At 40.2% G+C, this 471,676-nt stretch overlaps 5 protein-coding genes, 1 long non-coding RNA gene, 1 other non-coding gene and 1 pseudogene across 7 annotated transcripts; 3 read left to right on the top strand and 5 right to left on the bottom strand.

Annotated features, from left to right (window-relative positions):
* Nucleotides 1-50,123: 50,123 nt before the first annotated feature.
* ANTXR1 (ANTXR cell adhesion molecule 1) lies at nucleotides 50,124-302,722 on the bottom strand. The gene is made up of 18 exons (XM_077134446.1): nucleotides 302,154-302,722; nucleotides 266,612-266,683; nucleotides 261,188-261,259; nucleotides 223,925-224,006; nucleotides 223,367-223,400; nucleotides 221,981-222,060; nucleotides 217,995-218,063; nucleotides 216,865-216,945; nucleotides 202,038-202,098; nucleotides 195,787-195,885; nucleotides 165,714-165,783; nucleotides 164,173-164,251; nucleotides 140,448-140,543; nucleotides 125,866-125,907; nucleotides 120,904-120,999; nucleotides 120,212-120,379; nucleotides 110,401-110,481; nucleotides 50,124-50,857 (listed from the first exon to the last, which is right to left on the bottom strand). The coding sequence occupies exons 1-18, from the start codon at nucleotides 302,303-302,305 to the stop codon at nucleotides 50,597-50,599; spliced, it is 1,695 nt and encodes a 564-aa protein (XP_076990561.1). The 5' UTR covers nucleotides 302,306-302,722; the 3' UTR covers nucleotides 50,124-50,596.
* On the top strand, nucleotides 258,359-259,712 carry LOC143660944 (DDB1- and CUL4-associated factor 13 pseudogene; annotated as a pseudogene).
* Nucleotides 285,920-286,026, bottom strand: LOC143661865 (U6 spliceosomal RNA). Its single transcript, XR_013164901.1, has one exon. It is a non-coding gene; the product is annotated as a U6 spliceosomal RNA (small nuclear RNA).
* Nucleotides 302,723-335,968: 33,246 nt separating the features above from the next.
* On the bottom strand, nucleotides 335,969-341,113 carry LOC143660943 (gastrokine-1-like). The gene is made up of 6 exons (XM_077134445.1): nucleotides 340,989-341,113; nucleotides 339,291-339,344; nucleotides 339,065-339,202; nucleotides 338,002-338,112; nucleotides 336,891-337,038; nucleotides 335,969-336,195 (listed from the first exon to the last, which is right to left on the bottom strand). Exons 1-6 carry the CDS (start codon nucleotides 340,998-341,000, stop codon nucleotides 336,104-336,106), a joined length of 555 nt encoding a protein of 184 aa, XP_076990560.1. The 5' UTR covers nucleotides 341,001-341,113; the 3' UTR covers nucleotides 335,969-336,103.
* Nucleotides 341,114-354,635: 13,522 nt separating this feature from the next.
* GKN2 (gastrokine 2) lies at nucleotides 354,636-361,949 on the top strand. The gene is made up of 6 exons (XM_077134443.1): nucleotides 354,636-354,717; nucleotides 356,744-356,797; nucleotides 357,256-357,393; nucleotides 359,274-359,384; nucleotides 360,595-360,751; nucleotides 361,740-361,949. Exons 1-6 carry the CDS (start codon nucleotides 354,706-354,708, stop codon nucleotides 361,820-361,822), a joined length of 555 nt encoding a protein of 184 aa, XP_076990558.1. The 5' UTR covers nucleotides 354,636-354,705; the 3' UTR covers nucleotides 361,823-361,949.
* A 6,900-nt stretch (nucleotides 361,950-368,849) lies between these two features.
* LOC143660942 (gastrokine-3-like) lies at nucleotides 368,850-375,698 on the bottom strand. Its single transcript, XM_077134444.1, has 6 exons — nucleotides 375,596-375,698; nucleotides 374,212-374,265; nucleotides 373,895-374,029; nucleotides 372,220-372,327; nucleotides 370,634-370,775; nucleotides 368,850-369,360 (listed from the first exon to the last, which is right to left on the bottom strand). The coding sequence occupies exons 1-6, from the start codon at nucleotides 375,605-375,607 to the stop codon at nucleotides 369,266-369,268; spliced, it is 546 nt and encodes a 181-aa protein (XP_076990559.1). The 5' UTR covers nucleotides 375,608-375,698; the 3' UTR covers nucleotides 368,850-369,265.
* A 3,328-nt stretch (nucleotides 375,699-379,026) lies between these two features.
* On the bottom strand, nucleotides 379,027-415,117 carry LOC143661589 (uncharacterized). The gene is made up of 3 exons (XR_013164710.1): nucleotides 415,041-415,117; nucleotides 381,978-382,033; nucleotides 379,027-379,103 (listed from the first exon to the last, which is right to left on the bottom strand). It is a non-coding gene; the product is annotated as an uncharacterized LOC143661589 (long non-coding RNA).
* A 9,834-nt stretch (nucleotides 415,118-424,951) lies between these two features.
* Nucleotides 424,952-431,529, top strand: BMP10 (bone morphogenetic protein 10). The gene is made up of 2 exons (XM_077135095.1): nucleotides 424,952-425,324; nucleotides 430,370-431,529. Exons 1-2 carry the CDS (start codon nucleotides 424,991-424,993, stop codon nucleotides 431,308-431,310), a joined length of 1,275 nt encoding a protein of 424 aa, XP_076991210.1. The 5' UTR covers nucleotides 424,952-424,990; the 3' UTR covers nucleotides 431,311-431,529.
* Nucleotides 431,530-471,676: the final 40,147 nt, after the last annotated feature.

The following is a 471,676-nucleotide window of genomic DNA, read 5'->3' as shown; positions in this document are numbered from 1 at the left end:
ACGCTGCTATGAGGAAGGAAATCAGAAACATCTAGGGAGAAATGAAAGGCAGGGTAGCAACCAGGAAGTCTTGTCCACGTTGCATGGTCTCTAATCTTTCCCACCATGAGGGCCACTGTTGGTGCTTTTTTGTTCTTGCTTCTTTAGTGCATAAATCTACTGCGGCTAAATGCATTGTAATCGTGTGGCCTCTTGCCTTTGTGGAGTAATTGCTTGTCTTCTGAGATTTCCCCTCCTCGCTGTTCCAGTGTGGTACCTGGGTGCAGGGAAAAGCCCAGGAATTCTCCCGTGGTTTGCGTGCAGGCTCCAGCTGACCTCAGGCTGAAGATGCAGCCCCCCTTATCAGGCCACTGGACATTTGTCTCAGTTCACCATGGCACAACTCTAGCCTGGCCTGGAATTATAGATCCAGTCCCAACTCCATTTTATCCTCAGTTCCTCTCTTTTGAGATTGATAATCTGATTGATTCAGCCCAACCTATGGATGGTTTTTCTCCTTGGCCAGGTTTCCACTCATATTTCAATCAACTCTGGCCAGAGAATGGAGGTATGTGGTACAAATGTGGGTACCTAGACCCATCCTTCAGCAGAAATTATGGACGGTATTCAACAACTTTGTAGAAGAGAGTATTTGTGAGATTAGCACCCATGAAATTGTTAAGTGCATTGGGTTTTGGACTGACATGAATGAAATTGTTTCAAGAAAATTCCTTTGATTATTTTGCTGGTATGCCAAAAGCTACCAAAGGATAAATATGGAATTTGCTGACGACTCCCCCAAGACATCTCACCATGATGTGGAACTCGCCAAGAGGAAATAAGTGAGTTTCCTCATAGTTCCCAATTCCTTTGTGACCCCAGCAGAAAAGTATAACTGGTGGGACATGTGAAGTCAGAGGCTGAACTGGCCAAAATACAACCCGGGCACATTAATCACAAATTTATGCCTGGACTGCCATGCCCATACGCAGAGAGCCTGAGGTCGCGGGCACAGAGAAGAAGCTCAGTCCCATTCTTCTAAGGCTCCGTGGTGAGGATTGGAAAGAACTTAGGACTTGGAGTGGAAAGCTGCCACTTGGAATGTTTTTATGGCGTTTGCCTCTCTCCTGGACTTCAAAGGTCTGGGCTCTGCCTTCCATGATTCTCTTTTTCCTTAGATATTTGCTGATTTTCCTCTTGACTTCCCAGACCAATCCTGTTTGAAAGCAACATTTTCAAATGTTGTCTGAGTTTTCAGCTGTGACATTTCAGCCTGCTGGCTGATGAAAGTATGTGTTCCCTCCATAAAGGACCAAGCTATTTTTCCTTAAAAAATAGAAACAAAACCCGGGAAGCCTCTTCCCCAAAGCAGCAATAACAGCCACAACACAATAACAACCCCCCAGCTTATCGGTTTCTCAAGGAGAGGATCCATCGCTGAATATCTTCAAGTCCCACATGCCACATGCATTTCTTAAAGAATCCAGACTTAACGCTCCTCAAGGACCTTGCAAAGATGATCTCATGCCCTGGAATTGGCAGACAAGCAGCATTCCAACTCTACTCCAGTACAAGAGCAGAAAGATGGTTGTTAAGCAGAAATTGTCCGGTCAGACAGGCCCAGTCCCTTTCCCCCCAAAAGATTCTGGCCAAATTCTGGGGATGCTTTCCTTAGGTAGGGTTTACCCAAGCCCCCACAGGCATCTGATTCTAGCTATCAGAGATTTTAAGCTTCATTGGCTCTGGGATCCTCTGCAGTGAAAGAGAGGATTTGGGAAGAGCAGACTAATGTGATGCCCTCCTACCACAAACACATTGAAATGCTGGAGAAAATGAAAGCAAATTAGTCCTGTTGCTGGAACTGAAGAGGGAATGGAAAACAGAGCTGGCAGCAGTGAGCGGGTGCCACGGAGAGCCTGGGCTGTGGGTGGGTCTGTCTGTACTGTGCTTAGGCTGAGGTTGGGGCCACTGATAGGAGAGGTAAGGCCTCGGGCCAGGGCCATGTGGGGGCATAAACAAGAAAGCAAAAAAGCTGGGAAAATTGCAGGGCTGCTGAGGAAGACTAGAAAAAAAAAAATCCACCCACTGAATCTAGGAGATGCCAAGGAAACTGCCTCTGCTATAACTCTGGATGGAAAAGTAAGTCTTTTGTGAGAACGTGGACATGCCAAGGCTAGATGCTTTGAGAGGCTTTGGAGACTGAATTTATGCTGTCTCTGAGTTGTGGACATCCTAAATTGAGAAAGTCATATGAAAAGTGGTCCCGGTTGTTGTTACTGCTAGGACACATGCAGAAGCAGATGGGAAATCATTCCGGAGGGATACTGCCACACTTAGGTCACAGGAGATTTCCATGAAAAATCAAGCCCAACTGAAGATAAGCTCTCAGTAAAAAATTACAAAATACCTGATGGAAAGATTCATGATGAATGAGAGTTAGCAGACAACAAGCAGGAGAGTCGGCAACCCCAAACTCGAGATCATGGAAAAACAATCTGAGAGAGACCATGAAAAATAGGGATTTTAAATGATTAAAGACTAGTAAAAAGAAAAAATAGAAGCCGTATTTAAAGAATAATACATTATGAAAAAGAATGAGAGTAAAACTGGCAATTAAACATGTTTGTGTTCATATTCAAAAAGTATTTTAGAAAGAGACCCACATCTGTGCTTGCATATTTTGTACCTACTGAAGCTTAGTATGGTTTACACATCCTTATATACCAGCTAGCATGAAGGTTATCACAAGGAAAAGAGAAGGCAGATACCAAATTAGGTTGTCTAGAACACTGTATTAGTCAGGGTTCTGCAGAGAAACAGAACCAATAGGAGAGATCTGTAAATATAAGATTTATAAAAGTATCTCACACAAGTGTGGGAATGTAAGAGTCCCAAATCCATAGGGCAGGCTGCGAGGCTGGCAACTCCAATGAAGGGTCTTGACCAACTCCGCAGGAGGGGCTGGCTGGCTGAAGAAGCAGTGCCAATTCTCTCTTCTCCCTTAAAAGTCTTTACCGGATCGGCTCAAACCCAAACTGATTGGATTATCTCATTTGTGGGAAATGCGCCCTTAGTTGATCATGGACATAACCAGCCACAGCTGTAATCAATTGATGATTTAATAAGCCAGACTTCTGGTTTATCAACCAGCCAGGGAATATCCTTGCGATAATGGTCAAGCCAGTGCTTGCCTGACCAGACAACTGGGCACCATCACCTGGCCAAGTTGACATCTGAAGCCAGCCATCACAGGAACCAAAATAATCTTTCTGTATAATGACTTGATAATAGAAGGACTTGGAAGACTGGACCAGTAGGGTTTCTGGATGAACAACCCCCTTTGATCATACAGTGGGAAATCGTTGATAATTGAATAGGGGATCTGGGTGGCGTTATGAGAGGGAAAAAGGAATTTAAAAACTTTGTGTAAGTGTGTAAATTTAGGTGCACATGTTGGAGAACTTCTTGGGAACTGGACATGCCTGAGTATCAGCCACCATCAGTGTAATGAATCTTTGTTAGCTTTACCTTTCTCACCTGCCTGTCCTCCACCCAGGTACTGCCGCAGAGAAGGTGGATCCACCCTCTTATAAATACCTGTAAGCTGAGTTGGGATTGTGTTTATAGAAAAGGAAAAACACAAAGGAAGAAAAGAAAACTATTATTATTTGAGAATATAATGGCCAAATGAGGATACACAAATTTCTCAATTGTATATCAATTTATATTCAATAAAAATATTAGATAAGAGAGTTTAACAAAGTTGCTAGAAACAAGATCAATATACAAAATCATTAGTCATGAAATTGAGAAAATTGAGTTAAAATGCTATTTACAATAACAACAGAAACAACAAAAAGTGAGCTACCTAGAAATAAATATAATAAATAAGTACAAGATATTTACAAAGAGAAATCAAAGCAATTTATCTAGACATAAATCAAGATGTGAGAAATTAGAAACAACATGCTATGTTCATGGATAGAATGACTTAATATCATAAAAGATGTCCACCTTTGTCCAGATTAAAGTAAAGCTTATTCAATTCCAATAGTAATTCCCAAGAAAGCTTTTCAACTTTCAAACTTGACAAAATGGGTAGAGAATTCATATGAAAAAAGAAAAGGCCAAAAATATATAAAAAATTAAATAATGATGATACATCTGCCCTACCAAATTAAAAAAATTAATATAGAACTTTATTAATTTAAACAGTGTGATATTAGCATGGAGATAGAGAAATCAATTAATGGAACAGAACAGAGAGCCTAGGAACAGACCTGCGTATATGTGGAATTTGGTTTATGGCAGAAGTAATATTACAAAGAAGTACAGAAAGGATAGACTATTAAATAAATTGATCTGGAACCATAAAATCTATGGAAAAAGATAAAATAGGATCCCTACCTCACTGCATACACACACACACAATTCCAGTTGGATTAAAATCTAAGTGAAGAATGTAAAAATTTTAAATGTTAGGAGAAAATATAGAAAACATAAATAACTTCAGGGAAGAAAAACTACTTTCAATCAAGACAAAATAGGCAACATGTTAAAGAGGAAAGTTTGATGAATTTGACTATAAGAAAAGGAAAAACTCAAATTCAACAGAAAAACACCATAAACAAAATTAAAAGACAAGCCACATATGAGGAAAAGATTTTTATGACATATACAGCTAATAAAGTATTAGTGTGTGGAATAAATAAAACTCTTGAAAATTAATAATGAGGATACAGGCATTCCAATAGAAAAATGAGAGCAAACTATGTTCTGGCAGTTTGTAGAAATAAAAACTCCCAAAACAAGGCAATGTAAATTCACGCACCAATTTCTAGGACAATTTAACAGTATCTATTACTGCTGAAGAGGTCAAGCCCTGACTCGAGCAGTTTTACCTCCAGGTGTGTATTCTAGAGAAACTTTTGTGCTTATGTTCAAGGAAGTTCATCACAGACCTTCTGAAATAGTGTAAATATGGGTTCAACCTAATTGCCCATAAATAGGAGAATAAATGATCAAATGACATGCATAAGTGAAAATGAATGGACTAAATCTTCGTGTGTCAAAAATTGATAATCTCAAGACATTACTGGTGAAAGTTTTAAAATGACTTTACAATGAGATAGCATTAATTATTTTTTTCCCAAACTGTTGGTTATGATCCATCTGTAGGTTGTGAAATCAATTTATTGGGTCACTGCCAGCATTGTAAAATACAGTTAGAATAGAAAGAAAACATCAGAGCGTGCTGCAGTTAGTAAAAGATTTCACGAACATTCTGTTTCAGATCACAAAAATGTGTGTATATGTATGTTCATATACACATACGTACACATGTGTGTAACTGTGTGTACTGGGTTAAAACGTAACTGTATTTCTTACTTTGGGTGTGGCAGAAAACTTTTCAAGGCTGATATTTACACAAATTAAGAATGTTGCTTATAGATCCAAAAATAAGTATGGAAATGATAAACAGCAGATTTAGAATAGTGGTTACTTGTGGAGTGGGAGAGAGGAGGAAGAGATGGGGTCCAGGTTTAAGGTTTTAGCTCTGTGTTGATATATTACCAAATATATCTGAAAAAATTACAAATAATGTTAGCATTTGTTATATCTAGCATGGGCGTGGGTGTCCGTTGTAGTATTATTTGTATTTTCCCATGTTTGAAATATTTCGCAATTAAACATTTTATTAAAATTGAACAAATCAAATTGAAATAAAACTGAAAAGGATGGAGATGTGGGGGGTGGGGACAGCAGCGCAGAGGGCTCCGTGAAGCTTGCAGCTCACAGGCGGGCGCGGCCCGGCCCTTTCTGGAGAGCTGGTGCACTCATGTCACTTGCTGGACAGCAGTGTGAAAGGCAAACCTTCCTGCTGTCTGGGCTCTGGTCGCTGCCTTCGCGTCGCGGCCCACTTTCTCTGATGGGTACTTTATCTGGATTTTACTGACGCATAGTTTTCTGGATGCAGGCTCTTTGTTGATTATCCTCGGCACAAATTCAGCTCTTCAGCTGAGTTTTGTCTTTTTGCTTTGTTATGGTTTCCTCTGCTGAACATAATTTTAAAATTTTTAATTGAGTCAATTTTATTAATCTTTTCCTTTATTGTTTGCTCCTTTTGGGTCTGTTGAGAACCCTCAAGTCCTGTTCAGCGGAGGAGTTTATCTCTGACTAAAAGCTAGCAGCTTATTTTAGTGGTTTTAGTTTATGTCTCTAGAAGAGTCTTTTCTAGGCCCTGCTCTAGTCTCATCTTGGATGGGTGGAGGCCTGAGGAGCCTCTGGGCCTGCCAGACCATTTCATCCCAGGGCGCAGCCGTCTCGACCGTGGCTCATCTTGATCCTCTGAAAGAATCACCCTGATCTAATTCATGGCTGGGATTTTTACCACAGACCATTTGAAATTCTTTTCTGGAATAGAGTTAGATGAGAATAATGAGTAGAAAATAGGGGTGGTTGGTATAGATTTTGGAGCCGGACAGAATGGGCTTTGAAATCCCATTCCAGTCACTAATGTTTTTTTTTAACTTTTTTTTTTTTTTTAACATGGGCAGGCACCGGGAATCGAACCCGGGTCCTTGGGCGTGGCAGGCAAGCACTCTTACCCACTGAGCCACCGTGGCCCACCCTTTTTTTTTTTTAACTTTTTAAATTGCATAACATATATACATAACAAAGAGTGAAAAAAGTAATAGCTTTTAAAGCACTCTTCAACAAGTAGTTACAGGACAGATCCCAGAGTTTGTCATGGACATCTCAGGTTTTTCCTTCCAGCTGCTCCAGAATATAGGAGGCTAGAAGGAATATTTTTTTATCATCACAATCGCCAGTCACTAGTTTTGAGCCATGGCTTACTTACCTATAAAGTGGGGAGAATGATACCTACATTGAAGACTTTGTGATGAATATAGATGCATTATCCTGGTCACAGAGCACTCATAATAAAGGATGCCGGCTTTCTTTGTAGGGTTCGTCAGAGCTGAACGTTTTACATGGATTATCTCACCTGACCCTTATGACATTCCTGTGAAGCTAAGTTAACCATGTTCATGAAGAGCTTAAGGGAAAGGTGGTGCTGGGATCAGATCCCAGCTCAGCTACGTATAAGCTCCTGGGTTTTGGTTTTCTCATCTGGAAAGTTATAGTAATCGTATATATATCAAACTTTGTTGTGAAGCTTAAAAGTTGACATATAGAAAGAGGGCTTAGAATATTAGCACAAAGCAAGTGGGCAGTAAGGTGTTAGTTCTTATTATACCACTACCATGAGTCAGATGAAGAAACTGAAGCTCAGAGAGGTGGAGCGACTTTCCTAAGGTTGCATAGCCAATGAGTGGCAGAGTCAGGCCTTCAAACTAGATGTGGTTGATTCTAAAACTCCTGCATTATGCGTCTTTGTTACCTAAAGAGGTCGGAAAAGTGAAATTCGTATTTCAAAGCTTCATTCAGAAGAAGAGGCTCACCTTGGCATAATTATGTACAAAGAATGTTTTGACAAGTGTATCTAATGCTTCAGTTGCAGTTGTGCATTGCATATGGTTTTTCTTATTTCCAGGTGACATATTTACCTAAATAAAAATCGGTGTCAATGAATGAAATGAAGTAGATAAAAGGAAAAATGAGCTGCAAATCAGTGCATCATTTGATTTAATCTCTTTGTTTTCCTATCGCTTATTTATTGCATCATATCAGTTATGTTCCATTTCCCATCTCACTATTTTCTCCACTTAGTCTAGCTGATAGCTGAAACCCACATCTCCTTACCAGGGATGCCCTCCTACTAAGGTTTCCAACTGTCTGTTTATCTTTTTCTCCCTATCAAAACTTTCTGTCCTGAATTTTACTATTTCACAAATGTAGAATGATGTTGCAGTTACCATGGAGAGTTGACAAATACCACTAAAATGATTATGATTTAGAAATAATGTTCTCCTGCTGCTTTAATCTGATGAATGGTTATTAAATGATGTTTTCTGACATAGCATTGGGTTTGGCCATCGTACTTTGGCACAATTCTTGTTATCCTCCTTTTACTTTTGCCAGCACGCTATACCTTGGACCTACTGGAAAGACAGAAATCTAATCGAAAGGAAAGTCATTGAAACAATAAGTAAAATGATTTGTTTTATGATTTTTTCCTCCATGTCCAGCGTGGTTAGTTTCTTGTGAAATATCATGTTTTTACTCCTGTGCCCTATTATCACTAAAATTAACACAAAAATCACAAAAATGAAACAAAACAAAGCAAACTTAGTGTCCTCTGCCCCATTCTTATAATCCCGCTCTCCCTCGGGTGTCCTGGTTAAAAAGACACTGATCAGATAAGCTTCATGGGGCCACATGGGCTGCATCCCCAGTGGGTTCCTTAAGAACGCACTTCCAAGGGTAGAATTCCCAGTTTGGGGGCAGATCTGGGCGGGGTTTACACTTTAGAATAAACAAAAAAAAAGGGCCATGACTGAGCAGACCTGGTCAAGGTTTGGGGGCTGAGGACATTTCCGTCTCCTCTACCCCAAGTGCAGGGCCTCAAATTCCCCCCAGGTTCTGCAGTGGTTCCTCCCCTCTCTCCAGCAAGCTCACCCAGCAGGGGCCCTACCCGGGAAAGTCACGGGTGTCCCCCTGGGGAAGCCCCTCCACACGAGGCAACACATTTTGGGGGCCACAAAGAGAGGTCTTGCTATGCCTTTGGATGCCGTCAGGCTCCAAGGAATTAGAACTGTTTTTCCTTTTTTCCAATGTGGTTCCTCACGCAGCTAATTCTCACTGGCTATGCTGAGGCGGGGATTCTTTGGGATTCTGGAAGGAAATTTCCTCAAATTTTCCATTCGTCTCTTCCCAGAGACATTTTGCTGGCAGAGTCATGGCCACTTGTCCCAGCAGCCAGATGAGAAACAGAGCTGGAGGCCGAGGCGGGAGCAGTGCTTATGTGGCCAGAGCTGTGCCTTGGCATTTTGAAAAGTCAGTCCAATTTGGGGTCACTTTTCTGAAAAGTGAAGGCAAATGCAAAACTTAAAAAAAAAAAAAAAAAGGACCTAGTTCCAAGAAGAGTGGAAGCTGCAGTTTGGGGAGAGAAGATTCTGGCTGAGAAGACAGATGCCACATCTCTCCTTCCTTCTGGGATTTGACGGGCACCTCCTGGCCTCGCCGTCCCCGGCCTCACCCTCTGATGGTGGACAGGAGTGCACCATCCAAGAATCTGACCGTCATATTCTTGCCTTTGACCTCACCTGAGACTGACCAGCCCCCATGTGTCCTAAGGGAGCTCCGAAAACTGCGTTGTTATAGGGACAGCTCCATCTCCCATCGGCAGACACGCCTCCAGCAGGTGACACGGCCCAGGCTGCAGGACGTTCGGTTTTACTGTCGCTTCTCGGCCAGGTCTGCTGTGACGCCGAGAGAACAGAGATTCCTCAGCTCTGCAGGGTGCTTTAAAGTTCCGAAGGTCTTTTTACAAACATCGTCTCCAATTTAATTTCCCACATTCCTTCAGGTTCGTGTTTACGGAGTTGATACAACTCTTGAAGATAACCATAAAACTAAAACAATACGTGTACATGAATAAAAAATAAAAGGCAGAGAGGTCACAGAAAGTTGACAATGAAAAGCTGCCCGTGCCTCATGCCACTGCCACCCACTCCAGCTTCTGCTTCCTAGAGAAAACCACCTTATTGTCTTTTTTGTTTAACTTTTTAATTGTATAATATAAAATAGATACAAAGCAAAGAAAGGAAAAAACAGTAGTTTTCTTTTCTTTTTTTTTTTTTTTGCATAGACAAGCACTGGGAACCGAACCTGGGTCTCCCACATGGGAGGCAAAGACTCTGCTGGCTGAGCCACCGCAGCTCACCCAGAGAAAAGGCAATAGTTTGCAAAGCACTCTTCAACAAGTTACAGGACAGATCCCAGAGTTTGTCATGGGCTACCATACCATCATCTCAGGTTTTTCCTTCTAGCTGCTCCAGAACATGGTAGGCTAGAAAGGTTAAATATTTTTTATCATCATAATTGACTTTTTTTTGAAAAATATAGGAAAAAGCCATAAATATCAAAGCACAGAGCAACAATTAGTTGTGGAACAGAAATCAGAGTTTGGTATGGGTTACAATTCCACAGTTTCAGGTTTTTACTTCTAGCTGCTCTAAGATACCGGAGACTAAAAGAAATATCAATATAATGATTCAGTAATCATACTCGTTTTGTCTTTATAAGTATAGGTTTTTTTTCTTTTCTTTTTTTCGCATGGACAGGCACCAGAAATTGAACCCGTGTCTTCAGCGTGGCAGGCAAGAACTCTGCCACTGGGCCACCATTGCCCGCCCTGTATAGTTTTTATTTTGTAATGGTTTAAAGAATGAAATCATTCTACAAGTCTCATTATTAAAACAGCAGTGGAAAGTTTCTATTTGGGAGGATGCAAATGTTCTAAAATTAGATCATGGTGTTGTACATTTTAAATGGATGGATTTTATGGTATGAAGATATATCCCAGTAAAACTATTATAAAAAGTGAAGATGTAAAAAATACCTCCAATTGGAAGCAGCGTCTTGGCCACCATCCCTGCCACTTTCTCATTTCTCAGAGGCCACTGCTTTCAATCAGTGTGATATTTCCCTCCATATCTCTAAGTAATATGCTTACAATGCCACTTCTTGATTGTTCAGTTTTAGGCATCCAGTATTGATTCTCAATAACAAAAGATGAGGCTTTAACTTTCATACCACTTGCCTCCACTCCCAACATACTGTGTGCCTATTTCCTGAGAGGGACTGGATTGTGTACCCGTGTGGACTTGTCATTGGAAGGATTGTAAATAAGATCCCTTCCAGATGGTACTTCAGTTAAGGTGTGGCCACACTGAATCAGGTTGGGCTTCCATCTGGGTTCCTGCCATCCTTTATAGGCAGAGAGAAAGTCAGGCAGAGAGATGTCACAGGAAGCACAGAACCCGGAAGAGAAGGAGAAGACGCTGCCATGTGCATTGCCATTTGGTGGAGAAGCCAAAGAACCCCGAAGATTTGCCAGCTTGCCAGAAGGTACAGACCCCAGGAGAAAGCAAGCCTTCCAGCTTCTGAAACCATGAGTGGGTTGTTAGGCCAACCCATTGCATGGTATTTGTTTTAGCAGCCAGGAAACTAAAATTTTCCATCCCCTCCATCCTTCCAGAATAGTGTTAACTTGATGAGTTCAGTATTCTGTTTACAGTTTACATTACTTTGAGGATGAAAATACCACCACTGGTAGCTACCCAGGTGTATGCCATGGAGGAGGGCATCTGAGGGGTTAATTGATTCTTAATTTGTCACACTCTTATCTTAAAAAAATTGTACTGTGATAACATACACATATATAAAACATAAAAATGGCCAGTTGAACACTTTTTAAGTGTGCAATGCAGTGGCATTAATTACATTTGCAATATTATGCAACCATCATCATTGTCCATTACCAAACCTTTTCATCACTCCAAAGAGAAACTCTTTCCTCATCCTTCCTCCCTCTAGGCTCTGATAAACTCTAATCTACTTTTTGTCTCTATGAATTTAAATATTTGAATTATTTCATCAGTGAGATCATACAACATTTGTCCACTGTACCCGGCTTATTTTACTTAACATAATGTCTTTAAGGTTCACCCATGTTGTCATGTGCTATCAGAACTTCATTCCTTTTTATGGTTGAATACTATTCCATTGTAAGTACATACCATGTTGTTTATACATTCATTGGTTGATGGACACTTGGGTACCTGACATGACCAATTCCCGAATCTTTTGTGATGTCCATAGTATAAATCATGTTTCATCAAGGCTTTTTCTTCCTGTCTCTGAATTAACCAATGTCTTATGTTTCGTATTGGTATTTTTCTTTCATACCGTAGGCGTCCTGTGATGGTTTGGAGCTGCATATACACAGGAGAACCATGTTCTTAAAATTAATCCATTCCTCGGCCGGAGCCCCTCCCTTCCCCCTTCCTGGGCCAGCTGGGAGATTTAGATCGGCAGTCCCTCAAGCAGCGGTGGCCGGCACCCCACCCCCCGTCACGCGCGGCTTCCTGGGCCGGCTGGGAGATTTGGATCAACACTCCCCCAAGCTGCAGCAGCGGGCGCCCTCCCCCACAGTGAGAGTCTTCCACAGCATCTTTTACTGGTGGGACCCGCAGACAGTCGAGCACCACATACTGGGCAGGATAAGAAAAACAAAGCCCAGAGACTTCACAGGAAAGACTTTCAACCTGCTGGGTCCCACACCCAGGGAAATCTGATTAAATGCCCAGATGCCAGCAAAAGATAACAGCTCACACCAGGAAAATTGAAGATATGGCCCAGTCAAAGGAACAAACCAATAGCTCAAATGAGATACAGGAGCTGAGACAACTAATTCTGAATATATGAACAGAAATGGAAAACCTCTTCAAAAACCAAATCAATAAATTGAGGGAGGACATGAAGAAGGCATGGGCTGAACAAAAAGAAGAAATGGAAAGTCTGAAAAAACAAATCACAGAACTTATGAGATTGAAGGACAAAGTAGAAAAGATGGAAAAAACAATGGAAACCTACAATGATAGATTTAAAGAGACAGAGGCTAGAATTAGTGAACTGGAGGATGGAACATCTGAATTCCAAAAAGAAACAGAAACTATAGGGAAAAGAATGGAAAAATTTGAGCAGGGGATCAGGGAATTGAATGATAATATGAAGCGCAAAAATATACATGTTGTGGGTGTTCCAGAAGGAGAAGAGAAGGGAAAAGGAGGAGAAAAACTAATGGAAGAAATTATCACTGAAAATTTCCCAACTCTTATGAAAGACCTAAAATTACAGATCCAAGAAGTGCAGCGCACCCCAAAGAGAATAGACCCAAATAGGCGTTCTCCAAGACATTTACTAATCATAATGTCAGAGGTCAAAGAGAAAGAGAGGATCTTGATGAACAAGCTGAGGGGGAAATCAAGAAACGAATCCCATTTACAATTGCACCTAAAGAATAAAATACTTAGGAATAAATTTAACTAAAGAGACAAAAGACCTATACAAAGAAAACTACAAAAAACTGTTAAAAGAAATCACAGAAGACCTAAATAGATGGAAGGGCATACTGTGTTCATGGATTGGAAGACTAAATATAGTTAAGATGTCAATCCTACCTAAATTGATTTACAGATTCAATGCAATACCAATCAAAATCCCAACAACTTATTTTCAGAAATAGAAAAACCAATAAGCAAATTTATCTGGAAGGGCAGGGTGCCCCGAATTGCTAAAAGTGTCTTGAGGAAAAAAAATAAAGATGGAGGTCTCACGCTGTCGGACTTTAAGGCATATTATGAAGCCACAGTGGTCAAAACAGCATGGTATTGGCATAAAGATAGATATATCGACCAATGGAATCGAATAGAGTGCTCAGATATAGACCTTCTCATCTATGGACATTTGATTTTTGATAAGGCAGTCAAGCCAACTCACCTGGGACAGAACAGTCTCTTCAATAAATGGTGCCTAGAGAACTGGATATCCATATGCAAAAGAATGAAAGAAGACCCATCTCTCACACCCTACACAAAAGTTAACTCAAAATGGATCAAAGATCTAAACATTAGGTCTAAGACCATAAAACAGTTAGAGGAAAATGTAGGGAGATATCTTATGAAACTTACAATTGGAGGCGGTTTTATGGACCTTACACCTAAAGCAAGAGCACTGAAGAAAGAAATAAATAAATGGGAGCTCCTCAAAATTAAACACTTTTGTGCATCAAAGAACTTCATCAAGAAAGTAGAAAGACAACCTACACAATGGGAGACAATATTTGGAAACGACATATCGGATAAAGGTCTAGTATCCAGAATTTATAAAGAGATTGTTCAACTCAACAACAAAAAGACAGCCAATCCAATTACAAAATGGGAAAAAGACTTGAACAGACGCCTCTCAGAAGAGGAAATACAAATGGCCAAAAGACACATGAAGAAATGCTCAATGTCCCTGGCCATTAGAGAAATGCAAATCAAAACCACAATGAGATATCATCTCACACCCACCAGAATGGCCATTATCAACAAAACAAAAAATGACAAGTGCTGGAGAGGATGCGGAGAAAGAGACACACATCCACTGTTGGTGGGAATGTCAAATGGTGCAACCACTGTGGAAGGCAGTTTGGCGGTTCCTCAAAAAGCTGAATATAGAATTGCCATACGACCCAGCAATACCATTGCTAGGTATCTACTCAAAGAACTTAAGGGCAAAGACACAAACGGACATTTGCACATCAATGTTTATAGCAGCATTATTTACAATTGCAAAGAGATGGAAACAGCCATAATGTCCATCAACAGACGAGTGGCTAAACAAACTGTGGTATATACATACGATGGAATATTATGCAGCTTTAAGACAGAATAAACTTATGAAGCATGTAATAACATGGATGGACCTAGAGAACATTATGCTGAGTGAGTCTAGCCAAAAACTAAAGGACAAATACTGTATGGTCCCACTGATGTGAACCGACATTAGAGAATAAACTTGGAATATGTCATTGGTAACAGAGACCATCAGGAGTTAGAAACAGGGTAAGACAATGGGTAATTGGAGCTGAAGGGTTACAGACTGTGCAACAGAACTAGATACAAAAACTCAAAAATGGACAGCACAATACTATCTAATTGTAATGTAATTATGTTAAAACACTGAATGAAGCTGCATCTGAGCTATAGTTTTTTTTGTTTGTGTTTTTTGTTTTTTTTCTTTTTTTATATATATTTTTATTTTTTTCTCTATATTATCATTCTATATCTTTTTCTGTTGTTTTGCTAGTTTTTCCTAATTCGATGCAAATGTACTAAGAAGTGATGATCACACATCTATGTGATGATATTAAGAATTACTGATTGCATATGTAGAATGGAATGATTTCTAAATGTTGTGTTAGTTAATTTTTTTTTAATTAATTAAAAAAAAATTAATCCATTCCTGTGAGTGTGGATCCATTGTAAGTAGGACATTTGGATGAGGCTACTTCAGTTAAGGTGTGACCCACCTCAACCAGAATGGGTCCTAATCTTCTTACTTTAAAAGAGAATGTAAATTCAGACAAAGAGGGGAAGGCCACCAAAGCAAGAAGTTGAATCAAGGAAACCTGGAAGAGACCAGTAGATGCTGCATGTGCCTTGCCATGTGATAGAGGAGCCAAGGATTGCCAGCAATTGCTCTTTGGGAAGAAAGCATTGCCTTGATGATGGCTTAAAAAAAATACATATATATATGTATATTTTAAATATTTTTATTGAGCTATCTTCATGCACCACACAGTCCATTCAAAGTATGTAATCAATGGCTTACAATATCATCACATAGTTGTCTATTCATTACCATGAGCATTTTTAGAACATTAACATCACTCCAGAAAAAGAAATAAAGGGAAAAAAGGAAAATCCCGTACATCCCATGCCCCTTCCCCCTCCCTCTCATTGACTATCTAATTTTTTTATTCCTTATCTCACCTACCCATTATTTATTTATTTTTCTGTCTTTATTTTTTGCTAATCTGTCCATAGTCTAAATAGAGGGAGTGTTAGCCACAAGGTTTTCACAATCACATGGTCATATTGTATAGCTATATAGTTATATAATCATCTTTAAGAATCAAGGCTACTGGAATAAAGTTCCACAGTTTTAGGTACTTCCTTCTAGCCACCCCATTACACCATAAACTAAAAAAGGGATATGTATATAATTGATGATGTCTTGATTTGGACATTTTTTGGCCTCGGAACTATTAGCTAATTAATTCCCATTGTTCATGCTGAAACATTTTGTAGTATTTGCTTTAAGCAGCCTAAGAAAGTAAAAAACTTTTTCTTTCATGCGAGAACCTCTGGTTCGATTTCCGGACCATGCCCCACTCCCCCATCCCCCCACCCCCAAAAAAAAGGCTAAGGAGTTTTTAGTTGTTTTGTTATGTTTAACAGTGAAGCTGTTGAAAAACATGATTGAGAGGTTTCCATGTAGGGCCAGAGCTTGTCAGCCTAAGGACAAGCACAGGAAGCTGTACCTTACCAAGGAGACTCTGAATGCCCCACACTAACTGCCCTAGTTATCTCCATTTGTCCATTTTTAAAAGGGAAGAGCCCGCTGCTTTGCTTATTTGGGGAGGGCCAGTGTTTTCAGAGAATACCAGGCTGATAGGTATATGCATATGGTGGAAGCAGGGAGGTCAGCTGGGGGACAATTGCTTTTCACCCAGGTTTTCAATTAATCTCCTTGTTTTCAGCCCCTGCTCTCCCTCCCACTCACTAACACCTGGCATTTCTGAGTTCTAACCCTAAGCCTACCCCTAACAGAGATCTCCCGCGTTGGCTGCAGCACTCTCCTTGAGTCCTCTAAATTACAGCAACCTCCACTCTGCTTCATCCTTTGCCAGCTCCTTGTGTGTTGTGTTCTGTCTTTCAGAAATTTATTGAAATCTATTGTCCGCTGACGGCTACTTCCGCACTCTCTGTTGTGATGGGTTTATTCATATTTTTATTGTCATTTTAATGGGTCTTGCAGCAGAGTGATGATCAGCAGTTGAAATCTTGAATTAGAAACTCTAGGTAAATTTCAGTGGTTGTAGTGAGAAGACCTTGGGTACACGGATCTGGGCTCTAGTTACAGAATTCAATGTATTTTTGTGCTCTCCATTCCTTCCAGCTGTGGAATTGCTGTTATGTGGAAGCCTGGAGAAGCACAGAGAGGAATGGTCTCAACAATTCTTCTTTCTGAGGTCCACTTTCCTCATTTTTAAGTCATTTATGTGGTTGACATCTACCATGTATATGGCTTTGTGCTAAGTGCTGGAGAAACAAAGAGGAATAAATCACAGTCCCACCTTGTCAGTTAGTTGGAATGGGGATTGGGTAGAGACCAATGAATAAGATGTTCTGGTTAGTGCTACAATAAATACATGACCATAGAGGAGAGTAAAGTCAGGGAAGATGTCACAGAGCAGGTGATATTTAAGTTTAAGGAAGAATTCTGCAAATTGTCCAAAGGAGAAAAGGCATTCCAGGTAGGCACGCTAGCATGTATGTAAATATGGAGTCCTGACAGAACATGGCGCTTTCAGGAAACATTCATTAATTTCATAAAACTGGACAGAGCATAGGCTGCTTGTGAAGAAATAGTGAGAGATGAGACTGAAAAGGTAATAATGGCAGATAACATGTCTCATGTGCAATTACTATTTATCTTTACAGATGAGGAAACTGAGGTGCAAACTTACTTGACTTTGAGAGCCCTCAGTTACTAACAGGGGGAGCTGGGATTTGATCCCTGGTCGTTTGGCTCCAGAGTTCATTCATTTTGTTCAGGAATTAGATGAACAAGGCTTTTGCTAAGGAATTTGGGCTTGTTCCTGCAAGCAGGTTTTAAGGTAGAGGTGTGACATGTTGTGTTTTAAAGACGTAACTCCAGAGCCACCATTTGGAAGCATGTTGGACCAGAGTCAGGGAGCTCAGACAGCACGTTAGAAGTCAACTGCACTTTATGTCAGACAGTAGATGACTGCCTCTGAACTTAGAAGTGAAAATGGGGCTGCAAAGGGGAAGGCCATTATGAGAGCTATTTCTGAGGCAGAATTAATGGAACTTAGAGCTTGATCGGATGTAGGAGTGAGGAAAAGTGTGGTCAGTGCCGGGTGGCCAGATCACTGGCTATTTGTGTGCCAAATTTGTGTGCTATATATACAAGATGAGCATGCTTGGGTAGACTGGAGAGGGGAGAAAAAGCTCATGAGTCAGCATCAAACATGGTGAGATTGAGGTGACTGTACAGTAGCTAGGTAGTCATGTCCAAGAGGCATTGAAAAGATGGGTCTGGAAAGGAGAAGAGACATCTGGGTTCTACGTATAGATTTAGGAGTCACTGAGTCACAAGAAAAATTGATATCATAGGACTGGATATAAGAGAGCTTATGGTATGAAAAGAGAGTCAAAGGAAGAGCCCTGGTGTTGGGGGTTGGGTCATGCCCCAACAAAGCCATGCTCAAGTTTTAATCTGCATTTCTTTTGGTGTGGACCCATTTGTAAATAGGACCTTTGGAGATATTATCATTAGCTAAGGTGTGGACTCATTTGTTTATTGGATCTTCAAAGGTCCTTCAAAGATGAGGCCAAGTTGAATCAAGGTGGGCCTTAAATCATACAGCTTATAAGCAAGAAAAATTTGGACACCATCAGTCAGCAGAAACCAGAAGTTAGTGGAAACCAGAGGGGCAGACACAGGGAGCAAGAACTGGCCCTGTGACAGAGGATTGTCAGATTACTACAGGCTCTGGGAGAAAGCAAGCATGGCCAATACCTTGATGTTGGACCTCCAGCCTCCAAAACCATGAAACAATAAACTCCCATTGTTTAAGCCAACTCACCGTGTTGTATTTGTCATAGCAGCCCCTGCAAACTGAGACACCTGGGAAGCAGCTGTATTCATAGGGTTGTGCCCAGCAAGTTGCTTTATGACATCCTTGAAGAGGGCTGGAAGGGTCTTAGTGGTGGGGGCAGTTTGGAGGATTCCAGTACTGCCCTGTGGTGTATGAAAAGGTCCCTCAGGGAAGAGCTAGGTTTCTGAAGGGCAGGAGGAGGTGGCCAGTGGTGAGGTAGTGACTGAGAGAGGAGTTTGTTGAGAAATGAGGACTCTAGGGGGAACAGAGGGAAAGGTTGCAGGGAAGGTAGAATGTAGGAGAAATATGGATGTGGAGAGAGAATGCTTGACTGGGTGAGTGACCAAGGGCACCATAGCAGGTGGATGAGGGAGAGCAGGAGCTATTACCAACTGGCCTCTCTTCTCTCAGCCATTTCCATTCTCTGGTCTGCTCAGGCAGGTTGCCCGTTCCACATATGTGCATGACCCATACAGCTTTGCAGGGTTGAATCTGGGTTCCTGAAGTGCTAATGTGAAAGAACCACCATTAATGTTTACATCTACATATTTTGCTTACTCTGACCCGAGGACAGATGTAGAAACAGTGGCCTGACCAGTCAAAGCAAGCAGAGAGGCTTACAAATCCAAACCTTCCTGATATTTTAACTGGAACATCAAGACTCAGCCCCATTTCTTCGATCTTTTCTAGTCCAAAGGAAAGTAAGCCATCCCTGGCCATACATTTTAGAGCAGAGCATGTCAACTGAATGCCACATGTCTTTACCAGCTGGTCAGGACCACCATATGCCCTCGTGTCCTGGTCACACCCTGAGTCCTCCTCCCCATGGGCTGACTTCACTCAGGTGTCTTGATTAGTTTCTTTGCATATGGTGCTCCACTCAGAAACTTCTCACAACAACGATCTAGAAAGTATTTTAGTGCTGTTTGCACTAGGGTCACATAAATACTAAGTGGGAGAAGTGACATTTATTTCATTAATTTTATCTAGTTATGAAATATTTCTAACAGACAGAAAGATTCAGAGAATAACATAACTGAAATATTCCATACCCACTGACAGTTTGATAAGACACTATCATTAAGCCATCCTTGCACCAGATTTTTAAAAGGAAATGGAATATTGATATTCAACATACGCAATTGAAGTTCTCCTTATCTCCCTTCCTGATGCCTTTTCCTCCCTCTCTCTCTAGAGTTAACCAGTATTTGGAATTGGAGTTTACTATGATCAGGCAAGTGTTTATGTTTTTGTTATCTATACCGTATGAAAAGCAATCAACAGTAATATTTTGCATGCTTTTAAATGTTGCATTGATAGGAGCATACTCTACATTTCTTTTTTTTTATGGGTTCTTTTTGAACATATCAAGATACCGTTTGGGGACTGTAGATGATGTTGACTTCAGCTTGCCTTAGGCAGTCAGCGTTTGTTGACTCTGCCATGAAGTGATCACAGGCTCGGTGAATTCAAAGTCTTGTGATTCTCTCCCAGTCCTGACAACTCAAAGCTCTGACTCCTTCACTCCTAATTTGGGTGTTTAGGTCAATTCCCTCACTTCCTTGGGTAATATTACAGGCTTTATTATTGGGAGTTTGTCTTGGTCAAGGCTTATTCTTGCCAAACCATTCCTTATAATGAATGAAACATGAGCAATATTTTCCACAGTGAGGAGGTGGGGTGAAGGGTGGAGGTGGGAGGGAAATGTGGATCAACCACAAAGTCGGAGGACAGAGGAGTATCAGGATCTCCTCGGCTGTGTCTGCAATTCCAAGACTCTTCCGACTCCTTTTTTTTGTTTTTTTTTATGAGTCTTTCCTATTTGGCATGAAGAATGCTCCCTGTATTAAATACAACAGGAAGTGGCATGTTTGGGTTTTACTGAGGGTTATTTCTTGTGTTTTGCCTGCTATTTTCCATGAGTAAAATAACTTGAATTCATAAATCACAGGTATCTTGATTATGGAGTTGTTCTCCAGCTTTTAAAGCAGGGCTCTCTAATAGAATTTTCTCTGATGATGAAATATTCCACGTCTGCAACTGTCCGGGACAATAACCTTTAGCCACTAACCATAGATGGCTATTGAGTACTTGGAATGAGGTGAGGGTGATTGAGAAACGGGATTTTACATTTTATTTAACTTTATATTATTTAACTTTGAATTGTCACTTGTGGCTTGTGACTACTACATACGACGGGATGGTTCTAGAGGATTTATATCATATGTGTTGGAGTTTCAATGAAACTTAATCTATCAGATGAGCTCACATGAAATTGCAACTTGTTCATTTGCTTTTTCATTCTTCAAATCTGAAGGCAATATAAGAAACTGGGCAGCTTGAACGGCTACCCTTGCTTGGTATACTCTACTCTGCTTCTCCAAGAGTTTCTGTTAAGCTGTTGTTTATAGTCAACTCATCCTTGTGATTTTGTGGGATGGAGTAGTAAGGATGCAGCTTTCTGCACCCTCAGTTGTCTCCTTCACTGCATAGCGCCTCTGGTCTGTGGCGTGGTCCCCCAGACCCACTCGTTCTGATCCTTTCAACTTGTATTATCCTTAGCCTCCCTTTGCTCTAGCACAGCCTCATTCTGGGCGATGTGTGCTGAGTGGAAATAGGAATCTTTCCAGGTCTTAATTCCAACCCTGGTTCTGGAGTCTGTCTGAATCAGCTTTCACTTCTTTAAAAATTTTAATTTTGAAATAATTTTAAACTTGAAGAAATGTTCCAAATAATATAATAGTACAAAGAATCCCAGAGTTGTGTTTCATGCAGATTTTGCCTCAGTCTCTCTGTCTGTCTCAGTGCTTACAGCATGCTAGTGTAAGGAGGAGTTTTTCTCTCTTCTCCACTTTATATCTATCTCTCTATATCATCGATTTATTCATGGATTCTTATGTCTTTCCATAGGTTATCATCTATTACTATGATTATCTATTATTTTTGTATGCTGTATGTCGGCACCACATTTCATTATTTTTCCATGTGACCATCCTGTTATTGCAGCACCATTTGTTGATTTTTTTTCCCTTTTTTTTGGAAGTTCATGGGCCAGGAATTGAACCGGGGTTTCCTGCATGGCAGGCAAGAATTCTACCACTGAACTACCTTTGCACCCATCATTATGTATTTTGTAGCTAAAAATTTCCTAGGTGTGGTCATTGGGCATGCCTTCATTCTGGTTGCTTTGCCATTTTGACATATTTTTTTGATGAACTTTCTTACTTTCTGGTGCAGTAAGATATTCCAGTCTCATCTTGTTATTTTTGCATCTCAGCCCTTCAAGGACCAGCTTTCATTGTTGGCATGTATTGGTACAGAAGACAAACCCAAAATACAGAGTTGGGCCCCTAGGGCAAATTAGTCAGTATCTGAGTGAACTAGAAAAATATGGTACCATACGTATTGGGATAGCAATGTCATATGGTTTAAAGGAGACAGATTCTCTAGAAAATTCTTAACCATAATCTGGCAATCATGCCAGTTTGTAACAAATTTAAACTACCTGCATATTCTAAATACCTTCAGATCAGAATTTATTTAAAAATGATTCTGGGTTGGTAATGGTCCCAAGTATTTGGAAGAAGCAAATATAAATTCTCTCTGGAGAAATACAATCACAAAACAAACCTCAAAGTTTTCCCTGGATAACTTTCTGAAGAATATGGACTGAGAGTAAAAAATCACAAAGCATTTAAGGAAACAAAACACTATGAGCAAAAGCCAGCAGGAACAGCAGATAGCAGGTGCAGGCTGGCAAGGTTTTTAGATATGGGGGTTGCCAAGCAGAAAAATAAGTTAAGCATGTTTTGTTTTATTTAAAGAAAAAAAAAGAGGTGATTAGGATTTTAAAATATAGTGATTATAAAAGATAAACAAGGATACTTGAAAAACAACCAAATAAGGTTTTTAGAAAAGACAAATATGGACTACAAATGAAAAAATTCAAAGGGTAGTTTAAGCAACATATTAGTTTTAGGGGCTAATTCATGAACAGGAAGAAAGATCTGAAACAATTATCCAGAATGCAGAATATAGAGACAAAGAGCTAGAAAATATAAAAGATGGGTTAAGAAACATAGAAGCCTTGGAGAGAAGATGTAATGTATGTCTCAGTGGAACTCCAGAAGGAAAGCAGAGAGAACTGAGGAGAGGCAATATTTTAAGCGATAATAAAGAAGAATTTTTCAGAAATGATGAAACTTCAGTTTCAGAATCCCTAGTGAATTTATGGAAATATAAATTTTTCCTTAGACAGATAGTAGTAAAACTGAAAAAGAGCAAAGATTATGGAAAGGTCTTAAAACTAATCAGTGAGAAAAGGCAAAGCAATACAAAAGAATTATAGCAACTTCCGTATAGCGACAAATGTATCCAGAAGACAGTGAAATAATATCTTCAACATTTTGAGATAAGATAATTATTGACTTAGAATTGTAACCACATTGAAATTATCAAGAAAGAGAGAAAAACAAAAATGAAGAGTTTAAAATCCATAGGCTCACAGTAAATGAAATTCCAAAGATGTATTTAGAGTAGAACAAAATTATTTCTGATGGAAAGTCCAGTACAAGGAGGAGTAATGAGTGAATACATTGTTAAATATGTGGGTACAGCTAAGGAAAAAAAAAGATTGGATAAAAGAACAGTTCATGTTTAATTTGTATATAAAATGTAGCAATAAAATATTGAACAGAAATAGCATATGAATTTGGAGGAGGGTGATCAGAGTTAAAATAATTTAGGTATTGTATGTAAGTATATGTATAACAAGGAACTTTAAATATTGTTAAACATGAACCTTAACCATTGTAAGAACTACTGAGTGAATAAAAATGAGGTGTATGATTTCATTACTAACAGAGGGTGAAATAACCAAGTAAATCCATCCAATAAAATCAAGAAATAAGGGAAAAAGAAACATTAAAAAGTGGGAGAAATTAAAAAAACATGAAATAATATAGTGGAAATAAATTCAAATTTATCAATGAGAAAAAGAAATGTAAAACTAAATGTTCCAAGGCGGGCCGTGGTGGCTCAGCAGGCAGAGTTCTCGCTGGATACCGGGGTTCCATTCCCAGTGCCTGCCCATGCAGAAAAAACAAAAAACAAAAACCCCCCTAAATGTTCCAGTAGCTTATCAGTCTGGACAATAAATAGAATTGAGTTCTATGATGTTTATAAGAAGCAGAAATAAAAGATTGAAAGTAAAAGGATGGGAAAAAATTATCAAAAGATAACCAAAAGAAAGCTAGTGTACCTATAATAAAATCATATCAAATTGGGCAATAAGCATTACTAAGGATAAAGATGATTGTTATACTAAGATAAAGGTTCGATTTATCAGGAAGTTATAACATTTTATAATTTGAATGTGCCTAAATAAGCTTCCAAATATATAAAATAAAAGCTGATAGAACTGCAAGGGGAACAAGTCAAAAAAATCATCATAGGGAAAGATTTTAACACATCTTTCTCAGTGACTGATAGAACTTGCAGTTATTTAAATCAGTAAACATATAAAATATTTGAATAGTAAAATTAATATGTTTTATCTCATGGACATGTACAGAACATTACCTCTCCAGGATTGAAAAATACTATTTTTTTCCCAGTGTACTCAGAAAATTTGCAAAATCTGCTATACGTCAAGTCCTCAATCAAATCTCAATAAATTTCAAGAATTCTTGTCATAGAGTAGCATTCCATTAGGCCACAATGCAGAAAAGAACAAGGTAGATAACAATAAGATGAAAAGAAAAACCAGTTTAATTGGAAATTAAAAGTTTCTTTTAAATAACTCATAGGCTACATAAAATCTTCATGGAAATTAGGAAATGTTTAGAAAAGAAGAAAGATTAAAAATTAATGAGCTAAGCAATCATTCAGCTTTAAAAAAGTTAGAATACACAGAAGAATATACATCCAATAAAAGCAGAAGAAAGCAAATATTCACATAGTAAAATTTATAAAAGTAGAAAAGAAACATACATTAGAAGAAGCAAAAGCCAAAAATTGTCTATTTTTGAAAAGGCTAATAAATTGATAACCCGTTACTGAGACTGATCAAGAATAAAAAGGGAAGGCATAAAAATGGAAATTATATTAGAAAGAGAAAGTGGAACATGAATCCTACAGATGCTGAAGAAATTAAACAGATGCTGAAAAGATTGAACAGAGGATATTATGAATAACTTTATGTCAATAAATTTGAAAACCTAAATGAAACGGAAAAGTTACTGAAAATATATAATTTACCAAAGCTGACTCAAGAAGAAATAAAATACCTGTTTTGTCTTATAAAGATTAAAGAACTTGAATCAATATAAGTAAAATAGCAGCTGTAGATTGGTTTGTCAGGGATTTCTACCAAATATTCAAAGAAAAACTAGTTCCAGTACTGCAGAACCCTTCCAACTAGTAGAGAAAAAAAAACCCAACTTATTTTATGAGTCCAACAAAACTTTGATACCAGAACTGGGAAAGGAATGTTACATGCTAGTCTCACTCAGGAAAAAAAATGCTAAAAAACCCTAAATAAATTAGTAAATAGTTTAATCTAATAATGTTTGAAAAAGATAATACATTGAGATGATAAAAGATTGATTTCAAATGCAACATTTGTTTAACAATAGAAAATTGATTAATATAATTCACTCCCTTTATTAGATAAAAGGAGCAAACCATGTGATTAACTTGCTGGAAAAAGTATTGGGTAAAATTTACCATCTAAAATTCTACAATGAATATCATACTTATTGGCAAAATATTGAAAGAATTTTTTTAAAAACCTCAGGAACAGGACAGGGCCATCTAGGGCTCCTTTGCTTTCACAATTTTACAGGAATTCCAACCAGCACAGTAAGACAAAGTAAAGAAAGGATAGGTATGGGGACTACCAAGGAAAGACATTGCCTTTAGTTATTGCAGATGATACTTTAAGATTGCCTCTGTAAATTCCGGGATTCGCCAGGGCACAGCATCATGGGCTTGAGAAAACCTTTTTGATCAAATGGGAGAAGTGAGAAATGAGACAAAATAAAATTTCAGTGGCTGAGAAATTTCAAGCAGAGTCTAGAGGTTATCCTGGAGATTATTCTTATGCATTACATGGATATCCTTTTCAAGTTTATGGTGTACTGGAGTGGCTGGAGGGACACTGTGTTTCAATAGCCTTGATTCTTGAAGATCACTGTGTAACTCTATAGGTTTTACAATGTGACTGTGTGATTGTGAAAATGTGTATAATGCTCCTTTTATCCAGAGTATGGATAGATGAGTAAGAAAATAAGGATTAAAAAAAATAAATATTGGGGGGATAAGGGGTAAAATAAATTGGGTAGATTGAAATACTAGTGGTCAGTGAGAGAGGGGAGTAAAGGGTATGGGATATATGAGTTTTTTCTTTTTATTTATTTTTCCAAATTGATGCAAATGTTCTAAAACTATGATCATGGTGATGAATATACAACTATGTGATGATATTGTGAGCCATTGATTGTCCATCATGTATGGACTGTTTGTATGTGAAGATTTGTCAATACAATTATTTAAAAAAAATTGCCTCTGTAAAAAATCCAAAAAGAATCCACAGATGAACTATTAACTCTTATAAGAGAATTTAGGCAGGTTGCCAGGTAGAAAATGACTATGAAAAAGTAGTTTACATTTTTACATACTGGCAACAAAAGGTCAGAATGTAACAAAATAGCACCATTTACAACAGCAACAAAAATTAATTTGAAAATATCTAGGTATAAGTTAAAAAAAAAGCACTGAGGAAGAAATTTAACAAAAGAAAGATGTTTTTAAAAAAGATGTTTTTATGGAGATTTATATTATTTTATTGGAAGATATTAAAGACCTAAGTGAATGAGGAGAAATAGTCTGTTAATAGGTAGGAAGATTAAAAAAGTACAAATGTGATTTCCCTAAATTTAATCTTCAGTCCACGTATTAAATGCAATTAAAATCCCAACAGTTTCCTTTTTTTTGAATTTGACAAGCCAATTCTAAAGTTACTGTAGCAGAAGAAAGGGTCAAGGATATAAAAATTAATTTTGAAGAACAGTGGGTGGATGAAAAATTGCTGAAAACTATAAAATTACATTTATTCAAATAGTGCAGGGATGGATAAATAGTCTTGCCTAATTGAGTAGAGAGCCAAGAAACAAGGTCTGTGGAAACTTGATTTCTCTCTTCAGTGAATAGAGCTAAGACTCTTGGTTATGTATATGAAAAAAAATGAAATTGAATCCCTACTGTGCACTATTCATAAGAAATCCTTTCTAGGTGGATTAAAGACTCAGTATGAGATGCAGAATTATAAGACTTTTAGAAGAAAATATAGAAAAATAGCTTTAAACTATCAGGGTAGGAAATAACTTTCCCATTTGGGAAGCCGCTGGTACTCTCTCAACCATTGGGGACTCCCTTGATTTTGATGCTTGCCCTTAGGAAGATTGTTTCTGTGGGGGAGAAGCCAAGAATGCCTATGATGAGGCCTCAGAGTTGCTTTCGGGAAGCCTCTCTCTTGCTCAGATGTGACCTCTCTCTCTCTAGACCCAACTCTGCAAGGAAAGTCATAGCTGTTCCTGTTCGGTGGGACATGACATTCAGGGATGAAAGTCTCCCCAGCAGCATGGGGCATGACTCCAGGGGAGGAATCTGGCCCTAGCACCGTGGGCTCATCAGTGCCTTCCAGACCAAGAGTGGAGGGGGGGAAGAGGTATAATCAAATAAATAAGGCATCAGTGCCTGAGAGAGATCAAATGGAGTTGAGAGGCTATTCTGGAGGCTACTCTTATGCAACTAAAGTTAAATAATGCTACCTGCCATGGTTTGCTGAACCCCAACTGACATCACTCCTATTGACTCTTGAGAATGCTTAAGGACTTGAACTGAGACTCTATAAAGTTTCAGGCCCTAAGTTTGCTTTCCTGGAACTTATAACTCCTAGAGGGTTCTTAGGTCAGATAAATCCAGCAGGTCAGATAAATCCTGAAACCCAGGAGAGATTTACACCCCTGGGAGTCATGTTCCACGTAGGGGGGAGGGCAGTGAGTTCACCTGCCAAGTTGGCTTAGAGAGAGAGGCAACATCTTAACAACAACAGAAGTTCTTTGGGGGTGACTCTTAGGCATAATTATAAGTAGGCTTAGCTTCTCTTTTGCAGGAATAAGTTTCATAGGGGTGACTGCCAAGATTGAGGGCTCAACTTATTGATTTGGTTGTCCCCATTGCTAGCGATAATATTAGGAATTCCCCTGGAGGGAATTCCTTTCTCTTCAGTCCCCCAAGGAATTTTGCAAATATTCTTTTATTCTCTGCCAGATTACTCTGGGATGTGTCAGGGCATCACACTAACCTGCACAAACCAATAAGAGATAAATCAGTTTTTAATAGAGAGGAATTAAAACCTCTGATTATGATCCTAGGTTTGTCAATTTCTCCTTACAATTTGACATGTTTTTGCTCTCTATATTTTAAGTATATGATATTAGATAAATTACAAGTCTATTACAGCTTCTCTATCTCCTTTGTCTGTGGTTCCTCTCATATTTATCAGTTAGGAATCAGTGAAGGAAATGGGAACCATTCCAGGTATTTTGAATACAAAGGGCTATAACACAGGAAATTAGATGCTTTAAAGTTGCTGGAACTGCTGAAGAAGTTGGTTATAGGCATCTTCAAGAATGATTCTGTGAGGGACACAGAACTGACCCAACAGGGAACTTACCCATCTGAGGCCACTGTCTTAGCTGTGCTAAGATCAAGAAGCCACCATTGCTTCAGCAATTGCCTCTCAAGACCCATGAAGCTGGAGAATGGACACAGGAACGCTCCTGAAACAGAGCCTCTCATTGCTACACCTCTGCTTGCCAGTGAAAAGAATGAATGAGTTTGCAGGAAAATGGCCTCTGCCTGACTACCGTCTTTTAACTCCAATTGGTATAACTTGATATGTGACCTAATTTGCATGCAGGACCCTAGGCTCAAGGGATACTGGGAAATTCTGTCTTCAGCTTTCCCAGGGTTCTAAGTGGAAACAGGATGGACTGGAGGTTGCAATGAAGCAGTCCGTCTTTATCTTTAGCCCCCTGCACTCCCTTTTCTTGCCTTTTTAGGTTGCATTTTCTATATTCCTTTTCTTTTCTCTCTGCCGGTTTAGAAATTGTGATGGTAAATTTCATATGTCAACTTGGTTGGATTATGGTATACAGTTGATTGACCAAACATGGGCCTGCTTACTACTACAAGGGTATTTTTTTTTATTAATTAAAAAAAATTAACTAACACAACATTTAGAAATCATTCCATTCTACATATGCAATCAGTAATTCTTAATATCATCACATAGATGTATGATCATCATTTCTTAGTACATATGCATCGATTTAGAAAAAGAAATAGCAAGACAACAGAAAAAGAAATAAAATGATAATATAGAGAAAAAATAAAAATAAAAATAAAAAATACAAAAATATATAAGAAAAAAAAACAACTATAGCTCAGATGCAGCTTCATTCAGTGTTTTAACATAATTACATTACAATTACAGTGTCCATTTTTTTTTCTTTTTTTTAGAAATCATACCATTCTACATATGCAATCAGTAATTCTTAACATCATCACATAGATGCATGATCATCGTTTCTTAGTACATTTGCATCGGTTTAGAAGAACTAGAAATATAACCGAAAAAGATATAGAATGTTAATATAGAGAAAAAATAAAAGTAATAATAGTAAGAACAAAACAAAACAAAGCAAAACAAAACAAAAACCTATAGCTCGGATGCAGCTTCATTCAGTGTTTTAACATGATTACTTTACAATTAGGTATTATTGTGCTGTCCCTTTTTGAGTTTTTGTATCTAGTCCTGTTGCACAGTCTGTATCCCATCAGCTCCAATTACCCATTATCTTACCCTGTTTCTAACTCCTGCTGAACTCTGTTACCAGTGACATATTCCAAGTTTATTCTCGAGTGTCGATTCACATCATTGGGACCATACAGTATTTGTCTTTTAGTTTTTGGCTAGACTCACTCAGCATAATGTTCTCTAGGTCCATCCATGTTATTACATGCTTCATAAGTTTATCCTGCCTTAAAGCTGCATAATATTCCATCGTATGTATATACCACAGTTGGTTTAGCCACTCGTCTGTTGATGGACATTTTGGCTGTTTCCATCTCTTTGCAATTGTAAATAACGCTGCTATAAACATTGGTGTGCAAATGTCCGTTTGAGTTTTTGCCCTTAATTCCTTTGAGTAGATTCCCAGCAATGGTATTGCTGGGTCGTATGGCAATTCTATATTCAGCTTTTTGAGGAACCACCAAACTGCCTTCCACAGTGGTTGCACCATTTGACATTCCCACCAACAGTGGATAAGTGTGCCTCTTTCTCCATCCTCTCCAGCACTTGTCATTTTCTGTTTTGTTGATAATGGCCATTCTGGTGGGTGTGAGATGATATCTCATTGTGATTTTGATTTGCATTTCTCTAATGGCCAGGGACATTGAGCATCTCTTCATGTGCCTTTTGGCCATTTGTATTTCCTCCTCTGAGAGGTGTCTATTCAAGTCTTTTTCCCATTTTGTAACTGGGTTGGCTGTCTTTTTGTTGTTGAGTTGAACAATCTCTTTATAAATTCTGGATACTAGACCTTTATCTGATGTCATTTCCAAATATTATCTCCCATTGTGTAGGCTGTCTTTCTACTTTCTTGATAAAGTTCTTTGATGCACAAAAGTGTTTAATTTTGAGGAGTTCCCATTTATTTATTTCCTTCTTCAGTGCTCTTGCTTTAGGTTTAAGGTCCATAAAACCGCCTCCAATTGTAAGATTCATAAGATATCTCCCTACATTTTCCTCTAACTGTTTTATGGTCTTAGACCTAATGTTTAGATCTTTGATCCATTTTGAGTTAACTTTTGTATAGGGTGTGAGATACGGGTCCTCTTTCATTCTTTTGCATATGGATATCCAGTTCTCTAGGCACCATTTATTGAAGAGACTGTTCTGTCCCAGGTGAGTTGGCTTGACTGCCTTATCAAAGATCAAATGTCCATAGATGAGAGGGTCTATATCTGAGCACTCTATTAGATTCCATTGGTCGATATATCTATCTTTATGCCAATACCATGCTGTTTTGACCACTGTGGCTTCATAATATGCCTTAAAGTCAGGCAGTGCAAGACCTCCAGCTTCGTTTTTTTTCCTCAAGATGTTTTTAGCAATTCGGGGCACCCTGCCCTTCCAGATAAATTTGCTTATTGGTTTTTCTATTTCTGAAAATAAGTTGTTAGGATTTTGATTGGTATTGCATTGAATCTGTAAATCAATTTAGGTAGGATTGACATCTTAACTATATTTAGTCTTCCAGTCCATGAACACGGTATGCCCTTCCATCTATTTAGGTCTTCTGTGATTTCTTTTAGCAGTTTTTTGTAGTTTTCTTTATATAGGTTTTTGGTCTCTTTAGTTAAATTTATTCCTAGGTATTTTATTCTTTTAGTTGCAATTGTAAATGGGATTCGTTTCTTGATTTCCCCCTCTGCTTGTTCATTGCTAGTGTATAGAAATGCTACAGATTTTTGAATGTTGATCTTGTAACCTGCTACTTTGCTGTACTCATTTATTAGCTCTAGTAGTTTTGTTGTGGATTTTTCCGGGTTTTCGACGTATAGTATCATATTGTCTGCAAACAGTGATAGTTTTACTTCTTCCTTTCCTATTTTGATGCCTTGTATTTCTTTTTCTTGTCTAATTGCTCTGGCTAGAACCTCCAACACAATGTTGAATAATAGTGGTGATAGTGGACATCCTTGTCTTGTTCCTGATCTTAGGGGGAAAGTTTTCAGTTTTTCCCCATTGAGGATGATATTAGCTGTGGGTTTTTCATATATTCCCTCTATCATTTTAAGGAAGTTCCCTTGTATTCCTATCCTTTGAAGTGTTTTCAACAGGAAAGGATGTTGAATCTTGTCAAATGCCTTCTCTGCATCAATTGAGATGATCATGTGATTTTTCTGCTTTGATTTGTTGATATGGTGTATTACATTAATTGATTTTCTTATGTTGAACCATCCTTGCATACCTGGGATGAATCCTACTTGGTCATGATGTATAATTCTTTTAATGTGTTGTTGGATATGATTTGCTAGAATTTTATTGAGGATTTTTGCATCTATATTCATTAGAGAGATTGGCCTGTAGTTTTCTTTTTTTGTAATATCTTTGCCTGGTTTTGGTATGAGGGTGATGTTGGCTTCATAGAATGAATTAGGTAGTTTTCCCTCCGCTTCGATTTTTTTGAAGAGTTTGAGGAGAGTTGGTAATAATTCTTTCTGGAATGTTTGATAGAATTCAGATGTGAAGCTGTCTGGCCCTGGATTTTTTTTTTTAGGAAGCTTTTGAATGACTGATTCAATTTCTTTACTTGTGATTGGTTTGTTGAGGTCATCTATGTCTTCTTGAGTCAAAGTTGGTTGTTCATGTCTTTCCAGGAACCCGTCCATTTCATCTAAATTGTTTTATTTATTAGCGTAAAGTTGTTCATAGTATCCTGTTATTACCTCCTTTATTTCTGTGAGGTCAGTAGTTATGTCTCTTCTTCCATTTCTGATCTTATTTATTTGCATCCTCTCTCTTCTTCTTTTTGTCAATCTTGCTAAGGGCCCATCAATCTTATTGATTTTCTCATAGAACCAACTTCTGGCCTTATTGATTTTCTCTGTTGTTTTCATGTTTTCAATTTCATTTATTTGTGCTCTAATCTTTGTTATTTCTTTCCTTTTGCTTGCTTTGGGATTAGTTTGCTGTTCTTTCTCCAGTTCTTCCAAATGGATAGTTAATTCCTGCATTTTTGCCTTTTCTTCTTTTCTGATATAGGCATTTAGGGCAATAAATTTCCCTCTTAGCACTGTCTTTGCTGCGTCCCATAAGTTTTGATATGTTGTGTTTTCATTTTCATTCGCCTCGAGGTATTTGCTAATTTCTCTAGCAATTTCTTCTTTGACCCACTCGTTGTTTAGGAGTGTGTTGTTGAGCCTCCACATATTTGTGAATTTTCTGGCACTCCACCTATTATTGATTTCCAACTTCATTCCTTTATGATCCGAGAAAGTGTTGTGTATGATTTCAATCTTTTTAAATTTGTTAAGACTTGTTTGTGGCCCAGCATATGGTCTATTTTTGAGAATGGTCCATGAGCACTTGAGAAAAAGGTATATCCTGCTGTTGTGGGATGTAATGTCCTATAAATGTCTGTTAAGTCTAGCTCCTTTATAGTAATATTCAGATTCTCTATTTCTTTATTGATCCTCTGTCTAGATGTTCTGTCCATTGATGAGAGTGGAGAATTGAAGTCTCCAACTATTATGGTATATGAGTCTATTTCCCTTTTCAGTGTTTGCAGTGTATTCCTCATGTATTTTGGGGCATTCTGGTTCGGGGCGTAAATATTTATGATTGTTATGTCTTCTTGTTTAATTGTTCCTTTTATTAGTATATAGTGTCCTTCTTTGTCTCTTTTAACTGCTTTACATTTGAAGTCTAACTTATTGGATATTAGTATAGCCACTCCTGCTATTTTCTGGTTGTTATTTGCATGAAATATCTTTTCCCAAGCTTTCACTTTCAACCTATGTTTATCTTAGGGTCTAAGATGTGTTTCCTCTAGACAGCATATAGAAGGATCCTGTTTTTTAATCCATTCTGCCAATCTATGTCTTTTGATTGGGGAATTCAGTCCATTGACATTTAGTGTTATTACTGTTTGGATAATATTTTCCTCTACCATTTTGCCTTTTGTATTATATATATCATATCTGATTTTCCTTCTTTCTACACTCTTCTCCATATCTCTCTCTTCTGTCTTTTTGTATCTGACTCTAGTGCTCCCTTTAGTATTTCTTGCAGAGCTGGTCTCTTGGTCACAAATTCTCTCAGTGACTTTTTGTCTGAGAATGTTTTAATTTCTCCCTCATTTTTGAAGGATAATTTTGCTGGATATAGGAGTCTTGGTTGGCAGTTTTCCTCTTTTAGTAATTTAAATATATCATCCCACTGTCTTCTAGCTTCCATGGTTTCTGCTGAGAAATCTACACATAGTCTTATTGGGTTTCCCTTGTATGTGATGGATTGTTTTTCTCTTGCTGCTTTCAAGATCCTCTCTTTCTCTTTGACCTCTGACATTCTAACTAGTAAGTGTCTTGGAGAATGCCTATTTGGGTCTAATCTCTTTGGGGTGCGCTGCACTTCTTGGATCTGTAATTTTAGGTCTTTCATAAGAGTTGGGAAATTTTCAGTGATAATTTCTTCCATTAGTTTTTCTCCTCCTTTTCCCTTCTCTTCTCCTTCTGGGACACCCACAACACGTATATTTGTGCGGTTCATATTGTCCTTGAGTTCCCTGATACCCTGTTCAAATTTTTCCATTCTTTTCCCGATAGTTTCTGTTTCTTTTTGGAATTCAGATGTTCCATCCTCCAAATCACTAATTCTATCTTCTGTCTCTTTAAATCTATCATTGTAGGTATCCATTGTTTTTTCCATCTTTTCTACTTTATCCTTCACTTCCATAAGTTCTGTGATTTGTTTTTTCAGTTTTTCTATTTCTTCTTTATGTTCAGCCCATGTCCTCTTCATGTCCTCCCTCAATTTATCGATTTCATTTTTGAAGAGGTTTTCCATTTCTGTTCGCATATTCAGCATTAGTTGTCTCAGCTCTTGTATCTCATTTGAACTATTGGTTTGTTCCTTTGACTGGTCCATATTCTCAATCTTCTGAGCGTGGACAGTTATCTTCTGCTGCTGGCGTCTGGGCATTTAGTCAGATTTCCCTGGGTGTCGGACCCAACAAGGTTATAAGATTTTTCTGTGAAATCTCTGGGTTCTGTTTTTCTTATCCTGCCCAGTAGGTGGCGCTCGTGGCACACGTTTGTCTGCGGGTCCCACCAGTAAAAGGTGCTGTGGGTCCTTTAACTTTGGAAAACTCTCGCCGTGGGGGAGGTTCGCCAGCCGAAGCGGCTTGGAAGAGTGCTAGCCGGCCCGGGGTCCGAACGTGGGGAGGGTTGCTGGCCGCCGCAGCCCGGGAAAGCGCCCGTCCGAATTTCCTAGTTGGCCCAGGGCGCCAAGCTTGGCGGGAGGGCGCCAGCCGCAGCAGCCCGCCCGGGAGAGTGCACGTTCCCGGGGAGTCACGGGTTTGGAAGGGCGCCCCCCCCCGTCGCCGTTCTCCACGGCCTGGGGATTTCCGATCCAATTCTCTCAGTTGGTCCGGGGGACCGCGCGTGGTGTGGGCGGCAGCCACCGCGGTTTGAGGGGACCGCCTGTCCAATTCTCCCAGCCGGCCCGGGGAGGGGGAAGGGAGTGACTCCGGCTGCTTGCCGCCCCGCCCGGTGAAGCCCGCGCCCCTCGGCGATCTCACCAGATTGGGTTCTCTCAGCCAGCCAGCCGTTCCAGGATGGGGTACGCTGTCTTTTTTATCTCTGTCGTGGTTTTGGGAACTGTTCTGTATCGTTTCTACTCCCCTTGTAGCTGTCCTGGAGGAGAAACTAAGATCCGCGCATCTTACTAAGCTGCCATCTTCTCCGGAAGTCTACAAGGGTATTTTGAGATGGAATTTGGATCTATAATCAATTGATTGCATGTATGATCAACAAAAGAGATTGCTCTCAGTATGTGGAGAGTCTCCTTGTCTAATCAGTTAGAAGTCAGAAAAGCCAGAAGTAAGGATTTCTGAGTTAGAAATGGAATTTTGATTCAACTTCAGCATTGATTTTTGCCAGAATTTCCAGTCAGCCAACCTCCCCTGGGGATTTGGAACTAGGGACTTCAGCTTTACCTTTATGGGAGATTCTACCTTGTGGCCCCCGCTATGGAGTTAGGACTTGCAGCCTCCACTGCTGAGTAGCCAATTCTTGTAACAATCCTTTTTATGCACTTGTATACACACACACTTTGCATACAAACTGTTGGTTCTATTTCTCTGGACAACTCTGACTAATACAGAAGCTATGAATTATATTTCTACTCTTTTGTGGGGTATATTAATATTTTTTAGGTAAGCTAAATTATTTAATACAACTAATGTTATTTTGTATTTCTCTCCTCTTTCTAACCAAGGTAAGTTCATTATTGTGCTTTAAGGATGCATTGAACGTTCCTTTTCTCAATGTTGTTATTGTTGTGAAGTTTTTTTCTCATATTTTTAAACACAAACGTTAGTTTTCTTATTTTATTTATTTATCTATTTATACAGTGAAATGGTACTTAATTTGTACTGTTAATACCATGTTGCTTTGCTCACTGGTGTTCCTGATTAACTGTGCTTTTGCTTTTCTTTCTACTGAAGTGCATCTTTTAGGACAATTGGGACAAGACAACAGACTGAGGATGGCTCTTCTAGCAGTCAAAAGCATTATTTTTTTAAAAAATATTTTTATTGAGAAATTTTCACACACACAGCCGATCTACAGTATACAATCAGTGGTTCACAATATCATCACATAGTTGTGTGTTCATCATCATGATCATTTTTAGAGCATTTGCATCACTCCAGAAATAAAAAGAAAAAACTCATACATCCCATACCTGTTTCTCCTCCCTCTCATTGACCATAAGTAGAGCAATCTACCCAATTTCTTTTTTATCCCTTATCCCCCTCTATTATTTAATTATTTTTTGTCCTTATTTTTTCATTCATCTATCCATACCCTGGGTAGAAGAAACACCAGACATGAGGTTTTCACAATCACACAGTCACATTGTAAAAGCTATATAGTTATACAATTATCTTCAAGAATCAAGACTACTCAAATACAGTTCAACAGTTTCAGGTACTTCCCTCCAGCCACTCCAATACACTATAAGCTAAAAATGGATATCTATGTAATGCGCAAGAATAACCTCCAGGATAATCTCTCAACTCTGTTTGAAATCCCTAAGCTACTGACATTTTATTTTGTTTCATTTCTCTCTTTCTCCTTTTGGTCAAGAAGGTTTTCTCAATCTCATGATGTCAGATCCTTGCTCATCCCAGGAGTCCTGTCCCACATTGCCGGGGAATTTACACCCTTGGGAGTCATGTCCCATGTGTTGGGGGGAGGGCAGTGAGTTTACCTGCTGAGTTGACTTAGAGAGAGAGGCCACATCTGAGAAACAAAAGAGGTTCTTTGGGGGTGATTCTTAGGGATAATTATAAGTAGGCTTAGCTTCTTCTTTGCAGGAATAAGTTTCATAGGGGCTAACTCCAAGATAGAGGGCTCAGGCTATTGATTTGGTTGTCCCCACTGCTAGTGAGAACATCAGGAATTCTCCAGAAGGGGAAGTTTAATATTTCCTCCTGTCTCTCCAGTCCCCCAAGGGGACTGTGGTAGTTAGATTCAGTTGTCAACTTGGCCAGGTGAAAGTGCCTAGTTTTGTTGCTGCAGACATGAGCCAATGGTGCGTGAATCTCATCTGTTGCTCATTACATCTGCAGTCGGCTAGGAGGCGTGACTGCTGCAGTGAATGATGTTTGAGTTAATTGGCTGGTGCTTAAATGAGAGAGCTCAACGTAGCACAGCCCAAGCAGCTTGGCATCCCTCATCTTGCACTCGCAGCTCAGCCCAGGCCTTTGGAGATGCAGAAAGGAATTACCCTGGGGAAAGTTGTTGGAACCCAGAGGCCTGGAGAGAAGGCCAGCAGAGATTACCCTGAGTCTTCCCACATAAGAAAGAACCTCAGATGAAAGTTAGCTGCCTTTCCTCTGAAGAACTAACAAAATAAATCCCCTTTTATTAAAAGCCAATCCATCTCTGGTGTGTTGGATTCTGGCAGCTAGCAAACTAGAACAGGGTCTTTGCAAATGCTTTTTTTATTCTCTGCCCAAATTACACTGGGATGTATCAGGGCAACACACTAACCTGTACAAACCAACAAGATCTCATGCCCTATTCAAAATTCCATGTAATTAAGATATTTGAACTGACCATACAAGTAAAATTAGATAATGTGCTACCCAAAAATAAATTTTGCACCAAATAAACATCTTTCCCTTTGGTCTCAGAAGTTCAGGTTTTAAAATATGGACCACATCATCCTTTACCTTGTATTATGATCTACTTTAGTCCTATCAGATCAGCTTCATTCATATCTTTAATCAAAGTCTGATCACTTTTTTCAACTTTGTCAAGCATTTCTAATGGATACACTTACCCTGTGGGCTTACTGTGAAGAATAAATGAAATAATGAATGTGAAAGAGTCTTGGAGAATTCCTGGCATATAGCTAGAGATCAACAAATGTCCATATGTTGGAGAGTGATTATATGCAGACAGTTGTTTATAATCTGTCCTATGTCTCACCCTCATGCATCCTTGGATTCCTTTGGTGGTACAAATTAAGCAATCCCCTTGTTGGTGGCCCATCTATTTTGCCCTTAGGAACCTGTGTTCTCTTAAGGGTCTCCACATCCTCCAGCGGGTTAGTTCCCATGGCTTTCATTCTGGCCTGGTGACAATGTACTGATATTACTTCTGATGGTTAAGTATCACCATGAGGTCTCTAATTGTTTGGGATCCTACCCTCCTCGCTGCTATCAGGGAGTCCATTTCTATAACAACATCTCTTGCCATCATCCCTAGCTTACAGATGACAGTCACCACAAAGCTTCTCAACAATGCTGCTGTCCTCCTACAAGTGTGTTCCTGATTCTTTTGGTAATGGGTGTATTCTGGGTCCTCCCACAAATATGGTCAGCCCATAGGTTTCTCATTTTAATAGTATAACTTTCGGGTATGCCTACCTCCCTGAGCTTTTTGATCCTGTCTATCTGCTACAGAATTCTAGCCTTTCTAATTCACTTGGCATATGATTTTTTCTAAACTTCCATCTTAGCATTGTGGTAGTACTATCTCCTGGGGTCCTTGCTGCAGTATTAAATTCTGTGTCTCAGCAGAGTGCTCCCACATTATAAACTCTCCAAATTTCATGTTCTGCCTTGACCCAGTACTCTTGGGATCTAGCCCCATACATTCTTCACTACTTTTGTTGGCTATGCCCTTTCACTCCTTTGGCATTCAGTCCCTTTCCCTTAGTAACACTTTGCTACTGTTGGGATTTGACCCATATTATTGACCTGGTTGCCATGATGGAAAGTGGGGGAGATCTCAAGTGATTCAAGCAGTGTCTGTTTGGCAACTGCCTCACTTGAGGTTTTAGCATGATCTTCAAGCCAGGAGAGGATGCCTTCTTCTAGCAAGGGGGAGAGGGGGCACTTCAGCAGCCCCAGGAATCAGGGTTCCACTCCTTCCTTATTAGGGCCCTGACTGACATAGGAGACTTGCTAGTATTGAGAATTCAACTTTGTCTGTAGCTCCACAACTTTTATAATTAAATCCCCAGCTGTATCTCCATTGTCTGCTTTCCACTTGTACGCGATTAGGGTTTCCTTAAATATTGCCAAGGAGACATTTTGGCTTTCATTTGTCTTCCTTGACTGATGACTAATCACCTTGAGTCTATAATCTTTCTTCAATGAATCTATAATGATTCTAGCAACAACCACCAAATTTCATACTCCTTATATTTACTCTTTCCTTCATACCTGAGTTCCAGAGATACCGTGTCAGCCTGTGCATCTCCTTCCACCACTATCCCATCCCAATGACCATCTGTGAGGATGTTAACAATTGCACTACCACAGCACCCCAAGGGATGTCCATATTCCAACTACACCAGTGATGGGGTCCTCATTGCCCGAGTGACCCAGCTACAAAATCCAATATTAGAGTCAGCTTCCTGGGACCATTTCTGGTCACAATTCTCTTAGATTCTGGAGACAGACAACAGTGTGGTGAGCTGGGTAGGGCACATTCTCAGAAAATGAGAATTAAAGAAGAAAGGATTGGGCAGAGGGATGAGCTAACTTGCAACACGGTTGCAACTGAGGCCTCAGCTGATCTTACAGGGAGCTCTGGAGCTGGCAGGGTTCTTCAGAGATGTCCAGAATAGAAATAAGAGAGCCAAACCTTTTAACTGTGCATCAGCTGATCTTTGGCAATGGGCTGCCCCTGGGAGGAGGCAAAACCTTGGCCAAAGCCTAGAGCATACCAGAGTGAGAAATGCATTTGAGAGCAATGCATTGCTCTCAACTGATACCCAGCAGCTTGGGATGGGTTTGTCAGCCTAGAAGAGGAGAACTCTGTAACGCACCACACTACAATACACCTTTTATAATATTAAGTGAAAAGCACAGCGTAGAAAATTGTATATATAATATGATGTAAATATGTTAAAATGAGCATACATAGAAAAATGAATGGAAGGAAATAAACTAATACATGAACAAAAAAAATCAAATCAATCAACTGACCAATCAAATAAAATAAGATGTTAAGTTTTGGAATAATGGATCATGTCATGGTTTGGGGATAATGGATGATATTTTTTCATTTTCTTTGTTTCCTCTCCTCTATCTTATAAACCCACAAAAACTTTAAAATAGTTTATTGAAAAAATAAAATCATTCTACTGGTTCTTCTCCATGACAGTTCAAATCTGTATGCGCAACATTTTCTGTAATCTACTGGGGGCAACAACATTAGCAGAGGCTGGGACTGAATTGACCAGAGGTCACCCTCAGCAAGCAGAGGAGAGATCTCCCTATCATGGGTGAATAATGCCCTTTCAGGCAGTTGTGAAATTTTAGAACATTAATCTACAAATAAAGAGCTGCTTTGTGGATGCATCAACTGGAATCACGATAGCCTAACTCCTGGTTCTGTTCTCCATGGCATACCATTGAGTCTTACTCTACACATTCATCTCATGTCAGGGTATCTGGTCCTGTGACAGGACATTCGATAAACAAATGAGGAAATTTGGAGCTGATTCTTCAGATAACTGCCAGCACTGGCGTGTTTTCCTTCTGGCACTTACCCCTTAGTCCTGGCATCTCCTCTTTATTTTCCTCCCAGGCTAATTTCATTAAAGGACTCGACCTCAACTGACATGGAATGTGGAAGAATGCATATGCATTGAAAAGCAATCCACTGAGCTGACAAAGTTAATGAATTTTTCAGAGGAATTCATTCAATACCAACCAGCGAGAGTTTACACTTTGAATATTTGTTCAAAGGCAATGGGAAAATGTGAACTTGTTTATTGCCGCTGGTTCCTGAAGGAAAACTTTGCCTCAGATATAGCTTCCATTTCTACTGCTGATTTGCTTAAACCTTTGGAGATATTGAGAGTCTTTACCTGTATGTTTTGTCACTCATCTAATATTGATTGATGACCACATGACAGGCACCATATGCATGGAATTGGAATAGGAAAGTCTACCCTAATACCTGAGTGAGGGTTAGAGGGACTCAAAGAAGGCACTCTTACCTGCCCTTCCGTTCCTCTCTCCTCCCTGGGGAACAATAAATGCCTCATAGGCCAGATTATAGGAACCATACATTCAAGGCAGCATCCTTAATGGACACAATTAGTGATAATTAGAAGCAAGAAAACTTATCTTGCATCCTCTTTTCTTTTATCCATCTGGAATTTATTTCTCTATGTACTGGAAATGAGTTCACCTTTGATAGCCATTTCTTACAGAATTAGTCTTGGGAAATGCCACCATTATCATAAACTGAACTTCCATATACTTATAGATCCATTTCTGAAAATTGTTCTATTACCATATATTGATTATATTTGTGCATTTTCTTTTCTAATTGAAATTTAGATTTAGTGCTTGAAATTTCATGAAACTTATTAGGATTTTTATTGGCACTGATTCGAATTATAGTAATTAATGTCTTTTCAATATCAACTCTTCCCATACAGGACTATAGTACAGCTCTCCCTTTATTAAAAGTTTTTCACAAAAGTTTTATGATTTTCTTCATACAGGTTTTGCACATTTTTTGTTAGATTTGTTTCTGGTTAATTTCTGTTATGAATGGGGACATTTTTTCCTTTTTTCTAATTGGCCACTGCTGGTATAGAAAGGTTCCTGGCCATCTCACTGGACTGTTTTATTCTAATAATTTTAAGTTGATTTTCATGGAATTTTAAGTAGTCACTTATATGGTCTGCAAATAATGACAATATGTTTTTTCCGGGTATTTATAATTACTTTTTTTCTTTTGCTTGTTTTACTGTGTTGGCCAGGATCAATGATGAATGGTAACGGTAATGGTGCGAATCTTTTTTCTTGTTCTTGATTTTAAAGGAAATACTTCTGCTATTTCAACATTAAGTATAATGTTTTCTGTAGGTGGTGGATACCTTTTATCAGGTTAAGGAAGGTTCTCTCCCATTCCTAATTTACCAAAAATGTCAAAACAGTTTTTTTTTGAATTAATGACACCAGGACATAGAGTTCAACAGGATCCTTTCTTGTTTTTACTAATGGCTTGAGATTAAATAGATGTGATAATGACTTTTATGAATCTAATAGAAGCAGATGTTGAAAAACATGTAAAAATGCTGAACTACACATTAAAATGCTACGAGAACAAAGTCCCGATAAGTAACTTGTGGAGTAGCCAGGGTCACTGGGGGCAGATGTTTGCTTCGGAAGCTTTGATGGTACAAAGGAAAATGTCAAGTGTAAGGAAGTGGAATGAAATTCTCTTGGAGCTCTGCAGGTCTTACTTCTCATAGTGATGAGCTCTTTGGACCAGATAAAAATGGAAATGAGTCTGAAAGTTTGTTCAGCTTTATTGGAACACACGAAGGAAAACCACTGAAACTTTATATGTAAAGCATTGGTCATGGCCAGAGGTGCTGGTTACACCCAATTCTGCATAGAGTGGAGAAGGCAATTGTGGTAGTTGAATTCAATTGTCAACTTGGCCAGGTGAAGGCACCTAGTTCTGTTGCTGTGAACTTGAGCCAATGGTACATGAACCTCATCTGTTGCTGATTACATCTGCAGTCGGCTAGGAGGTGGGCCTGCTGCAATGAATGACGTTTGACTTAATTGGCTGGTGCTTAAATGAGAGAGCTCAACGTAGCATAGCCTAAGCAGCTCGACATTCCTCATCTCAGCACTTGCAGCTCAGTCCAAGCCTTTGGAGGTTCAGAAAGGAATCACCCCAGGGAAAGTTGTCGGAACCCAGAGGCCTGGAGAGAAGGCCAGCAGAGACCATCCTGTGCCTTCCCACGTAAGAAAGAACCTCAGTGGAAAGTTAGCTGCCTTTCCTCTGAAGAACTAACAAAATAAATCCCCTTTTATTAAAAGCCAATCCGTCTCTGGTGTGTTGCATTCTGGCAGCTAGCAAACTAGAACAGCAATCTAGGATATGCCGTTGAAAAGGATTATTTGCAGCAAATATTTACATGCCTGTTTGAAGCAGGAAAGAAAAGTTTCCTTCCTGGGGAGATGACTGCAGCCCATATGACTCCGCTTAGGGATGGGTTTACTCATCCGAGGCTTGAGGTCTACCATCTTCACCATCACCCGGAATGAAAGGAATTTGCCAGGGTCCATTGGACTTTTTCTTGGCTCAGCCCCATTAGCTGCCAGTAATGTTCTCAGTAAAGGTGCCAACATGACTCTTAATGGCCACCAGAGGTATTGGACCATTGGCTCTGAGTTACAACCTAGCAACTTTATCACCATGCCTGATGCCCTTAGCCAGGAGGTCCATTTAGCTGAACTCACCTCTCAGTCCTAGTTTCTCTGCGTCATCATTAATTCCAGGTGTTCAATTCCCAGAAGGTACACAGTCTGGGTTGCCACCTTTCCCTGCCTCGCCTCTTGCCTGGAATGGCACCACTCACCTTCCTGTCTTTGTCTCATTGCCTTTCCAGGGGGCCACAGTCTTCCCTTCCACCTGCTGGAGCTGCCTTCTGAACCCTGTGGCTGCTTCTGAATAAGATGCCCTTGTCTCAGGCCCATTGTTGATGACACTCAGTGGATCCACCCAGTCAAGGAGAAGCCCATTTCTGCAGTTCTGGATGAATTGGAGTGTTTCAGCATCACCTATGAACCATTCTCTGGAATCATGTGAAATATTATTTTCACAAGGGCTCAGCTGGGAATGCAGACCATCATTACTTTCAAACTGGTCTTTCACAGTCTTTGTAGGAGTCCTGTACATTGTTTTAAAGGCAAAACCAAGCAAAAAGACATGGGCTTTGTATCCTGCAGAGTTGGAGTGGAACTCACAGAGAAGGCAATGTGAGAAAGTGCTTGTATTTTAAAAAAAGTGTGAAGATGGAGGGCCGCCCAGCCTTCTGTGTTTTCTCTGGGGGTGTGTATCTTTGGAAGGGCCTAGCGATTGGGGGGTCTCCTGTCTTATGACTTCCCCAGAGGGAAATGAAATGTCTTATGCACTCTTAGCACACATACCCTGCACTTCTTGGACTTTTTAAACCTCTTATAAGAATGCAAATCGCTTCACTACCCAAAGGAAAGTGTCATGTTTCTGAGTCGCATCCCTTTAATGTTTATAAGAAACTTCTTATAATTTTCTTATAAATGTGCACAATTAATCGGACATCTTTTAGCAGTTTTTTACGAGTTCTCAAGTGATTCAGGTAAAAATTTGCTGCTGCTGTTGCTTTATAAGTGCACTCTGAAATGGCATTTAAAAGTAAATAAAGAGAAAAAAATAGGGGGAACAAAGGTTAAAATCTATTGAGTAGATGGAACTACTAGTGGTCAATGAGAGGGAGGGGTAAGGAGTATGGTATGTGTGAGTTTTTCTTTTTCTTTTTTTAATTTCTTTTCCTGGAGTGATGCAAGTGTTCTAAAAAATGATCATGGTGATGAGTATACAACTAAGTGATGATACTGTGAGCCACTGATTGTATACCATGCACGGGAATGTTTGTATGTTAAGACTGTTCATGTTTGTATGTTGTTTTGGGTTTGATAATACAAAATAAATAAATAAAGTAGATAAAGAAGATGTTGCAGTTTTGAATCCAAAAAATTAAAATAACCTGTCCCGACTTTAGTAGGGAAGGAGGAATCTATATAACTTAGTGAGTATTTGAATGTTGAGGGGAAAAGGGGAGGAGAGGATCAAACATGACACCAAGTAGAATTATATTTTAGGGCTTCTAATTTGTTCTTTTGATAGTTTTGGAGCGGGAGAGGCTCAGGGATTCAGCGACCACACCACTGACGACTGCATCATAATCAAAGCCAGCTGCTTCGTTTAGGCCCACTTTATGGCATATACCAAGTGTGTAGCAATTGTGACATAAATCTTGTTTACAGTGTAATTTAGATGGACAAGGTGTTATTCCATTTGTTTTATACTTAAGTGAGACTCCAGAGAGAAGAAGATTTATATGAAGACAGAAAATTGGATTTAGTGATGGACAATCCCTAAATCTCAAGCTCACGTTCATGGCAACGGCTGATAAATTATGTTGTTCCTGTCACTAATGCTTCCTTTGTTAAATCAATGCAATCCACTGTAGCTCTGCTCAGAGTATTTGAATTGATTTCATGAGAAAGTTGACTGGTAATGCCAGTAATATGTAGGATTTAAAAATTCTTCCTGCCATAGAGAAAACATTTCTTCCTCTTCTACTTTCCTGGTTTTAATGGTGACAGTTAAATCAAATACAGCTTGAATTTATTTTGATGTGAGGAGTGAGGTAGGGCTTTTCTTTTTCCTTCCAAATTGCTAGCTGGCTTGTCTCAAAACCACTTATTAATAAAGTTATAACTTTAAAAGGTTGCTTGTGTCCAAAATGCCATTAAAAGTGAATACTAATGAATATTTAGAAAAATTGTGACATGTTTTTCTGTTTGCAGATGGGTTTCAGTCCAGTTAAGATGGGTTCAAGTCTTAATGAGGCCTTGTAAAGGAAGAAATTCAGAAACTAGTAAGAGACACTCTTTTACCCATAAAAAATAAATTTAAATGGAGGAACTGAATTGCAAGTGCTAAGGAAGATAAGTGGTCGTTATCATGCGAAATACAATAAAATGCAGAAATAATAAAAATATTGAAAAGTATATTGAGGGGTGTGAAGGTAGTTCAGTGCTAGAGTTCTTGCCAGCCATGTGGGAGACCCGGGTTCAATTCCTGGCCAATGCACATCCCCAAAACAAACAAACAAGCAAAACAAACAAAGGGAAAAACAACAAAAATTCAACAAATGGTGCTGCAATAATGGGATACTCACATGGAAAAATGAATGAAATGTGACTCCCACCATAGAGCATAAAAAAAAGTATATAGAAACAAGGGCCTTTGCTGCAGCCATGTCTGTGATACTGACTGCTTTCTGAGCAGCTGCAAATCTCTGCACTCCCTGCTGTAAGTAAAATCAATAAGAGTCAAGTTTTGGTTTTAGGCAAACCTAATCCTAACTGATACAGTGATTTTTTTCCCCTTGTACTTTTTTTTTGTCTTCCCTTTCCATTTTACTTTTTCATTTATCATGGATTAGTTTTTTTAAAATTGAGGTGAAACTCACTCATATAACATAAAATCCAGTTTTAAGGTGGTCAATTCAGTGGCATTTAGCAAGTTCATGATGTTGTGCAACCACTACCTTTATCTAGTTCCAAAACATTTCCATCCCTCCAAAATAAACTCCAAATCCATTAATCAGTTATTCCCCATTCTCCTCTCTCCCCAGCACCTGACAACTGTCAATCTACTTTTTGTTTCTATGGACTTACCCATTCCGAATGCTTCATTTTTATGGTATCAGACAATACGCGATCCTTTGTGGCTGGCTTCTTTCACTTAGCATAATGTTTCCCAGGTTCTTCCACAGTGTAGCATGGATCAGAACTTCTTTCATTTTATGGCTGAATAATATTTCATTGTGTCGATGTATCACAATTTGTCCATTCATTTGTTGATGGGCATTTTGGTTTTCATCTTTTGGTTATTGTGAATAATGCTGCTATGAACATGTGTGTACAAGGATTTCTTTAAGTCTCTGCTTTGAATTCTTTGGGGTCTATACCTAGGAGTGGAGTTGCTGGGTCATGCAGTAATTCTATGTTTAACTTTTTTGAGGGACTGCCAAACTGTTTTCCACAGTGGCTGCACAATTTTACATTTCCACCACCCTCGTAAATACTTATTTTCTGATTACAACCATCCTTGTGGGTGTGGAGTATCTCACAGTGCATTTTTTTTTGCATGGGCAGGCACTGGAAATCAAACCCAGGTCTCTGGCATGGCAGGCGAGAACTCTGCCACTGAGCCACTGTATCACCGCCTCTCACTGTGGTTTTGATTTTCTTTTCCCTAAAGACTATTGATGTTCAGCATCTTTTCATGTGCTTGTTGGTAGCATGGATTACTTTTATAATTTGAAAACTATTGCTAGACATAAAGAATATATTGAATGTAGGACAATTAAAGAAGCAATGCCAATAAATAATTAAGCAGAGAGCATAAAATAATTTGAGAAAGGCCATTGCAGAACAAGGCTAATTTTTTTTTATTACAATAAGAAGGTTATGCATTCAGAAAATCTGCATGTTATGTCCTAAACAAAATACAAATACCCAGTAAAAAAGTTGATTTTAGAAATTTATTATTTTTTTAAAAAAAGCAACTTCCAGGGTTTTTCATTGTACAGGTTTAGCCCGATCTCCTATAGCATGGTACAGTGATAACTGATTTTTATAATAATGGCTTAGAGGCATTGAAGACCCGTAAGTGTCTTCTGAATTATCACAGAAAGAAAAAAGATTTAGAAGAGTTTAATGTTATGTGTATTTAAAAATCATATCTAATTCTTTTAAGTTGGTTATCCAAGAATGATAATATAGTAGAGCTCAGATAACTAGAAAAGGCAATTGACTAGAACACCCTATTCCCACCCGGTGTGCATTAACAGGAGTTTTTACTGCATATATCTTTATATAGTTTGCAAATGCATTCAACCCATTTTGCACAACATTAATTTTTTATTGAGTTGGCACCAGGCTGAAACTGTTGAACATTGCCTCATAATTTTTTTTTCTAGTTCTTTGATGGATTTTCCTCCATCTGACATAGTGCTTGGATTTGAGTGTAAATGAGACTTCAAGTTCATCTCTGCCCACTCTAGTGATATTTATAATGAGGTTAGCTATGGTCAGATATCCAAAATTGTTGATTAATTAATGCACCAACTCTGTTCTTTACATTGATAAAGAAAGCCCTTGTGTCTCAGCAGCATGTGTATCAAGCTCCAGGACAGAAACTATTTGTGAGCTGGTGGTCACAGAGGACCCCAGAACTCAAGGTTCTGGTTAATGCTGTGCAAACAAGGGTCTCGTCATCTCAGTAACTATTTGTACATTTAGAAAAGCAATACAGTCATGGAGAAAACCAACAAGCACAGCTTGGGAGAATAACCTGCCATGAAATATCACTGGCTTTATAATAATTTACTACAACTGTTCTTTTTATTCACACTGGATAGGAAATGCTTCCATCTAACACATGGAATATGAATATATACAACACAAATTTGGCTTTTATTAAAAAAAAAACTTCATGAGGGCAATAACATGGGGGTTGAAAAAATAATTTTGTGCAGTTTCCTGAACACAATCATGTATCTTCTACCTTTTACAGGGAATGGCATGAGTACTAATAGATTTTATAAACCACTTAAAGAATTCTCCTGCCTGTAATAGCCTCCTACTAATATACTGCCTTGTTCATACAGTGTATAAAGCTTCCCTTTCTTGAATGTAATTCTGAATTATTAGGGATGACATGAGTTTTAAGGACAAACCCTGCTAATCCTCTATAAAATCATAGTATATTTGCAGTTCCCTATTTCATACAAACACTTCACCAAAACAGCATCTTGGAAACTGCACAGGGCACCTGATTGAGATGTTGGAGACCCTGCATTTTGCATTTTCACCTGATGCCCACCATCTGGTTGCATGGCCATGGCCAGCATCTTGGTTTGAAATTTCTAGTGGTAGCAGAGAGTCATGCTGCAATGGTCGGGGGTATACTGTTTTGTACTGCCAGCAGTCAAAACAGTTGTGATGGGCTCAAAGTCTCTGTGCTGTGAGCCTGGGAACCCATTCTCTCTGGAATGATTTTTTTGGGGCCCAACAATATCAACTGGCCAAGACAGTTTGGCCCCTGCTTCATAAGGGATTATACTAAAGAAGAAGCCTAGTATTCTGAAGATAAACAATGCGGTGGGTGGTGTGGGATGGGATAGAGCTGGGGCGGGGAAGGAGGTCGCTTGCATAAATCCTGAAAACCATATCTGATTTAGTTCCATGAGAAGGCCAGGAGATTCTCTGGTAGGTGTGGGGAGAAGGGCTGGGTCTGAGGTACACTTGGAGGAGTCTGGTGCTGGCACTGCAGGTTCTGTCCCCATGGTCCCTACTAAGGCACTCTGCCCCTGACTATACCTTTTATGTTCCTGGGTTTGCCCATTTCCCATGCAATCCATTCTTTTGCTTTCTAAGCAGGGGTGGCAAATAGGGCTCATCTCTTTCTCAATTCTGACTGATGGGTGATGGCTCTCTGGAGTTAGGATTTGAAAGAGATTGTGAAGAAGTATTTGGGTTCAGTGGGAAAGGGCACTGTGATTGATAAGCAATGTCTGCCATGGGTACAAGAAGTGGTCTCAGCAGAACACAAGCCAAGCCCTCACGTCCCCGTCCTAAGTAAGGTGAGAAGATGATGATGGTTGAGGGGTTCTTGAGGTGTCTTTGAAGACCATAACCCAGAGCACTAAATTCATATCAAATTTACATTCTCCTTTCTTCCAGGAAAGATTTAAGAATTTGAGGGGTGACTGGGATAGGGATTTTAGGTCCCATGGAAAGCTAGAGAAGATAATTCTGAACAGGCTTGTGTAGGAGACCCTTCACAATGCTTCTGTTTCCATCTCTGGGTGATAGGGCCCCACGTTTAGAAAGTAACTATAAGGTTCTTGATCATTACAGACCCAGAGATGCTTGAAGAGATTGCGTGTCCCTAGACATGGAAGGTATTTCAGGCACAGCACCTCTGTGTTACACATGGGTGTTTTTCACCTTGATTAACAGCCAGGTTTATTTGTGAGTATGCCGGAAGGCCAAGGAGAGAGACTTGCAGCCACATACTCATGCCCTTTACTGTGCTCGTCAAAGCACCTGGGGATAATTTCCTTATTCTATCAGGACCATTGCCTCTCAGCTCTACTTAGAAGTGGCTGGTGCACAACTTTACCAAGACAGGAAGAAAAAAAATCAGTGAGCTCATGCAGTAGGTGCCAATGGTGCCATTTGGGGAAGATGAACTCATGTTCGTCTCTGGAAAACAGCATCCATCACTTCTTTGTATCTCACGTGATTTGAACATAAGCCAAATGTTGATTTTTAATATGAATCATTAACAGGCTGCTCTTCGACAATGCCATGATCTGTTGATTTAGGGGACCCAGTCTGGCCCAAGCCAGCCACCTCCAGCTGCTGATGGCGGGTGGGTTTTAGAAACTGTCTGTTGCTCCCGTCAATATGCCCCTTGTCAATGCACACAGCTGATTTCACTTACACATCAACATGTCAACATACCTTTTCCCATCAGTCAACAAAGCTCTCTTCCTCACGTGGAAACTGGGAGAATTTGAAAGGAAAATAGACACATATTTCTACTCATCTGCAAATCCCAGGAGAACATCCTTTAGGTAGTATACCTGGCTGATGCTTCTTGCCCCAATGGGGACCCCAACTTTTCCAATGTAGGCAAAGGGTTCCAATGCTGTAGATAAAGGGCTTCCACCTTCATGGGTGGGGACTCCTTGGTTCCTAGGCCAAGGGTCCAAGGTTGAGTGAAGGAGGAGGAATGGAGGAGAGAGGGCCAGGAGATTCAGAAACCCAGCAAGGTTATTTTTTATCCAACTCTGTGTTTCACCCTCAGAAAAGTGATTTTCTTACTAGTCTGCAGGAGACATAATTCCATTTAGAGCATTGTGGTAGTTTCACTGTGTCTGGAACCTTCTAGAGGTGACAAACAGCTGGCTATAAATGTGACTGTAGTTGCCTCATCATTTGTTTTCAGGCAAATCGAAGTTTCTAGTTCTTTCCGCTGGTCCCGATGGCTGGTGTACTGGCATTACAAACCAGTTTTTTAGTGTGTGAACGTCAGTGGGCCTTATTGCCACTCATTCCAAAGTGGAAGCCTTAATGGAAAGACTTGTTCTAACGCCATGGGGGAGCCTCCTCCCCAGGATTTCTGAGAAAGCCAGAAAGTGAACTGCGGATTCTAGACAGAAGGCCTGGGGGGAGGGCGGGAAGGGGGTGGTGCCCGGTTGGGGGGTGGAGCCTGGGGCGGAGGAGGGAGGGAGGAAGGTGGGGATGGAATTGGAGGGGTGGGGGTGCTGGGGGGCGGGGGAGGGCAGTGGGGGGCAGGGGTTGGGGGAGTGTAGATGGGGGCCGGGGGCGGCGAGGAGGTGTGGTAAGCGTTGTTGAGGGGGTACTTGGCAGGCGGGCTGTGCTTGACTCGAGTGAAGTTGATGCAGCGTCCCTGGAAGAGAAGAGAGAGAAATGTGAGCACTCGCTTGTGTCTGCAAACCAGGGCGAGTGGGAGCGTGGCGGGTGGCCGGAAGGAAGTATTAGAAAGCAGACACGCTGTTTATGACAGTGTTAAACTGGATACGATAGAACGTGACAACAAATAGGCTCTCGGTTTCCTTTCCCTGGGCTTACAGCGTGGCAAGACTACCTGTTAAAATTCATTTTCCTGATGTCTTTGTCTGCAGGGGGAGGGAGAGAAGGTCACTGACCTTAACTGGACACACAGGGTCAAACAGTGCACAGAGCTCAGCGACAGCCTTGGGAGCCCACGCGTTATTGCTAATGATTACTACTTGCTACATTTTTCATTGAGAAGGAAATTGAGAAAGGTTATCACAACAAGGAAGACGTGGGGCTGGTGATTTGAGCTCAAAATAGATGCGAGAGCCCCTACTCTTTCTGACACACTATATTGCCTTGGGAAGAGGAGCCCCCAAATCCTATAAATAAAAGAAATTCATTTCAACTCGCTTTAACTACATCCCTGGGAGGCAGTAAAGGGTTAACCACATGTGCTTCTCCTAAACTGTGATTCAAGGGAGCAGAATTAAGCTCCTATCTGAGCTGTCACGGTTGAGGTGGCTCAGGCTGCCCGCGCTGCCCGCCTCACCCGCTGGCGCCGGAGAGTGAACTAGGGAGGCAGCTCTCCTCCCTGGTCCGACACAGCTTCTCCCTTCAAGGCCCTGCTTTCTTCAAAGCCCTGTCACAATTTATCCTGCCCCTGCTGCGGATGGGGAGACCCTCTTCCCCCGGATGCTGCGCCGCCTGTCCACTTACTCGTAGGTTCTTCAGAAACACGACCTGGAGAACTTCCGCCCCTCAGCAAGGTGTTTTCCCTGAATTCTCTTCTTCCCTGCCCTTCCTGGGCAGTGGCCTCTGGGACGTCTTCAGGACCCTCTTGAAAGCTCAGAATCCCATGCCTGAGGAAGCCAGCCTCTCTCCCCTGCGCATCTCCTCTGTGTTCCCCAGTCATATGCACTCTCCACACCCCCAGAGTGGGCACCCCAAGTCTCAAGAGGCCTCAGCAGGAGCCTTCCGTCCAGCACAGGCTCTGAAAGGGAGAGGAGCAGAGGGTTCCCCACTCATGACGCCCTCCTGGTGTCAGCTCCTTTGCCTTCTCCCAGGAAGACCCTCCCTCACCCGCCTCCCTACTAGCTTTCCATGCCTGTGGGGGCATTGCATTGTTCTCTCTAGTGTGTGTCCTAGATGCCTCTGAGGAGGTGAGGAGGGGACACACCTTCCCTTTCCCCCTTTCCTATTCCTTGTAACCCCATTACCTGGAGTCAGCCCGCTATACTCGGGCTGGGTGTGGGGTTTTCCTGGCATCGCCCTCTAGAAGGCGTCCAACCTGGATGGGGTATGTCCAGAGGGGCCGGAGTTTCCCTTTCTAGACCTTTTGGTGATGGGCCTTTAGGGGAATGGAGAGCGGAGGGTGTGGGATTTAAGGAACAATTCCTTCTAGGGCGAGAGGGAGACAGGAGAAAGCTGTTTGAGACTTGGCTCCGGACGACAGCGCGGGGGGACGCGGATGCATGCCTGTGGGACACGGTGGGGACTGAGCAAAACCTCTCCTCTGTGCACAGGCCCACTCATCCCTCAAGTCATAAACCAAGCCCCCTTCCCTCCAGACCGTTTTCCCTGATGGCTCCAGCCTCCATTTGTCCTCTGCCTCCTTCCCTGGATTCTTTCCACTCACGGTCCCCACCACGCGCTGAGGTGCGCACCCTTCTATCTGTAGCGCCCTGACTCCCCGATGAGAGGAGGAGCTCCTGGAAGGCACCAGCCTGGTTTCGTCCACACCCCGGGGCCTCGTGCGGGTGCTCTGCACAGCGGGGAGACTTGCCGTCAAACCGAGTTATTTGAGGCCCCTTGGGAAACTGTCAGACCCCTTTGACAACATCAGCAACACAGTGAAAATTCAATTATGAGACACGGCATTAGCCGGAGAGAATCTTGTCCGGGGAGGGCCACACTTAACTGGAACGAAGTATGTTCAGGAATTGCAATGCCCCGTTTAGATGCCAGCATCCCATTCTCTGTGGGCTTGGACTTCATGAGGCTAAATCAGGATGCACCCATGCAAGGTTCTAACTGGGGACCTCCCTGCAGATATAAGTCCCCATCCTCTCACTGCTGACTCCCAACTACCAGAGCACGCGCAACAAGCTTTCGCGCATGAAGTCGATTTTTTAACCCAGTACTTTAAATCCCTGGCTGTCCAAGCAGCCCCTTTTCAACTAGCTTTATTAAATCTAAACCTTGATTTCAGTTTATTTATGACTCTGGAGAAAGCTCTATTCTTCAAGATGTTAAAGTCCTAATGATTACCATCTGTGATAAATTCCAACAATGAACAACTCAGCGGCGGGATTTACTGTGCTACATACTCTGCTCCTGGTTCCTAGACTTAGCCAGTCTGACTGAGGGGCTCAGGAGATTCACTTCCTTTGAAGATGAAGGGAAATCATGATCCTGGGAAGGATAACCTACTGCTTGGGGTGGGTTCACATGTGCCTTCAGATTTCCTTTGGAGCTGACCACCCCACTGCTGTCTCCTTCCTTTTGGGGGGTCAGTGGGGTGGGGGAAGAGAGGAGGCTAATTAATCCAGGGAACCATTTACTTATATCATGACTCAAATTATTTTTTTTTTACCAGAGATGATTTGGTCAAGACTTACTTCTGTTTTTATCCCAGATTAAGTTCCCCAAATGTTTTCAAAAAGATGTGAAAGGACCCCTAGGGATAAGAGATGATCTCTGTCAACTGCCAGCTGAAGATGGAGTGAAAGGGGTGGATGAAGGCTGGGGGCACAGTGGGGGTGGGAATGAGGCTAAAGAAAAGCCCCTCAGGTCATTTCCACTGCAGGGTGGGGGAGAGGCAAGAAGCCCCACTTCCTAAGGTCCAAACAACCCAGGGGGATACCCACGAGCCACCTGCTCCGGACCACTGGGGGCTCATTACAGACCCCCGAGGACATCAGAGCCGAGCACAAAAGCCCAGAGTTCTCCTTAAGCAGCCTCAGAGGCATGGGAAAGCCCAGAACCCCTGCCATGTCCCTGCTGTGTGCCCCTGGGGTGGGGACAATGGTCTCCCCCTTAGCCCTTACAGTCAGTACAAGGACTGAGCTAATCGATCTTCGTGCAGGACTTGGAGCAGTGCCCGGCACATCGTGGTTGGTACATGAAGCTGAGTCCAGCTCTGCCCCTCTGTAAATGGGGAAAAGGTCCGAGAATGACCTTGTCTAGGGTAGAAAGGTGAGTGGCAGGTTTTCCAACTCCTAATTCAGTGCCTTCCGAATGGGCTGTAGACAAGAGTGTCTACACCACATGCTTGGCTTCGCTGTGTCTACTCCCGATGCCTGGTTTCTCTACATCTACACCCTACACACCCTATCCCTGGCTTCTCTATGCCTATATCTTATGCCTGGCTTCTCTATAGCTACACCCTACACACCCGACACCTGGCTTCTCTACATCTACATCCTATGCCTGGCTTCTCTGCATCTACACCCTATGCCTGGCTTTTCTAATAAAACCGATACACAGGAAACAAATGTAAGTTTGGGCATCTGAGCAGAGCAGCTCCCGGAGCTTGCCCTTTTGTGTGCCATGTTGGCCTCATGGTTGGCCTTAGCTCCTACTGTAGCTTATGTTTCTTAAAGCACCTCCACAGCCTGCTTTGCACACAGCGTTGACGGATGATCCATTCACCGTACTTATCTTCCTGATAAAAGGTGTAGGCCATGCACAAATGAATCCCTGGGGTCATGTACAGTAAGAAATCATTAGGCCTTCAGAAGAGGGGTGTGGCTGCAGACAAAGTTCATAAAACCTGAGCCAGAGGAGCCAACACACACTGTAACATTTAGATCATATAATTGGCCTAAGGATCAGTTTACACGACATCATTTTTTTCGCTTGCTAGGGGATAATAGAAAGGCCAGATGTTCTCAATATAATAAGTGCCAGCGAACCCAAGCCAGTGTTTGGTTAAGGGGTTGCTAAGACGACTGGCGCTCTCACTTCATACGCTGGTCTTTGTAATCCAGTTTAATTCTCCACAGTATTGTTTTTGGGTGGTTTGATTCAGATCCATGATTTGCTTTGACCTCAGTTTACCTCGGCTTTCTCATTTCCAAAGCATGAATGCCAATTATTTTCACACATTAACAAAATATGGTGGCTAAATTCTAAGGAAGTGCCACAGTATCTCTTGCTAAGTCGTGGCTGAGCAGGTTGCTTTTAGGCTCTAAAATGCCATTTTGTATTTGCTTAATTTAATGGTGTTGGGAGGATTATTAAAAATGTCTAGGTATGTCATCTTCGTTTCTTAACATAACCCTGTGAGCTAAATATTATCTTCATTGTACAGAAAGGAAACTGAAGCCTCAGAACTATTTCAATAACTTGCCCAAGATTAAATAGCCAATAAGAGGTAAAAATGCCATTAAAACATAGCTCTGCTTATTTCAGGAACTCATCCTCTTTTCACTATATCATCCCAAACATAGATTATAAGTAAAAATTATTTCTAGAAGGACTTACAGACAGTATCACACAATGTAGCACTTGGCCATAATCCATCTCCCACACATCTGTCAAGAGATTTTTCTAGGACATAAATATAGTCAATTCATCCTCTGAATCAAAATTCTTCAATACCTCCCTGTCACTTTAAAAATAAAATCCAAATGCCTAGCATGGCCTATGCAGCCCTTGTGTTCAGGCCTTTGCTTATATTTTTCTATTAATTTCCTACTTTTTTATTGCAGGATGTTCAGACTGCCATATTATAAGCTCTCCAAAAATATTTGTTCAATGGAAGAATATCATATGTCACCTGGTATCTTCTTTGACTATTTCTCAGTACAGGTATTGCTCCCCAACTTGCTGATAAGTGCCTCTGAGGCAGCACTTAGTTCTTCTCCTCCAGAGATCTTTACGGCAGCACTGGGTTCAAGGAAGCACTAAACAGATAATGCTCATGCCCCTTAGTGTCTCAAAGGCAGAGCCAGACTTCTTAGAAGGCCTAGTTTTCCATGCAAGTTTAATTTCTCAGAGAAGAGTCCATTAATGTGACTGCATGCTCTCTTTGGACATCTTCTAGGCTCTTGGAGGAGGTACTGAGAACCCTTTGTGCTCTCTTGGCATCCACATTTGAAATGTTAACAGGCTACCTTTAAAAATAAAATACTTTTTTTTTTGCTGCCTTTGATTGATTTATCAAAGGAAATTGCCCCTGAATAAAACTCTTTACTTAAATAAGGGGTGGTGGCATGCTCTCAGATGATCCCGGAGCCATCAGAATGAAAGCTCTTGGTGACCAGTTTCCGGCTATGAAAGGCAGATGGTCAGGAAGATGGTGGAGTAGGACTGAGGTCTGTGTAGGGTAAGGCTGGGAGGCAGAGTTCTGTGTTCAGTTCTGCCACTCACGCACTCACTGTCGAACCTTGAGCAAGTCACTTTCTCTCCACGGGCCTACCTCAACTGTAAAATAAAGTTGTTGTGCTATCTAGATGACATCTAAGGGCCTTTCAGCCCTAATATTTTATGATTTAATCAAAATTCAAGTTGCTTTGGAAACCATTACTGGATTCTTTAATCTTAGTTCTTTTGGAGTAACCAGTGTGCACAGCTTTTCATTCTACTGAATTTGGCTAACTTTTTTGTATTACATATTTTCCAGTAGGTCTTTAGATTTTTTTACATTAATAAATTGAAAATCCAAAATTGGGTGTTCTGTTCTTCTGTCACCACGGTAAGGATTTGAGCTTGCCATTGCATTCTGAATTTGGGTTTGTGGGATGGCAGGGGAGATGTGAAAAGAGGGTGGGCTGATAGTGTGCAAGAGGCTTGCCAGGGGTGAGCTCATTTGTGCTGAGTATTATAAAACATCTGTTTGGGTATCAGCACGCTCAGTTGAGAGGGAGCTGGCCTTCAGTGATGGTTAAAAATATGCCATGGCTCCCACAGATTAAACCAAATAGTTTCCTATGAACAGAGGTCATCTAAGGAAATGGGATTTCACAGGAAGAATACTAAAATAATCAAATGGAAAAAGTATAAGTCAGGTTTCTTTGGACAAATACCTTTTTCTGTCTGGCCTAGTTTTCCCAACGATTGTCCCGTTTGGAGGACTCTAGGTATTTCTCAAGTTACAAATGGATTGGGTTTCCAAAGATTGCTTTAAGTCATTTTTTAAAAAATTATTAGTGTAGTTCCTGACTTCAATCACTCGTGTAAATGGGGGTTGATTCCCAGCTAGACCACAAAAATTCACTTATTGTAGAAGACAGTTGACGTAATTCTGCTCAAGTTGATGCTCTAGTAATGAATTAGACACAGGAACAATGGCTGGAGGGCCCAACAGGATGATGTAACTGCCTTAAAACCCCTTCTATGATTCTCTTCATTTGTGCCCTTACTCATTGACAAACGGTTATTGAGTACTGTTTAATATACTGGACACCTTGTTAGGAACTGTAGATACAGTGTTGACTGACCCAAAACAGTCTTTTCCCTCGTGATGCATTTAATCTAGAGGGGGGAGGTGGATGGTAATCGAAGGATTCCACAAACAGCTAGGTTCGTGCTCTGTGACCCTGGTCTTGGCCATAGTTGATTGGACCAGAGGTGGGCACCTAACCTGAACTATGCCAACCATATTCTCCTGGGAATTTGGAATTATGTCTGAGTGACAGGCAGTCAGTCAGCTGGAAACAGTCTCTTGAGTGGAAAGAAGTGTGACCAGTAACTATCGGATCACTATCTTCTGCCACAGCCAGGAAAAAGCAGAGGAAGTGGTGTGCAAGGACGAGGAGGTACACATGCACGGGGGAAGCAGAGGTGATGACAGGGAATTGCCTGGGTTCTTGATGGTTATCCTGTCCTCCATCCATCGTCGGGAGGCACAGCTGCCCTAGAGTTCCACGAGAGAGGCTTTTGTACCCCTCCAGCAACCCCTCCCCACAACTCTTACATGAGCTAGCTAGCGTTGATTTCTTCTTACTTGTGTCAAAGGAGTCTTAGCTTAACCATTTGCTCCACCCATATACATAAACACACAACTGGCCAACCCCTACCATCGTCCAGGGCGCTGGTCTGCTAAGCCTCTCTATGAATGTCAAGTTGGTCCCGCAGCCCTCTCTCTGGTCTCCGTAACAACCTGTGCAAACTTCCTGCACCACCCTGAATCAGTGGGGGTTAAGAGCTTGGCCTCTTTATTTGGTCCACCTGGAATTAAATCCCTGCTCTGTAACTTATATCTCTCTGTGCTTCATTTCTTCACCTGTAAGACTGAGCTAATTAAGTCTCTTAAGATGATTTTGAGAATAAAATGTGATTACTTTGGAAAATTCAGTTCACGGCAAGCACTTAATAAATGTTAGTAGTTACAGTTATAGCAATAAATGAGCATATTATGTATCTCTCTATATGTCTATATATTTCTACTGTGGGCAACGTGAGGATATGGATTGGACTTACTCGTGTGTGTCCACAAAGATGCTTACTGTTTCTTGAAATTAATCGAATGGTAACGGGCTGGGGACAAATAATGGGTTTTGAGGAAAAACAGAGCACAGAAAGCAGTCTGAAGCACTGACTGGGAAAGTCTGTGAAGCCCGAATTCCTCCTCTAAATGATAAAGATAATAATTCCTCCCTTGAAGAGTTGTTGTGAAGATCAAAAGGGATAAAAAACCACTCAGAAAAATGTAAAGCTTTTATGGCAATATTTCCCAAAATATGTTTTGGAGAATACTCATAGCCTGAGATAAGGTCTTGTGGTCAAACTTGTTTGAGAAACACTGGGTTAAAACCCAAGTAAACAGTTTCTTCATCCCAGGACTTCTCAGAATCTAATTTTCCATAAGCTAATGGGAGTTATAAATTTCCAAGGTGGAACTTTTATTATTTTTAAAAAATCACTGAGCATTTAATGAAATGAGTGATCTTTGGAAAACGCTTCCCTCTCCATTAGTAGTGGGTACTGTCCTTAAGGATAGGAGGTAATGGGGGAAAGGAATGGTACCATGATTTCCAGGCCTGTGAAATGTGCTCCAGTTTGCTCCATCCAGACAGAAATCACCGTTGAAGAAACCTCCCAGCAGTGGTGGTGGCTACAGACCAGTGCCGCAGTTCCCAAGCAGATTGTTGAGCCTTGAGAAAGGGCCACCATCAAAGAGGTTTTGGAAATGCTGCATTCCATTTTCCACCTACATCTCAGGCCAGCACGTCTGCTGTGTTTCCTTCCTCACTGCTGCTTGGGCCTCGGCCGGTTATCACTGGGTCTCCACTCCCCTAACCTGGCCTTGGTGAAGACGCAGGAGCCCTACTCATTGCTCAGCTCAAGGGCCCCTCCTCCTGTTCCTTACTCTGCTTCATTCTCCAGGCACTTATGGCGCCTTCTTCCTGGCTCTCCTGATGCTGCCCTTCCGTTCCTCACACAGTCTGGGGCAATCTCTCTCACTTCTGTGGGCTGAGCCACCACCTCCACGTGGATGACTCCCAAAGCTCCTTCTCCAGCTCATGGCTCCTGGGCTTCAGACGCCATCCCCAACTGCCCATGGGGGGTCTCTGCTGACAAGCCCCACGGGCACCTCAACTCCCTCGCAACCAAGCCCATCATCTCCCCACCCTGAAATCTCTCTCTCTCTCTCTCTCTTTTTTTGTATTTTCTATCCTGGCCCTATGGTACTACTGACTTCAAAGTCACCTGAGTCAGCAGTCTGGGTTTCCACCTTTGCTTTGCCTTTCATGTCCAGTCTGTTACTAAGTTCCGATTCGACTTCTGAGCTTTCATACCCATTCACTCCTCCCCTCTCCCTGTCACTCATCTTCTACAGGTTCTATAGATGTCTACAGTCCTGAGCCACCAGGTGAGTGGGTTTCCTGCCTTCAGCCATTCCCTTTTCCATTGATATTTTGGTCTCCATATAAATTTCATATATGCATATATAACACATACATATATATGTATGTACATTTATACACATTATTACACACAGACACACATTATATACATATATGCATAGACAGGCACAGACGCAATCATGTCATCTTCCTGCTTAAACCCTTTGATGTCTCCCCACTTTCAGTGGGATAATGTGCAAGTTCCTCAGCTCGAACTGGCCCCTTCTTCCCTTTGCCTACATCTCTGCTACCCATTTCCTTTTCTTTCTTTGGACTTTATACTTGAGCTTGCTTCATTATTTAAAATGAAACCACCACTCTCTGGCTTTTCTTTTGGCAGCATTAATTTCATAAACCCAATTCTATGGCTGACAGAATATCTCAGAGACACCCGCCTTACTTCCTTCCCCTTCCCCAAAGCTACAGCCGACAGCAGAGAGAAGGGTGTGTCGTGAATGATGATGCCAATATCTTTCACGGTTCCCCTTTCTCCATTAAACTTGTCCTGCCTGTAGATCTCATACGCTAGCCTGCTGCATATGTGCTGTTCATGGAAAAGGACCTGAGGCCAATTCTTTCAGTTATTTGACTCATTTTGCTGATCCACATGCTGGCACACTCTTCATAATAACCTCTTTGGATGCCAAAGCTGAGGGCAAGATGAAAGCATGAAGGAAATATTTGGTAACATAAGGAAACTAGAAAAATGAAGGAAAGGCTAGAAATAAAAAATGACACATCTTTAGTGAGCACGTGTAAGCGTAGGGATTGTTAAGAATTACTACTAAGACAATGTTTATTACAATTAAAAAGCCCTTTTTTCCATCTGATTGCAAAAGTTCTAAGTGTTCTGTTTGGAAATTTGTAATATTTATAAAGGAAGAAGGAAGAAGAGGAGAAGAAGTTTAAATTATAACCCTCTGAGAGAGTTAACATTTTGGCTTATCGTTTTAGATCACAGACACACACACACCGAGACATATGTCGATGTATATATTTACAAAAATGGCATCATCCTGTGAAATGTTTTTTTCTCTTAATAATATGCTGTGATCCTTTCCCCCCACCATTAATTGTCTTTTTTTCTATATTATTTTGCATGAAAACACTGAATGTACTTATTAAATTCTTCATTGTTAGTCATTGAGTCCATCTGAGTTCCTCTATTATAAAAACTGCAGTGATAAAACCACTCATACATAAACATTCTCAATTTTATCGGTAGTTTTAAGAAAAATTTTTTTGAGGTGGAATTGCTGTGTCCAAACATATACACAATTAGTACTTCTTAAAAATAATACATTGTCAAACTGTCATCTAGAATAAGTTACATCCAGTTATAATCACAACACCATTTTACGAGAATTTCTGAATCCCTATACTTTCGTTTGGGGGGTGCATGGTCTGGGAATTGAACCTGGGTCCCCTGCATGGATGGTGGGCATTCTACCACTGAACCACCCATGCACCTGTATCCTTATAATTTTAATTACAGAATTTTATAATTAAAAGTGCCAATTTAATTGTCAGAAGGAATTGTATTATTGTTTCAATGTATACTTTTTGTCACTTATGAGATGGAATAGTTTTTTTACATGTATGTATGGATATTAGTCCTTTGTATTTCATCTCTGATGATCTGCTTGGCCACTTTCCTACTGAGGCTTTGCTTTTTTCTTATTGATTTGTAAGAGCTCTTTATACAGTAATGATGATATCTTGGTTATGCAGTCTACCAAATATTTTTTTCTTTTGTTTGTGATTTGTCTTTTAATTTTGTTCGTGGTGTTTTTTAAGTAGAGGAGTCAAACGTTTTCAAGTGGATGGCCAGTTATATTAATGTCAAGTCTATCTTTCACGTGCATTAGAAAGACCTTTGTTATTCTTTTATCCCTAGATATTTTACAGTTTTATTTTTCTGTGTTTGTAGAATGTAGACTCAAGAGCCACATTACCAGACCTCAAAATCTGGTTTTGCAACTTGCTGTGTGATCTTTTTTTTTAAAATGCAATTTTATTGAGATGCATTCACATACCATATAAACATCCAAAGTGCACAACCAATGGTTCACATTATCATTGTAGTTGTGCATTCATCACCACAATCAATTTTTGAACATTTTCATTATTCCAAAAAATACACATCAGAAAAAAAATAAAATAAAAATGAAAGGAACACTAAAACATCCTGTCCCCCTTATTTCTCCTATTATTTATTTTGTCCTTATTTTTTCACTCATCTGTCCATACACTGCATAAAGTATCTTACTGTGTGATCTTTGAACAAATTAATTAAGTTCTTTGTGCTTGTTTCTATAAAATGGAGTTAATAGTTGTTCTTATCTCATGGGATTGTTCTGAAGATTAAGTAAAATTATACATGTAAAAAAATTTTGAACAGTGTCTGACATAAGTGCTCAACAAATGTTAGCTAGTATTATCTGGAATGTATTTTGGTATAAGATGTGAAGCATAAGTTCAAGTTTATTTCATTTTTTTTTCTTAAATAGTTAACCAACTGTGTCAATACCATTTGTTAAATAATCTGTTATCTTACAACTGATTTAATACCACCCTTATCATATGGTAAAATTCTCATTAGTTCATTCATTTGTTTCCAGGATCTCTGTTGTATTTCTCTGGTATGACCATCTATATCTGCAGCAGCAGAGTTTCAATTATTGTAATTTCACAATAAATTTTAATGTTTGTATTATAAGTAAACCTTTATTATTTTTCCATTTTCAAATTTGCAATATTCTCATCTGTTCATTTTTCAAGAGGAACATTAGAGTGACTTTAATTATTTAGAATAACTTAATTCATGAATTTAGTTGGGGAGAACTGATTTTTATCATGTTATGTCTTTTCATCAAGAAATAAGACATTCAAGGAAAGATTTGTAGTTTTCTTTTTTTTTTTTTAAAGGAAAGACAGAGAGAAGGAAGGAAGGATAGAAGGAAGGAAGGAAGGAAGAAAGGGAAACATTTTTAAACATTTTCTTGTTTTTATTGTATTCTGTTTCTCCGTTTTTTGTTACATGGGCTGGGGCCGGGAATCGAACCGAGGTCCTCCGGCATAGCAGGCAAGCACTTTGCCCGCTGAGCCACCGCGGCCCGCCCTGTAGTTTTCTTTATAAGGTCCTCTTACTTTAAAAAGCTCATTCCTATATTTTAAAAAATTGTTGCTATTATTAAGTTTAACTGTTCTTTATTTCAGTATACTAGTTTTAGTATGCCTATCTGGATATTTCCCTTATAGTTTTAAAGTTAACATAATTTTGTCTTTTCATTTCTAGTACTCATTTCTTTTTCATTGCTCATTGCATAGGCCAGAATGTGTAAAATACTGTTAATAACAGCAGTGGTGTCAAGTTTTATTTTAGTGTTTCATGAGAATGCCTCAAGTCTTTTACAAACAAAGTTGTTTTGAGATAGCTATTCTTATTTGTCTTAAAAATCTTTCAGAAAAACTGGAGAACTTTGCTCTGATCAAGATGGCGAAGTGAGATGCTTCAGGGCTCCATCCCTCTGCAGAGGTTTTGAATAAACAAGAATGGAAGAAACATTTTTCTCAAAGCTCCAGTGAGCAGTTAAAGGGTTGCAGTAACAGGGAAATTGTAAAATCAAGGAAAAGCCTACTTAAAAGCTATAGATTCTTGTGATGCACATACAGGGAGATTATATGTCTGGTCCAATCTGTCTGGTGGTGGCCTGAGGGACTTGCTATCTCAGAACTTGCCCTGTGTGTAGAAGGCAGCTCACAGAGCTCTGATACTGAATTCTCTGAGAGAGCATACAAGTGGCTACCTGGGGCAAGGGACTGCTGGCTGTAGGACATACGGTACAGTACCCAAGACCCTGAGTACATTTGGAAGAGGGGATATTTGCATATGTGTAAATGGGAGAGTTTCCAGGAACAAACATGCAAACCCCAAACAAGACAAATGTACAGAAAGGACCAAAGATCCCCAATGCTTTGGTTCAGAGCTATTTTCTAAACTATTGTATGGATGAGCCCTGAAGGAGAGCACTTGTACAGGTCATTCTGCAAAGACTGAGAAAGGTGTTTTCCTTTTGCCTTCTTTTATTTATTTATTCTTTGTTAGCTCCTAGTAGTCAAGGAAAGTTCTACAATAATGGTAGCTGGATACAACCTAAGCAACAGACACTTCAGAGTCTAAATTCTTGTGATGGCACATTAAAATATCAAAATGCCCAGGTTTCAGAGGTCCTGCCTGCCATGCAGAGACCCAGGTTCGATTCCTGGTGCCTGCCCATGGAAAAAAAAAAAAAGCAAAATGTCCAGGTTTCAACGAAAGATTACAAAATAAACAAAGAAACAGGAAACGGTGGTCCAGGCAAAGGATATCGAAACATTAGAAACTATCAATGAAGAGGATTAGATTTAGGTAGGACATTTCATTTGAAAAATGGTCCTAAATATGTTCAAAGGGCTAAAGGGAAACAAGGACAAAGAATTAAAAGAAATCAGGAAAGTGACAGATGAACACAAAGATGGAAATTATGAAAAGGAGCCAAATAGAGCTGAAGACCACAGTAACAGAAATTAAAAATTACCTAGAGGGGTTCAACAGCAGATTGGAGCTGGTAGAAGAAAAAAATCAGTGAACTTGTAAGATAATTGAAATCATCCAGTCTTAGGAGCAGAAAGAACAATGAATGAAGAAAAGTGAACAAAGCCTGAGAAAACCGTGGGGCACAATCAATCATATCAATACATGTACTGTGGGAGTTCAAGAAGGAGAAGAAAGAGAGAAAGGTACAGAGAGAATATTCAAAGAAATAATGGCTGAATATTTTTCAAGTGTAATGAAAGATATATATATCTTGACTATGTATATATAGTCAAGATGTTCAATGAACACTAAACAGGATAAACCAAAATAAACTCACACCAAGCTATGCTGTAATAACACTGTTGAATGCTAAAAATAAGGAGAGAATTCTGAAAGTTACACAAGAGAAGTATCATGTCGGTTACAAGGGAGCCACAGTGAGATTAAGTACCAATTTATCACCAGAAATTATGGAGGCATAAAGGTTTTGGGTAATAAAAATAAATATGTCTATACTTAGAGTGATAAAAGCAAAAAACTACCAACAAAGAATTCTATATCTAACAAAATTGTGGTTCAAAAATGAGGTGGGTACAACTCAACAATAAAAGGATAAGCAGCCCAATCATAAAATGGGCAACAGATATGAACAGACATTTATCCCAAGAGGAAGTACAAATGGCTAAAAAGCATATAGAAAGGTGTTCATCTTCATTAACAATATGAGAAATGAAAATCAAAACCACAATGAAATATCATCTCACACTTGTAAGAACAACCACTATTAAAGAAACAGGAAACTACAAATGTGGAAGAAGATGTGGTGAAATAGGAACACTTATTCACTGCTGTCAGGAATGCAAAATGGTACAGCTGTTGTGGAAAATAGTTTGGCAGTTCTCAGTAAACTAAATATTGAGTTGCCCAATGACCTGCCAGTTCCACTACTTGATATACATCCAGAAGATCTAAAAGCAGGAACATGAATAGACACTTGCACGGATGTTCGTAGTGACATTGTTCACAATTGCCAAAAGATAGAAACAATCCAGGAGTCCATCAGCAGATGAATGGATAAACAAAATGTGGTGTATACGTACAATGAAATACTATGCAGCAGTAAGAATAAATGAGGTCCTGAAATATGTGACAACATGGTCAAATCTTGAAGGACAAAATGCTGAGTGAAATAAGTAAGACACAAAAGGACACATATTGTATGATTTCACTAATATGAAACTAGAATATGTAAACTCAGAGTCTTAAAATGTACAATACCAGATACCTAGAAAAGAAGTTCGGGAACCTATTATGTTCAGAATGTATAATGAGGTTGAACTTAAAATGTTTGGAAATAGATATGGGGTGAGGGTAGCTTGTTATTGGGGATATAAGGGATAGTGCTGTATTGTAGGTGAATTTGCTTGAAAAGGGTTGTTTAAAGTCATAAATGTGACCAATTAACACTACAAATTTAGATAAGCTCTCGCATGAACTAGTACAAATATATGACACTGGTACAAAGAGTTAATAACAGATGGTACGTGGGGAAAAATACCTGTTGCAAGCTACAGACTACAGTTAAACAGTAATACCTTAAAATTCTTTCATCAACAGTAACTGGTGAACCACATGATTAGAAGGGATCAATAATAGGGGGAGATAGGGGATATGGAGTGTTTTGTGTTTTTTGTGTGTGTCAATCTGATAATTTTGTTTCTGGAGCAGCGAATATGGTCTAAAATTGAGTGTGATGATTGTAAAATTAAGTGATGATTCTGTGAAATATTGACTGTGTACTTAGGATGGAATATATGATAAGGGAACACATCTCAGTATTATCTGCAAAAAAAAAAAAAAAAAAAAAAGAAAAGAAGAAGGGATTAAGACATTCCCAGATAGGCAAAGCTGAGGGAGTTCATTTCCACTAGACCACACCTTTAAGAAGTTCTAAAGGGGGTTCTGCAGGTTGAAAGTTAAGGACACTAGACAATTGACTGAAGGTATGTGAAGAAATAAAGATCTCTGGTAAAGATAAACATGTGTAACTAAAATAGGAGGACTCTTGCATTTTTGATTTCTAACTCCATTTGTTGCTTGCTACAGGATCTAATAGGCAAATTCATAAAACGTAATGACAAATCAATGGTTTTGGACTTACCCATGTATAAACTTGTAATTTGTAACAGGAATATAAAAAGGTGTGGGGGGGTGTAGAAGGGTATAGGAACATAGCTCATGCGTGTATTGATAATAAGTTGGTATCAAAGCAAATGAGATTGTTATAAATGTAGGGTGCGGCTCATGGTAACTGTAAAGAAAATACAGGAGAATATGCAAAACCCATAGAGGCAGAAAGTAGGCTACAGACTTACGAGGTTGGGGGAAAGGGAAATGGAAAATCAATGAAAAATGAGTGTAGGGTTTCTGTTTGGAGTAAATGGAAAGTTGTAGCAATGGATGATGAGGAAGGTAGGAAACACTGTGCATGTGATTAATCCCACTAAGAACAGTGTGCTTGGGAGGGGCTGGGATGGGAAGATTTATGTTGCATATATGTTTTCACAATGAAAAGAAAAAAAAAAAACCCACAGAGATAATGATAACTGAATGCAGTATGTGATACTGGATGAGGTCTAAGAACGGGGGAGAAAAGGTTCAAAAAGACATGACTGGGTTATAAGAGAAATTGGAATATAGAATGTAAGATTTATATCAATGTTACATTTCTTGAACTTGAGAAGTGCACTTAAGGTGGATACATAAGTGAATATCCTTGTTTATAGGAAATGCACATGGAAATATTATGTTTGAGGAGTATGACGTGTGGAACCTGTTCTCAGATCTTCAGAAGATAGATGATAGAGAGACAGATAGAAAGAAAGAGATAGAAGGAAGGAAGAGAGAAGGAATGAAGGAAGGAGGGAGGGAAAGGAGGATAAAGAAAGAAATGAAGAGAAAGAGATATGGCAAAAATGGAAAAATATTAAAATTAGGTGGATCTGGGTATGTGGAGGTGGGGTAGGCTGGAGTTCTATGTATAGGGTTTGTACTATTTTTCAACTGTCCTGTAAGTTTTAAATTATTTCAAAATGAAAAGTAAGAAAACAATTTTCAATTCTTAGTTTTTAACAAGTTTTAAGACAGTATTTAAAAAGTATCAAATATGCTTTATATGTCATTCGATGATCATATTTGTAGAAATTCTTATTCTTGCTAAGGAGGTAATTTCAAATTCCCAGTTAAAAAGTTTAGAAAAATCAATGTTATTATATTTATTAAGCATCTTTTTGGTGTCAATTAAGTCATACTGCTTTTCTATTTTGACCTACTGATGTCATAAATTTTATAAATATTCTATTCTAATAAACTATTCTTACGTTACTGAAATAAAAATGCCTTGCTCAAAGTATATTATTTTCTAATATAGTACTGGATCAATTTTTAATGCTTGATTTAGAATTTTTGCATCAAATTCATATGTGAGATTGGCCATTTTTCTTTTTTGTGTGTGCTATTTTTGTTATCAAGGTTACGTTAACGTCATAAAACAAATTGGGACGCTCTTCATCTCTTTATATGTTCTATATTTCAGAAATAGCATAAGAGGCATTTGTTCATTATAAGTACGAGAGAATGCTCTCAAAAAAATTTCTGGACAGGCTGTTTTCTTGGAGAGAGTTTCTTCGATGCCCTCTAAAATTATGCCATAGGTATTCCCTGAATACGTAGATTCTGTATTTCCTGAGTCCACTACACAATTTAAAAAAAAAATTTTTTTTTTAGGAATTCATACAATTCATTAAGACATCTAAAATATTTGCATAGATTTGTACTTTGTACATAGGAAATTCTTCAATTAAACAAATTTCCTTATGTGTAGTGGCCCCTTTCTGTCATTCCTAACATCGTACATATTTATAATTCTGACTTTTTACACGAGGCTTTCAAAGATTTGTCAATGATGTTGGTATTTTCAAAGAAACTATTTTAGATTGATTTCTCAATTCTACTTTTTGTGCTTTGCTTTTGTTAATTTCTTGTTTCTGCCTTTTACTGTCTGTTCTTTCTAAGCTTAACTAAATGATTATCTTATCTTTTTTTGTTTAGTAGTGAAAGATTTTAAGGATATGAATTTTCTAAATCCCATAAGTTTTTACTGTTCTGCTCCAATTTTCATTATTTTCTAGAATGCCAGATTGCTATTTTGATTTCCCCTTGGATCCAAAAGTAATTTACAAGAGTGCTTTAATAATTCCAACATTTAAAAAAATGTTTAACCTCATATTGTTGATGGCTTGTGTATGTGTGTGTGTGTGTGTGTGTGTGTGTGTGTGTGTGCTGTGTGATGAGAAAATGTGGTTTGTAAAAAATACATATTTTTTCTTTTTCAAGATTTTCTTTGTGGTCTCAGTTATAGTTAGGTTTACAAATCTTAAAAATAATGTGACTTCTGTATTTGAGTAGTGGACTGTTTGGTAAGGGTCAGCACGTCATTTTTATTTAGTTAGTTTATATAACATTTTCTTTTTTTTTCGTGTGCTTAATTATTGAAGTCTAAGGATGATATGGGTTTATTAACATTTTCCCCAAATATTTCAAACAATTATATTTGCTCAAATTTTACTTTCCTGCTTTAGTCACTGGGCTGCCCAAGAGGAGGAGGAAGAGGGCACAGTCAAAATAATGTGGGTAGAGAGAATAACTCCTGTTCCAAAGAATTCTCCCTTCCTGTTTGTGGTGGTGGAAGCTCGTTGGTGAAGATGACTGCCGTGGATTCTGCCCTCCTCTGTGCATGTACCGATTCCCACTGTGAGGATGTGTCTACTCCTTCCTCCCCTTGAATCTGGGTTGGTTTGTGATAGTTTTGAATAACGGAATAAGGTCGAAGTGATGATGGGCCCGTCTTGAGCCTGACTTTAAGAGGACTGGTAGTTTCCGCTCCCCGTTTTGGGTGTGAAAGGTCCAGTCTTCTCTGTGGAGAGACTGAGGGGACAGACATGTGAGGAGGAAGCCATCCTGGATGGTGTGCTCATCTGAAAGGATTTGTATACCCTAGAAAAGACGTGTTTTAATCCTAATCCCATTTTGTAAAGATAGTTGTTTCTTCCAATCCCTAGTCAATACAGTATGTTGGAAACTTTTATTAGATTATCTCAATGGAGATGCGACTCAATCAAGTGTAGGTATTTAACTTGATTAGGTGGAGATGTGTCTCCACCCATTCCAGGTGGGTCTTGATTACTTTGCTGGAATCCTTTCAAAGAGGAAGCATTTTTGGAGAGAATGCCTTTTGAGAACAATGAGAAGGCCACAGCAGAGCCGAGCAGAGCCACGAGGCCGAGAGAATCACAGAGTCCACCAGCCCATGACCTTTGGAGATTCGGAGATAGCAGGGACTGCCACAGAACCACAAAGCAGAGAGCCCACCAGCCAGCAGCTTTTGGAGATGGAGAAGGAAAATGCCTCCCAGGATGCTGAAGAGGAAGCTAGCTGACGACGCCATGTTCGCCATGTACCTTTCCAGATGAGAGAAACCCTGACCATGTTTGCTACATGCCTTTCTGCTTGAGAGAGAAACCCTGAACTTCATTGGCCTTCTTGAATCAAGGTATCTTTCCCTGGATGTTTTAGATTGGATAGTTCTATAGACTTTCCCTGGATGTTTTAGATTGGATAGTTCTATAGACTTGCTTTAATAGGAACATTTCCACAGCCCCAAAACTGTTAGCTTGCAACTTACTGAATCCCCTTTTTGAAAAGCCATTCTGTTTCTGGATACTGCACTCTGGCAGCTGGCAAACCAGAACAGAGGTCTTGCCTGGCCAAGCTTAAGATGACTCCAGTCCTGGCCCTCTCTGCAGCCTTGTGAGGGCTCGCAAGTGAGAGCTATCCAGCTGAGCCCAGTCACCCCACAGAACTGCTGGTGAATATAGCACATTGTCATTTTAAGCCAGTATGTTTTGGAGTGGCTTGTTATAGAACAATACTGGAACAGGTAGTGACTCATCTCTTTGCCTAGTAGGGTCATTCACAGTTTGTGGAAGCCAAGTACAGGAATTGCTACTGGTTTCCCCTTTCCTTGGACTCCATAACTTGGGATCCTTCCCAAAGGTGCTGATAAAGATACTGATCTGACCTTTACTTATTGCCGGATGGGCTAGAAGTTCACATATCAGAATCCAAGGCCCCCAGCAGAAAGATAAGATCACTGGATGAAAGAAAGATTCAACTTCAAGGGTAACTATCATAAATTCCCCTTTCTGTTCTGTTTTGATTGCCCCACACTTTTTGTTATGCAATATAAGCTGTTATGGTGATAAGAAAGGGCTGAATTGAGAGAGGATTGGGAAAATGTTGCAATATTGAAAGGGTTTAGCCTATTTACAAACTTGTCCAAGCTTACTCCTGTGAGTGGATTGTGACATCCCATCACCTACTTCTATGCGGCCAGTGGGTAGTTCAAGGTTGAAAAGTCTCCCCGATTCTGTAGTCAAGTTAAACATGTATACTCAAATGCCATGTTGACTGAAAGTCTTTAAAGATATTTTAATAAATACTTTGACAGAGAGAAAGTACAGTAAGATAACGTAGTCTTGCCAAATGGGAATGGATGAAGTTTGTCCTAAGGTTATACAAAAATCTGGAAAGTGCCCATTCTAAGCAATGCCTTTGAGATGGCAGGGCATGAGTTAGCAACTACAGATCATGACTAATCATACAAGTGAACGAAGTAGTAAGTCCACGTAGAGAAGGGCTCACTCTGATGTTCCCCAAGGAAGGCCAGCATACCATTGCAGCCAAGAAAGATGAAAACACACTGGGTGATGCTGGGATTGTTTCACAAGTGAAACCTTTGGTTCAAAGCTCAAATCTCCTCTTTAAACCTCACCATTACGCAAAACCATGGCATATTATGCCTGAACCTTTGTAGTCCTGACAAATCTGAAAAGCAAAGCAAAGCAAAACGGGACAAAAACAAATAGGGCTGGGGAGAAGAGATGCAGGAAAAATGGCCAAGAGGCCAAAGCATTATCACTGGGGTCTGGTTTGAAGAAATCCGGATTTTCTGGCATAACAAGACAAAGACTTAGGCAGAGAGACCATGGGTAGAACACCTCAGGAATGAGTTAGTTTAGAGGTAGAATAAGTTGAAAACATTTGTCATGCAAGAGGAAGTTCACGTTGAATGCTCTGACCACAGCATCAGGGCTCTGCCCTCAAAGTCGTTTTCTACATCTGCTTTTCTAAAATCTTTGGTGCTGACCACCCTCTTCTCTATCAGCAGCATCAAGTCCAAAATGTATGCTCCAGGGCCTCTGCCAACCGGTGCAACAATAACTTCTGCGAAGAACCTGGTTTTAATAGACATTTTGGATGGGTGTCAGTAATAATGTTGCTTTAATGCACTTTTCTAAGATTTAAATAAACACTGTGGTATAGTCATGCTGAGTGAGTGAAAGTTCGACCCAGGATGAACTAATTTTATTCTGCCTTCCTTCTCTCCCTTTCTGTCCTCCCCAGTTAACAGTCTTGAGACTATTTTTCCTGTCCTCATCCATGTCCCCAGTTAAATGACTCTAACCCCTTACAACTATCATCAGTGTAGTCTTTCTATTTATTATTTTATTTATGTTGAGGTATTTGCCTTGAGAAACTGGTGCCAGAAGGTAAATTGACTGTGATTGAGGGGCCAACAGCATTATTTAGTTTGGATGCAAACATGTAAAATTATGAAATTACTTATTCATCTGGGGCATAGATCCAACCTCTTCCTCCTCTACATACATGGGCTCGTGGATGAAGCTTTACTTTTTCCTTTTGTGCGTCATGAAGAGTGCCATCTTCAGGGTGATATCTTTTCGTATATCTTGTAACTACCAAAGTGCCTTCCCCAAAGTGGAGGGATATTAATGAAAACACGACAAAAGCACCATTTGCTTCTGTGATTTCTATATTGTTCCACATGAGTGGTGTCCTAGAGGGGTATCTCTCTCACATTTCAGGGTTCTATCTTATGACCCTGTTCCACAACCCAAGCTCCCTGAGCATATGTGCTCATTTGATGGACCAGTTGCTTGTTAAAAAGTGAAAAGTTCTGTGCTAATCACATCAACCACTCGCTGAGTGCTCATACTCTGCTAGGCTTGGTCCTAGTTGTTTTATATATATTATCTCATTTCATCCTCATAACTGCACTGTTGGTTAATCTGATTATCTTGATTCAGAAATACTGAAACATTGGCTCAGGCAGGCTAAAGAATTTGCTCAAGGCATTGCAGCAAGAAAGTGATTGAACCGAGATTAGAATCCTGGTCTGTTTAACTCTAAATTCTATACTCTTTGTGTTGAACTCCACGTACTTTTAGATTGGAATAAATCTAGGGCAGAATGGATCAAGAAGCACAGCCGCTTTGCCTAGTTGGTCACAGGTAATTTGTGGCCAATAAATACATTTGAGAATTTGTTTTGGGTCCCAACACTTCTGTCCATCCATTGTCTTTCGGTGGTTCCATTTCTTCCTTCCTCAGAATTTCGGTGTCCTGTGTATTCCCATTCCTTCTTCCAATCAAAACTTGCTTGTCCTATGTGCCTGTTCCTTTCAGTCCTTCTCTGGGTTTTCAAAGTGATAAAACTCTAATCCATGATCTGAGTCAATTATCATGGTTTCTTCCTTAATATACTCTTTCTTTCCATGGACTCAAATTTATACCATGACAGAAATCAATAACTGTTTCCTATGTCCATATTCAGTTTCATCCTTCAGCAGCAGAACCCTTGAGTTTCACTGGACACAGGACCAACTAATAGTGATTACACTTCCCAGTGTACGATGCATAAATTGGTTCAAGAGGCAGGAAATGATGCCAAGAGTCTAACCCCATATGGTGCATGAATCTGCAGCTCAGCGTGGCCTCCCTTGCACTGATGTGTGGCCGTGTAACCTACCTTCTGGCTTGGTGGATATGTGCACACGTGATGTGTACAAAGTCTGGGTCTACGCAGATGAAGGCCACACTCTAGGGACGGTGGAAAACAGGATGGAAGGAGCCTGGGCCCAGATGGCCTGGAACCCCCATGTTGACCCAGGTTAGCCCATCCCCAGACAGGGTGAGTGGGAGAATGTTCTAGCCCCTTTAAATCTGTATTATTTTGGGCTTTTAATTGATCAGCTAAAACTCTAACTTAAATAGCATAACTCCTAAAGGGGTGATGGTGGTGCAGGACAGGCATCTGTGATGATCTACTTCATGCAGGCTGTGTTTTGGGGTGCGACAATTTCAAGCATGCAATTGGTTACCCTCTGCAGCTTTTTGCAGGCTACTTCCAGCCCTGCTGGCTCTGGGGTGCCTCCTGGGTGTTTCTTGAACTCATCCACTTGTCAGATAAGGGCTGCTGTGATCCTGCCAGAGAGCCTCTCAAACTGAAGCCAAAGGAAGACAGTAAGCGGAGAAAGTCCTGAAATCTTATGGCTGATGTTGGTGAATGCCAGAGAAATGGAAAATTTACAGCACTTGCAATCTGGGATTTACTTAGGAGTTCAAATCATCAATTTAAGTTGTCCAACCTCAAAATTGTTTTCAGACCTCTGCTGGGCCCCAATACCCTTCCTAGTTACGAGACCATGTAGAAATGCCTGAAATTAGATCAGGAATCAGTATTAAATAGCCTCGTTTCCATGGTGTAGGAAACACTTCACTAACTGAGGATGCACTAATTAAGTTTTTGTGATAATTCTCTCCATGCTGGGCTGAGCTTAAGTTTTGTATGCTCTGGGAAGAAAGAGTTTTTTAAACTGATAATATATAGTGAGACTGGAGGAGCAAGCTCTAAGAGAGAAAAAAAATTAAGTCCTTTTGGAAAGTTTTTGGGGATAAACTATAGTAAATCCTTGAGGGTTTTCAGGAACTTAGTTGTAAACAAAAGACGCTGCTGTTAATTACTGATGCATTTTGTTGGACTCAGCAGAGACCTCCACTCGGCAGGACTGTGAGTGGCATGGCCTGCCTCATCTTCCTCCATTTAAATGGACCCTTCTAGTTGCATGAGCCATTCCTGGAACAGCAAAAAGTTGCCCCTGACTTCAGAATTCTTCACAGCCTCCTTCTCTCACCAGGATATGTTTCTGCTCCTGGCTTTCAGCATTTCTTCCTTCTGGGCTGCTGTTTTGGTGCCCCGGCTCACCCGCTGCTATGGAACTAGTTTTGGCCTTTATCTCCTCTCTGACTTCCCGACTGCCCCATGTCCCTCTCTGATTGACTGGCCCTTCTCCAGCCCCTTGGACAGTCGAGGAGCACTGGAGCATAGCAGATGATGACATCTACCTGGTAGGAATAAGGCTACCTTGGAACAATTTACTCTACAAATCGGGCTTTTTGTTAATTTGCTTTGTGTTCCTCTCTCTCATACTTTGGCTCAAATCTAACTCATCAAGGTTACCCTATGTAACTTATGTTGCTGGTTTGGCACCAGTAGTTTTGGAAGAGATAATTTGCTATCTGTAAAAAAGCTTCTTCCTGCTCACCTGAGTTGGAGAGAATGCCTGAGCTATAAGTCACTGAGTATCCCTGTTCCTGGGCCTCTAAGATGCTGCTTTATCTATGTTACCCAGTTCCTAACTTCTAAGGAGTCTGAGGAAGACAAGTTTTCCAAGGGGCTCTGGTCCACATCAGAAATGAGCAGAAGGCAGCCATCCTCTTCATCCAGTTAGTCCAGGTGGACTTCTCTCCTGCCTCTTAACTGGCCCCTTTCCAGTCCACCCACATGTGCGTTTAAACATCACAGGACCACACCACAGCCCTGCTCAAGTTCTCTCCATCTTCCGAGGCCTCAGGGGCTGAAATCTGAAATACTGACATGGGCTATGAGGCCCTGTATCAGCAACCTCATCTCCTGCTGCCCCCTTTCTCCCCACCCTCCAACTGTGCACCTCTTTTGAAATTCATGGTCTTCCTTGTTTTAGAATTTTTTACATTTATTCTACCTGGAATGTATTTTCACCCAAATTCTGCTTGGCTAAATTCTACTCACCCCTTATGTCTCAGCTTAAAGTCCCTTTGAGCTGAGATCGTTTCTCTGACCACATCCAATCTCCATTCCCCCACTGGGAATCTCTTTCATGGTTTCCTGCACATCTTTTAAACAGTCCTTGAAATTATTCATCTATGTAATTAGTGTCTCTCTCTCTACCACTACACTTACTGCAAGCTCTTGGTTCACCACCATATTCTCTTTACCACTTGGCACATGGTAGGGCTGCCAAAGGTATTTGCGAAAGAAAGGAATGACACGCAGACACTACTTTCTGGGAATGTGATGAAACATTTGTCAAATACCACATTAAGCCTTGTGAACATTATTGTGCATCCAGTGAATGAGCAAATGCCATTTCTCAACATGGTCTTCGTTCTCAGACAATTTCAGCTGTTGGGAGGTTTCCAGTGCATAGGGGCAGCAGTTAGCATCTGTGGAAGCATCTCACAAAAACCCTATGTCAGGAGTACATGTGCTGAGAGCTTTTAGGAAGTCTATGCTCCTATGTGAGCATCCGTGGATGCGGATTTTGCTGGGCCCATCATCTACTCCCTCAAACAGGAAGTTGAAGGTGATTTGCTGAATATCTGAGTAGCCCCAATAATGCCAAGTGACATTTTTGGTCACTGAGACCACCAGAACACATGACTTGCCACCTTAGAAGAGAAACATGATCCATTCAGCCTAGAATTGTTTTCTCCGGAAGCATTACATTATTCTCTTTGATAAACTTTGTAATTTCCTTTAACAACTTACTCTATCCAAGGCTTCAAAAGCATCTCTATAATTTTTCATTGACCTACTGCCTGCAATGAAACCTCCAACTCTGGAGAACTACTTTAGAGCTACTCTGGAAAGCATCTTTGCTGTGAACCTTAACATCTCATAATAAACGCTATAGTTACTGATCAGTATCTACCTCAAAAGCCAAGACTGGGCCAGGCACTTTGCAGGCTGAATCAAATCGTACAAAGTAGGTTATCTGCTCATTATACTTAATTACGATGCTCAATTTAAGTATTTTGATCCCTATCTTAGAGATGAGGAAACAGACATAGCATGATTGATTTTTTCCAAGGTAACCCAAGTCTGAAGTGGCCATGCCAGGGCTTGAATCCATGACCCTCTGCTATACCGAGCATCCTCTTTCCACTCCCCAAACTCCCCTTCAGAGCACGGGTCCAAGTATCAGAAGAAGCATATCTAGTCCCATCTCTATGAGAAGCCAGGAGTATGTCATTGAGCAAATGGCACAGCCTTTTTGGTCTCGGTTAACTCAGAATGGGGATAGTAATTCCAGTGCACCTGTGCAGCAGTGGGAGGAACTGCAGGAGCACCAGAAGCTGGGTGGACTTGGAGGAGATTGTGTGCACAATAGCTCAGAATATTTCCCTGGCTGAGGGTGCTGGAGAGTGCTGGCATATCTGGGAACTCTGGTAGGAGGTGACAACAGGAAGGAGAAGATGAGTTAGGAGGAGACAGAAGAGAGAACCTCTTCTCCCATGAATGGGGAGGAGGCAGGAAAAGGAAAGAACTCAGATGGAGACGGCTTGCCCATTTTATCTTCCTACAAGGCAGAATCCAATGTCTTCTTCATGAGTTACATGGCTTCAACCCACAGGGTATCTTATGAATGGAAAACTTATAAGGGAGTTAAAGGTGGAAAGCGGGATATCTCTCCTGTTAGGAAGGTGGAGGAGATACCAATTAAGGAACAAACTTCAAATTTCATTTGCTTATTCGTTATTTTACCATTTCACAGCTAAAGCTCCCAGATAAACTGTATGCTCTGTTGAAGAGGAAAGACTGTCAAAATTAGAAAGGGTAACCCAGGAAAATGCTGTCAGAAAGGAAACTCAATTTGGAGGAAAAAGACCATTAAGATGATTGAGTCTGACAGTTTCTGAGTGGCCACATCAATGTGGGTCCTTGGATCACACAATGAGTTGTTGACCTTAAAAATGTAAAAGCTCATCTTTATACCTATAATAGGCATGGTTTATCCAAGTCGTGCATATGTTATCCTAAAATCTCACCACAATCCTATCAGGTAGGGGTTATTACCCCATTTTACAAAGAAATAGAGGCTTTTAGGGGCCTTCTCCAGGGTCATGCAAGAAGTAAATGGTGGGATCAGGCTTCAAACCTTGCTTGGTCTGACTCTAAGCTGGTGTGCTTCCCCTCCACACTGCGGCTTCTCAGTGGTGTCCCTTTGCATTCCTCCAGCCTCCAGGAAGACTTATAGACTATTTTTTCTATGAGTGGAGGGAATATGCAGAGTAGGGGCCTCCCTACCCCATTTGCCCCCTTAGCTGGGTCCCAGGGCTGCTCATAGATATTGGCACTGGAGGGAATTCACCAGAGAACCTGAATAAATTCTGTAAACTCAGATGATCCGGGGGAAAAGAAAGGTGACCTCATTCTTAGTAAGAACAATCTTTGTTCAGTCTCCAAAGATGCTGCAATGAGTGGAGGTTCTGGTGGTTTGGCCCAAACTCTCTTCTGGTGTTATAGTCAGGACCCTCCTCCCCACTCACTGAGGAAGAGAATTCTTGAGGCTGAGAGGTGTGGTTGGGACTGAGGCAGAGGAATGCAATCGTGAGGCAAGATGGGACACTCTGTCACTTCTGAACAACTCACTGTACATATCTGGGGGCTTTACCTATGAAATGGTAAAAGAATGAATAAGCAAAAGGTCCAGCTGCATAGCAGTACTCCTGTCCTCTTTCTCGCCACCACGATGTTCACCTTGGCCATTTTATGTCTTTCAGCCTACTTTCTTTGAGAGTAGGAACTTTGTTATATTTGGTCTACAGAAGCATCTGGAGTAGTATTGGACACTTGCTAAGTGTTAATAAATAAACTGTTTAAAAGAGTTGAAGAACCATATTGCAAAGTTGGGAAGGCGGTTGAGGAGGTTTGTGTTGTCAGTTTCTCCTAATTCGTTACTCTTTCTCAGCTCAACTTCCTTCTTTGTCCTATTTCTTTCTTTGCTTACCCCCTACATATGGCTGTAATGCCTCCATGGAGTGAGCTGAGTGATGCCCTGAAACTTCTTTACTGTAAGACCTCCCCTTTCTACCCCCTATCCTCGGTAGGTCCAGCCTACCATCTGGACCGATAGTTTCAGTATTAGGACGTCTCATGGAGATCGCTTTTAAAATGCCAAGATTGTACCCAGAAAGAAAATTCACTGGATATTGGGATTCACCAATTTGTGAAGTTATTAGCATAATAATCTATCCTTCTGAGACAAAGAACAGGGAAAGGGCACTTGAATTTGTTAAATTTTGGGGTAGTGAGAAATCCCTTGAGAAAGGGATACAGGAAGGTAAAATTTTAATGGGAGCTGGGTAGGCCAAAAGGATAACAGTGTGCAAAGCACTAAAGAGGAGGGCTGTGCGGGGCTAGCTGAGAGGTTAGTACATGAGCTGGCCCACTTAAGCGGGGACTCACCGAGAAAGGGAGGAGGGCAGAACCAAAGACGTGATTATGCATCTTTTGACTTAGGGTGTCCCCTTCCAAGCTTGTAAAGGGCCCTAAGTGAGACTTATTTAATTTCCAAGGAGATTTCTCTTAATATGTTAGTCAAGTGGTATAATGTGGACTAATCATAGCGCTTTTAATATTTTGGGAAAACTTCCACAAAAGGGAGGGGAGTTGAATTCCTCTGTCCCTCCTGTCATTCTGGGAAGAAGATGACATTTTCAAAGCTGTCAAAAGCCATGGATTTACATGTTTTTGGATGGAAGAGGAGCTGTGCAGGATCTGACCTGAGAGATGTGAGCGGGGATAATCACGGGCAGTTGTGTCAGGATGTATGCCATACTATACGTTCTCGGGAAGAGACAGCCTGAGCTACAGGGGGTGCACTATAGGTTCTTCTTTGGGAGTGGAATGCATCCAAGAGACTTCAGAAGCTTGGGTGCGCCTGTCAAAGGGCATTTACTGGCATGGGTGGGGGTTTAGGTGTAGGGGAGAGGGTCAGAAAGGAAAAAGGTGGTAAAGCTAAAGTGAGGAGCACCAGAATGGTCCAGCACTTCACTTTTTGCATAGACAGAACAATTTCATCTTCTGCTTAGCTCAAAGCAGAGGTAAAGTTTGGTCTGATTAGCTTCAACCCACTTTCAAAGTGTGTTGGCACAATTTTTAGTCAATAAAAAACCAACAGTGATTTCAAACCAATTGCTTTCAAGGTTGTTATCATATAAGCATTGCTTATTTTAATCTCTGAAATAAGAATCATACAAAGCTTGATCAAAAGGATAATATCTTTTATAGGAATAAGAAGAAAATCCTCAAAGTTCATTTGTCTTGAAAGTATCTTCTGAAGAGATTCTATCTTTTTTTTTTTATATTGCTCATGACAGAAATAATTTAGAATCTGTATTGCTACAGGTCATCTTTCAAAGGCTATTGACACAGTAACTGGGTTTTTATTACCTTAAATGCTACTCAGAAGGCAGGGCCTCTGGCCTTATTGTTATATTAGATAGAAGGCTGTTGGCAGGACCAGGGAGAGATTATATCATAATTTATGTACCAGAGTTTAGGATTCAAAGGGGAAAGGTGGAGGTGTGGTTTTTGCTTACTACACCACCAATGAGTAACTGATATTAGGCATATGCCTATGTTTGAGATTACATACATCCTCTGTAATATTGTAATGTTAATTAGTTCCTCCTTTTAGGAATTCATATTTGTTTCCCTAGTCAGGGTCTCCTCTGATTTTCAGATGCTCTTTCTTTTAACACATCCGTTTGACTGTTCTAATTTAAAGGATCCAATACACAATAAGATTATTAAAATCTTCCCACTTTAGACAAAAAGATTAAAGTCTTTTTTGGTTATTGTAGTAACTGACAATGATGATGATGATGATTTTCCCAAAGCGTTGACCCTTGTTTCCTTTAAGATCAACTTTGGAACTAAAGAAGACAGTTTTGAGTTACTTTGTTCATAGAATGCTATGCTTCTAATGATAGCTTTCGTTATAATTCCATTTGCATAATAATGAAGCAAGAAAACTCAGAACTTTCTTGTCCCCAGGTTGGTAAATTAGGAGGAAGGAAAACTCACCAAAGAAGGTGAGAAGAAAATGGGGAGGGAAAGTACAGGGCACTAGGAAAGAAAACCAGCTAGGAGATACTCCTCGGTTCAGAGTAACACAGGAGGTTGCTTCTAATATCATCCAAGAGAGGACGTGGCTCTGAGTTAGGCATGGCCGTTCCTCTAGTCCGTTAATGTCCAGCTGTTGGCCAACTGAGATACTCCTGCTGTACAACCTTTCTCCCTCTCCACGTTGGTGGTTCTCGGCTGGTCCACCCTTGACATGATCTCAAGCCCTGGACCATCCTTCAACCTGCACAGGCCCCTGGGTGCCCTCTGAGGAGAGGTGACCTGATGCCAGCTTGGAGCTGCTCTAGGTTGGAAGAGAGACCTCTCCTTATTTCTCCTGCTGAAACCGCAAGGTCTCCCAATCATGGAGCATGATGATACTAAAGGAGCTCTTTCTAAAGGCACATCACAAAAGCATGCAAACTTTAAGTTTCATATCTGAGCGTACCTGAAAAAGCACAAGAAGGAAGCATTTAAAAAAGGGATTGTAAAATTGTAATTTACGCAGACAAATCCTCTTGGAAGGTTTTGAGGCAGTGGTGAGCTGGAGAAGGTTGGGTGTCTTTGCCATGCTAAAGTGGTCTATGGACCACAAATGTCAGATTTCCACTGCTCCAGAACATACCCCTTTCTTGTGAATGATTGAGAATCCTTTGAAAAGTTTGTCACCTTGATATGCTGGGGTTGGGTCACTAGTTCACTAGGTCAAGTTCTACTGGAGTCTTAGAGTCTAAGGAACCTAGACTAGGATGCCTTCTTCTCAGAGCCTTTTCACTCTTCACCCTCTTCCTCACCAGCCAGGGATGCCAGGCGTAATTGCCAGCCCTACTGACCTACTCGTATTCTGACCAAGCTTAGAGTGGCCTCCTAAATAGTCTTTGGGGGAAAAGACAGTTTTCTTGGGTTGCTTGTTTACAACTAGAGAATATGTTATTAATGCCACAGTGTATGACTAACTACAACTTTGCACTGTGGGGAGACAGGGACAATCACACCTCTGAAACTCTGGAATCAGTACCTGGGAAAACACTACGGTCCCCTTAAGACCATGGGAGGTATGCTGCACACTGGCTTTTTAAGCTCTCAATGTTTCTGATTTCTTAAGGTTCAGATTTTGGGCCCGTGTGCCAGAAAACATAGCCTCATCGTATTCTGCCCCTGGGTCAAGAAAAAAAATCCTGACCTAAATGAATATTGAATTTCATACCAAAGCTCTGGGTCCAAAAAGCTGTGGGGATCATGAAGCACAGAGAATGACAAGAAAACCAGAGTGTGATTTTTAACATTGGTGGGCTTGCACATGCGTGTCCTGGGAGACCTGGGCCGCAGAAGTGAAGGTGGTGCTTGAAGAACCGGTGTAAAGTAAGCAGAGGGGTGCCACCCACCTACCCCGAGGAGGCCCTATCCTGGTGTGACAGGCCATGCACACTCCCTCCCTCCAGCTTTTATGTAATGAGCTGGAACATTTTTCCACCCACCAGGGAGTCTAATTCTGACATCACAGATCCATTTCTGCTGCCAGCCCAGAAATCTCACATTTGCTTCTTTCTCTCTCTTTTCTTAAATGACCATGTCTTGAATTATGAAAGTAACTAAGGGTATTAAAATAATAGAGAAAAACAACAACAACAAAAACAGGCTAACTACCCCACACAACTACGGTTAAAATCGAGAACATATTTATTTCCACATTTCACCATTTTCACATTTCATTGGATGCCCTATTTTTGGATGATGCCACAGGAAGCAGGAATCTATTTTTTGTAGAGGGGGAAACTGAGTCCAGATAAAATTTAATTGATTTTTGGGTGTTCTCTCTCTGATGAATTGGCCTCATGATTAGAACTGTGAGTGCACTAGACCCCTTTTACTCTATTCTTAGATCCTCTTTGTGTGCTCGCTTACAGTACGAGTTGACTTACGAGATAGGGACAAGATGGCACTTTACCTGGAGAATTTAAAAGAAATAATCTTGCATATCCATTTATGGGAGAAAAAGAACCTCAAGCACTGATACCTCTTTCATGAGTTTTTACTGTATTTTAGGTGCATAAAATTGTATAGATACTTTTTGAAAGGCGTCTTTAAATAGCGCTCAGTAGAAGATGACTCTTTTGGGGAGCTGCATCCATTAGAGTCTTGTCCTGTGTACTTGGAGCGACCTGTATAGCTTCTGGCCCTCGGGCAACTTTTATAAAAGGTTAGTATCACTTAAGAGCCCCACAATGTTGCAAAAAATGCCTTCCCATATGCTTCCATTTCCCAGTGCGTAAATGAATGGTCCTTAAATCTCTTCTATTTCTTAAATGATGTTTTATTTACTACACCTTCATTTAATTAAGAAGGGTCATATGAACTATATTTCCTGCACATACTAAGTGACATCACCCTTTATGTTTGAGGTAATGATCATCATTTTTAAGAGTCCCAAAAGGAATTTAATTGAGGGGAAAGGAATCAAGAACATAGGGGCCTCCAGGCATCAATTGCTGGATGTCTTAGTTTCATAGCTGGGACTGGCCCCCAGCAAGCTCTGCTCAGAGAGAAGGCAGCTGACACTGTTTATAAAATCCACTAGAGGAGAGTCAAGTATTGCTACATACATTCATTTTAAGAAGTACACGCAACTTAAGCTAAAACATGGTGTTTCAAAGAAATAAAGAACAATATATAAAGATCTGCCTTGAGAGTAATTACTATAACTTATAAGTAATATATGGCATAAAGAAGCCTTTTACATTATATAACAAGTTGTGAATTTAACAATGTCACAGACCCAGAGATTTGAAAGCAATGACTTATGGCCTTGTTGACAACACATGGGAAAACTCTGGGTGACTGGTTGCCTGCCTATCTATATTTAAGTGTTTCTCACCCCTCCAGACACTACTGGTAACATCTGGTGCAGGAGGAAGCCTAGTTTCGGAGAATGATACTACAACTGCAACTGTTTGATTTTGCCAGGGAAACTCCAGGTCCAGCACAGCATAGAGCTAAAGATCTTTTTAGCAACTCTGTGTGAAGAGGAGGGGCAGGAATCATTGCTCCCTTTATGGCTGGGAAGACTGAGCCCCAAAAGAGGAAGATTAGGACACATCTCCAAGGTTTCTTTGCAGCCACCAGACTGCCTTAGCTCATGGCTATTTCTACTAGATTGTTTTGTCTTTTCACCACCACTACCAACATAAATGCTAACCAAAACAGACCTTGAGTTAGTTGGCCTCTCCTTTCTTTAACCCATGGCCGTAGCTCCCCAAATTTAATGAAAAGCAAAAAGATGCTGTCAATGATTTGAGTTTCTTCCCAACAAAAATTTCCTTACAGTGTCCTACTTTGGTTTTCAACAGTTAAAAGCTGTTGAAATGTTGGAAGATAGAGGTGCTTCTGGAAAGGCTGAACATAACAGGGAAGTAGAAGCTTCCTGAGTGAAGTCAAGTTGAGAGGGGCTGTTCTGGAGCAGTTCCTGCTTCTAGTGGACAACAGTGCACATGTGGACTTTCATGTTTTTTGTTTTTTTTTTTGCATGGGCAGGCACCAGGAATCAAACCCAGGTCTCCAGCATGGCACACAAGAGTTCTGCCACTGAGCCATCATTGCACTGCACACACATGGGGACTTTCTATCCCATGTACTGATGAGTCCTGGTTGGGTACAGTGCCTGGTGCATGGGAGAATGGGGATAGGGTGCTAAAGGGAACTACACAAGCTGAAACGATAGGCAAAATTAAACAAGATGGTACTTAGGAATAAGAGTCAGATCTAACACTTAAGTAAAGAAAATCCATTGGTGAGGCTCAATTGTTCTGGGATGGGGGAGCCTGGCCCAGTTCCAACCTAGGTGAAAGAGGATCTGGGGGTTTCAGACTGTCTGGTCAACAGGAGGCAGCTGTGTGACATGAGTGCCCAAGAAAGTAAGTGGGCTCGCAGGTTGCATTGGGAGGTCAGCCCCCTGCCCTCCCACCCCCACCTCGGGGGACCAGAGTGTGCTCCATTTTTCTCACTGTGGGGAGACCATATCTGGTGGGGCAATCACCAAGATGGATCTGGGCAAACTGGGAAGCCTCCTAGGACAGATCCATTATAAGCAGTACCTGGGCTACTTGTTAAAAGCACAGATGCCAAAGCCCCACTCTGGAGACATTGAATCAGAATTATCAAGAGGATGTGTACTCTTTATTTTGTATGCTGTGCAGAGGAGGTCACATTCTTTTCCATTTGAATATACCGCTATTGCAGCACCATTTGTTGAATGTTTTTTTGACTGTATGGGCCGGAATCCAATTGGGGTCTCCTACACGGCAGCTGGGCATTTTCTCACTGAAGTACTGTGCACCCCCTATGTTCTTAATATACCCTGAAATTGATTCTTATAATCAGAAAGTTCCAAGAAACATTAAGACAATGAATTCATTAAGCATATGGCACAGTCCCTGGCTCTTAGTAAAGGACCCAATTTTAGGAATACAATAAATGGCGAATGAATAAATGAGCAAGATCTAATTTTCGCTAGTTAAAGGAGTACAACTGACACTCTAATTTTCATCAAGGGGTTGTGTAATTCTTCTTCTAGAGGACAATGGGATTTCAACTAAGTTCAATATCCTTAACACAAAGGGAGTAACATTTCTCCTTTTGAGGAATTTCTGGAGGTGGGTTGGGGAGATACTTTTGCAAAGAAAAGTCTTTCAAGTCTCCTTTTTGCTAATGGATAAAACTTTCACTCAACTCCAAATCTAATAGTAGGACCACTAGAAACCTGGTAAACTCTTCCCAGGAAGAGTTTGGCGCTGGGAAAAGCTGCCCGTCCATAGTGGCTGAGAGGTTGGGACCTTGGGTTTTGCTGGTTTAATTATTTTAGGCATTAGTTAAGTCCATAAAATTGAACACATACACATACACATAGACACACACACAAAACCAAACAACTTGCTCAGCAGAACTAAGAATTATTTTCCTCATGTCAAAATAAGGTAGCTATTAAGGCTCCTGGTTTGTTTTAATTGGACTTGGGCCTTTCAGACCAAAGTCTCTCCAGCCTTTCTGCCTTGAGGGTCTCTACCCCAATTAAGTGGTGAAATGGGGGGGAGGGGCAGAGATATTTAATAGGCCTTTGGTTTTCTGCGAGTCTTTTATTAATGCTGTAAGTTGCAGTGGCCAGATGCTCTGCAAACCAGGGTGGCTGGGTTTCAACTTCTGGTGTTGAGTTGCTGGCTGTCTTGGATTTGTTCCCAATGTGATCTGTGACTCCTGCTGAAAGCTGGTCAATGTCAAGGCAGGAAGTACTAGCTCTGAAAGAGCCCCAGGCTCTCCCAGACACACAGGTGTAGGTGCTGGATGAAAAAGAAACCGGGCAGACACACTCCTGCCCTTTTAGATGATCTTCCCAGAAGGTGTCTATTCTTAAACTACCCATGTCACTTCCATATCTTCTAGGCAGGGAGGCTATATTCTGAATTTTCTAAGCAGTTTGAGTTCATGACTGCGGCACATTGAATTGGTTAACTTTAGACTAACAAAGACAACGGGATCTTTCTATTGATTCATCCTTAGTATGAAAATATAAAAGGATAACCAATTCCTCCTTTTTCTTTTCCAGAACTGAAAAATAAAACTTAAAATTCCTGGGTGTCACTTTGTATTAGTGCCTTTAGCTTAATATTTTAAAAATACAATGGTTTTAGAAAGTGACCTAGAACTTCTAAAGCCCACTGCAGCTGACTCTTGCCAGCTTAATTTTTAATTAAAAAAGATAAGGTGATTTTTCTGTAATTTCACATGAGGGCTGGGGAGAAGGCCTCCAGTCTTCTCCTCCTGGGCCGACATTGTTCTTTTGAGGGCCCTCCCTCCCTGTATGTCTTTGTCTCTTTTACTAAGGAGACCCCTGAGTCCCTTGCACTGAGCTCTCTGGGGCTTTAGGAGGCAGCCTGAAGAATCTGCCATGAGATAGCCTGTGTTCCCTTCTGAGAAAGAGCTACCTCCAGGAACCAGCTGGGACTAAGCCCCCACAACCTCAGTCTCACCTGTGGATGGCAAATTCACAAACCAGGTGACTGAAGGGAGATAGACATTCTCTCACAATTTCTTGTCTTTGAGACCCTAAGCTGTTTGGGGAAAGGGCCTCTTCTAATGGAGTTGTGTCTGTACGGATTGCCCCTCACACACAGGCCCTCTATGTGGGTCTGCTTGCCCCATGTACATCCCTGACCAATAGCAGTTCATCAACACGGTCATTTTCTTTATCTTTACGGTTATTATCTTTACTTAGTCATGTGCTGAGCACTTCAGGTACAATATTGTGTTTAATCCCTACAATCCTCTTATGTGTTCATTTTTCAGGTTTGGGGAGGGTAATCAACCAAAACGATACAGTGGTAGAGCTGGGTTTCAAGCCTAGTTCTGTGTCACTCTAAAGTTTCTGTTCTTAGACTCTAAGAGCTAAGCAGCCCTGAGCTCCCTGAGTTGGTGTTGCTGATCCTGAAATAAATATACTAGATTGAACTTTCCAAGGCTGCATGTTGTGCTCTTGGAAAAGGCAGGTTGTTCATCCTTTCTGATAGAGCCTAGAGTGATTAGGGACAAGGGAACCATTTTGGTGACCTGGATATTGGCCAGCAGCAGGGATGGGGGATCTGAGGCCCTAAGCACTTTTGGTGGGAACTGCTGACTGCTGAGATCGACGTCAGTTCTTGGCAGGAAGCTAGAGCAGATTATTAAACAGATGGTTTATAAGCTCCGAAGGCAGGAAACAGTGGTCATCTCTGAGAGCAAAGGTTCCCCATAAGCAAACTGTGCCAAACCTCATTTCATTTTGCAAGCCTTACCAGATTCACAGACAGGGGCTGACAGAGATGTAATTTATCCATGTCTCAGAAAATGATTTAGTAGAGTGCCTCACAATACCTTAAGAGACAAGATGGAAAGATGTGGATTGGATTTTTAATTGAAATTTAGATGGTCCCAGGAAGGTTGAACAAAGAGTGCTCAAAGAGTGTTGGTTAATGTAGAAATGACAATGGTTATCGGTTGTGAGTGCCAAATAGAGGACCAAGGACATAGGAACAGATAGCTGTTGATCATGTTGAACTCATGGGAGGTCTTTGGTACCCCCATAAAAGGACTTTAATTCTTTGACTTAGCAAACATTTACAGACTAGATGAGGAGTTTGGGAAACAGAGACGGACAAGGTGTACTCCTTCATCCAGAGAGAGAGAAACAGGCTCTAGTGTTGTCCATTTTCTATTGATTTCTGGAGCTCAGACTGTCCAGATGAGGATGGTTTTGGGAGACCAAAGGTTTTCATTGTTTGGATGCACTGGGTGTGACAGTTAGTTTTATGTATCATCTTGGCTAGGGTATGGTGTCCAGTTGTTTGGTTAGATACTGATATAAATGTTGCTTGGGGGGTACCTGCAGATGGGATTAGCATGTACACTCAATTGACTTCAAGTGAAGGAGATTATGTGGGTGGCCTCATTGAAATGGTTGGAAATCTTAAATGCAAAGAACTGGGGGTTCTGGGAAGAAGAAAAAATTCTACCTTAGGATAATACCCTTTGCTCTTGCTTAAGTTTCTAGCCTGCCATCTTCCCTTATGAAATTTTTACTTAAGACTTCAACATCACTCTTACTGGAACTTCCAGCCTCTGGCCTACCCTAGAGAATTCAGACTTGCCAGCTTTCAAAATTACATGACTCAATTCCTTACATTCTCTCTATCTGATATGCATATATGTATTTGTATCTATCTATTTTATCTGTCTCTTTCTATCTATCCATCCACCTATCAATCAATCTACCTACCTGCCTGCCCACCTACTTACCATACATATATCCAGTAGGTTCTGTTTCTCTGGAGGACCATGACTCATTACTGTGTCTCATGAACACTGAAGGATTCTGAGAGGGAAATTTAGAGACATTTGTGGGAAAATTATGTGGGGGAGGGCACGGGTGGGGGAGGAGTTTCCTGGCCCACCAACTTGTCATGAACAAGAGCATCTCCACTTATATCTGCTTTCCATATTGGGCTTGTTGGTGAGATTTCACTTAAGGACAGATTTCTCTTTCTAGCTCAAAAACGTCTGAAACCACAGGTCCTGATGCTATCTAAGCTTCCATCTAGCTCTAAAAACTACACGGTTCTTAAAAATTGTGTGGTAAGAGGGAATGCTATACAATATCGGCTTTATCTCTCTTCCACTTTCCTTTTACCTCCTGGAACATTCCCTCACCCTATTCCTCAGTCTCCTGGCAAGCCCCTTCCCTATCTCCAGGCCTACTATCTCTTTACTTGTAAGTGCTCCAAGTTTCCTCCTAACACCTCTCAAGGCCCTGAAAACTAGTCCTCACATAGCTCCTCGTATCAAATTGCCTTCATAAGTATAAATGACTGATAGCTTTCATTTACCCAGAGGGGATATTTGCATTGTTAAAGAAATCAAACCGGTGGCTAAGTGAAGAATTGGAAAAGGGATAGGAGAGATGCTCTGGGCCAGTGAAGCCTCCCTGAATTCTGCTTAGAGAAATGTAGCCTTTTGCCCAGGTTCATTAACTTCATTTAAAACTATGTTTTAAGCACTTATAGGCCAGAACTCTGCTAAGCATTGGAGGAAATGTTGAGTAAAATAATCTCAGCCCCTACTCTCATAAAGTTTAAAATTAGGGGGTGGGCATTTTACTTAAACATTAATTCAACTTTTTTTTTTTTTTTTGCATGGGTAGGCACTGGGAATTGAACCCAGGTCTCTGGCATGGCAGGCAGGAACTCTGCCAACGAGCCACTGTGGCCCAATTCAACTATTATTATTAATCACTGAGTATCTAGTATATGCTGGGCACTGCTCTAGGAATTGGGATTATACTGGTGAAAAAAAACAGATGAAGTCCATGCCCTCATGGGGCTAATATTTAAATGAATGGATAATTAAAATCCTAGGTAAATATGTAATGAATGTTAAAATAGAAATTTTGACTAGGTTCCAAGATACAAGAACTTCTAATGAAGTGCCTGATCACCCAAGGCACATTTCCAAGGAAATATTTGTAAACTGGTTCCATGATGCTTAGATATCTTGGCCAGATGAAGGACACAAAAAGGGGTAGGGGTGAGGAGAAGGATTTGTGAAGGTATTTCTTGAAGGGGATTGTAATGAATTCCTGGTGATCCTCCCACTGGGGGGAAGGGGGAAGTGTCTATCAGCTTGACCTCAAGTGCTCCATGGGGTTATTGGAGAGCTTAGAAACTAGTCCCCTGAAGATGGAAAACACAGTTCTCAGGTCTGAGAAAGCCAGCAGCCTGTGGCAGCAGGATAGAGGTGGCTGCCTTGGGACTGGCTTAGCCTGGTGCTGTGAATGTCTCCTGTGCACCTGAGCCATGGGAAAGAGAGAGGCAGAGTGGGTCTTCTTGGATCCCGTCCAAGGGGGCCATCTAGTAAGGTAGAGGAATCTCCAGCAAGAAGCTGGAGGAGAATGCTAGTTTCCTAGAGGCTGTGGAAGCAGCCACATGGAAACACTGGGAATAAAGACACACCTGCCCATGTCAAGGAACCTGCAATAGGGAGAGAGGGTCCAGCAGGAAGCTCCAAAGACCACGCACAAGAAAAAGGTCAGCATCAAACATCTGCTGGGCCAGTAGAGCTCAAAGCAAGATTTACTTCTTCTACCTTGCCTCACTTGTCCTTGTCTAGGAGCAACCGGCTCATAAGCTGGGATGGAAGGTCGAGGAGAGAAGAGACAGTGAAGAGGACAACCACATCTCTTCTTTTCACTGGGGACTCCAGCCCAGTGGGGGAGGAGAGATTTAATGCAGGATCAAGTTTGAGGTTTTGATTGAGTTCTTGGTAGGACTTTCCAACAGTTGAATTTGGAATGTGTTTTTGATGGTGAACCTGCCTATAATCCAAGAGTTAGCTGAAAAGTTATGGGGCCTGTTATCCAGGGGCAGGAGGAAAAAGCCTCTCCTGATGAATAAGGTTTAAAAGGGGAGGAGGGAGACATAAACTAAAGTTTTCTGAAACCCTCGTTCTGGCTCAATCCTGCCCTGGCTAAGCCCCACTTGACTGTAGGCTGCTCTGGGAGAACACAGGGACCCAAGGAACTGGGATGACACCTCTCCCAGCCCCCTTACCATCCCAGCCTGCTACGCTCAGTGCTCAGTGCTCCACCCGCATCCGTGGCTGCTGGCATCTGGAGACTGGCCATCGGCTTGCAACTTGTAAAGTCAGAGGAAATGTTGCCTGGAACCCAGGCCTCATGACGTATAGGCCTGGGCTCTTTCCACTAACCACATTTGGGAGACTGATTTAGGTGTTGTCCTGACATTCTGAAATGGAATCTATGCGTAAGCATGAAAGAAATAAATCTGGACATTTAACGGTGTTAGAGAAAGGAGTCTGGTGAATCCGCCAAGCTGTGCTTCCATTGGATGAACTTTTCCATAGTGGAATGCTAGCAAGATGGTTGGTTTTTGTAGAAGGTAACTAAGTCCAAAGAAATGAATTGCCATTCTACAAAAAAAAAAAGGTTCTTTTGGAAGATGCATCTTTGTTTACAACATGTGCCATTTCGTTTAGTTGAAAAAAATGAGGGTCTAGTCCATTTAAGAAAATAGCTTTTTAAAAATGGGATGGCCACTTTTATGTGAATTAGAAGCATGAAGCAGCTGAGGGAATGTTTCTTATGTCTCCATCTCAGAAAGGGTGTTGGCCATTTGGCAGAGAATGAGATCAAGGCCACTGGTCATGAGAAGCAGAGCTTAAAGCACTCCATGTACTGAGTGCACTGGGCTGCAAATCTTATGGTTAAGCCCCAGCTCAAGCCACTTGTCCTCCGGGGCCTTCAGATCCCTCCTACGTTAAAGGAAGGCACTGGCTTTAGTGGCTGTAGCTTTAATGGTTGTTAGAGTTAGTTAGTTTGTATTTTGTAGGTTATCTTGTTTAGCATTTAGTACTAACTGTATGTTGTACTATGTTGTTTAAAAAATAACAAAGAAATGGAAAAATGCGCTGTTTCTTAAGATAAAATACAGGCGCGGTTGAGGGGTCATAGTCTGTGCCCTTTCTCAGGTAGGCAACTACCTTAGAGCTGATGCTCTAAGGCTGGACACTGTCCTTAACCAAAGTGTGGTATGAGGCCAGCGCACCTCCCGGGGGGTGGTCTTGGCCTTTCCATATGAGGAGAACCTCACAGATCTTCTTTTCCACAAAGCGGTCAAGAGGACTTCTCCGGGGTTTTGCCTCCCACCTACACTCAGCAAAAGTACCATGTCTGAGATCCCATGAGAGTTAGTCATTTCTTTGGTTTCCTCCCTTTTTCCTCTCCCTCCTTCTTCCTGTCCTTTCCCTCCCCAACCTCTTTTTTTTGGGTTTCTTCTTTACCTCCGTCCTACTTCTTCTATTTTTCAATAGAGAATTTCCTGAGCACCTACTATGTGCAAAGAATCAGGGATATAAAAGGGTAGAAACCACCTATTCAATGCTAAATGAGTATGACATAAAGCAGCGTTATGATAGTTCAGAGGGAGAAGGCATCTCCTAATCCTAGAGGGAACTGGGAAGGCTTTCTAGAGAAGAAAGGAACAAGATTAATTTGAGGAGAAAGGGCCAGCATAATTTGGGTTATGGGATGGGATAAGCAATAGGTCTAGAAGCTGTAATACATAAAGCACAAAGACTAAAACAAAGACTCAGAGGGCAGTCTGCTTTGGTGCAGGATGCGTGAAGAGGTCAGCAGGGGCCTGATGACACAGGACAGTGATGTACAGTGAGCTGCTAAGTGAGCAGTTCCCAAAGTGTCTTCCATGGAACACTAGTGCCAAATGAGCTTTGTAGAAGCAGGACAGCAATATACATATCTGGGATATGCTGCATAAGGTACCCCTCCCTTTGGAGAGTCCCAGAGCCTATGGGTTTATTAAACTTTCTTTGACATCCTGCAGAGAAAAAAATCTGTTTACCATAGTTAAGTGCTGCATTTTCCAAATGTATTTGACACCTAGGAGCACCTGTGGAATAAGTGTTCTTCAAAACACACTTTGTGTGGGCAGGCAGTGGGGAGCCAGCGAAGGTTTCAGTGGGACGTATAGGTCATTGCTGGAAGTAAAAACTCCTTCATGTTGAAGAAAGGTGGGTGGGGGTGTATATAGACAAGCCAAACACCTGCTGCCTCTTGTTTTCCTGGAAATAGGCTGGCTGTGTTGGTAGGTGAAGAAGGTGAAGTCTCATTTTTTAGCACTGAGAGCATTTCTTGCCTTTGGGGATTACTTGAGACTCAATGCACGTGCCAAGAAAATGTTTTCACTGGCCAGAGAGGTAGTTACATACACATATGCATGCACTTGTAAACTTTTGCTGACGGACAACACTTTTTGTTCTAATGTTCTCCCTGCTTTTCTTTGTTTAGCCAAAGCCTCAACGTCTTCTAAGGAAATGCTTAAGTTATACCTCTCTGTAGTCTTTTCAAACGACACTGGCCACCTCCACTCAGGACCTTTCTCTTCATATTACTGTCAGCAGTAAATAAGCACTCTATGATACCCTGTCTGGTTCTTAAATACAACTTCCCTCCTCCATCCCTTCTGCCCTGGACTCAGCAGCGCTTGCCCCATGCTGTGCCTCAGGTGGGTTGTTTGGTACATTTGCTGATGACTGGCATATATGACATTGCATTCTTCTGCAGAATTTTCATCTCCAGGTGGTAGGTAGAAAGGTAAATAAGTGTGCAGACCACTCATCTTCCTGCCAGCCCCCAAATGAAATAAAAAGAACAGAATCCCTTTGCTTTTATTCTCATTAAAATGATTTTGGAAAAATAGCAAGGTCTCATTATTCATCTTGGGTGTGTTTCTAAAGATCTACATGCATAATGAAGAGACTGACAGCTAGGCAGGACAATGAATTATCAAGCAAAACACTGGAGTGATTAAACAATGACAATCCGCCAAAGTGTCATTCTGCTTTTGAGCATTACTCGGAGATCACTCTTGGGTGAATGGGAATCCAATTTCCCAGGGCAGAACAGGTTGTAAAGGACCCTGAAAGAGGGGGAGGAGGCTGTAAGGGCAATCAGGTTAAAAGAGGGCTAAGGCAGTGTTATGGACTGAACAGAGGCAGGCTTAAGTCTTAACCCCTGGTCTCATGAACCCATTTGCAAATGGGATCTTTGAAGGTGTTATTAAAGTGAGAGCTAACTGAATCAGGGTTGGCCTTAATGCACTTAAGACTGGAAGCAGAGGAAACTGGGCACCATGGCAGTAGGAGCCAGATGGCCAGAAGATGGAGGCAGAGACTGAGTCATGGATTGCTGGCGAGCCACCACCACACTGCTCCAGATTTTGGAGAAAGCATGATTCTGCCAATACCTTGATTTCTATCATCTAGCTTCCAAAACCGTGAGTCAATAAATTCCTGTTGTTTAAGCCAACTAGTACATGGTGCTTTGTTACAGCAGCTATGGCAAACTAAGACAGGCCCATCTCATTGGCTTTATCTCCAACAAACTTCCATAATCCATCCACTTCTCGCCACTCCCACCTCATCGCTGCCAGTCCACCACCAACGTCCTGACTTACCTACCGGCTTCCACTCTTACTCCCGCCAATCTTTCTTGCTTCCCACAACAGCAAGGGTAGTCTTTGTACAATGTTCTTAGGTCATGTCCCTCTTCTGCTAACCTTCCACCCTATGAAGACTTCCTGTCACCCCAGGGTAAAACACAAACACCTTTCCCTGGATCACAAGCCCTGCCTGACAGGGCCCCTGCCTTCTGCTCTGACTCGGCACCCTCTATCTCCCACTGCTCTTCACCTACGTTGGTTTCGCTGTTTCTAGGCCGAGCTCTTTCCGACCTTTCCTATGATCCTGAAGTGGCCAGCTCCTTCTTGCCATTCATAGCTCACCTTCAACATCACCTCCTTAGAGAGGGCTTTCCTGACTTCCCAGCCTGGTATCCAGTCTCTTTCAATCACATTACCCTATTTTAATTCTTGGTATAGCACTTAACACCGGGAGTTGTGAATCCTCTAGTGCAAACTCCATGATGGGGCCACGAACTCCCTATACACATGTGCTCCACACACCAATAAATAGGTGCTGAATGAACAAATGCTAGTTATTCCATTTACTAGCTGTGAGGCCTAAGTTCATGAGCCCTATTTCCTCATCGGTAAAATGGGAGAATACCTACATCAAAGGGTTATTGGAGGAAATGCATTAGAAAATAATTGGAAATTATAAGGCTCTGTGCTGGTTTGAAACTGTTGTATGCTCCAGAAAAGTCGTGTTCTTTAATCATGATTCAACATTGCTTGGTGGAATCTTTTTGACTAAGTTGTTTCCATGGAGTTGTGTCTCCACCCATTTAAGGTGGGACTCTTAAGGAGCCCTTTAAGAAGGAAACATTTTGGAAAAAGCTTCAGTGCTGAAAGAGCCAACACGAGACCCAGAACTCCAGAGATGAAGGAAGAAAATGCCCCCGGGGAAGCTGTTAGAAACAAAATGCCAAAGACCCCAGTAGGCACTAGCCATGTGCCTTCCCAGCTGACAGAGGTGTTCTGGACTCATTGGCCTTTCTTGAATCAAAGTATCTTTTTCTGGATGTCTTAGTTTGGACATTTTATGGCCTTAGAACTGTAAACTTGCAACTTAATAAATTCCCTTTTTAAAAGGGAATATACCATTTCTGGTATATTGCATTCTGGCAACTTTAGCAAACTAAAACAGGCTCTTTGCAAATATTAGTTATCATTATGCTCGAGTTAGGCCAGATTAGGTAGATTGAATTATGTATTCCAGAAAAACATGTTCTTAATCTTAATCTTATGCCTGTGGGTGTGAACCTGTTATAAGTAGGACCTTTTAAAGATGTTATTTTTAGTTAGGGTGCGGCCAACTGAGGCAGGATGGGTCTTAATCTTATTTCTGGAGGCTTTATAAAGAGAAAGCTATGAGGAGGAGCCAAAAGCCAGAAGTTAGCTGGAAACTGGAAGAGAAAGGACATCGCCATGTGATGGGACAGCCAAGGGCTCCAAAGGACTGCTAACCCCCCAGAGCTACCAACCCTGGGAGGAAAAAACCTTCCCATCTCTGAAACCATGGGACAATAAATTCACATTGTTTAAGCCAACCTGTTTTGTGTCTTTCTGGCATTATGGAGAAAATTCTTGCTTTCCAGAAATGTTTCAAAGGTAAAGTACAACAGATAATCAAAAAATGTACAAATACTTAAAACGAAGTTTAAATACTACGCGTCTTTATTTCCTTGTAATGACGGTGCAGGGAAGAAACAGTAAAGGAACATCTTTGAATACTAGCTTGTTTAAAAAACCTTAAATGCTGGTTTGGGTCATGCAAGCCCTCTGGCTAACAAGAAGACTGGGACAGGAGCTGGTTTAGAAAGGCAAAGTCATAGCTGACCTAACAGAAAACCAGGAAGGGAAGAGACCTGCAATTTCTGAAATTCTTATTATGTCCACATGATGTAAATAGCTGGCAGACTCAGGGTCTGTGAGAAATCATGTCTTCCCCCTTCTCACAAGTGTCTTCCAGGCCTATGGAAGTATAGGCCACTGTGGGCCAATAGAAATATAATGCAAATCATATAGGTAATTTAAAATTTTCTAATGGCCACATTTTAAAAAAGTAAAAAGAAACAGGTGAAATTAATTTTAATAATATATTTTCTTTAAGCCAATATACCCAGAATGTTATTATTTCAATATATAATTGATAAAAAGGTATTAAGGGGATATTTTACATTCTTTTTTTTTGTACAACCTTTGAAAATCTGGAGTGTACTTTACACTTACAACACATCCCATTTCAGACGAGCCATGTTCCAAGTATTGAACAGCCACATGTGGCTGGTGGCTATCATACTGGACAGTGCAGCTGCATACTTCACTTTGGACCTGCTCGTGATTGAAAAGCATTTTCTGTTGCTCATGGGGGCCAAAAGGAGAGGTCACAAATAATTGTTTAAAAAGTGTCTGCACACATGACCACCTAGTTGTTTCGTGTTATTGTATATGAAGGAAATATTTTGGTTAGCTCTTCCAATGGCCAGTGGAGAGCTTAAAACTCTTAAGACTTTAATAATAAATTCCTGCCATGAAAATATTTTTATCCCCTGAAACTCCACAAACTCTTTAAGATATGGAAAACTGTATTTGAAACTATGCTCATCTTGAGCTAGCTAGCAGCTATCATCTCATCTGTCTATATATCACACACCCATCTTCATTATCTTTTAGAAGTGATAGGCAGGAAGACGGCACATTTAAAATCAAATTTTGTTCCCTTCCTCGAGCTCACCCCGTTAAGGTCTGGGCCTCCAGGGTTTTGGGCCTGGTGCTCCTGGAGAAAATTTATGAGAAACAGTGTTTTCTCAAGGAGGGACAATTTATGCCAGAGTTTATGAAGCTAGATAATTTTAATAATCAAATTGTCGCCATTAAAAAAAATGTCAAACATGGAAGTGGATTAGAATTAGATATATTATGAACAGAACGGCTTTAAGAAAGCAAGACATTATTAAAGAAATAAAGTTATTCATATATTAATGTTCTCTTGATGCTTTGGGGCATAAATCAGCCTAGTCTGGGACTCTGTGGACATGGATGGGTGAGTTTTATGAAGGATAAGCATCAAGCCTGTCTGTAGAGTGAAACTCTGAGGGTCAGAACATTCTCTCCAATGTTGGAGTCTACAGAAACCTGAACAACATTGCTGAGTGAACTTGGAGCTTTCAAATGGACTATTTGGCCTGCTTTAATTTTTTGGAAGATTCAGTGATGTTTATGAGTGGCCTGGAGTGGGGTGGTGTGAGTTGTTGGCTAGATACTAATTACTTCTTATGTCTAGTTTTTTGCAGGGAGATTCTGTTTTGATCCACTAACAAATATATTTTCAACTTTAAGCCCAGCAGCAGGGTATCTAGTGGCAGAACTAAGCTAGCGTAGCTGACCAGGTACAGCTTGGACCATGGGCTGTGATGAGTTCACATGTGCTTATTCTTGGTGGGGGTTGCTTACTGTTTGCAAGCATAGAAACTTCTGCAGGTGACTTGGGCAGCTCTAGAGGTCCCCATAACACCTGCCAGGATGGATAGACATGGTGGAGTGTTGAAGCAATGGCCTCATAGACTTTGGTAAAGTCTGTCCCACCACCAAAAGGAAAAACGTCCACCCGCCCTTCTATTTCTCCCTATCACCATACCTAAGAAACTGACTTCGCTTGGCCAGGACTACCTTCCTTGCTGGACAGGGAAAGAAGGGGCAGACTTTTTGTCTTGTACAGCAACAGGAAGGATTCCACAGTGGACTTTCCATTGGGCCCACTTTTACTAGTTGTACCAGTAAAGGGAATGGTTGTCTGTTATCATGTTCAATTTTCCAGATTCTGTGTCATTCAGAGTTTCTCATTATAATTTTAATAAACAGAAGAAGTTTTGGAAGAACTTACACAAGACTTATTTCCATTTAAAACTTGAGTGCAGGTCAAGACCACAGAGCCCTTGAAAACTAAGTATGCCGGTAACCAAGCAAGGCCATGCCAGCTGCTAGGCTCCACCACTTAGGAGGGCTACCCACTCCAGTTGTTGGAAGACAAGACAGAAATGGACAGAGGTACTGGAGACCAGAGGAGTGAGCACCAAAAAGCTAACTTTGTCAGCAGTAAGGATTCTGAACATGATTTTATTTTCTATGGTTTTAGCCAAAAGAAAAAATAGAAACCACAAAACATTAAACAGTAGTCACAAAAATGAATTTATGAAGTGAGATTAATCAAAGTTTAGAGAGATTTTAAAAATTATACTTTCTATTTTCAAATAAAAATCTTTTAAAAAGTCAAACAGGTATTATTAATAAATGACAATGACAGAAAATACGAATTGCAATTGTAATGATAGTTTAGTCTTTTAATAACCCCTAGTCAGTCTCATTTCAGTGTTAAATGCTCCTGGAAGACAGTGTGAGCTCTTTCTCCTTATTGAAAGGCAGAGGGTTTTTCAGAAGTCCTTTCGTCCATTACAAAAATGCAGTTGCCTATGAAGGGAACACTATGAAAGTGTACACATAGCTTAACACACTTCAGAGTTGCAGAAAACATCACAGTCCCAAGGTCAAGGAAAGGGATTGAGCTACAACTTTAGTACCGTGAAGGCAAGTGAAAAATATGAGCTGTGGTCCTTGCTCTCAAATCATTCCCAACTTATTCAGGAAGTTGAAAAGTCAGTCATGAGAAAATTAAAGTGGTGTAATGACATGCTAGACTTTGTGGTATTAGCTGCAAGCCCCACAAGCTGGGGTGGGAGCAGAATCTTGGAGGAAGTGGGGCTTCAGCTGAGTAAGGACCAGAAGGATTTGCGTAGACAAAAGCATAGAGAAGCCAGTGCCAGGAAGTATGGTGTGGTTGCTTCCCGCTCTGTCCCTCCACTGTCTGGTGCCTCCTCTAACTTGCTAAGTACTCTCCCATTTGGGTCCCTAGGCTGTTCCCTCCACCAGAAAGCCTTCCCCTTACTTCACTAAAGGAGTTCATTTTTAGGTCTCAGCCAAATCATCTCTTTCTTTTGGAAGTCTTCCCCGAACCTCTCTAGTCTGTGTTCAATTTCTTTGTCTATGCTTCTATAGAGCTCTGAACTCCCCGCATACCACTTATCACACTGAGTTGTCATCTAATGATCTTTTCTCACGATCCAGAGTACATTCCACAAGAGTAGGGATCTTGCCTTGTTCATGCTAAATTCCCACTGCCTTGCCTCGTGCCTGTTGTAGAGTAGGAGCTCCAGGCCTATTTATTGTCTGGAAGGGTGTCCTCTGTCTTAGGCACCATGTTGGTGGAAAGGGGAAAAACAGGAAAGGTGGAATCAGGGAGAACAAAAGAACAGGAGGTAACGTGGGAGCACAACCCTTGGGGTAAGAGAGCAGGCCTAGTGTGAGATATCAGAAGAGAAGTCACCCTGGGAGGGGTACAAAAATGAAAAGGTATTGGGCCATGGGAGAAGGTAGGAGGGTAGAAAAGGAGGTGGCTGAGTGGCAGGGACTAGCTCTGCTTTCCAAAGCATGCTGGCTTGGATCTGGTCCTATCTTCTCTAGAGATCAAGACCAATTGCAACTCCCACCCTCCTCTTCTGGCCTGGTGTGAGCACTCAGGAGAGCCAGGCAGTGGAGGGCCAGTAGGCTCTAGTGCTCCCACTTTAATCAACTCCTCTTGCAGCCTGGAACACAGCAGGGACTTTTTCTGAGCTTCAGCTTCCTTAAACGCAAAAGGGTAAAGTAGGAGAATGGCGGGAAGCAAATGAGACAGTAAGTGGGAATGGTTGGCGGTCTCTCCATCACTTCCCTGGATATCAATTTCCTTATATCTAAGATGAAGGGATGGAGATTGTCAGAAATCCCCCATACATTCCTGAGACTGAGGGTCAGGCTGAGGTAGGGGTGGTCATGAAGATGCAGAGAGGAGATGAGCCTATATGTGAATGTTTTACATCAGACTGGCTCTTACAAACCTCGTGAATTTCAGAAGGTCACAGAGAAAAGCCATGGCTGGGCACCCTGGTTTGGATATCTTCTAGGTCAGATCTGGCCATCTATGATTCAACCCATCACTTTGAGGCCTGGACAGAACTCCTGGCCAATTGGGATTACAATGATTCTCAACTGAGACACAGTACAGTTGTAGAATGTGCTCACAGATGACCTTTCCCATCCCAGTGCCCTCAGATGGAGGAACAGGCCCACGGAAGCCAAGTAGATAGACACAGACATCATGTTTGAACAAAGTAACAAACTTCCTAAAATGCTATGCACTTGGGGGAAATTTTGACCCTGCAGCTAAGCCTACCTCTTTTAGCTCTGATTCTGTTTGGAAAGAAAAAATAAGACTTTGAACAGGGTTGTCTTTATTACCCAGCCCTGCCTTGTTCAGCCTGTAGCATTTACTTCTCCCCCATTAGCTCTTGGCAACCTGACAGCCAGAACTTGACCTTCTGGGTTGCAGCTGTTTGGGAGATGAGGCAATTCTCAGTTGAAAGTTCTAAGAGAAACTACAAATTGATGGTGATGATGATGATGAGGAGTGTGACTGAATGTTGTGTGTCCTATGGAAGATGAGGGTAACATTGTGGGACATTGGAGCAAGGAGAGAGAGAAAGAGCAAAGAAATCCCACAACCACATCGACCACCTTCATGTTTATTTACCCAAAAGGACCTCCTACTGCCAGGGAAGGAAGTTAGTGCAAAAAACATCTGAAGATAGTATATTTTGCAGCATCAGTTTTGAGCTTAACATCTCTGAGAAAAGCTAACTTTGCAGGTTTTGGGTACAGTTTGTTTTTTGCTATGTGGATAGAAGGTGTCTTGAAAAAAAAGCTTTTTTTTTAAAAATTCAGGAAAGTAAGCCAACAATTTTAAGTACTCATGTCCCTCTCCAATGAGATAATGAAGGAAAGATTTCCAAAAGTGAGCTGAATGAATACCACTGAGCATTCAAACATCCAGGGAATGTGCTGGGCCAAAATAAATCACACCCTCTAGGAACATTTCCTATAATTTGCTTTTCTTCCCCTTTTCTTAACTGATGTACTATTTACAAAAGTTTATAAAAGGTTAAGAGTCAGAGGCCAGCAAATTGGGCTTTTTCTCCAGATCTGTTACAGCCTGCTGTCAGACAACAGTTAGATATTATGAAGACTTAGTTTACTTAATGTAAAGGCCAATCTAAAGCTGAAGCCTGCAAAGGAAGCCTGACCCTCACGTAAGGACTTCAGTTTGTAGATAACTTGATTATTTTAGTCATTATTGGTTTAAGCATAAGGGAATCATTCTGAGAACAAGTTTTTTATGCATGTTGAGATATAACTAAAATTCCTGGAATTAGACTGCAATTTTTAGAGAGAAGGAAAGGAGGAGAGTAGACTTGCACCTCTTTTAATTATTTACACTTGCCATTTTTAAAAATTCTGACAACAGCAATTATTAGACCATTTGATGGATGAGGAAACTGAAGTTCTGTGAAGCCGTGTGTGTTAGTTAGTTTCAGTTGTCAGCTTGGCCAGGTGAGCATACCTAGTCTTGTTGCTGTGGACATAAGCCAATGGTAGGTGAACCTCTCATCTGTTGCTAATTACATCTGCAGTCGGCTAGGAGGCGTGTCTGCTGCAATGAGTGACGTTTGACTTAATTGGCTGGTACTTAAATGAGAGAGCTCAATGTAGCATAGCCTAAGCAGCTCAGCATTCCTCGGCATTCCTCATCTCAGCACTCGCAGCTCAGCCCAGGCCTTTGGAGATGCAGAAAGAAGTCACCCTGGGAAAGTTGTTGGAACCCAAGGGCCTGGAGAGAAGACCAGCAGAGACCATCCTGTGCCTTCCATGTAAGAAAGAACCTCAGTGGAAAGTCAGCTGCCTTTCCTCTGAAGAACAAACAAAATAAATCCCCTTTTATTAAAAGCCAATCCGTCTCTGGTGTGTTGTATTCCGGCAGCTAGCAAACTAGAACACCGTGTAACTTAACTAAAGCTACAAGGCAGTACTGGGATTTGAAATTGGATCTCCTGATGCTAAAATTACCACTCTGTTTCAGCATGCCATGCTGCTACCAGTTTCAGATGGTGTTACCTTCATCCATTTCTTTCTTTCTCTGTTACCATTTAAATTCAAGCCTCATAATCCTTGCTTAGACTATTACAATAGCCTATTAACCAGATACCAGCCCATTACGTCCATATTTCCTGAAGTTTGGAAGGATGGCTTTAATCTAGCTGTTCTGTAGGACAAGACATGGTCAAATTTTATACATACATAAATAAAAAATAATTTCTTGGAGGGCAAAACTCCTATTAATATCTATACAAGCTAGAGCTTTACAAAACATTTGGGAAGCTTTATACTAGATTAAATTCCTTAAAATGCAATACAATTTGGCATTATCACTATTATATTCATCCCAGATAAATCTTTATCTCAGGTGTAGATTGACTCCCAACGCTCACAGAACAAAGTCCATCCTTTTTTAGTTACACTATCAGGATGATGAAATCTCTCCCTTGTCTGCCTTTCAGCCTAATGGGACACACACCCTCCACTCCAACCTGAGAAGTCTTTTTGCTGCTCCCTAGGTTTGCCACAGGCATTTGAGGGCTGTGCTTCATCAGGTCTCCTAAATTTTCTCTGCTTGACCAGGTTGTAGCTTACCCTCCAAAGCCCAGTTCAAGTCCTACCAGCCCCCAACGAGATCTCCCATCCTCCTACGCCACCAGCAACTGCCCCTTTCCATTGTTTTTGGTTCCTTCTTCTTGAGTCTGTCCAAAGTGCTACCATGAGCACCAGCTGCTCTATCTCCTTAACCAGTCTGTGCATCCTTTGACGTACGACCTGGCCTCAAGCTTGTCTGCCTTCACCACAGAGCCCTTCATGAGCCTCAGCAACCATTTGCCGATCATGATTATACCAAATGGAATGAATAAACATTTCCTGCTCTTGAGCTTGCTCTGTTTGTTTTGTTTTTGAAAATCAGTACTGTCAGAACAGAGGAGTTCTACTAGAAATGCTATAAAGCAAATTCAGAAGAAAAGTGCTTAGGGGTATATATTATTGAAGTTGGGACTTGCGCAAGTTATTGGTTTTCACCAAGTTGTTTGGGAGTGTACAAGAAATTTATGACAGTTGGATCTGTTGTTTCACCAAACATGCAGTTCAAATGGGAATGTTCATTTCTTTATATAAGCATACAGACTCCTTGACTGGACTGACAAGGCTCCCACGACCAGCATCCCACACTTCCTTTCCTCCTCTTTTCTTCGCTGCATTAAATGCTTCCCCAACCATACCCTGCTCCTTGCATCTCCCTGAAGAAACCACAATATTTTACCTCCATAGGTTTGCTCAAGCTTCCTTCTCATTGGGATATCCACCCCCCTCTTCTCCCCTTCTGGTCTCAGCTTATAGAAGGCGTTTTTGACTCTAAGGCTGGGGTGCCCTTCCCCCAGACACATACACTAAGCTCCAACATTGAGCCTTTCACATCACCTGGTACTTGGGGACTTGCTTGTTTGTCCTTCTCACTAAACCATAAGTTTCTAGAGGACAGGGCTTATCCATCATTAAATACCCAGCACTAACATAGCTTGGCTTGGAGAAAGGGCCTGTGGTGGTTTGAAGCTATGTATCCCAGAAAGAATACATTCTTAATCTTAATCCATTCCTGTGGGTGAACACTTATAAATAGGGACTTCTGATGAGGTTATTTCAGTTAAGTCATGACCCAGCAGAATCAGGATGAGTCTTAATCCTGTAACTGAAGGCTTTATAGGGAAGGTCACAGAGAAAAGACACAGAGAGCAGCCAGAAGCTGAATGTCAAAGGAACTAAGAAGCTAGGACAAGGGATCACCAGTAGCCAGCCCCAGAATGCTACTCACAGTCTTTGGGACAAAGCATTACCTTGTGATCCCTTGATTTTGGACTTCTAGCTCCAAAATCATTAGCCAATAAATTCCCATTGTTTAAACCAACCCACTGCATGATACTGGTTTCAGCAGCCAGGAAACTAACACAGCGCCCGACGTGTATCTGGTGAATGCATGGAGGAGGTAAACCCTACTGAGGGCTTTCAAGGCTGGAAGCCCTGGAATCAAGCCCTTAGGTCCAACCCTTATCAGCTATGTCCTTGGGAAAGCTATTACCTGACCTTGAACCTCAGTTTTTGCTCTGTAAAATGGAGATCATTATTACCCTAAATTGTTGTGAATGGGTTTGTGCTTCTGTAACTGTTTGCAGTTAATACAATGCTGAACACATTCCTTCTCTTACAAATCATACCCTGAACTCCAGGTAGTCGGAATGGACTCCTATTCTAATGGTATCCACAGCGCACAACCCAGAGGCACACTCTTAGTGGGAGCTCAGTAGATGTTTGATGAAAAATGCTTGAAGTGGGGCTTCTATGATAGGCTTTAGAAATTGGCAGTGAAGGTGGGGGGAGGGGGAAGAATGCAGGAAGAAGAAAGAGGGAATGCAGGAAATGTGAAGGAGGGAGAAGGGAGGAGAGAGAAGTCTGCTTTCTCGAGGTCTGCTTTACAGGAGGGGCCTCTGCTTTTGAAGAAACAGGCTGAGAATGCCTCTCTTGTGCCATGCTCTCTCCCCTCAGTGAGGAGACAGAGCCTCTGTGAAAGCAGGAAGGCCTGGGCACCATGTGACCAGCCTCGCTCTTTATTGTAAACAGCTGTGCGGCATGGCAGCCCTGGGCTGCAGCTCCAGGACAGGATTTCACAACCTCTGGGGTTGGCGCTTCAATGAGTTTCAAACGTTGTTTATGTGCATTTATGTGTTTCCTTGGGTCTCTTCTGATTGCAAGGAGGCCCAGCCTTGCAAAACAAGCTTGGAGGATGCCTTAGTATTTTGTTCTTGCTGATAATAATGGAATGTACCAGGGTCCCAATGCCAGAGCTGAGAGAAACCAGGGCAAAGAAAACAAAGAAGACATCCAACCCCAATGGGTTCCTCCAGGAGTACACAAGGAGGGGATTCAAGTTGGGGTGAAAATGACTTTGGAGGGCTTAATCTGGCTGATAGTTTTACTGAATTTCATCCGGGAAAGACCTAGGAGGCAGGGTTATATTTTCTCTTTTCTATTCTTTCTACCCAAGCGGTAATAATAGTATAGTAGCCAGAATCTATGTTAACCATGTTCCTAGTTGGAAAGAGACTGTTGACAGCACACGAGGATTGCAGTTATCCATTTCCCTTATGCCTATGAAACCCTTAGAGTTTTCTGAAGGAGGGTGGAGAGTCGGTCTCAAATTATTCCAAGAAGGATAGAGAAGATGTTGCCCTGGATGGAAAACAGGCAATTGGACCAGCTCAGTAGTTCTCAATCCTGACTACACATTAGATTTGTCCAGGGAGCTTTTAAAATTCCAATGTCCAGACCTCATTTCTGGCCAAGTAAACCAGAACCTTTGGGGTGGGACCCAGACCACAGTACTTTATAGCTCCCATGTTGATTACAACGTGCCAACAGGTGAAAGTCACTAGATTAGATGAATTCTGATCTCCGAAGAAACATTCTGTGTTTGAAATAGTAGATCCATGAAGATGAGTTAGGAAAATGACCATATCAATACTAAAACATCCAACAGAGAAATGGGACAATGATGTGGACAGGTAATTGGCAAAAGAGAAAATAAACAGTTGAAAAATGGTTCAGCCTCTCCAATTATAAAAAATGCAAATTAAGTTGGCATGTATGGAATAGTTAAGTTTAATAATGTTGGTGAGCATCTGGGGAGAAAGGCTTTCCATAGATGCTTACAAGAGGGTTAATTTGTACAATCTTTCAGGAGGGAAATTTGGCAATATGTACCAACGCTTTAAAATTCTGCATGACATGCGATCCAGTGGACAGCTGGATACCTATCCTAAGGGGATCTTCATCAATGTGCATAATGATTTGGCAACAAGGATACTGACTGCAGTTTTGTTTGTGATAATAAATACTTGGAAATAAATATCAAAAGAGAAGATAGGCAGAAATATTATGGCACAGAAATACAAAAGAATACAACGTTGCCATTCAAATACTATCGTACAAGGAATTGTAGTGGCATGGAAAACATTCCTTGAAGATAGTTAAAGGATAGAAAATAGATTATGAAATAGGATGCATAAGGTTATGACCAGGAAATGACAAGTAAGGAAAGCTACCATAGCCTCTCTAAGGCTTCTTTCTTAGATTGAACATTCTTAATTCCTTCAACCAATTGTTCTTGAAAGGTGAGCAAATTTTCTGAAGCCAAAGCATGGCCCAGATATGCATGAAGCTGGGGGGCCATCCTGGAAAATGCTCATGTGACATGGGTTCTAATTCCCATACTGTCTTGTTTCATCTCTATTTGACAATGGCCCTTTGAAAGCCTGGGTCTGGCCAACAAATTCTTATATTTACAGAGATATCATGGGGACAATCAACAATATTACCAGAAGTTTACTAGGTAGAGAGAAAGGGAAAGGCATTGCAAGTAGAGAAGACAGCATATGCAAAGGGCCAGAGACACAAACATTTCTGGCATGTTCAGCAATTCTATGTGGCTGGAGTTTATAAGGAGTGATGGGGGAACCTGGGGTGAGCAGCAGATAAAATGGTAAACTGGTTTCTACAAGTCTGAAACCAAGGAACGGGAGGTTGAGATCAGTATTTTAAAGAGTACTGTGGTGGCTATGTTCTGGAAAAAGAGGAATGGTTTAGGCAAAGGACATCGTATGCTGGGTGAACTTGCTAATTTTTAGGATCTGATATGTTGTCGGTTTACTATTTAAAGTGGTTTCTTCTGGCACTTTCTATTTGATGTTGGTCCAGGGATTCCCTGGTCGGTTCCAAGGAACAAAGGGGCCTCGTGAACCCACCCAGACAGAAAGAAGAAACCTGGAGCTGGAAGAAAGGAAGCATTCATGTTTCCTGCTGTCGTCCCATTCATGTTTCCCTTGACCTTGGGCTTGGACAGCTCTAAGGAGATGGGTGCCAATTCCAGGCAAGAGCAGAGCCTCTGGGCTCCTGCTCCCTCCAGCCCTCTGCTCTGGGGTGGAGAGAGGCTCTTTGGAGGCTCTGTCAGTGGGCCTGGTGCCCTTGTCTGCATCTGTAAGGCAGGGATGGGCTAACTGGGGAGAGGCTGCAGAAGTCAGGATCAGAGAAGGAAGAATCACCAGGTGTCTGTGAGGTCAACATGTGTTAGAAGTACTTCAGAATGTAGCTGAAAATGTAATTAGGTGATTTTTGTTTTTGTTTCAAAGGAAAAACTCAGAACCTGTGACTCTTGTTCACAAGCACATGCTTGGATGTAGTCATTTTGCGTTTATGGAAAATGTGGTCAGCCCCATAAACCAGGGCTGAGGAATTCTTAGTCATCACCATGTAAGCAATACAGGTCTGCAGTAAGCCTCCTTAGATTATGGAAAACAAAACAGAATAAACATGCAGACTGAGCTCCAATGGAGTGCTCCCTTCCCCAGGAATTCTTTCCTGAGTGGCCGTAAAGAAGCTTTGGGTTGCTGGTCCTATTTAATTGGTGACTCCATCAGGTGCATCAAGATGTCTTACAGATGTCATCATGACTATGAGGACACAGTTCTCTGCATCCATTTCTCCCAAGTATCTTAAAAATTTAGTAGGATTTCTATAAGGAAGATCCCATTTGAAAACAGACTGGACAATCATAATTCCTGGTCGTATTGAGACTATGTCCAAAGATGTGCTAAATCTTAGTCCTCTTGGGTCTCACACTTACTACCTTGTGTGATTGGAGAATGAAGTTCAATGTGGTATTGCATTTCCCAAAGACATAAGGAACATCTTCAAAATGTTACTACATATGTTAATATATACTTTCATTCAGAATTAGTAAATAAAAGATTCAATTTAGATATGCTTCCTTGGAGGACAGTCCATCCATTTTCATTCCATTCATTTTTCTTAGATTTCTACAATTAGCCTTGCCTTCCTCCCCAGACAATGTTGGTTTTTAGGTCTTGTAAATTACAACATTTCTTTCTGACCTTCTCAGGTTGACCCAGTTTATAAGCTTGTTTCTGTCAAACTGAATAGTGGAGAATGGAATATTAGCATATTTTAGTGGAGATGTTTTCCAATTGCTCTGAAAAAAAGTGGGTTGGTATACTGTATCAGCATGTTCTGTCACAAAAAAATAGTACTGCTGAACCCAAATTCAGGTATCTTATCATTTTTCTTAGTATTTGATTAGTCTCATGCATGCTTTAAAAAAAGTTACTTTGTTTTCTACAGAAACCAGATGCATATGACTTTCGAGGCCAAATACCACCCCCAGAACAAAACTTTATGGTCTATACTCATTTTAGTTAACTGCGGAGTTTTTGCTTTAAAATTTTCTATAGAAATTTGTTCTTGTTGACATTCACAGACAAAAACACAAATTTCATATGCCATGAGGGTCCACATTGGCCCAGCATTGAAATGTCCTGTTCTCATATCATACTTGCCTGTTGTCCCTGTCGTGACTTGGATAAGGACAGCTAACTGGGTAGTAGCTTGCATGAGCTGTAAAATTTAGACCCAAATAAACCACAAACCACACATTGCTTCCAGGTGTAAATGAAATGAGAAGCAAGGGGCTGCCTATCAGCCTCCACTCCAGTGTCTTATTAGTTATGCCACATTGAAGCCAGAGAAGGCAGACAAAGCTTGGTGTTTTCGTTTCCTACCTGCTAAAACAAATACATACATTGGGTTGGCCTACTAACAGGAATGTATTGGCTTGTGGTTTCAGAGGCAAGAAGACTATGTTATCCTGGGTTGGTATCGCCTGGCTGGCTGGCACTCTTGGGGTTCCTTGGCTTTTCTGTCACGCGTGGCACTGTACATGGTGATGTCTTCTCCTTTCTTCTCTGAGTTCCCTGGATTTTTGGCTTGGGGCTGCTTCCTCAGCCTTCTCTCTCTGTGGATTTTTCTTTAAGGCCTTTGGTAATAGAATTATGACCCATCCTCATTCAGATGGGCCACACCTTAAGTGAAAGCAACCTTATCAAGAGGTCCTAACTACAATGGATTCACAAACAAATGAATGGATTAAGATTAAGGACATATTTTTCTGTGGCACATAACTCCAGCCACCACACGTGGGTATATCTAATATACACCAACTGCAGCATGGATAGAATTTTTATATCACCCATCTACAGACAGTAGGAAAACACAGAGTATATAACCATAATAATATTTGCCATTGATTGAGTGTACTTTGTGTCAAATATTGCACCAAATGCTTTTCAAACATTACATTTCTCCAATGAGTCACATTATGAAGTGTTTACATCATTTACTTTGTAAAGATGAGGTTGAGAGAGGCTAGCTGACTTGCCTGAAGTTTTCCAGCCAGGAAGGCAATGATGAGGATGAGATTCAAACCTGAGTCTGCCTGATTTGAAGAGGGTTCTAAATTAGACACCATTAATCTGCCTGGTTCCCAGACAAGCAGACGGAAGATGCAGATTGCTGATAGTTGAGGGAGAATTTGGTCCCAAGCTTTACTTTGTGAAACTTATGGAACAGAGACTAGCCCAATTGGTCGTAAGCTATACTCTGTGAAACTTATGGAACAGAGACTAGCTCTTACAAGAAGAAAGAGCAATAGGCATGCTTTTGGCAGAACTGAGGTTGTTCTCAGCTTTGTTATTTACTATCAGAACTAGAACAAGTTATTTGACTTGGCCTCCTTTTCCTCATTTACAAAGTGAAGGCACAAGCTATATGGTTTCTAAAGTCTCTACTGGCTCCACCAACTCTAACCCCTCCTTGTTGGAGACATTCCAAGTTTGGTCATGCCAGTTTCTGGAGAATCCACACCAGACCCAAAATCCTCTTACGGTGTTGACCAGATGGTCTTGACACCTGCTGGAAGGTAGGGGGAGTCTTCTGTGGCACTTTATTTCTTCAACCCATCCTTAGGTCTCTGGTTCTCTGTTCCTCTCCATGGCCATTGTGGCTGAGGACCAGCAGACCTCTCTATGAGATGGCCCCAAGTTAGAGCCAGCCCTGCTTTATTTACCCACTTTACCTGTGAACTAAAAAGCTCAAGTCATAGGAAGTTAAACCAATATATTTCTGTCAAAATCCTTTATAGAAAAGCAAGCCAAAACACAAAGTCCTGTGAAAACTAGGATTTTGAAAATTGATTATCTGATTTGTCATAACATGAATTAATAGCTGGGTTTGTATATCTCAAGTTAGTCTAGCTCTGCTAAACAAAGACAGAGGGAGAAACAGAGAGGATAGTTGCATTGTGTGTGTGTGTGCTTCCATGTGGGACACCAAGGTCGAGTCCTACCGTATCTCCTGGCTGTGGACGCATCACGGACACACGATCATATCCTTTTCTTAGTAGAACCCACAGGGCATCGAGTTTTCCCTGAAATAGAATAAAGGTATCCAGATTACACAAGAAACCAGACCCATGGGCAGCACAGCCACAGCCTTTCCCTGCTTCTCCAGGCAGGTGAACAACACTGCCCAGCGCTGTGGAGGGAGAGGATGAGGGATTCCCCGCTGAGTTCATGACATGATTTGTGAGTGTATCATGAGAGGAGAGACACATAACAGAGGACCTCTGATATTCATGAAAGATACACACTGAGATTCAATGTGGCCCCAAATTTGGAAACACAGAGAACTTTGTTCAGGCTCCTGGCTTTTACCCTTATCACCTTTCTGGGCACATCCACACTTCACAAGTTAATCTTTTCAACTTTCACTAATGTTCTTTTCTCCTACTTGGTTCCCAGAATACATAAATGACAACAATGAAGACAACTTCAGGAAAAGCGTGCCAAACAGAAGCATCAGTAGGGCAGGGCCAATTAAAGACCCCTGAGATCCATGTCCCTGGCTGTCTGCTATGTCCACTCATCAGCTACAACTTACTTAGGAGCCCAGCATCTCTACTCTTAATTCTTGCCCAGCAAAGCTGACACATTATCAAAAATCACAGAACTTTGGGGTTGTAGGTGGTTGACTGAAACCAACAGGAGTGAATCTGTGAGAGCCAGGGTTTTTATGACAGATGATAAAGAAAACCTAAAGCTTCTAGCTGTAGTAGTTCCATGAAGATGCTTACTGGAGTCTGGTTTTTGCCACTACAGAGACTAAAAGAGAAAAATGACAAGTTTTTAATCTTTTCTCTTAGTAGCAACACTGAAACATGACTCTCAAAAGGCAGAAGTTGCTTTCACTTTGCCTTATTTTGCTTCCTAGTATTTGTGGTAGACAGAATAATTGCCACCTCTCCTTTCCACCCACCCAATAGAAGTTGTCCATGTTATATTCTTCAGAACCTGTGAATGTGTTACCTTACCAGATAAAAGGGTCCTAGCATATGTAGGGAAATTATACTTGGCTGTCTGGGTGGACCCAATCACAAGGGTCCCTACAGGAGGGAGGTAAGAGGGTGAGAACCAAAGAAGAAATGTGATAGCAGAAGCAGACTCAGAGTGATACAAATGAAAATAACTCAACCTGCAATTGCTGGCTTTGGAGATAGAAGGGACCCATGAGCCAAGGCATGCTCTAGAAAAGACGAGGAAACAGATTTTCTCCTAGAACCTCCAGAAGGAATCAGCCTTGTTGTCATTGTGATTTTAGCTCAGTAAGATCCATTTGGGGCTTCGGCACTCTAGATCTGTAATAGATGTCTGTTGTTTCAAGGCACTTAGTTTGTGGTCATTTGTTACAGCAGCCAGAGGAAACTAATAAGGCCTTTATTACTCCCTGGCACGGTCTATGCTTATTTGTTTATTGTCTGTCTCCACTCAGTGGGATGCCAGCTCCATATGTTGTTGGTTTTGTTCACTGCTGTATGCCCAGCCCTTAGGAGGGCATTTGGTGCTCAAAAATATCTGCTGAATGAGTGAATACATTCAGTGCTATTGTGTGTTGAGCCAGGTGCTCTCACATATGCTCTCTCATTTCATTCTCCTAATAGTACCAAAGTTATAGAGAGGAAATGGAGAGTTAGAGAAGATAAGTAACCCAAAGTTACATAACTTGTATATTAATGGTATTGACTGGGACCCACGTCTCTCTAATCCAAAGCCCTTTTACTTTCTATTTCAGCGACGCTGAGTTTTCTCCCTCACACAGAGCTCTGAGCTGGAACACTTGAAAACAAAGTTTATAAATTGTGGATGGGGACCTTTTAGACCATCTAGACCATCACAAAGTCCATTGAGTTCGTCAGGACTAGAATTTTTAAGACAAAAATATTAGAGTTAATTGCACCTAGTAAGAATAGCTTTTATTTTGTGAAAATTGTTTTAGTTAAATGTGTAGGATTGTGTGTGTATGTGTGTGTGCACGCGTGGGTGAAGATGTAACATGTATTTCCTATTGGGGTTTGAGTCAGGAATGTTGGAAAACACTGCTCTGGAAGAGGTCTTTGATGATAGTGCTGGAAAAGCTGTGAAGGGCCAAAGAGTTCAAGTTCCTTGATGCAAAGCTGTTTTGGTGGCAGTGTTCATTGAAGAAAATCATCTTGAAGGCCTCATGCTCTGAAATTGTTATTTTTCAGGGCATTCTATACAGAGACAGAAAGTGTATTCTTGAATGTTTATCAAATGTTGCTTGAGTTCTTGTGAGTTACAATTTGTCTTGCTAAGTGTAGTGTTCCTCATCTCTTTTGGCAAGAAATATACAAAAGCCTCAAAAAATATTTTGAAATGACTTTAGAATGCAGGCTAGAACTGCTGCTGCGTTCAGCATGGTTTTCTGTACTAAACCCTTTCAATCATCAGTTAAATGTTTTCCTCTAAGGTTCTTTGGAATAAGGATTGACATTTCAGAATATAACCAGGTGGATTTCCTGGATGAATGCCTCTTGCTCGTTTTCTTTCCCTTTTTGGGGGGAAAGACTGCCAGTATTTGGCTTTATAGATCAGCCCACCCAAGCATTCTGTGTGCTAATCACTCAACTCCGTGACAAATAAGGAGCAAAGAAATGGGGCTGAAAGAAGAAAATGGGGCTGTTGAAGAAGTGTATTAATTAACCCAGCAGAAATTTAAAGCTACATGCAAAGCAGAAACCATCCAAGCTGTACAATAATAAGAGGAGCAGTAAGTTATGTTTCTTTGTGACAAGAAACTAGTGTTGTTTATGTGCAGTGGCTGCAGTTCCACTGCCTGGACTCAAACTCTGGGTCTACCCTTTCCCAGAGATGTAGCTTTGAGCAAGCTGTTTAATTTCCCTCAGTGTTACTTTTCTTGCTTGTAAAATGGACATCATGATACTACCCAGCCAATAGCTTTGTTGTAAGGCTTAAAATGACATATTGAAGGAAAAGCAAGTATTTGTCCCAAGGCAAGCACTCATTAAATGTTATATCTGATCGTGGTAAAGTCATTAAAATGATAATGAAGGAGGCTCTGTAGAGACATGGGAAAGCAAGAATGCAATGTGGAATGTAAGAAGTCAATGATGTGCATTTCCTAAGAAAGTCTATATCTGTCCTCAAGTCTGATCCTCTGGCTCCACACCCCGCTTCCTTCAGGGCACACATTTCATTACTCTTTCCACTCCACTGAAACTTCTCTGGCAAAGGTCACCCCCAGTGTCCAGGTTGCCAAACGCCTTGGCCACTTTTTGGGGTTCATTTTACTGTATTCCTTTAAGAGGATCCCTCTGGACACCCCTCCTTGGCCTCTTTGCCACCAACCTCTACCTGCTCCCTCCCAACCCGTTTATTCCTTCTCAACCTCTTTTGCTCCTCTACTTGGTCTCATGATTTGATATTCTACCTATTTGCTGGTGGCTCAAAGTTTCTATCTTCAGCTTGGTCCTCTTGAATCTCATCACACATCCAGGCCAGCTCCAGCTCTACCAAGTCTTAATTGTAATCTAGATGTCTCATGGGTATTGGAAATCAAACATGGCACAAACGGAACAAATTACCTCCTCCCCAAACATGCTCACATGCTCTGTCCTCGTTCCTGGTACCCCTGGCCATCTAACTGGGCAAGGCAGACATCAGAGAATCATCGCCACCTCCTTCCTCAAATCCAACTGCAACATGTTGAATGGATAACTCCACTGTTGACAGCTCTTTAGTCTTCTCTTCCTGGCTGCCCTGTCCTGCCACTCCCACAGCTGCCATTTGAGTCCTTGTCAAATGTCATTCTGTGAAATTTCCTAGTAGGTCTTTCTCTTTCAGGCTCCCTGTCCTTTTCAGACCCTTGAACATATTATTTCCTTCCTGAAAATCCTGTTTATTTTTCAAAATTTATTCTACATTGTTATTACATCAATTGTCTTTTTTTTTTTTTTTTAAGGAATGTACCAATAGTAGAGGCTACTTTACAAATTATTTGGAAAAGATTTGTGCAATAGACTTGAACTTCCCGATATCATTCTGCCATGGACCACAGAGAGCCTAGCAGTTCCAATGAAGCGTCGGGGAGGCCAGAAGCTCTTTCATAGTATTTGGATCTTGTCTTCTACTTGATGAACAAATGGATTTCACTGCTGGCTCAAGTGGATGCATTGCACTTAATAAAATAAACCAAGACAGAGTGCATTTGGGCAAGAGAGCTCTCTGTGCTTTAGTTTTCCCATTTTTCAAGTGGGATTAACAGCAGTTTTTATTTTCAAGGGTTGTTGAGAGAAACAAATGAATAAGAGCAGGGAGATCACTGGGAACTCTGCAGAAACCTGGCAAGTGCTTCCTTTGGGTTAGGAGGCTGTTTTGGTGAAGGTGAGACTAGTTTGTTCCACTTGTCCCCTTGGTTTGATGCGTTCTGATTCTCCCACAAATGACCCTAAAGTCCCCAACCTATTGTGCAGAAAATAATCTGGGTAATCAACACAAGCTATATCTATATCTGGTAGATTTTATGCAAGAGCTGAAGTAAACTACTTAGAAGAGGCTAACTGTCTAAAGTTAAAGAAAAGTGCAGGACAGAAGCTCTTTGAACCTTGATTTTCTGAATTAGCCAGAAGGTAATGGATTTATCAAGAACATACTCCTTTGCACCAGAAAAGCCTCAGGACATTCTTCCATCCAGTCCCTGGGCCTTATCTAAAACCTGGGAAAGGGCCCTTCTGAGTTGACACCACTTTATTTATCGCAGAGCTTCTCCGCATGATATGTTTCAAGATGTGGGCTCTCACACCCCAGGTGGAATTCTGATCTGCTGCTGTGAAGCTATAACAAAGATTTCTCCACTTATCTGACCACCCTTGGCCAGGCTGCATTGGCTGACATTTAAAAATGGCTTCCTCCCAAACGAGGTTGACATTTGTAGTATAAAATGAGAATTTTACCAGTTTCAGGATCCCTATGTATCTCAGTTTGAGACAAAAATTTCCAGTCCACAAAGGTAGCCAGAAGTTCTATGTATAAATTCCTCTTTTGTTTCTTTATAAACAATATGAATATGCTGGAAATGTCTCTGTAGGTGCCATTCATAGCACCTGGTGCATGGTGTTTGTGGTTGAGTTTCCTTCCCTTCCTTCTTTCCTTCCTTCCTCTTTCCCTCCATTTTTTTTTTTTCAGTCAGGCAGCAGCTGCATCTTCTCTTCTAACTTGTCTGGAAGCTAATTGGAAGTTAGTCAGAGGTTGAGAATTCTGAGAATAGTTCAACTTAAAAAGCGATCTCAATTTTTGCACCTCAAAATTTATGGTAAATAATCTGACCAATGTTTCCCCTCAAATGAATGAAATTAATGCATAAAGTTACATACACACAAGGTAATTTTTGGTTTGCTTTCTTCTTCTTCTTTTGCTCTTTCTTAAAAAAATTTTTTTGGAATTATGCTAAAGAGCAGCTGGAGAGGGACAAAAGTCTGTTCACCATCAGCAGCACATGTGACAACCTTTAATGTTCCAAGATGTCTTACTTGGCTACACCCAGCCTCATACAGAACAGTCTCGTGAAAGCCGGCTGCTTAATAACAAGGTAGAGGTGCGGAAGGTCAAGGGAACAGGTTGACCTGATGGAAAATGAATAGAAGCCCACCTATCCCCCAGACCCTGCAAGTCATACAGCCCTTGTGTGCCATCTGGCTCTCATGGAGAACCGTTGGCCAGGCAAGCCAAGGTCTGGCTTTCCTCCTTCGTCTGTCATTTTCAGTCACGTGCACGAGCTACCAGAGAAGGTGAAAAATGGTTTCTGTGAAGGCTTCGAGCCTCCTCATAAACCTGAAAACAGTCCTGGTTTTCGTACATCTGGAGACCACATAGCAGAGCATTACTTAACTTGTCTGACATGGTCAGCCCCATCTAATGAGAAGCACGGGGTGCTGTGCATCCATGGGGTAAAAACTGACCAAAGGAAAATTCAAGCCAAACATCAGGGAGACCTTCCTGATCATGAGCCTGGAATGAGAAAGGGGTGAAGCATGGCCAGTGCGGTGACAGCCTTAAATTAGAGAAGGGAGTTGCAGAGCTCAGTGTGGCCCCTCGCCCTGCAAGAGAATCCAAGGGGTTTGCTCGGCACAGGTACCCACCTGCTTCTCTTCTTTCATGGAATGCATGAAATATTGAGTCAAAGGCAATACATTTAAACATGTATGTGATTCTGGGCACTTTCATTGGTGAACTAGGAATGGTCCCAGTATCTTCTGAAAACTGTGTACTAGGAGGACGTATTTTCCCATTTGATGGTGGTGGGGGGAAGAGGGCAGGTAGTGGGCTAGTTGTTCTTCACAAGCCCCGTTGCCTCCATCCATTCTCTGTGTCTCTGTCTTGCTCTCTGCCCTGAAAGGCCGACCCTCTACAGAAGGGGTCATCTGACTTCCTTGGTTTGGCCAATGAGTAGCTCCAGGATGGATGGGAAGGCAAGGTGCGGTAGAGGTCGGAGAATTTGTTCCTTCTGCTTCCCCTCTGCCCCTCTGTGCTCTAGCAGTGGCTGCATTTGTCTAGGTCTGGGCTCAGTAAACCTTTTCTGAAAAGGGCCAGAGAGTAAATATTTTAGGCCTGTAGGCCAAGCAACCACACCAAGGATATTAGGTAGGTTATGCCACTACTTAAAGGGTAACTGTTTAAACATATAAAGCCCATTTTTAGCTTGTGGGCCCTACAAAAACAGGCAGTGGGGTGGTTTTAGTTTGCTGATCCCTGCCCTATGGCTACACATCCTGTTGGGGAGTCTCCTCTCCAGAGCTGCAGCTCTCACTGGGCTCCAGCAGCACATTTCCCTTCCTTGCCCTTTAGGTCTAGGGGTGTAACAGATGCTAGTTCCTGGGGCCTCACCATCCCGGAGTGTCTGCTGAAGTCTGCCTGCACCTTTGTAAAGAGTCTCCTCATTCCTCAGCTGGTTCAGCTCTTTTGAGTGTGCCTTCTCATTCCTGCTAAGACCCTAACCATCCACGGAGATGGTACAGGAAAGGCAAGTGGAAGCTAAATGTTTTGTCCAAGGCCCAGCGACCATCTGAGGCACTGTGGCTGGAGCACGCATCATGCAGACCCTGTGAAGTGGAGATTCTGTAGTGAAGACTGCCCTTCCTCCGGAGGACAGGTAGAATGACTATTTATGAACTCCTTTCTGTGTTGCTGTTCTCCAACCTTCTTCCTGCCCTTCGGTCACCCACCTCACCCAGGAACACTTAACCATTACTTTTTTTTCTTTCCTCTCCTCAAAGAGATGGCAAGAAGAAGGCCACCTGCCTTGGCTGGAGAGTACCAAAATGATCCTGTGGGTCACAGGAGATGGTCTGCCAGCATGAGGCTGTAGGAGGGGTCTCATGATTCCTTCCCACGCCTCAGCTCCTTAACAACAGATGGTGGATCCCCACTCGGTGCTGGCCACAGAGCTGCATAGGGGTGGGAATTCAAAGATGGACTGAGCATCGTGGGTGCACTCAGGGAGCCACATCTGGAGGAGAGAAGACTCATAAACCTGAGAAACTAAGCCTAGGGGCTATTCATCCATCTCCTACCCAGAAGAGCTAACTGAATAAGCACTGGCAAGAGAGGCATTTGCACTTTCTCAGGTGGTAACAAGGGAGCCCAGTGCAGGGCATAGTGCATGCACCTACATCACAGGTCTTCTCAATCTGGTCTTTTTGGTGATTCCTTGCTACTCAGATCCTCTACTATTAGACATGAACCCAGCAGTTTATTTCTGATATAAATGAACAGTGTGAAATCTAATGTGGGTCTCCTTGCTGGGACTTTTGCTGGAATCAATAACGGGCGATGAATGCCTCTTGTCTTGTTTGAATAGTTCAGGCATTGCTGTGCTTGGGAGTGGTAATTGGGGAAGCATAGTAGTCAAACTGTCATGGAGGGAGTTTGTATGTGAAATTTGAAAAGGGAGATATTGAGGATAAAGAGTTTTACTTGTTGAGACAAGTAAGTTGTGAGGGCCAGTGTAGGACTGGAGGCCTTTTCTGAGACTCTGAGTCATTAGATTTGAGGAGGTATCTGGGATCTGTGCTTATTAAGCTCTCCTGGTGATTCTGATGCTCAGCCAGGTTTGAGAGCCTCTGTGTACTCATTTTCTGGTACTTAGGGGGCACAATGCAAATACTCATCGAATTGATACTAATTTCAAGTTTTTAGGTTTTGAAATGCTTATTTACCTCACAAAACTCAGTCATAAACCACCAGCCACTAAAGGAATAACAAGCAGAAACTGGATTATGCAAACAGAATTCCTATTCTTTTCAAAGTCCAAGATTACAGAAATGAAAGCCTGGCTATAACCAAAGATATTTTATTAGTTACGAAGTACAGATTCCTGAAAGCGACACAATAGAAAACCCCCTTTCCTCTTCATCTCTGAGGTTCTGTTTGGCTCCTTCCTGTCTGGACATGCATGCACGCCACTGCATGTTCCACATTAGAAAATAATTAGAAGCAAACAGCTGATGTTAGTCAAGCAAGCTGTACTTCGCCCACATCTTCCCAGAGTTCAATCCGTTGCCCCAGGGTTGCTTATCTTAAAAAAGAATCTCACTGTTTAAACACAACACGGCAAACCAAAAAGAAAATTCTTTGAAACTAGTGTGAGCGTGTGCTAGCTCAGCTGGGAAAAGACAACTACCAATAAAGTTTCACGCCACTAATTCGAAGTAGTGTTTCCTTTGATTTCATAGCAGAAAGGTTCTAAAATTAGCAAACAACTCAGGGAATGATGAATATTATTTTTGCTAGAATTGGAAGAGGGGTAGGTCTTAGTGTGTGTGTGTGTGTGTGAGAGAGAAAGTGTGTGTGTGGTGCTGAAAGATTGCTCTCACAGTGGGTCTTTCATTTGAGGTCTTGGAGTTAGCCCAATTTTGCTTGTAGTTGGAAGCTGGAGCCCTGAGTTGGGGCCTTGGATTCAGACCTGGCAGAGCAAGGACTGTCCCAATCTCAGCTTCTTTCTCTATACAATGAAGGAGTGGGGACAGATTGTGTCTAGAGTCTTCAACCATGAACGTGTAGTGCTCTCTAACAACATCCGTGGTGCAGATGCTGATGGGTGAGGCTGCAGAGCAGGGGCAGGGGGGAATCGCGTGAATTTAAAGCCATGTGCACCCAAAGGAAGACTAAAGAGGCCTTCAGGAAGCATGAACTGTCTTTGAGTATCCAAACTTCCCAATAAACTAAAGAGGATTTTAACCTCCGGAGGTGTGGAGGGATGAGCGATGGTGGAGAGAAAAGGGGATTTGCTCACAGCCAGGAAGAACAGATCTCAGATCCGCAGCCAACATGACGTCCCCCAGATCCCCCACCATCCACTGGTGTGTCCTGATACACTGGTGGGCAGCTCAGGTAAAGGGGAAGGGGGCTTATGTTATGGCAAAAGGAATAGAGTCCAGGAATCAAGGAGAACACTGCCATGTTTGTTAGACAGTGGATCTGCCTACCAAATGAAGGTATGAGATGTTATGGAAACTTATAATGGCTCTCTGTGGCTACAACCCCAGTCATCTGACTCATGGTCCACACTCTTTCCACGAAGCTGCCATGGTGATTTAAAGAAGCATCGTCCTCCACTTTGATAATATGGATATTGAGCTTGTACTTCCAAATCTGTAATTTTAGAAATTTGCTTCCCTGAAATCAGCTGGATTTTGGTTTTGATAAGTCATATCAAAAGATTCTGATGGTTACTATGTCAGTGATTTATCAGGAATGAAGATGGATTTTGAACAGAGAGAGACACACCTTTATGGGAGAGTACCACTTTCGGGGCGAAGAGGGCCTGCGCATGTTGTTGTTGAGATTTCGAGGTTCAGGGAATTCGTACTCCTGCTCTGGCATCTTGACTCTTGCATTCTTGGCCTTTTCCAACTTAGCACCTTCTTCTGTGGAGCCCTTTTCTCCCCAGCGAACCTGAAAGAAATAAAATACAATGAAACAAACTGAGAAAATAAAATGCGCTGCCCCTTCAGAACTGTATAATCACAAATGTGTGATGTGCAACAGGAGTCAACCAAACGCTCAACTCATTTGGGTTTCAAGGGCCAGGGAGGAGGGGGAGATGTGGAAAAGGGAAAGGGGGAGAGCTGAGGCGAGAGAAGGAGTGAGCCACGAGGATGGGTTTTCGGGGGAAAAGGCGTCCCGGCAGTGGGACAGCATAAGTGAAGGGCTCGCAAGCCAGGTGAGATCTTTGGACTTCATTCCAATGAGAGAAGAAAGCTTTGGGAGGTCTGAGCAGACGGGTGAACTGCTCTGACTCACGGTGGATGAGACATGGGGGAGCACAACACAAGGCTGTATCTCCCATCGCCCCATCTTTCTACCTCACAAACTGAATCCCCACCAGACCTCAAGTATGAATTTTCACCAATTTGCCTTTGTTTTCCATCGATGAGTGGCCAGCACATAGACAGGTGCACGTTACGCTGTACTCTTACCTCCATCCTTTTGATGCCCCCGACACCTCGTCCACCGTAGTAAGAGGCGTCTACTGTAGGCCACTTTTTCTTAGGCAGACCATCATCATCTTCTTCCTGCAGAGAGATTGTGCCATGTGACCCTTCCATGACACATGCAGTAAGCAAAGCCCTGTCACCACAGGAGAGCAAAAGGGAAAGCAGGCCTGGGGACAGCGAGGCTCAACACGGACAGCAAAAGAGAACATATAACTAAGCCATGGACAGACCAAAGAAAACGACGGCCACCTCTGTGTCAATCTCAAAAGGGGCTGTGGGCCCCACCTGACGTCACCTGGGCCTGGGTGGGTAGTATTCCCGCTCAGGAAGGGAATGTCCCATGCTCCACCAGAGGACGGACCCTTCCTGCTGGGACAGATGCTACATGCTCCTCAGGTTCTGGTGAGATGTGATGCTCCATGTTTCCCTTTCTAGCACAAGTTCGAATCCTGGTGCCATTACAGCACCTGTGTGATTTTGGGAGAACTGCTCAACTTTGTGGTCCCTCAGCTCTTCATCTAAGGCAGCCACCTGTGTCCAGAGCTGCACAATGATAAAATGCAGCGGCCCAGGAAAAGTGTTCTATGCGGTTGCTTAGATCACTGTAAATGCTCAGTAGCTGTTATCACTAGCAGTTTTTACAGACTATTAGTTTTTGCAGACGTGCATGTAATATTCCTGAGGAGTAGCTCCCTTCTCCTCTCATTAGGGACACTTGTCAAGAGACAATAAACCAGGACACTAACTTTACAAGCCTGACACCATGCCTTCTCTTAAGATAAACTCCCTGCAGGCAATTTCAGGCTTGTTACTTACGGCACTCAGAAGGCAGTCAATTCACAAAAACAAAGACAAAAAAAATAACCATAGTGGCCACTTATACATCATTGACCTCCATCCTGTTTATTTTTGCCAATGCCCTCAACAGTCAGATCCTGAGGCCTTCATTCACCTGATGCTAAAAAGTACAATGCTTAAACTTTTGTTTAGGTCTCCTCTGGGAGAAATAAATACTTGCTTGATTTATTTCTTTTTTTTTGTATACTATATGGTGGGGTCATATTTCATTATTTTTCCATGTGAGTATCCCGTTATTGTAGCACCATATGTTGAATTTTTGTTTGGCTTTTTTTTCTTTTTTGCGGGGAGGTGCCTGGGCCGGGAATTGAACCCGGGTCTCCCGCATGGCAGGTGGGAATTCTACCACTGAACTACCCTCACACCCCCTTGCTTGATTTATTTCTGACATCATATTAAATTGTTTAAGCCAGAAGGTTCACTTGAAGAGAGTTTCAAAGGGAAATGAGTGGCAGGGAGCTCCAGGAAGGGACTGTATGGTTTTTCATCAGCAAATGAAATGGACTATTCCTTTGTCCAGCCCAGGCCTAGCCAAGCCAGCATGGTTAAATAAGAACACTGCAGATATGTGCGCTATGCATCCGAAAGAATAAGAAAAGGGTGGGGCAAAGGAAAGTTTTCTCTTCCCTAACACTATTACCTTTTGCATAGATCTGTGTGTGTCCGAGCCATGTAGCTGCTTAGGGCTAGGCTGTAATCAACTTTCTGTTCAGTCGAGGCACTTTCTGTTATGTTACTTATCAAGTATTAGTGAAATTGGAAACGGTAGGATCTTTGGGAACCTTTAGGAACTGCAGGTGGCAGAAGCATGTGGCATCCGTTCCTAGCTGTACTTGACTTTCTAATATTTAATTAGACTGGTGTTTGGGTAATTAAGTTAAATTGATCCTGAAGGCCACAGTGCTGTGTCGTGTCCACTCTGCCCTCTCAGGGCGAGTCCTCTCGCTGTATTTGGGGACTGGGACCTGTTTTGCAGCACATGAGTCTTTCCTTTGGCCACAGCTTATTGGATCAGGAGTGGAGGAGCTGACCCGAAGGCAGGTAGTCCATAGGTAAGACATGACTTATGATGTATGATCTATGATTTGGGGTGAAAAGATGAGTTGGACCGAATTTATTTCTCTCTTGGGAATTGGAAGAAAGAAACTGAGGTAGTAAGCAGTGGGAACAGGAGCTGAAATGATGGTCTGAGAAATGCCATCAGGTAGGGTCAGGGTAGAAGGGGTCATGTACAAGACAGAAATAGAACAAACAAAGGAAGTCAGGTAAGGGAGGGCAGAAGGGGTAAATTCCCAAGAGACGCCTTGAGTGAGGGGAAAAGAGACCCACAAGAAGAGGTGGGTTGCTGATTACTGGAGTTCCTGATGTTTTCCCAGCCTCAGTACCTGGGTTCTTTAGTCTTGGCTTAGTCGAACCAGTTTTTTTTTTTTTTTTTTTTTTTGTAGTCAAATGATCTTGATAAAATCTCAGAGTCAGAAAATCCATGGAGGGTGGTTACATTTAGAACTATAGCATCAAACGATGTACTACTCATGGGTGCCAGTTACTTAGAATAACTAGAAACTTGGTGAGGTAACCTCACTCTGCTGCCAATCGGAGAAGACCCTTAACCAGAAGGTGCCCCAGGGAGTTACTAAAATGGAGCTTCCTTGCTTTTATTGAGACCTTGAAATCTCAAGTAATTTTGTACTCTCTTTATATAGGGGTATCACTCTTGGTTACTAAAATGTCAGAAGGTCATGCCTTTTTATAATATGTATTTTGGTATCCCCTATTAAAGAGGATCGCTAAGAGTTCATTATAAAGGCTTGTAAAATTGCCTTTTATTCTCTAAATTTAAGGTTTCTTTCTTTCTTTTTTTTTTTTTAGATAAAATAGACATGCCTCCATTTGGATAAGTTGGTTATAGAACTGATGAAAATTTGGATAATGAATAATATACTTGTTCATATACTTGGCAGAGAGTGTTTGACTTCATACAGCTATCAATTAGTTAGTTGCTATTGTAAAGCTCTTTGGAGAGAACTCAAAGATTAATTAGAATAGATCCTGACCTTTACGTAGCTAATGGAAGGAAAAATCAATAAAATACTCTGGGGTACCCAGAGAACCCACATGAGAAATCAGTCTTGATGGAAGGAATTATAGTGTGCTTTGTGGAGGTAGTAATGCACAAAATACTTTGCATAGGCTAAGTTATGTTACTTGTTTCTGTGGGATTCTTTTTTTTTCTGCCAAAACACATTAGGAAGGACATTAGGACCGTGGAAATCATGGGGCCAAGAAACTCTCAGGACTGACAACACATGCTAAGGCAATCAGCAGACAGAGCCTGTCCCTGGTCAGTCGGGGTGCTCTTTTCAGCCCAACGCAAGGAACCCATTAGATCTCAAGAATCCCGAGGCTGGCATTCTGTTTCAGAAGCCAGGTCTGCCTTCTTCTGATTCAAGTACAACTTCTCTAAAAATATTGGATGAAACTGGAAAAACTCAACTATTTCTCTTCCCTTGCTTTTGGCTCACTCTTTCTAGGTGATTTTCTGGTTTTGCCTTCTTTCCTCCTCAAAATTGTCTTTGTTGAACATCTGTGGTGTGGAACCTTTGTTAGATGCTGGAGTTTGGGTTAAACTAGAACCCCACGGTGTTACCGCAGGAGGGTGCCTCAGTGCCCTAGTACACCAAGGACACAGTGGCTGCCAAAAGTACCTTCCAAGGGCAAATGAGGAGCCAGTATGAGAAGAAAGGGCAACAGCTCCTCTAACTGAATGTAAGGAAGGCAGGAAGCGTTCTTCACCTCAGGACAAACGGAGTAAGCCCATCAAGGGAGATTCTTGCCTTATTTTTTCTTTGGGAGTATAGGAGACAGTCACACACAGCAGACACAAAGCCAAACTGGGCCGGGTGGAACTAACCCCGACTTCCTTCTCTTGAAGGATTGAGGGAAGGTTTTTGTGGATGTAAAGGTTTTTTTTTTTTCCCTCCCTCGTCTTCTTTGCACAGCAATGTAATTTCCTCCCTTGATTTCTGGGCAGAAAGTTAACATTCCAATGAGATGTGCTTTAATTGATTGCAGCTATTAAATCCCTTGGCTTCCATGCGTATACTGCAAGATACAGGAGCCATGTGGGATTTTAAACCTCATCACTATTCTTTCTGTATGTAGGAAACTTACAAAGGCATTGGGAAGAGGCCTGGTCAGGGGGCGCTGCTTGATTTGCACACAACAGGCCTTAGGGATTGAGGACAGCGCACAGGAAACTTCATCAATATGATCTTTTGGTCCCTTGGAGTTTTCAGATCTGTGCCGTGGCTTCTAAATTGGTGGGTGTTTCATTCAGGGACTCCAGCTACCTCAGCAGTGGTCAAAGGAGTGGAAAAGCCACTAGCCAAGCACTCCTGCCCAGGGATGCTCTTTCTCGCAACCAGTCTTTTGTGCATCTACTATATTTCAACCCAGGCCACCCGGACAGCAGAACCGCCTACTGGCCGATTTAGTGATAGGGTCTCGAACTTCTTTTTTTCTCCAAATGAGAAGGATTTTGGAGCAAGGGCAGGATATCAGTGTACACCTCTCCAGCATATTTCTTTATTTTTTGGCAAATCTTTTGATAACATTGTTTTAAATTAAAGAAAAAATGAAATACTTTGGCATGAGGCTGTTCCTAGAACTAGGGCTTATTTGGAGAACGTGGGAAATCTGCCCTGATCTGCACACTTAAGATACGCATTTCTGCCAGAAGGAAGAGAACCCGAAAGTGTTTGTTTCAGAGGGAAATCAGTACCTCGCAGCTCTAAATAATTGTAATCAGCAACATCTATATTTGCATCTCAAATTTTATCTTTGGTGGGGAGAAAAGCTGCCATAGCATTCTGTCTTTGACTGCCAGTTTAGTTCAGCTTCCATTTAATCCCTAGTTAGCAAAGGGACAAAGTCATGGGCTTCCCTCCTTGCAGTTTCACAAGCAGTGGGGGCCTGGGCTTGTCTCAGCTTTGCTGGGCAGGGAGCTGAGTCTCGGGCCAGCACAGCCAACTCCCACCCCACTCCCCTGCTCTGTCTACCCGGCTGCACCCTGCTCTGGTCACTTACCTCACTCTCCTCTGCAGGTGGTGGAGGGGCCTCCTTGATAATCTGAAAAGAAAAAAAAACAAGTCCGTACAAGTCTCCAGCCACCTGATTTCCAAGAAGCCTGCTCTCAGGAGGAGCCTTGGGGTGTGGCCATCATGACCAGGTAAGTGGACCCAGCCAAAGCAGGTCTAAGTAATGCCAAGACATGTCTTTCTGGGCACAGCAGCTCAGATAGTTAGAGCATGTCTCAGGCTGAGGCTTCTATTCTCAATTGTGTCTGCTGTGGATGTACATATAGAAAAAAAATGGATTTCCACAGTTTCATTTGTTTCCCAGGTAGCTATCTTGTAAATTTATTTATTCATTTACCTATTTGATCATTCGTACATCAAATCATTCACCCATCCATCAAACCGTTTACACATTAAACAAAGAACTGTTACCCGACAGAAGATAGGATGAGTGCTGTGAAGATGAATCAGATTTGGACCACACTCAAGTCACCTGCAGTCCCATTCACTGTCATTGGCCCCAAGGGGTCCCCATGGAGGGAGAGAGTGATTCCCGACAGAGAGGCAGCTAACGAGGGGGAGCTGGGGGCTTGTTTCAGGGTATGACAGTTAGGGAGAACACAAGTATAAATAATAATATTAAAAGACTGTACTCTATGACTGCTTCCTCATCAGAACTGAACAGAGGCAGGTAGCATGCAGGGCAGGCAAGCAACTGAGTGTCCCTTTTAACCAACGATTGATGTGGGAGAAGGACAGTGAAGGAGAACATCTGGGGGCAGTGAGCAGCCTCTTTTAAGTTTTATCTCTCACTTGTATATCCCATTCATGAAAGGAAAGCCTTTGCAATTAATTAGATTCACATCTACTGTGACTCCTTTATGTCCTAAGGCGGGCTCCTCAAGGCAAGCTTATTTCAGTTCTCTATGGACAGTTCTTTATCATTAGAGGAATTCTGGTAAATTCAAAGCTTACTACATATGACTGGATGCCATAGCATCAGGGCTGACCTGGACCATTTCATGTGTGGGCGCCTCAAGCACTGTCCATGGGGCCAGTTCCTGAAACTTCTAGCTGGAGAGCTAGATGCAGACCAGGCCACCTGCCTGGCATCAAGCTCTTCCTCACCTCTCCCTATGAAGCTCGCACCTCCTCTGATTTGATGATTCTTCTGGGACCTGGTTAGGGCTCCAATCTCCACTGCTATCATTCATCCTAATGCTATCTGTAATGTCATCTCTGATTGATTAGCTCGGGCACCATGACATGCTACCTACCTGAAGTTCTATCAATACCAGCCAGTGGTCCAGTTCTCTAAAAGTATGGTATTCAATTAATAGAAGAAAACAGAGACTAAAGCCTCCAAGGGTTTCAAACTATCATTTCATCTGCCTCTACTTCCTGGCCATTATGGGAAGCCTGGTGAAGGCTTTTGGAAAGGATGAAGCCGTGATTTTGCTCACCCACTCAACCTTGGCTCAGAACTCCTTAAGAGAATCTCTGGGGAAGGCCATTACTGCCCAGTGCTGATCTCCCATCAGTAATTATTTTAAAGCAGGAAATGCCTGGAAAGGGGATGGTGGGGTAAAGATCTGGGACAGTGACCTGGAATGCATATTAAGGCAGGATTAGGGAGGAGAGTGTGAGGGAGAGCAGGATATTTGGGAACACGGACAGATGTTGACAAGAGTGTTTAGAGCAGCCAAAAGGCCAGAGCTTCATAAAATGAGACTGGAGGATGGTGTTCAGACAGTGGCCAGGGTAACTTCACCTTAGTGAACTGGGTATTCTATTGTAGGCCAAGGACCTGAGATTGGCCAGGGCTTCAAGGGTGTCTGCTGCAGGACATTTGCCCATGCATGTGTGGGTCTGTGACATTAGTCCAGAATCTGTCTTCCCATACACTAGTGGTCAGCCACTTGATCCAACCCATCCATGGAGCTGCCATTCAATGTAGCTCATCAGGTATTTACTAAATATCTATTCTATATTCAGTAACGTGACAGACTCTGGAGGGGAACCCAAAAGACACTGCCTAAATACATGGCTTATTAAATAGTAAGCAAAGATCTAAGGTAATCTACTGTAAATTGAGCTTCTGGAAATATGCCACCAAATTCAGGTAGAGAGGACTTTGGAATCTTGAATCTGGCTTCACTTGTTTGATATCTGATTATGATCATCAGCAATGCAGAAGTCTCCTGCTTAAGCTGTCCATCACCAACCTTTTCAGGGGACAGGGAGCAGCTTGCCCATAGGATGGTAGAAGAACTTTTTCAGAGTGGGATCCAGCCAGGCTAAGCCTGAAGTCATGAGATGATTATTCCAAACTGCAAAGATGGATGGGCTATCTGTGAGTGAGCCGTATCCATGCTCCAAGACCAGCACACAGGCCATGCAAAAAAGCTCTAAGCATAGAGACACATCAACTTTTTCTGTCTCACCCCTCTTGAGGGCCAGAGCCCAGGCAGACTGAAAGAGTTACTTGAGCACAGGTTTGCATCACTCTTGAGCCTGCAGCACCACCACAGTCTTGCTGCAGACAGAGCATTCTTAAAAATACATTCTCAATGTCAGTACCTACAAGTCATCAAGGGTTTCCCATGGGTGCGCAAGATAAAATGCTAACTCCCACTCACTGTGTATAAGGCCCCACAATAATGTGGCCCACCACTTCTCAGCCTCACCTCTCCTGCAGTTTGTGCACACCAGTATCCCACTACCTTGTTGTTCCTTCCATATACCCTGTTGCTTCTTACTTGCAGCATCTTCTGCCTAAATGCTCTGTACGCCCTCTCAGCTTTGTGCTATCCCTGCCCACCCCCGGCTAACACCTACTTATCAGATGGCTCTCCAGTAAATGCACCTCCTCAGGGAAGCTGGTCCTGACCTCACAGAGTAGGTGAGGTCCCCTTATGGGCTTTCATCACCCTGCCTATTTTTTTTTGGTAGTGCTTTCCATTTTAATGAAAAGATTGCATAATTTTTTGTTTTCAAATAGAAGGACTAGAAAGTCTTTAGAGCCAACTGGAATATAAGCTAGCATCACCCGAACACTAAAAAGTTTAGATTTGGCTTGGCCCAGTTTCCCCAGCAGATTATGGGAGGGATGTCTAGGTGGTGGGTCATCAGCTCCCTTCCCCTCATTAAAGGAGAAATTTAAGATGGGCAGGGCTAAACATACCCTTAATCGAATACTTTAAAGGAAAAGTCCTCCACAAATACATTTACAAGCCCAAACTGGTAAAACGGAATGGCAGCACCTGGGGTAAATCTAGGGACACGTTTCCCATTTCTGCTTTGGAAGCCAGCACTACTTCCCTACTTGCCACCATCTTTAGTTTGGAGATTTGGGATCATAAAAAGTGAACTCTGTCTCTCCTTCATGGGCATGCTTTAAGCTCTCCTAGAATCCCTCTGCATTAATGGTTAGATTGGTGATATAAAGAGGATAAGAAAAAAAAGACCAAATATAGAACTTTTGGATTCTATGGGCATTTCTTTGCTGCCTGAGAATTTCTTGAACCCGTGCTTTCTGTGAATTGGGAGGTGTGCCTTTTCTTCATCTTAGCAGTAACTTTAACTCTGATTTTATCCATTCTCAGATCAGGAAGACATGGGGTGAGCCAGATTTGACTGAGACTATTATATGGATAAGGGACAAAAAGTTAGAAGAGGCCAGGTAGAATTGTATCAAATTGAAATCTTACTGACAACTTCTCAATGTATCAATACAATTCAAATGTTCATGTACTTCCCTTGGTTTGACTGTTTGAAATGGCAATGGCAGAAGATTTGGAGATAGAGTTAAGATGGTATGAAAATAGTAGAAAGACCACATGTGCCCATGTCACATTTGACACCTGGGAATTTTAGGTATTTTGATTTTATGAGTCAAGCACAACTGATTGGTTTTCTGTAAAGCTCACATTCCGTTAATGTGAATTAGAGCACCTGGTGCATTTCCTTTGCTTGTTTTTCAGTTCTCCACAAGTATTCAAATTTGGCTACTAATTTGTAGGTTTTGATCCTTGACACTTTGTTTGCCCTTGCCACCTCTCCAGTTATGGTCATGTGCAAAAGGCAATCTTTCCTGTTTTTAGCAAGGGCACCTCTTCTTCCTCCCAGGCAACAGCCACCCTGGCTTATCAGACATTCCTGTAAAATCATGAGTTAGATCACAGGCCTCACAACAAACGGGAGGACTCCAGGCCTGGCTATTTCTCCCTGGTCACCAGCTATGCTTCTACTACCTTGTAGAGAAGTCTATCCTCCACAACTTTTCTCCTCCGCATCTTTCCTTTTGTCTTCTCTCTGTGATGGGAATTGGTTATAGGCTAAGCTGGACAAGCTCATTTGAAAGTCTTATGGCATGAGAAATAGGTCAAAGCAGGAGACATTTTTGGCCCCTTGTTGGGAACTGCATCATGGGCCTTAATCCAATATAGCTGAAGTCCTTATAATCAAAGGAAACTGGACATGGAAAGACAGAGGCCATTGGGAGCAGCTGGAAGTCAAAAGTCAATGGAACCAGGGAGAGAGATGAGAAGTTGCTGCCATGTGCCTTCACAGAAAGATCAAGGAGGCCCAAAGATTACTGGCCAGCTAGTGGATACCGACCCTCGGAGGAAGCATGCCTCTTAGCCTCTGAAGACATAAGCCAATAAATTCCTGTTGTTTAGCCAACCCATGGTGTAGTATTTGTTTAGGCAGCCAAGAAACTAAAACACCCTCTTTGTTCTTAATTGTAGGTGAATGAGCTGGGTTCCAGGCATCTCCTGCAATCTCCTCTAAGTCAGAGACTGAGTTCTCTTGTTAGAAAGGAGAACATTTCCTTGAAACATAGCCAACACTACTGAATGAATAAAGGCCGAGAGAACAGTTTAAGACCACTATTTATTAAAGTTATCTTAATTAGCTCAGTGGTTTAAAAGTATTTGGAGAATCAGAATTACCTGGAGGGCTTCCTAAAACAGGTTTTCTAGGCTGCACCCTTCTGCCCTTGAGTTTCTGATTAGGAAGTCTGAGGTGGGGGCCTGAGTATCCACATTTCTGACAAGTTCCCAAAGAATGCTTATGCTGCTGTTCCGTGGACCAGAGTTTGAGAACCAGGAATCAGGTTATTTCAACTAGATTCCTCAGTTGCCCCTGTGAGTTGTTTTGCTTCACGTCAGACAGCCCTATGAGTGTTCGTTGGGATTTGCTCACGGTTGATAAAAAAATTAGCTTTGAAAATGCTTCGGTTGAAAGATTATGGCGACCCTGCTCTACCGCGAGGGACTCCAGGGTTCTGTGGTCAGTGTGTCCTGTAGGGACGACAGAACTGTCGGTGAAGGAAATGTTCAGCTCTGCTTGCAGGCTCTCCCTTGCTTCCTTTGGTGAGTGTCTGTGCTCCTCTGAGGGCAGAGCTGGCACAGCCCAGATCCCTGGAGCCACCCTGGAGCAACTCCAGCTGGCCAGTTCCCTGGGAGTCAGGGACACAGGGTTTATCTTTCACTGTCTGCACCACCGGCAGCTCCTTCACTGAACTGTGTTTGCATCTTTTTCTTCTTCTCTGAACTCAAGGCAGCTAGAAGAGATGGGTATATTGGTCACTCTTATCTCTGGCATGTAGCCCAGTATTTTTCTCAGCAACTATTTCTGGAATGAATATGTGAATGTTCTCATGAAGGAGAAAGTGAAGGAAGCATTTCTGATGATTCTAAACTTCCTTGCCCCTCAAAAGAGCACTTCAGCTGTTTGAGGTTCAATTCCAGCTGCTCAACTCTCCACATAAACATTTCTTTAGTAATTCATATGCAAATAGTCCCTAACTGCCAAAAGTGTGTTGTGACACTTGGGGATCAAATTACAGTCATAGGCTGGACTTACAGTTAATGACAAGACTTTATTGGAATGCATCAATATCCTATTCTACCCATGAAACCCAGCCTCCAAGTAAATTCATTTGCCCTGTGGTTCAAGAATCCTCCTTCCAGCTTTCTGTCTGTCATGGATTGACTTGTCCCCTACAAAGACGTGTTCAAATCCTAATCCCCGGTCCTGTGGCTGTGAACCCATTTATAAGCAGGGTCTTTGAAGATGTTATTGGTTAGGGTGAGGCCAAATTGACCTTAGGGTGGACTTTAGTCCAATATGAGTGGAGGTCCTTTAAGCACAGAAAATACGGGTAGCCAGTGGAAGACAGATGGCTGAAAGGTGGCCATGAGATGGGGCACCTGCCGACAAACCACCACCACAACGCCACAGACTTCAGAGAAAGCACAGCCCTCCCGATACCTTCACTGTGGACTTCTAGCCTACAATGTGGGGCAATACATTCCTGCTATTTAAGCCAATTGGTGTCTGGTACTGTATCACAGCAGTCCTGGCAACCAAGATAGTGTTTTAGACTAAGTTTCTAAGTCTTTCTGAAAAACTGAAGAATAACGTACACTCTTTTTGTCACAACACATATATGTAATGTATGAATTTATTCACATGCGGTAGGTAAATAGGGCAAGTTACCAAACTATGAAATCATGTTAGGTCAAAATATGATTTTTCAGGAGGTGATTGTGCTTTGTTCACTCAGTCATATCAGGTGAACATCTGCTACCTGTTGTGACCAGGGGTGGAGTATACAGAATCCATACACACTTCATCTTCTTTCTCACCCCTGTTTCCCCACGTGCAATGCATATTGCATTGGGTCCCCATAAAATCATTTACTACAGACTCCTCAACTTGAGGACGTGTCCTGGTTGTGAGAATTCAGGTACTGAGTGAAGGAGGAGAGACGCCTGTGAAGAGATGAGAGATAGATGGGAATCATGAGAGCAGCTGGCCTAAAGGAACCCACTTTGAGCTTCCTCAGAAAGCCTGCTGAAGAAGCAAAAGGAAGGAGAAGGATCCCCTCAGAGCCACCGTTTGCTTTGAGAAGGATCAGAAGCACGTGTCCTGGATTGAAGAAGCAGACATAATACTGAGAGCAGCAAAACTGCACTGTCATGACATTCAGTCTCATTTGGAACCATACAAACAACCTTTTTTTTTTTTTTAATGAAAAGAAGAAACTGGCAAAACAGCAAAAGCTGAATTTCTATTTTGAGCCATCGCAGAAGAAGGAATAACAAGACAATGAGTCACAGCCATACACCTTTGATGTTGTGACACTTCATCCTAAAAATGCCCCTCCTTCTATCTCGTCTCCGTAACGTGAAGCCCCTCTGCCACATCACGCTTACATACACCTGGAGACTTCTGTTTATTTTTTTTTAAGTCAAAGCACAGTGCTATATTTACTGCAATATTTTTTATTAAGAATTTAAGATGTTTAAAATGGTGATTTTTGAGTCTGTAGTTCATTTAGATTTTTTGTGTATTACCTCATGAGACTGCACGTGTTTGAATATTTGGCTTTGATCCTACTTCCCTCATTAGTCCTGCTATTTTCATGGAACCCAAATTCCACAACGCAGTGATATTTAGGAATACACATCATATTGTAGGATAAATGATGGTATTTAGAGGACTTTCAATGCATCTGCTACTTAATGACAATTGTTAACTGTGGAAAGAGCAAGGGAAAGATCTCCGGAAGGGCCTGACTTGTTGACCACCTTGCTGATTTTTTGTGCTTTCCATGTGCATAGCACAGTCCCAGAGAATCTAAGTAAAACTCTTCCTTTGTGTTTGGTAATTTTGGATTGTAAGTTCGTGTTTAGCTCACATTTACCCGTGGGAATCCTAGGGAGTGCAGGTTGAGGGATCAACCTGGAGAGAGGGTTTCAGATTTGCAGATCCCTCTGGCACTTCCAAACAGGAACATGTTTTTCTTGGCTTGGGATCCTAGAGAACCCAAGGAGTATCAATTTGAAGACTAAAACTCTGAGAGGTTATGGTTAGGAATTCCCAGGGAAGACATCCATACACATCTATACTTCAAACCCATAGCTATTGTCTCACTCCCACTATCCAACTTGGGGCAGGAGTCTCAAATCCAACTCCCATGATATTAGGGTCCAGGACCTTTGTAAGGCTTAGAGAAACCAAAAAATATTCCCCAAAGCAGCCACAGCTTTATGGTCAATTTGCCATCTGATTTCTAGATCCTTCTTTATTTTGGCTCTGAGAATGTCCATTGTTCTTTTCTTTTTTTTTTTTAACATGGGCAGGCATCGGGAATTGAACTTGGGTCCTCGGGCATGGCAAGCAAGCACTCTTACTTGCTGAGCCACCGTAGCCCACCCTGTCCATTATTTCTTGTGAGCCTGGCTAGGCATTTAAAACAATTTTTATTATATTTTATTCAGGAGTGCTTTTGTTTTGTTTTGCCATGTGGTCCTCTGTATTGCCAGTCCACAGCAATTGATCCTTTTTTTTTTTTTTTTACAAATGTTTTCCTTCTGCATTTTCGGAGGGGTAAGTTCAAATGAATGTGGCAGTTTGATGGCAGATGTTTTTGGAGCCTTTAATTTAAAGCATTGCATGCTGTGGGACTTCCGGTTTGATCTCTTAAAGACTCAGCTGCTGCCTCCCTGGTGTCGAAGGCTGAATGTGAGGGAAAGCCAGCTGAAAGGAGCTGGGTGTGGCAGCAGAGCCGACTGAGAACAGAGAGGCCATTGAACTGGGGCTTTAAAGTCACAGATAAAACGGGGTGATATTAGCTCCCACTCGTGCACTCCAGCTTTCCATTCCGAATTCCAAACCTTATAATAAGAATTCTTCTAGAAGTCAGAGGAAAATAGGCAACTTGATGTGCAAAACATCTAGGAAGGATGAGATGCAGGCTAGCCGCAGATACATGAATCTTTCCACCATATAAACAGTATACATTTAATAGAAACCTCACAGCTGACTGGAGCTGGCTAATGTCTGCCAAGTATTGTTTGAATCCAGTAACTTGACCCTGTAAAAATTTAGCAAAAGCTACTGCCAAGGGTGTTGATCTAGAATTTAGTACAAGAAATTTTCAAAGAAATGAGCTCAACTTTTTTCTTTGTTCCATTTGGACCTCACATTTCAAATAATTGTTGGCCTCTCATCTCATCTCCTTTAAGACGGGGATGAATTCAAAGGCCAAATTCATTAGTATCTAAAAAGAGAGTGGTGGTAGGAATTTTAACATTGGTTGATCTGGCCAAAGAAAACTTACATAATAGATTGAAAGAATCACTGCATGTTCTTCATTAGACGATATGTCATTGTCACTGCAGAATGCTATTAAAATGGAACAGATTCCCTACGGCTGGAGACGAGGCACCTCTGTCCTCTGCCTGGGCTATGGACAGGGTGATTCAGCCACGGACCTACCTGTGGAACTTGAGCAGGGGACAAGTGGACCAAAGATGTTTCGATGATGTTCACAGTAAACTTGTTGGCACTGAGGCAGCTTCTGAGGAGGGCAGGGAGGTGGCCATGCCACAGAACCCAGGAGCCTCCTCTTTCGGTTGCTTTGGCATTCTCCTGGGCTGTGTTTCCCAACCAGTATTTGGCAGAATCCCAGTGTCCCTCTAGATGTCAGCATGTAAATAAGTGTTTGGGAGGGTGGGGGATGGAATAAGCCAAGGAGAGTTTTCAGGGCCAACAAAAGCTTTGAGATGCACAATGCAAATTATCCTATTGAAGGCTCTGAGAAGTCCTGCAGTTAAGACATTTATTCAGCTTAGTTTAACAGTATCTCTCAAACTTATTGTCTAAAATACTTCTTGTTCTGAAGGGTACCTATTAACATCCTTAGGGTACTACTGTTCTGTGGCCATAGTTTGAGAAGGCTGACCCTGATTAGTTGTGTTATATAATCCCCAGGGGTTTTAGCGTATAACCAGGTTTGAGAACCAAAGGTCAGGGAATCTGAAAGAGGACAGAACTGATTCACTTACAGAATGTGAGAATATAAGGAAGCAACCTAGCACTGGTATGGTTTCAATTTTCTAATTTTTCCTAGGGGAAGCTTAAAGTTGAAGTTTTCTGCTATTGCAGCTCAGTTGTCTTTATTTTCAGTGTCCCTCTTTCCATTTCACCCAGCATGCGTGTGGGTGGGGACGGAGGGAATTAAGGCAGTGGGGAGGCCAGCCTGGCCAAGATGAGGGAAGCAGACTGGGTGTGTGGGGCGGCACTCTGCAGGGGAGGGCAGGCCATGGCACAGCTCGGTGTGCCCGCGGGGTTATCCTGTAAACTGCAGGGGGAGGCATGTCCAGTGGCGAATGGGTGGAGGCTGGAAAGGGGTCAGGAAAGCAACTCATCTACGCCCAAGACGTCTGGAGGAGGAGCTTCTTGTATTAGTAGTGTTTTTGTTAAATACACTGTCAGCAAGTCCCTCTGGAGATGTTAGACTTGGTTGTTTGGCCCCACAAATTAAATGTATTCAAAAGTGTGGAGCATACCACTGAAAAACTGAACGTATTTGTATTTCAATGTAAGGCATACCCAATTCTCTGTCAATTTCTGTCCTTTGAAATTTGTCATTGGAGATAGCCAGTGGGCTTATTTGATGAACTATCCTTAAACTTCAATAAAGTGAATGACATATGATCTTTTACATAAATCTTTAAAAAACTGTTCATAAGATGCCCACAAGGCTATTAAAAACAAAACAAAAGAAAACAGAATTTTGTTTGTAATAGGGAAAAACTCTGAATGCATGAACATGAGCTTCTTGCAACAAACTGAGTAAAATATGTCTGCTGCTATTTGATCAAAAATATAATGATTTGGTTTGCCCTAAATACCTCAGTTTATGTAATTGTATGGCAGAAGAATTGCAACTTTATAGTGAAGTATTTTACTCAGGGTTCATGAGATACTGTTAATCTCCAAATAAAACGGCACATTTCTAGGATTCCATATAAGAGATACATACAAATATCCTCTGTTATGTAATATTTGATACATATAATACGTTGCATGTAACTTGTAAATTATGGATTACATTAATAATGCAAACACCCAAGAAACCACCAGCTGATACAGTTCTGTCTGCTTGTGGGTTCTTTCTGTATACTAGTCCCCTTCCTCTGAGATGATTGAGCATTCAGTTTAATTTAGAAAACATAAATTATGCACGAGGTACTGTACTTATTTTTGGGATTAGTTTTCAAGACTAGTTTCTCCATCCCCTGGAGGAGTTCATGGTAAAGTGAAAGAAGTATGCCAATGAATAAACACGGTGTTAGAATAAGAAAATGTTTTAATAGATGCGTGAAAAAAGCGAGGGAAAACAAGTGAGGTAACAGCCAGTTCTCTTTGGGTAGGGAAAAGGGAAGTGTATGCAGGAAGCTACTGAGATGTACTGATCAGTGAGCTGGACTTGGGAGCAAGTAATTTCATTGTGAGACAATGAATGGTCAAGCAGATTTTGAGCAGGGAAGTGACCTTGCTGAAAGTATTTAAAAAAATCTCTCTGGCGAAGGTGAGAGAGACTAAAAGAGTAGTTAGAAAGTTATTGCAATAGTTGAGGTGAGAACAATGAATAAATGCGAAACTTAGAAGCCAAAGGTATACCTTGGGAAACCAAGGGACAAGCTGTGAAACACTGGAAGGTTTTTTTATTTTTTGCATGGGTAGGCACCTGGAATAGAACCTGGGTCATTGGCATGGCAGGTGAGAACTCTGCCACTGAGCCACCATGGCCCACCCCACTGGAAGGTTTTTGATCAAGGATCCCTCTCCATCAGTCATTATCAATAATTATGCTTTGTTATCCTGGCAATAATGAGTTAACCAGACTCCATTTCACTGGAAGATAAGAGCCCTGATGGGAGAGGATTTTTTTTTTTTTTTTTTTAAGGAAAGGCTGAATACAATGGGTAGTCAAGAGTCCCTGTCACCCATCAGATATTTTCTTCCAGACAGGACCAGCAGGAAGCAGAGGCTGCCCAGCAGTGGGCAGGTCTGATATTAACCACTATCCCTGGTCTGGCCACACTGGACGTTACATTTTGAAATGCTTATTATGGTTAATAAATAGCTACTTGAGTGCTTCTCCTGCCCTGGCCTTCCTCTATGACTTTTTGGACCTCCCCTTGTCCAACCACTAAACGGTTAATGCTAGGCTCAGGTGGATGGGGCTTGTTCCATATTTTGAATATGCCCCTGGAGAGAGCATTGCATAAAGGGGGTTGAAGGGACCCAGCAAAGACAAACCTCAGGTTCTCTACATTTTGCTGGCCCTTTCTGCTCTCTGGCTTTTCCCCACCATTGGGACGCAGCTTTGGTACTAGGCCTTGGGACATTTCCAACACGTGAGGCAGGAACAGTGACAGAGGAAGGTTTGGGGACTATCATTTGCAAGGACTTTCTCTGCTGTCACAGAACTCATGAGGAGGAGAGCAGCAACCTCCTGCATTCTCTGACCAGGCTTCTGAGGGGAGGGCCCACGTCTGCCCTCCTTCCTACATACTCCCGCTTAGGAGACACGTGCCTTGAACCTGTTCCCCCAGGACACCAGCGCTCATCTAGGAAGCAGGTGATCCAGGCAGTAGCATCTGGGCCCTGGCCAGCTTACAGAGCTAGAGGGCGGGGGCTGTTTTTATGGACATCATAAACAGGAAGATTAACCTCCAAGAGCTTTCCTTGTAGGGAAATCCTCTGGGACTTACAAAATCAGACCAAATTAAGACATTTTGGCTGCCTTTCAAAGCAACATGGACGTAACCAGATAAATTCATTGAAAAACATTTTGAATATTGCAAAATAATTTGGCCTCAGGTGACTCCACTTCCAAGAATCAAAGGCTTTTGGGAGCTATTCCCCACCAATATAAATTGAATGCCACACAGAAGAGTACAGATTCATGTTATAGTGAAAGACATTAAAAAAAAATAAATCAGTTGAGTGCTTGTTGGTATTTTAAGCACTATATATAGTATATATGTACATATGTATTTATATATTTTTAATCTTCCCAATCTACCTATGAGGTCAGTGCACTTACTGTTCCCATTATACGATGAGAAAACCGAGGCACAGAGAGGTTAAGCAATTTGCCCAAGACCACACAGCTACATACCTGAGTGGTGGAGCACTGTGTGGTTGTTTCATTTTTCTCTGCTGTCCCTACACAGAGGTAATTGTGTGCAATAATCAAAGGGACTAAGTGAACGAGGGCCGGGTTTAGCCGAATGGAAACACTGCCTGCTGTTCACAACCTACTGCCCATGTCCTTCTGACACCCTTCTTTAAGAGCCCAGGGCAAGGTTTATTTTTCATTTTTTTTTAAAGAATTCTAGACTTGAAAATGTGCTTGCTTTTGATGTAAAAAGCACCCTGGCTGACTCATTTTTTTTAACCCTCAAAAGAAAACGATTGTTCAGCCTTAAGTATTTAAAACAACATTTAACTCTAGGGCAGCTGCGGTAATAATCTGCTTAAAATCATCCTGAAACAGGGCAGTGTGGTCCCTCCCCACATTGCCCCACGTGTCTGCCACCCCCCATCCCCTTCCCGCAACACCCACAGGTGGCTGGGGGTGCCGGCTTCTTCTCAGAAGCCCTGGTGCACGTACGAATTCTTGTCCTGCCTCACTCACTTTCTACCTATTTAAAATGCCACTCAAAGCTGTTTCTCCTCCTTTTCAAGTCCAGAGCTCTGTGAGTCTCCATCTTTCAGTTCTGTTTCGTTCTGCACACATACGTGAGTCCCCTGCACTCTGTGTTAAACCCTGGGAAGTCAGCGATGGGATGAGGAGACCCTGTCCTGGAGAAGCTCACTGTCTACTTGCCCCGCTCTGAGGAACGGACGATGCGATGGAAGTGGAGCAGCGTTCACTTTGAACCCACCAGCACTTTACAAAACATACTCTGATTTTGCATAACGGCAACGTCTCTCCTAGTGGAGATGTGAGAGTTACTGTTTTCAGTTTATTTGGATATTATTTTGCTTAGGCTTTTCCTATTCTAATGGCTGGGGAACAGAAATTGACAACCAGTCATATACTTTATGGGCAAGGCAAATACAGCAGGTGATTCCAGGCCTTAAGCTATTTGGAAAGACACCGGCCAGGGCTATGTGGGGACTGCGGGTAACAGTGGGAGGGGAGGTGGGTGCTTGTTGACTTGGCGGCTGCAGTGTCTAACCCAGTGCTGAACACCAGAGGGTGTGTCCTATAAATGTTTGCTAAAATTAATGCAAGAGGTAGGTGCTGCTCTCTATTGCTAAAGAGAAATAGGCTCGAGGCACTCTTAGATGGGCAGACTTGTTGCTTAGCAACCAGCGTGGCCCCGGAAGAGTATCAGCTGGGACACCTCGACACACACACACACGTGTGCACGCACACATGCACACACACACGTACTCGCATTTACATGTCAATGACACTCATCGTGTGCAGTGCCCTGCAGCTCCTCCCTAAGCCCCGGCCGAGGGGTCACCCCAGTTGCCCTATCCTAAGCAGGCGCCTATGGGCCGCCTCTCTCCCTGCCCTGTGCTGACTCTTCTGAGCAGTGATAGTTCATACCAGTTTTGTATAAATTGTATAAGAACACGTGTGATTTGCCCTCAGTCTCCATCGATTTTTGCCCACCCCCCGCCCCACCATGGTCCTGTTAATGCCGCCCTTTGCCTTGTGCAACGAGAGGCCCAAGGCGAGGAGGGAGCGCTTGGGGCACTTACCACGGTGCAGCAGAGAGGCCAGAACCACCAGAGGAGAGCCAGGGCCAGGAGCAGGAATAGAATCAGCAGGGCGATCGCCAGGATGGTGCCGTCGGACTGCGGGGCCGAGAGAGAGGACCGTCAGTGCCACGGGGCCATGGGTGCCACGAGCATGCACTTTGGCGCCTGCCCCTCCTACGCCCCCATTCCCTGCATGCCCGTCACCGATACACAGATTTAACACTTAGCAAATGGTTGAAACGCTGCTCATCGTTCTTGGGCTTGTGGCCCCGAAACACACTCTATTTAGCCAATGCAAAAGCACAATGGATTCATCTTCTCGGCAAGACTGTGCTCTACCCTTTGAGTAATATTCTGAAGGACTCTGCAAGAGGCAGAGCAGGAGGCCGCTCATGCCGCTGGACACCAAGATGTCCTGCACTGCTCTTTGGCCTCTGGGCCCCTATTTCTGCCTGCTGACGCCCTCCCTGCTCGCTGGTCCCTGAAGGGTCACCTGGGCTGGACTCAGGACAAGCCTGTTGGTGAGATGAAGGAAATGGAGCACAGGGCAGCTGCCGCTGGGCCTGGGAGGCCAGGGTGGGGGCACAGTCAGCACCACAGCCAGACCCAGTGGCTCAGCGGAGGTGAGGGGGAGGGGTAGACACACAAGACAAGTTTTCGCCACTTCAAAACATGCTTAGGCCAGTCCTGAAAGTAGACCTGTCTGCTGTGGCTGAGATGCTTGTTGACTTTTAGCAGACAGAGATTCCACAGGTGTTAGCATCCTGAGGCTGCTGGTTCAAGGAAACCTCTTGAGAAGATGGTTTTAGTCCCCTCTGTTGTCCCTCCCTCCCAGCTCGTGGGAGTGTAAATGGGCGCCACCTTTCTGGGAGGGGGCAAGTGGACATCAGTATCAAAAGCCCCCTTCTGAGTAAGGCCGGCAACTCTACTTTTAGCCCAAGGAAGTAACCAGGTATGTTCGCACAGAGAATACTACTACTACTACTACTACTACTACTACTAATAATAATTGGAAATGTTCTAGATGTTTAACAATTAGGGAATGACTAACTAAAGACATTGTAGAGCTACCATGCTATCAATTACTATATAGACATTAATTATGTTTTCAAATGTCATTTAAATGATAGGAGAAAACATTCCTGATATAACAAGTAGACTCAGGTGTATGTCTTGAGAAGGAGGAAATCAGAAGGGTTGGAAGAATCTTTACAAGAATATTGGCAGTGATTTCACTGGCCGTGAGTTTATGGCATCTTATTTTTGTGTATCTGTTTTCTTTCTCTCTCCTTGAACAATTCATAATGAGAAAATGAACCCCTGAAGTTGTTCTTTACACATCTGCATTTGGGGCTCCCCCTTTGGTGCCAGAGATCACCTGGCCCAGGGGCTCTTATCTAAGCTCTGGGGACCTACGAGGTTCACAGACGGGCTCAAGGAATTGGACATTTCTGACCCTCAGAAATGACACCCAGACTGGAGGTGCACGCGTGTTCAGGGAAGGAGGACAGTGGGGTCACAGCATCATCAGATTCTCCATCCTGCACCCCCCCCCCCCCACAACCCTGACCGGCCCCACTCACTGAGGAGGGAGGCTGTGCCTGTCGCCCGGGGTAACAGCAGGCTGACGGCAGAGCTGGGGCGGCTCACTACCACTCCGAGTGCTCAGCCAGGGTTACGGGAGGCTGTTGAAAGGCAGCCCTCACTCCCTGGAATGCCTTTGACCAAGAAGCCTGGGAACTGAACACCCCCGGGCGGCAGCAAGTCAAGGCTCTAGAATGCGATGGTCCCCTGGGGAGCCGCAGCCTCACAGGGGCAGGTGCAGGGCCAGGCAGCCGAGGATGGTGGGTGGGGAGAGGGAGCCCAGCCGGGCCTGGCTGGGTCTGGGAGGACCTTCGTGCACCCCCATCACTTATACACGAGTGGTGGCGGAGGGAAGGGCTCTCAGTGGGGACGGGAAAAGCCACACGTGTTTTACAAACGTATTGCTAGTCAAGGACAACCTTCTTGATCTCTCAGTCTCAACTCTGTGAGTCCATAAAACAGCAATGGTCAGTCTCGCCTGCCTCCCAGGGCTGATGTGAGGACGCAGTGAGCTGTAAGATGGAAGCTGACGTTGCCGGGGAACTCTGATATAAGCTGTTAAATCAAACACTGAGCTGTAGCTCTCCCTCCCTCTCACTTCCCCAACAACAAATAGGGGGAGCATTTCAAAGATAAATCTGTTTGCACTTGGAATAGTAAGTGGTTTTGGTTATTGAAAGGTATATTACGCAGCGTCCTTTTAGTACTGGGTTATAACTTAGTAAAGCCCACACTTATTCCCATTATGCACCATTTTCCCCTCTTTGATTTTGTTTTTCACTTCAGATAGATGAACTGAAGCAGAAAGGCTGATCAATTGTAGGGGGAGTTTTTTGATTCCTTCTGGAAGAAGCTGGGAGAGTGAAGGAGCAGACCCACCAGGAGAGAGAAGAGAGTTTCCAAGCTGGAAGATTTCCAGGATTTGGAGCAAAGCTATGCTGGGCTTTTTTTCAGCCAAGCCTCGCGTGCCCCGTAAGAGCCACCATTCACCCTGGCTGAGGAGAGCAGGTGAGACTCAGGAAGGGGCAAGGTGCAGCCTGGCAAGGACCTGGGGTGTAGAAACACACGGGATAAGGAACTCCTAGAGAAACTTTCTGGGTCTTTCTCCTGCTCTGAGACAGGCTGGGGATAAAACATTGTGGTTTTCAAGACCCTCCACAGTTTACGCCCAGTTCAAAGCATCACCATCAAGCAAAAGGCATGCATTTCTGATAAACACAGTCTTGAAGCTAATGTTTCACTAAAAGATAATGTGTACATGCAACCCTGGAAGTTCATTCATTTATTCACTCAGCAAATGCTTATGAGGGGTCTGTTGTGCAGCCCCCAGGGATACAGATCTATTAGATAGGGTCAGGGTGCTTATGGTCTGCAGAGGGAAGTATAAAACAATTTACCACAATGCAGGGGCAGGTGCTGCAATTCTGCCTGGGTCACTGCCCCAGAGAAGGAGGGGATGCTTCCTGCCCACTCCTGTTGTTTCCCTTCATGTTGAGTGCACTCAGTTTGTGAAATTCCAAGCCTTTCTCTTCTCCCTTACTCATTCAGTAACTAAGGAACGAATGAAGATTAGACTGAGCACTTTTGTATCTGCTCTCCCCTTATCTCTCTCAGGAGCGTGCTGCCTGCAGGGAGCAGGACACGTTCACTGCTACTAGTAAGCAGGCTTTGTGGGGTCTGACAATACAGTTTTGGAGGTCGTCTTTAAGAAAAAGAATGTACAATTGCAAAATTATAAGGGCCCGAAGGTCCCTGACGTGTAAGCTTCATCGGCTTCCCAGTAAATCTGCTGCTGGCTCTGCTCTGAGTCTTCCCTGGACTTCCCTTCCCTTGTGCTGCAATGAGGATGGTACATTTAACTCTGGGCTTTAGTTTCTAACCTATTTGGCTGCCACACTCAGCAATCGTCTACAACTCACAACTCATCTGTATAGCAATAAGCATGCTGTTTTGGCCTTCAAACGCTATTCTTTGTCTCATTTCTCAATCGTGCCTCTTCCAGGCATGCTTTATTGTTCCCACCGCAGCCATCCCTGGACCCAGGATGGGTCCAGGTAGTTGTGACAATTATATTACAAGAGAGAGCTTACTGGAACACATTGATGGGTGGTGGGTGACGAAGGCCATGTTTGCTACAATTCTATGGTCTATGCCAGGTTCTGCTGATTCTGAGTACTAACCCTTGACTACTGAAGCCGCTGAAGGTACTCAGATTCTTTCACATGCTTAGACTGTCTTTCAAAGATTTAACGTGAAAGAATGAATGAATAAGGTTTATTTTGCCACAGTGAGGGATATGAACCAAAATCCACCAAAAATAAAATAAGAAAAAAGCCAAGAATCTAGTAGAGCTTCTTTAAAGCAGGCAATGCTGTTTCCTCAGATTCTCCCTTCCGTGGGGTACCCGGAGTCAGGACAAGGCAGGTTTGCAGATCATGGGTGGCTCCCCACGGGTCTCTCCCTACCTTCCTCTCCCTCTGTCCCTGACCTCTCCCCTCTCCCTTCCCTCTGAGTGAGGGATATCCTTAAGCACTGTCAAAAGCCTTCCAGGGAAACAGACCTTTTAACCAGGGACAGTCCTGATCTATCAGAGCTTATAATTTCACAACAACCTGCTTGTTCCAAATTCCGAAGAGCCAATCCTGGTTAGAGGGAAATATACAGAGATAAAGAGACCATGAAGATGTAGACTTGTTTTGCTCAAATGGGAGACCCACTGCCTGGCCCAGCAGCAGGGCCAGAGGAGTATCAGCGCTGCGTGGAGGGAGGCTAGAGGGCATCGTATGCCACCACTGCGGCTGCAAACCTCTCCCCAATCTGCATCCCCCAACTTGCAGGGCAAGGTCTGGCGCTTATGAAGTGCCAAATTCCAAGTGCTCTGAAGCATCCCAAGCAGCTGGTCTGAGCTCTCCTTTCTGCCCAGACAAAAACTGGCAGAGCATGGGCAAATTTTCTTTGGAAATATGAAATTTAAGTCATTTTATGGCTGCTGAGAAGTTCTGGAAAAGCCAGCCCAGAGATCAAAATTCTCTTTCTCTCCTAGAGCTTATATATTCTGACTGTTATTTCTGGAAGCAACCTTAGTGATTATCTAACTTATCTGCCCACCCCACCCTGCATTTTATTGGAATTCTATCCCCCCTGGCATTTGTGACAGTTTTCTGCTATTCCTCTCCCATCTCTTTGACTGTTCCTTGTCAGTCTTCCTCCTGGGTTTTTCCTCATATGCAGCCCCTTAAATATTGACATCCCTCATGGATCCATTCTTGGTCCATTGCTGCCTCTCTCTCTAGCAATTTCTAAGGGCTGTCTCACTTCCTTTCACAGTTTAAGGTTGTATTTAGATATTGAGGGCTTAAATCTTTATCTCCACTTAAATCTCTTCCCAAGCATCAAGCTGTCTGACAGGTCCTATTGAGCCTTCAAAAACAGCAGCTCAAACTGAGCTCACCGTTTCCCCCTTCAGACCTGCTTGCTCTCCTCCTCCCATTTGATGATACTCCAAGGTGGAAACCTGGAAGTCAATCAGAGCTTTCTTTTTCCCTTTCTCTTCTCTCTTCCATATCACACCCTCCATTAGTTCATCCTCTTCCTCTGACTTCTAGAATCTACCTGAGTCTACTGCAGCTCAAATACTACTGATCAGGGGTGGATCTCATTATTTCTTCCCTGGACTGTTGCAGTTGTCACTTTACTGACTTCTCCATTACCAATTTTACTATCTTACATCCCATCTTCCACATTGCAGATAAAGGCATCCATCTAAGTTGTTATTCTGATAGCTATTCCTGCCTATGAGCACTTTAATAGCTTTTCATTGCCTACAAGAGTTTTGAACACTTGAGAATTTGATGAAAGTGACACACCCCTTTCCTTAGAAAAAGCACACATTCACATTTATACACAAGTCCACGAATTTTTACCTATAATTTCAGGGGGTCCATCAAATTCCCAGAATCCATCTATGGACCCCTGGTAAAAGTGGGTGGTCCTTAGCAGGGTATCTAAAGCTCTGCACAACTAGCCTTCTCTTATTTTTCCAACCTCCTCTTCCATCACCTCCCTCCTTACACTCTGTGCTCTGACAATATTAAGCCAATTAGTTTTCTGTTGGCGCCTCACTCTTCTCTCATGTTCTTCTCTCTTCTGAAACAGACTTGCTACCTCTATTTGCATAACTGTTTTAAACCTTTCAAATCTTAGTTCAGGAACCCCTGATTTATTCAGACTTTCCATATTTATTGAGCACCTACTAGGCCCTGGGCAAGCACTGGAGAGCAACGCCATAAAAGATGGACATGGTCTCTGTCATCACAGACCTTGTAGTTGAGTGGGGAAAGAGGTGAGCAAAAATCATCACTGAACACTAAGAATGGCTCCCTTCTTATCTTAAACATACCTCTACTTAGCATCCACTACATTTTATAGAAAGTACATTGTGTGTCTCTCCCACCGAACTGCAAACAACCAGAAAACCAAGATCTGATTTTCTTAATCTTTTATCTTTGAGACAGAGTGCAGTGTTCAAACTCAGTAGGACTCAAGAAATAGTTATTTGACTGTGTGTTGGATTGAAGAAGATGAGAATTTAGAAAGCTAAAGCATTCTGACCAAGGCCACGCAGCCAGTGGGTGGCAGAAGGGGCCCTGAAGCCAATCAAGGTTTCCTGCCGACCTCTGCTTCCACCGCGCCATCATGAGAAATAGCTGTACCAACCTAACTGCAAAGAGCTGGGGCTTTGGGACCAGGAAAAGATGATTCAAATCCTAATGCCTCTATTTATTAATATGGGGATTTTGGATAAGTTAGCAAACCTTTCTTAACCTACCTTTACTTTACATATAGGGAATTGAGATGATAACGGTGATAATTCTTCCTTCCCAGGATTGATGTGATGATTGCACGAGATAAGGTATGTAAAGAGCCTGGCACAGGGACATGGTCTAATCATGTGACTTCTCTTCCCATTCTCTCCTTGCTTCCACACCCAAGCCAAGAGCCTGGTGATGTGCCCAGACTTGGGCGAGGTAAATGACTGATTTCAGTAAACAACCTGGTGCTAACTATGGCTGGAACTTTGGTGTAAGCGGGTGATCCCAGGTTCATATTCGGGAAACCAAAGGCTCTCAGATTGCCATTCCAGTGTCAACAAAAAGAAAACCCAAGTAGGTATTCTAATGGTATATTTAATAGCCCTTATCAAAGTTGGTCAAACATTAATGGGTGTAACTATAATTCATTTTTTGCTATCTGAGAGGTAATTCAAGTTAGAATGGCAATAAAACTGATTGACACTGAAGATATTAAAGTCCTTAACCCAAGTGGCTGGTGGTATCAGGTGAGAATTACCTAAGCCCTTGTGGAACTCTTCCTAAAAAGCATGGCTATGAAGTAATGAGGCTGCTCATGTAGTGACTTTAGCAAACTCCCACATTCAAATGAATCAATTTCCTTTGAATAGTGGCTTTGGAGGCTGGACCACTCTCTCCAATGATGCAGCCACTGTCTGCATCAATTCTGAAATACCTCCTTCGGAACTGTTTCTAAAATCAATTTACAGGCCACCAAAAGATGATCTTCTAACTTTTCAGTCAGATCTTGCTTTTAACCCAGGAGGTTCTCCGGGTTGATAATCCATCATTCCCCAGACTTGGGTCTCACAACTTTTGGTGTTGTATTGAAATCAACTGTTGCAGATGTTCCGCCACTGAGGTCATTCCACTTTCGTGCCTTCAAAGTTATCCCACGTGCAGAGTAGGAGTGGAGAAAGCAGCTGGAACAGTGACAGCGCTGCCGGAGGAAGTATGCGGCTTTCTGTGGTAAATACTCTGAAGGATCAGTGATCTTCTGGATATGTAAAATCTAGTTTGCTAGAAATCTTATTACTTTATGCCTAATCTGGACAGTTTCAGGAGAACTGAGAAAGCCACCACTAGTACGGAATTTAAGGGAAGAAGGATGCCATGTTCTCACAAGCTCAACCTCAGAGGTCCTTAATTCGGAAGAACTCTCTGCACCATGGTTTTCCAGCATCACTTTGGTCTTCCTGTCACTCTCACATAGCAGCGAGATGGTGAGGATGATAAGTAATTCATACTGTCCTTTCTCTTCAGAAAAAAATAGCACTTAATCAAAACCAGTGTTTAAAGAGGGATAATGCAGACAAACTTCAGCTCATTAATACTCAGAATGCTGTTGTTCCTTGAGTGGGCTGCTGAGTTAGGATTACAGAGGTTACTTAGTAATACGCATGCTTGCTGGAAGAGAAAGCCTAATTTCTTGTTTTCAGTTTTTGTTTCGTTAAGTACAGGCACCTGCCTACTTGCCTTTAATGTAAGCATTTATTTAGTGTATAAACTTGATTGATCTTATGGATCATCCTTCATTTCTCGGTCAGCATCATTATTGCCTATTATCAGTATGTGAACATCACCGACTGTATATTGTTGGCTGTTGCTTTAGATTATGAACTTGGAACGGAGAGGCCATGCCTACGATTTGGGCCTCATAAAGTCAGGTGCTTCATGGTGCTCACCATGATGACTGGATTCCCCAAAACGATGTCTTCAAACTGCAAGACAGGGTATCGGAGAACTGAAAGATCATTTTCTAATGAGTTTGAACCCATGCTCAGCAGTGGGAGACATAGACAGATGCAAAAAGTCAGCCTGCAACCCTGGAAGATGCTATCACAGTCCAATCAGAAAGCCACGACTGATCCAGGGGCCTGCCGGACGGCCGCACGGACACAGACTATGTGCAGATGGACCCTAAAAAGTCTCCACACCACAGTGCTGGAGTTCAGAGTGCAGGGAGCCCAGGAGGCCTGCTGAGGGAGGGGGGTATCCCCGCAGGGGGAGACAGCACAGGGTAGGCCTTGTTCATCTTGTTAGAGTAGGTGGGGGGAAGAAAAGGGGGTGCTCCGGAAGAGAAGTGAAAATGTGTTCAAAGGCACAGAAATATGGATGGCTACAATTTTATTTATATAAAATTATGAGTGAGTATGTATGAGATACAGAATCATCATCAAATATGTTTACCTGTTCGGGATCTAGGGCACTTACTAATAATAAAGCCAGCACGTAAGGGCCAACTGAGGCTGCCAAGATGAACTTATCACAAGCAGATTTGTTTTTGCATATTTGTTTTGTCTGAGTTTATACCTTTTATATACAATCTCAAGAACCTTGAGCTTTATAGATACCTCTTCTAAGCCCATGAATTTGGGTAATGCAGGTTAGATAGAATTGCTCGAGCTGCACCCTGCATATTTTGCCTGCAAACGAAGCAGTTTTCCTGATACTGGGTTGTGGTGTAAAAGAAACCCAGGAATATTTTAGTTGCCACTTACTCAAGTGCTTTTTAATTTAAAAAAAAAAAAAAAGAAACAAAACATTAAGCCCACTGCTTTGGGCACTGACTAAACTAACATCTGCTCTAGCAACCACAGTAATAGCAAAGGAATGCCAGTTATGTGTTGCTTGTGGCACAGACTCATCTTTTGAGGAGATATAAATGAAATCACTGATCTTTGAATTTCCTTGGTGCCCTAATGAATAGGGGAGAAGATTGTTTTGGTAAAAGGAAAGTTGTTTCCATACCCTTCTGGAACTTTACCATTCGGTAGTGAACAGAAGGAAAATATCACCAGCTTTTGGGGAGAACAAACAATATTAAATCACATTAGAACCAAATAATATCCTGAGCAGAAGATATGCTTAAGGACCAGGGGCAGCTTGTGATTTGGCACAATGGGACTGGAAAACTGCCGACAAGGACACTATGGTTTGGGTCAGCTGCTCTTTGCTCTCATTCTGCGATAGCACAGTCCACTGATTTTTGCCAATTATGGGCCATTCAAAGAGTTGGCAATTTTTTAGTAAAGACAGAAAGGAGACCTTCTCAGGCTCTGTCTCCTTGTTGGTCTTTTTTTAAGACTGTTAATCTCGTCTCCTCTTTTCTCTCTCTTTCCTTAATTTTTTTTTCCTTCAGGCAAAGGCTTTATTTCAGGGAGAAAAAGAACCACCCAGGCAGTGTTTCAAGAGAGAAATGGCAACAGCAAGGTGGGAGGAGATAGGGTTTTGGTGGCTTAAGGTTGGATTTGGAAGCAAAGATTAGGTAAATCTCTATTGTCTAGCTTTCAGGATTAGATTGGGGGTTTGGGGGTAAAAGTTAGGTAAAATTCTATTGTCTAGTTTTCAGAACTAGGGGGTTAAGTTGGGAGTTGGCAGTGCTTCACTGGTAAAGTTAAAATTTAAGAGCTGCCTGAAGCCTGCAGATTGTAATTGTCTTCTGCTGGGGGGTGGAGGTTGAGTAATGGGGGCTGTTGTAAAGAGGCAGTTGCTGGAGCATGAGAAGTGCAGGCTAGGGTGTCTCCCTTACTTTTTTTTTTTTTTTACATGGGCAGGCACCAGGAACCGAACCTGGGTCCCCAGCATGGCAGGCGAGAACTCTGCCACTGAGCCACCATTGCACTACCCATCTCCCTTACTTTTCTGAACATCTTTAAATTATGCACTTCTTCCTACAATTGTACCTCTGTCAACCAGATTGCCTAATCCAGAATGCTCAACCCCAAAGACTCAACCATCTAGAATAGCTCCATTAGCCCAGGAGGAGGCATAAATGGACCCATGGGCCATGCACTAAAGCATACTTAGGGTGTATACATTCTCTCAAGTTCTTATATAGAGTCCAGGAATTCTTACTTCATACATAATTAATATGAGCTTGGTTTTCTGATACATTGGCACTCAGAAGCTTAAACTGCCAGATTAGGAAGGGGAGTGGGTATCCAGAATAGAAGGCACATTTTAACATCAAGAAGTGAGACACCAGAAAAAGCAGGCTACTAAATTTCAAAACCATAGCGATCAGTGGCCTCTCTCGGGGCTAACAGCATCAGAAATCGAGGGTTTCATAGCAATTTGGCAAATTTTATTTTGTAAGTGAGAATAATACAAATATTGTACGATGTTTCAATGTGTGTACAAAGTCTTCCCTAGGAAAAAAGACTAGGAGTAGGGGAGGGTGACACCACATTTGCGTGTGTTTTCTTGGTTCCCTTGTTTAATGATCTTATTCCTACACTGCCCCGAGTCTATGATGGCAGGGACAAGACTCTCCTCCCATCTCTCCCTCCCATCAAGAATTGACCTGGGTGATACAGCTCTTTGGATACACGTCTATTTCTCTTTTTGACCTTGTCTCCTCCAAACTAATGGTGTTCTTTGTTGATTCTCTCATTTATCTTGTTTTTTAATTCTGTTTTTAACTTTACTATTTTTTCCCTTCTACTTTCGGAGAAGTTTACTCTGTCATTCTTCTTGAATTCTATGCTTAGTTCATTAATTTTTTACTCTTTTTTCTTTCCTAATATATATATTTCTTTCCTAAACTTAAGGCTATAAATTTCCCTCTGAGAACAACTTTAGCTGCATTCTACAAGTTTTGCTATGTGGCATTTTCATTGAACATTAGTTGTAAGTATTTTCTAGCTTATATTACAATTTTACTTTGCCCATAAACGATTTAGAGGCTCATTTGGAAATTTCAAACATGAGATTGTCAAAACTGTTTTGTAACTTGATTTGCTATTGCTTTGTAATTGATTTTGTTTTTGTCTGACATCAATTTTTTGAAATTTGTTGGAAATTTCAAAAGTACATGGTTACTTTTTTGGTAAATTTTTCTCTCAGTTGAAATTATGATCAGTCTTACTCAGCATATATTTCATTATCTTTAATTTTGGTATAGGCTGATGGAAAACATTTCATTGAAATTTAAGATGCATCCATTGTAAGATGCCTCCTTATATTATGGGCCATTAAGCACAAATACTGCCAATGAAACTCTGATAACATTACTGATTCTTAAACTATGATACAATATTGAGTCCAAAACATCCCAATTACAGAGCTGCTAAAATGTGAAAAAAATATGTACTGGAATAGATGATACATGGTATTTAAAAAAATCAATCTCGTAATTGTATAATCCTCCATACTATCTAAATAATAATTTTCAGACTGTGCTTAGAATGTTGTGCTGGAGTCTTGTTTTGTGACCACAAGAACATGATTAGCTGCATTATTATTTATATTTTATTAATTCTTTTGTCTGTTCTATCTATTAATTACTGAAAGAGTTATACTCTCATCTCTCCTTATGATGGTGGATGTACCTCTCTTTGCAATTTTCTCAATTTTTACATTATATATGCTAAGGTTATGCTATTAAGGGCAGATTAGAATTATTATATCTTCTAGGTTAACTGTTCCTTATAGTACTATGACATGGTCCTTTTTTATAGTAATAATGCTTTTTTCCCCCCAAAAGTTAATTTTATCTAACATCATATAGCTCCATTAGCTTTCTCTTGGTATTTGCCTGAAATAACTTTTCACAAACTTTTACTTTAAAAGTTTCTGCACCCTTATATTTTATTTAATGCATGTCTTAATGTTTACCAAAAACATACATTCAATAAAACATAAGGATACTTTACTGGATATTTTAAAATACAATCTGTCCATCTCGTGCCTTTTAAACTGTTGAGTTTGGTCCATTTGGTTTACATTGGTATGGATTATTTGGATTTAATTTTTATTTCTACCATCTTACTATGTGCTTATCTCATAGCTTCCTAAAGCACAGATCCAGAAAAATCTTTCTCAAAACAAGGAAATTTTAAGCTCAGGGCAAGCATTCTTTAAAATACTTAAACAAAAATATTGAAAGTCAATTGCTCAAACATCCAAGAAAAACAAATCAGCACAAATCTGCCACAACATATTTGAAAAGATATTTTTACACATACAGGGGTTATCAAAATAGAGATGTTGGCAAACTACTTTTATTTCAGTTCATAAACAAAATTTGAGATCTAATTTCTGTATTCTGATATTCCTGTGGTCTTTTGCCTTTTCTAATGACACTACAGTGAAACTGCAGGTCATCTTGTTAAAATAATAATAAAAAATTAATAGGACATTGCAGAAAATACCTTGAGCTATGTATGACTCTATTGAGACTGGCTAATAAGTTGACAGTAATTGTGACTAGCATAGCAATTGCTCATAAATAAAAAAAGAGGACGTGCCATACTGGAGACCCAGGTTCAATTCCCAGAGACTGCCCATGCAAAAAATAAAAAAATTAAAAAATAAAAAAAAATATTGTATAGAGTGTTTCTTCCCAATTTATTTTGCTGGTGCAATGGTGGCTCAGTGGCAGAATTCTTGCCTGCCATGCCGGAAACCCAGGTTCAATTCCTGGTGCCTGCTTAGGCAAAAAAAGAGAGAATGTTTTGAGTTGTTTACTTGAAAACAACTGTTCTCAGAAGGGGCTTTAAATGCTTTCCCTGTTGAAATACAATCTCACTTGTGTTAGGCAGAGGGTGGCTAATGTGAAACTGGAACTGTCTCCAGAGTCATCAACAAAGGTCTCCATATTTATTTTCAAAATGCAAAAAACAAACTCATTTGTCATATTGTGTAGGACTGATAAGGTTTACCTTACTCCTTCAGTAACATACTTTTAGGACTAGAGTTACAGACTCCCAGCGTGGGAAGGAGTCTGAAAGTTTTTCTCGTCCAACTGCCTATCTGATGCATGAATGGTATTTGCTAATTCTGCCAAGTTGTCATGTTGTCTGTGTTTGCATACAATCACAACAGGGAGCTCATTCCCACTTCATACAGCCAATTCGAAAGGCCTTTTTAAGACTAAGCCAGGAACTGTCTCTCTCAACCTATTCTGCCCCTTGGGTCCATATGGCCATCAGGTCTCTCTTCATGTCTCCAGGCTAAAGAGCCCCAATTCTATGATTATTCTGGATAGTATATCATATTTGGTAGTATTTCCCACATGTTCAGTTTATCTAGGCTCTCCCCTGAAGTATTCTTGGCACTGACACAACACTTGGTTGGAGATTTAACCTTCACCCAAGTGAACAGGTCCCATCATCTTCTTAGTCTTGGATACAGTATTTCTGTTAATTCAACCAGAACTCAGTTGTTCTGGAAACTCCAAATACAGGGTTGATTCTTATAGAACCTATAACATTGGGGCAAGGAAATGAACACTGGGTATATACTGTGTGCCAGGCCCTGTATACTGTGTGCCACGCCCTGTGCCAGTTATCCTAATGTATTATTTCAGCCTAAAGTCGGACCTCAAAGCCTGTGCCTATTCCTGCTTTACCTCTCCCACTAAGTCTTTCCTTTGTGTTTTGCTAAGTCACACCTTTCAAAGGATATATGATTACTTTAATTACAGTAATAATAAAGTCCATAAATGGCCACCCTTTTTCAAGGGCTGAGAATGAAGTTCTGGTGATTCACTTGTAGCCCCAGGGCTATGGATTGGCTACTCTTGATATAAAAAGTTCCTTCACTCTAAATAATGGGAAAGTAAATTACAGCCTAGTCCCTTTCCAAATGACTGAATTTATACATCAGTGGTATCCAAATTAATGTTATTTTGTTTTGGTTATATATTTGGAATATTCAAATGCTAGATTAATTTTCCTAAAATGTTGCTTTGTGCTTTCCTTGAATGGCTTCCCATTGCCCAAACTCTATATTCTGTCACTCAAACGCTTTTCATGGTCAGGTTCATATCCTCCCTCCAATTCAGTCTTCCCTTACTCTTCCAGGCCTTGGTGAAGCAACTGTGGCTTAATGAGTAAAGAGAGGGTAGGTGTGGGGGAGAGTAGAATGGGTAGTGGAGTAACGTTGTCAAGGTAAAGAGCTTTGGGGGGTTCCTGTCATCCTCTACTGATGGTTTGGAATACACCCTTCTTCCCCAGGGGTTGTTTCCTAGATTTGAGCAACAATTTGGGGAGGGTCTTGTTGAGGAAAAGACATTTATGGGCTAGAGTTTTCTGGCCTGGGCACAATCATTAGCTTTCCATGTATTGTGCCTGAATCTCTAAATGATTTGCCCAGCCCCCCTTTGCAGGAAGCGGGTAAAGCCTTGGGTAACTGGGAAATAACCCTTGAGGCCCATTAAATGGACATGCCTCAAACTGGAAAAGTTGTGTTTCAATTTATTTAACCAAAGATCTGTGTGGAGGTTCATAAATCTTTGGAATAGATGGGGAATTTCTGGTTACCTGGTGGCATTTTCCCTTTGTACACCAGACTATAAAATACTTCTTCTAGGGATGTATATCCTGTCTTGGCCACTATATTGTAGGATTCTGGAGGGTAAGAACTGGCTATCGTTTGTATCCCTAATATTTTGCTCACAGTACTGACATTATCTTTGGCCCATTTGTCACCACCAGCAACTTTCTCCTTGCATATCTTTTCACGATGAAGACGACCTGATGCTTTTAGCTACTGGTATGAGTTGTCTCTATCAAGGACAGGTACCTATTTTGATTGATGGACTGCTTTGCTGACTTTGGAAAAGGAATAGGATTAAAAATTCTTCTCTGACTTCTACTTTTTCTGAAGAGCGCACAATAATTTTTATGATGTTGGAAGGCAAGATTGCCACTCAGCACAGGCTGCTGGACTCAATCCCTCCCAGGCTGGTGAAATTCAAGAAATGTTGGCAAGGACAGCCATGCCAGCTGTGTGTTTACCTAGATAGCTATTAACTACAAAACCAGGCTGAATTTGTATTTTCCTAGGTTACTTTAAACCAAGAGTAACAGAATTGAACTGATTTACCAATTGAGGACCATGGGAAGTTCCCTCGGACTGGACTCTGCAGATGGTACTGGGAGATGCTCTTGCCTCTCTGGGGTCTCTCCTAGCTGCAGCTACTCTACTTCCATCTGTGGGCTCCAGTACCACCTTTGGAGGCAGCCTGGACCAAGGCAGTCTTTGCACCCTCAGCCTTGGCTGGCAGCATCCAATTCAGCTGCTATTGCCTAAGTTTCTGGCATTCCAGAGTAAGCCTAAGCCATGCCATGCCAATGCCGTAGCTTCCCCTGCTGACTGTGAGTCCACCAGTCTCTGAGGTTCTGCCAGGCTTCCAGCCTGGTGCTGCAGGCCTCCACGGACCAAGGGCCACGCCCTGAATGAGATTCAGGTCACACAAATAGTGTGGACTATATCTAGACCCCTCCTCCAGGTCTGCACCTGTGGCAAGGGTCTGCTCCTAGTGGAGCTGGTGCTGTTCTGAAGAGGTTGCAGGTTCTCACTGGGCAGATGTGTCCCTCGGAAATCATGCCAAGCTCCCCAAGTTCTTTGGCTGTGCATACTGGATTGCTGGCCACCCTCTTTGGAGGCTTACTCTCCAACTAGCTCAGTGGCCCCTGTTTTAATCCTATCTGACCGGGCTCTCTTCCTCCTACCAGTGGGTGCTAATGTGGTCTCAGTGTGATCCTTGACTGAATCCAGCCAACCATTCATTCATTCATTCATTCACCAAATACTTCTTAAGAAACTGCTGCAAACAGGCATTGTGCCAGGTGTCGGGCTGCAATGGGGAAGAAGACAGGCTTTGATGATTCTCAAGAAGCATGTGGGCTACGCTGTGCCTGAGAGACAATTGTTCCTTTGAACATTTGTGATTTCTTTACTCTGAGTGTCCAGTTGTTTCCAAAGTTATAATCTACCTCTGTATGGCTGTCAGAGGCCTCTCTTCTTTGAGACATCAAAAGCTGTGAAGTGTTAAAAACAACAGAGGTGCTAACTGGGATGCCTCTTCCTGAAACAATGAGAAAGAAGCCTGAGGCTTGGCCAGCCTTGGCTGTGGAAATGGAACATGGAAAAGGGGAATTTGGGGAGGAAATTTTGCAGTCTTTAACTGGCACCAAAAAAGGGAGGAGGGAAAAAAAGGGGAGGAAGGCCCTAGATTGATCATATTGGGTTAATATTCTTCTAGGCAAATTCCTGCCTTTATACCAGAAAGAGGGGCCCAGAAGAAGGACTGTTTACAGCAGGTTCTGATTTTAAAATCTTGGGATTCTTAAACAAGTAGGATTGAGAGTGAAACAAGAAAATAAACCATTTTCCTTAAGTAGATTTTAGTGACTCTGGAGGACAGAGTGGTGCTAGGTAAGTATAATGAAAAGAGTCCTGTATGCTTACCTAGTGAGCTTATAAACTGCAGAATCCTTGGATCTTCCCTCAAGAAATTCTCATTCTTTAGGATTTCTCAACCTTGGTACTACTCTCATTTTGGACCAGATAATTCCTTATTGTCCTGTGCATTGTAGGGCATTTAGCAGCATCCCTGGCCTCGTCTCACTAGATGCCAGTAGTACCTCCTAGTGGTGACAATAAAAAATGTCTCCAGACATTGCCAAATGTCACTTGGGGGCAAAATAACCCCCAGTTAAGAGTGACACTGCTAAGAGGTAGGTCCCAGGAGCAACGCTCCCTCTTAACTACTACCACCTTTCTTTCTGTATCTCTCACACACACACACACACACACACACACACACACATACACACTTGGAAAAACAAATACATCTAGAAAAAAATGCTACTAGTTCACGAAAAGAATAGTCTGAATTCGTGAAAATCTGAAGGACAGAATAGGTTAAAAAAAATCCTTGGGAAATAATTGGCACCAAGTCAATCCCCATTGCATAGCATTCAAACCATGCTCCAAAACCACAGTGAGTCATGACACCTGCAGGGGACACTGGAGGACCCAGTCCTTTCACCTGCATGAAATGACACCTGCTCTCGCAGAGTGCCTGCAAATATGCTGGGTAGGATAGGATATTTTTATTAATAATAGGATATGATCCTATTGGTGCAAAAATGCTCCAATTTTAATAAATACTTAGCTTAGCGCTTGCTTCAAAGTAGTCTAAATATTCCCCTTATGATACTATTTACTTGGTTCATTTACTAAGAAAACTTTTTTTCAAAAGTAATGAAGAACAAGACTGCAGCCAAACTCCATTTGACTTATCGTCAGGTTCAATTTATTAGTGTTGTTTTCCCTAGTTATCATGCCAGCAACCTCTTCAAAGTTTTTTTCCAGCCTGTTTCTAGAATCCAGCCTTATCACAGACCAAAAAGGATCATGCCTCTTATTCAGAAAAAAACCCTGCCTCTTTATAAGCCACTGAGCAGGAATAGCAAATCTTTTAATGAATCAGGGCATTAGACTTCCATTTGACATGGAAAGAGAATGAGGTCAATAAACCAACAAGCAGGTGCTATTCTTGACCTCTATACATATATACAGGTCTCTCGAGCATCTTCTATACATTACCTTTAATCTTTGCAGCAACCGTACAAGGCAGATTCTGAGAGAGACTCAGGTTAACTTGTCCAAGATCACCCTAGAAAGTTCAGGAACTAGAATTTGAAGTCAGGATTTTTTACTTGATTTCTTATGATCTTATTTCCTCCATTATGTTACAGCTATAAAGCAGTTGTTTTGCTTTGATGCCTTAGGAATGAGTTCATTGCATTTTTATTTTTCATTCAGAAAGGATTTCTCTGAACAATGACTTGGCATGAATCCTCTCAAATTTATTAACTTGTTACTGTTTGTTTTTCACATATATTTGGGGCTTCCCCATTTATTTAATGTTGATTTCAGAACCTTACGTCTAACCTTTGGTCTCTTTTCTTTCTTCAAGATTGTGATTCTCTAACTTGGCAACAAATACAAATCAAGTCCTGATAGTTAACAGGGAGACGTACTGGCTGAACCTCATTATTCCATAAGGGCAGTCAGGGAATAGAGTGTAAATCTTAGGAGAGTAGCTGTCAACTTGAGGAACAGCCCTAAATCAACATGAATCCAAAATGGAAGGAAACGCAAAAAAGAGAAGCACTGTAGGGCTTTGCCTGTTAAATTTTCTAAGATTGAACCAAAGGTCATCTGACTCCAAAGCCTGGACTATTGACTCTACTCTCTATTGCTACAAGAATGAAGATTAAAAAAAGAAGAAATTTAAACCATGCGTGAGGAAATGGTAGATATGGGAGACACCGCATGGAAAATGAATATATGGGAAACTGTAATTGGTCTTTCTGAAGGAGAGACCAAGAAAGGGTCACAGAAAAGAATCAAAGATATATGAGGAAGAAATTTCTTGAGTGGAAGACTTAAGTATTCAGATTGAAGAGTTTACTACGCTCCTAAAATATTTAGTGAAAAGAGACCAACGTTTAGACATTCTGGAAAAAAGAGAAATTCTTCTGGCCTCCCAAAAAGTTACCTACAAATCAGTCAACTCTATAAATTCACTGTCACAACAATAAATGCCAGAAGAGGCTAAGCGATGCCTATAGAACTTTGAGGCATAGTCACTTACGCTGAAGAACTTAATGCTTAGTAATAGGATTTCAGACTGGGGAAAGATGAGGGAAGCCCAGAGGAGTCATGAAAGATTCATGGAGGAGCAGGAGGTGGAAAGACATTTGTAAATAGGTAAGGACTCAGAAAATATATCACCCATGTATCCTTTTGAAAAAATACCTGAAGACACATTTCTCCGAAGTGTGAGAGAGGAATAAAGAATTCATGGTACAAAAGCAATCATTAAAATACAAAGCTAAACTCTCATTATAGAGTACTTAGAAATTAATTATAATAAATATCTTACATATGTAAATGCATATGATGCGGGCAAAGCTATACTCTAGGAAAATTCAGAGCCTAAAATAGTACAAAAGAATGAAAATGTATGATATAAACTTCCAACTCAAGAAGCTAGGGGGTAAAAAAAAAAAGAGTAAAAGAAGACATGGTTAATTAAAAGGAAGGAAATAATTAAGGTAGAAGCAGAAAATAGCTAAACAGAAGATGGAATATATAGTGGATTTGATATAAAAACCCAGGGAATGAACAGTGAGGCATGCTCACAGACATGTCTAGTCCTGGCTCAGGCTGGTTTCTCTTCAGGACATGGTCTCTTCCTGTTCTTTGGCTATTTTTCAAATCACCATTAGGGTTTTATCTCTTATGTGAAATTCTCCTGACTCTTGAAGGCGTCATTCACATTTCCCCTCTCTGATATCCTATAGCATTTATACTTGGTGCACACCATCTTGCTCTTTATTATATACTCTGCGTATGCTTTTTTGGACTCATTTCTCCAACTGGATTATACGCTCCTTAAAGACTGTGACTTTGTAAAATGTAAACAGAGCATGGGGACCAGGGTAGACACAATAAATATTTGTTGAATGATTGTTTGATTTTTGTACACTTTGAGTGGGAAACTATCGAATTTTAAGATGTTTATCCAAAAGAAGTCCATTTTTCATGAAAATTTCTTTAAGGTACCTAAATTCGCTTGCTTTGTTCTCAGAAATCAAACTTCAACATTTCCCTTAAAGCAGCTCCTATTGGTGATTTCCTCAATCTGTTGCTAGAGATTGGGGAAGAAAAGGGAGGCTAATTATGGCTACAGAAATGGGAGGCATTTAAGTATGCCAGTGAGACAGGACTTTGGCTATTTCACCATTTTCTATAGTCATGGAGCTCAACAAAGTTTATCCTTTGTATAAGCTCTTGGACCGAAAAATCTCTTTCCGGTAAAACTTCATGGCATTTCTGCTCCTGGCAGGGGCAACAGCTATTCATTGAAGATGTTGAAAAGTTATGACACAGTTGTCCAAATGGACACCAAATAAAGCGAGAAAAGTAAAGTCTCAACTACATCTTTTAAATTTATTTTGGTTCTAGGAGAAGGCCTGGGCAGGCTTTGACTGGCACTGATGAGAATTACCCTTTATTCAGACCCAAGGGATCATTTTTTATCTGAAAACCTTGCCTGCCAGAGCAGCTGCTCATTAAACAAATGTCTAAGACCTTACTTCATGTCCTGGATAACCACACATTCCACCTTCATCTCTATTCTACCCAGGGGTGTTTTGATCTTTAACTTGAGTTTCTGCATAGGCCCTGGTTGGGGATTGGAGTTTTATATTTGAATATGGGAACATTTTCCTGGGTGATTTTGCTACCTTCTCAGCCCCTGTCAATCACCTGGGCTATGAGGTCCTAGGCATACATCTCATCTTAAAAGGGATCTTTGTTAAAAAGACTCTGAAAAGAGACAACAGCTCTCTGGGAAGAGTCTCCATTCAGTTCAAGAATTTTGACTAAGCTTCCACTATAATAACAGTTAACATTTACTGAACACTTACTAATTGCCAGTCCTCTGTTAAGCACTCTGCACATATTTCATTTAATGGTCATATACTAAGAGATGAAAACTATTATTACCCTAACTTTACTGATTAGGAAACTGAGACACAAAGGGGCTAAAAGACTTGGTCAAGGTCTTATAATGAGTAAATAGCAAAACTGATCTCCTGATTTCTCCCCACATTCCCCAAATCTCCTCTGTCTATAATTTGCCTCCTGTCAGCCCACAGCACCTTCATCCCATCAGTTACTTAGGTAAAAAACCCGGGGGTCATCCTTGATTTCTCTCCTCTCAAGCTCCATATCCATTGCTTCAGGAAATCTGTTTGCTCTGCCTTCAGCATATACCCAACTTGGTCCACTTCTCCCCATCTCCATTGCTTTCTCCTGCAAGCCACTATGCGCTTTGGCTTGAAATATTGCCATAACCCTCCTATAACTGGTCTGGCTACTCTCATCTTTCTCGTTCCGTGGGCTGCTCCAGCAGCTCTATCATGCCTTCTAATGTAGTCAACTCAGGTCACTCTTCTGCACAAAGGCCAAAGTCCTTACAAGACCCTACCCCTCTCATCCTCCGATAACTGGCTCCTCCCCTCCCTCACTCTTCCCGTGCACCTCGGCCTTGCTGGCCTCCCTTGAACACCTCAGGTGACTCTGGCCATGGGGTCTTAGCATGAGGAGTCTCTCTGTTTAGAATGTCCTTCCCCCATTAGCCACATGTTTCACTTCCTCACTTGCCAAGTCTCTACTCCAATGTCACTTCCCTCCCTGTATCAATTACTCTTTAAAATTGGAACTTGCTCACACAAATATTTGCTAACTATCTGACTCTGCTCCATTTTTCTATGGCATCATTACTTTTTATTATAGTACATAATGTATTTATTATGTTTATTCTTTATTGAGCATATCCCCAATCCTTGCTATACCCCCTCCTCACAATCCCCAGTACAAACATACCAGACAGGGATTTTGTCGGTGGGGTTCTTCAAGCACCCAGGACAGTGCCTGACATATTGTGCATGATCGATGAATATTTGTTAAATAAATGAATGAATGGGCCTGGATCCCACATTGCAAGGTGGCCATAATTTTGCTGTAGGTATGTGGTATCCTCATGTGAAAAGGGGAACAATGCAGAAGACGTTATGAGCTAGTGTTGAGCCAGGGTCAAAAGAACAGAAAAGTCAGTGACATTCACTCAGATGAGGAAGATAAAAGTAAAAGGGGCTGGAGTGAGTCCGGAAGATGCAGTGGTCTTTCCTGGGCGTTCTTAGAGGTCCAGGATTTATATTTGTAGTCCTGTACTTGCCATACTGCACGTTTAGGCCTGAGACATTTCCCCTTTCCACTTCCCCTGCCCTTGCACCCTTGAGGGCAGCGTCTGTTTCTCTGTGGTATGGTCAGACATAATGAGAAATACAGGGCCAAATGGTTGGCTCACTCAAAGGCTGGGAGGAATCTGAAATGGAGTTATTAAATTTGGGGTATTTTAATCATTTCCTGCAGGTTGGCAGGTTACAAAAGAGTCAACTTCCAAAAGCACCAGGCAGGGAACATTTGAAGGAATTTCACTGTTTTTCTGCATCCATTTTAAAATTTGGTGATATCCTACTCATGTCTCTAGATGTGAGGACCAAGTAGAAGCTTGGGACAAAACATTTCACAGTGTGACACTTTTCTGGGACAATCCTAGTCTCCTGCTTTGTTCAAGTCAAGCCTTTACATCATCTGTACCCACTGAACTGGCTTTCCCTAATTTTTAGGAAACTGGTTTACTCCTAAAATAGGATGAAAAGTGGGGGGAAGAGGGGGTTGGGAGGGGGGTTTATTGTTCATCACGTGATCTGAACCTGTTTTATCATGCTTCAGTGCCTCGTTATTTTTTATCTTATCAGGCTTCAAGGTCTGGCTGCCACCTCTTGTCCATCTGTGGTGCTGTTAAGGACACAACCCCAGTTACTGAGGAAGTCTGCCAACATGTCTTCCAAAGGCTGGCCAGGAAGTGGCCGGAGTATCTGCCTAAGCTAACCATCAAGTCAAACACATTATTCTCTAGAATGATCTCATGGAAAAAGCGCATGAGCTTACAGAAAATGGATATTCAGGCAAATTATTCTAGAAATGTCTAGGTGAGGAGCTGTGGTCTGTATCACACCAAGCCCTGGCTGTCTTCTCATTGGCTGGGCTCTGAAAGACCAAAACGGGTGGGAGCAGCTACATAGGCTGCAGAGGTTCTTAGCCCTGGCAGCTCATGAGAACCTTGCAGGGAGGTCTTGAAACCAAGAAAATAAGGGCCCCATTCCAGAGATTTGGTTCAATTGGTTTGACAGGAGGCCAGGGTACCAATATATTTTAAAAGCTCTGCTGGTAATTTTCGGTGCAGCCAGAATTGAAAACTACTTGAAATGAAGGATCCAGAGAAGGGACATCTGAGGAGCTAATAGAGAAGCAGCACACCCTACTTTTGCATCATAATCCATATGGCAATGGACCCATTCTCCCCATTACTTCCTGCTTCATCAGTTTTCCATTTTCTATTGGATACTCTTCATAATCAAACAAATAAGCTGCAATTTCTCCAACTTAAATAAAAGACCTTGTTTAGACTCCACATCTTCCTCTAGCCACTGCCCATTTTCCTGCTTCTCTTTACTCAAAAACTTCTGGAAAAATTGCCTTCAAATAGATGCTGTCCAATTCGTTTCTTTCCATTCTCTCTTAACCCACTCCAACTAAGCGTCTACCCTTTCTGTGCATAGAAACTGGCTCCATCTAACCATCTGGATGTGTCAATGCATGAGGTCTCACCCTCGGTAACAAAAATGGGGTAGCTGGTCCCATCAAAGGCATTTCTGATCTGCTCTGGCTGGTACAGCATGCTGTTGATCAAGCCCGTTGCTGGCCTAGGAGCACCAGGATAAAAGCTCAGCAAATAGAACACCAAACTGGAATGTTTTCCAGGGACATACTTGGAGGAGAAGACAGGTGCTTAAAAAATCTTGACAATGACAATAATGAAGCCTTTGGTAAAGGGAAAGTTTATGACTTACACAGTGTGTGGTGGTGATGATGACAGAGCTGGAGATGAAAGAGAGGCCATCATTCATGCTGACCTGGAGTGCTGCTTTCCTGCAACGACAATAAGAGGACCAATACTCTTGGGAACAACAGCTAGAGAGGGAGGCCCCTGTCAGGCTGTTCTTCTAACTAGCCTTGGGACTGGTAGTCATTTCCCCTGGGAAGTCTCAGCTTCCTTATTTGTAAAATGTGGAGGTGTTTTCCATGGCCCATCAATCTTTAACTTTCTAGAGGGATGGTAGGACGTACTTGACTGGGGCATTCAGACCTTCTTGCATGGCAGGGAAAGGCATCCAGTGAGTAAAGCCTGCTTCTGTTTAATTTACTTATCATATTGTAGTAGAACAAAGTATTTTTTTTTTTAAAAAAAGGTCCAATTCACTGGCAATAAACTGAGCAAATTATGAAGCTGATACTCTGCTCCTGTTATCAGGGCTCTCAGCAAACTGATGACGGTGACTTGTTACCATCCTGCAAACTCACAGAGAGGCACAACAGTAAATGAAAAATTTGTCTCTCCCGCTTCCCATCTTTAAATGACTCACTGAAATTGAGTTTGCATTTTGCTTGCCTTTGCAGCATGGATACTAGATTAGTTTGCAGAATCAGTTGTATCACAGGCTGATGTTCGGCAATCAGATTTGGATGTTTCACAATCAGAATAAATGATTGAGAGCAGAACTCAAGATGAACAAGTTTACCATTTTTTCTTTAAAGTAGTCATTCTACCTGCAGTCTGTTATAGATATGTTTACAAAGGCTTGTGTTTGTCTCTGCATAAATAATGCCTCTGTTTCTTTTTCTTATTCAGGGTGCTAATTCTCTTTCTTCTGTTGAATATTTTGACCACATTTCACTTGTACATATAATTGCGTCACCATGAGAATTTCCCCATAATTTAGTTAAGGGAAACCCTTCCTTGTGGTGAACATCCACTGCTCTGCAGAGGCATGGAGGAAGGTGCACAGAGCTTGGTGTCACAGGATCTGAGCTCACAGTCTTGGTTTACTAAGTGTGAACCATCTGTGGACCCACTTTCTGAGCCTCTGTTTCCTTATGAGAACAGCACAAGATAATATGCGTGAGAGTGCTTTAAGAAGTGCGAGAGCTTTCTAAAATGTAGATGTGTTGAAGCCAGACAAAGTTTGGTTGGAGCCCAGCCTCTGTCTCTTACTGCTGTGTGACCTTGGGAAAGCTATTTAAATCCTCCTAGCCAGAGTTTCCATGGCTATAAGACTGGGTTCGTAGGGAACCTGGGAGGACAAAGTGAGACAGTCTTTGTTTAACCCTGGTTCCTGACTCACTACAGTAACCACCTGCACTATTATCATTACCTGGTGGTAATGGGGGTGGGGGTGGGATTGGGGTTGAGAGTGGATCTAGAGAAAGGCGTGCTGGGAGCTTAAGTCATAAATATGATATGATGGTGGAGAAAAACATTTCTTTTTCCCTTTGCATCCTTTACCTCCTTTCTTCCCCTAGCTGTGAGGTTCAGTTGTTGGTGAAAACTTACATGCCAACGTCTTTTAAGATAGGTGCTGGACACAACAAATAAGTATCTTCCACAGTGAATGGCTTCTCATCTGTAAAAAGGAAGTCACTGGATTAAGAGGAGAAAGACAAATTTATAATTTCATATTCAGTGACCACTAGAAACCATCAACCAAATCCAAGGAGATGCTAGAAAAGCAATGAACATTTTGAAATAAAAATTTTTCTTGAGCTTTAAAATCCATTAGCATTGAACTCAAGCTCTCTTACCCGAATACTGTCCACTGATTCCCTATGCACAGTTGAGTCAATCAGTGGGCTGATAGATCTTGAGCTCTTAAGATAGTCAAGAAATAAGTGAGGGGAAACAAGAAGATATTGTCCTGGTTCTCAAAGAAATTCTTGTCTAAGTCCAGTTTGAGAGAGAAGCTATATTCAAATTCTTTGAGTTGGACTGTGAATTTAGACATCATTCTACAAGCTTTGAAAAAAAAAGAGAGGTTTTTTGAAGAGAAATTGAAGAGATGATTTTGGAAGTTGTAGTAGATATTGCTGGGAGAGATGGATGAGGGTCAGAGGGGTCTCTGGAGAAGGGGAAGTTCTTGCTCTTATTCTAATGGATGAATGGGAAAAAGTTAAAACAGCTTTAATCTCAGGCTCCTTAAGAACTTCACTGTGTCCAGATTCTGGGGCAGGGCAAGGGCTGAACAGTTACTATGCTCAGTATACAACATTCATTCATGACTCAACATTTACTGGGTAACTGCTCTATACAAAAGACTGTGGTAGGACTTGTCTGTGACATGATTCGACCCTTTAAGTTGTGAATACAACATCTATACAAGAAGATATAAACTAATGCACATATTATCTAAGAATAGTATTCTGCTATTGGCCTTTGTTTTGAAATTGAGGTCTCCCATGACATTTGCAATTCACACCTCAGAATATGGTTGACAATAAATGCTTGCTTGAGCTTAGGTTAGGAAGCCTCACTCCTACACACTTGGGATGAGGAGTTAGAAGACACATCTCAGTGCCAAGCATCGTGTTCTCACTGGAAGGAGGGTGAGGATGGTGAATTACACTCTCCCCTGCTGGCTAGGGAAATCTTCACATGGAGAAGGGTTAGGCTATTCCAAGTCATTCAATCCCTCATTCATCGAACAGGTGTTTATTCAAAGCTGTCTCTGTGCTAGAGACACAGATTTTGAGAAGAGAAACACAGTCCCTGATTTCAGATATTTTACAGGAACTGTAAGAGAAGTGGTTATTACTTGCATTCATTTTAATTAAAAGATGTATTTCTTGAATGTCTACCACATGCCGAGCTCTGTGGTAGGTCTTGCAAGAAACAACACAGTTGAAGTGCTGTGTCTAAGGAAATGACAGGGTATTAAGTACACAATTTATTACTGCATTAGAATGGTGAAGAGTGCAAAGAAGGAGAAAAAAGGGGCTCACCCTCCTTTGGGAGGTCAGGAAATGCTTTCCTGAGGCAAGGCTACATGAGCTGAAACTGGAAAGTCAGGTGTAGAGAAGGTGGGGTGGGTGAGGAGGCAGTAAAGCCAACATTCTGGAGCATGAAGGGGCCCAGATCTTTTTTTTTTCAATTGAAATAAATTGCACCTAACATAAAAGCAATGATTTTAAAGTGCACAATTCAGTGGCATTTAGTACATTCATAATATTTTGCAACCACTATTTCTGTCTAGTTCCAAAATATTTCCATCACCCCAAAAGGAACCCCCATACCTATTAACCCTACTGCCATCTTCTTCTGGCCACTGAAACTACCAATCTTTTTCCAGCTCTATGGATATTTCATACAAAAGAAATAATAAGATATATGACCTTTTGTGTTTGGCTTCCTTCACTCAGAATAATGTTTTTTTTTTATTTTAGCTTTTTTTTATTGTATAGTATAACATATATACAAATCAAAGAAACAAAAAAGCTACAGTTTTCAAAGAACTCTATAAAAAGTGGTTACAGGATAGATCCCAGAGTTTGTCATGGGCTACCATATGATCATCTCATATTTTCCTTCTAGTTGCTCCAGAATATAGGAGGCTAGAGGGCTTAAATACATTTTTACCATCACAATTGAATTTTTTTCTTTCTTTCTTTGTGAACAATAACATATACACAAAAAAGCTATAAATTTCAAAGCACAGCAACACAATTAGTTGTAGAACATATTTCAGATTTTGATATGGGTTACAATTTCACAATTTTAGATTTTTACTTCTAGCTGCTTTAAAATACTGGCGACTAAAAGAGATATCAATTTAATGATTTGGCATTTGTGTTCATTTGTTAAGTCCTATCTTCTACATATAATTCCATGGTCACCTTTGATCTTTCCGTACTTCTCTTTAGGGGTGTTTGGGCTATGGCCATTCTAAATTTTTGATATTGGAAGGGTCTGTCACTAACATGGAGTAGGGAGATGGAACTATCTGATGTTCTGAGAGATGGAGAGGCTGGGCCCTCTAGGTTTCAGGACTTATCCAGACCAGGGACCCATCTGGAGGTTGTAGGTTTCTGGAAAGTTACCCTAGTGCCTGGAACCCTTGTGGAATCTTATATATTGCTCTAGGTGTTTGTGCTGGTTTGAAATTATGTAGTACCATAGAAAAAGCCATGTTTTAATCATAATCCCATTTTATAAAGGCAGCTGTTTCTTCTAATCCCTATTTAGTATTGTATGTTTGAAACTGTAATTAGATCATCTCCCCGGAGATGTGATTTAATCAAGAGTGGTTGTTAAACTGGATTAGGTAGAGGTGTGTCCCTACCCATTCGAGTGGGTCGAGTGGTTGTTAAACTGGATTAGGTAGAGGTGTGTCCCCACCCACTTGAGTGGGTCTTGATTAGTTTCTGAAGTTCTATAAAAGAGGAAACATTTAGGAGAATCAAAGATCAGAGAGAGCAGAGCAGAAAGGCAAAGTCACGAGAAGCAGAGTCCACCAGCCAGCAACCTTTGGAGATGAAGGAAAATGTCTCCAGGGAGCTTCATGAAACAGGAAGCCAGGAGAAGAAGCTAGCAGATGATGCCGTGTTTGCCATGTGCCCTTCCAGATGAGAGAGGAACCCTGACTGTGCTCAGCATGTACCTTTCCAGATGAGAGAGAAACTCTGACTGTGTTTTCCATGTGCCTTCTCACTTGAGACAGAAACCCTGAACTTCATCAGCCTTCTTTAACCAAGGTATCTCTCCCTGGATGCCTTTGATTGGACATTTCTATAGACATATAATTGGGACATTAATATATCTTACAGTATATTAAGCAAATAATCAGAAAGTGTTATCAAAGTCCACTGAGGGAGGGGAGAAAGGCTATGAAACTATTAAACCTTACTATCAGGGAATCTCCTGAAACTGTGTCAGACCTTAGGGATATCCAAATCAATAGGCCATGCCCTCGATCATGAGGCTTACTCTGGTGAAGCTGCTAGTTTCCTTTTGAACATAGCTCATAGCATGCATTAGCAGTTTTCTCCTTGTACCCTGGACTTAAACACTCTTTATACAAAGAATAACATCTTTGAAATAATTCTTACAAGATCCATTCACATTTCTAGTGTGAGTCAGTTGGGACACATAGGTCTATACAACTCCTTTCAATTTTGTTTATCTTCAATATAGTAATATTATTTCTAGACCCACTAGAGAGTCACCTTCACTCCTATCTATTTCCTTACATTGAAGTTCAACCTCATTAGCTAACAGTTCACCCATCTCCAGCCTCTGTGTATCTCTAAGTTCTCTATCTTCTGTATTATAAGCCTCTGATTATACCTTTATGCTGGTCACAAAAGTGGAATCACAAAGTATCTGTCCTTTTGTGTCTGGCTAATTTCTCTCAGCATTATGTCCTCAAGGTTCATTCATCTTGTCATGTGCTTCAGAATGTCATTTTGTCTTACTGCTGCATAATACTCCATTGTATGTATATACCATATTTTGTTGGTCTACTCATCCGTTGATGGGCATTTGGTTTGTGTCCATCTTTTGGCGATTGTGAATAATGCTGTTATGAACATCGATGTGCAAATGTCTGTGTCATTGCTTTCAGCTCTTCTGGGTATGTACCAAGTAGTGCTATTGCTGGGTCATAGGGCAACTTGATATTTAGTTTCCTAAGGAACCGCCAAACAATTTTCCTTAGTGGCTACACCATTATACATTCCCACCAGCAGTGCATAAGTGTCCCAGTTTCTCCACATTCTCTCCAACATCTATAGTTTCTTATTTATTTAATAGCAGCCATTCTTATAGGTGTGAGGTGGTATCTCATTGTAGTCTTGATCTGCATTTCTCTTATAGCCAGCGAAAATGTGCTTTTGAGCCATCTGTATTTGTGCTTCAGAAAAATGCCTATTCATATCTTTAGCCCATTTTATAATTGGGTTGTTTGTTCTTTTGTTGTTGAGTTGTGTAATTTCTTTGTATATACAGAAAATCAAACCTTTGTCTGATATGAGATTTCCAAATATTTTCTCCTATTGAGTTGGCTGCCTCTTCACCTTTTTGACAAAGTCTTTTGAGGTGCAGAAGCATTTGATTTTGCGGAGTTCCCATTTATCTATTTTTTCTTTTGTTGCTTGTGCTTTGGGTGTAAAGCTTAGGAAGCTATCTCTAATTACTAGGTCTTGAAGATGTTTCCCTACATTTTCTTCTAGAAGTTTATGGTGCTAGTTCTTATATTTACGTGTTTGATCCACTTTGAGTTAATTTTTGTGTAGCATATAAGATAGGGCTCCTCTTTCATTCTCTCGGCAATTGATATCCAGTTCTTCCATGCCCAATTATTGAAAAGACTATTTTGTCCCAGTTCAGAGGATTTGGGGCTTTGTCAAAAATCAGTTGACCATAGATTTGGTGGTCTATTTCTGCACTTTCAATTTGATTCCATTGGTCAGTGATTCTGTTTTTGTGCCATTACCTTGCTGTTTTGACTACTGTGGATTTATAACAAGTTTTAAAGCCAGGGAGTGTTAATCCTCCCACTTCATTCCTTTTTAGGATGCTTTTAGCTATTTGAGGTCTCTTTCCCTTTCAGATGAATTTGGTAGTTAGCTTTTCTAAATCTTCAAAGTACGTTGTTGGAATTTTGACTGATATTGTGTTGAATCTGTAGATCATTATGGAGAGAATTGACATTTTAACTATATTTAGCCTTTCTATTCATGAGCAGGGAATATCTTTCTACCTATTTAGATCTTTGATTTCTTTTAGCAATGTTATATAGTTAAGTTCATTAAGTATCTTTTACTTAAGAATGAACTTAAAATCCATTCAAAAGTAAATTTTAAGTAAAATCCATTTTACTTAAAATCCATTCAAAAAATCTTTTGAATGGATTTTTTCCTTAACTGACTCTTCAGTTAGGTCATTGCTTGTGTATAGAAATGTTACTGATTTTTGCACATTAATTTTATATCCCACCACCTTGCTGAATTTATTTAGCAGCTCAAGTAACTTTGCTGTAGATTTCTCAGGATCTTGCAAGTATACTATCATATCATCTGCAAATAATGAGAGCTTTACTTCTTCCCTTTCATTTTGGATGCCTTTTATTTCTTTGTCCTGCTTAATTGCTCTAGCTAGAACTTCTAGCACAATGTTAAATATTAGTGGTGACAGTGGGAATCCTTGACTTGTACCAGATCTTGGGGGGAAGGCTTTCAGTCTCTCTCCATTGAGTACAATGCTGGCTATCGGTTTTTCATACATTCCCTTTATCATAGTGAGGCAGTTACCTTTGATTCCTATTATTTGGAGTGTTTTTTATCAGAAAGGATGCTGATTTTGTCAAATGCTTCTTCAGCATCAATCGAGATGATCATGTGATTTTTCCTTTTTGATTTGTTAATGTGCTATATCACATTAATTGATTTTCTTGTGTTGAACCATCCTTGCATTCCTGGTATAAAACCTACTTGGTCATGGTGTATAATTCTTTTAATGTGCTGTTGGATTCGATTTGCTAATATTTTGTTGAGAATTTTTGCATCTATGTTCATTGGGGAGATTGGTCTGCAGTTCTCCTTTCTTATAGCATCTTTACCCGGTTTTGGTATTAAAATGATATTGGCTTCATAAAATGAATTAGGGAGAGTTCCTTTTTCCTCAATTTTTTTGGAAAAGTTTGAGTAGGATTGGTGTTAGTTCTTTCTGAAATGTTTGATAAATTTCCCCTGTGAAGCCATCTGGCCCTGGCCTTTTCTCTGTAGGAAGATTTCTGATGACTGATTGAATCTCTTTACTTGTGATTGGTTTGCTGAGATCTTCTATTTCTCCCTGAGTCAGTGTAGCTTGTCTGTGTGTCTCCAGAAATTTGTCCATTTCATTTAAGTTGTCTAGTTTGTTGGCATATAGTTGTTCATAGTATCCTCTCATGATTTCTTTTATTTCCTCAGGGTCTGTGGTAATGCACCCCTTCTCATTTCTGATTTTGTTTATTTGCATCCTCTGTCTTTTTTTCTTTGTCAGTCTTGCTAGCGGCCCATCAATTTTATTGATTTTCTCAAAGAGCCAACTTTTGATTTTATTGATTCTTTCTATTGTTCTTCTGTTCTCTCATTCATTTATCTCTGCTTTAATCATTGTTATTTTTCTTCTCCTATTTGCTTTGGGGTTAGTTTGTTGTTCTTTCTCAATTTCCTCCACATTTGCTGTTAAGTCCTCAATTTTTGCTCTCTCTTGTATTTTAATATAGGCAATAAATTTCCTTCTCAGTACAGCCTTTGCTGCATCCCATAAGTTCTGACAAGTTGGATTCTCATTTTCATTCATCTTCAGATAGCTACTGATTTCTCTAGCAATTTCTTCTTTGACCCACTGGTTGTTTAAGAGTGTGTTATTTAATTTCCAAATATTTGTGAATGTCTTATTTCTTTGGTGGTTAGTGAGATCCAGCTTCATCCCATCGTGAGCAGAAAAAGTGCTTTGAATAATTTCAATATTTTTAAATTTGTAAAGACCTGTTTTGCATATCATCTATCTTGAAGAATGTTCCATGAGCACTAAAGAAGAATGTATAACTTTGTGCTTTGGGGTGCAATGACCTATATATGTCTGTTAGGTCTAATTCATTTATCAAGTTATTTGACTTTATTTCCTTGTTGATCTTCCATCTGGTTGTCCTATCTAAAGAGGAGAGTGTATTGAAGTCTCCTACTATTATTGTTGAAACATCTATCACTCTCTTGAGTTTTGCCAATGTCTGTCTCATGCACTTTGGAGCTCCTCAACTGGGAGGATAAACATTTATGATTGTTATATCTTCTTGGTAAATTGACCTTTTAATTAGCATATTGTGTCCTTTGTCTTTATGATGTCTTTATATTTAAAGTCTATTTTGTCTGATATTAGTATAGCTACTCCTGCTTTCTTTTGGTTACAACTGGCATGGAAGATCTTTTTCCATCCTTTCACTTTCAGTCTATTTGTATCCTTGTGTCTAAGATGAGTCTTTTGTAATCAGCAGATAGCTCAATTATGTTTCTTAATCCATTCTGCCAATCTGTATCTTTTAATTGGTAAATTTAGTCCGTTAACATTCAAAGTTATTACTGAAAGGCATTTCTTGATTCCACCATTTTATTTTTAAAATTTTATTTGTCAGATCTATATATTCTTTTCCCTTTTCTCTTTGTGTTATTTAAATTACCCTTAGTGATACTCTTCAATTCTGTGTCCTTCACACTCCCCTCTCCTGTCTTTTTTTTTTCAACCAGCAGAACTCCTTTTATTATTTCTTATAGGGCCAGTCTCTTGTTGACAATTTTTTTCAGAACTTCTTCTTCTGTGAAAACTTTAATCTCTCTCTTAATTTTGAAGGGCAATTTGGCTAGGTACAGAATTGTTGGCTGGAAGTCTTTCTCTTTCAGGATCTTAAATATATCATACCACTGCCTTCTTACTTCCAGGGTGTTAGTTGAGTAGTCTGAACTCAGTCTTATTTGATTTCCCTTGTATGTAGTAGATTGTTTTTCTCTTGCCACTTTCAGGATTTTCTGCTTCTCTTCAACATTTGACAGACTGATTAGTATGTGCCTTGGGGAAGGCTTATTTGGATTTATTCTGTTTGGAGTTCTTTGGGCTTCTTTGATTTGTATATTTATGTCCTTTGTAAGGGCTGGAAGTTTTCCCCCATTATATCCTCAACTACTCTTCCTAGCCCTTTACTCCTCTCTTCTCCTTCTGGGACACCAATGATTCTTATATTTGTGTGCTTTGTTTTGTCTATCATTTCCCTGAGTTCCCATTCATTTCTTCCATCTTTTTTGCCATTTGCTGTTTTGAGTCTTTGAAGTCAATTATCCTGTCCTCTATATCACTTATTCTTTCTTTTGTCTTTTCAAATCTGGTGCTGTGTTCATTTAGCATGTTTTTTATTTGGTCAACTGAGTCTTTAATCTCTGTGATTTCTGCTATTTTTCTATTTATTCTTTTAAATTCCTCTTTGTGCTCTTCTACTGTTTTCTTGATTTCTTTATGTCATTTGCTATCCCACTTATTTTATTAAGTAGAGTTGTATGAACATCTTTGATTAGTTGTTCCAATGTTTGTGTTTCCCTTGGCATTCTAATTTGGTCATTAGGCAGGGTTCTATCTGTCTGCATTGTGATATGCTTAGTGATCTTCTGCTGTCTTCATGGCATGTAAATATCTTCATTGATTTACTTTGGGAGTTGATTTCTTTCATTAGTCTAAGGCCTTATGTTTGCGGGATGGTTGTACAGCAGGGAGCAGGGCATGGGGTGGAGCACTCACTATATGGTGATTTCTTTCAAGGTAGGTATGGGTGCAGGTTGGGGATATTAAGCTGATGCTTGTGAATGTGGGTACCCAGCGGCCAGGGCGGATGTAGCTGTGCGGGTGCATTGGTCTAGGGGGCGTAACCCTGGTATGCACTGGTCTAAGGCACGGGGTCTTTTGTGCACATGCATAGAGCTGTGGCAGAAGGTTGTCATTACACTTTCGTGGACTGGGGGCAGATGTCATCTGGCTGTGTAGGTTGGCACTTTCTCAGAGCTGGGAAGTGAGGTGGGTGGCTGTGCACATGGGCGGTTCTAGGACTGCTGTAAAATGAGGTTCCCAGAGTTGAATGATGTGACTGGGTGCCCGTGCACATGCGTGGGCCTGGGAGTGCCGTAAAGGGATGCACTGAGCTTGGGGAGGGTGGGGTGTGGCTGTGCAACACTATGGGCGGGGGCAGGGTTAGCCTGGGTATAGAGGGTAGTGCCCGCAATCTTTATGCACTGGCAATGGCCTGCAGGGAACAGGGAGGGGGAGGTAGTGCTCAGGAGGGGTGCAAGAGAGGTGGGTTGGGGTGCACTTGGGGTGGCGGTTGGGGGCAGGTATATGCACTGGGGGCTGATGGGGTGGGGGTGCTTGGAGGATGGGAAATGGGAGTGGGTGAGGGGTTTGGGTGTGTGGGGTATGGGGTGAGTTGCCAGTGACAGGGCTGCACTGGTGAGGGTATTGTGCCCAAGGAATGCAGCCTGGCTTACTTCCTAGTCCCATGTAGCCGCCCTGCAACCAGGGCCACTGGGTGTGGTACAGAAGGCTCTCTCATGTCAGCCTCACTCCCGAATTGCCACCACAGTCATCCTCTTAACCCTTCTCTAACTTTTCCATGGAACAGGACTAAGCTTGAGCTAGTCTATTCAGACATCTTCCTGGAAGTCCCACAATAATGTTTTAAAGGTTCATCCACATTTTACACATGTGATGGTTAGGTTTTGGTGTCAACTTGGTCAAGTGATGATGTTGTAAGCATGTCTTGTGGCTGGTTGATAAACTAGAAGGCTGCTGTATTAAATCATCAGCTAGTTGATTGGCTGATTACATTTGTGATCAATTACGGCATATCTCCCACAAATGAGATAATCCCATTAACTGAAGACTTTTAAGGAAGAAGAGAGACTTTCACAGCTTCTTCAGCCAGTGAGCTTCTCCTGTGGAGTTCTTCCAGACACTTCATTGGAACCACCAACTTCACAGTCTGCCCTACAGATTTTGGAGTCTTTCATTCCCATGGCTGCATGAGATACCTTTATAAATCTTGTATTTACAGGTATCTTCTGTGGTTCTGTTTCTCTAGAGAATCCTGACTAATACAACATGTACTATAACTTCATTTATTTTTACTGCTTTATAATATTCCATTGTACGGATATAACACATTTTGCTTATCCATTCATCTGCTGATGGACATCTGACTTGCTTCAAGCTTTTGGTTATTGTGAATGATAGCCAACTTGTATATGAACATTCATACACAAGTATTTTCGTACGTGTTCTCATGTCTTTGGATATATACCCAGGAATGGAATTGCTGGACCTTATGGTAATTCTATGTTTAATTTTTTTGAGGAACCACTAAACTGATTTTCACAGCACTTTTACCGTTTTACATTCCCACCAGGAATATATGAAGGTTTCAGTTTCTCAGCCAAGATCCTATAAGAGCTAAAAGAAGTGAGAGAAAATGGCTCAAAATGAGGCTAGAAAAGGCACGAGGGCCAGAAGACCAAGACCATGCAGGCCATGGTGGGACTCTTGGGATTTTTTTCTAAAACCAATAAGGGTGTTTGGAGTTCTCCCTATCTTTAGAGTTGGCCATAGGCAGATTATGGAAGTAGCAGGAATGGTGAGCATTTGTTGAGTAAACTTGGGAGGCTTATGATGATACTGGTGGGCCTCTCAATGCCTAAATTGTGCATTATTATTTTCAAGATATTTTCCCATCTATGGTGATAATAATGACAGATAAAGTCACCAGGGGACACACTGTGTATAGGCAATCACTAAGTGCTTCATATAATCAAGTTGAACCTTCCAGCAATGTTATTGGGGAGGGATGTCATTACTTTTATTTTTAATTAATTAACTAATCAATTATAATTATTATTGGTAATATATTAGAGAAATTGTGGGTTTACAGAACAGCCATGGATAAAATACAGGATTTCTATATACCACCTTAATATTAACACCTTGTGTTGGTGGAGTATATTTGTTACACTCAACGAAATCACGTTTTTATAATTGCACTACAGTTTAACTTCTGGTTCACTGTTTGTGTTGTGCAGTTCTATGTATTTTTTTAAAAAGTTTTACCTTAGTAACATATATATAACCTAAAAATTCCTCTTTCAATCACATTCAAACATCTAATAGAGTATTGTTAATTATGTTCACAGTGTTGTGCTACCATCACCACCATCAATTACCAAAATGTTTCCATTATCCCAAATAGAAACTCCCTGTTCCCTAACACCCCACCTCCACCCCCATGGTAACTTATATTCTAGATTCTGGTGACTTATATTCCAGATTCTGACTCTATGAGTTTGTTTATTCTAATTATTATACATCAGCGAGATCATTCAATAGTTGTCCTTTCGTGTCTGGCTTATTTCACTCAATATTCTACTGGGTGTGAAATGGTATCTCATTGTGGTTTTGATTTGCATTTCCATAATGGCTAATGATGTTGAGCATCTTTTCAGGCACTTTTTGGTCGTCTGTATATCTTTTTTTTTTTTAAGTAAATATCTATTCAAGTCTTTTGCCCATTTTTTATTGTTAGGTTGAAGGATTTCTGTATTGTTGAGTTGAATTATATATTCTGTATATTAAACCCTTATTGGATATGTGATTTCCAAATATTTGCTTCCATTGTATATATTGTCATTTTACTTTCATGATAAAGTCTGTGATGCACAGCTGTATTTAATTTTGATGAGGTTCCATTTATCTAGTTTTTCTTTTTTTGCTTGTGCTTTGGGTGTAAAGTCTAAGAAACCATTGCTTAACACAAGATTCTGAGGATTTTTCCCTACATTTTCTTCTAGGAGTTTTATAATTCTTAGTCTTCTGTTCTAGTTTGCTAGCTGCCGGAATGCAATATACCAGAAATGGAATGGCTTTTAAAAGGGGAAATTTAGTAAGTTGCTAGTTTACAGTTCTAAGACCGAAAAAACGTCCCAATTAAAACAAGTCTATAGAAATGTCCATTCAAAGGCATTCATCCAGGGAAAGATAGCTTGGTTCAAGAAGGCTGATGAAGTCAGGGTCTCTCTCTTAAGTGGAAGGGCACACGGCAAACACAGTCAGAGTTTCTCTCTCATCTGAACAGGCACATGGTGAACACAGTCAGGATTCCTCTCTCATCTGGAAGGGCACATGGCAAACACACGGAGTCATCTGGTAGCTTCCTCTCCTGGCTTCCTGTTTCATGAAGCTCCCCAGGAGGCATTTTCCTTCTTCATCTCCAAAGGTTGCTGGCTGGTGGACTCTGCTTCTTGTGGCTATGTCATTCTGTTCTGCTCTCTCTGAATTTCCCTTTCTCCAAAATATTTCCTCTTCTACAGGACTTCAGAAACCAATCAAGACCCACACAAATGGGTGGAGACATGCTATCATCTAATCCAGCTTAACAACCACTCATGACCAAACCACATCATCCAGGGAAATGATCTGATTACAGTTTCAAACATACAGTATTGAATAGGGATTATTCTACCTTTATGAAATGGGATTTTGATTAAAACATGGCTTTTCTAGAGTCCATACATCCTTTCAAACCAGCACAACTTCCATTTAGGTCTTTGATCCATTTTGAGTTGATTTTTGTATGTATTAGAAGAGGATCCACCTTCATTTGCAAAAGAATTAAAGATCAAATGGAGATCTATTTTTCCCAGCACCATTTATGGAAGAGACTGTTCTTTCCCAATTGAGTCTTTGCCCCTTATCAAAAATCAGTTGGCCATACCAGGCCCTTGATCTTGAGGTCTGCTCTTGTAAAGCTTATGTATGTAGCAGAGAAGCTTAGCTTACTCACAGACATGTCTAAGAGTTACTTCCAGAGGACTTCTTTTATTGCTCAGATCTGGCCTCTCTCCCTCTAAGTCCAACTCTGCAAGTGAAACCATTGCCCTCCCCCTCTATGTGGAACATGATATCCAGGGATGAAAATCTCCCTGGAGGTGTAGGAGATGACTCTCAGGAATGAGCCTGGCCCTGGTACCGTGGAATCAACAATGCCATCCTGACCAAAAATGGGAAAAGAATTGTAACAAATAAGGAATCAGTGGCTGAGAGAGTTCAAAGAGTCAAGAGGTTACTCTGGAGGTCACTCTTATGCAAACTTCAGTTAGACACTGCTGCCTATCATTTTGATTGCCGAACCCCAATCAGAACCATTCCTGCCATTCCTAAAGAACATCTAGGGTATTATATGAGATTCTACAAAGGTTCCACACACTTGGGTGATTTTCCAGAAACCTACAATCTGCAGATGGGTCCCTGGACCAGATAAGTCCTGAAACCTAGAAGGGCCAGCCTCTTCAGAACATCAGCTAGTTCCATCTCCCTATCCCATATTATTAACAGCCCTTTCCAACATGAAAAAGTTAGAATGGGCATAGCCCAAATACCTCTAAAGAGTGGGAGAAAGATCAAAGGTGATTTTTGATCTTCTCCCTACAGAGAAGGCAGGGTTTAGCAAACAACTATGATTGCTGAATTCATTACATTGATAGTTCTTTTAGTCTCCAGTATCTTAGAGCATCTAGAAATAAAAATCTAAAATTGTGAAACTGTAACCCATACCAAACTCTGAAATCTGTTCTACAACTAATTGTTGTGATGTGCTTTGAAATTTCTTGCTTTTTTGGTATATACATTATTTTTCACAAAAAAGAAAATAAAGTTGATTGTGATGATAAATGTGCAGCTATATGATGATATTGTAAACCACTGATTGTATTCTTAGGATGATTATATGGTATGTGAATATATAATACATATCAAAAAATAATTAATTAAAAAAAATCAGTTGGCCATAAATGTGAGGGTTGATTTCTGAGTTCTCAATTTTATTCCACTGGTCAATATGTCATTGTGTCAGTATCAGGCTGAAATAAAAAGGGCTATAAGAGGACACTATGAACAACTGTACACCAACAGAAAGATAACAAGATGAAATGGAGGAACTCCTAGAAATACACAAACTACCTACACTGACTCAAGAAGAAGCAGAAGACCTCAACAAACCAATAATTAGTAGAGACTGAAACATCAAAAACCTCCCATCGAAGAAAAGCCAGGACCAGATGGCTTCATAGGGAATTTTACCAAACATTCCAAGGAGAAATAACAGCAATCCTGCTCAAACGCTTCCAAAAAATTGAAGAGGAGGGAACACTCCCTAATTCATTTTATGAAGCCAAAATGACGCTCATACCAGAGCCAGATAAAGATACCACAAGAAAAGAAAATTACAGACCAAGATCTCTTATGAATCGAAATGCAAAAATCCTTTTATTCATTAGGGTGTACCATCATTTTTGATAAGAGATTTGTTTCCCTCTCACAAAAATCCGTGTGGGCCATGTTAGGTAGAGGGACAATTAGGCTCACATACAGATGCAAAAACAAAAGTTCAGAGAGGTTAAAGTGACCTACAGATGCACAGCAAGTCAGGGGCAAGGCCAAACTAGAACTGAATTCTTCTCTAATGTTCTTTTCTCACCAAGAGATTCTCCACTCCTGGAAAGGTTTGCATTAAAGAATCAACCAAACTTGGGACAGGCATGGCAGACTAGAACCTATATTTACTTTCTCTTGGTTATGGCTTATCCTGTTGCACATGTAATAGCTATACCTGGGAGTGCCCTGTTCACAGAGCCACGGGGCAGCCACAGAGCAGCCCCAGAGGACCTCGTGACTTCTGCCTACATTCTGCGGGAAGAGATGGGTCAAGCTGAGGAGGCGCCCGAGAGGGCATGCTGCAGCTGGCACGGCCAGGGGGACTGTGGGGGCCAGCATGCCCGTGTTCTGTGTTAGCACCACGGTCACTGCTGGGACTCTCTCTGAAACGCCTCGCTGCTTCCCTCCACCCCAGATGGAAAGGAGAGAGGATGAGATTGGCTAAGGTCAAGCAGATATTTCTTCTCTTCCTTTCATCTTTCTTTCCTTCTTTGAAACCAAATATTCCTGGAGTAAAGCAGAGGAAAACCTCACTGGAAGACTGATGAGATTTTTGCCGAAGGAGTAGGGCGGCCTTAGTCCCTCCTTCCATCGGGGAGCTGCTCTGCCTCCAAGGCCTGCAGCCTGTGCTCTACGGAGCTGGCATTTTCTGCTCTAAGATAGAATGTTTGGTTTGGAGTCCGTTTTGTTTCACTTTACCACAAAAATGAGTGACTTTTTTTTTCCCCTCTCTCTCTAAACAAAGGAGGGCCATTTGGTTTCCATAACTCAGATCATCTGACTCTTTCCTGGAACGTCCACTTGGGAAGCAGCCTTCTTCATTTGCTGCTCGGCTGGGCCACGTTGGGTGAGGGGGCCATGCCAGCCTCCTGCGACCTCACCAAGGCCAGTTGTGCTGTGACGTTTATGGGGCTACAGTCCAGCCCAAGGACAACTGAGGCCCCGGCTCCTCTGCTTGCTGGGCAGCCATTTCACTGCTCGTGAGCACTGAGTGGGCAGGGGAAATGGAGACCGAGAGCTTGGACCAGCCCTCTTGGCTTTTGTTTGCAACTTGGGAGATAATTAAGGAGGGATGGGAGTTTGCAACCAGAAGTTAAAAGAATTTTTTAGATGCTTTGTAAATATAAATCTCTTTGCCTATTGCCAAAAATATTTGAAAACTCACTACATAACTATGACATAAGCTAACCTAAAGCATTTGTCTACAGGAGTCTGATGATTGAACAGAAGCTTAATTTAAATCAGAATTTGGGGATCAGTGAGAGTCATTACATCAAACTGCCCACCAAACATCTCAGACTTGAGAACTGGGCATCCCTGAAACTAAGTATAGAGGCAGGCAGTATAGACTTCAGAGTTAAACAGATCATGTTAGAATCCCAGGCCTTTCTCTTAATACTGTGTGGATGGGGACACGTTTTTCATGTTTTAACAGTGGTGTTGATATCATTGCATGGAGTTGTTGTGAGGATTAAACGAGAATGTATTAAAGCACAAAGCCTGTTACGTGGCAATTGGTAAGCATCCTGCAAATATCATACCACATTATGACATTGGCATCCACACTTTTAAAATAGACTACATGAATGTAGTGGTTTAAATCCAGAGGCACTGATGGTGAAAATTTTTTAAATGTGTGATTTTAAAATTACATTCTTCTACCAAATTATCATTTTTGACATCAGGAATTTCAAGGAAAATGAAAAATTTTAGTGAATTTATGTGTATGTGTATATATGTATATGTATATATTCATATGTATATTAATTTTAACAATATAACTATATGCTCATGTTCTCATTTAACTGTCCCAGAACCCTCTGAGATACTATTATGATAATTTGCAGTTTGGGAAGCTGAGGCTCAGAGAGATTAGGTAATTGAGTCAGTGCTGCACCACTACTGAAAGAGCTGGATTCAAACCAGGTTTGTTGAAATGACTCGCGACAGTTAACCCAGCTAGTTTTATGATGTAGCCTGAAATACATCAGAAGCTGAGGCTCTTATACCACTTTTGAGGCAACTGGTCAAGTTCTGGATGGAGGAGACTGGATAATGGCAGGAGAGAGGACTAAGGTTGAAGGGCTCTGTGACAAGGTTCAGGTTGTCTAAGCTAAGTTATAGACTCATGTTCCAGAATCATATTTCCAAATGGGTGCATTCCCAGGTTTTGACCTTAGCTCAGTGTAATCTTTTGCCGACTAGTGAAGAAGGAAGTTTCCAGAATTCTTCCTTGCAATTAATGACTGTCTAATGAATTTGGGATTGAAATTCACTAGCCAATTCAAACACCAATCACAATGAATCCTTTTATAGAGCAGATTAAACAGTTAAAATATTTTCCAAGTCTTGGCAATCTTTCCTTGATATAAATATTTATTTCTGGCCACACGGAAAAGAAAGATAACCCTAAGAAAGATAGGCTTATCTGGAGGAGCCTGCTGAAACTCTCCAAAAGCTGATGTAAGCCCCAAAGCAGGGTTTGCATTCCTGCTGTAACATTTGCATTAGGTAGTGGGAAAAATAGTAGAGTTTAGGGACTGAATGAGCTCATCCTGCTCTTTCTCCCAATCTCCCCTAGGTGTAGGGAGCATTTTCATGACATCACAGAGCCAAGAATAACTAACTGTCTGGCATCAAATTACCAGGTGGCTTGGGAATGTGTTTCCAAATGAAGGGAGAATAGACAGGTTAGAATTAGGCTGAACTTTTCTACCTTTTCACTGTCTCCAAAAGTAACTAGCTTTCTAAAAAGTTAGACTTTTTAACTATTGCCTAAAAATCTGAAATAAATATATATTCAGCAGGGTTCCAAGCTGGTGAAATTGAAAGCATCTGGGTTGAGCTTTCTGGAGTCCCAGCCAGAGAGGAGATGGCTGGCTGCCCCACTGGGGCTGTCTACAACAATAATTCACAAATAGGGGGGCCTTATTGCAAAGCTAAATGGTACCCATTGCTGGGAGTAGGAAGGAACTAATATTTATTAAGCATCTACTATGTGTCAGACTCTGGGCTAGAAGGTTTTCATAAATGGGTGTGATAACAAGCCTAAGGATTCTTTTGATAGCAGACATTAAAAGACATTAAACTTTACGTCAGGGAAGAAAGCAAAGATTTTGAGAATGGGTAAAGTGGATTTTACTTGGAAAGGCTGACCAGTGGTTTTGAGGTCAGCAGAATGAGAAGCAAGAGTCAAAAGAGAATGAGAAGAGTTAATAGTGAAGAACAAGTGGGTGGGGCCAAGTTGGACATAACCTTAGAGAATATAGCATGTTAACTCTAATGTCCTCTTGTGCCCAGCTGAGGTGAGATGGGTGCCTTTAAAGTGACAGAAACAAGCTGGCCACCATTTTTTTCTTTAGGCCTGATTCATACCCACATACCTCTTGCCTGGCCCCAACTGGCTAAAATTGTTTCTTTAGGACCCCTCCCTGGTTAGTTATCATGAGATCAGGAGATGAACCTGGCAAACAGATTCCAGATGAATTCCCTGGGTCTCTAGTTAACCATACCATCAATTCCTGTTACTAGCCCATGTGCCACCAGGAATCCAGGATTGTTCTTTGGGCAGGCTGGAATAGGATGGAGAATAACGGGCACATTAAGAGCTTAGGCTCTGGAGTCAATCACCACTTCTTCACTCACTGCTTACATAACTTTGGGAAAGGTTTTTAAACCCTATCTATCATTTATAAGATGGGAATAAAACTCATTTCATAGGTTGCTGTAAATTTTAATGAAATAATATTATTAAATGCTACCGCACTATGTGGCACAAAATAAGCACTCAAAAAATGTTAACTATAGTTCCTAAGGGGGTAATGCTGGGCTCGCTGTCTGAGACAGCTGTAAAGCACAAGGTGTGAACATGTGTGCAAACTGAGTGGGCCTTGCAACTTATCTACCAGGCTGTCTCAGGGCTATATGCTATAACTGTAGCAAGATGCAAGTCCTCTGTCTGAATGGTATCTGTGGGCATGTATATAGTGCAGTGGCCTCAACTGGGACGATTTTGCACCCCAGGAGAAAACTGACAATGGCTGGAGACAATTACAGTTCTCACAACTGGGAAGGTGGTACTGGCAACTAGTGGGTAGAAACCAGGGATGCTTCTAAACATTTTACGATACACAGGATAGACCCCTACACAAAGAATTATCTGGCCCCAAATGTCAATAGTGCCCAGGTTGGAAACCCTCGTATAATGTCTACCATTGCTTTATATCTTACTTTGCCCCATTGTAGAGGGGGCTACAGATATTACAAAGTAACGTACAGCCCCTCAGGGTCCTGGGGAAATGTCCAGGAAAATTCAGAGGTGTTATGAAATGATAGGTAGAAGAGGCAAAGGAAATTAACAGCTGGATGGACGTTGGAAGACAAATCCTGGTTGGAGTAAGGAAGAGGGTATTTTTGATAAATTCCTCCATGAAGACTTAGATGGTTCAGTTTTCCTACCGGTAGGTTGCAGAGCACCTGAGACATCCTTCTGCTTGGTGGAGCTCTGTAAGTTAAATGAGGCACTGCAGAAGTAAGATACATACTGCTATTGAAGCTCTGAGATGTTGTGGGGTGGGGGAGGCCGTAAGGTCAGAAGACCTTACAAATAAATACCAGTTCAGACCTCCAAGTGGAGGGCCATCTTGGAAGGAAATGAAGGTGGGTTCATGCAGATCAAGTCAGCGTGCTTATGAAAACTGAGATTACAACATGGCTCGAGAAAGAACAGAAGGAAATCAAAGATGAGAGGCCTATTCCAGAGGAGCACAGGGTAGAATCCAGCAGCCCTCCTTTCATCTGGGTTGTCTTTGATTGACATCCCCGAGTCTCCCAGCAGATTGTGGCCTCTTTAGCTCTGGGCACACTGGCTTTTAAAACTAGTATCAGCACAGCTAGTCTGATTCTCAGGATATAAATTACTTTCCACCCACATCTATTGGTATTTTTATTAATTACTTAGGTAATACATATTTAGTGCAAAAAAGTCTGCGAGATATAGAGTAGTATATAATAAAGAAATTAAAATCTTTGGTAATCCTGCTTCCCAGTAATAAACATTGTTAATGCTTTGGGGTATATTCTTTCAGAATATTTTTGGTATGAGTTTGAATATATATATATATGATACATATATATATATATATATATATATTTTTTTTTTTTTACAGAATTGGGCTCATCCTACATGTAAACTGTGGTATTTGGCATTCATCTCTGTTCAAAATTAATAGAGATAGTTAAGACATTGTAAGGAAAATGAACCAAGGTAAGGTAGGTCAGAGCTCTTGTGCAATATCTTCTCTCAATAAATCTACAAAAAAAAAAAATCTTGATGTTTGACATTTGTAAAACTCCCAAATTATCTTCTAAGTACACCATCAGCCTTTTAAAATGCTGTATCCTGAGGTCGGAATAAGTGCTGTATTTATGACAGCTGTAATTTGTGAAGAATAAATATATTTTTTAAAGCTTTGTTTTTACTTGGTAGAGGACAGTTCAGGATTCATGCACACGGTATGTGCATCCTATCACATAAACTCTTGCAGCTGTGCACAATTAGGTCTGGCAGATTTCACCTTTGAAATCGGGATTGAGTGGTGAGACTACCCAGATGTCTAAAGCCTTTCTCACAATCATGGCCATGGGCTATGGGTTATGGTGGATACTGTGTGCTCTTAAAGGACACAAACATACACAGCAACTTGGAGGAAAGGTGGGAAGGAGACCCCGAGTGCATATTTGGGCAACAATGGATGGCCACGAAGCAGCTGTGGGCAGAGTTGAGTTGCTAGAGGAGATCCACTAGTTGCACTTGTTTTTCTTCCTTTCCCTCAGCAGCACCCAACCTACTTTCTAAATTAATATTGAACAAATATTTAAAGAATGTCAGTTTGAAGGGCTACAAGATGACTAGCCTGAGGTGGGGTGGGGGAGGCCATAAGGTCAGAAGACCTTACAAATAAATACCAGTTCAGACCTCCAAGTGGAGGGCCATCTTGGAAGGAAATGAAGGTGGGTTCATGCAGATCAAGTCAGCGTGTTCATGAAAACTGAGATTACAACACGGTATGGGATTGTGAACTTTTTTGTACATGGGACCTTTTGAAGACATTATTGGTTAAGGTTGGCAGGTGGAATCAGAGTGGGTTCTACTCTTATTTCTGGAGGCCTTATAAAGAAAGAAATTGGAAGCCAGAAGTCAGAGGAGGCTCACAGCTCTGCAGAAACTGCAGATACAAAGAGAGAGAGATCACCATGTGACAGTAGGCACAGATGCAAACCAAGGGGCCCCCAAGCATTGCGACAAGCCCGCACCAGAAGTCTACCAGTTCTGTAAGAAAGCGTGGCCTGTCCAGACCTTGATGTTGGCCTTCAAAACCATGAGACAATAAATGCTTGCTATTTAGGTCTGCCCATTGTGCGGTATTTGCCACGGCAGCCTGGCACCTAAGATAATGGGGCTACAAAAAGGCCTTCCCTCCTTGGACTGCTGTGATGGTGAAATGACATAATCCTGGAGGGCTCCTAGCACAGTGCCCAGCACAGTCAGTGGCTACTGTCCTTTGGATGAAGCTCCCTGATCATCACTATGGGCATCCCAACAAGAAGCACGAGATGAGGTGCTCCTTTACGTCTTTTCATTCTGGGTTACATGAAGTGACATTTCATTGAGGACATTTGACCAACGCATGAAACACTAAACAGTGAGAAAATGAACCAGTGGGCTTTTGTTGGGGAAGCTTATGTGGTGCTTCCCTCTGCTCTCCCTCCCTTTCAGCCCCATAGGTGTATTTTAATGGTCTCCTCAGGGAACCCTGCAGGTCAGATGTTTTCTAAGACGAGTTCAGATTCTGAATAATTGGGCAGATTTTTAAAAACAGACACACTGGGACTTGTACATCTGAATAAGTCCTGGCTATCTTCTACTGGGGAGCTAAGTCCTTCTTTGGAATCTTTCTCTTAGACTTCACTACTATTGTTCAGTTTGAGAAAATACCCTTAAAGAAAATATCAAGATATCCTTAAAAATTATCCAATGTCTAATACTTTGATGGTATATTGTATTTTTGCAATCAACAAAAAGTAAATCAGAGTCATGTCTGGTTTGTAAGTTCAAGGATAGAGCTGGGAAATAAAATTTTGCATCAAAAAAAAGTGTATCTATAAAACGATGAAACTCATTTCTCTCATGACCTCTAAATTAAATTTTAGTGAATTTGTTTAAAATCAGTCTCTTGTTTATAGTCATACCTCACATGTCTCCATGCAACACCAGATAGCTTAGATGTTTTTTGTTACTGCATTAGTAAAATGTCCATTTAAAAAATTTACTGGGCCTCAAAATGAATCACTTCTTCAGCTCATACCCTTGTGTCTTCTTGTTAGCATTTTAATCTCCCCACAAATGGATTTCCAATTGAAAGTGGATCTTTTCTTGGCCCAATACACTGAATACTGGAGTAGGAAAAAGTGCAGCCAGAATAAATAAAGATGTGTGAAGATTTCCAAGTTATTTTCTTGGCCATGATTGAGTTTAGCCTAGTGATTGGAGAATCAACCAAACACTAAACTTAGGATGCGTGCAAGGCCTAAAACCAAGAATTTTTAAATAACTTTTTTCTTACATAATGTAAGGGACACATGCTATTTGTAGAAAACATAGAAAAACAGAAAGAAGAAAATGAAAATCAACGGTGGGCTTGTTCAGAGATACAAATGTTAACATTTTGATATATATTCTTCACATCTCTCCCTCTGTTATAAATGTGTGTGTATAAAATATAATAGTGTTGAGGTACTATTTTATCTGTTTGATAACTTATTTTATAAAACAACACATGGTGCTATCTCATTAATACTGTCCATTCTTCTTCTGCAATATTATTTAATTATTTAGAGGTGAAACATAATTTATATAGCAGATTCCCTACTGTTAAGCATTTCCGTTACCATTTAGATTGGGTCTCTTGCTCTGTGTGTGTGTGTTTGCTTCCCTTTCCTTTCTTCTTGCTATCATAAGCACTATTATGATAAACATCTTTGTAGGTCAGTCTTCGTCAACATTCTCAATGATTTCCTTTTGATTAAACAGAAATTCTAGGTCAAAAGGGTATAAAAGCAGTTGAAACATTTTAAGAATTGCCTTCTAAAAGATTATAATGACTTCTCACCAATGGTGAATGAAAACACTTGCTCCTTTACATCCTTCCCAATACTGGACATTGCACTTTTATTAATCTTTGCCAATTTGATAAATGGCAGTTGATTATTTCAATTTGGATTTCCTTGGTCACACTAAGCATTTTTCTATATTCTTATCAATGATTTTTCTTGTAAATTTTTTTTCCTATTTTTTACACGTTGCTGTGTTCACCTTCTTTATTAATTTTAAGAGCTATTCTATTTTAAGGTTATAGATTTTTTGTTCGCTGCATATCTTATAAATAATTTCACCAGTTTTATGTTCTGCCTAGTTTTCTCTTTTATAAGAGAGGAATTTTGAAAAGTACTCAAACTGTCAAATTTTTCCTTTATTGTGTTTCCCTTCAGTGCTGGGCTGAAAAAGTCCTTCCACACTGGAAGATTCTGTAAATATTTATTTTTGTTGCCTTCTAGAACTTTTATAATTTCATGTTCACTTTCAAAATTTTAGTGCATCTGGAATTTGTTTAGATGTAAGGTGTGAGATAAAAATCTAACTTAATCGTTTTTCCACCTTGTTAGCCAGTCACCTCAGCACCATTTATGAATAATCCAATTTTTTCCACTGATTTGAAAGGTCACATTACTACACACTAAACTCATGTATGCATTTGGCTCTCTTTATGCACTTTGTTTTTCCTGTTTCAATGTTTAGTTTGTCTATTGTGGCACTAGTCACACATTGTTTCAATTACTGCAGGGTTTTTTTTTAATATATATATATTTAAAATAGGCTAAAGCCAGTTTCCACATTTTTCTTGGCTGTTCTTGTATATTTATTCTTCCATATAAACTTCAGAGTCATTCTGCTCAATTTAAAAAGTCCCATTGGAATTTTCACTGGGATTGTATTAAGTACAAATAGTAATTTATAGAAAAACTGATTATCCAGTTGCTACTCTTTTTAATGATAGTGATAATGATAATAATAAACTAATACCAGCAGCCAACAATGATTGACTGCTTACTGTGTGACAGCTCTGTTCCAAGTCCCACACATATTTAAACCTCAGAACACCTCCATGATATAGGAACTATTACTGCTATCCCCATCTTACAGATAGGGAAACCAAGGCATAGAAACGTTATATAACTTGCCCATGGGTCACACAGTAGGATACATCAGAGCCAAGATTCTATTCCCAGGTGGGCTGGCTCTAGAGATTGTGCTATTCCACGAATCTACACTGCTTCCATTTATTCATGCGTTATTTATATCCCTCACAAAGTTTTGTAACTTCATATAATACTTTACAAATGTGGTTAAATTACTTTTTCTAGATTTTATTGATCGTAGCTGTATTTTCTCCACTTATGATTTCTATCTGGTTATTACTGAACTCTGGCAGAGCTACTGATTTTTATATAAGTAAGGTATTTAGTTTGGAATGCTTGGCGCAACAACCATTTTCATAGCCCAGTAGTTCTGTAGACCCTCTTTACTTCTTCAGGAAGATATAACCATCATTTTAAAGAAATGATGACTGGACCTCTCTCTCCCGTCTTTACATCTCTCATTTGTTTCCTTTCACCAGCTATAGTTGGCTATTTAAGTTTAAAGTAGTTAAAATTAAATAGAATTAAAAATCCAATGCCTCAATTACACTAGTCACATATAAAGTGCTCAATATCCACATGTGACGAGTAGCTACTGTATTAGGTACCATTATAGGAAATTTCCGTCATTGCAGAAAGTTCTGTTGGACAGTGCTGCTGAGTCTTTCAGCTCAATGTCAGTTAATAATGGTGAAGAGGACTGTACTGCTTTATTCTTCTTAAGTTTAAAGTGAATCTTTTAATTAGTGATTCACCATTAGAATGATGCTGAGGTTCAAATACCCAGAAATATTCTTTATTATGTTAAAGAGGATTTATCCTATTTTTAGTTTTCTAAATGTATCTTGAAAAAAATCTGGAATGATATCCACTTCACATCAATAAGTTTTACTATATGAGAGGTAGATTTCTCTTTCTTCAAAACTGTCTTAGCTATTCTTGGTCCTTTTTAAACATTTTGCTGGATTTTGTTTGTCAATATTTCTAGATGTTTGTCATTAGAAAGCATGATCTCAAATATTCTTGCTTACAGAATTGTGTCCAGTGTTTATTTAAATCAACTTTATGTTATGATCATAAAATGAATTAAAAAGCTTTTTCTCTGTTTCTTTTCTTTGGGGCAGTATGTAACAGGTAGGGATTGTCTGCCTCTTAAATCTGCTAAGACTTGGATGAAAAAAATCTGGATCTGGTGCTTTTATTGGAGGGGTTGGCCTGCCTCATATTTCTTTTCCAATTCATACATTTCATCTTCATCTGTCTCTAATGGCATTGCTTCACCCATCTATTAAGTTGTAATTTCAATGAACAGACTTTCGATTCTAGAATTTCTACCGGGTTCTCTTGCAAATCTGCCTTTGTTAAGTATTCTCCCTCTAAGATCTGTTTGATCTCTTCATGCGTTTGAGACATTCGTTTTGTAGTCTCTTCTAAATTCTTCTCTAATCTCTTCTTGGGTGCTCCCCAGTTTCCTTCCTCCCTCTCTGTAAGGGCTGGCATCTGGTGCTGTGAGCCCACCCGTTTGCAGGGGCTTGCTCGTCGTGGGTGTGCTGGGGGCCCTGGGCTGTGTGGACGGCTTATCCATTGCCTCTGTCAGGGCCAGAAGGGCCAGGACGGTCAAAATGTCTGGTGGTGCATTTCTCGATTTGGTGTTTCTGTGTCACATGGGTGATACAACATCTTACTTCACACTTGTGGATTTTGTTCCCCATGTTTAATTTGCTAGTGCTGCTGGAATGCAATATATCAGAAATGGAATGACTTTTATAAAGGGAATTTGTAAGTTGCAAATTTACAGTCTAAGGCCTTGAAAGGGCCCAAATTAAGGCACCGACAAGAATTTACCTTCACTCAAGAAAGGCTGATGCTGTCTGGAACACCTGTGTCAGCTGAGAAGGCACATGAGTAGCATCTGCTGGTTCCTTGCTCTGGGCTCCACTGCTTTCAGCCTCTGTTTCTTATGGGGATTCCTTACTTGGTTTCTCCAGGGCTGGATTTCATCTGATGGCTTCCCTTGGATCTCTCCAGGTTCTGATTTGCTTAAGATTTCATGGGAAGGCACATGGTGACGTATGCTGGATCCTGCATCTCCAAATGTCTGGGTATCGTGTTGGCTCTGTTGGCTGTCCCTTCTGTTCTCAAGTATCCGCATCTGAGGTTTCTCCAAATTGTTTCCCCTTTTAAAGGACTTGAGTAAACTAATCAAAACTCACCTTGAATGGGTGGAGTCACATCTCCATCTAATCAAAAGGCCACACCCACAATTGGCTGTGTCACATCTCTATGGAAACCATCCAGTCAGTTTCCCACTTTAAACAACATGTCTGGCCTCACAAGATTGGATCAGGATTAAGACATGGTTTTTCTGGGGTAGGTAATATTTCCAAACTGGCACACCCTGCCTGCTTCCATGAGCCATTGAGCAGTTTTTCTAATCCCCATTCAATGTGTGGTGGGACCCACTGGAGTCTAATTCCTGCAGGAGGCTCTGCTCTGGCCTGCTGCCTTGCCCAGGCCAGTAGTCTGTGGTAAGTTGAATTATGCGCTCCAACACACACGTGTTCTTAATCTTAATCCATGTTCCTGTGGGTGTGAACCCACTATAAATAGGACCTTTTGAAGATGTTATTTCTTTAGTTAAGGCGTGGCTAACTAAGCAGGGTGGGCATCCATCTGGATTGCTGAGGACCTTATAAAGAAAATCCAGAAGTCAGTAAGGAGAGGACATTGTCATGTGATACAAGGCAGAAACACAAGCCCTGGAACCCAGGACTGCTGGCAATCAGCACCAGAGGCTACAGATTTTCAGGAGAAAGCATACTTTACCGATAACTTGATCTTGGATTTCTTCTAGCCTCAAAACTGTGAGCCAGTGACTTTCCTTTGCTCAAACCAACTCATTGTGTGTGTTTGTCAGAGCAGCCTGGGAAACTGAGGCTTCAGATCTTATATCTGCATCAGCATCGAGATCACAAGCCTGCCGAGCCCCTGGCCTGGAACAATGGCTGCTTTGCTTCTTGCTTGGATTTTGCAATCTTGTTTGTTTCCTATTCCTGGGGATTTCTTCTTCTTTCCTTTGACCAAGTGTGCACGTTACAATTTTAAAAATCATATTTTACCCACAGTTTTTGGAAGGGATCCCACCTGCATTAGCTTAATCTATTATCTTGACTCCAAATCCAGAAGCTATTTTAGACTTCTAAATGGTTGATTAGTTGATTTTATTTTTAAACAAAGGAAGGGAAAGGGGGAGAGAAGTAAGGTATTGACCTATGCCTTCTTTTCTGGTTATAGTTATCATGCAAGAATACATACAGACAATTTCTACTTTTTGGCAATAATATATTGGTATTTTATTTGTGTCTCAGAATAAAGTTTTAAAAATGTTCATAGCCATTTATAATGTATAAAATTTATGTCTATATCAATTTTTTTATTAACAAGCTCATTTAAAGACTTAGAGAATCATATTATTTCCCGCCGTAAGCACGAGTTTCAAATTTGTTTTTTTACATTTAACAGTTTTTGATTTATATAATTTGTTATTATATTATTTATTGCAGACTTTGACACCTGTGTTGTATTTGGAACCTACACAGACTTAGCTCCATTCTGTGTTAGGCCTTAGTCTTTTGCTGATATTGATTTTCTTAGTTTCCCAAAGCTGCTAAAACAAATACCATCGGACGGAGTAGCTTAAACAATGGGAATCTACTGTCTCATGGCTTCTGGAGGCTAGAAGGCTTGCTTCCTGCCTGGGCTGGGGGCATTCTGGGTGGCCGGCAGTCCTTGGGTTCCTTGGCTTTTCTGTCACATGTCCTTCCCTTTTTCCTCTGGCTTCCACTGACTTCCAGCTTTTGGCTTCTGGCTCTTACCCATGGCTTTTCGTTCAATGGCCAATTTCCTTTGCTTATAAAGATGTCAGCCAAATTGGATTAAGGCCCTCCCTCACTCAGTCCGGGCGCACCTAAACTAAAAGCAACTCCAAAGGTCCTATTTACAAACAAATGGGTTCATTCCTCCAGGACTAGGGGTTGGGACCTGATCATGACTCGATTTCCAACATTTAATAATAGCACTTATAGTCTCTTTTTCCTACAAAATGCAATTCAGCCTTTAGGGACAAAATGGGAATATATAATATAAAAAGGAAAAGTGATATTTTAAAACTTAGGATGTAGTGGTAGGGAAGGGAATTGAGAAAAGCAAGGAATTAAAATTTATTTTTTTTTACAGGGAGAAACCACTAGAGACTAGTATATTCATAAGATTGATAGAAAAATTTAGATATAAATATGCCATATTAAAAATTGTACCTATCTTTTCTATCCTCCATACTTTCTTGATGATATTATTTAATGAATGGAAGCGAATAGGTGAATTTAAAAATATCAGCCATATGTTTTCCTTCAAACTTTAATATTTCCCCCCTTGAATAATTTTAAAAACTGTATGTTTGAACTCAGGAGTGTTGCTTGTAGTGTATGATGCAGCCTAGTCACCATCGTCCTCTCCTTCAGTCTACCAGCAGTTAGATTTATGGCTTAAGCCAAACATCTGTGGCCTTTATTTCTGTATGAATGTGAGTAAGGGAGAGAGCCGATGCATGCAAGTGTGTTACAAAAGGGAGAAAGGAGAAGGCAGAAATAGAATAAAGTGGTTTTCTAAGAAATATCATTGAGGAACTGGAAAATAGCTTCTTCAAATGTTACTTTACAACTTCATATAAATTTGCTTCACATCTCATCCCAACACAGCATCACCATGTACCTTTTAAAACAATGGAATATGAATTGTTTTTTCTTCTCTCCTACCCCACTTCTCATTTATCTTCAGAAAGGGGGCTGGTCTGACAGCTCGGCTTGTCCTGGACGCCTTCTTTGGAAGGGAGCGGATGTCTGCATTCAACCCTTAGGGGTTTCTGTTCTTAGATTTGGGATTTTAGGTAAGGAGGGAAATGGAAGATGAACTTCAGTGAGATCACAATTTAAAGGGAAAAAAGAAGGCCTCTTTTTGGGTAGGGGGAGTATGCCTAATTTGAAATTGTGACTGCTTCATGATATTTCAAAATGCTTTTAGATAGCCTGTACTTTTTGGATATGTGTGAGCATTTCTAAACATTAGGGAAACTGGATGTTTTAAACATCTGGAATTATTCCAAGACTGGGAATTCCAGATGTTTGCCAGGAAGCCACCGTTTATCTGTGTTTAAACAATTCAAGTGGGTTTTAAGACATCAAGTAGAAAAAAGGTATACTCCTCAATTCCATGGTAAAAATAACAAGATAATACCTTCTTCAGGAGGCTAAAAAGAGAACCAAATTAGATAGCACCCATGGAAGGGCAAGTCAATAAATGTGAGCTTCCTACCTGTCTTCCTTACTCTTTCTACCTCTCAGGTTTGTGGTTGCAAAAAGACGTGAGGTATTTAGAAAGCAAAGAACACTGGAAAATGCAGTCTATTATAGCTGTTGCCCATCACTGCAGACAAAGCTTCAATAATGAACTGTGCGATGATGCCAGATGTAAATAAAATCCAGGGCTCCTGGCGTATGTCCTTCCATAACCAATCTTCCCCATCTTGCCTGGACAACTACATGAATCATACATTCCTTTAAATTAAGAACTTGCTTGCTACAAATGTCTTCTGAGAGTGCCAGTGTTATGATAATTCATTTCTTGCATGAAATGCACTTGTTTGACTTCCATATTTCTGTATTTCATGTATGGTATTCACCATGATGAGAGTTTCTTGGCTTTTCCAAACAGGAATCATCCAAGTTTTAAAAAAATTCAGAATCTACCCATGCCAAGCCCAGTAATTTGACTTTGGGCTTATTCAGAAGTAATAAATTAAGACCATCTATTTTTCACTCTTACCCTTGAGAGTCTCGAAAACTTGGGTAAGTAATGCCAAGCGTCATAAGCCCTGACCAACCAGCCCTGACACTGCCACCCAAGAGTGAATTACCTAGTAGATGTCAGTGGAGTAGGAGCTATAAGCACCGTGCTGCCTCCTGTGGGCCAGTACTGGGCTGCTGCTTGGGGCTGCGGAGATTTTGGAGGTAGCAGAGGTCAAGTTCGGCCTTGCTCCACTCACCAAGTTGAGTATCCTCAAGACTGAGTCCACCCAAAGGGGTGCCTTTTCCAGTTGGAACAAAGACTCTGTGGGGTTGACTATGCTCTTGCCGGAGGCCTTTCCACCAGGGAGGACCCTTCTCTATACGGTTTCGTGTGTGTGGACTTGCCGGCAGATAGGGCTGGGAATTCCCTTCCCTGAAGCAGGTTAAAGGAGCCCACAACCTCAGCAAGGACTTACTGAGCGTGACCGAGTCGTTGATCTTGAAGCTGCAGAGGACCCGGTCCACGTTGCGGGCATGCCGAAAGCCGTTTCCTCTCACCACTACTTGAAATGACTCTGAAATGAAGATCATAATGACAAGATGTGTGATCTGACTACAGGCCATTAACCCGAAATTTCCCATCTGCCCTGACTTAGGGCGTGTGTTAACTATTGCATCAGTGTTAAAATGTTAAAGAATTAGTTTAGATTGGAAACCAAGAGCAACCACACGGGTGCCTTTTATCATTTACCAACTCAGTCTCCCTAGGTGTTCCTCAGGGAGGCATGTTACTTCTGACTTCAAATTCCCACCTCCTTGCCTTGACTCCTGCTGTCCTTCTAGCCAGAATGCCTTGCTCCCTCCTCTCTGTCCATTCAAATCACCAAGTCCAGGAAGCTTTAAAACCATAATCCGTGAAGCCAGAAGGGGAATGGGGGCAGGGGTGCCCACCTCCTCTTCAAGCAATCCAACTCCTCTTTTACCGTTTTACACACTAAATTCCCACAGAAAGATTTCTTGAACCCTGGGTGCCAACAAGTCTTCATAAACCACTGCCCTGTGGCATTCACAGTCTGTACTGAACAATGTAGGATGCAATTAAGTACTGTCTTGCGTTGTTCTTTGGTATGTTCTCCCCAAACTTGAGAAAGGTTGCTCTAGGTTGGGAGTTGTCTGGTATTGGTATTGCTCTCTTATCACAGATGGCCACCCAGTAGGGGTGTCTAGGTTTATGTAGGAATAATTGTGCTTGCCAAATGCTTGGTGTTCAGTTGGCAAGCATTATCTATTTGCATTGACATCAGTCCCTCAGTGTAGTACCCATTTCTCTAGGCAACATTTCACAGGTGTCTAGCACGTGCATATTGATGCATGTTAATAAATATGAATAACACCCTTATGAAGTAAAAACAACTGTCTTTTACAATAGTCCTACTAACGGGAAAACAATGAATGAATGAACTAGCTAAATGTTGAGGAATATGTGCTTGAGTTAACAGTTAATGCTCCATTTTCTTTTATTTTTGTCAACCATTTATGTATGCAATTTGGGGTTTGGGATAATTCTGTGTAGCATATAAAAAGAGAAAGAGATTAAGGGTCCAGGAAAAAATGCAATATATGTGAAAGTGGATTTTCAACTGTAAATTGCTACTCAAAGGGAAATTTTTGCTGGGGGCTGAATGGAATTAGAGGACTAGGCTCTGGGAATCTTCCAAGTTGAATAGATTTCATGAGTGTACATCATCCTCATTCCCAGAAAACTCATTTGGAGGTCACATTTGCTGAGATAATAATGAGATTAATTGCATCCTCATTGTGCCAAGCTCTGTGCTAGAGCATGGCATATGTATGATGTCATTTAACCATCCCACAGCCCAGAGAGGTATGAGTGGGAAAACTGATCTTAGTGAGGTTGAGTGATTTGTCCAAGATCTCATGGGTTGTGAAAGTCAGAGAGAAAACAGGAATCCAAGTCTGACTGCAATCAAATGCCTTAGAACTCAGCCATATTCTCTTAACCATTAAAGTGGGCTCTCATTGTCTTATGACAGATGGTAATTTAGAGATTGGGGTGTGAATTTTTAAAAGGTATTTTAAAATTTTCAGCAAGTTTGCCCATTTTGCAGAAAAGTGAAGATGGTTGTAGTGGGAAGCAAGAAATTGCAATCTAAGTAAGAGAATCTAGAGACACTACATGGGCCACAAAAGAATAGAAGGATAAGGGACCTTAATGATAAGGAAACTGAGATTCGAACATGTTAAATGACTTGCCCAAGGTCACAAAGTTAGTAAACTGGGCCTTGTGTCTAAGTACTCAGTGCCTTTGTTTCAATCTGTATTAATCCTGGTCCTAGGCATAGATGATTTCCCAGGACCTTAAGTCCTATGAATATTAAGGATTGGTATAATGCATGTTGATACCTACACATGAAGAAGTTTAGAGAAGGACTTTCTGTTTTGTGATTGATGGTTCAGTTGTGTTCAACAAGCATTTTACCAAGGGTCAAGCACTGTGGGAGAATTTTACTGTCTTATTTGTTCAATTCTGCCTATACACACCTGTCTCTGTTTCTAATTTGAGTGCTGGACAGAGAGAAATCTGCCTAAACTTTTGCTGATTCAAAATGTTTTCTGTCTGATTTCTGTGGCTACCTTTCCTGTTTCCTCAAAGATCAGCTGGAGACTGTTCGGGGTGAGGGCGAGGGGAGTGTAGACTTTGGAAATGCAGGCTGCACGCCCAGCTCTCTTCTCTTGACACCATGTTCTAGCATTCCCAGTTCAGCTGCTGCATCATCTGTAAAACAGGCTGTCTGCGTCTCAGCTTGGCCCAATCCCAGGGAGTTTAGGAGGAAAGACAGCAGGATACCATAATGTGGCAACAGCGGAAACCAAACGATTTAACCCACTAGGCCTGGGGAGAAGATGGAGGAAATGAGGCTGTGGAAAGCACTCCAGGGCAGAGACGGGAGGTCTCCCTTGCCTGGTTCCCTTTCTGTGTAAGTGTACACCTTCAGTTTCCAGAGTAGCCTGAACGTCTGACCCGGCAGCTTGACTGGAATGTCAGCTCTTCACACACAGAAGTTATGTAACAAAACCCTGCCAGATGAATCTGCCAGCAAGTGAGAACCAGGACAAACTAGAATCAGGATATAACCATTTAACTCCATTATGCACCAAACATCAAACCCAACTTTTGAAATAAGCACGGCTAAGCGTTTCTGGTAATCCACATGCTGGGTTTCAGCTCCTACAAAAAAAAGCCTAGGGATTGCAGGATTTAAGGGACCAGAGATTTAACTTCCAACTTCAAGTGTCTTTGATTTCCTCTTTTAAGGTATATATCCATTATTATTCTTTTCCTAATTATAATTCAAGCTTCTTGAGAGTGAGGCCATCATCTCTACTTCTTCTAAATGCTTTACTGCGCTGAACCCAGGGCTGAGTCAGTCTCAATATAAGCTCATGAGTAAAAAACTCAATGACTTGTCTGTATAGAAAGGGCATAAAAGGGGAAGAACAAGGTGGCCTTTTCCCTTGTTTCTTTTCTTTTTTCTTTCTTCCCTTATGTATTTTCTTTCTTTCCTTCCTTCTTTATTTCTTTTTCTCTCTTTTATTTTCTGAGGTTTGATTAGGTCAGTGAATGAAAAGATAATCAACATCATTTATTATTGGGGAAATGCAAATGAAAACCATAATGAGATACCACTTCACACTAGGATGGCCATAATAAAAAAGACAGACAGTAACAAGTGTAGACAAAGATATAGAGAAACTAGAATTCTTAAACATTGCTGGTGGGAATGTAAAATGGTGTAGCCACTTTGGAAAATAATTTGGCAGTTACTCAAAAAGTTCGACAGAGTACCTTTTGACTCAGAAATTCCATTCCTAGGTATATACCCCAAAGAAATGGAAATGTATGTCCATACAAAAACCTGCACACGAATGTTCATAGCAGGATTATTCATCGTAGCCTAAAAATGGAAACCGTTCAAATGTCCATCAACAGACAAATGGATAAACAAAATGTGGTTAATCCATACGATGGAATATTATTCAGCCATAAAAAGGAATGAGGTAACTGATAGATGCTGCAACATGGATAAACTTTGAAAACACTGTTAAGTGAAAGGAGCCAGACAAAAATTGTATGTTGTGTGATTCCACTTATATGAATTGTCGAGAACAGGCAACTCCATAGATACAGAGAGTAGGTTGGTGGCTGCCAGGGGTTGGGGTGGGGGTGGGATGGGGAGTGACTGCTAATGGGTATGGGGTTTCTTTTTGGAGTGATTAAAATATTCTGGAATGAGATAATGGTAATGGTTGCAAAATTTTGTGAATATACTAAAATGCACATATTGTATACTTGTGGTGGATAAACTTATTCCCTTCTGTTGCCTCATCTTTCTTTGCTTTTGACTAATCATTTTTTTCTTTTTCTTATTTTCCTTTTTTGGAAATGTGAAATACAAATAGTTTTGAGATACTCAATAAATACTGCCTGTCATTCAATGTATCTGAAAGTAAAATGAGATAGTTGCATATGTTCTGTTTGTTCTGGTCACCCAAGACATTTGGGTACAATTGTTAGTTGATATTTCATCCTGTGAATGCTAAATGACAACCATAGGCTTAGCATGGGTATTGGGCTGACAGGAGGGAGGGGTGGGGACTGTGGTGAACTGGAAGGAATGCAGGCTTCTTCTAAAGGGAAGCTTCTGCATGGGAATCCTGCAAATATCTGGAGATGCTTTTGCGAATATCTCAGTTCTTTTGTTCTCCTTAGTCTAAATCTATGCAGTTGCTCATTGTTTCTAATTCCACACACATCTCATTTTATTGCTCCCTGTGGTCCCTGAGCTGACCTCTGTTACAGCGCTTAATGCATTGTTTCGTAATTTGTCTGAATGTACAACTATCTCCCAGAGGGTACTGCGAGATTTGTTGGGGGTGGGGGGTGTTGGGAGCAAGCCTTGTGCATTTTTGTATTCACATCTTTTCATATTGCTTGCCTGGTATATAGTAGACGATAAGAAATGAAAGAAGGGAAGAAGGAATAGAGAGCAGGAGGGAGAGAGAGAGAGAAAGAGAGAGAAAGAAACAACGAAAGAAGGAAAGAAAGAAAATACATAAAGGAAGAAAGAAAGAAAAGAAAAGAAACAAGGAAAGAAACTAGTGAGTGAATTATTTATATGGTTTCCAGCTCAATCACAGCTTCTTCTATGGGCATGCCTTTGCCAATGCTATTCTTAGAATGTGGGAGTTGGAACTGTGATCAGAAACAGACTAGTACAACCATCAGCTCTCTTGACTTGGATGCACTATGATTACTGATACACCTCAAGATTGCGTTAGGGTGTTTTTTGGTAAGCAGCATTTTTGTTGGCTATCAAGATAGCAATGACAGTCCTTGTTTCTCTCCCCCCTCCCCCCATGAACTGTTACTAAGTCAGGTTTCCCTAAACCTGCTTGTATATGAAATATGATTTTAACCCAAGTTCAGCACTACATTGGTTCCATTAAATTTCACCTTATGTTGCAACCCAACACCTGACTTGCATTGCATCTCAGTTTGTCGCCCACCTAGGGCATTATCTTGCTGCCTCTCTCAGGTCCATTTGTTCTCAGAACCCCTGCTGTGGCTGAGCTGGCCGTGAGAGCCAGGTGAGGTCACTGTCTTGGGGGAATGCAATCATCAACATAGAACATCAAGAGCAGAGCAGGCCTGGGTGGAGCTTCAAGTCCTAGTAGGTGCTGCCCTAGAAGCCAGTGAAGACAGGAATTCCCAGAGAGTGAGAGGAGAAACTGAGAGGAAAGGCTTTTGGATAAAAAAGAATTTTACCTTCTACACACATCGTCCAGGACTCAATCCCACCATTCTTTTAAAAATGTAAGTGATCAGTTATTTCTTTGCCCCCCATCCCCACCCCAACCCCCAACACACAGTGAGTCAACTAATCATTTTGTAATACTTTGAACTCCAGCGCCTAATATGCTGCCTGGTATTCAGTAGAGGTTTAATAACACTTTTTAAATGAATTAAAGAAGGGTGATATGAGACCAGTCAGGAATGATTGCACAAGAATAGCCAGCACAGGGAGGTTTTAGGCAGTCCACTACAACACCAAACAACAGCAAAACCCAAATTTTGATCAGTTAGAGAAAATACTGTGACTTAAATGCGTCCAATTCTTTGTATAAGTGGAAACTACTTCTATTAATGACAAAATTATAATGGCCCCTTACTTGGAAAGCTGGAGTTGTCCACAACCATTTCATGAGGACTAGTAAATTGAACAGCTAATTAAGATAAATATGTTAATTATGGAGAAAGATCAGCACCAATTAAATAAATAAATGTACCAAAATTCCAGGGATAACTTAGGATCATTAGGATCTTCTGCTACCTATATGACAAGGATGAGGGGTTAGACTCCATTTCTTTCCCGAGGTGGGGTGAGGGTGGTGAAGTGTGGGGAACCAATATTTCTACAATTTCCTCGTAATGAGGCCCATGAAATTTGGACAGACCTTTTTAAACTTGAGAACCAACATGTTGCTTCTTCTTTTTCTTTTTTTTCCTAGAAGCAAGTTTATTCAGCAACTTCGACCTCTCCTTCTACCCTCCCTGCTGGCTGCCCAGCAAATGAAGTAAACTTGTGATTGGAATTCAATTTATCATGAATTGTCTGGGAACAATTAATATTTAATTTTTTCTTACCTCCTGCACATATGGTGGATGGTTCAGCTGCCAAAATTTCAATGCAAGACTTCTTCAAAATCTAGGAGAGAAGGAAACTTAAAAGTCAATGAACAGATTATTTTGTTAAAACAGAGAGTTTGGGTTTTGTTTTAAGTAACCAAGATACGAAGGATCAAAATTATGTGAAGGTAGGATGGGAGAATAAATTGACAGCTTCATTATTATTAATCAAACCTTTAATGAGTCAGCATTATGACAGATGTTCCAAAAGCCGTAAGAATTGTCCAAGCATTCTTTCTTTAAGCAAATATTTATAAAGCCTATAACATGCCAGTCTTAGTTTTGGAGAGGTTTAGCAGATAGTAGGGGAAATGGGACTTACATTTGAAAACATAAATAATGATGTCAGGTCATATGTGTAGATTGCCTGTGGGAAGGGGTAGACAGTAGAAGCTATGGAGTTCAGGCTGGAGTTGGTGGAGCGCTGGTCCACTGGGGAAGGCTTTCCCTGGAAGGGGTGGACATGGAGGATAGGACTCCATCAAGTGGAGAGGAGTGGGTTAGGGAAGGGTGAGGGTCCAAGCAGAGAATGGCATAAGCAAAGGCTGGAACGAAGGAGGATTGAAAGGTAGGGAGGAAAAAGAGAGAGACAATTGACAAAGCTGGAAAGGATGGAGATGGCCAACTCTCCAGAGAAGTTACATTTTCAAACTATTCAGATGTCCCATTTTTGTTAGAAAGTCTGGAAAGCTGTTCTGCGGAGAGCTTTGATGGCTGCTAGTGTGTGTCACAAGACCCCTCCTTAAATGGGAAATGTAGTCTTCTCTGCAAATGAATCTTGAAGGGTTGAGTGGAAAACCTGGGGGGAACCCCAAGATCGCGCAGCCTTCTGGCCAGAGCAGGGCTTCTTTCCACATTTATGAATCTCACCTCTTACTCAATAATGATTCCAAAATTTCAGCCAAGCATTTTAAACAAGTATAGAGTGTTGAGTTAATTTACTAACCAAATGTGGTATCATTATTTGAGTCTTACTTAATTTGGAATTTGTGATGATTCAAAGAACTGAAGGGAACCATTTCTCTATTTATGAAAGAGGCATTTGTTAAAGCAACCAATGGCACAATTATAAATTCTGAAGTCCATAAAAGAAAGCATCTTTTTGCATTGGGAAACACCCAGTTGCTTGCAGCAATTGATAAATTTATGTCAGCCTCTTTGCTCCAGCTCAAGTGATAAACCCACTAAAGATGAAATCACGTAAAAGATACAAAAAAATTACAAAAGAGCAGAAAACGGACTAAAGGGGAAACAGGGAGAAGATAGAGCAAGGAGTGAGAATACCACACAAATGTATGCTGTGAGGCGCTTGTTTCCTTGCCATAAGTAGCTCATGGATTTAGTTCCAAGCTTTCCAGTGGCTAATGAAGACATATAATAATTTAGGAGATTCTCAATGTGTGGGATAAGAATAAGCCAGACATAATATTTACCCATTCCAGAGAGAAATCCTCACATCCTCACAGAGAAGCATTGGGAAAGGAAATGAACAACATGCTTAAGAAAATCTTGATCTAACATACAGATGACAAAAACATTAAAATTTATTCCTTGAAATAGATTTCCTTCCAACCAACTCTTTTAAATAACTGTATATACCTGAGAGTCATAAGCACATTTTTTTTTGACAATTCTAAAATTTACATTTTCCAGCTACTATCCCTGATCTTCCTTTGCAAGCTTCCTGATTTCACTATTTGTTTTCACCTTCCTTCTAATTCTAACAATTTGTTGCGGTTTATCAGCTTTTCTCTTACCTCTCCTTCAGGCTGACCCAGCTGCCTCACCCCCTAACAGGTGCAGCCTCAGAGCCTTGTCATCCCCTAAGTTTTTCCTGCCTGCTGCAGGGAGCCTGTGACTGGCTTCCCAGAGTCACTGGTCTGCCACTCCCTTCTCTATGGCCCCCCGCCACTCCCCGGCTTTGGGGCCTGACCTCAACACTGAGCTCCTGGTTTTCCACTTACCTTCCCCTCGTGGTCATTCTGACTTGGGGTCATGGACCCCGACTTTATATCCTGTGTTTCTCTGCTGGCCCCTTCCTCCTCCGCTTTCCTCTGATGGATTCAGTCTTTTTGGTCTAATTAACTCTAACCACCCTTAATCATCCTGCCTTTTTGTGGTCATGTCCAGGATTGGGGTGCCCAGTGACCAAGATCCCAGATCCCAACCGCCCACCTAGTTCTGATGGTTTCCCACCCTCCAATGTGCTGTCACTTGCTCGGCCAGTGGGTGCCAGGAGCCAGGTAGCCACCCCTCTTCTGACATGCCCTCAGGCACAAATCCCCACCCAGGCCACATTTGAAGAACTAGAATTCACATAGATGGAGACATTTATTAAATAGCAGCATTAGAACAACACAGAGCTATTTTTTTATGTTTTGAATAAAATGCCTTAGGCATTTGACGTCCCCTAATAAATCATTTTATCTATTCGCAACTTAAGATTTCAAAACAGCCCAAGAATAAAATCTGAACTATTGGATCTAGACAGTCCCCATTCCCCAAACTCCAGTAAAGCATCTTTGAAGGAAATTTTCACCCGTATACCTTCCCGACTTTGGACTAACTTTTTGGAACCAACTCTAACGCTGAACCATAGCCTCAGTAAAGGAAAACCAGTGAAGCTTTGACCACAGGGGCACTCTAACGGCGTTTGTCATAATAAACACATGTTGTATTATTCCCTCAAAGTGTCTGCAATTAGCTGATAAATCTAAGGAGTGTATGAAGGGCCAAAAAATGTCAGCCAAGGGCTGTGATTCAATCCAGTAAAAACACAGCTTTCCCAATCTTAACTCAAAACATCTGGAAGGGGTGCATTACAGAGAATAGGGTAAAATTTATCAGCGAGGGGGATGGGCAGGATTTGTCTGGGACCAGTGGCTCCTCTTAGCCTGCAATGTCTGGTTTCAGAAGGTAGGAAGTCACAGTGGCACTCGGTGCATGCAGGGGGTTCCCTTGGAGAGCTGCAGCCCAGACTGTGTGGTAATCAGTCTGTCTGAATTGCAGACAGACAGCACATCAGCTCAGGGGCTGGAGTGGGGGATGGGGGGTGGGCTGGACGATCTCCCACCCCCTCAGGCAGTGGTAGCCATGGGGGAGGTGCAGACACAGGGTTGGGGAGTCATGGGTGGGCAATACCAGTTAACGGGGAAGAGAGCCAGCACGCTCCCGGCTCCCACGGCTTGGGCTGGTGCCAGGAGATAAATGGCCCCTAGAGGAGACCACCACTGCCTTAAGCTTGACCCAGTCTGAGGAGTCAGGTTCTGGTCCTGGCCCGCATTTACCTGATCTTCGTCCTTTGAGAAGCAGTTTAACATACTAAGTAATGGCTTGGGATTTAGAATCCAATTGTTTGGTCCAAATCATTCATGAGCATTGTGATCTCGAGCAAGTTCCATAATTTCTCTGCGTTTTGGTTTCCTCAGCTGTGAGTGGGATAACAGCAGTACACACTGCACGAGGCTGCTGTGCTGGGCAGATTAAATGAGATAATACAGAGTGCCTGGAACTTGGTACATCCTTATCTAGCAGTAGTTATTACTATCAAGAATTTAGGCTCTGTGGACAGAAAAATTGGGGGGCTCAGATTGGATTTGTTTGAACACAAATTTTTGAAAAAAATCTTATAAACATACTGGCCAGGTGGACTTGGATAAGTTACTAAATCTTTAAATCTCAATTTCTTCTTTTGTAAAATGGAGATAAGAAAACTGAGCGCAAAGGGTATATGATAATTAAATGAAATAATACACATGAATGTAGAGGTGTTTAGAAGGTACAATCAATAGGTTTAGGTCACAACATTCATATTGGACTGGAAAGTGAGGTAAAAAACAAAACAAAACAAAACGTTAGGCTTTTGCTTTATAGGCAGAACGCAACAGATGTGATTGGTCAAAAGATAGTTAACCACCCACATTATAAAACCAGCATGCGCCTCTTGCTACAAATAAGATACTAAGAAACAAGCACAGAAAGATCTTCTGACAGAAGTGCGAAAGTAAAAGAAGAGTCCTCAAGTTCCTCGACCACAAATGGATAAAAGATGCTGGTACCATTATTAATGCAAAAAAAAAAAAATCTTCCAAAAGGAAATGTCCAACTAAACAAAGACTGGTTGTTTACTGGGGAAGGAGATAGGGTAGTTAGAAAAAAAATTAGGTGTGTCTATAGTAAGGGAGGGGTTTCAAAGAATTCTATGAAAATATTCATAATTCATTGATTCTTGAGAAATCTCTGCATAAACTGAGACCTTGATGATAAAGACCCTAGGTTTGTAGAAGCCAAGCACAAGTAAACAAACAAACTCATACACAACAGGGACTGCTGTGCAGTGGATTCCACTTTAAATATATTAAATAGCTCTTGTAACCTGACCAACATACAATGAGGTATGTTTGAGTAATCACACCAGTAGCCACACATCGCAAGTATATAGCACTTAATGGATTTCTAAGTGCTTTCTTATCTATTTTTCTCTTTGAAACCTGTCCAAAAATTGCCAGAAAAGAATTAGGAGGCTTGGTTCATTTTATTTTTTTTCCCCAGCAAATATGATGACGCACGAGGCCTGGGCGAGGCACATACAAGCACACAGGAGGCACAGGCTTTGCCCCAGCGCAGAAGCCCCAGCAGAAGTAATAGCAAAAGTGAAAGTAACGGCGACCATTGTTTGAGGATTGTGAATGCATCAGACATTCTCCTAAGAGGATTTTTTCCCTTGGGAAAAGTGTACAGCCCACAGTCTCCCACAGAAGGACCACAGGCACTATAAATGATGGTAGGAAGCAAGACGGACGAGCTTGGGACCATTGCTTTTGGAAACAGCCAACGTGGGTACAACTGAGATTAGACAACTGGCTCATCTATGCCTTTGGGACTATAAGTATTGGCCCCCATGAATTTTGAAATAATTTAATCTTAAATGTATTAATATAGTGTTAAGAAGAAATGATAGTGCCCTCTTCTAAGTAAATTCCACCCCACACCTTAACAGATAAATACACTCATGGTTAACAATGGACATCGCCCTAGATCCATTTCAGCCGTACGGAATCTGAATTTAAAGTAAAAGTCTAGCGTCCACGTGTCTTTCAGGGATTCAGGTATGATTTTACGTACCCTCATACACAGTACCAAATGAACATTCCAACATGTAAGAATACATTTTTAAGGCATTACTGAATTTTTAAAATTCAGGCTTGTCTTCAAAATATGCAAAAATTTTTGTCAGGAAGGACACTCAGCTGGTTCAGCTAAATGCTACTCTTCTCTCTCCTACTTTCATACTCAGTGAGAGCCTGGATTGAAGGAGCGTAGGACATAGGTGGTTTCGTAACTGAGGAAATTCATTTTTTCTCCACTAAACTACCTCTTATGTTTTCAGAAGGAAAGCTCAGATAGTTGTGAACTCCACCATGGTTTATTTAGTAAGATGAGCTTGTCGACCTGCATCTTGGCGAAATGCATGGCCTTCCTGTGGAGCTGAATCCTGCAGCACGTCACTGGATTTTTGTTCTAAGTCTTGATGTTGTTACAATAGGTTCTATTGGATTCCTAGATATAGGAGCAGGAGTAGAGAGTGGTCTGAGGAGTAACTGAATGTGCCCTTCTGCAATCTTTGTTGCCTCTTGGAAGCTAGGAGAATTTGAAAAATTGCATTTGGACCTTTAATAAGCCAACCAGAAATAATAGCTTAGGAAAAGAAAAATGCCTGGTCAGAAGGTCTGCAAAGTCTGAGTGTAAGTAATGCTTGCCGAAGCAAACAGTCTTTTTTTTTTTTGCATGGGCAGGCACCGGGAATAGAAGCCGGGTCTCCGGAATGGCAAGCAAGAACACTGCCTGCTGAGCCACTGTGGTCCGCCCAACAATCATTTTTTTAAAAGAAGATTTTCTGCAAACTACAGAAACCATAATTGATTCTATTTCTGCTCTGTATTTAGACCTTCTAATGTGAATTGAGCAGGAAAAAAAAAGCCTTCTTTTATTGATACAATCTTGGAGGAGAGGGCAGGGGAATGCCTAAGAGGATTTTATAAGAAACAGAGTTGCAAAACTGTCCACTTGTGTGCACTGTAAGTCTTCCATGGATGACGCATGCTATATGTCCTCTGGTCTGCTTTGTAATGAACAAATATGCAAAGCACAGAGCCAGACACCATGGGAAACACAACTTAGATGTTGCACAACTTGGGAAAAGCATATAGCATGGGAGAGATCCAAGTGCCGAGTGAGTGGGTGCAACAATTAATGCCACCGGAGTTCCAGGCAGCAGAGTTCACAGTGGACAAGCGACTTGGGACGACTCCGTGAAGAAAACAAGACTGTGCAGGACCCTGAGGTCTGGAGAGGCTTCAGATGAGGCAAAGGAGAAGAAGGAGTTTCCTCTGATCACAGATAAGCCTGATTTAAGAGAAGCTGTTCCACAACAAAATGAAGTGCTGATATGTGCTGCAACGTGGACGAATCTTGAAAACATTATGCCAAGTAAAATAAGCCAGATGCAAAAGTTCAGATATTATATGATTCCACTTATATGAAATATCTAGGATAAGCAAATTCATAGACACTAAAGTGGATTAGAGGTTACCAGGGGCCCGGGAATGGGGAGTTACTGCTTACTGGGTATAGAGTTTCCGTTTGAGTTTTTGGTAAAGTTTTGGTAATGGATGGTTGTGATGGTAGCATATTGTGAATGTAATGTAATCATGGCCCTGAATTGTACACTTAAAATGGTTAAATTGCAAACTTTTATTTTATATATATGTTACAAATTAAAATTTTTTTAAAAAAGGTGTACTTCGTATTGGAGGTGGGCATTTATTGAAGAATAAAATATATGATATTAGAAAGTGTCGGAAGAGATTTCTCTTCATATTAGGTACTCAGGGAAAGTGAATGATGACCCACGTTAATAGCCACAGAAAAGCGTTCCAGATGGGGAGTTTTTCATCCCGAAGGCAGGAGAGTGCTGGCTCTTTTGAGGAACTTCAGGAATCTCTGTGAGGTTGGAGTGGAAGTAGAGAGTGGAAAGATGTTGAGAGATGATTTCAGAGAATCTGGAGCAAATTAAACAATGTGGGTCTTTGTAGGTAACTCAACTCTCTAATTCTAGGGATCTTAATAACTGCAAATATAATTGTTGAATACATACTACTTGAATCTATCAATGATTTTTGATGGATGGTGTGCTGGTTTGAAAGGATGTATGTCCCCTAGAAAAGCCATGTTTTAATCAAAATCCCATTCCCTATTCAATACTGTATGTTTGAAACTGTAATCAGATCATTTCCCTGGATGATGTGATTTAGTCAAGAGTGGTTGTTAAACTGGATTAAGTGACGACATGTCTCCACCCATTTGGGTGGGTCTTGATAAGTTACTGGAGTCCTATAAAAGAGGAAACATTTTGGAGAATGGAAGAGATTCGGAGAGAGCAGAGAATGCTGCAGCACCATGAAGCAGAGTCCATGAGCCAGCGATCTTTGGAGATGAAGAAGGAAAATGTCTCCCAGGGAACTTCATGAAACAGGAAGCCAGGAGAGAATGCTAGCAGATAATGCTGTGTTCGCCATGTGCCCTTCCAGCTGAGAGAGAAGCCCTGACTGTGTTTGCCATGTGCCTTATCACTTGAGAGAGAGACCTTGAACTTCATTGGCCTTTCTTGAACCAAAGTATCTTTCCCTGGATGGATGCCTTTGATTGAACATTCCTATAGGCTTGTTTTAATTGGGACATTTTCTCGGCCTTAGAACTGTAAACTAGCAACGTATTAAATTCCCCTTTTTAAAAGCCATTCCGTTTCTGGTATATTGCATTCTGGCAGCTAGCAAACTAGAACAGATGGTCTTCTTCTCTGTAAAATGGATCGTTAAGGTGATAGGATCTCACAGAGATATTTTAATATTCTTTGCAAAAAAAAAAACTATTCTTTTCTTTAGTCTTCTAGAGACATCACAGTTAAAAAACTGACAAGTCACCTGGACTTTCCGCTTTCTATTCTCCAGCCTTCTAAACTAGTTATGATGTCATTACTGCTTGTCTCCAAATTTTACTTATTCCGAAAACTGCTATCTTTTGCAATACTATTGAATAAATGCTTTTCAAATAAGAGAGGATATCTTTATATCTATTCAGACTATAGATAATCCTTCTGCTGTAATTTCTCTTGTAGGTTTTTTTTCCTTTCTACAACACTTTTGTGGCTTTAGCTCACATTATGCACTATTCTCTCCATCTCTGTCTTTCCTCTTTTACTAGGTCATGTCTCCAGTACCTTTTCTAGCTCAAAGCTGGGATGGGGCACGTTTTCCTGTCTGAGACGGGGGAATGGGGAGTTATTGCTTAATATTATAGAGTGTCTGTCGGGCTGATGAAGAAGCTTTGGTAATTGATGGCAGTGATGGTAGCACAACATTATGAATGTAATCGACTTCATACTTAAAAATGGTTAAAATGGAAAATTTCATGTTATATAAATGTTATCACAATGAAATTTTTTTAAAAGAGAGAGAAGAGGAGGGCCGCTACTGGTGAAATACTGTGTCCCCATCCACTAGCCCTGGAAAGAGGCTTAGTTCAATAAACTCAGGCACTTTCTGAGACTGGGGGAATGCAAGGTTGGTTTTGATTGGAGAGAAACCCGTAGCAGTTCCTAGCAGTACAGAGTAGGCAGGGAGGGATGGCCTGGAAGACAAGTGTTGGTTTTATTCATAGCTTTGCTAGAGACCAGGCCAAATCAGGGGCACCTTTCTTCCACCTTTCCAGGAGAAATCAATGCAGGATCTGCTTTCGTAATCAAACTAAATTTGTATACAGCATGGAATAGATTTTTTCCTTAGTTTTACTGATTTTATTGGGAGAAATACTTTTAAGTTTAGTTGTGTTTTCTCAATACTTGCTGTTTACTGTTGATCCAACATGCAAAAGGCTCTATGTGCTGACTCACCCCCACAATAATAGGGAGTCCAATGCAGGCTTAATTATTTATTCTAGGAAAATGCTCCTAGATGATGATGGTCCGGTGCCAGCAACTGGGTTCTTCTTCTCATAGACAGTGTGCCTGGTTCCAGGCATTGCCCTTGATTGTTCCCAAGTGGGGACATCTGGAAGGAGGAGTTTAAGTGGCAGTAACCAAGTCAAGTGTTGGGTTTCAAAGCTGCAGACCCATCTCAGCGTTATCTGAACCCAGCTTTCATGCAGGTTCCCGTTTCACTGCCTGTAGCACTTTTGAAAAGGCAAACAAAGACCCATGAGCCACTCTGGACCTTTGCTTCATATTTTCACTTGAGGGCTGGCACTAAATTCAATGGTTGTGGTCAGTGGAAATTCCCCCAAGAAGCCACAGTAACAGAAGGCAAAGGAAAAGTTTCTTCCTTACAGTTCTACTGGTTTAAAAGGCTACAGTCTTCCATCCGTTCCCACTCTTTCTTATACTTTCATCAACCTTATTCTGCAGAAGTGGGTGGGGACACTGCCACGGCCCTCAGAGATTGAGGCTGGTCCAAGAATAGAAGAGGAGACACTCTTTTCAATCTGTATCAAGTTGCCAGATTCTCATGATGATGCAACTTCATCCATTGAGCAGGATGGAGTTTTTCAGAACTCTCTACCCCTGTGAAAGGCCAAGAGCTCTCCTGTTCCACCCTCTTATGCCCCAACTGTGCACCCAGTAAGGCCATATGGGTTCTGGTTTTGCCTTTGCTATAACTTGTCAAGCCGTTTCACATTTTTGGTCTTCAGCGACTTCCTCTCTGAAATAAAACTAGTTTCTGGCCTACCCATGTTATTCAGTCAGCCTTGAGGGTCATTCACAAGATGGTTGTTTGAGACAGATTTGGGTCTATTCTGGATCATTTTTCACTGAGCTGTCTAGCCTTGGACAAGGGAGCAAATCACTCCAACCCTTAGTATCTACTTCTGTAAAAAGAGTAACAAGGTCAACAACAAATGGGAGCGGTGAGGATTTAATGAGTGGATGTATGTAAAATGACTTGCACACTGTCTAACACATAATGAGAACTCACTAAAGGGCGGTGTTTCTTATTTTTATCTTCCTAAGGGAAAAGCATGGGCTTTGGAAACATGGAATTAGGTTCCAACCCTGGCTTTCCCCTTGGAACTGTGAGCCATTTAACAAGTTATCTGAGTTTCAGTTTCTTCATCTGTAAAATGGAGATAACCATATTTACTTCATGTGGTTGTTAGGATTTTTAATTATTAACGGGATAAAGGAACAACAGTTCCTCAAAGGAAGATCCCTATAGCAGTTGATTTCTTTCTGCCTTTTCCCTGTCTCCATGGATGAAAGACCACAATGGAAAAATAAGTGAAAGCACTTCAAAAAGTAACACATTATACAGATCTGAAACCTAAGTATGTCTTCCTTAAAGCAGAAAGGATTGAGGAACAGTTAAAAGACAGACATCAGATTGGAGGAAGCACAGAATCTGGGGACTTGATGAATCCATGTCCTAGATAACCAGCTTCTGGGAATCAATGGAGATTTCCCTTTCCTTGGACATTTGTAGCTGTGTGTCATGGAAAGGGCAGGCTCTTTGGAGCTAGACCTGGGTTCATTTTCCATACTCCACCATTATAGGAAGGTGGACTTATCCAACCTTCCCTCACTTCAGTTTCCTCATTGGTAAAATGGAGTTAAGAAGTTCTTCAGAGATTGGTATTAGAAATGCCAGCACAAGTGAACATACTCATTAAGCCATAATAAGGAGTGAGTCTTCTTCTTCAAAGGCCTCATGACTATTGATACTAAGGGTTTACTTATTCATCATCCAAAGGGACATGGATAAAATGCCATGACCTCTAGATTTCCTGAGTGTCTTGATTTCGAGGATGATTGCTCTATTGCTGGACTTTGTATCTAGTTTCCCACTGTCTTTTTTTTTTTTTTTTTTTTTTTTTTTTTTAAAGAGAGAGGGAGGAAAGGAAGGAAAGACAGAGAAGGAAGGAAGGGAGGAAGAAAGGGAAACATTTTTAAACATTTTCTTGTTTTATTATATTTTGTTTGTTTGTTTGTTTTTTTTACATGGGCTGGGGCCGGGAATCGAACCGGGGTCCTCCGGCACGGCAGGCAAGCACTCTTGCCCGCTGAGCCACCGCGGCCCGCCCTCCCACTGTCTTTAGAGTGAAAAATATCATGGTCTTCAAAGGGTTGCATGCTTTAGCCATGGCTTGCTACATCACTTATCTTCTGCCATACTCCACCTCATGCACTGCTTTTTTTTTTTCATTTTCTCTGACACATCGATGATCTTAGAGCATGCTCTCCTAGAACATTCTATTTGTGCTCTTCAATGGATGGCTCCTTTTAATCCTTCAGGTTGTCTCTTCAAAGAACCTCTAAGGTCTTTCTCAATCCCTCTACTCTTAATCTCAGTATATGTGATTTCTTTTATACCATTTATCACAATTTCAATTCTATATTTATTTTCTTATTTATGTATTTTTATGTGCCTCTCCCCCCTAGATTTTAAGTGCCACCAGGAGCTTTACTTGTAACTGTATCTTAAGAGTCTACCATAAAAGGTTTTCAGTGACTATTTGATAAATGAATAAATACTTGACTTTGCATCTTAATTTGGCATTTAAAAATAAGGTCACTATGGGCAGAGAATTTTATGAGCCATTTGAGCTTATTGAAAGCCGTTCTGTAATCCTATTTTGGATAATTAAGCCCAGTCCTGTTTTATTATGAGAAAATAACCAGTCACAAAACAATGTCCATGGGACAAAGCTGGAATAGATGATTCAGAGGGGGTTAGGGGGTTGGGCGAGGAAAGAGAGCTTTCTTTTCAACATCCAAAAGGGGAAATGAATCTATTTTTAAAAAATAATTAGCCAGCTTTTAGGTTATAATTACTTCTGTCTGATTGAAAAACATGAAGGTTGCCATACTTGTCTCTGTTTCTCTGTTCAAACAAACGAATTAACAATTGCCATAAACATGGGTTCCCAATACTGAAAGAGTCTAAACCACCAGCCTAACTCCCAGTTAAAAAGCTCAGGAGAATGTTATCATTCAATTAACAGTTTGGAGACCGAAGTTTCAATTTATTATTTTTTCCTTTTGGGGAAAACGTTCTGCTACAATTTCCTAAACATCTTTGGAGTTATTTCCGTTTGAGGGTAGGGAGAGTTTTAAAAACCTCTGGGCTCATGTTGAGCTTGGGTGAGTTGCTAAGGTTGAAATACTCAAGGACAACACAGACATATGCAAATAAAAATATTCTAATGTATTTGTGTAGGAACTAATTCTTAGATGATGTTAGGCATATGGCTTACAAGACTTTAACAACTGCCCCTTTTTAGAGTCTAGCTACCTGAAGGCAAAATTGGGCTTTTCCCTCTAGGTATCCCATGTCTCCCTCCTATGCCCACAGACACTGTTATCAGCTTTCCTTCGTAGATGTCACTTTTTATGTGTTCAAAATGCTTCCGTGATTACCCTCTGCTTATAGGTTGGAATCAAAACCCTTTCAAAGCCCTTGCAATCTGATTCCAATCCAATGTCTAGGATTATTTCCTATTATTCCTGCCTCCTTTACCCAAACCCTTCCACCAAAAAAACAGGAATGATTATTATTGCCCCCTGGATCTGCTGTGCTGTTTTCTGGCCCCTGGGTGGAGCCTCTTCTCTGACATTATCCACTACCCTCCTCTGGTCTTTCAGTGATTCAGGCTCCCCCACCTCCTCATGATGACTCCAGCCCACAATAATCCATCTTCAAGCTTTGGAAGGATTCACATCAGCCCCAAATCCTGTTTTTGAATGTGTTTTGCACCCCTTGGGTTACTGTATTTTATGGTCATTGTAATTCTTGTTGCTTTTAATGTCAGATATGCCACAGCAACCACAGAAATGATTTAGAGTAGGGGTCCTTCACCTGGGCACCTATAATTAGCACCAATATTTCTTTATCTTTCCAATACTTTCCACTTACTGCTTAAGGTAGTACGAGTGGGTTTCTATATTCCTCACAAACAAACACGTCTTGAAAAAGATGACGATCACCTCTCCATTTTTAAGATAGGAATTCCTAACTTGAGGTTGATTATTTTCTTGATTCTTAAAACATAAGGTCACACATGTCAATGTTCTAAAAGTACAACAAAGGTACATATTTCAAAATGCAGATTAAAGACAGGCAAATTCTTAGGGTCCCCCCCTTCTGACTGCAATAGAATCTTTTGGGTGTAAGGCCTAAGAATTAGTATTGTAAACAAGAATCCAAAGTGACTTTTATACATAGTCAAATTAGAAAATTTAGGGCCTCATGTGATGAGGGTGATGCCTTATGTACCTACTATGTGCCTGGTAAAATATTAGATTTCTTCACTGTGGTTTTATCTCTTGTAATCCCCAAAAACCTATGATATGTCTTACCATCAATCCCTCTTTATGGATAAGGAAATAAGTGAACTAATTTATCCAATGATTTATCAGTGATAAGTAAGTGATTGGACTAGCATTTAAATTCTGGACTGACCATCTCCAAAGTTCTTATTTCTCATTCTGCTTTTCTTTCTTCTTGAACTTCTAGCAAACCTTGGGAGAGACGTGAGCATGAAGGCAAAGCCATATGGGAGGCTTATCAGGTCTGGGGAAGAGGGACAGATTTTTTTTTTCCTGTTATTGAAGAAGTTGTGGGTTTACAGAATAATCATGCATAAAATACAGGATTCCGATATACTACCCCACCAATAAGCCTTGCATGGGTATGGAACATTTTCTACAATTGATGATGGCACAGGGAGGGGCAGATCTTGAGCCCCTGGCTGGTAACCCTTGGGTCAAGACTCTTCCATGACATCTTAAGAAGACAGTGAATTTATATCCTGGACCTCAAATCTGGAGTTTGATGAACTTCCATGGGAGAAACTACAAGCTGCTTGCCTGGCCACAAAATCTAAATATGGAGGGCACAGCACCTCTGGACATCATTACTGACAGTTGTGACACACACACTGTCCTGCCAGCTGAGGCTTTAAAGATCAGACTCATCCAATATTCCAGTTGGACCAAGGATGTGGTCTGTGTATGGAAGGCAGAGAAGGTAAGCCCTAGTAGCCAATGCCTTATTTGCTGCTGAGGAAAATGGTGACAGAAAACCGTTCGTGGTCAGGGATCATTCCATCCAACCCAGGTTAGGTGGGAAGGAGAGCTGGTGACTCTGCAGATCCTGAAGAAAATGAGGTCTCTCATATTTGGGGATTATAGATCTGGAGCAGTCATTTTCAATCTTGGATGGACATTAGAGTCACCTGAATCAGAGGCCCAGACATTGGAGTTCTTTAAAGCTCCCCAGATGATTTCAGTGGGCAGCTAAAATAGAGAACCACTGGTCCAGTGTCTCAAAAGGCCAAGAGAGCTAGGCTCAGCCTGCAAAGGCCCCGAGGCAGCTCACACTCAGCGGTGGCTGGGAAAGCTAAGGTAGGCAACTGGAAGCCATCAACCCACAGCCTGTTCAGTAAGAGAGCTGCCCCCCATGTGACCCATCTGAAGTTTAGTTCACTGCCAGAAGCAGGGCCTCCTTCACATTTTAGTTTTCTATCATAGAGGAGAACCAGCCCAAGAGAATGAGAAAAGAAACATGCGTGAGAAGTAGGAGGGGCAGTGGGACATGGCAGACACAAAGATATGAGTAAGGAATATGCTCTCAAACAGAAAAACACCAACCCGCCTTAGAGAGAAGTTGTGGATATTTATAGAACAGGCAGCAGAAAGTGCCTGAGAGTCCAGGCTCAGGGGAAGCACTTTACTCACGGAGTGGATGATGCCTTGCAGAGCCTGAAAGCCGTCATTCACAGGAAACACATGGTCCTTACTGTCCGCGATTCGGGCCAGCTGCGAACACACAACACAAACATGCTCACACAGACGTGGAGATTTGTTAGCTTGACCATGGAGAATTTAGGAAAGCCATTGAGTCCAGGGGATCCATCTACGTTCAGAACCTGAGGCCTTCGGTGGGCCCAGCGACCTTACGGAGAAGTCTTCTATAATAATGAGCTTACCAGCGGCCGCTCTGGAGTGGGCCCAGAAGGCTTGGCTACAGCTTTTGCATTTGTGTTAATACTTTTCTTCTCCAAAGCAGAGGAGAAATTGCCCAGCAAGATGAAAATTTGGCCTGGGGTTGATGTATTTATGGATTTGGGGGCAGGCCATTGGCTCAGTTTTCTCCCATTCATTCAAATTCCTTTTGGCAACATTATTCGAATCAACCAGATTCAAGTTTCTCTTCAGAGCAACTTTAAAAATAAATTCAGGCTTTGGTGTTGGGGAGGCCAATGAATGGGGACCCTATCTTTTACCCATACTGCTCACTGAGGCAAGGACCCTTGCAAAAGGTTGGCAGGTCCTGCTTTGTGGAGCCAAGGGCTGAGAGACAGGAGAAGCTGATCTGGGAGCTTTCCTACTCTAAAATCTCTGTATAGATCTGTGATTCTCACAGTTATAGTCATTGTCCAATGACAACTTATATATATACATATAAGCCCACCTGTCCAATTATTTACAATTTGGTTTGTATTGAACATGAATTTTTAATGAGAAAAAGGACTGCTTGACATTTAAATAAGAAAATCAAAATAGTCAAAGTGGGAAAAAAAACCCAACAAGTTTTCCAAGTTAATTCAAATGTGTGACAAGTTATTATCTACTAAGAAAGGTAACTTCTGAGTGATTTGGTTGAAGATCCCAGTTATCAGAAAATAGTTTTTGGCCCTTAAACATATAATAATTCCTTCCTGCTTAGCATTTCTAGGAAAATACACTGTTCGAGGTGTATTTATGCTGCAGATGCACCCTCTGCAATGAACGCACATTTTCTCTATTATTCCCAAGCTTAATATGCTCCAAAATCTGACACAAACTGAAGAAATCCATGATCATACCTGTGTTTCATTGAAATCTTTCACTCCAACACAGTAAACAATTGCACCAAGATCCCGGGATCTGTTTGCCTGCATTGAGAAAAGAAAGGGAATTAGAGAGAGAGAAGCAGTGGCAAAACATATTCCTCTTGGATTTGTTGCACAAACTTCATCAATTAGGTATTTATTGAGCACCTACTAGGTGCTAGGTACCATGATGGAAAGGGTAGTCGCTGTCCTTGAGAAGCTCATACCCCAGGAAATGTTGCAGTGTATCATAAGGTTTGGCAGAAATGAAGAGAGAGATTAGTCCAAAGGGAGTTGTTGAGAAAGAGTCACAAAAGTAGAGTCTTGATGAACAGCTTAGAAAGATGAAGGGAAGAAAAGGGAAACTGCAGTCTAAGGTAAGTCTTATTAAATATCCTGGGGGAAATGATTAAGTTTCCTATTCCTCTGGTTGCTTTTTATAGACAAACTTTTTTTTCCCCTTTGTAATAGCAGTATAAGGAAAAGAATGCGGTATTTGGAACTGGATATGCCTTGGTTTGACTCCTGGATTTGCTCTCTAAAGTGTTTTGGGGATTACATGAGATAATGTTTGCAGAGCTTCTCACACACAGCCTAAAACAATGTAGACATGCATAAACATTGGCACCTTTCATGGATCAGGCTGTTTTCATTCCTATAGAATAAATTTCTTCCTCAATTCCAACAGAGGGGGTTTCTTAAGTCAATTATTTATTGCAATGGCCATGCAATGTCACTGTCTTGTCCCCTGTACTTTCAATTCTTCATCTACCAAGATGATAGATTAAGCACTTTAAGCAATTATTCAAAACTCAAATCCTAAAAAAGGTCTCTCTGGATTTCAAAACTATCTGGAGAATTCTCCTTTTCAGTAGTGTTCCACTTCCTGAAGCTTGAGAACTTTGTGGCTATATATTTTGGAAATCTGAAAAAAGCAAACCAACACTTCATAATCTTTCTTCTGCTGAGAAGCATGTAATCAACACTCATAACACAATCCTGGGAGCTACAGTACAACAGGGTTCCCAGTAAGTTGTTTATGGCCAGATGTATCTAAACTCATGCCAAATATTCTACAATATTAGGCCCTAAAGTTCAAAAGTACTTTAGGTGAGGATTCTGCATATTGGGAATTTTATCCCCACATTCAGGAGGGAGGCAGTGTCTGAATGAATGGTTGAGATAACAGGCTTACTAGTTACACAGCCTGGGTTTTCTCATCTGTACATCTGTAGATGTCGCTCTTAGAATTAAATAATTTCTGTAAAATACTTGGCCTATGCACGGCATATTGTAGCTTTCTTATTTTCTCTATCTTATCCTACAGATTTCTACCTGAATGTCTTCAATTTCAGAAAGCTCACTGTCCCTTCCTGTTGACCCCAAATTACCCCATTTCATTATTGGGCAATTTAAATTGTTAATGTGTTGGACATACACTCTGCTTCCTCCTAATTTCCTATTTCTAGAGCTGTTTCCTTCAATTATCATATCTACAGGTAATTGTGATGGTCAGGTTCATGTGCCAACTTGGCCAGGTGGTGGTGTCCAGTTGTTGTTGGGCAAGCACTGTCCTGTCTGTTGCTGTGAGGACAATTCATGGACTTAAATCATGACCATGTTGGCTGCACCCACAGCTGATCCATTTGTAATCAGTGAAGAGGAGTGTCTTCTGCAATGAGTGATTCCTAATCTAATCATCAGTAGGCTTTTAAGGAGGATTCAGAAGGGACAATCACTCTTCCTGCTTCAGCCAGCCTCTCCTGAGAGTTCATTGAGGACCTCCATCAGAGCTGCCAGCTTGTGGCCTGCCCTACAGATCTTGGACTCTGATGTCACCATGCCTATGTGAGACACTTATAAATTTTATATTTACAGATATCTCCCGCTGATTCTGTTTCTCTAGAGAACCCTAGCTAATACAGTAATCAACTGATATCTCTTCTCTCTTGAGCCTTGTTTTGTTTTCTCCCCATAGAATATATATCTATTGATTTAACAGTTTAAGAATTGTGATCCACATTTGAATAGGGGACCCAAGACCTCTACAAGTAAGTTACTGAGAGGGCAACATAATGAATAACATCCAGGTTTTGGCTTGATTTTAATACATGATTTAATAAAGGCTCTGATATCTGCTCTCCAGGTTTTTCTGTGTTTCAGAATAAAAAATGTTGGAAATCTTTGGCAAATACAGTAGGTGCTTAATAATTGATAGAAAGCATATAGCAGGAGCTCAATATATGCCTATTGATCTGAACAGTGTTTTTCATTTTTTCCTTCTCTTTTAGTACTCAAGACCATGTGGTTTAACATTGAATTTTGCATGGGACAGCAACATATGTGTTTTCCCATGTTAGAAATATTCCCAACTGCTTCCAGGACAAAACAAACTTTTAGACGCAGTCTAGCACAGTCTTATCTTCAACACCTTCTGTGACTCCTTTCCTCCAGTTGGACTTTATATGGAATTATAAAGAGTGGAAGAGTTCATTTTCTTTATATCTTGTGCTTTATCTTTCTTTCTCAGAAACCTTCTATTGGCACTGGTACTCTAAATATTTTTCTGAGTTACTATGTGTCATACCAAGAATTCTTTTCTGCTAATCCCTACTTTAAGCTTCTGACATCCATCATCATTTCAGTATTTTCCTTACTAGGGTGTTTACTTTATTTGAGTATTATTCAGTACCCCAAAAAGCTATTTTTCATTTCCATTATTGCATTTCCATTATTCTATTTCCATCATACAGTCAGTTTCAATTTTATAATATAGAACTATATTATTTTTCAAATGCTCAGAGAGTGTGTGTCATATTTATTGTGTCTTTATCCATTTTTCAATTATCTTTTGTGCCAGCAGTTGGGGGAGGGGAGATTAATGTTTACCTGTATAATTTCCCTTTATCCTTAGCCAGTACAGGTTTTTCAGAAAAGAACATCATTGTGTGGTAAGACTCATGGGGGCAGCAACTGTGTCTTGCTCACCTCTTTATCCCTAGAATCTAGCAGATCGCCCAGCACATGCCAAGCTCTCAACCAACTCTGAATGAATGAATAAATGAATGAGTGAGTAGATATACTTCAGCTTGCTGAGGAAACTGAATTTAAATTGAATAGTAGTCAAGAGCTTGAGGTAGGCATACTGCTTTGATGAACTCTTCTCCCAGAGCCCTGCAACTTCTTTGCTCACTGCCTGTTTTTTTTTTTTCCTATTGTGTTTCTTTTCACCATGGCTTGAATGAGCCTTTGTCATCAATAAGACTTCGATACACTTACATGGTTAACCAATTTCTTTGGATCAATTTTACATACAACTCAAATCTAAAATTTGAAAGGAAAGCATTTTCTACATGTACACATTACATTTCAATTACTGAATTAACTTCTTTTTCTGACTCTCTTTACACAAACCAAAAGCTTCATTTAGAGACTTCTTTCTCTTGTTTTGAGGAATACTTTTTGAGAACTTGAAGAAAAGGAAATATGAAATATTGAAGGGGAGATTACAATGAACATTGCCACCAATTACTGTTTAACTCTGGTTCTAACACTGAAAATTTCAATGGTCATGCATTTTCACAAGTTCTGTGCTTGCAATTTCTAAGTTAATTCTTTCCTCTTTTCCTGTTGTAGGGGGAAAGTGAAGGAAAAATCGTAGCAACGTTCTTTGTTTAAAAGCGATATACGATATTTCAAAGCTAGTAGAGAAATTTAGTGGCTTCAATACCTCAATTTCTTAATCCTCAAAATACAGAGAAATATGTAAATATGTGAAAGGGGAAAAATCTACATGTAAAGTGTGAGAATTAACTTTTAAAAAAAAACGAAAAATTTCTTTGGTGTATGAGGCACTATTTTACCTAGGGGTTTTACAAAGAATACTTATTTTGCCAGAGTAGAAAGATTATAGCTCATTTCCAAAGAGAGAAACCCCATTACCATGTATGTGCTTAGACACAGGCCAGGCTGTTGCTTACCTCCCTCTCTGAATAGAAAAAGAGATCTTCATGGAGTTCTCCATCAGTCAAAGCAATGATGACGCTGGCTGTCCTGTACCCTGCTCAAAACAAAGCAAACCAATTCAGTCCATCCTGCCACACTTGGGCACACTCTCCTCAGCCCTGGGATTCTATCTCTTAGAAACTCTGCCACCCAAGGTTCAATATTTTGAGAATCCACAACTTCTCTTTTGGGAGTGGAAGCAATGACAGTATGCTGAAAAATGCTTCTGCAGGAGCAGGCTCTAGGGGGAATAGGTTTGGTTTTAGATTTCTCAGCCTCATCTCAAAAACTGGCCAACTTGGTGAAATGGTCATTGACCCAGTAGCTGGGAATGTCTCCACCCATCCAAGTGTGATTATTTCCCAGCAGGAGTCTATGTAACTGGCAGCAAGGCCTTGGAGCAAACTCTGCCACATGGCTGTTCAGGGGTCCTTCTCACAAGCTATAGTCAACTCTATACACCACCTCTGAAGACATTTTGGCAAAGAGCAACAATAACCATGATTTACAAGCTGACTGGAAGTATTAGACTAGTTGGCAAAAAGGAATCCTATTAGAATTCCTTTTAGGATTTTTCAGACTTGTAGTCACGTTGCTGAAGGTTGATTTATTGTAGCAACATCGGTGTGGATGGATACTGGGTCTGTTCTATTTATTGCAGTGTAGGATGATGGAGGAAGTGGACACCTCTAAGGACTTGGAAGGAAAGCCCCACTCTGAAACTTTCTTTTTAAGAGATTTGCTTCAGATAAAGAAATGCTATCCATGAAAGACATTGTAGGTAACAGTAATAACACCTAAAACAATAACAATTATTACTATTTCTATGCAGTAGACATTCCACTAAGTGGATTGCATGCATTTTTTTTTTTACGTAAGTGAATAAAAATTTAAGTCAAACTACTATCTTAAGATATCATATCTAATCACAGTAATGAGAAGGCTTGGAGCTCAGGGAAGGACAAGAAAATTAAATTTGACATAAAAACCCAAGACTTAACTAACCCATCTGACTATTAGCTAATTAAAAAAATTTACTAATTTAAGACTAAGTATTTACTAATTTAATTTAATGTATTAATTTAGTTAATTCAATAAATTAATACAAAACTGTTCTTGGGAGTTACAGACCTGGGCCATAAGAGGCTCTGAACTATGCTTTTATAACTTTTCTTGGTACCAATAGGATAGTAGAATTTGATCCAGTTCCTCCCATCTTCCTTTGTATTTCTTCTTTGGGATAAAGTGTGTGTACATAGGTTATAGACAAAATCACATATGTCTTTTGAAACACATTATTGCTGAGTTAGCTTTTTAGATGCAAACAGAAGAAACTTAAAAAATACATAACATTGTCTTACCTTGACTGTTTTCATAATAAATCTGCTCACTGGCCTGAAAGACATATGAGAGAACCATCAGAGTTGCAACCTCTATCTGCCATTCCATACACCATATCAGGCAATGGGCTCTGATGTTGAATACGCAGTTGGGGTTCAGCCTTGATTTTTTTTTAATTTATGTAATTTATTCAAATATCAATGGATGATGTTCATCTAGAGTTACTTTCACATTTAACTAATGCACTTACAAACACGTATCAGTGTCTTATTTTTCACAGCTTGTGACTTGTTTTGCTTAAGGTTGAAGTTATTGAAATTCTATCTCAACCTTTGAAGCGCCATCCAATAAATGTCACACTAGGGATCGTGGAGACTTGCATTTGGAGTGATTTATGAGTGCTAGCCAAACATTGGTATCAGGTAAAGAGGAAGGAAGTTCATTCTGTTAGGTACAAGCTTACTGGGAAAAAAACATATTCAGTTCTCTTAATACATGTGCCTGATCTCATCAGATTTCCCTATGTTGATGCTTCTACACCACACTTTATATTTGGAATTTAAAATTTTAAAAATTACCCTTTCAAATCCTTCGTGCATGTAAGTGTCTCCCCCTGGCAGGACTTTCTGGAGTTCTTCTAGGCCTTGACGGATCATTTCCCTGAAATTCAAAGATACCTGTTAAGTCTTAGAAGGTTTTTTGTTTTGCTGTCATATGCATCAGTCTTTTCCTTACCTCCAGAATTACCACCATATCGCCCCAACAGCCCCTCAAAAGCCTATCAGAGGGAAAGTCTTTGTATTATATTACACATTCAGGGTCAGCCATAGTGTAGGATGAGTAAGATTTCAAGGACTGAGGAAAGGGCCCTTCCACATGGTCACAAAATCTTTCCATTCCCTTGACGGAACAACTCTTCATTTTACACTGGAACTGTTCTAACAAGCACATGAAAAAATTCTCAACGTCATTAGCCATTCAGGAAATGTAGATCAAACCCATAATGAGATACCACTTCATACCTACTAATGGCCCAAAAAGAAAAAAAAAAGGAAAATAACAAGTAATGGGGAGGATGTGGAGAAATAAGGACCCTCACACATTGCTGATGGGAATGGAAAGTGGTGCAGACACTGTAAAAACAGATTGGCAGTTCCTCAGAAAGTTAAACACAGAGTTACCATATGACCCAGTGATTCCACTTCTAGGTATAAATGATAAAGAATTGAAAACAGGGACTCAGACATATACCAATGTTCATAGCAGCATTGTTCACAATAGCCAGTCAATAGAGGAATGGATGAACAAAATGTGGTATTTACATGCATTGGAATATTATTCAGCCATGAAAAGAAATGCAGTTCTGATGCATACAACAACATGGACGAACCTCGAAACATTATGCTAGGTGAAATATACCAGACGCAAAAGACAAATATCGTATGATTCCACCTATATGAAATGCCTAGAATAAGCAAATTCATAGAGACAGAAAGTAGATTCTGGGAAAAGGAGAATGGGGAATTATTGCCTAATGGATACAAAGTTTCTGTTTTGGGTGATGACAACATTTTGATAACAGATGGTAGCAATGGTGGCATAATATTGTGAATGTAACTGATATCACTGAATTATACACATATGAGCAATGAAGATGGGAAATTCTGTGTTTGTATATATGTTCAATAATAAAAATTAAAAAATAAAAAGTAATTGCATCTGTGGGGGCAAGGGGTACACAGCAATTTAGGCAGATTTATGTCAAGATTCAACGGCTCATATAAGCCAAAAAGAGGTGAGTAATGAGAAGCCAGACAAAGGCCACTGCCAGGGCCGTGGGCAGAAGGGGAGGCGTCCAGAGAAACTCTGCCACCTCATGGTTGTACCAAAGGGAAATAAAAGACCAGGGAGTCTATGCCTTCCAGGACACCAATGAGCCTTCAGTGGCTGGGCCTGTGTGTCCTTCCTCTGGCTGCTCAGGGTGTGATGGAGGTAGGAGGTGGGGGGGGATGGCAGTGGGAAACGTGTAGAGTTTGAGGGTCAAAAAGAATCTTTATGGACCATTCTCTCTGGGATGTAAGGTGTCCAGCTGAATGTCCTTGTCCTTTAAATGCTCCGTACTACACCAAAGGGGGCAAGAGAGAGCTCCTTTCGACTAGGGAAGGAAGTTAACATTATCAGTGTCCTCTGCATACAAGGCACTCAGAGGTTTCTGATTTCATCCTCACCACACTTAAGGTGGGTATCATTATCCCAATACTTATGGGGAGAAAATTTGAGCTCTGAGAGGTTGAGGTTAAGCAGGAGAACAAAAACTTGAAATCAAATCTGTTTGACTCAAAAAGCTCATGGCTTTCCATTCTGCCAAGGAGGGTCCTAGCCTGGAACAGTGCTTGAAACATGGGACACTTTTGACCACATTTGCATTAGTAAAGAAGAATGGTTACTTCTAACACCATCTGAGCATTTATAATGTGTCAGATTCTGTTCTAAACACCTTTCTATGTAATGAATTCTCTTAAGCCTTATGGCAGCTCTTTGATGTAGATATAACTGTTATTCCCATTCCACAGAAAAGGAAACTGAGTCACAGAGAGGCTAAGGAATTTAGTTGCAGATATGGGATTTGAACCTAGAAGCTTCATTCTCAATTACTATGATAAAGTTTTTCTCTTGCATGAATGAATGAATGAAATGAACAGATTACCTGTCTATCTTGGCAAATACGTGGGGAAAGAAGTCTAGTGGAAAATTAATCTTTTGATAAAACAGGTGCCATAGGTGAGCTTGGATCCCAGGCTGTTGGAGGATTTCAAGAGACAAACTGAAAAGTGGTTAGTCTGCACATGTCCCTGGCTTGGGTTCCCAAGTATGTATTTAAAACCAAGTAACTCTTTGCACTAAATAAACATCTCTCTCCTTGGTCTCACACAGAATCTGAAGTTTTAAAATATGAACCATATCATCTTTTACTCTGTATTCTGATTTACCTTTGTCCTGTAGAGATCAACTTCATTAATATCTCTAGTCTAGTTTCTACTTCTCCCCTCAGTTTTGTCAGTGTTTGCTTCATGCATTTTGGAGCACTCTGGTTTGGTGCATACATATTTATGATTATGTCTTTTTGTTGAATTGTTTCTTTTATTAATACATAGTGTCCTTCTTTGTTTCTTTTAACTGTTTTACATTTGAGGTCTAATTTGTAAGATATTAGTACAGCTACCCCTGCTCTTTTCTGGTTGTTGTTTGCAGGAAATATCTTTTTCCGATCTTTCACTTTCAATGTGTTTTTGTCCTTGGATCTAAAGTGAGTCTCTTGTAAACAGCATATAGATGAGTCCAGTTTTTAAATCCATTCTGCCAGTCTATATCTTTTGATTGAGGAATTTAATCCATTACCATTAATGTTATTACTGTAAAGGCAGTACTTTCTTCTACCATTTTGTCTTTTGGATTTTATACGTGACATTTTATTTTTTATTTTTTCTCTTTTTACCTTTACTGATAGTCTTCATTTCTATTCTTTTCTCCAGACCTCTCTCTCCTGTCTTTTCCTATCTGCCTGCAGTGCTCTTTTTAGTATTTCCCATAGAGCCAGTCTTTTAGTCACAAATTCTCTCAGTGACTGTTTGAAAATACATATTTTTTCTTAATCACAAAATGTTTTATTTTTATTTTTTAAAATATTTTTATTGTAAACAATGGACAAACATACAAACATTCTTGACATACATACATTCTTGTCATAATTACAATCAATGGCTCACAACATCATCACATAATTCTGTACTCATCATCATAATCATTTTTTTGAACATTTGTATCTCTCCAGCAAAAGAAAAGAGAAAGAAAAGAAAAAATTTTTTTTAATCTCCCCCTCATTTTTGAAGGACAGTTTTGTTGGATATAGAATTCTTGGTTGGCAGTCTTTCTCTTTCAGGATCTTAAATATCTCATACCACTGCCTTCTTACTCTATGGTTTTTGGTGAGAAATCCATACATAGTCTTATAAAGCTTCCCTTGTGTGTAATGGATTGCTTTTCTCTTGCTGCTTTCAAAATTCTCTCTTTGTCTTTGACATCTGACGATTTGATTAGTAAGTGTCTTGGAGTAGGTCTGTTTGGATCTATTCTGTTTGGGGTACACTGCACTTCTAGAATCTTTAATTTTACGTCTTTCATACATGATGGGAAATTTTCAGTGATTATTTCCTCCATTAGTCTTTCTGTTCCTTTTCCCTTCTCTTCTCTTTCTGGGACATCCATAACACGTACATTCATGCACTTCATGCTGTCATTCAATTCCCTGACACCCTCCTCATATTTTTTCATTCTTTTTCCTATATACATATATATATATATATATATATATATATATATATATATATTTTGGGGGGTGGGTGCATGGTCTGGGAATCATACCCAGGTCTCCCACATGGAAGGCGAGCATTCTACCACTGATCCACCCATGCACCCCTGTATCTTTTTTTGTGTGTAGGATTTCAGATGTCCTGGTCTCCAATTCACTAATCCTTTCTTCTGCCTCTTCAAATCTTGTTGTAGGGTCTCCATTGTTTGTTGATCTCTTCTATTGTGGCTTTCATTCCCATAAGTTCTGTGATTTGTTTTTTCAAACTTTCAAATTCTTCTCTATGTTTGCCCAATGTCTTCTTTATATTCTTCATCTCTTTTTGCCATATCTTCCTTCCACTAACTGATTTTTTATGACATTTTGCATGTCTGTTTTAACATTCTGAATTAGCTGTTCCAACTCCTGTGTCTTATTTGAAATGTCGGTTTGTTCCTTTGACTAGGCCATATCTTTATATTCCTAGTATGACTCATTTTTTTGACTGGCATCTAAGCATTTAACTTCCTTAATTAGTTTATTCTGGAGGTCATTTTCGCTCTCTTACCTAGGATTTTCTTGATGGGTGGCTTTGTTCTCTATCTGTTCTTTGGCATTCAGTTCAACTGAGTCTAGACTTCTAGCATAGGTTATGTTTAACCCATAAGAAATTTTCAGTTCATGTTTTTCTGTTTCTTTCTCTGCTTATATGGAACTTTTTTTGAGGAGGGTCTCCTCAAGAATGATCAATCCCAGTCAGATTTTCCCAGACCAGACAGGCCCACATCTCAGGAGAGAGTAGCCAGTATCGTTTCCTTGAGGGTGAGACTCAGAAGGCTGTCACACTTTCCAATGAAGTTTCCACACTCTGTGCTTTTCCTATCCTGCTGAACATGTGGTGCTTGTCTTCCTGCAGCTTCCCATCAGCATAAAGTGGTGTACTGTTTTAATTTCAGTAACCTTTTCCTGCCAGTTGTGGGGTTGAGACAGATGCTGAGGTAGAGGGTAGATGAGGATGCTTCTGTTTTCCTGTCCCCCACCCTTTAGGGAATGGTCCCCCTTTACCTATTTACTCTGAGTCTCAGACATACCTTAATTCCACCCTTGCCTGGGGCAGTGATGAAGCCTGAAAGTGCACAAAGTTCTATCTAATGAGCAGGTAAGAAGGTAAAAAAAAGAAACAAATCCTTTTCAGAGACAGAACCCAGCTCCCCTGGTTTATCAATCAAGAGCTGCAAGGCGAGCGCATTCTAATCCTTTCTTCTGCCTCATATATCAACCATAGAGTTGGTATATGGCTCTATATGTCCTCAGGCTCCATGTGCCCCCTTTTCTTGCAGTCCAGCCATTTTCCAGTATTTTGTGCTGTCCAACCAAAAAAGCTTTTTCTTCTTCTTCTTTTTTTTTTTTTTTACATCTGCCTGGCCACCTCTCTGCCAGAATTGGGGGCAATTCCTGGTTCCCTCAGTGTTTACTCCAGGTTTATCTGTGCTCAGGGCCTGTTTTCAGCAGTCAGAATTTGTTAATTCTACATCCGAAGCCTGGTTGAGCTAACTCTTTGCTACTAGTAAAGTCTGTATCCTTTCCCCTTGGGAAAGCCTGCTATGCCCAGAGGGAGGGGTTCTGGCTTCTGAGGCTTGGGAGAGTTACAGTTCTGTGTGGAATCTCAACCATTCCACCCATTCCAGACTGCTGTACTATGCATGTCCAGTCATCCATGTCTCCCCAACCATTGTTCCATACAGTTCCTGGCTATTTACTGCTGCTCTGGACGATAAACTAAATTCCACACCTCACTATGCTACCGTCTTGCCATGCCCTCCTCTAAACATTTTTTTTTTTTGTGAGTCTCAGGTCATACATAATCTTTTTTTTATAAGCATTTTTTTATTAATTAAAGAAAAAAGAAATTAACACAACATTTAGAAATCATTCCATTCTACATATGCAATCAGTAATTCTTAACATCATCACATAGATGCATGATCATCATTTCTTAGTACATTTGCATCGATTTAGGAAAAGAACTAGCAAAACAACAGAAAAAGGTATAGAATGTTAATATAGAGAAAAAAATAAAAATAATAATAATAGTAAAAAAAAAGACACAAACAAACAAACAAACAGACAAACAAAAAAAACCCTATAGCTCAGATGCAGCTTCATTCAGTGTTTTAACATGATGACTTTACAATTAGGTATTATTGTGCTGTCCATTTTTGAGTTTTTGTATCTAGTTCTGTTGCACAGTCCGTATCCTTTCAGCTCCAATTACCCATTATCTTACCCTGTTTCTAATTCCTGCTGGTCTCTGTTACCAATGACACATTCCAAGTTTATTCTTGAATGTCAGTTCACATCAGTGGGACCATACAGTATTTGTCCTTTAGTTTTTGGCTAGACTCACTCAGCATAATGTTCTCTAGGTCCATCCATATTATTACATGCTTCATAAGTTTATTCTGTCTTAAAGCTGCATAATATTCCATCGTATGTATATACCACAGTTTGTTTAGCCATTCTTCTGTTGATGGACATTTTGGCTGTTTCCATCTCTTTGCAATTGCAAATAACGCTGCTATAAACATTGGTGTGCAAATGTCCGTTTGTGTTTTTGCCCTTAAGTCCTTTGAGTAGATACCTAGCAATGGTATTGCTGGGTCGTATGGCAATTCTATATTCAGTTTTTTGAGGAACCGCCAAACTGCCTTCCACAGTGGTTGCACCATTTGACATTCCCACCAACAGTGGATAAGTGTGCCTCTTTCACCGCATCCTCTCCAGCACTTGTCATTTTCTGTTTTGTTCATAATGGCCATTCTGGTGGGTGTGAGATGATATCTCATTGTGGTTTTGATTTGCATTTCTCTAATGGCCAGGGACATTGAGCATTTCTTCATGTGTCTTTTGGCCATTTGTATTTCCTCTTCTGAGAGGTGTCTGTTCAAGTCTTTTTCCAATTTTGTAATTGGGTTGGCTGTCTTTTTGTTGTTGAGTTGGACAATCTCTTTATAAATTCTGGATACTAGACCTTTATCTGATGTGTCGTTTCCAAATATTGTCTCCCATTGTGTAGGCTGTCTTTCTACTTTCTTGATGAAGTTCTTTGATGCACAAAAGTGTTTAATTTTGAGGAGCTCCCATTTATTTATTTATTTCTTCAGTGCTCTTGCTTTAGGTTTAAGGTCCATAAAACTGCCTCCAATTGTAAGTTTCATAAGATATCTCCCTACATTTTCCTCTAACTGTTTTATGGTCTTAGACCTAATGTTTAGATCTTTCATCCATTTTGAGTTAACGTTTGTATATGGTGTGAGATACGGGTCTTCTTTCATTCTTTTGCATATGGATATTCAGTTCTCTAGGCACCATTTATTGAAGAGACTGTTCTGTCCCAGGTGAGTTGGCTTGACTGCCTTATCAAAGATCAAATGTCCATAGATGAGAGGGTCTATATCTGAGCACTCTATTCGATTCCATTGGTCGATATATCTATCTTTATGCCAATACCATGCTGTTTTGACCACTGTGGCGTCATAATATGCCTTAAAGTCCAGCAGCGTGAGACCTCCAGCTTTGTCTATTCACCGTTCCCAGCCAGACCGGGAAGCCACGTGTTTGGAAGGGACCCCGGTCGCCGTTCTCCGTGGCTTGGGGATCTCCGATCCAATTCTCCCAGCTGGTCCGGGGGGCCGCGCATGGGTAGGGGGGCGACAGCCACCGCGGCTTGAGGGGACCGCCTGTCCAATTCTCCCAGCCGGCCCGGGAAGGAGGGAGGGAGGGACTCCGGTCGCCTGCTGCCCCGGCCTGGGGAAGCCCGCACCCCTTGGCGATCTCACCGGAGCGGGTTCTCCCAGCCAGTAAGCTGTTCCAGAATGGGGTACGCTGTCTTCTTGGTCTCTGTCGTGGCTCCAGGAGCTGTTCTGAATCATTTCTACTTCTCTAGTAGCTGTTCTGGAGGAGGAACTAAGACCCACGCATCTTACTAAGCTGCCATCTTCTCCGGAAGTCCACTCTAAACATTTTTAAATTGACCACAACTTTACTTTTTCTGTCAACACTATGCTTTGAGCCACCATCACCTCTTGTTTAGGTCACTGGGACAGTGGTTAGCTATCTTTCAACTGCCCTCTTGGCTCATGTCTCATTCATTCTCCACGTGGCTGCCAGCGTATTCTCAGCACATAGGTCAAAACATACCATTCACCCCCCTACTCCAAACACTTCCATAGTAGCTCATTATGCTTGGGATAAAATACCAAATTCTTGCCATGGTTTACTTACTCTCTGCGTGGCCTGGTCCTTGCCTCCCTGTCCAGCCTCATCTTGTACCATTCTCACCTATTCATTTTAGCCAATCTGTTTCTCAAGCTCCTTTCTCTGACAGGCCCTTTGCACTTATAAGCATCTTACCTGGGGATGGAGGACACATTTTGATCAACTTTTCACTGGGTTAATTCTTACACAGACTTCAGTCCCAATGTGAATGCTGAATGCCCAAGGCAGCTTCATTAGACTTTCTCATGACACCCCACAATTCTTCCTAAATAGCACTTTTGACAGTTTAACAAAATTTGATGGTATAATAATTACTGGTTTAGTTTTCTTCCTATTGTCGGCTTTTAACTTCATTAAGGCTGGGGCAATGTTTTTTTGTTCTCCTATGGTGTCTTCAATGTCCACTACAATGACCATACACAACAGACCTTGAAGAGGTGAATAAAGGGAATGGACATTTCCATTTAGTCATTTTGAGAAGCAGTCAATTTTCAGGTTAAGAAATGAGGACTTAGGTAAACCTTAGAATGTAGTGAGGAAAACTTCTTTCTCTTTTTTTTCTTTCCTGGTGCTGGAGATCAGTGTGCCTGGACCTAAGAGAGATTTACATGGAGCTTTCCGGTGGTGGGAGTTGAGCATCACTTGGCCATGTGGAGGGAGGCCAAGCCGAGCAGAGCTGATAATTGACCTTAGGGCAGGTCTGGGACATGTGCTGACTAAAGACCATTCTCTGTGCTATACTTTCTTTTCATTATCCCCCAGATTTCAATAAATTCTAATAATAGGCCTAGTTTAATTTCAACTCTGCTGTGGGTAATGAGGAAAGGCATATATTCTGTGCATCAGAAGGAAAATAAAGATGAGAACAGCATCTTCCACCAAGGCCACAGGGGAGTGTCACTAGCAGTCACCCAGCAGAGCAGAACTTTGCCTAACAAGTCAGTTGGCATCATGAGGGACATGGTAGCAGAGGCAGAGGCAAGGTAACAGGCTGGGGTGGGAAAATCCAAGTCTACTCCTGAGCATGCAGAGCTGGCACTGTGGAAAACTTCAAAACAGCTGGGGAGGGGTTGTTTGGGGTCTGATTTCTGACAATTAGGTGGGAGGAGAGTGGACATTAAAAGTAATTTTCTCTTATTCTTTGCTCCTGGACTGGTGAAGTTTGAGATATTCTGGTAACATTAAAATTGGAATATTGTATGAGGATATGGAAAGGTTCCTTGGCTTCACTATATTTATCCCTGCCAGATAATGTCTGGGAACTGGAGCATTTTCTCTCATCATATTTCCTTTTTTTTTTTTTTTTTTTTTCTGTTCAAGTATTTTCTTGAGCTCTCTGTTTTCTTGGTACCAGAACAATCAAAGGCTGTTTTGGAAAATTTCCTTATACTTGGTGCTTTGTGTTTGGGAAGATATGAACTCACTAGTCTCAGGCAGCGGGTACAACCCTTCATACGCACCCTTGTTTCTCAAAAGATCAAACAGCATTATGCCCCACCTCCCTATTCCGAACCTCTCCTCTAAGCAATCACCACATCTCAGCAAATTAAACACGTTGTCTCTTGGGAATTGTAGTCCATGTTAATCCTGGGACAATAGAACTATTAATAATGGTCTATTCCTTATGTTCTCTTAGAAACTGAAGAAAATTAGGAGAACAGTCTTTTAAAGGGTTTTGATAAGAACTTCTCTGAGGACTTGGATATTACCAAATGAAATGTTATCTTCCTGGGAAATGAGGCTATGCAAGGCTGCTATTAAAGAGCCCTCTTGTTTCCCTTCATGGTTTCACATACACACTAAGTGTTCCTACTCAGGAGTTAAGGTTTTCAGGGCACTATGTCCTGTGTTTTTCGTGCAACCCCCTACAAAATGCAGTAATGGACTTAGAGGAGTTGTTAAATGAAAAATTCTAGTTAGGTACTTTCATTCATCTGAACAACCATTCATTCATCTGAACAAGAATTTATTGAGCACCATGCTGCTTGATAGGAGCAGGGGGTGGGGAATGCCAGTCATAGCGGCTGCTATGATGTGAATCACTGATCTAGGGCTTCAAAGACTAACAATTTCTAATTAGCTGTTCTCGTGACATCTAAGTCTGCCTATTACTACCAAACCAGTAAAATCAGAGCAACAGCCCTTCTTCATCCATAAAAGGGGGATAATAATACTTGCTTCATAGTGTTTTTGTGAGGGTTAAATGACATAATCTCCATTTTTAAAAAGAGGAAGAAACTGAGTCTTAAAGATGTCAAGTAACTTGTCTTGAATTAGCCATCTATTCATGGGCTGACCTGGGATTTGAACCCATTTCTGTTTTTCTCCAAATTCTCTAACTACTAAAGCTTTCTAGTGCTCGGAGCTCTTGAAAATCAGACATAAACTTTTTGCCTACTAAAAAATCTGAAGAACAAAGCTTTATGGAGGATCCAGTACATCCAGTACCAAAGAGAAGGTGTTGGTAAAAGTGGACCATGACCAGACACAGTAATGCTACTGAATACTCCCAGACTCAACAGTGGTGCATTCTGAACTAGGAACACCTAGTGTAACTTCCTATGGTTCTGGGGATTTTCCATACTTCATGAAGATTACTTTTCAGGATTCCAGTTGTGTTGTGACATTCTGATAATATTTAATGATGGAAACATTAAAGGATGAACACACATAAGGACGTCAAGAAGCACTTCAGTGAGAGTTTACTCCGTGTCCCACTGATGATTCTACTGCAAAATCCTCCTTGATGTCATGCAAGGTCGACCATACTTTCATTCTGTAAAAATAACCTTGACTACCATGCAAAAATAATCCAACATCAGCTTTGCATTGGAGAGCAAGTTCTTTGCCTTCTAGTAAAAAACTTTCCGTGGAATTGGACCTTTTTCAAAAGCCTTCCAATTCTTGGCTTTGAAGTTTCAATTCATATAATAAACACACTTCACTGTTTATTACCACAATGTTGTACCTCACAAAATTTCCAGATGACTTGTGACTCTGTTCGCTACAAAGAGCAATCTAATTGCACTTCTGGTGGACCCCGATGGCAGTTTAAGATGCTCCAGGATGCCTTTCCCCCTCAGAATCTTTGAACAATTAGCAAAAACTGACAGTGTCACATTCTGCAAAACTCCAGGGCATAGTTAAAGGGTTGCAGTAGCTGGACAAGTGCCAAATCAAGAAAATGTAGTTTTAAAAACAGTAGGAGGAGCTCAGGGTGCCCTTTCTGGATCTTCCTCCTTCCCCTCTCCAGCATAGTGTGGAGCCTACCTGTGCTCCCGTTCTGGGCCCCTGGCCCTGTTCCAGAGGTATCACAGTAACCTCTGCGTGTATACAAGGGCGCTTGTATGTCAGCACCAATATATCAGGTAGCAGCCTGAAAGACTGAACTAGGAAACTCTTCTCTGGCTCAACCTCCCAGAACTTGCTCTGCAAATAGAAGCCAGCTTGCAAACAGCTTAAGTAATATAAGACGCAATTATGTCAAAGCAGCCTGGGGCAAAGAATTATTGGATTTACAATAGAGCACCTGGAGGGGAAGAATGGAATGTATATTTTATAGAGAGCAGAGTGTTCCCGTGAAGGGGGGGTTGGGGGTGGTTCTAAAGCTACTAGCAAGCACAAGTCCAGGATAAGACTCAGGCTCAGAAAAGAGAAAGAATTTTTTGCTTCACATTCACCTCAAGTTGATCATCATAAGAGGGCTAAACTCTGAAGGCGCACATTGGCCAACACAGAGCCACTTTTCAGATTGTAAAAGATGTATTTTGTTTGAGTTTGATTGTTAGATCTTGGCATTCAAAGAAATCTGTCATATCAACAGGAGTTACAAACTTAAGGAACAGAGAGGTCAAGAACTAAATTCCAGAGTTAACACTTTAAAATAATAAAATGTATAGTTTGCAATGAAAGATTACAAGACAAACAAAGAAATAGGGAATGAAAGAATGAAGTTTTCAAAAACTGATATTCAATAAGTTAAAGAAGATAAAGGAAAACAGAGAAAAAAACTAAGGATATCTGGAAAATGATGAATAACAATATGAGAATCTCAATAAGGAGATAGAAATTTTGAAAAGAGACTGAGCAGAAGTACTGGAGCTGAAGACCACAGTAATAGAAATGAAATTTTCTCAAGAGAGTTTCAGCAGAAGGTTGGAGCTGGCAGAAGAAAGAATCAGTGAACTAGAAGAAAAGATAATTGAAATGATTCAGGTTGAGACACAGAAGGTAAAAAGAATGAAAAAAAAAGAAACCTAAGAAACCTGTTGGACAGGACATCAAGAGTATCAATGTACATATTATGGGATTATCAGAAGGAGAAGAAAAAGAGAGATGGGCAGAAGGAATATTCAAAGACATAACAGCAGAAAACATCCCAACTTACCAAGAGACATGAATATACAACTGAAGAAGCCCAATGAACTCCCCAAAAGGAAAAACTCAAAGAATTACCACACCCAGACACATAGTCTTTGCTGAATGCCAAGGAAATGGAAAATTTTTGAAGCCTGCCAAAGAAAAGCAATGTATTATTTTCAAAGAAGCCTAATAAAATTAAATGCAGACTTCTCATCAGAAACCATGAAGATAAGAATATAGTAGAACAAAATACCTAAAGTGCTGCACTAAAACACTTGCCAATCAGAATTTTATATTAGGCTAGGCTGTCTTTCAAAAATAAGGATGTGATTAAGACATTCCAAGAAAAAACAAAAGTTAGGGAGTTTGTCACCACTAGACTTGCCCTATAAGAAAGGCTAAAGGGCGCTCTGCAGTTTAAAAGGAAAGTACACAGTGAATCAAAGAGACGTAAAGAAATAAAGATCTCCAGTGAAGTTTACCATATGGGCAATTATAAATACGAGTATTATTGTATTATATTTTTTGTTATGTAAACCCACCAAATACTTATTCCAGGTTCTAAAATGCAAATGTATAAAAGTAGTGATAAATCTATGGTTTTGGACAAACAATGCATAAAGATATAATTTGTAGTAAGTACAGTGAAAAGATTAGAGGACGTAAGGTATAGGAACGGTGCAAGTGTATGCTATTCTAAGTTCATAACAAATAAAATGTGATTGTTATAGATTTAGAATATTAAATTTAAGCCCAAAAGTAACCACAAAGAAGATGTCTGAAAAATGTACACAAAAGGAAATAAGTAAGATCTCAGAATGTTATATTACAAAACCTCAAATAAATATGAAATCAGGCATAATAGAAGAATTGAGGAACAAAATGGTATAAGACTTATAAGGAAAAAACATATATAATGGAAGAAGAAAGTCCTACATTATCAGTAGTTACTTTAAATGGAAATGAACTAAATTCTTCGGTCAAAAGGCAGAGACTGGGAGAGTAGCTTTAAAAACCATGATTCAAACTATATACTGTTTATAAGAGATTAATCTTGGGCCACGGTGGCTCAGCAGGCAAGAATGCTTGCCTGGAATGCCAGAGGACCCGGGTTAGGTTCCTGGTGTCTCCATGTATTAAAAAAAAAAAAAAAAAGAGAGAGAGATTAATCTTAAATTCGAAGACACATATAATTAGAAGGTTTAAGGTTAGAAATATATATATGATGCAAATAGTAACAGCAAAAGAACTAGGGTATCTATACTACCAACAGATAAAATAGACAAGTCAAAAACTGTTACAGGGACAAAGAACATCACTGTATACAGATAAAGAAGTCAATTCAAGAGGAAGACATAACTATTATCAAAATATATGCATCTAAAGCCAAAGTCCCAAAATAAATGAAACAACAATGGAAGATTTGAAGGGAGAAATAAATGATACTACACTAATAATAGAAGAGTTTAATATACCACTTTCAATAATGAATAGAACATATATACAGAAGACAATAAGGAAATTGAAGACTGGTTTGATATCATAAACCTACTAGATCTAACGGACATATATAGAGAACATTTTACTCAACAGCAGAACACACATTTTTCTCTAGTGCACATGGGTTATTCTCCAGGATAATGTATATATTAGGTCACAAAACAAGTCTCAATACATTTTAAAATATTAAAATTTTACAATGTTTTTACTTTAACCACAATAGAATGTAGCTCAAAATCAACAACAGAGGAAGAATTGGAAATTCAGAATCATGTGTAATTTAAACAACACACTCTTAAAAAATAAAGTGAATCAAAGAAGAAAATACAAGGAAAATTAGGATATGTTTTGAGGTGAACGAAAAAGAAAATACAACATACTAAAACTTATGGGATGCAGCAAAGGTAGTGCTGAGAAGGAAATTTACAACTCTAAATGCTTACCTTAAAAAATAAGAAAGAAGGGGGTGCAAGGGTCATTCAGTGGTAGAGTGGTAGAATTCTTGTCTGCCATGCAGGAGATCTGGGTTCGATTCATCGGTTCACTCCCTACCCCCACCCCACCTCCCCCAAAATGGTGCAGCAATAATGGGATAGTCACACCGAAAAAGAATGAAATGTGACCCCTACCATACAGCATACTAAAAAAAAAAAAAATTAAAGGAGAAAGATATAAGATCAGAGATCTAACCTCACAACTGGAGGTTTTGAAATAAAAAGAAGTATAAACTAAACCATAGCAAACAGAAGGAAGGAAAATTCAAAGATTAGAACAGAGACAAATGAAAGAGATATTGAAAAAAACAATAGAGAGAATTAAGAAAACCAACCATTGGCTCTTTGAAAAACCAATAAAATCTACAAACTTCAGCTAATCTGACAAGGAAAAAAAGAGAGAGGATGCAAATAACTAAAATCAGAAATGGAAGGGGTAACATTATTATTGACCCCAGAGATAAAAAGGATTATAAGAAGATATTATGAATAACTATATGCCAACAATTAGAAAACACGGATGAAATGGAAATATTCCTACAGACATGCAAATTACTCACACTGACTCAAGAAGAAATAGAAGTCCTCAACAGACCAAAAACATGTAAAGATATTGAATCAATAATCAAAAACTGTTCAACAAAGAAAAGCCCAGGACCAGAAGGCTTTGCTAATGAATTTTAACAAACATTCCAATCCTGCTCAAATCCTGCCAAAAATTTGAAGAAAAAGGAACACTCCCTAACTTACTCTATGAAGCTAACATCACTCTAATACCAAAGTCAGATAAACATACCACGGGAAAAGAAAATTACAGACCAATATCCTTTATGAATATAGATGCAAAAATCCTGAACAAAATACTAGCAGATTAAATCCATTAAAAGAACTATATACCATGATCAAGTAGGATTTATCCCAGGTTTGCAAGTGTAGTTCAACATTAGAAATTCAATTAGTGTAATACATCACATTAATAGAAAGGTGGAAAAATCTTGGGTGATCATTTCAACTAATGTAGAAAATGTGCTTGATAAAATTCAGCACCACTTCTTGATAAAAGCATTTAGAGCACTAGGAATAGAGGAAATGCTGCTCAGCATATTAAAGGACATATATGAAAACCCCACCACGAACAACATACTCAACAGTGAAGGACTGAAAGCTTTCTTCCTAAGAGTAGGAAAAAGACAAGGATGACCACTGTCATCACTGTTATTCAATATTGTAATGGAAGGTCTAGCCAAAGCAATGAGGCAAGAAAAAGAAATAGGCATCCACATTGGAAAGACAGAAGGAAAACTTATCCTATTTGCAGACGATATGATCCTATATAGAGAAATTTCTGAAAAATCCACAATAAAGCCACTAGAGCTAATAAACAAATTCAGCAAAGTGTCAGGGTACAAGATCAACAGAGAGAAATCAGTAGTGTTTCTATACACTGGTTATGAACAATCTGAAGAAGAAAATGAAAAATTCTGTTTACAATAGTATCTGAAAGAATCAAATATCTAGGAATAAATTTAAAAACTGAACCAAGTAGGTAAACAATTTATACACAGATAAACTACAAAATATTGCTAAAAGAAATAAAAGAAGACCTAACTAAATGGTAGGACATTCTGTGTTCATGTTTTGGAAGACTGACCATTATTTAGATATCAGTCTTATCCAAAGCAATTTATATATTCAACACAATCTCAATCAAAATTCCAACAACCTTCTTTGCAGAAATGGAAAATCCTATCATCAAATCTATATAGAAGGATAAGAGTCTCTTCATCAAATGGTGGTGAGAAAATTGAGTGTATATGTGCAAAAGAATGAAGGTGGACCCCTACCTACTCCATATACAATAATTAATTCGTGATCATGGTGATGAATACACAACTATGTGATGATATTGTGAGCCACTGATTGTAACCATATCAAGAATGTTTGTATGTTTGTTCATTGTTTATAATAAAAATATTTTAAAAATTATTTCAAAACAGATCAAAGACCTAAATATAAGAATTAAAATCATGAAACTCCTAGAAAAAAACAATATAGGGACGCATCTTCAGGACCCTATGTATAGGCAATGATTTTTTAGACTTCATATCAAAAGCACAAACAACAAAATAAAAAGAGATCAATGGTACTTCAAAATGAAAAACTTCTGTGCAATAAAGAACTTTATTATGAAAGTAAAAAGGCAATCTACAGCAAGGGAGAAAATATTTGGAAACTACCAATCTAATAAGAATTTAATTTCCAGAACATATAAAGAAATTGTACAACTCAACAGTAGAAAGAGAAATAACCCAACTAAAAAATGGGGAAAAGATTTGAACAGGCATTTCTCCAAAGAAGATATATAAAAGGCCAAAAAAACACATGAAAAGATGCTAAACGTCATTGACCATTAGGGAAATGCAAATCAAAACCACAACGAGATACCGTTTCACACCCAGTAGAATCGCTTGCTATTAAAAAAAAAGGAAGAGAATGTATTGGAGAGGATGTGAGAAATAGGAACATTCCTTCATTGTTGGTGAGTATGTAAAATGCTGTAGCCACTGTGGAACTACTTCCTCAGGTAGTTAAGTACAGAATCACCATATGCTTTGGCAATCTCACTTTTAGGTATAAACCCCAAAGAAGTGAAAACACGAACTTGAACAGATATTTGTACACCAATGTTCATAATGGCATTATTCACAATTGCCAAAAGGTAGAAGAAACCCATGTGCCCATTAACAAATGAAAGGATAAACAAACGTGGTATATATGTTTACAATGGAATATTATTCATCCATAAAAAGGAGTGAAGTTCTGATACATATGACAACAGGGATTAACCTTGATGACATCATGCTGAGTGCTATAAGTCAGACACAAAAGGACAAATATTATATGACCTCACTGATATGAAATAATTATAATAGCAAATTTATAGAGGCAGAAAGCAGAATACAAGTTAGCAGGGGATGGGGTGGGGCGGGAATGTTTTGGAGTTAATGCTTAATTGATATTTCTGTTTGGGGTGATGGAAAAGTTTTGGTAATGGATGGTGGTGATGGTAGTACAACATAGTAAATGCAATTAACTGTGTTACATACTTGAATGTGGTAAGAGGAAAACTTTTAGGTTGTATATGGTACTAGACTAAAATTTTTAATGCAATTTTATTGAGATATATTCACACCGTATAATCAACCAAAGTATACAATCAGCAGTTCATAGTTCATTATATAGTTGTGCATTCGTCATCACCATTGATTTTTGAACATTTTCATTACTCCAAAAACAATAAAAATAAGAACAAAAATAAAATAAAAGTAAAAAGGAACACTCCAAACTTCCTTACTATTATTTTTTGTCTTTATTTTCTTACTCATCTGTCCATATATGGATAAAGGTAATGTCAGTCACAAGGTTTTCACAATCACACAGTCATACCACAAAAGCTATATAGTTATACAATAATCTTCAAGAATCAAGGCTACTGAATTACAGTTCATAGTTTCAGGTATTTCCCTCTAGCTACTTCAATACACCAAAAACTGAAAAGAGATATTTACATGATCACAAGAATAATCTCCAGAATAACCTCTCGACTCTATCTGAAATCTCTCAGTCACTGAAATTACACTTTGTCTCATTTCTCTCTTCCACTTTTGGTCAAGAAGGCTATCTCCATCCCATGATGCCAGGGCCAGGCTCATCCCCAGAAGTCATGTCCCACATTGCCAGGGAGATTTATACCCCTAGAAGTCATGTCCCAGTCATGTAGGGATGAGGGCAGTGAGTTTACCTGTAGAGTTGGCTTAGAGAGAGAGGCCACATCTGAGAAACAAAAGATGCTCTCAGGGGTCTCTTAGGCATAATCACAAGTAGGCTTAGCTTCTCTATTGTAGGAATAAGTTTCAAAGGGATGAGTCCCAAGCTCGAGGGCTTGGCCATTAAAATGGCAGTCCTTAATGCTTGCATAGATATCAGGTCTTCCTCAGGTGGGGAAATTTAATATTTCCACCTTTTCCCTCAGTCCCTCAAGGGGACTTTGCTAATACTTTTTTTTACCTTTTGCCCAGATTACTCTGGGATGTATCAGGGCATCACACTAAACCTGTACAAACTAACAAGAATTCACTTCCTATTCAAGTTCCCATGGAATTATGGTGTTCAAATAAACTGACCATATAAGTTAAATTAGATAGTGTGCTGCTGAAAATATAAATTTTGCACCAAATAAACATCTTTTCCTTTGAGCTCACACAAAAGTTGAAGTTTTAAAATACAGCCAATATCATTCTTTACCCTTTAGTCTGATTTTCTTTTGTCCTAACCAAATCAGCTCCATTAATATCTCTAACTGAAGTCTGATCTCTTTTTCAGCTTTTTAACAGTTGCTGTATAGGGTAATGCTGACATTCATAGCTGCAGAGCTCCAGCTCTGAGCCTCAGGTGTCACAGAAAGTTCCAAAGTTCCAGGGAATCACCAGGTTATAAATAAAGGGCTTAGCATCTCAGAATACTAAGACTAAAAAAACAAAAAAACACCATAGTACTGTCCAACACAGTGAACCTTTATGTAAACTATGGACTATAGTTAAGACTATAATTATAATGATTTGTTCCATCAATTGTAAGAAAGATACTACACTAATGCAAAATGTTAATACAGGGAAAACTGTGTGTACGAAGGGAGGTACATGGAAACTCTGTATTTTCTGCATAATTTTTCTTTAAACCTACAATTTCTCTAATTAAAATAAAAAAGTAATTGTTTTAGTTTGCTAATGCTGCCAGAATGCAATATACCAGAAACTGGTTGACTTTTATAAAGGGGCTTATTAAGTTATAAGTTTACAGTTCTAAGGCCATAAAAATGTCCAAACCAAGGCATCCAGAGAAAGATAACTTGATTCAAGAAAGGCCAATAGCATCTGGGACATCTCTGTTAGCTAGGAAGGCCTGTGGCTGGCATCTGCTGGTCCTCTGGCTTCTGGTTTCAAACAGCCAGGGGCATTTTCTTTCTGCATCTCCAAATGTCTCTGTCTATGTCAACTCTGAGCTTTTTCCAAAATGGTTCCCTCTAAAAGGATTATGGTAAGTTGCTTAACACCCTCCTTGAGTGGGTGGAGACACACCTCCAGGGAGACACATCTCCACAACTGGTTGGGTCACATCTCCATGGAAACAACTTAATAAAAAAGATCCCACCCAAACAATGGGTCTGCCTCCCACAAGAATAGATCTGATTAGATCAGAAGAACATGGCTGTTATGGGACATATAACAGTTTCAAACCAGCACAGTAAAGAATAGACAAATGCAGACTAATTTAAATACTTTTGTTATTACTACTGGATTCATGGATTTCCATGACTGACTGTAATAATTTATTAATATCATGTACAAATCATAGCCTCCCTGGGTCTTTTACCTATGTATAGGCCAATATGACTAATTATATCAAGATTCACGCTGAATCAAAGTTTTTTTTTAAAAACAATTTTCAGTGAAATATAATTTACATACAGTGAAATGCACAGATATTTGTCTATTATCTATAACTGTTGAATTTACTGCCATAAAATTGTTCAAAACTTTCCTTTAACATATTTTAATATATGCAGGATCCATAGTAATTAATATCCTGTCTTTAATTCCTGATATTGCTGCTAATTTTTTCTCTTTTTTTCTTGATCAAAATTGCTATGAGTCTTTCAGTTTTATTAATCTTCTAAAATAACCAATTTTGAGCTTTGCTGAATTTCTCTATTATTTTCTATTTTCAATTTCTTTGAGTTCACTTATTATTTTCCATTTCCTACTTTGGGTTTAATTTGGGGTTCCTTTTTAGCTTCTTAATTTAGAAGCTAAACCACTGATTGGTTTTAAATCTTTCTTTTTCCCTAAGACAAGCACTTAAAGCTATACATTTCCCTTTAAGCCTGCTTTAGCTGCATCCCGCAATGATGATCAGTTTATCACTGCTCCCTGTGTCTCAGGTAGCCCTATAGAAATATGTGAATTTAATTTTTTTTGGCTTTACTGGTTGACTGTGGAAATTAAGGTTTTTCACATCCCTCTTCACCCTCCTCACGAGCAGATAAAATATAAAGGATTTTAAGTGTTTGTGACTATATCTTTATTTCAGGTCAAAAATAATAATAAAAATACGAGAGGCTGAGTACTATCATAGAAATATATTCTAAATTCCCTCATCTTAAATAAACAAAGAAAAATCCTCTTTGACCTCAGATTTCCCTCTATCTATTGACTTATTTATTTGCGCCTTCCTCACAGCACACTCACTCCTTTTCTCACCTCTTTTCTCATTCATCCTTATGGAGCAGTTCTTCCAATGTTTAGTGATCTTTGGCCCTCTGTTCTTATATCAATTCATGGGTCAATTCATGGGTAACCAGTTTTTATCAACAGGCTTTTTCGTTGAGGACTCTCAAATATCAGGGTATGTGTATATATTTTTTCCTCTGAGATATTTATTTCTACAGAAGTAGTTTTCAGACTTTCTTTAGGTGTTAGATCTGGGTTTGGTCGGGGGAAGGGCTGGAAGTAACAGCATTTGTCATGCAGATTACTCCTGAATCTTCTTGTGCCTGGCATTCCCGATTATGAAACCATTCTTCAGTTTTGCCAGAGACTGACTGTATAAGAGAATACAGGTGTAAGTGGAGAAAGGATAGTTATGTTTTATTTGTTTTTTAACTATAGCAAGACAGCCAGTGTTCTGAAGGTCTAACAGCTCCTGAGATCAGCTTTCAAACAGTACTTCAGTTTTCACCATCTAGCCCCTCTTTGCTTTTTGCCATCATTAACAGTTCCAGGTTTTGAGCTTTCGGGTTTCTGTGAGGTGAACCTGGCTTGTTCCTTCAGTATCTCCCCCTGCAGGTTTATCTTGCCTTTTTCTCCACTACCACATCATTTTCCACTGCTCTTTCCTCTCTCTGTCCTCTTATGTAGTGTTTTTATGGTTTAAATATTTCCTCAAAGATGAATGTAGTGTTTTTCTTTAAAATTCTCCTGGTTTCAGATTTTTTATTGGTTTTATTGTTTTTTTTTTTTTTTTTTTGAGAGAACCCCCCACTTTTTAACCTATTCTGATCTGACTTTTGTCTCCATAACTCTGTCAAAACTGCTTTTGTCAAGGTCTCTGGCAATGTCCACGTTGTCAACCCCTGGTCACTTCTGTGGTCTCGTGTAACTCAGCCTCTAAGCAGCAACAGACAGCTGACCTCTACCTCATTTTAAAAATAATTCCTTCTCTTGCTTCCCATTCAACCATTCTCCCACCTGCCACCAACTACTCTTATTGTAGCTTTTTCCTTCTTTTCTAACACTCTAAAGGTTGGAGTGCCCCGGAACTTAGGCAGATGCCCCATTCTCATACCCTACATCATTCTCTTAGGTAATCTCATCATTCCCATGTTTTCAGATGCCATTCAAAAGAGTGTAGACTGTGAATCCTAGTTCCATTACTTCCAGTGCATGTCAGCTAACCTCCCTGAACTTCAATTTCTTCAAATACAAAATGAAGGTGTGGAAGTAAAATGTCTACCAGGTCCCTTCCAGCTTCAAAGACAGCATCTGATTTTGTGTGAGAACCAAAGACCGGCCAGAAACAGAACTTCTGTGTTCTGGGAACAGGAGAAGACACACTTGGATTAGAAGAGTCCAGGATATCGAGTATGGGAGTACAGACCAGTAATGAGTTCCCAAAGAGAAGCTATCAAGGAATTTCCAATGTTGCAGCCCAGGCAGGTATAAAGGAGAAGAGTAATGCTTTTATTCCAAAGCAATGTGATGAATTTACTCTGACAAATTCCATTTTACACAGCTCTATTTTTGTTGGTTTTTCACTTGTGTGGTGGTTATCACCATTTCGCTTCCTATGGCATCATTTGGCTTTTGAAACCAATCCCTGTAAGACCCTCCCCACTATTAATCCTCTTCCCCAGCTGAGTCAAAGTTTTCAGAAGGTGGCAATGGTGGACAGTGGGCAGTACAGCTTTTTTCTATGATAACCTTCACTTCCATGCTCTTCTTAGTTCAACAGGGACTAGGTGTTTCCTGGTGCCACCTAGAATGGTTAAGTTGATATACCTGATCTCAGCACTACTGACCACAGTGAGTATTTGGAGGGGCATAGGGTAGAGAGGGACTCTGCCAAGTCTTGTGCAGCAGAGACTTGTGGAGTCCTGAGTTACCTTCTCTGAAGGAAGCTGGAAATGGACAGCTTTAGGGTGGATGACAAGCAAGAGTCTTCTGTTTTGGTCAGACCACATCTTTTCAGTGTAGGCTGAAACAGGTTACGTTCTCCACCAAAGAGAGGACTTCCCTGTCCTTCCTTGTAGCAATGTTGGGCTGGGGCTCCAGGTGCATTAGGTCCATACCACATTATGCATTCCACAAATTGTATGTGGGTACCACTTATCTGAGAAGGAGTTGGAGGATAATTCAAGATTATGGGAGGATGTGAGGCAATGGGAATCTCATCAATCACTGGTGGAAATATGGTTTGGTATAGTTCCTTTGGAGATGAGTTAAACAATACCTAGTGAAGTTACAGATTCACATACCTAAGAATTAGCAATATGTCATACAGAAATTCTTGTTTTTATTCCCTAGGAAACAAGTTCAAGAATGTTCACTGCAGTTTTGTTTGTAACAGCAAAAAGTTAGAAACAAACTAATTGTCCATCAACAAGAGACCAGATAAGTGCATACTGGTACATTATTACAATAGAATGCAATGCAACAGAAAAGTATACAATAGTTAAAATGAACCAACTACAGCTACATGTATCTATATGGAAAAATCTAAAAAAAAATAAGCTAAGTATAAAAAGAAAGCAGAAGAAAAATACATATGCTATCATTTCACTTATGCATCCCACAAATGTTAACATGAAAGATATTGTTTTTGGATGTATTAAGGCATACAATATCCATTAAAATGATACACCCCCAAATTGGATAGTGTTTATCTCTGATGAGGGAGGGAAGAAAAGGGTAAGTGTGGACAATATTATCGTAACATTTTATTCCATATGCTGGATGATGGGTAGTGGATGCTTATTTTTTTGTTGTTGTTAAACCTAAAATATTTAGTAATTAAAAAAATGTTGAAGGTGAGTAGCAAAGGTTGAACTTGGTGTTCAGGAGGAGGCATTGAAAGCCTACCAAAGTCAATGCTAAAACTAAGGCTCAAAATTCACCTACAACAGAAGCAAAAGAGATTAGAGACAGGTCTTGACAGACAAGAGTACCAATTCAATTGTTGAGCTCTCTGATAAATGTTGACCAATATTATGGTTGTTTTTGTTGGGCTACAGAAAATTTGTTGGTTTTTGCTGTCCAGCTTCTGATATGAGAACTTTACCATTTTTTTTATTCTGTTCTTCTGAAATTTGCCTTGCTGTCTTCCTGCAGACAAGAAGAATGTTTTTGGATGCTGCTCTAACAGTTTCTATCCTTTATTTGAATTTGTCATATAAGGTGAGGAAGGGAAGTAACATTTCCTGTGTATCTATGAAGTACCAGCAGCTCTGCTGGGCATTCTCTTTAACACACAAAAGCCTTCCAACAACACCTGATGGTAGGTATTATCACCTCCATTCTGCATGTGAGAAAACAGATCCAGAGAAGGACCACATGTCCAAGATTGCACAGTGGTGGAGCCAGAAATAAGTCCCAGACTGGGCTGTTCTCCAAAGTCTGTATTCTCTCAGTTATATCTGTGGTTCCCCAAATTAGGATATGACAGTGTGCTGGACTGTGCACAAAGACACAGGATAAACATATTTTTTTCTGGAGCATAAATTGTACTTGAATTTGAGAAAGAACTCAGGAGGATTTTTATATAAAATCAAACAACAATAAATTGGGTTGAAGGAGTTGGAGGATCACACCAAGATTTCAAGATTATATACAGCTATATATACACATGCACATATATTGATATTATTGATCTATCATAAGTATATTGCATGGGAAAAATGCACACAAATTTTTAAGATGAAAAGATTCTGAAGAACTTTCTTGCTTTCAATGAACTACTTCAAGATATCAGGGAAACAATGTGTTTTTCTTTCTTCAACTAGCTGGGGTACTCCAGAGGAAGAGTTTGAGAAACATGGGACCACACTTCTCTCACAAATTAAGAACTGCTGAATGGCTCCAAGGTGAGCTCTTTTTATCATCATTCTGGCTTGACACAGAGAGCTCTTAGACAAACCTTGTCTAGAGATACTGCCTTCTGTGCTCTTGCCTGGAAGAAGGCTTGCTAGAACCATTAAACAAAGGAAACAATTTTACTTGGTCTTATGCTCAATTGGTATTTTCTTATTATCCCTCTATATAAGGGAATGACCGGCCAAATCTCAAAAAAAAAAGTCAGAGAAGGAAGTGCGTCAGATGAGCTCTGTGAGTTATTGCTGGGTGTGCTGTTACGATTTGGGGTGGGGGGTTGCCCAGGAGGAGTCTGGGTGGTCCCTTAGCTGTTTGTGGAAACCTCAACAATGACCACACACACAAAAAATAACAACTAATGTTTATTAAGCACTTCCTATGCGCCTGGTACTGTTAATCCCTTCAACACTTAAAAACAATTAAAACTGTCTTATACTCATTTTACATATAAAGAAACAGAGGCACAGAGTTCAGAAACTTCCTCATGGACTCAGGCCATCAACAAGAGACAAGAGAATAAATGTGGGCCTCTGTTTTTCTTAATTTTGCCACATAAATCCACTCACATCTAAATGAATATTACCTCAAAACGGAATGAATCCAGGTTCTTTCAGGCACTCAATATCTGAAGTCTCTTTTCCTCCCTCACTATTTTTTAATTTAGAGAAGGCTTTTAGGACTGTTTCTCTTGGTGGTGGCAGCCTATAATCATTCTGCTCCAGGAATCAAGCAATGTGTTCAGAATATGTCACGTTTCCCTGTGACACTAATGGCAAAACCACACTTTCAACCAAACCCAGAGAACGATGGCGAGGAATATAAGAAATGTGGTCTCTTGTTTCCACCCCGCAGTTTACGCCAAAGGTTCTCAACTTCCACTCCAGCTCCATAAGCCACGAACAAGATACTTAACCTCTTAGCCCCATCTGTGAAATGCTGATGCTACTCTTTACCTTTTTTTTTTTTTTGAAGGTTTGAGGAGTCTATCCAAAGACCATCCAGATGAAATGTGTACAGAGCATATGCTTTCAGGGAAGTATTTTCTTGTCTTTGGGTGGTGAATTGTGTATGTTTGGATGTTTTTTTTCAGCATGGGCAGGCACCAGGAATCGAACCCGGGTCTCCGGCATGGCAGGCAAGAACTCTGCCTGCTAAGCCACCATAGCCAGCCCTGGATTTGTTTTTAATTGAAAACTGTATTTAATGCTAAAATCATGAGGACTTGTGGTCCGGAACATGGTCTTGGGTTTATATCCAATTTCCCTCACCTTCCAGCAGAGGGACCTTGAGACTTCTCTGCCTCAGTTTCCCCATCTATAATAAGATATATAATAAATAATGTAATTCTCATAAAAATCCTGAAAGGTAAGTCCTTTTTCTAGGTTATTGCTACATAATAAGCCTTTAATAAAATATTACACAGACATACACACATACCTCCACACACGTATACATATATAGATACATATATATAGTGGATGTTTCCATTTGAACTGTCCAAAGGTAATAAAAGATAGCAGCATGAAAGCATAAGCACTGTGTCCTGGGTAGTCTATGTAACGTAGCAGAAAAATTACTGGATTTAAAAATTTCATTTTGTGAGTTTTTTAAAAATTTTACTGCCACTGATTACATGTATGAATTTGGGCAAATAATTCAATCTGTCTGGAGATGGTTTTCCTCAGCAGTAAAGTGAGGCTAGTGGGTTGGATAAGACATAATTCTTCAACCCATAGTTGTTTTGTGTGTTTTGTTTCTTAACTTTGCAAAGTTTGGAAGTAAGATGAAGTTCTTCAAAGATAGTGATCCTGGCCTACACAGTTTAACTCTACCTCTCCTTTCCAAGTTAGTATAGAAATAGCTAAACTAGTGTAATAGGGAAAATTGGTTTTCACTGTTGGAAAATAGGGAAGGGTGACATACACATGCCAGAAACTTGAAGAATTTCTGCAAGAAATGGCACTGCTGAGACCTGAGTGAAGGAAGCATCCACCAGCCTGGAACTCCAGATCTTGAGAAGAAAGTCCTGCCATGGGGTGAGGTAGGGGCGGAATGTTCTTCACCATGGCTCAACATTTACACCTGAGCATCTTCTTTTGGCTTCAGCTTCCTCCTTTCTTTGGAAAGACTACGGGGTCTCTGCGCTATCCAGAAAAAATTTCACACTGTCTAAATTTTCCCACCTTCTCTAGTCTGGGATCTTAACATTTTCTATAAGGATCTGCATGATCTCCAAAAGAACTCATTCCAAGTCCTAGTATTGAAAAACCTAGCTGTTCCTTTTTAAAGCCACTATAATCAGGAAAAGTCTCAGCAGCTGGGAACACAAGGACCAATCTGAGGAATCAAAGAAAATATCCCCGCCTGAAACAAACAAGTGTGCACATAAAGATAATTCTAATTCATACTCCCTATGAAATTCAAGACATTCCATATCTAAAACAGTATCAGGCACCCCCTTCCCCCCTAAAAAGAGAAAACTTCAGGAATAAGAAGTTATTAATAGGATGAAATATATTATATAGAAGCAGTGAACAGTGAGTTGGATACTGCAAAAACAAAAACAAACATGAATTGGCAAATTACAAGACTAAATTGACACATTCTCCCAGAACTCAAAGAAAAAGAGAAATTTAAAAATTGTACTTATGACAGAATACAAAACAGATGTTGGATAGATTCAAGAATCCAATGAATAAGCAGAAGAAAGATAATTATCAAATAAGTAATAGAAGAAAAAGTTCTTAAACCAAAGAAGTTTACTAAATCTTGAGATGGAATGGCTAAGTACTATACAAAGTACTATATAAAATTAGTGAAAGATCCCATACCTAGGTATTTTCTGTTGACAATTCTATCAAATCAAAGGTAAAGAAAAAAAAATTCTACAAGCATCCAGGAAGAGAAAATAGGTTACCTGCAAAGGAAAAAATATTAAATAGCCCTCCTTCCTTCCTTTCTCTAATATAAACAAGCTGACAATGTGCCACTTTCTCCAGTAAATTTAGGGGAAAAGATTGCCAAGTTATAAGAACTTTATATTCAATTAAAATATTAACCTGGAGGTAAATAGAAAGGAACGCTCAGGTAAGTAGGAGCTTAAAAAGCTTAATATTTATATATCCTTCAGGAAAATTTTATCTAAAAATGGATTCAGTCAACTGAGAAATTGAAAAAATAAATTAAATTAAAACTTAAAGCACTGGAAAGGAAACACACACTCACATCCAACCCCACATGTATATTTAATGAAATCAGTAAATCTTACCGCAAGTTTAAATCATTATTGTTGATACATGTGCTGGTTTGAAATTGTTATGTACCCCAGAGAAGCCATGCTTTCTTTCCTAACCCAATCTTGTGGGGACAGACCTATTGTTTAGGGTGGAAACGTGATCCGATTATTTCCATGGAGATATGACACACCCAATTGTGGGAGTGACTTTTTGATCAGATGGAGATGTGACTCTGCCCATTCAAGGTGGGTCTTGATTACTTTACTGGAGTCCTTTAAAAGAGGAAACATTTTGGAGAGTCAGAGCTGAAAGAAACACTTGGAGAATAGTTGCTTGAGAGCTAGCAGAGACGCAGACATTTGGAGATGCCTGGAGAGCCAACAGGGAAAACAGATGCCTAGACATGGAGATTTGGAAATGCAGAGCCTAGGAGATGTCGCCATGTGCCTTCCCATGAGACACTAAGCAAGCCAGAACCCAGAGTTTTGTCCTGGAGGAACTAAGTGAAGGCCGACAGACACTTAGAGAGGAAACCACTGGAATCAGAAACTGGAAGAAGTGGAACCGGGAACGAGGACCAGCAGACACCAGACACATGTCTTCCAGTGTGACAAACACGGGGCTTTCTTGAGTCAAAGGCCCTTCTCTCTGGATGACTTAGTTTGGACACTAAGGCCTTAGAACTGTAAACTTATAACTAAATAAATTCCCTTTTGAAATGTCGTTCCATTTCTGGTATATTGTATTTCAGCAGCATTTAGCAAACCAATACATATGAAACATAATGCTAATATTTAGCATTTATCAGCAATATAAATTTAGTTTCTATCAGTAAGGAGAATCAATAGCTATCATTTAATTCCTGCTCTTATAAAGATAGACAAAAATCATAGACAATTATTATTAGAAAAAGATGAAATTATACTTTTGAAAATCACTGGTGGAAAATTAAGCAAAATATCAAAGATGTTAAAAATAAATGGATGCACAAATATATATCAGGATAATGCAAGCAAAACTCCAGTTTAACAATATTAATTTTGGAAAAAGCATTAAAGGTAACAAAGAGGTTATATTATATTGATTAAATATATACCCCTAATGAAGATATATGTGAGCTAAATAATATTGCATAAATTATAAAGAAATGTGTTGGAGATTTTATAAAAATCATGATAGAAGATTTTTAAATGACTCTTGTCTTCACAAATCAAGTAAACAAAAAGTTAAAATATTTGAATAGTTTAATCAATACACTTATCAAACTTTTTGTTAATCAAAGTATCTTGGATGATAAATAAAATTAAAGCATATCCTAGGACACTAAAGGAAATCAACAATTTAAAAATATAGAAACTTTATAAGCTGTATTTTCTAAAACATGCAATGACTCCAGAAATTGAGAAAAAGATAAACAAAAACCATGTGAAAATTGTGAAACAGTTTCCTAGATAATTCTAATTCAAAGATAAATTTTAATATATACTATTTAGAAATTAGCAATAATGAGAACAGTTCACAGTGGAATGTATGAGATTCAATAACCTGGATCAGATTTACAGTATAATTCATATTCTCAATAGCTTTTATTATAAAACATGAAATAAAATATAATGAATAAACTTTAACACAAGAAGCCAGAAAAAAGAGAGGAACTAAAAAAAGAAGCAGGGGAAGTGAATAAAAGAAAAAATAATAAAATTATAATGTGAAAATAAATGCACAAAACAGAATTGTTCAATACATTTAAGAGTCAACCATTGGATAATTTGTATAGGGAAATAAGACAAAAAGTCTTCACACAAATATAGGAAAAACAATATAACTACAGATATGAAAGAAATTTTGAAATTATTATGGGTATGTTATAAATGTAAAATATCAGTGCATTGGTAATTTCTACCTCTTCTCCAGGAAGAAAACATGAATAAAATAATAATCACCTAAGAGGCTGAGATAATTGTCAAAGAATTACTTCAAAAAAGGATTTAGAGTTTGATGGTTTTTCTCTGAGTTCTATGAAATCTGTACAATTCAAATGAAATCCCAAAGACTGAAAATCCCAAAGAGTATTTTGGAACAAAAAAAGATTACTTAAAATGCACATGAAAAAAAACCCTAAAAACCAAAGAGAATTTGCCCAAGATTAGAAGATCCTCCAGATGTTAAAATTAATTAAAACAATGTGATTCTATGTAAGAACCCCAGCCAAAACAGTATAATAGAATAAAAAACCCAGCAATGGACCCAAGTCTATTAAAGTTTAATTTTTCAAATTGATGGTAAAAGAGTTAGTCAGCAAATAGTGTCGGAAAAGCCAGCTAACCACGTGGGGAAAAAAGTTGGATTTTGACCATATATCTTACATTAGAATAAATCTAGAAGTAATGATTTAAATGTTAAAAAAAAACCAAAAAACCAAAATTTAAAAATACTCTAAGTACAGGTAGTCAAAAAAGGACAATGGCACCCCAATAGCAATTATGAATACTGATGTTAAATTTCTGAGTAAAGTGCAGACAATATAATTTAGTTTTGTATTAAAAGAATAATCTATTATGACCAAGTATAACCAGAAATACAAGAATGGTCCAAATATTTTTAATGCATTACACTTTAACAGTAGGTCAAAGAAAAAAATCTGATCATCTCAATGGCTGCCAAAAACGAATTTTTATTACATTGAACATCTCTTCCTGACTTTTTTAAAAGAATACTTGGACTTCCTTGACATGATCTCATTTCCAAATGATGAAACATCTGAAGTATTTCAATTAAGCTCAGCAACAACACTACCCATGGATTTTGCAGGGAACCATATGCAATTGATGATGTTAAAATAATTTATTCTACCAGTACTTAAATTACTATTAGACACTCTATTATGCTAATGAAATGACCTGTTAAATTTGTCACAATTTGATAGTTGTTTTGCAAACTGACGAAGCTACGAAATCTTAGAAGACCAATATGATATAATGCAAACCGCATGAAGTGGACCAAATCCAGAAACCAGAATCACATCACTGGTTCTGCCATTTACTAGTAACTTGACCGTAGCAAATTATCTCGGAACCTCAATGTCCTTAACTATAAAAGTGAAGTTACAGCAGCCAAGATGGAGTAAGCTGGCTACTGCCCATCCCTCCTGATTACAACTAAAAAACTGGAAAAACAAAAAAAGCAACTACCTGAGGACTTCAAAAGTAAACAAAGCTGATGGATTGGGGAAAGGGAGACAAAACCTGGAGAAATGACCCAAACTAGTGTGAATTTCTAGGTGCGTGTGTATGTGTGTGTGTGTTTCTCTTTTCCTCATAGTTTAACCTGAAGGTGGGCCCCAATCACACAGCAGTGGCCTGAGATGCCACCTAAAACTCCAAGAAACCCCACATACTTCTGGCAGGAGAACTGAGAAAAGGGTCCCTGTGGTTAAAAGAATGTGATGGGTTTTTCCATTTTTATTTCTCTTTTATTATTCCCAGTTTTGATTCAATGGCAGCCTCAGTTGAGAACTGCATGACAGCCCTGTGGAATTCCAAGGGAATTTTTTTCTTGCTAGAAAACTTAGATAGGGGGTCTCTGAGGGCCAGAGAGTGGTGGGTAGTGATCCTGGAGAAGAGAGAGTTGGGGAAGAGGATCTACTAATGCTGTGTATGAAGCTGCATAAATCATAGGCTCATCCCTGAGCTGCAGAAGTACAAGAAAGACACAGAGCAGATTCGTAAAGGTATTGAAAAGTGCAAACTGACAATTGAAAGACTCACATTGAAACCACCACCCACAGAAGACAAACTAGGACTTTTGGTCTGAACCTAACCAGAGTGATGATTACCAAAGCAAACCAAGAAAAGTAAATGAATATTCTCCAGAGGATTTGAACACTATTCAGAATCTAAACAGTATGATATTCCAAATGTGTAGGATATAATTTAAAATTACTCAATTTACAAAGCACTTTGAAAATGTGACCAGTTCTCAAGGGAAAAAAAACAATAAAAGATAGCAAGCCTGAGATGTTGGAATGATCAGACAAAGACTTTAAAAACAGTTATGCTCCATGAGGTAAAAGTAAACACACTTGAAATGAAAGTAAAGATAGAAGTTCTCAGCAAAAAAATAGCAATTTCAAAAAGAACCAAATGGAAATTTAGAACTGGAAATCTAATATCTGCCACAAAAAATTCAGCGGATGAATCAACAGCAGAATGGAGATGAAAAAGAGTCAGTAAACTTGAAGATAGAGCGATAGAAATGATCTCATCCAGAGAACAAAGAAAAGGATTGGAAAAAAAAGTGAATAGAATTTCTGATAAAAGTGGAATTGTATCATAAGAGCTAACATCTGTGTCATTGGAGTTCCAAATAAAGAGGAGAAAACGATTGGTTCAGGAAAAAAATTTGAAAGCTAATGCTTGAAATCTGGCCAAATTTGGTGACAGACATAAATTTACAGATTGAAGACATTCAGTGAAACCAAAATAGGATAAACTCAAGAAAGCAATGCCTGGATACAACATAATCAAATTGCTGAGAGTTAAAGATGAACAAAAAATCTTGAAAAGAGTTAGAGAAAACCTATAAAACAATGATTCAAATGACCAGAGAGTGCTTCTCAGAAATTGAAGTAACAATGTTTATGACAGGATAATTAAGAAATTGTACGTGACGTGCTTAGCAGATAAAAGACACTCATAAATAGCAGATGTGATAGACTGACTCATTGAACGCCAACAAAAGACATGCTCTTAATCTTAATCTCTATTCCAGTGTGTGAACCCATTTGTAAACAAATAGGTTAAGGTGTGTGAGGGGGTATACTCATTTGTGAATTGAATCTCAGAAGATCCTACTTAGGTGTGCCCAACTGAATCAGGATACATCTTAGTCCATATAGCTGGAGGCGTTAGAAAAAGAAGCCAGAAGTCAGAGAAAGCCACAGGAAGAAGCCAGAAGTCAGCAGAGACTGGAAGTGCGGACACAAGAAAGGAGAGAACCCCATGTGATAAGACGCAGAAATGCAAGCTGAGGAACCCTAAGGATTGTGGCGAGATAGCACTGGACACTGCAGATTTGAGGGAGAAAAACATGACCTTGCTGACATCTTTACTTTTACAGTGAGACCATAAATGCTTATTGTTTAAGTCAACCCATTGCAGGGTATTTGTCATTGCAGCTCTGGCAAACTAAGACGGTAAGCATTATTATTCTATTTGCAACTCCTTCACTACACCTCAGCATACTATACTTATTTTCCATTCTATATTCTCAATTCACCCATGGTGTTTGCCTATACATCTCTGATCCCAAGAGCTGGATGCAAAAACACCTTTGATATTATTTCTCTTGACTTACCGTAAATATTTTGCTCTTGTTGAAATAAGCCTCTGCTAATTCATGTCTTCTTTTTGAACAAGTTTTTTTTTTTAACTTTGTAAGTTTCCTCAAATATTATATGGGTATAATAATTTCTCTTTTACTATCTTATAGGGATTTGTGAAGAGCAGTTGAGATATAAGGCAAGATATAAAACTTCCTGTGCCCAACTAAGGCATTGCAAGTCATATATTTCAGAACCAGTACTAGCTTGGAAGATCTGAAAGCCTGCTTCTTTTAGCCAGTCTCCGGAGGAACTATTTCCAAGAGCCATCACTTGCCCACATCTCTTCCATAGACTGATAAGGTTGAGATGTGTCAGTGAACCATGCTATGCTTTGCCAGCTGGCCTATGTTTAGGTCAAGCAGTCACCACATTAAACCCATACAGCCTTTAGCAAGGCATTTTCTAGCTCTTGTTTGGCACCTATTCAGCCCATTTTAAATGCTGTTTTCAGCAAAGTGAGGAATCTAACTTTTGTCTTCCTTCAGCCCAGGAAATTAGCAATAGAGAAGTTAAGGCCCCCCAAATTAAATTCAAAGTAGGATTCAGAAGATGACTCATTTCAACTAGCTGAGGTTTTCTGATAGTGATTACAAACTCCTGGCCCTCCTCTCTCTACTCCCATTTCCCAAAGGTTATGAGTAGTAACATACAAAATAACTACAAGTGATGAATGGACTCGGTCTCTCAGTTCACTCTCATGCATGAAGTCAGCAAGAAGTGCTGGATTGTAGGAGGATAAAAGAATGGGTGGGAGGGATGGGTTTTTTTTCTGTTTAGCTTCCCATCTCTGAATAGAAGATATTTCTGTATAAAGGACAGCCTCATGGAAAGAAGAATGAGCAGGGTCAGGAGTGCTGCAGATGACTATTTCCAGTCCCTTCCTAATTCATCTCAAAGTTTCTTAAAATGCTTGGCCAATGTTGAAGGAATAGTCGCACAGGCTTCCTGGATTTTATGAGTCTGTGTTTAACAGAAAGCCGCAAGGTAGAGTGGAAAGGATGTGGAGCCTGAGACTGCTCTGGGTTCTGATCTGTGTCCTTAGAAAGCTGTTATGGCCTCAGTTTCTTCATCTACAAGTAAGGAATATGAAACCCCTGTTTTTCAGATGAGGTTTCTGTGCATCTCAAATTTACATGTATTCAGGGAAGAGATGACTGTAACAGGAACTCTGACGGAAAACTTCCCTGGTGAGAACAAGCTGCAAAGATGAAGGTGAAGATACTGAGACAGAACCCAGACAACTATGTCCGTGAAACAAAATTAGACTTACAGAGAGTTCCAAGAAACTATGATTCTGCCTTACATTCTTTCGAGGTTCTGCGAGAATATGTAAGAGCTTTAAATGCTACCAAACTAGAACAGGTATTTGCAAAACCATTATTTGTCTACCTGGATGGTCACCGAGATAGAGTCAGTTGTTTGGCAAAACATCCAAAGAGCCTGGCTACAGTCCCTTCTGAGCCATGTGATAAAGAGGTTAGAATTTGGAACTTGACTGAACGAAAATGTATCTGTACAATGCAAGCACACGAAAGCGTTGTATGAGGAATATATACTCGCCTTCGTGGGACATCTCTTTTTACTGTTGATGATGGAGAAGAGGAGGAGCCACTACCACAGTGTTAGGAAAGACATGTATACTGGAATTGATTATCACTGGAAAGCTGTTTTTGCCACATGTGGACAGCAAATGGACATTTGGGATGAATAAAAAACCCAAATCCTATATGTTCAATGGCTTGGGGGTTTGACAGTATAAGTAGTGTTAAATTTAACCCAATTGAGACATTTCTCTTGGGAAGTTGTGTTTCTGATAGAAATAAAGTACTATTTGATATGAGGCAAGTCACTCCTCTGAAAAAAGTTATCTTCGATATGAGAACAAATACAATCTGTTGGAACCCTATGGAGGCTTTCATTTTTACTGCAGCAAATGAAAATTTCAACTTATATACTTTTGCTATGTGGGCACAGTAATGCCTGTAATGGTACATATGGATCATGTATCTGCAGTGCTTGATGGGGATTATTCTCCCACTAGGAAAGAGTTTGTGTCTGTTAGCTTTGACAAATCTACTAGAATCTTTCCCGTGGTTAAAGTTCCTGTGGTTAAAGAAGCATTGCACACAAAGTGAATGCAGCACGTTAATCTGCATAAAATGGACTTCTAACAGCAAGCACATTATGTGTGGATCTGATGAAATGGACATTTGTCTGTGGAAAGCTAATGCTTCTAAAAAGTTGGGTGTGCTTACATCACAAGAAAAAGTAGCCACGGATTATAATCAGAAGTTGAAGGAGAAATTTCAACATCATCCTCAGATAAAACATATAGTTCATCACCATCATCTATCAAAATCTATCTACAGCCAGGAGCAGTGCATCATGAAAGAAGCTCGTGGATGAAAGGAAGTGAATCATTGTAAACACAGGAAATCTGGACCTGTCCCAATTGTATCGGAGAAGAAGAAACACGTAATGGCAGTTGTGAAATAATATTTGATATTCCTCACAATCGTAATGTATAATTATTTGTAATTTGTATAAACTCTAGAAATAAAAGTACTGGCTCTAGTTTAATAGCAGACATTTCAGTTTTATGTGTAGAACTTTATCATTCCTCATTTTAGCTAGCCTGAAAAACTATCCTTAAAGGTGACCTGGTTGTCAAGACTATTTAACATTTTGTACTTTGATCTGCTTTCTTATTTTATTAAAGAATATAATACTTGTAAACTAATTTAACTTTCTCTGATCTGTTTATTATACAGTAGGTACTATATGTTTGAATTTACATTTAGGCCCAATATCTCTTTGTTATTCTTAATATGGGATTGAATAATGATTACCATGATTCTTTAGACTCTACGAGTCTATATAACATTTAGAACTATGTCAGAACTTTTTTTCAACGAATTTATTTTCTGTGCTTTATATATATTTAATTTTGAGACTTTAAAGATGATTAGCCTGCATTTTTATAACTTTCATAAATAATTATAATTTGTGGTCAATTCAAGATAACAAAACATCTTTTTTCTCAGCATCAAAAAATTTACACGTATTAATATAATAGATACTGCTAAAGGACTAACAGGATTTGAAAACTGCTATATGAAATGGAGTACTCTCCTTTGTTATGGATGGGAGAGAATAGGGGCTAAGATTTGCTGTGAGTCAGGGCACAATCTAGAAACCCTTACTCCATCCTGTTAATTCTATTATTATTTCTATAAGAATGTTATTGAATAAAATCTTCGTGCCTTTCCTGTACATGCCCTTTCTTCCTTCCTTTATCCAGTGTCCATTTATCAGTCTCCCAATAGCCTCATGTGTGTCTCCAGGTACTTCTCTCACCTGGACCATATCATTTTAAAACAAGTCGAGAAAGCATCATTAAGACAAGAAAAATGACTTCTCCATCTCCCCAGTGTGCCATTCTCCCTATGAATAAATGACATATGCCTGTTATTGCTAGTCTTCATCTACAAATAAAAGATGGTGAAACCCCAAATAATATTTTTTTGTTAAGCTAAGTCCAAACTAATCCTTTTATGTCAACAACAGTTTTCCACGGTTGATTCAAACTTCCTTCTATTTTGTGGTGCAATAAGCCCTCTCTTTCTGTTCTCTTCCTTGGTAATTACATATCGTAATATTTCTAGTTCTTACCACTTTTACCTTTGAAAGCTTAACCCCCCAAATCAATCTAATTTAAATAAAAGAAAAGATAGCCCACTAGAATTCTGTTTGCTAAAATTATCTCCAAGTTAGCAAACCAAGTCAATCAAATGTAAGATCTACCTTAACATAATTGAGTCATTTATAAAATTTCACCAGTTTCAGGAAATTCTATCAGAAGTCATCAAAAGATAAACTATCAGATGGGCAAATATGCAATGATCAAGGCTTAAGTTAAAGAGGGAACTGTTAGATAGAAAAGACCACTGGGCCAAAGTTGGCACCAAGGCACAGGCCTCAAGGTTATTCAGAAGAGTACAGCTTTTTAAAGACAAGGACGGGAGGTCTCCTTACCTGTCTTCTGTGAGCTTCATTAAGGTTGTTCCTCGAGTAGAGAAGACAATAAAAGACATTCTTAGCTGTGGGCTGTCGAGAAAAAGGAATTCTATTAGGGCAGATGGAAAGACTTTGGAAATGGCATTTGCTTCCAACCTTTCTATGTGTTCTATCTTTTCTTTACCCCCTCCCCCCTTACATCATGGCTGCAGAACCGAGGACCTACAGTTGAAAGGTGGCCACCAAAGCTGGTGTCGTGAGCATTTAGCTAGCAGCAGGCTTAAAGCTGTGGGCCAAAGAGAAGACCTGCATTTTCTTCCCAGAGTCTGCTTCTAGTTTGACATCACTGGTCAGTGAATGTTGAATACAAGTAAGAAAGGCTTTGCTCCATCACTGCTCTGTGCTTTGTCTGAAGAAGTGTATCCCTAGAAGGGAAATGGTCTGCATGGTATCTATAAAAAAAGGAAAATCCTGATAGACACAATTTGACAGTGTCTGCACAGTAGCCTGGTGCCTCAGGCTGTTGCAGCTTGATGTCATTAGCCATTAAGATCATAAAATGAACTCCCTTTGCTTTAGAAGAAGGATCAGCATAAACTCATAAGTTTTACTTGGCTTCCCAAGGAGGTTATCTTATAAGGAGAGAATGTGCTGATTGGGCACACGATTATCTATTACACTTGGTAGTCACACTTCTCTTTAATAATGAATAAATTGTCATGGTTTTTATATGTCAGTGCCCAGAAGTTTTGCCTGGGTAACCATCCCACTCTGAGAGAAGGCACAACTCTCAGGTGGAGGCCAAACATGTTTCTTGGTGGCCTCATCAGTGGAATGCCAGGCTTGTGGGGCTCTCTCTGGATGCTCTCTGGTTCATCCCTGATAGCATCGACCTATTTCTTCACATTGCAGTAACCTCCTACACCTGATCTAGCTCCAAATCGTATAGTTCCCACTTCCCCAAATGTTTCTCAAACCTATCCCCCTTTCTCATATCTTAGTTTAGGATCTTGTCTTCAATTGCTTGGCCCCTGTAATTGTTTCCTGGATGGTGGGTATCCTTGCCTACGATCATTCCTTGCTCCAACTCATATTTCACACTGCTAAAAGAATTATTTTCCCAAAATTTAAATCAGGTTTTGTCACTTATCTGATATAAAGCCTCCATTGGCTTCTTTTGCTAGAGGATGAAATCTTCATTCATTATCACCCATCTGACTTATGTTTGGAAAACCTTAGTATGGTATTTAATATTTGGTGGGAGCTCAAGCAGTAGCTGGTAAATTGAACACTGGTCTCTTGAAATCAATCTAAATTCTCTTTCCATGACCCCACACTACCTCACCAGTGATGAGACAATAGTATACTTTTGTCTTAAATGATAATAACCATCATAATGACCATAAAAATATAATAATGGCCAATTGCACTGAGTGCTCATTATGCATCTGACACTATTCTAAGTGATTTATACGTATTATCTTATTAAACTTGGAACAATCTTTTGAGGTTAGTAACTACTATTATTCCTATTTTTCCACAAAAGGAAATTGAAGCCCTGAAAAGTTTTCCCAAAGTTACATAGTAGGAGTTCGGTCAGTCTGGGGCTTTGAAACCAATCTTTCTGATTCTAAAACTTGGAACCTTAACCACTATATTATCCTGCCTCCCTTACATCAAGTTCTTAAGTTCAGTTTTGGAAAGATTGGGTTTGAAATGTGCAAATGTATGTCTCCAAGAGGCGATTGGGCATATGAGTCTTGGCTACAGACATAATTTGGGAGTTATCAGCATACTGATGTGGGTAAAGTTATTCACAGAAATGTCAGCAATGAGAAGGAAAGTGAGCCAAATATAAAACCAACTGTGCTGGTTTGAAAGGATGTATGTCCCCTAGAAAAGCCATGTTTTAATCTAAATCCCATTTCATAAAGGCAGAATAATCCCTATTCAATATTGTATGTTTGAATCTGTAATTAGATAATCTCCCTGGAGATGCGATTTAATCAAGAGTGGTTGTTAAACTGGATTAGGTAGAGGAATGTCTCCACCCATTTGGGTAGGTCTTGATTAGTTTCTGAAGTCCTATAAAAGAGGAAACATTTTGGGGAATGGGAGATTCAGAGAGAGCAGAGAATGCTGCAACACCATGAAGCATAGAGTCTACAAGCCAGAGACCTTTGGAGATAAAGACAGGAAACGCCTCCGCGGAGCTTCATGAAACCGGAAGCCAGGGGAAGAAGCTAGCAGATGATGTTGTGCCCACCATGTGCCCTTCCAGATGAGAGATGAACCCTGACCATGTTCACCATGTGTCTTTCCAGATGACAGAGAAACTGTGACTGTGCTCACCATGGACCTTCTCACTTGAGAGAGAAACCCTGAACTTCATCGGCCTTCTTGAACCAAGGTATCTTTCTCTGGATGCCGTCGATTGGACATTTCTATAGACTTGTTTTAATTGGGACATTTTCTCAGCCTTAGAACTGTAAACTAGCAACTTATTAAATTACCCTTTTAAAAAAGCCATTCAGTTTCTTGTATATTGCATTCCAGCAGCTAGCAAACTAAAATACAACACTAACATTTAAGGGGCTGTCTAGGGTCAGTGAGAAGGAAGGAGAACTAAGAGCCAGTGGTGTTACAGGAGCCAGTGCAGGAGAGAATTTAAAGAAGAAACAAGTCTGAATCGAATGAAGTACAGCAGAATAAGGACGAAAAGGTGCTCACTGGATTTTTCCACTGGATTTTTCCAACTAACTTTGGTGAGAGCAGGAAGGTGGAAGGTGAGGATGAAAGCCAGATGGCAGCAGGTCAAGGAATGAATGAGACGGATATGGAGATGGCCAATTTTTCAGGTTGTTTGTATGAGAAATCAGTATAGATAGGGTAGTATCTAGAGGAAGACGTGATCAAGGAGATGTATGGGTTTTGTTATCTGGGGAAGAAAGGCAGGAAAGACTAGTTTATTTCTGTCTATAGACTGTAGGGAAGGCACCATGGACAAGGCAGAGGAAAACAGAATAGAGAGACCTGGAAGAGAGTAGACATTGGGATAAAACTGGACTAAAATACAGAGGGCAGATGGGATACTTGGATCTCAGGGACTATAGGAAGGACAGGCGCACATCTTTTAGGTATAGGATTGGAATTTGAGGTAATCATTCTTGCTTACTGTGATCTGGGTTCTTGGTGAGGTAGGAGGTGAAGCTTTGTGCTGATGTGACAGTGTAAGGTATAGATTGGAGGCTTGAAGAAAATGAAGAATTTGAAAATATCCAGAAAATGGGAGGGGATGAAATAAAAACAAATGACAGAACTTGAAATTTCAAGGATCCCGCTGAAATTAGAAATGATATATTTGTATTGTCATTGGCCACTGTTATTGAATGAATTTCCCCACTGTAGTATCAGTGGGGATACTACACTGATAGATAGCTATCACTATCTTTTAAAATGAATAAACAAGTCATTCATTCATTCATCTATTTAAAAATATTTATTGAGCATGTACTATGTGATGGGCACTTTTCAGGCACTCAGGCTGCAAAAGTGAACAAAATACCCCTGCCTCCAGGAGTTTGATGGTACTCTTGGTGCCCCACTCTGAGGATCTCCTCAGTTATGGGGGACCAGAGAAGACACCCAGAGAAACGTGTCTTATGGTCTAGATTAAGCCATTTCAATCTCTCTAGTCCTGACTTTTTTCATCTATAAAACAAAGGGATTGGTCCAGGTGGTCTGTTAGTTCCTGTCCATCTCTAATTTTCTTTGATTCTGAGATAGTGAATGGCTAGAATTATTGAGGGAACTAGAAAAAAGACGTGTCAATTGCCCATTCTAAGCCATGTCCTGGGCTAACTGGTTTATACATGCTTTCTCTCATATTCCTCATGTGTAAACTCAGGTTCAGCCAAGCTAAGTAAATTAAACTGCACAATGGAGCTTGGACTCAAACCCACATCTGCCTAACTTCAAAGCCTTTTCCACTAGACAACTCGGCTTCAGAGGGAAGAGAAGATGAGAAGAGCAAATAGAGACGTGGCGGATATGTTAAGTGCCTGGAGGCAGATGTGTTTTACATTACTCCAAAGGACTCAATGCATGAGAATGCAGGAAAGAACACTTGGGATTCACCAAAAAGTCTTCTGAAGACTGCTACTGTCCAACTATTGGACTGTTTGCCTCAAAAGGCAGCAGTTTCTCACCAAAGCTGTTCAAGTTGAGGGTTAGTGAATGCTTCTGTGAGTAGTTTGGAAAGTTGTTTCTTTCAATTCTAAGTTTATAATTATTTTAAGAAGTCTTTTATTTTTAATACCACCCATGCGTTTGTTTCTCTTCTTTCATATACGTTTTTTTGTTCCCTCTTCTCAGCATATGCTTTCTAATCATCTGGCATTTAGAATCATAAATCTTTCATGAACTTCCTGCTACAGCTTCCAATTTTCAGTACTGTAGAGAGAACATCTCCTTACCCTTTCTTTCCAATTAGGTAGGTAGGCATGTGTTAAAATCAGTAACTAAATTCAGAGGGCACACATTTTTCACTGCTCTGGGCCCAGAGAACAACCTGTACTCTGGGATAAGGAACTTTATTCAAAGTAGAAGTTCATGGTTACTCATATTGGCTGGAAGATGCTATGGAGGCCATCCAGCATGGAGTGGAGTTGTGTTAGAATCTACAACGGTCAGACCAATTTTACCAAAGTTGAAGTTTGCTCCATGCACACCCATGAAAGCTATCACAGTTGCATCATCCCTTAGAGACTGCATACAGATAGGGTGAAATTACCCCCTTTCCACAATGGGTGCCTGTACTTACTGGAAAGTAGTTCCTCCAGGACACCCACCATATTTACAGTGAAGATGCTAAAAAATGCCTATATATTCCCTTACCTTGGAAGGTGCCGTTGAGACTGCCTAAATTACTCTACCATAAAAGGGCCATAGTTAGGGTGACCAGAGTAGGTTCCTAGTACATGAAAGTTTCAGTGCTAAAACTGGGACAGTTTTGCACAAAAGTCCAGATTTACCTGGGACTGAGGAGTTTCCCAGTTCATGGGACTTTCAGTGCTAACACTAGGCAAGTTCTGGGCTAACCGGATGAGTTGGTCACCCTACACACGGTCCAGCTAGGAAATGCCCATGGCCCCAGAGTGATGTACTGTGAAAGGAAAAGATTAAGAATATATTATTTGACAACAGAGGGAAAAAACTAACGTTTTGAAATTATAAACAAGACTGGTGCCTCCTGAAAACACCAAACTAAAAATTACTGTGTCAAGGATTTAAACAAAGTAAACTGTCTTTGATCCTAGAGCTGAGAGTCCATTTTTGCAAATATCATCCCCAAAGTGGTTAGTAAGTAATAGACTAGCAACCATGGCCTGGTTTTGCGCATGTCAGAGAACTATGAGGAAACAAGTAAATTGTGTTTCTCACCTGATGAATTTATGGGCCAACTGTTCCACGAAGTAATAGATCTCATTCCAGTGATGCAGCACACTTCCTGATCTAGGAAAAGCAAAGGAGAAAGTGCTTAATTCAGCTATTTACTTGTCTCAACTGTGTATTATTTCTGCTCATATTCTATTATTTTACATTTGATCTCTCCATTAACTGGACTCATTATCTGAAACTTCCATAACTTGGGAAATTATTTGAAAGCGTGTTCAGACTTTTTGCTAGAGTTCTTAAAAATTCTAGTAAAGAACTATTCTCACTCCCACTTCAGTAATACTACCCCTCCTGTCTCACCCTGCCACATACCCTGAACCTAAGTATATCTTAATACTTTCACGTCTTAAAGAAACAGTTATTTCTGTGATATTTAAATCATTTTCTTGATTAGGAAAGAAAAATTATTCTAATTCATTTAAATGAAATTAGCACAAACTAGATGACCAAAACTGATAAGGGGTAAAACAAACACAAATCCCCCAGAGACAAAAATCTGATTTCATTTATAAATACAGATGATGCAAAATCCCTAAATGAAATATTAACAAAACTAACCCCATAGAAATAAAAAGAATAATAATTAATTAATTGAAGTTTATTTTGAGAAGGTACAGATGATAGTTCAACATTTAAGGAAATCTAAAATAAATTAGCCATATTTTAAAAATAAAAACCATAGAGCCTTTTGTTATATTAAAAGGAATTCTTCTAACTTAAAGAAAATAAAGATTTAAAACTATTTCACTAGTTTGGAACCATATGGAATCATAGAATTTCAGAATTAGAAGGGGGAATCTTTATTTCCCAAGTCTGACTACTGTTTTACTGATACCACTTATTATTGCTTCACTTCTGCTTGTATTTTCCATAATGTTCTCCCTTAGTGTACGGCAGTGGTTCTGTATTAGTTCTTTCTATACTAATCCACTCTTTTCTGCAGCTGTGATGCTTCCTTCCTTTCACTTAGGGATCTGTTTCAGCCAAGCTCTGCATTTTTGCCTAACATTTCAATAATCGTTGAGGTTAGATTTTCCTCCTTCTACTCTGGCATTTTGTACTGCAAACATTTTCCACTAGTCTCAGATTACTTTTTTTTTTTATGCATTCATTTACCTTAATTTTTACTTCTAGAAACTAATTTGTTGCTATATTTTCTTTGGCTCAGGCTATTTTATAGATCTTTAAGAAGAATCTGTGCAAAGCAGAGTTTATGCTTTCGTTTTCATAGTACAATATGCCTAAGAATCCTGATTCTAGTTGGGTACATTCTATCTCTATGAGAAGAATATCTTTTTCTATACCCTTAAGACAACCGTCTACTTATATCCAGAAATCATGTTTGTCTGACATGAACAAAAATGACACAATATGTTATGATCATACACCAAAAGTTTCCATATTATAAGGGTATTATGAGCCCCAAGTTAATCTGAAACTTCAATTAAATTCCAGGACAAATTCTGAAAGGATTTTTTTTTAATCCATATACATGATACATAATATAGCGATACAGTCAGTGGAATAGACCAGAGAGCTCAAAATTAAACTGCAACTTCACTGGCTATATTGCGAAAGAGGTGATTCAAAGTGGGGAAAGAGAATAGATCCTTCAATAAATAATGTTGTAGCAATTGGATTCCTAATTGGAAAAATATTCTAATTGGCAGTTGGAGTTCTAATTGTTCTAAAACCCTATAAAGGGTCACTAGACAGGGATTCAATCCTGGATTCTTCCACATATTATATACTCTTTATAATGACATTTCCATGAAATAATCTTGAACATTATCTTGGGTAATCTGAGCCAGTATTTGGCATAACCAACAGCAGGGGAATTATACTGGGGATTCTGTATTTCTTATCTGTTGTAAAAATAAATGATCACCCAGCACTATTCTAGCTATCCTAGATGCAAAGATGAATAAGAAATGGTGTTTGTCCTCCAAGAACTCTTAGTCAAGTGGGGAAAACAGATTAATTAAAATGTAATGTGTCATGACATATTGCATAAGTGCTGTGGTTGAAGTCTGTGCTTTTGGAATGAAGAAGAGGAATGACTTGCTCTGGCAGTGAAGGCTTTGAAGAAGGATGCTATTTAATCTGGGATTTGGAGGCTAGGTAGAGGAAGCCAAAGTGTAAAACACTGAAGCATGAGCAGGCAGGCTGCATGTGTCAAGAGCAAGCAGTTTTATGTAATGGCAGCCCAGAGTAGAGGGTGAGGAGTGAAGGACTTAGGAAAGGGCTTAGGAGGGCGGGGACCCTCCTGTCATAACAGACCTTTTCAGTTTCTTATCTCTTAGCCATTTCCATCTGTTTGAGACAATCATGTCCACCCTGGCAAACTCTTACTCATTCTTCAAGACTTAGCTCAGACGCTTCTTGTTGCCCTTGACCAACACAGACAGGACTCACTGTTCCCATCCCATGTTCTCAGGGCACCTTGTACATGTATCCATCATCATCAACTTCTGATACTGGGTTGCAATCACTTTTTTTTCAAACTCCCCTTGTGAGGGTCCTAAGGATATCTGCCTCCGTGGTATCTGCCTATTAGCTTAGAGGAAGATGACAATCATGGAAAGGAGAAGTCTCCACTGCTGGTGGATGTTGCCTGATCTTTTCACAACAACAGGACATCACCTGTCCCACCTCAGCTTGATAAGCAGCCTAGGTTTGGGACTCATATGGCTCTAGACAATTCCTGTGATCCCACCTGAGCCTGAGGAATGTGGAATCATCTAGGTCAATGATTCTAGAGCAGAGCTCCTTAGTGACTGGGCGTACTTACTAGTTACAAACAGATACCATTTGTTAATCAGATGGCAGTGTTGAGTCTCTCAAGAACTCACTAAACTGCACACCGTGGACCTGGGCTTTCAAAGTTTTAGAAATTCTCTTTCATTAGGACCCTGGTTATCTTGCAGAACAGGATTCAGTTGTATATGTTAAATCTCAGAGATTGGTCCTGGTTGCCCTCTTGCAGCTTGGGGATGGATGCTAAGGTCAGGCATCCTGAGTGAGAGTCTAGGAGTCATGGCCCAAAGCTGTTCAGACGCCTCAGAAGAGGCACCACATGACTGGTTATAAGCCATCATCCATTCCAGAATTCCACAACTCCTACCCACTGGAATCAAGAGATTTCCTTCAACACTCGCCATCTGTGACACATTTCTGTAACGCAGTACTGTTTTTTGGTCCATGCAACCAGGACGATTAATCGGAGCAGAGTGTGAGGTGTATTGATTAGTGTGGAGTCCCATAGATCCCTAGCCCATGCCCTGGTTACCTCATCAATAGAGAAGACCTATTACAGGAACCAAAGTAGAAAATTAATAAGAAAATTCTTAAAGAGCTCTATTTGAATTGCTTAGAAATAACTAAGCGCCCGATATAAATATATAAAATTGGTACTTCTGAGGTAAAAGAGGGAAAACTCTCTGAGCACTAAGATTAAAAATCTTAGCTTTGTAATTACTGTAAACAAACCGGAACATTAAAAAGAAATTGTGCCTGGAATTTCCTTAAGGCAGCAGAAAACTGCCAAAGGGCTGTTTCTGGAAAAAGCAGAGACCTCTTCCAATTGTCCTGGTCATAGCTTTTGGTAAAATAGATTTAATAATTGAAAGTAGTTAAACAAGGGCACAGGAACTCACAAAATTCCACAGCCCACACCTAAAACGTTATCACCTAAAACTTTCAAATCCAACAAGCCTGCTATTTCTTTGGCTATCCAACTCATCCTTGCCCTAAGGCTCAACCACCTAAAGCAGGTTGGGGGAGGACGAGGCACAGAAAGATATGGTGAGGTGTGGTTTAGAATTCTTTTACTGGGCCTGGAGATTAGAAATGATAAGCATAAAAAATGCTACAGAATAGGCTATGTTTGCTAATATTATTTTTTTCCAATAAGACCTTTGTAATGGTAACTGTAGTAATCAGATTATTACTAAAATATAAATAGCCTTGGGATAGGAGTAACTGAATAAAATCCAGTTACCAAATTTCAGTAAGTACAATGAAAGATCTTTGAGATATAAGGAAGAGTTTTTCTGGATTTAGACATGGAACAAATTAAACAATTGCAGTATATTTTCCAGAACTTGGCAGTCAATGTCTTTTAAAATTATTGGCAATTTTAAGATATTATGTAAACAAAGAGGTTTTTTTCAACTTTCAATAAAAGGAATTTTATGATAAATTTTGAATTGAACAAATGTGATTTTATTCTGCTTGGGTGTGCTCTTCATAAATCTATATAAGCTTACTGAAAAAATAAGCCAGTATTATAAATACATTCTCAAAATTCTTCTTAAAATAGCCTAGCTAGATAGGTTAAGTTACACAAACTGAACAATGTACTTGGTAAGAAAACATAGATGAAGTATAATAAAATTAAAAATAACCTAATGCTTCAAGTATACCCTATTTAAGAAATGGTTACATTTAGTAAGAAATATAAATAGATTTTTTAATAACCTTGATTACCTGGACTTCAAAGAATCTGACTTTTTGTTACTTGGCCATTTGTTACCTCAGTACGTGGAAGCACTTGAATTTGTAGTGGCTTTGTTAATGTCAATTAGTATATGTCTGTTAATAAATGTTGTCATGAATAAGGAAAACCTAATTCTTAGCTTCAAAGAGTTTACAATCCATTTAGAATATACGTGTACCAGGGAAGCAATAAAAATGCTAGAAAAATTTTAAAAGCAGATAGATAAAGAATGACCTAAAAAGACCTCATGGAAGAGATGACACTTATACGACCTCTAAATAAGAGAAAACATTTAAATAAATAGATCTCTGGACAAGTTTTTAGAAGGCATAACTTAACTTTGTAAACTAACACATTCCTGGTATTATTTAGCAGTTTGGAATAATGTTGAAAAAAATTTGAGTTTTTTCTGGATATAAGTCCCTTAAATATCAAAAAAGCTGATTATATATTTCAAACTTGGGGCTTTTCTGACTTTTGAAGGTAGTGCTGAATTGGACTAAGAGATTTTAGGCATATTGTAAAGTAACCATTTGTGTGTTCTGAGTACAAAGCGTATAGATGCCTAGTTGTGTTCTAAACCCAAGCATAAATTTCTTCTTTCTTCCATTATTTTGTAGTATTTCTGTCTCTTTCCCCCTTTATGAAGACTATTACTGGAAGGAAGTATGCAGGTTCAAAAGCTTTGTGTATCAAGTATTAAAAAAAAGAAATTTTTTTGTGTCAAACAGGGTATTCATACAAAACTAAAGTTTAGTTTTATCCCTGTTAAAATAACGTGAATTCTTAGTCTGCTCTTAATGTAAAGTTTTTTTTTAAGTGTTTCTTAATCATTTGAGTTTTCAGTCTACAAAACAAAGATCTTCCTTGTTAATATCCTTGGCATTTCAGAAGACAAGTCTTCTCACTTACTGTTAAGGGAAAAATTATTTGTTCTTTCACTTTGTGTAAGTAAGGTGCTGAAATAATTTTAACTTATTGCAGAGGAGGTGTTTGGGAAGTATTATAGTGGTTAAATTCGTATAGGTAAAATAGTACTCTTATATTTAGAGATTGTATAAATTCCTAAAAATTATGTTATATGCTGATACTAATCTGTATGATGTTAAGCAATGGTATGGTATTGTTAGTCATGGTTTTAGTTATTCTCAAAGGCAACAGATCACAGAAACAGCCAAAAAGTCAGCTGTGCTGCTTTGCTCTAATACTTCTCTAAAATATGTGGCCAGCTGTAGGTCAGAACTCCATCTGTAGCAAAGAAAGACTTTAAGAGAAAGGCATGACAAATATATATATATATATATATATGTATATTATATTTAATCTGTCAATTAACATAACGCTGGTAAATGTGTAAAAGTGGAACAGAGCAAAACCTCTGCTATGGTTTCTTAATATAAAACAGCTGTCTAATTTTTTTATTTCTGAAAGCAGCTTCATTTAAAAATGCTTATAAAAATTAAAGCTCAGATTGTAAGTGCTAACTGTTATCTTTAAATTCTGAAATGCTTTGCCCTTTGTATAACCTAGAAGTTCCCTGGAACTTTAAGTATCTGCGTAATGCCTGAGACTCAAATTTAGTTCTCCAACTCTGAAAGTCAGCATAAGTCCACCAGCAACCATTTAAAAAAAAAACACTGAAGGATCAAACTCCCATTAAAGATGTAATGAAACTGATCTGGTTAAAACTAAGCTAAATCAATACACAAGGTAAAGAAAATATTGTCTGTACTTAAAAGCTTTAACTTTTGTGTGACATAAAAAGAAAATGTTCATTTTGTCCAAAATTTACATTAACTACTAATTTAATCTCTCTAGTCAGTTAGACAACCTAATTCAGCTTTATTTGATATAGAACCTGGAATAAAGAACAAAACCTTAATGTTCTGTACAAGTTAATGCTACGCAATGATGCATTTCAGAGTATTTTGGGCAGAAAATGAAAAGGTGTTCACGAAGTCCATTGAGGGACTGGGAAGAATAGAACTGTTAAGCTTCCCTGACTGGGGACTTCTTGTCATTTTCTCAAGCAAGAGGGGCTCCCAATTTAATAACCCAAGGTTTCAGTTTTGAGGCTTGCCCCTATGAAACTTATTTCTGTAATAGTAAACTGAACCTACTTAGGATTAGTGCCTGAGAGTTATCTCCAGAAAATCTTTGCTGTTGTTCAAATGTGGTCTCTCTCTAAGCCAAACTCTGAGTTTCCCCCCAGCGTGGGGCATAATTTCCAGGGGTATATGACTGGCACTGAAAGCATGAAACATAACTGGCCCTGGCATCATGGGACATAACTGGCCCTGGCATTGTGAGGCTTAAGTTCCAAGGATGACCCTGGCCCTGGCATCATGGATGAGTTGATCAAAATGGGGAAAAGAAAGAGTTTCAATGGCTAAGAGATTTCAAATCAAGTTGAGAGGTCATTCTGAAGGTTACTTTTATGCAACTTTCAGCAAGATATTGTGAACTGCCACAATACGGCAAATGCCAACCAATAGTGTTCCTGGAAACTCTGAAACATATCTTGTGCTCTATAAAATTTTACTTATTAAGTTTGTTTTTCAGAGACTTGAAACCTCCAGAATGTTCAGAAGCTCTGAAACCAAGATACTGGACTCTCCAAGAATAACAACTGGTTTAATCGTTTCATCCCTTTGCCCCTTAATAACAATGCCCTGTTTCAGCCTTGAAGCAGTTAGAAAGTCATCACCCAGATATCCAAGATTTAGAGATAATTATCAAATGAGAAGGAGGAATGGTAGCTGAGAAATCAAGATATAAGGGATGATTTTGATTATTGAATCACTATATAGATAGTCCTTTTTGCTAGCTGGTATATTGGAGTAGAAGAAGAAAATTCCTGAAATCTCTCAACTAATCCAGCTGCCTTGAACTCTGATAATGATTGTACAGCCCTTATCTTCTGCTTCCGTGATTGTAAAAAATCTTGTGGCTAACCTTCATTCGTACCCAGTTATTCAGTTAGAGTCTTGTAATCACTAAAGACAGCCCTAATGTTTGTTAATGAAGGGTCTCGGGTCAGCCCAGAATTAACCCACCCCAAACCTAAATTCCCAGTGAGGGATTTTGCATGTCACCTGACCACTGTCTTGAGATTACTATTCAGTTACTTCCAAAGGTCTAATATGCAAACAATAGGGTCAAAATAAAGAAATCTGAACAGCATTCTGATCTGTTTTAGGGAATGCATTTTTCTGTGTGTTTGTGTGAGTTTCCAAATGTCCCTGTGGTTAAACTCGTTAGAAAACACAGGCTCTTTCCATTAGCCACACACACAACCCGAGAGAGAAAGAATCAAGGTGCCAAATTTGTGAGTTTAAATTGTCCCCTCACCCCACCCTGCTGCACTTGGGTAAGAAATAATGAAAGGAAAAAAAAAAGAGCTGGAACCATCACCCAGGAGTCTTTATTTCTGGAAGAGCAGAGTGGCTGCAAGGATGGAAATGATAAACTGTCAGTCCTGCTTTTCCTTAGCCCCACCCACTGAAGTCATTGATATTCTTGGTGATCACCCAGGTCCCCAGCTTATCCTGGAAGGGCATGAAGATGTTCAGCAGTGTCAGGCACCACTAATTCATTCTGCTGTCAGGGGCCAGGGTTCATTTGCCATTGTGCCCCTCCCTTGCCTCCTCCACTCCCTCCTTCACCTTCCTCTCCTTTCTCCTAGCTGCACACTGCACCCCAACTTGGCTGAAGTCCTAACCCTGATCCAGCTCTTCAGTCCTTATTTTCGTGCTACTAACTGGAGTCATCACCATACTCTCTCCTGTTCAAAGGCTGACCTTGACTCTTGCCTCCATTCTACTTACTTCAGATATCAGTCCAGCCCCAAACCGTGCCACTGAGCACTGCACTTTGAGTAATGGGCTACCCTTCCCATTCCAGTCTGTGTTATAGAGAACCCAGAACACCTAACCCCAAACCCACTCGTTTGTGATGAGTTTCCAACTGTTGGCCATGAAAACAATGATTAAGTGGTAGGATGCAACTTCTAGGTGATCTGGGAATCACTTGAGTGAGATGTTGTCAACATAAAAAAAAAAAATAGAATAGAAATATCAGAATATATTGCATACAGTAAGAGTGGGTAATGTTACATAAAACTTTTAATCAGTTTGTGTAAGTATTGTGCATCAAGATGTAAAACACATTTTATTATGGGTCAGGGTCAAAAAGATTTTATACCAGAGACCCGGGTTTGATCCCGGTGCCTGCCCATGTAAAAAAAGAGAAAATTTAATCTCTACTCCTTTGCCTTTTCCACCACACACACACCCACACACACACACACAGAGAGAGAGAGAGAGAGAGAGAGAGAGAGAGAGAGAGAGAGAGAGAAAGAGAAAGAGAAAGAAAAAGTGAGAGAGAGAGAGAGATGTCAGGAAAAGCCTAAAAACATTTACAACTTCAACTCAAATTTGTTGTTTTTAAGAAAATAGCCATGAACTAGTTAACCAAAAGTATTTCTCATAATTGAAATACACTGCTGGGGCTTCATTTCTCACTCTCTCCCAATTCAGAGATAAGGATGCCACTTTGTACCTCCAGAAAAATAAAGGAGGGCTGGGGTGGACCAACCCCCTTTGGAGAGAGAGTTTGGCTGTGAATTTTATTATGCAGTAGGAGTTAGCTCAGAATGAGAGCATCCAAGGAGAGGATTGTAAAATATTGTATTTCAAATGCAACATGTTCGTTGTCGACACTGTTGTGGGTGGACAGGGAGGGTAGACAGGCAAAACAAAGAAAATAAAAATCCTCATCATCTCACCTCTCAGAAGCAATCCATCATCCACATTTCTGTAACTACTTCAAGCTTTCAGACTTTTCCCTAAGCCTATCTACTTTACCAATTTATGGGATACGGGTCCTTGGTTCTTTTCACCTATTATGATTATGGTTATAAATAATTTTTCATTTCATTAAATAATAATCTACAGCATCGCTGGTAATATATGTATTTTCTTCATCTTATAGATAACATGATTATTGGTATAATGCCTTTTCATACATTGAATTTCTTTCATTTTTTCACTATTGTAACAGCATGATGATGAACATTCTTGTAACATTATGTTTACCTACGTAATGGGGCTAATATTTTGAAATATGTTTTTATCTTCATAATATGTAAAGATATGACCTAACATACCCTGGTCAGTCCAAGGCATGCATCTGCCAGAGGCTACAAGGGAGGAGCGGGGAATTCGCTTTTTCCCGCAGTGATGTAGAGGGAGAAAAAAAGAATTAGCATCTGAGATTTGAAATATGACTTTAGAGCAAGATAACAGATTTGAAAGGAAGGCTTTGCCAAAAAAGAAGACTTTAAAACTCCTTTAGCAATTCAAGAACCAACTTTGAGAATTCAGAACATAATTCCTCTTGTGTCAGCCAGTGAAGACATCTATGCCTTGGGGTAGGGAAGACAGAGGAGCCCTCTGCCCTCTTCTTTGGAACCTGGGAATTATAAGAAGGAAAGGGAGAGTGACGAGGTTCCCACCTGTCCTTGGCTCAGGGAAACGGAGATGCCAAGAATGGGGGATTCATGTTTGGGTCTCAAGGAGACGTTCACCCCACAGGCTGTTGTCAAGGTAAGCCAGGTTGTATGTGCACTGTGGCTGGGCAGAGGAAGTACCCTAAGCTTAACTTTCTTGAGACATCCTTGGTTCCCTTAGGGAATGTATGGGGACTGGTTTGAGGGCATATCAGGACCTCCAAGGGATCTCCAGAGAGAGCTAGAGCTTCCCACTGAGCTTTTCTATGGTAAGTGAGATGCATGGGTCACCAGCAAAAGCCACCAACATGATCTGAGAATGCAAGCCAGGTGACCACGTACAGACCAGATACGCTATTGTGATGGCCAAAGGAAGTCAGAAACTCACTTCAAGCATATGCCACAAAGACACAATAAGCCCTTCAAAACATGCCGATTCATGGGTAAGAGAAGTGGGGAGCAAAATCCCAAAGATTGACATTTAGTGACTGCCTAAATTCCTGCATTGGGTTAAGCTTTCCATTTTGGAAGAAAGTTGCTTCTCTCCTCATCCAAGCCCCAACACACCCGCATCCAGCAGCAAGGGTCTTGTGAAGATCAGCAAAGCAGCTTTGCAGATTCAAATTTTTAAAATCTGAGTATAGTGAGAGCAATTTTTTTTTTTTTACTTCAGACACATATATTTGCTATTGCTATATTTCATCAAACTTCTAGAAGTAAACATTCTGGGTTACAGTATATAAAAATTTCTGAGACTTTTGATAGCTGTATTCATTTCTTAGCTGCTAAAACAAATACCATACAATGGATTTGGCTTAACAATAGGAATTTACTGGCTCATGGTTTCAGAGGCTAGAAGGCTTGCTTTCTCCCACGGTTATCTTCTGGCTGGACAGCAATCTTTGGGGTTCCTTGGCTTTTTTGTGACATGGCAAGGCACATGGTGATTTCTTCTTTCTCCTCCAGCTTTTGTTGACTTCTGCCTTCCGGCTGCTCTCCATGGCTTCTCTTTCTGTGGCCTTCTCTATAAAGCATCCAGTATTAGGATTTGGACCCATTCTGATTCAGCTCATCCATATCTGAACTGAAGTAACCTCATCCCAAGGTCCTATTTCTGATGGTTCACACGCACAGAAATGGATTGAGATTAAGAATGTTTTTCTGGGACACATAACTCCAAGCCACCACAATGGCTATGACCAAACTGTCCCCCAAGAAATATGGGAGCAAGTTACTCTTGATCCCATTCAGATCACTGGTTAGGCACACAGACTTGGTACCTAATGTGGGTTTAAACTCCTATTCTTCCAAGTACTAATGCAATATTTGGACATATTTCACTTTCTTACACTTCAGCTCCCTCCTTTATGCAGTGGGAATGATAGTATCTATCTCCTAAACACCGCTTTGAGGATTAAATACAATAATGCTTTTAAGGCATTAAGTGTCCTGCTTAGAACACAAATAACCCTCCTCATAGTTATTAAACTTCCGGGAACAAGGGTGAAATGCTCCTTTATTTGCCCTTCACCTACACTCAGAATTATCACTTTCTAAAATATCTGCAAGTTTTATAAATAAAAATGGATTTTCATTATGGTTTTAGCTTGCATGTATTTAATTATAAGTCACAGACTTTTTTCCTTGTATTTATGGTTCATTTGATTTTCTTTGTTTTAAAAATATCATGCATCCATCAGGACTGGCTTTGCAATTTGCAGGGCTCAGTGTAAAATGAAAAAGGAGGGGCTCTCTTTCATAAATCATTAATACTTGCATGATAGCAACACAAGAACATTAAACCAAGTATGGGTTCTGTCCATGTGTGGGGTATGAGAAACTTCACAGGTCTCATGCTTAGAAACTGACCCTAGTATCAATATTCTTTGCCCATTTCCTATTAGGGTGCAAATGTTTCCCTAGTCTACGGGTCAGCAGACTTTTTCTATAAAGGACCAGATTTCCAAAGGCCATACAGTCTTTGTGGCAACTCCTTAACCAGGCTGTTATAGCACAAAAGCAGCCATTGACAACACATATACCAAGTGAGTATGACTATGTTACAATAACATTTTATTTACAAAAACAGGCAGTGGGCCACAGTTTGTCAGTTCTGTTCTAGACAGTCTTTTTTTTGAGTCTTATTTTTACAATTCCTGTATTTATTGTCATATCTTCTCCATGGCAAAGGAATATAAAAATCTATTTTTTTTGGTAGCTGAAGTTTTACTGTACTTTTAATTCATCTCCTGCTATTTATTGCCGAGAATGTAGACTGTAAAAAATGTGCCTTGAGATATATATATATATATATATATGGAGACATTCTTTGTGACCTAATAAATATTTCATGGGCATTTGAAAGGAAAGTTTATTCTCTGTGGAGTATAGGGTTCAAAACACATTTATAAAATCAACCTCATTAATTATTATTCATATCCTCTATATCCTTTGAACTCTTAAATATTCAGAGAGATTCTTTTCAGAGTCTGCTGGGATAAAAATATGGTTTTCATCTTCTGAGATCACAATAAATGTGAGTTTTCTGAATATATTTCCTAAATTTGAAGTACCCTTGCATTCCTAGGATAAATTCTACTTGGGCTTGATATGTTATTCTTTTACTATGCTGTTGGTTTTGTGTTTAATTTATAATCTAAAGTCTTGATTTATTAGTTGGTCAGGGGCCTGCCTCAATTAAGATGGTGGAGCGAGACGCTTCAGGGGTCCATTACCCCCACAGAAGCTTTAGACAACCAGCAAGAACTGGCAGAAACAACTTTCTAAAAGCTCCAAAACACAGTTAAAGGACTGTAGTTAAGAGGGAAGGACAGAATCAAGAAAAAGACTACTTAAAAGCGTTAGGATCTCCCGTTGCCCTGGCTGGTCCCTCCCTTGTCCCTGCACTTGCTCAGTATGGGCCAGTCAGGGTTCCCAGTGTAGGACGCTGGTCCGGGATCTGGAGGGGGCAGAGTAACCCTCACATACATGCTGGAGACATGGACATATGGCCCAATCTGTCTACTGGTGGCCTGAGGGACCAGAACCTCAAGTTTTCACTGTTCTAGAACATGAGGCAGCTCACCAAACTCTCCTACAGAATGCTGTGGCAGACCAGGCAAGTTGTGTTGCCTGAGGCAAGGGATTACTGGCTGCAGGACATGCAGTGTAGTACCTGGGACTGACTCTTCTTAGGGAAGAGGAGATATTCAGAATAGGGGAATTCCTGGAGCCACATGAGGCATGCCCAAGACAAGATGTATGCACAGAAAGGACCAGGAATGCTCCTAGGCTTTGGCCTGGAGCTATTCTCTAAATTCATTGGCTAAACTCTGAAGGAGAGTATTCATACTGGTCAATTTGCAAAGACTGGGAAAGGTGTCCCCCCCCCACCCTCTTTTTTTTGTTAGCTCCTGGCATTCAAGGAAATCTCTGCCATAACCCTAGCTGGATACAAGTTTAAGGAAGAGATGTCTTAGGGTCTGAATTCCAGTAATATCACAAAATATCAAAATGTCCAGGGGTCAAACAAAAGATTATAGAACACACAAAGAAACAAGAAGGTATGTCTCAGCCAAAGGAGGATATTAAAGCATTAGAAACCATTAAAGAGGATGATCAGACATGGGACATTTCAGACAAAGACTTTAAATAAATGGTCATAAGTATGCTCAAAGAGCTCAAGGAAAACATGGGCAAAGAACTAAAGGAAATTAGGAAACTGATGGACACAGAGAGGATATCAATAAAGAGCTGGAAATCATGAAAAGAAACAAAACAGAGCTTAAGACCACAGTAGCAAAAATTAAAAGTTCCCCAGAAAGGTTCAACAGAAGATTGGAGTTACAGAAGAAAAAGTAAGTGAACTTGAAGATAAAATAAGTGAAATCATTCAGTCTGAGGAGTAAAAAGAGAAAAGAATGAAGAAAAGTGAACTGAGCTGAGAAACCTGTGGAACGTCATCAAGCAAACTAAAATACACATTGTGGGCATCCAGAAGGAGAAGAAGGAGAAATAGGAGAAAGAGAGTATTCAAAGAAATAATGTCTGAAAACCTCCCAAATTTAATGAAAGACAGGAATACATACGTACATCTAAGATGCTCAACAAACTCCAAACAGGGTAAACCCAAACAGACCCACAGCATGCCATGTTAGACTCAAACTGTTGAATGTCAAAGGTAACATGAGAATTCTGAAAGCATCAAGAGAGAAGCCAAGTGTCACATACAAGGAAGCCTCAATGAGATTAAGAGCTGAAACCATGGAGGCAAGAAACCAGGAGAAGACATATTTAAAGTTCTGAAAGCAAAACAAATGCCAACTAAGAATTCTATACCTGGCAAACTATTGTTAAAAAATGAGGGAAGGACTCACTTCCCAGCTCTGAGAAAGTGCTGACCTGTGCAGTCAGGTCACATTTGCCCCCAATCCACAAAGGTGCAACACCGACCTGCTGCCACAGCTCTACACATGTGCACAAAGGGCCCCATGCCTTTTACCAGTGCACACCAGGTTTACGCCCCCCAGACTGGTGCACCCGCACAGCTACATCCTCTCTGGCTGCTGGGCACCCACATTCACAAGCATAACATCCCCAACCTATGCCCATACCTGTCCTGGAACAAATCACTGTACTGAGTGCTCCACCCCGTGCCCTGTTCCCTGCTGTACAACCATCCTGCAAACACAAGGTCTTAGACTAATGAAAGAAATCAACCACCGAAGTAAATCAATGAAGATATTTACATGCCACGAAGATAGCAGAATCACTAAGCATATCACAATGCAGACAGATAGAGCCCTGCCTTAATGACCAAATTAAAACACCAAGGGAGACACAGACATCGGAACAACTAATCAAAGATATTCATACAACCCTACTTAATAAAATAAGTGGGATAGCACATGACATAAAGGAAATCGAGAAGACAGCAGAAGAGCACAGAGGAATTTGAAAGAACAAATAGAAAAATAACGGAAATCAACTCTGTTGACCAAATAAAAAAACATACTAGAGGCACACAACACCAGATTTGAAGAAACAGAAGAAAGAATAAGTGATATAGAGGACAGGATAATTGACTTTGAAGACTCAAAACAGCAAATGACAAAAAAGGTGGAATAAAACTCAATGGGAACTCAGGGAAATGACAGATAAAACAAAGTGCACAAATATTAAGAATCTTTGGTGTCCCAGAAGGAGAAGAGAGGAGTAAAGGCTAGGAAGGGCTCCAAACAGAATAAATCTAAATAGGCCTTCCCCAAGGCACATAATAATCAGTCTGCCAAATGCTGAAGAGAAGCAGAAAATCCTGAAAGTTGTAAGGGAAAAACAATCTATTACATACAAGGGAAATCAAATAAGACTGAGTTCAGACTACTCAGCTAGCACCCTGGAGACAAAAAGGCAGTGGTATGATATATTCATGATCCTGAAAGAGAAAGACTTCCAGCCGAGAATTCTGTACCCACCCAAACTGTCCTTCAAAATTGAGGGAGAGATTAAAGTTTTCACAGACGAAGAAGTCTGAAAGAATTTGTTAACGAGAGACTAGCCCTACAAGAAATACTAAAAGGAGTTCTGCTGGCTGAAAAAAAAAGAAAAGAGAGGGAGGTCTGGAGGAGGGCACAGAATTGAAGCATACCATTAAGGGTAATTTAGAATACAGAGAGAAAAAGGGAAAAGAATACATAGATCTGACAAATAAAATAAAAAATAAGATGGTGGAATCAAGAAACATCTTTTCAGTAATAACTTTGAATGTTAACAGACTAAATTTACCAATTAAAAGATACAGATTGGCAAAATGAAATAAGAAGCATAATCCAGTTATATGCTGTTTATAAGAGACTCATTTTAGACACAAGGATACAAATAGATTGAAAGTGAAAGGATGGAAAAAGATTTTACATGCAAATTGTAACCAAAAGAAAACTGGAGTAGCTATATTACTATCAGACAAAATAGACTTTAAATGTAAAGACATTATAAGACACAAGAAAGGCTGCTACAAAAAGGAACAATATTGTGAGACATGCAATGATGTGAATGAACATGTGGGACATTTGGTGAGACAAAATAAGCCAGAAACAAACAAAAAAAAACAATGGCATAGTCACCTTTAGAAAATGCCTATAAGAAAACAGGGGCGGGCGGGCCACGGTGGCTCAGCAGGTAAGAATGCTTGCCAAGCCCGAGGACCGGGGTTTGTTTCCTGGTGCCTGCCCATGTAAAAAAAAAAAGAAAACAGGGGCCGAGATTGTGAGCTTTTAGAGCAGACACATTAAGTCCGGAGTGGTGATTATTATTTCTGGATTTTGAGAGGCTGTTTTATACATATATCCTGAATTTTAGAGATAAGAACAAAGCCAAAAAGTTGGGGTTATAGCAATTTAGAACATAGGGGTAAGGAAGACATTGTTTATATTTTAGAATGACACACTCTTTGAGACCAATGAAAGAAAGGTTTATTTGATTTGGAACTGAAATTTTCTGTAGTGCATAATCTAATTCAACCTATCTGTATAGTTCATTTGAACAACTGAAACACAGGAAGCATAGAATAAGAAAGAGGTCCTTTAATCCTGTATAGATTATTGTAAGGCCTGGAAACATCCTGGAGTATATTAAGCAGATGATCAAAAAGTATTGGCAAAGTTCCCTAAGGGAGGGGAGAAAGAATATGAAACTATTAAACCTTACTATCAGGGAATCCCCTGATACTGCATCAAACTTTAGGGGTACCCAAATCAATAGGCCATGACTTTGATCATGAGGCTTAATTGTGAAGCTTATGCAGGTAGCAGAGAAGCTTAGACTACCTATAGGCATGGCTAGAGTTATTTCTGGAGGACCTCTGTTGTTGCTCAGATGTGGCCTCAGTCTCTCTAAGCCCAATCCTTCAGGAGAAATCATTGACCTCCCCTCTACGTGGGACATGACATCCAGGGGTGAAAGTCTCCCTGGTGATGTGGGAGAGGACTCCCAGGGATGAATCCAGACCTGGCATTGTGGATCAACAATTATATCCTGACCAAAAGGGGGAAAAGAAGTATAATTAATAAAGTATCAGTGGCAGAGAGAGTTCAGATAGAGTCAAGAGGCTACTCTGGAGAGTTTGCTCTTACGCAAGCTTCAGGTAGACCTTGCTACCTATCATAACCTGCCAACCCCCAAGCAGCACCATTCCAGCCAATTTTAAAGAACACCTAAGGCAATATATAAGAATCCACAAGGGTTCGAGGCACTAGAACTTTCCAGAAACCTACAACCTCCAGATGGGTCCCTGGTCCAGATAAGTCCTGAAATCTAGTTGAACCTCTCCAGACATCAGACAGTTCCAACTCTCTACCCCATATTAGTGACAGATCCTTCCAGTATAAAAAATTTAGAATTGCCATAGCCCCAAAAAACCCCAAAGAGAGGTATGGAAAGAACAAACGTGACGGTGTAATTATATACAGAAATAGGACTTAACAAATGAATATGAATGCTGAATCATTAAATTGATACCTCGTTTAGTCTCCAGTACTTTAGAGCAGCTAGAAGTAAAAACCTAAAATTTTGAAATGTAACCCATGTCAAAGTCTGAAATATGCTCTACAACTAATTGTGGTGCTGTGCTTTGAAATTTATAACTTTTTTTGTATATATGTTGTTCACAAAAAAAGAAGGAAAAAAAAGTCGATTGTGATAATAAAAAATTATTTAAGCCCTCTAGCCTCCTACATTCTGGAGCAGCTAGAAGGAAAAATCTGAGAGGATCATATGGTAGCCCATGACAAACTGAAATCTATCTTGTAACCACTTTTTGAAGAGTGCTTTGAAAACCATTGCTTTTTTATTTCTTTGCTTTGTATATATGTTATTCTATACAATAAAAAAAGTTAAAAAAAAAAAAAAGTTAGAATGAGCCTAGCCCAAATACCCCTTATAGAATGTGAAAAAGATCAGAGGTAATGGTGGAGTTACACAGAGAAAGTTTGGTTTAACAAATGGGTGCTGAATCATTTTATGATATTTTTTTTAGTCTCCAGTACCTTTGAGCAACTAGACATAAAAACCTAATATTGAGGAATTGTAACTCATACCAAACTGTGAAATCTGTTCAACTATTTGTTGCGATTTAATTTGGAATGTATTGCTTTTAGGAATATACGTTATTTAAAGAGAAGTAGTAGAATAAAGAAGATAGGATTTAACAAATGAGTATGACTGCTGAATCAATCTATTGACACTTCTGCTGGTCGCCACTGTCTTTGAGGCGCTAGAAGGAAAAACCTGAAATCGTGGGAATGTGACCCATACCAAACTGTGAAATCTGTTCCATAAGTACTTGTTAAAATGTACATTGAAATTTATTGCTTTTTTGTATATATTTCACAATAAAAAACGTTAAAAAAAATGAGGGAGGGATTAAGACATTCCCAGAAAAACAAAAGCCAAGGGACTTCATAACCAATAGAACAGCTTTATGGAAAGCTAAAGGGAGTTCTACCAGTTGAAAGGAAAGGACACTATACAGCTGGCCTGACTGAAGCCACATGAAGAAATAAAGGTCTCCAGTAAAGATAAGGAAATGGGTAAATATAAATACCAGCACTACTGTACTCCCTTTTTTGCTTCCTGCAGGATCTAAAAGGCAGATGCATAAAATGTAATGATAAACCAATGCTTTTGGACTTATAATGCATAAATACATAATTTGTCACAAGAACTACAAAAAGGTGGGGGAACTGAGGGGTATAGGAACATAATTTATGTATACTATTAAAGTTGTTAAGGTGCTATTAAAGCAAACAAGATTGTTTTAGATTAGGATGTCACATTTAAGCCCCATGGTAACCAAAATTAAAATATCAGAGCATATGGAAACTCAGAGACAGAAAGTAGAATACAGGTTACCAGGGGTGGGTGACAGAGGAACTGGGAAGTTAATGCAAAGTGTGTATATGGTTTCTTTATTAGGGTAGAGGGGAAGGTTCCAGTAATGGATGGTAGTGGGCACTGCAACATTGTGAATGTGAGTGTGCCAGCTGGAAAATATTATGTACCCCAGAAAAGCCATGTTTTAGTCCTGACCCAATCTTGTGGGAGCAGTCATTTATTTTAATCTTGATTCAATATTGTAGATTGGAAACTTTGATTAGATTATATCCACAAAGATATGACGCATCCAATTTTGGGTGTGACCTTTTAGTTAGATGGAGATGTTGACACCACCCATTCAAGTCGGATCTTGATCAGTTTAGTGGAGTCCTTTAAAAGGGGAGACATTTTTTTTTAAATTATGGAATGCTTCCCAAATTTGCATGTCTTCCTTGCACAGGGGCCATGCCAATCTTCTCTGTATTGTTCCAATTTTAGTATATGTGCCACTGAAGAAAGCAATAAAAGGGGAACATTTTGAAGAAAGTTCAGAGTTAACAGAGAGAGAGCTGACAGAGATGCACAAAGTTGGAGAACAAAGACACGGATGTTTGGAGATGCTTGGAGCCCAGCAGACATCAACATGAGATGTTAAGCAAACTAGAACCTGGGATGAGCCAAGAGAAGTCAAAAGATGAAAGCCAGCTCCAGAGAAGCAAAGTGTGGAAGCCCCACAGGAGCAGAGGCTGAAAGCAATGGGGCCCAGGAACAAGGGACCAGCAGATGCCAGCATGTGACTTCCCAGCTGACAGAGGTGTTCCTGACCCATAGACCTTCCTTGAATCAAGGTATTCTTTACTGGTTGCCTTAGTTTGGACATTTTAATAAGCCTAGAACTGTACATTTGTACACTTATTAAATTCCCGTTTTTAAAAGCTATTCCAGTTCTGGTCTATCATATTCCGGCAGCTTGCAAACCAACACGGTGATTAATGCCACTGAATGGTATATTTGGTGTATATTGGGATGGGAAGATTTATGTTATATATATACTATACATTTCCACAATGAAAGAAAAGAAAGAGAAACTAAAGAGATAATGATAATTACATGCAATACATGATACTGGATGGGATCTAGAAATGGAGGAGAAAAGGCTCAAAAGGACATTACTGGATATAAGAAAAAATTGGAATACAGAATGTGAGCATTATATTAATGTTAAATTCCTTGAACTTGTAATGGTACTTAAAGTGATTGCATGGGTGGGTATCCTTGCTCATAGGAAATGTGCATGTAGGTATTATATGTTTAAGGAATATGATGTGTGCAGCTTGCTCTCAAGTGTTCTGAAGTTGGGTGGATGGATAGAAGGATGGATGTATGGATGGATGGATGGATAGGTAGATTATAGGGAGATAGATGGAATGTTGCAGCATTAATTTTGATTGGCAAAATTTTGAAGTGAGTGGATTTGTGTGTCTAAGGGCCTGGAAGTACGCTGTTCTTCTATTTGGGGTTTGTGCTGTTTTTGCAACTGTCCTGTAAGTTTGAAATTATTTCAAAATAACAAATTTTTAAAAAATTAGTTGGAATTGTGTATGCATTTGTGATCTTTGATAAGTATTGCCATCAGATATATGCTAGCTTCCTAACATAGACTGGGAAGCTCTCCATCTTTTTCTATTTTCTGGGAGGGTTTAACTAGCATTGAAACTTTCTGTTCCTTGGAGACTTGATAGAACTTCAAAAACTTAAGGGACTCCTCATAAGGACAAAATAAACACTTTTAAATATCCAGATTCTATGCAGTGAGGAGAGGCAAAATCTGCAAGATTTAACAGTTACCTAAAGGGATTTTTAAAAACTACCACATTGGACTATTAATATCTCCTTGTTTCAAAATATAGGGATTTCTCCTCTCCCCATTATTGTAGATTGACTTATGGAGAGGAAAAAAAGGAGTTGGAAGCTAAAAGCAAACTATGTATGCTTGTATATGTGAATATGAGTAATTTTTTGCTATCCTGCATAATACTCCTGCTACATCTTAAATTTTGTTTATGTAATTTGAAACTTGAATTTCAGAATATTATTTGTTTAATTTTTCGCTTTCTCTTTTGAGAATACATTCTTTTTTCTTATTTTTTTTAGAATTTATTTTATTTTGAATTATCAAACCAAAACAACATACAAATATGAACATTCCTAACATACAGACATTCTGTGTATGGTGTACAGGCAATAGCTGAAAATGCATTCTTAAAATTATTTTACTACATAACCTCATTGAAAATATTGTCATTAATATTTCTGAGGCCACTTAGGTTTCTTTTATACCATGCCTTTCTAATGCTTTATTTCAAATATATGTTCCAATTTTTATGCCTATATTTTCAAGTGAATTTTTCAGCGAGGTGTATAGATGGTACACGTTTAAAATTTTTGCCTCCTAGCATTCTTATTGCATAAATGTTTTGATGTCCTGTTCCTTGCTTTTGTATCACGTAGCTCTTGTCTCTTTCTTTAAATCTTTGAATTATTTCCTCTTGATTTCTAAGAAAAGCTTCCAAAACTTGTCTTCAGATGAATTTAATCTGCTTTCTGCAATATTTAATGTAGTGGTCATTCCTTCCAATGGATTTGAATATTCAAAAATAAGCATAGTTTCCCTTTAAAGGCTTGTTATTTTTTGCTTATTCTTTTCTCGTGACAGACTGCTCTTTTTTGTTGATGTAATATCATATTAAAATTTATTGAGAATATTAATTAGATATATATTTATTTAAATGTCCTCAAAAGATCATGGCTATTTCTTTTCTATAACAACTACTATATATATATTTTTTTGTATGCTGTATGGTGGGGTCACATTTCATTATTTTTCCATATGAGTATCCCATTATTGCAGAATCATTTTTTTGAATTTTTGTTTGTTTGTTTTGTTTGTTTGTTTATTCTTTAAGAATTACATGGACTGTGAGTCAAACCCAGGTCTTTCACATGACAGGCGAGAATTCTTATATTCATCTCCAAGAATTATTATATTTTAAAGTTTTTTTAAAAAACTTCATTCACTTTTTGGTTAATTTCCTGACTAAAATTACCCCTACTTCCTTTCTCAGAATTAGTCATATATATCTGAAAATGTCTTTCTATTTTTTCACATGTAAGTGACATCTTGACTAGGTATAACATTTTAGGTCACAAAAATCGTATCCATTAATATTTACCACCATTTAATATTGCAAAGCCTTTGTAATTAATGTGTTTTCTCCCTGTTCATAAAATTCTTGTCTTGTTCTCGAAATAAAACTCAAAATCAGGAAATGTCTAAGTACTTGTTTATTTTAATTAATTAATTAATTTTGATTTGTTATTTGATGAACCTATTCAATCTGCATTTTCAGATTTGTTTGTTTTTTAAGCAGTTTTATTGAGATATACTCACATAGCATACAATCCATTCAAGGTTTCCATTAGTGGCTTTAGTATAATCACAGAGTTGTGTATTCAATACCACAATCAATTTTAAAACTTTTTCATAACTCCAAAAAGAAAACCCAATACTCCTTAGCAGTCTTACATGACCACTAACCTAATTCTGTCTCTATAAATTTTTTGATATTTAAAGAATACTAAAACATTGCTGTTGATGCAATGGTTTGCATTAGGTGTGTTTTTTGCTATATACCACCTATTATTAACATCTTATAATAATGATTTACATTTGTTATAGTTCATGAAAGAATATTCTTACATTTGTACTATTCACTGTGGACATCATCCACCACAGGATTCATTGTGTTATACAGTCCCATGTTTTATCTTCTAGCTTTTTTCAGGTTTTTCTTAAGTCAGAAAAGTTCACTTCTATTAAATCTTTGAACATTTCCTCCAGATATGTTCCTGGAGGAAATATCAAATCCAAATTATTTGATATTTTGTATATCTGTTTTTATCATTTATATTTATCATATTCTCTTGCGTCACCTTTATCTATACTTATTTTCCTCTTTAAATTGTGAGAATTTCTCAAACAGCTCTCATCACTTATTTCATTTTCTGCATTGTCATTTCTGCTCTTTACTGCTTCTGATACTACTTTAAATTTTTCCATACTACTTTATATTTCTGTAACTGTTCTAGCTCCCTTGTCTTATTTCAACTCTCTCTATATAATTAAAATTAAACAAAATAAAAACAAAAAAATTAAACACTTTCATTCCATTTCATCCTGACCTCATTTCCTGTTGAAATACTTTCCATAAATATGTTGTTCTTCCACACTAGGAATTTTGTTTATTTACTTTTTTTAAGTTGTTAAAGTTTTGTAGGCCCTAATTTTCATCCTTTAATGTGGAAAGGTGTATCAGGGCCTATGGGCCTGGTATTTGCTTCCCAAATAGATTTTTTTCCATCTTCTCACTTTTATAATCCCTGAGATCTTCATCATCTGGGGGAGGCAATTATAGCTCCTGATGGATAAAGCAGGCTTGGGGATGCTATTGTTCCATCAGTCAAGAAAGAGGAGACTTTGCTCATTTCCCATAAAGGAACTTCATCCTCACACGTTCTGTTTGTTTTGGACATGCTTACACCAACTCTAACTTACCATTTGTGGGCTTTTCTTGGTCTGATCTCTACTTTACGTTCACATTGCACAGTGCCTGGCCTCATCCCCGACCGCTATTACATCAAAGAAATTCCATACAATCAAGTAAGAACTCTTCTGTTTCCCTAGAGATCCAGGATCTGTGGGAAGGACTGGGACACTCTGGAAAGAATCATTATCATGAAGATTCTTGGTTTTCATGGTCTCTTTTGTTTAATTTTTCCTCCGATCACCCAGGACAGCTGATTTGTAACAGGCTCCAAGAGGATGGATCCCATTCCTCTCCTGTCCCACCCTTACTTTAATACTCACTTCCAGATTTAGGGCTATTCATGGGGTGCCTCCTAACTCTTCCTCCACAAGGTTTTTTAACAACGTGCCAACAGCACTAAAAGTAGGCCTTGGATGATTCCTGCAAACTCAGTCCATCTGCTTTGCTTCTGGTAGAATTTCTTATAAATTTGTTGCATGCCATTGTCACCATCCTTTAGGCTCTGGACCTGACGCAGACTTCCCCTAGACTATTCTTTAAGACTCTCTCTTTTTGGAGGGTGGGGCAGTTTTAGATGACTGTGGGGGAAAGAGTGAGGGAGAAGCTGACTGCCTATGCTCAGCTTTAGATTTTTAAGTCCTTTTGACTCCATAAAAAGTGAAAAATTATCACATTTGACATTCATGGAGTACTTATTTAGTAAAAGACAGTGTAGTGAGGACTTTATATTTATTGTCATTTAATCATAATAGCCAGTAGTTAATGAGCACTTCCTATGTGTTCCACTCTGTTCTGAGCACTTTATATGGGAGTGCTGAAAGGCATTACAGCTTAAGGCAAGAGAGAGAGTCTGCGTTAGTTCAGGGATCTGGGTAGCACAGATGCTTGAAAATTATAAGATGTGTAATGTGATTAGAGATGAAGCGTGAGAAGAACCTAGCAGGAAAGTGTCTTCCATACTTTAACTTTATACTTTAACTTGAAGGAGCTTCAGAAGTGTTTAAAGAGTAGGGGTTGGGGGTGGGGCATGGAGAAAGTGGTGTCAAGATTAGATTTATTTTCTAAAAGATCAATCTGGTACCAGCATCTAGAAAATATGGAGAGTGGGGGAGGAGGGCAGTAAAGGGAGGAGGCAAAGAGGCCAACTTAGAGAATGTTTCAGTGAACTGGGCTAGAAATGGTGAAGGCCTGAATGAAGGTGATGACAAAGCAGTCAGGGAGACGGACATTGAGATGGGAACAGACACTGAGAAAGAGGAATATTCCCAGGACTTTGGCTGCAGTGACTGGGTTTACAGTGTCATTGTTCACCAAGACTAGACAAAGACGAGATGATTTTAGGGACAGAATCATCTAGGTGATCATCTCTCCCTTGAAATGTTCTCCCTTCTTGCCTCAGTGGTACAATTCTTGGCTGGTTCTCTTCCTACTGCTCTGGCAGCTTCATCACAGCTCCTTTCCGTGGAGTTTCTTCCTTTGCCCAGCCCTTGGTGTTGGCATTCCTCCTGGACCCTGATCATCCTCCTCTTCACACTCCACCTGTTTCCTAGCACATCTTGATGATACCCATATTTTCAACCACTCTCTGTGAACTAACAACACTTAAGTTTTTACTGTCCATTCCAGGGCATAAATCCAAATGCCCACTCAACATCTCCCCTCGAATGTCCTAGTAACCCTTCAGATTGAACATGTCCACACCAAACTCCTCTCTCCTTCTGAAACCTGCTCTTTACTATCTCAGCTCTTGCCTCTCCCATCCATATGCTATTGCATTAAATACTGTTGCTCCTCACTACAAAAGAGCTTCCAATTTATTGACTCTTTTTCTTCATTCCCACTACAAGAATAAGTGATGTATATATTTCCAAACACTTTTGCCCTTAAAACCTTTAATCCCATTGTTCTAGTCTGCTAGCTGCCAGAATGCAACACACCAGAGACGGATTGGCTTTTAATAAAAGGGGATTTATTTCATTAGTTCTTCAGAGGAAAGGCAGCTAACTTTCCACTGAGGTTCTTTCTTACGTGGGAAGGCACAGGGTGATCTCTGCTGGCCTTCTCTCCAGGCCTCTGGGTTCCAACAACTTTCCCTGGGGTGATTTCTTTCTGCATCTCCAAAGGCTTGGGCTGGGCTGAGCTGCGAGTGCTGAGATGAGGTATGCTGAGCCTCTTGGGCTGTGCTACATTGTGCTCTCTCATTTAAGCATCAGCCAATTAAGTCAAACATCATTCACTGCAGCAGGCACGCCTCCTAGCCGACTGCAAATGTAATCAGCAACAGATGAGATTCACGTACCATTGGCTCATGTCCATAGCAACAGAACTAGGTACTTTCACCTGGCCAAGTTGACAACTGAATCTAACTACCACACCCATAACCTATTGCTTATGGTATAAAATCCTAATTCTTTCCAGATACTTGTCCCTCTCCCTGCCATGCTCATACAGTAGCAAACATTTGCCTTCCTGTATGTTTTTTTGCTGGCATATGCTCTTTATTTACTTTGTCATCTAACAAAGTCCTATTCCCTTTTCAAGTTCCAGCTCCAGAGAAACCTCTTCTGTGATTATTTCACTGACTCTTTCCCTAGCCCATCGTTTCTTCTACTAACCTGTGAGCCCTTGAGAGCCAGCAACCTATCTTAGCACAGCTTAATAAATACTGAATTGAATTAGTGTGTTCTTTACCCTAGCCATGTAGCCCTGCTTGGAATTTATGGAGGTGCCTTTTGTCAAAGGACAAATTACCTCTCTTTCTCTAGGGGTAATTTCTATCACCACCAACACCACCATCATCTATTATCTGGGTATTAATTTGCCAAATGCTTTTTTAAAAGTTTTAACCTGATATGATATGATCTTTATAATACTTTTATGAAGCAGAAATTATTATGCCCATTTCATAGATGAGAAAACTGAGATTCTGAGAGACTAAACAATTTGTCCAAGGCCAGAAAGCTTAGTGAAAGGCTGAGTTGGTATTTGAAACCCAAGAAGTCTGAGTCTAAAGCCTGCTCTTTTAAACTCGGTGCTTGAGCTTCATATCATTCCCATGAAGTGGGGGCAGCTTTTTTTCTCCTTCTGTTCAGTCTTATGATTTATTTTGGGAGTGACGGATCCACATTGCAATCACCTAGGAAACTTTTCCAAAATACATGTGCTGGCCTCCAACCTCCCAGGTTCTGACAGGCCCTTGGTTTTGCATATTCATCTCCAAGGTCTACAATTTCCACTGCTCTTCTTATCACTGAAGCCTCCCTACTTTTTCTCCAGACGAAAGTTCATCCAACTCAGCTGTGATCTTAGGGTGCTGTGGAATCAGTATCATTGGCATGCCCTGTGGTACTTTAGATAGGGCTTCTCAACCAGGGTGGAACCACCCCACAAGAGGCATTTAGAAATTGTTGAGGCACTGAGTGATTATTACAATGAGCAGGAAGGCTAGAGGCATTTAGAAAACAAGGATCAGGAATGCTAAGCTAAATTCCTTAGATTGAAAAATTGGATTAAAAAGTTATCCTTAGAGTGAAAAGTTGTCCAATCAAAAATGCCAACAGCACCCTCATTGAAAACACTAATTGGAGCCCCGACATTGTTCGTCAAACTCTGAATCAGCCTCTGCTATACATGGATATCCTATCTGCTAACCTGTGAGCCCTTGAGAGCCAGGAACCTATCTTAGCACAGCTTAATAAATATTGAATTAAATTAGTGTGTTCTTTATCCTAGCCATGTAGTCCTGCTTGGAATTTATGGAGGTGCCTTTTGTCAAAGGACAAATTACCTCTCTTTTTCTAGGGGTAATTTCTATCACCACCAGCACCATCATCATCTATTATCTGGGTATGTCACAGTGTTCCACACTTCTTCCCTCTCCTCACCCTTTCAAATTTTGATATTTAATTTTGGAAACTCTTATATCCCACAAATTATGGAAAGAGAAATGATCATCTTTTATGCAATGGTTAGGTGGCAAAGAAGCATATCTAACAACATACAGGAAAGCAAATGTTTGCTACTGTATGAGCATGGCAGGGAGAGGGACAAGTATCTGGAAAGAATTAGGATTTTATACCATAAGCAATAGGTTATGGGTGTGGTAGTTAGATTCAGTTGTCAACTTGGCCAGGTGAAAGTACCTAGTTCTGTTGCTACGGACATGAGCCAATGGTACGTGAATCTCATCTGTTGCTGATTACATTTGCAGTCGGCTAGGAGGTGTGCCTGCTGCAGTGAATGATGTTTGACTTAATTGGCTGATGCTTAAATGAGAGAGCACAATGTAGCACAGCCCAAGAGGCTCAACATACCTCATCTCAGCACTCGCAGCTCAGCCCAGCCCAAGCCTTTGGAGATGCAGAAAGAAATCACCCCAGGGAAAGTTGTTGGAACTCCAAAAATTCCAAGCAGGGCTACATGGCTAGGGTAAAGAACACACTAATTCAATTCAGTAATTTATTAATTACACCTTCTACTTTATCTAAGAACAAACCATGCACACTTTCTTTGCTCCCCTGCCCCCTGCAGTGTTTCATCTAAAGTATGGGAAGGAATAGGAAAGGGAGAAAAAGAACAACAGCCATCAATGCCTCATGGGTCTATGTGAATAATCCACATCTGACAGTAATCCCAGGCTGATAAACATATCCAAGATATGGCCCCAAACTGACCTTTTCCCTGAAGTCTCATCTCTTTATTCCTCTCTCAAGGGTTACTCCTTTTTTTTTTTGCTTACTCAAGCTCTTCAGGCCAAAGCAGTGTATAGTTAATTATATATTTGTGGTATAGGCTTTAAGGGCAGCCCATATCTGGTTTTCCTTTCCTTCTGGACATAAGAGATTACATTTCTTCACCCCTCTTTCCGTAGGGTGAGGTCATGTGACCGGGACTGGCCAATGGATTGTGGGTGTAAAGATGCACGTCACTTCTGGCTCTAGCATTTCATTCAAGCATTCTTTTCCCTTGTAACCATGGTAGTGGAAGCAGGTCCAGAGGACTCTCCATCAGCCTGGCTCCCAGGACAGATGAGGAGAGGCATTGTTGATCCTCATTCGGACATGTAGCATTTGCAAAAAATAAACCTTTGTGGTTTTGTGTCACTGAGATTTGGGGGTTGTTTGCTACCACAATATTACCTAACCTACCCTGATTGGTCCAATGTTCCCTTTTACTTGATTAGAATCTTTTCATCTTTGTGCGTAGATTGTGAGTCAGCCAGGCTTGGGTTTGAGGCTTGGTCTCACTACTGAGAGCAGCCTTGGCTATACTTTCTAAACTTCAGTTTCCTCACATGTGTAATGGTGTAATGACTGTACTGACCTTACAGTGGTTGAGAAGACTAAATGGGATCGTACAAGCAAAGTGCCTACCGCAGAGCCAGGGAGAGCTCAGTAATGTTACTTATCATTTCTTCTTCTTACTGATCTTAAATGAACTTTACCTGCCACGGCCCCAAATCCTCAGTGGAGCCTTCAACTTTGCTGCCTAGAGCCCTTCTAATGCCTTTCTGCCTACCAAGCAAATAGTCTGGGACAGCTTCCTGCCCCTTTTGCATTCTTTGTAGCCCCCAGGACAGGACATTGCATGCAACAGGCATTGTGTTATCCATGCTTTTAATGGAGAATGCACCTGCGTTGGGAATTGAGAATGTATTTATGCCAAATAAATGAAAGAATCAGCTGGGCCAAACTGAACAAATTTAACGACTTGTTCAGTATGAACCTGGCATGTCTGAGAAACATGTCAGGAAATGTGAAAATACCCTCTTTGTCTTTTGTTGCAGAGAAATCAGTGGGAGAGGCGAGATCCAGTCTCCTGGCCACACACCAAAAATAGACACGCGTTCTAAATTAGCATAAATCAAATCCCATTTGCATTTATGTGACAGCCAAATCTCCCTAAGGGATGCCAGAGTTTGTTCCTGGACCATTGGGAGTCCTTTAGCATTTGGAGATAATTACAGGTTATCTTAGGACGGCGCCTTCCTCAGCACTCCTGGATTCTATTCTCAGCTTGACACTGAGTTTTACCAGGTCTCCACAGCTAAGGAAAGTAGACGTAATAACTTGGCTGACCCAGACAGAAACACAAAAGAAAACAACACAATACAACACAACACTTTTGCCTTATTTATTTTTTATATTTTGACCCATATAATTCACAGGCAGTTCTACCAACAAATATCTGGCCCAGGAGATCCTGTCTAAAGTGGAATCTAATTTGGGGACAATTTAAAACCAATCATAGAATCGACCTCAATACAAAATAGACATTCCTGGTCCCTGACAAACTAACTTTCTCCGATGCCTTTTCGAATGATTACTGTGGCATTTTTAAGGTAACTTCTAGTGGGCTCTTTGTTTTCCTTTTTCTGATCCAACTTTGCATTTTCATTACTCTAAGCCCTTTTACAAAGTAGTTCTGAAAATAAGCCATACTTGTATGCTATAATACATCTACAGGATTGAATTTTCCTTTTCCATCAGGTCCAGCCTGAGCAAATCACTAATTTACCGAGCCTTTAAGTGCATCATCGTCAGCTGTCCTTGAACGCACCTTAGCATCTGACCCATCAGGTCTCTGAAGGATGACTGTGGGCTGCACAGGGTTAGAGTCCCTGAAGCTCTCAATCGACTACAGCTGATTTGGCCATGGAGCAATAGCTCCTCAATAAAGTAACCTTAGTTGCCTTATGCACCACCATTTACTGAAACTCTGATGCAGGGATTTTTTTAATTCCTGGAATCAATCCAGTGCCTCTAGTTGTATTGCCATGTGATTCTCATTATGACCCAACTGTGCAGGACAGTGTCATGAGAGGAAAGAGCTGGGCCAGGAGTCAGGAGCCGACACTGTCCCAGTTCTGTCATGATCTAATCCTAGGTTCTTGGGCAGGTCACTTAATCCAGTGGGTTAAATGAAGGTTTAACAGTTACCTCATCTGTTGATTAGAGACAGTAGTATTTGCCCTACTATCAAACATGGTTGTCTTTGGGGGTACTTGTAAGATAGCAGTCGTGAGATTTAAGTTCCAGCTCTAAAGATTTCATTATAATGTGGTAGCTGGGGGCCCAGAAGGTCTTCTCTTAGAGAAACAGTATCATACCGTGGGTGAGGTTCCCTGTCTATGCTACAAAAATCTGTTTAATGACCATAACCCTTGAGTATGACACAGAATAATGGCCCTACAGGTCATTACCAGCAGGGATGATCTAACCGTGGGTGCTGGGGCTGGAACTCTGCAGTGAGAGGCAAGATGGGGTCACTTCGTGGAGGGAAAGGAGAAGAGAAAATTGGTGCTGAAAGAAAGGGAAGAAGAAAAAAGAGAACTCTGGGAGCTCTCCTGCAGAAGAAGCACCTAGTGAGTCGGCGGAAGGCCTTTACAAATGAAAGGATCTAGTGCGTGCAGGAAATGAGTGACAAGTTGTGGTTTCAGGAAGCCTTATAAGTGAAACTGTTCGGTGCTTATTCTCAGCCCCAGTCCACCATCTCTGCCACTTCTGCTTCCTGGCCCACCATTTTGTATTCGAAGTCTTTACGGTATAAATAATACAGCCAGCACTTCCCTGAGACTTGCAATAGGGAATCCACTTTCTTTGTTTAAGTGACTAATAGCTCTACGTGAAATAGACCGTTATGTGATATATAAATGTATAGTATAGTAACTGAAGGGCTCCTTCCTCCTGAGAGGGAGGAAAGGTGCCAAAGGATTCATATCCTTGGGTTGTTCGGGTGTATTAATCTCAGAAGACCCCCTGGAAGATTTAAAAGAGGTTAGCTGCTCCCTTACTGTTTTTCTCTGGACAGAGTGATGTCTTTCCAAACTGACTTTTCCAATCCTCAATTGCATTCCCAGCAACCTCCTTTTCCTAACTATAACCAGAAAGCAAGTTTAAATGGACATGAAATTCCAACAGTAGAGAGCCTTGTGCAGCCCAGTGCACCAGTCCGGTTGCCAAAGCCACTAATAACGCCCTCCTGGGCTGCTGTGGTATTCTAGGTTATCATTAAGAAGTCTTTGCTCCTGGTTGAAAAAACATGACATTCCATTAAATGTATAGTCTGGGTTCCCTCCAGGCCACAGCTGCATCCTACTTAAAGCTGAAATGAGCTGAGATTTAATGTCATGGAAAAAAAAGAACCAGTCACTGGGAAAAAGGAGATGAAGGGAAGGGGAGGAGAACAGCAGATCCATTTTCCCTGTGATCCACTAGTTTCAGCCTATGGACAGTGTCTTGCCAGCCAAGGGATCTTAGAAGGCCAAGGAAGAAAGAAGTCAGCATTCTTTCCCTTTCCATTCTGCTGTGGTTAGGTGCTGGACAGCACTATTTGAGGCGGTTCTTTCTAGGATAGAAGACCATGGTGTCTAGGGACCACCCAGGGTCCTGTTGGCCATCACTGCTTTTGGCCCACCCCAAGCTCTGTGCTCAACAGTCACAGAAATCAGCCTGGACTGAGATGGCTGGCTGGAGGCATGCCTGTTATCATACCAAGTTCTAGCAAGTTTGTTACTCGCTGCTCAAATATGCCTCTTCAAGCAAGAGGACAACTAAAGGAAGTCATAGGAGTCCGCCTGAAAGTAAAGGTAGGTGCCTGTAAAGACCTCCTCATCATGATTTTCCTGGAGCATTTCTAGGCCCCCAGTGTACTACAAAGGACCCCATGGTGCATTAGGAAATTTACTCTAAAACGGAATATAAAAGAAATAGCATTCCCTATTACAGGGGGGTGCTTGGAGCCCAGCGCACTGGTTAGAGATCCTCCTCCACTTGAGACGATTTTTTTAAAAACAGAAAATAACTTAGTTTGTGTTGATTAGAAAAGAAATATATGTTCATTATAGAAAATATGGACAATTCAGAAAAGTATAAAAGCAAGATCTAAAAATTCTATCATCTAAAGAGAAATGCTGTTACCATACCGATAAATATAGACACACATGTGTGAATTTAACTTTTTCTTGCAAAGATAGAACCGTAATGCATACCATGTTTGGTATCTTATTTTCACCTAAGGCTCTATTGTGACCATTATATATATATATATATATATATATATATATATATATGTCCTGCCTTAATAAATTCCCTGTTGTTGGACATTTTGGTAAGTTTCAGCTTTTTATTATCATAAACAGCACTGCCATGAATGAACATATAGGCACTTCTTTGTGACGGTCTTGGATTTTTTACTTTAGGACATGGAATTGCTGGATGGAAAAACAGATTGCCCCCATTTCTGAAAAGCACCTGAAAACATGTTGTTAAATTATCCTCTAGTCTGCACTGTCGAATATGGAAGCCATTATTCACATGTTGCCATTTAAATCATTTAAATTTAAATTTAAATTAATTAAACAAAATTAAAAATCCACTTCCTTAATTACAGTATTAAATGTTGAGCCACAGCTCAAGGGCTTAACAGCACATATGGCTAGTAGCTACCGTCTTGGACAATCCAGATGTTGAACACTGCCTCGATCACAGAAAGTTCTGTTGGACAGCAGGTCTAGGAAGATTGTACGAATTTATATTTTCCTTAATAAAAGAAAGCAGTGTTTACTTTCCACATCCTGGCCAAGAATAAATATTGCAATTAAAAAAAATGTTTGCCAACCTAATAAAAATGAATCTTGTTGATTTGTTTTTTCATTTCTTTGATACTAGTGAAGTTGAGCTTTTTTGTTTATTGACTTTCATCTATGCTTTTTCTTTTGTGAATTCTTTATGTCCTAAGCCTATTTTCTTTTGGTACGACCTTTGCTTATTGCTTTTTTACACATTAAGATAAATCTTTAGAAAGTAATTCATGCTGCAGGATTTCCTGTACTTGTTTATCTTTTAATTTTATTTACAGCATTTTTTTCACTTATAGAAATGTAGACTTTTAGTATATTCAAATCTCTCCTTATTTTCCTATATAGTTTCTGCATTGTTGTCATGTTTTGAAATCACTAAGCCTAAGATTATAGCATTACCATCTACATTTCCTTCTAGTGCTTTCATCATTTCATTTTTTTTTTTCATGGGCAGGCACTGGGAATCGAACCTGGGTCCCCGGCATAGCAGGCAAGAAGTCTGCCTGCTGAGCCACTGTGGCCTGCCTTCATCATTTCATTTTAAATATTTAAATTTGCAATCCTTCTGGAATTTATTTTGGTGTGTAGTATGAATTATAAATCGAACTCCCCCCCTCCAAGTTGTCAACCATTTGTCCAAGAAACATTTTTAAAATAATTCATTCATTTCCCACTGATATAAAATTCCTCCAAAATCTTATGTGTATTTTGACCAATTTCTAGGACAGAATAAGAAATTCTGTCTACCTATTCTTTGACCATTGCCATTTTGTTTTAATTAATTTACCTTATATTTAAGGATAGAACAATTTCTTTAGTTTTTTCCCCAAAACATGTTTTAGCTCTTTTTACCTGCTCATTTTCACTTTCAAAGATAAACTTAGAATCATTTTGTTAAATTCCTCCCACCACCAAAGTAAAAATTTCAGAACTTTGATTGAAAATAATTTCAATTTGATTGAAATTATAAATTTATAAATTAATTTGGGGAGAATTGATTTGTCTGAAGTATTGAGTCACCCCATTCAGGAAGCCGGTGATTCTGTCCATTTTTTCAAGTCTTTCTCTGTTTCTCTGAACTGGCTTTTTCAAAAGCAAGAATGGTGGACATCTCAGACTATTTCCAGACACACGGTCTGTAAGTCTGTGAGCTGATGCTCTCAGCAACTAGAAGTAACAAAAGAAATTCCATTTCTTAACATTGGAGTATATGTTCAGTATCCACCTTCTCATAAATCTGCAAGAAAGAGATCTCACTTTTCATCCAAATAATGTGGAGTTCAAAACAGCCTTTACGGAAAAATCAAACTCTAGGGGCAACTGCAAAGCACATTTCATGTCTAGCTAGCCAGCTTATTTTGCAGGACTCTTTTTCCAACTCCCAAATACTTTCCAGTCTGTGAAATTCATCTCTGTAATACCACTGTAACAGCAAGCATCTCTCCTGGCATTGGAGAGCCAACATGGTTTTAATGAACACAGATCTTATGTGAGGGGCTTTTTGGTATTGAAGCTGGTTTTCAGTAGATAACATGAATCTTCCTTGAACGATTGTACCTGGGAAAATCTACGGGGATTTGGGAAGTATTTAATTGGTCAGAAGTTCAGCTCTCCCTTGAGCCAAGTCTGAAGCCTAACCACTGTCCATGTTGGTAAAGAAACCAGGGCTCCTGCATCTCCTTGGTAACCCAACAGTCAAATGGCCAAGAGCTTGAATTCAACTACATCAGTGGTTCTCAAGAGAAGCGGAAAAGGGAAATTACCAGCAGGGCACATTTGGCAGCGTCTGAAGACATTTTTGGTTGTCACCACAGAGTGAGGGTGGGGGTTCTTCTGGCATCTAGTGGATAGAGGCTGGAGATGCTGCTAAAAATCCTACAATGCACAGGACAGTCTCTGAAAACAAAGAATTATCTAGCCCCAAATGCCAATAGCGTTGAGGTTGAGAAACCCTGCCTTGCAGTTTCACTAACTGCCTAGTCAGCAATTAGGAACAAAGGTAATGCATTATGTGGGTAGCCGTTTTTTAAAACAAGACAAATGATATTTAAAAGGCCATGCTTACTTTAGAGTCGCCGGAAAGTTCTGCCTCTGATCAGCAAGCCTTTCTCACCAACTTTTCTAAACACATGGGAAGGGCTCACAGAAACCTAGTGGGACAACTGCATCCTCACTCTCTTGGACACTCCTTGGTTACAGAAAGCCAGGCAGAAAAGAAGTCTGTCCCCCGAAACCAGCAGCGACGCCTTCTCTGCGGGCTCGGGCAGGAGGAGGGAGGGGACGCGCGCTCCCCCAACAAAGGCGCAGCGCTGGGGGCAGAGGCTGTCTGTCTCCCCGCAGCTCCTGGGTCCTTGTTGGTCCCTTGGGATGCGTGCTTGCCCCAAGCGACCCTGTCATCCAGCCCGACCAGGGGAGAAAGCATCATCAGTTTGGACTAGGGAAGAACAACTTACAACACTTACTTGTCCAAAATGAAGTACAGGTCAAATCCCCCGTAGCAGGCTGGACCCCCATCTTCCCTGCGTCCCCCTTGTCCCGCGCAGATGAGCACCAAAGTAGCCAAGGAGAGACACTTGAAGCTAATCCCGAGGGGCTTCTGCTCCACCGTAGCCATGACCTGCAGACCGGGAGAGGGCTGGGTCCTCTCCTTCCCACGCTCCTCAAACTTGCCCAGGACCCTCAGGGACGCGCCATGCGAAGGCCCCTCCTCTCGGGCCCTTTATTTCCCCTCGCTTTCTTGAAACTCCCCGGAAGCAATTGTCTGGAGGAGTTCAAGATTTTCCTTCTGGTTTCCGCTTCGATTCTGTTTCTAGGTTTCAGGTTTCAAGAATCCCAATACTGTACTCGGCTTTTTTAAAGGGGGCTGCTCTTGACTCGGGCCGGCGGGGCACTTGGGAGGCTGCGCCCAGGCTTTGCAATTGAAGCAGTTCCGTCCTGACGGTTCTTTGTCCCAGATGTTAAATAATATGGGGTGGGTTTTCAAATTGTTCTTGTTTGGGGCAGTGCTTTCCCTTTTCTCCCTCCTCACTACCCCCCTTTCTTATTTTGATGGGAGAAGATGGTTCAAACGGTGCCACCTGGTGGCCACAGACGGCATAAAGCACGGTCCGCTGTCCTCCGGAGTGTGGCTTGAGTGGGAGGGTCTTCCAAATTCCGGATAGAAATCTTTTCCTTGTCGTTTCCGTTAGCTGTGCGTGTTTTCTTATTACTTTCTTTTCCTACACATCTTCTCTTCTCCAATCCCTTCCCCATTCTTAGTTTTCTTTCACTCTCTGAACTTTTTTCCTCGTTCCTTTTCTTACTTTCCCGTCATATCTGCAGATACGATCATGTAAGCATTGGGTGAGAACTTCCCGCCGAATACAGTGGCTCCGAACCCTGGCGGGGACATTTGCAAACAAGCTGTTGTGCAAATTAAGTAGGGAGGAACGGGCCTTTGTTATCTGAATAATCCATCTGGCTTTACCTAGTCTTAACGCAGATAATAAGAAGACATTGTTGACGTCCAATCCTATGGCTGGAAACAGCAAAAACAGTACCACGGAGTGTGGTGCTCAAAGGCTGCTCCCGGGGTGGAACAGCTGAGTCTTCTGGACTGTCTCCATCTCCATATTCTAGAGATTCTGTGATAACAGCTCTTTATGTTTTTTCAATCTGTGAACTTTGACTTTCTCACCCTGTCTTTGACAAGAGAAAGGAAGTAAACAGCTTTCAAGAGTATGGTGCATCAAAGCAGTTTGTGCTAGAAGATTGCTTTTCTGAAGTGGGATGGGACCTGCGATCCTCTTTTGCTGTCCTCTGCACCTCTCAGCCCCAGGTCTAGTTTCACATGTCTTCCACTCTGGGAGTTCTCAAGGCACATCTATCTCTTGTTCCAGGATTGCCCCTTCCCCTTACTCCTCATGTGATCATTCATGGTGGTTTCCCCCAAAGTGTGTATCATGGACTATTAGTGCTCTGGAATGCACCATTAAATAATAATTTTGTTGTCAAATAAGTCTTGGAAATAATATTTCTTCTTCAAAAAGATCTTGGCGATTCATAAATCCACCTCTCAAATCATTCCCAAGTTTCCTTATCTCCTCATATTCATACTTTTGTATGGTCCCTTCCCACATTGACTAAGACTGACCTTGGGTAATTAATAACATAGTGCAAAAATGATGGTGTGTGACTTCTGAAACTAGGTCACAGCAGATATGGCAGTTTTCCCTTGCTTGCTCGCATCACTCACACCGGGGGAGCCCATTGCCATAACATGAGGATACTCAGGCAGCCCTCTAGAGAAGAGCATGTAACAATAAACTGAGTTCTCCCACTGACAGTCAACATCCTTTGCCAGCTGTGTGAGTGATTCGTCTTGGGAGTGGATCCTCCAGCCTCAATCAAGCCTTCAGATGACTGTAGGTAACATCTTGACTGTCACCTAAGGAGAGGCTCTGGGTCAGAGCCACTCAGCCAATCTGCCCCAGATTCCTGACCCACAGAAATTAAGAGCTAATGAATGTTTATTAGTTTAAGCCACTACATTTGGGGGTATTTGTTCTGCAACAGCAGATATCGAATAAATACATATTAAAGCTTTGAGAACATCCGTAGGGAAAGTATTGTTTAGCTGTGTTTACCAGACTTATCTGACCATGAAACTATTTTTTTTCCAATAACACTTATTGACACCCGCACTTTGGGGATTAACTGCTCTCAGGAAGAAAACAATCAGGGAGAAATTAAAATACCCTAACCTATCCAAGCCGGCCTCTTCCATACCTTCTTCCTTCCAAACCCATCCTGGTCCCATTACAGCTCTATGGTAGAAAAGAAGGTGGGGAAAACTATAGAAATTAGGTAGGTAAATGAAGACAGGAAAACTGGGGGAACTGAGTGATATGAGAGAGGTAGCAAAATGTGGTGGAGAGAATATTTGTGGGTGATATGATTGGCAAGGAATAGGAAAGGGCTTGAATATAGGAAGAGGCTTGGGGAACAGGAGGAGTCAGGGAGGCATTAAGGACATCTCTTCTCATTCTCATGCCCCCAGGGTCCTCTCAGGTCCCTTACAGTTTGGGTGGCGGAGAAATATCTTGAGACCTTTACAAACAAAACAGTTCAAGAAGTTAAGCTTGAAAGGAAACCAGGAAATATCCTTGTAGAGCTCTTCAAAATTAGAGAAAGTAGGGGATTCTCTCCTAGCCTGGAGGAATCCACTCCAGGCTGCCTCTTCCAATTATAGGGTTTTGTGCTAACCTCACTCACTGTTAGGAGATGCCCCCCTAACATTCCTTTAAAGTGGATTGACTATTGACTTATTCCTAGGGAAGGGTGAAATAGGAAATTATGTCCAGAGTTAACAACAAGGGCAAATGGAGCCCCTGATGTGATCCCAGCAGGGTGGCTCAGTAGGTCTTGGAGACGAGATATATCAGGTGCCTTAGATTGGCAACATTTGTCTTAGTTGTTGGGATGCAGGGGTCTCATAATTAGTGTATGTAAGGAGAATGCAGAGATGGATCAGGCACTGGAGGTTGGTGGAAGACTTGGGAAGAATCTCTGATGACTTCCTACTTGCATTTCCCAGGTTAATTTCACAACTCAGAGGCATCTAAGTATCAAGATCCCCGTGCCCCAGTGTTTCCATCCTCTGAAGCAAACTTTCAGGCTTCTGAATGGACTGGGATGTTCAGATGTCTAAATCCCATTTCCAAGGAATCCACCGTTTCTGGAGGAGATTAACAGGCTTTTTCAAGATCTGTAGGGATAAACATATGTGGTTTGGAAGGAAACATCCCATCTTTCAAACTCAAGTCAGTGAAAGAATGACATACACATTGAAGTCCAGGCTATGGACAGATACTTCTGGGGTCAGAAGAGTAGAGGAGACTTACCTGTTGACTTTTAAAAAAAATATTTTTATTGAGAAATCTTCACACACATACAGTTCATCTACAGTATATAATCAGTGGCTCACAATATCATCATATTGTTGTGTATTCATCACCATGATCATTTTTTAGGACATTTGCATCACTCCAGAAAAAGAAATAAAAAGGAAAAAGAAAAAACTCATACATCCCATACCCCTTACCCTTCCCTCTCATTGACCACTAGTATATCGATCTACCTATTTTTTTTGACCACACATCCCCACTATTTTTATTTATTTAATTATTTTCCCTTTTTTTACTCATCTGTCCATACTCTGGATAAAAGGAACATCAGACACAAGGTTTGCACAATCACATGGTCACATTGTAAAAGCTGTGTAATTATACAGTCATCTTCAACAATCAAGGCTACTGGAACACTGTTCAACCGTTTCAGGTACTTCCCTCCAGCCACTCCAATACACCATAACCTAAAAGAGATATCTATATAATGCATAAGAATAACCTCCCGGATAAGCTCTCAACTCTGTTTGAAATCTCTCAGCCGCTGAAACTTTTTAAAACCTCATTTCCTCCTTTTGGTTAAGAATGCTTTCTCAATCCCATGGTGCTAGGTCCCAGCTCATCCCGGGAGTTCTGTCCCATGTTGCCAGGGAGATTTACACCTCTGGGAGTCACTTCCCCATAAGGGGGAGGACAGTGAGTTCACCTCTAAGTTGGCTTAAAGAGAAAGGCTACATTTGAGTCACCAAAGAAGTTCTCTGGGGGTGACTCTTAGGCATAATTTTAAGTAGGTTTAGCTTCTCCTTTGCAGGAATAAGTTTCATAGGGGTGAACGCCAAGATCAAGGGCTCAACCTATTTATTTGGCTGTCCCCACTGCTAGTGAGAATATCAGGAATTTCCCAGATGGGGAACTTTAATATTTCCTCCTTTCTCTTCATTCCCCAAGGGGACTTTGCAAATACCTTTTAAATTCCCTGCCCAAATTAGTGGTTATATCAGGGCATTACACTAACCTGGACAAACCAACAAGATCTCATGCCCTATTCAAGATTCCATTTAATTATGGTGTTCAAATCAATTGACCATAGAAGTTAAATTAAATAATATGCTACCCAAAATATAAATTTTGCACCAGATAAACATCTTTCCGTTTGGTCTTACACAGAAGTTGAAGTTTTAAAGAGTTTTATTCATATAGCATACAATCCAACCTAAGTAATAACCATGCATGTCTTTGCCATCATAACCTACATGACGACATTTACCTGTTGACCTTTAAGAACACCTAAGGCTCAAATTGAAACTCTATTAAGGTTTCATGCACTAGGTTTGCTTCTCTCAAACCTATAATTCCCAGAGGGTTCCTAGGTCAGATAAATCCTGAAACCCAGAGGGACCAGCCTCTCCAAGATTATCAGTGAATCCATCCTTTAGTGTTGACACCCCTTCTCAACATGAAAAAGTCAAATCAGGCATTGCCTAATCCCTTTAGATTGAGAGAGGGATAAGAGGAGAAGGAGGAGGTATAACAGAGAAAATAAGGTTTAACAAATGAGTATGACTGCTGAATCACTATGTTAATATTCCTTCTAACTTTCAGTGTTTTGGAGCAGCTAAACAGAAAAGTCTAAGATGGTGGAATGGTAACACATGCCAAACTCTGGGATCTGTTCTGTAACTACTTGTTGAAGTGTGCGTTGAAAATTATTGCTTCTTCTTTCTTTGTTTTGTGAATATGTTATATTTTACAATAAAAAACATTAAAAAAAAAAAAGTAAAGGGGAGTTAGATTGCAATGGGTACCAAGGAAGCAAGACTGTTTCTTTCAAGAAGAGAAGGGGTTAAAGGGGCAACCTTTCTTGACAAAGATTCTGGAAAAAGCTTCTGATAACCCAGACGACCCAGGAGAACTTGGGGAATTATTTTCTTAGAAATAATTGTCTGTGGTATGGAAAAATATGACACTCTCCATCAAATTTTGCCTCATTCACTTAGGTCCATTGTTTGCTAAGTTCTTGGAGGTTCCACAGCACCTGGGTTTTGGTGCCATCCAAAGCCTTCTAAGGGCAGAAACATCATTTAACAAAAATAGTCTTAGGAGAGTTCCTTTTTGTTTGTGCCCCATAGGATGTCCATCTGCAAAATGACTAGAGAATATTCCCAGAAGCAATTTATCATCAAGACAAAGAGAGCTTTCAAAGAATCTGAATCAGCTGAGTAATGACTTTTAGCGATAGGAAAAGTAAAGGCATGAACAGCCCAGCTCAACCCAGAAGGAGAAACATGGAGCCTCATCCATCTCCTAAGTCAGGCCATCCACAGCTTCAGCCTACAGAAGTCAAAACCTCATTGAATGCAGAGTTCCATAATAGTCTAGCCCTACCCCAAATCCATCTCAGTCTAGCTTGAAAATAAACTTAATCCTAATACATCTTTCAATTCATTTAAGGGAAATCCAAAACCCAACCTGAAACCCTGTCAATATTTATCCAAAGTGTTCTAGTTTGCTAGCTGCTGGAATGCAACACACCAGAGACGGATTGGCTTTTAATAAAAGGGGATTTATTTTGTTAGTTCTTCAGAGGAAAGGCAGCTAACTTTCCACTGAGAATCTTTCTTACGTGGAAGGCACATGATGGTCTCTGCTGGTCTTCTCTCCAGGCCCCTGGGTTCCAACAACTTTCCCCGGGGTGACTTCTTTCTGCATCTCCAAAGGCCTGGGCTGAGCTGCTAGTGCTGAGATGAGGAATGCCGAGCTGCTTAGGCTGTGCTACATTGCGCTCTCTCATTTAAGCACCAGCCAATTAAGTCAAATGTCACACATTGCAACAGACACGCCTCCTAGCTGACTGCAGATGTAAATCAGCAACAGATGAGGTTCACGTACTGTTGGCTTATGTCCGCAGCAATGGTATGCTCACCTGGTATGCTCATACCGCAAGACTAGGTATGCTCACCTGGCGAAGTTGACAACTGAATCTAACTAACACACCAAGGTAAAGAGAAAACCCATTCAGAACATGCTCCAACCCAACCCTGACCAATCTGGATCCCTGAAAAAACTAGCCCATGCCATGCATTAACCAATACCATACTAGAAACAGATCCTATTTAATCTAGTTCACAATCCAGCTCTGCTAAACCCACATATCGTACCAGTCCATTCTAAACCAAACCCAAGCCCAGTGTGTAGTTGTATCACCAAACCCAAGCCCAGTGTGTAGTTGTATCACCAAACCCCTCTTATCCCGGTCCAGTTAGAGTCTAACCAAAGCTCAGAGCCCAGCATAGCCAGACTTCTGAAGAGCACAGTCATACAAGAACTCAGCTAAGAGAATCATACATAACCATGTCAACATGTTCTAAAAACTCATCTCAGATCTTCCCAAGGATCCCAAACCTTGTCCAACAAAATGTTCATTTCATCCAGAGCAGAGATCAGGTCAATACAACCCAGGTGAGGGATGAAATGAACCCATACCACCCAGGGTCCTGACAATTCCAGAACCTTTATTGCTCAGTAGAAACCTGTGTCAGGCAGGTCAAGGCAGAAAGCTAAATACAAACTGATTCAGTTTGTACCCTGTCCTACGCAATTCTGTTCAAACCTAACATATTATATATATTCAAGACAAGAGTCTTACTCAGAGACCCCATACCAGTTTACAAGGGAAATAAACTCCTTAGCAGTCTTGCTAATGGCTACCATCCAAATCCCAGGCTAGAAAGACCAGTGGTTTTCAGCCAAAATGTATCAGCTCATATGTGTGTATGGGGATGTATGGAGAGGGTAGGGTGGGGGGTAGGGGCAAGGAGGTTTACTCAATCTGGCAAAACTAACAGATTTTTCAACATACACATATCTGTAGAATGCCAGAAGTGTCTGTTGGTATTTGAGGAACATGTACAATTTAATGCTTACAGTGGCCATTTCTTTTTCCTTTCTTGCCTCATAACCTCTTCTTCCCTAATGAGATCTATTGAAATAGGTAGAATTAATGGCAATCCCCATAAACTTTGTGAGCACTAAGCAGGACAACACACTGATTAATAGTGTAATCTCAGGTCAGCTCTGCCATTATTAACCGAGAGACTGTGCGCGTAACTTTACCCAGCTATACCACAGCTTCCCATCTGCAAAGTGAGGATAATATTACTTACTTCTGGGTTGCTGGTGGGTTTGATGACATAATGTTAATCGTGTATGGCCCTCAGCAAGCACATAATAGATATTGACTTTTGTTATTAATGCGGGATTCTGAGAAATTGCACAGGAATTTCTTCTAGAGATAAGAAGAACAAATTTAGAGGAATCACTTTCAGAGTGTTTGATTTTTCAACAACCAATGAACTGAAGTTGTTTTTGCACATGAGTATTTGCATTATCAACTTTGAGAATGCAAAGACAGAGTGTAGCTTACCAGGAATTTTTTGGAGCTAGTGGTTTCCTAGGATGCATGCAGAAAACAAATAGAAAACATATTTTGGGGCTATCAATAATCTATTGGCAGTAATGATGTTTCTGCTAGCCAAGAATGCTATGTTAGCTAACTCTAAAGACATCTAAGTAAATGGTAATAATCAGTGATGCTTCTTTCTGATACCGTTTTTTTGTACTCTAAAAATCCATAGAAAACAGCCCTTAATATTCCTCATCATTAACTTATCCATTCATTCAAAAATAAGTTTTGCGTATCTACTGTATGGCAGGTCCTGTGCTAACACTGAAGATTCAAAGATGAATGCATTTTGTTTGGGATATGGAAAAGTTCTAGAAATAGATAGTTGCGGTGGTTGCGCGACATTGTGAACGTACTTAATACCATTAGAAATGGTTAAAATGATGCATTTTATGTTGTATATATTTTACAATAATAAAAATACAAATATAACATGGACCTTTCAGAGTCTAGTTGGGAGACACACACATGCATAAACAGATATTAGTACAATAATGTAGTTAACCTATATTCTAGGGGAAACTCAACATATACCCCCATTCCACCATACCACTCCAAAGAAAAGTAGGCCTGACATTATGCAATCTTTTGTGGCACTGTTGGACCACAGCTCATTGGAATGATTGTCCCATGAGATAATTGAGTGAAGACATGATAAATGTCTCCTTCTACAAGGAATTTGATACTCCCTCTTTGAGAGGAAGTGACCAGGAAAGAGCCCATGACAAAGATACCAAGATCTGGCTACTTTAGCTGTTTCCAGTCTGGGAGAAAGGAATCCCCAAGATCCTATCCCTACTCATAATCCATTATGACTCACCATGATGAGAGCACAGAGGTATTTGGAGTAGGGGCAGGGAGAGAGCAGAGCCATAGCTAGTAACAAGTAATTGTACAGTGGATGATTTCGCCCCTCACATTGTCTCCTTAGGGAATTGCTTGGGCAGCTGTCAGAATTCTGTTAGCTTTCGGGCATAGGTTTTCAGACTGCAGTGAGCATGAGCCCAAGATGGTGTCTGAGATGCTGGCTTGCTCTGGAACCTCAAATATAAGAACATTTGCTGTTCTTGTGGTCAAGGAAACAGCAGAGTAAGCATATATTCTTCTTTGGGAGAGGGCCACTACTTGTCCCCTAAGTTAGGGACTCATTCCTGAAGTCAGAGCAAACCACGCAAAATTGGTAGAGCTCAAGGCATGAAAAGTGTTACCACCCCAGGTTTTGTTTCCCTCCCCATCACATTTCTCATTGAAGGTCAAGATTGTTAGGCAATCTTAATCCTAGTCACAAATTTAGTTACTTAAAGTGTGAGTTTAATCTGAAGAAAATTGATCAATAAGTGCATAATAAAGAAAAGCCCCGGGGGCGGGCCGCGGTGGCTCAGCGGGCAAAGTGCTTGCCTGCTATGCCGGAGGACCTCGGTTCGATTCCCGGCCCCAGCCCATGTAACGAAAACGGAGAAACAAAATACAATAAAACAAGAAAATGTTTAAAAAAGATGTTTCCCTTTCTTCCTCTCTTCCTTCCTTCTATCCTTCCTTCCTTCTCTCTGTCTTTAAAAAAAAAAAAAAAAGAAAAGCCCCTAAACCATAGGGGAATTGTAATGAATTGAAGTTGATGAAAAACTCAAAGGAATTATCACAAATCCAAGAACCAACAAGGGCAAGATTAAGACTTATGCCAAAAATACTGTGCTCTAGAAATCAGACTTGCTTAGAGGCAGAGGAAAACCTTAAGTGGTAGATAAGAAGGCTTTATAATTTGATTTCTGAATAGGAAACTATACAACTGAGGTCTGAAGGGGATCATCGCAAACTTAGAAACTAACGGTATAAATTTAAAACTAGTGCTCAATCTTTTTTTTTTTTCACATGGGCAGGCATCGGGAATCGAACCCGGGTCCTCGGGCTTGGCAGACGAGCATTCTTACCTGCTGAGCCACTGTGGCCTGCCCTAGTTGTCAATCTTGCAGTGATTTTAAAGAGCTGTGGGAAAAAGAAAGAAAAACGCTTGAATCCAGCAAAGAGCAATAACTGTTTATATATAGTGAACATTTTTGGAACGCTTTTCCCACATTTTGATAGTTTCCCATAAATGATACTCTTGTAACAGATATTAACATTTTTTTTCCCAATCTCTATGGCTGCTAGAGTTCAGACAAATGAACAAGAAGTCCTATTATGCATCTTTGGTTGGATTATTTTCTCCCTCTCTGAGGTGTCTTAACACTTTTTCTTCAAAATTTCCAGCACTTAATTGAAGACAATAACTGAAAACTGTTTATTAGATTTGGCAAGTAATGGTTCCTTGTTTCAGGAAAGGGGCTTAGCGGAAATGTAAGAGAAGAAACCATATTGTATGGAAAGAAGGATATTTTGGGCAGCCACATAAAGCTGATAAACGGAACCCACACTCATCTAATTATACTTTTTCTTAATACACACACACACACACATACACACATGGATGAAAAGAAGAGGCAGAAGAAACAATGGCAAGATTTAAGAGCTAGAAAGCTGCATCTGAGCTGACAGTTGGAAAAGTGTTGAACAACTCCAATCTACACTGTAATCCTCTGGAACTGAGCATGAAGCGTGGAGTTAGGATGAGGAAAGCTGTATAGAATGCTGTTTAAAAAGCGATTAGATTCCCAGATGCCCTCTGGGTGGCTGCTCCTCTCAACCTCAGAAGAAGATTGGAATTTTGCTCTCTGAAGGACATAAAACAGGGTTTTTCATGCCTGGTAGACACCAGGCAGAATTGAGGCCACGAGTGCCCCACTGAGAAGAGGGGGTTATGTGACTGGAGGAATACTGAATGCTGAATACTCAGAGCTTCAACTGTCTTCCCTCATTAGACTCCCAGATTGCTGGCAGCCAGACCTTTGCCTTCCAGGCAGGAGATTGGAACTTTTTCTTTTGGGGATCTGCCAACGCAAAAGAAAAATCTAAAGATGCTAACATCAGGGCTTTCTCAATGACTGACTCAGCCCAATCACTTTAAGTGAAGCTTTAAAAAGACAAGCTAAGAATAAAGAGGTCCTTTAATCCTGTATAGATTATTGTAATGCCTGGAAACATCCTAGAGTATATTAAGCCGATAATCAAAAAGTACTGACAAAGTCCCCTGAGGGAGGGGAGAAAGAATGTGGCCTTCTCCCTACCCCATATTAGTGACAGACCCTTCCAATATCAAAAATTTAGAATCAACATAGCCCAAACAACCCTTTGAAAGACCAAAGGTGATGGTGGAGTTATGCATAGAAGATAGGATTCAACAAATGTATATGAATGCTGAATCATTAAATTGATATCTCTTTTAGTCTCCAGTATTTTAGAGCAGCTAGAAGTAGAAACCTAAAATTGTGGAATTGTAACCCATGTCAAAGTCTGAAATATGTTCTACAACTAATTGTGGTGCTATGCTTTGAAATTTATAGTTTTTTGTATATATGTTATTTTTCACAAAAAAAGGAAAAAGAAGTCGATTGTGATGATAAAAAAATATTTAAGCCCTCTAGCCTTCTATATTCTGGAGCAGCTAGAAGGAAAAATATAAGAGGATCATATAGTAGCCCATGACAAACTCTGGGATCTGTCCTGTAATCACCTGTTGAAGAGTGCTTTGAAACTATTGTTTTTTTATTTCTTTGCTTTGTATATATGTTATACTATACAATAAAAAAGTTTTAAAAAAAAAGACAAGCTATATCCATGAACTTAGAGCTGTTAATCAGATTTTCAACCAAGAGCAGATAAACAAGAAGAAAAACTGTGTTATAAAAGAGAACAATACACAGAGAAAAGCATTTGGAGGTAAGAGAGATTATGTTGGAAGAAGAAAACCTATAAACAAATCGCTATATTTTATAACATTATATAGGGAAAAGTCAGGTCCCGTATAGAAGATCAGAAATCAGAACATACTTTATAATCCTCAATAGCTACATTGAAGCTAGCAGATAATGGAGAAATGCTTTCAAACCTCTAAGAAAAATGATTTACAACCCAGAATTCTATATAAAGCTAAACTATCAATCAAATGTCAGGACGGAATAATAGACATGTTCAGACATTCAAGATCCCAAGAAATTTATCCACCATGCACCTTTCTTAAGAAAGCACTTGAGCTAAGAAAGCACTGGAGGAGCTCCACCAAGATGATGGAGTAAACCAAGCAAGGAAAACAATATACCAAGGAAATCAGCTGCATTCTATTGGTCAAGGAGTTACTAAGGCCAGTCTAGATTCAAAAGTAGGGGATTAGATTCTATGTCTTGATTTGAGGGGCAGCATGCCTGTATAATTAGGGATGGATTTGATGAAGGCCATAGTTTGATATCTACCGTGGCATGAATAGATTTGAGTCAGGCAACAACAACGGTGGGCCTGCATTTATATAATAGAATAAAACAAGCGATTATTCAATGCTTACCATGCATCAGCCCCTTTGTATGTATTGTTACGCTTACTCTTTGTAACAACTCCATAAGGAAGTGTGACACTGAATTTTTGGCCCCCGTTCTTCATTGCTCCCAGAGTCCATACCATGTAACTTTCCAGTGCCGCTCACATGAGGACTACACGCTGGGATTATTTCCTTGCCCCTTGGCTTTTGGCTTGATAGGACTTATTTAGCCCATGAGATATTAGTAAATGTGATGCAAACAGGGCTTTAAAATGTACTTAGGTCACTGAGCATGTCATGCTCTTTAGCACTTCAGCCATGAGTAATTCTCACGGGGAGCTGCTGTTTCTTCCATTTGGAGACCAGAATGAGAAACGCGGAACAAGCCAGAGCCCACTGGACCCACAACTTGAAACAGAGATATTTGGCTGAGCTCAGCCTAAGTCAGCCAGCCCCCAGCTAGCTGATCATGGATGGTTGAAAAATAAATGCTTATTTTAAAATTCTACTGATATTATGTGGTTGTTTGTAATAGTTGACTAATACAATAGATATTATTAGCCTCAGTTTGTTTTGATGAGGGATGCAGCTCTACTTACCAGCTCTGCTCAATCCGCTACCCCATCATGAGATACCCAGTAGCACAGGAGATGTGCTAAGGTGGGTGTGGCCAAGTACCTATACTGTCCTGAATGGACGGCGTGGGGTCAGGGGTTGGAAGAGACCTGAATGGGAAGGTTACTCTCTGTGTTTCTTTTCTAGTAAAGTCTTTGGGATTGCTGAGAATTTTGACTTTGGGGTGTGCATGAATTGGAGGTTGTTATACTGAATTTGGCTTCACTGTTTCCTGAGCAATTTCTACTGAAGAAATGAATAACTGAGAAGGGGGGGCCCTTCTCTAGAACCGAAGCATGAAAGAAAGCATTGTGGCCTTGACTACATTGTGTGGTTAGATAAAGAATTCAGAAACAGAAAGCCTTGGGAGGGAGTTGGTCTTATTGAGATTAGCTCTGTGTGTGTGTCTGTGTCAGTGTTTGTGTGTGTGTGTGTGTGTGTGTGTGTGTTTGGGACAGGGGAATTGGGACTCTGTGCCTAAAGCTCTGGCATTTGAGACTTTTCACAGTGAGAACTATCAGAGGATTGGCATTCATCTAAGGCTTTTTAATTTTCTCGCAGAGTAAAGCTCTCTCTTCTATAACTAACCAGTGCTTATTCTCTCAATGGGTGATATTATTTGAATATACGTGTGAGAGGAAAAGTGCCAGACTCAGAGAAAGACAAATCTGAGGCCCAATCCTGGTCCTTCAGAATTTACTAGCTACGTGGTGTTCAGAGAACCCCTTAGCCTTGCTACTGCTCAGTTGGATCATAACGTCCACCCTAAATCACTCACACTGTGAGGGACAAATGAGTGATTGGATGAAAAAATACATAACTTCATCAAATAGCTGGGGAATGTGCAAATGCGTACATTTCCAAAGTGTAAATTGTTAATATATAACAAAAGTCTAGAAAGATGAATTTTAACTTTCTTATTTTTGCCTTTATAATTTTTATTTTTTTACTAAAAAAAACATGTGGGGCCCACTTCTGCCATTATCTGGCTACAGTCTGTTCAGGTCAATGCTCAAATGGCCACTGTCCACTGAAGCCAGCAGAGCCCTGCCATCAGAGATATCAGCAACTTGGCCATCGTCCTTCCCATCTCTCAGCTCTAGTCACCCAGCCCTGTCATGGGTGCTGGTCCCACCTGCAAGTGGTGGGGTCTGCTATTAGCTCAGTGTCCTTTCTAGCCCCTGGTCCAAGGTGGCAATTTAAGCCTTTGTATGAGCTTCAATCTCTTCCGTGTTCCCCTTGAATTGAATACAAATTATAAAAATAGAGTAAAACATTTTATAGCAGTAGAAAAGATGGAAGGATGCCATTGGAAGTCCAGAAAATGAGACATTTTTATTCCATATACTGTGAGAAAGTATAGAGCCAGTTTGAGGGGGAGTTCCAACCAGCTCTTGATTCAAGCAGAGGAAAGAACCCTTTGCCTGAACAGCTCAAACGTCAGACATAGGGCAAAGCCCCAGGGGGCTGGAAGCAAAGGTGGGCCAAGGGGCAATTAGAAGCAGTCAAATCTCTAACCTACACATGACTTCAGGAAGTGGGTCCATGCCAGCCTGAGAGCAGCTGATGGCAGCAACAGTCCCGATTTTTATTTCACTCAGATGGCTTGCAAAGTCTTTCAGCAGTAGAGTCGTAAAGAGAGCAGACATATCGGCAGGGAAGGTGCCAGTTCCCAAGTTAACTTTAGCACCACTGCCAAAAACCCAGTAAAGAAAACATCTGACATGGCATGTTCTTAAGTCCCTCTCGGGGTGCAAATTCTGCCACATTCAGGACGGCAAAGGATAGAGCTAAGAGCAGTTGGCACAGGGTAAATCTTGTGTTTACCAGCCTCTTCAGATTTTCAAGAGTAGTAGGCACATGAAATGTCATGGGCTTTGACATTTGTTCCAACCAAGTAAAGCATGCTGTCATGGATTGAATCATGTCCTCCCCAAAGGTATGTTCAGGTCCTAGCTCTGGTTCTGTGGATGTGAACCCATCTGCAAATAGTATCTTTGAAAATGTTATTATCCAAGATGAGGCCAAATTGAATCAGGGTGGGCCTTAACTCAATGCGGATTATAATCCTTATAAACTGAGGAAAATTGGAGACAGGAGTTGTTGGCAACAGGAGAGGACAGATGGCCATGTGACAGAGGCAGAGGCTGAGTTATGGATGGCTGGCAAGCCACCATGGAGGCCCTGCAGACTTCAGAGAAAGCATGATCCTGCTGACACCTTGATTTTGGAAGTCTAGCCTGCCAAACAGAGACAACAAGCTCCTATTTAAATCAGCTAGTCTGTGGTACTCTGATACACCAACCCTGGCAAACTTAGATTGCTAAGGAATCTAAGAAAAACAGGGGTGTCAATTGCTTCAGTTGTCCCTTAACTAAAGAATCCTACCAATTAGAGGACCAGGCTAACTTCAAGCAGTAAAACATAAAAAGGAAACTTTGCCAACAATTGGGAAAATGAGACTCCATTAAAGCTCTGACTTGGGCTCCCTCTCTGCTATTCATGGATAACACATATCAAGTAAAATAAAAATTTTTAGAAAATTGTGGGGGAGCTCTAGTTGTCAAAATTATGGGTGGGCAGTGGAGATAAGGAAGGAAGGGTGCATAGAAGTTACTTGGAGGGAGCAGGCCAAACACACTTTCCTATACATTGTGCAGTGTGTGGCCCAGTGCATGCCAAGAAGATGCATACTCTTTTCTGAGTTTACATCCTAACTTGATTTAAGAATAAAGAAATTCATACCTTTTTGATAGACAGCCAAAATTTTCAGGAGGGCTTGTCAATTGAGGGAAGACTATGCTTTGTTTTTAAGTGCCCTGTCAGGAATTGCCATTTCAGAAAAATTGTGTCATCAGTGCCACACAACTCATGGCATTTCGGCTATTAATTGCAGCCACATGTGTGAGTCTACATTTCATGGGTGCTCTACGTCCTTGTTCGAAAAGCTGACTACAGAAGTTTCTCATATTTAATTTTTGTCTATTTGATCTGTCAGAGACTAAGGGGGTAGAATCTGGTCTCTCACTTGTATATATTTTTTTTCTTTCCAGTCTATGTCTTTTGATTGGGGAGTTTAATCCATTAGCATTTAGTGTTATTACTGTACGGGTAGTACTTTCTTCTATCATTTTGCCTTTTGGATTTTATATGTCATATCTAATTTTCCTTCTTTTTACCTTTTCTCATAGTCTTCCTTTCTACCCTTTTCTCCACACCTCTCTCTTTTGTCTTTTCATATCTGTTTCTAGTGCTCCCTTTAGTATTTCTTGCAGAGCTGGTCTCTTAGTCACAAATTCGCTCAGTGATTTTTTTGTCTGAAAATGTTTTAATTTCTCCCTCATTTTTGAAGGGCAATTTTGCTAGATATGGAATTCTTGGTTAGCAGTTTTTCCCTTTTAATAATTTAAATATATCATCCCACTGTCTTCTCACCTCCATGGTTTCTGCTGAGAAATCTACACATAGTCTTATTGGGTTTCCCTTGTATGTGATGGATTGTTTTTCTCTTGCTGCTTTCAAGATTCTCTCTTTCTCTTTGATCTCTGACATTCTGATTAGTAAGTGTCTTGGAGTATGTCTATTTAGATCTATTCTCTTTGGGATATGCTGCACTTCTTGGATCTGTAATTTTAAGTCTTTCATAAGAGTTGGGAAATTTTCAGTGATAATTTCCTCCATTAGCTTTTCTCCTCCTTTTCCCTTCTGTTCTCCTTCTGGGACACCTACAACACGTATATTCATACGCTTCATATTGTCATTCAATTCCCTGAGTCCCTGCTCATATTTTCCCATTTTTTTCCCTATAGTTTCTGTTTCTTGTCGGATTTCAGATGTTCCATCCTCCAGTTCACTAATCCTATTTTCTGCCTCTCGAAATCTACCATTGTAGGTTTCCATGGTTTTTTTCATCTCTTCTACTAGGCCTTTCATTCCCATAAGTTCTGTGATTTGTTTTTTCAGACTTTCCATTTCTTCTTTTTGTTCATTCCTTGCCTTCTTTATATCCTCCCTCAATTCATTGATTTGGTTTTTGATGAGGTTTTCCATTTCTGTTCATATATTCTGAATTAATTGTTTCAGTTCCTGTATCTGATTTGAATTGTTGGTTTGTTCCTTTGACTGGGCCATATCTTCAATTTTCCTGGTGTGATTTGTTATTTTTTGCTGGTGTGTAGACATTTAATTACTTTAACTAGTTTATTTTGGAGACTGCTTTCACTTCTTTTACCTAGGGTTTTCTTGCTGGATGACTTTGTTGTCTATCTGTTCTTTGACATTCAGTTCAGCTTTATCTGGACCTCTAGCTTAGTTTTTGTTTAACAGAGGAGAATTTTTCAGTTCTTGTTTTCTTGTTTCTTGCCTTGCTTATATGGTATCTTCCCCCACCCCCCACCCTTAGGAGGGTCTACTTAGGTATTATAAACCCCAGCCGGATTTTCCCAGACAAAACTGGCCTCCTATCAGGGTGAAAGAGTCACCTGTGTCGGTTTTCCCTAAGGGTGAGGCCCAGCAGGTTGAAAAACTTTCCTGTGAAGTTTCTGGACTCTGTTTTTCTTATCCTTCCCTGTATGTGGCGCTTGTCTGCCTGCAGGTCCCACCAGCATAAGATGATGAGGTGCCTTTAACTTTGGCAGACTTTCCCTGCTGGGGCCATGGTGGAGACAGAGAAGAGGTTATAGGCTTGTTTAATGGCCTCAAATTACCAAGCCCTGGTGTCTGAATTCCTTGAGGGAGGGATTCCACCTAGGTTGGACTTCACCCCTCCCCTGGGGAAGGCACAGGCTCCAGACAAGCCCTCAAACGATCTTGTTTCTGCCCATACTGGGGGCAGTTGCAGCCTGAGAAGCTCTGCTGCTGAATCCAAAGGCAGTCAAGGCTTTGTAGGAACACAACATAAAAACCTCTGTTTCTTTGCTTTTTGTCTTTTTCCGTCAGCCCAATGAGCAACCTCCGCTTTGACCAGGTTCATCTGAGCTGGGGGCCTATTTTTAGTAGTCAGAATTTGTTAAGTAATGCCACAATTGGTGTTTGGTTGGGCTCAACCCCTGCTGCAAGTAAAGTCTCTTTCCTTTCCCCTCTGGGAAGCAGCCTGTGGGGGAGGGGCACCAGCCACCGCAACTTGGGGAACTCACGGTTCTGAGGGGGCTCGCAGCTGGTCCAGCTGGTCCAGACTGGGGTATGCTGTGTGTCCGGTCACTGGCGTGGCCCCAGGAGCAGTTCTGTACTGTTTTTGATTATTCTGGAGGGCGAACTAAAACACACACATTGCTAAGCTGCCATCTTGGCCCCTCCATTTTTTTTTTACTTGTATAGTTTTGTTAATTTCTTTTTGCAATTCCAACAGGTATTTTGTTTTTGTGCACTTGGAATCTATGTAATTAGGTGTATAAAATTCAACATTGTTAGGCTTTCAATGTTTTATTATGACAAATGACTTCCTAAGATTTTATTTACTGATTTCACCATAATTTTTACTTTTCAGCTATTAATATTACTACACCTGATTTGATTATTTAAATTATACCTGTATATCCTTGCCAGTTTCTTTGCTTTCCACGTATGAATGTATCTTTATTTTTTCTAATATTCATATTTTTAATAAAATCTGAGTATTTATCTTTTTTCTTTTTATATATTTTTATTGAGATACCATCACACAAACATACAAACCATCCAAAGTAAATTTGCATTATTACAGAAAATTAAATTGAAAGAAATAAGAAAACCCCAAGTATCCCATATCCCTATCCCTCCCTCTTACAGACCGCTAGTGTTGCAATTTACTTAAGACTTAAATAGGTGTAGGTTAACTAAGACAGGGTAGTGTATGTATATTTATGTACACACTGGAACAAAACAAAAATCCTGAAACAGAGAAATACAAACATGAGCAATGGACTATTTTTGTTTCTTTTTGCATATGGTATACAATCATTTTGTATACAGTTATACAATCATTATCAAAGATCATTTTGGAGAGAGTTCCTCTTGAGAATGAGGAGAGAGCTGCAGAACCACAACAGAATGAGGAGAGAACCCCAGAGTCCACCAGCCAGCAATCTTTGGAGAAGAAGGAGAATGCCTCTGGGGGTGCTTCATGAAGCACGAGGCCTGGAGAGGAAGCTAATAGGCATGCCACATTCACCATGTGCCTTCCCAGTTGAGAGAGAAACACTGAACTTTAATGACCTATTTTGAGTGCAGGTAACCTCTTATTGGTGCTTTTAATTGGGACAGTTTCTCGACCTTAGAACTGTAAACAACAATTTATTAAATTTACCTTTTAAAAAGCCAAAACAAACAAAAAAAAGAGATCAAAGCTACTGGATTAGAATATATATCTTTTAATATAATAACTTCATCCAGTCCCTTAAAACTTTTAATTTTGAAATAATTTTAGATTTATGAGACAGTTGCAAAAATAGTACTGGACACCCATATATAGACTTCTTCTAACATGATTAGGTATCTTATGTAATCATGGTATAATTATCAAATTTAAGAAAGTAACATTTGTACAATATTATGAGTGAATCTACAGACTGAATCTACAGACTTTATTTGGATTCCAAAATTTTTTTGCATTAATACTTTTTCTGCCCCAGGATCCAATCCAGAATGGACATTGCATTTAGTCAGCGTGTCTGTGACAATTTCTCAGTTTATTTATTTATTTATTTTGCATGGGCAGGCACTGGGACTCAAACCTGGGTCTCTGGCATGGTAGGCGAGAACTCTGCCTGCTGAGCCACTGTGGCCCGCCCTCTCAGTCATTTATCTTTTATGACTCATGACACATTTGAAGAGGAGTACTATCAGATATTTTGCAGAATGGTCCTCAATTTGGGTTTGTCTGATTTTTTCCCTTGTGATTATACTGGAGTTACAGATTAGGGAAAAGAAAACTAAAGAGGAGAAGTGTGCTTCTCATCACATCAGGAAGTGGACACTGAAATGGAAAGCAAGAGAGGTTAACACAGGAGACAGATAAATATGTGATGAGGAATCTCTTTAGGGAAAACCTTGGCCTTGTTGCACCTTGATTATAGGTTTGTGCCTTCAAAACACTGAGCCAATGTATTTCTGTTGTAAAGCCAACCCTTTTGTGGTATTTGTCATAGCAGCCCTAGCAAGCTAAGACAGAATCTGCTCAATAAACTAGGAAAAGGGTAGCCAAATAAACTTAAGGAAAGTAATTGCTAAAGAATATTAATATTAAAGAACATCAAATTGATGACATAAAAAATAGGGCAATTGATAAACCCTAGAGCTATTTCTAAATATATATTTAGTAGTTACATCTTCTAAATGAATAACATAAGTATAACCAGGGTTGACATGGCGCACACGTTTGCAAAAAGACACATGGTTGAACTATTGCAGCTTGGGCAGAAATCTGCTTCAGGAACTAACCCAAGGCAGAGTAGAGGATTCAGCCCTGGTTGCAATTTGACAGCAACATGTTTCAGTAGGGGAAAAATGGTGACACTAAGCATTAGCGCCGTTGATTTTATGGTGTTAAATAAATAAATGAATAGTGTAAGTGTGGAGTTGCAAATGGCATGTGCTCTTGAAGGTGCTCTTTGTGCAGTGATTCTCTATACCTGTGACTATACCTGTGTCTTCTGTGGTCTGATTTGATTCCTGTGGATCGATGCAGGAAAGAAGCATGGTGAAACAGACCCAGCCTAATTTGAAGATCTGGGTAGGAGTTAATAAATACATGCTTGGCAGACTTTCTCTTATGTTTTAATTTGATTGTATTTCCTGATATCCTTGATCGGTTACTCCTAACTAAAATATTTGGGAAACGTAAAACTCAGTTAATAATATATGTGTATATATATCTATGTAAAAGTTCCTTGGAAAATTGGATTTAGGTTTTTATGAGTGAATGCTCTGGAAAGATCTGATTGCTGGACGTCTGGTTTAAACTATTTGGATATGTCATAAATGCAGTTGGGAGGATACCACAATGGTATTATAATAATGGGCAAGGATTTATCTAAAATATTTTTGCTAACATTTCCATCTAAGAGTCAGGCTTGTAGCAAGATATTATCTGTTCCTCTTTGGTGGCTCTCTTGGGGTCACAAGTCAGCAAAACTCTTGACAATTATGCAAGCCAGCCCTCAGAGCTACCTGTACCTCCTCCTGACTCCAATGAGCCAGATGCATAGGGTGAGGCATCGTCTGGTATTACTTACTTGGATTATCCTTAAGGCCAAGACAAACTGCAAATGAGAATGTGTGCACAGCTGGTTTCCAAGCAGTGATTTAGAGTCTTGCAGAAATCAGGGCTTGGCACAGGCATAGCCCAGGAATGGTGTCTTTCCTTTGCACACCTCTCGGCCGTCTGGTGTAGAATGAACTCATTTTCACTTGCACCACTCTTCCGGGGACACGAGTCAAAAGCTGAACGTTTGGATCCACCAGCCTTAGAATCAAGCTAGAGGTGAGAAGCCTCTGCCTCATGTTGGAGTGAAAGAACTGGTTCTTTTCATCTGCACTTGTCTATTGTTTTGTTGATTTCATGGTAACTTATATTCCTATTGTGCACTTAGCTTTCTAAAATTGTAATCAAGTATTACATGCAAAAGACTTTTAAAGTCCATGAATGCCCCCTCTCCCCGCACCTCCCACCTCCTGCAATCTACCGAGAGAGAAAGAGAGAGAGAGAGAGAGATTGATTGAGGGAGAGAATGTTACCCTACCCTGCGGTCATCTACTTGTCCCTCTGTGAACCCTACTCTTCCTCTCAGGGACCTGCCTGCATTATACTGAATTTTGTGTTATCACTCCATTAACTGTATTCATAGTTTTACTACGTGCATACATTTCTAAAATACATGTCTTATTTAGTTTTGTCTGTTTTTGAACTTTATAAAAATGCTATGTTTATATTTTCTTCTGCAATGTGCATTTTGGGCACAATTTATTTTCTAAAGAGCCATTGTTTGGTTGTGGGTGACTGTGATTAATTTGTTCTTACTGATGTTCAGCATTCTACTAAATAAAAGTATCATGATTTGCTTTTCTACTATACTGTTGGCATGGATTGTTTCCAGGTCTTTGGTGGTAGAAATGCCGATGCTATGAGCATTCTTGTACAGGTTTCCAGATGCCCATACGCAAGCATTTCTCCAGAATATCTATGTTAAAGTGGAATTGTTGGATCATAGGATATGCGCATCTTCAGCTTTATTAGACAAAGCTGAATTGTTTTCCAAAGTGGTTGTATCAGTTCACACTTGCCCTGGCTGCATTCCGATTGCCCCACAGCCTCTCCAGCACTTGTTATTGTGAGACTTGCTCACTTGCCTATTGGATGGGCATGAGATGATATCTCATTATGGTTTTAATTTGCATTTTTCTTATTACTAACAATAGATCTCTTCATATCTAGATTTGCTATTCATTATTTTCTGCTAGAAACCAATTAATGCTCATTTTTATATTAGTTATTGTCCTAGTTTGCTGGGACTGCTGTAACAAAGTACTAAAAATTGGGTGACTTGAAACAATGGAAATTTATTACCTCCCAGTTCTGGAGATTGGAAGTCCAAATCAAGCTGTCAGCAGGTCCCCACTTCCTCTGAAGTCTGTAGGGAAGTGACTTGTAGGCAACCCATCGCATTCTCTGGTTTATGGCATAACTCAATCCCTGCCTCCATCACATGGCTTTCTTCTCCCTCTGTGTGTGTTCACATTTCCTCTTCTGATAAGGATGATACGAATCATATTGGATTAGGCCCACCTTAATCCATTCTGGCTTCATCTTAACTTATAACATCTTCGATGATCATATTTCCAAATAATGTCACATTGGTGAGACTTGAGGTTAGGAGTTTAACATATCATTTTAGGTGACACAATTCAACCCAAAGCAGCTATTCATCCTTTTCTTACTGATTTGTGAAAATTCTTTATATACTTTCTATACTAACTCTTTTTTCCAGGTTTTCATGTTACACATATCTCTACCAGATTGCAATTTGTCTTTTCACTTTATTTTTGATGTCTCTGGATGAACAGAAGTTCTTATTTTTAACATAGAAAAATTTATTAGTATTTTTAGTGTGCTTTATCTTGAAGTTTAGGAAATCATTCCTTGACTTGGGATTCATGAAGTTATCATTCTACATTATCATCTAAAGGTTTTCATTTTGTCTTTCACATTCAGTGTTGTTTTCTTCAGCTTTTTTGTTATTACAGAATTTGTGGGTTTACAGAACAATCATGCATTACATACAGGGTTTCCATATACCACCCTATTATTAACCCCTTACATTAGTGTGGTACATTTGTTACAATTTCTGTATGCTGTGTGAGGTCGGGGCCTGGTTTTATTTTGTAATTTTTTTTTTCTCATTTGTATGGTTACCTAATTGTTCTAAACTACTTATTTAGAGTCTGTCTTTTCCCACCAATCAGAAATGCTGCCTGCACCATATTTCAATTGCCTACATTTTTGTGGTCTATTTTTGAGCTTTACATTTTCTTCTATTGCTCTATTTGCATATCCTAATACCAATATCACATTGATAAAAATCTAAATCTCTGTAAAAATTATCACAGGGCAAGTTCACCTACCTTCCTGTTATACAGTAATGACTTGACCATCTTGGCCCTTTCAGGAACTTTGAGTGGTCTGAGATTTTACCTTACTTGCAAGCTGAAAGGTTAGCTTGCCATTGTTTCATGGATGACAGCAGAAGACCTGAGACTCCAGGGTCAGAGACAGAAGACTTTATTTCTCCTGCCACAGTAAGCAGTGTGACCAGAAGCCTATTTATGTCAGTGCTCCTGCCCACAGGGCTCATGGGTGTGATGCAAATGGACCCAGATGGGTGCTTACACACAAAATGGGATGCATTATGGAGAGGAACACTGAGCTCGGAGAGCTTGAATCTTTTATAATAGACAGTAAGCATACCTACTCTTTGCTCCAGAGGGAGGTAGTATCTCTATCTTCTAAGGCTCTTTTCTGTACAAACATCTTTGCAAAAATAATGCAGAACAAAGGCAATCAGTTCCCCCACTCACAGTTTGTGTAGAAACACCAGAGGTCCATGGAGAATTGAATACCAACTGGCCCCTTGATCTTCCATGTATATTCTCAAGTTAGCTTACCGTATATTACACAGACACATATACAAACACACACATAAACACAGGTTCTGCTGGGAATTTGTTTAGAACTGCACTGAAATTATAAATTAAATCTTCTAATGCACAGCTGTGATATTTCTCTGCATTTATTTTGTCTACCTTAAAGTCTCACAATAAAGTTTCCGTAGAAATCTCACACATCTCTTGCTTTATTTATTACTAAGGGAGATAATACCTTATCTTTGCTCAAAATCCTTCAATGTCTTCTTATTTTATTCAGAATAACACCCACAGTTCTTATAATGGCCCTCAAGATCCTTCATGCTATTTCCCAATTTCCTCTTTGCCCTCATCTACTGCCCTCCATTTTACTCATTCTGTTCAAGGCTCCCTGGCCACCTTGCTGTACTTTTAATATGCTAGGCACCCTCTGACTTTGGCCTTAGCATTTGTCATTTCTTTTGCCTGCAACACTTTTCCCCTGGAAATATTAGCAGGGCTAGCTACTTCATCTCATTTGGTTTTCAATCAAAGGTCTCTCTTTCAAAGACATCTATCCCAAATGCCCTATTAAAAATTGTAGATTGTCTCTTCCCTCCTGGCACTCTTGATTCTTTTTACCCTGCTCTGCATTTACCTTAGTATTTATCACTTTCTACCCCACTATATAACTTATTTGTTTATGAATTATACTTTTTACTTATTTCAACCTCCTTCTAACTGCTATGGTAATTACAGGAGGGTAGGGATATTTGTATGTTTATTTCAAGTGTGTAGAATCATGCCATGTATGTGGCAGGTGCTCAAGAAATAAAATTGTTGAAAAAATTAAATAATGTTCCCTACGGATGCCATTTATTTTGCTGCTTTTATAGAAACTCAAGTTTTTACATGTTTGTTGGTGATGTATAGAAATGCAATTCTTATTTGATGATTATTTTGGTAGCTGTAATTTTTCTAAATTCTTTGATTCTCATAACTTATTAATAGAGTCATCTGTGTTTTTACACAGAAAACCATGTCATTTGGGCATGATGATGTTTTTCCCTTCTTTCTTTCTTTTCAATTTTTATTTTTATTATTCTTTTTCTCACTTTACTGACTTTCAGTAAAAAGTTGATGAAAGCTGATGATGCCAGGCATCTTGTCTGGTTCTTGTCTTAACAGAAATGCTCTCATTTTTTTTTTTTTTTACTTGATGCTTACAGTAGAGTTTTTTGGAAAGAGTACAATTAATGATTTTTCTTTTTCATTCCTAATTTTTCTAAGACTTATTCGTTTGTTATTAATGGGTATGAAATTTAATTAAATCATTTTTGGCTACTATTGAGATAGATTCTTGTCTTTTAATCTTTTAAAGTGGTGAATTTTGCTACTGATTTTCTCACATCAAATCAACATACATTCCTAGGAAAAGTCTAACATGGTTAGGTTGTGTTATCTCTCCTATACACTGCACATTTGATTTTCTATCATTTTGTTAAGAATTTTTTTTTATCTCTATTCATGATGGAAATTGAGCTGTCATTTCCTTCCTTAAATAATTCCTATTTGGATTGGGAATCAAGTTACTAATATCCAAAATGAGTTGGAGAGTGGTCCTTTAATCAGATACCATTTAACAATTTTAAGAAGGTCAAGATGATTTGTAGTTTCAATGTTTGGTAGCTATCACGGTAAAACCCATCTTAGCCTGGGGTTCTCTTGTATGACATTTAAAAAATTCTGAATCAATTTCTTTACTGGGTATAGAACGATTTAGGTTTTAAAATTTCTTGAGTCAGCTTTGGTAAGTTATTTTTTGAGAAATTCGATTTTTTAAATCTAAGTTTTCAAATTTATTGATATAAAGTTGTTCACAATATCCTCTAATAAATGTCTTAATATCTGTAGAATCTATAGCTTATTCTCCTTTTTAATTTGTACTTCTGGTTATTTTATGACTTATCTCTTTTTATTCCTGGTCAATTTTGCCTAAAGTTTATGAATTTTATGCCTTTTCAAATAACCAACTTTTGACTTTGTTGAGCCTTGTTATTATATATTTGTTTTCTATTATATTAATTCCTGATACTCTTTTGTTCCTTTTACTTATTGTGGATATATTATACTTTTCCTGAAGTTTAAAAGTGTTATGCTTAACACAATTTTCAGCCTTTCTTCTTTTATACAATGAATATTTAAGAGTATAATTTTATTTATTATTAGAAATATTACAAAATTTTAATATGTTGCACTAAATATTTTCATTGTTGCACTAAAATATTTTCTACTTTCACCATGAATTTTTCTTTGGCTAATGAGTTATTAGAAGTATGATGTTGATTTCAGAACAAATGGAATAATCTAGTTTTGTTTGGAGGGAAATATTTATTTATCTATTTTAATGACACTGAGGTTTAAAAATGTGATCACTATGATGCCAATCTTTTGAAATTTGTTTAAGTCAGATTTAAGGCTCAGTTTTAAGTGATCAGTATTGGTAAATGTTCCATAAATGCTTACAAAGAGCATGCTTTTGTAGTGTTCTGTGTATGGTCATTATAATGAAGTTGTTAGTTGTCTTTAACTTCATCATTTACAAATTATTGAAAGAGGTATGCTAAAGTTTTCAACTAGGAAGGTGGATTTGTTGAATTCTCCTTGAAATTTCTTTGTTTTTCCGTTATAGGTTTTGATAGGTATATATAATTCAGAATTTTTATGTTTTCTTAGTGAATTTTACTTTTAATCCCGACGTAATGACTGGACAAGTTCTGCTAAGAAACTTGGGATTGATCAACTCTCCTGTCAACCACATGATACTGTATCCTGTTTGTGTGTCACAATGTTATATATCTCTAACTCACAATAAGACAGTATCTAAGACCATGGCTTTAGATGTGTCCTTGACAGGTGTTCCAGTTTGCAAGCTACTGGAATGCAATGCATTGGAAATGGAATGGTTTTTTAAAAAGGATTTTAATAAGTCTCAAGTTTACAGTTCTAAGCCTATAAAAATGTCCAAACTGAGGCATCCAGGAAAAGATATCTTAATTCAAGGAAGACTGATGGGTTTGGAACAGCTCTGTCAGCTGGGAAGTCACATGGCTGGCACCTGCTGGTCCCTTGCTCCTGGGCTCTGTTGCTTTCAGCCTCTGTTCCTATAGGGGTTCCTCACTTTGCTTCTCTGGGGCTGACCTTCATTTCTTGGCTTTCTTTGGCTCTCTCCAGGTTCAGGCTTGGTTAACATCTCATGTTGATGTCTGCTGGACTCCAAGCATCTCCAAACAGTGCGTTTCCATTCTCCAAGTGTGTGCATCTTTGTCAGCTCTGGGCTCTGAAAATTTGTCATCTCTGCTCTCTGTGGGCTCTGGCTCTCATCAAAATGTTTCCTCTTTTAAAGAATTCTAGTAAACTAATCAAGGCCCACCTTGAATGGGTGGAGTCACATCTCCATCTAATCAAAAGATCACACCCTTATATATCATGACCAAGTAGGATTCATCCCAGGTATGCAAGGATGGTTCAACATAAGAAAATCAATTAATGTAATACACCACATCAACAAATCAAAGCAGAAAAATCACATGATCATCTCAATTGATGCAGAGAAGGCATTTGACAAGATTCAACATCCTTTCCTGTTGAAAACACATCAAAGGATAGGAATACAAGGGAACTTCCTTAAAATGATAGAGGGAATATATGAAAAACCCACAGCTAATATCATCCTCAATGGGGAAAAATTGAAAACATTCCCCCTAAGATCAGGAACAAGACAAGGATGTCCATTATCACCACTATTACTCAACATCGTGTTGGAGGTTCTAGCCAGAGCAATTAGACAAGAAAAAGAAATACAAGGCATCAAAATTGGAAAGGAAGAAGTAAAACTATCACTGTTTGCAGACAATATGATACTATACATTGAAAACCCAGAAAAATCCACAACAAAACTACTAGAGCTAATAAATGAGTACAGCAAAGTAGCAGGTTACAAGATCAACATTCAAAAATCTGTAGTGTTTCTATACACTAGTAATGAACAAGCTGAGGGGGAAATCAAGAAACGAATCCCATTTACAATTGCAACTAAAAGAATAAAATACCTAGAAATAAATTTAACTAAAGAGACAAAAAACCTATACAAAGAAAACTACAAAAAACTGTTAAAAGAAATCACAGAAGACCTAAATAGATGGAAGGGCATACCGTGTTCATGGATTGGTAGACTAAATATAGTTAAGATGTCAATCCTGCCTAAATTGATTTACAGATTCAATGCAATACCAATCAAAATCCCAACAACTTATTTTTCAGAATTAGAAAAACCAATAAGCAAATTTATCTGGAAGGGCAGGTTGCCCTGAATTGCCAAAAACATCTTGAGGAAAAAAAACGAAGCTGGAGGTCTTGCGATGCCGGACTTTAAGGCATATTATGAAGCCACAGTGGTCAAAAAAGCATGGTACTGGCATATATCGACCAATGGAATCAAATAGAGTGCTCAGATATAGACCCTCTCATCTATGGACATTTGATCTTTGATAAGGCAGTCAAGCCAACTCACCTGGGACAGAACAGTCTCTTCAATAAATGGTGCCTAGAGAACTGGATATCCATATGTAAAAGAATGAAAGAAGACCCATATCTCACACCTTATACAAAAGTTAACTCAAAATGGATCAAAGATCTAAACATTAGGTCTAAGACCATAAAACAGTTAGAGGAAAATGTAGGGAGATATCTTATGAATCTTACAACTGGAGGCGGTTTTATGGACCTTAAACCTAAAGCAAGAGCACTGAAGAAAGAAATAAATAAATGGGAGCTCCTCAAAATTAAACACTTTTGTGCATCAAAGAACTTCATCAAGAAAGTAGAAAGACAGCCTTCACAATGGGAGATAATATTTGGAAATGACATATCAGATAAAGGTCTAGTATCCAGAATTTATAAAGAGATTGTTCAACTCAACAACAAAAAGACAGCCAACCCAATTACAAAATGGGAAAAAGACTTGAACAGACACCTACCAGAAGAGGAAATACGGATGGCCAAGAGGCACATGAAGAGATGCTCAATGTCCCTGGCCATTAGAGAAATGCAAATCAAAACCACAATGAGATATCATCTCACACCCACCAGAATGGCCATTATCAACAAAACAGAAAATGACAAGTGCTGGAGAGGATGCGGAGAAAGAGGCACACTTATCCATTGTTGGTGGGAATGTCAAATGGTGCAACCACTGTGGAAGGCAGTTTGGCGGTTCCTCAAAAAGCTGAATATAGAATTGCCATACGACCCAGCAATACCATTGCTGGGTATCTACTCAAAGGACTTAAGGGCAAAGACACAGACGGACATTTGCACACCAATGTTTATAGCAGCGTTATTTACAATTGCAAAGAGATGGAAACAGCCAAAATGTCCATCAACAGAAGAATGGCTAAACAAACTGTGGTATATACATACGATGGAATATTATGCAGCTTTAAGACAAGATAAACTTATGAAGCATGTAATAATATGGATGGACCTAGAGAATATTATGCTGAGTGAGTCCAGCCAAAAGCTAAAGGACAAATACTGTATGGTTCCACTGATGTGAACGGACATTCGAGAATAAACTTGAAATATGTCATTGGTAACAGAGTCCAGCAGGAGTTAGAAACAGGGTAAGATAATGGGTAATTGAAGCTGAAGGGATACAGACTGTGCAACAGGACTAGATATAACAACTCAAAAATGGACAGCACAATAATACCTAATTGTAAAGTAATCATGTTAAAACACTGAATGAAGCTGCATCTGAGCTATAGGGTTTTTTTTCTATTATTACTACTTTTATTTTTTTCTCTATATTAACATTCTATATCTTTTTCTGTTGTGTTGCTAGTTCCTCTAAACCGATGCAAATGTACTAAGAAATGATGATCATGCATCTATGTGATGATGTTAAGAATTACTGATTGCATATGTAGAATGGTATGATTTCTAAATGTTGTGTTAATTTCTTTTTTTTTTCCGTTAATAAAAAAAAAAAATCACACCCATAATTGGGCATGCCACATCTCTGTGGAGGTAATCCAATCAAAAGTTTCCACCTACAGGACTTCCGGAGAAGATGGCGGCTTAGTAAGATGCGTGGGTCTTAGTTCCTCCTCCAGAAAAGCAACTAAAGAAACAGAAACAATATGAAACAGCTCCCAGAGTCACGACAGAGACCAAAAAGACAGCGTACCCCATTCTGGAACAGCTGAACGGGCAAGGAGAATCTGCTGCGGTGAGATACCCGAGGGGCGCGCGTTTTCCCGGCCGGGGCTGCTGGCGACTGAGGTCCCCTCCACGCACGTGGCTCCCCGGTCTGACTGGGAACGTTGGATAGCGGGGCCCTCCCGTCACGCTTGGCGTTTCGGGCCAGCTGGGCAATTAGGACCGGCACTCTCCCAAGCCGCGGCGGCCAGCGACCCCCGCCTCCACGCGTGATTTCCCGGGCCGACTGCCGTGCAGACAGATGAGTGCCACGAGCGCCACCTACTGGGCAGGAAAAGAAAAACAGAGCCCAGAGATTTCACAGAAAAAGCTTTCAACCAGCTGGGTCCCACACCCAGGGAAATCTGATCAAATGCCCAGACACCAGCAGAAAATAATGGATGACGCTCGGAAAATTGAAGATATGGCCCAGTCAAAGGAACAAACCAATAGTTCAAAGGAGATAAAGGAGCTGAGACAACTAATGCTGAATATACGAACAGAAATGGAAAAACTCTTCAAAAACCAAATCAATAAATTGAGGGAGGACATGAAGAAGACATGGGCTGAACAAAAAGAAGAAATAGAAAATCTGAAAAAACAAATCACAGAACTTATGGGAGTGAAGGACAAAGAAGAAAAAATGGAAAAAACAATGGATACCTACAATGGTAGATCTAAAGAGACAGAAGCTACAATTAGTGAACTGGAGGATGGAACATCTGAATTCCAAAAAGAAACAGAAACTATAGGGAAAAGAATGGAAAAACTTGAGCAGGGGATCAGGGAACTGAATGACAATATGAAGCGCACAAATATACGTGTTGTGGGTGTCCCAGAAGGAGAAGAGAAGGGAAAAGGAGGAGAAAAACTAATGGAAGAAATTATCACTGAAAATTTCCCAACCCTTATGAAAGACCTAAATTTGCAGATCCAAGAAGTGCAGCGCACCCCAAAGAGAATAGACCCAAATAGGCGTTCTCCAAGACACTTACTAGTTAGAATGTCAGAGGTCAAAGAGAAAGAGAGGATCTTGAAAGCAGCAAGAGAAAAACAATCTGTCACATACAAGGGAAACCCAATAAGACTATGTGTAGATTTCTCAGCAGAAACCATGGAAGCTAGAAGACAGCTAGCTTCCATATTTAAATACTATATTTAAATGATATATTTAAATTACTAAAAGAGAAAAACTGCCAACCAAGACTCCTATATCCAGCAAAATTGTCCTTCAAAAATGAAGGAGAAATTAAAACATTTATAGACAAAAAGTCACTGAGAGAATTTGTGACCAAGAGACCAGCTCTGCAAGAAATACTAAAGGGAGCACTAGAGTCAGATACGAAAAGACAGAAGAGAGAGGTATGGAGTAAAGTGTAGAAAGAAGGAAAATCAGATATGATATATATAATACAAAAGCCAAAATGGTAGAGGAAAATATTATCCAAACAGTAATAATACTAAAAGTTAATGGACTGAATTTCCCAATCAAAAGACATAGAAGGGCAGAATGGATTACAACCCAGCAATACCACTGCTAGGTATCTACTCAAAGGACTTAAGGGCAAAGACACAGACGGACATTTGCACACCAGTGTTTATGGCAGCATTATCTACAATTGCAAAGAGACGGAAACAGCCAAAATGTTCATCAACAGACGAGTGGCTAAACAAACTGTGGCGTATACCTACGATGGAATATTATGCAGCTTTAAGACAGACTAAACTTATGAAGCATGTAATAACATGGATGGACCTAGAGAACATTATGCTGAGTGAGTCTAGCCCAAAACTAAAGTACAAATACTGTAAGGTCCCACTGATGTGAACCGACATTCGAGAATCAGCTTGGAATATATCATTGGTAACAGAGACCAGCAGGAGTTAGAAACAGGGTAAGATAATGGGTAATTGGAGCTGAAGGGATACAGACTGTGCAACAGGACTAGATACAAAAACTCAAAAATAGACAGCACAATAATACCTAAGTGTAATGTAACTAGGTTGGAACACTGAATGAAGCTGCACCTGAAATATGGTTTTTTGTTTGTGTGTTTGTATCTTTTGTTTTTGTTTTTTTTCTTTTTCCTTTTTATATATATATATATATATATTATTAGTATTATTATTTTAATTCTCTTCTCTATATTAACATTCTATATCTTTTTCTGCTGTTTTGCTAGTTCTTTTCCTAAATCGATGCAAATGTACTAAGAAATGATGATCATACATCTATGTGATGATACTAAGAATTACTGAGTGCATTTGTAGAATAGAATGATTTCTAAATGTTGTGTTAATTTCTTTTCTTTTTTTTGATTAATAAAAAAAATTAAAAAAAAAAGTTTCCACCTACAATATTGAATCAGGAATAAAAGAAACAGCTACTCCCACAAGGTAGAATCAGGATTGAGACAGGGCTTTTCTGGGGTACATAATACTTTCAAACCAGCACAACAGGTTATTCTGGAAGCTTTATTTTTCTGGTAATTCACTTCATGTGAACAGCAATGAAATTGCATTAAGATTAAGAAATTATAATAATTTCATCTCAATAGGTGCTGGCAAATATTAACATTTCTTCCAAGTGGTGGGAATCAATGTCCTTAGTTTGATTTGTTATTTAGGAAGATCCCATTTGAAGACATGGGAATGAACTAAATTTCCACTTACTGCATCCGAGATGAAAAAAATGTATAACCTAACTTTAAAAATTTAAATCTTCAGGAAATAAACTGTAATTTCATAATATGGTGCACAATACTTCTATTCAATCTGTGATCTCTCACTCAGGGGAGACTGCTTGCTTTATGTGTACCACGTGACTTTCTCCCGGCCGTCCGTGAGTGGAGGTGGTGGACTCTTGAACCAAACAGGGTCAAAGGAAGGGAAATTGGAATTGAGATTCAGGACTACTAGACATTATCTCTTAAATGGGAAAGACATATAAATATGGGAGAAGAAGCTGACATTTTGGTTTAGAAATCTTCCAGCATGAGCAGAGAAAACCATTGGTAAGATGGGAAGAAGAGGGAAATAGAATTTAGAGAGAGGCAGAGAACAAATGACATATGATCCCAGAGAGAGAGAGAGAGAAAGAGAGAGAGAGAGGGAGGGAGGGAGAGAAAGAGAAGCAAACTTGAGCTTTAATGTTAACACAGTTCCTGGTTCCAGTCTTTTCTGAGACCAGACAGTATATCTTATTGTTAGATTGTTTTAGAAATTCCCATATCCATGCAATAAATGTATACTTCCGTGCCCTTCAGCTTCAGCTAATTTGAGTGGATTTCTGTCCTTGCTGATCTGATCTGAAGTGTGCATACTACCTATAGAGCAGTCTTCAGAGCAGTGAGATGGTCTTGGAACCATTCCTAGGCCATGGTTAATGATATCTGAAGCAGCTGAAGTTATATATATATATATAAAATAAGGAGTACCACTTGAATACAGACTAACAGACAGGACTAATGCACTTCAACAATTTGCTACCACCACACTGCACTTTTAATCCTGTGCATTCTAAATAGAAATCAGAAAGGATTTTAGCAAACTGAATTCAGCACTGAATAGATTTATTGAAACTTAAAATATACCAAACATATTTAGCAGGAAACTTTTCAGAAGACATTAGGACCCCAATTTTTCTGCCTAGCATATTCTGATGATTATATCCACGAGAGCTTTCTTTTTTTAGTTCTCCACTTCTCCACAGAAGGAAACACCCAGAATCCAGAGTATGTTAGCATTGAAGCACTTTTCTGCGTTATAAAACAGGCTTGACCCTGATAAAAGAAGAAATCAACATCAATATCTTTACAACCACTTTTTGTTACCCTGGTTGTAGCACAGATTCCAAACTAAACTATGCATGAAAATTCCAAGTGAGAAAGAGAGAGAGAGGCAGAAGAAACATTGTAAAATTAATCAATTCAGAGATCCAGAATGTTGTTTTTAATTCCATACTTTTTTTGTGCTAGCTATTTTTTGAACACCCAGAAATTAAGTGGTTGTTAGAGCTATAGAAAATCAATAGATTCTATTGGCATTCTCCTTTAATTTAGCCACTCATGTATTCCTTTACACATGTCCGGGTTAACTCCATATCCACCCTAGGAAGACAATATTCCATAGTGGTTAATAGCACAGACTCCAGAGCCGTATTGCTCGGGATTGTCCCAGGCAAGAATTGAGTGACCTAGGGCAAGTTATTTAATCTCTCTGTGCCTTCAATTTCCTCATCTGTAAAGTGGGATAACAATAGATGCCCATAGAACATATCACCTAAGAGTGTTTTGAGGACCAAATAAGTGAATACACGTAAAGCATGTAGAATAGTGCCTGGCACAGAGCAACCACTATATAAGGATTAGCCTTTAACATCATCTCTATGTGACTGTTACTCTCTGGACAGGCTCAAGAATAGTCTGACAGTTCCAAGAGTTCAAGTTGGAGCTTGTGCAGAAGGGACACTACTCACCTTCAATCTCCTCGGCCATGTATGTTGGAATCCCCTTGCACATGCTGACAATGGATTTTCCAAACACACTCGGATCATTGACTTGGTTAGAGTTGACTGAAAACACCAGACTGTTGGGAGGTGGTCCCTCTGGTCCTTTACCCTGAAGCTGAGTGTGGAGAAGACAAGAGGAAAGGAAGAGAGAGAGAATGACTGCGAAGCCCAGTGGTTTGTTGATTTGAGGGTTAAATACAAGAACAACGGTAGGTATTGTTCTGCTGCAATTTTTCAAAATCAAGATGAAGAGCCAAATCCATCTCTGGACATCTCAGGATTTCTGTGTCCCGATGAATTTAGCTGGTTTGATACCTCAGCTTCTTATAAAAGCAGAAATCTGAAGCTAAAGTTCTTTTGAAGCTTGATCAGTTTAGATTTCTTGGATTAACCTCTATGATAATCAGCTTCTGATTATTTATTTTTCTCTACCTTGTCAAATGAAAGGTACCCATTTATCAATAATAGAAATACATACTCAGGCACATATTTTAAATTGCCATCCCTCTATCTAATCACCTCAACTAAAGTTTCCAGGTAAAATATAGGATTGCCTAGTGAAATTTGAATATCAGGTAGACAACTCATACATTTTTAGTCTAAGCATGTATTTGGGATTCTTAATATTTCTAAAGGAATTGTAAAAGTGTTCAATGTTTATTTGCCCAAATAGTGCATGAGACATACTTATACTAAGAATTCTTCCATTGTGTATCTGAAATTCAAATTTACCTGAACACCCTCTATTTTTGTTTGCTAAATCTGGCAGCCCTAAACCCCAACCCCCATTGAGAAATGACCATGGAGAGTTGCTGAGGATCCCAGTAGCATGAGCTTCGCTTCGCTTCTCTAAGGGGCCCTCTCAGCCCTGCAGAGGCAGATGTGAGCTCAGCATTGCAGTGTGGCAGCAGCTGTCTCCCCGTGGGCAGTTACAAATCACTACTCCCCCTTTTGTGCTAAACTCTAGAACATGCTAACGTCAAGGGAATGGTTGTGACTTTTTCATTATTTGCTGACAGTTGTTTGTTTTATTTCACACCAATCTCCCCCACCAATAATAAAGAACTTTTATTTTTACCTTATTTTCCTTGACCAGTGCATCAAGGGTTTCAATGGAGGGCATGACCTGCATGTTCATTTTATGCACAATGCACAACTTTTTGGCAAAGCTTCTGGTTGCAGCGTAGCCCTGTTAAAAAAAAAAGATGGTGAGGAGCTTGGTGAATGTTCCAGGAAGCAATTCTTATCAGAAATCATTTCTAAACTACCAGAGCAAAATGGAGCTCCCAGGTACACAATAAGCTGGGGGAAAGATCATTGGATGTGATTGCGTTTTATCATCATGCTTATGGCTAATATTTGTGCAGACTGACTACAAGTTCTTGAAGGCAGAAACCGAGGGGTGAACTCATCATTTATTCTCCAGGCTTTAGCATTGTAAGACCCACACAACCCGTGCCTGTTTTGCTGAAATAGACTTTAAAATGCTATTACATTCAAATCCCCTTGATCCCCACAAAACCTCGTAGTGGTAGGTAAGATAACTACTTTTCTAATTGATCAGATGATGAAACTGGATAAAGGAAGAGTTGGGTTTTTAAATGTATAAAGTTTCTTCATTACAGAGCTGGTAATTGCAGAATCAAGTTTCCTAACTTGAGCCAAATGTTTCTGTTCTTCCCTTACCAATTAATATAATCGATTACATTTCTCCAGATCTTTTTAGTTGCAAGTGAAATGTCAGTTTTTGTCTTTACCGAAGGAAACTGAAGACACAATTACACAAGCTGTGCTTTGGGAGAAGTAATGTTGTATAGGTCTTTCATTATTCAGCGCATCTTCAGGCAAGGCTAAGGGTGGTTCAGATTTGTCTGTATCTCCACATTTTTTTCTTAGCACAGTGGACCCTGATAAGTGTCGATTGGTTTGAATTTTAACTTATTGTGCAAAGCTTATAAACAACAATTATATCTAGGGAGTGAACGTGGGTGAGCTAAAATGGCAATTTTGCTTTTAACTACGCGCTTCTGTATAGTTAAAATTAATTCTAATTTTTTTATGGTGAACATACATTTTTTTTTTAGGTTAAGAAAAACCTCTCAATATTCTTAAACAGTGGAAATTGCATGCTGGGTACCTACCGCACCATAATCCCATACGGAGTTCCAGGAGTCCCATCCATTGTCATTGTCGATGTTGGCCAAGTTGTGGTTGTTGTTGACACTCACTGACTGCTGCCCGCCTCCACTACTGTTGTTGTCACCAATGACGTCGATGTTCTGGGATTCGGAAGAAGCTGAGAGTGAATTAATACCGTCCTTCCTCACAAAGGCATGTGGGCAGCAAACTTTTAGAAGTGAGACTTACGTAATTAGCAAAGGCAGGAGCTAGGAAGACTCCAAGAAGTCCAGTAAAGCAAATCTGCAATTATAAATAAAATTGACCTACTGTTACATGGCAAAACAAGTCACCCCATCTTCTTTCTTCCTCTGTTCAAGCTTACGAAAAATATTTACTAATTTCACCACTGCGTTGAGTGGGCTGTCAGAAAACTCTGTATGTTTACAACCTGAGAGAGGTTTTATGATGGTGTAGAACTATAGATTAATTTTAAGTAATTATTATAATATGATATAGTTTTATTATTTATTTTCTAAGTTTTTTGAAACACTGAGTGTTAGTATGTTGAAAAAGGGAATTTGAAAATGAGTCGTCTACATTGTATGAAATGGTGATAAAGTGCTGAAAAATCACATCCAAAATGATTTAAGTGTATTTTCCTTTTTTGGTCTGGGATGCATTACTCCTTTCCTAGATCTATTAATAGCAGAATCCTCATTTATTTAAAGCAAGGGATTAGTAGGAAGGCTGGATACTGATGATTGGAAGTCAGATGTGGCTAGCAGAAGTAAAGTCAATGACATTGTCCCAGGCTACTTAGCTTAGTCATTTGTCACTGGGCATGTGAGACTAGTTTTCAGAACACAGAGCTATATGTGGGGTACCCCACTCTGGGGACTTATTACTATTTCTTTGCCTGGGACAAAATAGTTTGTGAACTGCACTGGTGATGAGAGGCAATTTTTTTTTGTTTAGTTTTTCCTTATGGTAGTTTAAGGGAGAGATTAAAATTACCGACTCTGAAAAAGTCAGAGGCAGAATACATCTTAGATGGCTTCTATTATAATTCAATCCTTTTATAGCTAAGGAAGCTGAATTTCAGAGGTTAAGTGACATGGCCAAGGTCATATGTCCACTTGATGGCAGAACTAGGAGAGAAACCAGATCTCGTGACTGGTGTCTGGAGTTTTTTTTTTTTTTTAACCATGCTACTATTAGCAGGGCTTATTTATAGATTTCTTTTTTTCTTTTTACATTTGCAACTCCACTAGGAAGCAGAATCTGCTGTAATCTATTCTAGTGTTTAATTAGTTGAAACATGAAATAGGGTCAGCATCTGATTCCAGTCTCTTTGCACCGTATTAAGACAAACAGTAGTTATATCTAACTACTGTGGTAGAATTTTGTGGATCACTTGTTACCCTCTCAATCTTATATCTCAAAACAGCAGGTGAGATGCTGTATTAGCTTCATGCTTCAGCTGCTTTCTTAGACTAAATAGCCATAGACAGGGTTAAGACAAATCTTTCTTGTCTGGAGATTCATTTTGCAGCAGAGAATTTCACAGAAAGTCTCTGTGTTGGTAACAGGCTTTCTATTGTACCTGACAGAAATTTGGTCAAAGAGGATTTCAGGAGTGTGGGGAAAGATCAGGTACTTTCTAGCATGCAGGCACTGCTAGCTGTATGCTGAGACTAGAATCAAGTGATCTGGAAAGTAATTGTATTAAGGGAAGTCTGGCACAAGGTACACAAACAGCTATCTAGTCCCAGCATACCCTCCCTCTAGGGATACTTGTAAAATGCCACAATTCCATGAACAAGAGATTTTTAAAAAATTTTTTCCATTATGGCAACACTGCCATAAGAAGCAGACCCCTTTATCCCAGAATGTTAACAGTTTCCAGCTATATGGTAATAAATTCAAAAGGAAGGGTCTACTCACTGTGAACCTCATCTTGTCTTCAACAAAGCAATCAGAAGAAGAGAAGGGAGATGTGGGCTTGAGTCAGGAAGCCCTCTTGTATTTGTACTTGACGTGCTTGACTCAAGCTAGGTGTGACCAGCTGGGGTCAAAGATTTATTGTCCTTCATTTCCCATATCTGCCATGACATGGCGTACCAGGAAGCCTTTTGGAATATCAACATGGTTACTAAGGTACTTTGACATGGAGTTGATCTGATTCATCTTGTGTTGAAGTTGAGGGTATCACAATAAACTCAATAGGATTTATGATAACTTCTGGTCCAGTTGAAGCTGTGGGTGTGGGTATTTGATGCATTGATATAATATAGATTCAGGAAAAGAATAATCCCTAAAATCAAACAAGACCACAGATGAGAAATGGTGTGTACACTGGGCCTTCCAGATAACAGTTCCAGTAGAATGTGGGCCTTGTTCCCTCTTCTTACCTTACCTAAGCCCATTGTAATGCTTCTGCTTAGGCTAAGTGTGTTCTAGTATCTTCTCTCACAAATCCTCTCCTATTCTGCAATATTGAGCTCTCTTGATGGCAGCGCCACACATCTGGCTAGAAAATCTGTGAGCTTCTTTCAGGAGCTTCTTCTCATCCCCACATCCAGCTAGCTACCAGATTTGTCACTTCATCTCAGATATGCCTCTTAATTCTGTCCATGTCCACAGTTTCTCTCACCTGGACTTTTTCAACAGTTTCAATCACTCTGGTCACCATTCTTTTATATTCCAGTGTATTTTCTTCATTTTCCCTAGGATTGTCTTTCTAAAGCACATATATAAATAGGCTCCTACCATGCTTAAAAACTTTCATGGGTAGCCTACAAGATAAAGTTCAAACTCTTTGGAATGCTATCCATGATCCTTATAATAAGGTTTTCAGAGCCAGCTACATCTCCTGCTTCATATTATATATGAATGTTTCAGCTTCACCAGAGTCCCACTATTTCTGGAATATTCAAGACTTCCCAGGTCTTTAGGTCTTTGCACATGCTTTGCTCTCACCCTGAAGTGCCTGAGTGCCACTCCTTGTCTTTCTTCAATTGGTAAGCTGTTATTCGGGGCCCAGCTCAAATAGTACTGCCTCCATCATGTCTCCTCATCTCCTAGATGGCATTCTCCTCCGTTTTCTCCCAGATCTTTAACATAAATTTCGCCCCTTTGCTGCTTCTGGATAATTTAATTTTCAGAAAGTATGCTAAACTAATTTAAAAATCATGTTTTCATGAAAAGGAGAGATTAGAAAGTGTCACTGGGCAAACAGGTAAAAACTCTTGGAAGTGACTTACAGTTTTAAGTCATTTTTCCTGCTGCTTCCTAGAAACTGAAGTTGGTAGCATTCGATTTGCCAAAGAGGAAATTTGTATCTCCTTAATTACTGACCTACAAACACCTCCTTTGGCAGCCTTCATGAGCCCATGATGGCCTCGTGTGTAGGTTAGAACCATAAGACAGGATCACCTGATTATAAACCTTCACACACTGTCAACATCTCTTTCTAAATGTTGGTATCAGTGGCTTAGTATAGCTATGGTAAGATTGTGTTTATGTTTTTAATGTGCCTCTAATCCCTTTAAAATCCACTCTTCAATAGCAAAAGGACAATAAGCATGGAGTGGGGGAGAGTCATGCACGAAGAGGAATTCCTTTGCATTAGGAGCTGTCATGCCACCGTGAGGTCCAAGAATGGATAGTGTGGTCTCAGTTGCTGGCCTCCACCTTGGGGAACTGTCTGGGTACACTACCTAGCACACCTTCTGCACGTCAAACCTTACCAAGCCCTCAAGGCTGCCGTATCCACTGGTGGGCCTGTGAAATGCTGGTCTGGAAGATGCTCATCAGCGAAAATAAATTCAAATTAAAAAATAAAATACAAAAGAGTTCAACATTCAATAATCCTCCACTTAGAGACACACAATTCATATCCACATATCAAATGTGCTCCAAAATCTGCAGTTGAGAAATCTATTTCACATGGTTTCATCCAGATTTTCCTAAGCTTATTTGAGCACAGAACCCAGGTTTTTAATTTTTAAATAATTTAATTATGTCTTTTTTCTGACACCTACTAACATCCTTTGGGGACAGTTTGTTAGGGAAACGATTGTGCTGCCTCTGGACTGTGCCTTTGATTTGAAAACGATTTAGGGAGCGACTGGCTGGAACTAGGAGCCAGGAGGCAATTCTATTCTTCTTCCTTATGCCAAAAAGCTTTTTCTTCTCCCCCGTCTCCAGGCCTTAGGTTTCCTGTTTGTAAAATGAGAAAAAAATTTCCCCTTTATACAATCTTTCTATTTTTATGGCTCTAAAAATCAGAAATAAATGGCCATTGTGCATTTAGCTTGAGTCTATCCTATGTGAGCCTATTGAGCCTCCTATGCTTCCAGGAGGAAGCATTCTGCCTTCCTTCCGTCCATCAGAGGACATGAAACGTATGAAGCATGGCTCTCATGCAAGAGGTAGCAAGAGACCTGCCTTTGCTTTCTTAGGACTTTTTCCCTTGTATGAGCCTAGGTATGGGTTTAAGGATGACTCCCCTCCTCCCTCCACACACAAAGTCCAGAAAGAAGAGTTTCTTCCTTCTCGGTGCTTATACTCAAGGAGCCGTCCCTTCTAAATCCCACCCTGAAGGCCAGCTGGAGAGGTCCTGCCCAACATCGGACATGAGGGCGCATTGAAGGAGGTCCAGGATGGGCGGATCTGTGCCCTGGGGTTAACGTGGGACAAACCGCCATGAGTAAATAAGGCCTGCCCTGTCACAGAGGTTCATTCAGAGCCATGCCAAGGAGCGAGTTGCTATCGTCATTTTATCTCATAGTCCACACACACTCACGGCTTCACTTTACCCCACACCCCGTCAAGTCAAGCTCTATGGAAACTTCCTTTATGTGGAATAATCGGGAGATAGATTCCATGTGTGTGCAATATGCTAATACTGTGAATGGGGGGGGCACTTTTAGAGTTTTTCCACAGAACTTAGACTTTTCATTTTCCTGCTTTCTTTCTGAGAAGGAAATGTTAACTTATGGAGCAGTTTTTCATCATTAAGTACCATTACTCAAGATTCCCTCTCCTTTCTAGAGAGTTCCCGGGCAGACCTAACAATTAGCAACATCAATGAAACCCTTGGTAATCTCATCTTCCCTCTAATTCTTGCCCCATTTTCTATTTTCAGCTAGACTTTCGCCTATTTGGTCTCAAACTATAATTTAGGTACTTGAGTATGGAAGCCCTCAGATGCAGAGATTCTGTCCCAATCTCCCTTGCCTCTCTCATTGTTTCAGCCACCTGCACAGCAGTTTGATGACCCCAAGTCAGGTGGTTCATTGTGAGGTTTGAACTCGCGTCCTCATCTCTGGTGAAATGCTCCCCCTGCCGTGGTCTCGGTTCACCAGCCTGCAGCTGAGTGGTTCTGGTCCTTATGGCCTCAGCCCCCGCACCTTGAGCAGAGCCAGGCTCACCAGGCTCACCCGTGTAAATGTGGCCTGGAATGACAGTGCTAAAAATATGGGGACAGGTAAGTACAAATAAAATGTTCATAATTATTGCTAGGAAGTGTCTGATTCTAGAAAAGCCACGCTTATTAAGTAGGTTGCTTTTGTAGAGGAAAGAAATTCTTTTCAACTTACTGCAAAGTGGCGGGAACTCTTTCTTTTGGCCGCAGTAAACACTTTGCTTTTGTTGTTTCCTCCAGGACCATCGGCTTCCAAAATATGTCTGGCTCTCTGTTGTTGCTTGTATATGTAAGGTCCAGCTGTATTTGCCAAACTTTCTGGATCCCCTCAGAGCCAAGCAATGATATATTCTGCCCCAGACCGGTTGTTCTTTGTGTTAGAATGTTATAAGCAGGATTTGGGGAAATCTTGCTAAAAGAGAGTCTCCTGAGTGATGACATCATTCATATACAATATATGAAAAGTAGAAATAAAGAGGGTGCTGATTATTAATGCCAGTTTTCATCCTAACAGAGAACCAGCAAACCTGGTCAGCATTTCTGTTCTGAAAAGGACTTGGAGAAAATGTGCTCATAGAAGGAACAGAAATCAGAAAGTAATAGTCAAAAATTGTTTTATGACTCCTTATTGGTTAATTCAGAAATAGTAACACTCATTCCTTCTTCAGTGTTCCTTCTGAGGCAATGCACAGACAATGGTGTGAATGTACTCAGGATTAAGGTATATTTATTTAACCACAACAGTCAGGCCTGGGAAGGACTGAACTGTTCATTTAAAGATGGAAATCAGATCCCAGATGGTTGGGACCAAGGTGCTCCAGCAGGTCAGCTGCAGAGCCACTCCTGGAGTCCAGGTCTTGTGAGGACTCAGTAGCCCCACACCACGCTGTCTGCCAGGGCTTCCCTGGCAAAGGAGACCAAAGGAAAGGACTGATTCAAAGCTGCTGGACAATGCAGCCAAGCTGCTAATAATTAATGGCATCTTCTGCAGAGTGTCTCATCTCTCCAGGTTTCCTTTTCTACATCCCGGATAGAAAATATGCACACATATGTAAACTTTTCACTTCTGGGAGAACACATCCTCACACGAAGACATTTGGCGCCTCAGAGTTGTTCAGGGAATTCTGATCCTACATGTTTGTTCAATTACTGCTCCTCCCTCCTGAGACCCCCAACCTTCAATTCTCAGAAATATTTAATGCAACCTATCAACTGGGACCTATGCTGGATTTTAATAAAACACCAACTCGCCAATCCAGGCCAAGGAAATTTTTTTCTTTGCTGCTCAGCACTGGATCGCTGAGCCTACAACCCCTGACTCATTTTCTCATGAGGAAAAATAATCAATTAATAGGAACGTACCAGGCTCCAGCAAATGCAATGCTTCAGTTGAGCTCAAGTGCTACAGAAGATTCAAAGATAGAAGACAACCAGAGCTTATACTCCAGGATCCCAAAATCTAAGCAGGAGGCAGAACCGTCTTCGTGGGTGTGCTGCCAATTCAGTCTGATGGGGCTTCACGCACAGAAGAGAGACCTGAACTTGGGTCTGATGCTGTGCCGTCACCATCTTGAAATTCGTGATAATTTTATTTTTGAACTTGTGTTTTCTAAGTGAAGACTGATGGGAAAATGGAGGGTGTGCTGGGGGCTTGGAGCCATAGTTCACTCCTGGTTCCTCGGCCACCTCCTCAGGATAGTTCTCTACCTCTCACTCCCTTATCTCCACCCAGCAACTGCTGCCCGCGCCTTTCTGGTGGGTCCTTTGGCAGGTGCAGGAGAAGGCTGATGCACTCTGGGTGTCCAGTCCTGGAGAGGTATCCCCATGCCCAAGGGATCATGATGTGAAATAGCAAAAAAAAAAAACAAACAGCAAACAAAAGAAAAAGCCACAGCGTGTTAAAAGAGGGAAACCATGGAAGAAAGGAAAAAAAGCTGGTGTGCTGCTTTTTGAACAAATGATCCCACCTTTTCATTTTTCACTGGGCATCACAAATTATGCAGCCAGCCCTGTTGGGAGATAAGGCATCCACACAGTACGGATATACAGAAGTAGGGCATCAGAAGGCAAGGTTCCAAGAGGCTTTGTAACTTCCTTGAGGTCACTTGGCAGGTACTAATGGATTCCTGTGACTCTGAAAGCTGTACTCATCTCCTCAGGCCTTGCAGCACCTCCAAATGAGTAGTAGAGTCAAAACGTTCAGAAGCATGCGAGTTCTCTAAGCTGTAGTGGTTACACAGGCTTCATGCAGACGTGGACTTTTGGTTGAGCCCTATGGGTCAGATTGGACATGAACATGGAGGAAGGGAGGGTCAGGTCACTCCAGCTTAGGGGCAGAGCCAGCCAGTGTGAACTGGGGGTTTGGTGGCCATGAGGAAACTCTCTTACAAGACTCTTAATAGTTTCAGATTCATCCTTAGTCATGAAATATTTTGTTTAAAATTAACCAGGGAAAAATTGAGTGGAATTAACTCACTTACCAAGCATCTACAAGTTGTTACATAATGAGTTTCAGATTTTACACAGATTTAATCTTCACCAATAGCCACTTGAAACTTCCCTTTCTCTCAGGCCTCTGGGCTTGCACGAATCAGCCCAGCACCTCTCTGTATGTCTAAAGGCGCTTTTGTCTTTCACACACCCATATGAGCTCAACGATTAGAGCTCCTCCCAGTAAATTAATATTTTAGTTGGTGCTGATGGGTGTTTCTCTAAAAAGGTAATCACATAATTCTTTTTTTTTGGCAAATGACACACCTTTAAATTTGATTCAGTCTCTTCATAAAACAATACTGGCATACATACCTCAGAGATATTGTGTGTTTTATTCTGGTCCACCACAATAAAGGGAATAAAAAAATAATTTTTTGGTTACTCAATGCATGTAAAAGTTTTGTTTACACTGTACTGTAGTCTATTATGTATGCAATTGCATTATATCTAAAAAATAATATACAGACCTCATTAAAAAATACTTTAAGAGGGTGCATGGGTGGTTCAGTGGTAGAATGGTCACCTTCCACGCAAGAAACCCGGGCTCCATTCCTTGACCATGCACACCTCCCTCCCCACCCCCCAAAAAAGAAAAAAAAAACTTTATTGCTGAAAATTGCTAACCATTTTCTGAACCTTCAATGAGGAAGGCTTTTAAATTTTGCTTGTTCCTTTTCTAAATATTTAATGGATTTTTTCCTAGTCAGGTCTCTTGAAATATAGTTTATAAGCAGTACAGTTTATCTTTTTGACTACCAACACATGCAGCCATGAAACCACCAGCACAATCAATAGCGAATATTGCCATTGTTCCCCAAAGGGAACATTGACCAAAGGGTCATTTTTGATCATCTTCAGGAAACCCTGCCCCAGCATGCCAAGTACTGATCTCTTTTTTTTAATCCCAGTAGGCTTGTCTTTCCAAGCTGTCATATAAATGGAATCATACAGCATGTAGCCTTTTGATTCTAACTGCTTTCACTCAGCATAACGCATTTGAGAGTCAGCTGAGTTGTGTATCAGTGGGTTGTCCTTTATGTTGTTAAATGGCGTTCTACTAAGTAAACATACTACATTTTAATCTGTTGACAAACCAATTGGAAGGCATTTGGGTTGTTTCTAGGTTTGGGTAATTACAAATATAGCTATTATAAATATTCACATACAGATCTTAATGTGCATATACATTTTCATTTCCCTTAGGTAAATACCTAGGAGTGGGATTGCTGGACCATTTGGTAAGGACATTTAACTTGGTGAGAAATTGCCAAATGGTTTTCCAAAGTGGTTGCATCATCTTGAATTCCCACAAGCAGCGTACGGTTATTCCGGTTGCTCTGTGTTCTTGACAACACAAGGAATTTTCAATTTTATTCTAGTGCTTTCAGGCTTAGAACCCCCTTCTAAATTCCTCCAGTCAGATAAAAATTCTCCTGTATTTTCTCCTAGATTTTTAAGCAGCTTCTTTCACATCATGTACATGGTTTACATTTATTTTCAAAATTAATTTGGAATTAATTTTTCTTGTAGTAAAATCTACATTAGGAATAATTAAGTCCTAGTTTCAGGGCAATTAATGTTGAGTCCTTTTTCTTCCTAAAAGCAATTTTGAACTTTTGCTGTGGTATTGCAGAAAATAACATTGCAAGGAAATCGTAGGCTGATGGTATCATGTTAAAGTGGAACTTTGAGAGGACTGGGGAGCTGGAGAGGGATATGTCAGGACTTAAATACGTGAATCACTGCATGCTGACTTAATTCAGAGGTAGAATTGAGGGTTATTAAAGACATAATTGATTATTTATAATACATTAAACAGTGGAAAAAATATTTTTTTATCATTGACACATTATGTCTAATACAATTTGTATTTTGAATTATCATAGCATTCTATTTGTACCTCCCTTCTGATGCTTGAACACTTTCTATCTTTTAATAATTTTTAATGTTTTCTGCTAGACAGCTAACTCTCTGAAAGTAGAAATTCCTAGAAATATCTAGTTCACCCTTAAATTCCTTTTGAAATATTTTCCAAGAATATTTTTATGTGGTAGGCAGCTGTTGAGAATAGAGGGAAAAATAAATGAAGGAGTATAGGAAAGGAGAAGAGGAGAGTAGCAAAGAAAACAAAATGGAAAAAGGGATTGTAGAAGAAAAATATGATAAAAGGTGGAGAGACAAGGAATGCAAAGAAATATCAGAAAGTGTAATCTGTGGCATTGAACCACTTCCTAACTCTATAACCATTTCTTTCCATCAATTGGAATGTTCTCTTCATGTATACAATTTTGGAAAGTTGGCTTGTAATGAAACTGTACAATGAGTTAAATGTCAGCTGGGAGTTTTGAACTTCATCTTCAATTTGATGGGGAATTTTTTAAAGTATTTGAGGAGAAGGTCAGTTTAGACAAAGTGGTGCTTTCAGGCCAGGAATTAGTAGTGGTGTTGAAGATGGACTAATGGGCATCCTGAAAGTAGGAAGATAATTTCCGTGTTTTGGCATAGACCGGCTTCCTGCTTGGGGCACTCAACTGTTTCATTTCCCTCACATGTAGCTGGGCTATGTGGCTGGTCCTTTCCAACGGACTATAGAAGATATTGTCACTTTTTTATTTAAATAAGTTAAGAGCATATATTTCTTCTTCATGTAGTCCATCTAAACCCATTTTCTATCTGGAAGATGCAAGAATAACCGTGAAATACATATTGAGGATGGTGAAGCCATATAAGAACGAAGCTGGAATCCACAAATCATTGCTTGGAGAAGAACTACCCACCATGAACATCATCTGGATTGGACTTTATGTGAGTGAGAAATGAAGTTTATTTTGTCAAATTACTGTGATTTAGATGTTGCTTTTTATAGTAGCTAGTGTCAATTATTCTGACTAATAAAGATTTTGCAATAGGGGCAATGTGCATCGATAAGGGCAAGGAAGAAAGTTTGGGCTGATGAATTAGAAAGAAAGATATAAATGGGAGAGGCATGACTGAGAAACAATGGAAAAAAGAATCAATGATGACTTTTAGGTAACTTTTAGGTGAGGCCTAGGACCTGGAGAAGTTGGGGAAATAATGCAATGATTTTATTTTAGACATGTTGAGTTTGATGCGTTACAGTATATCCAGATGTAAATTTGTGGCAAATAAAAAAGATGCAAAAGAGAAGAGGAAAGGGAGAGAGAGAGAGAGAGAAAGAGAAAGATTGTAAAAATAGATTTAGGGCTCATAATTTGAAAGGTAATTAAAATGGCTCTAAATTTATGGAAAGAAAGTATCAACTTCTCAATTCATATGGCAAATATCATACAATGGGTTGACTTAAACAATGGGAATTTACTGGCTCATGGTTTCAGAGGCTAGAATGCTTGCTTCCTCATGGGGTCCATAGCATTCCAACTGACCAGCAATACTTGGATTCATTGGCTCTACCGTCACACAGTTCTGTAGGATGATCCTCAGATGATGAATTTGCAGCCTCCACATTGCATTTACTGTAAACTATATAGAGCAACATCTCACAAAAATTGTAAGTAGAAACAGACAAAAACACAATAATAAATTTTTAGCATAATTCTAGAATAATTACATAAACCAGACAGGTTAAAAATTAGGAATGATGTAGTCCATTTGAAAAACAAAATTAACGTGATTAATCTATTAGAAATATCCATTTAAAATGTGCAGTCATCACATAGAGAATGTACATTTATTTCAAACATATATGGGACATGTACTAGTTAGGTTCAGGTGTCGACTTGGCCAGGTGATGCTGCCCAGTTGTTCTGTAGCTGTGGACTTAAGTCCTCAGCATGTGAACTCATCCATGGCTGTTTACATCTGTGGTTGGCTAAGGAGAGTGCCTTCCATAGTGAGTGATGCTTTATCCACTGGAGGCTTGAAAGGAGAAGTCAGAAGAGAGGGAAGCAGCTCAGCACTGCTCAGCTCAGTGCTCAGAGCCTCACAGACCTAGACATTTGGAGATGTATAAGGGAAACGCTCCAGGGAAAGCCATTAGAACACAGAAGCCAGGAGAGAGGACCAGCAGAGGTGGCTGAGTGCCTTCACATGTGACAGAGAATGCCAGATGAAAAACTGCTGCCTTTTCTCTAAAGAACTGCAAATCTGTATCCAAATAAACCCATTTATAAAAGCCAATCAATTTTTGGTGTATTGCACTCTGGCAGCTTTAGCAAACTAAAACAGGACATTTACAAAAATTGACCATGTAGTAGGTTACAAAGGAGGCCTCAATAAACTTCAGAGATTTGCTATCTTGTGGATTATGCTATTTTATATTTATACAACTAAATTAGAAATTAACAATAAAATGATAGTAAAAGACGAAGAGAGAGAGGAAAGCGTGAGAGGAAAGAAGGAAGAGAAAGAAAAAAACAATACTTTGAAAATTGAAAATATACACTTTAACAACTTATGAGTTAAAGAAAAAATGACAGTGGAAATTAAGAAATATTTAGAACTGATCCAAATATTTGTGATGCAGATATAATGGTACTTAGAGGTAAATATATATATTAACAGCTTTCTTTAACACACACACATAAAAAAGCATCAAACATTAATAGCAAAAGCATTCAGTTTGTTAGAAAAATAACAACAGAGTTACCCGGGAGAAAGTGGAAGGAAGGAACGAATAATGATATGTTAGAAGTTAATGAAAAGGAAAACCTACAAGAAAAACCAACACAATTTTCACGAATAACAAGGTGGGAAGATTTGTTCCACCAATTATCAAAATTTACTTATAAAGACAATGAAATTGAGAATGTGAGATATTGCCATTTGGATAGAAACAGATCAATAGAATAGGGAGATAAGAAACAGCTAATATACAAATGGAAACTAAGCGAAATTATAAATTAGTAGGAGAAAGCTAAAATAATAATAGACACTGGGCAGTTGGATAATTGAAATGGAAATGAAATTGGATCACAGCCTAATACCATACACAAAATTAAATTATAGTAAAATTATATTTTATAAGTATATAGTATAATTATGTTTACTATATCAAATAATGAAAGGGAGACTTTAAGAAAACAGAAAAATACATTAAAGACTTTGGAAAGATTTCTTATGCAGGTCTAAAAAGCATAAATTATAGAAGAAAGAATTGCTCATTTTGACAACATGAAAATCTCCAACTTTCATGTAGTAAAAGACACCATAAATAAGTGTAAATGATGAGCAGTGAAGTAGGAGAAGATTAGCGATTGGAGAATTTTTCTTCAGGATATAAAAAAAAATCCTATATAGCAATAAAAATTATTCACATAAGTTAGAAAAATAGACAAGGGATGTGAACTAGAAAATTATAGAAGAGGAAAATTGAATGGTCAAAGTTGTAAGAAGATAATTACAGTGGTCATCAAGGTACAAATTAGTACCTTGATGTATCACTTTGTGCTCAACTTATTGACAAAAATATAAGTCTGGCAACACCAGATTTGTTGACAAGATGTGATAGAAGTAGAACACTTTACATTGCCAGGCAAAGTCTAAATTGGTTCAGTACCTTTGAGAAACAATTTGGAATTATTAAAATGGTTGAAGCTGTACATCCTTGGCAGCCCAGGGAACATTCTTGAACACGTATAAAAACAATTGTAGCAGTGCTGTTTGGTCAGCAAAAGAAGCCCCATACCTAGTACCAACTACAGAACACTGGACCCAGATTCAGAAGACCTGTGACCTTGAGCAAGTTCCTTAATTTAATTGTGTCTGAATTTCCTCCTAAGGGTTTGGGCAGGACTTGGAAAGGCTCTTTCAATCAAACCACCCATGGATGTTTTAAAGGTCCACATGCCTGTGCCCTTCTCAGACCTAATGCATCAGCATATCTAAAGTGCAGGTACAGACAGACAAGCACCACAAGGCTTCCTTGTCTGCAATTTTCGTCCCCTTAGAAGGGAGTCATTTAGCTTCGACATGAATTTCATTCATAACAACTATTACAAACCCAGCTTCTTACTGCCTCTGTTGAAAAGTTTTCGCCCTTGAATGGTGGGTAGGCTTCACTATTTCCAAGTCTGTCTTTTGGTCAAGGAACATTTCAGCTCCAGAAGTCTCCTTGCCATTACCCCCATCTCAGCAAGACAAGCAGTTATGCTTACCTAGCAGCTAACCTGAGAGGGAGCCTAGTGCTTTTAATTGAGAGTGTGGACTCTGGGTTAGACCTGGCTCAAATCCCTACTCCTGCCCTTAGAAGGTATGTCACTCTGGGGAGTCACTTAACTTTCCTGTGCCTTAGTTTTCCTAACTGCAAAATGGAACAAGGCTAGAATGGTTATGAGAATCAAATGAGTAAATATATGCAAAGTGCTTTGAAAGTGCTGGAACATATGAAGTGTGTCATAAGTGTTGGTTATTGTCATGATTAGGCCTAACGGCTCCTGGAAGCAGGAGGAAGACAAAGTAGAGGATGGGGTGTAATGCCTCTTTCTGCTCTAATAGATCTGGGATACGGGCTTGCTTTTTGGATCTTTGGATCTTTGGGGAGACAATGGGCAGATGAACTGCAAACTATAATCCCTTTTGCTTCTCTTACCTCAGAAAGATTTATAAAAACCATATATTTTATTTTTACATCCTTGTCAGCTGAACACCTAAGGGGAACTCCAGGAAACTAAGAAACTCCCCAGTTGCCCACATGTCTTTTTTAAAACCTCCTTTTTTTTTTTTTTTTTTTGAGTAAGGAAGTCATTGCAGCTGTAGAGCCAGGACATCATCCATGTTATCGCTTTGCTTACTGTGGTGATTCTCAATCAAAATCCCATGATTATGCAGATTATGGGTGATGTTTGTTTTCACATTTTCCCACCTTTTGAGTTTATGGTCCCATTCTGACACTAGCCGTTCCTAACTGTGACATTATAAAGCTTACATGTATTAAACTTTATTATTTTTTTAGTATGGGCAGGCACCGGGAATTGCACCCGGGTCTCTGGCATGGCAGGTGAGAACTCTGCCTGCTGAGCCACCATCGCTCGTCCTATATGTATTAAACTTTGTCTTTTTTCTTAACCTGAAAATTTCCCAATGCCTCTCAAGCGAGCTGGAGACATCTGGCTCACAGTTTTCATGGAGTTTGAGGCAAGGTTTTTTGTAAAAATTTGGTTAATCCTGGTAATTAGGCAGAGTGCTCTCTGAACTTCTTTAGAAATCGCTGGAACTTGGCACCAGATTTAAAGGGGAGGAGAAACAAAAGCATAAGACTTCTCCCCATTCACTGCCTTCACCTGTTGTTGCAGGGCCATTCCTTGGGGGAAGAATTCAACAAGCAGGACAGTGGTGAAAAGACTCTGAGTGAGGGTATAACAGGTCTCAGAGAAGAATTTCACCATCAGGCAGAGATATTAGGAATCTGTGCTTATTCATCCATAAACTACAATATGTAGAATAAGCACCTTGAAACATTTTTAAAGGGTGGAAGTTGAAATCTCAAGTGCAACATAGAACATAGATAAGCAGGTATATTTACAGAGTGACCAAGTGGTGAATTTTTATAATTGAGTAATGAACTTCATTGATATCAAGTTATGTGGTTGGGTCTCAATCCTGATAAAGAAGTTTGCAGGGTGTGTCAGAGATATTGACATGGCCTTTTCCAAAGTGATAGTTTGAAAAAGAAATGTCCACACCTTAAACCCAATATAAAGGCTGGAAGTTGTACCTGGAAGCTTCATTTGCTCCAGCACCTTCTTCTTCCCTGCAGGCAAAATGAAAATCCTTGTGAGTATTTGTCTAAACTTCTCTATACTCTTGGGGTAGCTCCTTGCTGAGGATGTTCATATCTAATATACCTTGAATTTCAGGGGTCTTAAATGATCACTGTGCATGCTTCCAAGAGTAGGGTTTAAAATGAAGTCTCTATGGTTGAGTTAATGATTTCCCTGGCAGGAATGGTGCTCAATATTGTTGGATACTTATTTGTCCATTTTCTGCTTTAGGCACTTACTAAAAAATACAAATAAAAATATTGGAAATATTTAGGGAATTTTGATTGGAATGATTTTTAATACTAATTCCTTATTATGAGCTTTAGAGGGAGTGTAGGTATTTGAGAGCAACTGCATTTACTATCCAAAAGAGATGATGATGATAGCAATAGTAGCTGTCATTTCCCAAATATGGACTAAGCCTGTACAAAGCATTTCACACAAATAATGTCTTATATTCCCTGCAACAATCTTAAGGTCTGGGTAGTATTATTCTCCATTTTACTGATGAGGAAACTGAGGCACAGATGAAAATGGTTTTCCCAAAGCAGCAAATGTGGGATTTACGCTTGGAATTTACCCCTTAGGCCCCACACACAGGACCAACCATAGCAACATTTAAATTTCCAGATGCCTTCAGGGGCCACCCATGGTGTCTTAATTCTCCCCTAAGGAGAGTATTCTGCCCTCCCCATCTAACTCCTCCAGCTGCCTTACGCTGATCCCAGCTTCCCATTGTTCTCCATTGCAATATCCCATGGACAGTGACTATGTTCTGATCTGGAATGGAATCCTTTCCCCCATCTTTGGCTTCCAAAGGACTTATTCTCATTCACCTACTGAGAGAGAATGCCACATGAGTACTTCCACTAAGGTGCTAAAGCTTAAAGAATTACTTCTTCCAGGGGTCTCTCCATTTTCCAAGAAGAGACCTAACCCTGAAGCACAAATTTACAACCATGATATATTAAATGAAGCGTTGGATAGGTGGTTATTTGGGGGCAGGAGTTACTTCATAAACTCTCTTTAATATTACACAAACACAGACAGTCTTCATGCACCTGTTCAAACCTTTGCCTTAGACCATTCAATAGAATATATAGGAGCATAAGAGGTTACTAGAGTTGGCTTAGGATGAGATGTGTCTCTATGTTAGCAGGCAGGCTGGGTATCTGTATGCCAGTCTTATTAGATTCTCCACCCTGCTCACCAGGAGAGAAACGTAAGAGGTAGGATGGAAAAGGTAGTAGAAAAGTCCCACTGAAAGCCTTTAAAAATATTTGCCCTTTCCACAGACTTCCTCTAGCAATGGTTTTTAACGATAGTGCAATGCACCATGATATTCAGGAGAAGAAAGCTCACAAAACTGAGGTCACCCTGTTGGATTCACTACAGGAAAATATCAGAACTGCCCCAATGTCAATGCAATGGCTCTCTGGCCTGATGCTTGTCTGATGGTATCAGCAAGGCCTGGGTTGTAGGAGAATATGGGGGTTTTCCTTGGTGTCAGCCTCAAAAGTTAATAATGTACTCAAGTATCCTACTTTTGTAGTTTTCCTTAGAAACACACTGTGTTTCTATAATTCATTAATCCATTTTAAATCTGCTTTACCTTCTTAGTCTCAAAGAGTTAAGGAATTTTGGAACAGAGGACACAATGTGCCCTTGTAATCCAGAGCCAGTGTAAATCAAAGGGTAATCCCATACTACAATGATCCTTCTTTACTGTTTGCTGCCCCATGTTTTTTTCTGGAAGAAGAACACATGCCTATCTAGAAGGTTACAATGTTGAAAAGGGTTGGGAATTGATTGGCAAAGATAAAGTTCTTGTGTCTGACAAAAAGCATGAGTTCAATGAATATTAAATGAGTGAATGTGTGTGTTTCCCACTTCAGACATGGGTTGTTGACCATCCATGACACCTATAAGGGTCTCTAGGTATATATTATCTGAGATATTAGTGCTTTTTCTGTCCAGTGTCCCCACCCTTCATGACTAACTACCCCTTAGAGAATGGATATGAATGATCTGTTTTTCAGGTGGTATTACTGGTGGTGCTGGCCATCTTTGGGACCCAATCTCATGGGCATGAGGTAAGTAAGTTGGTTCATTATGGTCTTTATCTCTTGGAGATGATGGGGGAAGAAAGAGATGGGAATGCAAGATCATTTGAATGATGGTAGAGAGCCCGTATGTCCTATATTGGATGGAATTCTAAATATAGCTAACAATGGAAACAATGAGATTGGTTATTTCTCTCCATCTGCAAGATCTTAAAAAATGTTACCCATTATTTTTGAATGTGGTCAATCTCATTTCTCCTGTGATGCCATTGCTTCTCACATATAAAATATAGTGAACTATGAGGAAAACATTTATATGCTTATTTTAGCTTGGACTCTTAGACTAGGGTGCCAGGAGAGAATTTTCAGGCTCCAATCCCTTAATCATAGCATGTGGAAGACTTTTTCTTGTTGGGAAAATTGGGAGGGTTGCCTTTCAAATGCATATGACTTATGGAAGAACTCTTATGTCTTTCTTGTAAATCTAGGTTTACAACATCTTCAACCCAACCAACAATGGTGGCAATGTTCAGGAGACAGTGACAATTGACAATGAAAAAAATATTGCCATCGTTAACATCCACTCGGGATCCTGCTCTTCCACCACGATTTTTGACTATAAACACGTAAGCAGCAGGGCAATATTCCAATTCTTCAGCACTCATATTTTTTTAAAGGGCAAAAGAAAAGGATGGCCTTTTATTATATATTTGTAGTTTAAGATCTATCCTTGCAATTCTTGAAGAATTTCCTCACTTCTCTCCTTTAAATAAGCAAGCAAACAAAACCATTGCTAAGAAAAAATGTAACTGAAAACGTGCAAGTTTGCTTGCCGTTTTCAGGTAGAAAATAGAATAGTGATGCTATATGACCACCAAGTACTCAGAAAGTGCCTAGAAGAGGGAGACCAAAGCCCATAACGGTGCCTGGCACACGATCTCTCAAAAATATTTGTTAAATCAATGAATGAATCAGTAAGGGCTTCCAGTACAAAACATTATGCAGAAAAACGACAATCGTGAAGAATAGCAATCACAGAAGAGCAGAAATCCAGAGCAATTATATACATTTAATTATGAGCACAGGGTATGTAATAAGTTATGTTTCTTCCATATTAAGGAAAACATGTTAACTGAAAAGATTACTATTTGCAAGTTTTAGTTGCTGGATTAACAATACGTATCAGAAACCTTCTCAGAAAACGTATTCTGGTCTTCATCTATTTATTCATTTGTTTCTTTTTCATTTATTCTGCCAATACTAATTGAGTACCTACTTTTTACTAGGAATAGAGCTATGTTCTGTGGATATAAATAGGTTATGACCATCACACTGGACTTTCAAACATGCTTTTCTTTATTTTTCATATCAAACCTCCTCACATGCCCACTGGTTTTGGAAGTTCCAGAACATATTTGAGAATTTGGGGTATTTGAAAGAGACGGTTTAAGAGAAGTTTGTACTTAAATTGTTTTAAGCAGTTATAAGGGAAATCCCAAAAGTGTTTTGTTTTTTTTTTAAATAGAGTGGTAAGCATTTGGTTATAGCCTCTTCCACTATCACCAGGAACTCCCTCAGTCTACTTTTGAATTTGAGGAACTGGAAACTTGTGAGAATTAAAAAACAGGAACTGGAAGCGTTCCCATTATATACAATTTGTAGGTTGTATAATTATTTGTAATTCTGACAGACAGTTTCCATCCACTCTGGAGGAGGATTAGGTGGCCTCAGGTCCCTTCTGGAACCATGGACCTCACCTTCCATTGCTCTTTCAATCCCAACTCCCACCAACTTATCCTTACCTACCCAGCTTGGTTTGGAGTAGAGAAAGGATAGAGAAAACTGGAGAGGGAGAGGGGATGATAAAGGAAGGGTGAATGGATGAACAATATATTTGTGATAAGAGTGGTGAGGGTAGGGGAGGAGGTATGTTTAGGGTAGCTTTGAAAGCAGCCTTGTCCAATAGAACTTTCTGCAATGATGAAATGTTCTATATTTGCCCTTTGCAACAAGGAAGCCAGGAGCCGCTTGTGGCTATTTTGTCCTTGAAATGTACTATAGAGGGATTAAAGTTTTAATTTGATTTCTTTGAATTTGTATTTAAATAGCCACATGTGGCTTTTAACTACTGGACAGCATAGTTCTAAAGAACATTGTATATACACCAATATGGGGGTGGGGGGCTTTGCAGAATAAGATCAATAGAAAGAAACAGACAGTTGCTCCTTCTCAATCTTTTCATACCCCAAACGGCAGGCTCTGTTCCTGTTACATGAAAAGCTGGGCAAGCATCATGGATTCACAAATTTCATGAGAGTAGAAATGACAAGTAAAAAAATAATAATAATAAATAATGTTTGGAAGAGTTCACATGGATAGAATTGATTGCAGATTGCAAACCAATCATATGCGCTCTCTGTGTATGGTCAATTCTTTTCTCCAAGACATTGCCTTCAGGAGCTCAGGGTATTGGGGAAGGGCAATAACTGTGCTCCTGCCATCTCAGGGCTACATCGCATCCAGGGTGTTTTCCCGAAGAGCCTGCTTCATCCTGAAGATGGATTATCAGACCATCCCTGCTCTGGACCAACTCAAGCGGTACATCTACGAGAGGCAGGTAATTCCATGGCACATTTGGCTAGTCTCCACTCATGCTAGGCAATACTGGTGTCTATGGAGAAATGAAGGTCCTGGAGAAGATCATAATCGTATACCTTACCATGGTGTAAAGCAGTAAAACTCATTGAAGTGTTTTTACTTTTACTGCTCTTGAGAGCAGAAGTACGTCTCTGTGCTTGTTTTCCACTAAATGCCCTAAATTCAAGAATTTATGATGAATTCTAATGCCTTTATTATAAAGGCTGATAGCCTCCCTTCTCAAAGCAGGGCTTTAAGAAATAGTAATTGCCAGAGAAATTTGTGAAGTTAAAGTATTCATAGGCATCGAAATGCAAAGAAACCATATAGTATAGTGAGAGTAAACGAACACTGCACTGAGTCTAGAGAACTGGGATTTAATTCTCCCTCCATAACTTCCCATCCATACCACCTTTGGCATGGGCTTTGCCCTCTCTGGGTTTTGTGGCCGTCAGCAGTGAAATGGTGTTCTAGTTTGCATGCTTCCAGAATGCAATATGCCAGAAATGGAACGGCTTTTAAAAAGGGGAATTTATTAAGTTGCAAGTTTACTGTTCTAAGGTTGTGAAAATTTCCAAACTAAAGCAAGGCTTTAGAAATGTCCAATCTAAGGCATCCAGGGAAAGATACCTTGGTTCAAAAAGGCCAGTGAAGTTCAGAGTTTCTCTCTCAACTGGAAAGGTACATGGTGAACATGGAGACATCTGCTAGCTTTCTCTTAAGTCTTCTTATTTCATGAAACTCCCCCAGGGGTGTTTTCCTTCTTCATTTCCAAAGGTCTCTGGCTGAGTGCACTCTTGGTTCTTGTCGCTCTCCAACTTTTTCCAAAAATGCTTCTTCTTTTAAAGGATTCCAGTAAACCAATCAAGACTCACCTGGAATGGGTGGAGTCACATCTTCCTCTAATCAAAGGTTAATTCCCCAATTAGGTGAATCACATCCCTGTGGAAATAATCTAATCAAGCTTCAAACCTACAGTACTGAATAGGGGTTAAAAGAAACAAAAAAACGGCTGCCTCCCCCATAACGTGATCCTTTCAAACCGGCACAAATGACATTAGTGATAATGAGGCTTCACTGCAAACAGACAGAGTGACCTGAAAGAGGAAAATAGAGTCCTAATTTAGAATAAGGTGCGCCAGGTTGTGTGAACTGAGTTAACCCTGCCATACTCTACCGTACTCATCTAGGCTCTGAACAAGATATTCTCCCACGATTACACCTGGGTCAAGTACAATCCTCTGCAGTCTCTGATCACGGACGTGAAATGGTTCCTGTTTGGGTCACCCATCGAGCAACTCTGCAAACATATCCCCTTGTATAAGGGGGAAGTGGTTGAAAAGAAACGTGAGTACCAATTAGTCATTCATTCAACAAACATTTTCTGAAAGCTCACTATGTGCCAGGTACTATGCTAGGTGTTGTGTGAAGTGCAAATAAATGTAAAACATGACTCTATTCTTTTAAATTTGAGAACTAAATACCCACTATGTGAAGAAAGTGCTGAATGTTGAGGAAACAAAAATGAATAAACCTCTGGCTTTCTTAGAAGCATATGTGTTTCTTAGAACACATATGCTAGTGGAGAAATTGACAAGTAAACATGAAGGATGGAATGGAAAAAATATTTCCAGGATGCCAGGGAAAAGCCAATGATTTCTCATGTAAGAATTTAAAGTGGAAAAAGGCCTCCTGGGTTCTCAGTATCGCATATCATTAAGATGGTAGGAAAGAAATTGCTGAGAAACATTCTCAGAATCTAGAATAGAATTGGCCCAGGAAAAGGCAAATGAAATGCACTGACAGGGAATAAAAGTCCTGGGTCATCCAGGTAATATATGTCACTGCAGTGGTTACTGGGATTTTTACACAACGTTTCTAGTTATGGTAGCCAGAGTGAAAGAGAGGAGGGCCAGCAGATGATGAGCACAACAAAAGGAATTCTCCAGAGTAGGGGAAAGTAGATAAAGAAGAAAAGTACTAGCCCAGAAAAAAAATTTAAATAAAATATTATTTTAAACTAAGGTCATTAGTGCTTATAAGTAAAGACACATGCAGGTGTCATCAGCACAGAAAATGTCAGAGTGCCAACCCAGATTTAGCCTGCCAGCCCTGAAGCTGGGCCCCAGGGATTGTCAGTCTTCTGTATGCTAATATGTTATTGTCCTTTGCAATACAAGTATAGCTAAAATCTCCGGTCATGAAGTCACTGTTTATTTGGGGATTAGTTAACATGAGCAACCCCTAGTCAAATCATTTATAAAAAGCATTGGTTTGCTGCATTCTAATAATATCTTTTTTAATGTTCTTTCTTTTTAAAATTTCCCCCATCCAGATGGTGTCGGTGTTGGAGGATGTGCAAAGGCTGGACTCCTGGGCATCCTGGGAATTTCCATTTGCGCAGATGTTCACGTTTAGGCATCGGGGTTTTGGTTTAGTTTTTTCAAAGAAATATACATTTGGTGTCCATTCAGATGCCATTCTTTCCCAAAGCCTCAACTAATTTTGAGATTAAATAGTAAAGTATAGATACTTTATTTACAGATATTTTGGTGTTTGCTTTTTTTTTGGTAACAGCAAAGGGGAACCAAACAATATTTATGTTCTTCTTGTACTTCCTTATCATCCTCGGACGAAGTATCCAGCTGTGAGGGCTATTCACATGTGTTTTAGCTGGACGAAGTGGTAGACTCAACCTTAATAGCATGATATGTGTTGTCCTGAGGAGTAGAGTGGGAAGGGGAAGGAACACCTATCACACAGGGATAGAGGCTTAACATCTTACTTACTGAAGTATCTTAACAGGAGTAGAACCTGACCCAGAATGCCTAGTCGATACAGAGAAGGAAAACAACTGCCAAACCGAGAGCCTAATGTGGGAAAATTTCTACCTAATGTAGCTGGGTAATAGGCAGACTGGCCAGCTGGGTAAATTCAGGACAAAGAAGAACTGCTTTAACAAGAATTGCTCCTGCCATAGATACCTTCTTTTCCTAACACTGTGCCCTGTTTCTCAACAACCATAAAGGAATTTATTTTAAGCACTTACCATGTGCCTGGCAGTGGGTAAGTATGATGGAGTAAGATATCCAAGACAAACCTACCATAGTCAAGGAAATTAATTTTTTTATTGGCGAAACAAGACATTTACATGAAAAACATTCGCTAATGAGCACATAAGAAAGGACCAAAGGAAAGGTAATCTATTATCTAGGGCCTCAAGTGATAGACTCCAAATCAAATTAACGGAGGCAAGGGGCAGGGGATGTTTATTGTCTCATATAATTCACCATGGAATGACAGGAATATTTTGGTCTCAGAGTGGCTAGGCTCTCAACTCTCAATGTCCATGATTCAAAGCTCCCTCTCTCTACATGTCAGCTCAGTATCTTACATTGACTTTCTCCATGAGGATAGAACCAACACCCCTGTCAGTTCTGTGGTTCCCATCTTCCCAGCTTCATTACCAGAAAGGAAAGGACTATTCTTTAGTTCTGAAGACCTCCATTAGAATCTACTGTTTAGAGATGTTTTGTTCCCATAACTTTTTACCACATTATTCTCATTTTTAAAGCAGAAATTTGAGTTCTAATTTTCCTAACTCTGCTTTCTCTGAGTCAGCTAACCTTACTTTGGTCAGTGCTGGTATTCCACTAAATACCTGTCAGGCGTAGCAGGTGGATTGGACCATATACATGCCTACAAGAAATATGCCTCAGTGGAAGCTACGAGGAAATTGGGCCCCAGAAGGATCTCCTTTGTAAGGGCAGAGGACAGTAGTTATTAACTCTGCTAACTCACTGGATGTACAAGTCATAGAAACTTGCTGGGCCATGAGAGATAAGGCGTGAACTTGGGCCGAACACAACAAAGCATCAAGGATGCTGGAAGAGCTGGTCAGGCTACAAAACCTGGACCAAGAGAGCAGCCATGATTCAAGGTACGACTGTGCCAAAGGAGATTTTGCAGAAATTTTGGTGAGACTTCTTTTTTCCTAGGAAATTTTACTCCTTTTAGTAAGTATAGCCGTAAATAATATATTACTTGACTCGTTTACTCATTTGAGCTAGAACTAAATACAACATTTCATTCAGAACTCCTAGGATTAGAATATGTGAACCCAAACACTTTATTCTGAAAGTTATTTGTTTGATGAATGGATTCAAACATTAGTTAACCAAAAACGCGATGAATATAAATTGGTGAACTAGTGAAATATTGGGATGTTTAGCTTCTGATAGTCCTCTTGTGACAATAATTTAAAACTTGGGAAAAATATTTTAAAATAGTCATTTGAAGGCACTGGAAAGTAACTGAAAGCAGGCAGAAACTAAAGAGGAGATGAAAGGAAGGAAACCAACTAGGTGATGTTTCTGGTTTTTACCCTTTAGGCATGACCCAGTGTATCCAGCAAACGAAGAATGAAGCTCAAGCTGAAAGTGGCAGTCTTGCCAGGCTGAGAAGTCAGAGGTCAGAGTTGCCAGACTCTCTGGAAAGTGGAGGGGATTTCCTGGAAAAGAAGACAACAGCAGGGGAGCCCTGAATCTGCATATAAACCCTCCTCAAAGTCTTAGTGGACATGTGAATTACACATGCATAGAGTGAGACACTAAAGTGCCCAGTGGATATCAACAGTTGGAAGGTTGAAAGTTTCTAGCAGAGACTTGGATTTTCCACAGAAATTCTAGGAAGGTCATGTATTAGAAGTATTAGACATATCTCTGGAGTAAAGATTACACTCTGACACTGAAGGGCTACACCCGTTGGCTAAAGACAAAACTGAAATAGATCTACTTTTAAGGGACCTAAAAGCAAGCTTCAAGTTTACCCAACGGTAACTTAACTGCCTACTAGAGCAACAACAACCAAACAACACTCTTGAAAGGAAAGAAAGGCAGCATTATCCAAAATCTCTACTATGCAACATCCACAATGTCCCACATGTAATTTAAAAATGACTAGTTATCTGGAAGATCAGGAAAATGTGATTTATGGTCAACAACAGAAAAGAGTGATTGAGAATGCATCCATAGAAAATTCAGATGTTAGAATTAGCAAATAAGGACTTTAAAGTAACTATGATAAATATGCTTCTAAAAATGTACATAAAAATTTTGAATGAAAAGAGGAATTTTAGGAGAGATATAGAAACTTTGAAGATTGAAATTGTAGGTCAAAAGTATAATATCTATAATCAAAATTTATTAGAAAGGATTAATAGCAGATTGTACATTGTAGATGAAATAATCAGTGAACTTTAAGACAGGTCAATAGAAATTATCCAAATTGAGGGACCAGGAAAAATTTTTGCAAACAGAATTTCAGAGACATAAGGGATAGGATCAAGTAATCTAACATATGTGTAATTGGAGTCCAAAAGTGTGAACAAGGAGAGAATAAAGCTTTAAAATATTTGAAAAATATTGGGCAAAAACACTTCAAATTTGATTTAAAACACCAACCTACTGATTTAAGAAGCTCAGAAAACCTTGAGCACAATAAACAAAGAAAAGCAACCAGGCCATAGCAAAAATAAAACTGCTAAAAGCCAAAGTAAAGAAAAATCTTAAAAATCAGCCAGAGAGAACAAGACACATAGTATAGGGAGGTACAATGATAAGAATTACATTTCAGATCTTAGAAACATCAGAAGGGGTAAGACAAAGGAACTAAGGCTCTGAAAACAAAAAATCACCAAGCTAAAATTCTATTTGATTAGATATGATTTATAAATGAAGGCAAAAGGCATTTTGAAATAAACAAAGGTTCAGGGAATTCATCTCCATTAGATATGCCCTACAGGAAAGGGTAAAGGAAGTTCTTCAGGCTTATGGGAGTCAATATCAGAATGAAACTAGGATCTGCAGGAAGGAATAAGGAGCACCAGGAATGGTAAATGGATAAATAAGACAATTTTTCCTTTTTTCCTTAATTCATTTAAAATATGACTGCTCGGTGCAAAAATAACAACAGTATTATAAGATTTATAATATACATACAAGTAAAATATATAAAAATCATAACAAAAATCAGAATAAGTGGAATGGTAGAATTATACTGTTCTAAGATTCTTAGATTACGCATGAAGTGGTAGGATATTAATTCTGTGTACACCATAAGTTAAAGATATGCATTTCAAACCCTAGATCAATTACCAAAAAATACATAGAGATATACATAAATGTCTATTGAGGGACAAAAACACTAAAAATTTATCATTATTACAAAGACAGGCAGTGAAGGAGGAAAAAGGAACAGATGGGACAAATAACAAAATAATAAACCTACGCTGGACTGTATCAATAATTACATTAATGTAAATAGTCAAAATATTCCAATTATAAAGAATATTGTAAAGCTAATTCTAAAATTTAGAAAATGCAAAGGATAGAGAAAAAAATCTTGAAAAATAAGAAAAAGTTGGAAAACATACCTCATCTGATTTTAATACTTACATAAAACTACAGTAATTAATGAATTGTGGTATTGGCACAAGGATAAAATAAATCAATGGAGCAGACTAGAGTTCAGAAATAAACACACACATATATAGCCAATTATTTTTTTAAAAGGCACTAAGGTAATTCAGTGGGGAAAAGAAAAGTCTTTCAAGTAAATGGTGTTGGAACAACTGGCCAACTGAATGGAAGAAAATGAACTTTGATGCCTACTTCAGATCATACACAAGACTTAATTCACAACAGATCACAAAACTAAATATAAAAGCTAAAACTAAAAAGCTTCCAAATATAATTTTGAAATAATTTCTAACTTTGTACCATTAAAATAAATGTTTAAATACCTGATTTTTATATTCCACAGAAAATTTGGGATTGGATTTTTTTTTTACTTGATGTATTGTGACATTATTCTATGTCATTAGATATAGTACTATAGGAGGGATTTCTTTAGTGGCTGTCTTGTGTCCCACCAGACAGACTTAACACAATTTACTCAATTCCCTTTTAATGGGCAATTGAGTTGTTTCCATTTTGGGTAGAAGGTGGGTGGAAGTGACAAACAACTCTGGATTTAAGACAGTAAGAGAGAGGTCCCTGATACATTGAAGCCTCCTATCCCCAGCCAATTGGAGGAGGGAGCTCCATTGGGTCCCTAATCACTGGGTCTTACTCATTTTTAGTTCTTCCAGTTCACTGTGGGTACCAAGTTGAGGGGAAGGATAAGCTCAGCTCTGACTATCCTTAAAGCACTGCTGGTTTACTTACACATCATTATCAATTGGAGGGTGAAAAAAAGCCCGGTCCACTCCTTCCTCAGTTCTCCAATGGCAAAAGGTTGTTGTAAGGTCTGGTATCAATGGCTGCATTTCCAGTTTTCTGATTATGCCTTTAAAGTGGCCACATCTTAACAGCCCACTACAATTTACTGAATTCCTTTCAGCAGTCTACTTACTTATATCTCCTAATATTAAAAAGCAAGACCCACTTGAGGATTGCAGCCCAGCCAACTTAGCAGAGTATCTGTGGGTACTTCTGGCCAAGTGACGTGAAACAGAGCTGCCACAACTGGATGCAGTCTTACTCCAGTAACAAACCCTGGTGTGAGTCTATGCACAGTGCGATGCCTGCTGCTCAGATTTGTCACCACTCTCATCCCCAATGGATGCCTGCTCAAGGTTGGTAAGGGTACTGTGAGTAAAAACCCAGCAGAAGCAACTGAAAATTGTTTTCACTGAAATTTCTCTAAGAAACCAAGGCACAAGCAATATGCATTGCAGCAACAAGAATAACTGAGACACCAAGAGTGGCTCCCTATTTCCCGTCATATGTGGAGGGCCAACCCTTGGGTCCTTGAGGTTCCCAGGAGCAGTGGCAGAGAGGGGAGTCTGCTGAGGCATGGTGCATGGTGGGTGTCAGGGAGAAGGCAGACACAAGGTGGGATGGACTGATTCCACAGTGACTGGATTCTTGGGATTCACTGGGCCAGACCATGGGGTTGTCTGGCCCAGACACCAGCTTCTGCCTTTTGGTTCTCTTAGGGACTATAGTTGAGTAAGCCTTTACCCATCACACCTGCTGATTCCACCCAAAATCTGGTTCTGTACATTTGCCATATCCTCAACAAGCCCCGTGACCTCAAATCCATTGGTCACAACTAGCCTGCCCAACCATATCTTGTTGAAGCCCAGTCAGGGATTTATCTCAGTCCTTTCCTAGGCAGTCACACTTTCACTCATGGCTGTTGGTAACCACCTGGAAGAGCTCCCCTCAGTCCACCTGGCCCTCAGCAGGCTCCTCAGTCACCCAGAGCTTTCTCATCTCATGCACACAATATGCAGCACCCTGCTCGGTCCTGCCCTATTTCAAATTGCTTCAAACTCCAACATAAACTTACGTGGACATTCGTGTCTGTGTGTGTGTCTCCAATACTCCTTTCTCATTTGTTCTTGTTTCTAGGATAGAGGTGGCAGGGATGTTCTGGGTGGTTTGGGTGGGGCTGGTTCTGCCCCTCCCAGTCATAGGAACGAGCAATTAGAGAACCAATCCTGAGTCCAGGTCCCTTTAATTTGCAATGGAGAGAAAGGCCTGGGGATTACTTTTATTGTTGTTCTTCCCCCCATTATTTATTTATTTTTAATCCATATGTTTTACTCATCTGTCCATACCATAGATAAAAGGAGCATCATACATAAGATTTTCACAATCACACAGTCACATTACAAAGGCCACATCATCATACAATCATCTTCAAGAAACCTGGGTGCTGGAACACAGCTCTACATTTCCAGGCACTTCCCTCCAGCCTCTCCAATATAACTTAATTAAAAAGGTGATATCTATATAATGTGTAAGAATAACCTCCAGGATAACCTCTCAACTCTGTTTGAAATCTCCCAGCCATTGACACTTTATATTGTCTCATTTCACTGCACCCCCTTTCGGCTGAGAGGGTTTTCTCAATCCCTTGATGCTGAGTTCCAGCTCACCCTAGGATTTCTGTCCCATGTTGCCAGGAAGGTTTATATCCCTGGGAGTCATGTCCCACATAGAGACGGGGACGGCAGTGAGTCTGATTGTCATGTTGGCTGACATGAGAGAGGCCACATTTGAGCAACAAAAGAGGTTCTCTGGGGGTGACTCTTGGCCCTAATTTTAAGTAGGCTTAGCCTATCCTTTGCGGGGATAAGTTTCATATGAACAAACCTCAAGATTGAGGCCTCAGCCTATTGCTTTGGTTGTCTTCACCTTTTGTGAGAATAACAGGAATTCTCCACATGGGGAAGTTGAATTTTCCTGGGGATTATTTTTGACTAAGGGGTTCAGTTCAGTTCAAAAGGTAGACTTGAGAGGCCTGATTTCACTTGGATCTCTCTTGGGGATTTTCCATGGTAGAGGCTGGGCCACTCGTAGGGAATGGGTTTCCTTAGAATCCCACCACCAATTTGCAGGAGACAGAAATGCAGACTCAGTACCGACAGCTTAAATCTGTGCCATGTCCAGTGTGTTTATTGTAATTTTCATTTTTAAAATTCTTTTGACCAAAATTCCCAAGGGATACCCCAAAGAGAGAAATGAGATATTCCAGGTGAGACACTTCTCCTTCCTACCACACTGGTGTGAGATGTTGTAAGCTTGCTGAGAACTTGAGAGAGGACAGTGAAAGCAGGGCCACCCAGGCCCACTAAACATCTGCTAGTACAGTGAGGCAAGAAGAAAGTTCATTGTTCTAACTTCAGGAGAAATGTACCTAGTTTCCTGATTACTCAACTAGGTGTTGTGCCGAAAAGCAGGACGTTGAAGAACAGACATGAGCAGTGTTCTGTAGGCATAGGGAGGACCTAGATCCAGGCTGGCAGCTCCGTCCATGTGGATCTTCTGTCCTCATGACCGATCTGTGGGCTCAGAACCCAGGGATCTGACCACAGATGGAGAGTCCCATAAAGGACAGAAGTTGGACTTTGAAACAGGAATTGGGGTCAGTTGACAATGCCGTGCCTTTAAGAAGAGAGAGAACCATTTTACAAAAGAGATCACTTCATGGCCTTAAGACTCCAGAGTAGAATGATATAATTTGCACTTAGATCAGATGAGGTGCTCAGAATAACAGCTCTACCAGCCAAAAGGACTGTGGGACTAAATTTGAAGATCCTATTATGCCCTGCCATAATGACTCCATATCTCTTTCTATTTCTTTTACTGACCTTAATCATCCTGCTTAAATCCCCAAGTCCCTCTTGTACTCCCTGCTTTCCTGCTGGATTCTCCTATTATGAAGAAGCCTTGCTTGTTGGGTTAATTTATACTAAAGTGTAAATGACTGGCAACAGCCTAATAGGAAAAGGTTACTGACTCTATCTGGAACAGTGGGCAGATCCTGAAGTCTTCATCTGGAGGCTTTCCAATGATTGCCACTGATCCCCCCCTCACATCCCCAGAAAGGATGCAAATCCCTGAGATTCTCCTTTCCCTTTTAGTCTGTAACAATTAAGGTCTTCTCTTCCACCCTCTGGGCAGCTTGGGAAAGAGGAAGTTTGAGGACCCAAAAGGAATGGATCTCTGATGGTGGAATGCCAGGCATTATGCTGCTTAGACAGGGGTTGATGATGCTCCAGGTCAAGTAGGGCATTTTCCAAGTGTCAAATCCCACAGACAAGCTTACTGTCTGCTAAACCTTCTGGTAAAGCTAACTGTGCTCCCTCCTCTTAGTTATTCCCTGGTATCTATAAGAGCCAAAGACAGCCCTTGCACATCATTCCAGTAGGCTAGAAGTCATTGGCTCAAAATCTATTGGTGCCAAACTCAAATTCTTACATCCCAATAGCCCAAAGAGCAATATTTAGCTCTTTAGAACTGACCTGCTTTGCATGCCCCATGAAACTGCACCCAACATTTGCTAGTCTTAAATAAATACCCTGGGGTCATATAAGATCTCAACCCCCTAAATGCTCTCTGACACAGACTCCCCACCATTCACATAAGCCCCTTCTCATGCCACCTATGAAAGGTTTCCTGCTAAGAGGTTCTGCCCCTCCCGGGAACCCATCCAAGGACCACCTGAATAAAGCTCATGCATCTAGTGGTCGAATCTTTTGTCAGGAAATCATGTGTGTCCCAGGGGGACATACATCTTAGGCCACATTATATCTATAGCTAATGATAAAGAAATTGAACAGACTTGAAACCTGTCATTAGACTTGACATCAAAAAATCATACTGCACTTTCTGACCCACACACCGTCTTGGGTTTCTAGATAATTTGTTAACAAACCTTCTCTGTGTTGCCGGGCAAAGTAGGTGGGGACCTCTCTGCACATGTCCTTGATGGACATTCCATACGGGGCCAAATTCTTGACCCGGGTGGGTAGAACAGTGTAGGTCAGGCCATGGGTGGATGGGTAATGCTTTAACTCCTAGAAAAGATGGCATATCAATATACTGAGATAGTATATGGATGCGGTGCAAGGTGGAAGAAACATATTCCAGGGACCTGGCCTACAATCAAACTGCGGCAGGGCACATGGGCAATTCAATTTATAAAATGAGTTGTGAACTCAAACTTGTATTTCAGTTTGGTCTCTAACAGCAATATCCTATCTGGCCACAAGATGACGACATTATTCTGGAAAAATTTGTGTGTGTTGTGACCCTGTGACTTTTTCTGTCTTTATTCCTTTCACCTTTCATGACTTCTCAACTCCTCCAGCTTCTAAAGCTTTGCCCATATTTAATGATAATAAAGAATAGTTTTTAAATCATTTGTATGTATTCTGTCTGCTTTTACCTGTTAAGTCAGGTGTGTAGAATGCTTTCTATTTCCCTTTTTAAAAACAAAAATTGGTAAGTTACTAATTTATTCTTAGGTGACCTAAAGTGCTTTTTTCCCCGGCCATGAACAACAGTGTCGCCCAAATGTGTTATGAAGCTTCCATAAGCAAATGGGCAAATTTCAATGACTTGCCAAGGACTTCCTGCTGGTTTTTAACTTCTTTGACTATCACTGTCATTTGAGAGGCTGACAGCTTCAGCCATCCTGGGCCTATTTTAGCTTAAAGATAAAATGTGGGGGTGAGGATGGGGGCAGAAAAAGGGGAGGAGAGGCATGTGCAAGGGAGGAGAGAAGGCACGGGGAACGAATGCCCTATTAATTCATCCTAATATTTACGTTCAACAATCTTATTCATTAACATATAGCTGAAATATAATGATAGTGACTAAATGTACAAATTAAAAAAAGTTTTTGCATGAGGAAGAACAAAGGAATGTCATTACTGCAGGGTGTTGAAAATAGATGGTAATTAAAATTTTAACTTATGTCTGAGACTCAAGCAAAAAATGTTTATTTGGTAGAAAATTTATATTTTGACTAGTGCATTTCCTAATGTAGCTTAGGTAGACAGCTTAATTGAATACCATAAGTACATGGAACCTTGAGTAGGGCATGAGATTTTGTTGGTTTGTCCAGAGTGATGCCCTGATAAATCCCAGAGTGATTTGAACAGTGAATAAAAAAGTATTTTCAGAAAAAAAACAAAAAAACACATATATCTCAAACCCTTTTAGAACACATCCAAATTATGCCTATGAAATTTTCATTGAAAATAGAGCTTGACTTAGATGGGCTATTGACTGGCCTTGGAATCCCCTGCAATCATTTTTCTCTCTGTCCTTCCTTTTGTATAATTTCTGTTATGCTGTCTTAAAGTAGTTCATGGATTTGCTCGTGGTCTTTCAGGGACATTAAGGACAAGTACCAATTAAGTATTTTGGGTGAAAAGCATTGTCCTGGGAGGTTGGGATACAGAGTTAGAAAACACCAAAAAAAATGGGGGACTACTGTGAGTTGGTCTCACTCACCTGCTGGTCCAGGGTCTTGCTGATTTCATTCAAAGTTGGAAAGACAGCTTGGTCCAACTCGGCCAGGACACAGACCATCTTACTATACAGCTTAGCTGCCAAGAGATCCTTAAAGCAACACAGCAGAAGCATTTCATTCACTCATGAAATATGAATGGACTCCCATTCTCCATCAGGCACATAGCTATTCTTCCAATAGCAAGGTAGAGCACCCTACCAGAGCACTGCCCAGAGCAAAGAACCAGGGTCAGGACTGGTGAGGGTCCTGGGCACTCTCCACCTCTGCAGATATGGGAAGGAATTCCCAGGCTACAGTGTGCAGCTTAAGTGGCTGGTGGGCCGGAAGGGGAGGGAGTCAGCTCTGGTAATCAAGCCGATTTTAAGGTCCTGTCCTGTCATTTAGCAGCCATCATGACCCCCGGTGTCCTCCATGGCCCTCAGTTTCCTTATCTGTAATGCAGGAATGATAGCCCCTCTCCTACGGGGTTGTCATGAAGTTGAGAGGATACTATGAGACATATGAGACATTGCTGCTTGTGGAATCATCCTGCAAGTTATGAAGCCCTCCCCACATGTAGGGAGCCCAGTCAGGACCTATAGATTCTAGCCCTGCGCCTGCAACTGACTGCCCCTCTACACGACCGTGGGCCTGTTGGTGGGTCTCCGTTAGCTTTGAATTTAAGCAGTGGTTTATCTAGCTGTGTCTGCCTGAGCCCAGTGACACATTACAAGCATCTTTCTCCCACAGCCCAGAGTAGTTCTGGTGGAATATTTTCTTTGAAGAAAGATTTCCATGGCTTAGAACAAAGCTGGAGATCAACAGACTGCACTCCCTCTAAGAGGACTCAAGGAATAGCTACTTGAGGAAACGAGGAGTGGGTTAGGTGAAGAGTGAGGAGGTGGTGCTCAAGCAGGAGAACATGGTGGGCACAGGTTGGAGTGGAGAGAAAGCTCTGTGTGTTTTCCATCCTGAGCTGTCCATTGTGATGGCAGATGGAGGTGTGGGGAGCCCCTTCCAGCCAGCAAGGGCTAGTTCCCAGAATGCTTTTTAGGCCACTACAAGAAGTTTGGCTTTTACTTCATTAATCCTCAGTATCCTGTGAGATGGAAAAGGCAGCCATCAATGCTATTTTTCAGATAAAGAGATTGAGGCACACAAAGCCTGAGTAATGGTTAAATTTTGATTCTAGAGCTTTTCTCTGGGACAGCCAGGCCAACCACATAGGCTTTTACTTCCTGATTCTACATCTTTCTGCTAGGGCTTACTACCTAAGATGATGGGCAAGTTGAAGGAAGATTCCTGAAAATGAAAATAAATCAATCTTCTTCTTTGGAAATAGATTGACTAAAATCTGGGGTCATGACAAAATTACTTCTATGACATATACCAGGTACAGACAATGGGGGCACTGGTAGCCTTGTGAAGCCAACACCCTCAGGAATGTGAGGGGATATGGGATCCTTAGAGACCAGAGATGTGCCTCTTACAGCCTCTGAAAAGAAGCCACCAAGCTGCAGGAAGGTTGGCTCCTTCCTTAAAGACATGTACTCCCATCGGGGCCTAAACCTAGAGGAGGCCAATGTAGAGTGTCCTCTTTACTCTGCAAAAACCCGAGGTTAAATTTTAGACCCAACAAGGTTTGCTTTGGCATTGTCAAGGTGTTTCACATCTTACATTCTTGTAGTCCAAGATTCCATCCCATTCACTCAAAACATTGTTGTCTCGGATGCTGACCATACCTCGGAGGGCATTGACATGGACGATTTGGGTCCCGATAAAGCCATTCAGAAGATGGCTGTCACTGATGTTCTGGAAAAAAGCGAGCCACAGTGAGAAAAGCTGAAAGTCTGGGGTTCCTACTTGGCCCATACTCTGCAGGCTTAAGGGGTTCTTACAAGAAATTTGTGGGAGGTCACCCTTGATTATTACCTTTGCAAAACTTCTGCTAAAGGAGAGCTAGACCAGGTGGAACCCTCTCCACCCTCACTCACCATCAGGACTGCAGATGGAGCTAGGAAGAAGACCACAAGGGAAGAAGACACAACCTGAAATGGAAACAAATATCAATGCACAGCCCCTAAGCCTCAGATCAGGCGAGGGTCCAAAGCCCATAGCTCCAGAGGGGCCTGGAGCTGTTTTAAAATGATCTGCAACTTTCACAGTAAGTTGAGCCCTGGAACCCCAATGTGTATCAGTAAGATCGGCATTCAGTGTGGTTGGTATATGGGGTGTGCTGGCTACTCAGGAAGCAAAACACTATTGTTCTTTCAAGGCCATCTCTTATTTCCTGCCAATGTAATGGTTTGCTCTACAGCTATAATCAATCACTGGGCTAATTATTAGACAACTTGACTAGCCACTTGATATGCACATAGAGCCAGATCATTCCTAGGCCAAATAATAATTCAGGTTCTCAGTCTTCCTACATTCTTGACCTTCCTTGCTGCTCCCAACCACTGGGAACTCCCTCTCTTCCCCCCTGTAGAACCTAGTCTCCTAATTGCATTTCTCTGGATTTTTCCACTTTGCCTGAGGCAGGCCACATAGAGAGGTCTTTTATAAGACCTGGTACCACTTATACCTTACTTTGAAATAGACTATACTCAAATGTTTTTAGCTCTTGAGACATTTGTAGTTAGTCATTTCCTATTGGTGTGGCCTGCCTTGCCTGTTGAGGAAATTTCAGGCACCAGAGAGTAAGGGAAAGAGAATTGGTGAGGGTAGGAACAGGGTAGGGTAAGAAAGTATGACAGTGACCGTTTCCCCTTGCTCCACAGTTCATTATCTGGTCTACTTAAGGCTGACCCAGCTCAAGTGTGCTCACAACATAAGCTGGGATTGACAGCCCCCCTTCCACCCCATCCCCACAAGATCCCAGGCAATATTCTACATGCACTAAGAACAAAGAAAGGCAAACTACATCTGCAAAGGAAAACGAATCAGTACTCTATGACCAATGATTATAGTACAGTAAGTTTAATTAAGGTGATACATGAGATATAGATAGCAACAATATTTTATTAAACTATCCTGAGAGTTGGTTCCTTCTATTAAATAAATCTGAAACTTTCCTTCACTAGCAATTTGTCAATAAGATAAGTTTAGGAAGAGAGGACCCTAAAACAAATAAAAAATATTTAATCTCAAAGGATTCTTGACCCTTTTGGAAAATAGTTATTAGTTTCTTTGGACAAGATCCCTCACTCAGAGGTTCCTAAATAGAGAGGCTAGCACATTATATTCCCAATTTGTATTTAGAAATTCTATTTGGGTTTAATATGAAGAGTGCATGGGGAAAAAATTGAACTGCTCCCTGGCTATTTTGGTTCTGAAAACATAATTACTTATCTCTAAAATATTAGAAAATATACTTACGAGGCATTTCATATTGTGTTTTTCTCAGACCCCATGCAACTGCATGCATAACAGAATTTTCTATGCCTCATTTCTTTTCTAAGTCTGGCTTATATAGTCCTGGACCTTCACACCTAGCTGTGATAAATAAAGAACTCTGTGGTAGTTAATCAGGGCCCGGATTCCACTGGCGGGGGGTGTGGGGAGGGAAGCAAATCAGTGTAATCACAATTACTTTTCTTTAATGACTTCTAATTATTTTCCCTTTCTCCTGCTGACTTCCCCAGTTCCAAGGCAAACATGGCAAAAGAACAAGTCTTTGTGGGCAGCTATGCCCGTAACCTTAGCAATTAAGGTGACGATTAGAAACAGTAGCTTCCACCTAATGGTCATGACACAGAATCAATGAGCTCACTGTTCCTACTTCTCAATTCCAGCTCTTTACAGTGGTGGTGGTTGAGAAAAGTCTAATGAAGCCAAAAGAGAGGAAGGAGAGCTATAAAATTAGATTAATTGAAAAGCAATCTTATCCAGCTCTTGACCAGCCCAGAAATCAGGTGGTTGAGCCCACACTGCCCTCTGTCCAGCCCCCAAGCTGACCTCACTTCACCTCTACAAATGACCACCTGTGGTTGATCTTCCTGCCCTTTGCCCCAATATTTTGCTTCCACTAAACAATTTGTCTCTCTTCTCCCAGCTTTCATTTCAGGGCACTTTTTCCCTAAAGGACTGAAATCCCTGAGAGATGAGGAAACCTTTGACTGTGTGTAGTGAGTCAGGCATCGATTTAGGCCTTTTCATGTATTACCTTATTTTTTTTTTCAAGCCCTGGTGGTGGATCAAATTCCAAAAGTTCAGAACCCAACAACGATTTCTTCTGAGAGACCATGTAGTGTCTGAGTGAGCCCGGGCACTGGAATGATTAAAGAGGAAAGACAGCTCAAGCCTTATAGTGCTTAATGGAATTTGGCAATAGGAACTTCCAGTATATGGGCTTCAGGGGGACATCAGATCGGTGAGTAACATCACACTCATACCTCATTGCTCCTGGTGCTTCAGAAAGACCAGGTGTAGAGCATGCACTAAGTAGTTCTTCACCAAATGGTCAAAACGGATGCAAAGAATGACTAACAAAATGCAGACTTTGACTCTAAAGAGATGAACAAATAAAATGGGGAAGAAATAGAAGTTAAACCCTTTATTTTGAAGCCCAGGAAGTTTAGAGAGTGGTCAAATTGCAAGCCAGAACCATCAGAGAATCCCCTGATGCTGTGTCAAACTTTAGAGACACCCAAATCAATAGGCCATGCCCTTGATCAGGAGGCTTACTCTTGTGAAGCTTATGTAAGCAGCAGAGAAGCTTAGGTTACCTATAAGTGTGCCTAAGAGTTACTTCTGGAGAACCTCTGTTGTTGCTCAGATGTGGCCTCAGTCTCTCTAAGCCCAACTTTGCGAGTGAAATCATTGCCCTCCACCCCTACCTAGGACATGACATCCAGGGGTGAAAGTCTCCCTGGAGACGTGGGAGAGGACTCCCAGGGATGAACCTAGACCTGGCACCATGAGTTTAACAATTACATCCTGACCAAAAGGGGGAAAAGAAGTGTAATTAATAAAGCATCAGTGGCAGAGAGAGTTCAAATGGAGTCAAGAGGCTACTCTGGCGGTTGCTCTTAACACAAGCTTCAGGTAGACCTTGTTTCCTATGATGATCTGCCAAATCCCAACCAGGACCATTCTAGCCAATCCTAAAGCACACTTAGGGCAATATATAAGATTCCACAAGGGTTCCAGGCACTAGAACAACTTTCCAGAAACAAACAACCTCCAGGTAGTTCTCTGGTCCAGATAAGTCCTGAAACCTCGTCCAGCCTCTCCAGAACATCAGATAGTTCCATCTCCCTACTCCATATTAGTGACAGACCCTTCCAATAACAAAAATTTAGAATTGCCATAGCCCAAACAGCCCCAAAGAGAGGTATGGAATGAACAAAGATGATGGTGGAATTATACATAGAAGATAGAATTTAGCAAATGAATATGAATGCTGAATCATTAAATCAATATGTCTTTTAGTCTCCAGTATTTTAGAGCAGCTAGAAGTAAAAACCTTAAATTGTGAAATCGTAACCCATGTCAAAATCTGAAATATGTTCTACAACTAATTGTGGTGCTGTGCTTTGAAATTTATAGCTTTTTTAAAAGAAGGAAAAAAAGTCGATTGTGATATTAAAAAAATATTTAAGCCCCCTAGCCTCTTATTTTCTGGAGCAGCTAGAAGGAAAAATCTGAGAGGATCGTATGGTAGCCCATGACAAACTCTGGGCTCTGTCCTGTAACCACTTGTTGAAGAGTGCTTTGAAAATTATTGCTTTTTTATTTCTTTGCTTTGTATATATGTTATACTGTATAATAAAAGAGTAAAAAATAAAGAATTTGCAAGACAGAAGGGGTCTTAAAACTCAGCATGAATCCTCTTATAAAAACTTTGCATATAGGATGTTCAGGGTATTCTTTTTTACTTGTATTTTATTTTTATTTTTAATTTCCTTTTTTTTGAGTAATGAAAATATTCAAATATTGATTGTGATGATGAATCTACAGCTATATGATGATACTGTGAGCCACCGATTGTAAAATTTGGATGAGTATATGGCATGTGAGTATATCTTTATAAAATTGCATTTTAACAAAGAAGAACTTTGCAGCAATCGCCAGAGAGAAAACAGGAAGGATTGTGAGCTGTAGAAATTCAGAGGGAAATATCATAATGTATTCTCATAAAGCCTTTAAAAACTTACAATGAACTTTCGTAGTCATGATTTCATTTTTTCCTTATTACCAACTGTTAACCCATTTCACAGATGAGAATGTGGAGGCCCAGTTAGTGCAGAGTTAGAACTTGAACCCAGGTCCACAGACTCTGAAGGCTCTAACTACATGCATTTCCCCCAGCAATGTGTTGCCTTTGTGGGCTTGTTAATTTCAAGCGGTATATTAAGGAAGCAAGGGTCCTGAAGAAAGATTGTCCTGCTTTCATATCTCTACCTGCAGTTTTCTGCTTTTCAGATAACCATGTTAGCAGCTAATTTTGTTGCCTGGTCCCCAGGCAAATGGGGAATAGGAATAACTGGAGTCCCAGCCAGTCAAGGGCCACATCTCTTGTCCATAAGTCCAAACCTGCAAGGGGCAAAGGACTAAAATTAAAGACTAATAGAGGTTGTAGAGGTAGAATTAACAGATCATCCCAAACCAGCCTCTGATCATGGAAAGATTTGAAAAAGAAGGAGAGCTCAGATAGGAATTCAAACTGGAGTCTGGGGTCCAAATAGAGATGTGGAGGGCAGCCCTCAGGGGTCAGAAAGCCATGAGGTGGACAATCTCTGTAACCACTAAGGTCCTTACTCGTTCAGCATCTGTTGAGGGAGAGTGTGTAGATGGCTGCAGGATTGACATCCAACTTCCCCACCTCCTAAATGTTCTCCTGTAGGACCAGGCTCTGGGGCCACACTTCAGTTCATCATGGTCTCTGGTGAATAAGGTAATGTTGAGTTAGCTTTACAATAAAAAGCCTCATGTTAATGCTACTTGTCATCATAATAGTGTTTGAATGCTTGCTAAAATACTGGTATGTAGGTTTGCAAATAAATAACTATTCAGCCACATATTCAAATCTGCATTCAGTTCTGCAAAGGCCAACAGCCATGGTCAAAAAGGCATAACCCACACATTTATGCTATTTTGTTGAGGAATGAGCATTGGCCAAAAGAGAGTTGGAAAGCATTCATGATCTGCCCTACATTCTCTCTTATATCTTCCAGGCCTGTCACTTCACTTTTCAAAAGTCATCCAAGAATTTTCATGATTTGGACCCAACTTACTTTTGCAGCCCTGTCTTCCACTGCTTTCCAACTTAATGCCAGATGTGATCAGATCTGGCCCTCCTCTGTTCCCCATGGGCAGCCCTAGTTTTCCTAACTTGTTCCTTTGTTCCTGGCTGGACACTCCCTACCCTGCTTCTTCCTCCTATCCCTTATTTGAGGCCAGTTTGAATAGCTGCCCCTACTCCTGAAACTTTCTTCCCTCCCAGCAAAATGTGATTTTTCCTTCTTTTGGAATGGTATTGTCCTTTGCTCATAGTTTCTTTTGCCTTTCTATTCTTCGTTATATTATATTCATTTCTATGGTTGTTGATCAGGCCATTAAATTGCACGTTGCAATTTAAACAGTAAGCTCTGTAAGGTTAGGCACTGTGTTGTGTTCTCTGCTGTTGCTCAAATATTTAGAACACACAGCACACAGTAGGTGCTCAAAAATAAATACATTAAGTGAATGGATTATGCTGATGTTATGTAATTCATCTCTATATTTCCTGGAGTACTTTGCAGCACCTGGTACATAGTGCACAGCAAATGCTTGTTTAATTGAATGGCAAATAGTGGAATCAAGTATTTAATAATAATATGAATGAGGAAGACTATTACAACTTGAAGAGAACAACATTTACAAGAAGTAGCCCTTTTCCTAAACTCCAATTATCGTACAATTATAAGGTCAGCAGAGGGACATCACTAATGTTTCTGTCACTGTATTTGGGACTAAGGGGTAGAGAAAAGGAAAATAAAAGCCAGGAATGTGCAAAGTTATTTGCCTTTTATCTTGCATCCTGGAGCCTTGGCAAGATCAAGGCTTCTTTGTCCGGATCCCTTGTCCCATTTGGTGTTTGCTAAATACCCTTTGATAAACCAGAAACTTCCTTGTCCTTGTTTTACATTTTCTGGTTACCTCCTAGGACACGGACTACCATATTCACCTCTGTAATGACTCTGATAATTAACTAGTTCTTTAAACTTTGCAGAATTCAGTGGAGCATCACAACTGAGGAACTGTTTTGTTTCTATTTTTTTAATTTGGTAGAGATTTACACACAAGTACAAATACCATTCTTTCCATTTCATGCAAATCAATAACCAACCAAGTCTTTATGGCCCATAAACAAGTTGATATTCTTGCTTTGATATTCTTGCTTTGCTTGGTGTGGTTGTTTTTAATTATTATTTTTTTCTGATATTCTTGCTTTGCTTGGTGTGGTTGTTTTTAATTATTATTTTTTTCCTCAGAGTCCAAAAGAACAGTGTGTCTGGCCTCTTCATGCACGTCCCATTTGTTTTATAGCCTTCTATTCAGTAAGGGGTATAGTCATTTGTTTTCTAGGGCTCCTTTCAAACTCTCCTTTCTCTCCACTTTGGATTTTCTCCTCTCAGCCCCCTTTTTTTCCCTCCTGCATTGCTATATGCAGCCTGGAACCCAGGCCCAGTCTTTCGGCATGCCCGCCGCCTCAGGCCCACTGTGCTCCCATTCTCTCTTCACTTTTAGGCTCGGTTTCCCTGGATGTTTTCTGTGACCTCTTTTCATCTTCCTTGGACCCCAGACCCTAATAGTTTCTGCAAGGCAGGCTTCTCTGAGCTTGCATTTCCTGAGTAGGCACAATCTTCTAACAAATATTATCTTGCTGCATCTTGTATCTACTCTGAGTCACTTAGCTTATTTCTATGACCATCCAAAATCCCATTACTTGTTCCCCCCACTTTTTCCTGAAGTTCGTGCCAAGTGAATTAATAGTCAGTGTCCCAAGTTCATCCCAACTTGTTCAGCAGCTGACATTGTGTTTTATAAAGTTAATTTTTATGACAGAACTTTTCTTAATGCAAAGATTCTGATCTAGGCCCATAATTTATGGATAGGCTCTGGAATAAACTGCCTGAAATTTCATGTAAAGCTTTATTTGTGGGAGAAGAAGCAAAGCTTTCATCAAAATTTTCAAAGGAGTTTTATCTAAAAAAGTTTAAGAATCATTGCCTTCAAAGATCCTTTTCTTCCCACAGAAAATATATATTTCTTTTTTCCCTTCTTCAGTTTTTTTCTCTGATCTCCTCATTTAGTTTGCTCAGGAAAAACTTCAGGAAGAAGTGAAACATAGTAAAGATTAATTTTAGGTGGTAAAACCATCTCTGGATGGTTGGGCTAGAAACTGTGCCCATTTCATAAATGTGGAACCAGAGGCCCAGAGATATAAAAGTCAATGCTGGCCTAGGGTCAAGCAGCAAATTAGTAGCAGGGTTGGGACTATGTGCATTGGCTGCTGGCCCCAGGCCCTTTCCACTTGGCCTCACATAGTGTTCCCACGCTATGCATTGCCCCAGCAAAAATTTTCCTTTTCCTTTACCAGGATCTGTACAAGACCAACAATAGCTCATCTTCCTGTAGATTCCTGGGCCAAGGTCACTCAATGCTTAGAGAATTCTTTTCAGAATTTTGAACCTGAGCCCAGCACTTTGAAGAAAATACCGAAGAGCATATCAGAGGTCAAATTGCAGAGCAAGGGCAGGCGTTGGTGGCTCACCAGGTAAAGTTCTTGCCTGCCATGTCGGAGACCCGGGTTTGATTCCTGGTGCCTGCCTATGCAAAAAAAATAAATAATAATAAATAAATAAATTGCAGAGCAAGACTGAATTAGCTGATCATGCTTATTACTAAATTCTTTATTCAAGTAAAAGCTTTAAATGTCCAGGTCATGTTTTCTCTCCAAAATGACAAGTGATCAGCTTTTAGATCATGCACCTCCATGAATGCATACAAATGAGGTTATACCAAGGTTGAGATTTTGGTAAAATTTCTTTGTGTGGCTAACTTTAAGGAATGTGTTTATTAACAATCTGGTTGGGAAGGATTTGGAAAGATCTGAGCTGCAAGTTGTCATAATAATGCTGTAGCCTGTTAGAGTGTCTTCCAGGCTCTGAAAACTGTCTTTGGCAAAAGCCACCATTTCAGAGAAGGGAAGGAAGTTGCCCAAGGCTTGGACAATAGGACAGACCTAGGAGGAATGAGGAGGCTGTGGGTGGACACATAACAATATTTGAAAGGAAACAGGACACAAGGGTGGGGTTGAGTAAAGGCACTCTTTCCTAGCTTCCTTCCAACATCCCCCTTATGCAATTATGAGGTAGATGTCTCTTTATCAGGGATCGATATTTCAATCACTTAGTCTTAAGTTCTTACCGCTAAGAAAATTAGGGTTCCCAGAAAATTAATGCAAGTTATACTTTTTCAGCATAACACATGTGCATGAAGCAACTTACACCCATAGGCATGATCTAGAGTTTTCCCATTTTCCCACATATGCTATTCACTTTTAATCTACTTCTCATGTTTTGCATTCATGTTTTCCCAAGGTTTCCTTTCGTTTTCCACTTTGCTGGTGATGTTCAGGCTGAGAGGGTGACTCACTGATTCATTACTATTCCTCATGTAAGGGAAGAAAAGGGTGTGGTAGCCAGCCTTCAAGCTAGCCTCCTTGTTTCCTGATAGTCACATTATGCTATAGTTGCCTTCCACACAGTGTAAACAATGGGATACTGTGGAAATGACAGTGTGGGGCTTTCTAGCCTAGTTTATAAAAGACACTGTGAATTCTGCCTTGTGCGCTCTTGGATCACGCACTCTTGGGAAATGCCATTTTGTGAGGACAGCTGCCAAGTTGTGAGTCTTTCAGAGAGGTCTTTGTGCTAAGAACCCAAGGCTTCTTGCCAACAGCCATGAGAGGGCACCATCTTGAAAGCAGATCCTCTAGCCCCAGTCAAGCCTTCAGGTGACCATGACTTTGGTTGTCATCTTGACTGTTATCTCATGAGAGCCCCCGAGTCAGAACTACCTAGCTAAGCCCTCCCAGATTCCTGAGCCTCAAAAACGTGTAAAATAATCCTGGAGGTTATTCTTATGGATTATATAGATATCCTTTTTTGGATTATGGTGTATTAGGGTGGCTAAGGAGAAGTACCTGAAAATGTTGAGCTGTGTTCCAGTAACCTTGATTCTTAAAGATGATTGTATAACAATTTGATTTTTCCAATGTGACCATGTGATTGTGAATACCTTGTGTTTGATGCTCCTTTCATCTAGGATATGGACAGATAAGTAAAAATCATGGATGGAGAATGAATAAATAATGGGGGGACAAAGGTTAAATTAAATTGGGTAGATGGAAATACTAGTGGACAATGAGAGGAAGGGGTAAGGGGTAGGGTATGTATGAGTTTTTTCTTTTCATTTCTTCTTCTAGACTGATGCAAATGTTCTGAAGAATGAGCATGGTGACGAATGCACAAGAACATGATTATATTGTGAGCCACTGATTATAAACCATGAGTGGAATGTTAGTATGTTAAGATTTATTAATAAAAATATATTTTTAAAAATGTGTGAGATAAATATTTATTGTCGTTCTAAGCCAATAAACTCTGGGGTAGTTTATTATGCAGCAAGATATAGCTGCTGTGGAAGGCCTGCCCATAAGTCCATCCAGAGTTTCTCATCTACTGACACACATTGCCCATATTATGGGCCTGCCTACACATGAGACCTTTCAGAAATCCCAACGTGGCCATGGAAACTATGCAATAGTATGCCACAAATACAAGTGCATAAAAAGTTTTCTTTTCTATATTTGTGTAAATAAAATGTAATAGCTGATGATCTATTAGGCTGATAAGGAATTTAATTTCAATCATCCCTGGGATTCCTATCCCTCGGGGAGTTGTGCTAAGTATCTCAGTGTCAAACCGTCCAGAGTCATGGCTGGGTGGTGGTTGGGGGTAATGGGAGTCTTTCTCTGTTCATGGTTATTGGGCCACACAAGTTACCTCTGAAACCTCAATTACTCTATCCATGTGCTTCTCCAGATTCAGCAGCTCCCTTCTGCAGTTGCTGGGGTTGGACAGACGCATGTTATCCTTAGACAAAGCATTTACTTCAAGATCCGACAGTAACTGGGGACACAGAGCCCAAGGCCCATAATGCAGCATCAACAAAGAACACAGGATTCTATGCTCTTACCAAGTGCCAGATACAATAACTACATTCTAATCATGGTTGATGGTATGAAACTGCCCCCTTTCCCCTGTATCCAATGTCTTCAATTCTACCATTATGGTTTTCTTCCAGAATGTGAATTCCATGAGGGCTGAGGTCATATTCATTTGTTCACTGAAATTACCCTCAACATCTGGTATGTATTAGGAACCAAATAAATATCTGTTGAATGAAAGCATAAATTACTTAAAATATCAGCCATCAAGATGTGAATTTAGTCCTTAGAAGAAATGATACATTGAAATATCCCCATTATTAGCTCAATAATTCACTCATTCTTTGAATATTTATTCCCTGAGCATCTTCTATAGAATGGACCCTGGAGATCTCAAGAGGAGTAAGATAAAGTCTTTGGCCCCAAAAGGCTTTCTGTCAGCCAGGGGATGTTTAACTTAGCATGAATTTGTAATCTATCCCAACTGTAAATGGATTGAAGGGGCCAAGAGAAATGTTAGGAGACTTAAACTCACAATAAGGTAGGAAAATTCAAGACATTTTGGTAGGGGCTAGAACAACATTGTCAAATTCACAATTTTGTCCCAGGCTGAATAAATGAGTATTTGCTTGTGGCAACCCCTTTCCATCTCTTCCCTAGCACTTTCAGGTTTACTGGGGGGCTGGAACTAGCTTTCTCTCTCCTGGAAGACATCCCAGTCAGCAATACATTTGCTTGGCTTGGAGTAGGGTTGAGGTTGGGAGAATCAGTGGGGAGAGAATTGGGTTTCAGCCTGGTAACATACAGTTCCAAACCCTGGACCTGGGCCTTGGGTCAGGCTTCATTTATCTTGTCTCTGGCATCAGTGCAGTCTTTCCACTCTCTGTGCTGAAGCTGCCATATTCCTGTTTTTTTTCCTTCAGCTTAGACAGACCGGGAATTGTGATATCTGCTCACACTGAACTTGAACTTGGTGCTTTACTGGCTTATATTGATTGCCACCAGGCCTTTATTTGCCCTCTCTCACTCTTCTGGTTAGATCTGCAGGTCCTTCACAGCCTGTGCTCTATCTTTTATGACATAATCTGCTCCCATTTGCTGTTGCATTTCTTTTCTTGTCTTTCAGAAAGATTAAAATTGCTTCACTCTAACAAAAATAGTTGAGTACCTACAATAGTTGAGTGTGGACACTCAACTATCACAACTATGATAGCGTGGTCAGACATGGTCCCGGACCTCAGAGCCTGACAGACTAGCAGAAGATAATGCACTGAACACATTCATTCATTCATTTAAGACATAAAAAAATTTACTGAGCTCCTACTGGGTGCTAGGCAGCATTTTAAGTGTTAGAAATACAGTGGTGAGTCATGTAGACCTGGTCCTTGACGACAAGGAGCCTCCTTTTTGTGGGAAAGATAAGAACTTAGTTCATAAATGTGTTCCTCATCTGTACCTCCCATATGTCTTCAATTCCTTCCTTACCCAGCTTAAATTCCCTGGCCAGTTCTTACAACCACTCCCTTAAATATACCCTCAACTTCCTTGCCCAACTCTTGCTTCAATGAACTCTCTTGGTTAATCCACACTTTTTCCCATTTAGTGGGGTCTACGTGAACATGACTGTAGAAGAATACACAGCCATGTGGATGATCCAGCTTCAAATTCACGTTCAGTTTAGTACCTCTAGTACGCTCTTGGAACTGCTATGCAATTGTATTCCTCAAAGCCAATCACATCCCACTCTCCTATAAAACGTTTGCATGCCTTCTCTTCTACCTTTAAACCTCACTCTTAGCTGATAACTTTGTGTGGTTTGTTGTGTTTTTAAGATCTTTCCTGTATTTCAGGAACAAGAAATCTCAAAACCACATTTTCCAGTCACCTTTACCAGCTGCTTTCTATGTTCTGCCAATAGGTAGCACTGATACCAGACTAGAAGGCAGAAGGAGGGCAGAACTCACTCTGATTCTGCCTCCTCTAAAGCCAGCTGCCTATAGGTAATTGCAGGTTCCAGTGGTATCATCATTTACTATGGCTCCCCTGGCCACTCAGTGGTCTCCTTACAGGTAATATCCTCACCCCATTTATTCTTTACCTTTCCAACTCCTTCAAAATCATTTACTAAATTACTCTCTGCTTGATAGTGTCTCTTGTTTTCCAAATTGGACTTTGACTGAGACACCTTGATGTTATATCATTGAGAATATAGAAATGATCTTAAAAGAATTTCCATGTGCTCTTATCACCATGTCTATCCAACTACCAGGATATATGGGCATAGACTGTAACTTTCCTCCTATTCCTAAGAATTTACTATCTTTCCAGCTAAGGTCCACCTCTCTGCTTTTGGTATGAAATCCCATTCTCACCCACACATGCACATCTTTATCTCTTTTTCTCCGCTGCATTACCCATGTTTACTTCTTTTCTGGACTATTCTTAAAAGCAAAAAACAAACAAACAAACAAACAAACACAAAAAAACTTGCTGTTATTAAAATCATTATATACTTTGACCAGATGGGATTTTTCCCAGGATTGAAAAGGTGGTTTAACATGTTAAAATCAATCAATGTAATATGCTACTTTAATAGAATGAAGGAAAAACCCACATGATCATCTCACTATATGTAAAAAAAGGCATTTGACATAATTTAATACTTTTTCATGATTAAAACACTTAGATAACTAGAAATTGAGGGAAAATTCCTCAACATGAAAAGGCCATTTATGAAAAACTCACAGCTTATATCATATTCGATGAAAGACTGAAAACTTTCCCCTTAAGCTCAAGAACAAGATAAGGATACCTGCTTTCACCACTGCTATTGAACATTGTACTAGAAGTAGCAATTAAGCAAGAAAAAATAAATAAAATGTCTCCAAATTGGAAAGAAGTAAAACTATCTCTATTTGTAGATGACATAATTATATATAGAAAGAATACAAAACAATTCACCAAAACTACTGCTACAGCTAATAAATGAACTCAGCAAAGTGGGAAGGTACAAGATCAACAACCAAACATTAATTGTGTTTCTGTGTAAACTGGCAATGAACAATGAGAAAAGGAAACTAAGAAAACAATTCCATTACAATAGCAATCTAAAAGAATAAAATATGCAAGGCTACATTTAGCCAAGGAAGTGAAAGACTTATAACTTGAAAACCACAAAACACTACTGAAAGAAATTAAAGGTCTATATAAATAGTAAGTAATCCCGTGTTCCCAGATTGTAAGATTTCATTGTTAAGATTGCCATATTATCCAAAGCAATCTATAGATTCAACATCCTCCCTATCAAAATTCCAGTAGCCTTTTTTGCAGAAGTAGAAAAGGCAATCCTCCAATTCATATGGAGTCGCAAGTGATCACAAATAGCCAAAACAATATTGAAAAAGATTAGAATTGGAGGACACACATTCCCTGATTACAAAACTTCTACAAAACTACAATAATTAGAATATATGGGCCTGGCATAAAGATAGATATATAGACCTATACATTTATGGCCAACTGATTCTCAATACCCATGATTAGGAAGGAATAGCTTCTTTAAGAAATGGCAGTGGAAAAATTGGAAATTCACATGCAAAAGAATGAAAGCTACCTCACACCATATAAAAAAATAAGCTCAAAATGAACCAGCAACTTAAATATAAGAGCTAAAACCATAAAACTCTTGGAAAATAACATAGGGGCAAATCTTCATGACCTTGGATTTGGCAATGATTCTTCAATACAATATTAAAGCACAAGCAACAAGTGAAATGATACATAAATCGGACGTCATAAAAATTGAAATCTTTGGATATCAAAGGACTTTATTATGACAGTAAAAAAAGAAAACAAAACAGCAATCTACAGAATGTTAGAAAGTTGTTGCAAATCCTATATCTGAGAAAGGCTTAATATTCAGATTATATAAAGAACTCCTTCCATACAACAGCAAAAAGACAACCCAGTTAAAAAACGGGCAAAGACTTGAACAGACATTTTTCCAAAGAAGATATACAAATGGCCAATAAACAGATGAACAGATGCTCAAAATCATTATCCATTAGAGAAACACAAATCAAAACCACAAGATACCACTTTATACCCACTAGGATAACTATTATTAAAAACGAGAAAATAAGTTTTTGAGAAGATACAGAGAAATTGGAACCTTCCTGCGTTGCTGGTAGGAGTGTAAAATGGTGCAGCCACTGCGGAAAGTAGTATGGTGGTTCTTTAAAAAAGTTAAACATAGAATTATCATATCACCTGGCAATTCCACTCCTAGGTATATATTTCCTATCTCAAACAGTTACTTGCATACCAATGTTAATAGCAACATTATTTAAAATAGCCAAAAGGTAGATATAACCCAAGTCTCCAACAACAGATGAATGGATAAACAAAATGTGGTACGAACATGAAATAAAATGCTATTCTTATGTCAAAAGGAATGAAACTCTAATATGTTCTGTAACATGGATGAACCTTGAAAACATGCTTAGTAAAATGCACAAGGCACAAAAGGACAAATATTGTGTGATTTCATTTATATGAAATATCTAGAAATAACAAATTCTGTCTTTATGACAGAACATAGAGTAGAGATTACCACATGGTGGGGAAAGGGGGAAAGGAGTTATTGCTTGGTGGGCAAAATTTTGAAATTTTGAAATAAAAAGTGCATGCTTGGAGGGAATAAAGGGTAAAAATAATGGGTAGATTGAAATACTAGGGGTCAGTGAGAGAGAGGGTTTGGGGTATAGGATGTATGAGTTTTTTCTTTTTTCTTTGTATTTCTTTTCCTGGAGTGATGCAAATGTTCTAAAAATGATCATGGTGATGAGTACACAGCTATGTGACGATATTATGAGCCACTGATTGTATACTGTGGATAAACTGTGTGTGTGTGAAGATTTCTCAATAAAAATATTCTTTTTAATGCATGCTGCTACATCTTTCATATTAAAAACAAAACAACATCCCCGGTGCCTGCCCATAAAAAAAAAACAAAAAACAGATATAAAACAAAAAGATACACCTCTCCCGAGAACACTCCACGCTCGGTACTTCTCCTTTCCCCTCTGTCCACTAATAACAGAACTTCTCGAGACTGGGCTTGGCTGTCTCCCTGGAACGCAGTCCAATCAGGCTGAATCCCACCCGCTCCACTGCGCATGCTCTTAGCAAACCCGATGACCGCCGCGCCCCCGAAGGCGCCGGTCAGTTCTCAGTCCTCATCTTACTCGATGAACCGGCAGCACTTACACAGCTGGGACCTCGCGCGTACCTCGTGGCTCCCAGGACCCAGCCTTTGCCTGGCTTTATTCCCACCACTCTGGCCATTCCTTCTCCCTTTCATCTTTCCAAACTCAAAACTGTGGAGTATTCTGGAGCCTGGGGCATTCCTTTTTTGGTCTACATTTAGCGCATGTAGTAAATTCCATCTAGGGTAAAGCCTTCAGATAGAATCTATATTCTGGCAACTCCCAAGTTTATATCTCTAGCCCAGTTCTCTTTCTTGATCTCCAGATTCATATGTCTAACTACCTAATCAATATCTAAAATATCTAGAAATTAACGTGTGCAAAACTGAACTCCAGTTGTTCCACCCCCAAAGACCTGCTGCCCCACAATCTTTCCCATCTCAGTGAATGAAAGCACCACGTTTTTCTTCCCTTTATCCAGTCTATCAGGATTTTTTTCCATTTCTATCTTCAAAATGCACACAGGAGTCATTAATTTCTCATCAGATGTGCTACAACTACCTTTCTTTAACCCATCTCTCTCCTGGGATATTGCAAAAGCCTCCTAACCGGCATTCCTACGTCTGACTTCATGTCTCCTAAACAGAGCTAAGCCAGAGCAGCTCTGTTAAATCCTAAGAGCAGATCGTGCTACACTGTTGATCAAAACCAACCATCACTTCCCATCTCACTCAGAAGAGAAGCCCAATCAGCCAAAGAGTCCTCCAGTGCCCCACAGGATCAGCCCCGCACTTCCTGTCCTCCTCACTCTGCTCACCTCTCTGCTCAGGGTGCCCTGGGTCCTTCACTGTTTTTAGCTCAGGGACTTGGCGTGTCGTGTTTTATCTGCCTGGAACACATTTCTCTCGCGAACCCCTGTTCCTTGCTCCTTCGATTTTTAGTTTTTTATCAAAATGTGACCTCAGTTAGGTCTTGCCTGGGTACCTTACCTAAAACTGCAAACTGCAACCCCACCCCTGACATTGCCTATTCCCTTCCTTGCTTTGCTTTCTCTATTGCACTGATCACAGCCTTCCATATTAGGTATTCTACCTATGTATTCATTTATTTATGACTGTTTTTTCCACTGGGATTTAATGGCTCCGAAGCTAGCTTATTGCCTTATCTCCACCCCATATCAAAATGCATAGCACTAGCCGATGCTACATAAATAATTGTGAATGGAAGAGTAAAAAACTATTATGAGGGCTTTCAAGCAAAAAAAAAAAAAGAGTGTCATGTGGGAAGATAACAACAAGGACCCAGTTTAGCTTCAGGAGAGAGAGAAAGAGAGAGAGGCAAAGTGGGGCACTAATGGGAGGCAGGAGGAGTGAGGCATCTCTGAGAAGTGGCTTTTGGGCTAAGACCTTCCAAAAGCCTGGGTGTATCCCATGAGGCCTGTGATTTGGGACAGGGAAGTTGAGAAGTTGGGTAATCAATTGTTTCTAAGACAAGGGAGTTTCAGTGCTTAAAAGCCAGGGCAAGTTGGTCACCGCAGGGGAGGTGAACGAGAGTGACCCTGGCAAAAGCTGGGACACGTGCAAAGGCAGAGGGAATAGTCTATCTCTTGAGGAAGTGAACAAAATGTAGCTACCGGACAGTGCATAAGGGTTTAAAGTTGTGAAATGTGATTGGAGAGGCTGCAGGGATCAGGTTAGGCAGAACCTCGTAGGCTGGGACAGGGGTTGGTTTTTATTTGTGCACAATGGGAAGCCCTCAGGAGGCTTTAAGAAGAACCTCCTAGCTCTTGTGGTGACTAGGTTGGGGTTCTGCAAAAGTAGCAGTGGGGTGGGGGGGAGGTGGCATTATCACCAAGTGATGAGGGTTATGATGGTGGAGGGGGGAGGGTCTTGGCTCTATGAGTATCTAGTTAGATTCATCCCTGGCCTTGGGGCCAGTGGGGGTAGGTATTCCTACAGTGGCCAGGCTCTGGAACTACCTAACTTCAGTTAATACAGGCACTTACAGCAGATGGCTAAGTGGGTGAGATTGGAGTGGTTCCTTGATAAAGAGAGAGAGCCTGTCAAGGGGGATTTCTGAGCCATTTTCTACATCAAATCAATAGAGGTGTTAATCCTCAATCTAGATAACAGAATAATTCAATTGCAGTCTTTGGCTTTAAAGCCCACTGCAGATTATCAACTGTCAAGGACCTCAGCCGCTGGTAGACAGGGCTTGATGGTGAAGGATGTCAGATGCATAGGGGGGGATGCAGACACTCCAGGCCTGCTCCTCCCCAGGGTGGGCATGGGAGCTGGGGAGACGTGCTCCCTAGTGCCACCAGGTGTTCTCTTGTTTGCCATCCTCATACCCTAAAGGGGAGGGGGAAAACTATTTTGCACCAGACTGTAGAGGGGGATTTCCTGGCCTGTATTCATTACAACAGAAGCTGGAATCTAGGAAAGGGCAGACCAGCATCATCAAAAACAACTGCACCCTTTGAAAAGTAAATCTGTCTCTTAAGCAGTATAACAATATCACCAAATATCTTGAAAATAAAACTTACCCCTTATTCTCACAAAGCTACTTTTATTCTTTTGTGATCCCTCCTGGTATTTTCTCATGTGAATTATATATTAATGGAGCTCTATAAATCAATGTGTATCCTGGATTTTTCTTATAATATATTTCAATCAATCGTTCACACCCTAGTATCAAAGAGGTTATTTTCTAATCACATTGATAACTTTGCAATGAACATCTTTGTGTGAGAACATGTTTTATTATTTCCATAAGATAAATTCCCAGAAGTAGATTTAAGTCAAAGCATTTGAAACATTTGATTTGTGATATACACTGCCAAATTCCTTTCCAAAGTATTGCATTTATTTGCACTTCTACCTATAAATAATATATGAGTATATTAATTATCTTTTTTCAGTTTTGCAATTTAGCAAGTATGACACATCTCATCTTTGTTTTGATTTTTCTTCTTTTCTTTATTAGAGAAGTTGGGGGTTTACAGAACAATTATGCATAAAATTTAGGATTCCCTTATACCACCCTATTAGTAATACTTTGCATTGGTGTGGAACATTCGTAACAATTGATGGAAGCACATTCATTTAATTGTACTATTAACTCAGAAAGTAAACCATGGACTATAGTTGCCTTAATTTTATTTCCTTGGTTATTGATGAGATTGAATATTTTCCCCTAAGATGTTTTTCTTTGTTTATAATAATTGTTCTCCATATATAATTCTTGTATGAGATAAGTTTTCTTTTATGCAAAATGGGGATGACAGCAACATTATTTTATAGAATTATGATAAGTATCAATTGGGATCATTGTCTTTAGAGCAGTATTGGATAGTGTCAGAGGCTTGATTTTGGAAGTTCTAGACTGTCAGGCTTTGGATGTTAGCTCTGCCATTTGAAAGCTGAGGGAGTGCGGCACTGTCACATTGCCAAGAGCAGATGGATGGGAGATAATGTTGTAGTCACCTTTGGAAAATATGATCTGTCACATTCATTATTTTCTTCCTTAAATAAATTTCCCCGTATGCAAATAATGCATCCTGTTAAAAAAAATTAAAATGTGAAAGGTAAAGTTAAAATCTCTTTGGACCAGCACCAAGTCCCAATCTCCTCTGCAAAGGTAACCATATTTTCTCTTTTGTGGGTCTCTAGTAGGCCCATTTTTGCACCCTTTGCATGTACATATACAAATGTATGTACATATACAAATGTACATATACAAACACTCACCTCAACAGAAAATCTGTAGTGTTTCTGTATTTCAATAAATAGCATCATAATTGCACATATTTTACTTTGATGTGTTTTTCACTCAATATACCTAGAGGCTGTATAGTATGTCATACATTGAGATCTACTTTAACCTTTTGCATTTGTGCATAGCAATTGCATAGTATAGATATTACATAGTTCATTGGGTAATTCCCCTGTTGATGAATATTTAAATTTTTTCTTAAATTTATGCTTTCACAAACAGTGTTGCAGCAAATATCCTTGACTAATCCTCCCTATAAACATTAGCTAGAGTTTCTCAATGGTAGAGGTTAGAAAATATAATTACTGGGTCATTTGATAGGCATAAGCCTTCCACATCATCATGCGTGGTGAATGAAACTGCCTTTTCCCCACACACTTACAGAGAGTTACAGAAGTTATTTTCAACTTTTGCTTATCACATTAGTGAAAATGGCATGTTTATTGTTTTACTTTATATTTTCCCTGATCTCTAGTGAGTATTTATGCCTTGTCATATGTTTATTCATCATTTGTTTTTCTTATAAGAATTGCTTATTTTTATATTTTATCCAATTGGATCATTTAAAAAATTAATTTATAAGCAATTCTTTATATACTATCTGTTGCAAAATTTTCTCCTCAGACTCTTATTTATCTTTTTTCTTTTTTTGCATGGCAGGTGAGAACTCTGCCTGCTGAGTCACCATGGCCCACCCTCTTATTTATCTTTTAACTTTGTTTTGGTCTCTTATTGCACAGATTTTTCCCTTTTGATGTAACCAATTATACCAGTTGTTTTCTGTAAGGCTTGACTATTTTGTTTTGTTTTTAATATTGTTTAAAAGTCTTTCCTACCCCAAAATATTTTCTGTTAATATTCATGGTTTTATTTTTTAAGTTTAGGTCTATAATTCATTTAGGATTTAATTGTGTTACTGTGTGACTTAGGTTTTAATAGACAGTTGATTATTCCAATCCCATTTATTAAATTTTTTCCTCATCAACATGAAATATCACCTTTGTCATGTACTAAATTCCTATGTATACAGTTCAATGTCTAGATTTTCCATTGAGTTATACTGATATATTTAATCTATTCTTATCACATCGTCACAGTTTTTATAACTATAGCCAATATGATTTTCTCCCCATCTTTATTCTTAGTTTTCAAATTTGCTTGGCTGGGCTTGCCCTTTTATTCTTCCTTATGAATTTAGAACCATCGTATCAAGAGCTTTTGATTGGCATTGCATTGACTTTTTAACCAAGTTGAGAAGAATTAACAATTTTCCATTGGCAAATTTAGGTCATTTTCTTCTCTTTCTTCCTGCTTTCCATCCCCTAACTGCAGCAGGCCATTCCCAAAGCAGCCACATGGTGGGTGTAGGAGCACAGAAGGCAAAACTGAGACTCACTGTGGTGCTTCTTGAGAAACCTGGTAAAAGGTATGTATCTCCTGGACAAAATGAGATTGCAATTATCTGCAGGTAATACCTTACAGTTATTTCTTATAGCTTTAAACAGTTCTTTTTTTTAATTTTAAATTTTTTTAAAAAAATATCGAAAAACAACAAACAAATGCAAACATTCTTAACTTTTGATCATTTCATTCTACATATATAATCAGTAATTCACCATATTATCACATAGCTGCATATTCATCATCATGAGCATTTCTTGGAACATTTGCATCTATTCAGAAAAAAAACAGAAAAAAATTCATACATACCATACCCCTTACCCCTCCTTTTCATTGATCACTAGCATTTCAATCTAAATTTATTTTAACATTTGTTCCCCCTATTATTTATTTTTATTCCATATGTTTTACTCATCTGTTGATAAGGTAGATAAAAGGAGCATCAGACACAAGGTTTTCACAATCACAGAGTCACATTGTGAAAGCTATATCATTGTACAATGATCTTCAAGAAACATGGCTACTGGAACACAGCTCTACATTTTCAGGCAGTTCCCTCCAGCCTCTCCATTACATCTTGACTAACAAGGTGATATCTATCTAATGTGTAAGAATAACCTCCAGGATAACCTCTCGACTCTGTTTGGAATCTCTCAGCCACTGATGCTCTATTTTGTCTCATTTCACTCTTCCCCTTTTTGGTTGAGAAGGTTTTCTCAATCCCTTGGTACTGAGTCTCAGCTCATTCTAGGGTTTTTCTCAATCCCCTGATGCTGAGTCTCAGCTCATTCTAGGATTTCTGTCCCATGTTGCCAGGAGGTCCACCCCCCTGGGAGTCATGTCCCACGTACATAGGGGGAGGGTGGTGAGTTTGCCTGTTGTATTGGCTGGAGAGAGAGAGGCCACATCTGAGCAACAAAAGAGGTTCTCTTGGGGGTGACTCTTAGGCCTAATTTTAAGTAGGCTTGACCTATCCTTTGTGGGGTTAAGTTTCATATGAACAAACCCCATGATTGGGGGCTCAGCCTATAGCTTTGGTTGTCCTCACTGCTTGAGAGAATATCAAGAATTCAACTTGGGAAAGTTGAGTTTTCCCCCGTTCTCACCATTCGCCAAAGGGGACTTTGCAAATACTTGTTTATTCACTGTTTAAATCACCCTGGGATTTATCGGAGTATCACTCTGGACAAACCAACAAAATTTCATGTCCTACTCAAGGTTCCATGTACTTATGGTGTTCAATTAAGCTGTCTACATAAGTTATATCAGGAAATTAAGCAATTCATTTTTAAAGCATTCTTTCCTTTGAAATGGATGAGGAAGGTGATCTTTTCTCACTTTATAAATTAAAAAAAGAAAATAAAACCCAGAGAGATGAAGTGACTTCTCTAAGATATGCAGCTCTTGTTACATTCTTCAAAGTTGGGCCTTTACTTTTATCCCAGGCCCAACAATGGGCCCTATCCTGTCCTTGTACCTGAGCAGCTGACTTGGTTTGAACTCAACTCCCCAGTTTTACCAGCTCCAGGGTCTGCTTCATGGGTCTTCTCAGGGTCTGCAGTCCTAGTGCTAACAGCCTTGTAGGCCTCCCTTACCCTGGACATCTGCCTCCCTGGGTCTCCACCTCTCTTTTGCCCCTAGACACACTGCTATCTTCCTCTGCTCACAGCCCAGGGCACCTCCCTCTATCACTCTTCACTGGACCGTCCTGCTGCTGAGCACCTACCCTGTCCCACTGGGCTCTGCCTGCCCCCCTCCACACCCTCCACACCCTCTTGGTCCCCACTAGGTCAGCCAGGGGGCCTCCTGAAGCCCCCAAGGACCAGGGCATTCTTCTCTGTTGGCCCCAGGGAATGAACACAGCAGGCAGGCACATTGAGGCACATGCTGTTTCAATTTTCTGGAGCCCAGAGAAGAGAAATCAAGAGGCTTGATGTTGCCTTATGAGGCACATTGGGGAATTTTGGGGGTAGAAAGGGACGGACTCAGGGAGGGACAGAAGGCCTGCAGCGGGGAGGGAGAGAAGTCTGCGGACAAGCATAGATCAGCTGTTTATCCCACACACAACAGCACTCTGGCCTTCACTGTGAGACTGGGGAAAGGGACGGGATTCCTTCACCCATCTTATGCACATACGCACCTAAGGCTAAAGCTCCCCCTTGTCTTTATGAATTATTTTCCTCTTAGATGCTCAGAACATGGATTGACTTTTGCAAATATTGGGGGGTGGGGGGATTTTGCCACATCCTCCAGGAAGCAGCTTTACATAAACTCCTCTAAAAGGAGGTCAGGGCTGAGTCCATCTAGGATCATGGGCAGGAAAACAACTGACATCTTATCCAATTTGATGTATAGAATCAAAGATTACATTAAATTTATCAAATGTTTTTATCAGATAGTAAACATTTCTTAAGCAAGCATTGTGAGTCCAAAACCTTAAAATAAACAAACAAGAAAAACAACTTATTTGCAGAGGCAGTCATAGAAGCAAAAACATCCTCCCTCGATTCTCTCATCTCTACCCCAGCCCTGGGCTCCAAGTGAATGCTCATAGAACCCTAAATAAGTGGAATAAAATAAAGAGAATTGAAAAGGCCTGTTTTTTTTTTTCTTCAAAAACACAGGCTCCAGTCTGCCCTGTGCCCAGGGAACAGTAGGTGCCAAATAATATTTGGTTAGCTACCAAAGAAGAAAGACAAGGAGATTGGAACCATGTGGGCAGGTCAAGAAAGCCCAGACCCAAATGCTTCTCTTGGACCAGGTCACCTCTCTGCTTAGCCACTGTTGCCTGTTTAAACACTGGATGTGACCTCTGGGGATTTGGGGTGCTTGTAGCCAGTACATTTCTACCTGTGCTTCTGCTTTAGGGTCCAGGACCTCCTAAGGCACCCAGACAACAGCAGCATGCCCTCCTGATCTTTGAGCCCTGGAAATATCTTTGTTTAATATCTTATTTCCAACTAGCCATCCCAACCCTCAACATTTTCTTGTAGCTGTTTTATAAAGAGGGTCCATCTTATCTGCCTAGGTCCCAATCGAAACTCCTTCTTATCAGTATAATCTTCCTCCTTCCCCAGAACTGATAGCCAATGTTTATCCTTAGTTTGTGTCCTTGTTGGTGCTGCTCATGGCCCTTCCCAGTCACCAACCTCCTTCCCATAACCTATGGAATAACTGCCAAGTGGACCTATTATAACTAGCAGGGAAAAGTTTCTGGTAGGCCACTGGCTATTGATTATGTAGCTCTTCCACCTACCTTAGCACAGCAGAATTGACTTATGACACCCCGATGTGCCTGCCCAGCAGATCTCCCCTTTTCTCAGTGTATTACAGCCCCATATCTTTGCTGCCTCTTTCTGGTGAGGGTGGAAGAAAAATCATTTTTTATCTTCCTGATCCATTGACATCAGACTTGCCCTTGTGATGTGTTTGGGTCCATGAACGTGAATGGAAGTGAGATGTATCACTTCTGGGTGGAAGTTTTAGGAGCCAGTATTTTCTCTGCCATATTCCTTTTCCTTCCTCCCACTATGGGCAGAGGTATTTCAAATAGAGGCCCCTCTGTTTCTAACGCAGGGTCCGTGAATGAAGATGACAAGCAGTAGATCTGCAGCTGACATATAACGAACATGAAATGTGAGCATGAATTGCACTTCTGTTGTGCACTAATGGGTTATTACTGCAGCATAATGGCAGGTGGAAGCACTTACCCTCACTCATGGTGTTTCCTGAGAGGGAAGGGTATTCCCTGCATTTCCTAGCAGGGAAAAATATAGTGGAAACAATTCCAATTTTCCCCATCCACTATCCTTCCTTCCTAGAGAAGTTGTGCCTTTTCTGACTGGCAGCTGGGGAGGGAAGGTTGCCATCAGTAGCTTACTCTTTCCAGACTTCCATTTGGATCTGTCTGCCCACAGAGCTGGCCTTCTCTGCATGCTGCTGGGGAAGACCTGTAGTTGGCCAGTGGTGTCGGTGAGTTGGTTGATGTGTGATTAATGCAGGAGTAAAATATTAAGAAGTTCATGTGAGCAAACATCTAAACCAACCCAGCTTTTTAAATGATAAAGATATTTTGATCTTCTTATATTTAATCCTCATATCTGAACTTGGAAGGTAGAGGTGTCATTTATTTAATCCCTAAGATCCTAACACATGACATCACATGGTCCAACTCCATTGCCCCTATCTTATCATATAGAAGAGATGTCCTTAAAGATGCTCATGGGGGATCTATGATGGACCATACAGAAAGCCAAGAGAACATAGCCTGGGAAGCCAAAGATGGCATATGGAGGCTATCACTGCTCTGACCCCAGCAGAGAAGAAATTACCCATGTAGGAGGTTAGAGTGCTGGTGTTTGTGATGTTTTAAAGTTCAGAAGTCGTTGCTCATCCAATTCCATCCCCCCCGAAATCAAGCATACCTTCTTTAGCTTCTGTCTCTCTGCTCTGCTCAAGCTACTGAATCTCTGTGCCATTCTTCTGCAAACAATTCTAGTGATCCAAAACAAGGTCTTCAAATATGTGGTGAAAGAGGTCCTGAACCACCAGGTGTAATTGGGACGCTCCCACTGGGGAGGCTCCGTGCCATCGCGCAGGTGATGCCTGCCCACAGTTGCTGCTTAAAGCCACCACACCAAGTCCATGCCCTCAGGAGCAAGAAATGGGCTAAAATCTCCCATGACTACTCCCTCTTAGTGTCGGCAACTACCCCAGACCCTGATCTCCATGCACTGCAAACTTCCCATCTCAAATACCCTTTGCCCCTGCCTGGTTTTTTTCATATCTAGCTCATACCTCTTCACCCAGATCCATTCACTTAAAAGACTCCATTTGATCACATGCATCACTCAGATCTGACACTTCCTTCCTCCTGGGGAAGACAGAAGGGGACGTGAGGGTGATAATACACTGCTCCATTCCACTCTCAACTCCTTCCTAATAGCCCAAAGTGACTTAGACATGACTTAGGTACAAATAAAGCTAGTAAAAGAAAAGTTTCTCAAAGCACATTCTGTTATAATCACCATTTTGTGGATATAAAGAATGAGTATCAGAGAGCTTGTATAACTAGTTGAAGGCTAGTATTTCTCTACTTCCTTGCAAACTAGATAATAATCACAACAGTAACCATTCACTGAACGTTTTCGTTAGGTCCAACCCCGTGCTAACCTCTCATCATGCATCATCTTATTTAATTTTCACACCAGCCATATGAGATGACGATGATTAATTTAAGAATGAGGAAACTGAAATGGATTTTTTTGTAATTCGCTCAAAATGATTTCATCATTGATTCTATTATCTGTTTTTTACAATTGTATTATACACTATTAGCATTCAGAAATTGAGACTGAAAGCTGCTCTGTACCTTACTTATGGGAATTCAGATCTTATGCAGCCAAAAAAAAAAAAAATTGAGAATGTTAGACTGTTAGAGCTTGAAGGCATTATCAGGTGCTTGCCCTTGCTAGGACCCCATACCAACCCTTTCTCCTCTATCTGTCCCAAACACACACACACACACACACACACAACACAGCATACACACACAGCACATATGAGTCTCAGGGGACCAGCTGCAGCTGCACTGTGCCCCATACTGTATGTGGACCCTGACCAATTATTTCTTGAATTGAGACAGAGCCTGAGCTAGTTAACTTCCACTGGGGTGTCTAATTTTTAAAATTTAACTATGCGCTGGTCAACTTTCGGCAGTTTTCTCTCATGCTTTTGTTAATGAGACGAATGCTGGAAAATTGATCAGCCAGGGATTTTTGTTGTTAAGAGTATCAATACAAGATTGATCAAATAAAATACCATCCCATTTGTTAGGAACAGTGTAGATTAGAAGCAACAGGCAAAGTAGAAAATTGTACATTCCATCAACAAATGAGTATCAGTTCCACATTATTTATAATTTACTTTTGTTTTAAACCAGTTACAAACTTGTAAAAAAGCTGCAAGTAGAGCAAAGAGAACATTTTTCTCTGACTCCTTAACAGTAAGCTGACAGCCTGATGCCCATTGCCCTTGAATCCTTGTGTATTTCCTACAAAAAAAGAGGTAATTTTTCTACAACCCCAATACAGCCAACAAAATCAGTAAGTTAACATTGGTACATGATTACCACCCAATCCCAATTCTTAAACCCCTCAATAAACTTTTCCAAATGTCCTGATAATGTCCTTTGGAGAAAAAGAATCTAGTTCAGCATCATGAGTTACATTTAGATGTCATATCTCTTTAGCTTCCACCAGTTTGGTACAGTTCTCCAGTCTTTCTTTCACTTTAATGAGCTGGACACACTTGAAGGTAACGACCCAGTCATTTTGTAGAACATCCTGCAATTTAGGTTTATCTGATATTTCCTCATGGCTAGCTCCGTTGTTGCAGGACAATCAGAGCATGTCACTGTGCACCCCATCAGATGGCTACTGACTGTGATTTATTCCCTTATCGATGATGTTTACTTTGATCCCTTGACTAAAGTGGTTTCTGCCAGGCTTTTTCACCATTGTTACTTTTGCCCTTTATAGCTGATGAGTATTTTATTGGGAGATACTTGGAAATTATGTAAATATTCTGCTTCTCATCAAATATTCAGTTCATTTGCTTATTTACATCTGCATGGACTCATGATTTCCTACTTCTTCAATGGGCTGTCATCCATTATTATCATTATTTATTCTGGTGCCAAACTTGTCTCCAATTTGGCCAAAGAAAGTGCTTCTCACTGGCTTCTGTTTCTTTCTGACATGCCCTGTCATTTTTTGAGCACTTCCTAGTTTTCTCGCAAAACAAGATGTTCCAGACTCATCTTGTATTTTCCTCCTCCACTCCTCAACAGCCATTTATTCAAGAAGCCCTGTTTCCTTTTACTGGATGAAGTATTCAGAAGACAAGATCTGGGTTCTAGGTGTTCTGTTGCTTTTGGATATCTCTGTTTCCAGGTCTTCTCAGTGGACAGAAGTGGGGAAGGCATGTAAGGACATGCATATGTACATTCATATGTATTTTGAAATGTACAAAGAAACAAACATAAATGCAAATGTGTCACATTTTAATATTAATTACAGTAATTCATTCATCAATGTATTATATAATTTATGTCTACATGTATATCTATATCCACTGAAAACCATAACTTATGACAATACCTCTAATTTAAGTATAACCCCACAGGATTCACTTTATTTCCTCACTTTCCATGCATGAACTCCTTTCTCTGACAGTGAGAAATCTGGCTCCCATTATTTTAAATATATTTACCTATTTGATCAATCACCCTGCATGTAACCAATCTCCTATCTTCACCAGCACCCGCTTACCCACTTGGGTGCCCTCCACACCACACCACACTCTGGGTTCCCACACTGTGGAAAACTCTTCCCACAAGTGGAAACCCTCCTTACCCAGCCCAGGCCCTGAGTCCCAGCAGCAGGTGATCTCCGTTTATCTCAGGGGCTCAGCCTCTGATACCCTGCTTAGGGTGACCCTGTCCCAGCTTTCCTCCCACCCTCTTTGGCTCTGCACCACTTAACAAATTTGTTATTGAATTGCTAGGAAAGGAAAAGGAAGAGACTAGAACAAGTATACTTATTTTCTGTGTGATAAAAGAGGAGAGAGCTATTCACCACAGCCCTGTATTATCTGAATGCTCTTAATGGCAGCTAGTTCAACTGGTTTCGAGTTGAAAGGAATAAATCTGGGACCAATATCCTGAAAGCTTTGTGGCCAAAGGCTTTTTCCTAAGTAGATAATCTTTGCTCAAAGACAGCCTCAGCAAGCAGCTGTGGCCTGACCAGAAATGGCAGAAGTAATTTGTGAATAAGGAAGGATCCAGCAAAATTATTTTCTTGTGATTTGTCCCTTATCCCTCAGACTGTTGAGGAGGCTGTGGGGAGGGAGCTGGGCGGGGTGTCAGCTCTGGCTTCTGACCTTGGCTGCACAACCCATTCCAAGAGTGCACTGAAGGGAGTTCTGAACCTGTTGGGTGTGAGTCTCCCTGTGAGGGGATCTCATTATCTACCTCCGCCCTTGCCCCTCCCCACCCCCCACACCTCCCTCATCCCCGCCTTTGAGTGGCCTTTGGGGGTTGGATGGAGGCAAGACCGAACAGCTACAGGATTTGCAAGTCTCCCTCCTGGAGAACAGCCACTATTAGCCACAGAGGAGAGCTCATTCCCAGATTGCATGGCCCCAGAAGCCGGCTGCACTGTGAGGGCTTCCATCCATCCCATCCCTCATAAAAAGCCCCGACCCTCTGATAAGGAGAGGAAGTGGCTGCCGCAGGAATTTGATCTGTGATAACCCGTTCCACCACTGTGGGTGGACTGTGGTGTGTGTCTGAAATGTGCGGCCTCTTGTCGCATGAGGCAGCAGCTGCCGCAAGCTCTAAAGGAATGTGTGCCCAATATTTGGTGCTGAAAGGCTGGAAGGGAAAGCAGAGCCTGGGACGTGTGAGGGAGGATGCTACGCCGGCGTGATGGAAAGGGTGTGATCCTCGTGTGGGCAGAAAGCGGGGGACAGGGTCGTGGGGAAGAATGTGGAGAGGGCCAGTCCTGCTGCCCCAGGGACGTCTTTTTTTTTTTTTTTTTAAGGCAATGTAAAATCCATTCTTTCTTTTTTTTTTTTTTACATTTAATATGTTTCCCTTTCATCTTTCAAGCCTGACTTCCACTAATATTGACTTTTAAATAAGCTAAAAGTCAGCAGCACCTCTTGCAATCATCCCTGAACTTTATAAATAGCCCATCCCTTTGGAGATGAGGAAATAGACAGCAGTCAAAGGGTCTCTCAACTCAGTAATGGCAAAGACGGCAAATTTTCAGAAGTAAAGAGCTGGCAGGTGAGATCTGGAGGAGAAGGGAAAATTTACACTGCTCAAAAAAAAAAAAAAAAAACAAGTGACAGGCATTTCATGCATTCACTAGACCAGGTTGCTGGAAAGAGCCCTGGATTAAGTGACAGATTATTTGGGCTTTAGCCCTGGCTTTGCCACTCACTGATTCTGTCCAGGTAAAGGAAGACTTACCTTTGAGATTCAGCTCCTGCACTGGTACAATAAATATACTACTATGTATCTCCAAAATCAAAGTAGCTTCGTAAGAAACAAAGGGTTGCAAATATTCAAATGGTATTATTATTATTGGTGATTTCTTCTCTTTTAAACACACATGGTCCTGGGAAGGACAAATTTATTGTCATTCCCCTCTTAGTGTTAATCACATCAGTAGATAGCCTTGTCCTACTTCTTAACCACAATTAGTGAAAAAATGAGAATTTCATTGCAGACCAAGCTTGCACCCTATCACCACAATTCTACAGTGAGAGGGGTTTTGGAGTTACACTAGTCTACTTTGTATATGTTTGCCTAATCTTGACATTTTATGTAAATGGAATCATAAAATGTGGGTCCTTTGTGTCTGGCTTCTTTTACTTGGTATACTGCTTTTGAGGATTCACTCATATTGTACCATGAATCAGTATTTCATTCTTTTTTAAATGGTTGAATAATATTCCATTGCCCATGTATATCACTTTTGACTTATCCGTTCATCGATTTATGGATATTTGGGTTTTGTATTAGTTGGGGTTCTCAAGAGAAACAGAACCAACAGGAGATGATGATAGATAAATGGATAGATAGATAGATAGGTAGATAGATAGATAATTTATTATAGGAATTAGTTCATGCAACCGTGGGGATTGGCCAGTCCAAATTCTGTAGCACTGGGCTACAAAATGGGAACTCAGTGGTGACACTGAATTCCCCAGGAAACACTGGCTGGCTGAAATAGAGGTAAAAAATCTTTCTCATGACTGATGAATTCCTCAGTTTTCAATTTAAAACCTCCACCTAATTGGATGAGAAGATGTTTCTCATAGCTGAAAGACTTCTCCTTTGCTGATGGTAGATGGAATCAGCCATAAATTCAATCAATTGACTAATAGATTTAAATCCATGGAATACCCTCACAATAATAATCAGGCCAGTGCTTACTTGACCAAATAACTGGACACTATAAACCTAGACAAACTGACACATGAAATTAACCATCACATGTTGTTTTATTTTGGGGTTACGATGAAAAATGCTGCAACGAATATCCATGTACAAGTTTTTGTATGGGAATATATTTTCATTTTTTTTACGTATATACCTTGGAGTGAAATTGCTGGATCATATGGTAACTTTATGTTTAACCGTTCAAAAAACTGCTAGACGGTTTTCCAAACAGTGCGGCACCATTTTATCTTCCCATCAGCAGTTTCTGGGGGTTCCGATTTCTCCACATTCTCACCAACAGTTGTTATTTGGCTTTTTATTATAGCCGTCCTTGTGGGTCCAAAATGGTGTCTCGCTATGGCTGTGATCTGCATTTCCCTGACTAGTGCTGCTGAGTATCTTTTCACGCGCTTATTTCCCATTTGTACATCTTCTTGGAGAACTGCCTATTCATCTCCTTTGCCCACTTAAAACAATTGGGTTATTTTTCTTTTATGAGTGAGTTATAATAGTTCTTTATGTTTTCTAGATACAAGTCCCTTTTCAAATACACAATTTGCAGACTTTTTCTCCATTCTGTGGGTTGTCTTTTTACTTTCTTGGTGATTTTCTTTGAAGCAAAGAAATTTAATTTGCCGATGTCCAGTTTATCTATTTTTTCCTTTGTTTCTCTTGGTGTCATATCTAAGAAACCATTGCTTGATTCAAGTCACAAATACTTATGCCTGTATTTTCTGCTAAGGGTTTTATAATTTTAGCTCTTACATTAAGCTTTTTGATCCATTTTGAGTTCATTTTTGGTAAGTGGTGAATGTAGGAGTCTAACTTCATTCTTTTGCACTGAAAATCAAGCTGTCTCAGGGTTTGTTGAAAACACTATTTTTTCCCCCACAGTATGGTCTTGGCACTCTTGTTAAAAATCGGTGGTTCAGTGGTTCAGTGGTAGAATGCTCACCCTCCATGCGGGAGACCCGGGATCGTTTCATGCACACTCCCCCCCAAAAAATCAATTGTTCATAAATGTGAGAGTTTATATATGGACCCTCATTCTAGACCATTGATCTATATGTCTATTCTTAAGCCAATACTGCAGCATGTCTTGATTAATGTAGCTTTGAGTTCGTTTTTAAATTAGGAAGTGTGAGGCTTCCAACTTTGGTTTTCTATTTTGGCTGTTCTGAGTTCCCTGAAATGCCATATGAATTTTAAGATCAGAATCTGTGGAGAAGTCAGCTGGGATTTTGATAAGGATTGTGTTGAATCTGCAGATAAATTTAGGGTTTAACATCATCTTAACAATATCCTTTCTATCCATGAATATGAAATCTTTCCATTTATTTAGATAATTTTAAATAAATTTAAATTTTCCTTAAATTTAATTTCTTTAATTAAATTTAATTTCTTTAATTTCTTTCAGTAATGTTTTGCATTTTTCAAAGTATAAGTTTTGTATTTGTTTAGTTCAATTTACTCCCAAACATTTTATTCTTTTTGATTCTATTGTAAATGGAATTATTTTACTAACTTCATTTTCAGTTTATTCATTGCTACTGCATAGAAATAGCACTACTTCTTATATATTAATTATATATCTTGCAAACTTGCTAAGCTTGTTTATTAGTTCATTTTTCAATATACAAAACCATGTCATGTGCAAATAGAGATAATTTAACTTCTTTTCTTCTAATCTGGATGACTTTTATATAATTTTCTTTCTTAATTTTCTCGCTGTGCTTTACATTGTCTTGTTTTTCAAGAATAACTGGTTTGAAGTGAAATGCATTATATATTATAGTTCTAGTTTCCAAACTCAACAAAGCCTACCCAACAAAGTCACAAATATTTGCCTGACGTGTTTTTTAAGTGATTGTGTCAACTTGATCTTAGGTATCAGAAATGAAATATTATGACAAAAAAAATGGGGTGATTTAAGTAAAAAAGGAAATAGCTGCCTATTTCTGAAGTTGAGATGTTTTGTACATATAAATTCATTTTTCTAATCAGTATTATTCACCTCTTACATACACACCCCTTAGTTAGGTGCTCAGTTACATAAAGTTTAAGGCACCAATCCTCACTTGAATAAACTTACAATTTGTAGGCCTGAACCTCCAGTCTCTGGACATCTGCTTTTCAATCTCTTTAAAGCTGGTGACAATCTTTGTAAGTCTCTTTAGAGAACAAAGCTTACATGAAGTTGAACAACATGAAGTTACTAATATTCCACATTTTGGCATACAAAATATCAATTTCAGATGGTTCATACTAATAGAAAAAAGGAAAATTTGCACTAAATAATGATGGTGAAAACTTACTATAGAACAACATTGGGTCTTAAAATATTTTAAAGGCATGTTTTGGCTTAGCTTCAGGATGATGCCATGAGGTAGGTAATACTATGATCCTCATTTTACAGATGAGAAAACAAAGTCTGAGAACGATCGAGTAATCAACTCAAGTTCTAATTGTTAATAAGTTGTGGATCCCAGGTCTCTGTGAACAAAAAGTCTATATTTTTAAATAATGTACTAAATAAAAACATTAAAGAAGTTGGAGGTAAATAAGAGCTACAGGGAAGTATTTAGCCAAGTATCTTACATATCTATATATGTTAATAAACATCAGAAGGATGCATGAGCATGATAGTAGAAAAGGGAATAACTGATGCTGAGAAAGAGACCAAACTAGGTAAATCCTTTCCATGCTCTATTTTTAAATTTCAGAAGATGAAGAACAATCTCCCTCATGACATAACATTCCCCTTGGGGCCCCATCTTCACCTGATTTTTTTCCAGAGGGTCTGGAAAAAATAGAGGCTACACTCAATTCCCTTTTAATCAATAAGCTTTGACTACTGCTACCAAAAGCATACATACTGTTGGCCAAGAACCACATTTCTACATTAAGCTCTTACTTTTCCTATGGGTCTGAAACAGCCCCAGTTAAGAGAGAGGACATATACTCATGAACACTGAATAGCAATACAAAACATTAGTAGAACGGTTACGTGCACTATGAATGGTTATCCATCTTAACTAATATACTTCAGTCAGAATTCTGCGACAAGTATGATTCATGGAAGCTTTGGGCAGAGATGTTCTGCGTGGTAGGATACCTCTGAGTTTACTAACAACAATCACCAACTGATAAAATGTCAATGTGTGAACCACTTGACTCCATCTTGTGATGAAGACTCTTTCCCAAAGTTCTGTCATTGTAATCCACCACCTTAAAAGTTTTGCCTGCAAAATGTGTGCTGGCAACTGCTTCCACAGCTATTTCAGAATCCTGACGTCTATCAATGCTCTTTGGGCAACAGAATGATACAAGTCGTCCTCATAAGTCATTGGCACCAAAGGGCAATGCTAAGTTCTTCCAAAGCATTATGGGAAGAGCATCGTGAAGATGCTCATAAATGCTATCAGGCACTGCCTTCCACATGAGCAAACCATTCAGTGAGAAGAGAGATATGGAGGAGCGTGACAGGGGATGAGCATGTGCAGGATAACTAAAATTAGTTTCCAATCTGAGATCCTCATTTATGCCTTCTCTGGAATGACCATCATCACCCACATTTTTCCCCATACATGGTCCATTCTGAAATAATTCTCATTCAGAGGTCTAAATGTCAACTGCTCTGAAACAGCTACTGAAATTCTAATGAAGAATGAATGTGTAACATTTCAAACAGTTCCTCCATGGACTCTTATCATCACTGCCAGAACAGCAGCAGGGAGAAAACCATAACCATGTACTGAAAAAAGCCTTGTTTCTGGCCTTGTAAAGCAATGTTTCAAATATGTGGGTGTATATTTTCACTTTGATATCTCATCCCATTGACAGATTCCCATCCTGACCTAACATTCTCCAGCCTTCCCAGTGTTGTCATGTAGACAGTCTATTCCCCGAGGAGATCAGAGATTCAACTGTTAAAAAGGCAAATGGAAAAAAGATGTCCCCGTTCTCCCAGAATCACAGAGCACAGTGCCCTTTGGAGAATAGCTGTTGTATAGGCCCAAATGACAGACAAGGATTCCCCAACAAATTTTTCACCAGAAAAAAAAGCCATCTCAGGCCTTATAAAACCCCATGCTATGACCACTCTCTCAGTTGCCTTCTTTTGACCAATAAAGCCCTGCTTGGGGAAAACATTAACCTCAACACCTCAGTTGGATATTTAGTGAGTCATATCTGTTTGAACTGATAGAAGAAAACAACAAAAAAAGAGGTGAAGAAATTTAACCCATATTTTAAAATTATTCCTAAAGCTATAATTTCTCAATTGCAACCATTAATTGCCCCCCCCCACTCGCATACACACAAAGACTTTATCCTTAAAAAGCAATAAAATAAGTAGTTATATTAGGTATGGCATAAATACATACCTCAGGAAAACAACAGCAAAAAACTCACACTATACCAATGTATATAAAAATGTATATGCTATACCACAGAATATGTTTGACTGGGATCAGCTCATCAAGTAAAAAGTTGGTTCGGCAAATGTCTTAGAAGTGAAAATGATGAGGTCTGGAAGCTGTGCTAAATGATTGAAAAAATGGTTCAAGTGATAATGCCAACACTGATGTTGAAGATTCATGTGAAGTGTTTGAATACAGTTTTTTTTTAAAAATGTGGAAGTGGAAAAAAATTCTAAATTTATATAACATTATTTTTAAAAGTGTTCAACGAAATTATATAAGTAGACATTTGACAGTTTCACCTAACATCCCGAAAAGATATATATTTAAGATGGCCCCAAATCTCTCTACTTCTTTTTAAAAAATCTTTCATTGGGAAAATGGGGAATTCAGCCTCTATGTGGTCATGTATGACACAAGAAATATTTGTGGGTAAATAAAGAGAAGAATCAGGTGTCAGATATAGGAGAAAGATTGGATGTCACTGGGCCTAATTTTGCCATTTGACTCCAATTTTTTTAAAAGTCAGCAAATATTCTTATAGAATATTAGAATCTGTATTCAGTATATTAATTATTAAATTAACCAACCTGTTAAATTTATTGTGCTGATGCTGCCTAATGTATTCTCCATTAAAAAAAATCCCTACTTATTTTCTAATTCACTTTGGCACCTAGTTTAACTTTTAGACCTTGGTTCTAATTTTCATGACTGCTGTAAGGGTTGTTTGACAAAGGCTTTAAATGGAAAGAGTCATATCACCTTTTGGGAGTTTTGGTTTCCCTATGGATGTAAAAAGGATGATTTTGTCTGCCCCATTTTTTCCCACAGGATTACTGTGAGCATGGGCTGAAGTGATGGCTATGAAAGCAAACTCTTCAAAGAGTAGTGTATTATCAAAGTTTTTTCTTATTAAAATAACAATTAATAACCTGAAGCGCTCAAAGCATATATTTAGGAAGGGAGAAAAAGAGGAAGGATGGAAAGAAGGTAAAGGAAGAAAGAAAGAAGGAAGAAATTGAGGAGGAGAGGAAGGAACAAAAGAAGGAAGGGAGAGAAGGAGGGAGGAAGGAAGGAACAAAGGAAGGAAGGAAGGAAGGAAAGTAGGAAGGAAGGAAGGAAGGGCACAGCAAATGAATTATTCACAAGCCCACATCCACAAGGTTTGTGGCTTTCTCACATCCTTTCTCCTTTCCTTTACTTCCAAAGACTCTTTGGCCATTTCATTTATACCCATGTCCAGAAGACGACAGGCTGGAGGATGCATCATATCTCTTCTGAATTTGCAGACTACAGTATTTCATTAACTTTACTTTGCTTTCCCACAGCTAATGAGGACCTAGTTTGGCCTTCTCTTATCCAGAGCATCCTACTAGCCTCGTTAGCCAGCATGAATCAAATGGACCATTCTGACGAATGGTACATTCTCATTAAATGAGAATTAATTCACTTAATCATAATTAAAAGAAATTCTAAGCAGTTTTCAAAAGGGCTTGAATCTGCTTACAGATTAGGGAACAACAAAAAGCATAGAAGATACTATATTTCAAAGCAAGATTTTATATAAAAGGGAGAATAAATGGTTTCAAAGCCAGGAGCTGAATAAATCTTTAAATTAATAATAAAGATTGTTAGAGCTCGTGCCAAGCACTCCTATCCCTACTTCATAGATGACAAATGTAAGGTATTCAGGATTAAGAATATCTCCTACTCAGGGCAAGAATCAAGTGTTTCTGACTACAGAGCCACAATAGAAAACCTAGGCTAGACTGTGTCTCGTTCTGACAATACATTTTCAATTATATTTTTAAGCCATGAAGGTGAAAAGAAAATAGCTAAAGCTTTCTTTCTTTCTTTTTCTTCCTTCCTTCTTTCCTTTCTTCCTTCCTTCCTTTCTTTCTTCCTTCCTTCCTTTGCTTCTTTCTTTTCCTTCCTTCCTTCCTTTCCTTCTTTCTTTTCCTTCCTTCCTTCCTTCCTTTCCTTCTTTCTTTTCCTTCCTTCCTTCCTTCCTTTCCTTCTTTCTTTTCCTTCCTTCTTTCCTTCTTCCCTTCCTTCTCAGGAATAAAAGGAATAAATATGTATCTGCAGGTTTGATTTGCAAACAAAGTAGATACACCACTTTGCTCTCTGGTAATGAATATTTAAGATGCTATTTTATAAGGAGCATTGCTTATTGAAAGACCCATGAATGAAATTCTTGTAGATGTTTCCTTCCACAGATTATGAAAACACATGTGCCGGGTGTGTGCATAGCAAGAGTTTGTGAACTTCAGAAAAGAGTTGATTGAGGGAGTTGGAGAGGAGGAGATGGAAAAGTCGGAGAGACATTGTAGATAAATAACTGGTGAAAAAAATAAAGGTGAAGACGGTGTTAAAGAATTTTGCCAATCTACTTACTTAAGATGGTCATTATTTAAAATACCTCAGTGGGTTGATAACATCGGTCCCTGACATCTTCAACAATAACCCAACAAATGAAAGAGGGACTTCTTTTTGTGGAAAAATGAATCTCTCACTGGCTCTCATTGTACCAAGAAGAGAATAGCAAATAGTAAAGGAAACAAAGCAGGAGCCAATCTTCATGTTCTCCCAGAAAGACCCACTATTTCTCCTGGGCCCCCATCTTCTGGTCTTTGGCAGTCACCTTCAAAACCATCAAAGCTGATCTCATCTTCTCACTGCTTAGTGCACCAGCTGCTGCCAGGGAGAATCTTATCCAGATGCTGTGATCTGACTGCTTCCCACTCCACTGTCCATTTATTTATTTTCTCCTCCCAGATGGAACAGTCCATGGACTTTCCCACAACCCTCCACAATACTTGCCATTACCTCTTTCATTCTCCAGGCCCAGTTTATATTATTACTGAAGTTTAACATATTTGCTTCAATATTGTTGGAATTCAAAGCAGAGTTGACTTCAGTAACTATGTAAATGTCTTTAGTTCTATATGTTTAGACATTAAGATTCTAGATGTAGTGCAAAAAATTTGTATTTGTATTTTACTGCATTTTATTGGGGAGGTGACATGTTGTAGTGATATTCACACATGTTGGGATTCCCATGTTTTGAATTGTATTACTCATTAATAAGCAAGCATTTTGTAACCCATAATGTAACATAGTATTAAAACTCCACACTCATCTCTCTTGGGCATCAGTTTTAGCACACCAAACCACCTCCCTGACTTGTTGCCCTTGCTGTCCCACTTTCAAGTCAAGCAGGCTAAGCTAGAATTTTCCCCCACAAAACATCTCAAACAACCGATTTTCCAATTTTTATCACTAAAACTACATGTCAATCAAGAGTCATGTAAAGAAACATGCCCTAATGGGTCTTCTCGCCTTCCCCTCAGAGCTTGGGCTCTGCAGTCAGACGAGACTACACTAGTCTGAAATCTCCGTTCTACTACGTAACTAGCACATATTCAGCAATGAGCATATTATTTCACTTTGTTGAGGCCTCAGTATACTTGAGTTGGTTATTATTCTCACATTTGTCCCACCCTTGCTCTCACTTTATTCACTAGATGATTTTAGCTTTTCCTTTGCAGGGTTCATTGAGGATGTTAGTTATGAAGCACCTCAGCTCCTATCACCTCTGCAGCTGCTTCTCTACCCATCTTTCCTCCTTGTCCTGTTACAAAGACATTTGCCTTTTTATTCCTTATCTTTCCCTCCGACTGTGTTCTCTGGGCCATGCCCTCCTGCCACCGTGCAGCCCTCTCTTGGGGATGGCCAGCGGTGGGTGAGGGAATGGCTTTGGGATTGAGCAGGCCTTGTGTCAATCTTGGCTCTTCCCCTCCCTGGCTGGGTGACCAGCACCCTCACCTGTAAAATGGCCATGATAATAGTGCCTATCTTATAGGATTTGGGGGAGAATTAGAAGAGATAATGACCACAAAGCATATGGCTCAGTGCCTGGCACAGAGCAGGACCTGAATAAGTGATGACTTTTTGTGTTATTATTATATCTTTGAGTGTTGCCAGCACAGTGCCTTTCCCTGCCAGCCTGGCATCACTATGCATTGCACATTGTAGGTGCTTAAGAAACATTTGTTCTTGTGGTGGTGGTGAATGATGAATTATTAGCCATGATAAGTTGCTTCTGGCTGGGGCTCAAGAATCCTTACTCCTCAGAGAGTTGCCTGACATCACTATCACTAGTTCCAAAGAGCTGCGTTAATGCAGAAGGAGAAATGCTCAAGGTAAATCCTTTTATTCCTATGAAGACTCTGCCCCAAACCTAATGTAGTCTCCTGGCGAGCTGGGCTGGACTAGGCAGACCACATTTGCTCTGGCTATAGACAGATTCAAGGCTTAGAATCCAAGAGTAGCAGTAGCACTTTTTTCTTCCCCTTAGGACTATACTTCAATTGATTCAAGAGCAAAGGCAGCCCTAAAGAATCCACAGCAGGAAAAGAAGGTGGCCAGAGAAGGTCCTCCTGAAGGTCTAAGGAAGGCAGTGGTGGGTTGAGGAGACTGTGTCCTCCTAACTGGAGTGCACTCAGACTTCTTGTCTCATCAGCCACTTGGGAGACCAAGATTCCCAGGAGTCCAGCCAATGCCAATATTCCCAAAATACCTAATCCAATGAGAAAGAGCCAGAGAGAGAAGCTCAATATTTTCAAAGGAGACCCCATAGAAGTAGAGAAGGGAGGATATAGAAGTGGGATAGAAGGAGGATTGGCAAGAGGCAGGAGACATGAATGCTTTCAGAGGTTAGAACACATCAGCAGTTTTGAGGAAGATTGTGACATTTAGGGAGGCTAGTATATTTAATTTAAATGCAGATTTTCCTGGCCATGTTTAAGCTTAATTCTCCATGTAGTACAAGTTAAAACCCAAAGCAGATAAACATGCAGTGGAGCCATGTCCCCAATGCACTCATTTGTTATCTCTTCGCTGAGCAGGTACTATGTTCCAAGCTTCATACTGGGTTCCCAGGATACATGAGTGGGATACAGTCTCTGCCCTTGTGGACTCCATGGTATTTGGGAAGGCAGATGTTCTAACCTTATCTCAGGGAAGCTGATATAACTTGCAAGTATGTTGATCATGCAGCAGAGAATGACTACTCTCATGCATGAAAGAACAGGTTGGGGATGTAGATTTTAGAATTTTTTTTTTTTTTTTTTATCCCAAATGTGATCATTTGGGTTTTTTTCAGAGTTCACTTGGGTACTTCATCTCAGTCCACCAGTGATCACTGTGTAATGAAAGTGGTGGAATCAAGTGTTTTTAAAAATACTATATTTTTTCTGTAGTTCAGAGATCTGCGTTTCCTTTAGCAGCCTGCTTGGCTATTTAAAGAATGCTGTTATCCTTCACTAGAATTCCTTTTAGGTGCTGTTATCATCCCAAATGCATAAAATCCCAATCTCATCAGCCACTGATGAGAGGCAAATGACCCATTGAGTTCTAAACACACAGACCTAATAGATAATTCACTAATAATTTTGGAGAGCTCTTGAAGGCCATAAAAATGGCTTTGGTTTTCAGGACTTCCACACAACTTAAACTGCATCAGAACAAGCTTAATTGAAGGTGTTTATCTAAAATTCAGTTTGTCACCTTCTAGTCATATATTCACATTATTTTATAAGGATTGCTTAAGCAGAATTGCTGTCTTATGACATCATATTAGACTGGAACTTGACCTTTTTCCACTGAAGGAAAGAAAGAGACTTTTCTAGGGGTAACTAAGCTTTTTAAGGCAGAAGTGACCATCCCTTTTCATTTGCAAACCAGAAGGTTGATTCTATAAACAGATTTGCCATTTCAACATTACCTAAAAATGAAGATTATCCATGGCTTCAAATTTCTTCTGTCTCTTTGCTCTAAGCATGGCATATAATGAAGATGTGTTACATGTAACCTCTGATTTCACAAAGAAATGTCCAGTGCTCAGCAACAGTTCTGTCACAACACACTTAGGCTATCGCTCTGATACGGAAGACCTTCTCCAAGAAGCCCTTCTGGCATGCAACCTTCTGAACTTGTCAAGTGAAAGTAGTCAGAAAAGTGGCTGTCCACTGATAAGGCAGGTCCCCGTAATTTCTCTCTCCTTCCTTCTCTCTTCCTGCAGAGTGTCAGAGGCCATTGCGCTGACCTCTAGTGTTCCTTCCAACTTTGAGAGTCGATGATTTGAAGTTATAGGATTTGCCTCATTAGTTGGTGGATAATGAAATTGAATAGCAAGGGGTTACTTGTGTGTTGTTCCATCTAAACAGATGCATTCATAATACACCAAATTCTAAGGGGGGCATATTTTCTTACTGAAGGAAACAAAACTCATGATTTGTATGTCCTTCTGGAGAAACAGGACAGACATGGGACATTGGAACTGTCCTAAGAAATGTATGAAAATAGAGGGGTCATTCAGCCTTCGGGGAAACCAACACTAACGATTAGTACAGAGAAGCCCACCACTCTCTCTCTCTCTGATATATATGTATAATCACACAGCCAGGGTTTTATATCATGCCCTATCCACCTTCTCAGAGTCCAACTACATAGACTTTGTCTCTAACAAAGACTGTTTAGGGAACCAGGAAGGAACTGTGGCAAGAATGTGGGTTTTAATCCATGTTTCACCAGCTGTATAGAATCAGGCCAACCTGTTTTATCTTTCACTCTGTTTCATCTGTAAAATGGGGGAAACTAATGCAGAATGCAACTCCGATAGTGGGTGCAAAGTGACTGGCACATTTTGGGACCTCTTTTCTGTTCCTTCCCCTATTGCATATTAACTCTGCCAGGAAAACCCAGTACTTTGAGGAATGTGCTCTTGATGGCTCCTGGTTGAACCAAAATCAGAATGACTTGAAATGTACCAATTTTTTTTTCACAGAAATAATTGCGTTTATTTGTGTCTCTTAATTTCTCCTCTGAGCTGCTTTTCAGATCTGAGTGTGCTATGAGGTGTGAATGGCAGCTTATCTCGCTGAGAGTGTGGAATAAACCCTTAGCAGCCTCTGGTGTTAAAGGGCTTGACTTATCTCAGCATCGTGGCAGAGTGCCCTGGCTGAGTTTGCGTCTTTGTCGTTGGACTCTGTGTTGTTGCTTAGCACAGCTGTCAAACACCTCCAGCGGCTCTAAAAGCAGGTTGACGGGCAGTCTATCCACCCCTAGGGTATCCTGGGTCGGTAGACACTTTTGTTTTTAGAATTTACTTCTTAAGTTGCACATGCAAGAGATTTTGTTAGCTTTAAAGAGCTATGAAGGGGCGGGCCGCGGTGGCTCAGCGGGCAAGAGTGCTTGCCTGCCATGCCGGAGGACCCCGGTTCGATTCCCGGCCCCAGCCCATGTAAAAAACAAACAAATAAACAAAATATAATAAAACAAGAAAATGTTTAAAAACATGTTTCCCTTTCTTCCTTCCATCCTTCCTTCCTTCTCTCTGTCTTTCCTTCCCTTCCTCCCTCTCTCTTTAAAAAAAAAAAAAAAAAAAAAAAAAAAGAGCTATGAAGATGTTATTCAAATACAGATAATGTAATCTTACGTAACACAAAGATTGTCTCATCTATGGAATAAATGTGTTTCTGAAAAGATGGGAAGTGTAACAAATTTAAATGTAATTGGAGAACTCACTGTTCCAAAGAATTCTTGGTGAAGCTTTCTCTAAAACGAACAATTTCACTATTTGGCTGAATTGGAATTTATAGATAATATCCATTTTCATAATTTTTCTAAATGTCAAGTGTCTTTTTCTCCTTTTATAAGGAAAGAGGGATAGAGAAATCATTTCTCTTTGTGTCATCTTCTCAGGTTAGACAGCATGAGCTGCTAGTTCTTGGGGTGAAAGGAGTCTTTCTTTATCACCAAGGTAAAGTTCCAAACTTAATCCACCTGGATTTGATTTTTGTATAAACTACGAAGTAGGCAATCAATATTTCCAATAAATGGTCCCAGCGCTGTTTATTAAATGGTTCATCTTTTCCCATCTGATCTGAAAAATCATCTATTACCAATTTTTCATGTTCACGTGAGCTTTTTTCCAGGTTTGCTATCTTGTTCCATGATCTTTTCCTATAACAGCATCACACTGTCTTGATTATTTCTGACTTTTAATAGTTCTTAATATTTGGTAAGAAAAGTATCCCATCTCATTCTTTTCCAAGATTATTTTAGTTACTCTAATTCCTTTGCCCTTGCATACAGAATTAAGAATAATCTTTTCAAGTTGTATTAAAAGTTCTGCTAAAAATGTATCATCTCTCTATATAAATTTGTGAAATTACTGACATCTTTATTATACCGTTTTCCTATTCATGAACATGGAATACTGCTACATTTATGTGTCCTTTCCAGTCATTCAAAAAACTTTAACTCTTGGGTACCATGCTTTGCATGGTTGAATTCCCACATAAATTATGTCTGCGAGCAGACAGAATGCCTTAAAACAGTGCTTCCTACCCCAAACTATGCCTTTTGACAAGGAAACTATCTTCTGCAAACCCTAAAATGAAAGGGGAAGAGAAGTAGGGAAGAAAGAGCCCTCAGGCCTCAACTGGAGCCTGAAGTCAGCCAAAACAAGTTGCAAGAATGCAGAGAGACAAGAACTGCTGGGAGGAGTAGAATTGGGGAAAAACATTTGGAAATATGATTTGGCATTAATTGAAGTAGGCAGAGTCATTCCTGACTACAGAGCAGCAGTCCTATTTCTATAAATATTCTCTAGGCTTATGCTATCCAGTATGGCAGTCACTAGCCATATTGTTTTTTAAATTAAAATTTAAATCCCTCAATAGCACCAACCATACTTCCAATGCTCAATAGACACTGGCAGTTTCAATGGCTATTCTATTGGATAGTGCAGATATTGGACATTTCCATCACTGTGGAAAATTCTGTTGGACAGTGGGCTTGGCGAATATCTGGAACAGAAAATAACAATAAAATTCACACTAGCACTGTATATATGTATTCACACTAGTACTGTATATATGTATCAAGAAAAAAAGTAACAATCCAAGAAAGCACTGTCCATCAGCACTATAATGGTTATACAAGTTATTTATAAAACTGACAATTCTACAACCATGAAAATAAATGAACCGCAGCTACATGTATTGACATAAGCACATCTAAAACATTCTGCTAGGTCCAATAAAGCAAGCCAAAGAAGAAAATGTATAGCATGATTCAGTTTATATATGTATTAGTTAGGGTTCTCTAGAGGAACAGAATCAACTGGGAACACTCGCAAATATAAAATTTATAAAAGTGTCTCATGTGACTGTGGGAACGCAGAGTCCAAAATCCGCAGGGCAGGCTGTGAAGCTGACGATTCCGATGGAGGGTTTGGATGAACTCCACAAGAGAGAATCGCCAGCTGAAGCAGGAAGAGAGGCTATCTCTTCTGAATCCTCCTTAAAAGGCTTCCAGTGATTAGATTAAGCATCTTTCATTGCAGAAGACACTCCCCTTGGCTGATTGCTGATGTGATCATGATTTAATGCTATGTAATGTCCTCATTGCAACAGACAGGCCAGCACTTGCCCAACCAGACAATTAGGTACCACCATTTGGCCAAGTTGACACATGAACCTGACCATGACAATATAAGTTAAAATAGGCAAGACTAAATAACATATTTTTAGGGATTTATTCATATGCCTGCTATGCTTTCCTGGCAAGGGCAGGATGTAAAATTGTGGAAAAAAAAAAAAGAAAAAGCAACAGCATAAATAGCCAGAAATTCAGCCTAGTGCCTTTCTCTGATGAGGAAGAGAAAGGAGATGAAATTGGGAGGAGTTACATGGAAAGTTTTAAAGGTACTGGTTATATTTTATATTTTTAACCTGGGGAGGTGGGGAGCCATGGGTATTCGCTTTATCCTTATCTTCAAACTCTTTATACAATTTAATAAACATTTTGTATATATGATGCATTGCATAATAAAATTTTAAAAGAATTATAAATTAATTATTTGCAAATTTTAAGATAAATAGTATATTATGGCTGATAAACCTAGCTATCATCTCTCTCTTCTCTCTCTCTCTCTCTAGTGTGTCTTAATAAAATACACGCGTACTTTAATAATGGGTATATTTATTTAAATGACATTTATACTTCTATAACATTACTGAAAGGAATTTAAGGAAGAAAATATTTAAAGTGTTTGCCATCATTTACTCCTTCAATGGCTATTTATTGAGTGACTCTTATATAACTATGAATCAAGTAAACTCTACACACTTATGATATACATCAGTGAACAAAGCAAAGATCCCGGGCATTGTAGAGCACATATTCTAGCTAGAGGGTGGGACATGGATGATGCCAAAAGATAGGGAGACTGTGAAAAAAAAAACTTAGTCATGAAATAAAAGTCTTTATTTTTGGTATCCAGATTTATCTGTAATTCAATCATTACTTCTACTCTTTCCCTTTACTGCAAATGTCCCTGCCTTTCCCCTCAGCCCATGAGCTCCTGGAAAGTGTAAACCATTGTATTTCCAGCATTTATCCATCCCAGTGAAGATTCAGAGTAAGTAGATGCTTAATGCACATTCATTAAATGAGAGACGATGGACATTTCTCCCAAGAGCGTCAAATGCTTTCGGGAGTAACTCATCTACGACCTACTAGGAGAAAGAACTTTTTTTTCAAAGCATCTGTAAATACAGCCTCTGCCTCTCATTCCGTAAGTGGAATGGCACACATGTACCGCTTGTTTCTGTCCTGCTAATTGTTAAATTAACAAGTTTATTTTTTTTAAAAACAGTACTTTATTAGTAAATTGTATTTTATTTTAGACACACCCATATTATATTAGGACACATATGTTTAAATAGGAGGGTAGGATTAGGAGGTCCAAGACTGCAGTCAGGCTAGGCCTCATGGAGAAGATGATATCTGAGTAAAGATTTGAAGGTGGCAAGAGAGAGAAAGCAAGTGGATTATCCAGGGTAAAGCTATTCCAGACAGAGGGGACAGCCAAAGCAAAGGACCTAAGATGGGACTATGCCTAGGGTATTTAGAGATTAGTTAGGAGGCTGCTGGGGCTGGAGTGGAGTTTGCAGGTGGCACTGAAATCACAGAGGTAATGGAGGGCCTTGACAGCTACAGCAAGTCTTCATCTTTTCCTTTGAGAGAGGAGAGAGGCATGGTGGTCTGATCTCATGCCAGGATCTGACTGTCGTGTTCAGAATAGACTGATAGGAGGCGACGGCAGACACAAGGGGCCCAGTGAGTAGCTTGTTATGGACAAGCTACTCATAACAACACATGGACACGTGGACCATCACCCTCCATGTGTTTCTGCGACCTGTGGCCGGTAGTATTCTATAGAGAACAATGGTTATTTAACCACGCTCCATTTTATTTTTGTCCTGCCCATATGTCAAGTAAGCAAATATATTAACAAGTGCCCTCAATCTTAGAATATGTGGGCAGTTGTATTTCAAATGTAAATTTCAGATGCCTTTACGTTTCGATAGATGTTTCTACGTTTTTTCGGACTTTAAAAATCTTCTTACAAGCTTATGGGATACCCACCCAATGGAATTAGGCAATTGCTGTAATGAATGTTATGGACAAATGTGGCAACAAGGAAAATCCTTAAGATGAAATGCTTGGTGAAAAAAAGCAAAAGGTAAAATTACGTATTTGTGGAGTATAATGTTATTATTATTTTTAATGGTGCATGATCTTCTAATTGGTTCAGCCAATGCTTACTCTGGGATCTCATCTCCTAAAACTTTTGCCCTTATTTTATTTTCTCCAGCCACGTTGACCTTTTGGCTGATGCTTATGTCTTTCAGGCATGTAAAAACCATCTTTGTACTGATGTTCCCTCTGCCTCCCTAGCCTTTATGACTGACTCCCTCGCCTCTGGCAGGGTAACCTTGTCTGGCCTTGACAGTTACATAGCAACCCCTGTCCCCTGGCACTTCCCATCATCTTCTTTGGGCTTGTTCATTCTGCTGCACTCATCAGCCCAAAGTACGCTTCCTTTTATTTATGTATTTGTGTACTGTCTCCCACCTGCCTCCCCTTCCAAATGGAGGGCAAACTCTACAAGGTCAGGGTGTTTGTCTCTGGCACACAGTAGGTACACACAGTGGGCCATTGTTGAATTGAAGTCTATTACAAAGGGCTGCTGTTTTCTATTGCTATCCTAATTATTGATGATATTTCCTATTATAGGTCCTATTACAGTGTGAATGAATCATGTGGAAGTTTTTTGAAGGCTGGAGGTAAAAAAAATATTTAAATCACATACATCAGAGAAGTTGGGATGAGGAGAGGGCCTCCACGTTAGTGCTTGAGGACGGCTGATACTAGTAGGCCTCAGGCAAGCAGGGACCTAATGCTGAAGGGTCAGGAGAGGCCAGGGAGGCCAGTTCCCTACTGACAGTGTGGGTTCTGGGAATATGGAGTTGACTAGAAATGTCGTTATCAGGTCAACTTCCAATCCTGGAAGGAGGTGCTGGGGTGACAAAGCAGAGGAGAAGAAGAACCTAAGGTTGAAGGAACCCCCAAATAGTTCCCAAGATCTCGACTGTGGTATGAAATGGCAGTCAGAGAGCAGATTCTAGAAGCAGGCATGGGAGAAATCACTGCAGGCTGTCTAGCCTCATGCTGAGTTTGCTAGTTCTAATAGCATATGACTTGTAGGTTAGGGATTTTAGGCAGGACTTACCTGTTATCCATAGCACAGTTTTGTATGCTGCTAAAATATAAAAATGCTCTTACAGGTTGGTAAATATCTACTTCTCCGGCCCCTTCCCTGGAATCTAGAGCTCAAGAGTTAACGCTTGGCAAGGCTTTTGGGACCCTTGTCTAGTACTCTAGCGAGTATCTGTCTTGATTGGCTGGGACTCTGTCATAGAGTTTGTTAAACGTTTTTATTATCACATCTGGTTTGCGAGGTGTACCACGAAAGGCTCTAAAAATTCCTGAGCAGGAAGCATGAGACATCTGATGTTTCTGATGTGAGGTCCAAGGTGGAAGGATTCCAAGAGCCTAGGATTGTGTTCAAAGACTTCCTAACTTCATTGACCTCTTGCCTGCCAGGAGAACTTTATCAATTGCACTTATTCAAGGTCTGTCCACTACTCCCAGGGAGCAGCAGGATCCCAAGGATTTTGTCCAATGGGCCTGAGCCTTGTCTGGCCCACAGAGCCCTTAGAGAATGGGAAAGAATTTGGTGTTAGATCTTACAAGTTTATGGGAGCTCAGCTTCAAAAGTTGGTCCAGAATATGTCAAAGTAGAGGCTCCTGGACACTGTAATTGAAAAGTGAGATGCGTAAATAGTATTTCACTCTCCACATTTGTGGATTCTCTTAAAATATCAAAACATACCCTATATATCCTTGCTCACAAAATAGCGATCTTTAGTCCATGATGAATGGTCATACATTCCAAATGAATGAGCTCTAAATGAATGAGATCATTGCAAAGCAATAGAATAGATTGTGTCCAGAAAAGTCAAAATAAGGAAGGAACATGGAGGTATTCAGACCCTATAGAGTCAGATGAGATTCACCAGGAAATGTTTCTAGAGAAAATCACAGAGATAAAGAGTCCATGCAGCTAAAATGTAGGATGTCCAGGCCTGGTGGAGGAGGGAGGGGCTGTCCCGTTCCTCGGATCACGAAGCCCACCCCAGCACAGGCGCTAAGCAAGCGTTTCAAGAAGCTGCAATCACTGAGATGCGCTAATAGTCATTTCCATTTTTTCTCTCTTAATTAGCCAAAAATAGAAACATTCTGATGGAAAAACTGGCCCCAATATTCAGCTCCATAGTTCCTCTAAGGCCGAATTTAGGGAAGCCAGTGAAGTCTCAGTTACCAGCTCCAGCGCCGGGGTTATGAGCACCAGGGCTCACTCACTGTCCCGGCAATGACGCATGCGCCCGCCACGGGTGTGCTGACGTGTGTGTGTGTGTGTGTGTGTGTGTGTGTGTGTGTGTGATGCAGGACCCGCCGGCCGAAACCCCACAGTGAGGTGCACCGCCCCCAGAACGGGTCCCAGCCTTTGAGGGGACCCCTCATGGGCCAGCTAAAGGTTACCATCTATTTTCAGTCCGCAGCTGCCTTTTTAAAATAGGTGCAGATGCGTTCACTAAAATGGAGACTTGAGTCAGAATCAACATCTACTAAACACACGGACCGTTTGGAGGAGGGATTTTTTCCCCTCAGCATACAATCCTTACTAAAGGCATTCCAAAAAAGAAATTGCTGTACAATCTTGCATTTAGTGAGGGGCAAGAAGCAGAAAATGACCATAAATCTTAGGGAGCCTGAAGAAAAATAAACACAGCTAATTTATTGGGGTCAATGTAGGTAGGAAGTTTTAGCTCAAAAACGGAGAGAGTATTCCCATATACCACATCCCTGGACACGTCCTGTGAGAGACACTCACCCTGCAGGACACACCTCAGCCCGAGCGCGCCCCCTAGCGTCTCCCGCAGAGCCACCCTGACTGCACCGCTACTGCCACCGTCTCTAAATAAGATTAGAAAATGCAGTGAAATGGTTTGTCTTTCCCAAACTAGACGCACAATCAATTCCACTGTGTTTCTTTTTTCGCTAGTTTAAAGCATTTTTCATCTGCCCAATATTTTTGTTTGCTAAACTTTTGCGGGATCCACTTGGTGATCAATTTGATTAAGCTGTGCAGGATCTGGCCAAGGTTTGGTTCCAGTTAACAATTGATTGCACAGGAGAAAGTTCTGAGCGACACATCCAACTGCAGATTGCTCCCTGGCTCCAAACTCTGGGGGCTGCTTGGTGCTGAGCAGGTCTGGTGATCCGTTAACATTCCAGCATCTCTGCTGATGCCCTAGCCTAGTGGAGTAGCAGTTAAAAATGTGACTTTTTCTTTTATTAATTTCCATTAGACTCAAGACTGCCTGAACTCAAATCCTAGCTCTGTCCTTTTGTAGCTCTGTGACCCCTGGCAAGATATTTAACCTAGGTGACCCATGTATGATATAGGGGTAGTCACAGGGTTTGTTATGGGGACCGCATTATATGCAAAGCACTTAACACATTGCTTGTTTGTGGGAAGCACCCAATAAATTTGAGCTGCTGTTATAATTAAACACTCGCCTTATTCCTCAAGAGCCGTTATAACCAGATCAAATCTGTAGGGAAAATGCTATTGACCACAAAGCTTACACTTTTCTATTTCTAAAATTGTATACTTAAAATGTGTATGCTTATTTAATTTATTAAATTAACTCGGAGATGGTGGATATTTGGTTTTTCTTCAGAAATGTTTATGGAGGGTGAAAGCACCATGACTTAAATTAATATTTATCAGCATTGTTGCATATTGTCTTGATCCCCAATACCTACTTTATGCATGTGTGAAACCAGAACACATAAAAGCAGAACTTAGACATTCCTGCCAAAGGAAGTGGATTGAAAGGAAGAGAAGCTGTCTTTGCAAGGAGAAAATTGTTCTATCTCTCAGCCAGTGTCAGAATGTGGAAATGTTTACAAAATGCTCATTAAAAGAAAAAGGGATTGCAAGATAGAAACAAAATCTGGTGCACAAGTTTACACTGGGGAGATAAGAAAGGCTAGGCCCCTATAGGGGATTTTGTTATCCAATTACTGCAACCTGACTTTTGGGGGGAGAGGAAGAGTGGTAGGGGGAGGGAGAGAAATGTCTCATGACTCCAATGACATGAGGCATTTACACTCTGCAAGATAAAAGTGCCACTTAGAGCCCAGGAGAGCTAAACCTTCCTGGGTCGGGCTGGGGGCTCAAGCAGAGTCATGGGTTCTCGGGCCCTGAAGCTGTGTGCTCTTTTCTGCCTGGTGGCTCACTCGGTTTCTGGCAGCCCCATCATGAGCCTGGAGCAGTCGCCTCTGGAAGAAGATATGCCTCTCTTCGATGATGTCTTCTCAGAACAAGATGGTGTCGACTTTAATACGCTGCTGCAGAGCATGAAGAATGAGTTTCTCAAGACATTGAACCTGTCTGACATCCCTGCACAGGATTCAGCCAAGGTTGACCCACCAGAGTACATGTTGGAACTCTACAACAAATTCGCAACCGATCGGACCTCCATGCCCTCTGCCAATATCATTAGGAGTTTCAAAAATGAAGGTAAGTTTACATTTTCACTAGCGAAATTTTATTTGGATTTTTCTCATAAGAAGTGATAAGTAGATTTGCGATGCATGGGCACACTGTACGCAGTCAATGCATCTGTCTAAGGGGATGTAGATATAACACACATTTTGGTCTATACCATTTATATGGTTATTTCAGAACCCCCAAAATGTATTAAAACGTCTTTTAATCCAAAGCTGTGACACACCTACTGTTCTGACATCAAAGTGAGGCCTCTTAAAAGTCTTAATTTGGACCCTAAGTAACATAGAAAATTAATGTTGCTATACCTTTCTCTGTTATTTTCCGGGTAGGCCTTTTGGCTTTCAATTAACTACAAAATTTGTGAACTTATGCTTAGAATGAGAATTATAAGAACTCAGACAAAAACCAAACCAAAACAAAACTAGAAAACTGTGGTTTGTGTTTTGCTCAAACCTTGAATGAATTCCCATTTTGTGATCTTATTTATGAAATGTTCAAACTGAATGAAAACTTACATTTTAGGAATTCTTTCAAAACTTTTGTTGTGGTTGATGGATCGTGTATATCCTCGAAGCACTGTTTATAGTTTCTAGGAAATACACATGACCCAGTTAGTGATCCAGTTTACCATTTCTGTGTCTTTATGAAGAACAATGCATAGACTTTAAAATATGGTGGGAAATATCTTTATATTCAGTAACTAAATATAATGAGATGGCAAGTAAATCCTTTGTTTAGTAGAGTGCTACTAAGTAAAAAAAAACCTATATATCTACGGTAGAGGTGCTAAATCTTTAATATTTACTAATTATGGTTTTGTAGTCATTCATCAGGTTTAAGAGAGTGTTTAGATTGATGTTGGCCAAATGTTCTTGAAAGCAGGAAAGGCAGTAGCAAAGAAGTAGCTCAGGATTTGGAATTTTGAGAGCTGGTTGACTTAGTAGTCAGGACACTTAGCTCAGGTTCTCTGAACTCAATTTCCTCATCTGTAAATTGGAAGTGAAGATGGTACCTACATCACTCAGCTGAGCAACTCCAAAGAGGTTACGGATCAAAAAGCACTCCATCTGCTATCAAGTGCTGGACAAACGCTAGTTATTATTAGTGAATTACTTAATATTCTAGTCATTGGAGTAAATGTCCAGTGGGTATTGCTTACTCCCTGAGATACCATTTACCTTTAAATTTCAATTGACTTCCAAAGTTTCTAATATTTAATAGCATATATCTAATGGAAATTGCAAGCTGAATTTACAGATCCCTTCTGGAGACTAGTGTAAATTGAAAATGAACCCCCTCCTTCTGTGGGAATCCTTTCTACGGCTTTTTAGCACCGGTCCCTGAGTGCCTGGCTCAAGGCGTGGGTAGGAGAAATGTGGCTCATGTCCCGAAAAATAAGAAGTTTTCATTTCTCACTTCTGCTGAGGAGGATTTGGATAATCCAAGTCAGGATGTGGAGTTTGCAGAGCTTGTTATTACTAATGATCAGTGAGGGCAGTAGCGCATCTGTCAATGGAAAACCTCTTTGCCCACAACTCTGTCAGGTAGGTGGAAAAGCACAGCCCCCAGGCTCAGAGTCCTACCCTGGACTGTCTTGTTGGCTGCTATTGTTTCTTTTCTGACTCTTTGGATCTGCTCAGGGCAGTTCCCCTAAAAGGCAAAGAAAAAAAATCTTCAAACCTAACTGGGCTGGGGGAAATAAGTGCTGACCTCCAAGGTAGGAAAAGCATGCCTCCAATTTCTAGCACTGCCCGTTCTCACCTTGTATCTTGAGCAAGCCAGTTCTCTGTATTGAGGCTCAGATTCTTCCCCTGTAAAATGAACAAGGTAAAACTATCTGCATCATGGGGGTCATTGTAATAGTTAAATAAGACAATGTTTGCAGAGTACCTGGCATGTTAAATTTGATCAGTAGACATTAATTATTAATTTCCTTTTCCTGAAATGTCACTCCTCCACTTATTACTTACTCCATTAGCTCCCGTACAGAACTTCACAGTGAATTTATTCTTTTAACAGCATTATATGGATATGTGGCATACAATACAGTATACATATTTCAAGTATACAATTTGATAGATTTTGTCATACATAAAGACCCAGTAAAATCATCACCACAGTCAAGATAATGAATAAATCCATCACCACCAGCGGTTTCCTCACATGCCTTTGTAATCCCTTTCTCCCACCACAGTGAATTTTTTTGCCAAAAGTATGCAAGTTCTTTCTTCTTCTTTTTTTTTTTTTTTTTAACTTTTTTATTGTACACTATAACATACATACAAAACAAAGAAAGAAAAAAGCAATAGTTTTCAAAGCACTCCTCAACAAGTAGTTACAGGACAGATCCCAGAGTTTGTCATGGGCTACCATACGATCCTCTCAGATTTTCCCTTCCAGCTGCTCCAGAATATAGGAGGCTAGCGGCCTTGAATATATTTTTTATCATCACAATTGACTTTTTTTCCTTCTTTTTTCGTGAAAAATAACATATGTACAAAAAAAAAACAATAAATTTCAAAACACTACCACAATTAGTTATAGAACAGATTTCAGAGTTCAGCATGGGTTACAATTCCACAATTTTAGGTTTTTACTGCTAGCTGCTCTAAGATACTGGAGACTAAAAGAAATATCAATTTAATCACAGTGAATTTTTAATCTGCACTTTTCTCACAAATGTGGCAACCAGCCTTCTGCCCCATCTTTGGTCTTCTCATATTTCCTGTCTAAAGGAAGTCAATCTCCTCCATTCTCATAGTGGAAAAAGGCTCCTAATTACTTCAGTTTCTTACCCAAGATCTTGATGATCCATTTAGGGCATATGTCATGCCCATTAGTCAATTTGGCTTGGTGCCCAGAATAATCAATTAATCCACATTTTTAAAGAATAGCCTTGGTTTAAAGCACTTAAGAATGGTGACTACCACCCAGATGATCACAATCTATTTGGGGAGATTCATGAATAAAATGAAAACCAAAATACAATAAATGGCAAGTGTCGAAGGAAAGATATAGAGAGTAAATGCCTAAGTGACTCGGAGGGGAGTGAACCTCCAAATAGGAAAGGGAGGGAGTTCTCCACAAAGAGGTGTCAGAGCTGGCCTTGCTGTGAAACTTGAACTTGATATGAGAGGAGAGGACTTTCCAAGGGTCAGAAGAACATATCCAAAGTTACAAAGTTACAGAATACAGCAAAGCAAAGAGGTATTTTGGAAAGTGGTGAAGAGATCAATATACTTGAAATGGGGGTAGGGGTGGGGGTGTTGCATATTCATTCAGTCATTCAACAAATATTAATTGAGTAGATGCAATGTTCCATGTCTTCTAGAAGATGAATGAGAGCTGGGCTGATCAAGAGGTCAAGACCTGGGTAGAGCTGGTCTTGAGAGCCAAGTTAATGAGTTTAAATTCATTTCATAGGCTTATATTTCCCAGTAGCAGTGTGTGAGATGATTTTAGGTGGTACTCAGAGCAAGCTGTCTTATTTAAATAATTATATAATTATTTAAATATTTATTTAAATTATTTAAATATTTATTTAAATAATATTAAATAATTATTTAAATTATTAATGTGACTTAGGAAAAAACACATGAATGAATGCCATTGCTTAGAAAAAGTCTGAAAGAGTTAGCAAATGCAAAAATAATCACATAGAGTTAAAGAAAAAGAGTAAAAGTCTCTATTTAGAACAGAAACCCAGCTGAAATCATGAAGATAATACACAATTGGGGAAATGCTGCCAAAGATGGTAAAGAATTCCTCGATTGATGATCCATGGCATCTTTGGGGTCATGGAATCCTTTAACAATCTGATAACAAATGCCAGATGTGATGTCAACAAGATAGCATTTGGAGATGTGCTGATAAGGTTAAAGGATCTTTTAAAAGGTATTTAATAAAGGGGTGCAAGGGTAGTTCAGTGGTAGAATTCTCACCTGCCATGTGAGAGACACGAGTTCAATTCCTGGTCCATGCGCTCCCCCTCCCCCACCCCAGAGGAAACAACAACAACAAACCAAAACAAACAAAAATTCAACAAATAGTGCTACATTAATGGGGTAATCATGTGGAAAAATAACAAAATGTGACCCCACCATACAGCATGCAAAAAAAGAAAGAAAAAGGTATTTAATAAAAATTCGTAAGTGCTTTGTTTGTGCCAAACTCGCATGTCAAGTGCTAGGGGTGCAAGACTAAGGCAACTAATGTGTACCCAAGTTTACTTTCTCCCATTCCCATAGACAACCACACCCCTCAAAATCCCCACACCCATGGGTCTACAGCTATCTTGATGGCCTAGTCAGGATATTTTGTCTAGAGCAGGAGTCAGCAAACTTTTTATGTAAAGGGCCAGACAAATAGTATATATTTTTAAGCATGGGGGTCCATGTGATTTCAGTGGTAATGATTTAACTCTGCCATTGTTGTGCAAAAGCAGGTATAGACAATACAGAAATGAATGGATGGGGCTGTATTCCAATAAAACTTCATTTTCAAAGCTGGGTATCAGGTTGGATTTGGCCTGTGGACCCTACTTTACCAACCCCTTGTCTAGATGGAGGTTTCTCAGAGAGACTGCTCCCCATCTAGCTAGGTGGGGACATCCATTCATTAAAAAATACAAGTATGAAAAGTCATAAGGTCTTCATTTCTGAAAAGCTTCAAGAAAAAAAGAGACTCACGCACTGTCCTATTTGACAGCTATTCACTGGTTAGAAAATTGGGGGCTTGCCCCCACAGTCTCCTCAGGCTCTCTCCTAATTCTGTAACACTGTGGCTGATAAGCTACTCAAGCAAGGCTGGGTGAGTTTTCTCCTATCCATTAGACAGCCATTCTCCATTTTAGTCTTGGCAGCTTAACTCAATTTAGCATTCTACCATTGACCTTTCAGTATTTTCTGTGTTAGGGAATGTCAGCATTGTGTTTGTTTTCTTTGATCTTCTCTCTGTATCAAGCTTCCTGTGTGGACAGGCCATCTTATTCCATAAATAAGCATCTGTTTTTCGTCTGAGACATACTGCAAATCTGACTTTTGTCTTTTTTCCAGATCTGTTTTCCCAACCAGCCAGTTTTCATGGGTTCCGAAAATATCCTCTCCTCTTCAACGTGTCCATCCCTCACCATGAAGAGGTCGTCATGGCTGAACTCAGACTGTACACCCTGGTGCAAAGAGACCGCATGATCTATGACGGCGTAGACCGGAAAATTACCATTTTTGAAGTACTAGAGAACAAAGGGGACGAGGAAGAGGAAGGAAACATGCTGGTTTTGGTGTCAGGGGACATCTATGGAACCAACAGTGAGTGGGAGACTTTTGATGTCACTGATGCCATCAGACGTTGGCAAAAATCAGGCTCATCCACCCACCAGCTGGAGGTCCACATTGAGAGCAGACTTGAAGAAGCCGAGGACACCAGCAGGGGACAAGTGGAAATAGACACCAGTGCTCGGAATAAGCACGTGCCTTTGCTCGTTGTGTTTTCTGATGACCAAAGCAGTGACAAGGAGAGGAAAGAGGAGCTCAATGAAATGATTGCACATGAGCAATTTCTGGAGCTGGATAACCTGGGCCTGGGTGGTTTTTCCAGCGGCCCTGGGGAAGAGGCTTTGCTGCAGATGAGGTCAAACATTATCTATGATTCTACTGCCCGAATTAGAAGGAATGCCAAGGGAAACTACTGCAAAAAGACCCCCCTCTACATCGACTTCAAGGAGATTGGATGGGACTCGTGGATCATTGCTCCTCCTGGATACGAAGCCTATGAGTGCCGAGGCGTTTGTAACTACCCCCTAGCCGAGCATCTTACACCCACAAAGCATGCGATTATCCAAGCCTTGGTCCACCTCAAGAATTCCCAGAAGGCTTCCAAAGCCTGCTGTGTGCCCACGAAGCTAGAACCCATCTCCATCTTGTATTTAGACAAAGGTGTCGTCACCTACAAGTTTAAATACGAAGGCATGGCCGTTTCTGAATGTGGCTGTAGATAGAAGGGGAGTCCTGTGGCTTATTTAATAACTGTAAATGTGTATATTTTGTGTTCCTATTTAATGAGATTATTTAAAATGAGGGTGTACAGATAACATAGGCCTGCTACCTTGGGAGAATGAACATGTCGGTTTGCTGCAGGAAATGCATATTTTGCTCAACAGTCTAGTCCTTTCCACTCAATATTTCTGCCTAGGGGGTGTTGTTTTGCAATTTATATGGAGGGTAAGTAGAGTGGGTCGGCCATTTGCTGTTATAGATGGCAATGTCAGAAAATGACAAATTAAAAGACGCACAGATTCATATTTTTTATCAATCAAAAGATACATATTTGTGTATGTATGTGTGTACATACATAAACTTATACATATCTTTTGATTTTCTCTATATAGGCAGATTATACTTATCTATGTACATGACTCACTCAAATGTGTATACATTAAAAGCCAACGGTTGCTCTCAATCATCTCTTCTCTGAGTAGGATTTATGTCAAGATAATCCACATCAGGAGTTTAGCCATCCTAGGAAATTTTGCATTTCCTAAATACATTGGGAAATGTACATGTAGCTTTTGTCAGTTGAGTTTCTGCCATTTCTCGGCCTGGTGAAGGAGGCTGCATGTTTGAATGATGGGTATTTGATACGGAAACAGAAACCAAATGGCTCCAGAGAGGTAATATGGGCCTTAGACGTACAACAGCAATGAATGAACTCGGGGCAGAGTCTGGCCAAGGAAGGAAAACACAAAGCAAGGTCACGTGTGTTGGCCTTTCCTGCTGCAGAGGGTACAGGAGGTGGGAGCTGCACATAGAGGAGGGGGAAAGAATACGATTTGCCATCCTTAGATGTGTTCGCAAAATTATACACAGTTCAAACCAGATAATGAAACCTTCCAGACAAAATAAAATTACTCCAGACCGAAGGGAGGAAATCAGAAGGGACCTGTTTGTTAGGCTATCCACTTAATATTTTTCTCTACTTCTTCATAGTTCTGCCTTGCCTCAGAACCTCTGCTTTGGCTCTTTTCTCTTTTTCCCTTTCTCGTTCTTCTTTGCCCTGTTGACTCGTATCCTTCTCCCATGCCTGGGTCACCGTCTTCATTGGACTCCGCCACCCATGCTGTGGGCTGGAAGGGGACGTGTGAAAGCATTTGCTCTTGAGAGGAAAGTGGTTAGTGTTCCAATTTCTAGATTTCCCCTACTCTTTAATTCAATTTGATTTGATTTTTTTTTTTTTTCCCATGGGCAGGCACCAGGAATCAAACCCAGGTCTTCGGCATGGCAGGCGAGAACTCTGCCTGCTGAGCCACCGTGGCCTGCCCTGATTTGATTTTAATAATACATTTCATGAAATATTTTGTCCATGAAAAACACTTAAGTAAAAGAATTAAAAAACAAAAGCAAATTTGAAACAATACAATTTAAGCAAACAAACAAATAGAAATACAAGCAAATGACTTGAAAGCTAAGTCTGAAATTTGGAATCTGGTTTCCTCCATGATAGAAACCACAGCCTCCCCATTCTGGGAACTGGCTATGATTAGCGGTCAGGATGTGTCACTGTGCCTGATAGGATTGGCCCCAGTTTAGGGGGCTGTGGTGGGAGGTGGGGGCGTGAACCTGCCCAGTGATCAGGAGGACTTGAGGCTGCATCTTAACCCGCATTCGGGATCACAGGCTCTGCTCAGGAAAAACCAGAAGCAAAGAAGAACCAAACATTTCCCAAATCACACATTGCACTGGGGAATGTGGGTCCCAGTGAATGCTTCTTTCAGAAATCTTGCCCTTTTTTTTTTTTTTTTAACCCAGGGAAACCTCAGCCTCCCTTTCAAAACACTTTAGATTTATAAACATATTGTACTAAGAAATAGAGGCAAAGAAAGCTATTTTGAAGGATTTTTTGCCTGTTTTTGACATCAGCTCTGTACCTCCATTGCTCACTTGTGTCCAGAAGGCAATCCCTGGGAATTTATTGCCCCCGGAACAGTAGAATTTCAACCACCAGTGTCTATACAGAAAATGACAATTTGAGATGGCCAAGCAACTCAGAATCATTCATTTATGTAATAACTTTCATATAAAATGGTCTGATTGTGCATGTGCATGTGTGTAACTGGCTTAGCCAAGCTTAGTAGCCTTCATGGAATGTGGTGCATCTTTTAAACTCCACGGTACACAATGTATACTCTACAGTACTTCTTAGCCTCTCTAAAGGACACTGTAATAGATATACGGTAAACCTTCGCTGGACGGGACAGCTCTGGTTAGATAAAAATCAAGCAAAATTGTATTTTTATGTCTAAAATATATGACAGTGGTATGCTGGTATATGTTTTAGAGCCGCCAATCTGGAAGGGAAACACACACATACACGAATGCTAACAGACGGAGTTAAGTGGTGTTAATAGTCCACCACAGCTTTTCAAGCCACTAATGTGATGTCAACCAGCTTGCAAAAGTCCTGAAAATTCACCTAACACTCGGTTCTCAGGAGGTGGGCAAGCTGGCATACCTCTGATACTAGCACACTAAAGGGATGGCAGCCCCTGCTTCCATCACGCCCTCCACCAGCTGGGTTAGGCTCCTGGGGAAAACTTGTGAGCATTTATTACCACTGCTTCACTGCAAAAAGAGCTGAAAATCTAAGCCAGCGATGACCAGGCTGCATAGCCCAGGTGTTTCTCCTTCCTCCAAAGTCTGGATGTAAAGCTGCATTTCGTTGGTCTTCCAGGTTTCTGTGGAAAGAGAGAGAGCCATGTTAGTTATTCGAATGTTACTAGTTGCCTTTTAAAATTTGTTTGGCTTTTTAAAATTTGTTGACTTTCTCCTTATAAGAAATGAAAAGAGATAAAAGTAACCTGCCTGCCTTCAGTCCACCTCCCACCAGGCCCTGTCAGCCCATCTGCAGCTCTCCTACATCACTGTATTACATTAAGCTCTGACATTGTCACAATCATAGGGAAGTAGAATTTACCAATGTCTTCACTGGTCATGGAAGGTCCGATATAGTCTTTTTATGCTTTTATGGCAGACTTATCATCATGGGAATTGAAAAAGCTAAATGACCCAGGAAAGAAATCAAAGCAGAGATACTTTGGCAGCCAACAATCAAACTATTCATGTGAAAGTTTCTAGGCTTCCTACTATTTATTGATATATTTATTTTTGTAATATAGTGTAGAATACCAAATATTTTATTTTTATGTTTATAATTCCCTCTTGGATAAAATATTCTTCTGTGCTCTTCAAATAGCATCCTTCCCCAGAGTATGGCTTATTTACAATGTATAGTCTGTATTTTCATCTCTCTCTCTTTTTGCATCCAAATTTCGTGGTATTTTAAAGACCTTTGCCGTAAGCTTGCCATAACTGTATATTTGTGTCTAGCAGGCATGCTGTGAGTGACTTGGAATATTTACTGATTTGTAAATAGTACAGTTTTAACTGAAGTGTAGGCATCACCGAAGACATTTAATCAATAAACTACCATGTTGTTCTATAAGCTGGCATTGCCATTTTAATTATAGTCCTTAAAAATTCAGGCAGGACATAGCCCATAAAAGGCAAGTGTTGTCAGGTTCTGAGGGAGTTTAATTGCTGCTCAGTGAACTCAGGCAAACCCAGGGTCTTTTCATCCCCCAAAGTAAGAGCTGCCCCCTCTAACTATATCTGTTGCCTTCGTTTACCCATCAATTGAGAGATTCAATGAGGCAAATCCATTTGTATTTGCCAATAACTTTACAAATGTCAAAAATGTTAATGAGTGGTTCCCAAAAAGGTCAGCCCCAAAGTGCCTGGTTCTTTCCTTGTGTATAATTTTTGACCTGGGAAATTAATGGAAAAAACCTTTTCTGGAACTGTTAGTAAATGTTTGGCATTCTTGGACTCTATATTCTTCAAGAAAAAGATGCTTCCACGTAAAAGGATTTTAAATATTACTTCCTACTGGATTCGTCAACAGCTCACAAAGTTGAGCGATGTTTTGGAAAACCCGCTTGCCATTTGTAGCATGGAAAGGACGTTGCTCTTATGAGGCATTGTGGCTCTTTTCACAGAGTCAGCATTGGTTGTCCTCTGTCTTTCGCAGTTCTGCCAAGATTACATGTGATGAGAAAGGAAATGTTCTGCATTTTCTCACCCCCAAACAAGCACATTTAACTTCACACATTAGATGTAAGGAAAGTAGACAACACTATGCTATAGCAACCAAAAAAGGGGTGCTAGATGTGGAAATGTTTCCATAGATTAACAACCCCATCAAGGAATGACTGTTGGCTGTGGTCAGTCTGTTTCCATCACACACGAGCACTGATTTTGTGGACATCTGGCCCCATTGTACTGGGGAGTGGATGTGCTCGTGCCCACAAGGTCAGTTTCCACGACAGTGGGAAATCAGCTCAGATGTGGTCCCCGAATCAACTGAAGCATGTTCTTGTGCTTGTGTAAAGCATATTCATTATCTGCATCCAGATGTATGTAGTGATTACTAGACTAAAATGAACATGGAGATACACACATTTTACAGCGTGTTCATAAACCAAGTATGTACATGCAGAAAGTCATCTTGATAAATAAAGTGGACAAATTATTTTGGCAATAATAACGTGCAGGCTAATTTTTCCTTGAAATGAGAGCTGATTTTTTGCTTTTTTTTTCACAGTTTATCTAGATGGAATTAAACAAGTTTGGTCTTGTTACATTAATAGAGCATGATCTGAAGAATGGTAAGTTTTTTAAGCTTCTAAGTGGTCTTGATGGCACCTGGGATCCTGTTGTTACATGGGTCTTTCATTTTACATGACTGTGTAAACCCATAAATGCTGAGGACTTACATGGAAGATAGGACTTACATGGAAGATAGAACTGTCTCCTCTTTGAGCCAATTTCAACAACGTAGAAATATTTCTCTGAATTCTAAATAAAATATAATTACTTCTGGGAAAATATTCAGGCTAAGTTTCACTAAAATTTGTCATTAAACCTCATAGAAGGCATGGGAGGGGCCTTTAGAAGTTTTCCTCCAGCACTCCGCCAAAGGACTTATCAGCTTTTTCTGCTAATGTTAAGTAGAGAGAAGGGAACTCATTACTTTCTTAAGGATACCTATTGCATGTTTACAGGGCTCTGCCTCACTTCTACTCAGTTTAACAAGTCACTGTGGGAGAGACAAAGGTAAGCATAAGTTGTTGGAAAATTCTTCCTTTTGTGGAGCCCAAGTCCCACGTGGTATCCCTCAGGGCCCCCCAGTTCTTAACTCTTGGGGTTGCACACACATGTCTGATCTTTCACCTTTATGACTGTCATGTGCAGACAGCCCTCTTGTCCTCGTTAGGTCCACTGTTTCCCATTTCCTGATGGGGTGTGTATCTGAGGACATGCACAGACACAGCATGTTCTCTCAGCCAGCTGGAAATAGAAGAAGGCTGGCTAGTGCCTGGGCTAGATCTGCCCCTAAGGGGTAGCAGGCCTGGTGGGCAAATGGACCCTGTTGTGTGTTCTGGAAGGAAGTCCATTCCCATGGCAGAAGATGAGATTGGAGGTGCATGAAGACAATCCCACGGGACTAAACTTCCTTCCATCAGAAAACCAGCCTGAACTTCTTTAGATGGAAGCCTCCAGGTCCTGCCGAGCAGGCTGCATCTGGACAGTTGTCAGCAGGAGGCACAACCCTTGTCCCTGGATGAGAACTGAGAAGGCTGCGACAAGACGTCAGTCAGAGAGGAAAGGGAGCTGAGAATCCAAGATGGGGCTTAGTCTGGGGCTGGACTATTGAAGCCTGAAAAAGCCATTCTTAGGATGTGATTTTGAATTCTTCAGCGATCTGTTCTCTCTTCTGTAAAGAATTCCATTTACGGATGTCTCTCGCAGAGCAGCACCTGGAACCATGGTCTCCATGTGATCTGGCCAGAGCGTACTGACCCAGGACCCCCACTTCCCTTGCTCTGTACCGGGAGGGGGCCCTTCCGCCGGTGCAGCCTGGGCTCATATTGGGCAGATGCACAGCAAGTTAGTTATTTGGCAGGATAATTTGTTTACAAAGTAAGAGGGAAAAAAATATTTTCAAATTCCATATTACACATTCAAAAATATATTTCAGGTTCTACTAAGCTCCTGGTGTGAACTGATCTTTGTAGTGTTGCAGGAAAATAATTCCATGAGACTTGTTGCTGCATGTGACGTGAGTCACATGGGTGACAACCCACTTTCGAGGAGAAGTGGCCATTTGTAAATAAGAGGCCTATTTGGAGAAGGTGAGAGCTTGTTAACTTGGGTGGTTATAAATGGATTATGCGATTATCTCCGACTCACTCTCCCAAACTGTCAGTTTACAAGAAACAGTTCCTGCCCTCTCTTAACCTTCTCAGACCATTCACACAGATCCAAAGCAGCTCCTCTCCTCCCAAGAAGAGGGCCCAGAAACACACGGAAAATCCAGTTTGCTTTTACTCTTAAATATGATGCTGAGAATCTTAATTAAAATTTTAGGACACTCAATTCAAGTTAAGATTCTTTGATGGGCAACAGGAAACACCGTTCTGAAATCAGGATTCAGTAGAGAATTTTCACACATAGGACACTGGGCCGACTTCCCTGTACAGCACAGGGATCTTGTTGGAAAAGTCAGTCCTAACCCCTTATTTTTTTCTCCTGCCTAAAATGCATAACATAAACTGACTCATAATGAGAAATCTTCAGATGAATGGAGCTGAGAGCATTCTACAACATAGCTGTTCTGCACTCTAAAAATACTAATCAAAGAGACAAAGAAATATCGAGGAACTGTTACAGATTAAAGGATACTGAAAAACGTACAACTAAATGCAACGTATGATCATGGATTAGATCCTAGACTTGGAAAAAATGTGGTGGAAAGGACATTATATCTTCATTGTTAAGCTCACTGCTGAGCAGTCAACAGGGGGCCCAACTTTGGCAATTACACACTCTCAAATAACATTTATTTTTTTAAAGCTTCTTTAAGGTTATTGTTCTGTTTCTAAAGCTGTGAGAAGTTGTGCAGGAAGAAACTTTCCCCCAGTGCAGTGTGTAAGGGCAAGCTGGCAACCTTAAAAATGAGAACTTTGCCCAATAAGCAAACCTGATGAAAGGATCAGAGCGTGGCAAAGCTGACTTCAATAGATGAGCTGTAACAAAACATTTTCTGAAATAACCAAGCTCAGCACTCCATTCCCCAGAAAGAAGCCTGCTTTACAGGCAATAAACCATCTGTTTCAAGTGTTTAGAAAACGTATCTCCAGTCACTGGTAGTTTAAACTTCCTTATACCCCAGTTCAGTGTTTGATAAGGAAAGAGTGCTAACAGGATGGGAACTCAGTTACTATATTAAGAAACTCACTCAGAACAAAAACCAGCCCCTGTGCAGTTATTTTGTTTATGCTCCAGACCAATCTGTCTTAATAACATAATATTTACATGAGACCAGCTCCTGTTACATCTTTTGCTGCAACTGCCACATGTTCTGTTCGTTGTTTTTGGGTTTTTTTTTTCATTTAAAACCTGCAAAAGCAAAATTGCAGAATATACCTGATCGAGATGTAAATGTAGAATCACAACATAGCATGCCAACTCCCAAGAGCCAAGCCCACCTGCTTTGTGCAGTTTGTGATCAGGTATCAGGTTTCCAAATAATATAATTCTTTTTTGTTTTCAGTATAAATATGCCCCAAATATTGCATGGAGCATATATATCTTAAAAACTATTTGTTCTTTGTCTGAAATTCAAATTTAATTGGGCATCCTGTATTTTTCTTTGCTAAATCTGGTACCCTTAGTCAGTTACTGCTTAAAAGGGTTGCTTCAGTGGAAAAAGCCAGAGGAAAATCGAGCAATCTCCTCTCCATTCTCAAAAGGACTAGTCATAGAATCACAAGTCAAACCTGCCAGCAGGGTTCACTGTTGAAAGACAGCTTTGAGATCTGAGGTTGAAATCCACTTGAAGTGGTACCTGGTATTAGAACCCAACAGCACTGCTACCTGAAAGACATCATTACCCCACTTTACATATGCAGAAACTCTGCTACAGGGCTAGCAGCCATACACCAAAAGTCATCAGGCCCGGAAGTGAAATTGGGATTTGAAGACAGGCACTCAAGCCCTTAGCCACTATGCCCTGTGCCCTTCTACTCAAAACTACAAAAAGCACTAAATGTTCACAGCCATTTTCCCATGAAATCCATTTGTCCACAAACTAGAACCCCCCAGCCCTTAAGGTGGAGATAGCAAGTGAGCCTCTCGCCTCAGGCCCTGGACCACTTGGGCCTCCCTTCACCTCTCCCCCAGGTCCCCTCTCACCTGCTGCTTTCCTTTCTTCTTCTGAGCCACGCTTCACTACTCCATCTTTGAGAATTTTCTCCTTGTGGGACAGCTGCTGAGTAAGGCCAGGGTCCCTCCGCCTGCCCTTTCTCAAAATGCAAGTCCCTTTAGGTTGAGAATTTGCTGGCAGTTCTGCCTAGAGACAAACATGGAGTGCTGGAAGGGATAGATGCAGGGCACACGCACAGGTTGCACAGGTTGACACCCTTATACAGTCCTCGAGGCAGACGTTTGATCTCTGAGTCTTCTATGCCCATCACAGGGCTGCCCAGAAGCTTCTCTCCATGCTTGGAACCTACATAGTGTTAGATGTCAGACCATATTCCACAGCCCAAAGAGGAATGGGGCTGACACTGCTGGCCTCACCACGCCCTAAAGAATCTGTGTCCTTGCAGACTAAGCTTTACCTACTGCTCCCCCGCCCCTGTTTCTTCCCCAAAATGCCTTTCTGTCTTCCTTAACCCCCATAGTTCACCAGGTGAGCTATGACAAATGAGTTAGCATAAGAACAGGAATTTATTATCTCACAGTTTTGGAGGCCACAAGAAGTGTCAGTAGGGCAGTGCTTTTTCCATGAAGTCTGCAATGTTCTGGAGCTATTTTACTGAAATTCTCAGGGTCCTTTGGCTTGTATCTCTGCCCAGGTCACATGGTCTTCTCCTGTAGCTTTCTCTGATGTCTTCTGGCTTCTCCTTATAAGGTCTCTAGTAATACTGATAAATACCCACCCTAATTCATTTTGGCCACACCTAAATAGGATCCACACCTTAATGATAATGCATCTTCAAAGGGTCCTATTTCCAAAGGGGGTGGAACTCTCAGGACCATAGATTAAGATTAAAGGCATGTCTTCTGTTGGGGTACATGATTCAATCTACCACAATCCCCACTGCAGAATAGGCATTTTCCTCAGAGAAAATTTTCCTTTCCTCAGAGTTTCTCCAGTTCAGAACCCTGGCAAGCTTATTCTCAAAGGTTCTCTTTTTCTTGTTGACTTTGTCTACTTTAGATTTTGTTGGTTATATTCATAGAAGTGAAATTTCTGTAGAAGAGGCTAGGCACGTTTAAAATAGATAATTATGATGGATACTAACAAATTGCTCTCCAAAAGATTACACCAGATTACATTGTGTTGGCTGTATATAAGTGTGCTATTTCTATACAATTTCTAATATTGAACACTTTTCTTCAGGGATACCAAATAAAATGTCATTAACTATTTTTTTGTATGCTGTATGGTGGGGTCACATTTCATTATTTTTTCCATGTGAGTATCCCCTTATTGCAGCATCATTTGTGGAATTTTTGTTTGTTTGTTTTTTATTTTTCTTGTTTGCTTGTTTGTTTGGGAGTAAGTGCATGGACTAGGAATTGAACCCAGGTCTCCCACATGGCAGGTGAGAATTTTACCACTGAACTCCCCTCATACCCCCCAGTCATTGAAATTTCTTTAATGATGGCTGAGTTTTCATATATTTCTTGGCTAATTCTCTTTATTCGATGAATTGACTTTTCATGTCTTTCATCCATTGTTCCTATTTTTCTAATTGATTTGTTGGAATTCTACACATAATGCACAATTAACTCTTTGTTATATGTTTTCAATAGCTTTCTAAGTTTATCACTTATCTTTTTTTTTTTGCATGGGCAGGCACCAGGAATCGAACCTGGGTCTCCGGCATGGCAAGCGAGAATTCTGCCATTGAACCACCATCGCACCACACTATCGTTTTTCTTCTGAACACATTTTTAATATTGCATTTTGCTGGCCAATTTTTTGAGCTTTTTCTTTCATAGTGTCTTGGTTTTTGGTATCACGCTTAGAAATGACTTCTCTGCCTCAAAATTATTAAAATGTCTGTCAGCAAAAGAACTGTCATTTTTGGCATAGCCTAGTGAAACAGCCTTCCAATCAGACTCTGAACATCTACCCACATCACTTCTTCACAATCAGAGGGATGTGCAAAAAATAAATCTGATGATGCCATCCCTTTGCTTAAGCCTTTCACCAGATTCTTTTTGCTCCTGGGATAAAATCTAAGAGGGCTTCACGTAGCCTATCAGGTTGGGTTAGCAGAACCCCTCAGTGCCTCTCCAGCTTCAGTCCATGCTGCTCTCTCCCTCACTCTACCTTCTAAACACCTTAGCCTTTCTTCTGGTACTTAAATGTGCCAAATCCCCAGCTTCCCTGGTGCCCTCCTCAAGATATCTTTTTTTGCAAGGAACAGTCTTTCCTCTTCTCTTCACTTAACTGTCTACTCACTCTTCAGCCTACATGTTCCCCATCTACTGAGCCTCTTTGTCCAGTTGTCCTCAAATTTCAAATTTTACATAACATATAAACAAGGAGAACTCATCATGCATAAACTTTTTTTCTCCCACTTTAAATTTACCTACCCATGCATAAACTTTTAAATTTACCTACCCATGCATAAATTTTTTTTTTTTTACGTGGGCAGGCACCAGGAATTGAACCCAGGTCCTCGGGCATGGCAGGCAAGCACTCTTACCTGCTGAGCCACTGTGGGCCGCCCCCCCCCCCCGCCATGCATAAACTTTAACAGTGTTATAATTTTTCTTATCACTCTTAGGAAGCAGAAAGTTCCACAGTCACTTTAAAGTGGTCACAAACACAAGTTCACTTCATGGCTAAAAGTGCCCATGCCCAGTTAATCATGAACATTTCAAACTTAATTTGAACTGTATAAATTTATTTCCTCTCCCAGCTGGGGTCTCAGGTAAGCTGGCTGCTACACATAGGTCTTTATTCTCTTTACCCTGTGGCATTCTCTCTTCCTCCATAGCTTATTTCATCTCCATTTCTCACCCATCTAGTGTGGAAGCCAAGACACAGGTAAGAGGTAGAGGAAATAGGAAAGATTGTCCTAACTTCGACTATCTTATGCCAGTTTCATGGTCTCTAGGTCTGGAAGAAGTTTAGAGCTTTTCCTTGAAAATTCTTCTAAGAATTCTTTGAAAACCTCTAAATTTTGTAATTTCCTCCCACTCTGCTGTTTCTGTGACCCAAGAGCGAGTTCCTAACTCCTTTTGCATCAGGAGGCCACCTCAGCTTTTTCTGCACCAGTATCCCACCGTGCCTTTGTGCAGTCTGGTTACTTAACACTGTGTAACAGACCATTCCCAGGCAGTGGCTGGGAACTATAGCCATCATTTATTTTGTTCATGAATCTGGGAATTGACTGGGCCCAAGGAAGAGATCTTACCTTGGCCTCTCTTGTGTGGTTATCCCTCTGACAGTCGCTGTACTGTTGAGCATCTCAAAGCCTTACTCACTCACATGTCTGGCTCCTGGGCTGGAAGACCTGATGAGCTGGGGCTCTTTCTGTTCTCTTCATGCTTTCTCTCCACATGTCTACCTCAAAGTGTAACCAGATCTGATGGCAGAAGGCTGCCAGACATAGAGTCTGTGTTGGTTTAGAAGGATGTATGTTCCCTAGAAAAACCATGTTTTAATCTAAATCACATTTCTTAAAGACAGAATAATCCCTATTCAATACTGTATGTTTGAATCTGTAGTTAGGTCATCTCCCTGGAGATGTAACCCAATGAAGAGTGGTTGTTAAGCTGGATTGGGGGAGATGTGTCTCCACCCATTTGGGTGGGTCTTGAATAGTTTCTGGAGTTCTATAAAGGAGGAAACATTTTGGAGAACGAGAGAGATTCAGAGAGAGCAGAGCAGAACCACATAGCCATGAGAAGCAGAGTCCACCAGCCAGCGACCTTTGGAGATGAGGAAGGAAAATGTCTCCCAGGGAGCTTCATGAAACAGGAAGCCAGGAGAAGAAGCTAGCAGATGATGCCGTGTCCACCATGTGCCTTTCCAGATGAGAGAGGAATCTGACCATGTTCACCATGTGCCTTTCCAGATGAGAGAGACACTCTGACTGGGTTTGCCGTGTGCCCTTCCACTTGAGAAAGAAACCCTGAACTTCATTGGCTTCCTTGAATCAAGGTATCTTTTCCTGGATGCCTTAGATTGGGCATTTCTATAGACTTGCTTTAAGTGGACATTTTCTCAGCCTTAGAACTGTAAACTAGCAACCTATTAAATTCTCCTTTTTAAAAGCCATTCCATTTCTGGTATATTGCATTGCGGCAGTTAGCAAACTAGAACAGAGTCTTCAGAGGGAGAGCCAGGCAGACACAGTGTTACCTTTTATTTTCTAACCTGAAAAGTCAGGCAGCATGACTTGTGCCATGTTCTTTTTTGCTAGGAGTGAGTCACTGAGGTCAACTCAGAATCAAGGGGAGTGGAATTGGACTCCACCTCTTGATGGGAAGTGTTGGTAATGTTTCAGACATCTTTTAAAACCACTGCCGATAGTGTCTAAGAAGTCTCTAAACTAACCCTCTCTCTTCTGTACATTGCCCATGCCCAGCACCTGGGAAACAGGCATGCATTTCTTGCCCTGACTAACTCTGTGAGTGCAAGTCAGTCCTTACTCAACATAACTTCTCTTCCTCACTCCTCCACCAGAGCAGGTCACCAGCCCAACTCTTGACTTCAAATTTCCTAGATGGGTTTTGACAAGAATTTTCCATGACCTTTCCCCAAAAGTAGGGGTCACATATCAAGCTCTCCAAGAAAATAACATTTGAAGCTAATCTTATTACACTCCTCCCCTTCCCATTAATTTCAACAATAAGAGCTTGGCTAAGTAAATGAACACATTAAAAAAGTGAATTAATGGCCAATTAAAAACAAGTTTTGAATAATATTCATAGGCTTGGCAAATATTTACCCAATAAGAAAATAATTTTTCTTAAATTATGTCAGATCATGGTAGGTTTTTAACAACTTGATGGCTTAAGATGATTAAATAAAAAGTTTAAGTTAGAGCTATAAGCCTCTTTTACTTCTCTTTCCTTATTAGTAATTGTTAATGCTGTATTTGGAGATATTGTTCTTTGGACAAATGAATCACAGAAAAATTAAGTAACAACTAAACTTATCTAATCCATCAATGGGAGAATTAATCACAAGATCTAGATATCTCAGGATTCAACTTCATATGTCCAAGGTGTTTTAGTGAAGTTTTGTCCTTGGATCTGCCTCATTTTTGTTTCAATGAGGCAGAAAATAAACCAAAGACAAACAAAGTCCAAAAACTTACTGATTTTATCAACTACATTTTGCGTTATTCTAACATTCACAAATGTATTTGAAGAGAAGCCAGAGTTTGACAAATAAACACTGCCAAAGCAATATTGTTTCATAAGCAGGGATCCACAAAATGTGGCTGCATGGCATTTGCTTGAGGAGTTGCAAAGTGCTTTTGAGACAACCCAGAACCTGGTGTTGAAAAGCTACATGCAGAGTTAAGTAAAGCTGAAGGCAGTGTGAGTTCACATGGCATGTACAGTAACCAAGTGCCATGATCCATCACTTTGAGGTTTGTGTTGTTTGTTTGCCATGGCAACTGCTTATCTTTGGTAGACGTTTTTGGATCCACAGCTGACACTTGAGGAAGTGTCTCTTCTTAACTGGCTTGACGGATGAAGACCAACTATGATAATTCAGCAACAGAGCAAAATGATATTATAGGTTTATTATATTTGAGATTTATTATATCTACTCCTTTGCTGGTCACACAGTGATGTCAAAAAGATGTTGGATGGAAAATACTGGGTACTCTGAACACCTGATATTCACCAATATGATGTTATGTGACCATCTAGAGCTAATTTGAAACTTTTAGAGGGATTACTGACAAACTTAAACGAGTAATAAGAAGACTGAATTGTTTTTGCCTCTAACCTTTGTGCCCTAACAAATTAGACCAACTTAGACTCTCAATGCCAGATTACAGTCCCTTCCACACCACTTCAAGCCTGGATGGCCATCTTGTCCTCTACTGCAGTCTGAGGCTTTGTCTTCTAAGACCATCAAAGGACCCCACAGTTCTCCTAGCATTCCCTAGAATAGGGATGGTGTCCTAGGGGCCAGGTAGTAACATAAATGAGAGAAGTGGCCTGGGGGCTGTGGTTTCCTGGAAGTTTCAGGCCCCAACTGGTGGCAGCAGCAACCATACAATTCCACATGATTGCTGCCACAATAGAGTTTAGGCCATGTGAGCCAGATCTTTCAATGAAAAATATATAGAGAGAGAGATCTGGAATTTCAATGTGAATTTTTTAATTTTATGATTTTGCTGTCTGATCCCAGAAGATGTTTTACTCTGGGAAGTACAAACAATGCATATCTGTGAGCCAAATTTGGCCTACAACCTACTTCTTTGTCCTCTCTGACCTTGAGGTCAATGGGAACACTGGGAGAGTCATATTCCTATTGGTGGGACTGTGGCTTTTCGAATCATAGTTCTGGCAATAGTATCCAGAACTGGAACGCTTCCTCTTGAGGCTCAACACCTCTGTTTAACTCTCAGCTGCCTCCGCTGGTTAAGGTGCATCAGGAGCTGGGTTAGGTGCCTCCTTATTCTCCAGTTCTGGGAATTTACCTCCGCCCCGGGCTCAAGGAAGAAACAGAACCCAATGGACCTAATAACACCTGTCCTTATCCTGGCATTGTTCCTACAGCTCAACAATACAATGGAACTTGCTTCAACAAGAAACATTCTTGAATCAATGGCTCTCATTGTGATGTGTAAACTTGTACAGTAATATAAACAATATATTTTATGAGTAATAAATGTATTTTACAAAACAAAATTGATGTTATGAGAATATTGTCTTTTCTTTACAATTTTGCACATCTCTTTTATGTCTGGAATAACAGAAGACAGTTGAATTCCCCTATCTGCTTCTTATTCAATTAGTCCTTTATGAAATATTGCTTTGGTTGAATTATATGAAGGAAATTTGGCCTCAGACCAATTTGTAGTTGAAAGAAGGAGACATATTTTAATAACTCTTTCAAATAATTCTAGATGTTCTTTTTAATACTATATTAAAACTCATCTAGTAATAGTTTTTTAAATATCTGTTTCTGTGAGAGAGGAGCTTTCATTTTTCTCACCTGACAAGTCAGTAAACTCAGGGATAGAGAGGAAAAGTTACTTTGTAAAGTAAAATAGCCAGTGAGTGGCAAAGCTGGGATTTAAACCCAGTGCTCCAGCACCCAGGTTTCTTAAATATCATTTGTAAATATTCAATTCCACAGTCACAATGTGGAATCTTAAACCATAATCAAGGAACCTTTTGAATTCAGTTACATTAAAATCCATTGGTCTTATTATACTTCTAATGGATATTTTACCCAAGCATGATCATTTAACATCACACATTTGTCATTTTGAAAATATCTGTTCACAGATTTTCTAAATGTTGATCATTTCATTATGTAGTATCATCACATATCAAGTAACCTCTGGAAAACCCCACTCTACACTTCATGAGAGAATGAGAGTGATAAAAGCAAATGATGTCTTGATATTATTATTATTAAAACAGTCCTGACTTCTACAAACTGTTTTGACCTCCATTGTACTGAAAAGAGCTCTTTCCTAGAAATATGTACATTTCGGTTCTACTTCAGGTTCTGCTACTAACCAGCATTCAGAAAGTCTCTTTTTGTCTCAATGACTCAGCATTCTTAACTGCAAAATAGAAGTTTTGAATTAGTCTGTGCCAATGGCGTACCACTGGCATTTGAGGCAGAAAAAAGTCATTGCTGTGAGGGACCATCCCTCATATTATAAGACATTTAATATCCCGGGAGTCACCCACTAAATACAAGCAGCCCACACCCCATCCTCAGTCATAGCAAACCTAGTATTTTTGAGAGAACCCTTTAGGTGGCTCTTTCTTGCCTCTAGTTGAGACCTATAGGACTAAATGAACCTTAAGTTGCTTTTCTATCTGGAAGCTAATTCTATTAAAATGTGGGAGAACTTTCTATTTAGTTGGATGCATTTTGAATTTCCTTTTGGCTCTGTGTGTATTGACTTAGGTGTTTTAGACATTCCTAAACATTTCTGATTTGTACAAATGTTTGTGACCACTTTGGTCTAATGACATGGAAAATAGCAAAGTTAGAAGAGTTGGAGGTGGGGGTAGGAAGGGAGAACTAGAAATAGAAAAAACTCACATTCTCCTGGCCACATTTCTACAAATGAAAGGATTCTTGAAATCTTTAATAGTTGATAGGTTTTGCATATTCACTTATGCCCACTTTTTCAGATGACCAGAGGTATGGAAAAGAAGAACTAAGTATTCTCTAGACCACTGTGCTTTGGAGAACCCATAAAGCCGTGTGTGATAATTTGAAGTTTTACGGACCCCAGAAGATCATGTTCTTAAAGCTAACCCATTCCTGTGGGTGTAAAACTATTGTGGGGAGGACCTTTTGATTAGGTTATTTCCACTGAGGTGTGCTGCAGGTGGGCCCTAATCCTTTTACTGGAGTCCTGTGATGCACACAAATACTTGGAAAGCCTGGTCTGAAACTGCATTCTTTCTCCTACAGAGACAGGCCAATAATGGATATCCCAGGATTTTCAGCTTTGCAATTACCACAGAGAAGAAAATCCCAGATTAAAAAGAGACAATCCTTGACTAGACTTTTCCCACAGCAAGCATTTGAAAAGATTTGGAGGTGAAGCTTTGAGGAGGACTGCTGCTATGAAATTCAGCAGATCACACAAAGGTTTCATCTTCTTTCTTTTCCTCCTCCAGAAAAAAAAGAGATTACTTTACATTTATGCATTCTCCTTCTGGGCTCTAAAAAATTTTTGCTTTCTTGTCACCAGAGAAGTGGTGTTATAGGGACATGAGAAAGCAAGGACATCTACCTCTTATTAATTGTGGACCTACCTGTGACTATCGTTCTGGCTGATTCATGGAGCTCTGAGAGAAAAATTCTGACAGATGTATATATTCCATCAGCATTGCAGAGATAAGGAAAAGGTGACCTCATGGTAAGGCTTCTCTGTGTTTGTGTGTCTCTGAATAAACACTCTCCAGTGGGGAATCCTAGTCTCTGGTTTTTATTTCTATTCTTAAGTGGCCCCAGCACTTAACCACTCTTTTGTCAAGATTCTACCAATCACTGATTTAAGTATCGGATAGGGAATAATAAACAAGATGATTTTGGGGTTTCTTTCAAGCCTGTAAATCTATAAATGTACGTATTTATAGAGCTGGAAATGGCTTCAGAATTGATCTAGTTCAACCCTCTTATTTCTGATGTGGAAACTGAGGCCAGAGAAATTGAATGGAGTTCCCAGGTCAGAAAGTACTTTCATAGCAGCACAGGCTTGAGAACTCCCGAGCCATAACTTTGTATCATTTACTCCAGGGATCTTCAAATTGAGGTCCTTGCACTCCCCTGAAGACATGTGGGTATGTGCACAAGCGCACAAAGTTTATAGAGACAACTTGAGCTAGAGCTTCAGTTTCATCCTAAGGCCAATATTTAAAACATAAATTTTCTGTCACTGGATTCCCAACTCCCAGAAGAGTAACTGCCATAGTAGGTAATCAGGAAATATTTATTGAATGCATGAGTAAATGAATGTTAAAAAATAAAATATGCCATCTCATCAGAAATTTTTACTTGTGATGGATTCTTCTGCCATTAGAGATATGTCAGTGGAAATATTTGAGGAAATTATGGTGGGTTAAACCTGGTATCTCATGAAGCAGGTATATTGTGGCCAGGTGCCTCACTAGAAATTCTTCCTATACATTACTAAAGCCTATTGTATTTTGAAATTGGATGAATAAGGAAATGGCCTCCTTTTTTCCCCTCTGGAGGACAATTCCCCCCATTCCCACCTGCCTGGATAATCCTTTGGCCTACCTTTTATTATCATTTCCCCAACCCCTGGCTAAATTAAATACTCTAGAAATATGGTTTATAAGACACTTCCCTTCTCTTTTGAAACATTCAACACACTCGATTAAGTCTACACAGCAAGGCCATATGGTTCCTTCATGGGGCACTGCCCCATGGAATCACACATTGCCTAGTATCCCCAGTGCCTTGGCCAGGGCATGGAACATGATAGGTTCTCAGTGAATGTGTTTAACTGAAATAGAATTGGATTTTCTCAACTACTTACAATAATGGTGACAGGCGCCAGGTGAGCCTGTCCCAGAATGGTGCTCACCTGTCAGGATGTCAGCTACTCCATCAAACTAATTACTAGACAATGTCTTCAGCTGCCCTTGTTCCAGGAGCTGAACAGCTGTCAATTCCTGACTCATATGATCCAGTGTCCACTCACTATAGATCAGGCTATTTTCCCAACCCTTACCCCCAGAGTCACTTTATTTCCTGGTCACAAGATATTGGAGTCCAACAAGGAAGTTACCAGTCATCTAGATAAGAAATGAAAAGACTTGGTCTGAGCCAGTATGTCTTCTTGAGGAGGGATGGATAGATTCAAGAGACATTTTCATAAATAGAATTGCCTGAGCTTGGTGAAGGAGTGGATGTGATGGGAACAGAGGACCAGACATGGTGATGCCTAGATGATTCAGTATTTTCTAGCTTGGGTGAGTGCTGAATGGTGACACAAAGAATGCAGATGAAAGAGAGGAAAATCAAGAATCCCAACTTGAAAATACCGAGGGTGAGATACCCACATTTGCAGGTGAATGCTTCCATCAATTAGAAATATGAATGTGGAAATGGGTCAGGACTGGAGACCAACACTTTGAAACTGGAAGGTGTCTTTGGTCTGCAGATTGCCACCAAAAGTCTGTCCTGCTCACTCTCAGCTACCCATCTCTCTACCCAAGATTTCAGGATAGAGAGCCACCCTTCTCTTAGATCCACCCTCAATAGGTTGCTGTTGTGCCTGTGGCCTTTGGGCCAACATGACAAAGATAGGACAGTGCCAGTGGCAACTTCAACGGGAAGCATGGTTTAAAACAATGGAATTGCCTCAACCCTAGTGAAAGACTCACCACTGAGCATGATCAAAGAGGAGATAATGACTCCAGCATTATCAGTTGAAGCTGTATTGGTGATGGTTTGGGAGGTAAAGCATATTGGTGAAAATGCAATAGAAGCATATGGGAATTTGTAAATCTTGATAGAAAAACGGAAACTTGTAAACCACTTTATAGAATTACATGTATCAAATGAGATAGATCTGTGATGTGTGGTGTGGTTATATAGAAATAGATTTATTTTGTCCTCATTCTGTAAGAGATGCTACTTGGTTTGCCCCCCTGGATACTTGGCCAGGTGTCCACTCTTTTGGCTTTTTCTTCCTCCTTCTCATTGACTGAACTTAAACAGATCCTTGACATCCCTCTCCATTTCATCCTATTTTATCAGCCCCTGTAAGTTCCACCCCAGTGTCCATCTGCTATGGATCCCTGGTCCATGAGTCCCTGGCTTATATTCTCAACTTGCCTTGTCTCCCTGTCCTTTTGGCTCATCCACAAGGTAAAGCTCCAAATTTTGATTTATTATCTTGATTTATCTTAGCTGCTGTCTTCTACATTCTTGTCCTTGGACAGTGTAAGAGAAAACCACAAAGTCATGGAGATTGATGTAGACAGGACCACAAGACTGTCCAACAATCCTTCCAACTCTCATCAGCCATCTCTGCCTTCCATTTAAGTAAATATTCCAGACCCTTATCTCTCTATTCATGCATGGGTCCTCTGGTCCTCCTTGTGGTTCCGTTTATTCTGGCAGCTTCACCCATAGAAAATCTATGAATGCACAGAGCACAGGTGTGCACAGCTGAGAGTAAGAATCAAATTGTTATACCTAAGACCATGGTCTGCTCCAGTCGGAAGTGATGTGGCATGACTAAAAATTATTAAGATCAAAATTAAAATAATAATTCACACGTACTAAGTTCCATAAAGTGCTAAGCACTGTTCTGAGAGCCTCACCTCATTTAATCCTCATGGAACATCATGGACAAGTAGGTAAAAGCAAATCCCTGTTCATCCCTGCTTCTTTGCTCATTGACTCCCAACTTAGTTCACATACCCCTTTGTGGCTCATGATTGGTCTGAACAAGTCACAATGTCCTGCTCTGCTTTGCTAGATATTCACTTTCCCACCTGCCTTTATAGAAAGGAAGAACCATGTGACTCCAAGCAATGGGAAGTCCTCTGGAAAAGCTTCTTTTTCCAGATGATAGGATAGAGCCTCATAAAAGAGAAGTCTCTGCTCCTTGCCTTTGGATGTGGTCAAGTGGCCTTTGGAGATGGTCATCTTGGAAGCATGAGGTGACTAGTGTGAGATAAGCTAAAAGGCTGAAGATGGTGAGGGAGGGCAGGCAGGGGAAGACCCTGGACCCCTGTGATATCATGGAGTTGCCCCCCCCCCCCATATCTGTACCACAAACCTCAAATTTATTATTAGAAGAGTGTGGTAACTTGAGTTACATATCACAAATTTAGATAAATTTTTTGTCTTAATATGCATTCCTGTAGATATGAAGTTATTGTAAATAAAGTCTCTTGTAGATGTTATCTTTGGTTAACTTGTGGCCCTATTGAATGAGGTTGTATTAATCTGAATTCCTGGAGTCCTTTATAAGCAGAACAAATTCAGAAAAAAATTAAAGTTATGGAAAGGAGCCAGAAGTCAGCGGGAACCTGGAAGGAAAAAGAGAAGATATCACCATATGACCATGTCACAGAAAAGCCAAGGAACCCAAGGATTTCTGGCCATGAAATTCATTTCAGGCTCTGAAACCATGAACCAATAAACTCCTGTTGTTTAAGCCAACACCATTTCATTGTATTTGTGATAACAGTCTAGCAGAACTAAGACAGAGAGATAATTACACGTCTTCATTGTCTGGGTCACTTCATTGTTTGGCTGCATCTATCATTTGCAGCCAAACACTTTTTAACAGAATCAAGCAATTACCATTCTTAGCCCCCTTTTGTGAAAGACACTGAAACTTGAAGAAGGCTTTCCTAAGGTTGTGTGGAGAAGGAAACAGTCTTTGAACACATGCAGCCTGACTCCAGGTCTGCTCAGCCAGCTCTACCTGTGTCTGCCAGGTCTCTAGAAGTTTGTGATACAGAGTTGGAGCATGAGCAGAAAAATGGAGGACAATGTAAAGGGGAATGATAAGAAAAGGACCAAGTGAGAAAGGCTAGAGTAATATACTGAGTAAAGAGATGGGAAAGAAAAGTAGGGGGGGAGCCAAGGTTAAATATCCAAATAAATTGAGCATCTGGGCTGAGGGCAGGGAAAGTGATTATTCATTTTTCTTCATGAGCAGGCTCTGGAAAATGAACCCAGGTCTTCAGCATGATAGGTGAGAATTCTAACACTAAGGTACCCTTGCACCACCAAGGAGAGTGATTTTTAGGCTTAAGACTTCCATAAATGTGGAGTGTAAAAGGCTTGGAGATATTGAAAGTGCTACTGGAGGTGTTACAAAAGACAGAATGAAACTACTGAAATTCATCTCTGCATGTTTGAATGAGATGCTCTATGGAGACTGGAGATGGCACCCAGAGGCTGGGCCACATGGGCTCAGAGCCAGAGGTCACTATGAAATGATCAGGTCCCCATGGCTTCTATAAAGCAGATAAACTTTTTATATATTTTTTGGTATGTCTTAGTTTCCCAGGGCTGCTATGATAAATACCACACAATGAGTTTGGGTTAAACAACAGTAATTTATTGGCTCACAGTTTTTGAGGTTGTAAGTCCAAAATCAAGATGTTTTTAAGACCATGTTTCTCAAAAGCCTATAGCAGTCTGTTCTAGTTTGCTAGCTGCCAGAATGCAACACACCAGAGACGGATTGGCTTTTAATAAAAGGGGATTTATTTCATTAGCTCTTCAGAGGAAAGGCAGCTAACTTTCAACTGAGGTTCTTACTTACGTGGGAAGGCACAGGGTGGTCTCTGCTGGCCTTCTCTCCAGGGCTCTGGGTTCCAACAACTTTCTCCATGGTGATTCCTTTCTGCATCTCCAAAGGCCCAGGTTGAGCTGCAAATGCTGAGATGAGGTATGCTGAGCTGCCTGGGCTGTGCTACATTGAGCTCTCTCATTTAAGCACCAACCAATTAAGTCAAACATCATTCATTGCAGCAGGCATGCCTCCTAGCTGACTGCATCAGCAACAGATGAAGTTCACATACCATTGGCTCATGTCCACAGTAACAGAACTAGGTGCCTTCACCTGGCCAAGTGGACAACTGAATCTAACTACCACACAGTCCATCAATCCTCCAACACATGGCCATCTCTCTCCTTTGTCTGCTTGTTCCTCTAGTTTCTGCTTCTATTTCTGTGTCCAATTTCTTGTGCTTACAAGGACTTTAGCCATACTGAATTAAGGGCCATCTTCATTCAGTTTGGGCAAAACTTAGCAAACAATAGCATTTTCAAAGGTCCTATTTATACCTATGTACAAGTGAATTCACACCCACAGGACCAGGAGTGAGAACTTGAACTTCTCTTTATGGGGGACATGAGTCAATCCCCAACGAGGTGGTAATCCATTCTCCAAATTCCAGCTACCCCACTGCAGAGCAGAATGGAGAGAGACAAGAACACAGGCTCGCATAAAGAAAAGGATAAGAAACAGCTGGCAGCAGATAAATGTGCAGAATTTTCATTAAAGAAAAGTAAAATTCTTACATTTCAGATTTGCACCAATCTGCTCAGCAGCAGATTTTTAAAAGTCAGAATTGGAACTGTGGAAATACACCTGATGATGACTCTTCAGAGATGTGAACTTTGAACAGTGAGTATAAATCCCCAATCTTGCAAACTTTCATTTAAATCCATTCTCTTTTACCCCCTTTTGGGACTTGGTTCCTTTAATTCTGCCATCCAGATTGATTGCATTTCCTGAGCATGCCTCTCTACTCCACAGGTCATTTTCTCAGCCTGGAACCCCTTTTTCCTCTTTCTCTGAATCCCACTTTGACCAATTCCTCCTCACTGTGAGACTACTGTCCCAACATCACCTTTTTCAAGGAGCTCCCCTCACATTTGTTGTTGGTTGCTCCTTATTTTGTGTAATTGCCAGTATTATAGCACTTATCCTACTAGTTTAAAAATGTCTACTTACTACGGGAAAGGCTGTATTTTTAATAATTGATCTTCCTACCTACCTGAAACTACTGGTGTTCCCGTCATCAGAATGTTCCCAGGATCTCTGTTGTTTTCAGATCCCTGCTTATTCTCTAGCAGAGTGCACTATTCTTTCTTTAATAACATTAATCACAATCTCATGTTCTTTTCTTCATTTGTTTTCTTATATTTTTCCCTCTCTCCTCCTCTGGAAGGTACATTTTGTAAGGGCAGATACCTTGCTTTTTAGTCCCTACCACAGAGTCTGGCACTCACTAGCTGCTCTAACAGGATTCATAGAATACATAATAATATGCCTGGTAGGCTGTAATCAAATATAGTACTCAGAGTTCATTCCAGAGCTGCTTTATTGCATAGCTTCTCAAAAGCTAATTATTTGCATTTTTTGTGTCATCGAAAATTATTTCATGTGATACCAGTATCATTAATACGATACCTAAAATATAAAATGTTTGGGTACAAACCATGCAGAAGGCTTTTTATATGGGACAGTGTCTCTTAGTGACAAGGACCATACCTTTCTGGAGACTTCTGGTTCTTCATGAACTTTCATTGAGCCAAAGCATATCTTCTTTTAAAATCTTCTTTTTGAAGTTATGGATAGCAACCATTGGCATTTCCTTGAGGTCTTAGCAAAGCAAGAGCCAGACCAAACAGACTTGCCTGGAGTCAGTGCTGGGATATGTGGTGATGTTAGCTCCAACTCAGTACTCTGTTCTTATAAATTAATGTTTCCAACTTAATGGCACAGATAAGCAATTCAGAAAATATCGTTTCCTCAATGATGCTCTACCAAAGAGAAATACTGTTTATCACTGTGGAATAGAGAAACCATGACATTTTCTTTGTCTTTGTGTTGTTTTTCTTGGTACATCTGGTGTTCAGCATACTGTGCAAGTGGTGGCAAGAGTGAACCTGTCATGAGGAAGGGGCTGTGAAGTCCACTGCTCCCGCCAAAAGCAGTTAAGTTTCTACCTGGAATAAGCATCCCAGCTCTGAGAGGCCCATGCTCTCCCAATGGCTACACAACAGCTCTAAAAAAAATCACTTACTCTTAAAGAAGTTTGGCTTCCTTTTGTCTTCACATTTCTGGAGGCTTCCAGCCAACTCAGGATGTTAGCACTACAGAACTACACTAAAACACCCCAAGTAAAATGAGCTTAACATCTTCATCCCCTGCTTTGAAATCAGTATCTATCACTTGCCTTTAAGTCATTTCTCTGTTCAGCAACCAAAATTTCTTAACAATTCCTCTTATTTTGCCAGTGTACGCATGGAGCATAATCAGGTTGAATCCAAAACCTGGATCCACAACCCATAGCTGTGAAACTTTAAACTAATTGTGTGAAGCCATTAACTATTTTATTTTCTTTTTAAACAGGAGTTTTCATTCTAACAAAACTTACTTCTTAAGATTTTATTAATATTAAATGGAATCATCCATGTAAACTGCTTACACACTGCTTGGTATATTGATAAAGCTTAGATTTTAGTTATAATAATTAAAATATAATTGTTAAAATTATAGCTAATCATGATAAACGATTAAAATGTATTATCAGTTTATAATGATAATTAAGAGAATGGGTGTTAGTAAACTTCCGGGAAGATGGCTGACTAGAGTGGCTCGAGATTAGCCCTCCTCCATGTAATGGTTGGAGAGGGGACAGGAGGGTGTCTGAGGGAGCAATTCGTGAGTGCAGCTGACGTGGGAGAGCCTTCTGCACCACATGCGGCAGCCCTAGTTGCAGAGGTCAAGGAACTGAGAGGCAGAAAGCTGGAGACCGGGGCAGAGGCGCGGAGCCCATGGGAGTGCAAGGATGGAAATGTGGGGCTAGGAAGTAAGCCAAGCCCTGCTCCCTGGGTGCCCTACCTTCACCGGTGCAGCCCGGTGACCGGTGACTCACCCCACACCCCATGCACCTGAACCCCTCATCTACCCTCATTCTCTGTGCTCCAGGCTCCCCCACCCCACCAGCCCCCAGGGCACATACTTGCCCCACACCCTACCCCAAGTGCAGCCCGACCCACCTCTCCTGTACCCCTCCTGAGCACTACCTCTCCCTCCCTGTTCTCTGCGCACTGTTGCCAGCATATAAAGGTTGCGGGCACTAACCTCCATACCTAGGCTACCATTGCTCCTGCCCATAGTGTCACACAGCCTCACCCACCCTCCCTGAGCTCAGTGCATCCCTTTACAGCACTCCCAGGCCCATGCATGCACATGGGCCCCCAGCCTCACTTCCCAGCTCTGAGAAAGTGCCGATCTGTGCAGTCAGGTCACATCTGCCCCTAATCCACAGAGGTATAATGCTGACCTGCTGCCACAGCTTCACACATGCGCACAAAGGGCCCCATGCACTGGACCAACACACACCAGGGTTATGCCCCCTGAGTGGTGCACCCACACAACTACATCCTCCCTGGTCACTGGGTGCCCATATTCACAAGCATCAGCACAACATCCCCAACCTACACCTACACCTGCCCTGAAACAAATCACTGTACTGAGTGCTCCACCCCATGCCCTGCTCCCTGTACAACCATCTTGCAAACACAGGGCTTAGACTACTGAGAGCAATCAACTCCCAAAGTAAATCAATCAAGATACTTACATGCGATGAAGACAGCAGAAGATGACTAAGCATATCACAATGCAAACAGATATAGCCCTGCCTAATGACTAAATTAAAACATCAGAGGGGACACAGATGTTGGAAAAACTAATCAAAGATGTTCATATAACTCTACTTAATAAAATAAGTGGGATAGCAAATGACATAAAGGAGGTCAAGAAGACAGCAGAAGAGCACAAGAGGAATTTGAAAGAATGAATAGAAAAATAGCAGAAATCACAGAGATTAAAGACTCTGTTAACCAAATAAAAAACATACTAGAGGCACACTACATCAGATTTGAAGAGACAGAAGAAAGAATAAGTGATATACAGGACAGGATATAGACTTCGAAGATCAAAACAGCAAATGGCAAAAAAGATGGAAAAAATTGAATGGGAACTCAGGGTAATGATAGACAAAATAAAGTACACAAATATAAGAATCATTGGTGTCCCAGAAGAAGAAGAGAGAAGTAAAGGACTAAGGAGAGCGGTTTGAGGATATAATGGGGGAAAGTTCCCAACCTTCATAAAGGACATAAATACACAAGTCAAAGAAGCCCAAAGAACTCCAAACAGAATAAATCTGAATAAGCCTTCCCCAAGGCACACACTAATTAGTCTGTCAAATTTGAAGAGAAGCAGAAAATCTTGAAAGTGGCAAGAGAAAACAATCTACTACATTCAAGGGAAATCAAATAAGACTGAGTTCAGACTACTCAACTAGTACCCTGGAGGCAAGAAGGCAGTGGTGTGATATACTTAAGATCCTGAAAGAGAAAGAATTTTCTCTTCCAGCCAAGAATTCTATGCCCAACCAAATTGTCCTTCAAAATTGAGGAAGAGATTAAAATTTTCACAGACAAAGAGGTCCTGAAAGAATTTATCAGCAAGAGACCAGCTCTACAAGAAATTCTAAAAAGAGTTCTGCCAGCTGGAAAAAAAAAAAAAGACAGGAGAGGGAGGTCTGGAGGAAGGCAAAGAATTGAAGAGTACCACTAAAGGTAATTTAAAGAATACAAAGAAAAAGAGGGAAAAGAGTATATATCTCACAAATAAAATTAAAAAGATAAAATGGTGGATTCAAGAAACATCTTTTCAGTAATAACTTTGAATGTTAATGGACTAAATTAACCAATTAAAAGATACAGATTGGCAGAATGGATTAAGAAACATAATCCAGGTATATGCTGCTTATAAGAGACTCATCTTAGACACAAGGATGCAAATAGATTGAAAGTGAAAGGATGGAAAAGGATTTTCCACACAAGCTGTAATCAAAAGAAAGCAGGAGTAACTATACTAATATTGGGCAAAATAGACTTTAAATGTAAAGACATCATAAGAGACAAAGAAGGACACTATATACTAATTAAAGGGTCAATTCATCAAGAAGATATAACAATCATAAATGTTTATGCTCCCAATCGAGGAGCTTCAAACATGAGACACACATTGGCAAAACTGAAGGGAGTGATAGATGTTTCAACAATAAGGGACTTTAATACACCACTCTTCTCTATAGATAGAACAACCAGACAGAAGATGAATAAGGAAATAGAGAAGTCAAATAACTTGATAAATGAATTAGACTTAATAGACATATATAGGTCATTGCACCCCAAAGCACAAGGTTATACATTCTTCTCTAGTGCTCATGGAACATTCTCCAAGATAGATCATATACTGGGGCACAAAACAGGTCTTTATAAATTTAAAAATATTGAAATTATTCAAAGAACTTTCTCTGATCACAATGGGATGAAGCTGGATCTCAATAACTATGAAAGAAAGAGAACATTCACAAATATATGGAAATTAAATAACACACTCTTAAACAACCAGTGGATCAAAGAAGAAATTGCTAGAGAAATCAGTAGCTATCTGGAGATGAATGAAAATGAGAATACAACTTATCAGAACTTATGGGATGTGGCAAAGGCTGTGCTGAGAGGGAAATTTATTGCCTATGTTAAAAAACAAGAAACAGCAAAAATTGAGGACTTAAAAGCAAATGTGGAGGAACTTGAGAAAGAACAACAAACTAACCCCAAAGCAAATAGGAAAAGAGAAATAACAAAGATTAAAGCAGAGATAAATGAATGGGAGAACAAAAAAACAATAGAAAGAATCAATAAAACTGAAAGTTGGCTCTTTGAGAAAATCAATAAAATTGATGGGCCACTAGCAAGACTGATAAAGAAAAAAAGAGAGATGATGCAAATAAACAAATCAGAAATGAAAATGGGTGCGTTGAGAAAATAAATGAAATCATTAGAGGATACTATGAATAACTATATGTCAACAAATTAGACAACTTAGATGAAATGGACAAATTCCTAGAGACACAAAAACAAGCTACAATGACTCAGGAACAAATAGAAGATCTCAACAAACCAATCACAAGTAAAGAGATTCAATCAGTCACCAAAAATCTTCCTACAAAGAAAAACCCAGGGCCAGATGGCGTCACAGGGGAATTTTATCAAACATTCCACAAAGAACTAATACCAATCTTGTTCAAACTTTTCCATTTTATGAAGCTAATATCACTTTAATACCAAAAGCAGGTAAAGATGCTATAGGAAAGAAAAACTACAGGCCAATCTCCCTAATGAATATAGATGCAAAAATTCTTAATAAAATATTAACAAATCAAATCTAACAACATATTAAAAGATTATACACCATGACCAAGTGGGGTTTATACCAGGAATGCAAGGGTGGTTCAACACAAGAAAATCAATTAATGTAATACAGCACATTAACAAATCGAAAGGGAAAAATCACATGATCATCTCAATTGATGCTAAAAAAGCATTCGACAAAATTCAGCAACCGTTTCTGATAAAAGCACTCCAAAAGATAGGAATCAAAGGTAACTATCTCAACATGACAAAGGGAATATATGAAAAACCAATAGCCAGCATTGTACTCAATGGAGAGAGACTGAAAGCCTTCCCCCTAAGGTCAGGTACAAGACAAGGATGCCCATTGTCACCACTATTATTCAACATTGTGCTAGAAGTTCTAGCTAGAGCAATCAGGCAGGACAAAGAAATAAAAGGCATCGAAAATGGGAGGGAAGAAGTAAAGCTCTCATTATTTGCAGATGATATGATACTATACTTGGAAGATCCTGAGAAGTGTACAGCAAAGTTACTTGAGCTAATAAATTCAGCAAGGTGGTGGGATATAAAATTAATGTGAAAAAATCAGTAACATTTGTATACGCAAGCAATGAGCTAGCTGAGGAGTCAGCTAAGGAAAAAATTTCATTCAAAATAGCAACTAAAAGAATCAAATACTTAGGAACGAACTTAACTAGGGACATAAAGGACTTGTACACAGAAAACTACGTAACATTGCTAAAAGAAATCAAAGGAGATCTAAGTAGGTGAAAAGGCATTCTCTGCTCATGGGTAGGAAAGCTAAATATAGTTAAGATGTCAATTCTCCCCAAGTTGATCTACAGATACAACACAATACCAAACAAAATTCCAAAAGTCTACTTTGAAGATTTGGAAAAACTAACTCCCAAATTCTTCTGGAAGGAGAAGAGACCCCGAATAGTTAAAGCATCCTAAAAAAGAATAACAAAGTGGGAGGATTAACACTCCCTGACCTTAAAATCTATTATAATGCCACAGTGGTCAAAACAGCATGGTACTGGCACAAAGACAGATGCATCGATCAATAGAATTGAATCGAAAGTGCAGAAATAGACCACCAAATCTATGGTCAACTGATTTTTGACAAGGCCCCCAAATGCTTGAAACTGGGACAAAATAGTCTTTTCAATAATTGGGCATGGAAGAACTGGATATCAGTAGCCAGGAGAATGAAAGAGGACCCCTATCTTACACCATACAAAATATTAACTCAAAGTGGCTCAAACTAGCACCATAAAGTTTCTAGAAGAAAATGTAGGGAAACATCTTCAAGACCTACTAATAGGAGGTAACTTCCTAAACTTTACATCCAAAACACAAGCAACAAAATTAAAAATAAGTAAGTGGGAACTCCTCAAAATCAAATGCTTCTGCACCTCAAAAGACTTTGTCAAAAAGGTGAAGGGGCAGACAACTCAATGGGAGAAAATATTTGGAAATCACATATCAGACAAAGGTTTGATTTCCTATATATACAAAGAAATCATACAACCCAACAACAAAAGAACAAACAATCCAATTATAAAATGGGCTAAAGATATGAATAAGCATTTTTCTGAAGAGCAAATACAAATGGCTCAAAAGCACATGAAGAGATGCTTATTTTCACTGGCTATAAGGGAAATGCAGATCAAGACTACAATGAGATACCACCTCACACCTATAAGAATAGCTGCTATTAAACAAACAGGAAACTATAAATGTTGGAGAGGATGTGGAGAAACTAGAACACATCTGCACTGCTGGTGGGAATGTATAATAGTGCAGCCACTATGAAAGACTGTTTTGCAGTTCCTTAGGAAACTAAATATGGAGTTGCCCTATGACCCAGCAGTAGCACCCCTTGGTATATACCCAGAAGAGCTGAAAGCAACGACACAAACAGGCATTTTCTCACTGATATTCATAGCAGCATTATTCACAATAGCTAAAAGATGGAAACAAACCAAATGCCCATCAACAGATGAGTGGATCAACCAAAACGTGATATGATGGGATATTTTGCAGCAGTAAAGCAAAATGACGTCCTGAAGCACATAACAAGATGGATGAGCCTTGAGGACATAAGGCTAAGTGAATTTAGCCAGACACAAAAGGACAGATACTGTATGAGACCACTTTTATGAACAGCATAAAAGTATAGTCAGAGGCTTATAATACAGAAGATAGGGTACTTAGAGATGCATAGAAACTAGAGATGGGTGAACTGTTAGCTAATGAGGTTGAGCTCCAATATAAGGGAATAAATAGGAGTGAAGGTGATTCTCTAGTGGGTCTAGAAGTAATATTACCATATTGAAGATGAACAAGATTGAAAGGGGTTGTATAGACCTACATGTCCCACTGACTCACACTAGAAATATGGATGAGTTCTCTTAAGAATTACTTCAAGGATATGTTTCTTGTATAGAGTGTTTAACTCCAGGGTACAGGGGGAAAACTGTTATTGCATGCTATGGACTATGTTCTAAAGGAAACCATCAGCACTACCACAGCAACAGCAGAGGTAAATAATAGGGGCAGGGACAAGAGTTAAGAGGATGTTTCGATTTCCTATTTGATGAGGGTGTGTTTACTGGTTTTCCATCTCTTGGGAACAATGAAACGATCTAAAATTGAGAATGTTGATGGACTGTGGACTTTGGGCCCTCTACATGATGCCCAATGAATGCGGGAGGATGCACTGACAGAGAAGTGGAATGGTGAACGATGGTGTATACTTATGAATGAAGGTTGTGCAGCTACAAAAAGGAGCTATGTTGTGAGGCATGCAACAATGTGAATGAACATGTGGGGCATTTGGTGAGACAAAATAAGACAAAATGGCGTGGCCACCTTTAGAAAATGCTTATGAGAAAACAGGGGCCTAGATTAAAAGCTTTTAGAGCAGACACATTAAGTCCAGAGTGGTGATTAATATTTCTGGATTTTGAGAGGCTGTTTTATATATATAACCTGATATTGAGAAATAAGAATGAAGCCAAACAGGTTGGGGTTAAAGTAACTCAGAACATAGGAATAAGGAAGGCAGTGTCTATATTTTAGAACCACACATACTCTTTGAGACCAATGGAAGAAAGGTTTATTTGATCTGGAATTGAAATTTTCTGTAGTGCATAATCTAATACAATCTATCTGTATAACTCATTTGGACAAGCACAGAATAAGAAAGAGGTCCATTAATCCTGTATAGATTATTGTAGTGCCTGGTAACACCCTAGAGTATATTAAGCAGATAATCAAAAAGTATTGGCAAAGTGCCCTGAGGGAGGGGAGAAAAAATATGGAACTATTAATCCTTACCATCGGAATCCCCTGATACTGTGTCAAACTTCAGGGACACCCAAATCAATAGGTCATGCCCTCGATCATGAGGCTGATGCTTGTGAAGTTTATGGAGGTAGCAAAGAAGCTTAGACTACCTACAGGCATGCCTGAGAGTTACTTCTGGAGGACCTCTTTGGTTGCTCAGATGTGCCTCAGTCTCTTTAAAGCAAACTCTGCAAGAGAAATTACCCTCCCCCCTACGTGGGGCATGACATCCAAGGGGGAAATTCTCCCTGGAATGAATCAAGTCCTGGCGCCATGGAGTCAACAATTACGTCCTGACCAAAAGGGGGAAAAGAAAGCATCACTGGCAGAAAGAGTTCAAATAGAGTCGAGAGGCTACTCTGGAGGTCACTCTTATGCAAGCTTCAGGTAGATGTTGCTACCTATCATAACCTGCCAACCCCCAACCAGGACCATTCCAGCCAATCCTAAAGAACACCTAGGGCAATATATAAGATTCTTCAAAGGTTCTAGGTACTAGAGTAACCTTCCAGAAACCTACAATCTTCAGATGGGTCCCTGGTCCAGATAAGTCCTGAAACCTAGCCCAGCCTCTCCAGAACATCAGATGGCTCCATCTTCCTACTTCATATTAGTGACAGACCTTTCCAATAACAAAAATTTAGAATTGCCATAGCCCAGACAACCCCAAAGAGAGGTATGGAAAGATCAAAGGTGATGGTGGAATTATACATAAAAGATAGGACTTAACAAATGAATATGAATGCTGAATCATTAAATTGATATCTCTTTTAGTCATCAGTATTTTAGAGCAGCTAGGAATAAAAACCTAAAATCGTGAAATTGTAACCCATGTCAAAGTCTGAAATATGTTCAACAACTAATTGTAGTGCTATGCTTTGAAATTTATAGCTTTTTAAATATATGTTATTGTTCACAAAAAAAGAAGGAAAGAGAAGTTAATTGTGATGATAAAAAGGTATTTAAGTCCTCTAGCCTCCTATATTCTGGAGCAGCTAGAAGGAAAAATCTGAGAGGATCGTACAGTAGACCATGACAAACTCTGTGATCTGTAACCACTTGTTGAAAAGTGCATTGAAAACTATTGCTTTTTTATTTATTTGCTTTGTATATATGTTATACTATACAATAAAATGTGATGCAAAGGTTGTAAAAAAGAGAGAGAGAGAGAGAGAGAGAGAGAATGAGTGTTAGTGTAAATCTACCCTAGTAGTGAATTCTGTATCTACCACTTATCCTCTCTGGACTGTTCTTCAAATATAAATATGAATAAATTCAGTGAATTTCTGATATATACTACAACATGGATGAATCTTGAAGACATCAGATTAAGTAAAATAAGCCAGGCACACAAAGATAATATTGTATGATTCCACTTGTATGAAATACCTAATTTCATTGAGATAAAGAGTAGAGTATAGGTTACCAGGGGCTGGGGTAGGGGACGTAATTGTGTAAAGTGTTCAGGGTTTCTGTTTGAGGAGATGAAAAAGTTGGGGTAATGGATATTGGTGATGGCAACACAATATTGTGAATACAATCAATAATACTGTACTGCACACTCGAAAGTGGTCAAAATGGGAAATTTTGAGTTGTGTGTATGTTACTATAAGAATGTGTTTTGTACACTTCAAAGGATAGGAATACAAGGGAACTCCCTTAAAATGATAAAGGGAATATATGAAAAACCCACAGCTAATATCATCCTCAATGGGGAAAAATTGAAAACTTTCCCCCTAAGATCAGGAATGAGACAAGGATGTCCACTATCACCACTGTTATTCAACATCATGTTGGAATTTCTAGCCAGAGCAATTATAGAAGAAAAAGAAATACAACGCATCAAAATTGGAAAGGAAGAAGTAAAACTATCACTGCAGATGATATGATACTATATGTCAAAAACCCTGAAAAATCCACAGCAAAACTACTAGAGCTAACAAACGAGTACAGCAAAGTAGCAGGTTATAAGATCAACATTCAAAAATCTGTAGTGTTTCTATACACTAGCAAAGAACAAGCTGAGGGGGAAATTAAGAAACGAATTCCATTTACAATTGCAACTAAAAGAATAAAATACTTAGGAATAAATTTAACTAAAGAGACAAAAGACCTATACAAAGAAAACTACAAGAAACTGTGAAAAGAAATCACAGAAGACCTAAATAGATGGAAAGGCATACCGTGTTCATGGATTGGAAGACTAAATATAGTTAAGATGTCAATTCTACCTAAATTGATTTACAGATTCAATGCAATACCAATCAAAATCCCAACAACTTACTTTTCAGAAATAGAAAAACCAATAAGCAAATTTATCTGGAAGGGCAGGGTGCCCTGAATTGCTAAAAGTATCTTGAGGAAAAAAAACGAAGCTGGAGATCTCACACTGCCGGACTTTAAGGTATATTATGAAGCCACAGTGGTCAAAACAGCATGGTACTGGCATAAAGATAGATATATTGACCAATGGAATCAAATAGAGTGCTCAGATATAGACCCTCTCATCTATGGACATTTGATCTTTGATAAGGCAGTCAAGCCAACTCACCTGGGACAGAACAGTCTCTTCAATAAATGGTGCCTAGAGAACTGGATATCCATATGCAAAAGGATGAAAGAGGACCCGTATCTCATACCCTATACAAAAGTTAACTCAAAATGGATCAAAGATCTAAACATTAGGTCTAAGACCATAAAACAGTTAGAGGAAAATGTAGGGAGATATCTTATGAATCTTATAATTGGAGGCGGTTTTATGGACCTTACACCTAAAGCAAGAGCACTGAAGAAAGAAAGAAATAAATGGGAGCTCCTCAAAATTAAACACTTTTGTGCATCAAAGAACTTCATCAAGAGAGTAAAAAGACAGCCTACACAATGGGAGACAATATTTGGAAATGACATATCAGATAAAGGTCTAGTATCCAGAATTTATAAAGAGATGGTTCAACTCAATAACAAAAAGACAGCCAATCCAATTACAAAATGGGAAAAAGGCTTGAACAGACACCTCTCAGAAGAGGAAATACAAATGGCCAAAAGGCACATGAAGAGATGCTCAATGTCCCTGGCCATTAGAGAAATGCAAATCAAAACCACAATGAGATATCATCTCACACTCACCACAATGGCCATTATCAACAAAACAGAAAATGACAAGTGCTGGAGAGGATGTGGAGAAAGAGGCACACTTATCCACTGTTGGTGGGAGTGTCAAATGGTGCAACCACTGTGGAAGGCAGTTTGGTGGTTCCTCAAAAAACTGAATATAGAATTGCCATACGACCCAGCAATACCATTGCTAGGTATCTACTCAGAAGACTTAAAGGCAAAGACACAAACGGACATTTGCACACCAATGTTTATAGCAGCATTATTTACAATTGCAAGGAGATGGAAACAGCCAAAATGTCCATCAACAGACGAGTGGCTAAACAAACTGTGGTATATACATACGATGGAATATTATGCAGCTCTAAGACAGAATAAACTTATGAAGTATGTAACAACATGGATGGACCTAGAGAACATTATGCTGAGTGAGACTAGCCAACAACTAAAGGACAAATACTGTATGGTCTCACTGATATGAACCAACATTATTGAATAAACTTGGAATATGTCCTTGGTAACAGAGACCATCAGGAGATAGAAATAGGGTAAGATAGTGGGTAATTGGAGCTGAAGGGATACGGCCTGTGCAACAGGACTGGATACAAAACTCAGAAATGGACAGCACAATAATACCTAATTGTAATGTAATTATGTTAAAACACTGAATGAAGCCACATGTGAGAATGATAGAGGAAGGAGGGCTGGGGACATAAATGAAATCAGAAAGAAAGATAGATGTTAAAGATCGTGATGGTATAATCTAGGAATCCCTAGAGTGTATAATAATAGTGAAATGTACAATGTACAAATTTTAAAAATGTTTTTGCATGAGGAAGAACAAAGGATTGTCATTATTGCAGGGTGCTGAAAATAAATGATAACTAATACTTTAAAATTTCACATTATGTGTAAAACTAAAGCAAAAAATGTTTATTTGTTACAAAATTTAGATTTTGACTAGAGCATTCCCTAATATAACTCATGTAGATAGTTTGATTGAATGTCATAAGTACTTGGAATCTGAGGTAGGACATGAGATTTTGTTGGATTGTCCAGAGTGATGCCCCGATGAATCCCAGAGTGATTTGATCAGTGACTGGAGAAGTATTTGCAATCCCCCTTCAGGGAATGGTGAGAGTGGGGAGAAATTCAACTTCCCCAAGTTGAATTCTTGATATCCTCACAAGCAGTGTGGACAACCAAAGCTATAGGCTGAGCCCCCAGTCTTGGGGTTTGTTCATATGAAACTTTACCCCACAAAGGATAGGTCAAGTCTACTTAAAATTTAGGCTTAAGAGTCACCCCTAAGAGAGCCTCTTTTGTTGCTCAGATGTGGCCTCTCTCTCCAGCCAACACAACAAGCAGACTCACCACCCTCCCCCTGTCTACATGGGACATGACTCCCAGGGGTGCGGACCTTCCTGACAACGTGGGACAGAAATCCTGGAATGAGCTGAGACTCAGCATCAAAGGACTGAGAAAAACCCTAGAATGAGCTGAGAATTAACATCAAGAGACTGAGAGAACCTTCTCGACCAAAAGGGGGAAGAGTAAAATGAAACAAAGTGTCAATGGCTGAGAGATTCCAAACAGAGTTGAGAGGTTATCCTGGAGGTTATTCTTACGCATTAAGTAGATATCACCTTGTTATCCAGGATGTAATGGAGAGGCTGGAGGGAACTGCCTGAAAATGTAGAACTGTGTTCCGGTAGCCATGTTTCTTGATGACGATTGAACAATGATATAGCTTTCACAATGAGACTCTGTGAATGTGAAAACCTTATGTCTGATGCTCCTTTTAGCTGCTATATCAACAGAAGAGCAGAACATATGGAATAAAAATAAATAATAGGGGGAAGAAATGTTAAAATAAATTCAGTTTGAAATAGTGGTAAATGAAAGCAAGGGGTAAGGGGTATGGTACGTATAGTTTTTTTTTTTCTCTATTATCGTTTTATTTCTTTTTCTGTTGTCTTTTCATTTCTTTTTCTAAATCGATGCAAATGTACTAAGAAATGATGAATATGCAACTATGTGATGATATTAAGAATTACTGATTATTATGTAGAATGGAATGATTTCTAAATGTTTTGTTGTTTATTTTTTAATTAATAAAAAAACAAAAAAACAGTGACTATTAAAACAAAAAAAAAAGAGTGTTTTTTTTTTTTTTTTTTAAGGTTGCTGTGACAATTAACTGATTTCATATAGAAAAAAAGCAAAACACCCCAGGACCTGACTCACAGCAAGTGCACTCAATGCTAAGACTCTGGCTCTGTGAGGAAACACAAAAGTTCAATGAAGCAGGAACACTTTTTCTCTAAGGCTGTTTATCTGTTCATTTTGTATTGTTCTGTGGATAAAATGGTCAGGCATGTGATTGAAGGCACATGAACCTAAAGTTCATCTGTCAGTCAACATATTTTGCTTCACCAGTGGTCCCCAGTCTTTTCAGCTCACGTTGCTGTCACTTACTCAGTAAATCTTTTATGGCGTCCCTGGGACAAAAGAAATGCCTAACAGCTCCATTTATTAAGTCAAACTTCAGCAATTTAGTATGCATTTATCTCAATAGCTTTAGTAGTCATTTGAAAAAAATACAGACAATTTGAAAGAAAAACAATAGTTTTACAATTTTGTTTTATAATAACTACGGTCTGTGCTCCAGGAATCCTACAGATTGGCGGAGGAGATGACAGTCATCAAATACCATTTGGCAATAGCATTAATAAATGTGCTATTACAAACTGTGATAAGCACAGAAGGTAAAACCAGGGTGTTGCCAGCTGAGCCTTGTTCTCAGGCCTGAGGGAAGAAGCTATCATTACTTGGTTCTCAGCAGGTGTTTCCTTTGGCAGAAACAAGCCTACTCAGCACCATCCTTCCTAGAACAATGATATGGATGGAGAAGAAAACTGTCAGGTCCAGAATTGTGAAATTATAAAGAGCAATGTTAGCTTTAAGGAGTTGGTATCTGGCTGGGATTGGGCTTGCCTAGCTTCTACAGCAACTTCCTTTGGTCACCCTTCGTTTAGGGTGGCTCATCCTAGTGGCTCTCCCCTGGTGGGCCAGGCTGGACCCTGGGGCTTTCAGGATACCTGGTCCAGGTCCCAGGAAGACTGGAGCTGACAGTTGGAGGCAGGTTGTATCGCCTGGGAGGGGGCATCTGGGCCCTGGGTTCTCCCTCCCATCTCCAGATGGATGTTTTTCAAACCCACAGTGTGTAAGGGGCCCAGATCCCTCTTTCTGAACTAGTTGTGTGGGAAATTGGACTCCCGAAAGATCACATTGCAGGGGAAAGTTTTGATCTCAGTCTTTCATGCCCTAGTCCCAGCACCCTGAAAATATCCTCGCCCTCCTTGGGGTTGGAGGAGAGGCATGAGCCTAGAGCTCCCACTAGTGGCAGGAGCAGGCCACCAATGCCTGTTCTCCGTTTGCTTCTCTTATTCCCAATGGGAGTGACAGCTAGGCCGACCGTCCACCAGAGGCATCAAACAAAAGCCATCTTCATCTTTACGGGGATATTTCTCCAAACATCCGAGACTTTCTATAAACCCACAGGAAACAATGGGGACCTCTGATCCTTTTAAGTATCTCCTCATTGCTAACTCCAAAAACCGCAGTTACTAGGAGGGGAGCTTAAAGTCGCCCCGTTTTTGCCACCACCATCCTGTCTCCCTTCCTTTTCTGAGAATGAGTCAGAATCAAGAGATGTGAATTTTTCTAGGCTATGATGTTGTAAGAGTTGTCTGCATGGTGAGAAAAGGTTAAATTTCAGTATAAATGACAAATTCTCTCCATCTCTTTCTCCCTGTACCCGCACCCCCCATGCTTACACATATGCACACAGGATGAAGGGATTCCCTGCCTCCGTCCAACGGGGAGACAGTGTGGCTGCTGGAGAGGCCTGGGGTGTGTGGCTTAGGATAGCTGTGCCCAGGAAATTAAGAAAATCACTCTCTTCCTCCTCCTTCATGCTGCCTCTCCTTAGACTTGTCTTTCCTCAACATCCCTGGCGAAAGTGGGAGGCCCAACACAGCGGGACCATGGATGCCGCTCAGCCATGCTGGAAGCTGCAGGGTCTCGCCCAGGTGTAAAAGGGCCCCTGTGTGGCCATGAGGTACAGCCCAGCTCAGCAGGGGGCTAAGCTGTAGTTTGGGGCAGAATCTTTATAATAAGTAATAAAGTAATATTGTGCAATTGTCCAGCACATCCCCACACACCCACCAGTTATAGGTGGGTGGCTGCAGGCTAGGCAGACGTTGAGAGTTCCTGGGTCAGTTACATATTGCCTCCTCACATTGAACCAATAGAAGTATTAATAAGAATAATAGGTTAATAAGTAACATAGCAATAAAAATTGTGGTATATCACAAATAAAATCCAGATTTTCTGACTCTCACCCACTGCTCTTCTCACCACTTTCATGGATCAGCAAGACTTTAGAGTCCTCAGAGTCCTTATTCATCTTCCGTGATGGAAAATTTACAGTAAAATTTAACAAAATCTGTGAGTTTCAGTAATGAAGGTAGCAAGACTTTTACTGTTTTGCAATAGAGCCCCTGAAATATTGGAATTCCTCTTCATTGTGGACCTAAGTGACAAAAATAAAAGGGTTACCAGGGTTGGAAGTGTTTCTAACTATTTTAATTTGAAATTATACCATTGAATAGAGTAGAACTGGTATTCAAATTCAGGCAATTCTCATGCCAGAGCCTATGTTGATGGAAAACATTAATTGTTCACTACCCTGGGCAGTTTTGAAACAAGGACTTCTAAAAGGCTGTTAAAGAACATTTTGGAGTAAAAAAGGGTATTTTGGTGAAGAGTCCTTTCTAAGTGGCATGGAAGGTTACGCAGGAAGCTAAACCCATCAACATCTGTCCAAGGGCAAGTGGATAAAAGCAGAGGCCTGCCTTTTGCATCTCCCTTAACTGCTTCTTCCAAACCAAATGCTCGGGTGTGGACACAGTACCTGGAGGCAGCAGGTCTCTTGGGACACTGTAACCCCATTCCTGTCCAGAAGCTTCTCGAGTGCACGTTGGACCAAAGGTTTTGAAGCATCCACTGTGGCTTCCTTTGTGGCAACAGACTTTTCTCAGCCGGTTCCGAGGTCCAGGTGCTCTTGCTGTGGATATGGGCTCTCACTCTCCAGCCCTGAGTCCCCTCAGGAGCTGGGAGTAGTGTCTTCCACTCTGGGCAGTTATTGCTTGGTGGCAGGTCTCACCCTGACAGCCAAGCCTGCCAACAGGGAAATCTCTTATCTTGGCAGGGTGAGGGGAGTGCTTTGACAT

The sequence above is a fragment of the Tamandua tetradactyla genome, chromosome 17 (assembly GCF_023851605.1).
Source record: "Tamandua tetradactyla isolate mTamTet1 chromosome 17, mTamTet1.pri, whole genome shotgun sequence".
In the NCBI taxonomy this organism is placed as follows: domain Eukaryota; kingdom Metazoa; phylum Chordata; class Mammalia; order Pilosa; family Myrmecophagidae; genus Tamandua; species Tamandua tetradactyla.
This window is presented reverse-complemented; position numbering and strand designations above follow the sequence as displayed.

What these genes read in the sequence shown, in the direction of transcription:
- ANTXR1 (XM_077134446.1), bottom strand. Translation starts at nt 302,305, where the DNA reads ATGGCTACGGTGGAGCAGAAGCCCCTCGGGATTAGCTTCAAGTGTCTC. An exon ending in GGCCTCTCTGCTGCACCGTG is followed by an intron (nt 125,908 to 140,447) that starts GTAAGTGCCCCA and finishes TTTTCTTTTCAG; the next exon opens with ATTATCAAGGAGGCCCCTCC. An exon ending in GTCCACAGCCAGGAGATACG is followed by an intron (nt 50,858 to 110,400) that starts GTAGGACTCGAC and finishes CTTCTCTTCCAG; the next exon opens with GGACGCTGCATCAACTTCAC.
- LOC143660943 (XM_077134445.1), bottom strand. An exon ending in CTCCTGCCTTTGCTAATTAC is followed by an intron (nt 339,203 to 339,290) that starts GTAAGTCTCACT and finishes TCCGAATCCCAG; the next exon opens with AACATCGACGTCATTGGTGA. An exon ending in CATGGCCGAGGAGATTGAAG is followed by an intron (nt 336,196 to 336,890) that starts GTGAGTAGTGTC and finishes TTCTTTTATCAG; the next exon opens with GGTCAAGCCTGTTTTATAAC.
- GKN2 (XM_077134443.1), top strand. An exon ending in CCCAATCTCATGGGCATGAG is followed by an intron (nt 356,798 to 357,255) that starts GTAAGTAAGTTG and finishes TTGTAAATCTAG; the next exon opens with GTTTACAACATCTTCAACCC. An exon ending in GGTACATCTACGAGAGGCAG is followed by an intron (nt 359,385 to 360,594) that starts GTAATTCCATGG and finishes GTACTCATCTAG; the next exon opens with GCTCTGAACAAGATATTCTC.
- LOC143660942 (XM_077134444.1), bottom strand. An exon ending in GCAAGACCCTGGACCAGCAG is followed by an intron (nt 370,776 to 372,219) that starts GTGAGTGAGACC and finishes CATCTTTTCTAG; the next exon opens with GAGTTAAAGCATTACCCATC. An exon ending in TGCCCGGCAACACAGAGAAG is followed by an intron (nt 369,361 to 370,633) that starts GTTTGTTAACAA and finishes CTCTTCTTAAAG; the next exon opens with GCACGGCATTGTCAACTGAC.
- BMP10 (XM_077135095.1), top strand. Translation starts at nt 424,991, where the DNA reads ATGGGTTCTCGGGCCCTGAAGCTGTGTGCTCTTTTCTGCCTGGTGGCT. An exon ending in TAGGAGTTTCAAAAATGAAG is followed by an intron (nt 425,325 to 430,369) that starts GTAAGTTTACAT and finishes TCTTTTTTCCAG; the next exon opens with ATCTGTTTTCCCAACCAGCC.